General features: G+C 40.2%; 2 protein-coding genes and 3 pseudogenes across 9 annotated transcripts; 3 read left to right on the plus strand and 2 right to left on the minus strand.

Annotated features, from left to right (window-relative positions):
• Positions 1-14,034: 14,034 nt before the first annotated feature.
• LOC101043197 (uncharacterized) lies at positions 14,035-14,993 on the plus strand. The gene has a single exon (XM_003925702.4). It carries the CDS (start codon positions 14,302-14,304, stop codon positions 14,911-14,913), a length of 612 nt encoding a protein of 203 aa, XP_003925751.2. The 5' UTR covers positions 14,035-14,301; the 3' UTR covers positions 14,914-14,993.
• A 53,429-nt stretch (positions 14,994-68,422) lies between these two features.
• On the plus strand, positions 68,423-412,388 carry ANKRD44 (ankyrin repeat domain 44). Of its 8 annotated transcripts, none has more exons than XM_039469990.2 (28): positions 68,423-68,646; positions 201,569-201,652; positions 249,722-249,800; positions 259,494-259,564; positions 269,789-269,989; positions 270,359-270,446; positions 273,661-273,803; positions 274,881-275,093; positions 285,001-285,079; positions 299,388-299,502; positions 309,570-309,652; positions 310,764-310,881; positions 312,826-312,894; positions 316,174-316,314; positions 317,924-318,004; positions 320,902-321,013; positions 375,372-375,443; positions 386,256-386,457; positions 390,833-390,920; positions 391,936-392,053; positions 393,612-393,828; positions 397,730-397,817; positions 398,806-398,889; positions 399,914-400,059; positions 400,527-400,609; positions 403,361-403,443; positions 405,414-405,505; positions 408,156-412,388. In XM_039469990.2, exons 1-28 carry the CDS (start codon positions 68,620-68,622, stop codon positions 408,401-408,403), a joined length of 3,225 nt encoding a protein of 1,074 aa, XP_039325924.1. In that variant the 5' UTR covers positions 68,423-68,619; the 3' UTR covers positions 408,404-412,388. The 8 variants fall into 8 exon arrangements, with proteins under 8 accessions (XP_039325924.1, XP_039325926.1, XP_039325925.1 ...); XM_039469992.2 differs by having other exon boundaries at positions 68,424-68,646; positions 409,431-412,388; XM_039469991.2 differs by having other exon boundaries at positions 68,424-68,646; positions 310,818-310,881.
• Positions 84,481-94,502, minus strand: LOC101044363 (high mobility group protein B3 pseudogene; annotated as a pseudogene).
• Positions 116,899-140,363, minus strand: LOC120364325 (ATP synthase F(0) complex subunit C2, mitochondrial-like; annotated as a pseudogene).
• On the plus strand, positions 367,402-371,082 carry LOC141584562 (large ribosomal subunit protein uL4 pseudogene; annotated as a pseudogene).
• Positions 412,389-473,466: the final 61,078 nt, after the last annotated feature.

Genomic DNA, 473,466 nt, shown 5'->3' on the forward strand with positions numbered 1-473,466 from the left:
CCACACACTTTTAAACAGCTAGATCTGGCAGGAACTCACTCACTGTCAGAACAGCACCAAGATGAGGCTAAACCATTCATGAGAAATTCACCCCCATGATCCAATCACGTCTCACCAGGCCTCACCTCTAACACGGGATTATAGTTCCACATGAGATTTGGGTGGGGACACAGATCCAGACTATATCATCACTCTCTAAAGGCCATTGTTAAACTTTATCTTATAGCCAACGCGTAACCACTGACTATTCAACATTCATTTATTCCACAAATATTTACTGACAGTTTTAAGGTAGGGAAATGGCATGAATTGAACCGTGCTTGCAGGAAGATCAATATTTCTAGTTCATTTCCTTGATCCAGATAATAGATACATAAAAAGCTTATCCAGCAAATGTTCTGAGAGCTGAATTAGTTCAGAGAAGATGCTCAGACTGCCTAAATCATGGTCCCCCACCCAGCTGCTTCCTACTGCCTCCCTAACTGTGATGCTGTGGCCCCTGTTGGCCGCTGCCTCAAAGCTAGACAACCACTGCCCAGGAGCTGAGCCAACTGTGGAAGGGAATGATATCAAACTAATTTTGTGTTCTTCAGATTGCTTTCTTGTTTGCTTCTTTCCTTAGAAGTTTGCTTTAGGGTGTTAGAAAAATAGCTTTTTAATACCACAAAAAGATCTAGGATATCCTGTATTTTCCAGGGGAAAATGATGTATAGAAAATCTTCCAAATGACCCTGACTAATTGGATTTACAGACAGAGTGGGGATGGACATTTTCCACATGAGGAGTTGGGATGAGTGAGCTGTTAGTGTTGTTTCTGGAGCCTGGAGCTGCAGCACTCTGCCCAGCCATTCGACAGATCATGTATACATGTGACAAGGCAGGGAAACAAGCAGGCAATGCTCTGAAAAGGGCTGCATGACAGCCACTACTTAATATTGTCTTGGAGAAAAAAATAAAAGGACATGAAGGAAAATCCTTTTTGAATGCAGTGGTGTTTTCTTGTGTGCTGGAATTTATTTATTTTATTTTTTGAGACAGGATCTCACTCTGTTGCCCAGGCTAATGTGCAGTGGCATGATCACAGCTCCCTACAGCCTCAACCTCCCAAGCTCAAGTGATCTTTGCACCTCAGTCTCCCAAGTAGCTGGGACTACCGGCATGTACCATGATGGGCTATTTTTGAAATTATTAGTTGTAGAGATGGGGGTCTCTTTATCTTGCCCAGGCTGATCTCAAACTCCTGGACTCAAGCTATCCTTCCACCTTGGCCTCCCAAAGTGTTGGGATTACAGGTATGAGCCACCATGCCCAGCCTAAAATTTTTGTCTTGCTAGCTTTTTTGTTTTGTTTTGTTTTTTTGAGATGGAGTCTTGCTCTGTCACCCAGGCTGGAGTGCAATGGCATGCTCTTGGCCTACTGCAACATCCACCTCCTGGGTTCAAGTGATTCTCCTGCCTCAGCCTCCCGAGTAGCTGGGATTACAGGCATGTGCCATGATGCCCAGCTAATTTTTGTATTTTTGGTAGCGACGGGGTTTCACCATGTTGGTCAGGCTGGTCTCAAACTCCTGACCTCGTGATCCACCCACCTCAGCCTCTCAAAGTGCTGGGATTACAGGTAGGAGCCACCGTGCCCGGCTTTGTTTTTGTTTTGAGATAGGGTCTCGCTCTGTCACCCAAACTGGAGTGCAGTGGCACAATCATGGCTCACTGCGCCCTTCACCTCCCAAACTCAAGTGATCCTCCCGCCTCAGTCTCCCAAGTAGCTGGGACTATAGGTGCATGCCACCGTGCCTGGCTAATTTTTGTATTTTTAGTAGAGATGAGGTTTCGCCATGTTGCCCAGGCTGGTCTCAAACTCCTAGGCTGAAGGGATCCATCTACCTTGGCTTCCCAAAATCTAGAGATTACAGGCATGAACCACTATGCCCAGCTTATCTTGTTAGTTTTAACAAGAATCAATTAACTGGGGTCTAGCAAAGAGAAGAAAATGAAAAAAAAGAGAAGAAAATGATTCCTGATTTTGGTGAGATGTGTCCAAACAGACAATGTCTAAAAAAGAATGTCATTATGATTAGAACCTTTGTGTTCAAAGGAAAAATTATGAAGCCTACATTGATTCAATAAGCAATTTAAGAACACACTTTACATCTGATTAGTGCTTTATAATTTCCAAATGCATTAGCATTCATTTGCTCATTTATTTCTTACAGCACCTTTAAGAAGCAGACACTTACGCCAACTGCACAGATGAGAAAATTAAGGCTCAGAGAGGTTAAGTGATGGTGCGGTTATCTGAAGCATGGCTGGTCTGACACCAAGCTGCTGCTCTTGCCACTGATGCATGTATTCAGTGTTATTTTCAGCTATTGTAACTATCAGAATTAGTTTTAACCCTGTTGTTCTGAACTATTCAGAAATACATGCTTTTTTTGGAAGGCTATCATCTTCTTACCAATATCCATTAGGACTGATAAAGTCAAAGTCATCAGGAGACCAGGAGGATGGAAAACATTATTATAGAGAATAGAAATAAATGAATATTTAATGTTTGGTAGAGAGTGAATTAAAGGGACATAAAAAATAATGGAAAAATTTTGCCAAAACCCTGTTCAAAGGGAAAACGTATGGCTCATTGAAAGATGAGGCACTAAATGGAAATGAGATAAATAATGGAAAAGTGTGAATAATTAATGTCTTGGCATGTGTGTGTACTCTGATAAATACAAAATTTTCTTTTGTCACTTAGTTAACTGCTTTCATGAGGTGAAACAAGTTCAGCATGGAGGGGAAATAGTTTTATGAGCAATCCATTTAGGTGTTTCCTGGTGGTGAAGTTTTCAAATCCCTCAGATGATCACTGTTTACTCCCTGCTTGGTGTTTCCTTGTGTCATTTTGTGAACAGTAGCTCTGATTAGGCACAAATCTCTATTGGCTGTTTAATGGTCCTCTTTCTTTTTATGTTTTGAAATGGTGTCCTCAGCTAGATAGCACGTGCACGCGCACACACACACATGTATATATTTCGAGACAAGTTCTCCCTCTGTCACTCAGGCTGGAGTGCAGTGGCATGATCTCGGCTCACTGCAGCCTCAACCTCCTGGGCTTCAGTGATCCTCCCACCTCAGCCTCCTAGGTAGCTGGGACTACAGGTATATATCACCATGCATGGTTAATTTTTGTGCTTTTTGTAGAGATGGGGTTTTGTCATGTTGGCCAGGCTGATCTTGAACTCCTGGGCTCAGGTGATCCACTTGTCTCAGCCACCTAAAGTGTTGGGATTACATGCGTGAGCCACTGTGACTGGCAGATAGCAAAATACTTGAACTTTTGTTGATGTGGATAGAATGCACACAGAACACAAGGCAATTGGCAGCACCTTAGTGTACCTTGGGTCCCCCTCTGGGGTCCCTCTTGCCTGCCTTTATCTTGGTCTCTGACCTGGCCACACTCCGAGGCCATGGGAGATGAAGTGACCTGGGGACCAGCAGTTGCCAGGCAGCAGAGTGGCAGTGGGGGTGCTTGGAGCAGGCCTACGGAATAATTCGGTACCTTCTTGCTGTTGCTGGAACTTGCCACCCTCTTTCAGGTGTCTCTGCCTTGGCACATGCAGTTGCCATTATCCAGAAAAGCCTTTTGCGTCCCTTCCAGCTGGCTGCTCCCAGCTAGTTCCTTGAGAATGGACTCCTTCAGCTTCATTCGAACCCCCCAGCAAAGGTGCTGCATTGACGTGATCCCCCAGCACCTGAGGCACACACACTTCTCCCACCCTCTACGTGGAAGTCATCTGTTCACTCATCTTCCCCGGTGGTCTGTGAACAGCATGAAGACGTGGAATGGACACACAACTTACCCTCATGCCCCCGGCACATCGTCTGCCACTCCCTGTACTTGTGCAATGGACTCAGTGAATGACAGCTGCCACCTGAATTATTTCAGACAGGCTATTACTGCCGGGAGTTGTGCAAGAACTTCTAAGAAGCCAAGCAAGTAGGCATATTTTAAAGCAAATAATTCTTTGGCCTTCATTCACAAGGTGTGAGAGTATTCTTTCTATTTCATCGCTGGATAGAGCATAAAACTGCTCTTCTGTGAAAACCTTTGTTCAAATATTCTATTTCCTGTAACATTCTTAGCTTCTGACAGGGGGCAGCAGAACCTAGGAAAACAAAGGCTGGTTCCGGGTAACTGGTGGCTTGCACGCCTGGGAGCCAGACCTTTAATGACGTTCAGGAGAAACCAGGCCTTGGTATCTGACCTCACTGTTGAATAAAGACTTTAAGGTAAAGTCTGGCTTTTATTAATTTAACATTCTTTGATGGCACCGCAAACAACTTACTGTTTTTATAAAAGGAAAAAAAGATGAAAAATAATGCAAATAACTGTCTCTCTCATTTTATTAAAGTAGACTTAAGGTGGATGCAGCTGGGCACAGTGGCTCACACCTGCAATCCCAGCACTTTGGGAGGCCAAGGCGGGCGGATCACGATGTCAGGAGTTCGAGACCAGCCTGGCCAACATCATGAAACCTGATCTCTACTAAAAATACAAAGAAAAAAAAAAAAAGTAGCCAGGCATGGTTGAGGGTGCCTATAATCCCAGCTACTTGGGAGGCTGAGGCAGGAAAATTGCTTGAAACTGGAAGGCAGAGGTTGCAGTGAACCAAGTTTGCACCATCGCACTCTAGCCCTGTCAACAGTGCAAGACTCCATCTCAAAAAAAAAAAAAAAAAAAAAAAAAGAATGAAAGAAAGAAAGAGAAAATTAGATGGAAGCTTTTCTTTCTTTTTTTTTTTTTTGCCACAAACTTGTAAAATGATACTAAGGCATGAAATATTTCCAGCTGGTGTTACGGAGAATGTCAAGATTTACACTTATGATCACATGCTGGGGCTATTGTCCTCTCACCCCCATCCTCCTGAAAAAAAAAAAGATGTAATAAATAATAATAATTTTTTAAAAACCTAGGCTGGGTATGTTGGCTCACTCCTATAATCCCAGCATTTTGGGAGGCTGAGGCAGGTGGATCATTCGAGGTCAGGAGTTCAAGAGCAGCCTGGCCAAAATGATGAAACTCTGTCTCTACTAAAAATACAAAAATTAGCTGGGCGTGGCGGCATAGGCCTGTAATCCCAGCTACAGGAGGCTGAGATACAACAATCCCATCGACCCAGGAAGCAGAGGTTGCAGTGAGCTGCGAGCGAGACTCCATCTCAAACAAAACCGAAACCAAAAACCAAAAACCAACAAAAGCAGTTGAGAAAATAATGAAAGCAAATAGCAGAACTGAAATCCTCCCTGCCTCATCCATCATGGCATGAGCCCTTGGGGGCCCAGGCTCATGTTTTCTGCCCCTTTCACTATCCAGTGCCCAGTGCAGGCCTGGCATATGGCAGCAGGTGCTGGGCACATGCATATGGAATTGAAGGAACATCTCTGGCCTGTTCACATCTTAGTTCTCTAGGGGAGTTTCTAAGTCATATACGACACCAAATTGTCCCATAAATACACTCCGTGGGGAATTTGCATTTTGAAACATGATCACTCTAGGCACATACTATCCTGCATCTAACTCCAGGGACTCTACTAATTTTCCTGCATCTAACTCCAGGGACTCTACTAATTTTCCATTCTTTAAAGCTATGGAAAGGAGAGCAGGGGAAAGAAAAGAGGAAGGAGTCCATATTGTTGCCCATGGGTTTGCACAGGTAAGAGACATGCAGGTGGGCTGGATCTGGTTGGCAGTCATTTGGCCCTCAGTCAAATGAAACCAGGAATACAGAATAGGTCTGCAGGGTATCCTAAGACTCTCTGACATCCTTTCCCTGCCTTAGTCTAGGAGTCCTAGTGTAGTTCAGTGGGAATTCCCTCATGTTCTCCTCTCCAGCATTGCATAGCACATTACATGAAGCTTTCCATATTCTTAGTATGTTGGTATTTAGACGTCTGCCTCCAATACTGTCTATTAGGTTCCGTTTGTACTTCAGAAGTAGATTTTTATTTTTTGAGACTGTCTCACTCTGTCACCCAGGCTGGAGGGCACTGGCTCAACACGATCATGGCTCACTACAGACTTGACCTCTTGGGCTCAAGTGATCCTTCCATCTCTGCCTCTTGAGTAGCTGGGACCACAGGCGCACACCACCACATCCCGTGAATTTTTAATTTTTTTTGTAGAAACAAGGACTCACTATGTTGTCCAGGCTGGTCTTGAACTTCTGAGCTCCAGCAATCCTCCCTCCTTGGTCTCCCAAAGTACTGAGATTATAGGCATGAAACACCATGCCTGACACAGAGGTAGATTTTAAAATGGGATTCTTGGCAGTTAGTAAGAGCCTGGCCATTTCTTTTGACAATAACTCAGAGCCTCTTATATTGAATTCACCTTCCTCTCTACCCTCATTTATGGTTTCACATGATTCATCCTGTTTATAGAGACAGCAGTTCTCTTAAAGGACAGGACAGGTATAAGACAGCTTTCCTGGAAGATGAATTAGTTGAGACTCAGAGCAGGGACATCCCTGGCCTGCGGGTCACCTAGATTGTTAATGGCAGTACTGAGATGAGAATCCTCTTCTCCAGATGTTCCTGGAGCAACTTGGGGTCTTCACTCTCGTTGAGGATCTGAATTAGTGACAGGGTGGGGGAGATTCTGAAACATGGGGATGGAAGAAGAGCATGTATGTTCGGGCTTAGAGCAGTGCCTGACACAGTATGGACCATGGGATGTCCCAGCTGTGGGAGTAGCCGAGGGCATGGAGGGGAAGGCTTACATTAGAGGCAAGCATTTCAACAGCAAGGGATAATATCCAGGGGGTTGGGGAAGAGGGAACTAGTCCTCAAAGGAGACAGGGCGTTTGGGGCATCTGCGATCGGGCAAGCCTTTATCTGCTCTTTCTAGGCTTTGTTTTATTCAGTTGCCACAACAGCCTTGGAAGTAGTTACCATTATGCCCCTTTTTCCAATGGAACTACTGAGTCACATGGTAATTTCCAAGACACCTGCATTGAAGAATTTAGGTGCCATTCACATGGGGGAGCAACTCACATAAAGCATTGTGTGAGTGAATCCTCCAGAAATTACACAGCATCACACAATTATTAGCAAGAAGAGTCCAGATCCACCTGCTGGTTCTCTGGCTCCACAGCCTGAGTTCTTAGCACTACTTTATTCTGCATCTTCTGAGACTTTTTTGTTTGTTTGCTTCTTGAGACAGGGTCTCACTCTGTCACCCAGGCTGAAGTGCAGTGGCATGATCTCAGCTCAGTGCAGCCTCAACTGCCTGGGCTCAGGTGATCCTCTCACTGCAGCCTCCCGAGTAGCTGGGACTACAGATGTCTGCCACCATGCCTAGCTCATTTTTTGTGTGTTTTTTTGTAGAGACAGGATTTGCCATATTGCTGAGGCAGATCTCAAACTCCTGAACTCAAGCTATCTGCCCACTTCAGCCTGCCAAAGTGCTGGGATTACAGGCATGAGCCACCATGACCTGTAATGGTGGCTTCTGAGACAAGTTTTTCTGGAACCCAACATCGTGCAGTAAGGCTCTGATTCCTGTATGTCTCTACTCTAACAAGGGAAAACCTTGGGTAGGTTACAGAAAAAAGAAACTCTGGACTGGGGGTTAGAGCTCTGGGTCTGCCACTGACCTATGTGACCTTGGCCAGCCACGTAGCCTCTGCCCAGCCATTTTCTGCTCTGTAACATAAAGAGAAGGATACCCAGGTTTAGGGAGAGGACTCTTGAGATTAATGAACGTGAAAGTGCTTCCTAAAGCTGAGAAGGTCTGAAGCCATGCAAGGGTCAGTATAATCAAGGGAATAGATGGGGCCAGCAGGCAGCTGTTTATCACTTGGGGCTGATATGTATGCAGAGTGTTGACTTTTTATGGCTCATTTGCTTCTAAAAAAAATGTGCAAGCAGAGGATGGAGCCGCTGTGTGTGTAGCAGGTGCTGTGGAGGCCCAGGGAGGAGGCCAGGAAATGAAAAGTGTGTGGCTCAGACTTGGGCCTTGAAGCTTCCTCACAAGGAAGAAGAAAAGGCGTGCTAGAGGTTCTTGGGTGATAACGATGAGAAATAAGAGCCAGGTCTTTGTTTCCTGGCTTCTTGTATTTCTCTTCAGCAAGTGTTTCTGTTCTTCAGGCAGCTTAACAGCAAAACCGCATGTCATTTGCTGAAATATGACAAAATTGGGCAGAATAAGAGGCTCAGGATGCTGTAGTAAAAATGAGCTATAAAATTTAAATAAGTCTTAAGTGAATTGGCCTCAGGCATTTTCTGGAGTTAAAACAGACATGGAATTGTGTGAGCTTGGATCTTTCTCTGCTTGAGTAAGAGCTTTCATTTCTCTGTTATGGTGGCCATGACTTCTTGTGAAAGTTCTCCTGTTCCCCATGCTAATCTAGTCCTTAAGAAGAAAGAGCAAGGCAAGTTCCTTTTTCACCCTCATTTTCTCTTTATCCCATTGTAGTACGAAGAATCCAGCTTGGGTATCTAGAAAGGCACCCAAGAGAAGTTGACACCCATAACATCTGTAGTCTGAGGGCTGTGAGGTGACAGTGAGCGTCAGCGTGTGGATGAGAAAAAAAGGCTGGACACTTGTGAATCAGATGGAGATGCTATGCGAGACAGAAGTCAAAAGATTCTTGACTTCACTCTGGAAAACTGATTTAGCCAGAAGGAGGATCATAGTGTGTGTGTGTGTGTGTGTGTGTGTGTGTGTGTGTGTGTGTGAGAGAGAGAGAGAGAGAGAGAGAGAGAGAGAGAGAGAGAGAATCTAATAACATACAAGTGTTAATGGTCAGGCAGGAACAATAAATACCTCTCACATCAAAACTACTGAAGCACAGGCCAGGCACAGTGGCTCTCCCCTGTAATAGCCAGCACTTTGGGATGCTGAGATGGGTGGATCACCTGAGGTCAGGAGTTTCACACCAGCCTGGCCAACTTGGTGAAACCCTGTCTTCTACTAAAATTACAAAAATTAGCCGAGCATAGAGGTTCGCACCTATAATCCCAGCTACTGGGGAGGTCGAGGCAGGAGAATCGCTTGAACCCAGGGGCAGAGGATGCCCTGAGTCAAGATTGAGCCACTGCGCTCCAGCCTGCATGACAGAGCAAGACTCCGTCTCGGGGTGGGGTAGGGGGTAAGTACTAAAGCAGTTGGTCTCGGTGGCTCACAACTAATCCCAGCACTTTAGGAGGGTGAGGCGGGTGGATCACTTGAGGTCAGGAGTTCGAGAGCAGCCTGACCAACATGGTGAAACCCTGTCTCTAATAAAAAAACAAAATTAGCCGGGCATGGTAGTGAGTGACTGCAATCCCAGTTACTCAGGAGGCTGAGGCAGGAGAATTGCTGGAACTTAGGACCCAGAGGTTGCAGTGAGCCAAGATTATGCCCCTGCACTTCAGCCTGGGCAGCAGAGTGAGACTTTGTCTCAAAAAAAAAAAAAAGTACTGAAGCAGAGCAGAGAAGTACTATTATTTGTCCTGTGAAACTCTAAACAGATAAAAAATACGGATCTGAATTAAAGGGGCAGCTTCTCAAACATTTACCTTAACTGACAGTCTTCACCCCAAATGACTAAGATTAGCAATACATTCTCATAAAACCAAATTAATGAGATGATCTCTGGTTATTGAGAAAAGGAAGTAGAATAAAGAGAGAAAGTGGCTGGGTGCAGAGATCCCCATCTCTACAAAAAAGTACAAAAATGAGCCTGGTACAGTGGTGTGTACCTGTAGTCTCAGCTACTCTGGAGGGTGAGGCAGGAGGCTTGCCTGAACCTGGCTGGCAGTTATGAGCTACGATCGTGCCACACAGCTCTCTAGCCTGGGTGACAATGTGAAACCCTGTATCTCAAAAAAAAAAAAAAAATTGGGAAAGTAACTTTTCCCTAAAAATGGTTTACATTCAATTTTTTGAGGCAACTGATTGACTCAGGAACTAGAACAACTTCCGAGATTCTTTAAGCCAACTCCCTTCATATATGAGTAAACCATATATGAGTAAACCATATATGTGACCCAGAGTGATTCCAAATCTTGGCCAAGGCCTGCAGTAGGGAAGTGGTGGAGGGGGAGGCAGCACCCAGCTTCAGAGTCCTCCCTCCACATCCTGGATGAAAAGACCCCTGAGGCTTCGTCAGAGGTGGGCCTTTAAATGTGGGGGCAGTGGCTCTGGGATAAAAAGATGCTGCTTTTAATATTCCCTCATTAAAAAAATTTAACATCTGCTACAGAGGGAGGAAAATAAATTCCACTGGCCTCCTTTTTTGTTTTATCTCTCATTTAAGAGTGGGGGTGGAAAGAGGGCCTGGAAGTTGAAAGACAGCAATATGAGCCATGAAAACACTGTGTGATCCGCAATTAGAAAGCGAATGGTTCACAGATGCCACCAAAAAAAGAAAGAAAAGAAATGGGGAAAAAGCAGTCTTGAATCAAGGGTGCAGCTCCTGTCTGGGCACAGTGGCTCACACCTGTAATCCCAGCACTTTGGGAGGCTGAGTTGGGTGGATCGCTTGAGGTCAGGAGTTTAAGACCAGCCTGACCAACATGGTGAAACTCAGTCTCTACTAAAAATACAAAATTAGCCGGGCATGGTGGTGCATGTCTGTAATCCGAGCTACTTGGAAGGCTGAGGCAGGAAAATTGCTTGAATCCAGGAGGTGGAGGTTGCAGTGAGCTGAGATTGTGCCATTGCACTCTGGCCTGGGCAACAAGAGTGAAACTCCGTCTCAAAAAAGAAAAGAAAAAGATTATAGCTCCTTACCTTTCACATCAACCAGGTAAGATAAATCAGTGTAATAAAGAATATCTTTACTAATATCCTCCTGGGGTATTTATTCACTTGGTACAAGTGACAGTAGAGAAATATGTAACATGCGTTTTCTATTAGGAAGATTTCTACACTTATTCTTCCTTGTCCTAAGCTAATGAAAGTGGACATTGTTGTCTTGGAGGTTCCTTCTTCACAAAGTCAAAGAACCAATCAGATTAGTAATTCTTTTTTTTTTTTTTTTTTTTTTTTTTTTTTTTAAGAGAGAGGCAGGATTGGGTTATGTTGCCTAGGCTGGTTTTGAACTCCTGGTCTCAAGCTGTTCTCCTGCCTCAGGCTCCTGAGTAGCTGGGATTACAGGTGCAAGCCACTCTGCCCTGCTCAGACTAGGAATTCTAAGCAAAGACAGGGGTGAATTGTGACTAGTTGCTGCCAAAAGAATATGACATTAGTGCACCAAGCCAGTGAAAGCAGACACAAGTTCATTTCTATGTTTTTCCATCTTTTACACCAGGTATTCCCTCCCTATTCAGCCTCGTGGAAAACTCCCCCTGTGGTTTCCCAATAGGCTTTAAAAAAATTGTGAAGTCAGAACTAATCTAATAGAGAAGCCTGGAAGATGGGGAACAGATGCTCCTTGATGGTTGGCTGAGGGATTTAGTTATAATAGTATGAGTGAGGTTTCCCAATTACTGTTGAACACAGACGAGTATATTTTGTTCATTTTAGATTATAATTGATGATAGATTATTTTATTTCTTTAGAATGCTGGTGATGTAAAAGGTCTTAATTAAGAATGTGTTGCCGGGCATGGTGGCTCATGCCTATAATCCCTGCACTTTGGGAGGCCGAGGTGGGTGGATCACCTGAGGTCGGGAGTTTGAGACCACTCTGAACAACATGGAGAAACCCCATCTCTACTAAAAAATACAAAATTAGCTGGACGTGGTGGTGCATGTCTGTAATCCCAGCTACTCAGGGGCTGAGGAAGGAGAATTGCTTGAACCCTGGAGGCAGAGGTTGCGGTGGGCTGAGATCATGCCATTGCACTCTAGCCTGGGCGACAAGAGCGAAACTCGGGTCTCAAAAAGAAAAAAAGAAAAAAGAATGTGTTTGGGCTGGGCGCAGTGGCTCACACATGTAAACCCACAACTTTGGCAGGCGGAGGCTGGTGGATCACTTGAGGTCAGGAGTTTGAGACAAGGACCAGCCTGGCCAACATAGTAAAACCCTCTCTCTATTAAAGATACAAAAATTAGCCAGGTGTGGTGGCATGTGCCTGTAATCCCAGCTACTCGGGAGGTTGAGGCAGGAGAATCACTTGAACCTGGGAGGCAGAGGTTTCAGTGAGCTGAGATCACGCAATTGCACTCCAGCTTGGGAGACACAGCAAGACTCCGTCTCAAAAAAAAAGAAAAAAAAAAAAAAAGAAAAAAAAAAAAAAAAGATAGTGTTTGGCTACAGGTAATAGAAAACCCAATTTGCAGAGACTTAAATACACAAGTGCTTCTAGTTCTTACTTAACAAGACGTCTGGAATTAGGTGCTGATGGTGTTGTTACAGTAAATCATCAGGTGATGGATGGTCAGGTGGTTGTTAACTGTCTCTCTAAAATAGTAATTGGTAGCAGCCAGCACCAGGAAAAGGCAGTTTCCCTACAGATAGGAAAAACCTGAAACTGGTGGTTACTGGTTTCCTGATAAGATCTCAGGAGTTGGGCAAGTGAGCTCACACATGCACACTAAGGCAAAATGGTGGAGTTTAATGGTATACGACCTCCTGGGGACTTCCGGCTGGTAAGGAAAGAACGCCCCAAGTGAGCATGCGTACAATTCCGGTAAACACACTGCGCATGCTCACCTCCGAAGTGCTGGCAGGCCACTGTGGGCGGAGACCCACCCCCAGGGAAGCATCCTGGGAAGAGACGCAGACCCCGGGAATATGCCAACGTATAAAACCCCAAGTCAAAAGGTCAAACAGCACACTTGGCTGTCTCAAGTCGCCTGCTTGGCCCGCTTCCAAGTGTACTTTACTTCCTTTTGCAACAGGAGTTGGAAAGGTTTTTAATAAGCTTTCACTTCTGCTCTAAAACTTGCCTCAGTGTCGTCTTCTGCCTTACGCCCCTTGGTGGAATTCTTTCTTCTGAAGAGGCAAGAATTGAGCTTGCTGCAGACCTCTGCGGATTCGCAAACGGTAACATATTTTGGTGCCTTTTGACCCGAATAACTTCCACCACTAACAGTGTTGGTTTGGTGGCCAATGACATTAGGACCAGCCACCTGGTAAATCTCTTGGCTTTTCCCCCATCAGCATGCCTGAATAGTAGCCCACATACCCACATACAAGGCAGGAAGAGAGGGGGCAGGGGAAGCCAGCTGTGTCCGACAATTTTGGTCAGTAAAATTAAAGCTTCTCAGACCATACCCCCAAGCAGATTTCTGCTTATGTCTCATTGGCTGGAACTGGGTCATTCGCCACCTCCACTTTCAAAGGAAGGTAGAAAGGCAAGCAAGGGTTATTACTGAAAAGTTTAGACCAATTTCAATTCATCCAAGGCCAGGCACACCACTGTTCTGAACCAAACTGGGGTTTTGTTAACAAGGTAAAAGTTAGAGGATAGTGGTGGATTTTGAGTAATCACTAGCAGTGTATATCATACAACGGAGTTCTGATCGAATACTTTATTTATTTATTTATTTATTTTGAGACAGAGGCTCACTGTGCCACCCAGGCTAGAGTGCAATAGCTGTTTCAGCTCATTGCACTAACCTTCGCCTCCTGGGTTCAAGCGATTCTTTCGATTCAGCCTCCCGAATAGCTGGGACTACAGGCACATGCCACCACACCTGGCTAATTTTTGTATTTTTAGTAGAGAAAGGGTTTCACTGTGTTGGCCAGGCTGGTCTTGAACTCTTGACCTCTTGATCTGCCCACCTCGACCTCCCAAAGTGCTGGGCTTACAGGCGTGAGCCACCACGCATGGCTGATTGAATACATTTATACATGCAGTTTTTACGGTTAATAACACACACAGCATAGTTAAAATGCAGAGCTTTTAACTACAGTATTTCCTTTTGCTTCTTTACCTCTGCATTGATAACCTTAGTTTCTGTACAGTTTTCTTTGAAATGGCATTGGCATCTACTTTCTTAAAAGAAACATTGTTGAGACCAACCTTAGCTGTTTGCCTCCAGGGTTCTGACACGTGCAGAGTTACATTAGTTTCTTGGTACATATATCTTCGTGAACAGTTGGAAGTAATTTTCAACATAAGCATTTCACATTTCATGAATGGCTGAACTTTACAATAACTTTTAAAGCAAGTATTCTAAAGCTCATGCCTTTTTGATTGGGCACTACATTAATCCCGTCCATTTCATTGGTGCTGAAATATTTAATAAACTCTAAATAGGTTCTTACCAGAGTTGTAAAAGAGGTGTAAGAAAGACACAAAGGGTGCCGCGCTCCTAGCAACGCAGGGCCGGTAAGCCCCGCTCGCACCTCGCGCCTTCCGGGTCTCATGAGATGACCAAGACTGAGGACAGAGAGTTGGTGCTAAGGAAAGATTGTCTTAAGATAGTGGAACCACATGGGAAAATGTTTAATGAGCAGACCTGGGAGGTATCACAGCAGGATCTCCCACATAGAGAAGTTGGTGAACATAAGGATAGGATACAGAGGCAGTGGGGAAACCTCTCAGGAGAGGGGCAACACAAATGTGATGAATGTGGGAAGAGCTTTACTCAGAGCTCAGGTCTCATTCGACATCAAAGAATTCACACTGGAGAAAGACCTTATGAATGTAATGTATGTGGGAAAGCCTTCAGTCGAAGTTCTGGTCTTTTTAATCACCGAGGAATCCACAATATACAGAAACGGTACCACTGTAAGGAGTGTGGGAAGGCCTTCAGTCAGAGTGCAGGTCTTATCCAGCATCAGAGAATACACAAAGGAGAAAAGCCCTATCAGTGCAACCAGTGCAGTAAGAGCTACAGTCGGCGTTCATTTCTCGTTGAACATCAGAGAAGCCACACGGGGGAGCGACCTCACCAGTGCGTTGAATGTGGGAAAAGTTTTAATAGACACTGCAACCTCATTCGCCATCAGAAGATCCACACAGTGGCTGAGCTGGTCTAGGACTTGCTATGATCAAGTTTACCAGATCACCAGCCAAGTCGTGTGGAGTAGGTTGAGGCTAGAAAATGCCTCTCCTTTCCTTTCTCCTTGAAGTATGTTTGAAACAAATATTGACTTGTGGCCCAGGGACTTCCTAAAAGGAAAGTTGGGTGTTTGAAGCTACTGTTTTCCCTTTTGTTCATTATGCTTCCTTATTTTTTTTTCTTTTTTCTTTTTTATTGCATTTCAGGTTTGGGGGTATATGTGAAGAACATGCAAGATTGTTGCATAGGTACACAAGCAGCAGTGTGATTTGCTGCCTTCCTCCCCTTCACCTATATCTGGCATTTCTCCCCATGCTGTCTCTCCCCAACTCCCCACCCCCCACTGTTCCTCCCCTATTTCCCCCTAACAGACCCCAGTGTGTGGTGCTCCCCTCCCTGTGTCCATGTGTTCTCATTGTTCAACACCCACCTATGAGTGAGAACATGCGGTGTTTGATTTTCTGTTCTTGTGTCAGTTTGCTGAGAATGATGGTTTCCAGGTTCATCCATGTCCCTACAAAGGACACAAAGTCATCGTTTTTGATGGCTGCATAATATTCCATGGTGTATATGTGCCACATTTTCCCTGTCCAGTCTATCATTGATGGGCATTTGGGTTGGTTCCAGGTCTTTGCTATTGTAAACTGCTGCAGTGAACATTCGTGTGCATGTGTCCTTATAGTAGAACGATTTATAATCCTTTTGATATATACCCAGTAATGGGATTGCTGGGTCAAATGGAATTTCTATTTCTAGGTCCTTGAGGAATCGCCACACTGTCTTCCACAATGGTTGATCTAATTTACACTCCCACCAACGGTATAAAAGTATTCCTATTTCTCTACATCCTCTCCAGCATCTGTTGTCTTCAAATTTTTTAATGATTGCCATTCTGACTGGCGTGAGATGGTATCTCAATGTAGTTTTGATTTGCATTTCTCTAATGACTAGTGATGATGAGCATTTTTTCATGTTTGTTTGGCCTCAAAACAAACTTTCTTTTGTAAAGTGTTCATATCCTTCACCCACTTTTGAATGGGCTTGTTTTTTTCTTGTAAATCTGTTTTAGTTCTTTGTAAATTCCGGATATCAGCCCTTTGTCAGATGGGTAGACTGCAAAAAATGTTTCCCATTCTGTTGGTTGCCGATTCACTCTACTGACTGTTTCTTTTACCGTGCAGAAGCTGTGGAGTTTGATTAGGTCCCATTTGTCTATTTTGGCTTTTGTTGCCAATGCTTTTGGTGTTTTGGTCATGAAGTCCTTGCCTACACCTATGTCCTGAATGGTTTTGCCTAGATTTTCTTCTAGGGTTTTGATGGTGTTAGGTCTTATGTTTAAGTCTTTAATCCATCTGGAGTTAATTTTACTGTAAGGTGTATGGAAGGGGTCCAGTTTCTGCTTTCTGCATATGGCTAGCCAGTTTTCCCAACACCATTTATTAAACAGGGAATCCTTTCCCCGTTGCTTGTTTTTGTCAGGTTTGTCAAAGATTGGATGGTTGTAGATATGTTGTGTTGCCTCCGAGGACTCTGTTCTGTTTATACCTCCTTATTATTACTAGCTGTGTCCCTCTTATTTTTTATTATTATTTTTGAGATGGCTGCTAAACCCTTCTGATAATGTAATAAATGGCACTGCTAGAGCTAAAAAAAAAAAAAAGAAAGACACAAAGAAAAAAAATCAAGTCTCTCTTGTCTCTTCTACATATGTTCAGTGTGTTTCTTACCTAACAGCCAAAGTGATCCCTCAAAATAAAAAGTAGACCATGTCATGCTCCTGTTCCCAGTCCTCCAATGTCTTCCAGCCATATTGGACAAAATCTAAAGTTTTTACATGGCTTTCCAGGTCATACATGACCTGGTTCCTGCCTGGCTCACATCACATTTTCTACCTCCTCCTTCTTCTGCTGTGGCTACGCTGGCTTTCCTTTTTGTTTCTCAAAGAAACTAGCCATGTTTCCACGAGAGACCTTTGGCCTTGCCTTTCTCTTGGCCTGGGATTCCCAGGTGTTTGCCTGGTTTCTCTACCTTTATTCAAGTCTGTGCTCAAATGTCACCTTCCAAGGCCTCTTCCTGACTACTCTGTCTGAAGTGTCACTCTGCCCCCATTCTTCTTTATCCCTGATCCTGCTCTGTTTTAAAGTTTAATGTTGATTGATTGATTGATTGATTGATTGAGACAGGTCTCACTCTGTCTCACAGCGCCCAGGCTGTGAGTGCCATCTTGGCTCACTGCAACCTCTGTCTCCCACGTTCAGGTGATTCTCTAACCTCAGCCTCCTGAGTAGCTGGGACCACAGACATGTGCCACCACGTCTGGCTAATTTTTGTATTTTTAGTAGAGACGGAGGTCTTGCCATGTTGGCCAGGCTGGGGTTGAACTCCTGACCTCAGGTGATCCACCCACCTTGGCTTCCAAAAGTACTGGGATTATAGACGTGAGCAATGGCGCCTGGCTCCTGCTTAATTTTTCTACATAGCCCTTATTACAAACTGACATCATATCATCTACGGATTGGCTTACTTGTTTACTCTCTGTTCCCTATTAGAATGTGAGCTCAACAAGGGTAGGAACTCTGTTTTGTTTACTTCTTTATCCTTGGTGCCTAGAATAGTGTCTGGTACCAGTAGGTATGCATTAAGTATTAATAAGTATTTGTTGAATAAATGAATGAAAGTTGTAAAAAGTGGGTTCTACTATCATATTCACATATTCGGAAGATGAATGCATGGTTTGGAGTTAGATAATTTTCTTTCTTGTCTTTTTCTTTGTTTCTTTCTTTTTTTTGAGACAGGGTCTTGCTCTGTTGTCCATTCTGGAATAATTTTCTCTTCCTTCCCTTCCTCCCTCCCTCCCTCCCTCCCTCCCTCCCTTCCTTTCTTCCTTCCTTCCTCTCTCTCTCTTTCTTTTTCTTTTTCTTTTTTTGAGACAGCACCTTGCTCTGTTGCCTGTGCTGGAATGTAATGGTGCAATCACAGCTCACCGCAGCCTAGAACTCCTGGGCTCAAGTGATTTCTTTACTTCAGGCTCCCAAGTAGCTGAGATTACAGGTGCATGCTACCACATCTGGCTAATTTGTGTATTTTTTGTAGAGATGAAGTTTTGCTATGTTGTGGAGGCTGGTCTCAAACTTCTGGACTGAAGCAGTCCTTTCTGCCTTGGCCTCCCAAAGTTCCGAGATTATAGGCATGAGCCATTGTGCCTGGCCTTTCTTTTCTTTTCTTCCTTCCTTTCTTTCTTTTTAAAAAAATTTTTTTTGAGACAGAGTCTCACTTTGTTGCCCAGGCTGGAGTACAGTGGCTTCATCTTAGTTCACTACAACCTCCACCTCCCAGGTTCAAGCAATTCTCCTGCCTCAGCCTCCCGAGTAGCTAGAATTACAGGTGCACACCATCACACCACATTTCACTATGTTGGCTAGGAGACTAGCCTGTATTTTCAGTAGAGACAGGATTTCACTATGTTGGCCAGGCTAGTGAGGTGATCCACCCACCTCGGCCTCCCAACGTGCTGGGATTACAGGGGTGAGCCACCACGCCTGGCCTCATGTTTATTTTTAGTTAGGGTCTAGTCCCTGGAGGTTTTTTTATTTTGCAACCCCTAATCAGGAGTGCCGTAGGCCCACCCTTTGAGGAATGTAGACAAACTGGATCATATTCAGGAAAAAACAACAGCAGATGTCAAGGGACAAAAACAATGGCCACCATATGAGGAGCTGGAGATGTTAGTCTAGAGAAGGTGGGGCAGGAAGAGGGTGGGGATAGCATATGTTGGTAGAGGCCATCAGAACTGTCTCCAAACACTACAAGTGCTGCCATGTGTCAGGGGAATTCAACTCGTTCTGTTTGGTCCCAAAAGTATTGTTTGGTAAACAAGTGGGAGGAAGTTACAAGGAAATAGATCCTGTAACAGCATGTGGAAGTACTTTCTAACTGCCTTCAGAAAGTGGGGCTGTCTCTGTCATGTAAGTCTTGCTGCAGAACTTCATGGAGAGGCTACTGGACAGGATCCAGCTATTGAATGGGTGTTTGGGATTAAGTAGCTTTGAAATTCCCTTCCTACTGTAAGACCTTCTGATTCTATGAAATAAAGTAAAACCCTATTATTTTGGTTAATTAATTTAGAATGAGTATAAATTCTATTAATGGAGTAGGATGAATTTTTCTTACCTAATTTTTTTAAAATTCATTTTTACTTTATTTTATTTTATTTTTTATTAGACATGGGGTAAGGTTCCCATTATTGCCCAGCCCGGTCTTGAACTCCTGGCCTCAAGTGATTCTCCTGCTTTGGCCTCTCAAAGCACTGGGATTATGGATGTTTTCCTTTTATACTCATATAATCATCTCCTAAGATGCTGACCATCTGCTGCCAAAGCCTCTGCCAGGTAACACTGGGGGACCGAGTTTTAAGTCTTTATACCAAAGTAACAATATATGCACTTCTTAAAAACCAGACCTGGTTTATAGTTGTTTTTTTTTTTTTAAATACTTAGAATGAGTAATATTTATATTGTAGGTTAAAATACTTCTCCAGGATTGGTTAAGTAAATTGACTCATACGCTTATACTAAAATATCACACAGTCATTAAAAATGATGCTATAGAAGAAAATCTAAAAATGTGAGGAGTTATGTTTTATAAATGAAAAAAGCTGCTACAAAACAATATCTATGATCTTATTTTTTAAAAAAGAAAAATCAAAAACAGGTTAGTCACTCCTTTCTGAGTCTCATTTTCTTCTGTAAAATAAAGATATTAATAATGTTTAAGACCCCTTCTAACTGAAAAATTCTGTGACCAAAAAAGAATACCTCATTTTCCCATTTGCCTTCCTATGTATCCTCCTTTCTATTGTCCCATTTTACAAATCTAGGAACCAAATAATAGTTCATTAATAATATACTTAATATTAATATTAAGTACTAATTGTTAATTTTAAGTATTAAGTAATATTAATAAGTCTTAAGTCTTAAGTACTTAATATTAAGTAATATTAATATCAATATACTAAATATTACTTAATCTTAAAAATTCTGTTACATTATTAGTAGGTTGTATGATATGCAGATATTATAGGTATTTGAGTATTTATTATGTAGTTAAAACTTTGCTAAATATTAAGAATCCTAAAGGCTGGGTGCACTGGTTTATGCCTATAATCCCAGCACTTTGGGAGGCCGAGTCTGGCAAGTCTCTTGAACCCAGGAGTTTGAGACCAACCTGGGCAACACGGTCAAACCCAATCTTTAAAAAAAATACAAAATATTAGCTGAGAGTGGTGGTGTAAGCTTATAGTCTCAGCTACTTGGAAGGCTGAGGTGGAAGGATCGCTTGAGCCTGGGAGGTTGAGGCTGCAGTGAGCCATTATGACATCACTGCACTCCAGCCTGGGAGACAGAGCAAGGTCTTGTCTCAAAAAAAAAAAAAAAAAATTCTACAAAGAAATTTTACCTTAAAAGAGTTTATAATCCAGTTGGAAAGAAATGGATATTCATATATGAACTGATGAATAAAAATTATAAGCAAAAACTCAAACCCCAAACCATACATTCTATAACTCTATAACTATATAGAAAAAAGACAGACAGGAATCCATAACCTTAGCACATACACTGATTTCCTCCTGAGGTGACTTAATCAACAGAGAAGGAGATGGTGCATTTTCTGCCTCTACCACTGAGGCTCCCCGTCTACCACTCCCCTCTACCACTGAGGTTCCCTACCATCAGCAGGTAGGATGGCTCCATACCTCACAACTGGAGCTGGCTGCTCCACCTGGCAGGATGCCCACCTGTAGCCACCTACCCCTTTGCTGCTGTACCTGCTTTCAGTCTCCTGTCTCCCTGTTATAGATGGAATGCTTGTGTCTCTCCAAAATTCATGTTGCATCCCTAATCCCCAGTGTATTAGGCAGTGGGACCTCTCTCAGTCAGTTCCTACTGCTCTTACAAACTACCACAAACTGGGTAATTTATAAGTAATAGAACTTTGTTGCTCACAGGTCTGGAGGCTGGGAATTCCAAGATTAAGGTGTCAGCAGATTTGATGTCCGGTGAGAGTAGTTCTTCATGTATGGCGTCTCCTCAGTGTCTTCAAATGGCAGAATGACGGGGCTAAACGGGACAAACAATGCCCTTGCACCTCTTTGATAACGTCATTAATCTCACTTATGAGGCCTCTACCCTCATGACCTGATCACCTCCACCTCTTAACACTATTATATTGCAATTAAATTTCAACATTTGAATCTTGAAGGGGACACAATCAGACCATAGCAGGGCCTTTGGGAAGTAATTGGGTTTTGACAAAGTCATGATTCTATGATTCTATGAGTTCTTCATTTGTATTTATATTTATATTTATATTTATATTTATATTTATTTTATTTTATTTTTAGAGACAGTTCCATTGCCCAGGCTGGAGTGCAGTGGCAGGAGCATAGCTCATTGCAGCCTTGAACTCCTGGGTTCAAGTGATCCTCCTGACTTGGCCTCCCAAAGCACTGGAATTGTAGGCATGAGCCACTATACCTGGCCTGTGTTTAAATTTATTATATGCATTTTAAATAATGCTGATAACTGAGTAAAACTATCTGCAGTCTTTGGAAAAATCAGCAAAAGATTCAAAGAGAAATTTCACAGAGTAGGAAATCCATTTTATAAGCAAACATAAAGATGATTAACTAATGAGTAAATGAAGAAATGCAAATTGAAGCAATAGCAATAAGATGGCATTTTTGCCTACCAGATTAGTAAAGATTTAAATGTTGAGGGTATAAGAAAATATACCTTTATACACTATTGCTAAAATTATAAATTGGTAAAAACTTTCTGGAGGGCAATATATGTTCATTTAAAAAAATCTGTATACCACTTATTCTAGGTACTCTATTTCTAAGAATTTCTAACAAAATAATTAGACAAAGGCACAAAGATGTAACTCTAAGCATATTAACTGTAATAGTATGTATAATATGGAAAAATTGTACAAAATAACCACTAATTAGGGTGAGAAGGCATATATTAAAGACACAGTGCTAAATTCACCCATTAGCTGTGAATTTTGATAATATTTTCCATACAGGATTTGCTGAGCATTAAATAATAGGGGCTAGAAAGGTCAGTGAGAAATGTCTCAACTGCTTTACCATGGTGAGTTGACTGTGTAATATGTACTTACTGGAAAGGCAACTTGCAAAATAGATAGCTGTCTCCCATACTGTCCTGGGGCCTGTTTTTTAATAAAGAACATTTTCAACTCACTTAGCAATGGTAAATATAGGACAAAGCTTTCAGTTGTTTTGGAGGTAGGGGGAAGAAATCCTAAGCTGACTCAAATAACACAGGGCCTAGAATTTCAATGGAAACCAGATGTTCTCGTTGTGCTTGTCTTTTAATGGCTATCAACAGTCAAACCCTAAACCCCACATCTTCAACATAGCCAGTCCAAAATGAGTCATCCACTAATGACTGGACAAATTACCTGGCTCCTTGTGCATGAGAATTGCTAGCAGCTTTGGTTTAGGGAGTACTTTCTATGTGCTGGGCCCCATGCTGAAGTATTGTACGTATCTTATCTCATTTAATTCTAAGAAACCTATAGAATCAAATGTTTTCTCCATTACAAAATGAAAAGACAAATGAGACTATAAGAAGTTAAATGGCTGAGTTAAGGTCATCCTGCAGGGATTCAGGCCCATGTCTGACTCCACAGCCTGGCTCTTTTTTTAAATTTTTTTATTTTTTTATTTTTATTTTTTGAGACAAGTTCTCACTCTGTCATCCAGGCTGGGGTGCAGTGGCATGATCTCGGCTAACTGAAACCTCTGCCTCCCAGGCTCAACAAGGGATTCTCTTGCTTTACCCTCCTGAGTAGCTGGGATAGCAGGTCCCTGCCACCACACCTGGCTAATTTTTGTATTTTTTGTAGAGACAGGGTTTCACCATGTTGTCCAGGCTAGTCTCGAACTCCTGACCTTAAGTGATCTGCCTGTCTCCACCTCCCAAAGTGCTGGGATTACCGGTGTGAGCCACTGCGCCCAGACTTTCACAATCTGACTTTTAATTTCCATGATATACAGGAAAGCAGGGCTGATATTTAACCAGTAAACATCAATGTGACCACAAAGATTTTCTAAATATTAGAATATTTTCATGCTAACTGGTGCCTGGCTGCTGCCCTTAGCCTTTCTTCGGCTGCTCTCCTCTAGGATCCCTGGACAGCCTCTTGCAGCCACTAGGGGCCCACACCTGGCCCAGCAGGAGCCCTTAGGGGCCCTTCTGGTGCCTGCTGTTTCCCTAATGTGAGGGTCATTAAGTTTCTGCGTATCCCCCATGATATTGTTGGGATGTTTGTCCCCTCCAATTATGTTGAAATGTGATCCCCAACATTGGAAGTGGGGCCTGCTGGGAGGTGTTTGGGTCACGGGGGCTGATCTCTCAGAAGTGGCTTGGTGCCCTTGCCATGGTAATGAATCCATGCAGTATCTGATTGTTAAAAAGAGTCTGGGACCTCCCTCCTCCCTTTCTTCGCTCCCTCTCTTGCCATGGAACTCACGTGCTCTCTGCCTTCTGCCATGAGTGGAAACTTCCTGAAGCCTCACCAGAAGCTGAACAGATACTGGTGCCATGCTTGTACAGCTTACAGAACCATGAGCCAAATAAACCTCTTTTCTTTATAAATTACTCAGCTTCAGGTGTTTCTTCATAGCAATGCAAAATGGACTAACACACCCCCTGAGTACAGAAGGTCTCCAGTGAGTGTAGGGCAGAGGAGAGATCACCTCTCCAAGTGACACCTTTGTCATTTCATCTCTAGCTACTCTATTTCATTCATTAAAGGTTTCCTGCCATACCGGTTATAAGTTGATCCCATGTTCACTTTTTGGTGCCACCCAGAATCCTACAAGAGAAGTCTGGTCTTTCTATGTTGCCTCATCATTCCTCACTTCCTCACATCCAGCTCAGTATTGTCAGTTCCAGGGCATAGCCAAACCTTGCAGCATTTACAGTTTGGGGGAATTTCATTTGATCTAAGACATAATTGATGGCCAGATGTACCGTTATTTTATGGACCAGGAACAAAAATACTACCAATGAAACCATGACACAATTATAGTGATGTGTCTCATATGAATCAGTCATACCAGCATCTTGTTGCTTTGAAATTCCTTTCACGTATTCTGAAGGACTTGGCAATTTCCTCTGCCTTCAGATGCCAGGATGGGCAATCTTTGTGCAACTTCTCAGTAGCAAAATGCAACACAGATTCATCTACTTGTGGGTATCTTCCTTTCTTAGGTTATAGAAAGGCTGTGTTTGATTTTATTGCTTTGCTGAAAGTAGGTAAATGTGGTCATTCCTTCTAAGAGTTTTGTGTCTCTCATACCAAATCTATATTCGACTGTTGTTTTCATTCTCTGCTGTGCTATTTCTATGGAAACATTTCCTCTTGACATTAGATGCTAGTGTAATCTTTTTGGAGACATTTAAAACAGTGATTAAAACATCTATACTATTAACATGGCATATAACTCAATTGTGACAATATTGTCAGCAGCTACAACCAAATTCTGTTGAGTACAGGCAGAGACAAGCTTGTGATTACTGCCTGGCCAACGATGATTATGAGATGTATCCTGATTTGGAGGATTTCTAAATTTGAAAAAATGTGCATTTTAGAATGGATTAAAATGCACTTTGTTTATTTGAGGTGAATCGAATTTTGTGGATGCAAAAACTGAGACTCAGTATAGTTAAGCATTTTGTTTAAAGTCACAGACCTTGTATCCAAAATCCATGTTTTGTCCCATAACAAGTTGATAATTCACATAGGGAGAAAAGTCAAATATTTATGAATATGGAGGACACTTTTGGTGTTGGTGTCTCACTTTGTCCTCGAGGAAATACTGAGCAGTTCTGTGTTCCCATCTGCAGCATCTATGGGCTTACCTCCTAATAGCTGAAACCTACAACCTTCTTCAGAGAACTGCCCTTGGGCTACAGAAGCAGCTTACCCTGGATGCTCTCAAGAGTGAAAAGTACTCAGGAGTTTTCATGCCTTCAGGGCAGCCCAAAGGTGATGGCTGAGCAGTACAGGAGCAGGAAAGCCTAGCTCCTCTGCCTTTCGCCAGGACAACTTGTATCCTGTAACTGACCCTCCAGGATCAGACTGAGGCTAGGACTTCACCAGCCTGCCTTCTGGCTTCCTCCCTTTCCCTTTTCTGCTTCCCCAGATCTCTTACTGCTTTCTCCTGGGAGCCCTTTCTTAACGAATCACTTGCACACATGTTCTCATCTGTCAGCTTCTGAGAAACCTGACCCAAGGCAGTGAAGAAACTGGTGAAAAAGGCAGCATTATGAATGGCATAGTAATGCCCATTGATGATGTCTGTGTGTTTGTTTTTGAGACAGAGTCTTGCTCTGTTGCCCAGACATGATCATAGCTGGCTGCAGCCTCAACATCCTAGGCAAAAGTGATCCTCCCACCTTAGCCTTTCAAGTAGCTGGGAATACAGTCGTGTGCCACCACACCTGGCTAATTAAAAAAAAAAAATTGTAGAGATGGAGTCTTATTATGTTCCCCAGGCTGCCGTTGAACTCCTGAGCTCAAGTAATTCTCTTGCCTTGGTCTCCCAAAGTGCTGGGATTACAGGCGTGAAGCCCAATTGACTATATTGATGGAAGCACTTGCCTTCATCATTCTTCCAGTCCTTCGGCAAGTCCTCTAATTCCTGAGTCTCTGTTACAGTTTGACTGAGTAACTCAACTTTCACCTTCAGGTTCTAGGACTGGCTAGGCATGAGGGCTCATGTCTATAATCCCACCACTTTGGGAGGCTGAGGCAGGTGGATCACCTGAGGTCAAGGCTTTGAGACCAGCCTGGCCAACATAGTGAAACCCCGTCTCTACTAAAAATACAAAATTAGCCAGGCATAGTGGTATGCACCTGTAATCCCAGCTACTTGGGAGGCTGAGGCAGGAGAATCACTTGAACCCAGGAGGCAGACGTGGCAGTGAGCCAAGATTGCTCCATTGTACTCCAGCCTGGGCAACAGAGACTCCATCTCAAAAAAAAAAAAAAAAAAAAAAAAAAAAAAAAGTAAAAATGTTTTATCATCTTAGCTCTTATTAAATCCTCTCTATCTCCTCTGGGCTCCAAGTGAGACCCTGTGGACTCCTGGTCCTAGTGATAATCTCCACCATATTCAACATCAGTTGCAGGGCTGGAGGCTCTCTGAAACTGCCACTAACAATCCTGTTTTCATTCTTGTCACTCTTTCAGACTCAATTTCTAGAGGTCTGCATTTGGAATTAGTAAAGTCTGGATTTTCCTTCTGTTTTCTTTTTATAAAAGTTTTGATTGGAGTCACACAGTGTTGAAATGGGAAGAGGGCTGAAAGGTCACCTGGCCATCCAGAGAAAGGGAGTGACTTACTCAAGGTCAAAGAGTCAGCTGGGAAAATGTGTCTAGAAACCCAGTTCTGTTTCTTGTACTGCCATACCCTTTGCTCTGGGGCTGATATATTTCTGAGTAAGACACAGAACAAATCTGGTTTCAAGGAGGAAAATTCCTTCCATTTTGTTTGATAAATTCAAATCTCATTTATATCTAAATTATTCTTCTTTACAATACTCAGAATCCTCAAGACCTTCACACTGTTCTTTCCATGCAGAAACCAAACCCCTTCACCTCTTATCTGGGGTTCCCTAGAAACTTTTATTTATTTCTTGGGGATGGGGCAATAAACATTTCTCGATCAGGCCAGGCATTATAGAAGAGCTACATCAGACTTCTGTCTTCATCTTGGAGTTTGATCCCTACTTGCTTGTACCACTAGAGGGAAAAAGGGAAATGGTAGGCTTTTTGTCCTCCCCACTCAAATCTCATTTTGAATTTAATCCCTAGGTATTGAGGGAGAGACCTAGTGGGAGTTGAGCGGGTCTTGGGGATGGTTTTCTCCATGCTGTTCTCATGAGATCTGATGGTTTTATAAAGCAGGTTTCTCTGCTCTCTCTCACCTGCTGCCATGCAAGATGTGCCTGCTTCCCGAGGCCTCCCCAGCCATGTGGAACTGTGAGTCAATTAAACCTCTTTCCTTTATAAATTACCCAGTCTCGGGTATTTCTTTATAGCAGTGTGAAAACAGACTAATACACTCAGAAAGAACATTCACTGATAAAAATAACACTCCAGGTTTGTATTGCTGTGGTGTTGCTCACAGAAACTTTTTTTTTTTTTTTTTTTTTTTCTGGGGAAACAGGGGCTAATTAGTCTTGGGATAAATTTAAGAGATATGATTTTTGACTTTTTTTTTTTTTAACCACTACTGTACATGTGTAAAGAACCATCAACTGTTTTTTTTTTTTTTTTTTTTTTTTTTAAGATGGAGTCTTGCTCTGTTGCCCAGGCTGGAGTGCTGTGGCTCCATCTTGGCTCACTGCAACCTCTGCTTCCCAGGTTCAAGTGAGTCTCCTGTCTCAGCCTCCTGAGTAGCTGGGACTGCAGGCACCCACCACCATGCCTGGCTAACTTTTGTATTTTTAATAGAGATGAGGTTTCACCATGTCGGTCAGGCTGGTCTCAAACTCCTGACTTCAGGTGATCTACCTGCCTCAGAGTCCCAAAGTGCTGGGATTATAGGTATGAGCTACCATGCCCAGCTTTTTTTTTTTTTTTTTTTTTTTTTTAGAGACAGGATCTCACTGTGCTTATCAGGCAGAAGTGTGATCATGGCTCACTGCAGCCTCAAACTCCTGGGCTCAAGTGAACCTCCCACCTCAGCCTCCTGAGTTGCTGAGATTACAGGCACTTGCCACTAATGCCTGGTTTTGTTTTTTAATGCTCTGTAATCCTGTATAAGAAGGCATTTTCCCAAACTTTACTGGCCTGAAGCAGAATTATGAGGTTTTCTTTTCTTAAAGAAACCTTTCTAGGGTTATTTTTGGGAATCTTCTTGTAGCCCCTCTACCCTCTGATAATGCTTCTGTGTTCTCAAGGCCCCCAGTTGCCTCCTTGTCTTCCTTGGGGGAAAATGTGGCACAATGGAAAGAGCTGGAACAAGTGGAGGATGGCCTGGGTATACTCACCATTAAGGTCTTTCAGGCAGTCCTGATCTTCATGCCATGTTGGGAACTGGGAAATCATAGCATGGCCTAAGTGACATTGCACATGTCATTTAACCTTCCTGAGTCTCAGTTGGTATAATCACATTTCGCATTCCCAGCTCACTATTGTCATGCTGAACCCCTGTTGGTTCCAATAGAGATAGTGCTGTGTCCAAGGGGCCAAAGAAGAGACTCGGAGACAGTGAACGAGATATGTGGTTTATTGGGGGAATGTACATATAGGGACTGTCCACCGGTGGTGAGTTGGACCGAACACCTACTGTTTGTAAAAAGCATGGAGTTTACCTAGCATTTTTACTTTGCACCCTCCATCTACCCCACAACAAAGGGTCTCAATCCCCTGTGCAACGTGCATTCCAAGGGATGGGTCAGAGGTTCAGACATCCTTCATAGATAAGGAAAGACACTCTGGATTGGCCACTCCCAGAATCCTTAGCTCGGGACTCTGAACACATACTCTTCTGAGGCCACAGAGTCATTCTCAGGATATGCTTAAGTTACTGCTGTCAGGTGCATCTGTGACATAACTGTATAGGGAGATCACATCAGACCATTTATAATAAAGCACATTCTTATAATATGTCACATTCACTTTGATCCTTGCCTTCTGCTGGGTGACATTGGTCTTAACGAGTGAATTACATAAACCAGTACCCTAAATTTCAATTACTCATATGCTACCTTCATGATTTTTTCCATATCCTCATGTTACATATATTATTATCAATTTAACATTCATATTTCATTGATATGACAAGGTAACTTTAAATGTATTTATTATTTAAATGTACAAATCACTAGCTAAGTCCATTTAAATTATTTAAGCCATAATATCTGTGAAAGCCCACATTTGAGATGCTGGTTGCATTTCCTCCTAATACATATTACAAATATATGTATAACTTTGAAATAAAAAATGATTTGTCTATAATTATCTCAGTGAAGCTCAATAAGATGTATACAATGCTTTGGGAAATCTTTGCTGCCTGTTGGCTTGCTAATGGTGCCTGGAAGTTCTCAGTTACATACAAAGTATAAGGTAAAAACTCTTCATAGGAAGGTGGAAGGGTGTTGTCAACTTTTGACTCATGTGTAACAGTAATTCTTTCTGAGATTCAGTATACAGATATTTACATGATACCTATCAACTGGAATAGGCTGAGGGGTTTATATGACACAATAACATAGTACAGCAGCATACAACTTGCAGTGGGTAAGACATAAAAGGTGTAAGGAAAAGTTTAAGCTAGTTCTTAGAAAGGTCTTCTGTTGGTTGGATGTGAGATGTAAGGTTATGGCCTTAAAAGTATATAGTAGGGTACAGTTAGGCAGTACTGACTGTAGAGGGTCTGCCTAAATAGTAACATGGTGCTAAAGGGTGACAATCGCAAGTGTGGCTGCTTTTACAGTCAGAGCTATGTTGTTATATTATAGTGGGATTTTATCGTAATTATTGCTAATTTATTTAGTATTGTCTGAAGACTTTCTTTTAAGTGTACCTCTAATATTCAAAGGTATCCTGAAGACTCAAACATTCAGAATTGTTGGCTTAATGCTTTAAGCCAGATACAATGCACAAAATATTTAAAATAGAGGCCCATAAAGGTAATATTATTGGCAGAAATTTCAGGAAAACTTGCAGGTCAACAAGACATCAATGTGAGAAAAAAATCTGGCTGTTATTGATAATGATAGTTAAGTTTGAACATTATGGATAGGCAATTGGTACAAGCACTGGGGAAAAGGGCCATTTTTACTTCACTTGGCTTGCTGCTAAAGGAATTCCAGAATGCCTTTACTGTCACTTGCCCTAAACTGGCACTGAATTATTTGAGGTTAAGTCAATTTTCTCTGCCTAAATCCAGTTATGTGTACTCTTAACTGACTTACTTTCTTATTGAATTAACTTTGATGAGTTATATTTTTCTAGTCAATTATCCCCTTAATCTGTGTCTTAGTCCTTTTGTGCTGCTATAACAGAATACCACAGGCTAGGTGACTTACAAACAACAGAAATTTATTTCTCAAGTTCTGGAAGCTGGGAAGTCCAAGACTGAGGACTGTGCTGGCAGATTCTGTGTGGCGAGAGCTTGCTTGGTGGTTCACAGATTACCATCTTTCTACTGTGTCTTCATATGATGGAACGGGTGAGGGAACTCTCTGAGATCTCTTTTATAAAGTCACTCATCGCATTTGTGAGGGTTCTACCCTCGTGATCTAAACACCTCCCAAGTGCCCTACCTTCAGATACCATTGCACTGGGGATTAGGGTTTTTTTTTTTTTTTTTTTTTTTGAGACGGAGTTTCACTCTTGTTACCCAGGCTGGAGTGCAATGGCGCGATCTCGGCTCACCGCAACCTCCGCCTCCTGGGTTCAGGCAATTCTCCTGCCTCAGCCTCCTGAGTAGCTGGGATTACAGGCACGTGCCACCATGCCCAGCTAATTTTTTGTATTTTTAGTAGAGATGGGGTTTCACCATGTTGACCAGGATGGTCTCGATCTCTCGACCTCGTGATCCACCCGCCTCGGCCTCCCAAAGTGCTGGGATTACAGGCTTGAGCCACCGCGCCCGGCCTGTTTTTGTTTTTTTGAGGTGGGATTTCGCTCTTGTTGCCCAGGCTGGAGTGCAATGGTGTGATCTCGGCTCACTGAAACCTCTGCCTCCCTGGTTCAAACGATTCTCCTGTTTCAGCCTCTTGAGTAGCTGGGATTACAGGCGCCCACCAGTATGCCTGGCTAATTTTTGATATTTTTAGTAGAGACGGGGTTTCACCATGTTGGTCAGGCTGGTCTCAAATTCCTGACCTCAGGTGATCCTCCGCCTAGACCTCCCAAAGTGCTGGGATTACAGGCCTGAGCCATGGAGCCAGGCTGGGGATTAGGTTTTAAACTACAAATTTGTGTGTGTATTGGGGGGAACACAAACATTTAGTCTACTGCAATCTGTTTTCAGATTTATTGCCAAAAAGTTGTTCTTAGTTTTCTTTCTTTAAAAAAGTCTTCATTGTATGTATTCACTTTTTACTCCCAATACTCCTCAGGTTTATTTGTGCTTTCTCTTTTTATTTCTTTACTTATTTGCCAGAGTTTTGCCTCTTTTATTTTAGTCTTTGAAAAGAGCCAAAGTTTGGCTCTGCTGATTCCCTCTCATTTACCTTCTTTGTAACCCATCTTTACACCATATCCCTTAACATACATTGCAATATTTGCATGTGAAAAAAATCTCTGAATAACTCAAAGCTGTTGCTCTGAATGAATGGAAGTCCCTCTATCTGGAAAAACTTTAAACATTTTACTGTGTGGGTGTATTTCCTTATTTTCCATCCACTTCTCTAAAGTAATTTAATATTGTCTCTTGAATTATCTTCCTTCAGGCAACACTTTCTCCCATTCTGGATTTATTCCCTCTCTGTTTCATTGCTGTTCAAAATCTGAAGCACAAAGACTTACATCAAAGGCAGTAAGTGATTAATGGGGTTATTTCTGGCAAGCCCAGGCTCAAGTTAGGCTCTGTAAGATGATTTCAGATGTGGATATGGGGGGCAGTGGTACTCTGGGTAGGATTTGAAGGTGGTGTGTATGGGCAACAGCAAGGTGATTTCCCATTTCCTCAGCCACCACCACTCAAAACCTGGAGATTCAAAGTCATATTTCCCAACTGGACTCATCTCGATCCTGTTCTCTCTGGCTTTCTGTGCCCTAGAGGCTCAGGCCATCTTTCAGTGTCTCAAATCTGTGCAGCTCCCTCTCACTACAGTGTTTTTGAACATGCTTTTCCCTTTGCCTGTGACCCCCTTTGTATCTCCACCACTTCCTTTTTCTTTTTTCTTGAGACGGAGTCTCAGAGTCTCGCTCTGTTGCCCAGGCTGGAGTGCAATGACACGATCTTGGCTCACTGCAACCTCAGCCTCCGGGATTCAAGTGATTCTTCTGCCTCAGACTCCTGAGTAGCTGGGATTACAGATGTGAGCCAACACGCCCAGCTACATAGTGATTTTTTTTTTTTTTTTTTTTTTTTTTTTAGTAGAGGTGAGGTTTCACCATGTTGGCTAATCTCAGTCTCCTGACCTCAAGTGATCCACCTCCCTCAGCCTCCCAAAGTGCAGAATTACAGGCATAAGCTACCGCACCCGGCCTCTGCCACTCTCTTCTTACTCTATTTGTTTTCCTCCCAGATATCTGTTTAACGTCTGTCCTTTCTTCATGAATACCTTTCCTGATTGCCAGCAAGAAAGGTCAAATTCCCCTATTATAACTTGTAATGATTGTAATTTTATTTTATTTTTGTCCTGGCACCTCTATGATTATAATTTTAGATTAGTTATGTGATTCAGTGATTAGTTTCCATTTCCTACTCTGGAATATAAACTCCTTGAGGGCAGGAGCTATGTCTGTTATTTTTTTCATCCAGTACCTTACAAAGAGTAGGCACTCAGGTAACAGTTGTTTAATTTTCTCTCACTTGCTAATTAGCTAACACATAACTGAACAGGGTAAAGACCTGCAAAGTCTATTTTTACAGAGATAATATTCAAACAAGAGATACTTGATCTGGGACTGCTCAGAATTTGAGAGGCCTCAGTTATTACTGCTTATTGAAGGAAAAGAAGACATGCAAAACAGACTTTTAAAATTGTGCTATTTTAAATGTTTCCATTGAGGCAATTAACAATAACATACAACACATATTACAATACCATTGTGTTACTCATAATTATGGTATTTATGAAATTATTCTTTCATAGTGCACCCAGGCAGTGTGGACTGGTATTGGGGTTCAAGCATAAACCTGTACAATGCATGTCTGTCTTCAGCAGCATTATTGTAGCTCTTGGCTCTCTGGGTAGCCTGCTATACCAGAGGCCCTTTGTGAAAGAGATGTTGTCTTAGTCAGTTGGACTTTGGTAACAAAGTACTGTAAACTGGGTGTAAACACTATAACTTTATTTCTCACAGTTTTGGATGCTAGAAGTCAAAGATCAGGCTGTCAGTATGGTTGGGTTTGGATGAGGGTCTTCTTCTGGGTTGTAGACTGCAGTCTTCTGGTTGTATCCTCACCTGGTAGAAAGAGGGTGAGAGAACTGTCTGGTGTATCTTTTATAAGTGCACTAATCTCATTTACCAGGACTCTATCCTTATAGTTTAATCTCCTACCAGAGGCCACACCTCCTAATACCGTCATATTGGTTGTTAGGATTTCAACGGTGAATTTTGGGGAACCACAAACACCCAGTCCATTTCAGATGCCCAAGCCATTTCTCTCTTGTCTACTTCTATCCCATGATAGGGCCTACCTTGACCAAGGATAATAATCTAGCCAATAAAAGATCCAAGTAGAAGGAGATTTGCTCAGTCTTGGAAAAGGGAGGGAAAGACTATCTTAGTCCATTTTGTGTTGCCATAAGAGAATATCTGAGACTGGGTAATTTTTTTTTTAAGAGGTTTCTTTAGCACGTAGTTATACAGACTGGGAAGCTCAAGAGCATGGCCCTGGCTTCTGGCAAGGGTTTTTGTGCTGCACAATGTGGCAGAGAAGGTCAAAGGGGAAGTGGACATGTGCAGAGAGCCAAACAGAAGGAGGAAACTTGCATTGTAATACTTGTTCTCAAGGGAACTAATCCAATACTGCAATAACCAATCTACTCTCCAGAGAGTGAGAACTCACTACCATGAGAACAGCACCAAGTGATCTATGAAGGATCCACCCCCCTGACCCAAACACTTCTACCAGGCCTCACCTTCCAACATTGCCACACTCGGGGTCCATTTCAGGGGAGTAAAAGAGAGCTGTGAACACTCAACCTCAATTCTTTTGTTCTCAGTCACTCAATACACTCAGTAGCACCCTGGGAAGCACTGGGTTAGTCAAGCACAGAGTAAGGTATATCTTAGGTTTCCTCATTTCTCTACAAGGAAAAGAATAAAAGATGAGTGATGTGAACTGAAACAGTTCCTGGAGTTCTCTCCTGCATGGCATGCACACTGGCCTGGGAACACACCACCCAACTCAAGTGGCAGGTGAAGACTACTGAGGAGCTGGAAGTGTCAGGTGGTCATAGCTCCATTATGCCTTCGGCTCCCATGGCCCTGAATTCACCCTCGCCAAATAACATGTGATGATAATTTTTTTTTTTTTTTAAGATGGAGTCTTACTCTGTCACCCAGGCCAGAGTGCAGTAGCATGATTTTGGCTCACTGCAACCCCTGCCTCCTGGTTCAACTGATTCTCCTGTCTCAGCCTCCCAAGTAGCTGAGATTACAGCCGCCTGCCACCACGCCTGGCTAACTCTTGTATTTTTTTTGTTTGTTTGTTTGAGACAGAGTCTCACTCTGTCACCAGGCAGTAGGCTGGAGTGCAGTGGCAAAATCTCGGCTCACTGCAACCTCCGCCTCCTGGGTTCAGGCAATTCTCCTGCCTCAGCCTTCCAAGTAGCTGGGACTACAGGCGCACGCCGCCACGCCCAGCTAATTTTTTGTATTTTTAGTAGAGACGGGGTTTCACCATGTTGACCAGGATGGTCTCGATCTCTTGACCTTGTGATCCGCCCGCCTCGGCCTCCCAAAGTGCTGGGATTACAGGCTTGAGCCACTGCGCCCGGCCTAATTCTTGTATTTTTAATAGAGACGGGGTTTCACTATGTTGGCTAGGCTGGTCTCAAACTCCTGACCTCAAGTGATCTGCCCACCTCAGCCTCCCAAAGTGCTGGGATTACAGGTATGAGCCACTGTGCCCAGCCACATGTGATTAGAATTTGATTTCCAGTGCTGGCAGCATTGTGATCCAGGTAAACCTCTAATAATATTCCACCATTTAGTGTCATGGAACATTGCTCCATAACATAGACCCACTTCCAGCATTCTTAGCAGTATCTGAACTACCAGTCAATTTTTCAGGCACAAACTTATATTAAGAGATTTAAATATAAAAAATATTGTATAACACATATTCCAAAAGTATAGGTATTTATATTGCACATGAACTGTGAGAATTGCTGGGTTAACTTCAGTCTTTAAAGTCAGTTCACATCAGTCATCTTTTATTCTTTTCCTCATAGAGAAATGAGGAAACCTGAGATACAGCTCCCTCTGTGCTTGACTGACCCAGTGTTTTCCATGGTGCTACTAAGTGTATTGGGTGACTAAGAACAAAAGGATAAAGTTAAGTGTTCACAGCTCTCTTTTACCCCTTAAGGGAATTCTCTCTCTCTCTCTCTCTCTCTCTCTCTCTCTCTTTTGGAGACACATTCTTGCTCTATTGCCTAGGCTGGAGCATGCAGTGGTATGATCATGGCTCACTGCAGCCTCAACTGGACTCAGGCAACCCTCCTCCACCTCAGTCTCCTGAGTAGCTGGGACCAGAGATGTGTGCCACCATGCCTGGCTATTTAAACAAATTTTTAAAATAGAGATGGGAGTCTCACTTGTTGCCCAGTCTCAAATTCTGGGGCTCAAATGATCTTCCCGTTTCAGACTCCCAAAGTGCTGGGATTACAGGTGTAAACCACTGCGCCTTCCCTCCGCCACTAAGAGAATTCTGAGTCTAGAAACTCCCACTTTCCATTTTCTCTTAAGAGCTGAGGTGGATTCTGTCTTTGCTAGGTTGCTTTCTGGACTTTCCTGATACAGCTTTGGGAAAATGGTAGACAATAGAGCAGAGAAGACGAGATGAGCTGGGGCATTTTCATGAAAAAAGGCCAAGATTTACGCACAAGAGAGAAGAAAGGGAGAAAAATAAGGAGAGGAAAGTCTGGAGCTATGAGGAGTTTGTTTTTTTCTAAAGAATTTTGTATTTGAGAGTTGAAGTTCAGGGAGAGAAAATATATATTTGGGAGCAAGTTCTTTTCCATATGGAGGATGTTTAAAGTGGTGGAGGTTAAGGAGGGTATTTTTATAAAACTGTTTTGTTTTGAATTAAAAATATACTTTCCTAGTCTTGATGTTTTTCAAACAAGATGTTAGCAATGATTTTTTTGTTGTTGTTAACAATGATTTTAATAGGTTTGAGTTAGTCAGGTTACTGGACTGCAAAACTGTTTCTTAGACTACAAAACTGCTCTGAGATTCAACTACTTGGGTTTCCAGTTCTATATGAGTGAGGTAAATGTTGGAGTAAGGCAGTTGCTTCCTCACTGAATATTCTTTCTTATTCCTCAGTCTTAGGATCTTCTTTAATGATTTGGTTAATTTATGACCTTTGGGGAAGCCTTTAGCCTGAATATACCTTAGTTTCTTAGCCTGGGTTATCCTCAAACCAGATCCTAAGGCAAAGATTTGAGAACAGGTAGATGATTTGGGAATGCAATTCTGGGGGAACTCAGGCAGAGAAGGAGAGAAGCTGCCAATACATGGACTTGGCTTCTGAGACCAGCACTGATCGGTGGCTGGTGTTCAGTCTTGGGGGACTTCTGAGGAGCTTTATGAAGTATGTCTCAAAACTGTCCTCTCAGGGGACAAAAGGGGAATGCATTTATTCATCAACTCTCATCGTCTGTCGGTCAAGGGTGGCCTAGCAGGCTCAAACAGTTCTGGGCTTTTGACTTATGCCTGCTTAAGAGTTGAGCAGGTTCTCATGGACATCCCACCCTCTGGGTGTCAGAGAAGCCACAGAGCATGAGGCTGGAGGCCCCTGGTGTGAAACAGAGGCAAGGTGGCCTCAGGTTGCATTTGCTCAGAGCAGGTTGCAAGCTGCCCAGAACTGGCTGCCCCAGCAGTGGCATGTAAAATATGTCATGTGCAAGACCACAAACAGCGTGGGAGATGGCAGTGTGTCTGCTGGAACTGGAGACATCAAGGAGAGCAGAGGGGGATGAGAATCTGAATGAGACTGCACTGCTGTGTAGGCTGAGCCGAAGAATACGAGTCTCATCCTGATAGCAGTGGGAAGTCGGTAAAAACTTGATGCAAAAGAGTGTCCCTGGTCTCAATGTGCAGGATGGATAAATGGAGCTGTGTATAGCATGTGGGGATGGGGGTGGGGGTTGTTCTGGAAACTGTGAGACCTGTTAGGAGCCGGTATAGACAGTCCAGGTGAGAGCCCGCAGTGTGAGGATCTGAAATCAGACTGGCAGGCAGCGGTTACTGAAGGGAGGGGACAGATTTAAGACGGACCAAACAAGGAAAAGCTGGCCATGATGACAAGCCAGTGAGGTGTGTGTGACTCAGGCTGAGAAGAGCAGTCTCATTCCTTTTGGATCAGAAGCTATAAGCATGCGACCTCAGAGGTAATGGCACCTCATTCTTCACCATATGAGAGACTATGCAAGCTCTTTTTTTTGAGACAGGATCTCACTCTGTCACCCAGGCCGGTGTGCAGTGGTGCCATCATGGCTCACTGAAGCCTTGATCTCTGGGATCAGGTGCTCCTCCCACCTCAGCCTCCTGAGTACCTGGGACTACAGGCATGCACCACCACGCCCGGCTAATTTTTTGAATTTTTTTGTAGAGATGGGATTTCACCATGTTGCCCAGGTTGGTCTCAAACTCCTGAGCTCAAATGATCCTTCCACCTCAGCCTCCCAAAGTGCTGGGATTACAGACATGGGCCACTGTGCTTGGCCATGAGCTCCTTTTAAACACTTGGATTATTGTCTGGAAAGACAGTCTTTCAGTCCCTAATAGTTACTGTGCCATTGCTTTTGTATTTGTTCTCTTCTGGTGCTGAGAGAACAAGGTCAATACACCTTAGGGAGTGAGGAAATTAATGTGTATATGTTCTTGTATGTCTGTGAGAGACAGAGACAGAGAGAGAGAGAGAGAGAGAGAGAGAGAGAGAGAGAGAGAGAGAGAGAGAAAATGAGTTAATGCTGTGGAGTTTCTGCATCCAGTCTACCCCAAGGCCTGTTCTAAACCTGACTTTCCATGGTTTGCTTTGTGAACATGTGATTTACTCTTTTTGAGTTAAGCCACTTAAGTTAGGTTTCTCATAATCAAGAGTCCTGACTAAAATAACATCTTTGTGCCCCAAGCTTTTTTCTACTTTAAATTATTCAGGTTATGTTTTCTTTCTTTCTTTCTTTCTTTGTTTTTTCTTTCTTTCTCTTTCTTTCTTTCCTTCTTTCTTTCTTTTCCTTTCTCTCTCTCTCTCTTTCTCTCTCTCTCTCTCTCTCTCTCTCTCTTTCTTTCATCTCATTTTGTTACCCAGGCTGGAGTACAGTAGTGCGAGCATGGCTCACTGAAGCCTCTACATCCTGGGCTCAAGCAATCCTCTGACTTCAGCCCTCTGAGTGGTTGGAACTACAGGTATGCACACTGCACCTGGCTTATTTAAATTTTTTTTTTTTTTTTTTTTTGGTAGAGATAGGGTCTCATCATATTGCCTAAGCTGATCTTGAACGCCTGGGCTCAAGTGTCCCTCCGATGGCCTCCCAAAGTGTTGGGATTTATAGGCTGGAGCCACCATGCCCAGCTAGAACATATTCTTCTAAGGAAAAATAATAGATCCAAAATTATCACCAATTTACACCATCTCCAGAAATGTATAAAAATAACTTATTTCACTATACCCTTACAAATACTAAATATCAAACATTTTTAAAACCTTTATTAATTTATTCAGTAAAAAAATATTGTTTAAAATTACTTATTTTTATTTTATTTATTTATTTCTGAGATAGAGTTTTACTCTTGTTGCCTAGGCTCAGTCTTGGCTCACTGCAAACTCTGTCTCCTGAGTTCAAGTGATCTGTCGGGAACCGGTCGGGACAGCACGTCTGCCGGGGATCTCTCGACCTGCAAGAGGATCCCAAAACCTGGAAGAGAGAGTGCGCTTAAAGAAATAAAGAAAGACAGAGAGAGCGGGGGTCTGGAGGGCTGAGAAGGCCGTGCCTAAACAGCAAATTTATTTTTCAAAGGCCAGTAATAAATATACTTTCTTTGCTCTGGTTTACGTCATTGCAAGAGGAAGTGCAAATCTATACCTTACATGGCCTATACAATAGAGAAGTCAGATACACAATCAGTGTTTGTAAAAAGTAATAGAATTTCCTGTGATCACAAAGCTTATTTACATCCAGACATTATTCCTCATGGCTGCAGGTATTTTTGGTTTGATCCTGTTTTAGGACTCACATGGGAAAAGGTTTTCTGGTTTTGCTCATCAGAATATCTTTTAACCAGATTCTCCTTTGTCTGCTCCTGACTCAATTTATCTCAACTCCCCCTATTCAAGAGTCTGAGTCTGGGATCAAAGCCATTGTATAGGGGCATTTGCTTTGCAAATATCCCCACAGTTAAACCATTATCTAGGGTACAAGGCAGTCATGCAAGTAAAGCAAAGGTTAAAGCTATTCCTAAAGAAAGAGTCATAAAAGTTAAAAGCAGAAACTGGTTGCTGGTATGGAGTCACTTAGTCTAGCAACACCACATAGTTTAGGCCCAAACGATATCGTGGTTGATATTAGAAACTGATCAGTCATCTTTCAGTTCCTTCTTTCCAATAGCTCGACTGCCTCCAGCAGGAAACTGTGTTTGGGATCAAGCTCACCATATAGTGAGACCCACGCCTTTTGGGGGTCTCACATGGGAACATTCCCCACAGTGATCCTCTTGCCTCAGCCTCCTGAGTAGCTGAGATGGCAGGGGCATACCACCATGCCTGGCTAATTTTTTGTATTTTTGGTACAGACAGGGTTTCACCATGTTGGCTAGGCTGGTCTCAAACTCCTGGCCTCAGGTGATCCACCTGCCTTGGCCTCCCAAAGTGCTGGGATTACAGGTGTGAGTCACCACGCCTGGCCAACATTACTTATTTTTAATTACTGGTGAGGTTGAGGCTGCTTCAATTCTACTTGCTTTGTATTTTCTTTTTGGATAATTTTCTAATATCTTTTACCTACTTCTTTATCAGGCCTTCAATTTTTTTTTTTTTAACAAAACCAATATATATAAATCCTCTCTAGCTAAAAACTTTTTGATTTGCCTGTCATATTTATTTCAAATGTTTTCCTCAGTGTGGATGCTTACTTTTAATTAGCAGAAAATAACACAGAACTATTTTCCTCTCCTTTGCCTTCATATGTTAGTTACAAGCAACTTTTTAAAAAATACTGTCTTTTTTTTTTTTTTTTGTGGCTGGGTTTCACTCCCATTGCGCAGGCTGCAGTGCAGTGGTGTGCTTTTGGCTCACTGCAGCCTCTACCTCCTGGGCTCAAGTGATCCTCCTGTCTCAGCATCCTGAGTAACTGGGACTACAGGTGTGCCGCACCACACCTAGCTAATTGTTGTATTTTTTGTTAGAGACAGGGTTTCACCATATTGGCCAGAGTGGCCTTAAACTCCTGACCTCAAGTGATTCACCCACTTTGGCCTCCCAAAGTGCTGGGATTACAGGCATGAGCCACTGTGCCCGGCCAGGAACTAGCTTTTAAAAACGGAAATCTTACATGGCTATGGCAGACATGGAGGCCCTGCTCAGATCTAACTTTGAGAAGGAGCTCATATTTCAGCGATGAGGAGAGCAATGCACTGACTGCCTGTAGATGCAATGCCTTCAGGGTCTGCGATTGACCTACGGGAATGGAGACCACTCTCTTCCTAGGCAGCTCCTGCTCAACAACTGCATGTGGCAGGGCTACTAGGTCCTGACCATCTCTGCCCAACACAGGACTCCTCTATGAGAAATCTGTGTGTGGAGTCCCTGTTGGATGAAGTGAAATGTCCTCAGAGCTGCACTGCAGTCTGGAGCTCTTCCTACCCAAGCCTCCTTCCCTCCCACTCTTCTTTCACAGGTGTCAGATAGACAGTACAATCCAAAGACTTTTTCCTGCCTCATCCTGCTCTCTTTCCTCTTCATTTTTCACCTCAACCAAACTCTGACATCTTTATCTTCATCTTAAAAAAATTTTAACTTTACTTATTTTTAAAATTCACAATTTTGTGTGTGTGTGTGTGTGTGTGTGTGTGTGTGTGTGTGTGTCTACAAAATAGTACAACCTGGCTGGGTGTAGTGGCTCATGCCTGTATTCCCAGAAATTTGGGAGGACGAGATGGTAAGATCACTTGAGTCCAGGAGTTCAAGACTAGCCTGGGCAATATGGAAAAACAGGAAAAAAATTAGGCAGGCATGGTGGTATACGTCTGTGGTCCCAACTACTTAAGAGACTGAGGTGAGAGGTGGCTTGAGCCTGAGAGGCAGAAGTTATGGTGAGCTGAGATTGTGTCATTGCACCCTGAGTGACAGAGTGAGATCCTGTCTCAAAAGAAAAAAAAATAGGCGGAATCAAGCTAATTAACATAGACATTTTCTCACATACTTATTTTGTGGTGGTTAGAACACTTAAAATCTAGTGTCTTAGCAATTTTCAGATAGACAGTATATTGTAATTAACTACAAGGAATAGATCTCTTGAACTTACTCCTCCTGTCTGAAATTTCCTACCCTGTGACTAGCACCTCCCAATTTCCCCACCCTCATCTTCATCTTGACATCGGCTTCTGGAGGACATACCTGACACTTATTGTTAAACTATGATGTAGTTCAGAGAACTATAACAGAGAAAAGAACAAGTCAAACTCAATCTTAGCATTCGAACATATCTATTAGTACACAGAAGCAGACAGAAGACGGTTGGGTGGATGGCTGGAGAAACAGGGCAGAGATTTATGTTTGTCCTGTTGCCTACTTGTCTTCGCATCTGGACCACAGTGGCACACAGGATGACCCACATGCTTTCTCAACAAATGGAGAGATCAAGCTGTTTTCTAAAAATGAGATGATACTAGATTTTTTTTCCACTAAATATATTGAGTTTAATTTTACTTGAATTTATCAGAAGAAAAAGTTTTAGTAAAACTTAAGGATTGCTAAACTTCAGAAAAGATTTTTCACCATAAAAGGTAACAATTTCCAGGAGGAACACCCTCAAATTTTAAAAATTTTATTTTAAAAACTTTTTTGGAGATGGGGGTCTCTCTATGTTACCCTGGCTGGCCTCAAACTACTGGGCTTAAGAAAGCCTCCTGCCTCAGCCTCTTAAGTGGCCAGTACTACAGGCACACACTACCATGGCCAAATTATTTAATGAGTTTTCTCTGATTCTTTTGTTTTTGAGATAGACTCTTGCTCTGTTGCCAGGCTGGAGTGCAGTGCCACAATCTCAGCTCACTGCAACCTCTGCCTCCTGGTTCCAAGTGATTCTCCTACTTTAGCCTCCTGAGTAGCTGGGACTACAGGTGTGTGCCACCACACCTGGCTAATTTTTGTATTTTTAGTAGAGATAGGGTTTCACTAAGTCAGCCACGCTAGTATTAAATTCCTGACCTCGTGATCTGCCTGCCTTGGCCTCCCAAAGTACTGGATTACAGGCATGAGCCACTGTACCTGGCCAATATTTTCTATCATTTTTCTAGATACATTTTTGAATCTTGTTATTATCCCTCAAAAAATCCATGATTGATAAAACAGTAGTGTGTTAAACTTATAAATTTATATCTGATTGTCTTCGTTTGTGCTGCTATAACAAAGCACTTTGGGAGGCCGAGGTGGGCAGATCACCTGAGGTCTGATGTTCGAGACCAGCCTGGCCAACACAGCAAACCCTGTCTCTATTAAAAATAGAAAAATTAGCTGGATGTGGTTGTGTGCGCCTGTAATTCCAGCTACTCAGGAGGCTGAGGCAGGATAATTGCTGGAACCTGGGAGGTAGAGGTTGCAGTGAGTTGGAATGGCACCACTGCACTCCAGCTTGGACGACAAGAGCAAGACTCTGTCTCAAAAAAAAAAAAAAAAAAAAAAAAAAAAGAAAAAAGAAACTTACTTCTCACAGTTCTTGAGTTCTTGAGGTTGGGAAGTCTCAGATCAAGGCACTGGCAGGTTCTGTGTTTGATGAGGGCTACTTTCTGCTCCCAAGACCGTGCCTTGTTGCTGCATCCTTAGGAGAAGACAAACACTGTGTTTTCACATGACAAAATACAGAAGGGCAAAGGGACACACTCTTCCTCAAGCTCTTTTGTAAGGGTGATAGTCCCATCCATGGGGCAGAGGCCCTCATGGTCTAGTCACCTTACAAAGCCCCACCTTTTATTGCACTAGGGATTATATTAAAATATGGATTTTGGAGGGCCCACAAACATGGAAACCATAGCAGTGATAAATTGACATCCTCACTATACAAATTTTTAAATCTAAAAATATAATGTTCTTGCATTTATGTAAATCTCTGTATCCCTTCAACTTGGATTTGCATTTACAAATTATGCAATGTAAATTTTTCATATATTCCTATCCCTAGATATTTTATAGTCTGTGAAAGTGTAAATATCATTTAAAAGCAAATGCAGCCGTGTGCTGCATAATGACATTTCAGTCAGCAATGGAGTGCATAGATGATGGTGGTCCCATAAGATTATAATGCCATTTTTTTTTTGAGACAGAGTCTCGCTCTGTCACCCAGGCTGGAGTGCAGTGGTGTGATCTTGGCTCACTGCAACCTCTGCCTCCGGGTTCAAGCAATTCTCCTGCATCAGCCTCCTGAGTAGCTGGGACTACAGGTGCCTACCACCATGCCTGGCTTCTATATATATATATGTTTTGTATTTTTAGTAGAGACAGGGGTTTCACTGTGTTAGCCAGGATGGTCTCGATCTCCTGACCTCAAGTGATCCACCAGCCTTGGCCTCCCAAAGTGCTGAGATTACAGGCATGAGCCACAGTGCCTGGCCTTATAACACCATGTTTTTACTACACCTTTTCTATGTTTAGATATTTTTAGATACACAATGCCATTGTGTTACAATTGCCTACAGTGTTGCAACTGCCTACAGTAAGATTCTATACATATTTGTAGCCTAGGAGCAATGGGCTACACATATAGCCTAGGTATGCAGTAGGCTATACCATCTAGGTTTGTGCAAATATCCTCTGTGATGTTGGCACAATGACAGAATCACCTGCCAACATATTTTTCAGGATGTATCCTTATTGTTAAGTGACTAGTGACTATAAATGATAATTTAGCACAACAAAGCCTGTGACTCTCATGAACAATTCAGAGTATGAGGACCATGGAAGACAGAAAAAGGGAGAGAGCCAGTGTCGCAGCACCTCTTCTCAGATGGCGTCCTGCCACCTGTCCTCAGCAGCTTGATTCCTGGACACTGATCCCCATTCTGGTATAGCTGGTCTTCTTGTTGGCAGAGCCTTCTTTCCACCAAAGGGGCTGAATGCTGTATTGGATGTTTTAGCCTTCATTGCAATGAGAACCTGGACATGTGACTCAAACAGGCCAGTGAAATATAAAAGGAAACCTGTTGAGTATCTAGAAATGATTTTTTCCCTGACAAGAGAGAAAAAAGCAGGAAGAAAGGCCACCCCCTCACTTCCTGTCTTTGAACACTGATGTGTGAGAATATGTTGCCTAGAGCTGTGGAGATCATCTCAAAACTATGGGGTGAAAGCTGAGAGTCTCTTCCAGCCCAGAAACCCGATGTCACATGCCACTGCATCAGCCAACCCTGTAACTGCCTAATGGAATAATGAAATGTTATTTGCATGTCCTATCATGTGCAACCAAAAGCACCCTGTCTGATATGCTCTCCAAGTCTGCCTTTGTCCCTCTCTGCTTTCTGTCCTGCAACTCATTTCTAGTTGAAGGGCTGTCAGAGTGGCCTCTTTAATATCTCCAGATCTCCCCATTTCTGCTCTATGCTCTCCCACACATTTCTTCTCCTTCCTACTCTAGGAATCAGCCCCATCGGCTTCTGGCTAGAGCTTGAGTCTTCCACCCTTGTCTATATCCTGCTTCACTATTTATCAAGAGTTTTAAAAACAATGTGGACACGGGGAGGGGAGCACTACACACTGGGGTCCGTTGCAGGGAAATGGGGGAGGGACGGGGGGGTGGGGAGGTGGGGAGAGATAGCATGGGGAGAAATGACAGATACAGGTGAGGGGAAGGAAGGCAGCAAATCACACTGCCATGTGTGTACCTGTGCAACAATCTTGCATGTTCTTCACATGTACCCCAAAACCTAAAATGCAATTTAAAAAAATGCACAATTTTGCAGGCCACTGTTTATGCACATTTGTTTCTTTGTCTGCTCACCACTGATTCGCTCTTCGCCTGGTAACAGCGTTTTGATCTCCGAGGAGGAAAGCTCTGCTTTCCTCTCAGTTCATGTTGTATGAACAGAGGGATCCCATCCTTCATGTTCCAGGCTCGGCTGCTCTTCCATTCTCACTGGTTCATGCACTAGCATGTGGCACAACTGCAGCCAATGAGTTTCAGTCCCGGGGCCTTTCATTAAATGAAGTAGAAATAAAGGTATCCCTTTTAGCAGGGATTGAAAGAATCAGGCTGACACAAGGCTGGAGCTTCTGGGACCTGTAGAAAGTTGGGCTAAAAAAAAGTCAAAACCAAAAAATACCAGGCAGGAAACAGAGAAAAACAAGGCCTAGTGACATTGTTTGAAACCCTGGACTTTTAAAATGAAGTGAATGAGTAATTTGCCTTTTTTTGCTTGGGCCAGTTTGAGTTTGATGCTTTTCACTTGGACTTGCACCCAAGGAAGTCCTGATCCATCAAGCACCTTTAAGGTAAAGATATAGGCGTTGGCTGGGCACGGTGGCTCATGCCTGTAATCCCAGCACTTTGGGAGGTTGAGATCAGTGGATCACCTGATGTCAGGAGTTTGAGACCAGCCTGGCCAACATGGCGAAACGCTGTCTCTACTAAAAACACACACACAAAAATTAGCTGGGCATGGTGGCGCATGCCTGTAGTCCCAGCTACTTGGGAGGCTGAGGCAGGAGAGTCACTTGAACCCAGGAGGCGGAGGTTGCAGTGAGCTGAGATGGCACTACTACACTCCAGCCTGGGGTGACAAAGCGAGACATTGTCTCAGTAAAAAAAGGATATAGGTCTTGGCTGGGCACAGTAGCATGCCTGCAATCCTAGTACTTTGGTAGGCCAAGGTGAGCAGATCACCTGAGGTCAGGAGTTCGAGACCAGCCTGAGCCAAATGGTGAAACCCCCATCTTTACTAAAAAAAAAAAAAAAAAAAAAAAAAAAATTAGTGGGGGCATGGTGGCCTGACCTTGTAATCTCAGCTACTCCAGAGGCTGAGGTGGGAGAATTGCTTGAATCTGGAATGTATAGGTTGCAGTGAGCCAAGACAGCACCACTGCACTCTAGCCTGGGTGACAGAGTAAGATGTCAAGAAAAAAATAAAAATAAAAAAAAGGCCTCAAATACCTTTGGGTATTGATAGCATATTACCCCCATCTCATTATGATAGTACCTTGGCGCTATCCCCTCCCCCACCTCAGGTATTTCTCCAGGTGTCTCACACATACATGCTCCTGACAAGGCCTCTCATACCCTTCAGCTCCAGTCTCTGGTTGGTGTCTTCTACCCATTAGCCACCTGAGGGAGGGCCTCATCACTGTCCAAGCTGCCTGGGTGCCCCATGAGGACTTACCCACTGTCTTAGTCTGTTTGTGCTGTTGTAGCAGAATACCAGAGACTGAGTCATTTATAAGGAATGTATTTCTCATGGCTCTGGGGTCTGGGAAGTTTAAGATCAAGGTGCCAGCAGGTTAAATTGTCTGGTGAGGGATGTTCTCTGCTTCCAAGATGGCACCTTGTTGCTGCATCTCCTGTAGGGGAGGAATGCTGTGTCCTCACATGGCGAAAAGGAGGGGGCAAGGCCAGCAAGCAAGCCAAAGACTGAATGAAGCCTCTTTTATGAGGGCCTTCGTTCCATTCACAGGGTGAGGAGCCCTCATGGCAAATCACCTCTTAAAACCATTACATTAGCCATTAAGTTCCAAAATCTGCAATTTATTTATTTATTTATTTAAGGTGGAGTCTTGCTCTGTCACCCAGGCTGGAGTGTAGTGGCATAATCTTGGCTCAGTGCAACCTCTGACTCCGGGTTCAAGCAATTCTCCTGCCTCAGCCTCCCTAGAAGCTGGGATTACAGGTGTGCACCATGCCCAGCTAATTTTTGTATTTTTTAGTACAGACAGGGTTTCACCATGTTGGCTAGGCTGATCTTGAACTCTTGACCTCAGTTGATCCATCTGCTTCAGCCTCCCAAAGTGCTGGGATTACAGGTGTGAGCCACCGCACCTGGCCCTAGCACCTGCATTTTAGAGAGAATACATTCAAATCATAGCACCCTACTCTATAATCTTCATTTAGATTCCATTATAAACACAAAGCAGCTGCCAAAGATGAGAAGATAAGATGGGTTCAGCAACATTGAAATCGCTCATAGCCACAAAAAGAAAAAGTTCATAGTTTAATACGAAAATGGTGCCTGAGATAGAAATCCAATTTCAAACAATAAGAAGCTTAAAGATATTGACTCCATGAGCAAAAAACTGGAATTCAGAACCTGTGGGGAAACCCATGGTAGTTGTTGGTAACATTTGCAAGGTTTTGTGGAAACTTGCTAAAATGAACATATGTTTAAGCATTAAAAAAAAAACTACAAAATGGGTAAAGTAAAATTTAATTATTGCCTTAAAAAGCTAAGAATATCAAATGTGTGCTAAGAACTACTACATGGGGCTAGACTTCTGTCTACAGGTTTAGCAAGTAATTTGAAATGTCTCTAAGTTTATTGTTGATTAATTGTTTTTACTGAGGACAACTGCCTACATTACAGTTAAATGATGATTGCTTCATTTAGAAACATAAGTCCTCAGAAAATATGTCAGTATAAAAGGGGCAGCTCAAAAGCCCATCTCTTTTGTTGTTTAAAGATGAATTTGATGTTAGTCCTTACTTTTTTAGAAGAAATAACAGCAGTGATGGAAGTTAGCACATAGCACTTTCATGACAGTCTAACACAATGAAAGCGATGATTTAATGCAAGATGGTGTTCTGTGCAACCACAGTCTGAACAAACCTGAGTTCCAAATGAGCTCAAAAATGAGCTTATCCCAAGCAAAGCCTGTAGTCATAGCTACTCAGGAGGGTGAAGCAGGAGGATCCTTTGAACTCAGTTAGATCCAGGCTTCAGTGAAGCTATGATTGCGCCACTGCATTCCACTTTCCTGCCTGGGCGACAGAGTGACTCTGTCTCTTTAAAAAAAAAAAAAAAAAAAGAGCTTAGCTATCTTTCCTCAGCATCTTCCACTGACATGGCTGTCCTGGAAACACTTGGGTGACATCTTTATTGTCCTTATCTATTTCTTTTAAACTTCAAAATTATGGTTTAAAATTGCAAGGAAGGCTGGGTGTGGTGGCTCATGCCTGTAATCCCAGCACTTTGGGAGGCTAAGGTGGGAGGATCATCTGAGGTCAGGAGTTTGAGACCAGCCTGGCCAACATGGTGAAACCATATCTCTACTAAAAACACAAAAATTAGCCAGGTGTTGTGGCACGTGCCCATAGTCCTAGGTACTTAGGAGGCTGAGGCACGAGAATTGCTTGAACCCAGGAGGCAGAGGTTGCAGTGAGCTGAGATCACACCACTGCACTCCAGCCTAGGTGGCAAAACGAGACTCTATCTGAAAATAATAATTATTGCAAGGCAAAAAAATAAAAATAGAGAGAGAGAGAGAGAGAGAGAGAGAGAGAGAGAGAGAGAGAGAGGATGTGATAGGAGAAACTTGTAGTTTTCTTTTTTCTTTCTTTTCCTTTTTTTTTTTTTAGGGTTTTTCTCTGTAGCCCAGGCTGGAGTGCAGTGGTGAAATCACAGCTCACTGCACCCTTGACCTCCCGTCCCAGGCTCAAGCAATTAGCTGGGACTACAGGCACACACCACCACATCTGACTAATTTCTGTATTTTTTTTTGTAGAGAGGGACTTTCGTCATGTTGTCCAGGCTGGTATTTGACTCCTGGGCTCAGGTGAGCCTCCACCTCGGCCTCCCAAAGTGCTTGGGTTACAAGTGTGAGCCAACACGTCTGGCCCGGTTTTGAAAGCTCTATCATTCAATCACAGGATGTGAACTTTCATCAAACACATTGTAAAATAAACCTATGGCCCTTATGAAGTGATTGGACATTTTAATAGGTACTGAATATTTGGTAATACTAAAGAATTACTGTTGATTTTTTTCTCGTGTGATGATGGTATTGTGGTTATTTTTTAATTTCAATTTTAATTTTATTTTTTTTTGAGATGGAGTCTCGCTCTGTGGCCCAGGCTGGAGTGCAGTGGCACGATCTCAGCTCACTGCAACCTCCCCATCCTGTGTTCAAGTGATTCTCCTGCATCCGTCTCCCAAGTCTGAGATTACAGGTGCCTGCTACCACACCTGGCTATTTTTTTTTTTTTTTTAGATGGAGTCTTACTCTGTTGCCAGGTGCCAGGCTGAAGTGCAGTGGTGTGATCTCAGCTCACTGCAACCTCTGCCTCCTGGGTTCAAGCAATTCTCCTGCCTCAGCCTCCTGAGTAGCTGGGAAGGCACACGCCACCACGCCCAGCTAATTTTTGTATTTTTAGTAGAGATGAGGTTTCACCATGTTGGCCAGGATGGTCTCGATCTCTTGACCTTGTGATCCACCTGCCTTGGGCTCCCAAAGTGCTGGGATTACAGGTGTGAGCCACCACACCCAGCCTAATTTTTGTGTTTTTAGGAGAGACAGGGTTTCACCATGTTGACTAGGCTGGTCTTAAACTCCTGACCTCAAGTGATCCACCGGCCTTGGCCTCCCAAAGTGCTGGGATTACAGGTGTGAGCCATTGCACCCGGCCTGGTATTGTGGTTATGGTAAAAAAAAAGAGCATTGCCTTTTAGGGAACAATATATGAAATATGTGGATGAAATGATAAGATTTCCAGGATTGCTTCAGAATGTAAGGGACAATGAAATGGATGGTGATATGGAAGAAATAAAATTAGCCATGGGTTGATAATCATTGAAGCCAGGTAATGGGTAAGTGGGGAGTTCATTTTACTATTCTATTTTAGTATTTGAGATTCACTACAATAAAATGTTAAAAACTTTATGTCCTTTGGTAGCATTTAGGATAAGATTCACTTTAATATTGTCCTTCAAGGAGTTGGAATTTGGGGCGGAATTTCTTTCTGCCAGCTTGTCCTTCATTCTTTAACTGCGAGCTTTCCTCAGGGTCTCCTCTCTTTTAAACCTCTTCCTGTTCCCTTCATGATCTCTTTTACTCCCTTGGCTTTCATTAGCAACCATATGCTGACACATCTCAAATCTGAATCTTCTCTCATGTTTAACCCCCTGTCCATATTTCCAGACTTGGCGGTCCCAAATGCCCCTCACTCTCAGCTGAGCTCAGCATCTCCATCCCCAGACCTGCTCCCTTTTCTGCATTGGTCTCTCAGTGACCACAGAGAATCCTGTGCATTTCTTTATTTGGCTCATGCCTATAATTTTAGTTTCTTTTCTTTTCTTTTCTATTTTTTTTTTTTTTTTGAGATATGGAGTCTTGCTCTGTTGCTCAGGTTAGAGTACAGTGGCGTGATCTTGGCTCACTGCAACCTCAGGCTCCCGGGTTCAAGGGATTCTCCCACCTTAGCTTCCTGAGGAGCTGGGATTACAGGCGCCTGTCACCGTGCCTGGCTAATTTTTATATTTTTAGTACAGATGGCATTTCACCATGTTGGCCAGGCTGGTCTCAAACTCCTGACCTTGTGATCTACCCACCTCAGCCTCCCAAAGTGCTGGGATTACAGGCGTGAGCCACCATGGCTGGCCTATAATTCTAGTTTCTACAATGAGAAATCGACTGTGTCTCATTCTATAGTTACGAACTTCATGAAGGAACTGAGTACACATCCAGTGCCCATCATAGGGCATTCTATTTTCCTGGAATTATCTGTCTGCCTAGCGCAGTGCTTCACATAGAATTTACTGTTAGATGTCTCTTGTTGACTGATTTTTCTTTTTTTCTTCATGAAACATTTCAAAAATGCAAGGAGAAAAAGATTGAAGAATAGCAAATAATGATGTCTGTACCTGTCACCCAGCTTAAGAAGTAAAATTTTAGAAGATAAAATTCAAGCCTCTGTGTATCTTCCATGATTCCATCTTTCTCCTTCCCCAAAGGCCACCGTTGAGCTCAATTTGATATTCATCATTACAATGAATGTATTTATATTCTTAATACTACAGGGAACTCTTTTGAACATTTCAAACTTCATGTTAGAGATATCACACTGTATTCTTTTACAGCTTCATTGGCATAATGTTTTGGAGATTGATTCATATTGGTACATGACACTAATTCATTCATTTTCACTGTTGTACAGTAGTTGTTTATATTTATCCATTCCCTTGTTGATGAACATTTAGGTTGTATCCATTGTTTCTCTATTATAAATAGTGCTGCAATGAGTATTTCTCCTTGTTCATCTGTGGGAGTGGAATTATTGGGTAACTTTACTAGATGTTGCCTAATTATAATTGTTTATTATCCCAAATGCAAGCAAGGCAGTTCCTGTTCACAACCAGCATTTGGCATTGTCAGACGATTAAATTATTGCTCATCTAATTGGCATGATGAGTAACTCATAGGATTTTATTTTTATTTATTTTTGAGATAGAGTCTTGCTCTGTCACCCAGACTGGAATGCAGTGGCACAATCACGGTTCACTGAAGCCTCAACCTCCTGGGCTGAAGTGATTTTCCCACCACAGCCTCCTAAGTAGCTGGGACTACTGGTGCACACTACCACACCGATGTAATTTATTGATTTTTTTGTAAAGACGGCATGTCACCATTTTGTCTAGGCTGGTCTTGAACTCCTATCCTCAAGAGATCCTCCCACTTTGATCTCCCAAAGTACATGCTGGATTGTAAGCTGGCTGCTTTTGTACTGCAATGGCAGAGTTGAATAGTTAAGATAGAGATCATATGGCTTACAAAATCTGAAATATTTGCTCTTTGTCTCTCTTTTTTTTTTTTTTTGAGACAGAGCTTCACTCTTGTTACCCAGGCTGGAGTGCAATGGCGCGATCTTGGCTCACCGCAACCTCCGCCTCCTGTGTTCAAGCAATTCTCCTGCCTCAGCCTCCTGAGTAGCTGGGATTACAGGCACGTGCCACCACGCCCAGCTAATTTTTTGTATTTTTAGTAGAGACGGGGTTTCACCATGTTGACCAGGATGGTCTCGATCTCTTGACCTCGTGATCCACCCGCCTCGGCCTCCCAAAGTGCTGGGATTACAGGCTTGAGCCACTGCGCCCGGCCTCTTTGTCTCTTTATAGTTAAAAAAAAAAATGGCTGCCTCCTGATGTATGGAAGCACCACTAATTTGCATTTTTTTTTTTTTTTTTTTTTTGGACAGAGTCTCGCCCTGTCACTCAGGCTGGAATGCAATGGCGCAATCTTGGCTCACTGCAACCTCTGCTTCTGGGGTTCAAGTGATTCTCCTGCTTCAGCCTCCCAAGTACCTAGGACTATGGGCACATGCCATCACACCTGGCTAATTTTTGTATTTTTAGTAGAGACAGGGTTTCACCATCTTGGTCAGACTGGTCTCAAACTCCTGACCTCGTGATCCACCTGCCTCAGCCTCCCAAAGTGCTGGGATTACAGGCGTGAGCCACCACACTCAGCCTGTATATGTATTTTATATTGAGCAACCAGGCTGAACTGCCTTACTAGTGCTAATGATTTATATGTTAATTCTCTTAGATTGTTTTGTAAACTATTGTATTATCTATGATTAATTATACTTTTGTTTTTTCCTTTTGTTTTTTCCAGACCTTGTACTAGGTTGATTCTTTTGAAAAATGTTGAGTAGAAGTAGTGATAGCTGGCTTCCTAGCTTTCTTCCTTACTTTAAAGAAAATGCTTCTAACCTTTCACCTTGACATAACAAGTTTGCTTTCAATTTTTGGTAACTATCAAATATCACATTAAGGAAGCTGTTCTCTTATATTTTTCTACATTTAGCTTTAAGAGTTGTCTCTTAATTATCAGTGAATGCTGAGTTTATCAAATGCTTTTCTGATGCCTATTGAACACCTATTGGATCGCCTGCTTTTTGTTTGATTATTTGACCATTGTGTATTATAGTATGAAAAATCATTAGAATGAATAATATGTATTTGTATTTTTCTTCTGATTTTCTGATTTCCTTTTTCTTCTATCCTTTGGCAATTTGACATCTATTTAACCACATAAAGTTGTCAAATTAAAATGAACTTCTTGACAATAACTACAGTAGATGTTTCTGACTGTATCTGAGCTGAAACTGGTTAAGTTGTGTCAATTCACAGTACAGCACAGGAAAGTCTGCAAGATCTTTCTTCATTTAGAGATGAGAGAGAGGGAAGTGTGAGGACAATATACTGCTTGGTCTCCATCCCTTCAGACCTGTGTAGTAGGTGTGAATTCTCTGGAGAGACTATTGTATCCACATTTCTGCATGGACCAACGCACAGCATTGGCCCTATGTGGCCTGAAGGGTTAGCAGTGTCACTCAGCATATCAAAGGTTTCACAGGTTTGGCAGCACTGATGACTGTGTTATGAACAGAATGTTTTCTGTCTGGGCTTCAGCAGAACAGTGGCAAGACAACAAAAGGGCTGTCAAAAGATTGCAGAGGCGCAGCAGACTCCGTAGGTGCCCAGCAAATCCCTGAGGGAGAGTCGCAGTTCCTAGTGTTGATTTATTCCTGAACATTTGTGAGACACCTTTATGACTTTCTAGCATCACTTAGGGTCTGGAGTGGAGGTAGGGAGCATGTAGCTAGGAATATATTTGAATTTAAATGTTATGGAATCTTAGGCTCTTGGGGCTTGAGGAATTAGGGCTCCATATCTCTACCAGCAGCATTCCAAGAGGTTTTTTACTTAAAGTTTTTGCGTATCAGTAATATTTATTGTAGACCTTGCAGTACTCCTAAAGACTTGCCAGAGACTATTTGGTGGATTTTATATTTACTAGCTTATTTTTCACCATGGGCCATGCACTGACGGTTACACAGCAGAGAAAGAGTAAATGTGAAACATGCAAGCATATTTTGGGATTCTTTTGCTTTGTTCTTAATTTCCTTGCAAATGCTACATCCGACCACCAAAGTGCCAGACAGTAAATCTTAATTCTTTCCTGTTTCTACAGAAATTGAGGGTGCTTTCCTATGGGCTCTATCATCACTGGTTGACAGCTACGTGTTCTGCAGGCTGGATGGAAAAACCCAGCTGTTATCTTTATGTCTCTGAATGTCATTAACTAATTTTCAGGTATTCAATGAAACCACAGATAGACTTGGCCAAGTACTTTTCCCCTTGAGTTTTGGAAAATATGCACATCTTAAGAAATGTATTGCATATGTTCCTTATTCATTTACCACCAAATGTTTCAAATCTTGCATTATAGGAGTTAGAGACTGTCCAAAGAGCTTATTGAATCATTTTTGAAAATGTTCTTTTATAAAAACAGGAAGTCACAATATACCAAATGTCAAGTAACTGAATTTCAGAGGAGTTGGATTAGGTTCAAAACTTTTGAAATCATAAATTTGAGCTGGTTGTAAATCAGGGTGTTGATTAGTCCCCTACTTTCTAATTATTTTTCCTCTTCTGTGCTCATGTGTGTATACGTATACAGTGCACACTTCTTATACACTCTAAAGTGCAATGATGAGAGGAAGAAATTTCCATATTTTGATTACATTAAATTTGGAGAGGAAGAAAAACCATCTTCTAGTTACAGACTCAGAAATTCAGACCTGGTATTTCAGAATCAGAGGATATTTTAATCTTCTATAAGCAATGTGATTTAGGTTCTGTTGTCTGTTACTGGTTAAAGCCACTGAAATTGGCGACATTTACACTTAATAATTTACTTTAAAGATTTATTTTGGCTGGGTATGATGGCTCACACCTGTAATCCCAGCAGTTTCAAAGGCCAAAGCGAGTGGATCACCTAAGATCAGGAGTTTGAGACCAGCCTGACCAATATGGTGAAACCCCGTCTCTACTAAAAATACAAAAATTACCTGGGTGTGGTGATCTGAGCTTGTAGTCTCAGCTACTTGGGAGGCTGAGACAGGCAGAATTGCTTGAACCCAGGAGGCAGAGGTTGCAGTGAGCTAAGATCACGCCACTGCACTCCAGCCTGGGCAACAGAGCGAGACTCGGTCTCAAAAAAAAAAAATTATTTTACAGATGACTTAATATATTATTGAAAAAGGTGCTTTGTAAAAATAACAAAAAGTGTGTATGGTACATATTTTAGTATGTTCGCACTGCTATGACAGAATCCTGGAGACTGGGTAATGTGTAAACAATAGAAATTGATTTCTCACAGTTCTGGAAGCTGGGGAGTCCAAGGGCAAGGTGCAGGCATTTGATGTTTGGTGAGGACCTTCTTGCTGCCTCCTCACATGGCAGAAGGGGTGACATGGTGTCCTCACATGGTGGAAGGCTAAAGGGCAAGAAAAGGCCAAAACTGATTCCTTCTAGCTCTTTCATAAGGCACCAATCTAGTGATGAAGGTATAGCCCACACAACTTAATCACTTCCTAAAAAGCCCCACCTGTTAATACCACTACAATGGGAATTTAAGTTTCAACATGAAGTTTGAAGGAGACACATTCAAACAATAGCAGTGTATGTTATAGATTGATTCTATGATTTATTTTTTATTTATTTATATTTTTTGGCTGGAGGGTCAGGAGAGAGACTTGGAAATATTCCAAGAACTGAAAACAGCAAAAAACTGACACAACTGCTATGTTGTACATTTCCTTAATGGACAGAACCGTACAAGACAATTTACAATGAGCAGCTGACTTTTGGAGAATGGAGAAGGCACAAGCTTCTTCACAATGTCCTATACATTGGAAGAGATGACTTGTTCAGCAAATGAAAATTTTAACTGAAGGTGTATTATGTGATTGGATACTGTATATGTTTGGGATAAAAAAGATGAATTTAAAATGAGCCCTGCCCTCAAAGAGTCTACATTAGAGTGAGAAACAGACAACTCATTGTTGTTTAAAGTGGAATGTCCAATAGAAGTGCTTATATCAGATATAGACGTTGTACAAAGGGGGGTAGGATTAACTGTGTCTGGGGTGGTGAGGGAGAGATGGTGAGGAATTTACAGCACCTAGCACTATGGATGGCACATAGTAGAGACTCAATAAATGTTAGTTCCCTTCTGAATTTCAGAGGAGTTGGATTAGGTTCAAAACTTTGAAATCATAAATTTGAGCTGGTTCTAAATCAGGGTGTTGATTAGTCCCCTACTTTCTAATTATTTTTCCTCTTCTGTGCTCATGTGTGTTAGTTCCCTTCTCCCCTTCCTTTAGATATAATGTGTTGACCCTTATATACAAAGATGATGATGTTATTGTGTCTTAACAGCAAGGGATTATAAATTTAGAAGTCTTTTCTTGCCTAGCGGGGTGGCTCATGCCTATAATCCCGGCACTTTGGGAGGCCAAGGTGGGTGGACCACTTGAGGTCAGGAGATCAAGACCAGCCTGGCCAACATGGTGAAATCCCACCTTTACAAAAAATACAAAAAGTAGCCAGGCTTGATGGCGGGCTCCTATAGTCTCAACTACTTGGGAGGCTGAGTCAGGAGAATTGCTTGAATATGGGAGGTGGAGGCTGCAGTGAGCTGAGATAGTACCACTGCACTCCAGCCTGGGTGACAGAGTAAGACCCTGTCTCAAAAAAATAAAACAAAATAAATTATTTTCTTATGGACAGTTAGCACTAACTCCTCTACATTTAGAAATTTTTGATTTTTCTGGGGACCAGCAATGAGAATTTATAAAATTTTGAATAGTCTAATGGGTAAGCTAGGAACAACAAAAAAAAAAGATCCACAAATTAATAATCAACTATAAACTTGGCCCCCGATTTAAGTGTACCAGCCACATATGTGAGGGTTCTTGAACCGGGTTGCTGTCTTTGTTTCATTTCAGCAGCATAGGTCACAAAACCTCTAAAAGCAGCACTAACTATTCCTAAGCCCTTGAAGAGCGTAAATGAATAAAGACTTATTCCTAGAGCCTAGGAGTGTGAAGGTTTGGTGAGGGGTGGACTGGAGGGAGATAGTATGGAGAGGTCCACTGCAAACACAAAATGTGTGGGGTCTCAGGTTGATTTAAAAGATGTATGGAAATATTATACTCCATGCCATACTATATCTATTGGCTTATATAAATATGAAAATACTGCTTCAAGTTACCTATCAAGTTAAATGACTCAATTCCCTGAATCATTAAATACAACTGATGACCGAGGAAGAAGAGCTGTGTTTATTCTTTGACTATCTGAGTCTCTTGTTCACCACTTTCAGCAACTTGGTCTTCTTTAAAAAAATTAATTAATTTACAAAAATGAACAAATATCAGAAACTCGATCTTAATAACATATATGATAAAATTGATATGTATATGATATATAAATAAATTAATATACAGCACTGGTTGTATGACCAATCAATAAGCTGAAACTGTGGCTTGTTTACTACAGTCCTCATTCCCACCTTTTGAAACATTCTGGCTTCTCATCCTAGTTCAGAAATAAGATGCAGAACCTGCACTCAATTCAGCAGCACAGGCACGAGGTCTTACACATGATAGGGTGGAAACGTGTCTCTCTTGCTTCTCTCTCCAGAAAATCATCTCATTCCTTGTAATTTTCTCATTATCATAATGCCATACCAACTGTTCACTCTTCTTTCTCATTTATGTATTTCTTTCCACTTTTCAAAGCATTTTCATACATGATTTGTTATATGATTCTCCACGGTATTGAGAACAGGCATCCTTAGCCTCATTTGACTAGTAATAAACTAAGGTTTGGTGAGATTAAATTATTTACTCAAAGTTGAGTTCATTCAAAAATATTTGCTCTGTCTACCACGTGCCAGATACTATACGATGAACTAGAAACATCAACGTGGATTAAACACAGTCCATGCCCTAAAAGAGGAGACAGAAAAGTAATCAGGCAATTATAGGATCAAGGGATAAATACAATAATAGGAGTTGAGCAGAGGGCACTAAACATAAACCTTAGGGATACTCCTAATCCAAACTTGGTAGATGAAGTGAATAGGGGAAAATTCATGGGGTTAGTGAAATCTAAAACTGAGAACTGAAGGACAAGAAGATTAACCAGATGGAAATGATATTGAGATGAGTGAAACTATAAACAGGAAACAGCAATATGCAAAAGTTCAGAGGGAGAAGAAATATGCATCAGGGGAGCTGCTTTCAGCACAGTGTATAAAGTATGACAAGGAGGCAAGGCTGCCCTGTTTAGTCGCACAGGTTGTGCACTGCACTACTCCAGCAGTTATCATTCTCAGACTAGGCTGTGAATAGCGCTCCCCAGAGTTGAGCAATGTGGCTTCCCTGCAAGAATAATGATGGGTGGGGAGTGTGAGGACTCTGAACATCATGCATGCTGAGATGTTTATAAACAGGCTGAAGGCAATGGAAAGCCATTGGAGGGGTTGTGGTGTAATCAGGGTTGCCTTTCAGAAGATTGTTCTGCCTGTGGGGTGGAGAATAGATCCAGGGAAACCAATGTTTATTTGCCTTCCCATAAGCAGATAGACATTGGGGCTGGCCTGGAGCGAGGTTCAGGAAGATAAGAGTTAGGGACAGATTTAAGAGATTTGAACATTGACCAGACTTGGTAACTGACAGGATGTGAGAGGTGAGAGGACAACAGAGGAGCCAAGTGTGAGCCCCTGCGTGTGTTCTTAGATCAACACTGGGTCCAGGGTGGTGTCATTTACTGAGAGAGGGAACACTGGAGGAGGAAGATTATTAATTTTTGTTTTGGACATGCTGAGTATGAGGTGATTTTGAGACATCCAAGAGAGAAGCAGGCATCTGGGTGGGACTGGAGATCAGGAGAATGGGGGTGGGAGTCTAAGCCAGAGTGTCGTGAGCATGGACCTGTGTGGAACTGATGAGAGTCACTGGTTTCAGGGCAGTTGGCTCAGGGGCACCCTGTGGAGTGGCATAGGAGGTGAGTAAGTGGAGATCAGAAAAAAAAAGAGACATTTCTTTTGAGAAGTTTGGCTGTGATGGAGAAGTAAGAGGGGCATTTAAAGTTTGTGAATTTGGGCTGGGTGCGGTGGCTCATGCCTATAATCCCAGCACTTTGCGAGGCCAAGGTGGGTGGATCACTTGAGGTCAGGAGTTCAAGACCAGCCTGGCCAAGATGGTGAAACTGTCTCCGTTAAAAATACAAAAATTAGCTGGCTGTGATGGCGAGCACCTGTAATCCTAGCTACTCGGGAGGCTGAGGCAAAAGAATCGCTTGAACCTGGGAGGTGGAGGTTTCAGTGAGCTGAGACTGAGCCACTGTACTCCAGCTTGGGTGACAAGAGTGAGACTCTGTCTCAAAAAATAAAATGAAAATCTGAATTCAGGTCATCATTTTTCTGTAGGAAGGTTGAGAATGGTCACTGAGACTCAAGTGTCCTATTTAAGTATAAGGAACAAATTACATGCTAAAATGCCCAGTCAGTGTTTTTTCCTTTATGAATAAGCTTGATGCTTTCATCTACATTTCTTTGGCATTTCTTGGCAGCTTCTCTTCTTTGCTCTCTTCATCATCCATATTCTATGGTGAATCTTACTTTCTCACCTTCCACCATCTTCTTTATTTTTTTCCAGGACAGGTGTCTGAAGAAGTTAAAAATAAATGGAATAAAAATTTTTAAACCACAATAAAAGGCAGCAGTTTTAACACAGAACAAACACAATATTCATTTTAGCAGTGCCTCACAGGAAAAACTTATTAAATGCTTCATTTCTAAATCATTGTAATAACCTACTTATTTATTTTTTTTCTTTTTTTGAGGCAGGGTCTGACTCTGTTGCCAAGGCTGGAGTGCAGTGGCATGATCTTAGTTCACTGCAACCTCCACCTGTTGGATTCAAACCATCCTCCCGCCTCAGCCTCCCAAGTAGCTGGGACTGTGCCAAGCCCTGCTAATTTTTGTATTTTTGGTAGACATGGGGTCTTACCCAGGCTGGTCTCAAATGCCTGAGCTCAAGAGATCCTCCTGCCTCTGCTAGAAATGAAAGATGCTAGGTGTCCTGGAATGTAGACTTTCAAATGTCCCACTGGATATTCATGTAGGTAGAAAGCTGTTTGTAATTATCTTAGCCTGGAACTTAATTTGTTTTACATATAAACACAATGTTTTAGTTTAGAATTTTCTCATTCTAGGAATGTAACTATGTTGTGGTATCAGTAAGGATCTAGTCAGTAAAACAAACTACATTATTATTACTTTTTGAGATGGAGTCTCACTCTGTCACCCAGGCTGGAGTGCCGTGCATGGCTCGCTGCAACCTCCACCTCCCGGGTCCAAGTGATTCTACTGCCTCAGCCCCGAGTAGCTGGCATTACTGGTGCCTGCCACCACATCTGGCCAATTTTTGTATTTTTAGTAGAGATGGGGTTTCACCATGTTGGCCAGGATGGTCTCAAACTGTTGACCTCAAGTGATCCATAGGCCTCATCCTCCTTAAGTGCTGGGATTACAAGTGTGAGCACTGTGCCCCATCCAAACTACATTAACAGAAATAACCCTTTCCCATTTGTCCCATTCACCGGCAGTGCTTGTGGATGCAGTGTTTACCCTGAGATAACTTTGCCACGAAATATCTCACTTTTATTATTCTCACATTGCTCGTCTATATCGACGTTGGAAACAAAAGACATCGTTCTATTTATAGCATTCTGTTTTTAGTAGTGGCATTTCCATTTACAAAACAGAATAATTCTTGACCACTGAAAAAGTCAAATTCAAGAAAACATAGCATTCCTAAACGTGATGTTAACAGCGTTCTGGAACAGTTGGCTGAAGATTCACTTGATGGATCTGATTTTTCTGAAATAAATGCTTTTCTTTCTTTCTTTCTCTCTCTCTCTCTCTCTTTCTTTCTTCTTCTTCTTCTTCTTTTTTTTCAGAGACCGGGTTTCACACTGTTGGCCAGGATGGTCTCAATCTCCTGACCTTGTGGTGATCCACCCACCTTGGCCTTCCAAAGTGCTGGGATTACAGGCGAGAGCCACCGCACCTGGCTTGAAATAAATGATTTTGATGTTAGTTCTGTTTAGAAATAACTCCAAGAACAGTTTTTAGATTTTATTTTCACATTGAAAATCAGATTTGCTTCAACCTCAAAGGGCATGTTTATGTAAAATTAAACGAGTGCAGGCAGCAAGCTATAATTTTTTCTAAAAGAGAAAATGGTTAATATGGGGAATTGCTTAAATAGGTGTTAGAGGACTGAAAAAGCAAAAAGGGAACACAGAGATGTAACTTTAAGAAGCAGCTACCACCAGTAGAGCTGGGGACAATGGGAAAAAGTTAGTTATTAGAACTAAAACTTGGAAGAGAGGCCCTTTTCTTCTCTTCATATCTTCAGTCCTGAAGGGTCTGAATCTATTTTTTAATCCTTTAAAAAAATTACAGTAGCTTTCCATAAACTTTTACTATAGGATATGGAAGTGCTAAGAGGTCCCACAGAAAATTCAGAACACAGTCCTTCCTGTCCCTGTCGTCCTCCCTGTTCCCACTGTGCTGTAGCAACCAATTTCCTCTTGTTAATGGGAATCACTAAACCCAGCCAGAAGAGTAACCCCTGCTTTGCCTGTTGTTTCCATAGCATGCGGAACCCAAAGTGGACACATCCCAGTCTTAGCTTCTAACTCAATGAAACCATAACTGTGATCCCTGGTGGGAACCCTCTCTTGAGAAGTAACACCCCCAAATCAGCAGAGCTCAAAGTCACAGGCACTGGAAACAAAAATGGTGTGAGCAGACTATTGGGTGTAATGATGAGAAGAACTGCTTCTGCTACAACCACCACTCCCTTCTCCCTCCCAGCCCCACCCTTGATTCTTGGACCTTGTATTTTGGGGGAAGCAGTACTATGTACTGTCTCCTGACTCCATGCATTTTCTGTATCCTACAAGAGGTAACTTCAATATTTTAGTGTGTTATTTCCCAACTGGTGCCAGAACTCAGTCTTCGTAGAACTCCATTATCCTTCCAAGTCAGCTGCTTCTGGCTGATGAGGTATATATAAGACTGGTAAATTCCATTTGCATAAGTCCATTGCTGCATTTCTTTTGCCATGAGATGAGTTCCTTAGGAAGAAGTAATATTTGTAGACTATCATAAACAGTGAATAAGATACAATGTAAATCATGGATAGTAGTTCTGCCGGAAACTCTCTGGGGAAGGTGCAGTGGCTCACATCTGTAATTTCAGCACTTTGGGAGGCCGAGGCAGGCAGAATACTTGAGGTCAGAAGTTCCGAGACCATCCTGGCCAACATGGTGAAACCCTGTCTCTACTAAAAATACAAAAATTAGCCAGGGGTAATGGTGCATGCCTGTAGTCCCAGCTACTCTGGAGGCTGAGGCAGGAGAATCACTTGAACCCAGGAGGTGGAGGTTACAGTGAGCCAAGATCTTGCCTCTGCATTTCAATCTGGGCAACAGAGCAATGCTCCATCTCCAAAAACTAAAGAAACACTCACTGGGCACAAATCCATATCAGCCAGGCGTGGAGGCTCACGCTTGTAATCCCAGCACTTTGGGAGGCTGAGGTGGGTGGATCACTTGAGTCCAGGGATTCAAGACCAGCCTGGCCAACATGATGAAATCCTGTCTCTACTAAAAATACAAAAATTAGTTGGGCATGGTGGCACACTTCTGTGACCCCAGGTATGCAGGATGCTGAGGCAGGAGAATCACTTGAACCTGGGAGGCAAAGTTTGCAGTGAGCCAAGATCATGCCACTGCACTCCAGCCTGGGCCACAGAGAAAGACCCTACCTTAAAAAAAAAAAAAAAAGCAAGCAAGAAAAAGAAAACAAGTTCATATCCACAGTGTGTCTACTCTATGTAGACGGTTTCCTCCATGAAGGAAGGGGTCCAATATAACCAATTTGCTACCACATGGCTGACTAGTCTCCCTTGGAAATGGTGCGAATCAATGTGTACTTTCTGATGTCAGATATCAGCCTTACTGCAGAGAAGCCTAAAATGTGAAGTCCAAGCATAGTCTTTATTCCTGACTCCATGGCTACTTTGAGCAAGAACTGCAGTAGGTGGAGAAAGAGGCCCACTCCATCAAATGTGTCATTCGCCTAATTACTGAAAGCCTTCTCAGAGTAGATGCTCTATAGTGAGCATTCACGTGGCACACAAATATTCTCACACTTTGTGCCCATTCTGAAAAGCACATCCACAAACTTCTTTCCCAGACCATCTTGTCTTTCCAAGTTGCTGACTATTCAGCAAACCATCAATAATTGCTTGTGAATGAGTGTAGATCTATACCTCTGACCATTCCCAATCAAGACAAAGTAGACAATCAGTGTACTGCTGAAAATTTCTTGCACTGAGAAAATTTCTCTTCAGTACTATCATCAGGGGACATTCCTTATTGGGATTGTGAGGCTAGAATAAACCACTTTCAGCTTGTGCCAGTATATTTAGGATAACTGTCTGTAAATCAGTTAACTGGTCTTAAGAAATTCCCCATGAAGTTGAAGATAAGGAAGCACCAGGAGTAAGTATCAAAGGAATCTGTGCCACGTGCTAAGGCAACTTGTGCTTCCTGGACCTGCTTAAGCTCAGTCTCTTACATCATTTCCATTCGACGAGTAATAGCTCTTGTGTACGTCCAGTCTTATGGATTGGTGGATTTGATAACACTCAGTTCATAATGGGCGGCTGAGCTTGCATAGTCACTTGATTGTCTCATGGCCAGTCATTCAAATTCACTTAGCAAGCTAGCAACCATTCCTTAAATAGAAAATTGTTATCTGCAGAAGAGGGCATGGCTTGCTGTATAACTAAGGAATTCTGCATTTTAGATCTAATCAAGGTTCACCAGAGGCTCCATATAGCATCCTTATTTGCCACAGACACTTTAAGTATCATCAGATTCCTCTGGATCATTAAGTCCTGCTACAGATATTTCTTCTCCCCTTATTCATAATAAAAAATTCCAGCCTTATGGGTTGCTCTATAAATGGGTCACAGCATCACACTCAAGTGTGATATATATTGACTCTAAAATCCAAAGCTATCCAGCAAGTATTGTGTCTCTTTTCTTAGTGGTAGGTGTACAAAGTGAAGTAATTTATCTTTTACCTTGGAGAGAATATCCTGGTGTTTTCTAGACCACTGGACCTCCAGAAACTTCACTAAGGTGATGAATTTTCTTGGGGTTTATGCCCACGCTCTGGCTCACATGTGTGTTGTTAAGGCAGCTAAAGTATGTTACTTCCTGTTCATCAGGTCCAATCAGCTCAATGTCTTTAACATAATGATCAACACCTGTACAGATGAGATTATGCCAGAGAGTGGGAGTGTTTACATCCCGTAGAGAATGCTGTAAAGGTGTGCTGTTGGCCTTGACATATAAAAGAAAACAAGTTTTGGTGAAAATTGAAATAGATAAAAAGCATTTGCCTTATCAACAGTGCACACCAGGTGCCTAGGGCTGTGTTGCTTTGTTGTAGTAAAGACAGCACATATAGCATAGCAGCCACAGCTAACATTAACATTTAAGTTTAAACCTTAATAACAAATAATATTCTCCAAGATCTTTTCCACAGGCCAAATAGGTGAGTTAAATAGGGATGTGATGGTATTATCATTCCTGTATCTTCTACATCTTTTCTGGTGGTACTAATTTCTACATATTTCCAGGGATTGAGCATTGTTATTGGTTTTCTATTCTGGTATCAACAGAAACTTTCAGAGGCTTCCATTTGGCCTGTCTTACCATAATAAACTTCACTCTGTGGGTCAGAGAAATAATGCTGTAATTCTATTAATTACTGAGTATGTCTATTCTAATTAAGAATTGAGGAGATAACTATAGTCTGGGTCTGTAGAGCTACTGGATCCACACTGATTTATACTTGATTAAAAATTTCATTTATCACCTACTATAGATCCCCATTTTGATTGGTGGGTCCAGTGGTGTTTGCAATCCTCAGGAATAGCATTAATTCAGCAGTGCCTAGTGATCCCTGAAATGTCTGGGTATTTCCTTTTTCCCAGTGCTCGGTCAGCCTAGAAAAAAACATTAGGTTTTTTTTGGATAAGGCTTGGATGAGGATTTGTGGTATGTTTATGACAATGCTGCAAGACTCTCCTGAGGGGACCAGCTTCAAGGAGTTCTGTGTCTGTGAACTCATTTAGGTATGAAAACTGAATGAGAAAGATAATTTCATTTTGTTGGCTCAAGGGAACTTTCAGGTGGCAGACCTAGAGTTTTGTCTGATAAAGATCAATGGCTATTGCCAAAGTTTGCCCATCTATTTCATCCCTAAGACCACCTAGGGCACTGCCAGATATACCTGTAGGTTAAGACCTTTAAGTACTACTTTGCCTCTGCTGTTCATTATAGAAAATGTGTCTACCATGTCTCTGCCAGTTAAATGCTGCCACTTGGCCACTGCCATGCCAGGATCCCACTAACATAAAAATCAAGGAGCCCTCTCAATGAAAGCATCTCCCACCATCATATCCAGCTTCTAGAGAGTTTTTCTTTTTTTCTCTTCATTTCTTTCCTTCCTCTTCCTCTTCCTCCTTTTCTTCCTTCCATCTTATTTTTCTTCTCCTTCTCCTTCTTCTTTGACAGAGTCTTGCATTGTCACCCAAGCTGGAGTGCAGTGGTATGATCTTGGCTTACTGCAATCTCCTGGGTTCATGCAATTTCTCATGACTCAGCCTCCTGACTAGCTGAGATTACAGGTGCACGCCACCATGCTTGGCTAATTTTTTGTATTTTTAGTAGAGATGGGGTTTCGCCATGTTGGCCAGGCTGGTCTCGAACTCCTGACCTCAGGTGATCCACCTGCCTCAGCCTTCCAAAGTGCTGGGATTACAGGCGTAAGCCATGGTGCCTTGGCTATATTTTTCAATGCCTCAGTATAAAGACCATCATCTGGCCTTCCAGGAATATGAAGGGTTTGGTTTACAGATTATACATGATAAAATTATTCCAACATTCCCATCTCCATAAACCTTATATCAGGGACATTGTGGCAATTCAAGCTCACCGAATATAGGCCACTGCTGAGTCTGAGTCTCATTTAACAAAGTAAAGTGTTAGAATCACTGTCAAAGTACAGGCTAACACATTAAAAACAGACCTTCTGATCAATGTAGCCATATCAGTAAATTTTGCCCAGTCCTTTGCTCCTTATTTTATTTGGAACTTGGCCATGAGTTGTTTGACCTTTCACAAAGTCATGTTACCTATGACAACATCAATCTTGATATTTGAATTGCTAACACTATATATTCATATCTGTCTGCATTTGTAATTCTCTCATTCACAAAGCCTCTACACATAGGTGCAAGCATCTTACTGCTTTGCTTTGTCAGATGACAGAGTTGTGTTGTACCACTTACCTACTGAAGTATATATTCATCATAAATGACTTTCATTTAATTTTTCCTTTACTGTACAGTTAGGGCAATATACTGTTGCTGGTTTTTTTGTTTTTGAAATTTGTAGAGGTAGGAAATATTATCCACAAATTACTTTTCAGGATAGTAAGGGGAGTCTTAAAAGTACTAGTTACAAAAAGAAGACAATGGTCTGATTGGGTAGAGAACTGTCGCCTCCCCATTCTGGTCCCAGGAACTTAGGTGCAGGCATGTCTGCGATGAATCAAATTGGATCTTGAGTGCAGCTTCCAAATTAAGTAATTTGTTATCACTTTTCTGCAAGACGGCTCTATTTAAGTAGGGAATGCAGTGTCCTATTCAGTTTACTTACAAAGCCATGCAGGCTGCTCAGTAAATAGACATACCAATAACAGCAGTGAAGAATTGACTCATAGATGCAACATAATCTGTTGTATGTCTGAGAAAGGCCTTAGAAATAATTTTTTTTTGTTTCCATGCAACATTGATAATAGAAGAGTGGACGCCAGGAGCAAGTTTCCTTGGTTCTTCTTGTCTGCATGATCTGAATTATAATCTATAGGATGAATAAAGGTACACTTGGGATTTAGCTACTTCAACAACCAGAGTGGCTGGATGATAAATGTGAGGATATTCATTCTTCCTTCTCTCCTATCTCACGTGGAATCTTTGGGAGAGGTTCTAAGAGTAGGGAGGAAAAATGCACATTTGGTTTGCAAATATACAGTACAGGTAGATGTTTGGTCTTGACCAAAGAACTCTGTAGCTCTAGTTTGCTTTTCAAAGCTGTTCAGTGCTGCCCTGCAGGTTTGCACCATGGCCTGCCAGGGGCACATGGGGCTGCCTGGGAGCACTTCCTCTCCCACTTGCTTACTTACCTCTCCCTCCTCCAGATCTCAACTCCTGTCACTTTCTCGGGGAAGCCTGCCCTCACCCACGCAGTCTGGTCTGATTCCTTTGTCGTGGGTTCCTTCAGAAGCATGTGTTCCTTTGAGATCCCTTATCTCAGTTTGTAATTACATTCATTAGCAGAGACTATGTGGTTTATGTTGGCATATTCTGAGAGCTGGTATCTTGTGTATGCTCCCTGTTTATTCCTGTGCCTAGACAGTGCCTGACAAGGTAGGCACTCAGTACATAGCTGTTCAATGAATAAGTGTTTGCTCTAAATTCCAGAACTATCAACCCTTACTATTCTTACGAATATGACCATTGTAGCTGTAGCCCGTGATGTTTGACAGCTGTCTTCTATCTGTTGATGAGCTTGGTAATTTGGGATTTTGTAGAAATCAGTAAGAACTGGTGGGAACGCTCAAAAGCCTCATCACTTCAATGATTTAGGACTGCTTTGCTTCTCCAGGAACTCTGCTCCACCTGCACCTGCACCTGCAGAAACCAAACCCAGGGTGTTTGAATTTAACAATAGTATGTGTGTGTATCTGTGTGCATGTGTTTAGCTGGAAGGTGGCTGGAGAACAAGGTGGAAGGGCCAGAGCTTCTGTTCCCTCCACCCCTAAATGAAATGTTTGAGAAACACCCCCCTAAAGAATCACAGTGTATTCACGGCCTCCCCGCATTAAACAAAGAGAGCATCGGAACTGCGGTCCCTGGCGAGGTGGGACCGTCGGGGCGCTATCACCATCTGATTCTGGATTAGGGGAAAGGGACGTGACCCCGTCTCTCCGGTTAAAGTAGACGGCGTGTGAGTGACAGCCTTTCCTGCCCCCTTGGGGTGTGTCCCCACGGGCTTCCCCACCCGTGTGCCTGAGACCCGCCAGGGAAGCCGGCGATCGGCCCGGGGCCCAGGGCCCGCCCGGCGGGGCGCCGCGTGCAGGTGCGGAAGGCAGGCGGCGGCCCGGGGCGGGCGCGGGGGCAGCGCGGGGGGCCGGGCTGCGCGGCGCGGCTGCTGGCGGCAGGAGGCAGCGTCGGCCCAGGCGGCGGGCGAGCCAGCGCGCGGTGATGTCAGTGGCGGCCCGGCTGGCAGCAGCCGGTACTTCCTGTGGAAAGGCGGGCGGGCTCGGCTGCAAACCCCACTAGCCAGTGTCAGCCTCTCGGCGGGAGGAGGCGGCGGCGGAGGAGGAGCAGGGGGAGGGCTGTCAAATTCGGGAGCCAGATTTTTTTCCCTTCCCCTGGCAATCCCTTCCGCTTCCCCGGCTCCCGGCGTGACATCTGCGGGCCGGGGACCTGCATGTGTGTGCGCGCGAAGGAGCGGAAGAATGGCAGTGCTCAAACTCACCGACCAGGTAGGGGGCGGCGGCGCCGGCGGGCGGGACGCGCGGGCTCGGGGCGGCGCGGAGCCCGGCGGGGGGATGGGGGCGCGCGGCTGGAGCGCGCCCGCGAGCTGTTTACTCGCGGCGAAGCGGAGGAGTGAGCGCGGCCGCCGGTGCCTCCAAGAGCCCGCGGCGGCTGCGGCTCCTCTCCGAGGCGCCGTCCCCGCCCTGGGCCGTCGGAACTGCGCGCCCGAGTCCCTGGCAGGGCCCGCGGGCGCTGGGCAGCCGCGGTGCGGGGGTGCGGCGGCCGCGGGCCCGGCGGGGCCGGGGAGGGGGCCGGGGGCTCGAGGTGCTCCCGGGACACCCACCGCGCTGCGCTGCGTGGGCGCCGCCGGCCCGCGCCCCCGGGAGGAGGACGCTCTGCACGGAGAGGGAAAAAGGATCGCAGCCCCGGACCCTTCGCCAGCCTAGCAGGAGTCTGGCCCCCAATGCGGCTCTTGTGTGGCAGGGCTGTCTTTATCCGTGGGATGTGACATCTCGACTTCCTCTTTAGTTGCCCCAGGCTGTGTGTGTGGTGCGGGATGGGGACCCCTGGAGACCGCCCTTTCGGATCAGGCTGGTCCCTCTGAGGAGGGGGTGAAGTCGGCTCGGAGCCTCGACTCACAGGCGCTGGGCTACGGTCTGCCGGTGTCCACCAGCTTTGTTGGCTTTCCTTGCTGAGACACCACACAGGGCAGCTCTGGAGTGCTGGGTTGGAGAGGTGGGGTTATTTGCTGCATCGAATTGACAGTCCCCGCCGCCGCAGGTCTGTGGAATGGAAACAGCCACCTTCGCGGGCTCGGCTGCTCTTACATTGACACTAACGGGCGCTCAACCAAGTTGCACGACAGAACTCTTTGCAGCTCTTTCCACAATAAAAGGAAACGGTTTGCACCCCCCACCCGACCCCGGTTTATTCATGGGTAGTGAAATGAACTTTGTTCTGGGGTCCTAGCGGACAGAGAGGCAATCGTGACATTGACCACAGGGTTAGACGTGCCAGACTTTGCTATTAAATACCTCAAACTTATCCATGAGTTGCATCTGCTAACTTTTTTTCTCCAGTTAGTATCCATCCAGAACATCTTGCAACTGAAATGCAGTCCATCACCACAATGATTTGCTCTCCTGCTTGTTAGATTCAATGTTTCAGCTTGTTTTTCCTAAATATTTACAGGTGTTGCGGGGTTAGGGACGGGGAAATCAGAGTTAAAATTCATGTTATTGTTAAATTTAATAGGAAGAGCAGCTGGTACCTATGATGAATGTATTTGTTCTCACTGGTTCCAGAGCATTTAAAAGTGTAAGTTGATATGATTTCCTTCACCTTTTGGTCCCACACTTTGCCAACTGTTAAGACATTTGCTTATTTTAAATCTTACAGTCAGCGTGTCTTGGGCCTGTCATCTTTGCTGGTACACATTGCTGTACTTGTGTGTTAATCCCTAGATCTTCAAAGTACAAAGAATGGTTCTAATAGGTATTATTGTTAACACATATAAGAAAGAACATCCAAAGAAGTTTAGAATTGAAGAACTTTTAAGGATGCTCTAGCCCAAGCCCTTCTTTTCTACATGACAAAATAGATCTGAAGAAGTGAAGCAAGTCTTCCTCAAGGAATGCCAGCCACAGGCCTAATGCCAGCAGGGCTGGGGTTAGCCGTGTCTCCTGCCTTCTAGGAGGTTATGCTTTCTGTTACAGTTGGTATAGGACAGCTCCATCATCTCATTGGATGTATTGAACGGGTTATAAGAAAGCATCTCTTTTTAAATCAAGATCAACCCTATTGAAAAGTGTATTACTTGATCTTAGAAAGGAAGTTATTCTTCAGGTCTTAGCAGAGCAGGAATTTCAAAGATGTTGCCTTTTAAAATGTTTCCAAGTTTATTTCCTTCCTTCCCCCAGTAAACGAGTATGAGTATGGAGAGAAAGAAAGGGTCATGCAACCTTCATTTGGTTCCATCTCCAGATACATAAAAACAGCCTAAGGCGTTTTAAGATTCAAGAACTTCTGAAAATGGCCAGTCTATCTTGGGACAAAGTCAGAAGGAGATGGGGTGGGGAAGTGGCCTGGGTGGGGCGGGGTGGTGAGCAAGGATGGTTTCTGTGTATCTTTAGGTCCAGGAAGTGTGTAGTCTTCCTTGCCTTATATGGTCTTACCTTTTCTGTTTGAGACTCAATTCTTAGAAGTCAGTTCTTAACCTCACAGATTAACTTTTAAAATCATTTGCTTAGACTGCTACTAAAAGAATTTTGCTCCATCATTGTGGGTATGGAGCTGCGTGCTTGGAATCCTGCCTTAGAGTTTGTACAGAGTGCCTTGCTTTCCATTCAGCTTCTAGTAAAACAATAGCTTCTTAATTTCTCCCTCTTTTTTTCTTTTCTTTCTTTCTTTTTTTTTTTTTTTTTTGAGTCAGGGTCTCACTCTGACTCAATAGTGTAATTATGGCCCGCTGCAGCCTTGGCTTCCCAGGCTCAAAGGATCCTCCCACCTCAACCTCCCCAGTAGCTGGGACTATGGGTTCGTGTGCCACCACACCTGGCAAATTTTTATATTTTTTGTACAGACAGACAGGATTTTGCCATGTTGCCCAGGCTGGCCTCAAACTCTTGGGCTTAAACAATCCACCTGCCTCAACCTCCCAAAATTTTGGGATTACAGGTGTGAGCCACCATGCCTGGCACCTCATCTGTTAAATGCCCTATTTGTGAAGCAAATTTTGATTTTTGCTAGGCCTCTTAAATTTTTTGTTGGAGGACACACTCTTGCTATTGATAACCTGAAACACAAATTGCCTTGATTTGTCCTTAAATGTGGCCAAAGTCAGGGGTGTCAGATGATGAGATTTTCTCTCCAGCTAAAGCTAGGTGCAGGAGCTTGCTTGGTGAAGCAGACACTACTTCAGCAGTCAGTCCTGTAGTGACCTCTCAATCTTGCAAGAGAAGGAAAATGTTTTTTCCCAACTCTTTTTTTGGGAGAGTAAAAACTGAAAGGAAGAGATCAGTGTGATTTTCAGTCTTTTTTTTTTTTTTTTTTTTTTTTTTACTATGAAAAGGAACTGGGAGCTATCACTACAAACAAACTTGGCATTTAGCACTTCTGCATTTGTAACTTTTGTAACTGTGTCCCTTCTGTTTTCCTCTTCACAAGACACACAGGCTTTTTCTTGCAGCCTTGGGGGCACCAACCATCCTGGTTTGTGCAGATTGACTCGTTTCTCAGCACATGGGGCTAAAACTGGGAAAATTCCAGGCAAACTGGGAGGAATTGGTTACTCTGTATAACGTAGAACACACTGAACTGTGTCATTAATATAATAATGTAATTATTTTCTTGTATTAGGAGTTTTACATTTTTGGTAAAGTGAGATAATTTTAAGTTTGGGAAAGAAAATTTTATTACATACAAATCTAATGCATTTTGATTCAATGATAGCCATGACACCTTTTTGCAAATTGATTTGATACTGACTTTTTTGGGGTGTTCTTTATGTCATATAGTTAAGGCACTACAGTCATATTAAGTGTGTGGTCATATCTTCAACCTGGGTCTCTACCTGAAATTTATTTTCAGAGTTATGAAGCTAGGATGGTAAGTTCTGTTGTGTGTTTAAAATGTCCACTATTCTTACCTGCATTTGCTAATGATAGCAGAACACCACTTTGGTCTTGGAGGCTGCCTGCAGACAAACCATTTCAGCAGGTGGCCCTTTTGGAGCTTCCTGCCTGGAGGCCTTCTGGTTTGGTGTTCCCTTGCCAAGTCCTAGTTCACACTTGAGTCACCTACCTTCTTGCCAAAGGCAGTGGCTGGCAGCGGTGGTGGTGGCAAGAGACTAGAAATCCTGTGTAACTTTGGGAGCAAGATTTCTAGCTCGTAGTGTGGGGCCTTGGGACGTGTTACAGATTTTATTGGGCTGCCCTTGTTCTTCATTGCTCCCTAGAGCACTGGTCTCAAAGCAAACACTGTCCTGTAGTCCTGCCTTCAGCAGAGAAGAAGGAAAAAGAGTCTTTATTTGGAGCCTTTTCTGGTTGTTTTGGGACCCAATCACATGGTTTTGAGAGTGCATTTGAGGCTGGTGTTTCATGGCAGAGACCTAATAATGTCACGCATTTATTGTGCTCTTGTTGTATGCTGGGTTTTTGCAGTAAATCATGTCTTAATCTTCATAGCCACACTAGGAGGTAGGTGGTGGTGTGATTCCTATTTTATGGATGAGAAAACAGGAATAGAGAGGCTAATTGACCTGTTTAGGGTCACACGCCCAGTAAGTGACCTAGCACATTGTCCTACCCTGGCAGTCTGATTGCACAGGTGGGGCTCTGACCACAAGGCTATACTTATAGCTGAAAGGGCAGTGCAACCATAGGGTTAATGGGTGCCTGCTCTTGTTTACAGGGACGCCATTGGATGAGCAGTGTTCCCTGAACTGTTTCTGCCTCTTGGGCCAGACCCATTTCTGTACAGAGTAGGGAGCTGCTCTGAGGCCCCTGTCCTTGCCTGGCCTCTCCCAAAACAGCCTCTCCACTTACCCACCCTGGTGAATGATATGTTGGTAGTTCAGTGATTTTTTTCTTACAAATATCTATCTATAAACTAAATGAACTGCAGTCATTATAGGAAAATTAGAAAGCTAAATGAGCAAAACAAAAAAAAATTTTAAGCCATCTGAACCCTTTATATTCAGAGATAACTACTCTTGACATTTTGATATATTTCCTTCTAGTCTTCTGTCTGGGCAGCCAGAAAACATCTTTAAACTTTCCATGTGAAAGTTTAATATCAATACCTTTCACTTGTGCACATAGTTGATATCTATGTTTGCTGGATGAATGACTTTTCCAAATAAACTTACTCTTCTCTTACATATATGATTGGCTCTTTAGCTTAAGTTTAACACCAGCATGTAAGCTCTAGCTCTGGATTGATGGCACCAGCTTTTTTCTTTTCTTTTCTTTTCTTTTCTTTTTTAGGATTTCAACTTTTTACTTCCTCTTTTGCTTTAAACAGAGAATAAATATAAACTCAAAAAGGCACAAATTGTTTGCACCAGAAACAGGGATGAAAGATTCTTTAAAAAGATTTGTATTTCTACAAGACAATGTTAATTTTTATAGGCAAAGTATAACATGAAATAATTTAAAAACAGGCAGAGCTACAGGGATCTGATAATCCTGTGGTTTCCAAATTTGTTTAAGCTATGACACTCCTTTTTGTTTTCCCTCAAAGGAATTTAATATTGAAGCTCAATATGTAAAAAAGATTGGCTTGGACAGTGATCCATGACTCCCTCTTGAAAACTGGTTTAGTGTTATTTGAAAGCCCCTTTGTATGAGAAAACTCCTGGTGATTGGTTAAATGTTCCCCCCACCCCCCGACACATCATGTATGAAACAAACAACATTTATAAATGTTTGTGGATGATTAGGAACTACATAGAACTAGGATGACTGTATCATTTTTATCCTTTTGAGAATCATAGGTGATGCTACTCAACATGAAGCCACAAACAGATGTGAGCCAGGACTGTCCTGGGTAAACCTGGATACATGGTCATCATATATCCACATAGATTCCGTGTTTGCTCACCGCAGGCTTGACAGTGACCGTAAACTAGTTTGACTAGCAGGCTACTCACTCTCTTTTGAGTTAGGTCCACACTGGTGCAGTATTACAAAGATTGTTTTATGACCTTGTACAGAGTTGGGAAATGGCTTCCATCTCACACATCAGTTCTGCGGTTGGTCCAGGGGTTGCAGGTATAATCTGATAGAAGCATTCTGACTCTTGCAGTTAAGGATTGGACAAAGTGTGATTGATTACCAGTGTTTGCTATGGATATATGGAAAGGGAGAAGTGACATATGTTGTACATTAGCCAACCCTAGCAAGATGTTAACTCTGTAGGCTTCAGGTTTCTCTTTGTAAAATGAAGAGGTTGGACTGGATGCCTTTCTGGTGTCTCAGCTCTGCACTTTCTCTTCTGTGACTCAGTGCCTGTGATGGAGACCAGTGTTCTTCAGATGGTTTGTGTTATAGCCTTTCTTACAAATGTGGCTATGAAGGGTGTATTTGCAGATGAGCTCTAATAAGGTTTCCCAGGTAAAAAAGTCAAACAGCTTCAGGTTCCAGAGGAGGATTTTAGCCAGCATCAGCGACTTAGGGATTAATTCTCATTCTCCACCCTACTTCAATTAATAGATATCCTAAGATTACCGATTATATTTATTGTGTTTTTTTTTTTTTTTTTTTTTGAGACAGAGCCTTGCTGGAGCACGGTGGTGCAATCTCAGCTCATTGTGACCTCCTGCCCCACCCCCTCCTCAAGTTCAAGTGATTCTTGTGCCTCATTCTCCCATGTAGCTAGGATTACAGGCATGCACAACTATGCCCGGCTAATTTTTTTGTGTTTTTAGTAGAGATGGGGTTTCACCATGTTGGACGGGCTGGTTTCAAATTCCTGGCCTCAAATGATCTGCTGGCTTCAGCCTCCTCAAGTGCTGAGATAACAGGCATAAGCCACCACCTTTTTTAGATTAACCCTTTTATAGATTACTCCTTTTAAACCCTTTAACCAATATCTTATCTGACTCTGGCTGCTTTCAGAGGTTGGGAGTGCCGGTATTTGCTCTTATTGGTGTTCATGTTTGTAAATTTCTTGGTAGCCTAAGAGGTTGAAATTAATGATTCATAAATCCAGTTTGTAATTATGATATTCATAATTTTTAAGGATCTTTTCACTTGCCTCATCATTTGAAAACAAAAATTCTATAAAGTGAGCTAAGCAGATAAGTATATTGTCCACCTTTGGGCTGTTTCAGGGTTTATTAAGTCAATAATTGTTTGCATTTCTTGGTTTTTGTTTGCTTAGAGTCCCCTTGCTCCCATCCCAGGAAGTCTTAAGCATTCCAGCATAACTTTCTAAGATATCTTTTATACCAGAAGACCATTTTCCCCTAAGAGAACTTTCAGAGGTCATAGTAGAGTTAGGGAGATTTGTGGAAACATCTGAGCGTAGACATGGAAATTAATCACAATTTTAAGCTGTCTCTAAAAGTTTTGCTTTTTTTTATTTTAAAAATTTTGTTTTGCTTTAGTTTGTTTTAAAAATAACACTAGATTGGGAATTAGAAGATGTGGATTCTACTCATGGTTTTTCTAACAGTTGTATGGTTTTGGATAAGTCCTGGCCTTGGTTTCTTTGTCTGTCAAAATGGGAACGGGTAGAAAATTCTCTAAATTCTTTTAAGCTCTAACATTCTAAGATAGCTCCTCACATATTTCAGTGTCAGTCTTTTCTCATTTTGTGGAATCTCATTTAAAAAAGTATCTGCCTTTTATGAACTTCTGATTTTGCACCAAGTGCATAGGTGGCAGCTTTAAAATGTCCCAGGTTTGGTAAACACATCCTGAGTTTGGTCTAAGGGTGAGGGGTCCTTTCCCCAAGAAGGTTGTCTTCTGCCATCTCCAGGAGCCTGACTGTGGGGACACAGAAGCCCTGGGGCTATTCTCAGTGTAGTCCTTTGAGAATCCTTTTGAACTTCTTACAGGATAAAGGGAGCAATCCTTACAGACCCCATCTCGTCTCTTGTGAGCTGGGGCCCACCTTAGCCTGCTTCAGAGGTGCTGCTTTAGCAAATATCTTGGGTTCTCCCAGGCAAAATCCTGTTTTGTTGAACCCAAATAACATGTGCATCTAACAAGTTTATTTCTCAAAGGTTGGCCCAGAGTTGGGTGCAGTTGACATGGTGACCACAGACTTTCTCAAGAAAGGAAGAAAATTCCTACGTGTAATCACCAGCCTCTGTATGGTTAGTCTCTGTAGAGGAGACTTGTTTTGGTGTCTAAGACTGGCAAGATAAGGAAAAAGGAAATTGAGCATAGGATCTAAAGACAGAAAGCCGCGCAGACATTCAGGTCAGCTGGGACGAGTCAGCCAACCAATTATTGTTAAACAGTGGCCTCCAAAAGTGGGTGTGGCCTACACTCCAAGGATGAACACAATGCTTTATTGAGTTGGAGTTTGGGAAAGAGAATATTGGAATTCATATTTCTTTAAATCATTCTTTTAAACTTTTAGTTTTTATGTAGTTGTAGTACTTATTTGCTAGTACTGCCTCATCTTTTTGGCTGTATTTTTTTCACTGTTTGCCACCTGGCCAAATCACCACGTGGGTTACTGCAGCAGCCTCTACTGGTCTTCCTCCATCTGACCTTGGCCCCTACACTCTGCTCTCAACATAACTCTCAGAGTGATGTATCTCAGAACTTGTCACTGCTGCTCAAAAACTTCCACTTTCATCCAGGGTGAAAGCTAACTAAGGTCATTAGAGTGACCTGTGCACTCGGCTCCTTCACTCACCTGTCCAGCCTTACCTGCTCTTGATCTCTTCCCAGCTCCTTGGCTCCAGCCCCCCTGGCCTCCTTCTGTTTAGTGAACATGCCAGCTGCACTCCTGCCTCGGGACCCTTGCTGTTCCTGCTCCCCTGAGCACCTCCTCCCTAGACATCTGCATGGCTTACCTTTACCTCTTTCAGGTCTTTCCTAAGATGTTACCTTCTCAGTGAGTCCCTTTCTGACCACACTATTTAAAATGCCCACTTCACATTTCCTGTCTGCCTTTCTTTATTTTCCTCCACAGTACAAATTCCTCATACCATATATTTTACTCCCCCTGTTTTAAAAATCAAAACTTACATGTGGTTAAGATATAGATAATAGGACAAAGATAATTTTGTTAGTTTGATTCGTTCACTGCTGTACCTTCAGCACTTAGTGCAGGGTAAGGCACGTAGTAAATGCTCAATAAATGTTAAGTGAATGAATATAAATATGTATATGTGTCTATATATGTACACGTTCAAATGGTTTTTAATGATGAAGTGCTCGAACGAAACAAACACTTCTATAAACAGCTTTCATTTTACACTAGGATGTCAAATTTCCATTCAAACAAAGTAAGAGAAAGTTCTCTGCCCTATGAAAATATAAAAGATCACATATTGTCCTATTTTTCTGGCTGTATTTTCCTTCCTTTCAAACTGTGCTTTTGGTTGTGAGGATGGTCAGCACTGTAGTTAATTCTCAGTTCCATTTATTTTAGGGGAAGTATCAAGGTGATACTAGGGGACAGGAAATATTGACCCTAAATGTTGTAGAGTGGATCTCCTATATGTTCAAGCAATCAAGAAGTGTTTAATGAGCTCCATCTACATAGCAGTGGTACGGCATAGCTCTGCTGGAGCTCTGTGCTCTCCGCTTCTCCACAAAAAGGGAAGGAGAGGTAACACCAGGCACAATAAAATAGAAACCAGACAGAGAGAATTGGGAACAAGGAGACAAGAATCATGCTTTACATGATTTAATCCTAATTTTTTAATGAGAGGGTGGCTATCATTTCATTTTAGAGAGGAGGAAAATGAGGCCCGGCACGGTGGCTCACACCTGTAATCCCAGCACTTTGCGAGGCCAAGGCAGGTGGATCACTTGAGGTCAGGAGTTTGAGACCAGCCTGGCCAACATGGTGAAAGCTCATCCCTACTAAAAATACAAAAATTAGCCAGGCGTGGTGGCAGGTGCTTGTAATCCCAGGTACTCAGGAGGCTGAGGCAGGAGAATCGCTTGAACCCATGACGGGGGAAATTGCAGTGAGCTGAGGTTGTGCCATTGCGCTCTAGCCTGGGTGACAAGAGTAAAACTCTGTCTCAAAATAAATAAATAAATAAAATTAAAAAATAAACAGGAAATTGAAAACTGAGAGGCTGAATAATTTTTTTTCAGGGTTACATGACTCTGGGAGTCACATTTGAGGCAAGCTCAACTCTAAGGTGCACATTCTTAGCCATGATGCATTAGGATTCTTGAAATAGGTGCAGTATCACAAGAGGCCCTTTTCCTCACGGAGCTCACAGATGATATTGAATGCCTTGCACATGAAAGGCCCTCCTCCACATTTACGGAATTCATGTGGCATATGAAACAGCTATCAATCCAGGTATAGGGCAGGTTTAGACTATGCTTAGTGGTATTGATTAGGGACTTCAGAAGTCCTGAGGTGGGCAGAGTCATTAAGAAGGGAGCTGGAGGGAGTCTAACTGATACTTGAGGAAGGGAATGATTCAGGCAGCAGATGCAGGTGGAACTCAGATGACTGACATGTTGTGTACCTGTCAGGTAACCTGGTGACTAAATTTACTGAGTCACCAGGTTCATGTCAGGTAGGAAAAAGAGGAAAGGAAATATCCGCCTTGCAAACTGGGGAGAGGTGTTTGCATATCAACACATTTCTCGCAGTTGAGTTCTTTGAAAGGTACTACGTATCCTCTGCTGGAAAACTTGAATTAATGAATTTGTGCCTAAGCAACACTTACTGTTTCCATTTGTTGCATATGACCTTTTACAAATTAATGTGTACCTACTTTGTTCCAAAAAGTATTGAACCATTAAAGTAAGGTGTTGCCTTATGTGCCCTTCTGTGTCTGTTAAACCCCCTGCTTGAATAAAATGTTGCATGATGTACCATGGCAACATTCTGTGAACAAAGTTGTATTTTGGAGTAGCAGGGACTTCACTGAAAGCATCTAGATGGTATGGTAATGTAGGACATTGATGGAATAATATAGTAGGTCTGAAGATGATTTTTTTCTTCTTAAAAAAATTATTTCCATAGATTTTTGGAGAACAGGTGGTGTTTGGTTACATGAATAAGTTTTTAGTGGTGATTTCTGAGATTTTGGTGTACCTACCACCTGAGAAGTGTCCACTGTACCCAGTGTGTAGTCTTTTATCCCTCACTCCCTTCTCACCATTTCCCCCAATTTCCCAAAGTCCATTGTATCATTCTATGCCTTTATGTCCTCAGAGCTTAGCTCCTACTAATGAATGAGAACATATGATGTTTGTTTTTCCGTTTCTGAGATATTTCACTGAGCATAATGGTCCCCAGTTCCATTCAGGTTGCTGCAAATGCCATTATTTCATTCCCTTTTATTGCTGAGTAGTATTCCATGGTATGTGTCTACCATATTTTATCTACTCATTGATTGATGGGCACTGGGGTTGACTCCATATTTTTGCAATTGCGAATTGTGCTGCCATAAACACCCATGTGCAGTATCTTTTTCATATGACTTCTTTTCCTCTGGGTAGATACCCAGGAGTGGGATTCTGGATCTAGAGATGACTTGTTTTACATATTTTTTAGACGAGAAACTGCAAAGTACAGACTATGGGAGGCCTATAGAAAAAAGAGACCATTTCTTTAAAATCAATTGTCTGAGGAAGAAAAGGAAGGAGAGGAAATATAAATCCTTAAAAGGAAATTAAGATACATGCAGGCTAATTGCAGTGAATAGAGTTGGATTCTGATTTAAACAAACTTAAAAAAGCATACTTCTTTGAGATAATTGGGGAAATTTGAATACTGACTGGATAGCTGATGATTTAAAGTGTGACTATGATATTGTGGTTATGTTTAAAAAGAGAGTCCTCCTACAAAACTAGAAACTATAAAACTTTAGCTTTCTCTCTCTCTCTCTTTTTTAAGCAGGATCTCACTGTTACCCATGCTAGAGTACAGTGGTGTGATCATAGCTCACTGCAGCCTTGACTTGCAGGGCTCAGTTGAGTCTCCGACCTCAGCCTCCCAAGTAGCTGGGACTACAGGTGGGTGCCACCACACCTGGCTAATTTTTGTATTGTTATTAGAGATAGGGTTTCACCATGTTGCCCAGGCTGGTGTTGAACTACTGGAATCAAGTAATCTGCCCGGCTTCCTAAAGTGCTGAGATTACAGACATGAGCCACTGTGCTTGACCTACTTCAGCATTTTCTCAGGGCACCTCTTTAAGTAGACACATTCTTTTTGGAAGCTGTTTTTCTTTTTACTTCTTCCTGTTACCTTTGTGCCCCTCTGAAGGCCTCTGCTTTTCCTTGATAGAATGCCTTCAGTAAAGTTATTAGAATCCTTTCTGTTTGTCCATGCAAGCACATGATTTTGCTAGTTTTGCTGCCCAAGGAAATATGCTTCTGAGCTAGTTGTGTGGTCCACATATTTATTGGCTTCGTTTAAGTGGCTTCACAACTTGAGTCAGATATTTGAGCATTGGGCTTAGAGTCTCATCTTGTGTGCTTTTAGGAAGACCTGGATTTGGCTTGTCTCCAGTGTAAGATATTTGGAAGGGAATTTAGATAATTAGAGTTGCCCCACATCACTTTCTTACATTGACCTATAAACTCTGTTCTTAATTAAACTGTGTAGTTTTTTTTTTTTTTTTTTTTGGAGATGGAGTTTCACTCTTGTTACCCAGGCTGGAGTGCAATGGTGCCATCTTGGCTCACCACAACCTCCGCCTCCTGGGTTCAGGCAATTCTCCTGCCTCAGCCTCCTGAGTAGCTGGGATCACAGGCACGCGCCACCATGCCCAGCTTGTGGATCATGAGGTCAAGAGATCAAGACCATCCTGGTCAATATGGTAAACTGTGTAGTTTTTAAAGGCAGCAAACAGTTGCAAGGTCTCAGTTCTAATGGGCCTGGCTAAACATGCCTCTCTTCTTACCTGAACAGGAAGTGGGTGTTTGTTGTTGCCTTGAGTGGTTTCACCATTGCTCAGGCATGCTGAAATATCTTCCTTTATTTCTACAAGTGTGAAAATCTTTCTGTATCCTTCTTAACGGAGTCTGGATTTAAGCATAGACCATAAGCATAGGAAGTGGCCAACAGTGACTTGAGTAAATGATATTGTCATGAGTAATTTAGAAGCCATGTGACAAAGGATTTGGTACTTTGGAGCCTCAGTATAATTATGTCTTGGGGCTCATGAGATGAATGCAACGTTTAGTTGCTAATGCTCCTTTTCTTAGCAGCCAAGAAGAAACAATCTTTGAAGTAGCTATACTTTTTAGCAAGGAGTCTTTTATCAAGGTTTCAGGGTACTGTATTATTTTAGGTATATGATTTTAAAATTTTGTGGCATCTCACTGAACAGTTTCCAAAGATACTCCATGTGAGTCGTGTAGTTAGAATACTAAAGTTGACGTCTGGAGACCTGGGCTATGTGCACAGGGCTACTCCAAATGAGCTGTGTCCATCTTCCTGTGCTACAACTTTCCTTGACTACAAAATGGGTAAAAATAATACTTGCTTTATGGGGAAGTTGTGATCATCAAGTGGGAAAAGTCTTTGTAAAGCAAGTGGTGCTTGGTTAGCACTCAGTAAGGAGCTCTGAATCTTGGGCTGGTTCCTCATTTGTCAGATTGAAGAGACCAGTTTTCTCGGGTCAATTTCAGCTCTATGAAAATATGATTTGAGTTAGTTTTTGTTTTAGATTTACAACCTTTTCACTAATCTTCTTTCTTTCTAACTTAAACAACATTGATAGAAAGAGTTTGTTTCATTTTTGTGTGGAATTTCTATACTTCCGTTTGAATCGTAGCATTTTGGTTCCTACAGCTTTAGGAAGTACGTTTTTCTTTCATTTTGGTTTTTTCAGATCAGTTGACTTAGTTTATTCGACTGAATAATCTTATGTTAAGATAGATTTAGGAGGATCAAGGTGTGTTGAAAAGATTCTGAGGAGTTTTCAGTCATTTTTAATTTGTCAAAAATAACTTTGAAAATTACTTATAAGAATGCTACTTCCTCTTCACAGAAGTATGAAACTGTGTCTTTTTGAGGAAGTGTGTAAAAACAAAATAGTTGATAGAGTAATCTTCATAAAAAATCATCATAGCAGAATGGCTAAAAAAATTGGTGTGAAATTTCATGTCTTGAATAAATTTATAACGGTGGAAAACAAACTTCTCTGATAAAATGTGACTTAAAATGTTAGATGAAGGATACAGTGTAAAAAGTTACTTTAATTTGGGATTTTTTCCCCCTTTTAAAACTGCAGAATGCTACTTAAAGAGCAGATAGTTTAAACATCATTGGATATGTGTATGTATCTTAACTCTAGCAAAGCATTTCAGTTTGAGATGATACTTGGTTGAGATGTAGGGCAGAATGAAAAGAGTTACAGGAAATGAAAATAACAGTCAGTATAAGAGAAGTTGGAATAAGGAAAAATGGGAGAAAAACATTAAGAAACCCCTCCCCCTTTTTTTTTAATTTAAGAGGGAAGGCATTAGGAGTGGGAAGGAGATTGACTATTAGTTTCTTAGGTGAGTGTTGGAAATGCTCGAACTTCAAGCTTAATTGGTCATCACCTGCTGTCCTCTGTTCTTTGAAATAATTGACATTGATCCTTGCTATTCAGCCAGGATACTTAGATCTTGACACTTAGATCTTGGGAGTTCTAGGGTTGGAATAACAGAAGTGGAGATTGTTACTTACACTGCAAAAGAAATGACCAGAGCTGTGTCACTCAGAAAGCAGAAAAGAATCAGGCTGACAAGTAATTTGGCCCCTCACAGGGTTCTAGTGGCTGATATAGGACCTTCAGAGTGAGTGTAGTGACAGGCAGATAACAAATTACTTTACACAGTGGGAAGTCAGGTATTGGGAGCTTCTATGACTAGTGACTAGGTTCCTGTGACATCTCTGGTTTTAAGCACCCCACTGCCTGTCCTGGTAAGTTGCACTCAAGCAGGACATTTCTTCATTGCTGCTTTACATTTTCCTTTTCTTTTTCTTCTTCTTTTTTTTTTTTGAAACAGGATCTCACTATGCCACCTAGGCTGGAGTGCAGTGGCGCCATCATAGCTTGATCTCCTGGGCTCAGGTGATCCTCCCACTTCAGCCTTGTGAGTAGCTGTGACTACAGGCATGTGCCTCCATGCCACCCAGCTTATTTTTTGTTGGGACAGGGTTTCACCATGTTGACCAGTCTGGTCTTGAACTCCTGGACTCAAGGGATCTGCCCACTTCAGCCTCCGAAAGTGCTGGGATTATAGGAATGAGCGATCCACTGTGCCTGGCCGTGTTTTACCTTTTCAACCAGCTCTTCCAGAGGCTGAATAGTATTTTTCTTTCTTTCTTTTTTAAAAAATGTAATACTGTTTATTTAACTTCAAAAACATTTCAGCATTCTAATACAAAAAAAAAAAAAACAGAACATTGCAAATTGTGTTTAAGTACAGAAGATTCTTGAACTTTCGTTGATGCAGTGGCTCTTCATTTTGCTGACAATGAAGAGTAATACAGTTTCTTTAAAAACAGTTTAAAAACTACCACACTTTAAACAAAAAAACAAAAAAATCCCTTGCCAGCTGACCCCCTTTGTCCACAGCTAAGATGGTAGCAGAATGCTATGTGACTATATACAGAAACAAGACAACCTGAAGCTAAATGGATGCCCACTGCAGAGTCAACAGGTCCAGCCTCACAGTGCACACCCTGAGCTACAGCCCCTCTAAAAGGTATCTTTCCCGCAGCCTCAAGGCCAAGCAAGGAGCATCAAGGGTTTGTCTTGGTTGTTTTGTTCTTTTTACAAACTATAGATATATACAGTTGATAACTCAGGATTTCTAGCCAATAACTGTATAGTTAACACCACCTTACACATTAAAAAAATGCAGAAACATCTTTAAATACCTTGTCACACCAACAGCAAAGTGCACGGAGTGAGGAGAACAGGAGAGTGCCTTTTCATTTTTAAAATGTTTGGAAATATGTACAACTTTGATACAGGTTCAGGGTGCTCAAGACACCCATGGCCACTTCATGTAAACCACTGACAATCTCTAGAGCACTTTGAGAGACTACAATATGATCATGATCAAATTTTGTAGTTAAACCTAATAAGGGAAACAGACACTTCTCAAATAAGAGATATGCCCATTACTGTGCTCCCCTACTCTAAGTATTCACCAGGAGACAGATAAACAGTATTTTTATTCGTCCTCCTCCTCCTCTTCATCTTCCTCTTCCACCTTTTTCTGGGCAACTTTAGCGGGACCCTTTGTACCATCAAACTTTCCTTTCGACTTATAGTCAGCAACATCCTCCTCGCGCTTCTCCTTCAGCTCTGCCGCCTTAGTGATGGAAGGCTGCTTTTCGCTGTCATTTAGGTTCTTCCACATCTCACCCAGCTTTTTGCCACGTCTGCAGTAGAGATGCCAGGGTTTGTGGATTTTATCTTGGGGTGGAATTCTGAACAGAACAGGAAGAAGCCAGGCAGTGGCCTTATGGGGGCATTAGGAACCTTCTTCTTGCCCCTCTTAGCTGGTCCATAATCCTTCATTTCCTGATCATAGCCACTTTATCCACCTTTGCCATTTCATCAAATTTAAATTTCTCTTTCCCAGACATTGTCTTCAACCTCTCAGAGCATTTCTTGGAAAATTCTGCAAAATTGACAGGGGCCTCTGGGTTTTTCTTCTTATGTTCTTCTCTGCACATCCACACAAAGAAGGCATAAGCAGACATCTTGCCCTTTGGTTCCTTGGGGTCACCTTTAGCTATCCTGACTGTATTGTTCGCTAGTCTCTAGTATTTTTCTTAACTCCATTTCTGCTATGAATTGGCTGTGAGACCATGGCCAGTCATTTAACCTCCTTGAGCCTCAGTTTTCTTTAATAAATGAGGACATTGGTTTAGAGTTTATTCTTGCAGCTGCTCCAGTCCTCTGTAGTTTTAAGCCAGGAGTTGCAGACTACTGTCCACAGGACACATCTGGCTTGCTGCCTGCTTTAAAGTGGCCTGTGAGCCAAGAATAGTTTTTGTATTATTAAGTGATTGAAAAGGATCAAAAGTAATACTTTGCAACACATAAAAATTAAACGAAATTCAGATTTCTTTGTCCATAAATAAAGTTGTATTATTTGTTTATGTCATGTCTATGGGCACTACAACAGCAGAGCTGAGTAGTTGTGGCAAAGACCACAGGGTCAGCAAAGCTGAAAATATTTACTATCTGGCCTTTTACGGAAAAAAATTGCCAACCTCTTGCTCTAACGCAAGGGTAGACTTGGGGCCATCCTCTTCAGAAATTGAATGCTACACTCTTACAGTCCTAGTATTACCTAAGTTGCACTTTGATCTAGATGTAATTAGATTGAGATGGGAATTCTTGCTTTTATTATTTTTCCAGGAGAAAGTAGAAGCTTAGTTAGTTTTTTTTGGTATGCCTTCAATTAAAAAAAATTCTCCTTAAAACAATAGTTTGTTTGTATTCAACTTTTTCCCCCCCTCTCTCTAGGAATTACTATGGAGAAGGAAGCCATATGTTTGTATTTTGAATCACTTGCTTTTTCTATAGGATTTTAAAACTCCAGATGTGGACTCAGAAACAGTTAATATGTACTTTTGATGTACTCAGAGAGCCAGGATGGGGGAAGAGAGATCTTTGCCTCTTACACTTGAGAGCAAAACAGAAATCTTAATATTTTTCTATTCCTCATGTAGAGACTTTGGATAAATATGGGGACGGAAATGGACTTAATTTGATAGAAAGCCAATTTTAAGCAAACACAGTTTAAAGATTAAGTATCATAAATGGAAATTACACAATTAAAAATGAATTTTAAAACTGTCTACTTATCTAATATTTCTTATTCTAGAAGTTTCTCTCTGAAGCTACGTCTGGTGATTTCTGTGTGGGTTATAAGTTTGTATGTGTGTCGGGGGAGCAGAGAGAGAGAGAGAGAGAATGAAAATGAGTATGTGTGTGTGTGGTTTCCAGTGTTCATTTCATTAGAATTATAAAGAACATCTGACTCTTGATCTTGTACTTCCAGAGTCATTTGAGTTATTAGGAAACTCCTCCCAGGCCTGGAGATCCATTTGATCTTGGATGAAGATGGGCACCTTGAACTGGTTAGGGAGGCCACAAAGGAGGTCAGTCAACACATGTTACCTTCATATAAAGGTTCACTTTTCTCAGAAGTGAAGCTAACTTTTATATGAAAGATGACACATCTTTCATATAAAGATGACACATTGACTGACCTCCTTTTCTCTGTCCTTCAGAGAGAAATAATTAAGACTGAAGAAACTTGTTTAAAAGATTTGTAAAGAAGTTAATGTAGCGTGCAACTTTAGAAAACAAAAACATGGACAGTGACTCAGTACTTAAGCTCTCTGGGACCTCCACCTTTTTCTGAACAGTGTTATAAATTGTCTGGGGAAGACAGGAGATGCACTCTAGAATCCCCATTCTTCACAGGGAGAAACTGAGGCCAGTGGCTGTGACTTAGCTTGTTGATTGTTAGTGAGGTGGAGCTCTTGCTTTTTCTGGCTCAGTCTGAGGTGCATTTCATTTGCCTATCCTGTTCTTAAACAGCACTTATAAAATCACGTGTCATTTCTACAGTTATATTTAGGATACAGCCTAAAATGCTGTATAAACACCCTGTGATAGAATGCTGAAGGCTGCCGCCTGGGTAATTATCATGTGGTTCTAGTATCATATCATCTGCATTATCCAGATTAGAATGTGTCACCCACTTCTAAACTGGTCTAGAAGAAGGAGCCCATTGTTTGTAAGGCCATAAGGATATTGCCTTGTTCTCCTGTGGGTAAAGATCTTTGTGATACACAGAAGATCGTGGAACTTCATTCTTGTTTGAAAACACTTGTGACTGGTAATAATCCTGAAATACTAAGGCTTTCCCATGCCTTCTCCTCTGAAATTCTTCCCTAATCTGCTTTGTTTTGTTTTTAGAATTTTGTGAGAAGTATTTAAAATTGGCCATCTGAAGAGAACATTTGTCAGAGGACTGCCTAATCTTTAGATGTGTCTAAATGCAGATGTGTTTAATGAACCCTTTCATTTTCCTTCTGAGGTGGAGTGGGGCAAGTTTCTTCACTGAGCCTCTCACTTCTGGTTTCAGTCCATTTTTAGCCCCTTGATTAGTGCGTGACTTGGGAAGGTTGGAGCTAAGCCACTGAATTGCTTTTTACTTCTGGGGGAAAATGTTTGTACCCCAACTTTTTAGTATCTGGGGCTCCAGTTAACTCAGTAGTAGTAGATTAACAATGACTATTGAATGAGTGAATTATCTAGTACGTCTCTGCTGCTATGTTTTTTCTATCACCATCCTTTCCTTCTTCTATCTACTGTATCTTCCTTCTTTTCATCCTCCTGGGATCTTTACCATGAACAGAGGAAGGACAGGAAATGATTAATTTTTGGTTATATAAATAACCTTAGTAAAAGGATTGGTGATAGAAAATATTGCCAGTTTTTGTTTGGTGGATTTTTTTCCCTTGGTGTCTTGTTAAATATGCATAGTCAAGAATGTGTGGCTGATGGCTTCGTGTGTCATGACAGGAACAGATCTGGGACAACTTCTCTGGTCAAGGAAACAGTACAGGAAGAAATGTTTTGCTTATCATATTTTATACTCTGGAGATTTTGGACAGGCTTTAACTGGGACAGCTCTTTAAAGACTTGCACAGGAAATCACTGTGATCGTGGACTCTTGGTTTAAAGCATCTTGCTAAGTAGGGCCCAAAGGGAGCAGAGTGTGATTTCTGTCACTGATCCTGGGTGGACCAAGAGGATGGCCATGCTGGGCCATCTTCTGACACTTACAAGTAGCTCATGGGAACATTTTTCACTCCCAACTCCTACCACCAAAAGATTTTTATAAGCCGTGTATTCCCTTGTGCATTTTGGGGGGTTGACATCTAAAGTTTTTCATCATAAAGTTGGAAAGATACAAGGATGTAATTCCTGGCATACTGTAAATGTTGACTTTTAAAATGAAAAGATTATATCACTGTTTAAAATGTGTTGAATGGAATTTAAACACTATTGTGATTTGAGTGTCCCACCTTCACTTAAAAAATACATGAGCAGCATTATTTGATAGTTGGAAAATTTACATTGTTCCTTTTCCTCCTTGAGCGTATATTTCTATTTCACGTTCTCATGCAGAATTTGGCCAGGTGTGGTGGCTCACGCTGTAAATTGGAGCACTTTTATCCAAATATTATGCATCTTATTTTTTTTTTGCAGGCATAGGGTCTCACTATGTTACCTGGCCTGGAGTGCAGTGGTGTGATTATAGCTCACAGCAGCCTGTAACTCCTGGGCTCAAGTAATCCTCTCACCTTAGCCTCCTAAGTAGCCAGGATTGCAGGCACACACCAGCATGCCTGGCAAATCTTTGTATTTTTTGTACAGACAGGGCCTCCTTATGTTGCCCAGGCTAGTCTCAAATTCCTGGCTTAAATGGATCCTCCCTTCTTGGCCTCCCAAAGTGTTGTGATTATAGGTGTGGGCCACTGTACCTGGCCCAAATGTACTACATTAAAAACTGATTATCTTACAATACTTTGTAATACAAATGTGATCCTAAGATGCTAAGAGTTAAATTTCTGGATTGGGTTTACAATGATTATTAACAATGTATCAAAACAAGTATAAAATTTGATAAATTATTAATACGTGCAGAGTAAAGCATGCTTATTTGAAATGCATTTCTGGATCTGTTGATAAGTCTTGCTTGCTTTTTAAAATCAGTCCATGTATTTGTGGAGAACATGGGTTATTGCTGGGATAATACAGAGGGAGTTAAAGTTCTGACCTCAAATCTCCTGATTTTGAATTGGTCCTTTCTTTGGCACCAGGAAACTCCAGCGAATCAGCAAGAAAAAAATAATCCCATCAAAAAGTGAATAGGCATTTCTCAAAAGAAGATGTACAAATAGCCCATAAACATATGAAAAAATAATCAACATTGCTAATCATCAGGGAAATGCAAATTAAAACCACAGTAAGGTACCACCTTATTCCTCCAAGAATGGCCATAATTAAAAAGTCGAAACACAATAGATGTTGGTGTGGATGTGGTGAAAAGGGAACGCTTTTACACTGTTGGTGGGAATGTGAATTAGTACAACCTGGGATTATAGGCCTGAGCCCAGTGCCCAGCCTATTTGTTTTATTTTTTCTTTTTGAAAAATTGACTGTATTGGGAGGCCTAGGTGGGTGGATCACTTGAGGTCAGGAGTTCAAGACCAGCCTGGCCAACATGGTGAAAACCCATCTCTCCTAAAAACACAAAACTTAGCCAGGCATGGTGGCTGGTGCCTGTAATCCCAGCTACTCAGGAGGTTGATGCAGGAGAATCACTTAAACCCAGGAGGCGGAGATTGCAGTGAGCTGAGATCACGCCACTGCATTCTAGCCTGGGCAATAGAGTGAAAAAAAAATAGGAAAAAAAGAAAAATTGACTATATTATGGGTAGTTGACATAAAATGGCATGTACCCATTTTAATGACCTGTAGATGTATTTTGACAAAAGTTACCTGTGTAATCACCCCATAATCAAGACATAGAATGATTCTATCACCCCTAAGAGTTCTCTTCTGCTTCTTTGTATTCCCTACTTTATGTTCTAGGCAAATGCTGTTCTGCTGTCTGTTACTACAGATGACTTTCACACAAATAGCATTATACAGCTTGTCTTCTTTATTTTCTGGCTTCTTTTGCTCAGCATAAGGATTTTGAGATTTGTTCATGTTTTGTGTATAAGGAGATAAAGTCTTTCTTACTGCTAAGTAGCATTCCGGTGTCTGGCTATTCCATGATTGTTCATCCACTCATCTGTTGATGGAAATTTGGGTTGTACCCACATTTAGCTATTATGAATAAAGTGGTATGAATAATTATGTGTGGGTCTTTTCTTTAAATGTAAGTTTTCATTTCTCTTGTATAATACCTGGGTAAGTGCATGTTTAGAAGAAACTGCCAAACTGTTTTCCAAGGCGGTCGTACCATTTCACATTCCCCTGACAATATGTAAGGGTTAGTTTCTCCACATCCTTGTCAACACTTGGAATTGTTAGTCTTTTAAATTTTAGCCATACTAGTATTTATGTAGTAGTGTTATGGGGTTGTTTTTTGTATTTTTTCTTTACTAATACATAATATTTTACATATTTATGGGGTCCATGTGAGTGAAACATACATAGAATGTGTAACGACCAAACCGCAGTATTGGGGGTATTTATCACTTCGAGTATTTATCATTTCCATACATTGGTATCACTTAGCACCTCTCTTTTAGTTACTTTGAAATATATAAAATATTATTGCTAAGTACAGTTACCCTAGTCAATAAAACATTACAACTTATTTCTTCTATCTAAACTATATGTTAGTACCCATTAACCAACCTCTCTTCATATCCTCTTCCCACCTACTTACCCTTCTCAAATCTCTGATATCTATTATTCTATCCTCCAGGTTTATGAGATGAAGATTTTTAGTTCTTATGTTTGAATAAGAACATGTGGTATTTGTCTTTCAGTGCCTGGCTTATTTTACTTAACATTGTGACCTCCGGTTTTATTCATGTTGCTACAAATGACATGATTTCATTCTTTTTTATGGCTGAATAGTATTCCATGATATGTGTGTATACATACAAATGTGTGTGTTTGTGTATAAGTATATTTATATCACATTTTCTTTATTCATCTGTTGATGGACACTCAGATTTCATAACTTTGCTCTTGTGAATAGTGCTGTGATAAACTTGGACGTACAGCTATCCCTTTTATATAGTGATTTCTTTTCCTTTGGACTGATACTGAATAGTGGAATTGCTAAGTCATATAGAAGTTTTATTTATTTTTATTTATTTATTTAGAGATGGAATCTCACTTTGTCATCCAGGCTGAAGTGTAGTGGCATGATCTTAGCTCACTGCAACCTCCACCTCCTAGGTTCAAGTGATTCTCCTGCCTCAGCCTCCTGAGTAGCTGGGATTACAGGTGCACACCACCACACCTGGCTAATTTTTGTATTTTTAGTAGAGATGGAGTTTCATCATGTTGGTCAGGCTGGTGTCGAACTCCTGACTTTGTGATCCACCCACCTCGGCCTCCCAAAATGCTGGGTTTACAGGAATGAGACATTGTACCCGGCCCCAAATTATTTGTATATATTTTTTGAGAGATTTCCATACTGTTCTCCATAGTGGTTGTATTAATTTACATTCCCATCAACAGTGTATAAGAGTTTTCTTTTTTCTGCATTTTTACCAGCATTTGTGAAACTTCATTTTCCGCCCATGAAGTCTTCCTCTCAGATATACTGAAGTTTCTATGTGCTTCTCCTTATATTCCACTCTGTGCAATTGATTGAATAATAACTGAATGTAAGTAACAGTGTTTCTGATTAGATTTGAACATTTGTTTAGAATCTCATGGTATTTGAAAGCTAATTTCTTATATCTAAAGACCCAGATCTTGCTTTTATAACTTATTTTTGAGCAAACTCCAAATTTTTGGTCTTGAGGGAGTATATCAGATGTCTACTTTTTTTTTTCTTTTTTTAAACTGCGACTGAGTTTCATTCTGTCACCCAGGGTGGAGTGCAATGATGTGATCTCAGCTAACTGCAACCTCTGCCTCCCAGGTTCGAGTGATTCTCTGGCCTAAGTCTCCCAAGTAGCTGGGACTACAGGCATGCACCACCACACCCAGCTAATTTTTGTATTTTTAGGAGAGGTGGGGTTTCATCATGTTGGCCAGGCTGGTCTTGAACTCCTGATCTCAAGTGATCTATCCTCCTTGGCCTCCCAAAGTGCTAGGATTATAGGCGTGAGCTACCATGCCCAGCAGATGTCTACTTTGGTTTGTTAATTCCTGAATTAGCTAAGAAGTCCTCTGATATCCTACATAGAAAATAGGTGTTATATCTCATCAGTTACTTTACAAAAAGCAGGGTAAAAGATCTAGATATAAAATTCACAAGATGTGTGGTTGTCTGTGTGTTGAATGGATTTGTCTGGCGTTTCTGTGCAGTGTTCAACAGCATTAAAAACGGTTCTTCGGAGAGAACACTGATGTCTGATGACTAGTGTTGCTGGTTCCTCTCTTGCTCATCTCTAGACCAAACAGAAACACATGTCTTTCTGCCAAGTATTCTGTGACGTCACAAGGCAGCTCCTCCAGTGCAACAGTTTCTTCTTGCACTTTTCTCTTCTGGCTGCAGGAGAGTTAATCTCTTCTTTCATACTTTTACTTTTTTTTTTTCAGTTGGAGACTGTAATATTATTTAGAGCATTTAGAAGGTATATATTTTTAAAAAACAGACTTTAATTTTTAGAACAATTTTATATTCACAGCAAAATTGAGCAGAAAGTACAGAGTTCCATATACCCCCTGTCTCCACAGCCAGCTCTCCCACTGTCAACATCCCTACTAGAGTGGTAGATTTGTTACCATCGATGAACCTGCATTGACACATCATCACCCAAAGTTCATGGTTGACAGGGTTCACTCCTGGTGGTATACATTCTGCGGGTTTTGACAAGAGTATAATGACATGTATCCACCATTATAGGGTGATACAGAGTGGTTTCACTGCCCTGAACATCTTCCATGCTCTGCATACTCATCCCTTCTTACCCCCAACCCCTGGCAACCACTGATCCTTTTTCTGTCTCCATAGTTTTGTCTTTTCCAGAATGTTATACAGTTGGATAAATTCTTTTAAAAAGGGATATAGCAGGATAAAGGAATTTTGAAACTGTAAAGAATCTTAGAGGTTTTTCACTCTGTGGCCTTTTTCGTGCTTACCAAAGTTACATATTTTTCAACAGTTTGAATAGAAACCAATTTGTTCAGTTTCATAAGCAAAAAAGAATGTTGCATTAAAAAATCAAGTTAATATTCCTGGGAGAAGTAAGAGAAACATTTACAAGGTTAAGGTATTTGGGAGGCTCAGATGAGATGATCACTGGAGACAAGGAGTTCAGGACCAGCCTGGACAACATAGTGGGACTCCCATCTCTACAAAAGATTTAAAAAAAAAGTAGCCAGGCATTGTGGCGTCCTTGTCGTCCTAGCTACTGGGGAGGCTGAGGCAGGAGGATCAATTGAGCCCAGGAGGTTGAGGCTGAACTGAGCTATGATCTTGCTACTGCACTCCAGCCTGGGTGACAGAGCAAGGCCCTGTCTCTTAAATTAAAAAAAAAAAAAGTAGAAGTAGGAGGTAAAAAGAAATTCTTTCTGTCCTTAGGTACTCCTTAAAGAATTTTAAAGCCATTTTTGGTTGCTATTTTGATACCATTTAGGGAAATCTTTGAATTAAATAAAGTCAAATTGCTTTCAAATTGAGATTGCTAATTTAAATAGAAATATGCTCAATTTTATTGCAGACAGGGACTGGAATCTGTTGAAGCAAAAGATGTTTGGAAAGGGTAACATGCCTTATAGTATCGTGGAGGACCCATATAGAGCAGCAGTGGCTAGCTACACTGGCCCACCAGCTGCGGAAGTGTTTCAGATGGAAACACTTCCTGCATTGTGTCAAATTGGCCAGCTTGTCTCTTTCCTTTATAAATTGGGTGGTACTATTGTCAGACTCACCCAGAGTTAGCTTTGGGGCTCAGGCGGTTTGTGTGAGAGAGGGAATGGTTGAATTATTACCGCTGGCACTTAGCAATCAAACTGGAAGGCTTGGTTTTGTCCGAGGGTTCCCAGAGGTGACCATATGGTGAAATCTGTTCTTTTTCTCAGAATCTGACCCTAAATCATTTTTTTGATCTCTTTAAGCTCTGTACAGGTTCTTTGTCAACTGTAAGGGGGTTTTATGTTTTCCTTCCTTTTTGTTTTTCTGCAGTCTGACTAAGGAAGGTTTATTTTGCAGGAATTTGTGACTGGGGTATGCCTGAGACTAGCAAACAGTGCAAGTCTTTAAGGCTGTGACACTTGGCTGTTAATAGCTTAAGAGGCTCTTGGTTGTAGAAGTAAGTCATAAAGCCACAAAAGGATTTAGCTTCTTGAGAAAGTAGAAATCTACTTAGCATGTTTATGAGAAAATGGAGTTACTACCCCATTAGAGCCAAGCATTAAGGCTTCAGGATCAACTAGAATATTTCCCAGTTTGGCAAGTTGCTTTTTAACCCATGGCTTCCCACACCTGGAACCTGTTTCCTCCAGTTGCTCCATCGCAGGCAGGCTACTGTGTATGGTCAGAACCCAGAAGAAAAGCATTTGGGAGCTGGGTATCACAGGTAGCGTTTTATGGCATCAGACATATTTCAGTGACTAACTCTTGGCTGCCCTATCCCCAGCCACTTTCCTGCAGTGGGTTGGGGTGGGGGAGGTTGTGGAGCTCACTGATGGACATTTTGCAGTTTGGCTCACTGGCTCCACAGTCCTTATGTAACCTAAACTCCCTGACTTTTCATCACTTCCTACAGAATGTGATGTGGGTGGGCTGAGGGTTTGAAGTAGAGACTAGCGGGTGATACTTAAACTTCCTCAGAGGGAACATCTCTTAGGGAGCCTTCGAGGTACATGTTGCTCAGAGTGTCACAAAATTGGGCTATCACTATTTCTGTCATCTGAGAGAGGGCTGTCACTGTTTCTGTTATCTTAACAAGCAGAAGATATATTTCAGTTTAAATAGTGAAGGTCTTTATAGCTTAACATTGAATAATGTAAAAAAAATTAACTTTTTCTTTTTGAGACAGTCTCGCTCTGTCACCTAGGCTGTAGTGCAGTGGTGCAATATCGGCTCACTGCAACCTCTGCCTCCCAGGTTCAAGCAATTCTTGGGCCCAGCCTCCCCAGTAGCTGGGATTACAGGCACGTACCACATCTGGCTAATTTTTGTATTTTTGGTAGAGACGGGATTTCACTGTTGACCTGGCTGGTCTCAAACTCCTGGCTTCAAGCAATCAGCCCGCCTCAGCCTACCAAAGTATTGGGATTATAGGTGTGAGCCACTGCACCTGGCTCTAATAATGTAAAAATTTTAATGAGTCGTATTTCTAGAATTTTGTTTAAACACGCAAATTTGTGTGTGTGTGTGTGTGTGTGTGTGTGTGTGTGTTTGACCATCTATTGCTGTGAGTTCTTGTTTGACCATGTGGTAGTATGTGCTATGGGTTTGGAGAAATGAATGGGAAAAGTGTGTGTCACATGTATGTAGTTTTTTTCCTTCTAAGGATTGGGAAAAGGCCTCCATTGTATGATTTTCATGGTGAGGCAACTTGGACCTGGTCATAGAACATGAATGTCCTGAGGGATGATAGGGATTGTAGGGAAAACCCAGAGAAATTCTGTTAGCCTGCCAGAGGCTGGAGTGACCCTCATTTCTTTATCTCCTTATGCAGTTTTCAGTGTTCTTTGCAAATGGATTTCACTAAAGTGATTTATGTCTGTTAATGTCACTAGGTATAGATGTCTGTCCATCTTACCCATAACATGGAGAAGATGCAATATGCCTCATAAATATTTCCAGGAACAATATTGATTTTGTTTTAGTAAATTAGGGGTCAGCACCCTGTCCACAGATAGATCCTGCAAAAGGGGAGAAGACAGAGTAGTTAACAGTGTTCATTCTTCTACACAATCTCTCTATATCTGGTACCTGGTGACTAGTTAAGGAACCCAATACTGATATCACTGAGCTATTCTTTAAAATAGTGCAGTGTTGGAAAGCCCTCTGTACCAAAATTCAAAGCCCTCCTTTATCAGACATTGCCTTAGCTTACTCAAGACTAACATAAAATAGTTCCCAAGCTTTACTTCCCCCACACTACTGCTCCTTTAATGCTGCAAACATGATTGTAAGAGGGAAAATGTAATTTTAAAAATTCACTTTGGTAACAGGGATCCCAATGATTCATTAGCACATTAAACTTTTGTAAAAAAAAAAAAAACTATCACCTTAAATTATTAACGTGTATATTTGTTTAATCATTATTGTCATCCAGGTACTTAGTTTGTCATGCTTTTGACAGTTCTGTTTCTATTAAGGATGTGATTATTTTTATAAAGAAACATTAAATACTTATAATTAAAGAGACATATTATGCCAGCATTTGTTTCACTACTTTTTACTTGAATTGCTTTTATAGAAACTTATGGAATTGCTTTATATAGAAATTGCTTTCTATGGAGATTCATACTGAGATTTCAGTAGAGCAGGTATTAAAAGATGTTTCCAGGGGCTCTGCCCAGAGACTGGCATGAAGGTTTATAGGACTCAATAAATATTTATTGGTTCAAAATGAATTGCATTACGTTTTGTTTGTCTCTAGGGGTTTTTATCATAATGGGCTTTAAAAAATATAATAGATCTCACTATAATAAAATATAACCAGTACAGTATGGTGTCACTTGTCTTGTGCTGGACAAGGGTAACCAACCTCAGAGATATAACTTCTCTCTCCAGCCTCCATGTCCTGGTGGGAGAAAGTAACCTATCCTGTGGGTCCAGGAGAATCTAAGTGAGGCTTAGAAGCTTATACAAATATACACATCTATAAAAGCATTCCTATGATGTTTTCTTCTCTTAAAAAATCTTCCAGGGACTCTTCTAAAGGAATTATAAAATACAAATTTCTGAACAGATAGAGAATACCACTAGTTCACTGGCCAAGTAATAATCCAGAAGCTGCTATATTTTTATTTCATAACAGTGTACTCTTTGTCTACTAAGGTAGAGAGTATACCTCCCAGGTTCAAATGATCCTTCTGCCTCAGCCTCCTGAGTAGCTGGGATTACAGGCTCATGCCATCATGCCGGCTAATTTTTGTGTTTTCAATAGAAATGGGGTTTTGACCTGTTGGCCAGGCTAGTCCCAAACTCCTGGCCTCACGTGATTTTGCCTCAGCCTCCCAAAGTGCTGGGATTACAAGTGTGAGCCACCACAGCCAGCCTAAAGGGCTTAAGATTTTAATATAAAGAACACTCTAGTAATTAAAGACCTGTCTCAAAAAAGTAAAATTCCCAATTTCATGGATCTTCTCTGTTTCACCTCTCAACATCCCAGAGTGGCCCTCAGATCTGCTGTGGACTTCCAGGTCCTCATCGTACCACATCAAAACCAGTCCAACAGCCCCAGCTGGAGCTCTCTAAACTGAACTACCTTATATCCAAATGCCAGGCTCATCCTCAAACACTTAAACACATACTGCCTCTCACACCAACCAGTTACTATAAACTTCTCAGTCTAGCATTCAAGACACATATACACCACCAAGCCTTTTAATCTTTTTTCTCTAAAGCCTCCAAGTAAAACAAAACAAAGCAAAAACTTAATGGCAAAACACAGTAGACATTGTAGTTACCATATTTATACCAGAATCATCTTACATGGCTTTAGACAGAATGCTGATTTCACATTAAAACCTACCAATCAGCCTTACAATATAAAAAGTTCACTGTGGATTTAAACAAGATTTTAACTTATCTTCCACTGCTGGGAAGAAAATGAGGGAAAGTTATAAGCAAGAAAACAGCAGTTTAAAATTTCTGGGAGGATTTTAGGATAATTTATAGATTTTTAATTCCAAGGGAAAAATTTGTCTGTATTCCTTTAATAGAGGAAATACCAATAAACTACACCCTATTACATTATCTGCCAAAATACAGTTAGCAAGTTAGCAACATCATTTCCTCATTTTCCAAACACATCTGCTGATAGATTCATCAAAAGAGGTACTTTACTCCAATTTTGGAAATTACCAGGCCCAAAAAAGAAGTGTGATGTAAGTTACTCAGGGACTTGTGCCTTATACAAGGACTGACAATGTTCTTTCAGTTTTACTTCAGCTAAGTTGGTCCCATTTTGCCAAGAAGAAAATAGATAGGGAGTTGGACGACTAACTACCAAAAAGGTCTGGTATGTTGTCTCTGCCAGATTGAGGGGTTTGGGAAACTACAGCCTGTTTGTTGGTGGTGGGGGGGTGGGAGATGGAGGATTTGGAGGTGGGGGCAGGGTACCTTAGTGGAATTTACAATATTGAAATATCTATATTTTTTTCTAGAGAAAATAAAGCATCAGGCCTCCTATCAACAGGCATGTAACATGTTTATTTGGTAAAAGTTCATCTCCCAGAGTCCCTTCAAAGATGAACAGACATTTATATTTAGTGACATTAATAGACAGAACTCACTTAAGTGAAATCCATTTGTAAAAAACATTGAAGGACTGCACAAGGAGAGTGAACAAATGAAGATCACTCAGGACTCTGGCAGGTTAACAGAGCAAGACCCTATCTCAAAAAAAAAAAAAAAAAAAAGTAGAGCTTAAGAGTTTACTATAAAGAACATTTTAGTAAAAGACTGTTTTTTTCTTTCTTTCTTTTTTTTTTTTTTTTTGAGACGGAGTTTCGCTCTTGTTACCCAGGCTGGAGTGCAATGGCGGGATCTCGGCTCACCGCAACCTCCGCCTCCTGGGTTCAGGCAATTCTCCTGCCTCAGCCTCCTGAGTAGCTGGGATTACAGGCACGCGCCACCACGCCCAGCTAATTTTTTGTATTTTTAGTAGAGACGGGGTTTCACCATGTTGACCAGGATGGTCTCGATCTCTCGACCTCGTGATCCACCCGCCTCGGCCTCCCAAAGTGCTGGGATTACAGGCTTGAGCCACTGCGCCCGGCCAAAGACTGTTTTTTTCTTAAAAAAATTATTTTATTTTATTTTTGGGGGCACCACTGGTCAGGCCCCAGAAAGACTGTTGTTTAAGTAAAGACAAGCAGAATCTTAGCTGGAGAGGTTTAGTAGACAGTAGTGCCTTGGAGTACTGGGAGGAAAAGACTAAATATGTTGGGAATTGAGCGGTAACATGTGGCTTTAATTGGTGAAAGGGGTCTGTTTATCAGTAATTGACCACTGTGGGTAGCTGGGTTTATCAAGGGATAATGATATCCCTTGGTGGCTTTTACTTTTTCAGCAATCAATTCAGTAGTACAATTCCTAGTCCACCCAAATCTCATCGGCAAGGCTTATCAAGACCATGGCTATTGCACAGAGGTTGCTCAGGCATCCCACACTTGGCTCCTCCATCTCCACATAATTCGTCCTGACAGATCTTAGACCGTGGAGTCAGCTCGGGATCTCTGTGTTTCTCTGTTAAGTTTGTGGTTCTGGCACAGGTAACTGAAAACAGATGTTTTCAGCAGAGAGTTTGTGCTCCTTTTCTTGTTGAGCTTTTGGTAATTTGGAAAGGGAAGGGGAGCTGCCTTTTGCAAACCCTTTGTGCTTTTGTTATGAGCACAGTTTACCGATCTCAGCGATGCTTGCCCACGCTCTATCCAGATGCTTTCTTTGTTGTTTTGGTAGGTGTTGCTGACTTGGGTGGAGAGGAGTCATAGCCCCCTTTTTCTTTATGCTAATTTCATTCTGTTGCCTATTTCCTGTCTGTAGACTGCACATGGCCCTGGGGGACTTAAGGTGATTTTCCAACTTTGCAATCAGCTCTTAGGATTCTTCTGTTAAACACTCATTAGGTGCATGTGACAGCACTAGGGACAGAGTGAATTGGCAGCCCTGTCACACGCCTGGGCTCAAAGAGAGAGCAGTGATTGGACAGAAAGAGATAAGGTGGTTTAAAGGCAGAAGTGTCTCATAAACCATAAATACTAGGGAGGACCAAATTCTTATAGTAGTGGAGGCTCAAAAATGATGGCAACAAAGCTTTACTGAGGATCTGCTGTGAGGCAAACAGGTGAGAGTCTGGGAAGCCAGGACAAGACACTGTACCCAGGAGCTTCACGGTCCAACTGGGTGGGGTCGGAGGCATGGAAATAAATCAGTCCCAATGCAGGGCAGTCTGTGTAGGGTGCCAGCTGATGACTCTCATGGAAGTACGGAAGAGCGAGCCCATCCAGGCAGGAAGTTTTCTGAAAGGTGGTTTTATGGAGGACACGGGATTTGAGCTGGTTTTTAAATGCCTTGTGGTAGGACAAACTAGGAAGAAGGAGGAAGGAGGCATTTGGGAGCAGAGGTCAACAAGGGAAGAGAGAAAAAGGAAGGATTGCAGAAGGTTTCCAGGAACAGCGAAGCCAGCAGCTTGGCTGGAGCAGAGGGTTTGTATGGGCAGCAGTGGGAGACTGGATGGGAGAGAATGACAGTGCTAGTTTGTGGAGGCCTCTGAAAACCCTCTAAGGATTTTGGGGTTTATCCTGTGACCATGGAGAGCCATGAACACTTTTGATCAGGGGTTGTGATGTGTGCCAAGTGGCATTTTAGGATGAAAGATCTAACCATGATGTACACAGAGAATCAATGGCTTGTTCACTGCCTGTGCTGTGTGGTGCTGTTTCTCAGGCCACCTTCCAAGGACAAATGACTTTTTATTGTGTACTGGTGGGCTCCCTGGTATTGTATGAGGAACTGACCCTCACAGCTTTATTAGTTAGGAGAGGGAAATGTTCTATCACCTGCATCTCTTAAATCCTCAGGGGCAATATTTTACTAGTCTTTGAAATGCGGACTGAATGATGGATATGTGATCCACTCTTAAATACAGCACTGCTAAGCTCAGCCCTGCAATCATGTGGTTATGAAATATTATCCAGCCTGAAACCATAAGAAAAAACCCGCTTAGTCTGACCTACTCACAACACATGAGGACCTAACCTTTGAAAGGATGTGGAAAAACTGGAGAACTGCTGACTGCACAAAATGCAAATGAGAATTCCACGTGGAGGGATTCTTCTCTTTTTGGTATTTTCTTCTCTTGCATGTTTGCTCCAGACCACACCACCTGTTTCTGCTCCAAATGTTTCCAAAGCCAAAAGTCTCTGCCTCGGAGATTGGAAGCACTTGCTTGCTGGTGACCTACATGTCACAAAGAGAAAGGAAAGAGGTGGTGGGGAAGAGAAAGTGGGTAGAGAGATCTTTTGGTCTTAACTGTCAATAAAAGCTGGGGGCATGTGGCCTGTGACATGGATGTAAAAATCCTCCATCTTTCCCTTTATAGGGATAAAAGTAAGTTTTGTGGCAGGGTGCAGTGGCCCACGCCTACAATCCCAGCAGTTTGGGAGGCCGAGGTGGATGGATCACTTGAGGCCAGGAGTTCAAGACCAGCCTGGCCAACATGGTGAAACCCTGTTTTTACTAAAAATACAAAAATTAGTCAGATGTGATGGCATGTGCCTATAGTCGCACCTATTTGGGAGGCTGAGGCAGGAGAATTGCTTGAACCCAGGAGGTGGAGCTTGTAGTGAGCCAAGATCACACCACTGTATTCCAGCCTGGGTGACAAGAGCAAGACCCTGTCTCAAAACAAAACAAAACAAACAAAAAGTAAGTTTTGTAACTACCTGGATGTACATTTAGGATGCAGAATAAAAAACAGAATCTGATGCATTTCATCTTTATTTCTATTCATTGTTGGCTTTTCTGCAATAGAACACAGAAGCTTAGCATTTTGCAATTTAACAGGCAGTTAAACACCAATGAACCCCTTAGCACTAGCCAACTGCCTTTCTTCCTAGCATATTTCCATCCCTCCCCTCCTCACCCATACTGTCCTGATTGCTGCAGTCACTCACTATTAGCTAATTTGCTGCCCCCATAGATGCTGTGTTAAGATGGCTCTCTGATTAGGTGGAAGTTGATTAAGCAGAAACTGCTTTATGCTGTCACTAGAACTGTGGAAGCAGTGTGAGAGTTCCTAATTCTGAGCCTCCTCTCATTTTGCTGTTGTCTCAATTAAGTGACTTTTCTATGATTTGTGGCTCATTAGCGTCAGTGACTCCTAACTGCCTATTCTCATCCTTGAGTCTTTCCAGCCATATGTTAATGATATATGCTTAGAGTCCCTTCTAATTATGATGATTTCCTCTTGTCTTCCTGAATGCTGGTGACAGTGCTATTAGCAAGATGGAAGTAAAGCTTTGGATAGAAATTCTGTGTCTTGAAACTCCTTGGGACCTTTTCCATACCACCCCTACTGCTTTCCCACTGGTTAAGGCTTGAGTATTAACTGGGTGGTTAAGCACTATCATCTGGGATGGCAGGACCTATGTTTAAAACCTTGAGGGAAATTACTTGACTTCTTTAGGCCTCATGATTCTGCAAGACTGGATAGGAGTGCTATGTGCCCCAGAGGGTAGCTGTGGATTTTGATGGAGATAATGTATGTAAAGGCTTCTGCAGTCAACTCTCCAGAGCTGAGGCTCTTACTCCATCTTCCAGATCCTTGCTGGAATGCACCCATTGCAAGGCACCTCCTCTAGGACAGCGTCTCCCTTCTTGAATTCCCATAGTGCTTCATTGATATCTCTTTCTAGCACTTAACAGTTATGGGCCTGACATGATGGTTAAAATTTTACCTTCCCCTTTGAGACCCTAAGTACCTCTAGGCTAGGGAAGGGCTTGGTGCACCCTGTGTCCTCTGTACTTGTGGGTACCAAACCTAGATAAGGATCAACATCGCTTTAGGAGCTTTGAAAAATAGATTCCTGGGTTCTAGCCCCAGAGAGCATCCTTATGAATCAGTCTGGAGCCTAAGCACCTGGATTTTTCATGAATGCTGCAGGTGTTTCTGCTGTGGGTAGGCCTCAGACCCCAGTTTTAGAATCAGTTCTATAAGGCAGTGGTTTCCAATCTTGTCAAACCCAGTATCCTCTTTTATATATTTTGTGACAGCCTCTTTACTTCCTAAAATGGAAACTCACAGATAATAGAACTCAGACACAATGTTTAAAAAGAAATCAACATAAGACTCTAATTATATTATAAAGGAGAAATGACATGAAAATAATTTATAGTAAAGTAGCATGTATTTCAGTATGTACACAGTTATATTGAAGACATAATGAAATAGTTGCATTTTTGCTCATAGTTTGTATTTAAGAAATATTTAGCTGAATAGTTTCAGTTATATATTAGTACTCTTATATATAACCCTAGAAATAAGGGCAAAAAAGTCTTTTCTTGTATATCACTAAGAATATGACAACTATAAATATAGACCAATACAGGTCCATTATAGAGATGTCTCATTTATCATGAATGACATTTCTGTAAGAGTCATCATTTTTAGAGACGGAATAAAAACTCTTGGTAAAGTGTGTGTGTGTGTTTTTTGTTTTTGTTTTTTTGTTTTTTTGTTTTGAGACTGAGTTTTACTCTTTTTGCTTAGGCTGGAGTGCAATGGCATGATCTTGGCTGACTGCAACCTCTGCCTCTTGGGTTCAAGTGATTCTCCTGCCTCAGCCTCCCGAGTACAGGCGGCACCACCTGCCTGGCTAATTTTATTTTTACTAGAGATGGGGTTTCACCATGTTGGCTAAGCTGATCTCGAACTCCTGACCTGCGTTACAGGCATGCACCACCATGCCTGGCTAATTTTATTTTTACTAGAGATGGGGTTTCACCATGTTGGCTAGGCTGATCTCGAACTCCTGACCTCAGGTGGTCTGCCTGCCTTGGCCTCCCAAAGTGCTGGGATTACAGGTGTGAGCCACCATACCTGGCCGGTACAGTTCTGTACAAAATACATTACCTCCTTCCCTTGATTTATATGGTAATCAAATTCCTAGAGAATTCAGTGTGTTTAAAACTAAACAACGTATTTTAATGAAATGCATAGTTTTAAGATCTAGATTTAGATAATTATATAAACTCTTTCCCCCTCTTTTATGAAAATCATTTGGAATGTGGGCCAATCCATCATCAAAAGAGATTTTTCCGGAACACTGCAGGACGGGAGTGTTCCTGCTCCCACCCCACCCCCCATATGCCAGCAGAGGCCTGCAACCATTTTAACAACCAAAAGCCCCAATGCAGTTCCAAAGCCTTTAGGGGAAGTGCTACCCCACTGAGAACCGCTGCTGTGGACATGGAAAGTCCAATAGCCCTAAATGATCATCAGTACAGAATTCTTGTGTTGCCTGCCCCTGCACCATGGTGTTCTGTACATATTTATTAAATAAGTAAATGAATACTTGAAGTAAATGGCATGGATCCCGCTTCTAAAAGTTTATGAGTGTGTCTTGTGTTTTGTTTTTTTTTAAAGAGACTGGGTCAGGTGGCCACGGTGGCTCATGCCTGTGATCACAGCATTTTGGGTGGCCAAAGTGGGAGGAGCTCTTGAGCCCAGGAGTTCAAGGCCAGCCTGAGCAACATAGTGAGACCTTGTCTCTATAAAAAAAATCCAAATATTAGTCAGGTATGATGGCATGTACTTATAGTCCCAGCTACTTAGGAGGCTGAGGTAGGAGGATTGCTTGAGCCTGGAGGTTGAGGCTGCAGTGAGCTGTGATTATACCACTGCACTCCAGCCTGGGTAACACAGTGAGACTCTGTCTCTAAATAAATAAATAAATAAATAAATAAAAGGAGAGAGAGAGAGAGAGACAGACAGACAGACAGACAGACAGACAGAGTGAGTCTCCATCTGTCACTCAGGCTGGAGTACAGTGGTATAATAACAGGTCACTGCAGCCTCAACATTCAAAATTGTCAGATTCAAGTAATCCTCCCACCACAGCCTCCCAAGTAGCTGGGACTACAGGTGCATGCCACCACACCTGGCTAATTTTTGTATTTTTTCTTTTTCTCCATAGAGACCAGGTCTCTCTATGTTGCTCAGGCTGATCTCGAACTTCTAGCCACAAGAAATCCTTACACTTTGACCTCCCAGAGTGCTAAGATTCCAAGGTGTAAGCCACCATGCTGGGCTGGGTGTGATTTTCTTTTTTCTAAACCAGAATTGGTCTCTGTTCTTTGTCTCATTATAGAAACCCTAAAGTATTTAAAACTGAAAAAGGGGTTTGGTGCAGGTTGAGTTCTCTAGAAGATGCTAAGATAGAATTTGGGGTGTGAAATGCTCATTAGGGATCAACATGTAGGAAGTGAAGGATGCAGGACTGGGCCGAGGGAGAAGTTGAACAGGCCTCGGCACACCTGGCAGGAAGCCCTGGAGTGAGTGTTTGCAGTTACCATGTCTTGCTTTGGACTATCATGGGCCTTTACATCCCTACGTCTCAGTTATAGGCAGGTTGTCACAGGAATGGTGTGATCTCAGGTGAGGTGGCTCTCTGCAGCAGGGGCAGACCCTGAAGGAGCTGGCAGCTAGAGGCCATGTGCTGACCACAGTCCGCACAGCTGGGCAGCAAGGCCTTATTTGAAGGGAGGTCACCTCAGTCTGCCATAGGCTTTCATAGTGACCCTCACTTGTGCCTCAGAGCAACCCTAGGAGATAGGTACAGTTATTCCCATTTTATAGATAAGGAAACTGAGGCCGAGAGAATTTTCACTAACTTCCCTGATTCAATTACCTAACTAATTAATGTCTCAGTGAGAACAGGAACCTGACTTCTAAATGCCAGGCCCCCTTAGTGATGTCCACATGGACTTGACAGTTCTCATTCATTCATTCATTCAGTCAGTCATTTGGTTGGCTGGTGTGAAGTGCTGTGCTCTATGCTGCAGTGGGGCAACTGAGCTGCTCAAAAGCCTGTCTGATTCATACTTCGTGTGTGTGTGTGTGTGTGTGTGTGTGTGTGTGTGTGTGTGTGATTGATTGAGTAGCTTACAGGTAGATTAGCATGGTGAGGTGGAAATATCTGAATCCTTTTATTCACAGCTTTTATCACTTGATCAGCTTAATTTTTAAAATCCTTGACATGTCTGAGAGCTGCTTGTTTTGTGATAAGATTTTCCTTATACTGTAGGTTGTTCTTAGCATAGACAAGAACATTTGATTTAGGGCCTTAGGCCTTCAAGATATCACTTCCCAGGCTTCAGCCAACTGGTGTTTGTGGGTGAACCAGCCAGCTGGCAGCTGCCTTGGTAATCTGACAGGCACCCCAGGAAGCCCAGGCCGCAGGTGCTGGCCTGGCTCCTAGGCCCTGTGCCCTCTTTCTTCTTATCTTTTTCCTGGGCAACTTCAGGTTGAACTCTCAGTGGCCTATTGAAAAGGGTTTCAAACCATTTCTCAATCCCCCAGTGGGAAACACTATCTTTATTGAAAGGCAAAGCATTTTGGCTACTGTGTGTTAGAATAATTTTGGCTTTTTAGCACATCGAATGGGAATGGCTGTTAGACCAGAAGGCTGGCCACAGGCAAGTCCAGTGGAATTCTTAGAATTGTCGGCCTTCCTAACTCTGGCAGATGAAATAAGCATAACATAAACATCATTTTTTGTATAATGCTTTAATATTTTTAAGACCAGAATTGTTTTCAAATAATTTTTAAAAAAATGACAAAATATATGCTCACTGTAAAAGTGAAATCTTTTGTTTCCTCCAATGCTGTCACACCCCTAGAGCCCTCAGTAATAACAGTTGAGTGTTTTTCATCCCTCCTTTCTCTGTGCTTATTTGAACATAAATATATTTGACCATGTGTTTTTTTCTTCCTTTTCAATAAACATGACACTAAATATAGGTGTGTTATAAATTGCTTTATCTGTAAAACAATATATTATGGGCAGTTCCCCCCCAGGTTAAGTACATAGTTTCATAATATTCTGTAGTGTAGGTGTATCACGATTTATTTAATCATTTCCCCTGTGGGTGGGCATTCAGCTTGTTTCCAGTTTTTGTCATTAAAATAATGCTGCTCGACTGGGCAGTGTTTCACACCTGTAATCCCAGAACTTTGGGAGGCCGAGGCTGGTGGATCATGAGGTCAGGAGTTCAAGAACAGCCTGGCCAATATGGTGAAACCCCATCTCTATTACAAATAGGAAAAATTAGCTGGGCATGGTGGCATGTGCCTATAGTTCTAGCTACTTGGGAGGCTGAGGCAGAAGAATTGCTTGAACCTGGGAGGCGGAGGTTGCAGTGAGCCAAGATTGTGCCACTGCACTCCAGCCTGGCAACAGAGTGAAACTCTGTCTCAAAATAATAATAATAATAATAATAATAATAATAATAACAACAACAACAACAACAACAACAACAACAACAACAACAACAGAAACAACGTTCCTACAGGCTCCGTAGAGCTGGGGATAAGGAGATGAACAAAAGAGAGTTGCTCCAAGCTTTCCAGAAGTTCATGTTGTAGTGGTGGGAGGTCATCTATAAACAGGGAAAGCAGTAGGTGAAATAGAAATTGCAATTAGAGATAAAGCTTCTGAGAAAAATAAAGCCATGCCAGAGTAGAGGAAAGGCTCGTTAAGGAGGTAAACTGAGCTGAGACAACGTGACTGGGGGAGACAGCCCTCTAGACACCCGCAGTGAGAGTGTTCTAGGGGAGGGAGGGTAGATTCTAGACCTAGTGGAGTCTGTCAGAGAGCCTTCTGGCTGTAAGCAGTTCACTCCCCGTCTAGCAGCTCTCGCAGAGGCTCTGTTTCTCCACATCCTCCTCAGCTTTCAGTGTTAATCATTTTTACATTTTTGCCAATCTGCTATGTGAAAAATGGGTATTTCCCAGACACCTTTTTAATATGCTCATTGACCTTTTGCATCTTTCTTTTCTTTGAATTGCTTATTTAATTTGCTGTTAAAAAACTTGGGTTAACTATCCCCTTCTGACTAGTTTGTAGGAGCTCCTTGTCTATCAGAATCTGTGGCTTCTTAAGTGTCCTGACAAATTTCTCCTCATCTTTCTTCAGTCTCTTCCACTCTGCGACTTCTTTCCTGATTCAGCCCTGGAGGATGCAGGCTTGGTGAATCCTGAGGAATTACGAACCTTGAACCTTGGGACTTTGAGCTTTTCAGTGGCCCAAAAATATGTCTAAAATCAGAAAGAAAGTTTTTACTGGCTTCTTTGAATACTAAAAGAAAAAAGCAAAATCTAAGTTAGTGTATATTTAACCAATCAAATACCTGTAAGACATAACTTGATGTCAGCCAGTCATTTACAAGTCAACTCAATATGTAGTTATTTATAACCCAAATAAAAGTTAATTTGTATTTAGTGTGGGAAGTGGGTGTCTTGGTCTGCTCTTGTGGCTGTAACAGAATACCATGGACTGGGTGGCCATAAACAACAGGAATTTATTTCTCACAGTTCTGGAGGCTGCCGTCAAGGCACCGACGAGGTTTAGTGTCTGGTGAGGGTCCAATTCCTGGTTTATAGATGTTCATCTTCCCGCTGCATCCTCACATGATGGAAGGCATGAGGGAGCTCTCTGGGTCTATTTCATAAGGGCACTAATCCCACTCTAAGGGCTTCACGTTCCAAACGAAACAAAACAAACTTTTTAGTCTTGGCTTACCCCATTGTATTAGTCCATTTGGACTACTAAAACAAAATGCCTTCAACTGGGTGGCTTATACACAGTAGAAATTGGCCGGGCACAGTGGCTCACACCTGTAATCCTAGCACTTTGAGGGGACGAAGCAGGTGGATCACGAGGTCAGGCATTCAAGACCAGCCTGACCAACATGGTGAAACCCCGACTCTATTAAAAATACAAAAATTAGCTGGGTGTGTGCCTATAATCCTGTTACTTGGGAGGCTGAGGCAGGAGAATCGCTTGAACCTGGGAGGCGGAGGTCGCAGTGAGCCGAGATTGAGCCACTGCACTCCAGCCTAGGGGAAAAGAGTGAGACTCTGTCTCAAAAAGAAACAAAAAAAAAACAATAGAAATTTATTTCTCCCAGTTCAGGAGGCTGGGAATTCCAAGATTGGGGCTCTTCTAGTTGCAGGCTGCAGACTTCTTGTTGTGATCTCATGATGGAAGGAGCTAGCCAGCTCTCTGCAGTTTCTTTTATAAGGGTCGTAATCTCTAATCCCCTCCCAAAGACTCCAGCTTCTAATACTGTCACTTTGGTGATTATAATTTCAACATATGAATTTCATGGGGGACAAACATTCAGGCTGTAGCAGCACTCTAAGAGAGTTTTAAAACCTTGGGCCAGGGGTGGTGGCTTATCCCTATAATCCCAGCACTTTGGGAGGCCAAGGCAGGCAGATTGCTTGAGCCCAGGAGTTCATGATCAGCCTGGGCAACATGGCGAATCGAAACTCTATGGCTACAAAAAATAAAGAAGTGGTGGCATGCACCTGTAGTCTCAGCTACCAGGGAGGCTGAGGTGTGAGGCGGGAGGATCACTTGAGCCCAGGAGGTTGAGGCTGTGCTCCAGCCTGGGCAACAGGGCAAGACCCTATCTCAAAAACAAAGCAACCAACAAAAAAACTGACTTGCAATGCATTAGTGGATTGTGAATTTAATGGGCTATGGCTACATTAAAAAATAGAGAATATGATTTTATATCACATTTGGTAAGATAATGTCAGTCTATTCAGAATTCTGTAACAAAATACCTTAGACTGGGTAGATTATAAATAACAGAAATTTATTGCTCACGGTTCTGTTAGTTGGAAAGTTCAAGATCATAGCACCAGCAGATTCAATGTCTGCTGAGGGGCCACTTACTGTATCATAGGTGGTGCCTTCTTGCACAGTCCATACATGGTGGAAGGAACAAGCTCCCTCAGGTCTCTTTTATAAGGGCACTAATCCCTTATAAAGGCCCCACCTCTTAACTCTATTGGGAATTAGGCTTTAACATACAGATTTTGAGAGGCGAACACACACACTCAGACCATAGCAGGTAGATACTGTTTCTTGAAACTTTTGTTAAGGCTGTTTTTGTGTGTATCTAGACCAGCCTCATAATCTGTGGAATCTAGTGCAACATGAAAACGTGAGATTCCTTGTTAAAAAATTCTTAAGAATTTCAAGATGGCAGTAGCAGAACGTTTAACCAAGAATGGGGCTCTTCTCCACACAGGGCCTGGGCAGCTGCACAACCTGCTCGCCCATGGAGCCGGCCCTGGTATATATGTATGTGTTATGACCTGGGTTGAGATGGAAGATTATTTTCTAAAGCCACTGTAGTGATGTGTGCCAAGATCTATAGGAAGGATGGCTGTGGACACCAGGTGTGGAGTACTGTGACGTTTCAGCCACTCCTGCTTGGTCTGCTCACCTGTGCCTTGCCAGCCGGCTCTGCTCCCTTCGTTCCTGCCTGCTGGTGCCCATTTTCTGCCATATTGGCTTCTGGTTGGTTATGCCCAGTGCCAGTGCCACCGCTTCCTTGTCTCCAGCTCCCCCTTTCCCTGGACTGCTTAACGAGTCTGAAGGCCCTTGTGAAATGGCTCAGACACCGCCTACAGTTAAATGCTAAGGTTTCTTTTACCTTTGACCCAGCTGTCTCTCCTCTTGGTCAAGGAGTATTCAAGATCATGGCACCAGCAGATTCAGTGTCTGCTGAGGGCCCACTCTGCTATTTATGGCTTCTTAAAAATTCCACCTGTATGTCTCTGAAGGGCTTTGGACTCATTTTCTGCCTCACCTTTCCATCCCCCTCCAAAGCTACTCTTATTTCTATATTAATCACTTTGCTGGGTGCCACTAATGTTTACTCAGTTGTCCAAGCTGAAAACTGTGGGGATTATTCTTTGTTCTTTCATTCTTTCTTCTTCCTCACCTCCTCAGATCCCATGAGTTGCCAAGTCTTGTCGGCTTGGCCTCCTACATAATTGCTTTAGAGTCTGTTCTCTCTCCTCCATGTCTGGCACAGAGTCTGACTCCCGAGTGGGATGTGCAAGGCCTGAACTCTGATCCTCACCTGCATTCTCATCCTCACCTCCCACCCCTGTCTCCGCAACCACTGCTCCAGCCACAGATCTGTTCCCCCAGGTTCTCGGACTTCTTCACTGGGAGCAATAGCATCACCCCATCCCTGAGGACATTCGGAAATGTGAGAGGGGCGTTACTTTAGTTGTTGTCATGATTGGGAGTTGCTGCCAGCAATGAGTGGGTAGGGTCTGAGACGGCAAATGTCCTGCAGTGAGTGGGATAATCTACCATACATGGAAGTGTTCTACCCAGAATTGCAGGTAGCCACCCTGCTGAAAAACAGAACGTGCTGTGTCATGCCTCTGTGCTTTGTACCTCCCTTTGTCTGAGATGTCTCTCTCAGTTTTCTCTGCCTGGGGAACTCCTACATGTTCTTTGAGTTCCAGGTTAAAAATGCCACCTTCTCTCTGAAGCCTCCTGTGCCCATTTTGCACATTGAGGTTAATTGGTCCCAGGGTACTCCTACCTCCCATGGGCCACTTTGAATGTGTCTTCTCCTGACTTTGTCCTCCCAGCACCTAGCATGGTTTGGCAGAGTATGTAGTCAATAAACTAGAGGGTGGCATGGCTTAAAGAAATGCCACCAGGAGCCCCTCAGCGCTGCAGTTCTTGGATTAGGCTTTACTTGTTATACTTAAATCCTGTCTTCTCCTTCCTACCCTGCCCCCTCTTTTCCTTTCTCAATTGCAGCCTTTCTAACTCCGGCATGCGCTTCTTCATTACTACAGATTGGCTATCTTCCATAGTTACAGTCATCTGCGGTTCCTCGAGGCATCTAAGAATTGAAATAGATCTTGGCCATCTTTGCTCCCGAGGTGTGATTGCAGTAGTTACAGCTCCCGTTTCCAAGGCAACAGCCTTCTGTTTATGAGTAGAGTGCTTCTCTTAGTGGATCTCCATTAGGAGAGAGGAGTCTTACTGCTCATATCTCCATATTCAAACTTTGCCTGTTTTATTGCTTATTTATAAAAGGCCAGTTTACATTGGAACAGGGCAGGGATAAAATATTACTTTGTTCTGGCAGTTTAAAAACTTTGTTGAAGCATACTATACATGTGGAATAGAGCACATTTAATAAGTATAAATCTCCATGAACACACTCTATGAGTAGCACCCAGATTAAAACGAAACAAAACAAAACACATTACCAGCACCCCAAAGCTTATTGGTTTTTCATGGAAATGTTGGATTATTTTTTGAGTATGCATTTCTTATTTTATATGAGTCATTTTTTTCCCCGAACCAGCTGTAATCTAAGGTTCCACGAGATGTGTTCTGATTTAAGAATCCTGAGCAATCAATATACCTATTAGACAGATAGCTTTAGATCATTACTATTTTAAAAACCATTTAAAAACATGATTTCCCCAGTGTTAGGGAGGTGTCCTGGGGATAAGAGCCTCTAGTCTGATGGCTTCCCAGTTCTGTTTAGTGAAGGCAGGGCATGTGAGGAAGGCCTCGGTCCAGGCTGATTCGTTAAGCCCATGAAAAGCAAATGCATGCAGACATACAGACCCCTCCTTATCCCATTCACCCCTTTCTTCTATTTCAAAAAAGTCACTTGTATATCAGCTGGTACAAGTGGGCATTTTGTAATCAGATCATTCCAGAGTGAATACTGTCTCTGTCATCCACACCATGCAACTATAGTTCCTTTTCTCTCTGGATTTTAAGTTTTCTCACCTGGGGACCATCACACACTGAGGTCTGCGGGGAGTCGGGGAACTAGGGGAGGGTCAGTTGGGGGTAGGGAACTGGGGAGAAATGCCAGATATAGGTGATAGGGATGGAGGCAGCAAACCACATTGCCATGTATGTACCTAAACAACAATCCTGCATGTTCTTTACATGTACCTCAAAACCTAAAATGCAATTTTATATATATATATATATATATAATGTGTATTTATATATATATGTGTGTGTGTATATATATATATATATATATATATATATTTCCTCACCTATAAAATAGGAACAATATATTTCTCTCGCAGACTTAAAGTGAGGAATACATGAGATAATGAGTGTAAAAAATGCCAGCATTGTGCTTCGTTCACAGAAAGTCACCAAAAATGATAGTTTCTCTCTTTTTTCACCCTAAGTTGGAAGTTGTCAGAGCCTTCATCACATTGCTCCCGGATAACTTGTTATCTCTTTGCCTTCTATTTCCCCTGCCCCAATGTAGCTCAGATGGTTCTTTCTCCAGATTTATCTTCCTGAACCACTATTTCTACCTTTGCTATTCCCTTATCAAAAAGACTGATAGATTTTCACTGCATGTGTTCTGGGCTTATAAGGACTTCATAGATTGACTCCACAGTGTCTGGCGTATTCCCCACCTTATCCTTCCTATTGTGATACCCTTGGGCCATGGTGAAGGAGGTAGTTAGCCACCCTATGCCCTTCTTTTCCTTTTGTAAAATCTGTGCTGGGTTCCTCAGTCTTGCCACAATCTAGGACATTTGGCTCCTTCCCATTCTGGACCCAAGAATTTAAGGAGCTTCAGCCTGACCTTGAGACTCCGTGTCAAGTCAGATCTGGCCTTGCCTTTGTGTTCCATGCTGGGGGACTGGGCTTTGGCTTTGTTCCCAAGTTGTGATTTCTACAACCTATTAGAAAGGTGGGGGAGGATGGGAAAAATTATAAATGCATAAAGGAGCTGAAAATTACATTAAAAATTCTAGAGTGATTTTAGTATTTTAAAAGACACTGAGAGCATCCTTGAAATACAGGATGTTCACGATGGTGACCCTTAGTCATCTGCAAAATGTCTTTATAACTTTCTCAAGATGATAAGGAAGAATGCTACTATACATTTTAAGACGTCCACCTAAAATAGCTAAAATAAAAAGTGTTTCCACATTTATTCAGGCTAAACCTTTATTCATTCACTCATCCAATATTTAATGAATGCCTTATTATGGCATTGTTCTAGGTGCTGAGAATATTTTACAGAGAAAAACAGACAAAATCCCTGTTCTCTTGAAGGTTAATCTGGAAGACTGGGCTTTTCAGAGGAAGTAATTTTCCATGACTGGAGAGGGTCGAACTTTTTGCCTTTATTATTTTTAATAGACCGTACAGGACATTTTTCTATACTGTGAATAGAAGGTTAAATGGAAGAGATTATTTCTCAGATGCTCGAAACTGACTCTATGAATGTCATAAAGCACATTGAAAGTCTCTGAGGCACTTGATTTACTTAGGTTATTTCATTTTTCATCACAACAGGAAGTAGGAAGTGTGGTTTGTTTTTTGCTGGTGGGGAAATGGCAGAGTAGAAAGGTGCAATGACTTGCCTGAGGTGATACAGAGTTTAGTGACACTCTTGCATGCCCATACTAGATGATTTCTCATTTCCAAGGTCAAGTGTCTTGGTTAGGGACTGTCATCCAGTTCATGTAAAGAAAAAGGAAGAAAAATGCCAAAATTTTAAATACAAAAGGTGAAAAATGGAGTGATTTAATGTTTGTGTAATCAGTCCTAAAATGAATTCCTCATCTGTGATTTTCTTGGTCGGATAGCAGACTTGAAATCGGTTTGTATATTAGTGGCTTAACTGGCTCTCTTAAGGACGTAATTTCAACTGTAATTTTCCATTTTCCCTCCTTTCCTCTGGCATGCTTATAGAAGGTTCTTAGCTGTTATTTGAGGCTTTCTAAAAATTATCAAAATGAAGTAGCTACTGAGCTTTTATTTTGGTCCTTAATCAGAAAGGACTGAAAATGATGGTGCTTGGTGGAGAAATCTTTAGATAGTCTTCACCTCCAGCTGAACCCCTGAAAGACTAGGGGTTCCACCCCTCCAATAGGTTCCACTTGCATGAGCAATCATTTTCCCATGAAAGCACAAAGCCTTTAGGTACAGCTTTCCTTTTACCTGGTATTCAGTTTGTGACTTTCTGCTTGGAGAGTGAGCATTTGATTTATTACTTTTAAACTGAAGGTCATTTTTATATATGGCTATGTCATATGCTTTTTACATTTTAGCCCTTGGAGGATGTGACAAAATACTTTTACTACTCAATTTCAATTTGTGAAAACATAAGTTTTTCAGATTAGAACTCTTATATTATACTGCTAATAAAGCCAAAGGGTTGAAATATTATTAGAAACATTTACTTTTGTCTTTCTTTTTAATATCATGGAATTATGTGCTCTTTCAAGTGTTAAAGGAAAGCGATACCCATTGGTTTGCAGTATTTTCATGGTAACATTTAATATGCTTTGTTCATAAATGGTCTCAATTGTAATACTCTCTGCATAGGAGAAAGTCTATCTTAGGAGATAGAAAATCATGAAACAAAACACTATGTCATTTTTATTAGACAAGGTAGAGACAGTAAAGAAAAAAAAGGTAGCCCATGATTTCAGTTTTAAAAAGCTGTTACTTAAGGAAGTATATTAGCATTTCTCTGACTAAAATAAGAAAACGCTACCTGGCATGTGGATTAGGTTGATGCTGTGTTTGCACTTATTTGGAATTTTGGCTAGAGTGGGATACGGGTTGATGTTGGACAGAATATTTCTATGAGGACTGAGTTCTGTGGGAGGTTTACGGTTTTTCTCAGTGTGCCCAAGATGCTGCTGACTCTTTTACCATCCTTGTCATTTAGCCAACTATTGTTTTCATTTTGTAAATGGCAATGACCATTAAAAAATCGAGACTGTTTAGTATCTTTTAAAAGAAAACTGTATAATTTTTAAAGAGCCTGTGAAAGCTGATCTGATAACTTTGACTTAAGTATTTTGTCCATTTTTTCTGGGATATAGAGTCACAGGTTTTGATTTCTTGAACTTGGGAAATGTTGTTTTCTCATCACCCTCAGGGGTCTGGAAAAGGTTAAGGAAAGATTCCCATACGATAAATGATGTGAAGGATTCTAGTGCCCAGGAGCATCCTTCCATCTCTGGGAAGATGCAGAGGTGAGGAAAACAAGACGAGCCCTTTACTGGATAGGTGCTAGAGCTGAAGACCTCCTTCTCTGAAGATACCCTGAGGGAAAGGGAAGAAAACCACCTCTTGTTATGAATTATTTATTGCAGCTCTGACTGCAGAGATTGTGAAAAATGATACTTAAAACTCGGAAAGGTTGATGTTAATATCAAATCCTGACAGTGCATGCTGAAAACATGCTGGGAAATTCCATTCAAGAAATCTAGGGTGCTTTCTGCTTAAGGAATGGCTATCAAAACAAAAGATAGCTGTTGAATTCAGAGTGCTTCAAGAGAGGTATTAGTCAGGATACTTATTTGGTCAAAATAAGAACACAGAAGTTTATTTTACTCTCATCTATAATGGTCGGAGCATAAACAAACCAAGACTGAGAAGATGGCTCCATGATGTTGGGTATAAAGTTTTCTTTTATTACTATGCCTTCTCTACCACATGGCTTCTATCTTTCAGCTAAGATAGTTGCTCCAGTTTCTATCACCATGGGAAAAGAAACTAGGAAAGAGGAGGACAGCCTCCTTTCTTTTCCTTTTTTTTTTTTTTCTTTTTAAACTAAGAAACGTGATCTCACTATGTTGCCTAGGCTGGTCTCAGGCTCCTAGGCTTGAGTGATCCTTCTGCCTCAGCCTCAGGCGTAGCTGGGACTACTGAGGCACACCACTGCACGGGGCTTCTAGCTCCTTTCCTATTAAGAACTTGACCTGGAAGTTGAAAACATCTGATTCCATTGGCCAGAATCAATCACATAAATTACTTTTCTACAAGGGTGGCTGGGAAATGTAATCTTTAAGGAGGCAGCCATATGCCCAGCTAAGGTTCTGTAACTATAGTGGAAAGAGAAGATGGATACTGGGGAGACAGCTAGGAGCCTCTGCTACACTGGAATAGTGACATTTACTCTTTGGTGTTTGTGTACTGCTGTGGCTTTTAGGCAAATGCAAACTTGACATAACACCTTTTTTTTTCTTATTAATACAGTATTTGTCTTTCTTCTGTCAAACCCTGAGCTACCCATGTTCCCCAGGCCACCTGGGGAGTACAGGAAAAGGAACATACAGGGCTGATGAGACATGGGAGAAAGAATTATGGGAGGTGGAGATGGCTCCTTCACATGGCAAACAGGATGAGAAACGCCACCATCAGGCAAAAGAGCCCCATGGCTTCGTAGAGGGCAAAGCCCAGAATGGTGTGGGAGAAGGGCTGTTGCTTCAGAGAAGGGTTCCTGGCATAACCAATGATGAGGCTCCCAAACGCAGCCCCAATCCCAGCCCAGAGCTGGCCTCCCCGACTGGCAGCCCCAGCCCCAGTGAAACTGGCTGCCCTGTGGATGTTGCTTGTAATGGCATTGGAAGCTGCATCCAGGGATAAGTGAGGTAAGGGGAGGTGAGACTACCAGGCTGCGGACACTCTCACATGCTCAGGGAGCAGATGGCTTAGCAGTTGTGAGGTGCTCTTTTTTTTTTTTTTTTTTTTTTTTTTTTTTGAGACGGAGTTTCGCTCTTGTTACCCAGGCTGGAGTGCAATGGCGCGATCTCGGCTCACCGCAACCTCCGCCTCCTGGGTTCAGGCAATTCTCCTGCCTGAGCCTCCTAAGTAGCTGGGATTACAGGCACGCGCCACCACGCCCAGCTAGTTTTTTGTATTTTTAGTAGAGACGGGGTTTCACCATGTTGACCAGGATGGTCTCGATCTCTCGACCTCGTGATCCACCCGCCTCAGCCTCCCAAAGTGCTGGGATTACAGGCTTGAGCCACCGTGCCCGGCTGTGAGGTGCTCTTGACCAAGGAGGGAGTGGAGGCGAACTTGGAGCAGGCTTACATTTTCAGCGAGTGAGGGGCTGTGGCAGGAGAGCTGCGCCTAGTGCAGGGAAGAGGAATTATTATTCACAGACAGCATCAGACCATATCATGCAATGTTTATATCTTGCTTAATGTATTGTTTAGACATCCATGTTAGGAAAGTAAATTTTGAATGCATCGTCAGTCTAAAGTTTTTGGTTTTTTTTTTTTTTTTGAAACAGAGTCTCATTATGTTTCCCAGGCTGGAGTACAGTGATATAATCTCGACTCACTGCAACCTTCACCTCCTGGGTTCAAGTGATTCTCCTGTCTCAGCCTCCCAAGTAACTGGAATTACAGGCATGTGCTACCACCATGCCCAGCTAGGTTTTCGTATTTTTAGTAGAGATGGGGTTTTACCACACTGGCCAAATTGGCCCTGAACTCTTGGCCTCAAGTGATCACCCACCTCAGCCTCCCAAAGTGCTGGGATTACAAGTGTAAGCCACCACATCTGGCCTGTCAATCTTTTTTTTTTTTTTTTTTTTTTTTTTTTGAGACGGAGTTTCGCTCTTGTTACCCAGGCTGGAGTGCAATGGCGCGATCTCGGCTCACCGCAACCTCCGCCTCCTGGGTTCAAGCAATTCTCCTGCCTCAGCCTCCTGAGTAGCTGGGATTACAGGCACGCGCCGCCATGCCCAGCTAATTTTTTTTTTTTTTTTTTTTTTTGTATTTTTAGTAGAGACGGGGTTTCACCATGTTGACCAGGATGGTCTCGATCTCTTGAACTTGTGATCCACCCGCCTCGGCCTCCCAAAGTGCTGGGATTACAGGCTTGAGCCACCGCGCCTGGCCGGCCTGTCAATCTTAACCTAAAAGTGACTGTAGTTTCTTCAAACATTTTTCTGTGGAAAGAATGGACTCATTTTGGTAGGTTGCAATTTTTACGTGGAATTTCCGTTACCACAAATCCATATGCCTTAAAATGAGAAAAGACTTCTGAAAGAGCACCCACTAGGGGGTAGGTAAAAATAGTTTATTCTGGATAGGAATTTGATTCTGGAGTTGTCGGTGGTCGGTAAATAGAGTTCACTTTATGATGTTGACTCTAGGAATGGAGCCAAAACATTACAACCTCAGTTATAACTTTCCCCACCTCTGGGGAATCATATTAATAAGTAATTTTAGGGCCTGGGTTCTAAGATAATTTTATTAAAATAAAAATATGTCTCTTGTTTCTGTATAAGAAGATAGTGCCAGAAAGCTCTGCCATGTATTCTTTCTGGCTACTTCCTGTCTGGATTTTGTTTATTGCTCTCCTCCCAGAGTGCTCTATCAGAGGGAACTACCGTATGGCTAGGAAGATTTGTTTGTATAACAGTGTGCGAAAATTTTGTCCTGGCTAGTAGGAATTAAGCTGTTTCTGATAGACTCTTGTTGTAAAGCCTAGCACATATCATACATTATAGATTTTTAGTTGTGATTTCTAGTTGCATGTGAATTTGCATCTTGCTCTCGGTTTTTCTCTTATCCCATCACACAGAAGAGATGATTTTGAGGTGTGAGTTTTTTTCAGATTCTGTTTCCTTCGTAAGGATGAGCTAGACTTTCAGGCTGTCTCTTCTGGCCATCACTGGAGGCCAGTGTCACTTGCTTGATACGAGACAAATGTTCTTGTTGTCGTAGTAGTATAACGTCTCAAGCGTTGTACTGATTTTTTGTTTAGCAACAAAAGCTCTCAGATTCTCTAGGGTCCCTCGTTTACCACTCCTCCTTAAATACTCTTCAGAAGGCTCGGCAGCAATACAGCTGCTATAGAAGAGACAGGGTGTGCACAGTCATCAAAGCTTTATCTTTGGTGTACAGACTCATGTTTTTAGAAAGAAAAAAATTAGAAAAGAAACAAGTTTTTTAAAGAAAAGATTGTCTATCTTTTTTTTTCTTTTTTTCTGGTTGGCAAAAAAATCATTTGATGAATTTTCCTTTAAAAAAATTGTTTGGTTCAGGTCTCTGTTTCTAGGAAAAATATTCTTACCATTTTTTAAGTGAGGCTGTGGATGCATGATTTTCCTCAAGGTCATATAAGGTAGTATGACCTGTTTTCTTTATTGGATCACATCCTCTTTTCTTCTTTTCTTTTCTCTTTCTACTCAAATTATGTGCACACTCATGGGAATCCCACACAAATGTGAAACTCCTGGACCACATTCTTTTCAATGAGTTATAGCAAGTGACCCTATTTATAGATGAGCAAAAGGTGGTTATATGCCCCAGGAGATACTTTAATTTAGCATTTTAGATAAAGTAAGAACCTAGAGAAGGCAGACTCCCTCTGTGGCAAGCCCTTCCTGCTGGGGTCCGGTCTTATTCATCATGGTGTCTCCAGTGCCAAGCTCAGCACCTGGCACATTGGAGTCTGCGACATATGCTTGTTGGCTGTTGAATTAGTGACTGTGAGTTGGAGGATGACAATTTAACAAAAAAGAGAAAAGGTTTGAAAGTGAAATTTTCAGGCAGCCTAATGAAGGCTGGATGAGCTTAGATGCAGAAGGGAAACAGATTATCTTCAGGAGTCTGAAAAATCCTGGTGGGCTAGATAAGAGGAACCTAGATCCGGGGAATTTAAGAAGGACCTGTCTCAAAACTGGATTTTTAACTCCCATATCTCCCAAGTACCTTTGTTTTTGCTTCTTAGGTTTATGAAGTTATTTTTAAGGTTGAATCTGTTGCTGCGTTGTATTCTTAGTGTGTAGCTCTGGGAGAGGGGATACAGATACGTATGTGTGGGCAGGAGCTGCTCAGGGAGGGCCTCTGGTAGGAGCTGCAGTGCTGGACTCAGTGGCCCAAACTTGCATCCCTGGGCCCAGAGTGCTGGGATCATCCTGCTTTTCATTTTTACTCACCCAGTTCATTAATCTTCCTGGACAGTAAAAGCTTACGTTATTGCCTTTGTAGGAAAACTGTGCTTAAGGCTGCTTTACCTAGTCTTTTAAGAGTCTAGGAGGAAACTTTTGGCAACATCTTTCTGTCTAGGCTGCAGGGTTTGGTACGTGGTTGAGACTTCCATAATGGAAACTCTGGCTTCTAAATTTTAGTGTGTTGGAAGTTCTTCAGAACTCCCAGAACACTTTGTGAATGTCTACTCAGAGCAAGGATTACATTTCTGTCCTATGGAAAGAGATCCTGAAACAAAACATGAGGACATATTTTGAAACAGCATTTTGAAGAAAATGAAGCAATCACTAATCATTAGGGAAAGCCAGTCAAAACCACAAATGAGATACCATGTCATACTCATTAGGGTGACTATTTATCGAAAAACCAGAAAACAACAAGTGTTAGTGAGGATGTGGAGAAATTGGAGACCTTGTGCTTTGCTGTTGGGAATGTAAAATGGTGCAGCTGCTATGAAAAACTGTGTGATGGTTTCTCAAAAAGTTATATATAGAATTACCATTTGATGTAGCAATCCTATGTCTAGGTATATATCCAAAAGAATTGAAAACAGAGAGGTGAACAGATATTTGTACTTTCATGTTTATAGCAGCATTATCTGTGATAACCAAAAGATGGAAGTATCTCAGATGTCCAATGACAGATGAATTGGTAAACAAAATATGGTACGTACATATAAAGGAATATTATTCAGCCTTAAAAAGGAAGGAAATTCTGGCCGAGTACAAAATTCCCAAAGTAATTGCAGCACTTTGGTAGGCTGACGTGGATGGATCACTTGAGGTCAGGAGTTCAAGACCAGCCTGGCCAACATGATGAAACTTGTCTCTACTAAAAATACAAAAGAAAAAATTAGCCGAGTGTGGTGGTACATGCCTGTAATCCCAGCTCCTTGCAAGGCTGAGGCAGGAGAATTGCTTGAACCTGGGGCAGAGGTTGCAGTGAGCTGAGATCACGCCACTGTATTCCAGCCTGGGTGACAGAGCAAGACTCAGTCTCAAAAATAAATAAATAAATAAATAAATAATAATTATAAAATAAAATTGAAGGAAATTCTGATACGTGCTATAACATAGCTGAATTTGAAGATATTATGCTAAGCAAAATAGGCCAGACACAAGAACAACTACTCTATGAATTTTATTTATATAAGATACCTAGAGAAGTCAAATTCAGAGAGACAGAAAGTAGAATAGTGATTACCAGGGGTTAAGGGGCGGAGGTAATGGGAAGTTACTGTTGAACTGGCACAGAGTTTCAGAATGGGATGGGGAAAAATTTCTGGCGATGAATGATGGTAATGGTTGTACAATAATGTGAATATACTTAGTCCCAGTGAACTATACACTTAAAGATGGTTAAAATGGTAAATTAAAAAAATTTATTTTTATTTTTGTGGGTACACAGTAGGTGTATGTATGTGTACATGAAATGTTTTGATATATGCATGCAATGTGATATAAGTACCTCATGGAGAATGGGTATCCATCCCCTTAAGCATTTATCCTTTGTGTTACAAACAATCCAATTATACTCTTTCAGTTATAACATGGTAAATTTTATGTGTACTTTACACAATAAAAATTGTGCAAAAATATTGAATTGTTTTAAGATACTAAAAAACCAAAAATGGAACTGAAGAAAGTCATGATTTTTTTCCCCAAAGATTTATAATAATCACTAAAAAGCTGACTATTACTGTCAGTTGACTCTTTTCAAGTAAAAAAAACTTTGTCTTTCAGTGTGCTTTTAATTTGTTTTTTAGAAAATACCTCTTAAAAACTATTGTCATACCAAACTGAACTGGTAAATATTTAGCTTTCTCAGGTGGGTCTACATGGTACTCACATTTGTCCAACTGATTTCCTTTGCAAAATTACCTGAAAGAGAGCTAATGACCTTGCCTATAAAGAAATCCAACACAGTGATTGCTACCACCTCAAAGAGAGTCCTGGAATCTGCTTAAGCTTATGCACCTGAAATTTTAAACACTAACCCTGTGCAGGCAGAGTGCTTTCTTCTTGGAGATTGGATTGGAATTTTCACCTATTCTTCCATTTTTTTTTTTTTTCTTTTTTGAAGATGAGCTGCTTTTAGGTTTAAGGACATCAACTGACTTCTCTCTTTTCTGTACCTCCTGAGGCATCCAAAGAATGAATACAGTTTTTTCCTCTTCCTCTCTCTTTATAGAGTTGGTCTTTCTTCTGTGATCTATGAGAAGGCTGAAGCCCCCTGACAGGACAGTTTACGATTTATTGGGAGTACGTGAAGTCTTGGACTAGGGTGATGTGGCTACCTCAAATCGCATAGGAGCCATTAGCTTAGAATATGAACTTCTTGACTTGTTTCTATACCGGGCCTTAAACCCCCTGCTTTTCCTATCCCATTTTCCGAAACACCAAGGCCTTTGTTTTAAATCTATTCTAAGGAGGATTAATGTGTTTGTATATACCTGAAGCCTTCTTTGAAAAGAATCTTAAAAGTCTATTAAAAACTCAAGCCTGAAAGTAGGTGTTTCAAATTCATAACATTTTTTTTTTCTGTTCATCTGCCTCAGTTTATTTCCTTCTGTAATGACAAATGCACTTTGGTTTTGTTACTTTGATGTAGATAACCTGTGTTCAAGTTGTCTTTTGGCTCTGCTGTGCTTACGTGTACTTCTTACAGAGCCGTTGGTGTATGGAAAACATCTAAATTTTGGAGCATTAAAGTTGAAAGGTCTTTCAAAGACACATAGTTGGAAACACATCATAGAACAGCAGGAATCTTTTGTACTCATGCTCCTGACAGTTAGGGATCTGGTCTTAACAGTTGTCAAGTTCGGAGACTTAGTGATTCAGAAACCAGCCTGGTCCATTGTTGGACAGTTACTAGAAACTAGTTCATTATCTGAAATTTTTTCCTTTTTAATTTCTTAGGTCTTAGTATTCTGCCATCTACAGAATTAAATGAAAATGGTAGGAATCCAATGACACTGTGTCTAAGCTTTGAAAACAGGCTCAAATTACAGATCATCCACACGTTTTCTCACAAACCACATATATGAAAGACAGCCTCTGTTAAGAAGTATAAATTCAGAGTATCTTAAAAATCCCCTCCAAATATTTTTCTAAAGTTAGACCAGATAGTTCAAGATTCCTTATTTTTAAACTGCACCCAGACATTATGCTTTTCACAGTCCCCCTGCAATGTACAGCACAGATGCATGATTAAGCTTTCTTTATTTGGTGAAAGTCTTGCATGAAGCGCAGGGTCCTTCCTGCTCTGTTTTTCATTATCTGACTCCAGGAGCATTGTTACCTTGGTCAGGGCTTCAGCCCTATTGGCTCTGGCTGGCTTGTCCTGGCTACTGTGTAGCTGCCTTCAATGGGGCAGCCTGGCTGGGGAAACCCAAGGGGGCCACCTCTTATCACACCATCAGAGGTGGCAACAGCAAAGCATGTAACAGCCTGGAAAAAGGAAGTTCACAGACAGGCCTGTAGTTCTTCTTTTTGTTTTGGGCCCATAACTTATAGTTTATAGTGTCTCAATTCCAAAACTATGACAGTTAAAGCAAGGCATGGTAGATTTATGTCTTTTTGCTAGATAAGAAGGGATACCTAGCTTATATCCAAATAGGAGCGTGCATGGTTGCTAATTTGGTTTTTCTTTCAGAGTTGGGGTGTGCCCATAGCAAGTAATTGGCCTCTTAGTGAATAAGGCCCCAGGCTGCTGTATTGGGCCTGCGTTTTGTTTTGTCACTTAGCTGGAGTTTCTCACAACAGTGTTCTGTGTGTTCTGTGTATGCTGAGGTGACTACTCAGGGAGCTGAGCTTTCAAAAGGATGGAGCCCAGCCCCAGGAAGGGTGACCCCATAGACAGGACTCTGCGAGGAACAGGCAGCATTCCCATCCTGCCTCCGCTGTCTGTTTCTCTCTGAGTATCTTCTTCATTCCTTCCTTTTCTAAAGACCGCCCTTCTGACTTCTTGGACCACAGTCATGGAACATGTGGCTTACAGGTTCAGCCAAAGAGAGAGTGACACTCTTTCTCTCCTTCTCATATTCTCTGGGCAGGGAATCTCCTTGGCTGCCCTGAGCTGAGTACTTCTCTGGTTCAGTTAACTATCACTGTGGGCCTCAGGTCAGCACCTTGCTCTTAGGAACCTGATTGGTAGACGTGTGTTTCAAGGATGGAAGGGGAGCATTTTGAAAAAGGCAGGCAATCTGATAGGTGTGTACCCCACTGGGGACATGATGAGGTGCTATAGTACACCTGGTATATACTCCCAGAGGATGAATTTCCCCCCTAGTTTTAGAGTAAACATGATTTTGATGTTAAAACAAATATATATGTGTGTGTCTGTATATATACATGTGTATGTATGTGTGTCTATACACAATATACACGTGTACTAAGGTGGAACATTTGCAATAATTTTAAAGATAATCATGAGAGAGAATAATTAATTTTGTATTTAAGAGATGCTCCTCTGCTGTTAGGACATTTTGGTAGGATAGTTCAGGGAGTACTAAAATTTCTGGCCAATTACAGGCTGGAGTTTGAAGTTTTTTTTTTTTTTTTTTTTTTTTTTTAAGATGGGATCTCACTCTATTGCCCAGGCTGGAATGCACTGGGGCATTCTTGGCTCACAGCAGCCTCTGTCTCCCTGGGTTCAAGTGATTCTCCTGTCTCAGCCTCCCAAGTATAGCTGGGATTAACAGGCACATGCCATCACACCCAGCTAATTTTGTATTTTTAGTAGGGATGGGGTTTCTCCATGATGGCCAGGCTGGTCTCAAACTCCTGACCTCAGGTGATCTGCCTGCCTCAGCCTCCCAAAGTATTGGAATTACAGGTGTGAGTCATTGCCCTGGCCTTGGAGTTGGAGGTTTAACCTGAAATCATGTTGAGTGATTATTTTTGCTTGTTTTAGTTAAGTGAGGGCAGAAGATTCGCTGTCTGGGTATTACCGAATTGTGTACAGAATACTCCCATGGTAGGTGGCTGGGCTAAGAAACATTAATGTAATCTTTCAAGAACCCTGCACAGATTATGAGTGTGTTTCTGGAATGAGGCAGAATAATGAGATTTATACAGTGTTGGTGGCATCAGTGGGCTTGTAAATAGTTAACTCTTTCACTTGTAGCCCACGTAGAGTTGCCTGTCTGTATCTCCTCATAGCCTACTGCACATGGTGTGACTTTCTTTTTCTTGGCCACAGAAAGAAGACAAAACTAACTGCAGTGCTTTTACTTTAGCTAGGAGAGATTCCAGCTGAAGTCCTTTTCTGTGATTTAAACACCTACATGGGAATATCTTGGAGAGTTAGTAAATAATTGACTTATGAAGGCATCTACATTAATGTCTTTCTGGTCTCAGGTTCTTCCAGAACCAGAATGTAGAAATATACATTTCTTTTTATATGTATATTCCACACATATATGGAATAAATATATATAGCATAATTCATATTAATAGAATAATGCAGAAATCAACATTGAAGACATTAAACCACTTAATTTTTCTTGACATGTGGAATATGTTTGTATGTATGTGTAGACAATATATAGTGGTAGAATGTGGATATTGATATTGTTGAATACACTAATAAACTATCCACTGTGTTTATTGATATCCTGGAATAAGAGTCTAATAATCTTATTAACTGAGATAATGTCAGTCTTCTGACAGTGCTTCAAAAGCAATCAGTAGATAAATTCAGAATGTTTCTTTTAATGATCCTGTTTTAATTTTCCCTAAAGTATAAAAACAATTTCCTTAAGATATTAAAGAAAAGAAAATTACGATTGTACCATCATTATACAGGAGTTTTTGTTTTGTTTTGTTTTGTTTTTTTTCAGACGGAGTCTTGCTCTGTCACCCAGGCTGGAGTGCAATGGCATGATCTCGGCTCACTGCAACCTTTGCCTCCTGGGTTCAAACAATTCTCCTGCCTCAGCCTCCTGAGTAGCTGGGATTGCAGGCACATGCCACCAGGCCTGGCTACTTTTTGTATTTTTAGTAGAGACAGGTTTTCACCATGTTGGCCAGGCTGGTCTTGAACTTCTGACCTTGTGATACACCTGCCTCAGGCCTCCCAAAGTACTTGGATTACAGACGTGAGCAACCATGCCCGGCCTACAGGAGCTATTTTTTTTTTACTTTTATTTTTCTAAATAAACAAACAAAATCACTATCACAGCAACAAAATCTTTGTAATAGAACTAAGAATTCCTGAATACTTCAGGGAGTATCCTGAGTAAGTTAGCCTTAAGAGTGTTGATACTGGATGCCACATGATCTGTACCTATCATCAGCTTACAAAGAGCTTTTCAAGCAGTCAGGTACTATAAAAAGTCAAAAATGTTTGTTTCTGGCCTCTACTCTTTCTTGGGTAAAGGATTAATTAAGGTGTAAACTGTCTTTCAGATACTCTTTTCGAATCACTGGAGGAGTAAATACAGGCCTTTTGCCTAGAAGCATTTAAAAATCAGTATAAATATTAGCCTTATGGTTCTTATAAGGATTCAGTTTAAAATGAGAATTTTGCAGCTAAAATATTTGAAAACTTGAGGACTATTTTAAAAATGTAGATTATCAGGATGCAACCCTAAGGATTTTGATTTGTTAGACCAGGGACAAGGGGGAGCAGGAATCTATATTTTAAGTCTTTGTTAGGGATTCTGGTTTGGGAATAAATATTTAGGTAACAAAAAATAGATAACAGGCAGAGTGGTGGAGTCCAAAAAAAGTTTGTTTGTACCAATGCCTGTTATTTTTTTGCTGAAAGATTAAATAGTTTTATTGTATGTATTATTTTGAGACTTTTTTCCTACTTAAGCAAAATTTTTTGCTTTATTCCCCCTTTGATTATGCACTTAGCAATTTCAGGATAAAGACACAAAAGGTATCTTACCATGGCTATTATTTCCATCCTGAAAGAATAATCCTTCATTTGGAGAGTGTAATTGATTATAAAAACAAGAACTCATGCATAAATGTTAATATTACTCTCAGAATTTTTGAATATAGCAGTCCTAGTATGTCTTTTGGAGAAAAAAAAACTAAGCAGTGGAAACATTCTTTTTCATATTTTTATAGCTGAGATTGACATTTATGCCTCAGTTGTTGAAATTTAGGAGGTTGAGGAAACAAGCTGGAATTTGGGTCCGCCCAAGTGTAAGTCTAGACGAACCAGTCATTCAGTCTGCATTCAGTTTGCAGGAATAAAATTCAGCCAACTTTGTTTTGAAATATGTGAATCACAACAGCACCGAGATCCAGAAAGATTAATAGGCAAAGAGTAAGAACAGATTTTTCACAGGAGGAAATACTTGCAAGCATGCCTATAGAAAAGCACTCCACTCCAAATCAAAGCAATGGAAGGAAAAAAAAAATGAGAAATCATTTTATGACTATTAAACTAATATAAATACAAATAATACAAAGCTGATGTGATCTCAGAAAACGAGTATATTTTTATATTTCTGGCAGCAATGCTAATTAGTTCAGTTCTTTTCGAGAACACATTGGCAGTGGATGTAAAAAGTCACACAATTGTTCAGACTTTTTGACCTAGTAACCCACTCCTTGGAATTTATTCGAAAGAAAAAAAAAACTGTAAGAACAAAGGTATTTATTGTGCTATTATTTCTGATGGTGAAAAATGAGAAAGAATTTGGATGGACAACAACAGACAAATAAAATATGGATGTTTTTAAGCTACTCAACATATTCAGGAAGACAGTGAACAAAGAAAAAGGTTTGGAAAAAAGCGTAGTAAAATGTATATATGTGTATTATAATAAAGTATATAAAAGACCTATCAAGAAATAAACATCTTTGTTATAGTTTTAGCAATATATATGAATTTAAAAACATTAAAAAATATATTAGTAATAAATAAAATATGTTTAAAAAGAAGCATTATAAACCTTGTTAACTCACAAGTTTTCTCCTTTCTTAGCATAATGCAGTGAAAATGGGTGAAGTGAGATATGTTTCATCTGAAACTTGAAGGGCTTTACAGTTCTTCTCCTTTAACTAACATACCACCCAGAATGAATTCTCTAGCCTTGTCAGTTGTCTTTTCTGCCTCTGCATTTTTTTCAGTTACAAGTAAAGTCTTTGCTGGCTCTAGGATCAGACTGTCTAGATTTAAATTCTATTTAAATAGAATTTAAATAAAAGACCTATCAAGACACGATTTCTAGCCTCTACTCTTTCTTGGGTAAAGCATTAATTAAGGGTGTAAACTGTGCCTCAGTTTCCTCATCTGAGAAATAGAGATGATAATGGCCTCTAGCTAGTGAGAATTAAATGAGAGAATGCACATAAGGTGTATAGTAAGGTGCCTGGTACTAGATGTGCTCAACAGTATAAGCTGTTATTCTTTACCTACATTTAGGGGGCACTGTTGACTGCCCACCACACTTTCTTCCTTGCTAACAGACCACAGTTTTATTCAGGCGTTCAGTGGCAGCATGCCCAGCCTGAGGGAGTGAATGAATGAAGGCTTCTCTGCTAGTGGCAATCCTATGCCCATTTGCCACAAATTGGTTGGAAGTGAGCATGTGACTTCGTTCTGGTCTGTGAGACTTCATGGAAGTCAACTGGGGCCTTCTGGGAAAGATACTCCTCCTTGATAAAAAGACGCAGGGAGATAGGTACCCATTACAGCTCCCTGGCCCCAGCTTTCCTGTTTTGAACATCCTTGTGTGATGATGTGTTGTTGCTGCAGCTATCCTACAATCACAAGGAGGTGGTTGCCAAAAACCCAGGCTGGTAGAGCGATAAGATGGTCAGAGCCTGGACCTACAATGACATCACCAAACCACTGAACTACCTGGTCACTGACCTATTGAACCTAGACCACCTACCTCTAGAGATTTTGTTAAGAGATAAATCAGTGTCCAAATTGCTTAAGCAAATTTTAATTGGCTATTCTGTTATTTGCAGTTCAAAACAACCTGCCTGATAAGACTGTCATTGTCTAATGAAATTTTAAAATATGCCACCACAAAGAATTTCATGAGTAGATTATGATTTCTGGACTCAGTCAGCACTCTTTTATTAGTCTTTCACTTTCAATGTTATTTTCATTATATGCTTTTAAACTTAATAACTGTCATATATTTTAAACGTAGAAACTTCTTTGAAAACTACTGTGATAATGAAAGCAAGATGTAGATAGACTTTTTTGCTTTAATTATCAACATGATAAATATTCTCAAAATAATGCTGTAACGAAAGATATTTTGGTGAGAGTGAATGTAAACCTAGAACTCTGCATTGACGATCCTCCTGCAGCTGTGATAGGATTATGGCTTAAATATTTTGAATTTCTGTTTAAAAATAAACTTTAGTGCAGCTGATGAGGAGATTATGTGTTTTATTGAACGTGTTTGCTGAAATTACATCTCTAAAATAAATAGGATGTTGTATACTTTCTTGGCTGTGTTATAAAAACTTTTTGCTCCCCAGTGTATGTTTGAATAAAAGTATGTTGGTGGCCACCATATCCTCCCACATATAAAGCAAATTTGGGAAGCTCTTCTTCTTTAATAATATTAATCTGGCCCTGTTTCAAGAAGGTTTAGTGACTTGATAAAAATTACTTGTCAAATGTGTTTTCTAGTGGGATTTTTTTTCTTAAAAAAAATTTTTTTTTAAATTTCTTTACTTTTTGAGACAAGGTCTCACTCTGTTGCCTAGGCTGGAGAACAGTGGCACAGTCACAGTTTGCTGTGGCCTGGAATTTCTGGGCTCAAGCACTCCTCCAGCCTCAGCCTCCCAAGTAGTTGGGTCTACAGGCGTACACCACCATGCTCAGCTAATTATTGTATTTTTTTTGTAGAGATAGGGGTCTCACTATGTTTCCCAGCCTGGTCCCAAACTCCTGGCCTCAAGCCATCCTCCCACCTTTGCCTTCAAAGTGTGGGATTACAGGTATGAGCCACCACACTTGGCCAACTTGTGGGATTTTCTTAACGAAGATCAGCTGTATACCACAGTTTTCTTACATATTACAGAGTTTCCAAGAGTAATTAACTTCCTTCATGCATAGCTAAAACTGTTAGTTCTCCCTAAATGAAATTTCTACTCAACTCCAGCACCCCCACCATCATCACTTCCTGAACTACACATACTTCAGTATCTCCCGCCACATGGACACCGCATGCTACCCCTGCTTTGACTTCCTCCCCCTCATCTCCCCAGAGAGCATCCCATGTTTGTAGCAAGAATTTGTTCCCACAGTGGTCCTCCATTACAAGTTGTGCCCTGTATGAGGCAGAGTTTGCCACAGATACAGATCCAATAGGAGCTATGTCTGTGTCTCTATGTCTTTCTCCTCTCTCTCTCTCTCTCTCTCTCTCTATCTCTCTCTCTCTCTCTCTATATATATATATGTTATAACAAGGAATTGACTTACATGATCACAGAGGAATTATAAGGAATATATGCACATATATATATATATATATATATATATATATATATATATATATGTAAACTATTATAGGGAACTGGCTTACATGATCATGGAGGCTAGGAAATCTACAATCTGTAGTGTGGACCACCAGGCTCTAGCCCCCAGAGAGCTGATGATGCTGTTGTACTCTCAAGGCAGTCTGCTGGAGAAGTTCCTCTTGCTTGGGATGGCCAGTCTTTTTTTTCTATTCAGGCCTTTAACTGATTGGATGAGTCTCACCCACCTTATAAAGGGAAGACTGTTTCATCCAAAGTTCATTCACTTAAATTTAATCTTATCCAGAACCCCCCTCCAATTTGACACATAAAGTGAACCAGGTTAAAGATAATTGGGTTTTGCGCTCTGTCCCTGCAGCAGCAGTGGGCAGGCAGCCAGGAGGGACAAGTGTGGGTATGGGTAGTTTCTTTTCCTCTGCTTTTGTGTTGCTTGGGTAGTTTTTGAGGTGGAGGGTGAAGGTGGGAAGGGGAAGGATGAGGAGGGAAGCCCTGTCCCAAGTGATTAGTTGCTGCACACACTTGTTGGGGTGAGTGTCATAAGTGCAACGGGGGGGCCCTTGCCACAGCCATTTCCCACTTCACCTCGGGCTCCTCTATTCCTCAGCCAGCCCAGTTTGGACTTTTGGTCTGAGTTGAGCAGAACTTTCCTCTACCATGACAGAGGCTGTATGTGTGGGGAAGAGACTGTTAGAAAGTGATCACTCTTCACAGCTGGGATCCTTGGGCCTGATTTGGAGAGAGCCTTGGGTTCTTGTCTTACCTCCATTGTGTGGTTTTGGGTGTTCCCATTAACATCTTTAAACCTCAGTTTCCTCATCAGCCAAATGGGAATAATAAGGCCTCAGTCCGTTGCTATGGGGATTATGTGAGAGCTTTTGTGTAAATGACTTGTGTCCTCTCAAGCACGATAAAAATTAAGTTTGGGTTTTGATTTTATTTCACTTCTTGCCACTGGACAAAGCCTAATTTATATAAAGCCATTGGTTTTGCTCTCTAGGTACCCAGGACTTCTGTCAATGTGATTTCCCTATGATAGGGTTGCTAAATTTTCTTTCAGGGTACATTGTAAGGAATCTGTTTCCTGGACCTGGGAGCCATATTTCAGCAACCTATGCCCAGCTACTCCCTCCAGTGTGACTTGTCACACATCTGGGAGGCAGATCTGTTAGTGCTGCCTTGCTTGGAAGCCCTTGCTGACAGTGAGCAAATGAATAATTAACCTAATAAGTTCTGTGCAATCTCTTTGTTGCCTGGTGTCATGTTCAAAGATTAGATTTCCTGGGCAGAAGCTGAAACAATTTTGTTTTATGACATTCAAAATAAGGACCATACTTGAATAAAATAAAAACTGACTGTTCATTCATTAGCTTGGACATTTATTCAGTCAACTCCTATTAACCACATGGACTGCATTGTTAGCAGCACACTAGGTAGTAAGGAAGGGACAAAGGGGAATAAAGAGAAACAAGACTGGAAAGATACAGAGGTACCTGGTTGCCAGGCTTGAGTGTTTGGATTTTATTTTATTGACATTAGAACATGGGGGTTGTGGGTATTGGGCTTGAAGTTGGGTCATCTGGGTTCCAATTCTGGCTCTGCTGCTTCCTAGCTGTGTAATCTCAGGTAAGTTACCAACCACACTGTACCTCAGTTTCCTCATCTCTAAAATGGGAAAAACAATAATATTGTACGTGTCTCATGATGTTATAGTGAGGATGAAATGAGGGAATGCATGAAAGCCAATCAGAGTAGTGACTGATCCTGGGAAATTACTGTAGGTGTTTTAACTGTGGAAAATGTTTGTCAGGAAGATAAATCTAGCAGCAATGCAGGGTAGGGTGGCTCCAATGGGAAAATGTTGCATAGGGGGTTGGGAAGACTGTTGCAGTATAAATGAGATGGGTAGCAGCATCAGGAGCCTGGGAATTCAAGCTCCCATTGTAGGGATGGCTGGGCAGAATGATTTAAGAATACAGGGGTTATGGGGCTGGGTGAGGTAGCTCATGCCTGTGATCCCAGTGCTTTGGGAGGCTGAGGCAGGAGGATTTGTTTGAGGCCAAGAGTTCAAGACCAGTCTGGGCAACATAGAGAATTGCATCTCTTAAAAAAAAAATAGCCAGGTGTAGTGGTAAATACTTGTGGTTCTAGCTACATGGGAGGCTGAGGCAGGAATATCACTTGAGCCCCAGAAATTCCAGGCTGCAGTGAGCTATGTTAGTGCCATTGTACTCCAGCCTGGGTAACAGACTGAGGAAAAAAAAATTTAGGGGTTAGGCAAGGCACACACATTCATGGGATTATAGGATGACTCTTCCCTCTTACCCCATGTCTTCCTTACATTTCATTCTTCAAAGCCTGACCTTCATCAGGACTCATGTGGCCATGTTGTGCTTGTGTCCCTGATGGCATTTTCTGGTTTGGGGACAGAGCAGGTGATTAGGAATGAAGCATTGGGATAGGGTTCAAACTTTGTATTCATCCCTCTCTTTTTCCACTTTTTTCTGTTTACTACTCTCAGTTTGGCAAAAGGAGTTACATGATAGTTGAGAACTGTATTAGGGAATATATTTTATTTTTCTTTCTTCTTAGTTTTTAGAATGTTTCTGAAAGAATTTAGATGCAGCTTTTATTTGATCGGTCTTGATTCACTTTTCTGGCCTTCTAATTTTCCCTAAATGTAAAGATATTTCAGTGTCACAGTAACTGATGGCTCTAGCCACTTACTGACCTTGAGTAATACATACAGATGAGAAATGTGGCCTCATGGTATTTTCGTGGGACAGGAAGTTTATATCACTGTTAGGAAAAATAACCCCCCCCACAGCTTTGTAAATAAAAATGTTCATATTGTTTCTTAAAATAAGTCACATATGTATACTGGTGTCCCTTGGTATCCACGGGGGATTGGTTTCAGGACTCTTGTAGATACCCAAATCCAGGGATGCTCAAGTCCCTGATATAAAATGGCATAGTATTTGCACATAACCTATATACATTCTCCCATATACTTTAAATCATCTCAAGATTGCTTACAATACCTAATACAATGTAAATAGTTGTTATACTGTATCTTTTTTTTCTTGTCTTTATACATTTTTTTAAAAATTTGTATTATTATTTTTGGGATGGAGTCTTGCTCTGTCACCCAGGCTGGAGTATAGTGACACAATCTTGGCTCACTGCAACCTCTGCCTCCTGGGTTCAAGTGATTCTCCTGTCTCAGCCTTCCGAGTAGCTGGGATTGCAGGCATGCTACACCATGCCCAGCTAAATTTTGTACTTTCAGTAGAGACAGGTTTTACTATGTTGGCCATGCTGGTCTCAAAATTCTGACCTCAGGTCATCCACCTGCCTCGGCCTCCCCAAATGCTGGAATTATGGGCATGAGCCACTATGCCTGGCCTTTATTATTGTATCGTTATTTTTAATTTTTACCCCCCTCCTAAATATTTTAGATTTGTGGTTGGTTGAATTAAAACCAATGGCAGATGTAGAAACCATCATATGGAGGGCCAACTGTAGATTCAGGATTGGCTACCCACAGGTCACCCACTTGTACACATGCCTTTACCATGTGTGGAATATGATAGGTCATGTCTCTAGAGCAAGGGTATAGATAGCTAAAGAGAAAATTAGCATCATTGCTTGAGATGTAGAGTCAGCTGTCTTTAAAATTTTGTCAAACCACTGCCTGGCATTAGTTAGATTTGATGGGGTAGAAAGTGAATAGTAAGCTGCCTTTGTAAATGTTGTGATTTTTCCCATCTTCCATTTTTCTATCTCCCCAGCAACAGTTTCAACTGGTAGATGAGTTCTGACACATGAAACACCTGGCATTTTGTCCCAATTCTATCTCAGCATACGGTTGGTGACAGTAAATGGACGTGATTATTAGCACATAATATTAGGAACATTGTAAATAGATGATCCTTCAGAAAGACAGGAAGGTAAACAAAAAATACTGCCTGCTGCTTATATACTGACCAGTCTGGAAGCTGATGATACATTCTTCTTCTTTGCTAAATTAATAAGAAGGTGGGAAGTCGCTTTCTTCTACTGCCATTGTATTCTGTGATGCGCAAATCTAACTCAGTTTTCCCATTATGCTATGGGTAGTTGCTTAATAGAGTCTTGTCCAAGCATTTAAAAAAAATCACTCTACCTTTTGTGTCGCTGCTGACATGAGCTATTAAGAAAGTTGAAACTTGAGTAGCAGCTGCTTCCGTTGCCATTTATAGCCACGTAAGTCGAGTTGAATTTCTTTGTGCTTTGAGATGTGGCTCCCATTTGTGAGGAGTATTTGGTTGTTTTGATACTTTTATTTTGGATGACAGTGATGAGTGTTTGCTAACTTTTATCCATATGTCATCGTATGTTTGCATTCCTGAGTGGCAGAATAATAGTTCAATGTCTATTTGTAATACTATTTTATTTCTTAACTCTCCTGATTTGAGCCCACACATATTTCCTGTGTCCGCCCTTGCTATGGTTTGAATGTTTGTGTCCCCACCAAAATTCATATGTTGAAACGTAATCCCCAGTGTGATCATGCTAAGAGGTGGAGCCTTTGGGAGTGATTAGGTCATGAAGGCTCAGGCTTCATGAATGGGATTAGTCCCTTATGAAAGAGGCCCAAGGGAGCTTGTTTGCCTTCTCTGCCACATGAGGACAGAGCAAGAAGGTACCTGAGGAATGGGCCTTCACTGGATATAAAAATCTGCTGCTACCTTGACCTTGGACTTGCCAGTCTCCAGAACTATAAGCAATAAATCTACCTTATATTTAGTCTAAGATATTTTGTTATAGCAATCCAAGCAGACTAAGACAGTTCTCTGCAGGTTTTCTCAGTTTTCAGTTATGCTTTAATATGTTAGTTTTAGGAAGGCCCAACTAAGTTGAATTTATTAGCACTGATTCAATTAACACTTAGAAAATGTAGAGTTCAGGCCCAAGTTTCTCTTACTTTTGAAGTCTTTTTTTTTTTTTTTTTTTTTTTTTTTTTTTTTTTTTGTCGTAAAGCTGTATTTCTGTGACATTGGAATCCTTGTTTCTTAGGTTCTTTAAGGGTTTTATTTATTTTTTAAAGTTTTTCTTCCTGCTGTTGGCTGGAATAGTGACTTCTGAAGATATTCAGTAGTGTGAACTAGAAACATATTACATATGCAGTCACCATATGTACATAGTAAATGCTTAAAAATGGTGGACTTTGTTTTTTTTTTTTTTTGATTCGATTCATGGAAACTTATTCCTCTAAATAAAGAGCTTTTCTAATATCATTCCATGGATCTACTGCAATCATTAAAGCACTGCTTAGTGAAATTGGAGGAAATCTCAAGACTTTCTAGAAAGTGAGTTCCAGCAAAGCTGTAATTAGACAGGGCAACATAATTTTTCTAAGCAATTAAGCTGCTAGTCACAAAATGTGATCTCTTTATCCAGGTCTGGAAGCAAGGGAGCTTGTGCCTATTTGTGGTCCTTATGTCTGGTTGTGGTTAGCCTAGTGGACTGGCAGGTCTGACAGTGGAGCTTTTTGCTGACGTAATTCCTCAGTTTCTCCCCTTTGGGCTGTGGGGAGATGACTATGAGACTTTCTGGTCTCATCTTGAGTGTTGAGGCCCAGGTAAATAAAAGCATATTGCTTGCCTCTCTTGATAGATATATCAAGTCCCAACTCTCCTAGATTAGAGTGTCCCGTTAACCATTCTTGATTTTTCTCTCAGTTGGAACGAAGGGGACTATTCTAGCATTGCCTAAGAATATTCCATAAGGAGAAGAGCCTGGTAGGTTAGAAGTTGAGTTATTTTGTTTATGGTGAACCTGGAGAGTGGCCATACCAGTTTAGTCATTGTGGTTTTAATTGGAGATAGAAATGTTTTAGCAAGAAAGTGGTTTGTAGGCTTGCTAAAGATGGACTTTGATGTCTGGCTCCTCCTGTCTCTTTTGAGAAACCTGGTATAACTGGAAATTTAGGGAGCCTTAGGATCAAGCATATTGAAAATGGTTTCCTTTTGACCAGAATTAAAATTTGATTTTATTTTTCTAGATTGTCCAAGTTGCTGTTATTGTCAAACTGAAATGAAGTACCATTGTATCATAAAATACCATTATATTATAAAATATTAGCTACATAGATCTAACTTTTCTGTCCTAAGTATTTTCTTTATCATTTTGTAAACAGTATTAAATTTGTTTAGATAATCAGCTACTAAAATAAACTCATCATGAGGAAGGATCTGTTTACGTGGAATTTTTCCATGGTAGTGCATTTCCTGGCATAGAGTAGCATTCAGTAAATTGATGAAATAATAAGTAATAGAGTTCAACAAGGATCTACTGATAAACTTTTATTTATAATGCATCCTAACAAGTTTTTATATATAGGGTATTTAAAAAAAGATAAAACATTAAACCTAAAGGAAGATTTTTTTTTAAATGGTTAGGGAAGAAAAGCACAGTAATACATATTTTTAAGATTAATATTGTACAAGTATTTTTATTATGTTTTCAGGTTTTTGGCTTATTTGTTAGCAGAGGAGGAAATCTTTAAAGAGTTTCTTTTCCTCTTTCAGGCCACCAGCACTATGTAGTAAATCATTGAAATAATTCTTCCTTTTTATTACCCATATTACTGTCAAAACCTGGCACAATGGAGGCATATAATAAATCTTAAGAACAATAAGTACCTCTATTTCTTATAAAAAAGAAAAATCTTACCTTCAGATACTTCATATTTTAAAAATGTTAATATAGATTCAAATGTTATTTTGAAATTTTGTGTAACGTTTTCCAGATTGTAAAAGCAATGCAAGTTCATTATAGAGAACTTGGAAATAGAATAATTAAAATTACCATAAACTTCTGGACCTAAGAGAATTGCTACTTAAGTTTGGTATATTTCTTACCAGTCCAGCGTTCTTCCATGTGTATTCTACAGAGCACTTGCCTAATATAAGATGCTCTGGTGAACAAGAGTTCAAGTAGAAAATCTATTTATTGTGCCCCTCTTGGAGATCCATAAAGCATGTTGGCAGTATTAAAGGCTCTGAGAAGGTCTGCAAGAAAGAAACGCTTTGCATAATTTAATCAGTGTTTCCTAAGCTTATTTGATGACTAAGTCCTCTGTGTATGTACGTGTGTATAACATTTATTGGCATCCTCACACTTTGCTGAGTTTAATTCTATTTCCTTTTCTTCTTTTAAGACGTTAGCTTTTCTGCGTCTACTCTAGTTATAGAACTTTCCCCTTTAATTTTTCAAGGCTGGTCTCTTGGTAGGCCTCAGAAAGGGGACGCAAATCCAAAAAGAGAGAAGACGTGCCCTGGAAAGGAGGAATAAACTTAAAATGCATGATCATTGTGGGCTGTATAACAAGATTTTGCATACCTCCAGTCCAAAAATCAAATTTATTCATGTTCAGTAAGATGCTGAGTCTTTGCCAGCTGTGGGAAAAGACTGGGGAAAGCTCATGGAGAGACCTTTGATCATAGGCTGGGTTGTCGTCGAATTTCCTGATTGCAAAGAGCAGACCATTACCTTCAAGAGAGGGTGCTGGGGTGTGGGGGGTGAGAAGCTAGCTATGGAATTGTGAGATTTGGTTATTATCTAGTATACCATGTCCTTGGATCTGGCTTTCTGAAATGACTTTTGTTCACAGTAAAATCTTATACATGTTGTTGTGGCTAATAAAAAAAAACTTGCTTTAAGACTGCTGTACAGACACTGAATCTAAACTGGGCACAAACATTGTCACCCACAGAGAGAGACTTGCTAGAAACAAGTGAGGAAGCATCTCTAGCAATTTTGTGGAGGCTTTCTTTAAGCTTCTAGCAACTGTTGCTAGTGTCACTAGATTGCTGTTTTTAGAATAGTTTTAGGGATTTCCATCTTACTTCCTACCCAGCTCTTTCTCTTAATTTATGAAATGCCAAGAGCTTAGTGGTAGAAGTCTGAAGAAACTTTTTCTTTCTTTCTTTCTTTTTTTTTTTTTTTTTTAAACAGAAGATTTTGGCTTGGTTTGACATACCCCCCTCCTCTCTCTCTCTCTCTCTCCTTTTTTTTTTTTAGATGGAGCTTTGCTCTGTCACCCAGATTGATGTGCAGTGGCGTGATCTTGGCTCACTGCAACTTCTGCCTCCTAGGCTCAAGTGATTCTTGTGCCTCAGCCTCCTGAGTAGCTGGGATTACAGGCATGAGCCACCATGCCCAGGTCATTTTTGTATTTTCAGTAGAGATGGGGTTTCACTATGTTGACCAGGCTGGTCTCGAACTCCTGACTTCAGGTGATCCATCTGCCTCTGCCTCCCAAAGTGCTAAGATTATAGGCATGAGCCATCATGCCTGGCCTACCTCTTGAATATTTCTACCTATGTTTTCTTTTATAAACAATAATTCAACTACTGATGTTTTAGGAAATGTAGGAATTATATGACCAAAAATACATATATTGTAAGGGAATATATTAGAGAGATTTGTAGAAAAATGCAAGGTTCTTCATCAACAGAAAACCTATAATGAAGCTATTTGAGAAGAATCAGACTGGTTGCATTTAGTTTTTATGTAAGCGTTAATCTGGTCACATTTTTATGTTTTTCAGAGTATGAAATCCATTGAGATAGTGAAATTCTCAAAAACTGATTATAAAGCAAGAAAGGTATGCAATAGAACTGGCGGGTATATAAAATATGAAATGTTAAGTCTGCCTTTGGGATAGTGTAAATGTAGCAAACATTTATCAAGATAGAAAATAAAAGTAAAAGCAAGACACGTTGCAGAACTCAATGACAGTTTGTTATCTTGCGTTGAGTAATCTGTGGAAGAAACTGCTGACTATTTCCCAATATCATCTTCCTTTCTTTATAAGTTATTTATGTTTCTCCTGGATTAAAGAACATATTTTTGGCCTGGCACAGTGGCTCACTTCTGCAATCCTAGCACTTTGGGAGGCCAAGGTGGGGAAATTGCCCAAGTCTAGGAGTTCGAAACCATCCTGGGCAACATGGCAAAACCCCATGTCTACAAAAAATAAAAAACCAGCTAGGCATGGTGGCTCATGCTTGTAGTCCCAGCTACTTGGGAGGCTGAGGTTGGAGGATTGCTTGAGCCCGGGTGGCCAAGGCTTCAGTGAACCCTGATTGCACCACTGCTCTCTAATCTGGGTGACTGCGACCATGTCTCAAAAAAAAAAAAAAGACAACGTTTTCTAGCTTCCCTTTTGGTCACTTATGCCTATGTGACTATATTCTGGCAAGAGGATTTTTGCTGAAATTTTCAGAAAATGGGGATTCTCACCCTTTTTTATCCCATTTTTTCTTCCTGATGCCTGGAATTGGGTGAGATGACTGGACCGGAGCAGCCATTGTGGACCATGAAGTAGAAGCAGATGATGCAGAGACTGTAGCAGCAAGATAGATGGAACCTGGGCCAGGCACACTAGCCCATGCCTGTCAGCCCAGCACTTTGTGAGGCTGATGTGGGCAGATCACCTGAGGTCGGGAGTTTGAGAACAGCCTGGCCCATATGGTGAAACCCTGTCTACTGAAAATACAAAAATTAGCCAGGTGTGTGGTGCATGCCTATTATCCCAACTACTTGGGAGGCAGGAGAGTTGCTTGAACCTGGGAGGCATAGGTTGCAGTGAGCCAAGATTGCACCACTGCACTCCAGCCTGGTGACAGAGTGATACTTTGTCTCAAAAAACGAAACAAAACAAAAAGTAAATGGAACCTGGGTCTTATCACCATCAAGCACCATACCAGTCCTCAGTAACTTCTATAGACCTGTTTACAATGAAGGAGAAATATATTTATCTTTCTTGTTTAAGCCCCTGTTATTTTGGGTTTTCTGTAACAGGCTGCCGAACCTAATCCTTCTATGGTATTATGCTACCCTTAGGTTAAACTGATTCTTTGTCAAGGTTGTCATCATAGCACAGACAAAGATAAAAGCAGATTCACCTGAGAACAATCGATTTACGAGTGCTGATAGTATGTAGAGCCAGTTGACTAGGCCACGTTCAGAACAGACTTCCTATTAAATATTTTCCTCACTGTGCCTTTATTTGGCCTGACCATTTTTTATGGTAGAGTGTCAGGATGTGATATGGTTTGTTTATTCAGCAAATGTATAGAGTGCCTACTACAGGCCAGCCATTGTGTTAGGCTCTGGGAATCCAGTGTGAGCCAAACAGGCATGGTCTCTGTCTTGACACAGCTTATGGTTTGGTGTGGAAGGGGGATATTAATGAAAGGACCACATAGTTATACAATGACTGTACAAACTGTGACATGAGCACAGGAAGCTACCAGAACATATACAACAGAAGAATCTCATCTAGACTTGGGGTAGGAGGGCTAGTAAAAAAGCTGTCTTGCAGAAGTAGCTTTTTTTTTTTTGAGTTGGAGTTTTGCTCTTGTTGCCCAGGCTGGAGTGCACTGGTTTGATCTCAGCTCACTGCAACCTCCACCTCCCGGGTTCAAGTGATTCTCCTGCCTCAGCCTCCTGACTAGCTGTGATTACAGGCGCCCGCCACCATGCCCAGCTAATTTTTTTGTATTTTTAGTAGAGATGGGGTTTTACTATGTTGGCCAGGCCGGCGTTGAACTCCTGACCAAAGGCAATTTACCTGCCTCGGCCTCCCAAGGTGCTGAGATTACAGGCGTGAGCCTCATGAGTAGTTTTTGAATTGATATGTGAAAGGTGAATTGCATTTAACTAGGTGAGGGTGGGTAGGATGTTCTAGACAGAGGGAATTGTCTGGGCAGAAGCTCTGAGAAGGGAGGGGCTGCAGCATTTTCAGGAGTGGAAAGGGAGCCTGAAGTTGCACTGGTGCACTGCACGCAAAGAAAAGTCATGGAAATACCCACTTATGAGTGAGAACATGCGGTGTTTGGTTTTCTGTTCTTGTGTTGATTTGATGAGAATGCAAACCTGCATGATCTGCATATGTACCCCAGAACTTAAAGTATAATTAAAAAAACAAACAAACAAACAAACAAAAAAAACAAACTTCCAGGCGGCTGGAAGATCTCTGCTAACTCAAAAAAAAAAAAAAAAAAGGAAAAGAAAAGTCATGGAAATAACCAAGCTGATTTGTCAAGGATGCCACTTTTTTAAGGTGTTAAGTATTGTCTTCCATGACAAAATTATTTTAGAGAAGGTGATTCATTCCAAATCGATTGCAAAATAAATAAAAGAATCAGACCTTTTGTATTTTGGGGAGTAATGCTCTGAGACATGTAATTAGGCGTCAGTTTTCTGTGGGCAGTTCTCTTTTGTAGTGATTTTCATGTTGTATATTAGTTGTCATTTAGACATTTGCAGGATGGACAGTGGGTGTGAATGGAACTGGCATTACGGACATCACACACACGGAATCTTCTAGCGAGAGTGTTAATGGCATGAAATATTTTTAATGAGCACATGTTCCCTTGAGCAGAGTCCAAGCCTACAGAAGGAGTTTAGCAGAGTAGCTTAAATGCAAGTGGGTTAGTGCATTGTATTCTTGAGAAAAGTATTGCTGAAGGAGTATCTTTTAGGTGAATGCCACTGAAAGTAAAAACAGCAGAGGCAGGAAAATATGTTTTCTAAACTATGTTTTATTTATAGATTGGTGAGTTCTTAAAATAGATGATTTAATAATTGGTTCATCTTTATTTTGAACAAATACAGTATTTTGTGTCTTTCTTTTAATTATAGTAACTAGTACTGAAACATTCAAGGGTACAATACTCTATAGAACAAAGGTCTATTCTTAAGGGAAAGAAATAATACAGTCGGCTATTATACAAGATCCACAATTGACGGCAAGGGACTTAAAGGAATCGAGTTTGCTCTAAAAACGAGTCTGTGCTGCCTCTCATCAGCTCCATTCTACACCATTGCCATCTCTGCCTGCTGCCGGGGCATCAAAGAACACTTTGTTCCTCCTATTTTCTTGACTTCTAGTGAGAGACAAACCTCAGTGTCTTGCTTCTCCTCGTTTTCCTCTAATATTTCTGGAGGCAGATATGCCTTTGCCGCTTCTGTAGGAATAAGCTAAAAACAGTAGCCTTCAGACCTTCTCCCTGACTGTACCCTCATTATACAAACTCAGGACTGAAGTGGCACAGGGGTTCTCTTTTTCTCAGTAGCTACTGTAAATTTTCTCTTTCTTTTTCTCCTATCTTTCCTTCCTTTCTTTTATTCTTTTTTTGAGTAGTTTGTTGCGGGGAGAGATTAGTAGTTTGCAGCTTAGATTGAGACTCTTTTTGCAATAAATGGAGAAAGAAAATGGAAACTAGCTCTATAATAGGCATCTCTATAGGCAACACTCCAGAATTAAAAGAAACTAGTAGGCAACTAGTAGGCCCTGTAGACCAAAGAGGCTTCAACATAGGAGTAAAACAAGAAACCTTTCATAACATCCTCCTTTTTATTGGCCTACAGAAATACATGTGTGTATGTTCTCCTACTGCTCCTTGTTTTTTTTTTTTTTTTTTTTTTTTTTTAAATAAGTCCAGGCTCTACCATTTGCTGGTTGGGGTTCAGGACACCCTTGAGTGGCAGCCTCAGTTTAAGTGGGTGGTCCAGATACTTGTGGATGATTTTGAGGCAGGCTGTGTCTTCTATATTTAGCCTCTACCTAGAAGCTAGGGCACAGTAGGGGCTTAGTGATGGTTTTGGACTGTGTTTCACACACAGTCAGGCTTCAAGGGGAGAAGTGCTTTCAACTTCAATTCTGACATCTCTGAGAAGGCTTTGCAGAGAAGTCCCTTGTGGCTTGTTTGGCCTGCAGAAGGAGTGGGGTTGGGTTGAATCTTTTATCCAGTTTTCAACTCTTGGAGCATGATTTCCTCTGGTCCTATTCCCATCAAGTGTGCAATTTTGCTTAGATTCATTAATCCAGGTGTCTCTTAAAGTCAGAATCTACTGTTTCATGGTTGTATAATAAGTAGCACTTATCAACTAATTCTGCACTTTAAGCCCAAGCAATGCTGAGGGCCCTAATCACAGTGACTTGTTTGCTATTACTCCCCTTAACTTACTTCTGCTGAGAATTCCTTCTAGAGCACTTATTGTCTGTACCATTCCTTTTTTTTTTTTTTTTAACCTACTCATGGACTGCATTGCATCATTAGTTTACTGTACTATTTATATAGACCTTATCTCCCCAACTGTGTTTTATAGTTTCTGGAAGGCAGAGGTTGGATCTTACACTTTTTTTTTTTTTTTTTTTTTTTTTTTTTAGACAGAGTCTCTGACATTCAGGATGATCTCAGCTCACTGCAACCTCTGCCTCCTGGTTTCAAGCAGTTCTTCTGCTTCAGCCTCCCAGGTAGCTGGGATTACAGCATTTGCCACCATGCCTGGCTAATTTTTAGTAGAGACGGGGTTTCTTCACATTGGCCAGGCTGGTCTCAACTCCTGGCCTCAAGTGATCTGCCTGCCTTGGCCTCCCAAAGTGCTGGGATTATAGGTGTGAGCCACTGTGCCCGGCCAGATCTTACACTACTTTTGAGCCCCTCTCTGCACACAGTAGATAATCAACAAATACTTGAATTTAGATATTCCAAGTGAAAATAATTTTGCTCTTTTAGAAGACTCTAGCATTATCATTCTATTTAGTTCTTTTATAGAACCTAAGACCTGGCTTAAATATGTAGTTGATTCCTTATGGCACACCAAGATTTCGGCATGCTTGTCTTCTTCCTCTGGTCTTACCACTATCTGAGAGGCTGGGGTGAGATGTGTTGAAGCTTAGTTTAACATGGAGAACCTGTAGCTAAAGGCCTGTTCTCGCTGTGGGTGAAACAGCGCTGATTGAACAACTACTGTTAACACTGAATAAGGGTGTAGTTTGAAAGACTTAGCATTGAGTCTATGTTAACCCTCTCTTTAGCCTCTTCTTAAAAGGCTCCAGTGAGTTCACCCTGTTTTCATGCCTATCACTAGCAGGAAAGGGGATATTAGGAGGCCAGTGCCTTATCCATTAGGCAACTGGGGCAGGAAGGGGATTTTAGAAAGAATTTTGCTCGAGTTGTTTACAGGTGGAATTCTGGGAAAGGCAATGAACTGGAGTCCATTAGCAACTTAACTTTAAAAGTTTAGCAAAGCTCTGTGATCGTGGAAATTGGGAACTACCAAATTTTTATCAACATGGCTAAGTAAAATTGGAGATGTTCAGGTAACCGAAAATCTTATTAAAAAGAATGAGGTGGATGGGCATGCATAACATGAAAAATTCTAGAAAAATTTAAAAAACAAATTGTAGAACAATTTCTAAAGCACGATCCCAATTATTTAACAAAACAAAATAAGAGATACCTGTGGCTGTGCTGGGCATGGTGGCTCACACCTGTAATCCCAGCACATTGGGAGGCTGAGGTAGGTGGATTGCTTGAGCCCAGGAGTTTGAGACCAGCCTGGGCAACATGGCAAAACCCCATCTCTACAAAAAATACAAAAATTGGCCAGGCATGGTGGCATGTGCCTGTGATCCCAGCTACTACGGAGGCTAAGGTGGAAGGATCAATTGAGCCCAGGAGGTTGAGAAGACAGTGAGCTCAGATTGCACCACTGCCTAGCCTAGGCGACCAAGTCAGTCCCTGTCTCAAAAAAAAAAAAAAAAAAAAAAAGAGAAATATCTATAACTTATTGCTGCATCTACAGTTACTCTGCAGAAAAAGTCTGGCAGATTGCAAACAGTGGGTTACTTTGGGGAAGGAAAGATGGGCGAGGCTGTGGAGGCTTTCTGGTTTACTCTGTATAATTTGGGATTATTTGAAACTTTAAAAAATTTATTTAAGTTTTTTGTTAAGGATACAACATGAGATATATATTCATATTTTTAAGTGTGCAATGCAGTATTGTTAACGGTAGGCAAAATGCACAACAGAGCTCTATAACCCATTTATCTTGTCTAACTGAAACCTTATGCCCATAGATTGAGACTGTATTTAGGTACTATCTGGCTATTTGAAAAAGAGAAGAAAATACAGCAAATGATTCGTAGACATTCCTCCATCGTCCTAGCTTTGTGGTGTCTTGTGAGAGAAAATTGCTAGAACAGTTGAACGGTGTGTGGTTTTGAAGTGCTTGTTTGCATTGTTTCTTCTTGGCAAAAGGTAACTGAGGTGAAACTTGAGTTATTGCTAAACAATAAGAAGCTGTAGCCAGTGTGGTGTCACATGCCTGTAGTTCCAGCTACTTGGGAGGCCAAGGCGGAAGGATTGCTTGAACCCAGGAGTTTGAGACCAACCTGGACAACATAATGAGACCACAGTCTCTTAAAAAAGCCATGATATGAAATAGAATATAGCAGTTTCTGTTCATTCCCCTTTGTCCTTTTGTTAATTTCGAAGTCATCAGATATTGGTGGAAGAAAAATGGAGCATTTAATTTGCTTAATAATATTTATATAATTAAATTTATTTGTAGTATTTTCTAGCAGGTCTACCTTGGTTAGAGACATTCAGTATCTGAGCGGCACATTGATCATTTCCGGGAAGAAAGTGTGACACCACACTACCAAATGCTCTTGCGTATTTTATTCCATTGAATCCTTTTAAGAGCTATGGGAAAGGAAGGCAGGCAGCATGATTGCTGCTCAACACAGGAGTAAACAGTCCTAGAGGAAATTAATGACATAAACAGAGTTATAGAACTAGTCAGTGACAGGGTCAGAATGATGGAGCCAGGCTCTCCAATTTCAAATTTAGTTCTCTTCCTACCCAGCACAGGGGTGTGCATTGTAGCAGAGCTTCCCCAGAGTAGAATGTATTGGGATCATATTTTGTGCCGTTACCAGTTTTATTCCAATAAAGCCTCAAATTGTTGAAAGGTGTCATGAGAGGACTTTAGGCTTGAAGATGAGGATCAAATAACAAATATAAAAGAACTTTATTGTGAAACATTCTACAAATATGAGGTTGTGTTTTGGTTATCATGCATGTAACAACACCTTCCATCTCTTCTTGATATGCTTGTGAGAAGTGTGTGAGAGTTCTGCTCTCTCTTACATGGGAAAACTGATGCAGTGGAATAAATGAGACAAGAAGGGGACAGAGCCAGGAAAGGAGCCTTGTGAATTTATATTTGGATCAAATGGATTCCTGCCAGTAAGAGAACCTTCTTTCTAGGAGGGATGGGCTGAGAGGTAGCCCCAGGCTAGAGCTGGGAGTAGCTGACAGTCATCTCTCACAAAACTGGCAGTTACACGGGTGATTAAAAAGATTTTCAAAAACAATTTTTATTGATGGCCATGGATCCCTGACACAGAGTCCTTCTCAGAGACTGATTTTCCTCATCAGCCTTGTACATATGTGGTGCTTATTTCTCCCATTTCTACCTGGCATCGCTGAGTTGAAACTGAAGTTATATTTTTAAATTACCAAATAGATATAACATTTCTATTTTAGACATGACATTAAGGGGCTCTTCTTCTCTTGAGTGGACAGACTTGGAATGACAAGCACTGTTGAGATTGTGCCTATCCTCAGGTGCCATGTTATTGGAACTGGAATAGCAGAGGCTTATATAGGGCTCAGATCAAGTGGAGTTCACGAGGCCACTGCCACACAGGTACATACAACTTCCTAGATCTTTGGGTCTGTGTGAGGTTTTGTGATCAGCTCACTTACTAAGGTGAAGCTTTGTGCTTCATTACTAGCCTCTTAGGTCATGTGCTCCTTTGTACATTTAGTTTCTTAAGAACACATGGACACAGGGAGGGGAGCACTACACACTGGGGTCCGTTGGGGGGAAATGGGGGAGGGGCGGGGGGTGGGGAGGTGGGAAGAGATAGCATGGGGAGAAATGACAGATACAGGTGAGGGGACGGAAGGCAGCAAACCACACTGCCAAGTGTGTACCTATGCAACAATCTTGCATGTTCATCACATGTACCCCAAAACCTAAAATGCAATAAAAAAAAAAAAGAAATTTGTTTGGTGGAAAAAAAAAGAACAAACTAGATTATTATCTTTTTGTTCTGTTAGGCATTCAGAATAGACAGTCTTGAGAACCAAATTCCTTCACATACTCAAAGGGTCAGAGCATGGGATGTGGTGGTTCAGGAACAAAGTCATCCATCCATTCACTTATTCCACATGTATTATATGCTAAGACCAATCCTGTTCTTACCATGTCCCTCACAGTCTTGTGGGGAAGGAGAAGAAGAAATACGAAAATAACTGTTCCATGACCATGTGGTGAGTGAAGGACCTGGTGCATAGTAGGTACTCAAAAATGGGCCATGAATGGAAGTGTCACTGAGCAGTTTCCTAACCTTGGCACTACTGACATTGTGGGCCAGATAATTCTTTGTCGTGGGGGCTGCCCTGCTCGTTGTAGGATGTTTAACGCATCCTGGGCCTCTGCCTACTAGATGGCTGTCGCACCCCTCCCCTAACCTGACGATCAAGGATGTCTTTAGACATTGCCAAATGTCTTTTGCCAAGGCAAACTGCCCCACTGAGAAGCAGTGGCCCAGAGGAACATAGGACCATCACGTCATGTTTGGCAGAACCATGGAAGCATATGCAGGGTAGGGCATTCTTCATTGATTGATAATTCAGCCTTAGCTCAGTTTTTTTTTTTTTTTTTTTTTGGAAAGAGTTAAGGTCTCACTCTTTCTCAGGCTGGAGTACAGTGGCATGATCATAGCTCACTGCAGCTTTGAATTCCTGGGCTCAATAATCTTCCTACTTCAGCCTTTCAATTAGCTGGGACTACAGGCACACACTGCCTTGGCTAACTTTTAGATTTTTTAATTTTTTTAGAGATGGGGTCTTGCTATGTTGCCCAGGCTGGTCTGAAACTACTAGGCTTAAGTGATCCTCCTGCTTCAGCCTCTCAAAATGCTGGGATTACAGAGATGAGCCATCACACCCAGCCCTTAGCTTGATGCATCCCTAAGAAACACCGCATCTGACAATGACTTAGGTAAAGGCCCATCTGTTTATTTTGTGAAAATTTGGATTGATTCCCACCCCCCTCCTCATGGCAGAAATAATGCTGTTTCCTGTTTTTGTTTCCTTCTGGGCCCATTTTCCAGCCATTCTTTCAGGTGAATGGAGCCAGGAGACTGAGTTCTGGCCAATGGAATATGGGCAGGGGTGATGCAGCCATTTTCTGGCCTTGCCCTGATGAAGTCTCTCATGTGATTCTTTATTCTGCCTCTCCTGTTTTGTCCACTGGACCTCAGAGGAACCTGAGGTCCTGAGAGATGGTAGAGCCACTGGAAGAAGAGACCTGAGCCCTGGAATGACTGTGGAGAACACAGCCCTCCATCAAAGCCAGTCTGCTTCTGACTGCAACATGAGAAAGAAAGCAGCTGTCACTATGTGATACTACAGAGATGAAGGGGACGTTTGGTGTCGTTAGCTTTCCTAGTTAAGATACTCTCTCCTGCTTCCTTTGCCCACTGGGTATCAATAACATGCCATAAAAATGCTTTTAAATTGTACTCTTCTTTGGTCACTCTGGTGACCTACACATGGCATAACCTTAGGTATACCCCATTATAGGCAGTTCCTGTGATAGAATTATGTACCTTCCTAGCTCTACGTGGTTTTTCTTTTCCAAATGTTTATTGGAAGGGATGAATGTTTGAATTTCCTTTCATCTGGCCCTTTGAGATTAGTAGGACCATAGTCACAGAATAAGGAGTTCTGGTTACAACCCAAGCAGAAAATGATTCCTGAATATTGAGTTCATAGTGCTTTATTCCCCACAGTTCAAATGGTGACATTCTTCAGGCAGAGGAAGAAGAACAGTCAATCCTTTTATTTAATTTTGGCAAGACTGCAGTTTACAGTGCTCTGGGGAAATGCAGCCACAGATGTGTCAACCTTTTAAAAAATTCTTGGCAGTCTAACCTTGAAGTCATAAACCTAAACACAGACAGTGCATCCCTGAGAAGAGCTTGTGTTGGCTGCATTGCATACCTCTATCCCACCTTCCAAGATCATCATTCTTGTGATCTTTGCTTGTGAAATGCAAGTTCTGTTTATTTTAATCAGTATTTATTTCCTAGATGATCTGGGTGTGTTGTGGTTTTCAGCATGTTTGACGGTTTTATGATTAGCTCAGCAATCACTCTACTATGTATTATTCATTCCCAAGGTATGGATAAGCACGAGGGAGTTATTCTTTTCCAATTCCGTATCAATGTTAGACCTCTGTGAAGCAGCATCATAGGTAGGTTAAGCACATGGACCCTAGAGCCCTACTGCATAGTTCTTGCCCCAGTTCAGCATCTTACTTACTGCATGACTTTGGGGAAAGTTACTTAACCTTAGTGTGCCTTGGCTTCAGGAATAAGAATAGTACCTACTTCCTAGAGCAGTTGTGAAAACCAAAGTGGTTAATTTTGTATATTGACTTTAGAGAAGTGCCTGGTACAATATAAGTGCTTATAAATGTTTTCTATCAGCATTACTAAATGAAAAAACTATGTTTTCATATATTTTAATTACATGATGATCAAAAGGAGAACTAGTTACTGTTATTTAATTCATTAAGTCTTCAATCTTCCCCTGTGCTTTTAAAAGACTTAATTAACTAGAGTTATTATAACTCCTTTTGGGGAAAATTTCTATTTTTACACATACACAGATAGGAAAATGTATGAAAGCCTACCAAAAGGTTAATAGCATCATCTCTGGGGGGTTTGATTATGAATGGTCTTAATTCATTTTTATTTTTTCCTCAATTGGATTTACAGATTAGTTGTAGAATTTTAACAGAGCAAGGAACTCAACTAGTAGTTCTAGCACTTTCAGAGAATACTATTCATATATTTGCATGCGACTTGTGTGAAATTTCACATAAAGCATATTATGCCTTAACTTTTTGTGATTCTTTCCTCCTGTGTTTTCTTCAAGTGAAAGCGTCGGTAGGATCAGTGATACAAATTGTCATGTACAGACACAGAACTTAACTCTACATTTCATGTAACTGCTCTTTTTCTTTTCTTTTTTTTTTTTTTCTGGAGATGGAGTTTTGTTCTTGTTGCCCAGGCTGGAGTGCAATGGCGCAATCATGGCTCACTGCAACATTTACCTCCTAGATTGAAGCTATTCTTTTGCCTCACCCTCCCAAGTATCTGGGATTACAGTAATGCGCCACCACTCCTAGCTAATTTTATATTTTTAGTAGAGACAGGATTTCACCATGTTGGTCAGGCTGATCTTGAACTCCTGACCTCAGGTGATCCACCTGCCTTGGCTTCCCAAAATGCTGGGATTACAGGTGTGAGCCATCACACCAGGCCGTAACTGCTCTTCAAATAACTTCGTTCCTTTGTTTCTTTCCTTTGCCTGTGGTGTCTGATAATTCTGTTAATCAGCTGGATCCTTGCCAGTCACCCTAATTTAGTTGTAGGACACGGAGCTAATACCAAGGGGACCAATTCCTGCTTCTACCTTGAGAAATACACTTAACATCTGGGGTCCCTAGAGATGAATGAATGATGTACCTGTGACAGCAATGTGAGGGTGGTTAACTAGAACTCTCACAGTCTACCTGATCTTACTCAAAGTCTATAAAAGGAAATCTCTTGATGAGAAAGGGAAGAGTTTGAAAATGTGCCTTTAGTAATATTTTTGCCTCTATCAGAAGGGAGAGCTCATGACTCAGGTAGAGTAATGAGGACCATCTCTTGAATGATTTCTATGTGCCACTGCTTTAAAAATCTGTTCCCAGCCAGGCGCGGTGGCTCATGACTGTAATCTCAGCACTTTGGGAGGCCGAGGTGGGCGGATCATGAGGTCAACAGATCGAGACCATCCTGGCCAACATGGTGAAACCCCGTCTCTACTAAAAAAAAATTAGCTGGGCATGGTGGCATGCACCTGTAGTCCCAGCTACTTGGGAGGCTGAGGCAGGAGCATTGCTTGAACCCGGGAGGCAGAGGTCGCAGTGAGCTGAGCTTGCGCCATTGCACTCCAGCCTGGCACCTGGCGACAGAGCAAGACTGTCTCAAAAAAAAAAAAAAAAATCTGTTTCCAACTGTTCACCACAACCCTGTGAGGTAGGGGAAGTAATGACAGTAACAACTATGATGACAACAATAACCAGCAGCCAACATTTGCTGAGCACTTACTATATGCCAGCCACTAAGCTAGGCTGTTTATGTGATTATCTAATGTCAGCCATGTCAAATACCCAAGACATAGGTCCCACTGTAATTCCCACTGGACAGATGAGAAGGCTGAGGCTCAGAGAGGGAAACTGAAACAGCTAAGATTTGACTCCAGGTCTGTCTGACTTACAGTTGGGTGTTATTCATGCTATTTTATTGCTGAATCATTCTATAATCAGCTCTTCTGTTTTGGAATTTAGTGCTGAATGTTTTAATTTATCTGATGGTATAGATTTCTTTTCATCTTCTTTATTCTTTCTTAATGTGAAGCTTTATAAGTATGCTTTAATAGAAATTCTCTCTTTATTTGGTCTTCATAACCCAGCCCATGGGGCAGTCAAGATAGGGATCATCTGAGCTTTACCTATGAGGAAAATGAAGCCCAGAGACATGGACTTTCCCCAGCACACACAACCATGAGTAGCAGCAGCAGGGCTAGAACGGATGTCTTCAGATTCCTGGTCCATTGATCATTCAACTCTTCCATTGTTCTGATGCTTCATTCTCACAAGTCAGCTGTCTTTTTCTTCTTGCCCTCCAAGGATTTGTTTTTAGTAAAACAAACACCTTTTTTGTGTTATTTTTTCGTAGTTCATTAGAATTGGGATGTGCACATAGGATGAGGCAGAATATGGAAAGGAGATGGCCCTCGAGGAGCTTTCACACTTTCAGTCGTGTTTATCAGGAGGTGTTCACTAAACCCAGTGGGTCAATTGTGTCTATTTCTTTCCAGAACCTGGAAATGCAATGGACACCCAATACTTAGGAGGCTGACCTGCTTCCAGGTCCCTGCACTACCTCTGCAGTCTTTGGTCCAGCTCTTGCTGAAAGCAAAGCTTCAGACCACGTGTCAGCAAATTATTCCTTCCTCAAGAAGTTGCCCTGAAGCCATTTCTCTATATGAAGGCTTTTAGTTTATCACTACACTAGAAACTCAATTTACCACCGAATGAAGTTTTTTTTTAGAAGAGGCTGTTATTATTTCTTTTGAAGAGAGGTATCAGAGGACAGGGGTTGGTAGAAGCAATAAAGAAAGCCATTAATATAGATTGAGAATTAGGCTGCTGTTTTCTAGTGAGGATGGCAGGAGGGAGGTGTGTTCCAGCCCACAGGGTGACTTGGTTGTCCTAATGGCAGTGAACTGCTAGGGCAAAGGCAGCAGTCAAACTGGCTGCTTGATAGTTTCTGGGCGCTCCCAGGGAATTGGGTCCATATTGTGGTGCCTTTTTGGAATCAAATTTTGAGATGTAATCTCAGAAGGAGAAAAGAGTTATGAAAGAAGGAATGTAATAGAGAAGAAAGAATCTGAAGCTGTGGGTTCTAATCCCAGTGATGTGCCTTATTACCTATGTGACTTCAGGAATGTCACTTAACAGCTCTGGGCCTCACTTTCCTCGCCTGTGGAATGAGGTGGTTGGACTGGATCAGTGGTACTTGACCCTCACTATACATCAGAATCACCAGGGAAACTTATTTTTTATTTTTATTTTTTGGAGACAGACTCTTGCTCTGTCGCCAGGCTGGAGTGCAGTCGGGCGATCTCAGCTCGCTGCAACCTCCACCTCCCAGGTTCAAGTGACTCCCTTGCCTCAGCCTCCCAAATAGCTAGGACTACAGGTGCATGCCACCATTCCCGGCTAATGTTTTGTGTTTTAGTAGAGACAGGGTTTCGCCACGTTGGCCAGGATGGTCTCGATCTCCTGACCTTGTAAGTGACCCTCCTTGGCCTCCCAAAGTGCTGGGGTTACAGGCATGAGCCACTGTGCCTGCCCAGGAAACTCTTAAGAAATACTGGTGACTGGGCCCTATCCAATTTAAATGAATGTAATTGGTGATTAATTGGCTCCAACTTAATTGGTGTGGGTACACCCTGGCATCATTATTCCCAAAGGCTGTCCAGGGGATTTGATTGTGCAGCCTGAGTTGGATCAACTCAGAGACACCCTCTAGTTCTATCTGTAGAGTTGATCTCTAACCAAGGGATTTATAGATGACACATCAGCTTGTAAATGGGTTTACTGTAATGAAGAACACTGATCATTTTTGTCTTGGAAGACAGAAAAGTTATTAGAGATTTATTGAAGCTATGCCACTGATTTGTAAGATAGTTCTCCAGGGAAAGCCATAAAAAGCTTTTTTCATGAGACTTTGAAGATTGGGAGAAAGATGCATAAAGAGTTTAATATAGTCAGAAAAGAGGGATTATTTGTTTTTAGATAATTGGAAGTGTTCTCTCTAAGAAGTTTATGCTAGGAGAATTTGTTCATAGGCTTAGAAGAGAATGTTTGGCTTGCAAACTATTTTTAAGGTAAATAGCAATTTTCACTTCATATCACCTTTTAAGTCCAATGGGAAAAAGTTATATTTTGATGAATGCCAAATTACTAGGTCTGTTTCTAGGTTAAAATTCCAGTCCTTACAAAAGTAAGTTATTCTTTCTTGGGAATCAGATTTCCCCAAACCAGATTTATATTTAAATGTAATGCAGATTGGCTGGGCGCGGTGGCTCACATCTGTAATCCCAGCACTTCAGCAGGCTGAGGTGGGTGGATCACTTGAGGTCAGGAGTTCAAGACCACCCTGGCCAACATGGCAAAACCCTTTCTCTACTAAAAATACAAAAATTAGCTGGGTGTAGTGGCAGGTATCTGTAATTTCAGCTACTCGGAAGGCTGATGCAGGAGAATCACTTGAACCAGGGAGGCAGAGGCAGTGAGCAGAGATCACACCACTGCACTCCAGCCTGGGTGACAGAGTGAGACTCAGTCTCAAAAAAAAAAAAAAAAAAAAAAAAAGTAATGCAGAAACATAAGATTAATTTAATGTTTTTATTTACTTAGTTTTAAAGTATTAAACATACAGGAATTAGGCTAAATTATTTTATGGTTTATGCTTGAATAGCAAAAGCAAATTGAGATGTGTGGCATAAAACCTGGTACCAAAGCTTTCCACTAAGTCCTTTCTGTTCAAATCTTTGGTGTCTCAGATCCACAAAGGCAGCTGTCATTCACCCAGAAGTGGGTCATGGTAAATCCAAAGCCCAAGGTCGTCTCCCTCCTCTTCCCTTTTCTCCCTCCCCACCACACACATTAAAAGCTTTGGCGATATAATCCTCTTTTGTATCAGAAGAATCTAGACAAGATTCTGAACTGTTGTGTTCTTCCTAACAGGAAGTCACTATCTGTATCCATGAGGAACTTCACATTTGTTTTGATTTTTAGAGCCTGTGATCTATAACAATTCTATAATTTAACCAGGAAATGTGGGTAGTAAATGATCTCATGCTGTATCAGGTGTAAGCAGATATAATTAGAAAAGAAGTGCTTTAGAAACAACCGATGCTTATCTTCATTACCAGCCCTTTACCCTTTTTCCTAGAAAAGGATAGAAAATTAAGTCATTTGTATTTTAAATCCTATGGGGCTTAAAACATAGATATATTGGGTGTTAGTTATGCTGTACAGAAAACCACAACAAACCTAAAAGCGTACTGAAGAAAACAAAAATGATCCTAAATTCATCACCCAGATAGTCACATAAGCATTAGAAACTTAAATATCCAAAAAGGGGAAAAAAGGCTGTTCTCTAGATACCTACTTTTAATAGAAAAATAAACAAGGACAATCCTAGATTTTTCAAGAGCGTCTCTGGAGACTATCTCCTTCTACTCCTTATTCAGGCTTACCCATTGGGATAAGCTCAGAAAAGCAGTATTTGGTCTTAATAATGATACCTGAAAGATTACATAATTTTAAATGCTGTATCATTGAAATTACAGGGAGGAAAAAGCCAATTGTGGATACAATTGATCAAAGCTGATTTCCCTGTTTCTGCTTCTTTCATTTCCATTTAATTTTTTTTTATCTCTGAGTATCAAACTATGGTCACGATCTGAGCCATGGAGAGCCGCTTCCATCAGTGTCATGTGGTGGCAGTGCTTTTAGCACACTGCCTGAATGAAGCCCAGAACTCGATTTGCCTTCCAGAATGCAGAATGTCCTCAGGGAACAGTTTAAGGGACCAAGATCCTTTCTCTAGATGTAACCAACCCCTCAGAAACCAACATTTCATAAATAGAGATGGAACTTTCTTTTTAAAAATGCATTCTATGACACACACGGACATGCATCTACTACTTTTGGGGGTTTGTTTATGTCTTTGTGGAATTGTATATTTATTATTCACATCCAGTAAATATCTTAAAAGTTGTTTGGTCTTATAAAAACTTCTTCATAATGTAAGTAATAGGTGAAAGCATACAACAAATAGATATAGCCATCAAATTACAAGCAATAAAACCTGAAACTGACAAATGTTCAAGAAGACATAGGTAAATAGGATCTCTCACACACTGCTTCTGGAAGTGTGAATTGTTACAACTATTTGTAGCTATTTGGAGATAGGTTGAAGCTGTGTATACCCCACAATTCTTTTTTTTTAATTGTATTTTAGGTTCTGGGGTACATGTGCAGATCATGCAGGATTGTTGCATAGGTACACACATGGCAACGTGGTTTGCTGCCTCCATCCCCCCCGTCACCTATATCTGACATTTCTCTTATCCCTCCTTGACCTCCCCCACCCACTGCTGTCCCTCCCTTTGTTCCCCCAACAGACCCCAGTGTGGGATGCTCCCTTTCCTGTGTCCATGTGTTCTCATTGTTCATCACCCACCTATGAGTGAGAATATGTGGTGTTTGATTTTCTGTTCTTGTGTCAGTTTGCTGAGAATTATGATTTCCAGATTCATCCATGTCCCTACAAAGGACACAGACTCATCATTTTTTATGGCTGCATAGTATTCCATGGTGTATATGTGCCACATTTTCCTTGTCCAGTCTATTGTCGATGTGCATTTGAGTTGGTTCCAGGTCTTTGCTATTGTAAACATTGCCGCTATGAACATACATGTGCATGGGTCTTTATAATAGAATGATTTGTAATCCTTTGGGTATATACCCAGTAATGGGATTGCTGGGTCAAATGGAATTTCTATTTCTAGGTCCTTGAGGAAGCGCCACCCTGTCTTCCACAATGGTTGAACTAGTTTACACTCCCACCAACAGTGTAAAAGTGTTCCTATTTCTCCACATCTTCTCCAGTATCTGTTGTCTCCAAATTTTTTAATGATCACCATTCTAACTGGCATGAGGTGTGATATCTCAATGTGTATACCCCACAATTCTATGTTGTGATTTCCCTTCTGGTTTTATACCCTGGGAAAAAATTTGCATCTGTGTAAAAGGGAACAAATGTGATAATGCTCATTGTAGCATTGTTTGTCATGAAAACAAAAAGAAAACAAACCTAACTGACGTGGAGAAATAACTTGTGGTATTTTGCATGCAATGGAATACTATATAGGGGTAAAAATGAGGACTGCATTGTATCAACATGAATAAATCCCCCAAACATAATGTTGAATGGAAAAGGTGAGTTTCAGAACGATATATATGCCTTCTGATTCCATTATGTAAATTTTTAAAAAGCTATATTATTTATGACCATAAGCCCATCCAGTAAATATTTAAAAACCTACATGGGATTGCTAACTACTGATAACAGGATAGTGGTTTACTGTGAAGTGGAAGGGTAGGTAATGGGGCCAGGGCTTTGCTTGGATTTTTATGTTTCATTTCTTTTTTTCTTTTTTTTTTTTTTTTTGAGACGGAGTTTCACTCTTGTTACCCAGGCTGGAGTGCAATGGCGCGATCTCGGCTCACTGCAACCACCGCTTCCTGGGTTGAAGCAATTCTCCTGCCTCAGCCTCCCGAGTAGCTGAGATTACAGGCACACGCCACCATGCCCAGCTTATTTTTTGTATTTTTTTAGTAGAGACGGGGTTTCACCATGTTGACCAGGATGGTCTCGATCTCTTGACCTCGTGATCCACCCGCCTCGGCCTCCCAAAGTGCTGGAATTACAGGCTTGAGCCACCGCGCCCGGCTATGTTTCATTTCTTGATCTGAGCAGTAGGTATATGGGTGTCTGTAACATTATTGTCTAAACTGTTTTGTATGCTTCAAGTATTTCATAGTTTAATAATTGAAAAGAAATCGGCTGGGTGTGGTGGCTCACCTGCCTGTAATCCCAGCACTTTGGGAGGCCAAGGTGGATGGATTACTTGAGGTCAGGAGTTCAAAACCAGCCTGGCCAACATGGTAAAACCCCATCTCAACTAAGAAATCAAATACCTTGAAACCCTGTTCTAGTTTTATCAAAATAACAATAGTAGACAAAAAATCAAGACTAAAAGAAGGAAATCTGATGGAGGAACATGAAATGATAAGATTGCCTAAAGAAACCTGTTGAAAGCAAACTCAGACAGAATGAGCACAGCCTTAGATGGTGAGGAGGATGTCCTTTTCCCAAACTTCTCCAGAACCCTTATTTTGTGACTGTCATACCCACTGAAAGACCAACGAGGAGAAAACTGAGGAGAGTGAATGTGTCTTTAGGCCAGAGGAAGGTCTCGATCTTCCAGAAGAAAGAGGGCAGAGAATGGTTTTTAAAGCTACATGACCCACAGGTGATGGGGATCTGAAGTCTTAAGTAAAACTTCCATCCTCTTAAAAGTATTTTATCCTTAAAGAGAATAGTTAGTTCCCATTACACAGTATTCTTTGTAGTTTTGTTTTGTCTCCTACCTTCGTGTTTTCAGCTATGGCTGAAGAAGTTTAAGAGCCTCCTTCCCTACCCTCCTGCTCCTCCTCCTCTTGGGTCTGCTACACAGCACCGGTAGGTACCATGGGGAATAAAGAAAAATGAAAGTACAAAGCAGATCCTAGTGGGCAACTCCAGGACACAGGGCAGTTAGTCTCACATTATCTGCCTTAGGTCACCAGTCTCTTGGTCGAACTTTTATTTATTTCTTCTTTTTCACTAGGTGCTGTCCTTAGCTATAGCAGAATCATAGAAGAGAGGATTTGAGTCATTGAAGCATTTTACTATTAGGATTTTGGTATAGGATGAGATCTTAGCCATAGAGTGCAGTAGTACATTTTACAGGTGGCAAAAGTGAGATTCTGATGTATAAAGCAGCCTGCCTCAAGCGGTGGTAGAGCCCAGAGCCCAGCCTTCCCACCCTTCACACCGGGTGCCTCTGTGACACCGGATTGCCTCTCTGACCTGTTGTGCTTTCTAGTCCTCACCTTTGGCTGAACAAATGTAATTTCTTTCCCAGTCTCCCATTGCACACTCTGGAACTTCTTTAGAAGTTCTCTAAAGTGAAAAGAGACATAACATATGCTGTCCCAGTACCAACGACTTTCTGAATGAGTGAAGGATGGCTGAAGGGAATGAAGATAATGCATTTATATTCTTAGGGAGTTTTCCCTGGAAGGGACAAAAAGTTGAAGCAATCTCAGTTGTGCCTTAGGAAGGACTTTATTCCATGTTGTGGAGGCTGTGACAGAAGTTTGAGGTCAGGACTTTCAAGATGGCCGCCTAAGAACAGCTCAGGACTTCAGCTCCCAGTGAAAGTGCAGAGGGTGAGTGGACGCCGCATTTCCAGACGAACTCTTATTGCCCACAGACCAGGAGATACGCAGGCAGAGGGGTCGCCAGCGTCGCAGTCCCAGCCGGTGTGGCTGTTTTGGCCCCCGCGGGGCTGATTCCGCCCGCGCGGCTGCTGTGACCACTCCCTGTTGCTGCGGTTCTCCGTACAAAAGCCACTGGTCTGGGAGCCCTCTTAGCTGGCGAGCAGAGCCTTGAGACGGCAGAATAGCCCATTCATCTGAAACAGCGAGCCAGGCCAGGAGATTCCTAGGCAAAAAATCCGCCAGGAGCCGGCGCCGCGGTTCGAGCCGACTCCGTGAGTCGCAGCACGGGAGATCCCGGCGCCTTTTCAACAAGCGACCGGAACGCGGGGTCGTTCAACTTAAAAGAAAAGACTCTGAGTCAGGGAGCCAGGTGATCAGGCTCGGTTGGTCCCACCCCTCCACCCCCAACAACAACGAAAACAAAAACAGTAATTGGAAACCCTCTGGGTTGAGCCCTTCAAACCAAGCACAGCTGAACCGTGACGGTCCGGCTCCGTGGGGGAGGGGCTTCCGCCATTACTGAGACTCTCCACCGCTATGGAGGCAGGCTGCCGTTGCCGAGGCAACCCGCCATTGCCGAGGCAACCTGCCACAACAGAGAGAGTCCGCCATAACAGAGGCGGGGCCACCATTGCCCAGACAGTTCTAACTACGCCCATATAAAAAGGACTACAGGGAAGAGCTCAGGGCAGCTGGGCGGAGCCCACAGCAGCTCAGCAAAGCCCCTGCGGGCAGGCAGAGGCTAGGCGTGCTGCTAGCTGGGCGGGTCCGACCTGAAAAAAAAAAAAAATCAAAAAAGGCAGTAGTGCAACGGAAACTCATAAAGCTCCAACTCCCTGGGACAGAGACAGACAACAGGTGGATAAACCCACAAAAATGGGTAGAAACCAGCGTAAAAAGGATGAAAACTCCCGAAACCAGAACACCTCTCCTCCTAAAAGTGATCACAACTCCTCACCAGCAAGGGAACCAGACCGGATGGAGAAGGAGGGTGATGAAATGACAGAATCAGACTTCAGAAGATGGGTAGTAAGAAACTACAATGAGCTAAAAGAACATGTTCTAACCCATCGCAAAGAAAATAGGAACCTTGAAAAAAGATTGGACGAACTGCTGACGAGAATGGACAGCATAGAGAGGAGAATAAGTGAATTGATGGAGCTGAAAAACGCAACACGAGAACTTCGTGAAGCATGCACAAGCTTCAACAGCCGAATTGACCAAGCAGAAGAAAGGATATCAGAGGTCGAAGACCAACTCAATGAAATAAAAAGAGAAGGCAAGAACAGAGAAAAAAGCGCAAAAAGGAATGAACAAAATCTTCAAGAAATGTGGGACTACGTGAAAAGACCTAATCTACGTCTGATAGGTGTACCTGAATGTGATGAAGAGAATGAATCCAAGCTGGAAAATACTCTTCAGGATATTATCCAGGAAAACTTCCCCAACCTAGCAAGGCAGACCAATATTCAAATCCAGGAAATACAGAGAACACCACAAAGATATTCCTCAAGAAGAGCAACCCCAAGGCACATAATCGTCAGATTCACCAGGGTTGAAATGAAAGAGAAAATGCTAAGGGCAGCCAGAGAGAAAGGTCAGGTTACCCACAAAGGGAAGCCCATTAGACTCACAGCAGATCTCTCAGCAGAAACCCTACAAGCCAGAAGAGACTGGGGGCCAATATTCAACATCCTTAAAGAAAAGAACTTTCAACCCAGAATCTCCTATCCAGCCAAACTCAGCTTCATAAGTGAAGGAAAAATAAAATCCTTTGTGAACAAGCAAGCACTCAGAGATTTCATCACCACCAAACCTGCTCTACAAGAACTCCTGAAAGAGGCTCTACACACATAAAGGAAAAACCAGTACCAGCCACTCCAGAAACACACCAAATGGTAAAAAAGCAGCAACACAATCAAGAATCTGCATCAACTAACCAACAAAACAGCCAGGTAGCATCAAAATGACAGCATCAAATTCACACATAACAATACTATCCCTAAATGTCAATGGACTAAATGCCCCAATCAAAAGACACAGACTGGCAAATTGGATAAAAAGCCAAAACCCATCAGTGTGCTGTATCCAGGAAACCCATCTTACATGCAAGGATACACAAAGGCTCAAAATAAAGGGATGGAGGAAGATCTACCAAGCAAATGGAGAGCAAAAAAAGGCAGGAGTTGCAATTCTCATCTCTGATAAAATAGACTTTAAAGCAACAAAGATCAAAAGAGACAAAGAAGGACATTACATAATGGTAAAAGGATCACTGCAACAAGAAGAGCTAACGATCCTAAATATATATGCACCCAATACAGGAGCACCCAGATACATAAGGCAAGTTCTTAATGACTTACAAAGAGACTTAGACTCCCACACAATAATAGTGGGAGACTTTAACACCCCATTGTCAATATTAGACAGATCAACCAGACAGAAAATCAACAAGGATATCCAGGACCTGAACACAGACCTGGAACGAGCAAACCTAATAGACATTTACAGAACTCTCCACCCCAAATCCACAGAATATACATTCTTCTCAGCACCACATCACACCTACTCTAAAATTGACCACATAATTGGCAATAAATCACTCCTCAGCAAATGCAAAAGAACAGAAATCATAACAAACAGTCTCTCAGACCACAGTGCAATCGAGTTAGAACTCAGAATGCAGAAACTAACTCAGAACCGCACAGCTTCATGGAAACTGAACAACTTGCTCTTGAATGTTGACTGGATAAACAATGAAATGAAGGCAGAAATAAAGATGTTCTTCGAAACCAATGAGAACGAAGACACAACATACCAGAATCTCTGGGACACATTTAAAGCAGTCTCTAGAGGAAAATATATAGCAATGAGTGCCCACATGAGAAGAAAGGAGAGATCTAAAATTGACACCCTATCATCAAAATTGAAAGAGCTAGAGGAGCAAGATCAAAAAAACTCAAAACCTAGCAGAAGACAGGAAATAACTAAGATCAGAGCAGAACTGAAGGAAATAGAGACACAAAAAACTCTTCAAAAAAATCAATAAATCCAGGAGCTGGTTTTTTGAAAAGATCAACAAAATAGACAGACCACTAGCCAGATTAATAAAAAAGAAAAGAGAGAATAACCAAATTGATGCAATAAAAAATGATAAAGGGGATATCACCACAGATTCCACAGAAATCCAAACCATCATCAGAGATTATTACAAACAACTCTATGCACATAAACTAGTAAACCTGGAAGAAATGGATAAATTCCTGGACACCTGCAACCTCCCAAGCCTAAACCTGGAAGAAGCCGAAACCCTGAATAGACCAATAACATGATCTGAAGTCGAGGCAGCAATAAAGAGCCTACCACCCAAAAAAAGCCCAGGTCCAGATGGGTTCACAGCTGAATTCTACCAGACATACAAGGAGGAGCTGATACCATTCCTTCTGAAACTATTCCAGACAATCCAAAAAGAGGGAATCCTTCCCAAATCATTTTACGAGACAAACATCATCCTGATACCAAAACCCGGCAGAGACTCAACAAGAAAAGAAAATTTCAGGCCAATATCCATGATGAACATAGATGCAAAAATCTTCAATAAAATACTGGCAAACCGATTGCAACAGCATATCAAAAAGCTCATCCACCACGATCAAGTAGGATTCATCCCGGGGATGCAAGGCTGGTTCAACATACGCAAGTCCATAAACGTAATTCACCACATAAACAGAACCAAAGACAAAAACCACATGATTATCTCGATTGATGCAGAGAAGTCTTTTGACAAAATTCAACAACCCTTTATGCTAAAAACCCTCAATAAACTAGGTATTGACGGAACGTATCTCAAAACAATAAAAGCTATTTACGACAAACCAACAGCCAATATCATACTGAATGGGCAAAAACTGGAAGCATTCCCTTTGAAATCTGGCACTAGACAAGGGTGCCCTCTCTCGCCACTCCTATTCAATATAGTACTGGAAGTTCTAGCCAGAGCAATCAGGCAAGAAAAAGAAATAAAGGGTATCCAAATTGGAAAGGAGGAAATCAAATTGTCTCTATTTGCAGATGACATGATTGTATATCTGGAAGACCCCATCATCTCAGCCCAAAATCTCCTGAAACTGATAAACAACTTCAGCAAAGTCTCAGGATACAAAATCAACGTGCAAAAATCACAAGCATTCCTATACACCAGTAATAGACTTCAAGAGAGCCAAATCAAGAACGAACTGCCATTCACAATTGCTACAAAGAGAATAAAGTACCTAGGAATACAACTAACAAGGAACGTAAAGGACCTCTTCAAGGAGAACTACAAGCCATTGCTCAACGAAATAAGAGAGGATACAAACAGATGGAGAAACATTCCATGTTCATGGTTAGGAAGAATCAACATCGTGAAAATGGCCATACTGCCCAAAGTAATTTACAGATTCAACGCTATTCCCATCAAGCTACCAATGACCTTCTTCACAGAACTGGAAAAAAACACCTTAAACTTCATATGGAACCAAAAGAGAGCCCGCATAGCCAAGTCAATTCTAAGCAAAAAGAACAAAGCGGGAGGCATCACACTACCGGACTTCAAACTATACTACAAGGCTACAGTAATCAAAACAGCATGGTACTGGTACCAAAACAGAGATATAGACCAATGGAACAGAACAGAGGCCTCAGAGGAAATACAACATACCCACAACCATCTGATCTTCGACAAACCTGACAAAAACAAGCAATGGGGAAAGGACTCCCTGTTTAATAAATGGTGTTGGGGAAACTGGCTAGCCATGTGCAGAAAGCAGAAACAGGACCCCTTCCTGACACCTTACACCAAAATTAACTCCAGATGGATTAAAGACTTAAACATCAGACCTAATACCATAAAAACCTTAGAAGAAAATCTAGGCAAAACCATTCAGGACATAGGTGTAGGCAAGGACTTCATGACCAAAATGCCACAAGCAATGGCAACAAAAGCCAAAATAGACAAATGGGACCTAATCAAACTCCACAGCTTCTGCACGGCAAAAGAAACAGTCAGTAGAGTGAATCGGCAACCAACAGAATGGGAAAAAATTTTTGCAGTCTACCCATCTGACAAGGGGCTGATATCCAGAATTTACAAAGAACTAAAGCAGATCTACAAGAAAAAAACAAACAAGCCCATTCAAAAATGGGCGAAGGATATGAACAGATACTTTACAAAAGAAGACATACAGGAGGCCAACAAACATATGAAAAAATGCTAATCATCACTGGTCATCAGAGAAATGCAAATCAAAACCACATTGAGATACCATCTCACACCAGTTAGAATGGCGATCATTAAAAAATCGGGAAACAACAGATGCTGGAGAGGATGTGGAGAAATAGGAACACTTTTACACTGTTGGTGGGAATGTAAATTAATTCAACCATTGTGGAAGACAGTGTGGCGATTCCTCAAGGACCTAAAAATAGAAATCCCATTTGACCCAGCAATCCCATTACTGGGTATATATCCAAAGGATTATAAATCATTCTACTACAAGGACACGTGCACACGAATGTTCATTGCATCACTGTTTACAATAGCAAAGACCTGGAACCAACCCAAATGCCCAACGATGATAGACTGGATAGGGAAAATGTGGTACATATACACCATGGAATATTATGCAGCCATCAAAAACGATGAGTTCACGTCCTTTATAGGGACATGGATGAACCTGGAAACCATCATTCTCAGCAAACTGACACAAGAGCAGAAAATCAAACACCGTATATTCTCGCTCATAGGCGGGTGTTGAACAATGAGAACACATGGACACAGGGAGGGGAGCACTACACACTGGGGTCTGTTGGGGGGAAATGGGGGAGGGACGGGGGGTGGGGAGGTGGGAAGAGATAGCATGGGGAGAAATGACAGATACAGGTGAGGGGACGGAAGGCAGCAAAGCACACTGCCATGTGTGTACCTATGCAACAATCTTGCATGTTCATCACATGTACCCCAAAACCTAAAATGCAATAAAAAAAAAAAAAAAAAAAAAAAAGAAGTTTGAGGTCAGGCTTACTAGTCAAAGAGTAACTAAAATATTATATTAGAAAAGATTTCCAGCCTGAGCAATATAGTCATGTGACATTTCTTTCTTTCTTTCTTTTTTTTTTTTTTTTGCGTGACGGAGTTTCGCTCTTGTTACCCAGGCTGGAGTGCAATGGCGCGATCTCGGCTCACTGCAACCTCCGCCTCCTGGGTTCAGGCAATTCTCCTGCCTCAGCCTCCTGAGTAGCTGGGATTACAGGCACGCACCATGCCCAGCTAATTTTTTGTATTTTTAGTAGAGACGGGGTTTCACCATGTTGACCAGGATGGTCTCGATCTCTTGACCTTGTAATCCACCCGCCTCGGCCTCCCAAAGTGCTGGGATTACAGGCTTGTGCCACTGTGCCCAGCCAGTCACGTGACATTTCTACAAAAATTAAAAAAAAATGAAAAATTAGTTGGGCGTGGTGGTGCATACCTGTAGTCTCCCCTACTCAGGAGGCTGAGGCAGGAGGATCACTTGTGTCCAGGAGTTTGAGACTGCAGTGAGTTATGATCACTCCACTGCACTCCAGCCTGGGCAACAGAGTAAGATTCTGCCTCTAGAAAAAAAAAAAAAAAAAAAAAAAAGATTACCTTATTTAGCAGGTTTTTTGTTTTTTTTTTTTGTTTTTTTTGAGACAGAGTCTTGCTCTGTTGCCCAGCCTGGAGTGCAGTGGCATATCTCGGCTCACTGCAACCTCCGCCTCCCAGGTTCCAGAGATTCTCCTGCCTCAGCCTCCAGAGTAGCTGGGATTACAGGCGTGCACAACCATGCCCAGCTAATTTTTGTATTTTTTAGTAGAGACAGGGTTTTATCACATTGGCCAGGCTGGTCTCGAACTCCTGACTTCAGGTGATCTGAAGTTCCAGCGATTCTCCTGCCTCAGCCTCCAGAGTAGCTGGGATTACAGGCGTGCACAACCATGCCTAGTGATTCTCCTGCCTCAGCCTCCAGAGTAGCCGGGATTACAGGCGTGTACAACCATGCCCAGCTAATTTTTGTATTTTTCAGTAGAGACAGGGTTTTACCACATTGGCCAGGCTGGTCTCGAACTCCTGACTTCAGGTGATCTGCCTGTCTTGGCCTTCCAAAGTGCTGGGATTATAGGCATGAGCCACTGTGTCCAGTCTCTAGCAGCTATTTTTATAATAATTCAAATAATGTTAACTTAGGAGAATATGTTCTCCAAGTTGTTTTTGTAAAAATGTCTTTGACATTATATAACATAATCTTAAAAACCCACCAGGATAGCAAATTATCAGTTCTAGGCCTACCTGTGAGTCAACATAAAGTAGACTCCTGAATGCCCCTTTGATAAAGGCTGTCAAAATGTGTTAGAGGTTTTAATGCTGATTTATAATAATAGGTAAAATTTTAAGGGAAAGTCCTTCTGAGACTGATCGCTGTGGGCAAACTAAATGCTTTAGCTGAGAGTACGCTTATAACCCGTTTTTTTCCAGAAATGTAATCAGCCCGACATAGGAATTAATTGAAGCATTCATTGTCCAGCTGTGCAACCTCCCTACCAAGGTAAAGGGTATTTGTGACTGAGTCTGGCTACCAAGCAAATGATCAATGTCTACCTACGACAACTCTCTGTTGCATTTCCTTCTTTAGATTATATTATATTTCTTATCTTGAAATACACAATGACAATACTTTGATCATTGGAGAAAAAGGCAGAGAAGTAAGAAAAACCTTCTCATTATATGGCAAACCCATTTTCTAGGCTAACAACTATGATACCAAGAACATCATAGTGGCTAGTCTAACTCCTTAGTGGCTCATAACACTGTAGAATTTGTAATAAACTATTTAGCCTTATTAATAACAGAAATTTCTTTCCTGGAGAAAATTGGATATAATGTTATTCAAATTTAAATATATGGTAAAGAAGAAATAAAAGCTGTGAGGGAACTAAGGCCTGCCACAAAGAACAGATTAGAATATGACTGTTGTCTCACCACCTATCCCATAGAAATACAAACTACCATCACAGAATACTGTAAACACATTTACACAAATAAAACAGAAAACCTAGAAGAAATGGATAAATTCCTGGACACTTATATCCTCCCAAGACTACCAGAAAGAAGTTGAATTCCTGAATAGACCAATAACAAGCTCTAAAATTGAGACAGCAATTAATAGCCTACTAACCAAAAAAGGTCCAGAACCAGACAGTTTCACAGCCGAATTCTACCAGAGGTATAAAGAGGAACTGGTACCATTTGCTTCCGAAACTATTCCAAATAATAGAAAAAGAGGGAATCCTCCCTAACTCATTTTATGAGACCAACATCATCCTGATACCAAAACCTGGCAGAGATACAACTAAAAAAGAAAATTTCAGGCCAATATCCATGATGAATATCGATGTGAAAATCCTCAATAAAATACTGGCAAACCAAATCCAACAGCACATCAAGAAACTTACTCATCACGATCAAGTTGACTTCATCTCTGGCATGGAAGGCTGGTTCAGCATACACAAATCAATAAATGTAATTCATCACATAAACAGAACCAAAAACAAAAACCACATGATTATCTCAATAGATGAAGTGAAGGCCTTCAGTAAAATTCAGCACCCCTTTAGGCTAAAAACTCTCAGTACACTAGGTATTGATGGAACGTATCTCAAAATAGTAAGAGCTATTTATGACAAACCTACAGCCAATATCTTACTGAATGAGCAAAAACTGGAAGCATTCCCTTTGAAAACCAGCACAAGACAAAGATGCTCTTTCTGACCATTCCTGTTCAATGTAGTATTGGAAGTTCTGGCTAGGACAGTCAGGCAAGAGAAAGAAAGAAAGGGTATTCATATAGGTAAAGAGGAAGTCCCATTATCTCTACTTGCAGATGACATGATTGTATATTTAGAAGACCTCAAATAAATAAATAAAAATAAAATATAAAAATTGTTAAAAAAAAAGAAAAGAAAGAAATATGTCTGGGATTAACTTTAGAATAATGCATTGGATTATAAATAAATAAGACTGGCCACATGTTGATCACTGATGTACCTGGGTGATAGGTTCATGAGGGTGGTTATACTTTTATTCCCAATTTTATAGATGCATAAAAATTTCCACAATAAAAAGCGAAACAAACAAACAAAGAATATGACTGTTGTCTTTGTTTCTACATTTTAAAATATCGTACACTTTCATTCTTATATAAGTTTTCTAGATTACTTTTAAAGTAACTTAGATTGCGTAGAGTTTTTGCTGACATGAAGAAAGTGATCTTGAATATTCTTCAGTTACACTTTTAATAAATTATTTTTATATGTAAGGTTAATATGAAGAACAGCCTTCTAAAGCTTGTTAAAATAGAGGGAACTTTTTGTTCTAAGGCATTCACTGTCTCTTGTTACTTCCTTCGTATTCTCTAAGGCCTCTGCCTGCCTTTGGAGATTTGCCTGTTTGGCACAGTTCTGATTTTCTCTGTAGAATGTCTTTTTCCCTTGGGAGGTGAGATTCGAGCCTCCTTTGCATATTGGTGCTTTCTCCTATTACAAATATAAAAATAAAAAAAATTTTCAGTGATTTACACTACATGATCCATTTGATGAATTATTTTTCCTGCTCTTTGCAGAAATGATTATCCTCAGAATTCTTTCACTGGGGTCCCGTTTGCTTTGACAATGCCAGAAAATTTTGCTTTATTTATCATTTTTAAAACAGTTCTCAAATCCCTTCTGAATTTCTTACATTTATGAATGTATATGATACATTTATTAGTCAGGATTTTTTTTTTGATGTAACAGAAACCCCACTCAAACTAGTTTAAGCAAAAGTGACTTTATGTTCTGGAAGTGGGCAGTAGTGATACCATGCAACAATGTTAGTGTGCCTAATGCCACAGAACTAGCCACTTGAAAATGGCTTTAAAAAAGTAACTTTAGCTGGGTGTGGTGGCTCATGCCTGTAATCCCACCCAGCACTTTGGGAGGCTGAGGCAGGTGGATCACCTGAGGTCAGGAATTCAAGACCAGCCTGGCCAACATGGTGAAATCCTGTATCTACTATTTATACAAAAATTAGCTGGGCATGGTGGCGGGCACCTGTAATCCCAGCTACTTGGGAGGCTGAGGCAGGAGAATTGCTTGAACCTGGGAGGTGGAGATTGCAGTGAGCCGAGATTGCACCATTGTACTCCAGCCTGGGTGACAGAGCAAGACTCCGTCTCAAAAAAAAAAAAAAAAAAAAAAAAATGACTTCACTCCCTTTCATATCAGGAAGTCTAAAGTGGTGTCAGACAATTGTGTTTTTTTCCTCTATCCCTTGGACATTCAATATTTAATTTCTCAGCATCCTTTTCTTAAGCTCCAAAAATATAGGTTTTCATCAATCATGGCAGAAATATGTGGGTGGCTTTATGGAGAAGGTGACCCTTCACTGTGGCTATTGGTTTGGGAGCAATTAAAAGAAGAGCTTGAGCCAAGATGTGAAGTTGGCAAAGCCCAGGTAAATGGTTCTCTTTGGCTGTAGAATGCCATGTTCGATGGCTGAAGGGGAGTGGTACAGCTAAGCTCCAAAAAGGTATTGGGGAATAGCAGGAAATCCCGCTGGTATTTCAGACATCCTTGGAGAATGGAGGGAGGGTAGGTGAGGGTCAGTAGTTGTTGTCTTAAAGAAGGCAGTTGGGCCAGGTGTTGTGGCTCATGCCTGTAATCCCAGCACTTTGGGAGGCCAAGGCGGGTGAATCACAAGGTAAAGAGTTCAAGACCAGCCTGGCCAAGATGGTGAAACCCTGTCTCTACTAAAAACACAGCAATTAGCCAGGCATGGTGGCAGGCACCTGTAATCTCAGCTACTTTGGAGGCTGAGGCAGAGAATTGCTTGAACCCTGGAGGCAGAGATTACAGTGAGCTGAGATCATGCCACTGCACTCCAGGCTGGGCAACAAAGCGAGACTTCGTCTGAGGAAAAAAAAAAAAAAAAAAAGTCAGAGACACCTGCTCCTGGGAATTTGGAAGGGGAAAAATGTTGGAGAATAATAATCTCAGTAAACATCTTTCATTCCTTCTATTGGAATGTCTTTTTTATCCTTTTGGGTACAGGACAGTCTTCCATCTCTTGGCCATTTTGCAAGAAAGACTTCTGAATTATCCCAGGCAAATGAGAATCCATCTATTTTGGTGCCCTGAGCTTGACCACTATTCTTTCCTTCTATTTTATTCTAGTGTTTTCATTAGTTAAAAACTCTTATGTAAATATTCGCACTATTGCCCTTCTTATTCCATCCGTCAATAGGAAGCAGAGGGAACAAATGTTTCAGTCCAGAAGTGAAGGGCTTTGTGGCTGAGTGTTCTTTCTTTGTGGGCCAATTACTCCAATGTTTTTGGAAACTCTGTGGGAGTTGTATATTCTGAGCTGAACCATAGACTTTTTAGATCTGGAAAGAACCTAAAAAAATACATACCATTCAACCCATTCATTTAACAGATGAGAAAACCTGAATCCCACAGTTGTTAAATAAGCCTCTCATACTTTTATTACCTCAAAGGATAAAAATCTCAAGGGTGCCCCTCGAGAAAGAGCGGATGAGTGACTCAGAACCATTATAGCTCTGCAAAAAAGGGGGAAAATCACCTCCTCTGGTCTTGTTACCCAGACATTTTCCTGTTGTTTAATTAGTCAGCTGTTTTATACAACAATTTCAAGTGTTTTTCAGATACCCAATTGAGTGTGCTATTTTTGCTGCCTCTCTGCAGGCGAGTCTGCTATGTCATTCAAGCAAATACTACTCTTCCTCTAGTTCAATCACTTGAATTTTGGTGGGCTATGAGGACTCCAGCATTTTCTATATTAAAGAAGTTGTATATGTTCCCCCATCAAAATCTATTTTGGGAGCTATCCAACCTTAGTGAAAATCCAAATCACTGGATTGTTCTTGAGCCTTAAAAGTGGCTCTATTTTGAATGACATCCTCGCAGTATTTACATGATATCTGACACCCTGGATATTTCTTTGCTTCTTTACTCGTTTTGACTGATTGAAAAACACAACCCAATAGTCAGTAAACAGGAGATAATTGTGATTATTTAGATAATCTAGTAATGTGAGAGATCCTTGGACCATGAAAAAAAGTGGAAAGTAAATGAAATTATCTGTTTTCATCAGCAAAACCAGATTCACTTGGCAAACAATGATGACAAAATAGTCAAATCTTTTTCATCTTCAGGCTCCTCTTATAGTGCTGGTGATTTTGTCTGGGAACTTTCACAGATCAGCTAGCTCTGCCTTTTTATTTTTGATGGTCACTGAGTCCTTTCTTTCCCCCAAAGGAGTGATTTTGCGTGTGTTTTTTGTTTGTGGAGAGAGAGGGGGAGAGAGAGAGAGAGAGAGAGAGAGAGAGAGAGAGAGAGAGAGTGTGTGTGTGTGTGTGTGTGTGTGTGTGTGTGTGTTTAACCAATGTTCTTGCTGACAAAGCCAGACTCTGCTTTCTGGCTGCCTCAGATTTTATGGCATAAAGTAGTCCTTCCTGGACGTTGATGCTTGTAAGGTTGGAAATGCTTTTCTGCTGGAAAAAGGCCAGAAAAGGTAGTTATGTGTTGGCTGATGTTAGTGTGAAATGGCAAGTCTACTGTCTTCCAGTTATAGAAGGGGAAGTGAGAGATGGTGACGTGCACCTTGAACTCAGTATGTTCGAGATGGGCCACCCTTGCTCTCCTCCACAATCCAGATCAATTTCTGAAAAAGCCCTCTGGTCAGCCTGGGGAATGCACCCAGTCCTGGTGATGAGAACAGCTGAGGGAAAGGTCTTGATGAACAGTTTCATCTGGATCACAAGGATTTAGGAGGGACAGCTCCTAAAATGGAGGGAAGTAGGACAGACTAAGAAGGCACAGATTTTCCCTGCAATGACATTGATCCTTTGGTGTGTATTAATTAGTTCACAGAAGAAACACCAAAGAAATTTGTGAATTACTGGATAGCATGAACTGTAGAGGAAATATTGCTGCTCTCCCTAAGTGAGAGACCTTTAGAGTGAAATGACTCATTCCCTCTGTTGAATGGAAGCACCAGTCTTATATATTACTTTCACGTTAGGACACTAATTTTTGAAAACTATACGAGACAGACTGTATTTTGAATGATGACTTTATACCCAGTATCTTCACATGAGTTACTTTTTTTGATCCTCACAGCCTCCAGAAGAGGTAGGTGATGTCTTCTTGGTTTTACTGAGACAGACATCCAGGGCGCACCAGCAAGGGGCAGAACAAATCCTTGAGCCCCGGTTGGTTTGACTTTAAATTTTGTGTTCTTTCCTCTGTATCACAGCTTCTTGGGAGAGAACTGCCAGATGCTGCTGTTAATCAAGGTTGTGAAGTTGAATACAAATTGAGAAGGAAAGGAGGAGGAAACAGCATCATAAATTTTGACACAAAAGTGTAAAGCTTTTAAAGACCTTCAATATGTCACTGCTCTTAGGCTAAGTTTGTTGCCACATAATTAGGCCAAAAGTCCTAATTGCAGGTTGGTTTTTAAGCCTACATGTCCCTGTGCCAGCAGGATTTATGCTGAGACATTTACTTTAATTAAATGGCTACTTAGTGAAAGGGCTTAAATATATATCATTTAAAGTGCCAAATCGTTTTTTTTTTCGGATACCCAGTCAACCAAGAACACAATTTCATCCTCATTAACAATACATAGTATTCAACTAGAAATATTTGATTTGATTTCATTTAATTGAAGCCATGTGAGGTCATCAAAAATTATTTGAGGAGATTTTCTCTAATCTTTGGTTTCAGGGATGGGTAAATTGGAAACATATGGATTTACTACCTCATACTCTTCCACTTCAAATGTTAGACTGAGGCATTGGTACCGTCTAACCTCCTGCACTGAGAGAACCTCATGCTGCCAAAATCCTTGGTTTCTGAAGCCTAGCCAATGATGCTAGGTCTTTCTCTGTCAAAAGCAAGAAAAAGCTTTAGTTGAAAAATTGGGCTAATATTGTTCAGTAAACAGAATGAATTAAAACTAGCTCAGTTTAGCTTAGATTTTATACATCATCCAAACATAGAAGATTCTGGTGAAAAATGAAGCATATACTTACTTTAAAAATACAGCTGTCCTGGCTGGGCGCAGTGGCTCACTCCTGTAATCCCAGCCCTGTGGGAGGCTGAGGTGGGAGGATCATGTGAGGCCAGGAGTTTGAGACCAGCTTGGTCAACATGGCAAAACCCTGTCTCTACTAAAAACACAAATATTAGCTGGGCATGCTGAAGCACCTGTAATCCCAGCTACTTGGGAGGTTGAGTAATGAGAATCACTTGAACTCTGGAGGCAGAGAGGTTGTAGTGAGTGAAGATCATGTCACTGCATTCCAGGCTGGGTTACAGAAAGAGACTCTGGCTCAAAACAGCAACAACAACAACAACAAAAACAAAAAACCCAGCTGTTTTTCTAGTCCCAGAATTCTGGTTTGGCCTCCTTGGAGCATCTATTTGGGAACAGACATATGTGAACTTCCAATCCAAGACTCTGCTTCTGTTGTTGCTGCTGGGATCATTGGGCTTCTGTGTTCTAATGACTCTTTTAAAATTCCATTAAAAATGCAATTTCATTTAGACATGTGTTTTCACATTTAGTTTTTATAGCATTTCTTTTCTCTCCCGACTCTATCAGTGATAGATATTAACTTTAAGATGTGGTATATACAGAAGAGCAAAAGAAAACAGGAAAAGATAACTTGTAATCTAATCACTAAGAGATAAATGCTACTGACTTGGTCTTTTTCCTCTTACTGTTCTTCCTTATGTATGTACATATTTACCTAAAATACAGACTTGCTATCTCATCGTATATGTTACTTAATGCAACAAAATTCTTTTTGCATGTTTGCCAGGAGCCAGACACTATGCTACGCCTTGGATATAGCTTTGTTTACTGTTTTTTAAAATTGTCACTTTATGTTATATAACAAATATTTCTCCAAGTCTTTAAAAATTATTTGAAATGACATTTTTAATAACTGTATGATATCCCATCATTCTGATGTGCTATATTTTATCCCTGAGATTGGACAATTGAGAAGCTTTTGTTTTTTCTATAATAACACCCCAATAAACACCCTGAACATAAATCTTTGTGCTCATCTCTGATCATTTCCTTATGGTAATTTTCCACAAGAATTATGGGGATAAATAATATGAAAATAGCTATAGCTCTTAGTTATAGCTATGCTATAGGGTGCTTTTCAGCTGCTACCTTCATCTTATTCTTTGTCTTTAAAGTGACTTGATTGCCTTAAAATGATTCTAAAATTCACGTAGCATTAGAGAAACCTAAAGTATACTTTAGAAAAGAGTCTATATTCCCAAAGATACTTATACCCTCTCAAAGGTGCTATAGTATTCCCAAAGACACATACACATATAATATCTTAGAGTTGTTGTATGTACCTTTTTAAAAAGAGAAAGTGTTCTAAGCTTGTTTACTTAAAGGTCTCATAAATCAGATCGTTAAAAGTGTGAGAATTGCCTTGTTTATGTAAACATACAGTTGGTTTAAACTGGCTGTATAAATTGGTCAGATTGTGTGAACCAGTCTTCAAGAGCTTAGCAGTGTACAGTCCAATTCCATTATGTGCTCGATAATAGTTTTCTGCTTAGGCTCAGTGTATGAGGCTGATAATTGTGGCATGATAAGACTGCACAGTGCTCAAGTGTATAATAAGCAATGCTTAGCTGGAAGAGAGAAAATATCAGTGCTCTGCTAATGAGATGTTCTTTATATCATCTAATGAGTTGGTTTTATTTTAGGTAAGGCTAAATGTGTTTAATATGTTTAACAGAGATCTTGAAATAACATGTGCTGAAATCAATTAGAAAAAAAAATGAAAAAAATTCCAAGTGGGCTCTCTGGAGTAATCATCTCACAGATACTGTTTTGGTTCGTCTTAAGAAAACCAGAAAACTAGTTGAAAGATGATACACTGAAACCTGATCCATGCCAAAAATAATATTGTCTATATTATACAGACTTACTTTATAGATTGCTTGTGTAACAAGATGCATAATGCTCTCCTTTGGGAACTTCTTCCTTCAGTCTAACCTTGTTTGGGTGATACACCAGACTGTGTTAGAGGGGTCACAGCTCACTGGGTGGCTAGATTTTTAAGCCCCTATATATGTGAGGCAGAAACCTTGTAGAGCCAAAATTCCTCTTGGAAATCCCTTTGGAAAGTGCCACTGTGGAGTCCTGTACACTATCCCTTGTGGAGGCCAATACAGCTACTTTGGCCTGCAGAGTTTGTGCTGCAGTGCTGTTTCTTTGAGCACCAAATAAGAAGTTGGCTTGCATTTCCGGGCCAACTTGTATGAAAAATATGTTTCTTTAAACACTAGAATCCCACTTTGCTCTGTGAGATGTTCACACTGTGAAAAGCTTTCTGGAATGAGATGCAGAAGCAGCTGTGGGGTCGTGTTTCCTTTTTTCTCTCTCACTGTGGGCATATGATCATTCAGTTCCTGATCGAAGTGGGTGTGTGTGTGTGTCCACCTCCCTTCCTTGTGCGTGTTAATTGAATTCTTTGGAGCAAAAACGTGTCTGACATGATACCACTGCAGTTGCTGTGATGCAGAATTTTTACTCATGTACAAGTTCTTCTGTGAGACCCTGCGATAACCTTTTTGGATAATGCTCTCTGTAAAAGTAGCCTGGAAGAGGCAGGGTGAACAAATGTGTTATTTTGAATGAATGTGAATGAGTGATGAGCAGAGACTTGTAGAGAGTCTACCATGTGCTAGGAGTTAGGGATACAGTGGTGACCAGAGTGACTGAATCCCTGCCCTTCTGGAACTTACGGTCTTGGTAGATCCCTGAGAATTTGCCTTTGTCTAGGTAACAATGGACTGACTAGTTAACCATTAAATATATAGGGGCTCAAATATTTAGTGCAGAAACATTTTGGGTTTTTGAATAGGGACCGTGTGATACAAGTGGTTTCTTTGAAAATGATCTAAGCTCACATACCTACTGGCTCATAAAAGCCAGTTTCAGAGGCCAGATGACGTTCTTCGTGTTTGGTGCCAGTGTGCTCCACTGGATCCCTATCTGCCTGGTTGCAGACTCTCGGCTCTAGGACTGCCTGATCTCTGGCACATTCTGATTCGCCAGAAATCCCTCCTCATTTAAAGTCCTCAGATTCAGAAATTGCAGCTCTGCAATATCTCCTCTCCTTCCCCCAAAGTGGTGGGGTGGGGTGTGTGTGTGTGTATGTGTATGTGTGTGTGTGTGTGTGTGTGTGAGAGAGAGAGAGAGAGAGAGCGAGAGAGAGAGAGAGAGAGAGAGAGAGAAAGAGAGAGTGGAGGCTCAATGAAGGGAATTCCCATGCATGAGAGCTTACTTTTGATTACTAGTCTTTATCACCAGAGTGTTGTTGGTCACAAACCCGAAGAGGGCAAAGTGAATGGAGTACCGAGGTGTTGTGTTCCTTTGGCTCTGTTGGTCTGGATCTGTCCACCACCTTTCTCGGGGCTTCTCTGTGCTGTGTTGTCTCCCACATGCTGTCCCCCACTATTCCTCTTCTCTGAGTTATGGTTTATAACCTGCTGCATCTCATAGTGAACACCTGGGACCTCCAGGTTGGGAAAAGAAGGAGCATCTCATGGTGCATGGGCAGCAGGACAATGTGGCCCTGACTTGGCCCGGGATTCTTGCACCCCTTGAGGTGGTGCACCTGAGAAATGCCAGGGTCCGCATCACTCATGGGATTAGCGTGATTTCATAGATAGTTAATTTTTTTAAGTTAGTCTACTAAAGACTTTTAAGTTAGTCTTTAGTAGACTAACTTAAAAAAATTGAAAAAAAATTGAAACGAACATGGATGTCTTAAGGCAGCGCTAGACTGCAAAAGTCATGTGAATGTTAAGTTAAAAAGTTATTTTTCAAGCAGTCATGCAGGGAAAGAAGTTCATTCCTGTCTTCTGTTACAGGTACTGTCTTCTGTTACAGGTACTTTGGTGGAAGAGGTTAAAGGCCTTGTTGATCCTGGCTCCTTGGCTAAGTTATTGGAATCTTCTGGAGAATGGGGATAGTTGGAGGATTCACTAGGATATACAGAAAACACTGAGTGTGTGTTAGTTGCCATCTCTTCCTGCTCCCCATTTCTCCACATCATCCCTGGGTTGTTGCTCACCCTGGAGGTCTCCTGCTCCTGTGTCACTGCTTCTGTGACAGGAACTACGGCTGCCCAGGCCACGTGTGCTGGTGATGTTCTTCCTGGGTGTCCTTGGACCTGCCCAAGGGGCAGACCCTGTGATCTCCCAGAATATTGAGGGTGCAGGACCAAGGAGTCCTTGGAGAGCAGCTGCAGCCTGGGTCATGGCATGGGAGCGGGTGGGATATGCTTAGAGAAGGGGCAAGGGGTCCTCCTGGCCCACTGCCTTCTCTTGGCATGCAGGTGCACAGTGGAGTCTACACTCTGTGAGGGAGTGTATGATCCCCAGGTAAACCCCACTGATGGAGCAGGAGAGGACTAGCTTCTAGGCACCCCCTCTCCTATACCACCAAACAGCACACCTGCCCTGGATGCCTCTGCCCCATCAAAAGCGACAGGAGGCCATTTGCCCCTCCAGCCTCTCATTCACTGTGCTCGGTTTCTGTTTCTGACCCCCTTTGAAGCTGCCTCTCTCCACAAGGGAGGAATGATATTTGAGCTGAAGGACACTGACACAGGCATTTCCCGTCCACAACCCTCGGCCGCCTAATCTCTCCAAGGCTGGATGTTCCAACAGGTGGGCGTGATCCCTCTTTCTTAAGGCCTGCCTTGCAAGAGGACAATTTGCTTTCTTCCCAATCTCTGGAAGAAGGTGGTAGAGTCAGACAGGCATTGGCCTTAAGGAACATTTATTTCTGAGTGTACCAACTGTGTCTTTGATGCTTTCCCAGAGGAGCCAGCTCAGTGTGATGGGAATAGTACAAGCTTTGGAGTCAGAGAAATCTTGGTCTGGGATGGGGCCTCACTAGATTTTTAACATCAGTCAGGTTGCTTACTGAGTCTTGGTTTTCTCATCTGTAAATGAAAGATGTTAATCGTAACTCACTGTTAGGGTGAGGAGGAAGCAATACAATGTATGAAAGGTGCTTGGCATACAGTAGTAGCTCAGTAAGTGCTCCTCAGTACATCTCCAAGCCCAGCACTGGATTCAGGACAGTCCTTCTTGGAAGACCTCAAATCACATTTGTTTTCTTTCTTTGTCTCCCTTCAGAACACCCAACTTCTTCTTGCTGCTGCTTTTTTTTCAGGAGTGGAGGAAAAACAACCTAAGTAAACATTCTCCACTATGGTGAGACTGAAAAATAGTCTCTTCACTCACTCAGAGGTAATTTCAACAGGGGAAACTTTAACTCAAAGGAATTTCTGTACATAAGAGACGTCTCTTGGGTAGTAGGAGTGGATTCCTGTGGTCTCTGAGCGGTTCCTGGCTTTGCCCATATTCCCCTAAGTGAGGCCTCCAAGTACGGGGTCCCCAGCAGTCCTCAACTTCTAGCTGCAGTCATGTCTTCACTCCCTGTTAGGCTAAACCCTCATCCTGATTCTCTGTTTCCCTGACTCACAGGACAATCTTGTGCTGTGCGCTGAGACAGCATGCTTATCTGTCCATCTTAGAGAACTTAGAAGCAATGTGTTTTAGCTTTTCATGACAATTTCCATATACAATTCTAGTTCTTAGAGGGAAGTGAAGTAGTTAAATGAAAGACCAATCAACCAACATTCAATTCTTGTTGAAATTAAAAGTTAACTGATGATATAACTGGAGGATCATTCAGATTTCTCCTAAACTAGAATGACAAATGGGCCAGCTGTTACTGATTGGTAATGATTTCTTGGAGTACTTGAGTGCTGAGAAAGAGTCTGAGGTTGTGCCTATTGAAGATGGTAAGGAGTATCATGCTTGATTAGTGATGTCTGCTAGAGGCGTAGGAATGGAAGTGGCAGCTTCAACTACATAGTTGTCAGGCCTTTCTCCAGCTTCCATCCCATCATTTCTCTGTTTGTTTGCTCTCCCACTTGAGAACAGTCGGGGAATTGAGAGTGTTTTCAAGCCAGGTTTACTCTGGTAAATGATTTAGCAGGGCTGAAGCAGGATGCCAACTAAAACTTGCTTTCCATGGCTATCTATAGATTTTATATTTATCCTATTCTTGGTGTTCACATAATTAAGAGTTGCTGTGAAGTCATAGTTTTTATCTCATGGCCCATAAACAGCATTAGGATTTTGTCCATTTGAAGAAACTACTTGAAACATCTTGCCTTTTCATCTCTGAAGAGCCATGAGCATGTGAACTGTAGGCAAGGAAATGAATTGCATTCATGAATCACTTGAGCAGCACAAAGCAAAGCATAGAGCTGCCTCTAATAGTCTTGCCTGTTATATCCCCTTTGTCTTTATTCTAAATGCCTATTTTCGAGATAGCCTCATGGATGAATCACACTATGTTCTAAGAAAGGCAGGCAAACAGCCTAGAGAAAATGGGGCACTTACATGGGATTTCAGTTATTCTTCTCCAAGGTTACCATTAGAACCCATGTGAAAGCAATAAAGAGAAAGCTGTTCTTGAAAAATAAGATACCTGGTATGTGGCACGGCTTACCTCTCTTACTAGGAACTGAACCTGTCTGGATATTGGAAGTTGGAGGGCTAATTGCTCTTTCTAGAAGTTTTGCTTATCTCTCATTCTTCCCTTAAGGTGGGAAGAGAGGTGAGTGGATCATCAGATAGGTCCTTCTGAGAACTAAGGAGAAGCTACCCGCCCTGCCTCTGGCCTCCACTTTGTTCTTACACTGTTGGGGCGTGTGGGAGTTGTCACATGGTAACAAGCATTCTCCACTAGGGCACTTATGGGCAGGCTGAAGTCACACTTTGGTTTTGAGAGTCTTCTGTGGAGTTATTTAGATGTCTAAAATACTTGATGAATCTCAGACCTCTCTTGGAGCATCTACAGTAACATATTTAGAAAGTTTGAGGAAAGTGATTTTTTAAAAGTTCATCAATACTATCTAACACTACGGAAAAACCAACAGCCCAATAATAGCAACAGGAGTCCTTGTCACCACTTGGCATCGCCTCTTCTTTCCTGGCTGTACAATTTATAGAAGGGGGAGGAAGACTTTAGAATTTTAGTTTTAGGAATCCAATACGTTTTTAAAAAGCTGGTTGTGTTGGAAGCTGGCTTGTAAGAACTCGTATGTGTCTTCCTCATTTCTGTTTTTGAGTTGCCAAATGTTAAGGTTGGGATTATTCAACCCATATGGGGCATGATTTCCTTCTTTCTGTAACATTTTTGGGCAAGCAGATTTTGACTCAGTGCTGCCAATCTTGGGGGTGTGCTCCCTTTTCCTGGTGGACTGGGGAAAGGTCTATCACAAACTCATGAAAGAGCACCATGGCAAAGAAAGAAACGAGAAGAGGGTCTTTCAGGTCAGTGATGAGCTGGCATTGTTAAGAGTAGTGTTTTGGGCTGGGCACGGTGGCTCGTGCCTGTAATTCTAGTACTTTGGGAGACCGAGGGAGGTGGATCACCTGAGGTCAGGAGTTCAAGACCAGCCTGGCCAACATGGTGAAACGCTGTCTCTACTAAAATATACAAAAATTAGCTGGGTGTGGTGGTGAGCGCCTGTAATCCCAGCTACTTGGGAGACTGAGGCAGGAGAATCACTTGAACCAGGAAAGCAGAGGTTGCAGTGAGCTGAGATTGGGACGCTGCACTCCAGCCTGCTGGGCGACAAGGGTGAAACTCTGTCTCAAAAAAAAAAAAAAAAAAAAAAAAAAGGCAGTGTTTCAAGTGAAAAACAGAAAGGGAAGGGAACATGTTCGTTTCCTAATATATGTTTTTCTTTGCTGGCCTTTGAGATGCCAGAATGCTAAAAGACCAGAGGAGTCATCTGAGAGTTCACAAAAAATAAAAATCACCTCTAAAAGAGAAGCAGCTTAATGTGCCATCCACAGGCACAGCTGTTTAATCAAGGGTGATTATTACACTGGGATGGACTGAAAGAATTTAAAGAATGTTGTCGCTGTGATTTAAACAACGAGGACTCTGGTAAGAATGTCCTGGCCTCATTGGTGAACTGGGTCTGCGACCTGATTGAAGTTATTGAAGAAACTGATAGCACAGTTTTCACACACCTGCCCTCTTCCTTCCACGTCATGATTTTCCAGTTGCTTGTTCTGTGGCCAATTTTGGGGTAGATCCAAACTTGCTTCCACAGCACCTAGCAGCAGTCTCAATGCCACAAGAAGAGTTTTTATTTAATTTAGTGGAAGGCCACATTTAGTAAATTTTTGATAGTTTCTAATTTATTAGCTTAAAATCTTATCCCCATTTTTAAATCAATCATTTCTCTTCAAAGAATGATGAATTAAAATGTAAATAAATTTTTCTTACTTTCCTTGAATGAAATACACTGAGAGCAGATAGTCTGATTGACACGGTCACACATGAACATCAGGGATGTAATTCTGAAGTGTACTGGCCTTTTGATAACTCTTTAGATTTATCTTTTGTGGCTCCTATGCTTTATGATTCTTTGAGAATTGATGATGGAGGAACCAGCCCTGTACATCCTTTCCTTGCTGTGTTATTATTGATAACATAATCAACCAATATGCTTTTTGTTTGTTTGTTCATTTTAAGACTGGGGAATCTTGCTCTGTCGCTCAGGCTGGAGTGCAGTGGTGGGATCTTGGCTCACTGCAGTCTCTGCCTCCAGGGTTCAAGCAATTCTCCTGCCTCAGCCTCCTGAGTAGCTGGGATTACAGGTGTGCACCACCATGCCCAGCTAATTTTTGTATTTTTAGTAGAGATAATGTTTCACCATATTGGCTAGGCTGGTCTTAAACTCCTGATCTTAGGTGATCTGTCCACTTCTGCCTCCCAAAACTCTGGGATTACAGGCATGAGCCACCACACCTGGCTTTATTTAATACTTTTGAAAATACTTCTATAAATATCTTTTGCCTAGCAGAGGGCTGACAATGTGAGTTTCATGGCAGCAGATACTATGTTTGCTTTTACCCATGCTTGTATGTCCAGCCTAGGCATAATGGCCAGGACATAACAAAGGCTCTGTAATATTATTTACTGAAAGAATGAGTGATTGAATGAAAAAACATTATCTCTGTGCTACACAGCTTCTGTCTTGCCACCACTTTTGTGTGGCTTGTCATCCCCTCTTAGCTGAGTGACTGCCATAGCCTTCCATGTGTTCCCTCCGCCAATCCATTCTCCACTCTGCAGCCCATCTGATCTACTAAATGTGAATCTGCATATGTCATCCCCTTCTGTTCAGTCTTACTTGCTTCCTGTTTCTCTGAGGTTAGTGACAAAGTCTTAGTGTGACCAGCCCCATTTTACAATTTCACTCCTTGCATCCCGCACTCCAACCTCTGAACTGCTCATATTTCCCCACACGTGGTAGGCTTAGGGTCTTTCGGTCTCTGAAGATGTTGCACCTTCACCCTAGAATCTCTTTTTCCCAGCTTAGCTGTCATCTCCTCTCTGAAGCCTTCCCTGATGACACCAGGTTGGATTGGGTGTCCCTCCCATATGACCCTGTTGCTCCCACCATGATATCAGTGTTTACTTTTCTTTTTCTTCTCTAGATTTCCAAAGCTTCTTGAGCCTGGGGACTGTATCTTGATTACTGTGGAACCCCCGCCACCTAATACATTGCCTGGCTCACCAAGGGCACTTGGAGATATGTTTGTTGAATGGGTGAGAAGAGGACAGTGTGGCATAGCTAAACTAGCATGGGATCTGGAGCCAGAAAGATCTTCGCAGTGACTGGCAGTGACCTTGGGCTATCCCCAAACTCCCCAAGCCCCAGTTTCTCTCTCAGGGAAATGGGTGGAGGACATCACTTCACATCTCGCCAGTTGTTGTGACAAATACAGTGAGATGACATACGGAAACCAGTTAGCACAGGGCCTGCTCCATAATGCGCTCCGGTACATTGTTCTTCCTTTCCTCCATCCCTTCTTCCTTTCCTTACTGGCCAGATGGGTACAATCATGGATCAGAATACTAGAATTCCAGTGTTACAAGGATTAAGTTGTTTTAAATCATCTAGAACCAGAAATACACTTTGACCTGGCAATCCCAATACTGGGTATATACCCAAAGGAGATGGTTTTTAAAAATACACACTCCTGGACCTTACTCTGTGGTTCTGGGACACGGTCCAGGAATTTGTATGCTTTGTTTCAAGTTTCTGATGCTCTGTCACAACAAGGAGCCTTTGACCTAGTCCAACTTCTGACCCAAAACAGGAATCCTGCTTATGTAGCCTTTGCTACATAAGGGATGGGCATCAGGGATGGGCAGCTCACTGCATTTTGAAGCTGTTTCTTGCTGGACAGCTGCTCTAACAGAGACTTCTCCCTTATAGACTGTGCCCTGTTCTGCTTCTCTGATGACATCCAGCCTTTAGATCAGATTTGGCCTTCTAGAGATGCATGAATTAACCCACACCATCTTCTACATAGTCATTTTTCAGATACTTGATGTTACTAGTACTATATCCCTTCAAAGGTTTTTCTTTTCCAGGCTAAACATTCCTGTTCTTATAAACTAGAATTTGCTAACTGGCGCCTGTGGGCTACATCCGGTCCACAGATGTGTTTTGTTTGGCCTGTTGTGTTTGAAAAATATTGAATAAGTTGCCAACATTTAAAAATCAGAGCATTTCACTGAAATGTCCGGAGCTCTGGTGTCTCTTGCAAACTCAAAAAGATCTGGAGCAACGATTTCAGCTTTGCACAGGACATAAATTCTCCAGATTGTTGCAGCCTCCCCCACCTGTCTAGCTGCCCACCTGAATCATTATGTCACGTGTTTTTAGAGTCTTCATTATTCTCATTATCTTTTCCTAGCTGTGATCCAAAGTGTCAATGGTCCTATCTTTAAAGAAAATTTTTATTTTTATGTTTACAAAAATGATAGTTAACAATAATTTAATAATAAACATAATATCATATAAAATTTTGGAAATTACAAAAAAAGAAAATGCATCTGCCAATAACCCTGTTTAGCATTTTTATAAATTTTCTTCTAGTTCTTGTTTTTCTTTTTTATTTATGTACTATGAAGCTGAGATCAAATTGTAGTTTCTTAGACTAATTTTTTCCCACATTTTTCACATCTCATTAAACTCTCTCGAAAGGTCAATTTTAACAAGTAAAATATTCTGTTTTATGTGTTGTAATGTTTTTTGTTTTTTTGTGGCAAATATAACATGATATTTACCATTTTAACCATTTAAAAAGTCCATTTATAGTGTTGTGCAGCCATTAGTACTAATTCCAGAACATTTTCACCACCCCAAAAGAAACTCTGTATCCATGAAGCAGTTGCTTCCCATTCCCTCCTGCTCCTGATCCCTGGTAACCACTAACTGGCTTTCTGTCTCTGTGGATTTGCCTAGTGTGGCTATTTCATATAAATGGATTCATACAGCATGTGGCCTTTTGTGTTTGGCATCTTGCACTTAGCATAGTGTTTCCAATCTTCATCCATGTTGTAGCATCTGTCACTATACTCTGCTCCTTTTTATGGCTGAATAATATTTTACTCCATGACTGTACCACATTTGGTTTATCCTTTCAGCAGCTGATGCCAGTTGGTGGACATTCGGGTTGTTTTCACCTTTTGACTATTGTGAATAGTACTGCTGTGGACATTTATGTACAAGTTTTTGCTTCAACACCTATTTTCAGTTCTTTGGGATACACATAGCAGTGGAATTTCTGGTATATATGGTGATTCTAGTTTAATTTATTGAGGAACTACCAAGCTAAATAGCTAAATAAAATTCCACAGCAGCTGCACTACTTTACATTCCAATCAGCAATGTTCCAATTTCTTTGCATTCTCACCAACAGTATTTTCTGGGTTTTGTTTGTTTTGTTTTAGCCATCTAGTGCATGTGAAATGGTATCTCACACACACCAGAAATGGTGAAATAGTCCTTGCAGATTTCTATTCTCTAAAGACTGATGTTAAGCATCTTTTCATGTGCTTTTTGGCCGTTTGTATCTTTTTTGGTTTTATATAACTTGCTTAATAATTTCACTAGCTTTAACATTGGTTCCGTTTTAATTTTTTCTGTCACAAATAGTGTTGCTATGACCATCTTTATATAAAAATTGTCTGTATATCTCATTATTTCTATAGGACAGCTTCCCTGAAGAGGGGTTATGGGGTCAAAGGTGTAGGATTTCTAAGGTGTTGACATGAAGAATGAGACTCAGTGCTGCATGTGTGTTGAAGTTGGAGGAGTTACCTGAAGAACCTTTCAAGCGCTTGTGTGAGGATTTGCATCCTTAGCACTACATCAGGCTTATTGGGATGGGACCTAGTTTCCCAGGGGATTTTGATATGCAGTCCAGCCAAAAAACATCAGCCAAATTTCTTCTGTATCCATTTAGTCTTTAAAAAAAAAAAAAAAAAAAAGGCCAGGCGTGGTGGCTCACACCTGTAATTCCAGCACTTTTAGAGGCCGAGGTGGGTGGATCACTTGAACCCAAGACCAGCCTGGCCAAGATGGTGAAACTCCCTCTCTACAAAAATTTTTAAAAAATTAGCTGGGTGTGGTGGTGCACACCTGTAATCCCAGCTACTTGAGAGGTTGATGGGGAGGATCACCTGACCCCAGGGAAGTCAAGGTTGCAGTGCACTGTGATTATACCACTGTATTCCAGCCTGGGGGACAGAACAAGAGCCTGTCTCAAAAAAAAAAAAAAAAAAAAGCTGTAAGATCTGCAAGAAATTGTCCACTATTCTGACCAGTTCTGAGCAGCTTGGTCCTGCTACTTCCCCTGTTATGCACAACATGCTTGGTCATCTTGCTGTTCTGGCAGAGTGAGATTGCAGTCACCTAGACCACCCCTCATTGGTTTTTTTTCCCATCTAAAATCTCTTCTTTTCCCTTCTTGTTCTTGGAGGAGTTGATCATTTTGGACCCATCTTTTCTGGTAAGAAAATAGAGGTTTCTGTCCAATCTGTGTCTTGCCCTCCATTATATAACACCTACTGATCAAAGGTAGACCAGGACTCCTGGCTCATCAAATAATTTATTTCTACTCCCCTTGGTGGCCTTGTTTCATCATTTTTGATTGGTCATGATTCAAGAAGCAAAAAGTTGCTGCACGGTGCCAGATGTACCAAGTACTCTGAAAGTGAACAAACCTTGGCGTGCCTGGGCAGGCCGCTCCCGTCACAGGCCACCTGCCTTTCGCCAAGTCCGCTTCTATCCCTAGGTGGAGGAGGGGCAGCCAAAAGTTCCCCTTTGTCAGGACAATCAACCATGATCTCAAAAGAACTGTGATTATATTGTGCGTTTTAAACCCTTGGAATGTTACATGGTGACGAGGTAATAATGGCTATAAACGTTTTTACAATTGGGAGCCAAACATTGGGTAAGGACACAGAGATGGGGTCAGTAAGCAGTAGGAGTCCTAAAAGGGGGCAGGGTGGGAGGAGGGCAGCTACCCATGGGGCACTATGTTCACTGCTTGGGTGACAGGATCATTAGAAGCCCAAACTCTAGCATCATACAATATACCCATGTAACAAACTTGCATATGTATCCCCTGCATCTAAAATAAGAACACAAAATACAAAAACAAAAATATAAACACAGTGGCTCTGAGTTTTGACATTAGATGTACAGTACAGATTCCAAAATCTAGATTTAACATGCAAAGACACTAACAGGGTCTCCACATCCTTTGGAGTCAATGCCAGGAGGATTGTTGGTGAGGAGAGGGGGCTGTGGAGTTACTCAGAAAGGAACCAACTTCAGTTATGTCAGTTGGGCCACAGGAGGCCAAAGGACCCTACCTCCCTGACACTTCGTCTCAGTTGCCTTTGTGGTGGCCTAGTGCCACGGAGGTCACAGGCATTCAAAATTCTGCTAAATGAGAACACACAGCAAATAAGGTTTGATTTAAACGCAGTAATGCACTCTCCTTATTAAAAACTGAATAACTCATTCCCTTATTTTCTGTAACATGACTGTCAAGATTAGGTCTTCACACGTGCCCTTCACATGAGCATTCCGGAAGTATATCTTGTTTTACTAATGTTTAAAAAACATGCTGCAAGCTAATTTTAAACTGGGAGGGGTAGTGAAAAAGACAGAATCATAGACTTCTCTGTGGCGCCTCTCTGTTAAAAATGACACAGGCCTTTTAAATCTCTAGTTTGAGATTAAATGCACATTAATTTACCCATGCCGAATTCATTTTCGGAAGTTTCTCATAGAGCTGCTTATATTCAGTCTCAAAGCGTAATATATATCAGATCATACACTAAACTTTCAAATCATATTTAGCAAATGATAAAGTTTAAAACTTGTCATTAAATATTTTCATTTAAATGGATTTGGAGAATTTGCAAACATCGTTGCAACACAGAGTGAAAGAGCAACACTGTAGTGACTGTCGATGTCAACATTTTAACAAAGGTTTTAATTATCAAAAGAACTGAGTGAGGCCTTTTTTGTTGCTAAATTCCAGTCACTTCATTATTGCATTCTTTCTTGTAATTCATTTTATTTTCCAGATGGGCAGGAACAGCTTAAGTGACTACTGTTGTTTGAAGGGCACAACAAACGTTGTATGTGTTTTGGCAGGGGGTGGGGTAGGGCGTAAGAAGGACTGGGAGGGAAGAGGTTTGGAGGTATTTTCAAGCTGGCGCTGTCTGGAAGTAGCGCATTTTAAATCAATGTTACTGTGATGTTCTGTGGCAGCCAAGCTTGGGATTTTTTTATATCTTTAAGCAGAGGCTGGGGGGTGGGGGTGGGGGTGGGAGGCGTATGAGGAAAAGGGTGTTTAGAAATGCTATATCTTGGAGAAGGGACTGCTTATTGTCACTCTCCTGAACATATACATGTCTAAAGTCAGTACTATGCCTTGTCTCATTTGTCATTCCCAAATACATTTTTTTTCCTCCTTCAATCTAAACCATGTTCAGGCCTTGTTCAAGTCCTGCCTCCTCCAGAGGCATCACTCTGACTTCTTAGCCTTTCCTGCTTCCTCGTTTGTGAATCGGAGAAGGTTCCTAGAATATTGTGGCTAAGGGGACCTCCAGATCATCTTTCCAGTCTGTCATTGTGCAGAAGGACAACTTGGCATCCATTTACATGAGGTCTGTAGAACATGGTTCAGTACTGTCTTACAGTTTAATTGTTTCGTGTGGGTTAGACTTATTTCTCCAATATATTTGGCACTCTTTTAGGAAAGAACTATGTCACACATTTCTTTTGTATATTTTATAAAAATAGCATATTGTAGGTACTCAGAAAATGCCTTTGGCTCTGGTAGCACTTCTCTGCGCAATGTGGATAGGTACTGGTAGAAGCTTGTTTGTTGTGGTACAAACTAGAAACAACCCAAATGCCCATTCAAAGGGGAATAATTGAATATGTTATGGTATATCCATACAATGGAATCATATTATATATAGTTATCAAGAGAAAGGATTTAATCCTGTAGCTGTCGACCCGGGGGATGTCCTCAGTACATTATTATTCTTGCAAATTGTAAGAGCGGGAAATAAGCCAGGCATGGTAGTATGCATCTGTAATCCAGACTACTTGGATTGCAGATTCTTAGGTGGGAGGATCGCTTGAGCCCAAGAGCTTGAGACCAGGCTGGGCAACATAGCAAGACTCCATCTCAAAAAAAAAAAAAAGTGGGGAGGAAATAGTAAAATTCCATTTTGTGGTAATAAACAATGATAATCTCATATATTCGTATCTGTACCTACCAACAAGAACATGGGCTATTCGCATTTGTGGTAGGAAAGGTTATTAAGTTTTTTCTTTATCTGTTTTTATATTGTTGTAACAGGAAAACTACTAAGATTAAAACCCAGCAAACGTAAGACAAAGATAAAATGCATAAGGGTTTTGATGCATGAGAAGGTGTTTTCCATAGTACTTCCTATTTTTCAAACTTTGTGTGGATAAAAAAATAAGTTTTATCCCTGACTAAATTTTAGTATGGAAATAAAGATAGCATGTACTTGGCTTAGGTATACTTGTTTTGTTCTTTCAGCTCGTTATGTAAAGATACATTTTTTTTTCTTTCTCATGACATAAAGATAAGCTTTCTTCTTATCAACACCTAAACTGTGAAGGCAGCACCCGAGCCAAAAGCCTCAAGGCTCTGGTTTCTGTGGTGGAGTGGGGAGAGAAGTAGCAGGTTGTGTAGATGCAGGATGCTAACTGACTTCAGAACTTCCGGCCTCAGAGCTAACGAGAGCACGGTAAGCCACTAGAGAGAAGGAGCCTGCGCAGGGGGATGAGCAAAGACAGCCAACGCTGCAGAACTTCCGGTGCTCCTCCACCCATGTCGGGCTGGCGCTGCTCCAGAGCCCTGTGTCCTGTGGAGGAAGTTGGTGAGAATCTTTTTGAATGTAGGCAGCCATGCTTGAGGAGGCTAGCCCTTGCTACATTAAACGTAGAGATAGATTTACATTTTATTTTATTTTTCAAGATGGAGTCTTGCTCTGTGGCCTAGGCTGGAGTGCAGTGGCGTGATCTCAGCTTACTGCAACCTCTGCCTCCCGGGCTCAAGCAATTCACCTGCCTGAGCCTCCCTAGTAGCTGGGATTACAGGGGGCATGTCACCACCCCTGGCTAATGTTTTGTATTTTTAGTAGAGACAGGGTTTCACCATGTTGGCAAGGTTGGTCTCGAACTCCTGACCTCAGGTGATCTACATGCCTTGGGCTTCCAAAGTGCTGAGATTACAGGTGTGAGCCACCATGCCCGGCCAGATTTACCTTTTAGATTAACATCTTAACCACCAGAAGAATGCTTCTCCTAACAACTGAGCAGTACTCCATCCCCAGAGCCCCGTGGGCAGAGTATCGTTGCAGTTTTTTAACTTGTTATGACACTCCAGTTTTTTCCTCCAGGTCATCATACAATCCATTTCCAGAGTGACTGTTCTAAAGCACAAATCTTAGGTCACTCTCCTGCTCAAAAACCACCCACAGTTCCCCCTAGTTCTACAAAAGAGAGCTCAAATACCTTAGCTTGCATTCAAGACCTTCCATGATAGGATCCCTGTCTACTGCTAAGGTTACCTCACTTCTCCCCTTCTCCAGTCAAATGAAACTGTTCCCTGTGTGTGTTCAGGCTCCCCAGCTTCTGCTCACAGCCTTCTGAAAGAGAAGAAAGGACAGTCCCTTACCATTCCATCCATCTCTACCTGTTTAAATCCTCCCCAGTCTTCAATATTCATTTCAGAGGCTGCATCTTTCAGGAGGCCAGCTACAATTTCTCTCCTTTCTCCATGCATTTCTCCTGTGGTACATGCCTTACGTTCAAGCTGTGTGTATTTATATACTTCATGTTACACCTTGGTAACCCCATCAAGGGAGAGACTGACTCTGACATTCCAGTGTCTGAATTTCTCCTTCTTTCACTCTTACCCGCCCCCTCCCCATACCCCCGCCCCCCCACCGCCGGCTTTTTTTTTTTTTTTGAGACAGGATTTCATTCTGTCACCCAGGCTGGAGTGCAGTGGTACAAGCACGGCTCACTGCAGCCTCAATTTCCTGGGTTCACTTGATTCTCCCACCTCAGCCTCCCAAGTAGTTGGGACTACAGGTGTGTGCCACCATGCCCAGCTAATTGTTGCATTTTTAGTGGAGATGGGGTTTCACCATATTCTCTAGGCTGGTCTTGAACACCTGGCCTCAAGTGAACTGCCCGCCTTGGCCTCCCAAAGTGCTGGGATTACAGGTGTGAGCCACTAAACCTATCCTCCAGTGTCTGATTTTTTATGCTCAGTAAATGTCTTACGCTTATTACATCTTTGTTGAATGTGGTTTTCTGAAATGTACCACTTTAATTTTTAGAAAACATATCTTTCATCCCCTGTTGGAGGGGGTAGTGTGTAAAGAAACAAAGAAGTTATGAACTGGGTTGGTTTCTCTGCAAGGAAATATGATAGAACTGTTCTTTTTTTTTTTTTTTTAAGAATTTTCCATTTTTTATTATCAAATGTTTTTCAGTCTGTTAGGCTCCTCTCTCTTCCTGCTGCCTTATCATTTCCCTTTGACATCCATCACTGAATGTCCTTGCCATGATTTTGGATGGGGAAGTGAGAAGAAGCTTCCTGGAAGACTACACTGAGGCGATTCTCTAATAGATTTTCCTTACATGTGACTTTTCTGGCTTGGGAGGGAGTAGGGGACCCTCCAGTCATCTCAGGCAGAAACTAATTCAGGTCCTGGTCAACCCACTGCCTTAAACTTGAAAATGGTTGCTATAATAAGATGTCTTAGAAAAAAAAATTGAGAAAGGCCAGAGCAGCCAGGGCCAGGAAGGTGACTCAGTTTTGTACATGTCCCTAGTCCCTTACCTGTGGACAGGTGGTGAGAGTTGAACTGCTTGCTAACTTTCCAAGAATGCATGTGGAATTCAAAGAAAAGAACAGTAGAAAGGAAGGAGAGGGTTTAAAGGAAAATTGTCATGGGCTTCGGAAAGACCTGATTGTGTAAAAATTGCTTGCTGGTGTTTGGAAAGAACCCAGGTGCTAACAGATTTCAGACAAACCCAATCTGGAGTTGCCTGAATCATGAATGTTTTAATGTGACTGAGTTAATCCATGTATCTTGTGTACAGTAGTTTCAGCCTCCTCAAGTATAGCAAAAATTGCCACCTTTCTGAGGATACCTTTTACTTCTACATGCTGATTTTGTTGTTTTTAATGGACACTTGAATTCTTTATTTAGCTTCTGATATGTGAGATTCTCAAAAATTAAAACTACTCAAGACCACAAGGAAATAATTCTGTAGTTATGGATCATTTTCTGCTATTTTTAAAATAAGGAATACTTTTTTATTATTGTCTTTTTTATGATAACTGATGCACATACCAGGTAGTCATAAAAAGTGTTTTCCAGTGCACCCTGGAACTGAACTGCTTTCTCTATTTTAACAGACACATTATACTGAATATACCCACAACCCTGAAAATCATCTTCTGGCCATTTTTCTTTTTTCCCCACAAAGACCACTAAAGTGGTTTATATTGATTAACATTAAATCCACCTCTCATATTTGCAACGACATGAACTCAATATGTAATAAGATACAATTATACAAAGAACGTTACCCAAGCTAAGATAAGAAAGAAAACCTCTATACCAATTTTTCAAAACAGGAAACTGTTGCAGAAGTATATATAGTTGTTCTTTTTGTTTCACTAAAATTACATGGATTTAAATATTCTGTTTGAACCAACCTCCTGGATCCATTGTCCTTTTGCCCAAATTAGCTTTCTTTAAAAGTTAACTTCCCAACACAATTTAATTATCTTAGCTAAAGTTTAGGTTTGATCTCCAGCCATTTGAAACTAGACAGAGTGAAAAAAGCTGTGGGTAGTTGGCAGCAGATCCTGATAGAAATATGGCACTTGGCAAAGGCTGTCTGCCTTGTTTTGATTTGCCTTTCTCTTTATGGATGTGGCCTATTTTTGAAATGTTATGATTTAAATTCAGCGATCAAGTGACAAGTCTGACAAAACATAGCTTACATCCGCAGAGGTTCTGTGGGGGGAAAAATGGAAGTGTTCCAGAACTAAAGGAAGTAACCTCGATTTCACCTGGAAACATTAGTGTTTCGGAGGCAAGGGATTTGGGCTATATATAAAGAGTGAAGGAAAGTGGCCAAGATGCTGGGCCAAAATTGCATCCAGGAATAGAGCAGACATCAAAGAACTGAAAACTGTATCTGTTGTTTCCACCATATCCCTGTAAGTAGCACCTGGGGAGACTGTGAGTAAAAAAAAGATGCAAGAGTTATTTCCTGTGATGGCTTGGATTGTAGCAACAGCCTTGTCCCTAACTCCAATCTCTCCTTCTCTGATACTCAGTGTACACTTTGGCCAGATTAAATGTTTGGGAAAACTCTACTCCTTTCTCCTGCTCAAGACCCCCATTCCTGTTGGTCCATAAGATTAGGTTAAGGTTGGGTACAGTGGCTCATGCCTGTAATCCCAGCTTTTTGAGAGGCTGAGGCAGAAGAATTGCTTAAGGCTAGGAGTTCAAGACTAGCCTGGGCAACATAGCGAGACCCTGTCTCTACAAAAAATATTAAAAATTTGCCAAGTATAACAGTGGCATGTGCCTGTAGTCTGAACTACTTGGGAGGCTGAGGCGGAAGCATTGCTTGAGCCCAAGAGTTTGAGGTGGTAATGAGCTATGATCATACCAAAAAGATTAGGTTAAAACTCCTTATGCCGACATGGTGCTCCCCCCACCCAGTTTTTAATTTTTCTAACTTCATCTTCTATTATTTTCCAACAGGAAAGATTTATTCTCTAATCCCCAGTCTCATCCTTCAAAATTCTGCATAGTGCCTATTCTTCATCTTTATAACTCAGACCCATGCTGAGCCCCCCAACTTTGAAAGACTATAGCCATTTATTTTCTCTCTTTCGGTAAGATTATTTTATTGTTAGCTATTTCGTTGCAAGGTACTGTATCTAGAAACACACACACACACATTCACACGCATTTTGTGAGAGAGAGAATGTATCTCATATATGGCAGCTTTTTCCTTAGTGTATAATAGTTCTCCATAGAGGGTACGTTGAAACTGAAGCTGAATTCTGAACATGAATCATGTATATTATATTACATGTGAGAGAAAGTACTGAGCTGGGAGAATCAGGAAAACTTAGCTCTAGTCTAAACTTTGTCACTAATAGGCACATCGTTAGACTTTGTCACAGCTCTGAACAGGAAATTCATTTCGTTTATGTCCATCAGGAGATCACAAAAGAAAGGTGTAATTACATGTGTTTATGATAACCTTAAGTAGTAAAATTACAATTTAAAGTCCCATCAAGAAGACATGAATATATGCAAGTACCTTTTGATTAATCAACATGAAATGATGTGTTATTTCAGTGAGTTATTGGCATCATAGATTAGACTCCTGAGTACAGAGAGACTGTGTGACATTTTCAAGGTTGCTTACTGTAACAAAGGCCAAGTCATGCTCAGTTTAATTTTCGCTCCCTTGCCTGTAAAAACTTCTCTCCCGGTATGATGGGTCCCTCTCCTTTAGAGGTGGTATTGAGTGGGTTATAATCCTAACTCAATTTATTTTCTCTGTAATTTTTTAGGAAATCTTTCAAGATCCCTTATTTTTTTCTTTTGTAGGATGCACATAAATGTACTTGTCTATGAAGGTTTTTGAGCTTGTTAACTCATGGTCAACGGTCATCACTGTTTTAACTGAGCGCACACCAGGCGTCTGGCCCCATGCTGGGGATGTTGCATGTATTATGCCGTTTCTTGAACACGTCTGTAAAATGTCTGTTGTAACCCCATTTTAGAGATGAGAAAACTGAAATGGAAATGGCTTGGATTTAATTATAGGTCAGTCTGATACCATAGCATTAACCTTTCTACTATGGAAAAAAGGAGGTCAATAAAAATCAGCATTGCCTCCAGATTTCAATTTAACTGATACTGTTATTTCATCATTTCCTTTTGCCTAACTTTTGTGTGTCACTAGTAACAAAGTTGAATTTCATTTTACTTTGGGTTGGCGATTGTGTGAGGGTGATAACGACTGGTATTAAAGAGCAGAGAAGCCGCCAAATAGAATCTCAGGAAAGGGAGGAGCAGCAGAGGATTAAATGTTCCAAAAACTGGGTAATTGGGGTAGTTGGTGACTATTGAGTAACTATTTCATAGTCAGTACCATGTGTTATTTTCATTGGGAAAAGATTAGATAATAAATTAATTTTCTCCATTTTCTAATTAGATTTTTTTTCATAATGTTAAGTATAGAGTTAACAAATATGCTACTTAGAGGGAACATATGACCCTTATGTGGAATTTTATGGTTTTTTTTTTCTGTTTGCAATAGTAATGGAAAATATTATATATATTTACTCTGCAGCATAGCCTGTAGGAGACATTTTCAGACATGCAGTCCTGCCTCTTTCCCTGATTTTTAAAAGAATATATTTATGAGGACTCGATATATTTTTGTATTGTTCTTATGGTACTTAAGAGGACAGATTTTGATTATATGATCATCATTACCTTTCTGTGATGGAGTGAACTTCTCAGGTAAAGGATGATCCATATTCAGGAAGAACTCAATGAAATTCCCTCAGCAGATCACACAGCGGAACCCACGTGAATTGAGCTAGCAAGTTTGGTTCATTAAATCTAGTGACTTGAACAAATTTTTATTATCCTTCTGAAAAAATGCAAGCGCTGCCTCCTACAAAAAGCAGTTGTTACCTAACGAAGTGTTTCAGCTTATTCATATAAGTTGATGGTTTCATATGGCCAGATTATTGCTGCATCAGCTATCAGCTACTAATAACACACTCCCATCTTACTTTAATGGCATATGTACTCAGAATGCTCAAGGAGGGACAGATTTTTTTTTTTCCTTCTTGGCTATTGATTAATTCTCAACACCCATTTCTGATTGGAATGCAAAATGTTTTTCTTTTGAATTTGGAGTCTTTATTTTCCCAATCTAATTAGAAAAAGACAAGCCACACGCCATGATCTGGAATGAAATGCTGGAGCACCGCTGGATTCTGCTTGAGTGTATTACTGTTGACTGTAGCTACTATGCTCGGTGACAACCTCTGTCACTCTGCCTATCTTCCAACACCAATTCATTGGTACAGGGCATGCAGCTCTGACAAAGGGAAAGTGAAGTGCACTAGACAGTGGTTTTAGCAAAAATCAAAATGGTGGTTTCATTTCATTTTAGGAGATTTTGCAGGATGTGGGAGGGCATTGATAATTTCATAGCCAGATGGAGTGCATACTGTAAACTAGCTTGGCTCTCTATAGAACCCATGATGGGCTTCATTCTTAAATGGAGGCTGTGTCTGATGACATCAGTAGCACATTTTTAAAATTGGAATTGACATAATAATTGAATTGGATTTTACAGATGATGAAAATGATACCTTAGGTTTTAGATAGCTTTATTCTTATTTCCTAAACACCTGAACCCTCAGGGATCAATAGGAATTTTTTGTGTTTGGTGGGTTTTTGTTTTGTTTTGTTTTAGTATGTGCATAGTATGTATGTTTATTTATGACTGAGAACTCTTTCAGAAGCTTGACTTCTTTTATTTCTTTAATAAAGTGGATTTTTCAGCTACTTTACTTTCTTAATTACACACCCTGAACCTTTGCTTTTTATCTCTCAGGTAACAAATTACCATCTTGCTCCCCCTAGTGGAATTTTAGCTCTACTTCAAAGTTTGAGAATAACTATTCCTAGTACATATTCAATTTAGCATTTTATTTTTGGAAGTCTGGTATTTTTCCAGTTTGTTTTCAGGGTGAGAATAAAAACAGAATATTTTACTGGATGTGCTGATAGGGGATGTGGGTAGAGAAAGTGGCTTTCAGCTGATTAGGTTTCAGTTCCCAGGGTTAGTTAGCAAGGTCAGCTGCAAAATTTATAATGGCTGCCAAGATCAAGGGGCCTTTCTGCTCCACACTTCTATCTTAGAGGGGTCAAGTGTCATCATCTAGAAGGCAGCCGTCAACACTCCTGGAAAGGTCGTAGGGGGCTAGTTGTTGGTGATGTTGAAGGCAAGGACAGGTTCCATCTGAACAACAAATCCCACTTGTACCTTTGGTAAATTTGGCCCAGGAAGTGTCCTTCTTTCTTCTGAATCTACCAGAAAGACTGCACCAATACCTATGGTACTGACAATCATTTTGCAGCTGCTAAGCATGCTAAGAAAATTCTAGCAATTGAAGCTGAAAACACTGCATACCTCTCTTAATGTGAATTTCTTTAGGGGATGATGATCAATGATTTCATGGTATCTGAATCTCTTTTTTTCCTACCACTATTTGTTTTTCTCAATTTTGACCCTTGTTACAATGTTGTGTTTATTCAACTCTGTACCCTACTATACACAAAGCACTCCTGTTATATGTACTAGTGCTAAAATGTGTGAAACTTGAAAAAGAAATGTCTTTATGTGCCAAGGCTTAGGACTGTGCTCTTGGACAGGTAGGACTTTGCTTCTAAGTTAAGGCAAAAGCTGCCAAGGTTATAATGGTTGCCAAATTAATGAACAACAGCATATGTGTCCTTGATATTTATGAACAAGAATACTGTAATCAGAATTTTCTCTGTCTTAAGAATGATGTAATAGAGTTGGTATTTAGATATATCTTTTTCCCAATAATTTTTCTTAGATTAAATGTTTACTTGGGGAAAAATAGAACAGCAGGATCACATTAAAATTCCAACAAAAGGGAATGCCAGGGTGCTCTCTGGGCATGTTTTGGGTAGTGTGGAGAAAGAGAAAAAAGAAGCAGTCATAATTTTAAAAAATGTATATTACTTGCTCGAAAGTCATGGTAGTTTAGTTCAATAATTATATCCATACAAACACACAGCTTCAGTTGAAGCAAAACACATTATCTGTGAAGTTCTAGTTTGAAATCCCATGATGTTTAGATTCCTAACTGTGAAGGCTATGCCACAGTAGCCACATGGTACAGCTGAGGCTAGAGATGTTCCTATAGCAAGGCTTTGGGATGTGGAGAACAGCTGCTTTACTTTTCCTTGGGGCATAGAAGGGGTTTGTATACGAATCAACATGTGTCTCTATGCATACATGCATGAGTGTAGATAGGTATGCACATGTACCTGGGAGCATACATATGCATATATGTAACTTCAGTATTGGAAGGGTTATAATGATAGCTCAGTCTCTTCTTCCTAATGGCTCTTGGGAACTCTGTGCATTGACAATTCTCTATAAAGTAGCTTGTAGCAGTATTAGTCTCAGAGGCACCACTTTCTGCTGAGGGACTGTGCTGGCGTCCTTCTGTGGAAGCTTTGTTGGGTGCCTCTCCTTGGGAACATTCCAGCCGTAGCTTGGAATGCTTGCCTTTCTTCAGAAGTGTGAGGACTGAATGCAACAGAATGTTTGTATGTATTCTGTGCACCCGAGACAGGGAGACTTTGCTCACCTTACTGTCTTCCCATAAAGTGACTAAATAGTGGTACATTAACTAATGGATTGGGTTTGTCCCTTGGAATCTTAACTGTGCAGCTGTTGATTGACCACTCCTGATTTAACACAAAAATCTTTTCAGACACTGTCTCTACTTAACGTTCTCTGGTTGTGGAGGTTTGTTGTTTGTTTTCCCTTAAGGTCCAAAAAGGCAGAAATGCACACATGAGCATTTGGTCATGAGCACAGCAGATGGAGAATTATGGAGCAGATAAACAAGATTCAGTATTTTTTTGTTGAAACCCTGAATTTGTGTCTGACTCTGTGTCTTGTGTGAAATGTGGTTCTCGCCATGGGGCAGATGTAACCCGAATGGAGACTTGGTTAACAGGCAGTTAGGGGGAGTGTAGAAGGATCTGCTTGTCTTTAGGCAGAGCAAGTAGCTAAGACTGAACTAGCAGTAAACTTGTATTCTTTTCAAAACTTCTTTCCTGCTACTTAATTGTTGGAAAGTTCAGAAACTATCCATATACCTTGTCAAGAAGCAGGATTGACAGGGTGTTTTGGGGAAAGAAAAGGGGATGCTTATGTCCATTTGCTGGGAATTTTTATGGTAGAGGAGAAACCCATGGACAAATTCCTGGCATATTGAAATATCCATTCTGCAATTTGACATTTTTTACATAGTGTTTCCTCAAGGAATCTTACTCTGTCTTACTGATAGTACTTATATCAGTCCCCCAAACTAGCAATAAATAGCAACACAACCTGTACGAAAGACAACAGGAGGACAGAAAGAGAGAAGAGCATCTACAGGGAAAATGACAACTCAGATTCCCAACAACAGATCACAAGGAGAGACCAAAATATGTGATGCTAGTGATTTCACCTGAGGCCGGTGTTTGCCACCAGTTCCTAAGAATTGATGGGTACTTGTTAAAGTCTAGATCTGCAGGTCCCCACTCTAGATGTACTAAATCCTCAGGAAAGGGATCTGGGACTATTGTTTTAATAGGCATCTCTCGTGATTCTCATGGTCAGACACATTGGGGAAACTGCTGTCATCTAATTGACTCCTAGGACTAATGTATTTCTAGAAGTTTGAGTGTGTGTGTGTGTGTGTGTGTGTGTGTGTGTGTGTGTGTGTATAATTACCAAGGATTTTAGGGTTAAAATTAAATTTTCAACTACTGCATATTGTCATTGTGAAACATTTCTTTTTTTTTTTTGGACGGAGTTTCGCTCTTGTTACCCAGGCTGGAGTGCAATGGCGCGATCTCGGCTCACCGCAACCTCCGTCCCCTGGGTTCAAGCAATTCTCCTGCCTCAGCCTCCCGAGTAGCTGGGACTACAGGCGTGCGCCACCATGCCCAGCTATTTTTTTTTATTTTTAGTAGAGACGGGGTTTCACCATGTTGACCAGGATGGTCTTGATCTCTTGAACTCGTGATCCACCCGTCTCGGCCTCCCAAAGTGCTGGGATTATAAACGTGAGCCACCGCTCCTGGCCTGAGCCACCGCGCCCGGCCGTGAAACATTTCTTAATGAAAACATCTATGTAGGGTTGTCCAGTTACAGGAGATTTTCTCATGCACTTTCTCATTTGATCCTAATAACAATCCCATGAGGAGGTCGGGCAGCGATGATTGTGCTCAACCCCAAGTACGTGGACATGGATTTTGCATGTGGCTGGCAAGTGTGAAACTGACTTTGAATAGGATCCTTTACCATATGGGCAAGCCCAACGTCAACCCCAAAGCCTGTCACTGTTCCTCTTTTACTCCACACTCTGGTCACTAGGTTGATGGTTGTATTTCTAACGTATCAGGTTCTTTGACCGTCCATACCTTTGCACACCTGTGCTCTCTCTGTTTGCCTGGAATGCCTTCCTTCCCAGTCAGCAACTCATACTTATTCATTAAGGTGCCTTCCTTAAGTTTTTTTGGATATACCCTTGTCTTCACCCAGCTTCTTACCCAAGCAGAGCTAGCTGTTCTTTTGGCTGTGTTTCCATCATACGATATAGATCCTTCTACTGCATGTTGGGGTCTTGTTTAAGGTAGATGAATTCAATAATAAGAGTTTGGTAACACCCCCCTCTTCTTCCCTAACCTGCCATTGTGCCACTTACTTTTGATAAGCAGCAGATGGAATCATGCTTAAGACAGTGCTTGTAGGCTAAAGCTATGGGAGGCATTTGGGAATGATGTCAAGGGTTTTCCAAATATTGACACAAAAGTGTTCCAGTGGCCAGAAACATGGCCATTAGCATCCTCTAGGAATGGAATTATTTGAGGATACCAAGGAACATTGTTTAATAAGAAGTGGAGGAGCCATATGGAACTGTCTTAGTTTGCCTAGACTGCCATAACGAAGTACTATGGACTGGGTGGCTTAAACAACAGAATTTTTTTTCTCCCAGTTCTGGAGGCTGGAAGTCCAAGATCAGGGTTAGTTTCTGGTGAGGCCTCTTTTCCTGGCTTACAGGCCTTCTCACTGTGTCTTCACATGGCCTTTCCTCCTGTGTGAGAGAGAAGAGAGAGAGAGAGAACAGGAACTCTGGTGTCTCTTCAGGGCCGCACCTTATGACCTCATTTAATCTGAATTTTCTCCTTAAAGGCCCTATCTCCAAATACAGTCACATTGAGGGTTAGGGCTTGCAACAGATGAATTTTTGTATGACAACTGATAATGGTTGAATAAACTTTTAAGGAACAAATCTTCTTCTTACTATCTGTATCTTTATGTGATCAGATATATTGGTTTTAGTTCTGATTCCCATTCTCCTGTGTTTGCAGCCACCACTGGTCCAGGCAATTTTCAGCGGTGATCCAGAGGAGATCCGGATGCTCATCCACAAAACTGAAGATGTGAATACTCTGGTAAGAGATGCTGTGGTTTTGTCACTCAGGCCCTGTTAGCCTGGAGCAGGAAAGAGCTCATACCTTTTATGTACCATGGACTTTTGGTATCTGGTGAAAGCTCCAGACTATTTCTCAGGACACTGTTCTTAAATCCTGTGCACAAAATAAAATATTTAGGGTTACACTGGAACTCAGTTATTGAAATACAGTTATCCAAATATTAAAAATCTAATTCGTGATATGGAAATCTATGTGCTTTTAAAAAGTAACACATTTAGGCTGGGCACAGTGGCTCATGTCTGTAATCCCAGAATTTTGGGAGGCTGAGGTGGGAAGATTACTTGATCCCAGGAGTTTGAGACCAGCCTGGGCAGCATGGTGAAACCCTGTCTCTACAAAAAAATAGAAAAATTAGCTGGCTGTGGTGTGCATACCTGTAATCCCAGCTACTCGGGAGGCAGAGGTGAGCCCAGGAGTTCAAGGCTGCACTGAACTTTGATCATGCCACTGCACTCCAGCCTGGATGACAGTAAGACCCTGTCCAAAAAAACAAAACAAAACAAAACCCTACCATGTTTAAATAACTAGATACAGCAGAAGATCTAAGAACGGGCATAATTTAAAAACAGCGATGCGCATAAATCAATATTTTGAGTTGTTTGCAATAACTCTAATGCAATATGAATATACCTGTGATTTCTGCTGGTGACAGCGTTACAGTTATTGATGTTACTGCTGTGATATGGCCTACATTCATAGTGGAAGGAAATGCTAAATTCCAATTAGGGGAAATCAGTGATAATAGAGATGCAATTTTTTCCCCCAAGGTGATGAACTCTTAGAACCCATGCTCTGCAGCAGTGGTTGGCAGCTATGGTGCATCATACTTTTGTTTTTTTTGGCAGGTCTCCTGCTAAGCATGGTTTTTATTTTTTAAGTGGGTGAGAAAAAAATCAAGAGAAGAATAACATTTTGTGACACACGAAAATGACATGAAATTCAAATCTGGTGTTCATAAATACAGTTTTATTGGAACACAGCCATACTCAATCATTTTTGTATTATTTGTGGCTACTTTTGCACTGCAACAGCAGAGTTGACTCGTAAAACAGACTACATATGGTTCACAAAGCCAAAGATATTTACTAGCTGTCTTTTTAGAGTAAGTTTGCTGACTGTTGCCCTAAAAGGTTCATGACTCTGGGTCTGGGATCAGTGGGCAGACTAGGCATCCTGTGTGCCCTCTCAAGTCACAGGCAATAGACATGTGCACTGTATACATATTTTGTGTGCAATGGATCAAATTGTTTCATCAGTCTCCCAAAAGATGAAAAACCACTGGACCTGGAAGGTCTTAACACAAACAAACCTGCAATAAAGAAAGGTAAAAAGAGTTAGTTGATGATTTACCCTTTTAGTAGTTTCCTAGACTTGAGTTGAACAAGCAATTAGTACAGTACATGCTATTAATTCTTTTAAATGTAATTTGATTGCAAAATACTGAAGTCCACCAGGGAGGGGAGTTCTCTTTAAAGTCTCTAGTGTTAAGTAGAAACAACAGAAGTAGTCAAATACATCTTCAGTGTAAGAGGAGCTTTGCCACAGGGAGGTGGATTATGTCTATGGTTGTATCTCACTGTGGTCAGCTGAATGCCTTATTCGGAAGGCAAGTCGTTTGGTGCAGCCACTGTTCCATGGCAGTGCAGGTTGGTATGGCTTTTGCAAAAGCTTTTGGCAGTTTCTCCCCAGCTGGCATTGAGAACAGTATTATGGTTTGTGACATTTTTGCAAGGTAAGCACAGATAAGGCCAGGGACAGACTACTCAAGAAGGCAGTTGGGCATTTGTCCAGGGCCTGCAGGTTGTGACCTGTACTTCTGAGATGAGGCCAGGCAAGCCAGCTCCCTGTCCAGTGTTCTGACATCACTGGAATCCACCCAGCCTGTTTTGTGGCTGTGGCCCAAGCCCAGGGAAGCCCGAGGCATGGTTATTCTCTTTTCTAATAATCATGACAAATGTAACTTTTGTTTTGTCATACATACCAGAAAAGATTGTACTGGCCTCTGAATGGCCTTTATTTCTTTTTGGGAAAGTGACAAACAGTTGCTTGCTGGTAAAGGTTAGGGGAGCTTAACTTCAGTTGTAATTTATCACTGAATTAGTTAGATAGGTTAACTACTGTCACACATAGACCCCTAAATGTATGATGGATGTATGATGTATGAAGTTTAGTTTTCTTTATGAACATATTAGAGGGGTAGTCCTTTTCCAGACAGGATTCTAGGTAGCAACATGTGACTTCTAAGATCGCCACAGGGGTTGTGTGCAGTCCTGCCAGCCCAAAAGGAAAAAGAGCATGGAGGAAAAGCATGGAAGGATTTTTAAGAGTCAGCTTAGAATTGACATACGTCACTTCTGCTTATATTCCATGGACCAGAATTTAGTCACAGCCATACCTAGCTACAAGGGACAGTGAGGAATTACTGTATCTGTGTGCCCTCTAAAGTCAGAGAGCATGGATTTTGGTGAATAGTTAGCAATCTTGATCACACCAGGTTTTGGTCTTAGAGAATTCTAGGGAATTCTAGTGATGCCACTTATTTGTCTGGGAGATGTCTTATTCATTCCACAGTGATTGACTGAGTTGAGACTCTGTGCTCAGTGCTAGGGACACAGCAGTGAGAAGACAGCCCTTTCCATGATAGAGCTTGCAATATAGCAGAGAAGTCAACAAATGAGAAATCACATTGTGGGGCATTTTTGAAAGAAAAAATCTAGGATGCTATGTAGGGAGAAGGTTAATCATGAGGACCTGATAAAGTGATGTGTAACCTGAGGCTTGAGAGATCCATAGGAATTGGCTTTGCCTTTGTGGGCTGCTGGGTGTGTGGCAGCAGAGAAGCAGGGGATGGAGGGAGAAAGAGAAATGAACACAAGAGTGGTTGGATGGATGGGAGAACACAAGGAGGCCCTGAGTCCCGTAGGTTGATGTTACTGTTTTTTGGGGTCTATAGGCCCTTTTATTCCACTCACTCCTCTTTAGACTCCCCCGTAGCTTCCTGTTTTCCCTCCCTCAGGTGTGTACAAAGGTCATTTGACCCCACACTCTTATCCAGCATGTCCTCTTGTCATGTTTTTCCTTTGCCAGTGTCCTTGCGGATGAATCATACTGACTGTTTTTGCTGGGGGTGGATTAGGTAGTTTAGGAGAAGTGGTTGTTAAGAAAGGGCATAGACAGATGGAGGACACATAAGAATTGGAGATCTAAGCCTGGAGGTGCATTTCAAAAGGAAAAAGGAGCTGATAACCATGCATTTAAATGTCAAGGAAGGAAAATAAATAGTACAGGAGCCACCTGTTACTTGGAGGACAATATTTGTCTTCTTACCCTTTGCTTTTCTTTCTCTCCCCCCATTTATTCACTTAATTTCTTTTTTGTCCTAGGTTCTGAGTTTTTGACCTTCCCTTGCCCTCACCTCTCCATGTCTTTTGATGGGCCACATGTTCTGTGGTGTAAATCACCCATTCATTAGCTGATCCTGATATAGAAAGCCGTCTCATTCAGCTTGGCCTCTGTATTTTTCCAGACTTTATTCCCCCCCAATAGTATTTATAAACCCTATGCTCCAGCTAACCACATGGCTTGACTCACTGGAATTTGTTCTGTTCTCTCGCCCTTTTCTGACTTCTCCACTCTTCCAGTTCCATTTGTCCTTCCGTACCCACTACTTCCTCCATTAAGTTGTCCCACTTCTCACTTCCTTTCTGTTGTCTTCTCTACCACCTCCTCAACCCAGCCAAAGAAACCTACTTTTACCCTCAACTCCCACAGTTGTTTGTATCTCATTAATCACTTTTGACTACTGCTTGAAATTGCAGCTGACCCTTGAACAACACAGCTTTGAACTTTGCAGGTCCACTTATATGCAGATTTTTTCCAACCCACAGGTAGATTGAAAAGACAATATTCATGGGATCTGAAACCTGCATACATGGAGGGCTGACTTTTCATATACTTGGAATCTGCAGGCCCAACTTGGGACTTGAATTCATGTGCAGATTTCAGTGTATGCAGGAGCCCTGGAACCAATCTCCCACATACAGTGAAGGGAAGTGGTATATGCTTGATGACATGGTCACTATCTTATTCACTCTCATTCGCTCGCTCGCCTAGTTCAGTCCTTATAGCACATTTGAGTGAACGAATCAACCCTACCTTATTGCTTACGCTGAGCCAGTTTGTGGTGGTTTATAGTTCATTTCTCTCAGTGAGGATAAATATTGAATAGAGGAAGCATCTAGCTTAGTTAGTTTCCCTCAGGTATCATTTGTAAGACTGGAAATTCTCCCTGTAAGATTGAAAATCTGTAGATTGACTTGAGGTGCCACTGAAGGGTCAGGAGGGGCATTCTGAGTCTTTTTATGGTTTCTATGGTTAGTGGCATACCAGGGCCTGGAAATATGGGATGATCATTGTATACTCTGAGAAATCTCTAAATTGACCCAGATTTGGCAGATAGCTAGAAAGATTTTTAGAAGCCTCCATTTGACCAACCAAACAGAGCTTAAGATTGAGAATAGCATCCAATTTCAAAATTTGGAAGGCAAAGGTTTTACAAACCAAACTTTGAATTCAATTAAGGTATTTTGGGGATTATACTATAGCAATGTGATGTCAAGAGGACACTTTTACTGTGTCCTGCTGGAACAGGGACAAAGTGGCACCTGTAAATGGTGAATGGTGATGGTGTGGAGGGAACTGTGCTATGTGAAGAGTGGTTGGGGAAACTGGTGATGTTTCACACTTGGGGAGGACAAGAGAATGGCCCCAAATAATTTAACACTGTTAAATTACAGTGGAACTAGACTAGACTTTTCATTATGTCATGTGGTTGTAAGCTATAGAAAACAAGATGTTAGCTCAAAAGATAAGAAATAATAGACAGAGCTGTCTAGAGAAGCAATGAGTTGAACTGGCAAGTAGTAAGCTCCCTCAAAGACCACTAGACTGTAGGTTTGAAAGGTGATTAATATGGTAGCACATATAGCGCCATTCTCCTATCTTGTGACCCTGGCCAGCATTGCTAATGGTTCATGGCATTTTTTTATTCCTTTGAATCTTAGAGACCAAAATTTCTTCTGAAGGTAGCACTATGAAATTGAAGTGCATGTAAATTGAAACCTCTTCTCCACGCCTGGACGAGGTGATGTTTAAAGTCTCTTAAAACTATGAAAGACTATAGTCCCAAGAGTTGTGAGTCTCACATGATAGCAAATCTGTGTTTATTTCTTTTTTTGAAGTATCATTAATAGAAACACACACATTATCATACCAAATAGAATTAACAACAATGCCTCAATTTCATTTAATATCCAATGCATGCTTCATTTAATTTTGTTTCAGTAGTTTTAAAAATATCTTTTTACAGTTGAGTTGTCCCCAAGTTAATGATTTTAATCCATCTATTTTGTACAATAAATAATTTTGTAAAGCTGTTAAGGTTTATTATTTGCTCTAATAGGATTGGACCCCAAGTAAGTTGGTGTATTTTCCTTACTCTTTCCAATTCCAAAATGGGATGCTTTGTGAATATAATGGAATAAATCTTGAGGTGCAAGCTAAGCTTATGTTGGCAAAGAATGTATAGGAAACAAAAGAGAGAAACCTATTACAGCTGCTGTTCTTAACTACAGGAATTAATTCAGATGGATTAATTCTTGGATCTCAAGAATTAAAAGTGAGAAAAACAAAGACGTTGTATGATGAGGGAACTTTTCAAAGAAATAAACCACATTAACCATAGTAAGCTCGTAATGTATATGTATGTGTATGTGTATGTTGAAGTGTTGCACTGTTTTGTTTTTTTTTTAATAGAATATATTTTAAAATTCCACCCAGAAGAACTCAATATGGCTCCACTCAAAAACTTGGGATGATCAATTTAATAACTTCTCCAAATTTTTTTCTGCTTGATTATGTTATGCCTAATACTCTTAACATTAAGAATACAGACTATGTAGCCCAGCTTTCAAACTTCTAGATTTTTATTTATTTTTCTCACCTACATATATCCTACTTTTTTCTTTTTAATAAATAATTTGATATGAGAATGAAGGACTGAGATGTTTTGCCAGCTTAGAGACTTGGGCACCTTCTAAATGAGACCTAAATCAGAAACTGCTGGGAGTAGAGAGACTGCAGGGAGTTGGGGTGGCACACTCAGGTCCCATGAATGATAGAAGTGCATGGTTAGCACGAGTGATGAATGGCTCAGCTCTCAAGAGCCCTGCTGGAATGCAGGCGCAGTGTGGCCCAGGCTTTTTAGGTTTTTAAGAGAAAATACAGGAAATCTCTAAATTGTTAAATGTTGGTTCCAAAAGATGACCTAACAATGTGCAAGCCAAAGAAAACACATCTGTGGGCCAAATCCAGCCTGTAGGCCACCGTTTTGCTAACTGTGGATGAGATTGGCAAATATTCAATGATGAAGGTTTTTCTGGCCACCTGCATCTGGAAATCAAATGCCATGGTCGTGACGCCAAGGGCCCCAGTTCTGGAAACAGCAGTGGCCTACTCTTTTTCTTTTCTTTATTATTATTATTATTATTATTATTTTTATTTTTTATTGCATTTTAGGTTTTGGGGTACATGTGAAGAACATGCAAGATTGTTGCATAGGTACACACAAGGCAGTGTGGTTTGCTGTCTTCCGTCCCCTCACCTGTATTTGTCATTTCTCCCCATACTCTTTAAACGTTGACAGTGTTTCTGGCTCACTGATCGGGGCCGGGGGTTGGGGGTGGAGGGAAACTGGTGGGTTTTTCACAGATCTGAGAATGGTGCTTTTTGTCTTGAGGGTAGGTGCCCATCTCTCAGCACGTGCCTGGCAATATTGTCACACTCGCCATCCACTCTCATCCACCCCCCTTATTGAACCCCTGCCCAGGATGTGGGGCTGTAGTTTGGAAGCCATGATCTATATCCTGTAGAGAATGATTTATGAATTCCAGAGCAGCACTATGCAGGCTGCAGAGATGTGGCTTCACGGCCATTTAAAATGTGCAAAGGCAGGTCTGGTTTGCATCATTACTGATAATCCTATGGAGGACACTCAGCAGCTTGAAGCCTGAGCTCTCTGTTGTCCAGGCTGGAGTTCAGTGTTGTGATCATAACTCACTGCAGCTTCAAACTCCTGGGCTCAAGCAGTCCTCCTGCCTCAGCCTCCCAAGTAGCTGGGACTACAGGCATGTGCCACCATGCCCTGCTAATTTTTGAATTTTTTGTACAGACAAGGTCTTGTGGTATTGCTCAGGTTGGTCTCAAACTCCTGGCCTCAAGTTATCCTCCCGCTTTGGCCTCCCAAAGAAAGTGCTGGAATTACAGCCAGTTGCTAAAGATGACAATCAAATCTCAACCACTCTGATGCCTTTTTGGGGAGAGTAATTTGTACTACCCTTTGGAGGGCAGTTTGGCACTATGCATCAACATTCTAACTGGGGGAGATTCCCTTAAGAGAAATAACTGGTTAACTATGTATACAGAAAGATGTTTGTTGCTATCTGGTTTTAAAATAACAAGAAATTACAAATAACCAACAGATTATTTCTTAAATGTATTGTACAACATCCACATGTGGTTACATTGTGTTATCTTTAAAATCGGTGCTTTGTTTTTCTCTGCATATGTATTTATTACATGTATTTATTGAAAGGTAAGATCTTCAAGATATATTTTTGAGTGAAACAGTTGTTAAACAGCACATATCATATGAATTTGTAGGTATAGAAGAATAGCCTCTAAAACATTAATTATAGTTGAATCCAGATAGTGAGATTTTTGCCTTTTTCTTTGTTTATGTATTATTGACGTTTTTTACACTGACCATGTATTATATTTCAAAATGGTAAAAAATTTATATAAATGTACACACACACACACACACACACACACACACACACACGCACTCACAAGAAAGCAAACAAACTAGCTTCCCAAATTGCTTTATTTAATATAACGATTTGACTTTTAAAATGTGCTCATTGTATTTGTCAGTTTGAATATGTGTAGAGCATGTTTCAGTGGAATGTACTTATTACTCATAGTGACAAGCATAGTGGCGTTCCTGTCTTTTACAGTATTGCAGGGGCTCTTCTCGTGGGACACCTGAGGAAGTGGTGTTGGTGGGCTCTGGTGCCATCTTAGTAGAATTCTTTTCTTCTACCATCATCACATTTTATATGATAAATTATGGGAAATGGATTATTAGTTTTGCTCAAGCTAAAACTCAATTAAAACTTTTCAGATACCTTTTACATTGCAATTTCTTTTACAATGAAAAAATATAATCAGAAAAATGGTAAGAAGTTTATTGGAAAAGTAATAACTTTATGTTTCAAAAGTGAATGGGCAGAGATAACCACATATCCAGATTATTCTTAAAAGACATGTTTAAATCAATAGGATACAGAGTATGTTTTAGATCAACTAATTGTGCTGGTCCAGATTTTTACCCAGGACCTATTGCTTTAGGTTTCAAACATTAAATAACTACATGATTATGACAGCCAGAGGGTCTTCCAACTGTAGGTTTGTAGATGTGTCATTATTATACCCTAACTTTGAAAGAAAGAAAAGAAGAAACACAAAGACCTGAAATGTGTATGTGTTATTCAGTTAGGGTAGAAGCCTCGAGGGGTTGGACGGGTAGGTAAGATTTTTTATTAGGAAGTTGCATAGCTGGTTATAGCCAGGTCACTTGCCAGCTGTTTTCTCAAAGGGTTATTTCTGGCAGTGTAGGATAGTATAAATGGGTTTCTCACTTGGTATTTTCTGAAGTCATTCTGCATATAACACAGGCTGTCTTTTCCTTATCTCTCAGTTCTGCTTTCTAAATCTCTTTCTGGTTTTCCCTATGCCTACATGTGCATGTTTAGAGTTTCTGATATAATTTTTCCCTACATGCTCATGTCCAGAGTTTCTGATATTATTCCTTTACAACCAAGCTGCTATGTCCCCACTTGATATATTTCATTTATTGGTAAATAATCCATATTAGTCACCCCAAAATACAACTAAGAGTATAGAGAAAAGAGCACTGGGCTTGGCTTGAAGACAGAAGTCTTGGATTCTATGTGTTCCTGAGCAAGCCAGTTAACCTCCTCTGGCCTCAGTTCTATAATGTGGGCATCACAGTAAACTTTATAAGGTGTGGTTAGGGAGATGCGATGAGGTACGTGTATCGGTTAGGGTTAGATTTGGCTGCATTCAACAGAGAAACAATGAAAACAGCAAAACAGTAGTTTTCAGTAAAGTAGACATGTATTTACTAAAATTTAGAAGTTTTGAATAAAATAGAAGTTTATTTTCCATGCACAAGTCCAGAGATAAGTTGTCCAGGACTAGCATGACACTCCATGGTGTCACAACCCAATCTTTTGTGCTGCCATCCTTGGTAGATGGCTTCTATCTCCTTGCTCAAAAATGGCCACTTGAGTTCCAGCCATCATGTCCAAATTCCACCTAGTGGGAAGGAAGAAGGCAGAAAAAGGGTATGCCTCCTCTCTTTAAGGACACTTCTTCTAAGGACACAATTGCTTATATATTGTCCGGAACTGCATTGGGTGGTGATGTATTTTTAGGAACCTAAAATCACGGTTCCTATTATGAAAGCAAGAGAGATGTTGGGGTAAAACAGCAGTCTCTGCCATGGTACGTGATAGCCTTTTGTGACGTAGGAAATGCTCTGAGTATAAAAATGTATATCATTTATGAAATACTGTCATGACTAACCTCAGACTTACTCATTCATTCACCAAATATTTTAAAAATACTTTTTATAGATGTAGCCCTAGAGCTGACACCCTGAATATGATATACTTTCTTGGTCAATTTATTTTTCTCTCAAAAACACAATGAGGGAATCAGATTGCTGTGACTTTATTCTGCTTTGCTGAGCACCTGGGAACAGAAAATGATATCATATCTCTTCCTTTGGGGGAGGGAGGGAGAAGGGCAACACTAAAGTACATAATAAATGGTAGCTCTTCAACTCAGTGGTACTGACACTATGTTTTTCCCTCCAGCTCCTGTCTTTTGTCATCCGTGCTTCATGTTGATTTATATCTTGCATCCTCACTTGCTTTCCATAGATGCCTTTTCTCCTACTAAAAACACACGTGCAGGATTTACTCTTCATCTTCTGACCTTGTCTTTTTCAAACAGGGGACGCTCAGTGTTTGAGCAGGCATGCGTTTTATTTGGGAAGCAAAAATGGATAGATAGGCAAACAAGCATGCATAGCCTAATGGTTGAGCAGTATTGTCCATTACTGGCTTTTCTCAGTAATGGACAATAGGAGGCCCCAGTAGGTAAGAACCCTTAAAGAAATAGGACCTCCAGTCACAGGCTCAAGATATTCCACTTGGAAAAGTTCCAGAGATGTTTGACATCCTGCCTCCTAATCTCTCAGTAATAGGCAGTGGGTTTTTTTTTAAAAAAAATCTTTATTCTGAAAATTTTCAAACTTTCAAAAAACAAGCCCACCACTAAGAATAAATGTTAGCCCTTTGCTGTATTTACTTTAAAAGAACCATCATAAAATTGTATAGATTTAAAGATTTGTTCCATGTATAAACATAGGCTCACACCCTTGTGTCATTCATGTTTTTGCATGAATGCCTCCTTATCTGGGACACGTTCCCTGATCTTCCCATGTAAAATAGCAACCCTTAATCAACCTCTAACTTCTCCTTTCTAGTACTTCTTGCCACCTGTTATATGCAGTGATTTTATTTGTTTGTCTTCTGTCTTCCTCCACTGACTCTTCAGCTCCATGAACCCATCATGGCTTTGCCCATGGTTGAGTCACCTGCACCTGCTGTGGTGCCAGCACTGGCTAGGAACGTTGGAACAGAGCTGAAGCCTTTTTTAGTCTCCATGACCCATCACCTCCCTCCCTGCCTCTTCCCTCAGGGGGAAACCACCGTCCTGAAGTTTTATATGTCCTCTCCATCCTTGTCTTTATATACTCTAATTTTATTAATACCTTTACGTGCATGTGTGTACATAAATGCTAGAACAATAGATGTTGTGTATCTTTGAAAACATTACATTGGTGAAGTTTGTATCATCTGTAACTTGCTTTTTCTCACTTAACATTATGTGTTCCAGATTCATCTATGTGGATACATGAGCATTTACTTCATGTATTTCATCCTACAATATTCCTTCTAGGATTTTATCACAGCAGATCCTTAGTTACAGCTTTTTAATCATGGCTCTATCAACCTTCTTTTGTCCCAGGCTCTCTGATTCTGACCTGTGTTAAGAATTGTACAAATAATAAAAATGGGTTAGCAAAATGATTATGGTAAGTTGTATGTTATGTGCATTTTACCACCATTAAAAAATTTAAAAACTTACTAAATCACACACTTTAGAAAAATGGGGTAGCAAGAGAACCGTGTAAGAATTTTCATAAGGACTGTACTGTTTGTAAAAATAACACCACGTAAGTTGTTAATTTATTTGTGAGACTAAGTCTCTTTCTGTCACCCAGACTGGAGTGCAGTAGTGTGATCACAGCTTACTGCAACCTCTGCCCCCTGAGTTCAAGTGATTCTCCTGCCTCAGCCTCTCAAGTAGCTGGGATTACAGACATATGCAGCTACGCCCAGCTAATTTTTGTATTTCTAGTAGAGATGGGATTTCACCATATTGGCCAGGCTGGTCTTAATCTCCTGACCTCAGGTATTCTGCCCACCTCAGCTCCGAAAGTGTTTGGATTACAGGTGTGAGCCACCACGCCCCGCCTGTAAGTTGTATTTTTATAGAGTGAATTTTACTCAGCACCATTGAATACATTTAATTATAAAAATCTCCTTTTCAAGGACTTTTGATTTTGTTCTTGTTACATTAAAAATAGATTTCCCTCAGAAATAATATATTTCAATATATAGGGCTCCCATATTAGAAACCTTGATGGTTTTTCTCTCAAGCAGGGGAAATTAGAGAACAAATGTGTCAAGGTGCCCTAAAGTAACATTCAAAACTTAGCTTTTGACAAGATTCTAAGTGTCAGGGAAGTCTGTTTTTGCTATAACATGACAACTTGACTTCAAATATAGGTACAGAATTACTGCAGTGCCTGGGTTTTCTTTAGGACACATTTAAATATCCTCTTTGTGAGCTTCCTATTAAAAGAATACTTGCTAGAGGACAAGGTTTTATTTAGAAAGGGTTTTGAATATTTTGTGATATAATTGTAGGTGTCACTGAAAAAGTTAAGGAAGATTTTACCACCCGTAATTTTGAATAATGACTCAGTAATCCAGGGCTCAGTGTGGAACTTTTCTAGAAAGATCACATGATTGATCCTATTTTGCATTTTGCTTATAGAAATCCTTGGGGCTGTACTAGGAATACCTTGTTTCTAAAGACACAGAGAGACTTTAGCCATTTAACAATTTCAAAATAGGTCTTTTTAATGCAAACTAATAAATTTGATTAGCATATTTCCTCAAACTTTATTAAATTTCAGTATGAAAAAACAGTTTTAAAACACATATGGCAGACAGATGATCTATTTAACCCTGGCTCTATCACTTCTGTTCAATCTGCAGACGTTTATTGAGCATCTACCATGTTCCTAGTGCTGTGTTAGGGGTTGGGACTGTAAGGTGAATAAGACAGTTGGTCGGGTGCAGTGGCTCATGCCTATAATCCCAGCATTTTGGGAGGCCAAAGCGGGTGGATCACTTGAGTTCAGGAGTTTGAGACTAGCCTGGGCAACATGGTGAAACCCTATCTCTAATAAAAATGCAAAAAATTAGTGAGATGTGATAACTACCTGTAATCCCAGCTACCTGGGAGGCTGAGGGATGAGAATTGCTTGAACTTGGGAGATGGTGGTTGCAGCTGCATCCCAGCCTGGGCGACAGGGTGAGACTGTCTCAAATGAACAAAATAAGATGAATAGGACAGGCTTCCTGCTCTGCTGGATCATATAATCAGGTGACTGAGACAGATATGTAAACCAAGACCACAGAGGAAACGTCAGTATGGCAATAGAGATAGAAATGTTCCATCACTGCACATTCCTGGTGTGACCAGGGCCCTTACAGTACTAGACTCCTACACTGAGCAGTGTCAGGGAGTGCATGGGAAGAGGGGTTTGAGGGTGGCTGGAGAGCTTTTAAGCCTACCTACCACCTTTATTAGCCACCTTCTTTAAGCTATTAAGAATAATAATGGGGCCAGGCATGGTGGCTCATGCCTGTAATCCCAGCACTTTGGGAGGCCAAGGTGGGTGGATCACGTGAGGTCAGGAGTTCAAGACCAGCCTGGACAATATGGTGAAGCCGCATCTCTACTGAAAATACAACTATTAGTCGAGTGTGGTGGGGGACACCATAATCCCAGCTACTCAGGAGCCCGAGGCAGAAGAATTCCTTGAGCCCGGGAGGTGGAAGTTGCAGTGAACAGAGATCACGCCACTGCACTCCAGCCTGGGTGCCAAGAGTGAGCCTCTTAACAGTAATGGACATGGTAATGATAATAGGAGTAATTTTTGATTTAGGCAATTGACGTTTTCTTCATCTTATACTAAATATGACTTAAAACACCTTTAGAAAGTTTGTAATTGAATTTCTGAAAGAAGACTTAATTTTTTTTATAGTAGTTTTATGTTCACAGCAAAATTACAGAGTTAAGAGACTTCCCCTGTACCACTTGCCCCTACACATGGTTGGCCTCCCCCGACTATCAACATCCCACTCAAGAGTGGCACATTTGTTACAATCGGTGAGCCTCATCATGACGACATACCAACATATCACGATCACCCAAAGTCCATAGTTTATGTGCGAGTTCTCTCTTGGTATTGTATAGTCTGTGGGTTTTGACAAGTGCATATCCTACATCCACCATGATAATATCATACAGAATAGTTTCATTCCTCTAAAAATCCCTTTTGTTCTTCCTAATCATCCTTCTCCTGTTTCACTGAATTTTTAATTTCATTTCATTGCATTTTATCATAAAACCTAAGAACAACCTTCCTGAAATGTAAAAGTAGTTCCAGTTAGACTGTCACTCCAGAGCCCTCCCAAACAGACATTCTAAAATTACCACTGACTATATTAACTCCTTTAATCATCTGTCCCTCTATTTGAGAGCTGCTGGGTTTAGCACAACTACCCAAAGTTTATGTCAGGGTCTGTGGCGTTAGATTCTGCAGTTTCAAATCTTGTTGATCGCCAGCTTCCTTCTCCCATCATTCTTTGGCCACCCTCATCTTCACAGAAAGCTCAGAAGTTCCTGAAGAGATTCATCTCTGTACTCCTGAGGGCTGGGGGTCTTCTTTGTTCCAGATGTCTGATTATAATACAAACAGACCTATTTGCTTTTAGAGAAGCAAATGTTTTCTGTGTTCAACTGAGCTTGTAAAATTTCATTAAGAAGCTAATCATTATCCCTGATTAAACAAACACTGGATGTTTGGCATGAATATTTTAACTTCCTATATCTAAGCTGCCTCAGCCTTCTCAAGATTACTGATTGTCAGCTGGGACCAATAATTTTCAGACACCAGCACAGTTTTCTACTCCATCATCAGGGAATCTCCACCACCCCAGGCCCATCAACTGGGGAAGAAAACTAAGGCTCTCCCAGTGCCCCAAACATGAAGCTGGGCCTCTCTGATGCTCATTAGAGAAACTTTCACAGTTTACATAGAGAATCTCACTGCTGCCTACTGTAATACAAGAGAGACTCTAAACTCGGTGTCTCATTTTAATTCAGCTTGAAATTGCTATCAGTTTCTACCCTTCTGTATTTGCCTTCATAAACATTTCAGACTTTAACAAAAATCTGATTTCTTTTTACTGATTTTAAAAAGCCATACGAAAATGTGTTTAGCATTAAACATTTATTTTCAAGTCTAAGAAAGATCAAAAGAGATAAAGATGCACAAAGTTTAAAGAAGTTGCTGCCAGTGACTCACACATTATTAATATTGCTGTAGGCACAATAAATTGGAATGGTGTTAGAAAGATTTTCTCTGGGGAAGACTACATTATGACAGCATTTTCCAAAGTGTGTTTCTCAGAGTCCAGAACAAGTCTGACAAGTGTTTAGGAGGGAAAGAAAGGGAGTTTTGTGGCCAAGTAAAATTGGGAAGCACTTCTACCACAAGTTTCCTTGTGTTTTAGTGATTTACAAGGCACACCGTCATATTAAAGGTTCTGAGAATTCCTGCCGTAAGGGAATCTGTTTAACTTTCTTGAACACTGTGTTTCTCAACATCATTTGGCTTTGAATGTCTCCTTCTTTTTTTTTTTTTTTCTTTGTTTTGAAGACAGGGTCTTGTCCTGTCACCCAGTTGGAGTGCAGTGGCATGATCATGGTTCACTGCAGCCTCAACTTCCCTGGCTCTTACAATCCTCCCACCTCAGCCCCCCAAGTAGCTAGGACTATAGGCATATACCACCATGCCCAGCTAATTTTTGTATTTTCTATAAAGACAGGGTTTTTCCATCTTGCCCAGGCTAGTCTTGAACCTCTGGACTCCAGAGATCCGGCAACCACAGCATTCCAAAGTGCTTGGATTACAGGGATGAACCACACACCTGGCATCCTCCTTCTTTAAAAAGAAAATTTAACAGCTGGGATGATCCCTCAGAACCAGTAGAATATACCTTTGTGACATATTGCTATAGAACTAGAGTCTCTGGAATAGTCTATGTCATTGGTTCTCTAACTTGAATGTGCATCAGAATCCTGGAGGGCTTGTTAAAATACAGATTTCTGGCCTTTACCCTTAGAGTTTCTGATTTGGGAGGTCCAGGGTGGTGCCTGAGAATCTTCATTTCTAGTAAGTTCCATTGATGCTAATGCTGCTGGGTGGGCACTGCACTTTGAGAACCATTGGTCCGTGGTCAACTGGTAGGAAAACAAAAGTTCTGGAGGTAGGAGTGGAGTAGGGTGCCGCAGTCTACGGCTACACAATGTGCAAGTAAACTTATTCATTCAGCATATACTGACTGAACCTGCTATGTGCCAGGCACCATGCTAGGTGCTGGAGTTGTATTGATGATGGACACAGGCCTGGTCCTTGCATCAGGAGCTTACAGTGTAGTGGAGAGACTGGAAGTAAACAGGTAAAGGAAATGAGTGAATAGGTACTTATAAACTGAGAAGACGGCTATGGAGAAAGCTAAGTGTGCTATGATACTAACAAAAGGTGGTGAGGAAAAGTTCTCTTGAAGTGGCAGTGACATTTAAACAGAGACTGGCCATGAGAAATTGGGGTGATGAGAAGATGGGGGGAACGTTTCAGGCTAGATAAAGACATAAGCAAAGGTCCCGGAGGGTTGGGGGAGGGAGTACAACTTCACAGAAGTGAATTAAGGCCGATGTGGCTGGCTGGGAGTGAGGGAGGGAGAAAGTGGAAGAAAAGGAGGTTGGAGAGGAGACAAGGAAGGGCCTGGTCATCAGAGCTGAGTGAGAAGTTTGGGTCCATTTAGGTACACAGTGTTCTGGTGACTATTTTGGAAAGTCACTCTGGGTATTGTGTGAATTACAGATTGTGACAGGGAGAGTAGGAGCTGTGAGAGCAGCAGGAAGAACATAGTTGGGGTCAGGGCAGAACTGATGTGCCTGGAGCAGGGCGTTTCCAATGGTCAGGCCGCCATGTACTCATGAACTCTAGGGGGCGCCACTCACATGGATTAGGGTACTTCTACCATCTACATGGGGAGAGCTGCAGATTGCTTCCAGGTATGTCATGAAGGTAGATCACTCAGGATTTGATGATGGATTCAGTGTGAGGGGCAAGGAGGAGAGAGCATCTAAAAATGACTCCTGAGTTCCTGGCCTGAGCATAGAGAGGAGAAGGGGAAGAGCTGGAAGAGGAGAAGGAGCAATTCATTTCTGAGAGGGGAGACAGAACAAAAGAGTTGCTTCACAGCAGACAGCAGAGTGACTATTGCCACCATTATTCTGCAAATATAGTAAATGGCTGTGTGCTGGCACAGAAAGGAAATGATGATGGGGGTTTAATAAATCTTGTTGTTAGAGAGTCCCCTGTATATTTTAATAATCAATGACTGCCGAGTTTGAAAATAAATAAGGCCTTTTAACACTAAACATAATGTTGTCTTTCTATAATAATTCAGAGAGCACTTCAGAATCTCACAGAGACTTTTACTATTGCAGTATAAAAGCCACCCCAAAATTTAGTGGCATAAAACAGCCAACTGATGCTCATGGATTTTGTGGGTTAAGAATTCCAGCAGGCATAGCGGGATAGTTGCTCTCCTCTGTTCTCTGGAAACAGCTGGGGTGACTCGACAGATGGGGGCTGGAATCATCTAGAAGTGTCTTTGCTCACAAGTCCGGTGGCTGCTGCTGGCTGTCAGACTGAACACTTATATGTGGCCTTTCCGTGTGGCCAGGGCTTCCTCTGAGCAACGCAGCCACTGAGTTGTTGAATTTGTGACAGGGCAGCTCAAGACTCCAAAGACAAGTCACCTTTGCAAAACTCTTGAATCTCTGAATTATACCTTACAGGTAGCTAAATTCATGTTCTGCTCAATAGAATGCTACATAAGAATAGATGGCTCTGCTCAGCATGCTGCCTCTGGGATAGTCTCACTCTTAGGGAAGAAGAGTGTGGTAAAGGGGAAGATCTGCATGTTTTGCATTAAACCAGATGACAAAGATCGCCTCACTTTGGGTGGAAGACAGTCATGCAGTTAACAAGTATTCTTTCAGTTTCTTCCACTTTCCCAGCCCTGAGAGGTGAAGCAACCAAGTATAGTTCATGCTTATTAGAGAATGTTTGTAAACTAAGACATATAAGAATAGTCTTGAATTATTTAAAAACATCACCTGGATGTAGATTTTCCAAAACCCCTGCTCTCAGATACATTCTGGTATGCTTCATTGACAAAGCAACAATGCACAGGATTTTCTTTAAGTGTAGAAATAATTCTTGATTTGGGTTTTCGGAACTCTTTGATGATTGGAAGATACTGGTTTAAGTTAGATGGTCCAGCCCTTAGATAAGATCCTTGATGTAAGGCATGTAGATTCCAAAATCAGGAATATAGGCATCTTAGGAAGTGTGCCAGATACTCCACTGGGGGCAATGAAATATCTACTTCAATCTGTTTTTAAAAAATTAAAATGTATATTTATGTGCATCTTATTGCATATTAAATATAGTAGTGTGTCCATGAAGTTTATGAATGACTAAATAAAAATGTATGTGTTCAAAAAGCCTTTTTTTCTTTTTGCTGATTGATGGCAGGCACTTAAAGGCAAATGTCTTACCTCGTTTCTACCTTATAGCTAATGCTTTTAAAACTTTGATGTGCATACACATCACCTGTGAAGGCTTGTTTTTTCTCAGCACAGTGCAAGAGTGACTGGAATTTGGGAAATTGATTCACACAATCTAAACTCATAAGAGACTGATTTATAAACAAATACCACGTTTATTAATTTCTATTAGCTTAAAAACTAGACCTGTCACTTACATATGTTATGGTTTTATTCTTGGACAAAGTAATTTCTCTCAAGATACTAAATATCACAGAATTGGCTTGATGAACTTTGAAAAGAAAATTTTTGGTTCCCAAATGGTATTTGCAAGAAGTCAGTACAGCCTAGTGATAGGTTATTCCAGGATACAGTGTAGAATAGTGGCTAAAAGTGTGAGCGCTGGTGGCCGGAGTGCTTGGTTCCAAGTGTGGCTCTGCTGTCTGCCAGCTATTATATGACCCTGCATTAGGTAATTAATCTCTCTATGCCTCTGTTTCCTCATCTGTAAAATGGGGATATCCCAATTCCTACTCATTCTGAGCATAATCCATGAAAAATGCTTAGAGCAGGTTCTGGGATATGTTAAGAACAATCAATGTCAGTGATTCTTCATCTCTATTCTAGGAATCCTCCCTCCCTCCCTCCCTCCCTCCTTCCCTCTTCTTCTCTATTCTAGGAATCCTCTTCTCTCTCCCCTCCCGTCCTCTCCTCTTCTCTTTTCTTCTTCCTTTCTCTTCCTTTTTCCTTTCCTTTCATTTCCTTTGACAGAATCTTGCTCTGTCACCCAGGCTGGAATGCAGTGGTATGATCTCAGCTCACCACAGTCTCCTGGGTTCAAGCCATTCTCCTCCCTCAGCTTCCTGAGTAGCTGAGATTACAGGTGCAAGCCATTGTGCCCGGCTAGTTTTTGTTTGTTTGTTTGTTTTTTAGTAGAGATAGGGTTTCATCATGTTGGCCAGGCTGGTCTTGAACTCCTGACCTCAGGTGATCCACCTGCCTTGGCCTCCCAAAGTGCTGGGATTACAGGCATGAGCCACCACACCCTGCCAGGAATATTTCTTTCTAACGAATTTATTTTTTGTCTAGAATCAGCAAACTTTAAATTCTGTAGCCATATCCTCTCACATAACATCCTCTTTTCGATATTCCTCATTTTTATTTGGTGCCTTTGTCATTTCAGTATCTTAAGTGCTTATAGAACAGGGATCCTTACACATTCATTTTGTGTAAGGAACCTATCACAATGCTTGGCTCTCAAAAGCTGCCCACAACAGTTATGGCATTACATGTCCTTCAGAGCATGTCTTTAGATTGCAGTTTATTGGGTCCAAATTGCGTTGCTTTTGGCCAAAGGCGTAAGCATACTTAGAAAGAAAAGTACAGATTCTGCTTGCCAACTGAAAAGCTTTCAGAATCCAGGAGGCAGTGCCAGTGTGTAAAGAAAGTGTTAGGGATTGGTGGGGGCTGTACTGAACTGGGCCATTCATGCCCTAATAACGATATTCCATTTTAGATTTTACAAACCTCTGTAACGGTCAAACAAAATCTGCAGGCAGATTTGGGGTTCAACTTTGAAGCCCTGATACAGATTAAAACAGGATATTGAAACTTACAAATATGTTTGTTCCTTCTACTAAAATATGAACTTAAGGGCAAGAACAGTATCATTTCTCTTTGTCTCAACTTGCCGGGAATCTCTGTGTTCATTGTAAAAATTACTAGAAAATCCTTCTGTTCATGTCATGAAATGAGTCAAATCATTTACGTCGTCACTAAATAAATGTTTTTGGACTAAAATAAGTCCAAGTTTAAAAGCTCCCACTTAAAAATAGATGCTAATAGTTACTATTAAACATTTTTTTCATTGCTTAGGTTTTAGGGTGAATGGTTCCTGATACTATATATGCCAGCAGCATATCTTATCAGTAATGCTTCCACAAATTGTATTTTATGGTATTTGTTCCCAGGAAAACTCCAGCAGTTGGCTAACTTATCCATCATCTTCTAGACATGGAACAGCATTTTCTGAGCATCTCTAGTGCTGAGTGCCTCTTACATTTGGCCTTCTGGTTCCCAATCTCCATTCCTAGCTGCTTACAGGTACTTGATCACAGCAAACCTGAGACGAGAGACACCTCTTGTGACCCACTCACTGTAGTCGTGCCCACTTGACCTTTCTGTCACCCCAGAAATTACAAGTGGCTGTGCCAGGGATTATATTTTGTTCACTAAAGATGACAGGCTTGTCGGGTCAGCTCCTCTGTCAGGTGACACCTCCCACGGAGTCCGGCATGTTCCATTTTGTTCCTCTGATCCTGAGCATCTCCATGGGACCTGTTAGAGAGCATGTTTACCTGGCCCTTGGACATATTCTCCTCCCTCTTGTTCGGATGGTGCCATCTTGTTTACCCTGGAATTTGCTCAGTCTTTCGAATTCAGCCAGCCAGCCAGAAGGGGTGTGTTGGGGAAAGGGTAAAAACACGGGTTAAAACCTAATGGGCAGTATTTGCTGAGTGCTAACTATGTGATAGGAATGGTGCCAAGTGCTTTCTAAGCATCATTTCATTTCATCTCACACATCTTCAGGAGGTAGGGAGGATGATTCTGTTACCTTAATTTTACAGACAAACAGTAGTTCAGAGGAGGGTCTAGTAACTTGCCTAAGCTTATATGGTTGTAAGTGGCAGGGGCCAGGGTTTGAACTTACTCCTTCCGCCTCCAGGGCCCACTAGGATGTACTGCCATCCTCAGAGATGGCTAAAAACTAAGGCAGAATAAATGCAAAAAGAAAAGAAAAAAAGCCCAGGGAACACAGAGGAAGGGAACCCCACTTCTGAGAGGCATTGCTGGGAATGCATGGAAGAGACTGAGGGCTGAGCTGCACAAGAGGAGGCGGCAGGCCTTATTGAGCCGAGGCCTGGTGAAGAGAAAGCAGGTGCCCCGGGCAGGGGAGGCGGGGTCCAGGGATCCAGGGCAGGGGTCAGGGCGCGGGAACCCCACAGCAGCGGAGGGCACTCACCGCGCATGTCCCGGCTCCGAGCAGCCGGGAAGCCCGCCCTTGTTTCTTTCTCACTCAGGAGCCGCTGCGGTGGGGGGAAGGGCTCCTCTGAGTGCTGCTCTTCAGCTGGGGGAAGGGCGCGACCTGCCCGACCCCACAATGTGGCGGCCCGAGAGAACAGAGGAGGGCCTCAGAGGGAAAGGGCTTCCGGTACCAGGCCCCGCCTGGGAGCTCCAGGGACCCCGCAGCTGCGCCTCCCGCCCCTCTGGAAACCCTTGACCTTGTGCTTCCGGAGAGGAGTCAGGAACCGCAGCCACCAAGGGGTCTTGCTACCCAGATGCAGCTGGCCATGTTAGAGGCCAGACCTCCTGGGACCCGAGGAATGTAGAAAGCCCCCGCTCAGCCAGGTGGGAATAAAGAAGCCTTGCCCCCTGGGAACAGAACTGCGCCACCAACTCTAGTCCTAGCCCAGCGACAAGGCTGGACCAGGACTGGACCCCTAGCACACCGCAGCCTCTTAGGGGAGTCCATCCTCCTGGGAAATTCTTGAGGGACGGAGAAGAGTAAAGACACTAAGTGACCCGGCTTGCTTTGCTTTGCTTTTTGTACTTTCTGAAGCACTGGGAGGGAGCCACTCCCCCACTGTACTCTTTTCAACCCCCTCCCCGCCCCCCACCTTTAAAAAAATTGAGTTTGTGGGGCGCGGTGCCTCATGCCTGCAATCCCAGCACTTTAGGAGGCCGAGGCAGGCAGATCATCTGAAGTCAGGAGGTCTAGACCAGCCTGGCTAACATGGTGACAACCCATCTGTGCTGAAAATACAAAAATTAGCTGGACGTAGTATTGTGAGCCTGTAGTCCCAGACACTCGGGAGTCTGAGGCAGGAAAATCGCTTGAACCCAGGAGGTGGAGGTCGTAGTGAGCCACTGCACTCCAGCCTGGTGTTAGCCTTCTGCTCCCCAGTCCTCCCTCCCAGAACTGGGCCTGCGCTGGCCTGTTAAAGATCACCAACCCACTTCTTCCACTTTTCATGACGGTTCCAACATCTAGATTTCCTATGCCTGGGAATGTTCCACACCAGTAGTTTCATTTTAATGGGAGCCTCTACTCTTTTCATGTGCATGTTGGGGCTAGCCAGAGACTACTAAATAGATGTCTCACATCTTTAAAAAACTCAGTGCTGGTTTCCTATTCAACAAGCCCCTCGGCCTCCCAGGAACTGGCACTGTGGGACTGGTTGTGGACATAATGTCACTGTCTAGGGATTATGGTAGGTTGAGGTCTCACAGAAACCAGAACTGCACAGCAGGCAGCCCTCATTGGAGGAAAGAGTTGCTGTGGAATGCTAACCCAGCCTCATAGCTTCTTGGTACCACCTTCTTAGCAAGCCTGTTTTTCTTGCCCATCGGGTAAGTCAGGTTCAAGTCATGGCTCTAACTGAGAACAACAGAATTGATAGGAAGCCTGAAGGGTTGAGGGTTCTGAGATGGTCAAACAGCTTTGAAACAAGGTCAAGCCCTGCCTGTGATGGACTGAGGCAGTTGCTGTCTTCAGTCAAGGTTAGGGGTGGGTGAGAACCACAAAAGGAAAAAAAGGTCATTGATTCTATCCAGACCCTAGAAGACAATCAGTTCTCTGTCTCACCACAGAAGCCTGCAGGCCACCCTCATATAGGGAGACCCTTTTCTTTCTTTTTCTTTTCTTTTCTTTCTTTCTTTCTTCCTTCCTTTTTTTTTTTTTTTTTTTTTTGAGACAGAGTCTTGCTCTGTCACCAGGCTGGAGTGTGATGGCACAATTTCTGCTCACTGCATCCTCTGCCTCCTGGGTACAAGTGATTCTCCCAAGCAGCTGGGATTATAGGCACATGGCACCACACTCAGCTAATTTTTGTATTTTTAGAAGACACAGGGTTTCACCATGTTGCCCAGACTGGTCTTAATCTCCTGACCTGGTGGTCCACCCGCGTTGGCTTCCCAAAGTGCTGGGATTACAGGTGTGAGCCACTGTGCCCTGCCTAGGCAGACCCTTTTCTTATTGTGTTATAGGCTTTAATAAAAAGATTAAGATGGATTAAGACGTTACTTCTTTTTGTTCCTGCAAGACATATATTGAGCACTGACTGTATGCAAGATGTATTGTTAGGCTGATACAGAGATGAATAAGACTATTTCTGTCCTGTACCCATAGCCCAGTTAGGGGGAGGCAGAAAAAGGAAAGCAGGCAGTTGGATGTGATGGTGCTGTCCAGAAGCCTATAGCATGGAGGAGGGGGTGCAGGGTGCAGAATTGGAAGAGGTTTCAGAGGAAAGGACACTTGAGCTGATTGTGGAAAGACTTTTGAGTGACCCAAAAATCTTAAATTAGAGGCTCCTTGTTTTGTGGCTTTAAAATAAAACATTGTCCTTATGTTTAATGTCCTTGGTTCTCAAGAGGGAGTTGTTTTGTCCCGAGAGTTTCAAAGCATCACACTTCTACATTTCCATCTATCTGAGATAGAGGTGGAGGTGACAGTGAGCCAAGATTGTGCCACTGCACTCCAGCCTGGGTGACAGAGTAAGACTCTGTCTCAGAAAACAAGGAACAGAAACCTCATAACTAACTCCCTTTCACCAATAGGAGATGTGAAGTCAGGAAACCCAGGGTCACCAAATATTGGTGTGTGACTTCGGGCAAGTCACTTAACTCTGAGTCAACCTTAATTCCTGTCCTGTAAAATGAGGACAATAATACCTACTTGATGAATCTGTCTGGATTTTCTTAAGAATCAGCTGGGAGGGATCCAAGATGGCCAAGTAGGAGCAGCTTTGGATTGCAGCTCCCAGCAAGTGCGTAGAGGGTGAGTGGTTGCTGTACTTCCAGACAGATTTTTATTGCCCACAGACCAGGAGATTCCTGGGTGGAAGAGCACTACGGGTCTCCAGCATGGCTGTTTTGGCTGGTGGGGTGGCTCTGCACTCAAAAACCTCACATGGGTCTGAGTGCCATTTCAGCTGGTGACTGGAGCGCCTGGGAGACAGAGTTGCCTGTTCAACTGAAAAAAAGGGGACTGAAACAGGGAGCTAGGCCAGGAGATTCCCAGGCGAAAAAGCACCATGAGCCCCCAGTGCGGCTGTTTCAGCCGGTGCAGCAGGTTTCTGCACAATAATTCACACAGATCTGGGTGTCGTTTCAACTGGCGACTGGAATGCCTGGGAGACAGAGTCACCTGTTCAACTGAAAAAACAAAAACAAAACAAAACAAAACAAAAAATGGGTCTGAGGCAGGGAGCCAGGTGATCAGGCATGGCCGGTCCCACCCCCACAAAGACCAGCAGTCTGAAATGCTCTGGATTGAGAGTTTCACAGCAAGTACAGTGGAACCTGGGATGGTCCAGCTTTGTGGGGGAGAGGCATCCACCATTACCGAGGTAGTCCCTCATTGCTGAGGTGGTCTGCCATTGCTGAGGCTGTCCGCCATTACCGAGGCAGTTCACCATTGCCTAGGCCGTCTGCCATTACAGAGAGAGTACACCATAATAGAGGCGGGCCACCATTGCCAAGGCAGTTCTAACTATACCCCTATAAACAGGACTGCAGGGAAGTTCACACAGCAGCTGGGTGGAGTCCACAGCAGATCAGCAACACCATTGCTGGCAGACTGTGACTAGGCTGCCTCCTTCTGAGCAGGGGATCCCTGAAAAAAAGGCAGCAGCACGACAGAAACTTATAAATAAAGCCCTACCTTCCTGGGACAGAGCACCTGGGGAAAAATGGTTGTTATGAGTTCTGCTGCAGCAGACTTAAACGTACCTGCCTAGCAACTCTGAATGGAACAATGGAGCTCACAGCTCAGCACTTGAGCTCCTATAAAGGACAGACTGTCTCCTCAAGCATCTCCCCAACCCCTGTATATCCAAAGAGTCACCTCATAAAGGAGAGCTCAGACTGACATCTGGCAAGTATCCTTCTTGGACAAAGATAGCAGAAGAAGAAACTAGCAGCAACCCTCATTGTTTGCAGCTGCTGCAGGTGAGTCCCAGGCAAGCAGGGTCTGGAGTGGACCTCCAGCAGTCCTACAGCTGAGGGGCCTGACTGTTAGAAGGAAAACTAAGAAACAGAAAGAAATAACTTCATCATCAACAAACAGGATGCCCACTCAGAGACCCCACCTGAAAGTCACCAACTACAAAGACCAGAGGTAAATAAATCCACAAAGATGGGAAGAAACCAGCGCAAAAAGGATGAAAACACCCAAAACCAGAACGCCTCTTCTCTTTCAAGGTATCACAACTCCTCACCAGCAAAGAAACAAGGCTGGATGGAGAATGAGTCTGATGAATTGACAGAAACAGGCTTCAGAAGGTAGGTAATAAGAAACTTCTCTGAGCTAAAAGAACATGTTTCAACCCAATGCCAAGAAACTAAGAACCTTGGCAAAAGGTTCGATGAAATGGTAATGAGAATAAACAGCTTAGAGAGGAACATAAATGAATTGATGGAGCTGAAAAACACAACAAGAACTTTGTGAAGCACACACATATTTCATTAGCCAAATTGGCCAAGCAGAAGAAAGGATATCAGAGGACGAAGATCAACTCAATGAAATAAAAAGAGAAGGCAAGATTAGAGAAAAAAGAGCAAAAAGAAACAAACAAAGCCTCCAAGAAATATGGGGTTATGTGAAAAGATCTAATCTACATTTGATAGGTGTACCTGAATGTGACGGAGAGAATGAATACAAGCTGGAAAACATTCTTCAGGATATTATCCAGGAAAACTTCCCCAACCTAGCAAGGCAGGCCAATATTCAAGTCCAGGAAATACAGAGAACATCACAAAGATATTCCTCAAGAAGAGCAACCCCCCAAGGCACATAATCATCAGATTCACCAGGGTTGAAATGAAGGAGAAAATGCTAAGGGCAGCCAGAGAGAAAGGTCAGGTCACCAACAAAAGGAAGCCCATCAGACTCACAGTGGATCTCTTGGCAGAAACCCTACAAGCCAGAAGAGAGTGGGGGCCAATATTCAACATTCTTAAAGAAAAGAACTTTCAGCCTAGGATCTCATATCCAGCCAAACTAAGTTTCATAAGCTAAGGAGAAATAAAATCCTTTACAAACAAGTAATTACTCAGAGATTTCATCACCACCAGGCCTGCTTTACAAGAGCTTCTGAAAGAAGCACTAAACATAGAAAGGAACAACCAGTACCAGCCACTCCAAAAACATACTAAATGGTAAAGAGCATCAACACAATGAAGAAACTGCATCAAATAACAGGCAAAACAGCCAGCTACCATCAAAATGGCAGGATCAAATTTACACATAACAATATTAACCCTAAATGTAAATGGGCTGAACGCCCCAATCAAAAGACACAGGCTGGCATATTTGATAAAAAGCCAAAACCCATCAGTGTGCTGTATCCAGGAAACCGAACTCACATGCAAGGATACACATAGGCTCAAAATAAAGGGATGGAGAAAGATTTACCAAGCAAATGGAAAGCAAAAAACAAAAACAAAAACAAAAACAAACAAACAAAAAAAACACCAGGAGTTGCAATCCTAGTCTCTGATTAAAAAAATAGACTTTAAACCAACAAAAATCAAAAGAGACAAAGAAGGACATTACATAATGGTAAAAGGATCAATGCAACAAGAAGAGCTAATGATCCTAAATATATATGCACCCAATGCAGGAAGGCCCAGATTACATAAAGCAAGTTCTTAATGACCTACAAAGAGACTTAGTCTTCCAGACAATAATAGGGGGAGACTTTAACCCTCCACTGTCAATATTTGACAGATCAACGAGACAGAAAATTAAGGATATCCAGAACTTGAACTCAGACCTAGCCCAAACAAACCTAATAGACATTTACAGAACTCTCCACCCCAAATCCACAGAATATACATTCTTCTCAGCACCACATCACACCTACTCTAAAATTGACCACATAATTGGAAGTAAATCACTCCTCAGCAAATACAAAAGAATGGAAATCATAGCAAACAGTCTGTCAGACCACAGTGCAATCAAGGTAGAACTCAGAATTCAGAAACTAACTCTGAACCACATAGCTTCATGGAAACTGAACAACTGGCTCTTGAATGTTGACTGGATAAACACTGAAACAAAGGCAGAAATAAAGATGTTCTTTGAAATCAATGAGAACGAAGACACAACATACCAGAATCTCTGGGACACATCTAAAGCAGTGTCTAGAGGAAAATATAGAGCAATAAATGCCCACATGAGAAGCAAGGAGAGATCTAAAATTGAAACCCTATCATCAAAATTGAAACAGCTAGAGGAGCAAGATCAAAAAAACTCAAAACCTAGCAGAAGACAAGAAATAACTAAGATCAGAGCAGAACTGAAGGAGATACAGACACCAACAACCCTTCAAAAAAGTCAATAAATCCAGGAGCTGGTTTTTTGAAGAGATCAACAAAATAGACCACTAGCCAGATTAATAAAAAAGAAAAGAGAGAAGAATCAAATAGATGCAATAAAAAATGATAAAGGGGATATCACCACAGATTCCACAGAAATACACACCACCGTCAGAGATTACTACAAACAACTCTATGCACATTAACCAGGAAACCTGGAAGAAATGGATAAATTCCTGCACACTTGCATCCTCCCAAGCCTAAACCAGGAAGAAGTTGAAACCCTGAATAGACCAATAACAAGGGCTGAAGTTCAGGAAGCAATTAGTAGCCTACCAACCAAAAAAAGCCCAGGTCCAGATGGTTTCACAGCTGAATTCTACCAGACATACAAAGAGGAGCTGGTACCACTCCTTCTGAAACTATTTCAAACAATCCAAAAAGAGGGAATCCTTCCCAAATCATTTTATGAGACCAACATCATCCTGATACCAAAACCCAGCAGAGACTCAACTAAAAAAGAAAACTTCAAGCCAATATCTATGATGAACATAGATGCAGAAATCTTCACTAAAATACTGGCAAACCAATTGCACAATACATCAAAAAGCTTTTCCATCACAATCAAATAGGCTTCATCCCGGGGATGCAAGGCTGGTTGAACATACACAAGTCTATAAACGTAATTCACCACATGAGCAGAACCAAAGACAAAAACCACATGATTATCTCAATAGATGCAGAGAAGGCCTTTGACAGAATTCAACAGCCCTTTATGCTGAAAACTCTCAATAAATTAGGTATTGATGGAACATATCATAAATATGTTCCTATTTCTCCTGTATCATAAATATGTTCCTATTTATGGAACATAAATAGCAAAATAATAAAAGCTATTTATGACAAACCCACAGCCATTATCATACTGAATGGGCAAAAACTGGAAGCATTCCCTTTGAAGTCTGGCACTAGACAAGGATGCCCTCTCTCACCACTTCTATTCATTATAGTATTGGAAGTTCTAGCCAGAGCAGTCAGGCAAGAAAACAAACAAACAAACAAACAAACAACAACAACAACAACAAAACGGTATTCAGTTAGGAAAGGAGGAAGTCAAATTGTCTCTATTTGCAGATGACGTGATTGTATATTTAGAAGACCCCATTTTTCTCAGCCCAAAATCTGAAACTGATAAGCAACTTCGGCAAAGTCTCAGGATACAAAATCAATGTGCAAAAATCATAAGCATTCCTATACACCAATAACAGACTTAAAGAGAGCCAAATCAAGAACGAACTGCCATTCACAATTGCTACAAAGAGAATAAAATACCTTGGAATACAACTAACAAAGGATGTAAAGGACCTCTTCAAGGAGAACTACAAACCACTGCTCAAGAAAATAAAGAGAGGAGACAAACAGGTGGAGAAACATTCCATGCTCATGGTTAGGAAGAATCAATATCATGAAAATGGCCATACTGCCCAAAGTAATTTATAGATTCAATGCTATCCCACCAAGCTACCAATGGGAAAACTTCCACAGAACTGAAAAAACCACCTTAAACTTCATGTGGAACCAAAAGAGAGCCCGCATAGCCAAGTCAATTCTAAGCAAAAAAGAACAAAGCTGGAGGCATCACACTACCTGACTTCAAACTCTCCTACAAGGCTACAGTAATCAAAACAGCATGGTACTGGTACCAAAACAGACATATAGACCAATGGAATAGAACAGAGGCCTGAGAGGCAATGCCACACATCTACAACCATCTGATCTTTGACAGACCTCACAAAAACCAGCAATGGGGAAAGGAGTCTTGTTTAATAAATGGTGTTGGGAAAACTGGCTAGCCATGTGCAGAAAGCAGAAACTAGAGCCCTTCCTGACACCTTACACTAAAATTAACTCCAGATGGATTAAAGACTTAAACATAAGCCCTAACTCTATAAAAACCCTAGAAGAAAACCTAGGCAAAACCATCCAGGACATAGGCATAGGCAAGGACTTCACGACTAAAACACCAAAAGCATTGGCAACAAAAGCCAAAATAGACAAATGGGACCTAATTAAACTCTAGAGCTTCTGCACAGCAAAAGAAGCAATCATTAGAATGAATTGGCAGCCAACAGAATGGGAAAATTTTTTTGCAATCTACCCATCTGACCAAAGGCTAATATCCAGAATCTACAAAGAACTAAAACAGATTTACAAGAAATAAACAAGCCCATTCAAAAGGGGGTGAAGGATATGAACAGATACTTTACAAAAGAAGACATACGTGAGGCCAACGAACATGAAAAAATGCTCATCATCACTGTTCATTAGAGAAATGCAAATCAAAACTACATTGAGATACTGTCTCACGCCAGTTAGAATGGCAATCATTAAAAAATCTGGAGACAACAGATGCTGGACAGGATGTGGAGAAATAGGAACACTTTTACACTGTTGGTGGGAGTGTAAATTAGTTCCACCATTGTGGAAGACAATGTGGTGATTCCTCAAGGACCTAAAAATAGAAATTCCTTTTGACCCAGCAATCCCATTACTGGGCATATATCCAAAGGATTATAAATCATTCTACTGTAAGGACACATGCACACGAGTGATCATTGTGGCACTGTTTACAATAGCAAAGATTTGGAACCAAACCAAATGCCCATCAATGATAGACCAGACAGGGAAAATGTGGCATATGTACATCATGGAATACTATGCAACCATCAAAAACGATGAGTTCGTGTCCTTTGTAGGGACGTGGATGAACCTGGAAACCATCATTCTCAGCAAACTGATACACAAGAACAGAAAATCAAACACAGCATGTTCTCATTCATAGGTGGGCATTGAACAATGAGAACACATGGACACAGGGAGGGGAGCATCCCACACTGGAGTCTGTTGGGGGGAACTAGGGGAGAGACAGTGGGGGGGTGGGTAGTTGGGGATGGATAACATGGGAAGAAATGTCAAATATAGGTGATGGGGAAGAAGGCAGAAAACCACATTGCCATGTATGTACCTGTGCAACAACCTTGCATGTTCTTCACATGTACTCCAAAACCTAAAATGCAATAAAATATATGTATTAAAAAAACAGGTGATGTACTGTATGGAAGAGTACTTGGCAATTTTATGAAGCATTAGAAAAATTACAGTTTTACTATTTTTAAGTATAAATGTAATGTTTTGTCATTTGCAAAGAAACACATTCACATATCAATTATTTAAAACCTACTGCAAGATATTGTGGCTTTGGACAGGAAATAATATTCAATGCTTTACTATTTGTGATTACTTAAGAATAGCTTGTGTTAGAGCAGACCTGTCTTTTTTAATAGGAAAGTCTTTTATTATTTACAAGGGAAATTTTATTTTCTTGTTTCTAAGCTGCAAGTCTTGAAACACCGTCGAACAGAGTAGAAAGTGAAGAATGCCCATAAAAGTATTCATCCAGAGACAATTAGTGTTAACATCTCAGTGTCTTGTGCTGATGTGATATCTTAGGGCCAGAAAACTGGATTGGTGATTTTAATTATGAGTATTATACATAAGCTCTGTTTCTAAAATATACACCTGGAGGTTGAAAAAAACTTGGAAAGAGCTACTAATCATTTCTGGTAAAATGGTTTTCTATGGACCACAGAAACTGTTGTATATACGAAGAAGGGGGAATACCATAGCTAGGAGTTATTGTTACGTCCAGAGCAGATGCCTTTCAGCATCTCCTTTCATTGCACACTGTTTCTGTTAAACATTTTCTGTGTGTGCGCATGCGCGTGCGCATGTGCTCTTTGCTGATGGGTATGTTTAATCTAGCATTGGTCCACTGTAATAGAAGACCCCCTGCCTGGAGTCAAGAAAGCAAGGTTCTTTCGGACTCCGTAAAGGCAGGGACCCTGTCCCCTGAAGGCTGCTGCATCTTCAGGTCTGAGCATGGTGCTTGTCAGATGGTAGATCCCCAGTAAATAGTTTTGTCTGTCGTATGAATGAAAGATTCCACCATTGCCATAAAGAGCTATGTGACCTTCAGCCAGTCAATTAAACTCTCCAGATGTCTCTGATGCCCTTCCAGTTAAAGTTTAAATATTTTATAAATCTAGCTTCCTCTTCTGTGATTTTGATTCTGACACTGTATGGTCATTTATCTAATTACAAATTTTCACCACTGCTAGCCCCTTACAGGTGTGAAAAACTAGCAGATGTCTTCTTTTCACCCTTTCATCAATAGGAGATAGTTTCCCAGCTGATTATGTTATTTTCCTAGTTATCTGCCTCTCATTAATCTATGTTTGTTTAATAAATTGGTTAATGCATTAATTAAAAGAGACAGTGAGCCTGTGGTGGGGCCCTAAATGAAACTAGACTTCTTGCCTCACTGGTTAGAGCAGTTCCAATCTGTGGGCTTCCTTAAATACACTTAGCAGTAAAACATTCCCACCATGTGTTCAAGAATTATGGCTTGAATGGAAAACTGTTCAGCAAATGCATTAAGTTTAAAGACACTCCTTTTAAATATGCAGGGGGTGCTGCACAGAACAATTGTGAACTTTATTAGCTTTTAGGCTGCAGGGGAAGGTGGTACTCCGAAGACCTGCTTGATTTTCACAGAAGCTCCTGATGATTATCTTGGCAGTGGGTGGATGTATATTCCTGTTTCGCTGGCATCAAAGCACAGTGTCTTGGCCAGTTTTTCATTCTGTGGGACTTAAGGACCAGAACCCTTTCCATGTTCTGTTTCCACTGGCTCTCAAGAAATATTCCTGGCCAAGTGCTATCAGGGCCTCACAAATAGTTGGTACTTCATCAACTTTCCCAGCAGAGACCACTTTAAAAGGGCTTCTGTCACTTGGGAATGTCTGGGCACAGTGGTAAGATCCCAAGGGTCCGATATCAATCCAGTGCTGCCATGTTGCAGTGTATCCAAAGGTTTGGCATAAACCATTTGCCTTTCCACTTGTACTTAATTTTCTAGATTTATTTTCTACCTTTACTCAGTAGACATTTGTCAAAGCTTTCATTTAGGAAATAAAAAACCTTCTAAGAGATTTTGAAGAGGAATCTTGGTTGTGCCTATTTTTAAAGCCTGTAGCTTTAATCCAACAGGCCATTCTTCTGTAAAAACTTCACTTTTACATCCACACATGACCAGAACATAATATGAGCTGCCTCTAAATTAACGCACTATTGGTTAATTCGATTTTGCTATTTCTTTTCTTCTATAAACCGAATAAATTTTGTTACTTAGGGGTATTTTTAACTTTTAAATATGACTTTTTTATGTTACACAAGAGTATGTGTTTTGTTTGGCCTGCTTATGTATTTATGAAACTGCTTTATTGAAATATAATTGACATATAATAAACTACACATATTTAAGGTGCATAGTTTGTGAAGTTTTGACATATGAAACCATTACCATGATTGCAATAATGAACATATCCAGTACCCCAAAACCTTCCTTGTTCCCCTTTCAAGTCCCTCCCTGTTACCCCTCCCAGTCTGTCCCTTAGGCCCCTCAGGCAACTGCCAATCTGCTTTCTGTACTGTGTATTAGCTTTCATTTCCTAAAATTTTATGTAAGTGGATTTATACAATATGTACTTTTTTTTTTTACATGACTTGTTTCACTTGCACAATTATTTTCATTTATCCATGTTGTGACATAGATCCATAGTTCATTCCTTTTAATTGCTGAGTAGTGTTCCATTATGTGGAAATAAGTTTGTCCATTCATCTACTGATGGAAACTTGGATTACTTCTAGTTTTTGGTTATTACAAATAAAGCTGTTATGAATACTCATGTTCAGGTCTCTGTGTGGACCTATGCTTTCATTTCTTTCGGGTAAATATCCAAGGGCAGGATATCTAGCTCATATGGTAGGTGTATGTGTAAGTTTTTAAGAAATTGCCAAACTGTTTTCCAAAGTGACTGTATCATTTTCTACTCCCACCAGCAGTCCCTGAATGTTATAGTTACTCTACATCTTCACCAACATTTGGTATCACTAGTCCTTTTAATTTTAGCAATTTTGATAAGTAATATGGTTTTAATTTGCCTTTCTCTAATGACTAATGATGGTGAGCATTGTTTTATGTGCTTATTTGCTATCTGTATATCTTTGGTAAAATATCTGTTCAAATCTTTTACCTACTCTTTAGTTGGACTGCTTGCTTTCACAGTTATTGAGAGTTATTTTGTAGGTTCTAGCTAGAAGCCCTTTATCCAATATATGCTTTACAAATATTTTCCCTTAGTCTGTGACTTATCTTCATTCTCTTACCAGTGTGTTTCAAAGAGTGGACATTATTCATTTTGATAAAATGGCATTTGTCAATTTATCCTTTTATTGATTTTGCTTTAATGTCATATCTAGGAAATCTTTGCCTAACCCAAGGTGAAAAGATCTCTCTTATGTTTTCTTTAGATATTTTGTAATTTTAAGTTTTACATTCAGTTCTATGATCCATTTTGATTTAATTTTTGTTTAGGATTCAAGGTACATATCAAAGTTTCTTTTAAAAAATATGAATATCTCATTGTTTAGGGCCATTTGTTGACAAGGCTGTTCTTCACCTGAAAGTTTTCTTTGCAGCCATACCATATTGTTTTGCTTATTGTAGCTTTATAGTAAGCCCTAAAATCAGCTAATGCTAATTCTCCAATTTTATTCTTCTTGCCTGCTTATACTTTTTACATACAAGCCTTTTCCCCTTGACTCTAGAGGATTTAGGGCAAGCATGCTAGTTGTAATGGAGAATAGCTTTCATTATATTTACCAAGGCTTGTAACCATTCAAAGCCAGCAAGAGCCTGAACAACGGAATCAGATCTGGTTTTGAATCCTGGTTCTACCACTTAACTAGCTTTGTGACTCTGGACAAGTTACTTGTCATCTCAAAATCTCAGGCTCCTCAACAGTGAAATGGGAATGTTCATATTTTTACCTCACAGTATTGTTTTAAGGATCAAATTTGAAAATATAAAATCTCTGATACAATTTTTGCTCAGTATATATTATTTTATTTTCAGAAATTAGTGCAATAAAAATATCCAATGTCTAGTTATATAAGGCAGATAAAATAAAAATATCTTTGGCATTCTCATTTTTCTTATTATATCATTTTAAATTCTTGGGAATGATGCTTACTTAGTTTCAGGAGTTAGATATTGTATTGAGAGTATAACATAATTTGAACATGGTTAGAGATAGGAAATGTACCTATATTTAGAAATAGAAAATTTAGAGATAAAAAATATACCTATATTTTCTATATAGGTTTAGTGATAGAAAATATGCCTATATTTTCTATATCAGAAATATATATCCATGTTACATTCAAATGGATGGGTTATGATACCAACAGAGTATGATGGTTGAATACAATTGTGTGGTGGTGGGAGCGTGTAGGGGCAGAGATTTGCTGTCACCTTTGAGGCATGGGAGGCTGCATGCAAAGAAAATCCAGCTTCATGAGACAGTGCATGCATTTGGGTTGAATAAGGATGGTAAGTCTAAATTTTTCTCTTATGGTAACTTGCGAGAAAACATTGATTCATTTCTGTTGTGTCTAGGTGAATGCAGAACTTGAATTTTCACAGAAAATTGAATTAAACAGTATAAAGAACTCCACACATCACAAGGAAAAGACTAATAACTGAATTTTACAATGGATAAAGATACATATAGGTGGTTTGCAGTTGAAAAATCCAGAACATACTATGTCAAGCATAACATACCAGCAGAGTAAGAAAGCCAATAGCATCCGATATTGGCGAGGATATTAGGAAAAGGAACTAATATGTAATTGGTGGGATTGTAAATTAGTAAGACTTAATACTTTGAAAGTTATGTAGTGATACCTAATACAATCGAATGTGTGTATACCCTAATCCAGCGCTTCCTTTTTTGGGCATCTACTTCAGAAAAATTCTCACATGTATGTACAGAGAGACTTGTACAAAGATGTATGCTGCAACACCATTTTTAATAGTGTTTGAAGAATTAAAAACAACCTAATCCCTTCCCTCTTTCTTTTTTCTTTCTCTCTCATTCCCCCACCTTTCTCTCTCTCTCTCTCTCTCTCTCTCTCTCTCTCTCTCTCTCTCTCTCACACACACACACACACACACCCTTCAAATTTTCAGAACCATTTGCATTTCTGAACATGGCACTTTACCCCTAAAGGTATTTTCTTAAACTAGAGTTCCGAAGGAGATGTAGAAAAATGTTAACATGTTCATTTTTGCTGGTGGGCATATATGGGACTATATTTCTCCATATTTATTAGATGTTAAAAATCGAAAGTAAATATGGAAAATTTCAAAAGAAACATGACATTTGTTTTCTGTCTTTCTCTTTCCTTTATTTTTAACCTTCTTTTAATTCCCCATATTAAGACCAAGCATTCTTCCCATTGTGTGTCTTGCTTGGCTCCTATCCTCATGTAATTTGAAATACCTCCAAGGTACTTGTTATGTGTATGTGTTCAGAGTTTCTTTAGACATCTTCTTGCCTCTAGTGATCTCTGTTCAATATCAAATTAAGCTAGTTAGGCCTAAGTTGTCAGTTATCTCCTAGCTTCTTTAATTTTAGTGGGAATTTGGGAGTTGGATTGACAATTGTGACTTAACTTCTGCTGCTGCTGCTGCTGATTTTTTGTTTTTTTGAGGCAGGGTCTTGCTCTGTCACCCAGGCTGGAGGATAGTCGTGTGATCATAGTACACTGCAGCCTTGACCTTTTGGGCTCAAGCAGTCCTCTCACCTCAGCCTCCCAAGTAGCTGAGATCACAGGCACATGCTACCACACCTAGCTAATTTAAAAAGAAAATTACTTTTAATAGAGACAAGGTCTCACCATGTTGCTCAGCCTGGTCTCAATCTCCTGGGCTCAAGCCATCTTCCTGCCTCAGCCTCCCAAAGTGCTGGGATTACATGCATGAGTCACTATGTCCAGCCCAAACTTAACTTCTGTACTTCATAGGCTTGTTTTCTTAATATTGCTCCATCTGTCTGTCTTTGTATTTAAGATACTCATAGATATTCATATATAGAGAGAAATGTTTGTTTTGGTGTATGACAGATACTTAGAATGCAGATTAGATCATTTACTTCTAGCTGAGAATTTCCAAAGCATGTACCAATTCTCAATCTTCAAAACAGAGGCATAGGGTGCCCCCAGTCTGCCTGTCTACACAGTAGTTTTAGCTATCAAAATGGCCTCTTTGCCCATGTCAGACTCACTTTGCATGTACATACTTCAAGTTCCCTATTTTCTTTCATCTGCTGCTGCTTTGGTAAACAGACAACTCAAACTTCTGCTGGATTGCTCTATGTGACATCCTGCAAATTTAGCTCAGACCCCAGCTGGCTGTGTGTGTCTGACTATTCATAGAATGGGACGGTTTACCATCCTTCTTTCTGGAGGAACCTGGGTCTTCTCACTTCTCATGCATCTGAATCTGTCTGCAAAGGACTATGTAGAATTGGAGCTACTGGGTGATGAAAAAAGAGCTTCCTTTTTGTGATGCTTGGACAATCTTTAAAAACTATGCTGAGTTTAAAAACTCAGTGTGTGTTAATCTTGCTGCATCTGCTTTTGTGTTATTTCCGTTCTTGTGTTCGTGGGTGTTGTAAAGGCCTAGTAACTATTCAACTATTGGTCATCACAGAGAGTCCACTTGGGCAAAAGATGGAAATGAATGCAAATAATGCACTTAGCTTGGCCACTGGGAGCTCTGTTCCTGCCCTGGTCCTGGATTCCAGTTTTGATCCAGGAACTGCACCTAAGCCAGCCTGTAAGATAGAGGCTAGGCTCTGTGACTGACCCAGAAGGCTGGCCATTGAGGGCTTCCAAGATTCCCAGATAAACTGGAACCAATAGGACCATTAGGGAGTTCTGGGCAAGATGTGTTTGTTTCCCAATTCAGAAGATATTTTTTTTCTTGTCAGTTGAGACAACTGCCCAGGCCAGATTGGATATGGATGGGTTTGGGGAAAGTATCCACTGAGATTTTTGTCTCATTGCATTTGATAACATTCACAAATCATTTAACATCACAGATATCACTATTTGCCACTTCTTTGTTACTGTTTTTATCCTAATGTCCTACATTTAGAAACTGATCAGTGGACTGCAAGTTTCTTTAGGGGGAGAGGACTAGGTATTTTAAATTTTGTATCCCTAATATGTACCACAATGTCTGGTATATAATAGCTTCTAAATAAACATCTATGTCTAGATAATATGCCTGAATAAGTGATTACAAAACATACCCCAAAGTTCATGTACTTATTTTTCCTTTCTCCTGCCCTTTCTTTTTTTGCTCTTTGAGTTTTGATCCCTCTTAGACCAAAGTTTTACGTGCTATCTAGCATCATGTTTTGGTACTGCTTTTCATAACACTTGCTTCATATCTCTTCCCACAAATCCTGTTTATTTTTTGAGAATAGTGGGGGTTTTCTCCCTTATGCTTTGTCCTTTGTGCCAAGTTATTTTAAATGTCATGCCTGGTCTCCATCTGATTCTTCTGTGATCTCAAGTTCTTGCTGGTTCTTCAGTCTGCTGACTCTTGCTTATGGTGAATATTTCCACGTGAGTCTTGTGGCTTAGGCTTGTGAGTCCATTTTCCATGGAGATTTAATCGGTGGCTGTCCCAGGTTGCCTGGATTGAGGGCACATCTATCCAGTTAGTTTTGTTTTTTCTTCTAGGGATGTTAGGAGTATCATTGGTTTAAAACTCATTTTTGTGCCTAGTTTCAACTTGAAAGCTCCTGGAGGAAAAAAAAAAGTAAATTCCTGGACTATACAGGCAATATGAATTCAGAACTCTAAACCACGTGAGGGCAGACTCTGGGGATGTGAATGTTCAGTGGAACCATTTTTATTCCACTCATTTTTATTCCAAGGCATCTCTTTGCCATCTGCCTATATGTTTGTCATTGTTTTTCTTTTCCAAGCCCGCTGTTTCAATTCGGGAGTCTTTCTTCCAGGTCACTTCAAGGGTCTTTCTTTACTCGGAGGTCGCAATTCTAGTTCTCTGCCTTATATCCTATCCCCAGTAAATTTAAGCCCCAAGCCCCTGGTGTATGGACCTATCCCTGCACTATTAAGTTCATGTGCTTCCAGCTTTGGTTCTCTATTTACTCTCCATTTCTGGCCCCTTTCCATTTAATTTTTGTAAGCTCATTTAAAATGATATTTACTGAATATTTGTCATATTTTCCTCGGGATTTCTTAGGGATCATAGTAGAAAAGTTTTTAGTCTATCATGTGAACTTCTAAGATGATGTTTTTGCTTTCATTTTTATAAAGAAAAAAGTTTCAATTTGGGAGCCAGGACACCTAATTCTTTGACATCAATTCGCCATGTTGGGTTAAGTCATACAGTGTCTCCTAGGCTCAGATTCTTTGTTTGTTTGTTTGTAGAAAGCGATATCTTAAAGAGAGAGAGAAACAGGAGAAGGAGAGAGAAAGAAACAGCTAACTCTCACACTGAGTGAGAGACTCAGAAAGATGGAATCCAGGAGAGGAAAGCAGCTTCCTCGAGAGTGTTAGGGAATAGAGAGAGATGGAGTTTAGGAGGAGAAGACAGGCTTCCACGAGAGAGTGTAGAAGGGGACTTCAGAGGGAAAATCCAGGAGAGAGAAAGACAGCTTCCACGAAGGGAGTGTTCGTGGAAGGGGACCCAAACATGGAGTCCCCTTAGGCTCAGATTCTTTATCTTTAAAATGGTGATAATAAGACTTAAGGACCGGGCTCGGTGGTTCACCCCTGTAATCCCAGCACTTTGGGAGGCTGAGGTGGGCGGATCACAAGTTCAGGAGATCAAGACCATCTTGGCTAACATGGTGAAACCCTGTCTCTACTAAAAATACAAAAAATTAGCCAGGCATGGTGGCATGCGCCTGTAGTCCCAGCTACTTGGGAGGCTGGAGCAAGAACATTGCTTGAACCCAGGAGGCAGAGGTTACAGTGAGCCGAGATCAATCACACCACTGTACTCTAGCCCAGAGCGAGACTCCATCTCAAAAAAAAAAAAAAAAAATGACTTAAGAAAAGAGTTATAAAAGGTGTAACTCCCTTGATAGGAATGCTTTGAGATGGAGTAGTAGAATAGTTGGGCAGGTATTTGGAAAAAATAAAAATAAAAGCACTTCATAATAACCAGCTAGATTTGTTTTTTTTTCTAGATACTTTAATTATGTCATTGGGCTAGAACGCATTTTAACCAGTATTATGACTAATATTCTCTTTTCTCCAGAGCCTTTGCCCTCCTTCTGTCATGCATCTCTGACTCCAGTAGTTTAGCTTATGGCAAAGTAGAGCGACCTTCTACATAGAGGACCTACTGTTACCTCCTGGCTGATTTCTCGCTATCCAGCATGGTGATTACTATGGCTCAGTCATTCATGCTTTGACTCATCATCAGGTGTTCCTTGTTAGAAGAGAAGGCATTAGCAACCCTTGGTCAATAGTGGAAATGCACTACTATGTTGGTTAAGGTCTTAATAGCACATGTCATTGTTTCTGTGGTTTTGCTGCTTTGGAGAACTAAAGGACTGCTGCCTGAATGCAGCCTTCTTTGCAGTTACCTGTCTGTGCCATGTTACTAAAGGAATCAGTTTGCACAGTTGTCCTGGAAACTACCAGAAACCTTTAAACATATAGTAACACTGGGATTCATCATCAAGAATTTTTACACTATTCATGTTAACACACCCTTTTTATGTTATAGAAACTTTGGTTTGAACAAGCTGTGTCATAAAAGGGGCCACAGAATCAGCAAAACCAGTCACATCATGACAGGCCAGCCAGATTTGCAAGGTAGGGAGGGATTTTGGAGTTTTCTTAGCTTTTTATTTGAGGCCAAGATCTCAAACAGAGTTGCCTTTGCTTCAGGTCAAATGAAGTCATAATTTGGATTGGAATAGTTCCTGTTTAAATCACTTAGGCAGGGTTTAATTTGTTGAAACAAACCCTGAAACCAATTCAGTTCACAAAAGAACATATAATTACATAGCTTTTATCCAAAAATCCCAGTAGAAAAATTTAAGTAGATATAGTGAGGATTCAAAAGGAACATGAGGCTAAAATACATCTAGGGATATCAACAAATAAAAAACATTTGTGAGAATCTGTTCTCAGCTTATATAGTTCGTCGTACATATTAATATACTTGGTTCTCAATAAGCAAACATGATTTCAAATACTGAATCTTCATTTTCAAAGATAGGGTGATATATCTATAACAAGGTTGATTATAGTAATATATCATGCTGAATTTTCCAGTGCATACCATTATTTTATAGTTGCGTAACAGCCCTATTTTCACTTTTCCATAGTAATTGCCTGCAGCCATACGTAGACAACAGGAGTTTCCAGTGAATCCAAACTCCTTTTTATCTACTTAATGTTAGTGAGTTCTTTATAAAACCTGCTTACCAGACTTTCTAACAAATAGACTGGTTTGAAGATCAATTTTTGTCGTGTCCCCTGCCTGCCATCTGTTTTAGATATTAGTGAGTCATGAAAAGTCTAAAAGAAACAATCTGAGAGAGAGACAGAGGAAGAGCAGAGGGTCTAGATTGTCAGAAAATAGAGTCATATCCTTGGGCTAATCAAGGGTTGTTAAAGGTATAATCAAATTATAAATGGAATAATGATTAAAATCAACAGTGAATCCAAGAACCTTGAAACTAACAGGCATGCTAGTTTTAGGAGAAACCTTAAAGACATAGCAGATGGGCTTTGGTTACCGTTGCTATGGATTAGTCAATGGAAGTTAGTGGAAGAAGCTATACATGCAAATGAGTTAGTTCAGCCAATTTATGCTGAGTACCAAGTATGCTGCTACCATGCGGATAAAGAAGAGTGAGGCTGATTCTTTACTCCAGGAAGTTTTCAGTCTTGGAGGAAAGATATCACACAACTCTCTATGTGATGACAATAATGGGCTTAGTATGGAGCACTGCTTTGCACTTATCTCCTGCTTCCTAGGGCTTTATTTACTTACAGGATCTTTATTCCTCTTATCAGTCCTCTAAAGTAGATGTTATTATCAGCAATTTACAGATGAGGAAGCAACATTTTTTCCTTTGCATGTTACCATGCTGCCTCTTAGCACAATCTGTTAAATGCCTTACCAAAGACACAGACTGAAGTCTGCTAGGTGAAGGTCAGATCTTTTTTTTTTTTTTTCTTTTTAATTGCATTTTAGGTTTTGGGGTACATGTGATGAACATGCAAGATTGTTGCATAGGTACACACTTAGCAGTGTGGTTTGCTGCCTTCCGTCCCCTCACCTGTATCTGTCATTTCTCCCCATGCTATCTCTTCCCACCTCCCCACCCCCCCGCCCCTCCCCCATTTCCCCCCAACGGACCCCAGTGTGTAGTGCTCCCCTCCCTGTGTCCATGTGTTCTCATTGTTCAACACCCGCCTATGAGTGAGAATATACGGTGTTTGATTTTCTGCTCTTGTGTCAGTTTGCTGAGAATGATGGTTTCCAGGTTCATCCATGTCCCTATAAAGGACGTGAACTCATCGTTTTTGATGGCTGCGTAATATTCCATGGTGTATATGTACCACATTTTCCCTATCCAGTCTATCATCGTTGGGTATTTGGGTTGGTTCCAGGTCTTTGCTATTGTAAACAGTGCTGCAATGAACATTCGTGTGCACGTGTCCTTGTAGTAGAATGATTTATAATCCTTTGGATATATACCCAGTAATGGGATTGCTGGGTCAAATGGGATTTCTATTTTTAGGTCCTTGAGGAATCGCCACACTGTCTTCCACAATGGTTGAATTAATTTACATTCCCACCAACAGTGTAAAAGTGTTCCTATTTCTCCACATCCTCTCCAGCATCTGTTGTTTCCCGATTTTTTAATGATCGCCATTCTAATTGGTGTGAGATGGTATCTCAATGTGGTTTTGATTTGCATTTCTCTGATGACCAGTGATGATGAGCATTTTTTTCATATGTTTGTTGGCCTCCTGTATGTCTTCTTTTGTAAAGTATCTGTTCATATCCTTCGCCCATTTTTGAATAGGCTTGTTTGTTTTTTTCTTGTAGATCTGCTTTAGTTCTTCATAAATTCTGGATATCAGCCCCTTGTCAGATGGGTAGGCTGCAAAAATTTTTTCCCATTCTGTTGGTTGCCGATTCACTCTACTGACTGTTTCTTTTGCCGTGCAGAAGCTGTGGAGTTTGATTAGGTCCCATTTGTCTATTTTGGCTTTTGTTGCCATTGCTTTTGGCGTTTTGGTCATGAAGTCCTTGCCTACACCTATGTCCTGAATGGTTTTGCCTAGATTTTCTTCTAAGGTTTTTATGGTATTAGGTCTGATGTTTAAGTCTTTAATCCATCTGGAGTTAATTTTGGTGTAAGGTGTCAGGAAGGGGTCCTGTTTCTGCTTTCTGCACATGGCTAGCCAGTTTTCCCAACACCATTTATTAAACAGGGAGTCCTTTCCCCATTGCTTGTTTTTGTCAGGTTTGTCGAAGATCAGATGGTTGTGGGTATGTTGTATTTCCTTTGAGACCTCTGTTCTGTTCCATTGGTCTATATCTCTGTTTTGGTACCAGTACCATGCTGTTTTGATTACTGTAGCCTTGTAGTATAGTTTGAAGTCCGGTATTGTGATGCCTCCTGCTTTGTTCTTTTTGCTTAGAATTGACTTGGCTATGTGGGCTCTCTTTTGGTTCCATATGAAGTTTAAGGTGTTTTTTTCCAGTTCTGTGAAGAAGGTCATTGGTAGCTTGATGGGAATAGCATTGAATCTGTAAATTACTTTGGGCAGTATGGCCATTTTCACGATGTTGATTCTTCCTAACCATGAACATGGGACGTTTCTCCATCTGTTTGTATCCTCTCTTATTTCGTTGAGCAATGGCTTGTAGTTCTCCTTGAAGAGGTCCTTTACGTTCCTTGTTAGTTGTATTCCTAGGTACTTTATTCTCTTTGTAGCAATTGTGAATGGCAGTTCGTTCTTGATTTGGCTCTCTTGAAGTCTATTACTGGTGTATAGGAATGCTTGTGATTTTTGCACATTGATTTTGTATCCTGAGACTTTGCTGAAGTTGTTTATCAGTTTCAGGAGATTTTGGGCTGAGATGATGGGGTCTTCCAGATATACAATCATGTCATCTGCAAATAGAGACAATTTGATTTCCTCCTTTCCAATTTGGATACCCTTTATTTCTTTTTCTTGCCTGATTGCTCTGGCTAGAACTTCCAGTACTATATTGAATAGGAGTGGTGAGAGAGGGCATCCTTGTCTAGTGCCAGATTTCAAAGGGAATGCTTCCAGTTTTTGCCCATTCAGTATGATATTGGCTGTTGGTTTGTCGTAAATAGCTTTTATTGTTTTGAGATACGTTCCATCAATACCTAGTTTATTGAGGGTTTTTAGCATAAAGGGTTGTTGAATTTTGTCAAAAGCCTTCTCTGCATCAATCGATATAATCATGTGGTTTTTGTCTTTGGTTCTGTTTATGTGGTGAATTACGTTTATGGACTTGCGTATGTTGAACCAGCCTTGCATCCGCGGGATGAATCCTACTTGATCATGGTGGATGAGCTTTTTGATATGCTGTTGCAATCGGTTTGCCAGTATTTTATTGAAGATTTTTGCATCTATGTTCATCATGGATATTGGCCTGAAATTTTCTTTTCTTGTTGAGTCTCTGCTGGATTTTGGTATCAGGATGATGTTTGTCTCGTAAAATGATTTGGGAAGAATTCCCTCTTTTTGGATTGTCTGGAATAGTTTCAGAAGGAATGGTATCAGCTCCTCTTTGTATGTCTGGTAGAATTCAGCTGTGAACCCATCTGGACCTGGGCTTTTTTTGGGTGGTAGGCTCTTTATTGCTGCCTCGACTTCAGACCATGTTATTGGTCTATTCAGGGTTTCGGCTTCTTCCAGGTTTAGGCTTGGGAGGATGCAGGTGTCCAGGAATTTATCCATTTCTTCCAGGTTTACTAGTTTATGTGCATAGAGTTGTTTGTAATAATCTCTGATGATGTTTTGGATTTCTGTGGAATCTGTGGTGATATCCCCTTTATCGTTTTTTATTGCATCAATTTGGTTATTCTCTCTTTTCTTTTTTATTAATCTGGCTAGTGGTCTGTCTATTTTGTTGATCTTTTCAAAGAACCAGCTCCTGGATTTATTGATTTTTTGAAGAGTTTTTTATGTCTCTATTTCCTTCAGTTCTGCTCTGATCTTAGTTATTTCCTGTCTTCTGCTAGGTTTTGAGTTTTTTTGATCTTGCTCCTCTAGCTCTTTCAATTTTGATGATAGGGTGTCAATTTTAGATCTCTCCTTTCTTCTCATGTGGGCACTCATTGCTATATATTTTCCTCTAGAGACTGCTTTAAATGTGTCCCAGAGATTCTGGTATGTTGTGTCTTCGTTCTCATTGGTTTCGAAGAACATCCTTATTTCTGCCTTCATTTCATTGTTTATCCAGTCAACATTCAAGAGCAAGTTGTTCAGTTTCCATGAAGCTGTGCGGTTCTGAGTTAGTTTCTGCATTCGAGTTCTAACTCGATTGCACTGTGGTCTGAGAGACTGTTTGTTATGATTTCTGTTCTTTTGCATTTGCTGAGGAGTGATTTATTGCCAATTATGTGGTCAATTTTAGAGTAGGTGTGATGTGGTGCTGAGAAGAATGTATATTCTGTGGATTTGGGGTGGAGAGTTCTGTAAATGTCTATTAGGTTTGCTTGTTCTAGGTCTGTATTCAGGTCCTGGATATCCTTGTTGATTTTCTGTCTGGATGATCTGTCTAATATTGACAATGGGGTGTTATTAAAGTCTCCCACTATTATTGTGTGGGAGTCTAAGTCTCTTTGTAAGTCATTAAGAACTTGCCTTATGTATCTGGGTGCTCCTGTATTGGGTGCGTATATATTTAGGATCGTTAGCTCTTCTTGTTGCAGTGATCCTTTTACCATTATGTAATGTCCTTCTTTGTCTCTTTTGATCTTTGTTGCTTTAAAGTCTATTTTATCAGAGATGAGAATTGCAACTCCTGCCTTTTTTTGCTCTCCATTTGCTTGGTAGATCTTCTTCCATCCCTTTATTTTGAGCCTTTGTGTATCCTTGAATGTAAGATGGGTTTCCTGGATACAGCACATTGATGGGTTTTGGCTTTTTATCCAATTTGCCAGTCTGTGTCTTTTGATTGGGGCATTTAGTCCATTGACATTTAGGGATAGTATTGTTATGTGTGAATTTGATACTGTCATTTTGATGCTAGCTGGCTGTTTTGTTGGTTAGTTGATGCAGATTCTTGATTGTGTTGATGCTCTTTTACCATTTGGTGTGTTTTTGGAGTGGCTGGTACTGGTTGTTCCTTTATATGTGTAGAGCCTCTTTCAGGAGTTCTTGTAGAGCAGGTTTGGTGGTGATGAAATCTCTGAGTGCTTGCTTGTTCACAAAGGATTTTATTTTTCCTTCACTTATGAAGCTTAGTTTGGCTGGATAGGAGATTCTGGGTTGAAAGTTCTTTTCTTTAAGGATGTTGAATATTGGCCCCCAATCTCTTCTGGCTTATAGGGTTTCTGCTGAGAGATCTGCTGTGAGTCTAATGGGCTTCCCTTTGTGGGTAACCCGACCTTTCTCTCTGGCTGCCCTTAGCATTTTCTCTTTCATTTCAACCCTGGTGAATCTGACGATTATGTGCCTTGGGGTTGCTCTTCTTGAGGAATATCTTTGTGGTGTTCTCTGTATTTCCTAGATTTGAATATTGGTCTGCCTTGCTAGGTTGGGGAAGTTTTCCTGGATAATATCCTGAAGAGTATTTTCCAGCTTGGATTCATTCTCTTCATCACATTCAGGTACACCTATCAGACGTAGATTAGGTCTTTTCACGTAGTCCCACATTTCTTGAAGATTTTGTTCTTTCCTTTTTGTGCTTTTTTCTCTGTTCTTGCCTTCTCTTTTTATTTCATTGAGTTGATCTTCGACCTCTGATATCCTTTCTTCTGCTTGGTCAATTCGGCTGTTGAAGCTTGTGCATGCTTCACGAAGTTCTCGTGTTGCGTTTTTCAGCTCCATCAATTCACTTATACTCCTCTCTATGCTGTCCATTCTCGTCAGCAGTTCGTCCAATCTTTTTTCAAGGTTCCTGTTTTCTTCACGTTGGGTTAGAACATGTTCTTTTAGCTCATTGTAGTTTCCTACTACCCACCTTCTGAAGTCTGATTCTGTCATTTCATCACCCTCCTTCTCCATCCGGTCTGGTTCCCTTGCTGGTGAGGAGTTGTGATCCCTTTTAGGAGGAGAGGTGTTCTGGTTTCGGGAGTTTTCATCCTTTTTGCGCTGGTTTCTTCCCATTTTTGTGGGTTTATCCACCTGTTGTCTGTCTCCTCTGCATCTTCACTGGGAGCTGAAGTCCTGAGCTGTTCTTAGGCGGCCATCTTCCCAGCTGAAGGTCAGATCTTGACTATGCTATCTGCCTGTGGAATCTTGAGGCAATTTTAAAATTTGAGCTACAGTCTTCTTATCCATAAAACAGAGATAATATCAACCTTAGCTCTCAACCTTAATGTTGACATCCTCAGGAAGGCCTCACCAACCACTCTTATTCCCATCTCCTCAATCACTGAATCCCATATCGTGTTTTAGTTTTGTCATAACCTCTGTCACCATCTGAAGTAATCTCATGTGTTATCTAGTATACTATTGTCAGCCTTACCACTCGAATGTGAGTTTCAGGAGGGTAAACACCAGGCCTGTTGCAGTCATCATCCCTCTGTCCCCAAAATTGGGTTCCTGGCACAGAATAAGCATTCAATAAGTATTTCATGAACAATTACAAGCATAGAAAAGAGAAAATGACTGCACTTATGTTTAATGTTTAATGTTCTTGTGAACCATTCCACTATGTTTCCTTAGAAAGAAAGTAACTTTGAACTGCGATGTTTTCTCAAACACATTTACTTGGCATATAAATCTAGGGTGTGCATATATATGGCATATGTGTTTGAAGATTACTATTGAACTATGTTGCTATAGTAGGTTAGTTTTTTGTTTGTTTGTTTGTTTTACCGTCTGAAGATTTTGAAATACTGTAAGTTGAAATTCGTCATCCAGTGCATAATGGTCCATTTTTGACCTGAGCTGGGCTTCAGTAAAAGGAGCAAGTAGCCAAATACCAAACACAGACACAGAAATGGAATCCTTTCTTATGTGAAACTAGAGGGTATGTCGAGAGAAAATGCATAACCAGAAATCACTCGAATGTTTGGTCTTCACACTCTTCCACGTGCATTAACCACAGAGTGAGTGACATGTCTTACTAAGTCTACAAAAGGGACCTCCAGCTGCGACTGACCTGTTGTATGTCTTTGATGTTGTGTATTTCAGGATTCTGAGAAACGAACCCCCCTTCATGTGGCTGCATTTCTGGGAGACGCAGAGATCATTGAACTCCTGATTTTATCAGGTAAATAATCAGTATACTCAAAAGGCAATTGCAAATAAAAGTTTAAATAACCAGTTTACTAGATTGACTACTACAGTGAACCCAAGCAAATTTCTTTTGTTATGTTCATGGAAGTTTATTTGATAGGCAGTTTTATCTTTACATAAAGAAAATGCAAGAAGTTGTTCTTATTGAAAAATGACTTCTCCATTAAAATTTTTATATTGCTTTGAAAGTCTGATTCCTGGATGTCTAGTCAGGTCTGGCATTGTAGATGAATTCAGTTCATTGTAGATGAATACATTTGGATATATTTGGCTTTTTAAAAAAATTATAAAAAAGGAAATAAAAGAAAACTAGTTTAAAGTCTACATGAACATAAACTTTACACTCTACATATAGTGAGTATATATGCACACTATATAAACATGCTATATAAACACTGTGTTTAGCATGTATATACTATATATGATATATACATTCTGTATAAACACTATAGTATTATACACTATATATGCTATTTTACATATGCACACTGCATATATGCCATCTATATGCACACCCTAGATTTGTATGCAAAGTAAATGTGTTTGTATATTTACATATATTTAAGATGGGCTGCAAAACAATTCTGTTATGCTTGTGGATACATGACTATGACTATGTCATAAAAGTATAAAAACATGGAAGGTGAGGAACCATATTGATTGCTTGATAGTGGTTACCTCTAAATAGGCAGGTTGGGTTAAAAAAACAAGTCTTCAGGGAAGGCTATAAAAGAACTACTACAACTCTCTATAAAATATTTTATGTTGGGCCGGGCGCGGTGGCTCAAGCCTGTAATCCCAGCACTTTGGGAGGCCGAGGCGGGTGGATCACGAGGTCGAGAGATCGAGACCATCCTGGTCAACAAGGTGAAACCCCGTCTCTACTAAAAATACAAAAAGTTAGCTGGGCATGGTGGCGCGTGCCTGTAATCCCAGTTACTCAGGAGGCTGAGGCAGGAGAATTGCCTGAGCCCAGGAGGCGGAGGTTGCGGTGAGCCGAGATCGCGCCATTGCACTCCAGCCTGGGTAACAAGAGCGAAACTCCGTCTCAAAAAAAAAAAAAAAAAATATTTTATGTTGAAAAAATTGAAAGAGAGTATGGCAAACATTTAAGTCTGATTTGTGTTTATACTGGTCTTTGTGATATTATCCTCTTTATTTTTCAATGTATTTAAAATATTTCATCAGATTTTAAAATGCCAGTGGTTTTATTTTTGGAAACCTATATGCTCAGTGGATCTCACCAAACAGGTTTCCAAAGCCATTATATGCTTTCTCCCTTGAGTGTTTGCTAGACAAGTCCTGGAATGAATTGAGCATGTGCAAATGTCTCACTGTAGATTGTTCACAGACAGGCTGTCTTTCTTCTTCCTCCTTTATGTTTTAGAGATTAACATATAAAGGAAGTGCCTTTGCCTACGGACTAGTCCAAAGGCCTGTAATAAGCTTTTGCCTTTGTTTGCAGTAAGTAAAGGGGAACTGTAGCATCCTAAAGTAAGCTCTGCAGAGGTAGAAACTGAGACATGCATTCAAGCAGATGTGGTGAGAAACAAGAATTGTGCTGTGATGCATAAGCAACATGGCCCTTATTTTGTTGTGTTCATGTTCTGGAGGTGGGTTTCCCCAGGAAACAAGTATCTGTGCCTCAAAACATGTGTGCCCCATGCTCCTGATGGTCATATGGAGCTAAGGTTAGATTTCGCATGACATTTCTTGTGCTTTTGAGAACAGGCCTTTCTTCCAGCAAATCTAAAGACATCCCAGGGTCATGTTCCAAACAAACGTGTATTATTTGGTGTTGGCACAGACCAAGGGCCAGTGCACACCTGGCTAGTTTCCCTGGCAGTTGCAATTTGGCCCATGGAAAATTGTGGGCAGAATCGGTGAAGGTATAAAATACTTTGTGGTATGACATCTAATGGTCCCCATCAGCTATACCCACCTCTTAAATGTTATATTAATAGACCTCTCAGAGTCTCAGAGGAATGTTTATTTCATGACTGTACAAATTCAAAACTTTGTCTTACACACCAAATTTGTGTTGTTGTTGTTTCTACATCTGAAAGGGAAGATTTTAATTCTGCAGCATGAAGTCAACCCAATCTCTTTTTTTTCAGGTGTCTGGGGCCAGTGATTGACAAACATGGTTTCACATCACCTTCACATGGGCATAGAATCCACCAGCCTCTCTTTAACTCTGGCTGATTTAGTAGAGCTAGGAGAAGCTGTTGCATTTATCTTAATCTATTTACTTGCTTGGTCTTGGAATTTCCGAACTCTTAATCTCTTTAGCATAATTTTGGTTCACTGCACTATGGAAAATTTCCTCTTCCCTCCCATCAAATTAGGAAGACTTAGGGCATGGAGGAGCACTGGGAAAGTTTTCTTTCTTAATAATTTTATTTACCTGTGGAAGCGGAGTCAAACTCTTGAAATTCACATGGCTTTTATTTTTCCTGAAAGGTCCTCTACTCGATTTATATATTAAATTCCTAATATTACAAGAGCATGACGTTTTCATCTCTGAGCTTGCATTTGGCAGCTGACCCTTTAGGGAATCCAACCAAACTGTTACCCAATTTAATAATGAATGAGGTGCTAACGATTCCCATGTTGGACAAATAATTTGGTCTTGCCAAAACAGCCCATTACAGCTGTGTTCTCTATTGTTGTATAAACTTACAAAGCATGGTGTAACCCAAGCTTGCTAAAGTCCTGCTGGCATTATGTCCTGTTGGCAAGGTGGATAGAACCCTGAATGCCTCTGGGTAGACTGGGAAGACAAGGTCTTGGGGAAGAATTCAGGCCTTGCAAATTTCACCGTCTCACAACTGCCAGTCCAAAGTCTGGCTTTATTTCCCTCCTGACTCTAGCTGCTGTTTGGGAACTGGCCGAATCTGGATTAAGTCAGAGCGATCAGTGAGAATCAATCAGTGGCTAAGAGTTAAGATATTGGGGTTGAGATATAGGAAGCAGAACACCCAGAAAAAGGACAGCAGTAGAAATATCCTACGGAGGCCAGGTGTGGTGGCTCATGCCCGTAATCCCAGTACTTTGGGAGGCTGAGGTGGGAGGATCACTTGAGGTCAGGAGTTCAAGACCAGTCTGGCCAGCATGATGAAACCCCATCTCTGTGAAAAATACAAAAATTAGCTGGATGTGGTGGTGGGTGCCTGTAATTCCAGCTACTCAGGAGGCTGAGGCAGGAGAATCGCTTGAACCTGGGAGGCAGAGATTGCAGTGAGCTGAGATCATACCACTGTACTCCACCCTGGGTGATAGAGTGAGACTCCATCTTAAAAAAAGAAAAAAAAAAAAAAAAAAAAAAGATCCTACAGAGAAAACTCTGAGGACAAGTAAGGATTATAGGGTTCTGGGTTGAAAGACGAAAACTGGAAGTACTCGCTAATGCAGGAGTGTTTGTGAGGTGTAACTACTAAGTAAAATTTATTAAAAGTTATTTTTTAAATCTTAATTTACTTTTTTTTTTTTTTTTAAAGATGAGGTCTTGCTATGTGGATCAGACTGGTCTTGAACTGGCCTCAAGTGATCCTCGCATCTTGGACTCCCAAAGTACTGGGATTACAGGCATGAGCCACCACACCTGGCCATAGAATTTATGCAACCCAAGTGGTAGTCCTGCAAAATTATTTCCTATAAATTTTCAAATGTGCTTACTACTGTCAATGCAAATTATTTCTAGAGCTGGTGGCACATCGTTCTTTTGATTCCCTGTACATAACAAATATCCTTTGAGGATGAATTTTGTATTTTTTAATCTGGGAAAGATGGGTGATTCAACCGGGCAATGCTGATTTTGGCCTACAAATGTGGTGTAATTATAAAGTAATAAGCCATTTTCTGGTGGGTGTGGAAATTGGCCATAAAGGCAACTCCCAAGGAAAGTTTGTTGAATGTGTTGAGCAATTGTCACGTTCATGGAATTATCATACCCTCTTCTAAGGTAATTGTTATGAAGTGCTCTTGTGCTGTAAGATTTGATTTGTTAAAAAAAGAATAGCAAGCTGATTTTATTATGTTATAATCATATTTTTATGACCTATTGTGTTTATTTCAACAATTAAAAGCCAAACTTTGGATAAGTTAAGCTTAGGAAGAAGTTATTCTCTTTGGCTTGTGAGATTTTTCAGTCACATTCAGTCTACCCTTATCATACCACTTCTGTTTTCTTTATTCCATTTCTTCCTAGATAACATGGCTTACAGAACAGAAATATTGCCTCTGGAAAAGATGCCCAGAGTTCACTTTACCTTTGATCTCTATGAAAATAAAATTAAGAGGTAATAGGGATAAGATGAAGAACATCCTTAGTTTGTAATTACAGATTGTGCCTGATGGGTTGGGCCTTTGTTCCTGAAGAATCGCGTACCCTAGCGCTTATTTTTATGTTTAAGCTTTAACATGTCCTTGGGTAAAAAAGCATTTGCCTTTAAATCATTAGACATGCAGACTGTGTCCTTCACTGCACAATGGTGCCTGACAGGCAGGTAAATAATGTGAAGCTTCCTTTAGAAAAATCAGCTATAAATATTCAATTCAGAGCCAAAACCATCTGATATCTCCCTCTGACATGTAAACAAGACTCTTGAAAGTGTTCAGAGGAAGAGGATGAGGAAGCCGTCAGCAAGAGATGACACTGATGAAATGCTTCTTGGGTCTCCATTCAGATAACTCTGCTTTTGTTATAATAATTTTTGTTTTTGGGGAGAGGAGGTTTTCCTGGCAGCTGCCTATTCAACCTCCATGAGAAGGAGAAGTGGAGGAAGGGAGGGCTTAAACACTGACTGAAAGAAGCCATTGCCTACATTTCAAATCACCTTTACATTTCTCAAGGGAATCTTGAAGTGACACGTGAACGATGCTGGTGTCGTTACACCCTGGGTATGTGTCGCTGTATGTACGAGGCCCAGCATGTGTGGGATGCTTTTTCCCCTTGAAATATTTTTAATATTGAAAGCCAAATTTGGATATGCATAAAACTAAAATTTTTCAGAATACGATATAATAATAATAAAAAATGTATAAATATAAATAAGAAACAGAAAAATAAGAGAAATATGCAAAGAATATGAACAAGTCATTTTCAGAAAATGAGTTATAAATGGCTAGTAATCAAACATATTAGATGTCCAACTGTATTGTTAGACCAGAAACTTAAAAAAAAAGGCTATATTTTTCTCAATCAGATATGTATGTATGTATGTGTGTATGTCTGAATGTATGTATTTATTTATTTGAGAGGGAATCTCACTCTGTCACCCAGGCTGGAGTGCAGTGGTGCCATCTCAGTTCACTGAAACCTCTGCCCACCAGGTTCAAGTGATTCTCCTGCCTCAGCCTCCTGAGTAGCTGGGATTACAGACTCCCGCCCTCATGCCTGGCTAAATTTTGTATCTTGGTAAAACAGGGTTTCACCATGCTGGCCAGGTTGGTCTTGAACTCCTGACCTCAGGTGATCTGCCCACCTCAGCCTCCCAAAAGTGCTAGGATTATAGGCATGAGCCCCCATGCCCAGCCTATTTATCTGTTTTTAAAGCAGTTTTAGTGTAATTGATATACAATAAGCTGCACATATTTAATGTCTACAACTTGATAAGTTTGGATATATGCAAACACACATAACATTATCACCACAAGCAAGGTAATAGATATCTCTGTCACCTCCAGAAGTTTCCTCATCTCCCTTTGTTTTGTTATTTTGGGGGTTTTTAAGGTGTGTGTGTGATAAGAACACTTAACATGAGATCTGCCCTCTTAACAAATGTTTAAGTGCATAATACAGTATTATTGACTCAGATTTGCAATATTTAAAATGTCTGGCCAGGCATGGTGGCTCACACTTGTAATCCCAGTGCATTAGGCAGCTGAAATAGGAGGATTACTTGAGGGCAGAAGTTTGAGACCAGCCTGGGAAACATGGCAAGACCCCATCTCTACAAAAAAAAATTAGCTGGGTATGGTGGCATGTGCCTGCAGTCCTAGCTACTCTGGAGGCTGAGGTAGGAGGACTGCTTGAGCCCAAGAGTTCAAGGCTGCAGTGAGCTATGATACCACTACACTCCAAACTGACTGACAGAGTGAGATCGTCTCTAAAAAATTAAAAAAAAATTTTAATGTCAGATAACATCAAGTGTTGAGGATATGGAGAAACTAAGCAATCTTACACATTTCGAGATTGTAAACTGGCACACTTTAGAGGGTTTACAGGACCTTTTGAAACCAAAACTGTGTATTACCCATGACACAAAGTCCATTTTAAATCATCTATTCTAGACAAATACTTGCACCCAAGGCAGGAGGATCACCTGAGGTCAGGAGTCTGAGACCAGCCTGGCCAAAATGGCAAAACCCGTCTCTACTAAAAAAATAAAAATTAGCCAGGCATGGTGGCAGGTACCTGTAATTCCAGCTACACAGGAGGCTGAGGCAGGAGAATCACTTGAACTTGGGAGGCAGAGGTTGCAGTGAGCCGAGATTGGACCACTGCACTCCATCTAGCGTGACAGAGTGAGACTGTCTTAAAAAAAAAAGCAGCTTAGTCTCTTCTCCCCCATTATTTTCACTAAGAAACATAAAACTTCAAATGCACTAGCTTTATTAAAAGTATTTTGTTAGAAAATATTTCAAACATACAGAAAAGTATGGAGAATAATATAGTGCATATCCATATAACTTCCACTAAGTTTTAAAAACTCTTAATATTTTGCCGTATTTGCATTACATATGTCTTTTTAAGGAAAGAAAACATTGAAAACACAGTTGCAGTTCTCTGGGTACTCTTACTTCATTTCTTTTCATATTCCTCTTTCCCTAGACATAACCATTATCCAGAATTGGTATTTATACTCTTTAGTTATATTTTAAACTTTTATTTCATATTTATGCATTTATAAACAACTTACAGAAATCCAACTGGTATTATGCCACAGGTATAATTCTGCAGCTTGATTTGTTCATTTGGTGTTATGATTTTTAAAGTACATCTGTTTATATATATATAGAACTGCAGGCTGTTCCTTTCCATGACAGTGTATAATTCCATTGTACAAATATACCACAACTTACTTATCCATTTTCCTCTTGATTGACATTTAGCATTCCAGTTTCTTATTGTCATAAACATGTTGCAGTGAACATTCATGTACATGTGTTAGAGTTTCTCTAGGGTATATGATTGGGGTGGAACTGCTAGGTGGTTGGGTGTGCATCTATTTCACTAGGTAATGCCACACTGTCTCCCAAAGGAGGTTTACCAATTCACTCTTGCCAGCTGTATGTTAAGTTTTCCTGTTGCTCCATACCCTTGCTAAATGTTGGCATTGTCACAATTTATCATTTTTACCAATTTGATGGATGTGAAATGGTATGTTAATGCTGCTTTCATTTGCTTCTCCCTGATGAATTTTGAGAAGTAACTTTCCATATGTGTCTTGCCATTTGGGTTTCTTCTTGCATTCATTTTTTGAATTTACAAAAACTTTAAAGCACAAAATTTACTCTGCCAAAGACTATAATAAAAGTAGTTCCAGTTCTCTAGGACTGCATAAGGTCTGAGTGATGTTTGTGGCATGGGTGCCAAAGAAACAGCCCCCAAATAAGAAACAAACGTACACTTGGCTTACTACATAAAAACACAGTGTAGGCATAACTTATGTATTTATGATGCAAGAAAAGTCCTGACAAAAATGTAGGTAATTTAAAAAGGTTTGAATCCAGAGTGTTGGAAGATCTGAAGGGATAAATGCTTTGTTTCTAAACTAGAAAGGTAGACTTTGTGAACATCACCTGACAATGTGTTGGAGCTAAGATTCAGAAGAAATCTAAAATTTGGTTTTGGTAGTGGTAATTCTGTTTTAAAATTCACCAATTTTACTGTTCTTAATCACATCTGGGTTTTCTTCTTTCTAGCATTCTCTAGCACTTGAGTCTTTCTTGCTCTTAAAAAGACTTGTGTTTGGGCAGTCTCTAGGTGATAGTTCTCTGTGTTTTTCAATCTCATATTTGGTCTCTTTCTTTGTAGGGCAAGGGTCATGCCTTTCACTCTCTGAAAATCTGAGTCATAGATTTAGAGGTGAATGACACATTAGAAGTGATTTGAAAATAAGAACTGCTAATATTTTTCTAGTGCTTTGCAGTTTACAAAGCACTTTCCTATTCACTTAATTCTCCCTAGGTGAGGTGGGTGGAGAAGTATTAATACTGTTGTTGTTAGCCTAATTGTTCAGATTAGTGGCTGAAATCAGAACTCAAATCTACATCTTCTGACCATGAATCCCGCTGTCCTTCCAAACCCACATTCATTTCATGCCAGAGCATTTAGCCCACAGCTTCCTGTTACTGAGGCCAGAGATGCCTACTGATTTTGCACACCCAAACTGATTTTATTGTCCTTACTAACATAAGGAGCTTGAATTCCTTCAGGGAAGCTGGTGTTAATGGAATTAGGATTTAAATAATTTTGACCTGGATAAATTAAGCAACAATTCATCAGTGGCTCTCAACCTTGATAGCATAGTACCATAACCCTTGTACCTGACCCCATCTGAAACCAATGAAATAAAAATGGAGGTTGGAGGGGAGGCATTCGCCTCTCTTTGTTTTAGGGATTATGCTCTTGTTTTCTATGATTAATGCTGTTGATGGCATTTGTTCTTCTTCAGTTAAAGAAAAAAATAGTGTAAGTTCTATGATTTGTTATTTCCTTTTAGCCAGTGCCTTAAACTAAACCTCTAGCTCATTTTTATGCATAGAAAGTCCACTGCCTTTTTTTTTTTTTTTTTTTTTTAAAGTTTCTATTTTCCAGCTATCAGCTGGCCTTGGCCTCATGGAGATTAGTCAGCCCCTGCTTCCCCTTGACTCACTTTCTCAGCCCTTGTCCTGAGGCGCCACCTCTGTGTTTCCTTTTCTCTGCCTTACTTTCTAGTTTCTTTGATTCGTTTCTCCACTCTCCTTCCTCATAAGCTTCCTTCCTCATCATCCTAAGGCTAGAACTGACTTCTCTACTGCTTCTACAAGGATATCATACTTATTTTCTCCTCTTTCCCTTTTGTAGCCCTTTTATAAAACATCCCATCTTTGACCGGACGACTAATCAAAACCCTGATCCCCCTAAAAGGACTTCCCTAAAAGGAAGCTTATAATCAATGTCTTAGCTGTTTAGACATAGACTTGGTGGGCTGGTGCTCATGGAGAATGGTGAGGGTGTCATGGAAGGCGAGCAAACTCTGCTTTCTGTGAATTCATTTGCAGGGAGCTTCTGTTCCATGGTGATGGCACAGTTTCATAGAGCTGAGCATGGGCACACCTCTGAGTGTGAGCTGGTTTTGGCTCATGCTTGAGCCTGTCTGCCTACCCCATACCTTGAGAAATTAGTGAGCAATTTATAGGCCTCATGTCCTATCTGTCCAAAAGCCTCATGGAAACTGGCTTCTTTTTGCCAAAATATCTGGCTAGTCCCAGATTTTTAGATAAAGCAGATTTCTGCTTGTCCCCTCAGCCCTAAATCTTGTCAGAACATGATAATACAAAGAAAAGAAGGGATGGTGGTTATGTCAGGCAAATGGGAGCAAGATACAGCATTTGACTTAACATCAGCAGGGTTTCCCTTGACTCCAGCATGCTGCTAACTTGTGCTATTTGATTCCAGGAGCTCGTGTAAATGCCAAGGACAACATGTGGCTGACCCCACTGCACCGGGCTGTTGCTTCCAGAAGTGAAGTGAGTGATTACCACATTTAATCTAATACCTACTGTGCCTAGAAAAAGGAAAATTCTTGCTAGTGAATTAAGAATCCTTACTGGTAAGCAAAAAAGGCTTTTACTTCTAATGTAAGAGGGTTACCCCAAATGAACAGCTGTTTATTTGAGCATCTCCTGCATGCCAGACATGGTGTTGAGTGGAGCTGGGGAGTGTCTGGGGTATTTCAACATGCACAGCATGATCCTGGACCTCAGTGAGTTCTCAGCCTGGGGAGGAGGCAAGGCGGAAAGCAGATCAGTACAATGTCATCACTGACTTGCAGGAGGAAGCAACTAACTGCCTGCTTGAATAGAGGAAATCTTCCAAGAAGAGATATCAGTTGAGCTGGTCCTTAAAGGATGAGTAAGGACTTAACAGGCCAGGAGAAGGAGGGAGGGCTGAGGCAGGGAAGTGAGTGAATCGGGGGTCCTCAGTGAGGTATAACTGGAACTCAGGCTGTAGTGAAAGGTAAGTCTGATAGTGGAGGCTGGGCCGGATGGCAGAGGGCTTGGAATTCCCTGAGCAATGGAGAATGGTCACAGGAGGGGAGGGATATGCTCAGATCTCTGTTTCAGAGAATCTCTGTGGTGACAGTGTGTGAATAGGCTGAGGGGGAGGGACTTTGGGGAGGAGGGCCAATGAGAGACCAAAAGAGGCTTGAAGCAGCTGGGATGAGGGCATACAGCTGAGTCCATGATTTGAGAGCTCATTAGAGGTAACCCTGGAAGGATTTGGTGCCTAGGAGGGGTGAGGTGGCAAAGAAGCTGGTAGGTGAATGGTGATGCTGTTAACAGAAGAGGCACAGAGCAGTGGAGCAGGGGCCAGGAGGCTGGGGGGTTCTGTTTGAGAGTGCTGAGTTCAGGAAGACTATCCTTGGAGTGGGAGCTCCACGAGGGCAGGGGTCTGTGCTTTGTTCCTGGATGTATCCCAAGCCCAGCACATTCTAGGCATTCAAGAAATAATTTGTTGTTGAATGCTGGAAATTCGAGTGAAGATGACTAATAGGTTATCTATTATTATTTATACAAGTCTACCACTCAGGGACAGGGAGGGATGATCATCAAACTGTGGTAAATGTATCAGGTTGCTCAGGGGGAGCATAAAGAATGAGAAGACCAATGTGAAGGCAGGGTAGCAGGGAACCCTGGTGAATGCCGGTCTTGAAGCCTGGTCAGAGGAGATGCCCACCATAGGGATACAAGAGGTTCTAACCTTGTATGCACTTGGTGCTGGATGACTGGCCTCCATAGCTGAGTTTACCAAGTGAAGCTTCTCCTCTGCTACTGGAGAAGGTGGTGGTCTCCAGTACACCTAGGAACAAAAGGTCTTGCTAAGAATGAATATACAGAAGTTGCAGGTGTCTTTGGCTATTATTGGTGTCAGCTTTTCCTCTTTGGCAACTATCTGGGAATTTCAAAATATACTTGGTAGATGACAGCTCAGTAGTTATAGTTTTTCTTATTACACTTTGTGATTTTAGTAGTTTTAAAAAGGGGTTAGTTATGTTCTCTTTCCAAAATTCCCACATGGAATGAGAGAGGTAAATAATCCTAAATAGCCTGGCCCAGACGCTGGAGAATTCAGAATCTTCTCCTGGTTCCATATACTATTTCTGTTTTGTCTGGGAAAATGAGTGCAGTGAGCTGACTGAGCAGGTCTGACCAGCTTCATGAGACCAACTCCTTCATAGAGGAGTATTTCCTGGCCTTTTAAGACCACTTGGTCTTTAGTAAATTTAAATGTCTCTTTAAAAATATTTATGGATTTGTTTCCTCTTTAACAAGAACTGGGTCTTTTTAGTTGGGAAAATAACTTAGTATGCATTTCTTACATGCTAGTTACCTTTTCTTTGTAGCTGATGGAGCTGCAAAGAAAACTAAGACTCATGGACTCTGCCCGTAGGAAGTGTGTAGTCTAGTGAAAAAGAAAGACCTAAAAAAGACGATTTCAGTACTCTGTGACCTTTCCCAAGTGATCTCTACCTTTGTTAGCTCAACTAGCTGCAAAGACTTCAATCCTCAAAACATCCATCTTCCATCAACAACCAGTCTGTATTCTGTAAGCGTCTTAAGTGTGTTTGAATCCAGTCAGCCTAATGATGGACTGAACTTCCTCTCTGAGAAAGGCATTTGTTGCTTCTCTAAGTAATCAACTCCCTCTGTAGGTTTGCAGGGAGGAAAAAAGAATCTCTTGCCAGGTAGGAATTAAATGCAAACAAACCCTGAATTGTAAATAATTGGTTCATGTATGAGCTCATGAAAGAGAATGTTTTCATGTTAATATCTGTCACAGCAAGTTGAACAGTTTCTTATGAAAATTGGAGTCTCTGTAACCACTGTTAGAGCTGACGGTGGAGAAGACATCTTAACTCCAGGTACATTGCTGTGCTGTGGAAGTCCTAAATTCAGATTTCTTTCTTTGGAATTTGGTCCTATTGCCATTATTTTATGCCCCTCGTAGCTAATACTTAGGGAAAAGAAAGTAGATTTGAGGGGAAGAAAAGAGAAGGTTTGGACTGGTATTTTGGAATTTAACTGTTAGCACTTGTCAAGATGGATATATGGTTTCAGCTGAGAGCTGGCACATGTTTCTTCCTTAGATTGGTAAACACTGATGTTACATGGCCGTGTATTTAAAACAATTTCTTCACTGAAAAGTTTATAAACTTTGTCTGTCTGTCCTCAAAGCCTATGTGCTTATAAAATATAGATAATTGATATCTCAGGGTTTGGAGTTTAATCAGGGAAGCAGAACCACCGTGAGAGATACAGAGTAAGATATTTATTATAGGAATTAGATCTTACACACATGTATAAGCTGCTGTGGTCTATGTAAGGCTATCACCTTGGATTCTGTGACTGCCTGAAGTCACTGTAGGTCAGCAGAATCTACTGTGGAAAAGCCGGATATGAAATGGAGATCAAGGACAAACTGGAACCGAGGTGTGTTTAACACTGCCTCCAACATCATGGACATGGGTGACTTGCAGAAGTTGCTGCTCATACCCTGGCCCAAGAATTGGAGAAATCGAAGATGCCACAGCATCTGAAGAAGCATCAAGCTGGGTACTGCCCCTTGCCAGTGTGGTTATCCAGCCTATTAGTGACATCGTGTACAAGCTGCAACACTATCTGGTGCCCAACAACGTACCAGTCAGGCTGCAGTTTCACTTATGCCTTCCAAAACTCATCAGATAGCTCTTGTGGCCAACCCTAAATGGAGTACTACAGAAAAAGGAATTCTGGGAAATGTAGATCAACTTGGCTAATTTGGCACAATGCAAAACTACCATAGAAATTGTTATCTATTTTAATTAAAAAGATCTTCTAGACAGTAAGCTCCTTGAAATGTGTGCCATGCCTATTGCTTGCCATTGTATTTCTAGCATCTTGCCTCATTAGAAAAGATTTTTTTTGAGTGATTCATTAAAGATTGGATTTTCAATTTAAGATATAATAATTTTATGTGTACAACTGGTAAGATAGAACTGGTATATACCATACCAGAATACTGATGGTAATCATCTTTTATGCATGCGGTGTAAACAGAATTGAAGCATGTTTATGGGAATGTGTACACTAAAAGCCAACTAAGCCACTGAAACCTGCAAAATCAGGGCTAGTTTCACAATTGCGTACACCACAGATGTCAGTGTAAGTCAAAATTTTGAAGCCTTCTTTTCATCAGGCAAGATTTATGTTCAGATTTCTGTGTCTGGAAAAATAGTACGCATTGCTAAGTTCATTTCCTAGGTTTTAGCAATAAGAGTGTCAGATCATAATATTGACTAAACATTAATACATGCCTGACATCATGTCCACCATAGACAAGAAAGTAGATCAAGACATAATTATACCCCTTGAAAATCTTCCAAAATATAACTGAACTCTAGAGATAAATCTTGAAGACTTATTTGATGCTGACCAGGCTGTCTTGTGTGTTCCCTTCTAGATTCAATCCCATGACTCTTTCTTACCCTTGACCTGCTCCCCAAGTTTGGTACATCTGGGATTCCCAGGTTGGAAACAGCTTGGAACCAAGCAGCACTGTCTCCTTATTAGCTCCCTACAGGCTTCTCTGGACTCATCCTCCTTTTTTTCTTACGTACTCCCTAGGCTGTGAAGAAGTGAAGAGAGGTTCTTACTAAAATATCAGGGAAACATCTTTTACAATGCTAGCTAACATAGATAAGCAAGATTTGGGGCTGCCAGTGGGAATATTCTAAAGTGTTCTTGTGAAGCCTATTTCATATTTTTTCCTGTGTTCAGTTTATTCTTGCTTTTCTTTCTGGAAAGGAGCAACAGTAGGGGAAAGGAATGAAATCTACACAAACCCAGAAAGTCTAACGCACATTTATGGAAGCCCAGTTGGTGGAAGGCATTGTTAAGTGTGCTGCAGGGGGCCTGAAGGGTATACAGTGTGGCTTTTAGTTTTAGTAGACAGTACTTGGGGAGATCACCAGGCATGCAGCCTGCTGTGGCCTATGTCCAGACGTGGCTGGCCCGTTCTAGTTGCCCTTTCTGCTATGACCAGTTGAGAGGAGCCTCAAAGTAGAGTTGCTGAACTTTTCACTTCCCTATTCTAGAGATTGTCTTTTGGCTAGAAAAGTTAAAAATAGTTTTGTATCTTGTCTTTGGAGTGTAGGAGTGAGGACATTGTGTCCATGTACTTGTTGTAGTTACGAGCATTCATTAAGCACTTACTGTGTGCTAGGCAGTATGCTAAGGACTTTCTGTGTATCATTCTCTTTTAACCTCTGATCTACCCTTCGAGATGGATGCTATTAGCAATACTAATTTAGGAAATGTAATTTCAGAAAGTTAGTAGAGAGCCAACAATGTCGATGTCGCAGCCAGAAAGTGAAGGAAAGTGTGACTCGAGAAGCTGCCTGCTTAACCACCGTTTTGTACTGCTTTCTTCAACTGCCATTAGCACCCTTATGGAGCCTGTTCTAGCCAATAAAGTGCATCTATTTTTGGCTTTTGTGCAGACAGAAGACCCAACTGGTATACAGATCTTTCCTAGAGCTGAGCAGGATAAGCCTTTTATTTTGTAGTTGAAATTTTTAAAACTTACGTTTTTCCCTTTTCCTCTAAAAAACATTATCATTATTGTGGACTGAATGCTAGTAGACAGGAAAATTGGAAACATTATAAACATTATATAGAAGAGTAGAATGTTATTGCTTTCTTTGAATTATCTTCATGATTATAAAAAGTTGTTCATGTATAGAACATAGGTCATGCCTGGAATAGGAAGAAAGTAAGCATTTTATTTATAATCTATTAGAATGTAGACAAGTGGTACACAGCTTCAGTGCATTTAAATTATCTGGGGTGATTGTTAAAAGTACCCGTTTGGCTGGGTGCGGTGGCTCACACCTGTAATCCTAGCACTTTGGGAGGCCGAGGTGGGCAGATTACGAGGTCAAGAGATTGAAACCATCCTGGCTAACATAGTGAAACCACGTCTCTACTAAAAATACAAAAATTAGCTGGGCATGGTGGCATGCACCTGTAGTCCCAGCTTCTTGGGAGGCTGAGGCAGAAGAATCGGTTGAACGCAGGAGGCAGAGGTTGTGTTGAGCTGAGATCGTGCTACTGCACTCTAGCCTGGAGACAGAGCAATACTCTGTCTCAAAAAACAAAACAAAACAAACAAACAAAAAAAACCAGTACCTGTTCTAAAATCTCAGCCCTAGTAATTCTGAATGAAGCCTATGGTTAAGCCCAGAAATCTGCCTGTTCAAAAGAAGATTCTGATATGTGTCATCTACATGCCACACTTTGAGATCTGAGATTAAACACTGGTAATACTTTAGTGTCTGCCCTTCCTAATGGTTTAAGTCATCACTTCTTAAATAGTTTGCTTAGAATTCTTTCACATCCCAAAGTCTCCAGCGAACTGCCTTTGCACTCCTAGTTCTTAGAATAATTGTGCTCTAATAATAATTAAAATAATGGGTTAGTTTTGTTTGGTGCTTGGTAGTTTTGGAAGAACACTCTGATTAATTGAGAAAATTGGTTGGACATCAATTTATACAATTCTTACAGAACATGAAATTACTACAATTGACATAAAAGCCCCAAGTGATTACAGTAATACAACAAAAGCCTTCTGGACTTGAATGCAGCCTCAGGGACATCAGCCCACAGTAATGTCCTGTTAACACTTACAGATTATTACTTACAGAGTTTGCTGATAATTACAGCAATATATTTATTCTACCCAAATTTATTGAATATACAATATGTGCAAAGCACCTGCCAGGCTTTGTGGAGAGTACAAAAAGTTGTATAACATTTAGACCCTTATCTAAAGCAACTTGTAATTTATGAAACTTGACATTGCTTATGCCTGCAGGGACTATGTGTGGTCATAAACAGTTACTTTTCCATGAGTAATTTATGTCCACTGAAAGGCAATGCATATTTGAGAGTAAAGAAACAAATATTAAGGATGATAATTTCTAAGATACATGCCTCCTGTTCTCATCTTTTCTATGTGCCACAGTGCATGTTTCTATTTCGTATGACAAAGTTGAAGTGGCCTTTTGTTAAAAAAAAAAAAAAAAAGAGCCGTAAAAAGTAGAGATTGACTGACTTGCAAATGTCATGTTCAGTTCCCTCCTATATGACATCCCATGACAGCTCCTCCTTTCTAGTATTTTTGCATCTTATATAGGATGGCCTGCTACAGGGTGTCATCTAACAAGGCCTACAGTTCTAAAACAGAATGTTAACTGAGCTGATGCCTCCATTTGGGGAAAATACCAGAATCCTCACTGGTGTTTGCTCATTATGAAAGAAAAAAAGGGTCAGGCACAGTGGCGCACACCTGTGATCCCAGCACTTTGGGAGGCTGAGGCAGGCAGAACGCTTGAGGTCAGGAGTTCAAAACCAGCCTGACCAACATGGGTGAAACCCTGTCTCTACTAAAAATACAAAAAAAATTAGCTGGGTGTGGTGGTGCGTTCTTGTAATTCCAGCTACTCGGGAGGCTGAGGCAGGAGAACCGCTTGAACCTGGGAGGCAGAGGTTGCAGTGAGCCAGGTTGGCACCACTGCACTCTAGCCTGGGTGAAAGAGTGAGACTTTGTCTCAAATAAAAAAAAAAAAAAAAGAAAAAAGAAAAGAAATAAAGGCTTTGAAGGAGCATGATTCACAGAGTGCCTGCACACTGGGGCTGGTCCTGTGAGCTTTTACCTTATCTGTTGTGAAAAGATTAGGTGGTCAGAAACTTTTAGGACAATTTGATAATTTCATGCCCCTTAACTTTAGTAATAAAATAATTACATTTATAATTTGTATCTTTTTTCATTTTATTCTACTAATTGCTTTTTATTGTATTGTACAAAAGTATTGGCTCAAAAGTGATGGACTTGAAATAATAACTATTTTTTAAAAACAGTTCTTTACCACACATAGTTTGAAAAGCACCGTTAAAGAATCTTTTCTTGATGGATTAAAGACTTAAATGTAAAACTCAAAACCATAACAACTCTGAATAAAATCTAGGCAATACCATTTAGGACACAGGCACGGGCAAAGATTTCATGATGAAAACACCAAAAGCAATTGCAACAAAAACAAAAATTGACAAATGGGATATAATTAAACCAAAGAGCTTCTGCACACAAAAATAAACTATCATCTGCGTGAACAAGCAACCTACAGAATGGGAGACAATTTTTGAAATCTATCCATCTGACAAATGTCTAATATCCAGAGTCTATAGGAACTTAAACAAATTCACCAGGAAAAAAAAAAACAAGCCCATTAAAAAGTGGGCAAAGTTCATGAACAGATACCTCTCAAAAGAAGACATTCATGTAGCCAACAAACATGAAAAAAGGCTCAACGTCACTGATTGATTAGAGAAATGCAAATCAAAACCACAATGAGATACCATCTCACACCAGTCAGAATGGCAATTATTAGAAAGTCAAGAAACACGATATGCTGATGAGGTTGCAGAGAAAAAGGAGCGCTTTTACTCTGTTGGTAGGAATGAATTCCTTCAACCATTGTGGAAGACAGTGTGGCAACTTCTCAAAGATCTCGAAGCCGAAATACCATTTGACCCAGCAATCCAATTATAAATCATTCTATTGTAAAGATACATGCATGTCTATGTTCATTGCAACACTATTCACAATAGCAAAGACATAGAATCAGCCCACATGTCCATCAGCGATAGATTGAATAAAGAAAATGTGGTGCATGTATACCATGGAATACTATGCAGCCATTAAAAGTAATGAGATCATGTCGTTTCCAGGAACTGGAAGGCATTATTCTCAGCAAACTAACTCAGGATCAGAAAACCAAACACTGCACATCCTCACTTGCAAGTGGGAGCTGAGCAATGAGAACACAGGGACACATGACACATGAGAAGAAACAACACACAGTGGGGCGTTTCGGTGGGAGGGGAGGGAAGAATAGCTAATGGATGCTGGGTTTAATACCTAGGTGATGGGTTAATCTGGGCAGCAAACCACCATGGCACATGTTTATATATATATAACCTGCACATTCTGCACATGTACCCCAGAACTTAAAATAAAAGTCAATTAAAAAAAAACCCTTGAAAGAAAAAAAAGAATCTTTTCTTGATTCAGGAAGTGTTCAGCTTCTCTTCCCCAAAATTAGTTTCTTTTTACCTTGTATATTTCTGTTAAAGCAAGCTCCTGGATATTAATTTTTAGCCAACATGTGATACAGGAGAAAGACTTCTTTAATTAAAAAAATTATTAATTCCCTAAATGGCTATCAAATTACTCCCTTATAAAACCAAGTTAAAGAGCTTCCAAGCTTAAAACTTTTGAAAGAGAAATGTAGTTTTTAAAAAGGAAATTATCTGTTTTTAATCAAAGCTTTGTTTTTGCCAAAATATCAAATTTCTATTACATGTATTAAGCCAGTGTAGCAGACTAAGACGTTAGTATTTACAAATGTAAATAACTAAGGAGAATTAACTGTTGAATCTGTTTATGTCAGGATGCTTGACTGGTACTACTTACCAAGTAAGCCCAGTAGAAAATGGCCTGTTAGAAAATGCATGAGCCCATAAGTCAGCCAGGCCATTACCCTTCCGTCATCTTGCCTATAAAATAAAGCTGCCTATGAAATGAAGGGGTCAGCCCAGATGAACCCCAAGGCCTTCTACATTTCAAATATTACCTATATCTGTGAATTTAATTCCACAATCATTTTAAACTACTGTTTTGTTCTTTTTTTTCTGAGACAGGGTCTTGCTCTGTTGCCCAGGCTGAAGTGCAGTGTTGTGATCACAGCTTGTTGTGATCACACTGAACTGCTGAGCTCAAGTGATCCTCCCACCTCAGCCTTCTGAGTAGCTAGGACTTAGAGGCCTGCAACACCACTCCCAGTTGATGCAAAAGTAACTGTGGTTTTTGCCATTAAAAGTAATAAAATTACTTTTGCACCTATATATGTTTATTGGTTTTTGTTTGTTTGTTTGGAAGAGATGAGGTTTTGTTATATTGCCCATGCTTGGCTTCTGTGTTTTTAAGAGCTGCATGGATGATTCCATTGCCAAGCCAGGGTTAAAGTCATAGATCAAGAGGCTAGAGAGCTGACTGGGCCAATAGAAGCAAAAAGGTGGGAGACTCAATGAAGGTAAAGGAACTCAACAATGGCAAAATAAGTGACCCATCATAACGTGGAAGACATTGGGAAAAGATGGAGACAACTCATAGCTTTAAGTTGAGATGGCAACAGAGATGTTACTTCCCATCTTGACCACTTATTCACACGAGGCTAAGGGTTAAGATGTTGGCAGAGAGAACCAAAAATTTATAAACTGATTCAAGAATGTCTGAGGCTTTTTGGTGTATGGATATTTTACTCTGGTATGCACACTTGCACATGGGTGCTCTCATTTGGCCTGAGAGTGCCTTCTACTTTACAAGGACATCATATACTTAGAAGGTAATAAACCTTCTAATAATGATTAGAGATGTGTCGGGGCTCTTGGCTTGACAAAGAAAGGTAAAGTGATTCTGTCTTAATCTGTGCCACTCTTGATATTTATCAGATATTACCTGGCTTGTCTGGAACCAGCCTGTAAGGTCAGGGAGCCTTTCTCTCCATAGTTCCAGGGTTTGAAGCATCTTACACTAGTAAGTATTGGTTGAATGTCTGTCAGTGACCTCTGCAAACTCTGCTTTTGTTGTAGGAAGCAGTACAGGTTTTGATTAAGCACTCAGCTGATGTCAATGCAAGGGACAAGAACTGGCAGACCCCTCTTCATGTGGCAGCAGCCAACAAGGCTGTCAAATGTGCGGAAGTGATCATTCCCCTGCTGAGCAGTGTCAATGTGTCCGACCGAGGGGGGCGCACAGCCTTGCACCATGCAGCTTTGAACGGCCACGTGGAGGTGGGTATTTTTATCATTCAGAACTGGAATGCTGCCTCCAGACATTTTCAGCCACAAATGGAAACTGATCTTCTTGCTCAGATTTTAAAGAATATGATGAAAATATTTGTACACCAAACCTTCAGCAAGTATATCATGCTTAACTTTAGAGCCACAATGAGTTGAAGAAGGAGGCTGTCACTTGAGTCTTTTCCTCTGACACACATGACACAGGTCCTGCTCTGACATCATATTTATACTTTGTCAGAACTCCAGATCTCTGATCTGCCTTTAGATTTGATGTTAATTTGGCTCAGATCACCTGCAGGCAGTGAAGAGGCCTCACCATTATAGAATGTATGCTTGATTTCATGGTTGGTTATCTTTCAGATGGTCAATTTACTCTTGGCCAAAGGGGCAAATATCAATGCGTTTGACAAGAAGGACCGGCGTGCTCTGCACTGGGCGGCGTATATGGGTAAGGATTCCATGCATGGAAAGCAAAGTGCAGATAACCTTAACTAAAGCCATGGGTCTCTTGTTGACAATGTAGGTTTTCTCCAGTCTGACTTCTTTTCAGGGTTGGGTTGCAATTGAATGAAGATTTGGTTCATTTTACCGGCATGCATGGTGTGCTCCAGTCAGGCGGTTGCTTTGTCAGGTATTTATTTATCCTACAAAGAAGAGGAGGAATGAATCATGGCCTGGGCCTCTTTCAATGTGCTTCAGTCTGGATTCGAAAACTGCACAGATTGTGCTTATTTTAACTTGTCATGGCAGCAAAACAAGGTGTTTTAAAAAGAAAAAGGACTGGCTAGGAAAGCAAGGACAAAAAGTCCATTCGTCTTTTTATTTATAAATATTTTTGAAAGAAACAAGAAGGAAGGAAGAAAAGACAAACCTCTGGCTATTTTATAGGAGGAGGGCACCAGAGGCACTGAGAATTATCTTGATGGTCCAATGACGACCGAACTGAAGGCTGCAGTCCTCATCTCTGCCTGCTTGGCAGAGGTTACATTTCTATGTTTTTCCTTTTCACTTTTGTTGGCAAATCCCACTGACAAATGATAGCTCTCACAGAGTTTGTTCTAAGTGTAGACTTGTGGGAAATGAAGAACTAAGATATTTCCTTTGTATTTCTAATTGGAGAACATCCTGCCATTAGAAAAGTAGACAGGATTCTATCAGCACGAAGTTGTAAACCACCCGAATGCCCATCCACAGGAGATTGTTTTAGCAAATTGTGGAAGATCCACACAAGGGGACCCTTTGTAGTAACTAGAGTGATGAGTCCATGAGTATTGATTAACATAGAAAGATTCTGTGATATGTTAAGTGAGAGCATATTACAAAGCAGTATAAATAGTACCCTCATTTTCATTTAAAAATCTGTTCAGTAATAAACCTGGAAAATAAATGCTAATATTTTAATTGATTGTTTCTAGGGATTTATAATTGTGGATGATTTTGGGGTTTTATACCTTTTTTCTGAATCTGTTTGTCTTTTTTTTTTTTTTTTTTTTTTTTTTTTGAGACGTAATCTCACTTTGTCACCCAGGCTGGAATGCAGTGCAGTGGTGTGATCTCAGCTCACTGCAACCTCTGCTTCCTGGGTTCAAGCAATTCTCCTGCCTCAGCCTCCTGAGTAGCTGGGATTACAGGTACCTGCCACCATGCCCAGCAATTTTTTTTTTAGTAGAGACGAGGTTTCACCATATTAGCCAAGCTGGTCTTGAACTCCTGACCTTGTGATCCATCCACCTCAGCCTCCCAAAGTGCTGGGATTACAGGCATGAGCCACCGCACCTAGCTTCTGAATCCTTTTAAACCAGCATACATGCCTTTTATCATCACTTTGAAAGTTAACCTTTATTGTAGGGAAAAAGAAAGTAAGATGAAGCAGGGATGAAATAAATTATGTGGCTAAAGATGGGTCTGAATGAATCCTTGGGTTTAAAAAACCGGAACTGTAAACTTTTACAAGCATTAGCATGTTTTTTTGTTTGTTTGTTTTGTTTGTTTGTTTGTTTTGAGGGAGTCTTGCTCTGTCACCCAGGCTGGAGTGCAGTGGCATGATCTCGGCTCACTGCAACCTCCACCTCTTAGGTTCAAGCAATTCTCCTGCCCCAGTCTCCCAAGTAGCTGGGATTACAGGTATGCACCACCACACCCAGCTAATTTTTGTATTTTTAGTAGAGATGGGGTTTCACTCAGGCTGATCTTGAACTTCTGACCTCATGATCCATTCACCTGGGCCTCCCAAAGTGCTGGGATTACAGGCGTGAGCCAATGCACCCGGCCCTGCATTAGCATGTTTTTAAAAAAAGTTGACATGGATTTTCATGTTGGCTGAAGCATATGAAATGACTGCGTGGCATCTGCAGGACCGGAGCCAGTGACTGCGAGAGACAGCTGTGTAGGCTGAGCACACACTAAGCTAGTGTGGATAGGATTCAAAGAATGTGAGGTTCAAAGCTTATTCTCTGCTGATGTATATACAGCTAAAGCATTTGGATAAGTGACTTTAAAGGAATCAAGTCATTGTCTTGTGTTTTATCAGGATACAAACAGGAATAACAGGCAAAACCAGGGCAAATAGCTTAAGGTAGCACCACTAATAATTGAAAAAATATTTTTCTATATACAAGTCTTGGGGAGAAAAGAGTCAAATTTTAATAAAACAAGCCAATACTTTCCCCCCACCCCAGCACACACGCAAAGTCCTGGAGTCAGTGCTTGTCTTCTACCCTTCAATTTTCAGCCATGTTTAGAGCAATGATCCTGAAGCATCAAACAATCTTCAGTCCCAAAATAAAGGTCAAATATGTTTTATCATTTTTTTTTTGTTTTGTTTTGAGATAGGGTCTCGCTCTGTTGCCCAGGATGGAGTGCAGTGGTGTGATCTCAGCTCACTGTAGCCTCCGCTTCCTGGGTTCAAGCGATTCTCGTTGCCTCAGCCTCCTGAGCAGCTGGGACTACAGGCATGTGCCACCACACCCAACTAACTTTTGTGTTTTGTAGAAATGGGGTTTCACCATGTTGTCCAGGCTTATCATTCTATGTATAGTGAATTATAGAACAGAGTAAAAGATCATAGAAATAATGGCAAAGGAACTAAAACTAGAAGGATTTTCTGTTTGGCTTCTGATTCATGAGGATACTTGTAAGTTAAGCCATATGAAATTGTCATTTTTGTGGGTCAAAATACCATTAAGCAGCAGTAATTCTGTATGATTAAACAGTAATCTGGGGTCATTCTCATTAATTGATTTTTTTTTCTTTCATCAGTTTTCCTAAACTGAATTGTCATTGTTAAACTTTTCAGTGAGGAATGGCAATTGTTTTCAAAGGCATTGCTTTCATTTTAACACAACTTTTCTAAGGCTCTTGGCTTATATCTTGACAAAATCTCACCATTATTCATTAACATGGTAACAGGCATCACCTAGGTCTCCTTGAAGAGAAGGCTCACGTATGAATCATGTATTTTCCTCCCACAGCATTTACATTATGCCTGACCGTAGTAGATACTCAGCAAACATTTGTTGAATAGTTGCCGTGAATCAGCTTTTTACAAATAACTCAGCAAAAGACTGGTGGCAATAAAAGCTAACAGTGATAATTTAGGTGAAATGAATGAGCAAATTTTCCTATAAAGGTTAACAATGTTTTCTGCTGCTTCATTTGTAAAGGCCACCTGGATGTTGTAGCATTGCTCATTAACCATGGTGCAGAAGTGACCTGTAAGGATAAGAAGGGTTACACCCCTCTGCATGCTGCAGCCTCCAATGGACAGATCAATGTGGTCAAGCATCTCCTGAATCTGGGGGTGGAGGTGAGCTATAGTGAATGCCTCACTGCATGGCTTGTGTATTTGTGGGATTTCTGTTATTCTAAAGTTAAATCCTGTTTGCACTTTAATTCAAGGGCAGGGGAGTTGTTTTCTAGCATCCCATCTTTTTGAGTTTCTGTGGGCAACTGATGAAGGACAGTGGGGGCATACACTAAGCAGAGGAAAACTGGAGACTGAATAACTTTCTATATCAACGTAGATAAATATATAGACATGTAGAGTCTATGTCATATATATTAACCGGTTGTTTTTAAAGAGTAGCTAAGGTTCCATATTCCACCTTCTGAGTGTAGCCTTTTAAGTCATGACTTAAAGCAGAAATAAATGAATAAATGGCAGAGGCAAACAGCAGCAGTGTCTACTGTTGAATTGGAGAAGTCAGACTGCCCTATTCTCCTTCCTCTAATAGAACAGGAGCAGTGGTGAGGTTGGAACATCCTGTCCCCCAGGAAAGGAAAACCAAGTTCCTATACGACCATAATGATGAAACTCAGCCCCCAGGGCAGGTCTCATAAAGCAACAGGGAGCCATGGACTAAACACACCTCCTGAGGACACCACTGCTCTGCGACTAAAATGCAACCTGTGATTTGTCGGACTCCAGAGCAAAACCGAGAGTGGGTTCTGACCCGCCTTCCATGTTTAGGCTCCACAGCCACCTCTCCTGCCACCTCCCACCATTTCTTTAGGTTCTCTGTGCCTCAACCCTAGAGTTTGGGGCTCTTTCTGTTCTCCCCTGATTTGCTTCTCTTTTTGTGTTTTGAAAGAAACTTTGCTCTTCACCTTTTATCCCTTTGTTAGCTGAAAAATACCTCTCCCCAGGATGAAACTTTTAACTCTCTCTCCAGTTCATTTTTTGTCACATTGACTTTTTGCTGATCATTACCATGGGGTGACAAGCATTATCAAGAAGACCATACTGGGCCAAGAGTAAGCTCTGAACAATTATATTGGCTGATGGATATTTCCTTTCTCTAGCCACAGCCATTAAGCTTTTTGTGGAAAATGGAGTAAACTGGCTCCAGTGACTTTAATCGCCCTGTGTTGGACTCTTTTGCAGATTGATGAAATCAATGTCTATGGAAATACCGCGCTTCACATCGCCTGCTACAATGGACAGGATGCTGTGGTTAATGAGCTGATTGACTACGGTGCTAATGTGAACCAGCCGAACAATAATGGGTTCACCCCTTTGCATTTTGCTGCTGCCTCCACTCATGGTGCTTTGTGTCTTGAATTGTTAGTCAACAACGGGGCAGATGTTAACATTCAGGTATGACTCTCTTAGTCTCTGTGCTGAATGCCTTTGCATTGAGCTCCTGTTTAAGCAAAGTCAACTACTGCCAATTATACTGTTTTAGCAAGTTGGAACCCTGAGCAGTTTGACTTAAACAGCCTTGTCCTGGATTTGGATGCTATAAAAAAAATGTGGAAGCCAAGGTGGGTGGATCACAAGGTCAGGAGTTCAAGACCAGCCTGGCCAAGATGGTGAAACCCTATCTCTACTAAAAATATAAAAATTAGTCGGGGGTGGTGATGAGTGCCTGTAATCCTAGCTACTCGGGAGGCTGAGGCAGATGATTGCTTGAACCCAGGAGGCAGAGGTTGCAGTGAGCCAAGATCATGCCAGTGCACTCCAGCCTTGAGACTCCATCTCAGAAAAGAAAAAAAAGAAAGAGAGAGAGAGAGAGTTGTATTATTGTTTGGAAGGAGGGAGTGAGGGAAGGAGGGAGGGAGGGAAAAAAGAGAGGAAGAAAGGAAGGAAGGAAGGAAAGAGAAAAAGAAAGAGAAAGAGTCGTGTTATTTTTCTCCAGGAGTGGTGGTACCAGCTGAGAGATACCAAGGCTCCAGTCGTGTGTCCTTGTTACCCTTAGTGAATGTACCAGAACAAATACTAGATCTCTAGGATGTTGACTTGGCCCAGATGTTAATACTGAGGTGAATGTTGACCCAATAGGGCAGCGCTGCTGAGAATTCAAAGGAAGGCCTAATAATGATTGTGGGCCTGTTTCCAACCCCAGTGTGGGTTTAGAGCTTCTCAGATACCTTCTCTTGTTTTTTTTTTGAGACGAAGTTTTGCTCTTGTCACACAGGCTGGAGTGCAATGGTGCGATCTCAGCTCACTGCAACCTCTGTCTCCCAGGTTCTGCCTCAGCCTCCCCTGTAGCTGGAATTGTAGGCATTCACCACCATGCCCAGCTAATTTTTTTGTATTATTAGTAGAGATGGTGTTTCTCCATGTTGGCCAAGCTGGTCTCAAACTCCTGACCTCAAGTGATCCTCCTGCCTCGGCCTCCCAAAGTGCTGGGATTACAGGTGTGAGCCACTGTGCCCAGCCAAGACCTTCTTAAAGCAAACCCTAGATAGTGGCTTCAGTGACGTAGCACTGAGCCATTTGTTATGATCATTCCTTTATTCAGCAAATTTACTAAGGACTACCCAGTGCCGTCTGTTAGGTACTGGAGACGTGCTCTAAGATGAGATTCAGTCTCTGCTCCTAAGGAACTTATAGTGTAGTAGGGAGATAACATGCACTCAGGCAGTCATGAGCAAGCAAAGACATGATGAGTCACAGGAGAAGAGTCATAAAGCATTGCAAACTAAAAGAAGTAAGTGTTGACTTGTTTCTTGCTTGGGAATTAAAAATGGAAATCAGTTTTGAGTGGAGACTTGGAAGATTAATGTAGTTTAGTTGAGGAGGGATAGAGATAGTTTGAGAGAGAGTGTTCCAGATAGAAAGAACAGTGTGAGCAAAAGTGGGTGGGAATTCTGGATAGGAAAAGCTCTAGGTAAACTTTAGGTGACTTGTCAGCTTGCTGTGTGACAGTTAACCAAGGGGCAACCTATGCACTTAGAATTCATAATTTAAATGACATCACTTGAATGCATTTAGATTGTAGCAGAATATCCTAAGCTGCGCTAGGAGACCTTTTACTCAACCCAGGCTTCGCTTCTTCCCAGCACACAGGGATCCTGAAGCAAGGTCCCTGCGTATTCTGTCTCTGGTTTTGAAAAATGTGATTTCCAAGGTGTAATTTCAAGAATATCATATCAATCTATTTTAATAACCTTCTCTAGTCACTATTAAAATCTTTTATTTTTTTTGGTAATTTCTAAGAGTGATGAAAGATGGGACAGATTTTCAGAATAGCAACTGATTGTATTGAATAGAGTATAATTTTATGACTGTGCTAACTGTAGTGGCTTGGCCTATCTCAGCTCCTCGGGAGGCTGAGGTATAGGATTCCTTGAACCCAAGAGTTTGAGATCAGCCTGAGCAACCTAGTGAGATTCTGTGTCTAAAAAACTCTTTTATTTTTAATTGTGTGGAAGAAAGGAGTCATAAATGAGCTGAAATGTGATTTGACCAGGAAGAGAACTTATCTACTTGATGATTTTGAGCCCCAGGCTGGTAATCATTCTATGGGTCATGTGATCAGACCTGAACATTAAAAACAGTAATCTGGTCACAGAACACCAAAGGCAGGAAACAAGGGAAAATAATCGTATATATGACTACAGATCTTAAACATTTATGTAACAAAATGACAACAAAAAACCTCTAACATAAAATTGAAATAAGAACAACTTAGGGAAAATTTTCTTCTATATACATAATAAGCAAATAGTTAATATGCTTGATATGTAAAGAGTTTGTACAAATCAATAAGAAAAAGTTATCACTACTAGAAAACATAGAGTAAAAGTCAGATCACAAGAGAGAGAAAACAAAATCCATTAAACCTGTGAAAAACTAGTCAGTATTACTGGTAATTAGAAAAATACAAACTAATACAAAAACATATATTTGTGTTAAAGAATGGAAAATATCAAAATGGCTAATATCTAGTATGAAAAAATTAAAATGCAATGAAGAAGTATTTCATTTTTTAATGTTAAAATGTTACGGTTATGTGTCTGTGTACATGATGCAAAGAGAGAGAAAAATCTGTGGAGTATGTACCAATATGCTAGCAACAATGATCACTGCAGAGACAACAAAATTATGATTTAGGTTTTTGTTTGTTTGTTTGTTTGAGATGGAATTTCACTCTGCTTGCCCAGGCTGGAGTGCAATGGTGCGATCTCAACTTACTGCAAACTCTGCCCCCTGAGTTCAAGTGATTCTCCCGCCTCAGCCTCCCAAGGAGCTGGGATTACAGGTGCCTGCTACTGTGCCCAGCTAATTTTTGTATTTTTTGTAGAGAGGGGGTTTTGCTATGTTGGCCAGGCTGGTCTCTAACTGTTGAGCTCAAGCAATCCATCCACCTCAGCCTCTCAAAGTGCTGGGATTACAGGCCTGAGCCACTGTACCCGGCCTTTAGTTTCTTTATTGTGTATTTGCTTTTGTCTTCTGATTATGATACAATGAACATTTAAAAAAATTATTATTATTATTTTTTATTGAGATAGGGTCTGGCTCTGCCACCTAGGTTGGAGTGCAGTGGTGGGATGGCTCGCTACAACGTCCGCCTCCCAGGCTCAAGCCATCCTCTGGCCTCAGCCTCCCAGGTAGCTGAGATTACAGGTGTGCACCACCGTGCCTGGCTAATTTTTATATTTTTTGTAGAGGCAGGATTTTGCCATGTTGCCCAGGCTGGTCTCCAACTCCCAAGCGCAAGTGATCCACCTGCCTTGGCCTCCCAAAGTGTCGGGATTACAGGCATGAGCCACCACACACAGCAGAGCATGCTATTTTTATATCCAGAAAAACAAAAAAAGATATTTTCACTTTTGAAAAAAAAAAAAAAGAAAGAAAACCCAGGTGTAGTGGACCTAGAGAAGAGATGATTAGCGGATAACTAGAAGTCAATAAAACTGATATATCGGTAAGAGGTAATAAGAGAACAGGGGAACAAGGAGGAGGCAACTGAAAGGGGAGGCTTTGCAGAAAGAAAATCAGCAGGACTTGGCAGGACACGGATTGCAGGAGTTGAAGACTAATGTAAGGATTGAAATGTGGCAAAGAGGCTGGGCACAGTGGCTCACACCTATAATCTCAGCGCTTTGGCAGCCAAGGCAGGTCAGTGACCTGAGATCAGGCGAGACTAGCCTGACCAACATGGTGAAACCATATCTCTACCAAAAATCCAAAAATTAGCCGGGCATGGTGGCATGCACCTGTAATCCCTGCTACTCAGGAGGCTGAGGCAGGAGAATTGCTTGAACCTGGAGGCAGAGGTTGCAGTGAGCTGAGATCCTGCCACTGTATTCTAGCCTGGGCAACAGAGCAAGACTCTGTCTTAAAAAACAAAAAAAATCTGCTGAAGAAAGGTGGTACGGCAGAGTAGTTAAGTGTTCAGTTCTGGGGCCAGACTGCCTAAATTCCAATTCTAGACTTGACATTTAGTATCCATATAATCGTAAACAAGCTCTCTGTGTGTCTTAGTTTATTTATCTGTAAAATTAGGGATATAATAGTATCTTTTCCATGGAACTGCTGTAAACATTAAACAGCTTTATCATACATAAACCATGTAGAATAATATCTGCTACATGATAAGCAGTAGAAAAATAGATGTTATCATTAATATTTTTAAAGAGGGATGTCAGGAGGAAGGGTAGGCTTAGGAAGTTAAACTGATACATTTGGTTTTTGAGAGGCTGATTTTTAGGTTTTGGATAGCCAGTCTGAGAAGCCCAAAAGTGAAAAACGTGGTATTCTAGCACCGGAGACTGGTAGGGGACAGAAGAAAAATTGTAGATTGTTTCATTCACGTAAAGGGGATTGTTGAAACAAGAAGAAAGGGATGAGCCTGCCCAAGGAGAGAGTATGTAATAGGACAAGTACAGAAGGTGATACAGCCCTTTACTCTTAGGATTAAGGAGGAGGAGAAAGAGCCAGAGAAAGGGATGCAAAATGTTGTTAGAGGAGACAGGAAGGAGTATAGTGTTTTCATGAAGATGGAAAGCAGACAAAAATGAATGGGAGCATCAAAGTGACCAAAAAACTGTGGTCCAGGTTTGGGAAGGAGTGTTTGTGTGGGGCTGAAACTGTAGAACATGGTGTTGAAGGGTGCAGGAAATACACAGGTGGCCAAACTGTCAGTGTTCCCAAGACTGTAGACATCTGTCTTGCCATCCTGGTATCTGAAGGACATCCTGTGAATCTTTCAAAGAAAGGGAAATCATCGAAATTTGATAAAGGAGCTTTCTTTATCATCTTCCACTTAATTAATCCACAGGGTTGTCTGGTGCACTTTATTATATCTGTAAAAAATGCCACCGATGCTCTTGGTATATCCAATACCTGGCCCTAGAAGGCTACTCTCTGGCACACCTGCCTGCTACTTCCAGTTAACTGACCAGTGGTCAGTTCAGATTGGATAAAGGACTTCAACTGCTGTGGTACATTGGTTTTTGCAGCCCTTTCTTTCTTTCCACAAATGGAACTAAAAAGCATAATTTCTTAATTTTAATATTTATTTTTTTCCTTTGGACTGCTGATCATAACTAGAATATAAGAAATGCCATTTTAAAACTCTGAGTAAATAGGATTTTGAATCAAATCTAGCCTTCATTCTCAGTCTCCCTTCATCTACGCTGTCTGTATCCTCTGATTTCCTAATTCTCTTTGAATCCTCCCTAGTTATTCCAGATCCACTCTGGATGCACAGATCATCTAACGTTTCCACAGAGCCATCCTGTCTGACTCTGGAGGTAGCTGTCTAATTCAAATTGTTATCTCCTTGTACCACATTGCTCCTTGGATTTTGAAAGTGTTTGTAGATTGTAAGACAATTTGTATTTGTTTAGATTTTCTGAAGGTTGAGGGAAATAGCATATTGAAATGCAGCCAGCACCTACCCACATGTTCACTTTGTTTTCCTCTATTCTCACAAAACAGTAAAAGTGATGTCTTCATGAGCAATTACAAGATGGAGGGAAGAGGAGGAGGGGTGTGTGTTCTGCCTGCATTTCACAGTACCCCATTTTGCTCAGTTGACCCTGGCCCTGTTTTTTGACTTTGTAATATGAGTTTAATTGTGATAAAATAAAGATATACTTTACTGATAACAATAATCCATTCATGGTTTACTTGCAATTTGAAAATAGATAGGACATGAGAAAGTATAAAATAATTTTTCTTTCCCATTACAGATCACATTGTAATTTCTGTAGTATCTCAAGGCTCTTTGTGCATGCATTTAAAAGTAAGCATTAAAGAAGGCACTATACATAGAACTGTGCTGGATATGAATTAGACAGATTCAGAAATTGCCATTGCCAGGTTGTCTACTTTCTGGTCACTGACATTTAGCCTGTGCATGATCTCAATTCTTTTCTGTCTGTGGGCTTTTAGATTATTTAGCTCTAAGAGATGGGAGCTGAAACATGTCTGTTTGAAGTGGACCAGTTCCCTTCTTTATATGTACCAAGACCAAATTATGGAATAGTTTGTACTGCAGAAATTGAAGATGAAAACTGGAATAGGCAAGAGTAGGCGGTGATAGGTACACAGTACTTAGAATTTTGGAGAAGTGAGGAAAGGAGAGGAATGAGTGAGCCAACCACATTCCATCTCTCTCACCCTTAGAACCGTAAAAAACAAAGCAAAATAAATTGGACTATGTATGGCTTTTTAACACCAGTATTTTAGACGGCTCTTCCATTGAATTAGAAAGACTTAATGGGTTTCTGACCTTATTTGACCCCACCCTGAACTCCAGGTTGGACTTAGTGTTATCCCATAGAGGCTTTATTGCCCTGTATTAGGGTTATTGAGCTGTGTGATTCCAGGGGTATACCATGCCACAGAGAACATTATGCTTTCAAGACCCTGAGGAATAACAATGTCTGTAAATTTAGGGATGGTGTGTGGGATGTTGGAAGATGAGGAAAGAAGGCATTAGGAATAAAAGAAAAAAAAATGGATTTCTGAGGATACTGATGGTCAAGAAAATACAAACTCCATTTAGTTTAAAGATTAATCTTCCTTAGGCAATGCTGAGTTTGGCCTTTAAAGAGTACTAATATTTATCATAAAATATTTTAAATACTCAATACATGTCCTTTATGACTTAGGGCTTGATTATGCCTAACTCAGTAGAAGCGCTTCTTGCTTAATTGAATGGATTCTCAAAATAACAAAAATTTCAAAGCCCTAAATTCTATGGGAAAATGTAGCTAGAAAATTGGAGGGAGACTAGAAATTAAGAAAAAAAATTTCATGAAAGCTTTCAATAGATGGAAGAATTGCACATATTCTCTCCTTTGAGAATGCATGGAATAGTTTTATCTTTGTGTGAAGTTCTAGGAATAGTAGCAACAGTCAGTAACCCTACATGATAAATTTCAATTTCTCAGATCATGAAACTCAGTAGGGTTCCCTAGTTTCAACTTTAATATTCAGAGTTATAACTTTTAAAGGCTAAATAAAAAGTATTGTCCTTTTGAGTTTCCTTGGTTTTCAATGGCATTTTGGAATAATGAGCTCCCTTTTCACCCCATACCATATGAACAAAGCTGCCCCAAAATGGCTGCCAGGATACTGTTAATGCTTCCTATTCAGATTTCCCCACCTTATCCAACTGTTTCCCCATGAGAGGAAAAAAAGATATCAGCTATATCCTGGATTCAGTAGATGAACCCAGGCAAAGATCTGCAAAGAGGGATGCAAAGCAATTGTCACCACTGGTCATTTTGCTGTTCTTTGTATTTTACCTAACTTTGGTCATCTGTATTTACTTGTCCCTTTACCAGAGGCACAAGCACTCTCAGCCAAAAGGAAGGTTGTGGTGTTTGCTGTCCCTGAAATGGAACTGGCTTTGTCCACTACACACTACAGAGATCACTCACTTCTGCTTTGTGTCTCTGCCTGCAGCTTAGATAGCTACCACCAATTTGGTGGTTACTCCTTGGTAAAGCCTTTAAGCACTTTTCTAAGCATGGAAAATTGCTTAGCTAAACATTTATGAAAATATTTTCTAAATGCCGAAGTATTTATAGCTTTAGATATGTTTAATTAATAATTACTATGGTTCATATTAAGAGGAAACACTGGAGCAAAATTTAAAGAAATAGCTCCACCTAGGGACAAGTTAATGCCAAATCCACAATTTCTGCCTTCTCTCTCCTTAATTATCTTGAACCGTCATCCTTTTTCAATTGGAAGGGAGTGTTTTAATCTTTAGTCCAAAGTAGTTCCCAGGTGTTTCAGTCCTTGGAACTGTGTGCAGTCCTGACAACTAAGGCCTAGCTCTGAATCGACAACTCTCATGGTCAGCGATGATGCTGTAACTCATTGTCTTGATTGTACCCGTTTTTCCTCTAAAAATATTATCAAGCTTCAAGTCTCCTTTCTCTGTTTTCACTCAGGTTACACTCATATAAGATGGAGAGACTATCCTATTATTTCTTTTCTTCTCCCATCTACCTGAGAACATTGAATTATAATGATACATTTTTTTTCAATCAAGATGAACTTGCTGTTCTAATTAACTTTTTGTCTTGGCACAGACTATGTGTAATCCCTTTTTTATTTATAAGGAATAGACTTATTGAATGTATTCTTGTGTTAAAACATTGGTTTTATAAGCTGTTTTAGCCCACAGTCCAAATCAGGGATTAAAAATGGGAACCCTCTTACCCCAATTCTGTAGTTCTGGGTTAAAGTACAGAATTCATATTTCCAACAAGAATCTTGGGTGATTCAGACATAGGCAGTCCTTGGTCCACTCTAAGAAATACTTACCTGAATTATTATGTTTTCCAAGATGGAGTTTTTTAAAACAGTCATTTTAAAGCACAGGTATTTTGGATTTCATCACAAAATGAACATGCATTTTTAAAACCTCTTATTTTAACTTCAGACCTAGAGAAGTGTTTCTGCTGAGACTTAGAAAAATAAGTGTTATGTAGATTTTTTTGATAACAATACTTGGATGAAAATACATTCTTCCTATTGGAGATAGTTTTATTCTAAAATAATAGTCATATTTTCTTTTGGGCCTATTTTCAGAAGAAATTCCGTAAATTACTATTTCTTAGTTAAATATATGGTACCTTGGTATTTAGTATAATGATGATTAGTATATAGATGCTGTACATTTTCTGTGTTTTGGAAAGGAAATTTCATTTCTATCATGAATAGTAAGAAATATATGAATTCAGCACACATTTCCAGCTGATCATTCAAATGGCAATTTCCTAAACAGTTGCATGCCTTAGTCCTCTAACTTCTAATGAGTTACGTGAAGTAAGAGATTCTGTTTTGAAACAATAAAAACTTAAGGTTTTGTTTTTGTTTTTCTTTTAATTTTTTCTTTTTTCTTTTTATTTTAAAGTGATGTTTATTAAAAAAAAACAATTAAAATGGAAGAAATTATGGAGAGATCCAGATCAGGTTTCTCTCTCTCTCTTTTTCTTTCTTTTCTTCCCCCCCGACAGAATCTTACTCTGTCACCCAGGCTGTATAGTACAGTGGCATGATTCTGCCACACTGCAACCTCTGCCTCCAAGGTTCAAGCAATTCTCCCATCTCAGCCTCTCGAATAGCTGGGATTACAGGCACATGCCACCATGCCTGGCTAATTTTTGTATTTTTGGTAGAGATGGCATTTCACCATGCTGGCCAGGCTGTTCTTGAACTCCCACCTCAAGTGATCTGCCCACCTCAGTCTCCCAAGGTGCTGGGATTACAGGTGTGAGTCATCGTGCCTGGCCTCAGGTCAGTTTTAAAAGTTGCAGTGATTCAGAGCCATTTGGTCAGCTTTGGCTTAAACAGGACCACAAAAGTTAACGCATTTGTCTTTTTTTGTGTACTGTAGACAAAGGTTGAAAAAACACCTCTAAGGAAACTTCTTCTCCAGTAGTCACAGGAGAGGAATAAAGGTTACAGATGACTGTTTCTCTAGGCTTTTAAAAAATGCCATGTTATGCAATAACTTCAGAGGTCATGTACATCTTTTCCTTTCAAAATTATCTTTGCCTCTTGTAATTGTTGATCATACTTTTAAAATTTTTTTTTGAGAAAAACATCACTCTGTCACCCAGGCTGGAGTGCAGTGGTAAAATCCTAGCTCACTGCAGCCTCATGTTGATCATACTTAAAAAAAAAAAAAATTAAATGGATGTTTTCAGGGCATTATTAGGAGTGTCCATAGGGGTATTTCAGATTAATGTCACTGGCTCATGAGCGCCTCCATTGTTTTTCTCTCCTTCATTTTTTTTTTTTTTAGAGTAAAGATGGCAAAAGTCCACTGCACATGACAGCTGTCCATGGAAGGTTCACACGGTCACAGACCCTTATTCAGAATGGTAAGAGACATGCTTCAGTAGTGTCATTATTTCAATAGTTTCTTGTTGTGAATTTGGCTATCAGTCACCTGGATATGAAAGCTGGTGCCCTGTTTTGGAGGTTTAGTAAACATGGAATTACATAGTTCTTTGATGCACTTTGCTAAAAGCTGCTCATCAGACATGTCATCAACATCCACCTTAGTAGTAAAAACATAGAGCCATAGTTTCACAGTCAATTTGGAATCAGGCACAGAGCATGAGCTTTGAAACTGGAAATGATATATTTATATAGGCTCAAGATTCTGTGCTTTTCACTCTGAAACTAATTAAGGTAAGTAGCATTCATTTTCTAGCAACAAATCTGAATTATTTTTAAATTTTAGAGTTCACTATAGTTTCCTAAGATAAAACTTAATAAGCTAATTGGGCAAAAGTAGGAAAAATGAGATGACTCAGAGGAAAAGCAGATAAAGGTGTGATATAAAATCATAAAATCACAGGCTTAGGACGGGCATGGTGGCTGACGCCTGTAATCCCAGGCACTTTGGGAGGCTGAGGTGGGTGGATCAGCTGAGGTCAAGAGTTCAAGACCAGCTTGGCCAACATGGTGAAACCTTGTCTCTACCAAAAAAACAAAATTTAGTCGGGACTGCTGACAGGATGCCTGTAATCCCAGCTACTTGGGAGGCTGAGGCAGGAGAATTGCTTGAACTTGGGAAGAGGAGGTTGCAGTGAGCGAGATCGTGCTCTAGCCTGGGTGACAGAGTGAGACTTTGTATCAAAAAAAAAAAAAAAAAATTCACAGCTTGACAGAAACCTGGGAAAGTCACATAATATAGTAATTTTCCAGGCTCACAACAAAGGTATACTTGAACCATCAGGTTATCACTGAAGCCAAAGTACTAGGGAGTTCAGTCTACATCCTGGTTCATATTACTCATAGCGGGTCGTGGCCAGCAGCATCTGTGAGTGGGTTGACGTGGACAACACAACTTCTGTTAGCAAATTTTAGAGAAGATTTTTGAAAAAAACAAAAACTCGGTTTAGTTCAGATTTTAAGCTGACATTCCAGGTCAATCGCCCAGTTCCTATTTTTAGTTGACCCACATTTCTACTTCTCAAAAGTTTGATATTAGTCAGTTTCCTTGGACCTGTATTTCTCTTATCTATAAGAATTTCGGACCGCATACACTTGAATTATCAGTGGCACTGAGTTATGTCTTAGGCACTCAAGACGTAAAACAAAGAAGTCATTTGACATTGGGCTGGAAGACCAGCCAGTGGAATTATGCTTAGGAAGCAAAATGTCTGCAGCAAAGCAAAGGAAATTTATAAGCATTCCGGTGAAGCTGTAGGGGAAAAGAAATCCTAACACGTTTCCAGTGAGCCAAGGAAGGTAAAATGGAAATTCACTGTGCAATACCATTATTTCTAATTTGAAATATGTGCTATGCCATTGACATTCATTTTATTGAAAAGGCCACTGTGTTTTATTTTGCTGAATGTAAATAAAGGGGGAAGAGGGCAGTGACCCTAGTCTCTTTCTAGCACGTCTCTTACGCCACTGTATTTCTCAACCATTTTTCAGAAATAATGTCTACCCCCTTAAAAAAGCAAACAAAACTTTCAAAACAAAACTTTTAGAAACAAACAAAACTTAAACAGCTTTGGCTCCCTTTTAGAGCAACTTGAAGCTCCAGAGACAAGGTTGGAGGGAGAACAATCTTTCGAATTCTAGGCACTGCCTTCCTGCAGGTTTATCTCTGTGTGTCAGGCCATGCTGGTCATCTCCATGATGCATCTCCCCTCTGTCCTGCTAGCATGCCTACAACAGTCCCAGGGGACTGCTGGCAGCTTTGGCCTCTCCAAGAGCCATGTGGCCTGGAAGACTTCTGTGCCCTGCCTGGATATTCTTGCTAGATTTTTTTTTTTTTTTTTTTTTTTTTTTTTGGAGACAGTCTTGCTCTGCTGCTCAGGCTGGGGTAAGATGGGTGATCTTGGCTCACTGCAACATCTGCCTCCCGGGTTCAAGCGATTCTCGTGCCTCTGCCTCCCAAGTAGCTGTGACTACAGGTGTGCCACCATGCCCAGCTAATATTTGTATTTTTAGTAAAGATGGGGTTTTGCCATGTTGGCCAGGCTGGTCTTGAATTTCTGGCCTCAAGTAATCCGCCTACCTTGGCCTCCCAAAATGCTGAGATAACAGGTGTGAGCCACTGCGCCCTGCTGTTTCTAAACTTTTGAGTTGGGGAAGACCTAAAAGAGATCCTGTCTTTCATCCTCTGTGATCAGGGGATCTTTGTTTCTGAACTTCTCTGATTCTTGGTTGTCCTAGCATCTTGCTTATGGGTTGGGTGAGGTCCAGGGCCTGAACTGATAAGGATATAGTGGCTATAATATATAGCCTATTATGTATAATGATAAAGCTAAGTGATAATGATAAAGCCAAGTGTGCACAGTGTGCCAGGCACTTGGCTAAACATCCCTTATAAAGCCTTTCAACCACCCTATGAGAAACAGGTACTATTATTATCTCCATTTCAAAGATGGGGAAACTGAGGCAAAGAGGTTATCACTTGTGTCTGGATACAGGGCCAGTATGTTTGAGGAACAGGGATCTGAACACAGGTTGTCTGACATTAGAGACTGAACTCTCAACCACCATGCTTATAAATACGATCTTCAGAAACCAATGGTGTTTAAAAAGAATTCCTTTGAAAATTGAATTCTATTTACTCTAAGAGTCACTTATATTTGAAATAGAGTTGTCCTGGTAAAAGGATGCTTTGGTGTTCCCTTCTCTCAACTGACAGGTTTTTTTTTTGCATTCATAACACATGTGAGAACTGTGAATTCTTCCATTTGACCTTTTTTTAATGCCCTTGGGGAAAAGAAAAGGAAGTTCTTTTTTTACCTCCTGTTTGTTGGCTTCCTTCTGGGAAGAATCTTGGGCTGTTGCTGGAACCCCCCCTCTCCAGAGGCTTAGGCTGCTAGGGCCTGTACAGCAAAAGAAACCATCTCCCCCCTCTCTCCCCACCCCCTATTGTCTCTCCCCTCTCCCCCGCAACTGTCCCCTGTGTGTGATGCTCCTCTCCCTGAGTCCACATGTACTTCAAACCTTGTAGTATGGTTTGAAGTCTGGCAGTGTGATGCCTCCAGCGTTGTTCTTTTTGCTTAGGATTGTCTTGGCTATGCGGGGTCTCTTGTGATTCCACACGAGGTTTAAAGTGTTTTTTTTCCAGTTCTGTGAAGAAGGTCATTGGTAGCTTGATGGGGATAGCATTGAATCTATAGATTACTTTGGGTAGTATGGCCATTTTCATGATACTGATTCTTCCTAACCATGAATATGGAATGTTTCTCCATTTGTTTGTGTCCTCTCTTATTTCGTTCAGCAGTGGTTTGTAGTTCTCCTTGAAGAGGTCCTTTACATCCTTTGTTAGTTGTATTCCTAGGTATTTTATTCTCTTTGTAGCAATTATGAATGGATGTTTGCTCTTGATTGGGCTCTCTGTTTGTCTGTTATTGGTATATAGGAATGCTTGTGATTTTTGCACATTAATTTTTTTATCCTGAGACTTTGCTGAAGTTGTTTATCAGTTTGAGAAGATTTTGGGCTGAGACGATGGGGTCTGCTAGATATACATTCATGTCGTCTGCAAATAGAGACAGTTTGACTTCCTCCTTTCCTAATCGAATACTCTATTTCTTTTTCTTGCCTGATTGCTCTGGCTAGAACTTCCAATACTATGTTGAATAGGAGTGGTGATAGAGGGCATCCTTGTCTAGTGCCTGATTTCCAAGGGAATTCTTTTAGCTTTTGTCTGTTCAGTATGATATTGGCTGTAGGTTTGTCATATATAGCTTTTATCATTTTATGATACGTTCCATCAATACCTAGTTTATTGAGAGTTTTTAGCATGAAGGGCTGTTGAGTTTTATCAAAGGCCTTCTCTGCATCTATTGAGATAATCATGTGGTTTTTGTCTTTGTTCCATTTATGTGATGGATTACATTTATGGATTTGCATATGTTGAACCAACCTCGCATCCCTGGGATGAAGCCTATTTGGTCGTGATGGATAAACTTCTTGATGTGTTGTTGCAATCTGTTTGCCAGTATTTTATTGAAGATTTTTGCATTGATGTTCATCATGGATATTAGCTTCAAGTTTTCTTTTTTAGTTGAGTCTCTGCCTGGTTTTGGTATGAGGGTGTTGTTGGTCTCATAAAATGAGTTAGGGAGGATTCCCTCCTTTTGTATTGTTTGATACAGTTTCAGAAGGAATGGAACCAGCTCCTCTTTGTACGTCTGGTAGAATTTGGCTGTGAACCCATCTGGACCTGGACTTTTTTGGCTGGTAGGCTATTGATTGCTGCCTCTAATTCAACCCTTGTTATTGGTCTATTCAGGGTTTCAGCTTCCTTCTGGTTTAGTTTTGGTAGAAGTACAAGTGTCTAGGAATTTATCCATTTCTTCCTGGTTTACTGGTTTATGTGAGTAGAGCTGTTTGTAGTAATCTCTGATGGTAGTCTGTATTTCTGTGGGATCAGTGGTGATATCCCTTTTATTGTTTTTTATTGCATCTATTTGATTCTTCCTTTTCTTTTTTATTAATCTGGCTAGCGGTCTATTTTGTTGATCTTTTCAAAAAACCACCTCTTAGATTTATTGATTTTTTGAAGGGGTTTTTGTGTCTCTATCTCCTTCATTTCTGCTCTGAGCTTAGTTATCTCTTGTCTTCTGCTAGCTTTTGAGTTTTTTTGATCTTGCTCCTCTAGTTCTTTCCATTTTGATGATAGGGTGTCAATTTTAGGTCTTTCCTCTCTTCTCTGGTGGGCATTTATTGCTATAAATTTCCCTCTTGATACTGCTTTAAAGGTGTTCCAGAGATTCTGGTAAGTTTTGTCTTCATTCTGGTTGGTTTCAAAGAACATCTTTATTTCTGCCTTCATTTCATTGTTTATCCAGTCAATATTCAGAAGCAAGTTATTCAGTTTCCAAGTGGTTGTGCGGGTTTGGGTGGGTTTCTTGATCCTGAGTTCTAGTCTGATTGCGCTGTGGTCTGATAGACTGTTTGTTATGATTTCTGTTCTTTTGCATTTCCTGAGGAGTGATTTGCTTCCAGTGATGTGGTCGATTTGAGAGTAAGTGCAATGTGGTGCTGAGAAAAATGTATATTCTGTGGATTTGGAGTGGAGTGTTCTGTATATGTCTATTAGATCTGCTTGGTCCAGCTCTGCATTCAAGTCCTGGATATCCTTGTTAATTTTCTGTCTCGTTGATCTCTCTAATATTGACAGTGGAGTATTGAAGTCTCTTACTATTATTGTGTGGGAGTCTAAATCTCGTTTTAGGTTGTTAAGAACTTGCTTTATGTATCTGGGTGCTCCTGTGTTGGGTGCGTATATATTTAGGATAGTTAGCTCTTCTTGTTGGATTGAACCTTTTATCATTATGTAATGTCCTTTGTCTCTTTTGATCTTTGTTGGTTTGAAGTCCATTTTATCAGCGACTAGGATTGCAACCCCTGCTTTTTTTTTGTTCTCCATTTGCTTGGTAAATCTTCCTCCATCCCTTTATTTCGAGTCTATGTGTCTTTGTATGTGAGATGGGTTTCTTGAATACAGCACACCGATGGGTTCTGACTTTTTATCCAGTTTGCCAGTCTGTGTCTTTTGATTGGGGCGTTTAGGCCATTTACATTCAATGTTAATATTGTTATGTGTGAATTTGATTCTGCCATTTTGTTACTGGCTGGTTCTCTTTCTCATTAGACTCATTTTCTTCACTGCATTTTTGGTCTTTGCCAACTGGTTTGCTTTTGCAGTGTCTGGTACTTGTTCCTTTCCATCCTTGGCGTTTCTTTCAGGAGCCCTTGTAGGGCAGGTCTAATGGTGACAAAATCTCTCAATAATTGCTTGTCCATAAAGGATTTTATTTCTCCTTCACTTATGAAGCTTAATTTGGCTGGATATGAGATTCTGGGTTGAAAGTCCTTTTCTTTAAGGATGTTGAATATTGGCTCCCACTCTCTTCTGGCTTGTAGAGTTTCTGCCGAGAGATCTGCTGTAAGTCTATTGGCTTCCCTCTGTGAGTGACCTGACCTTTCTCTCTGGCTGCCCTTAGCAGTTTTTCCTTTATTTCGACCCTGGTAAATCTGATGATTATGTGCCTTGGGGTTGCTCTTCTTGAGGAATATCTTTGTGGAGTTCTCTGTATTTCTTGGATTTGAATATTGGACTGCCTTGCTAGGCTTGGGAAGTTCTCCTGGATAGTATCCTGGAGCGTGTTTTCCAGCTTGGATTCATTCTCCCTGTCATATTCAGGTACACTGATCAAGCGTAGATTAGGTCTTTTCACATAATCCCATATTTCTTGGAGGCTTTGTTCATTTCTTTTCACTCTTTTTTCTCTTGTATTGCCTTCTCTTTTCATTTCATTGAGTTGATCTTCAATCTCTGATATCCTTTCTTCTGCTCGATTGATTCAGCTGTTAAAACTTATGTTTGCTTCACGTAGTTCTCGTGCTGTGTTCTTCAACTCCACCAAGTCATTTACATTCTTCTCTAAGCTGGTTATTCTAGTCAACATTTCGTGTAACCTTTTTTCAAGGTTTTTGGTTTCTTTGCATTGAGTTAGAACGTATTCCTTTAGCTCTGAAAAGTTTGTTATTATACACCTTCTGAATCTTGTTTCCGTCATTCTTCGTACTCCTTCTTGGTCAACCTGTGATCCTGTGTTGTTGAGGAGTTGTGGTCCCTTGAAGGAGAAGAGGTGTTCTAGTCTTTGATAGTTTCACCTTTTTTGTGCTGGTTTTTTCCCATCTTTGTGGATTTACCTGGCTGTGGTGTCAAAGAGCTGCTTTATGAGGTCGCTTGTCTGCCTGTGGGGGTGCTACTGGGTTTGTAGGGACCCCTTCAAGTTACTAGGGAAGCTTCCTGTGTCTTTTTTGTTTATGCTGGGAGATTAGGCCCACCTCTTCCACTGACCTGTAGGCGCTGCTGGGTTGTCAAGAATGCCATCCCATTGCTGCGTAGGCTCCCTGTGTTTTTTGTTAAAACATGTAGCCCAGTCCCACACCTCTATTGGTGAGTTGTGCCCTTCCTCCACTAGGCTGGCTCATTCAGGGTTCATCTCAGACTGTGGCACTGGCTATGCAACCCACTAGAGTCAGAGCTTCAGCCTTCTGGGGTTTGTGGGGGAGGTTAGTGACTCACCCAGCCGCACCCAGCAGTCTCCCCCTTTCAGCTTTCTCTCTCTGGTCAAGGGGTAGAGGCCTCCCTGCTGCTCCCGCTTACAGCTCCCTCTCTCTCCGGGCGAGGGGAGGGGGCGATAGCAGCTCAGTCTGCAGACTCTTATTCAACTCCGCACTTGTAATTCCCGGCACTTGACTGGCAAAGATCCCCTGTTCTGTATATTGCTGAGGCTTTGGGGGAAGCACTGTATCTGGACCAGAGCGCCAGAGGTGGAGCATCTGACTCACAGGTCAGATGCACTTTCTGGGTGAAGCAGCACCCCTCCCCTCCTTGGTCTGCCCTGAGTGGGCTTTGCTCACTCTCGGACCAGACCCATTGAAATGCACCTGGTACCTCGGTTGGAGCTAGGAGATCTCTGGGTTTCTGCGTCGCTTTCGCTGGGTGTTGTGTGCTGGAGTTGTGTCTAATCTACTATCTTGGATCCTCTCTATCTGTTTTGTTAAATTGCATTGGTGTTTGGACTTTGAATAGCTTTCTCTGCTTCCCTGACTCCCCTCCAATCAGGGTTACTAGTTTTCATAACTTTGTTTTTCCAGAATCGTCTGGCTTTGGTAAGATAATAATGTAAACAAACAAACAAACAAACAAAAAACCACTCTTTTTTTTTTTTGAGAGAAAGTCTCTGTCAACCAGGCTGGAGTACAGTGGCACGATCTTGGCTCACTGCAGCCTCTGCCTCCTGGGTTCAAGCAATTCTCCCACCTCAGCCTCCCAAGTAGCTGGGACTACAGGCACATGCCACCATGCCCAGCTAATTTTTGTATTTTTAGTAAAGATGGGGTTTCACCGTGTTGGCCAGGATTGTTTTGATCTCCTGATCTCATGATCCACCCACCTCAGCTTCCCACTGTGTGGGGATTACAGGCGTGAGCCACCACACCCGTCCAAAAAATTTACTTTTTTTTAAAACCCACTCTTTTTTAGTTAGTAAGCAAAGACTACCTCTGCTATCCAATCACGTTGTTTGCTGTCTGAAGCTGTGTTGTCATAGAGAGAGAGGGAAAGGAACTGACTGAAGACACAATCTGGTGTCCAGAGGCTGATCTCACCGTTGGCCTTTGGCAGCCCCCTTATATGCCATCCAGCAGGTTACACAAGTTAAAATATGATGTTTTCTTCACAGAAGCTTTAAAAATAAATAGAATTTGAAAAGAAAGAGTTAAGTTCTAGGTTAGGATGAGTCAGTGTGGGATTTTTTACCCTTTGGCTCACAGTCCTTCCAAGGCAGTTTAATAAGCTGACCATTCTTGTTTGTGCAATGAAAAACTAATTTCAGATGAAAGCTTAAAAGATGCAAATTAATTATCCTTTCTGACGTGCTCTGTGTACTTCTAAGCTGGCAAATGTTTATTTTCCCCCCTGGTTGTCAATGATCAATCACCAGTATTTAACTTGCAACCTTCAAATGACAAACAGTAAAGATATTTCATTCACATTCCAAACAAGTTATAAACATTTTCAAATGAAAATGGAAAGGTTTGTGGAGGGGTTCTAAGCTAGAAATGCACTTATCTAGAGGTGCTGCTTAAATAGAAAACATATTTTCCAATAACAAAGTCCTTTTTTTTATTTTTCCACTAAGTTATGATGTTTTCCTGAAATATATTTTAAATGATAAAAAAAGCACACATGGACAATAATAATTATTATTATTTTTTGAGATGAAATCTCACTCTGTCACCCAGGCTGGAGTGCAGTGGCTCGATCTCATCTCACTGCTACCTCTGCCTCTCGGATTCAAGCAGTTTTCCTGCCTCGGCCTCTCAAGTAGCTAGAACTACAGGCACTTGCCACCACACCTGGCTAAATTTTGTATTTTTAGTAGAGACAGGGTTTTGCCATGTTAGCCAGGCTGTTCTTGAACTCCTGGCCTCAGGCGATCCACCCACCTCAGCCTCCCAAAATGCTGGGATTACAGGTGTGAGCCAATGTGCCTAGCCAGTTATCTATATTTTTATAGTTTTAAATTGACTTGTAAAGTGAAAACAGCAATTACAAGAAAAAAACTTTTATCAGCTCAGACCCTCTGTTCTACCCTTCCTGATGTTTTTCACTCTTCTCTTTCTGTATCCAATTTTTGGCATATGTGAGGCTCTAACACTTCTTAAGAATGATTTGGTGACTCTTGGCTGGGGAGGATGTGGGTTAATGGAGTGTTTTTCCAGGGAAGACTTCCCTGTAGTCGGAGGATCTGTGTCTCACATCTCCTTGGATCAGTTAGACAGTTGGGGCTTTCGCAGACCACCATGGGCAGTTCTGATATGTGTACATGCACACTGGATTGCTCTGAGGCATCTGTGGAGACCAGGTGGCTGCCTATCTCCAAAGCTACCATCAAGTCATAAAATGATCTCAATTGGACACTTGTAAATTCAGATCATAGTGAACTATCTGTTGAGTCCCTAGATGATCATAGTAACTAACTTTATTTTTTTTAGTTTTTCTGATTACAAAATTAGTACATGCTCACTGAAAACTAAAGTTATGAAAGAGATTCCCCATGGTCCCTACCAATGTGTCTCCTCAGCCCTATCCCAAGAATTTTTACTGGCAGTTTGGTTACACTTCTGGATTTTTCTTTATATTTAAGAATATATGTAAAGATATTTAATTATTACTTTACAGAAGTGATCATACTCTATTATTTGGACAATTCATTTAAAAAATAAGGCTGGACATGGTGGCTCATGCCTGTAATCCCAGCACTTTGGGAGGCCGAGGCAGGTGGATTGCTTGAGGTCAGAGTTCAAGACCAACCTGGCCAATGTGGCAAAACCCCATCTCCACTAAAAATACAAAAATTAGATGAGCATGATGGTGTGTGCCTGTAACCCCAGCTATTTGGGAGGCTGAGGCAGGACAATCACTTGAACCCAGAAGGCAGAGGTTGCAATGAACCCAGAAGGCAGAGGTTGCAGTGAGCCAAGACTGCACCACTGCACTCCAGCCTGGGTGACAAAATGAGGCTTCATCTAAAAAAAAAAAAAAAAAAAAAAAAACTTACTAAAGGAAATCATCCGTCTCAACAACAACAAAAAAAGCAAAACAAAACCTAAAACGACAACAACAAAAAACCCCACTATGACACAGAAACAAAGACTTGAGGAAAGATCAGTAATTATATTCAGGTTGCCATTTATATTTCTCTGTCCCTGTCAGTTAAAAAGAGATTCCCTTTTCATAAACAGCTATTAAGTTGCAAACCCTCAAATGGGCAAACTTATCGGCAGCAAATTGATTTTCAAACAAAATTCTGCACACAGAAGTCTTGAGAGTGAGGGAGCCATCTAAAATCCTGTGTGCTAATTGGAGTTTTTGAAACAATTGTCCCCTTCACAAAGTGCACATATTTTTGGTAATCATTTCACTTTGTAGCAAATATTTTTATACTCTAGCCCTGTAGTACTCCTGGCTAGAAAAAGCATTGTTTGCTGAAAATAAATCTTAGGCAGTTGTTAGTTATAATGACCAATAGTAGGATTCATTGGAATGAAGGACCATATTGATCTGATGAGGACATTATGGACAGTCTTACTACAAGAGACAGTATCCTGGCCTGGAAGGTAATGCTTTTTCCCCAGGTCTGAGAATACTCTCAATGGCTTCTTTTTGGCATAGTGCTCTAGTACACTGCTAACAGAATGCTAATGGGTACAGCCTTTCTCAAAAGCTTTTTGCCCGTGTGTATCAGGGGTCTCCATACTTTTAGCCAGTAGTCCTACTTAAATGTTGCTGGCTGGGCACGGTGACTGACACCTGTAATCCCAGCACTTTGAGAGGCTGAGGCAGTGGATCACTTGAGGTCAGGAGTTGGAGACCAGCCTTGGTTCAGCATGGTAGAACCATGTCTGTACTAAAAATACAAAAATTAGCCAGGTGTGGTGGCAGGTCCCTGTGATCGCAGCTACTCAGGACGCTGAGGCAGGAGCATCATTTGAACCCGGGAGGCGGAGGTTGCAGTGAGCTGAGATTGCGTCACTGCACTCTAGCATGGATGACAAAATGAGACTTCATCTAAAAAAAAAAAAAAGTTACTAAAGGAAATCATCTGAAATGTAAAGACCATTTCTAAATATGTACATTCCTGTGTTTTTCTTAATAGCAAGATTTGGGTATGGCTTCAATGCCTGTTAATTGAGGACTTGCTAAATAAATTCTCTAGATACTGATATTATGTAGTCATTTACAATTAATGAAAAAAATTAATGATATGGGAAGGTTTGTAATGTAACATTAAAAGAGAAAGTAGGATTAATAAACTCTTTCTACACCAGGAACTCAACCATGGGAAAATTCTACATACGTATGCACACATACACACAACTGGAAGGAAATATTCCAGAATATTAATGCTGACTATCTGGGATAATCAGTGAATTTATAGATGACTTCTCTTTTCTTCTTTGTATTTCTGTTTCATTTTCTATTTTACTGCATCTTCTAAATTTTCTACAATAAGAAAATACTTTCTCAGTCAGAAATAAAGCATTTAAAACAAATGTATCACATCTTTCTAGATTGATCGAAGCCATTCATATAGTTATATTTCTCAGGGTTTTATATTACTTATCCTGGCATATATAGATTTGTGTCTATGGTTTAGATATCACCCCAAAAAGAAACCTCATACCCATTAGCCACCACTCCCCATTCCTCAGCCCCTGGCAACCACTAATTTAGTTTCTGCCTCTATGAATTTGTTCAGGCTGTTTTCTTGAATTTTTAGTCTTTTAGGCATTCAGGGAACATTTATTTAGTCAGTCAACAAACATACCATCACCAAGATAAACTCCAAATGGATCAGTTACCTAAATCTGAAAAAGAAAACCTTTCCAGTATAGAAAACATGTGTCAATTTCTTTGTTACCAGGGTATAGGGTACAGAGTAGAGGTTAGATTTTGTGCTGGTTAAAGTGCAAAATTGCACAGTGTCCACAGAGAAATCTGGCAAAATCGAACACAACCACACACTAGTTTTTTTCTTTGACCTAAAAATCTCCATTCTGGGAATTTATCTTGACGATACATCTAACAAATATGAAGCAACATACGTATGAGATTATTCACTGTAGCATTCCAGATAATAGCAAGATGTCATTTATAACCTAAATGCTTATCCATAGGGGATGAGTGTACTAAACTAGTATGTCTGTGCAATGGAAAAAAATTAAGCTGTACAAAAATGAGGAATATCTCCAATAAGTGATCTTTAGAAATGAGTTCTAGGATACACTCTTAAGTGGGGCGGTGGGGGGTGGGGTGTGTGAAATTTTTTTGTGCAAAGAGAAGCACAGAAGCAGAAACGAAAACTAATGAAAATGATTACTATAGGATGTGTATGAGAATGAAGAAGAAGGGGTAAAAATGACTAAGGCTTTTAAAAAATATTATTTTGACTTTTGAAACATGTGTTTTACATATTATTAAAATAAAATAAAACACAGTAAAAAAAATTTGAAAGCAAACAGAATTGAATGAACTTATATCAATAATAAAAACATACAGTAAAGAATTCAGGTAACTTTGTGAACAAAGTACTCCCTGCATATGCTAAAAATCATTGTGGGAAAGTCTGTTGGGAAATCAGATATCTGTACAGTCTCAAAGTATCACCCCACAAATTATCTGTTAATTACAAAGGGGAAAAGACATTTTTGTAGTAAGTGTGCTGGCAGACACCAACTTAACCACATAATCAAGCCTTTTTTTTTTTTTTACTGTGTTAAAATATACATAACATAAAATTTTCTGTTTTTAACCATTTTTAAGTGTACAGTTAAGTGGTATCCAGTACATGCCCACTGTTGTACAATCATCACCTCCATCCATTTTCAGATCTCTTTCTTTTCCCAAGCTGAAAATTGGTACACATTGCAAGTAGTCAAACTTTGCATCACCCGGGAATGGAATAACTGTGCATGTGCTAAGAAAATGCAGTGGGAAGCACACATCTGCTCTGGGCATTATTGCCAAAATGTTTAGCCTGGATCTAATAATGAAGAAACCAAAGACAAATGCGGAATGCAGAGCATCTGACACAACTCCTGGTTTGGCCTCCAATAAGCTCAATGACACAAGAAACTTAAAAAAAAAAAAAAAAAATGGCCAGGAGGATTGTTTTGGAGTAATGGAAACTAAAGAGACATGACAACCAACTGCTATCAGAATTTCTGGTTGGATGCTGGATTAAAACAACAAGATAACTATTATAAAGCACGTTTTGGGGACAATCTGAGAAATTGGAATAGGCACTAATATTACATAAAATTATTTTATCAGTGTTAAATTTCTTGGGTACAATGATGGATTGTGGTTATATGCAAAAATGTCTGTTCTTAGGAAAAACATTCTTAGTGGTAAAATGTTATGATATATAACTTTTTAAATGGTTCCTCAGATAAATGAATAAATAGACGAATTTTATGTATACATACACATGAAAAAGGGAGAGAAAAAATAAATTTAGTGACATTAAAAACTGGGGGAGAAGAAGGCAAAACAAAACCTAATAACAATACTATATTATTAAAAGAAGTATAGATGGTTATTATCACAGTGTTTATAAATTTAGGCATTTTCAGTTTATTGTCTATGCTTTTACTCGTTTTAGTCATCATATTGTAAGTTATATCATCAAATTACATGAAATTATTTCCTGAACTCTCCATCCCCTTTGGTTCTTATGTTTTAGCATGAGGTTTATATATGTCTTTAATTCAGCAGGGAAAATGAAAATTGAACATGTCTTCAGAATTACACTTTATGGAATTTGAATACATTGTTTATTCAGAGCAGATATTCAGTTGTGAGATTTTGAATCCTTAACTAAGACAATACGGAAAGATTTCTCAAAAGTATTTCTAATAGACTTCTGTCTACATAGATACACTACTACTACTACTTCAGATGGTGATTTGTCCCCTTAAAAAGCATTCTTGTACCTCAGAGCAAAGATGCACAACTGGAATAGGAAAGAAATCAACATTTGGTCGATATGAGAGACTAGCAGAAAACACCTGAATCAACCTGAATCTTTGCATTATCCTGTATTAAAATATCTCTTTCAGGAGGTGAAATTGACTGTGTGGATAAGGACGGCAACACTCCTCTCCATGTGGCTGCAAGATATGGTCATGAGCTTTTGATTAACACCTTAATAACCAGCGGAGCTGACACAGCCAAGTAGGTTACCGCAAAAATACGGTGGAATAATTGCCTCAAGTGGGAATACTGCCAAAAAGATTCTTCTGTGCAGTAGTAGATAGTTCTCATTTATCCAGGTGAAAGTGAATCTGTACCATTACACTAAATAGAAATTAAATTTGAAATAAATAAAATGCCTTTTAATGGCAGAGGCCTTTTAAAAACAGAGGCAAAGAAGAACCAATTTTATTTTTTAGCTTCATCCAAATGAGGTCTATTTCCCTAGTTTTAATTAAGGAAACTTGAACTTTATTCCTAACTTTGCTTTCTAATATTCTCTGTCCTTTCCAATGCTTATTATTAAATGGGAAAACAGCCGGGCACGGTGGCTCATGCCTGTAATCCCAGCACTTTGGGAGGCCGAGGTGGGCAGATTAGCTGAGGTAGGGAGTTCGAGACCAGCCTGACCAACATGGAGAAACCCTGTCTCTACAAAAATACAAAATCAGCCAGGCGTGGTAGCACATGCCTATAATCCCAGCTACTTGGGAGGCTGAAGCAGGAGAATCGCTTGAATGCAGGAGACAGAGGTTGTGGTGAGCCGAGATCATGCCATTGCACTCCAGCCTAGGCAACAAGAGCGACGCTCCATCTCAAATAAGTAAATAACATAACATAACATAACATAACATAACATAACATAACATAACATAACATAACATAAGTGACATAACTGGGCCAATTCAGAATTTCTTCAGAGTGCTTGTTCAGCTTTAATGATATGGTTATAGAGTACAATTGAGGCAAATTGCTATGTAGCGAAGGTGGGACCTGACTTCACTGTGCACTTCAATTCAACAAAAATACATAAAGCATCTATGCTGGGTGCTATGGGAGATTTCAGAGGGTGTAAGTTACCTAGTTGGTATCTTTAAGGAGCTCACAATTTTGTTCGAGGCCCAAGACCCACTTAAGACAAAGAACCATGCAAGATTATATATCATAAAGTTCTAAATGAAACAGGACTTAAGTGGCACATGTTTGGTGTAGATAATCTGTGCTGCAGAATATAGACAGGGAGGAGAGAGTTCAAAAGTGGCCAGTGTTTTCTGAAAAGGCTTCAAGTAGAAGATGAATTTTAGGTAGGCTTTAGAGGCTGAGAATTATCTGAGTACTGCAGAGGGTGGCAGCCATCCCAAACAGGGAGGAAAGCAGGAACGAAACAGGCAGACTCCACACCAGGGAAGAGTTCGGCTGAGAGAGGAGAGAATGTAATGATGCTGTGTGTCACCCAGGAGCAGGACCCAATGATGGTTGGGAGCCCAGGCTTTGGTGGGTGCTCCCTTGACACCAACCCAACTACTTCCCATATGAGCTGTGTGACTTTGGGCCCATTGCCTCATTGGAAAAATTGTAGTAATATTAGGTATTTATCTGTAGGTTTATTATGAGGATTAAATGACTTAGTTGCTAGTAAAGCTCTTTGATATTTGGTAAGATCTGTATGAGTTCTATAAATACATCTGCTAAGGTTATTAAAAAGATAACCCATGTTAAAAGCTCTGTGAACAGTGCCTGGCATGTAGTCAGCTATCAATATATGTCAACTGTTATTTTATTATTTAATAATAGGTAGTAGAACTAAATTAAAGAGGGCCTTCAATGCCTGAATAAAGAGTTTAGCCTTGATCACAGGAACCATGTGTAACGATAACTGAATTTTTAGAAGAAAAACCATATGAAGACAGTGTATCTTAGGAATTCTGTTTCATTTGTCAATTTTGTGCAACACAGTTGAAAGTCTTGCATGAGAATGAGCTAAAATTGAAATGGTCTGGGAAAGATGTAGTGGGATCATGAAATCAGATTCACAGAGGGTCCATTGTTCTGGACTTAAAGTGAGTTATGGGAAGCACCGTGGTGGATTGGTAGGCTGTAACGGTTTGTCATCAGTTCAACATTAAGTTGAACGGGGTTTCAAACATCTCCCAGTCTAGTGGTAGAGTTAAGAACACGCACAAATGACTGTGTATTGTGAAGCTTGTTAAGATGGATGTTTGGACCAGGCTGTGGGAACAGAGTGAGACAGACACTAATTTTCTGGGTCTCCCAGAAGAGATGATGGTGTAACAAAAAAAAGGATATGTAGACGTTTGCTAGATGGACAGAATTATGGGGTAGAAAGAGAAATGTGAGCAAGGAGGGATATCTGAAGAAGAAGGAACAGTCATTATAAAGACATAAACATGTGAACATGTTAAAAGCACATTTCTAAAGCTGTGACATTGGATGTTTGGTGGGTGGAGCGGAAAGAAATGAGGTGGAAAGGCTGGAAGAGCCACATCTCAAAGGACTTTGCAAATCCTGCCAAGGAATTAGATTCCATTCTGAGTCATTCGGAAGCTGTTAAAGAATTCTAAGTGGGTGTAGAACAGGTTGTGTCTAATGATCCCATTTGTGTGTAAGAAAGATCTCTCTGATAGCAGTCCAGACATATTGGAGACAGTCCAGGCTAGAAACACTTGGCAGCCTCTTGCAAATGTCCAGGGAAGAAAAGATGAGGTCTTGGGCTAAAGATGAGGCTGAGGGATGACAGAAGAGGGGAATGCTGACAAATACTATTATCAGTGGGATATCTCTTTGCAGAAGAGAAGAGAATCTGGATGTTGCAAGTTAAAATAAGCCTCTCAGTTTTGTGGGAAGAGCTCTACACTAGGATTCAGGATGTTCTTACCAGGTTCTGGAGTTCCCAGGCAGATCGTGGATGCCCAAAGCTAGAGATAATAAATTCTCAGTGTTAATTCAGCAAAAGAAAAAATATTTAGGCACCAACTGACTTTACCTGTAATGTGTTAGTATTTTCAGTGTTTTTGTTGTTGTTGTTGTTGTTGTTGTTGTTTGTTTTTGTTTTTGTTTTTGTTTTTGTTTTTGTTTTTCCCAGCTTTGGGTTGCCTGGGGAATTTTAGCCAAATAATCATGAATTTCTGATTTTCTTCCAGACTTGAATTCATTTTAGGAATAAAAATTAGCTGGATCCAATAGTCACTAAAAATTTTCTCCTAAAAACCATTTAATTCAATATGATTAAAGTTTATTTCCTTGTAATTACTTTGCTTTCAATTTATGGAAACACAGACCATGTAGCAAAAGTGCCTTGTTGTAACAAGCAAAAATAACATTGTTGTTCAAGTGTACTTTTATTCCATTGTCTCTGCTATGTCCTAGGGACACAGATGACAGAAACATTGTCTCAATCTCAAAGAGCCATGTCTGCTTTCTTTGTCACAACGTATCTGGGGATGCGACTTGCTACCTTCAGTGACAGTGATTCCTTATGGCAGTGATTATACATATAATGTGTGTGTGTTTAAGTGCCTTCATGTGTTTGTATGTGTGGGAGAATGGAAACCACCCTAGGGCAAAATATCTAAATGAAGGGAAGAGTAATTGGAGAAGATTAAATTTACCAAAAGCCTCTCAGAAAATCCCTGTTCTCTGGATTCCTTATAGGATTATTAAAGAGGAGAAAAATAGGCCTTTCATAAATAAGTAAAAAAAAATAGCATTTATGAAAAGAACCCCTCTTCATTCATAAGCAATATAGCCAAATTTATTTAAAAGAACTCTATATGACAAGTTTTATCATTATTACTTTCTTAAGGATTTATTTTAATCTAAAGTAAATGTCAGCCCTTGATTAGAATATTGTTATTCTTTTTACTTCTCTGAACTTTAAGTCAGAGCGACTTCCTATGGTTTGACTCAGTGCTCATGCAACTTTATGTGGTGTCCAAGCCCTCTGGTTTATCTTCTTTCATTTTGTTAGTTTGGGGCACTTGTCTCCAGGATTTTAATTTGCCTATCCCCTTACCAATTATACTTTCTTTTTCTGCCTCAACTGCAGCAGAATTAGGGGTATTGTAGTTTATAGATAACTGGCTCTGACATTCACTCATTCATTCAATATTGGTTGAGGTCCTAAGTAGTACGTACGATGCCAGGTTCTGGGATTATAGAGGTCCCCGCCCTTGAGGAATTTATAATCTCTTGGGGGTAAGATTTAAACAAGCATTACAATCATGAATGCTAAGTGTGATGCCAGAGCAATTTCTGGGTGCCATTTGGATATGTAAAAACATATCAGTCTCACAAGACTAGAGAAGGAAGAAGTAATGGTTAACCAAGTCTGAAGGATGACTAGCTGTTAGCTCATGGTAGGAAGGGTCTTTTAGATCCTTAGTATGTGGTTATTTTTATTATAATGTCATGTGAGTATGTATAAACATAAACTAGATAAACTCCTTAGGCTTTTGAAGTTAACAAATCAATATATTTAAAAATTACAAAATATGGAAACAGAAACCAACACCATTCATGTTAACTGCATAATTTAGTAGTAGCAAACTGGGCACTGCTCTGAGGGGTTACATTTAACTTTCACTGTAACCTCGTGGGGTAAATGCTATGATGATCCCCATCTTACAGGTGAAGTAAATGAGGCACAGAGAGGTTCAGTTACCTGCTCAAAGTCACAGAGCCAGTAAGGGGTAGAAATGGGACTCATCTTCAGTCTATTGGATCTGGAGCCTCAGCTCCTAAGCATGTGGCCTGCTGCCTCTACATAACAATGCTGTGATAGTTGACATTTGGCCAAAGTGAAATCACCATTTGTGTAGGATTACGGTCCTGGTGACTGAGGTGCAGGCCCTTTAGAGTTCAGTATACACTGCAAGAATGCAGGTTTTGCAGTGGCTTAAAGTGGTGAGACAGTGGACTTGTCATGCAACACAGAGCCCCTTATTCAAACTACTGCCAAATTTCGTTTATATGGAAAGCTCAGGTACTGCATTATCATTGACCCTCCCTAGGTTCAGCCTTATCACTTGTTCGTTGAGTCCATCTTTATTCTTTTCTCACTGGCCCATGCCAGTACTGCACAAACACCAGTGTGATCCTCAATACAAACATGGACACTGAAATTAGGCAGAGGTATGCAGTGATAAAGGGCCACTCTGGTGAGCCAAAAAAAAAAATGCTTTTATGCCAATTGTTTTAGATTATTATCAAAAGGAAAAGACAAGTTAAAATTCTCACAACTCTTGAGATCCCAGAGATATTTCCAGTGCCTCAGAGATGCACTGATTAGTTTGAGAAATAATGAGAGAAGCAGTAGAGAAAGATGAGAGCGTTTCAGGTGGAGGGACTGGCATGTGCAAAGGCCTGGGGGCAGGACAGAGCCTGATTCTTACAGGAATGGAAACACGTTTATTGAGATTCTAGAATATGCGGATTAGACAACAGCCAGATCGATAAGGGGCCTCTCGAGCCACTTTAAAGTGTTAACTTGATTCAAAAGGAACCACTGAAAAATCTGTTCGTTGCAAATAACAAGGACCAGGTCTCATGGTTGTCACTTAAGGGTGCATACCAAATACTTGGAATTGCATAGATAAAATTTGTAAGAAATTGGTTTGTTTAGTTGGACTGATCATTTGGTAAAAACCGTGAGATTATCTTATTCTAAATTTAGAAAGTGTTTTTATCTCACCCACTCAGTGAGCAAAGCTAAACCATTCCCACTTACGCAGAAAGATAACAGAAATGTTAACTGATCATGAGTCATTCTTGGCTTTTAAGGAATCACACCTGATTTTAAGGAAGTGCAACCTGATTACAACTTCAAAACTCATGTACGGCTGATTACCAATTGAGCTTATACAAATTTCAAGTGCAACAATCCTACTAGCATGTATGGTGAAGGATTTCCATGTGCCTGATGCCCTATTTTAGCACTACGTGAACATTATCTCAATGGTCCCTTACAGTTGCTGTGTGATATAGTCACTGTGATTACCTTGTTTTCCTGAGGAGAGAAGCGTTATGCATTTACCAAAGATGAAGTAGATAGCAAGAAGCAAAATGAGGACTCAAACCTCAAGTTTCTGACTCTGTCACCTTAATCATGTGTTCTTTACTCAAATGGCCTAAAGAGAAGTTTCTAGAAAAGACTGGATGTAGGGAGGGCAGCCACATCTCCCTGATGCCATGGAGAAAGCTTCAAAGACCCCAAATTCTAATCGTGTGAAGGCTCTTTCTTTACCTCTAATAGCTCTCTGCAAGACAGGCCTGCAGACCTCATTTATTCTGAAATAACTGGGTAGGAGATGCCAGCTAACAGCTAAATTAGAACTAGCTAATATAAATGTGTTCCATTAATTTAATGACTGGTCAAATAAATGTGGCAATTTAACTGGAATTGGTCTCCTCTTTCCTGTAACTTATGCATTGTTAACTTTAGTGTGATCTGGCACCTGCATTCTTGATCTTCCTTGGTGTATACCTGATGAAGTAAGAGTGGTGCTTCTTAATTGGCTGAGATAGCCAAATCCTAATTTTCCTGTGAAAGGTTTTATAATCCTTCCTTTATGATCAGTTTTACTTTATAACAATAAAGTAGTAATTTTATTTTGAAGTATATAAATCATTTCTGAAGTGATCCAGGGACACTGAATTCTACTTTTCTCTCCAATGTTGACTTGAAACTTAGTTTTACTACTTGAACCATAATTTCATATGCAAGTGCAAATGCCATAGCATTTGAGTCTGTACTAATCTATTTTCAAATTCTACACTGAGGTAGTAACTGTTTATTCACTGTGGAATAAAAAATATATAAAACAGAATTTTTGCTAGACCTTTTAAATTAGAGTAGCTCTGTCTCTCTCATCTCAGGTTTTTAAGGAGCAGTGAAAGAAAATCAGCGAATGTAGAGTGTGATGAATTATCTAAAAACAGGGGTTTTAAGTGGCAAGATTGATTAGAAATATTGGTAATGAGGTTTATAGAATATATATTGTTGCTGTTATACTATCACTTATAGTTTTTGTTTTCCGATTTGGTTTCTTATAGAGTTTGATGCTATTTCCTCTAATTCATTTGCTTATATTATTTTACATAAAGATATATATGGAACTTCATAAACTATATTGTATATGTATTATGTGTATATATATTTTTATTTATGGTTGTATATGAACATTTGTGTGTGTGTGTGTGTGTGTGTGTGTGTGTGTGTGTGTGTGTATGTATTTAAAGAATGAAGAAGGCTCAAAAAAATATTGAGAAATCCAGTTTTTGATTCCAGGCACATTCTTTCAGGAATGAAAATATTCTATCCATTTTCCTCTTCTAAATGTCCAGATATATTTAATCACATATTTTTGCCTTAAATTCCCAAAACAAATAAAATGATTAGGTAAAAATCACATTAGCTCTAAGTTCCATTTAATAAGTAGGTTTCAAAACATGTTATGCACTTAAAAAAAATGCTTCTCTTGAATCAAGAGGGAACAATATAAATAATAGCATAAATAGAACAGCTTCTCTCCCGTCCCCCAACTCCCTCTCCCCTTTCACAAGCATCAAGGTCATCACTGATGCAATTGCATTTCAGAATTTTTTTGGTTAATGATGAGAGAGGCAATTACAAGCAGTTCTTCTCCACATGACGCTGCCTGGAAGACAAGCAAATTGCATCACTTGATGGATGCCGGCTATTACACACACTGGGCTGGAATCTCCATATAGGGAAAGGAAAACAAACAGAGGGAAGACTGAACAAAACCATCAGTACATAGGAAGAAGCTATTATGGAAAGAGAAAATGGTGGTTAATTGCTGACGGAATTGAATATTGCAGAACACTGAGTAGCATGAAATATCTGTGAATGTGTATGTCCTTTCATGCAGTCACAAACATATACCATCATAATAACTTTTGAGATGGTAAATAAAATGTATGTACCCAAAGCTTAGCAAATTCAAATCATATGTGTTTCGTTATGAAGCATGGAGTCTGAAAATGGGCCATTTTGTGCCAGAGAGGAGACTTAGGTAATTTATGCTGCAGGGTATAAACAGATACAGTCCCATACTTGCTTGTATTATGCAGAAGATTTAAACAATCTGAAATGTATTATTTGATTAAAATGAGATGTTATGAGGAATGGTCACGAACATTATAAATGCTTATAAGTACATAGGAATCACCTGGTGATGCTGCTTGGTATGAACTACAATTCAGCACATGGCTTTGGGTCCTTGTTGAAAAAGATGTAGTAGGGAAGAGGAGGAGGATTTAATTCTGAAGGCAAAAAGTGCTGCCATCAGAAGGCTGCCTGTCCCTTAAGGGGTCATCCAGCGGACTGTGTTGTGGTGGAGGTTGATCTATAAAGTCCATTTCTAGATTCTCTCTTTAATACTACTAAGTTTATGAATTATATGCAAAGTAATGTTTATTACTCCCAACTGTGTTTTTTGGTGACTGGTATTGTGATGTGGGTTGGAAGATGAAGTTTGATCAGCAAAAGACAAACATTAGTTTTTATTCTCATCCAAAACTTTATTTCCAACAATATAGCCATTATTAACTCCTAGCAAAGTACTTGAGACATAATACAACAATAATAGTTGTTTATCAAATCAAGAAATAAAACAAGGGCTGAGCATGGTAGCTCATGCTTGTAATCACAGCACTTTGGGAGGCCGGTGGATTGCTGGAGTCCAGGAGTTTGAGACCAGCCTGGACAATATAGCAAAACCCTATCTCTACAAAATACACCAAAAAATTAGCTGGGTGTAGTGATGTGCAAGTGTGGTGTTTCCAGTTACTTGGGAGGCTGAAGTGGGAGGATCACCTGAGCCCAGGGAGGTCAAAGCTGCAGTGAGCTGTGATCACACTTCTTTCCCTGACCCCTTTGTGGGACTCTCAACAAGAGTACCTTGTTTACTCAGGCTGCACTCTCAGCTCCTCGAAGGAAGGAGCACGCGAGCTAATGAGTATGGGAACTGGAGTGAATGGGTGCTAGATTCAGTTGGCTGCTTTGGCAATGGCAGGAGTAAACTCTGTGCAGGCCTAGCAGTGGCATCTGGTGGGGGTGTCTGCAACTCCCAAAGCCCCTCGAGGGCATGTTACAGTGCTCGTTTAGCTCTGCTGTCCACTGTTGGCTTAAGTGTTAACAGCTCAGTGGGCCCTTTGCCTTTTTGCATGAGGCAGCTACCCTCCACCAGCGAGGGCAAAGGGCCAGAGTGACAACCTTTTGTATCTGCACCTGTGGCTCTGGAGCTCTTGTTTGGTGTCCAGAAAAAATCAGGTCTCATGAACAAATTGAAGGATGGTAAATGCAGGGGATTTTATTGCTGATGAAAGTAGCTCTCAGTGGGTAGGGGAGCTGAAAAGGGGACAGGATGGGTAGATAATCTTCCCCTGAAGTCAAGCTGTCTCTGGCCAGATTCTCCTTTAAAGTTATGCCATCAAGCTGTCTCTCTGAAGTCAAGCCACTTCTCTCTGATGTTCAGCCATAGTCCTGTCTACTGGCTGAGTCTGGGGTTTTTATAGGCACAGGATTGGGTTGGGGGCAGAGCCATGGGTGGTTTAGGAAGAGGCAACATTTGAGTGAGAAAACAGGGATAGAAGTTCTCACTTTGGGTTGCAGTTTCAGGCTTTTCAGTTTGAGAGTGGGTTTTTATTGGGGACCTGCCCTTTTCTGCCTAGAATTTCTCTGTCACCTGCCTCTATCACTGTATCAGCACCACTGCCCTCCAGCTTGGGTGACAGGGTGAGACTCTGTCTCAAAAAAAAAAAAAAAGTACAAAGAAAAAGAAAAGAAAACAGATTGCCTTTCAAAATTGAGAGTTTGTCTTGCTCAGTATTGTTATCTTCAGCCCTTAGCATAGTCTATGATACTTAGAAACTGTTGAATAGATGAATGGGGGAATGAGACATATAATCACCAAGCTGAAAGAAAATGAGAGGGAAATTAATTTTAAATTTAAAGAGTCACGGTTTATGTGAAACAGATTTTCTTAAAATATACATTCCTATGGTAATGGACTTGTAATCTGGTTCTGATTCAGACATTTATTATTTTAAAGTAGAAATTGATTGCATAATTATTTATTGAATGGAAGAATTACCAAATTATTTTAGCGAAGACTCCCTACACAAAGCATTGTTAATTTTCATCAGAGAATCTAGAAAGGTAATTGTCCTTCTGCATGTATATTGAGATCTGTTGCCGTGAGATGCTCTGTTTTCTTACTCCTCAGGTGTGGAATCCATAGCATGTTCCCTTTACATTTAGCTGCCCTAAATGCTCACTCTGACTGCTGCAGAAAGTTGTTATCATCGGGTAAGTAAATCTGTTAGCAGAGATGAGGCTTAATGTGTCCTGTACATGAGTCAATGAATGGCTTCAAATGTCTGGTCAGAGTGAGTGGCTTCATGTCATTACCTGACTTAGCAGGATGAGTTGTGTTCCTCAGCTAACTGCATGTGACAGCTCCCAGCAATCCTTGGTGTTAAAGCTGTTTGAATGTCACTATTCCTGTCCCAGAATGAGAGTCTTGTCTGTTTTTCAAGTTAAAGCTTGGGCATTCCAGGGTGAAAAGAGGCAGAGATGGCCAGAGCTTATAGAAAGGTTACATCACAGAAGAAGGAAAAGTCTTTGAGACTTAAAATGATGGCTTAGCATTTAATATTTTTCAACAAAAGAAAAAAGGCCAAATACCCTACATCTGGTGGTAGAAAATGTCATGTTACTCCCACTCCCTGGGCATTGAAAAATCACTATGGCTGATTTCTTCCAACTAGGTTTAATTTCCATTTTTTAAATATGAGACTCTTTGGAGCCAAGAGATTGTTTCTGGTTTGGAGCTTTGCTAGGCTTTCTTATCACCACCTCTGCCAACTGCCATATATTAAGAAATTCCTGGGCTTTCAAAAGTGGTAGAGGTCTGCAAGGCAAAGATTGTTTATGAATTAATTCAGCAGATATCCCAGAGGCGTTTTTTTCCTTTAAGTACTTTACCTATGGCTGATTCTGCTTTCACTGCTGTTGCATGTTTAAAAAATAATCCCTGCACGCAAGCATGTTTCCTAACTCTTAAACCAACTGAAAGGTTGAAATACACATAAGAAAATATCTATTCCAGCATGCTAAGATTATTCCTTTGCCTCCATGTTTTGTCTGTGAGTTCTATCTGCCTGTCTATTGCCCTACTTATCTCAAATTGGTTTCATAAATTTCTATCCTGGGATTAAAAAATGGGGCTGTGGTTCACCCAGGGCTGAATGTGAAAATAAATCCTTCTTGACTTCACGGTTCTTCCTATAAAATTGCCAAGCTTGAGCAGTTACCATTCGTTTCCATGACAACCTCTTTCTGACTACAATTGCTTGCATTCTGGTTTTTCTACTAACTGATTTTTCTGTCTCTGCAATGTTTCTTGTGGTTTAACTAGGACAAAAGTATAGCATAGTATCCTTGTTTAGTAATGAGCACGTGCTGTCTGCAGGCTTTGAAATAGACACCCCAGATAAATTTGGAAGAACGTGCCTTCATGCTGCTGCTGCAGGAGGGTGAGTAGTTAGCAATTCTAGTTATTTTATGACTTAATTATAAATTCATCTTTATTGACCTAAGCTGTCTTGAATCAAAGGCAATTTCCTTAGTAAAATAAGAAAGAATCATTTCTACCAGTTATCAAATATCACTGTTATATTTCTGTATTGCTTGCATTTTGTTTCACCAAAGAAAAATTATTGGCCCATCTCAAATAGCAGATAGTTTTTCTTTTGCTTTCTTCCTTTAAATTATAGTTTTCAGGCTATAGAATACATATCTGTTCCCCCCTACACCAAAAGAAAATAATTTGAAATTTCTTTCTAGGTTTTTCCTCTTTTGTTGCTGGTATGTGGGTGATGATCAAGAAAATCAAAGATTGAATTAATTTAACTTCATTTTTTTCTTGTTTCAAATCTGATTTTTAGTCTTTTAGGGATTAAATGTGAACATAGGTCAAGAAAACCCAAAAGACAGGCAAGCAGTGATTTAACCCTTACTTTTTTTTAAGGTTGTAAGGAGAATTTTTTCATCAGCGACTTTCTTTGAAGCTCTGATCAATATATTATTGATCTATGTGACCACACATTGACCAAACATGGCATCTCTTGGATGACGTTGTTTGGGGAAGGTGTTGGTTCTTAATCAATTTCCTGGTCCTTAAGGAACAGCAATGCTTCTCCATTTGTCATTTTTATATTACCAAAGGCATTACCTATTTATCAGAGGTGGATAAATGGTGACATTTTAGGGCTCCTTATTTACATGAGTTTCTTCTGAATTCTTATTACTAGATTTGTATTCATATATATATATATATGTAATTTTAAAGCCCAATTACTCCTACCTAAGCTCCCAAATTGTATGAGCTTTATGAGCCACACAAGTTGGCTTCATCAAGGTAAACCAAAGGCAGGTTTAACCACTGCCTTTGATCCTTTGGCATCATTCAGTAAGATCAGCGGAATGCTACACCATTCAGCTGGCATGCTACACCAACACATACTTATCTTAAAAAGTTCTTATACGTTATGATTGAAAGAGCTAGTTTTCTGAGAAGGTGGCTATAAAGGGTGGATTTGGGGTGAAGAGAGCCCTGCTCAGGTTTATCATTGAGATAACTTTTCATAGTTAAATTATAGTAATAATTCCAGGCCACTTCTATCATCCCAAGTGTAGAACAATAATGGATAATTGTCTCTTTTTTATGCCCCTATTTAAAAAATATCAGACCTGTACAGAAAGTGGCAACACACAATTCCAGATTCATGTCTGAAATTTCTATTAGAATTGCTATTTACTACATGCCCTTTAATAGGAAAAATCACCTTGCTGGGTCCTTTTCTATTAAATATGATTTATTGCTTCTGTGAATGAAAAAGAAGTGATGGAAGATCACTGTGCACCATGACATCATTTTCAGCTTTGGTTCTGCACATTTATTTGCCTAAATTACAAAGACAGGGAAATGCAGTTGCTTTATTTTCCATTAAGGAGTGTCTCGGTTGAAAGTGGTTATCACGGTGAATTCATTCTGCTGTGATAGCAGGTAACGCCCATCCACTCTGGCTCATTGTTTAAAGGGACATGGAATTATTATAGGTTTAAGTGGTTGTTTCATCAACTCTTGATGGTTTTGAAAAAGAATTTCAGGATAAACGATGAAACCATCACTGGAGGGTTTAATCATATAATAATCATTAAATTTCTTAGTCATGGAATTGAAAATGTTCCACCAAGTTCTTTAATCTATTGATTTATTAGCTTTGAAAAAGGAATCATAGAAACTTTAGATCCTTACAATATGTCATTACTCTAATATGTTCAGGTTTTTATTAGCGGAATTTAGACTGGAAGCTATCTTTTCATCTGGTCCTGCACTCTGCAGAAAATGGCTTTTGCTGAAGATAGGCCAGTAATTGATCTCTTCTGTCTTAATGATGTTTTCCCTGTCTTTCTAGTAATGTGGAATGTATAAAACTCTTGCAGAGCAGCGGAGCAGATTTTCATAAAAAGGACAAGTGTGGGAGGTATGTAATCAGAGTTCTGCTTCAAGTGCCTAAATAAAAGGAACTAGGAGTGGTCTATCTAGTAATCAAGTTATGTTGAAATGGTAAACTGGGAAGTTAGCTGGGGGGATTCCATCCTTCTCGGAAGAAGTTTCTTCTCATGGAGATTGCCCGCAAAGCAAATAAGCCACAAAGAAAGCATCTCTACTCACTGCTCCTGTTTAGAATTGACAGTTGTCTTTTTTTCAGTTAAAAGACAAAACAAAATTCCTGCATGGATATAGTTTAGAAAATTCTGTTTCTAGCAGAGTAGAACACATAAGTCCTAGTCCTAAGATCTAGAGCATTTTATTACATGTATTGAACATTTCATCTTGGGATGAATTTTCAGACATGTTTAAAAGATTAAGTCACACATTTAAAACATTAAGCACACACACCACCAATGGGTCATAAAACTCTTCTTACCTTAGTAGTCCTTTACGTAAGCAAATAATGCCATGATGCCAGCTGGCTTGTGGATATATATTTTTTCATGAATATATATAATTTTTCCCCCATTGCACCTCTTTATCCTTCCTCTCTGCATGTACCCTCCTTCTTTGAAGTTGCCACAAAGTTCTTCTCTTACCAACCTAAGGCAGCTCCTACCCACCCTTTTAGATTCATGTCAGTGACACCTCCCTGTGTTCTGATGGGCATGCCTCTCATCTCTGCTCTCCAGCACCCTAAACCTCTGTGACTGCAGAGTACCTCAGACTGTTCTTGTGGACTGTGACTCCTTGTCTCTCTCCTTGTTATGGGAAAGGGGTTCCCACCCAGACCCCAAGAGAGGGTTCTTGGATCTTGTACAAGAAAGAATTCAGAGTGAGTCCATAAAGTGAAAGCAAGTTTATTAAGAAAATAAATAAAAGAATGGCTACTCCATAGACAGAGCAACCCCAGGGCTACTGCGGCCCATTTTTATAGTTATTTCTTGATTATATGCTAAACAAGGGGTGGATTACTCATGCGTCCCCTATTTAGAACATGTAAGGTAACTTCCCAATGTTGCCATGGTACTGGTGGGAGTGTAGCAGCAAGGAAAACCAGAGGTCACTCCTGTGCCATTTTGGTTTTGGTGAGGTTTGCTGGCTTCTTTACTGCAACCTGTTTCATCAGCAAGATCTTTATAACCTGTACCTTGTGCTGACCTCCTGTCTTATCTTGTGACTTAGAATGCCTAACCATCTGGGAATACAGCCCAGTAGGTCTCAGCCTCATTTTACCTAGCCCTTATTCAAGATGCAGTTGCTCTGGTTCGTACTCCTCTCACATCCCCACCTGACTGTGAACCTCCTCAGGACAAGAACTGACTCATTTTCTCTTTATCTTTGGGCCCTGTCATGAGGTTCTTACCTAGTAATTTTCAGTCTAATTAAAACATATACAATCCAATATGTAAAATATTTAAAATTTTCTTTTTTGAACTAAAGGGGAGAAAAATCAACTAGTGAGAGAGCCAATAAATTGACTATAAAATATGAATTAGTTATTCTTGAAAACTGATCATTTGTTTATTCTTTGACTATTGGCTAGTCATATCGGAAAAACTGTTAAATAATTGAGAGCTAAAAATAAGTAATGTACAGCAAATTTACTTAATATTTCTGTAGTTTTGCCCTTTACAGGGTCCTTGTGTTTTCTGATACTAACTCTATGACAGGCGTCCCCAAACTACGGCCCGCGGGTCGCATGCGACCCCCTGAGGCCATTTGTCCAGCCCCCTGCTGCACTTCAGGAAGGGGCACCTCTTTCATTGGTGGTCAGTGAGAGGAGCACAGTATGTGGCGGCCCTCCAAGGGTCTGAGGGACAGTGAACTGGCCCCCTGTGTGAAAAGTTTGGGAACGCCTGCTCTATGAGATATGTAGGGATGCTGTTATCCCTTTTGATAGATGAGAAAGCTGAACCCAAAGAAACTATATCATTTATACATGTACACAGAATTTTATACCCAGAAGGACCTTAGAAGCTTTACCTTTGGACTCTGTCATGAGGTTTACTTGATAATTTTCAGTCTAGTTAAAACATATGCAATTCAATAGGTAAAATATTTGAACATCTTTTTTTGAACTAATAAGGAGGAAAATCAACTAGTGAGAGAGAAACTAAATGATTTATACCTATACATATACACAGAATTTAGACCTAGAAGGACACAGCAGCTCAAAAGTTCTTACTGAAATAGGGTGAAAAAGTTCAGACCCAGAGAGGGGATGTGATTTGGGCCAGCTTGCACATCTCCCCACATCAGAGCCCAGGGCTTCTGATTCTGATTTGGATTCTGCATTGTTCTTCTCATTAACCAACATCCTTATCCTCTGGGACCTTACAGTTCAGTGGGGAAGATGAGGCAATACACCAGTGCTAAAATCAAAGCAATATGTGATGAGAACTCAAGAGAGACCCAGAGAGTAGCTAAGCCATCTCAGACAAAAGAAGGAGAACTAGCTCCTGGGACAAGAAGGATGAGTGGGGTTTTAGTGAGTGGAAGTGATTCATGAATCGGCACTCCCAGGGGTAAACCAACCCGGACAAAGGCTGGGGGAAGTGTGGACATAATCCAAAAAGCCTCAAATCATCCAGTTTGATTATCCTAATGGGTATATCTATGGGAGAGAAATACCCTATCAAAGGAGATTGGGACCAGTTTTGGAAAGTCTTCAGTTCTAAGGTGAGGAATCAAGTCTTGGTTAGTAGAGAGAACCAAAGATTTTAGAACACAATTGTTATACATGGGTATTGTACCTTAAAAAATTCTTCATTCAGACTAACTAGAAATTATGGACACTTGATTAGAGCTAAGAAGCCAATAGGATGGGCTTGCAATGGTCCAAAAAAGCAATAACGTAGACCTGAACTAGGATAGGCTCTAGGAAGGGGAAAGAACAGATCCATGATAGATGGCCTTGTGTGACACCACTGTCTTTGTAGCCTCACTTCCAGTTTATACAGGTTAAGCACCCTTCATCTGAAAATCCAAACTCTGAAATGCTGCACAATCTGAAACGTTTTGGGCACAGCCATATAATGTTCAATGGACATACTCATTGGGACATTTTGAATTTTGAATTTTTGAATAAAAGACGCTCAACCATCTAAAACACTTTTAGTTCCAAGCATTTCAGATAAGGGATACCTAACTTGTATAGTTGAAAGAAGCTTTCCACACCCCTAGGAATACTGCTGCCAGTGGTAGTGCCAACAACGAGCCTGTTTTCCAGACTGAATGAAGTAATAAATTGCTGTTTGTTTTTCAGGACCCCTTTGCACTATGCAGCTGCAAATTGTCATTTCCACTGTATTGAGACATTAGTGACCACAGGGGCCAACGTTAATGAAACAGATGACTGGGGACGCACAGCTTTGCATTATGCTGCCGCATCAGACATGGATAGAAAGTAAAAACAGCCTTACTCATGCTTCCTCTGGGAACAGGGTTGGGGAGTGATGGGGAAGGACTGCTAAGTTTTCTTCATACCGCCTCATGGAAAAAGTGTTTGACTAACCCAAAAGAGTTAGATTTGCTTCATTTCAAACCTGGGCTTTCCTGTTCTGGTGACTTTATGTTTGATTATTACATGTCACTGCTCAATTACTTCTCTTTTCTTTGGGTTGAATGCCAAGTGGAGCTGTCAAGCTCAGGTTTATGGTTCATTCAAAATCTGTTGTAATTTATTTTGACATATACCATAGTTTTCATCATCACCACTTAAATGCTTCATTTGCTAATATTATATGTCATATGTCAAAAACATCCACCCATGCAGAATCCCAGCAGTCCTTAAGTATACCTTCAGTACATGCAAACTAGGTACCATTGCTCCAAACCTGGGCACGAATGCTCTTTCAGGAGCTAGAGGAGAGGAAGTTGGTTGCTCAGGACTTTTGGATTCTAGGGGGTAGGAATGGAAAACAGAAATAAGCAAACCAGTTCAAGGGGAAAAGGTGGGTGAGATGCCCACAGTTGATGAAACTGTTCTTAGAAGCTTCAGGCAGGGCCTCCTTCATAAGAATACTTTTTGGTGACCCTGTTTGAAGAACTATTGAATTATTTGCTGTCTTGTGCTGTGGAATTGATTCTGGGTCAGTGCTAACTGCTTCTCCTGTAGAGCAATGGCTTTTAGATGGTGACCCAGTGAGAAATAATATCTTACAATCATGACCCCATATGCACATTTACATATATATCGTTTATATACTATATAAAATGGAAATAGTTTTCATAAAATCATATTTACTTTTACCATGTGTGATGCATTCTGACATTTTCTCTATTTCATTAGAGAAAAAAATCTTGCTGACTACAACCCACTAAATCAATTTCACAATGGGTTTCAAAATGTGTTATGGTCCATAGTTTGAAAAATACTGCTTGTTTCCTCTTCATGGCTATATAATAAATAGAAATAATAATGTCAGATGTAGTATTCTGATAGGTTATTAACAGACATTGCTTAACAAACATTTATTGAGCATCTACTATGTGCCAAGCTCCAGACAATTCACTTGGAATAGACTGCAGGTGGTGGAAAGGTTGGGGAAACAATATACTTCATCTGCTAAGAGCTAGAAAAGGAATTCTGGATGATTAAGAATTGTTCTGTCAGATGAAGGGTGAATATGACCCCATTTATGGACAAATGAGATGCTGAGCTGGCAGTGGGGAATGTAGTAGGAGTCAGAGAAGTTTCAGCTAAGTCACTTCTTTACTTGGGAAGTTTAGGATGTTTATAGAAGGGTGGGCAACTTGATTGTTACCTTAATTGCTGATACTTAAAAAGTGGAGGTTTTAAGAAATCATATTCTCAGTTGGATCCTTGGGAGAGAATAGATTTACTGGATGGCTTTGGAGAGAACCATATATACCTTCAGTGAAAATCAGTGGTGCTTATTTCTTTTGGGTTGGGGTAAAAATCATTGAGATATAAATTGCACCAGAACCATTAACGGCTTTGCCATTTAAAAAAATTAACTGTGACTTTTTTTTCTATCCTTTATGCTGAGAAGTAAGACTATCTTAGGAAATGCCCATGAAAATTCGGAAGAACTTGAAAGAGCCAGAGAGCTGAAGGAAAAGGAAGCCACACTGTAAGTTTCTTCTCAGCTTAAGAACAAGGTGCCATCTCCAATGCTTCACCTGCTTCTCTGAGTTGCCACGTTGCCTGCCTTACTATTTTGGGGTTTCACTTGGGATCTTGAGGAAATGATATGGGCTTACCTTTAATGGAGAAGAAACTACTCTTAATATAGCCTTCAATTCTGCTATTTTCACACAAAGAACGTTCTAAAATTGTAAGGTTTGCTTCAGCCACCCCTGTGATTGGTCAGCAGTTTTTAGGACCTGGTGTCCTAAATATCATTTCTGACTGCTATGCATCACGTATCAAGGAAGACAAATGAAGCCTCCTCTTGGAGCCTTAGGTTCTGCTTTTATGACCTGGGGACATTTATTTAGCAGATTCTATTTTAAAAGGTCTTCATACTTTGGTGTGAAATAACTACTTGCGCTTTCCCCTCACCCCCAACCCACACACACATCAATTCAGGAAGAGCCTCCTGCTCCTGCACACAGCTGCTCCTGGGGCCCGTCATCCCACTTGCTTCTCCCTGGCTTCTGACAGAGACATAGCTCATTGCTGTGGCAGGGGTGGGAGTGCCTGCCATCACTCAGGGCTGTAGATGCATGGGAGACTCTGTGGCTTTGTCCTCTGAGAGTCCTTTCTGCACCACAGGTCATAGTGAGAAGCTAACAGTGCTTAGTGCAATGCCTAGCACATAGTCAATATTCAATAGCTGTTGAGTAAACGAACAAACAAATGAACTGGTGCTCACAGCTTGTGTCTCACCCCTGTGGAACCCAGTGGATATGGTGCTCTATGAGTCTGCAGGCACATCGTGGTTACTTATTTATTCCTCAATTGTCAAAGGAGCCAGTTTCTCTGGGGCCTGAATGCCTGTGTCTACTCCAGGGTCTTCCCACCCTACACTGGGCTACTCCCATGCCCAGACTGTTGTAGAAAGGTATAGTTAGAGAGTGTGGCTCCAATGCCAGTTGTTGGACCTAACTTCGATGGTAATTGGGAAGGGGACAGGAAATGAAGCAGTGAATAAAGTAGAATGACTGAAGTTTTGCTTTAATATCCCCAAATTTAAAATAACAGTATTAAAAGACTGTAGCATTTTAAGCCACCACAGCAAATGCCCCCTTCTCCAGTGAACTGCAAGCTTGCCCTGAGCCAGACAAGCTGATGGAGAGGGAGGGGACAAGAAAGGTAGGACAATGAGGGGGAACCAGCTGCCTGAGAGCTCTTCTATGAAAAGGGGGGCCACTCCCTGGTATCCAGATATGCCTCTGACCTCATGGACATCTGTTAGCTTTGCATCTTAATTGCCAAAATTACTAGGCCCTGGGAAGAGAGAGAGAGAAAAAAATAAGTATTCTCAGTTAAAACACAGAATTCATGTTTCCTGTACAAACAATGTGGTGAATATCCAAATTCTACATTACTTTTATTATAATACTACTATTGATTGTATATATAATTCAACTATATTCTGGGTTAAATAACTCTCTGGGAATAATTCCAAGTATTTTCCAAATTACAAATTCAATTTATCTACTGATTTTTAGGATGTAATCCATTTAGAAATTGGGGACTGTGTGTCCGCTAGCATGTTATTTCTATTGAATGATTTTATATAAATGGCTAAATTCAGTTTACAGTGAGTCATACCTGGGATCCCTTCCATGGACATTTAATTACCAGAATAAAAAAGAACTTCCTTATAAGGTGCAAATGACCGAAGAGAGAATAATGGCTGGACTCTAAGAATAGTTTGATTTACTATAAAGCATTTTATGGATAAATCATGTGTCATGTGGGTATTTGGTTTTTAAAAAATATATGGCTTTCATCAGTTTTTCTAGAAATTGAAGTATCTGCTTTAATTGTCCCTGTGTGTAGTTGACTTTTTTCATTTTGCCTTATACCAAAAGATAGGAAAATGCCATTTTAAAGTTTTTGGGTAAACTCTAGACATTTTCTATTGGAAGGTTTTATTGAATGTATGGGTTGATATTTAAAATCTTAATATTTTGATTCGAGCATGAAATTGAATCGGTTTGGCCTCATAAAGGACATGTTTGTTCCACTATCGCAGGAATGATGCTGCTGTGAAGCAGCGCTTCCTGACTGGTGACTCCCTCTTTCCCAGCAGGACTGGACCATTTGCAGTAGGTCCTGAACAGAACTCATTACATCCCTGGGTACTTGTGAACCAGAGTTTTGGGCTCTTCAGTGAAAGTGGAGCCATGTTCCTTCCTCTAAGCATTCCGCAAAGACTGTGGCTTTTTGAGAAAAATTACAACTCTGTCTGAAAAGGCTTTAAACATTTTTTTCAGATCTATATTCTTATTGGTGAAATTTAAGCCTCTTTATTCATATGTGGCTATGAAATTAATTCTTTGTTCTTTAAAAGTGCTTACCTATTCCTTTAATTTTTTTTTTATTGTTTAGGCTATTATTTTATTTTCTTATTCTTTTTAACTTTAATTTTTTAACTGTTGATTTTATGGTGAGGTTCAGAGTCAATCTCTCCCTATTGAAGCTGCCCTGTTACGGTGCCTGACCACTTCTTTATTATGTCTGAGACTTTGTTGACAGGGAGTTCCAAAACTTATTATTCAATAATCTTGATGACAGACATTTTTACCTGAAGATGAGATGGAAAAAAATCTTAATTACCTTCTTTTTCCTAAAGCTTTTTCTGGATTCTAGAATGGCTATATTAAGCTCAAATAAAGATAGCTACAGAAAACACACACACACAATTTTTAACACATGAAACTTCATTGCTATAGGATTTTTAAAGAAACAAACTCATTAAGTACTTCATGGAACATTCATAATAGGAGGATTTACATAAATTATCTTTTTCAGTCCAGAGATGTTTTCTAAAATAACACTTCATCTTTATACTTACAGATGTCTAGAGTTTCTGCTTCAAAATGATGCAAATCCATCTATCCGGGACAAGGAAGGTTATAATAGCGTACATTATGCTGCTGCCTATGGGCACAGGCAATGTCTGGAATTGGTGAGTTGTTTTGTTTTCTCTCTCTCTCTCTCTCACACACACACACACACACACACACACACACACTTCCCACTCTGGAAATACTGGTCTTACAGTCTCAACAAATGCCATCCTGCCTAATTAAGTCACCAGCAGAAATCACCTTGAAGATATTCTGTGGTAAGTGACTACATTGTTACATGTTATGATATGTAGATCTCTTTCTTCCATTTCTGTCATTCCTAGTCTGAGAACTGACTGATAATTGACTCTTTTCCACTTTACTGTAATTTGGCTGGGAATGTTAGATCTGTGTAGGACACTATATTTTAAACATAATTAGAATGCATCACGTAAGCTCAGCATGTGTTTCCAGAGGCAAACTTCACACTCTAGTATTCAATAACAGTGTTGTAAGATGACTGTGTTAGTGTTCTCTAGAGGGACAGAACCAACAGAATATATGTATATATAAAAGAGAGTTTATTAGAGAGAATTGGCTCACACGATTACAAAGCAAAGTCCCAGGATAGGCCACCTGCAAGCTGGGGAAAGAGAGATGCCAGTAGTGGCTCAGTCCAAGTCCCAAAGCCTCAAATCCTGGGAAGCTGACAGTGCAGCCCTCCATCTGAGGATGAAGGCCCAAGGGCCACCAGGAGGACACTGGTGTAAGTCCCAGAGTCCAAAGGCAGAAGAACCTGGAGTCTGATGTCCCAGGGCAGGAGGAGAGGAAGCATGCATCCGGCAAGGGAAGAAAGAGAGAACCAGAAGACTCAGCTAGCAAGCTCATCCCTCTTCCTCTGTCTGCTTCGTTTTAGCCTTGCTGGCAGTGATTGGACACTGCCCATCCACATTAAGGGGGTGGATCTTCCTCTCCCAGTTCACCACCTCAAATGTCAGTCTCCTCTGGCAACACCTTCACAGACATACCCAGAAACAATACTTAACCAGCTGTCTAGGCTTCCCCTAATCCAGTCAAGTTGACATCTAAGACTAGCTCTCAGAGTGATTTATTTAATCATTTGATTAGTGAGTTTGTCCTGGTCCCATATTGGTAATTTAGGGAAAGAAATTGGCAAGAGCATAATAGCAGAATTTATGGGAATTTCCAAATCACCAAAACTGCCAAAGCTATAGTGACCAAGAGCCACCTGAGGGTTTGGGTGGCTCTGTTGAAACTCCTCCATTGGTATAGCTCACAAGACACAAACTCACGTGTCCACAGGGACCAGAAATATAAAGTGAATGACTGAAATGAACTCCGGTGTAGAACGAATGGGAGGGGTGGGGATTGTGGCAAAGAGAGAGCACATGTTCTGTCTTAGGAGAGAGACAGTCAGCTCCTGCTGATTGAGACCAGGAATGCATACTTGGGGTTGCTAGGTCTTCAGCATTTTAAGAGAAACTAAAATCTAGACTTTTTAGGTGAAATTTTCTCTTTGGAAAACACTGGGTGGGCCAAGAAAAAAAAATTGGTTTTCATGGCTGCCCCCTGCCAGCAAACCACCATCTGCCATCTCCTGAGCACCCCCTTAGCTCAGCTTCACCAGGACACACGGGCATCCCAAACTCACTCTCTCAGGTTAAATCATGGGTCCCACCCTTTCTGGCTGCACTCCAACTCTGTTCTTTGTCCTTTGAAAGGGAGAAGTCCTGCTTTTCAGAGTTATTCAGAGTTGTGATTGGGAATCGATTTGCCCTGTATCAGCCACACAGTCTGTTGAGAAAGTCATAAAGTAGAAAGCTGGCGAGCAATGGTGTTGGTGCCTATGTAGAAATGACTGAAGGGTGCCCTGCTCTTCCCTTTCCCTTTGACTTTGCTACTGGCTTAACTGGTTCCACTTAGGGTCAGTCTCATTTCTGTTTCTTTTAACTACAAATTTAGGAAAATTTTCGTAATGGTTACCCTACTTGGAAATAAAAATAATTTTTCTAGTGTTGTTTTTCATTGCATTTATTGGTGACTTGTATGTACTCTCATCATTCTTGAAGACTTCTAGATCTTCTTTCCCCAGGTTCTTGTGAGTGCTACAGATTTCTTTGATCTTGGGGGTGGGTAGCATTTTGCCTTTTTTTTTTTTTTTGGTCCTCTAGTTCTGATTTCATCATAGTTTATCTTTCAGTTATTGTGACTGCATAACAAATCACCCTGAAAGTTAGTGGCTTACCATAACAATTATTTTTTATCTTCCACTGTTTCTGTGAATCAGGAGTTCAGAGTGGCTTAGGTGAGAAGTTGTAGTGAAAGATATCCTATGAAATTGCAGTGAGACATCAGCTAGGGCTGGTATAATCTTAAAAGTTTCTTCACTCATATGTCAATCATCTGGACTGGAAGTCTCAAGGAGCTGACATTCCTTGAGCTTCTCTCTTTTTGTCTCAATGTGTGTGTGGTTTTTTTTCCATGTGATTTTCTCTAGAAGTAGTTCCAGAGTAGCTGGATATCTTACATAGTGTCTCAGAGGTCCAAAGGCATCTGCCCTGGGAGAGTGGAAAAGAGGAAGAGATAAAGACTATATCACTCTTTATGATTTACCCTCAAAAGTCTCACAGGGTAACCTCTGCAGTATCTATTCATTGAGGCAGGTACAAAATGCAGAGAAGCAAAGTAAACTTCACCCAATCCAGTCAAAGAGAGGAGTATGAAAGAATTTGTGGATATTTTTTAAAACTACCCAGTTCCATAAAAAGATGTAGGAAGCCTAGTGATTTCATGGCCTCCTATTATATGGATTTTGATGTAGAATCTCAAATGGCCAAGAAGCAATCCTCTATCTTATAGATGAGCAGACCAAATCACGGAGTTATTAACTGTTTTTTCCAGAGTCATACCTCTGGTCTGTGTAAAAAGTGGGGCCATGAATCAGGATTTCATGAATTCTGATCTCAAAAAGTGTTTATTCTATCACACCATGCTGCCTTCCATTGCAGGTTAGAGCCCCACCACCACCCAAGGCTTTTAAATAGAGAAAAAGCATGGTAGCCATTGATATAAGGCAGTACCATTTCTGCCTCCTAACTCCAGCATTGCCATGGAAGTTGATACAGACCTATCAGGAAATACGGCTTCGTGTTTAGATCCCATATAAGAAATGCTCCTGGCAAAGTGTGTGTGTTTGTATGTGTGTGCATGTGTGTGTCTGTGTGTGTAGTTATCAGTGGCAGAGTGAAGGCTTTCTACTGTAACTACGTATTATGAGCCTGCCTTCCAAAATGTACTTAAGACACAGCTGTCTTTAATTGGTTTTCTCTATGAAAACCATGTCATAATTGTCATAATAAAATAAACTTTTATTATACAGTTTGTTAATATAGTCTTAATAATATGTGCTGTTTTACAGTAATTTTGTGAGTTATCTTTAATCCTTCATAGCCTAGAAACTCAGGATAATTATCCAAACACCTTCTTTCTTTAGAAATAACATATTGCATGCAATGTCTTCATTTTTTTCAGGAAGACCATTTCGATACTGTTATTTCTGTTATTCAAGTAAGAGGTTTTTCTGTCCATAAGAAGGTTTCACAGATTCTGTTTGATGATGAAATTACCTGCTTTGGTTAGATCAACATTTGCCCTATGCAATTTACAAAGAGATGACTATTCCTAACAATTATAAGACATTCAAAAGCAGTTGGGAGAAGTGTTAACTGATCTTATTTTACACTGTCAATAGAATAGAGTAGATTATCAATATAAATTGGTAGAAGTGTTACTATTATTTGCTTTCAGGAAAAAAACCTCAGTCAGTCATTTGTAACACGGGATGATGAAAGTTCTCTCATTTTCCTGAATGATTTTAGTTGGATGGAAAGTTTTACGTATTCCTATTTTGGAATGCATCCCAAAATTCCTCTTGGGTGTAGTTCATACAAAGCAAAGATCTTAAGCAGGCTACAGACATTCTTATGCCCCGTCCCCTCCCAATCAGAACAAAACACAGTCCTGAAAACAATCCTGTACTTTCTCCTCGGAGTGAAATCACAAATCAGACCTTTGTAGGTGTCTTATTCCCACTGCTGGCTCACCTAACCATGGATGGATTAGGACAGGAGATAAGACAGGAGAAAAGGGTTCTGAAAGGAGAGGAGAGGGAATAGGGCCTGTCCCTGATACAAGTATTAAGTGAATTTCAAAAGAAAACATATATGTCGCCATAAGTATATGGAAAAAAAGCTCAACATCACTGATCGTTAGAGAAATGCAAATCAAAATCACAGTGAGGTGCCATCTCACACCAGTCAGAATGACTATTAATAAAAAGTCAAAAATAATAGATGCTGGCCAGCTTATGGAAAAAAAGGAATGTTTATGGTGGGAGTGCAAATTAGTTTAACCATTGTGGAAAGCACTGTGGCAGTTCCTCAAAGACCTAAAAGCAGAGCTACCATTCAACCCAGCAATCCCACCACTGAGTGAATACCCAAAGGAATATAAATCATTCTAACCATAAAGATACATGCATATGTATGTTCATTGCAGCATTATCCACAATAGCAAAGACATGGAATCAACCTAAATTTCCATCAATAGACTGGATAAAGACAGGATGGTACATATATATCATGGAATACTATGCAGCCATAAAAGACGACTAGATCACGTACTTTGTAGGAACATGAATAGAGCTGGAGGACATCATCCTTAGCAAACAAATGCAGGTGCAAGAAATCAAATAGTCCACATTCTGACTTATAATTGGGAGCTAAATGATAAGAACACATGAACACAAAGAGGGGTACAACAGACACGGGCCTACTTGAGGGTAGAGGGTTGAAGGAGGGAGAGGATCAGAAAAATAACTATTGGGTACTAGGCTTAGTACCTGGGTAACAAAATGATCTGTACACAAATGTTAATGACACAAATCTACCCATATAGCAAACCCATACATGTACCCTGAACCTAAAATACATTTTTAAAACAAATCCCGAAACAAGTACTACGTGGAGAAGTGGGGTTTTGAGGGGGGTGCTTTTTTCTCATATATTCTCCCTCTTTCCATAGGAATCTAATATCTTTATGGGCTTTAACACTCCGATTTGCTTGTTAGGAAAGTGAACCAATTAACTTGTGTGCACTAGGAGGTGAATTTCTAAGACTTTCACATTGCCATGCCAGTCTTCTTCCTCATCTCCCAACACAAACACCCATTTTCCCAGGGATCATCCTTTTAACAAATTGCCTCTCACTCTGTGCTTTGTGCTAGAATTATGCTGATGAGACACACATCTGGTAGCTCTTCATACAGCCCCAAATAGAGCCTCAAATAATCTCAAATAGAGTTTATTTGAGCCTCTGAGCAGGAATTGTGCAGGGAGATCTTTTTTTGACTCCACCACCCAGCTTGTGCTTCTGGCCTGTGGAGGGAATAGAGAGAGTGTAAATGAGGATGTGTGGTCCTCTGACCTTCACTACCAGTTCAGGGATTTTGTCCTCTGAGCACTGGAATAGGATTGAGAGGATAGGGGGCCATCTGGACCAGCTGATTTGTGAGGCTGATGAAATGTGTCTGGTGCCTCCTCCCATCTAGTTGAGCAATTACTGTGATTATGCATATTATTAAGTATGTATCATTAAATTTGATGTATATTTTCTTTGGCTCGAACATTCAGCTTGGTCTGCATTTACTTTGGCATTCAGAGTTTTTGGCTCCAGTCTGTGATCATAATCATAGAATTTATAAACTACTTTGTGTTCAGTCCGTTTTGCTGTAATCAAAAAGAAACAGAAATTATTATAGCTGTTATAGTTTACTTCTGTTATACAGACTTATATTTAATTAGTTCCATGAGAAAAAACTTCTAAAAAGTAGTATGAACCCTTAGCCTTGATAGAAATAGCCAAGGTTGAGAATTCTGCCAAGTCTACCTACTTAGGCCAGTATTCTCAGCTGGTCTTGATCAAAGGCGTTTGTACTATGTGGGCAAGCAAAAAACTGCCCACAAGCATGTACTGAGAGCTGTGATCAGTCATATTCAATTGGGCTCAAAATATCAAAACAGAGTGGGGAGACTTGGCTAATAAAGCTTCTTGTGTCTGAGTATAATGCATGTTTGAGTGGAGGAAGGGAATTGGCAAAGGAAAGTTCCAGGCCTCCCTTTTCCTCTATCTGAAATATATTCTTACTGGCTCAAAAAAGAAAAATCAGGGAATCATGCCCCTATTTGGAATTTTTGACTTTATATTGGCTTATTATATTTCTTTCACAATATTAAAGATTTGTCTGCGAACATAAAGATCTTTGAGGCTTTGTTATTGAAATGGAAAAATACGTGTGCCAATATAGTTATATACATTGCCTACAGATATTTAGAGAGATTGAAAACTCTAGGCCTCTGATTACGTTCAGGCTGATTTTTTTATGCCAAATCACCTGGAATTTGGCTGCTTCTCTGAATCTTCTTTCCTGTTCAATGATAGGAATGAACTTGAACTTTAACTGTAAGAGTAGGGGTGACAAACGCCCCTACTTATATATTCTAGGAGCTTCTGGGATTCTCCAAAGAAAGACAGTAGACAACTATGTCTTGGGCAACTCAACACTAAAATTATGCTGCTTTCAAATATGACTCAATGTTTTAGGTTGTTTCTTGTGTTTATCACAGGACTTTAGAAAACCCTTACCACCTGGCTTTAAATAAATATATATGTCTGTATAAGATAGACTTATGACCAGGTGCAGTGGCTTACACCTGTAATCCCAGCACTTTGGGAGGTCAAGGTGGGAGGATTGCTTGAGTCCAGGAATTCAAGACCAGCCTGGGTAACGTAGCAAGACCTTGTCTCTACAAAATCATTTTTAAAATTAGCCAGGTATAATGATGTGCACGTGTAGTCCTGGCTACCAGGAGGCTGAGGCAGGAGGACTGTTTGAGCCCAGGAGTTTGAGGTTGCAGTGAACTATGATTGCACCATTGCAGTCCAGCCTGGGCAACAGAAAAAGACCCTGTGTCTTAACTTACATTAGCAGTGTCTCATTAAGCCTCTTAAGACTAAGAATGTAGGTACAGAAAAGAGGTTAAAAAAAAAAAGCTACTGAGTGGTCATCTGAGGACAAGAAAACGAAAAATCAGTAAATTTGAACCCCAGCCCCAAACAAGTCTCTGATGACTGTTTTCTCTTCCCAGAGGTGCTGCTAAGAGAAGGACTTGGGTTGTGCCTGAGCTCCCAGCAGGCAGCCTGGCAAGGGGCAGTGTTGTCTGGAAACGTCAACAATGCTGGTCTTGTGTTTTCTTCTATTTAATTCAGTTGGAGAGAAATATAAAATCTTATGAGGAACTCTTATTAAGGGCGAGGGTGGGGGTGAGCATGGGTATTTTGATACCACTGGCATCCTCTCAGATATGAATATAAGTTTGCAAATTTTGAGTTAGAATTTGGATGTAAATCCATATATATTCAAAACAATGGAATAGACAATGTTTTATAAGATGTTCCATTTTTTTTTTGTAATGTGACAGAAAAAAATTTGTTGTCTTTACCATGAGTGAATTTGGCAGCTGATGAAAGAAGTGTTCAACATGATGTATTAAAATAGAACATTTCAGTTTTGCCTCCAGTTGAGGGCCTAGGACACTGGGGCCATGCATCCACATTTCAAAGTGAGATACTGGTGCATCAACCCATGGTGCCTTCCCCATTTCTAATGTCACAGTTGGAAAGAACAAGAAGTTAAGAGATTAGAGAGAAGGCTTCTTTGGAACTAGCTCTGCTGTGAATTCTATCTCATAGTGGAGGAGACAGAGTGCCTTCTCCTGACCCCAAGCCCAAGGGAGGGAAGCTTCAAGGAGATTGCTTAGATATCTTATTTGTGTCCCACACAATTTAGGGAGCATGCAGGACTGGTATATGATAAATCTGAAGACTGAATGGCTTTGACCAGAGCTTGCTGGCCGTGCAGCTAAATAAGATGAATCTTGTGTTTAAGGAATCACTCCACTGTCAGCAATGATGGGTCAAAATATATATTTCGCAATGCCCAAATATGAGCCAAGGGCCAGAGCTAGCCTGTGGTTCTCCTGGATCTCACTTGAGAGGGCTGCCTGAAAGAGATGGGAGACCCAGGATTCCTAGTGTGGAGAGGGACATATAAGTTACCAGCAGGAAGGTCCATTCACTCAGGCAGAGGGAACTGCAGGAGAGAGGCCCCAGTGATGGTAGAGAACCTAATTTAGCATCTAAGAGAGGGACAGTTGTAAATACCTGACTCGTCAGAAGACTTCACTGCCAGAAAAGTGTCAGTCAGACCATTGTTCCTGCTCCCAATGTGTCCTCCTTTCCCTATCCCCTTTAGTCCTGGAGGACCAGAGGCAGATGAGAAGGAGGAGAAGCCCTAGGTTGGGGGACAGAGAAGTCAGCTATGTCCCCTTACCCACTGCAGTCTTTAGGGGAAGGCGAGAAGGAGCTTTAAGAAGTTAAACAAGGTTAGGAGTCTGTGATTATCACACTGGAACAGATGTATTGATTGCTGACATGAAGTTATGTTTTAAACTAAAGTACCTAGAGAATTCGTTATTATTTGTTGGAGATTTTGCACGAGGTGGCAGGAAAAGAAGTAACCTCATAAAGGAGATTGGACCTAGTATAGGGAAAAAGAGAATAAATGTATTATTTGATTATACCCATGACTCACAGGTTCAGTAAATAGCCACACACTGATAGTCATTGTTTCAGGAAAAATTTAATGCTCAGCTAGCTCTAAAGAAAAATAAACTATTATCCTTTAAACACATGTGACTTTAAATATCAACTTATAAGGCATTAGGTTCTAATAATGTCAAGCATTTATCAGGTGCCCAAAATTGTTGAACAAGTGAAATACACTGTGAGTGACTAAGCTTTATTTAGTGATAACACATCAAAGCTAGTTTATAAGCATATGGCAATTATCCTGTTTGTTAGGAAAGTATTTCATAGAAGATGGCAGGTGAGGGAAGAAATGAAAATTTGGCTTTCTGTGGACTGGACTTTTCTTTCAATTTGATTACTTTCCAATACCTGCTCATTTTATTGCAATCTCCCCTCCATATTTTCTTCTTCAATGAAAACCTATACTAACATGTAAAATCTGGTATAAAGACATCTACCAAATTAAACGTTATATACACACATACACATATGCACACACGCATTTCTCTGTAATTTCTTCCAGATGAATAGTGAGCACTAAGAGGTTCAAGGAATAGGAAATACTGCTTCTTATGTGGAAAATTCTAAGGACTCAGTGGTGTCAGAAAAAGGAAGATTTTTTTAAAAAGAGAAGGAAGTTTAAAAGTCAACCATCTTGGCGCAGTGGCTCACACCTGTAATCCTAGCACTTTAGGGGGCTGAAGCAGGTGGATCACAAGGTCAGGAGTTTGAGACCAGCCTGGCCAATATGGTGAAACCCCATCTCTACTAAAAATACAAAAATTAGCCACGCATGGTGGCAGATGGCTGTAGTCCCAGCTACTAGGGAGGCTCAGGCAGGAGAATTGCTCGAACCTGGGAGGTGGAGGTTACAGTAAGCCGAGATCATGCCACTGTACTCCAGCCTGGGTGACACAGTGAAACTCCATCTTAAAAAAAAAGAAAGTCAACCAAAAAATAAGTTAATCTGGCCCTCCCTCCTTCCCTCCTTTCCTCCCCCTACCCTCCTTCCTCCTTGCTTCCTTTTCCTCCCTCCCTCCTTTCTTCCTTTTCCTCCCTCCCTCCAGCCCTCCCTTTCTCCCTCCCTCCATCCCACTTAGTCACAAACCCACTAGGCAAGCTTGAGCAGAGCAGAAAGGCAGTCCAGTTGGGGCTGGGGCCGCAGGAGGGAGGTCAGGGTTGGAGCCCCACTCAAGGAGAGTGTTCTAAATGTGTATGTACCAAACAACAGAGCTGTGATATATGTGAATCAAAGTGTTAGAAATGAAAAGATAAACAGAAATCCACAGTTATAGTGGGAGACTTTAGTGTCTCCTCTCAACAATTGGTAGAACAATGAGACTGACATTTTTAGGCATATAGAACAACTCAATAATGTAACCAACCAAAAGGATCTAATCAACAATAAGAACACTCCACCCAGCAACATCAGAATACATATTTAGTTCAAGTGCCCATGAATATTCACCAAGATAAACCATATCCTGAACCATAAAACAAAATTCAAAAACACAAAAGAATTGAAATCATATTGCACTTGTTTTCCAGCCACAGTGGAATAAAACTAGACATCAATAATAGAAAGATACCAGGAAAGTCTCCAACACTGGGAAATTAAAACCAGACTTGTAAATAATTCATGGGTTAAAAGGAAAGCCTCAAGGGAAATTCAAAAAATATCTTGGACTGAATGAAAATGAAAGTACAACAACTGAAATTTTGGGACTCAGCTAAATTATGCTAAAAAAGAAATTTTAGCACTAAATGCTTACATCAGAAAAGAGGAGAATCTCTAGTCAGTAATCTAAGTTTCTACCTCAAGAATCTGGAGAGAGTAAAATAAACCAAAAATAAGCAGAAAATAGACACAAAGATGGAGGCAGAAATAAATGAAATTGAAAACCAATGAAGAAATTCAATGAAACAAAAATCTAATTCCTTGAAAAATCAGTGATGTTGACAAACCTATAGCTAAGAAAAAAACAGAGAAAACATAAATTACCAATATCAGGAATGTTATAGGGGATATCACCTTATACCTTGCGGATATCAAAAGGATAAAGGAATATTATGAATAACTCTACAGACATTAATTTGACAACTTGATAAAATAGGTTCATTCATTGAAAAACACAAACTACCATCATTTACCCAATATGAAGTAGATCATTTGAATAGCCCTTTATTCAGAAAATTAAATTTAAAAACTTTCCCTAAAGAAATCTCCAGGCATGGATGATTTCACTGGAAAATTATACCAAATACTTAAAGCGTTAACACAATTCTACACAATCTTTTCTGGAAAATAGAAGAAAAGAGAATACTTTCCAATTCATTTATGAAGGTGATACCTTGATCCCACTCCCCTCCCCCCAACACACACACGGTGGGGGTGGTGGGGTGGGGGAGAGAGAGAGTGTGAGAGAGCAATGTCTTTCATGAACAGGAATACAAAAATCTTTAAAAATTACCAAATAGAATTCAGTGATACATATAGAGAATTATATATCATTACTAATGGAATTTATTACAGGGATGCAAGCCTGTTTCAATATTTGAAAATCAGTCCATGTAATTCACTGTATTAACAGGCTAAAGAAGAAAAATCATATTTATATCAATCAATGCAGAAAACACTTCTGACAAAATTTAACCCTTACTTAAGACAAAAAAATCAAACAACAAAAACAAAAAATAAAACTATCCCAGAAAAATTAGATAGAGGGGAACTTCCTCAACTTAATAAAGAACATATAACAACTTGATAAAGAACAGCTAATTTACTTAATGGTGAAAGACAAGGCAAGGAGGTTTGCTTATACTACTCTTATTCAATATTGTGCTGAAAGTTCTGGCCAAAGCAATTAGGCAATAAAAGGAAATAAAAAGCAAAAAAGCATGCAGAACAGAAAGGAATAAACAAAACTGTTCCTATTTGCAAATGACATTATTGTCTACGTAGAAAATGCCCAGGAATCAACCAAAAAATCCCAGAAGTCATATGTGAGTTAATCAAGGTCACAAGATATGAGATCAACATATAAAAATCAATTGCATTTCAGTATACTAGGAATGAATATGTAGATACCAAAATTAAAAGTACAGCATTATTTTCAACTACACTAAACTTTGCTATCAAGAACTCTGTACTTAGTCTTAGCACAGACATGTTTTGAAACCACAAAATGTTTATAAAAGAGATCAAAGAAGATCTAAAAAAAAATGGTGAGACATTCTGTATTCGTGGATTAGAAGACTCAACATAGTAAAGATGCTAAATTAATCTGTAGGTTTAATGCAATTCTTGTTAAAATTCTAGCAAGTTTTTTTTATAGACATAAGATTTTTCTAAAATTTATATAGAATAGCAAAAGAACTAGAAAGCTAACACAATTTTGAAAAAGAACATGGGAAAAATCAGTCTACCTAATATCAAGAATTATTATGTAGCTCGAATATATAATACACATTTTATACTACTGTGTCAATACCTTACAGTCTTGTTAATACCTTACCCAGTAATCAAGACTGTGAAGTATCAGCAGAGTGACAGACACATAGCTCAGCGGAACAGAATAGACAACTTAGACATATACCCACAAAAATATGGCCAACTGATTTTTGACAAAGGTGGAAAAGCAATTCAATAAAGAGAAGGTCAAATTTTTAACAAATGATGCTGAAGCCACTGGACATCCATAGTCAAATTAAAATAATCTTGACCTAAGTCTCATACATATACAAAAATTAACTCAAAATGGATCATAGATTTAAAGGTAAACCAAAACAAACAAGCAAACAAACAAACAAAAAAAAAAACAAAATCTTTGGGATCTAGGACTAAGCACAGAGCTTTTGACAGCAATTTTTTTAAAAAAGATTGCTCAATTGGACTTCATCAACATTTAAAACTTTGGCTCTGTGAAAGACCCTGTCACCAGTTTGAAAAGACAAACTTTTAAATTGTGAGAAAATATTTGCAAGTCACTTATCTGACAAGATACGTGTCTAGAATATAGAAATAATTCTCAAAACCCAACAGATTTTTAAAAAGTAACACAAATGGCCGGGCGCGGTGGCTCAAGCCTGTAATCCCAGCCCTTTGGGAGGCCGAGGCGGGTGGATCACGAGGTCAGGAGATCGAGACCATCCTGGTCAACATGGTGAAACCCCGTCTCTACTAAAAATACAAAAAAATTAGCTGGGCATGGTGGCGCGTGCCTGTAATCCCAGCTACTCAGGAGGCTGAGGCAGGAGAATTGCCTGAACCCAGGAGGCGGAGGTTGCGGTGAGCCGAGATCGCGCCATTGCACTCCAGCCTGGGTAACAAGAGCGAAACTCCGTCTCAAAAAAAAAAAAAAAAAAAAAAACCCACACAAATACTCCCATTAAGAAATGAATGAAGTATGGCTGGGGGCAATGGCTCACACCTGTAATCCCAGCACTTTGGGAGGCCAAGCAAGGCAGATCACTTGAGGGCGGCAGTTCAAGATCACCCTGGCCAACATGGCAAAACCATGTCTCTGCTAAAAATACAAAAATTAGCCATGATAGAGGTACATGCCTGTAATCCCAGCTACTGGGGAGGCTGAAGCACAAGAATCTCTTGAACCTGAGAGGAGGTTGCAGTGAGCCAAGATAGTGCCACTATACTCCAGCCTGGGAGACACAGCAAAACTGTCTCAAAAAAAAAAAAAAATATATATATATATATATAAACAGATATTTCACTGAAGAGGACATGTGGATGACAAATAAGCACGTGAAAAGATGTTCAACATCATTAGTCATTAGGAAAATGTAAATAACCACAATGAAGTCACTATATGCATATTGAAATGGCTAAAATTAACAACAATGGCAACACCAAGAGCTGATGACAATGGAGAGAAAGTGAATCACTCAAGCATTGAAAGTGGCAGTATAAAAAGGGGTAGTCATTCTGCAGAGAAGATTGGCAGTTTCTTTAAAAACTATTTAATACAATTCCTATGTGACCCAGCAGTTTTATTCTTGAGCATTTTGATTACAGAGAAATGAAAGCTTATATTCACACAAAATCTGTACACAAATGGTCATAGGAGTTTTATTTGTAATAGCCCCAAACTGGAAACAACTCATGTATCTTTCAGTGAGTAAACTGGTACTTCCATACCAAGGAATACTTTCAGCCGTAAAAAGGAAAAAGTTATTGATACAACAACCTGGATGAATCTCCAGGGGATAATAAAAGGCAATTATATTACATGAAAAAAAATTGGAAAGGTTACATACTGTATGATTCCATTTACATAACATTATTGAAACGATGAAATTATAGAATAGAAAACAGGTTAGTGGTTGCCATTAGGGATTAACTAGGGGTTAGGAGTCAGGGGAGGTAAATGGGTGTGTCTGTAAAAGGACAACCTGAGTTATCTATATGGTGATGAAAATATTCTGTTTCTTGACTTTATTGAGATATTGATGTCTTGTATCTGTATCAATATCCTGGTGGCAATACTGTACTATAGTTTCATAAGATCCCACCATTGGGAGAAACCGGGTAAAAGGTGCGTAAGATCACTCTATATTATTTCTTATAATTACATGTGAATGGGATCACTCTATGTTATTTCTTATAATTACATGTGAATCTACAGTTATCTCAAATGAAGTTTAATTTAAAGATATATATAACTAAGAAAACAATCTCTTTAGAAAAAAAAAAGGATATCTTGGTCAATGAAGTTCATTAGCCCTCAACTCTAATGAAGACCTGACATGAAAATCTAGCTGGAAAACAAAATTGTTAGCTTAGAATATTCTGCCTCTGCCACCAGACTGTGTGCTCTTGAGAGACATTCCTTCTCACCTTAGCTGAAAAGCAGTCTGACAGAGCGGTGCATAGTGCAGGACCTGGAGCCAGAGAAAATTCAGATTCTGCGTTTTACTAACATTATGATCTTGGTTGATCTCTCTCTACTTTAATCTCCTCATCAGTGAAATGTACAGAGGATTCAGTAAGTCAGTGAATTGAAAATGCCTAGAGCAGTGTCATTCACTCTTTGCATCCCTGATACCTAAATCCATGTCTGGCATTCAGTGGGCCCTCTGTTACATGTTTGTTTACTGAAGTGGGTTCATATAAATATATAACTATGTAGCTTAGAATAAATAACATTTTTCTGCAGAAAATTTAGCTTTTGTTTATTTTATGTTTTTGATATTAAAATCGATTTGTATGCCCTGAAAATATGGTAGCGATGGAAAGAAGCATTAGGACAACCAGAGTGATGAAGCCAGCCTTGGATTAGACATTGTCTTTGAATAAGCCCCAATTCAGTTATCTATGTGTGTCACCTAAGAGTTATCTTTAACCACTATCACCTTGAATGCTAAATTATTCAACATTTAAACTAAACGAGTTCTTAGAAAGACCACCTTATCCAAAAATCAATGCACGCAGCTCAGGTGTCTCCTCCAGAATGGAATCTGGCAGCTGGTCTTTCAGCTTTTTCCACTGGGAGAAAGCTTCCGAATCTGTATCTTTCACCTCAGTTTACTTTGTGGTCCAGGCTTAGCCATCCAATTTCCTAATGGATATCACCATCCAGAGGACTTGCTGGAACTGGAGTAGGTTCTGAACTTTATGGCACCAAAGTTCATGGAACTTTGATCAACAAAATAAGGTCATCAGATCTTCATTCCTTAAAAGAATCAGTACTTCCAACAAAACAAAACAGAACCCTGATTCTTTTTCAAAGTTTTAGCTCATACGGGAGTTTAACAACCATGCTTATCATTTTTTAATAAAGTTGTAATAATGAACATTTATGACAAGCACATGGGACTGGACTCTGTGTCTGCATCATCTCATTTCAGTCTCATAATAGCTCTGTAAAGTAGCTCCTATTATTAGCCTTATTTCACAGATAGGTACCCTAAGGCACAAAGAAATTAACTAACTCCTCTGGATTTTATAGCTGGTGGGATATAGAGCCAGGATTCATGTCTGTCTCACTCCAAATTCCAAGCTTTCAACAACTGTGTTGTACTGGCTGGAGAACTGGCAAACTCCAGACTTTTGAAAGATGAAGGTATCTCAGAACATCTGAATTTCGACCAAGGCACCATTGAGATGAGTGGCCTTCAGGATTTATCAAAGGGAAGGAAGAGAACCTCAGACAATACCAACCATGACATCTGTAGGTCTGTACCATTCATTCTCTTTCTTTTCTTTTCTTTTTTTGTTTTTTGAGACAGGGGTCTTGCCTCTGTTGCCTAGACTGGAGCGCAGTGGCACTGCCACAGCTCCCTGGAGCCTTAGCCTCTGGGGTTCAAGTGATCTCACCTCAGCCTCCCAAGTAGCTGCGACTACAGTAGCCCACCATGCCCAGTTAATTTTTCTCTCCACTTTAAATACACAAAATATACACTCTTATCAGTACCACATCACACCTACTCACAGGTTTAAATGAAATATTGGTTGGCTGCTTGTTTGTTATTTTCTTCCCTCATTTTTTTTTCCTGTTTCCATTATTAAGCCTAAAAGAGGGTTTCAATACCCATTTTTAGACTGCATTCTAGCCCGGGCAATAAAGCAACGCTTCCTTTCTCTTTCCCTCTTCATCTTTCTTCCTCTCCTTCATTCTTTTATTCTTTCTTTCTTTTTCTTAAAAAAAAAAAAAAAAAAAGAATGCTAACCTGGTGGGGCGTCCTGACGCATACAAACCCAGCACTTTAGGAGGCCGAGGCGGGCGGATCACAAGGTCAGGAGTTTGAGATCTGCCTGACCAACATGCTGAAACCCCGTCTTTACTAAAAATATGTAGCCGAGTTTGGTGGCACACATCAGTATCTCCAGCTACTTGAGAGGCTGAGGCAGGAGAATCGCTTGTACCCAGGAGGTGAAGGTTGCGGTGAGCCCAAAATCAGTCTGAAGAATGGAGCCCAACAATGCAGAAATGTGTCTAAGGACATTAGCGAACACTTGAATCTAGTCATCAATGGAATCTGGTCTTCTGGTTACTTGAGCCACTAAATTCACCCTTGCTTTTGCCCAAGCTGTGGGAGGTGGGCTCCTATTCTTTGAGATGTGCACACACAGAATTCGGCCTCCCACTTTCCAAAAGTGCTGACTATGAGCCCAAATCTGCCTTGGATATTAAGAGCCCCCTCTGTGAGCAGTGTCTATTATGAATCTGAAAAATGATCAACTTATTCGAAAAGATTCAGACACATCTTGCTACTGCATATGGGGCAGCAATACTTGCTTCTTCATGCTGGCACTGTTTCTGCGTGTCAGCAACTTGGAAACCATACTGAAAATATAGGCCAGAGGGCATGTAGCTTAAGAGAAAACAAATCTCATGGGTGTATAGGAAATGCTAGTGAGAGTGTCTACTAGAGGATAGAGAGGTTATCTTAAAGTTCAGCCATCCTCTTTTTCCTTATATATAATGGGTGAGAGTGGGAGGTGGGAAAGAGAGAAAGAGAATCCCACCCAAACCAAAGAGGATGTTTGGACAAGTTAACCTACCAAAAAAATTTTTTTTGGTATTATTTATTTATTTTTATTTTATGTATATATATTTTTTGAGACAGATTCTTGCTCTGTTGCCCAGGCTGGAGTGCAGTGGTACGATTTCAGCTCACTGCAACCTCTGCCTCCTGGGTTCAAGCAATTCTCCTGCCTCAGCCTTCCAAGCAGCTGGGACTACAGGTACTCAGCACCACACCTGGCTAATTTTTGTATTTTTAGTAGAGATGGGGTTTCACCATGTTTTCCAGGCTAGTCTCAAAATCCTGACCTCAAGTGATCTGCCTACCTTGGCCTCCTGAAGTGCTGAGATTATAGGCATGAGCCACCACTCCTGGCCATAATTTTTGTATTTTTTAGAAACAAGGTTTCAACATGTTGCCCGGGCTGGTCTTGAACTCCTGAGCTCAAGCACTCTGCCTGCCTTAGCTTCCCAAAGTACTGAGATTACAGGTGTGAGCCACCATGCCTGGCCCATCCATTCTTTTGTATGACTAGCAGTCTTTTTCCTGTTAGGAGAGCAGAAACACCCTATGCCATTACCCACTCAGTGAGGAGTAAAACGACCCCAGCTGCACTCTCTGGCACATCCCACTGTTTGAAATCTGCAGCATCAGCCCTGGACTTCTCCACATATTTTCCTAAAAGCACTCATGCTTGGACCCAGCCCTCCTCCTGGAATCTCTGTTCAGCATCGTTTGTAACAGCTGCTGTCAGGTTGGCATCACTCTCCTTATGATAACACTTGCCAGAGATGAGTGCTTCCAGCTAGAGGGAGGAAAGTGACTTTCCAGCAAGCTTGTTTCTCCAAAGTTGGCTTGTCCTTGGCAGCTGCTAAGGACTCCTGTCTTGTAAAGTCTAGATCAGGTCTTTATAATAATCACTTCCCTTCTCAGTCCTCATTCGGTCAGAGAAAATGTAAAGACCTGAGGACTTTTTTGTCAGAATAAGAGCTCACATACACTCTTGTGCTTCCAGGTCAGGGTGTTGTAAACCTCACAAAGAACAAAGAGCCTTTCCAAGATTCTAAAGAAGGGAAAAGGCCTGGCCATGCGTAACAGCTGAAGGAGTATCTGGGAAAACCAAATCCGTCAGCAATAACTGAGATTTACTTTCTTATGTGGTTGAATCCTCACAGCCTAAGTGGTAACATCACTGGATTCAAATTCTGTGGGCCATTCAGCAGAGAAAAGTAGTTTTGGGCCGGGTGCAGTGGCTCATGTCTGTAATCCCAACACTTTGGGAGATCAAAATGGGATGATTGCTTGAGCTCAGGAGTTCGAGATCATCCTGGGCAACAAGCGAGACCTTGTCTTTCTGAAGAAAAAAACTTAGTTGGGTATGGTGGTGTGTACCTGTAGTTCCAGCTGCTCAGGAGGCTGAGGTGGGAGGATTGTTTGAGCCCAGGAGTTCAAGGCTTCAGTGAGCCATGATTGTGCCACCACACTCCAGCCTGGGTGACAAAGTGAGACCCCATCTGGAAAACAAAATGTAGTTTTGTTAAAATTAAGCAATAACATTCACCTGTTTACTGGAAAGGCAATTTAGTACATTTTAGAGTCACAACTTTATATCATTTTTTTCTAGGAAACATTTTATAGTTTTCCAAACATATAAGGTATTTCACACAAAAATTATTGTTTAAATTCCATAAAGATATTTTTTAGTATATAGCAATCTTGATTTCAAATTCTTCACATTGATATGGGACAAATTATAGTAAGAAATAGCCCAAAGCAGCCATTTCAGATGAGCAATGTCTTTTTGTTGTTATTTTCTCTTAAAATGTATTTTTAAATGAAGGGAATGTGACAATTAATATATTTGATTAGTCAATATTTCCTGTGTACTGTCCTTTTTAAGGCTCTCCACGGTACTAGCAATTAGTGAGTTTGGAGATTAGAGTCTACATCTCAGTTGCTTTTTGTTTGTTTGTTTGAGACACAGTCTCACTCTATTGCTCAGGCTAGAGTGCAGTAGCATGATCTCGGCTTACTGTGGCTTCTGCCTCCCAGGTTCAAGTGATTCTTCTGCCTCAGCCTCCTGAGTAGGTGGGATTACAGGTACCTGCCGCCATGGCTGGCTAATTTTTATATGTATAGTAGAGATGGGGTTTCATCATGTTGGCCAGGCTGGTCTTGAACTCCTGGCCTCAAGAGATCCACCCATGTCAGCCTCCCAAAGTTCTGGGATTACAGGCATAACCCATCATACCTAGCCCCAGTTTTTATAAGTTCACAAACTTTATTAATCTTCATTATTATGCCAGTCATACCAGACAGATGAGCAAGAACATCATGAATTTACAGTGAAAAATCCAACTGCTAAAAGGACCAGGAGATTCATGTCATCTACTACGGCTATGTTCCCTTCTAAATAGGGGGTCCAATTTTACAAACTGAATAAAGATCAGATGTTTTATTCCTGCATATAGAATTAAAATCAAAGAAATTTAGTAAAAATTAATGTGCCCAAGTTCTGATAACGTCATGTATCCTCTCTTATTCAAAACCCAGTGTCTTACCAATCAGAATACTTTTGGCGACCCATCTAGGAGTCCTGTCCTCTGGACAGGGCTAGATGAACCTTTACCACTGGTACAGTTTTTCCTATACTCCATGAAAACTGACCTGGTAGATCATTAGGACACCTTCTGAGGTGTGGCTTCTCTTACATTAGCTGCCTAATTTAGGATGGCTGCTTTCTGAAGTTACAGAATGGATTATAGGGGAATGTGCTAGGAACCATTGTGACATAGAAATAACATTAGACCTCAGCCAGGAGCGGTAGCTCACCTGTAATCCCAGCACTTTGAGAGGCTAAGGAAGGTGTATCACCTGAGGTCAGGAGACCAACCTGACCAGTGTGATGAAACCCTGTCTCTACTAAAAATACAAAAATTAGCTAGGTGTGGTGGTGCACACCTGTAATCCCAGCTACTTGGGAGGCTGGGGCAAGAGAATTGCTTGAACCTGGTAGGCAGAGGTTGCAGTGAGCCAAGATTGTGCCGTTATACTCCAGCCTGGGCAATAGAGTGAGACTCCATCTTAAGAACAAAACAAAACAAAAACAAAATTAGGCATGGATATTACCTACAAGGAGATTATAACCTAGTTTGGGAGGTAAGGTGTATGCGACATAAATATTGACTTATCACCCACATTTCCCAGTTCTCCATGAGGTAATAACAGGATTATAATAACTACTCCCCAGTTTTCTCTGGCCCTGCCCCAACATATTCTGCAGGAGCTCTGGCTCTGCTCCAGTTCCTTCGGAAAGGCTTTAGGCATGTTTCCCATGAGCTCTATCCACTTCTCTTGGTGTGTAAAAAATACTATTTTCTTCTCCTTTTTTTGCTTTCTATGGTGGTGTCTTCCATTACTGTTTACAACCAAAAGACTGTTTGGTCACAGGTGTCTCGTAAAGACACTGCTCCAATCACTGCCCATCCATGACAGTGCAGGGGCTGCCAGCATCAATACCCAAGTGTGGAGTCGGTATTCCAGCACCTCCTGCAGTGCCACTGACTGTTTCCTGAGACCTCCCCACCCACAGCTCAGGCCTGAGCCTATGGGAGTTTGGCCAGAGGAGGGGCTGTGTGGTATGCTTGCAGGCTCAAGGACTTCCTCATTAAACAGGTCAGGTTTGGAATGCCAGCTCCATAATTACCTAGCTACAAGGTCTGTAAGCATTTTACTTCACTTTTATGGGCCTTCATAGCTTGTCTAATCTGTCACATGGGGGTTAGGTTGTTTATAGCATTAAGCAGAAGAATATAAGTAAATTCTCAAAAAATTAAAAATAAAACTACTACATAGCCCAGATATATATCTTTAGATATATATTTAAAGGAATATCAAAAAGATAATGAAATTGGTATCTCGAAGACGTATCTACACTCTTATGTTCACTGCAGCAGTATTCACAGTAGCCAAGCTATAGAAGCAGCCTAAGCATTCACTGATAGATGGATACTGTGGTGCAGAGGCAGAGACACACACAGACACTGCGATATCATTCAGCTTAAAAAAAAAAAAAGGAATCCTGCCATTTATAGCAATAAACCATCACAGAGGACATTATGCTAAGTGAAATAAGCCAGTCACAGAAAGACAAATACTGCATGAACTCACTTTACCTGTGGAATCTAAAAAGTTGAACTCATAAAAACAGAGAGTAGAATGGTGGTTGCCAGGAGAGGAGGTCTGGGCAAAATGGGGAGTTGTTGGTCAAAGTACATGAATTTTAAGTTTGCAGAATGAATGAGTTCTGAAGATCTAACATACAGCGTAAGGACTATATAATACTGCATTGTATTCTTGAAATTTGCTGAGAGTAGAAAGTATTCTCACCACACATACACATGGTAACTATGTGAGGTGATGGATATTAATTAGGTTGAATGTGATAATCATTTCACAATGTATACATATATCAAAACCTCACATTGTACACCTTAAATACACACATTTTTTTTCTTGTCAGTTATACCTCAATAAAACTGGGGAGGAAAGGAATGTAAGTAAAGTATCTGGCATAGTCTCTGGCACATGATAGGTACAAGTGTCAACTGTTATTATGTATTCATTTAATGTATCTTAATTAATGCCTCTCTCTGATGGATACTGCTGTGTGCCAGGCCTAAAAAGATGAAGAAGCTGCTGTATCTGGGAGCTCACTATCCCATAGTAGGAACTGGCATGTAAATAAGTAACTATGATAATACATAGTTATATACATATATATATAACTATATGTAAAATAACTGTATAACTATATATAAAAACTATAATAACTATATAAAATAACTATATATATATATATATATATATAATAGTTGCCTTGTTAGAATTCTGTATTTCTATTATTCTTATCATTATCCAAGATAAAACATGATGTCCTAGAAGAGGTACAGGTGGCATGCTGTGAGAGTTTAGGGGACAGCATGTCCCGTTCTGGGGTCAGTGGTTAATGAGATCATCACAGACACTCATGAGTATAACGTGTTTGCTATGTTGATCTCTTGTTTCATTACCTCACCATTTGTGCGAATGTGGAATGGTAGTACCAAACCTGTAACTAATTGAAGGATGGAGAGTGTAGAGAGATATTTGGACTTGGTTTGATAAGTTGACTATCACCTCCTTTTCAAAATATCAGACAAGTTTTCATGATGGTTTATTTTCTTTTGATGATGTTTGCATCACCCACTAAGTAGAAAAGTTGTAATTGACACAGTACATAGAAGTAAGGAAAATAGATGCTGTATCTAAAATTGCATTGCTGAATCGCATCACCATCTGGGAACAGCCATTCATAAAAGATTAAATGTGAGGCAGGCACATATCTGAATACATGTGTGTCTGTCTCTCCCATCTGTTTTAATTTTGCTTAAAATAATAACAGCTTTCTTTACCTGCTTACTTGAATCTGTGCTGCTGCTTTTAATGTTCATTAGCCAAAGTAGTCTTTGTGGTCTTTAGCTAGTGTTTCAGAATCCCAACAAGGTTAGCTGTCATTGGATCAGAAGAAATTTTCTTTAAAGTTTTATATTTTATTGATTGGTCTAGAGTCACTAAAATGTCAATTGATGCTTAAAGTGAGAAATTTATGGTGTAATTTAACATTACAAATGCTGTCCAAAAGGATATTTATGTTGGTTTGTACAGCTTTTGTGAGGACTAAGAGCAGGTAAGAAAAATATACTTTTTCCGTTGCATAATTTTTAAAATTATTGAAAAGTTAATACTTTTTTGTATTCAAATATGTTATCTGCTTTGTTTCCTTTTAAAGCAATTTTTATCATATTCCTGTGTTCCTCAGCTGCTACATTCATTTCCAACCCACTCCTACCCCTCTACTCTCTTTTGCCCTGGGCAAATAAATTTTACCTTGAGCTGAAGGTGAAAATAAATTAACACCATGACAGTATAATTCAGGGTAGCATGGGAGTATCTAGATGAAAATTATTGTTGATTAAAAGAGGTAACTCTTAAATTTAAGAATTGCTTTCACAAGTCACCATGGAAACGTGAGACCAGTATTACAGTTTTTCATGATAAGGCACAAGAACTGTGTATGCTCAGCAAGTGGAATTGATCAAATGTAACACCCATCATTCTGGAGTATTTTTTAGGTTTGGCTGCTTGGCACTATTCCAATGTGTCTGTCACATAATGCAATCAACTATTTTGCAGTGCAGAACTTAAACTGAATTAGCCCTCAGATGAGAACTGTTATTAATAAATGTGGATAATGAGCAGGAGACTAAATGCATTTTAAATAGAATGAAATGCAGGAGACCTGCTGCCTTTTTATCTTGGATATAGCCTTGTAGTAGCGATTAGGCCTCAGACTTATATCAAGATTCTAGTAGTCAAAGCCCTTATAGATACTATTCACATTGTTTCAGTGAACTCATCATGGTCTGGAAGGTGAAAAATTAAGATAGCTGGCATCAACTATAAGTTTCTGATCTTCTTAAAATTATCCTTTATTTTTTCTCATCTTGTATGCCATCCTTTCTCTGTTTAAAGAGGCTTTAATTCGAGGAACACAGAGCAGTAACAAATCACTGCTTAAAAAAAAAAAAAGAAAAAAAAAAGATTTTCAGCCTAAATGCAGAGAAAGCACCTCTCTGAATCCTCCAGTTCAACCCCAGTGCTTTTCTAACTTCAAGCCATATTGATTTAAATATTTGGAGACCTTCAGTGTCAGGCATGAAGTAAAGCAGTAGATGATTATTAGTGTGTTCAGTAACGGCAATCTCAATAATTTTTTTTCACATAGTGCTTACAAGAAAACATCGTTTACTGTTGGAATTAACAAGGTGACTATTACCCACGGTGGCACCATCTGGTGGTTTCATTTTTAATGTCATTACATATTTATTAAGAACATACAATGGACCGGGTGTGGTGGCTCATGCCTGTGACCCCAGCACTTTGGGAGGCCAAGGTGGGTGGATCACAAGGTCAAGAGATCGATACCATCCTGGCCAACATAGTGAAACTCCACCTCTACTAAAAATACAAAAATTAGCTGGGCGTGGTGGGCATGGGGCTGTAGTCCCAGCTACTCAGGAGGCTGAGGCAGGAGAATCGCTTGAACCCGGGAGGTGGAGGTTGCAGTGAGCAGAGATTGCGCCAAACTGCACTCCAGCCTTGTGACAGAGCAAGACTTTGTCTCAGAAAAAAAAAAAAAAGAAGAAAAGAGAACATACAATGTACCAGATATTGCTTACTATAAAATAGACCGAGCCACATCTTGACAGATTCAGCATATACTGTGAGCTGGCAGAAATGCAGGAAATAAATGAAAATGGACTATTCTTTTGGAAATGTGTGGGTTCTATAGGACTGCCAGCCCCTAGTTATATTTTCATTATTCAGACAAAGAAATTATCAAAAAATATTTTATTTTAAATTTTTAAATTTTTATTTTTTATGATTTTTGAGACAGAGTCTGACTGTCACCCATGCTAGAGTGCAACGGAACAATCATAGCTCACTGCAGCCTTTGAACCCTGGATTCAAGCAATCCTCCCACCTCAGCCTCCAGAGTAGCTGGGATTACAGGCATGTGCCACCATGCCTGGCTAACTTTTAAAAATTTTGTGTAGTGACAGGATCTTGCTAGGTTACCCAGGCTTGTCTCAAACTCCTAGCCTTTACTTCCCACAGTGCTGAGATTACAGATGAGAGCCACCATGCCTGTTCAGAACATTTTAGATAGAAGCAAAAAGAACTGTTACATGGTCGGATCAATGTGGACAAGTTGCCCAGGCTTGTCTCAAACTCCTGGCCTTGGCTTCCCAAAGTGCTGAGCTTATAGATGAGAGCCATGATGTCTGGTCAGAAATTTCAGATAGAAGCTAAAAGAACTGTCATGTGGTTGGATCAATGTGGACAAGTTTCAGAAGATTATAAAGTGCTTGAGAATAAGGATATCTTAATTTAAAAAAAAATTTCAAAAACAGTTCTTATATTGTCCAAGGTAGAAGCAAAAAAATATGTATTTCAGACTGAAAGCTTCTGTGGAAAAGTGCTGACAATTCCAAACAAAATGTTGGCAAATTAAGTGCAACAATATGTCTTCAAAAAGATAATACAAAATAACTAAGTGAGAATGCAAGGGTAACTTAGTATTAGAAAATTAATCAAGGCATTTTACCATTTTAACAGAAAAAGGAGAAAAAGATCAGATAAACATGTCAATCAATGCAAGTAGTTAGTAAAGCTCAATACGCATTTGTGATAAATTATTAGCAAACTAGGAGTAGAAAGGAGCATCATTTGTCTGATAAGGAACATTTGCAAAATATCTACGGCAAGCATTATACTAAATGGTAAAATACTGAAAGCTTTTCTTCCTTATAGTGGGAACAAGACAAATATGCCTGCTATCTCTCTTTCTCTTCAATATTGGGCTGGGAGTCCTAGCTGGTGCAATAGGGGAAGACAAGAAATAAAAGTGTGGTGGACAGAATGGCCCCCCCAAAATATCCATCCTCTAGAACCTGTGAATATGTTACCTTACACGGCAGAAGAGACTTTGCAGATGTAATTAAGTTACAGATATTAAGATAGGTAGTAGGTTAATTGAATGTTCATATAGGAGAAATAAATCTTTTCTTCTACCTCTTATCATTCACAAAATTCAAGATGGCTTGATAAGGGTGTAAGATTATATAAAAGGCAACTGTATTTTATATACCAGCAACAAAAACAATGTGAATTAAAAAATTTTAAATACTATTTATAAAAATATTATTTGTACTAGCATCTAAAATATATAAAATGAATGTTCTTTCCATAAAAACTATAAAACATTATTAAATTAAAAAATTTTAATTTAGAAAAATTAAAGATGTTCTAAATAAGTGACTTTGCCCTTTCCGTATACTGGGTTAATATTCTAAAAATCAGTTACTTTTCTATATCCCAGCAACATCAAATAGAAAATGAAATTTTAAAAAGATATCACTTATAAAATATTACAATTTTCAATGGCATAAAAAGTATTAAATGCCCTTACCTTAAAACTATAATACATTATGGAGAAAAAGTAACTCTGTTTCAGAAAGTAGAAAAACATAATTATTTCTATAAATTGAAAGATTGTGAAAGTAGCAACTCTTCCCAAACTCATTTATAGGTTCATCAAAATCTCAGCAGGATTTTGTGTGTGTGTAAATTGAAAAGCTGATTTTAAATTTTACACAGACATGCAAAGGGTAAAGAATATAAAATACAATCTTGAAAAACAACCTAGGGAATTAGACTTCCAGATACAAAAAGTCTGTTATAAAGCTATAGTAATGTCCCAGCACTTTGGGAGACTGAGGCAGGAGTATTACTTGAGGCCAGCCTGGGCAACACAGTGAAACCCTGTCTCTAGAAAAAAAATAAAAATTAGCCAGGCATGGTGGCACATCCATAGTCCTACCTACTCTGGATCTGAGGTGAGAGGATCACTGTGAGCTCAGGAGTTAGAGGTTATAGTGAGCTATGATAGCTCTGCTGTACTCCAGCCTAGTGACATAGCAAGACCCTGTCTCAGCAACAACAAAAGAGCTATGGTAATGAAAACACTATGGTATTAGAGCAAAGATAGATGAACTAACCAAAAGAACAGAATAGGGAGTTGAAAAATAGATCCACACATATGTGGTATCTGATTAATGATAAAGATACACAGCAGTTTAGTAAAGAAAATTATCTTTTCACCAAATGGTGCTAGGTTAATAAAACATGTATATAGAGGAAAATGAATCTTTTATTATACACAAAACTGAATTCAAGATGGATTGCAGATCTATATGTGAAAGGTACAACAGTAACATTTTTAGAAGAAAGCATAAGAGAACATCTTCATGACTCAGAGAAAAAGATATTTTAATAATATGCAAAAGTAATTAACCAAAAGGAAAACCTGGATACACTGGACTCCATTAATATTAAAAACTTTGTTCATTAAAAGGCACCATTAAGAGAGTACAAAGGCAAGCTTCAGAGTGCAATACATACATATGAAAAATGTCTTGTATCCAGAATATATAAAGAACTCTTACAGAACATGTAAAGAAACCTTAAATGCTGATAAGAAAAAAATAGATAACCCAATTAAAAAATGGGCAGAAAACTTGAACAGGCACTTCACAAGAGGATATCCAAGTATTTGTAAACATGTGAAAAAGTACTCAACTTTAATAGTCATCAGGAAAATGCAAATTAGAACTACAATGTGTGTGTTAGTGTTCTATTGCTGCCATAATAAATTGCTATAAATTGAGCAGATTAAAAGAACACAAATTCATTATCTTACAGTGTTATAGGTTAGAAATCCAGCACAGGTTTCAGCTCGGGGAGCAAAGAGCTTTGGAGAATGAGAAATAGAACAGATAAGTTTTGCTCTGTGAGGGAGATTTGAGCAGCTACAGGCCAGTGTAAGAGCATGGAGTGAGTGAGAGCCTATTGGTCCAAAGAACTGCCTCTTTTCCTCAGTTTACCTTGGGCTAATGCTACCTAGGACCATATCTCTCCCATATTCTGTGGCCTCTAAACATTCACAACCATAGCATCTATACAGTAGCTAGGCTGTGAATGGTTCTTTAGCCTAAGAGTTACTAGGATTATTATTTTAAGAGCCCTGAGAATATTATTATGACCTTATACCCAACAGAAAAGTATCATAAATCAAACAGGAATTTTCCAATGGTTAATAAGTTGGAACTGGAAATAGGTAGTGAACGAGATCACTTACTTGCTTCCATGACTACTGTGAGCATAAGTTGTTTCTCACTTACTGGCTAATATCAAGACAGCCTCACTAGCTGAGTGGTATGTACAGGGAATTTCTTTATTTTGTGCTTATACAGGCACTTTATTGTCTTTTGTTTAACTATATAGACTTTAATATTAAGAGGCCATGTTTCTTTTCAATGGCGACATCTGTAAATGTATGGTATGGTTCTGCCTTTGAACCTAAAATAGTTGATGATTTTTTTTTTCTTGGAAGTGGAGTTATCAACTCTTGCTTTTGTATGCATAAGTTCAGTTGTTTGAGTTTTCTTAGTATCATAGCAAAACAAACGCTTTCTTTCAATTCTTTGTTGACCATAAATTTAGGTAAGCTTATGTTATTTCATGTATAATAGAACTATTTTTGCTTCACATGGACCAACATCAGATATCCTATATTATCAACCTAAGAATTTCATTAAGTGTTTACATTACATATAAGTTTAGACATTGAGCATAAATGTAATTATATTTCAGATCTTTTTTAAGGTTTGAGCCTTGTACCTTCAGTATGTCCTATAATGGGCCAGGTTGTGACCTGATATCTATTCTCCTCCTTTATCTTTTCCTTTTAACTGTACCTTGCCAGAATGTAAGAATATGTATACTTACCTGTAGAGATTTAATGTGAGAAGTCCTTTGATAAACTAGTTCTTGAATAAAAGGCTAACATGTTACCCATTAACAACGTGCAACATAGCCAACTATATAAATAGGTAATAATGGGTGAGATTTTGATTTGATTAGTATTATGGCTGGTTATTTATCTTTTCCAGCATAAATAGCCATGTCAATATTTAAAGGATATCAGTGGGCTGGGCACAGTGGCTCAAGCCTGCAATCCCAGCACTTTGGGAGGCTGAGGAGGGTGGATCACCTGAGGTCAGGAGTTCATGATCAGCCTGGTCAACATGGTGAAACTCTGTCTCTACTAAAAATAAAAATTGGCTGGGCATGGTGGCAGGTGCCTATAGTCCCAGCTACTTGAGAGGCTGAGGCAGGAGAATCACTTGAACCTGGGAGGCAGAGGTTGCAGTGAGCAGAGATAGCACCATTGCACTCCAGCCTGGGGAACATGAGTGAAAGTCATCTCAAAAAAAAAAAAAAAGAAAGAAAGAAAGAAAGAAAAAGAAAAAAGAAAAAAAAGGATATAAGTGTAGGTAGAAATGAATTATAATTAGAGAAGAGGATAGAAAGAATGGGTATAAATATTTCAGGTTGTTTTCTGATTATAAAAATTATTTGTGCTTAATTGCAAAGATTGTGGAAATGTCATAGAAAGAAAAAAAGAAAACAGAAATCCCCTATGATCCCTCCATCTAGATATAACTACTGTTTACATTTTGGTTTATTTTCTTCCAGTCTTTTTTCTCAGGTACGCAAACGTGTATGGGTGTGGGTGTGGGTGTGGGTGTGTCAGAGTAAGTTTTAACTATCTCAAGTTCCTAAAAAAACAACAACAGCAAAACAGGAAATAATTTTTAAAAGACAGAATTATTTTAGATTATTAGGAGTGGGGCAGTCAGGCATCAATTTAATTTAAACTGCAGAACAAGGAATATTTTTATTTGGAACTTGGCTAAAAGAGACAAATTGGGGCCATCTGGTTTTAATCCCCTTTTTACCAGCTGAGTCGAGCAGCTCACCTTCTCCCTAATCTTCACTTCGCATATTATTTGGCAGAGCTGTATACACCCTGGCATGATTACCAAAACAAATGAATGCTTCTTAGGTCTGCTTGTAATTAATAACTCCCAACAGAACATGAGTCTTCTGGAGACTTGGAATCTTGCCTAATTTTCTCTAAGATAAGTAATTAGATGGATGAGGACTGATAACACTCTTTCCTCTGAGCCTCTGCCAAACGGCCTACATCTGTAACGTAGGTAAGATGATTAAAATCTAAAAATGGCTAGCGGTTTTCTTATGTGTCACAACACTGAAGGTATTTATTGCACTTCATCCCCCAAGCCCAAGACTTCCCCAAACAAGAAAAGATTTTAAAGTGGATCAAGAAAGGCTATTCCTAAAGTCATTCCGATGGTTTGGTTAACATCTGTTGTCTATTTTATTCTTCATTCAACTCACAAATTTTCTATGCAGTCAAATTAAATGTGAAGGATGGGTTTCTTACTAGCTATGAACACTGTCAAGTTGATGGAGCACTATTCCCTGGAACCTGGTCTATACACCAGTGGGTCCATGTTCACTAAGTTCCTTTATGAGAGTATACTCGGGTACTCCCATCACCACTTCTTCATGGCAATTTATCTCCCCATTATGAAGCTCAAAGTCAGAGCTCTGTACTGCCTGGATGGTAACTCCAGAGTTTCATCGGGAATAATATTTTAATCTAGTTTTATTTCCTTGAAGCAGGATTTCTCAACGTTGGTACTATTAACATCTTGAATAAGATAATTCTCTGTTTTGGGGGGCTATCTTGTCATTATCTAACAATCAACACCCCTCCACTCAAGTTTTTATTCCAGACACTGCCAAATGTCTCCTAGGGGTCACAATGCCCTGGTTGAGAATCTCTGCCCTAGAGAATAGTATTAGCATCTCAGTGGTGACAATAAGGTAAAATAGACCCTTTATGTGTGAGATACAGCTGGGATTTTGAGCTAGTACTGTTCATTTATCTCTTTAACAAAGTTACTATTAAGTGATTCAGAAGGCACATACAGAGAGCAGTTGATTAAATACATATTCTGATTTGGCCAGACACAGTGGCCCACACCTGTAATCCCAACACTTCGGGAGGCCAAGGCAGGAGGATTGCTTGAGTCCAGAAGTTCAAAACTAGCCTAGACAATGTAGCAAGATCCTGCATCTACAAAAACTAAAAATTAAAAAATTAGCTAGGTGTGTGTCGTGTACCTGAAGCACCTCTAGTCCTAGCTACTGAAGAGGCTGAGGCAGGAGGATTGCTTGAGCCCAGGGGTTTGAGAGTGCAGTGAGTTGTAATTGTACCACTGCACTCCAGCCTGTCTGGGTCTTAGAGACAAGACCCAGTCTCTAAAATAAATAAATGAGTAAATGAATGTATATTCTGATTAAACTAAGCTGGTACCTCCTAGTGACTGTATTTGGTAGAGAATTATAGTTTTGGAAGGTTGGGTTCTATTGTGTGTGAGTCATCAGCACCTTAATGATAAGAAAGGTTAGCCAGGTGTGGTGGCTCATGCCTATAATCCTAGCACTTTGGGAGGCCAAGGCAGGTGGATCCCTTGAGCCAGGGTGTTTGAGACCAGCCTGGGAAGCAGGGAAAAACCCTAAAAAATACAAAAATTAGCTAGACATGGTGGTGTGCACCTGTAGTCCCAGCTACCTGGGAGGCTGAGGTGGGATGATCGCTCGAGCCCAGGATGTCAAGGCTGAAATGAGCCATAACCATGCCACTGCACTGCAGCCTGGGCAACAGAGTGGAACTCTGTCAAAAAAAGGAAAAAGAAGAGAAAATAAAGAGAAAGGAGGGAGGGAGATAGGGAGAGAGGGAGACGTTTGAATAATTTCACATGTAGAGCTGTCCCAGGGTACTAGGGTACTATGCTTTCACAGAACGCAAGCACAGCTGAGAATAACCAAGGGTAATTTATACTCTCTGTAAGTAAAACTTTCAAAAAATAACCTAATGGCTTACCAACAGAAGGTAACTGTAATATAATTTAATTAGCCCAATAACGAATTGTCTGAGGGAGAAAGTTTTAACTGCAATAAAAAATATTGCGAATTTTAGGCTGGGCATGGTGGCTCACACCTGAAATCCTATCACTTTGGGAGGCCAAGGCATGTGGATCACTTGAGGTCAGGAGTTCAAGACCACGCTGGCCAAAGATGAAACCCCGCTCTACTAAAAATACAAGAATTTCCTGAACGTGGTGGTGGGTGCCTGTAATCCTGGCTACTCAGGAGGCTGAGGCAGGAGAATTGCTTGAACTCAGGAGGCATAGGCTACAGTGAGCTGAGATCGTGCCAGTTCACTCCAGCCTGAGTGACAGAATGAGACTCCATCTCAAAAACAAATAAGCAAACAAACAAGGAAGAATTTAGAATAAGGAAGAAGTAGAATGCTTTGTTATTGATGGTTGTCATTTAGATATGTGTCCCCACCCAAATCTCATGTTCAGTTGTAATGGCCAATATTGGAGGTGGAGCCTGGTGGGATGTAATTGGATTATGAGAGCAGTTTCTCATGAATGGTTGAGCACTAGCCCCCTTGGTGTTGTCATCATGATAGGGTGTTCTTATGAGATCTGGTCATTTAAAGGTGTGTAGCCTCTCTCTTCCTCCTGCTCCAGCTGTGTGAAGTCCTGGCTCCTCCTTTTCCTTCTGTCATGATTGTAAGTTCCTGAGGCCTCCCCAGAAGCTGAGCAGATACCAGCATCATGCTTCTTGTATATCCTGTGGAACTTTGAGCCAATTAAACCCCTTTTCTTTATAAATTACTCAGTCTTAGGTATTTCTTGATAGCAGTATGAGAATGGACTAATACAGTGGACAAGGGGTGTCCTGGCCAGGATTAAAGAGAGAGATCACTGGATTAGTGTAGAAGGAAGAGTAATACATGTTAAAGTTGAAAAAGTACTCCAGGAATGTTTTTTCTTTCTTTAATTAAAATCACTGCTAAGGTCAAATTCTTAAGATAGAGCTAGGCATGGTGACTCATGCCTGTAATCCTAGCTTCTCAGGAGGCTGAGACTGTAGGGTTGCTTCAGTCCGGGAGTTCAATTTCAGCCTGGGCAACATATCAAGACCCTGTTTCTAAAATTAAAAAAAAAAAAATCTTACGGTAGAGATTCTGAAAACCATCTAGTTATCCTAAAGAATATATAAAGCATGAAAATATGAGGCATCTTTGATGTGAAAATGTAAAAGCTGAGTGAATGATGAGAATGTGTTTCCTCGACAGCATATATCCTAAATATTTGTGTCTGATTATGTGGATGTTATTGGAGGGTAAACAAGGATTTCTTGCTACATGTTCATATTCAGAAGCCTCCAGTTACCCTTCATTGTTGTGTCCTGGGAACTTGTAAATGTTATGGAAAAATCCTTTGCACAAAAATTATTAGAAGATGGCAAATTTAGCCGGGCACTATGGCTCACGCCTGTAATCTCAGCACTTGGGAGACTGAAGCAGGCAGATCACCTGGGGCCGGGAGTTCGAGACCAGCCTGACCAACATAAAGAAACCCCATCTCTACTAAAAATACAAAAATTAGCTGGGCATAGTGGCACATGCCTGTAATCCAGATACTTGGGAGGCTGAGGCAGGAGAATCGCTTGAACCCGGGAGGCTGAGGTTGTGGCAAGCCAAGATCATGCCGTTGCACTCCAGACTGGGCAACAAGAGCAAACTCCATCTCAAAAAAAAAAACCACATCTAAAGCACATTGAGTACCTCTTAGAAAAACATTGTGGCACTAGACCTTCAAGATGAGAAATTCTTTCTTCATTAATTTATAGTGGTTATCAGTGAAATGGACAAACCATTTAATTACTCAAATGATCATTTTAAGCCCAATATGGGTATTTTCCAAGAATAGTTAGAGTCATCGTATTTTGTGTCCACTTACATTTATAGAGGATTGCATTCTGTTAGTCATCTCAAAGTAGTAATTCTGGGCTGGGCACAGTGGCTCCCACCTATAATCCTAGCACTTTGGGAGGCCGAGGCAGGTGGACTACCTGAGGTCAGAAGTTCAAGACCAACCTGGCCAACATTGTGAAACGCTGTCTCTGCTAAAAACACAAAAAATTAGCCAGGCATAGTGGTTCATGCTTGTAATCCCAGCTATTTAGGAGGCTAAGGCAGGAGAATTGCTTGAACCCAGGAGGTGGAGGTTGCAGCAAGCCGAGATCGTGCCATTGCACTTCAGCCTGGGTGACAAGAGCAAATCTCCATCTCAAAAAACAAACAAACAAACAAACAAAAAAGGTTCCTATTCCCTTATTTACCGAATGGTGATAAACGTTTAAAGAAAAATTAATAGTCTTCAAAAGAAGTTATTCATAGATAGCTATAAATGCTTTTTTAAGGCTTTTTGATAATTTATTTCTTACAAGTTGAAGTTAATTTCTATTCATGGGAAAGCCAGGGTTTGTCTGTTTGTTGTGGTATAAACATGGCTCAACTCATATTTTACTTACCTATTAAGGATGAGTACAGCAAAGACTTACAAAGTCTTAAGAGACAAGATTTATTTTTTAAAACGTGCTTGCTACTAGAAAAAGAATTGAAAGACATGTATACTACTCCAGCTGGGCATGAAAGAACAGTTGCAAATAACTGCGGAGCTCTTTTTAATGAAGGAGAGACAGTTTCTTACTCTCTGAGGTTCCGTAACAACAGGCTCTTGGAAGGATGCCTCGATGAGCCTCAAAAGTATAAATTCAGGGATGGGAATGAATAATACTGGAAATGGTGAACTAAAACCCAGTGAAGTATATCTGCATGCACCATACCTCAAGCTACCCTAAAATTTAATTTTAATTACCAGAAAGATTTTTCCAATTACAAACCAAAGCCTTAATATTCTGCTTCTTGGAATTTAGCACAGGGAAATTATCATGAATATTCATAAAGATTCAGCCACACAAATGTTTATAGCTGTCAGTACCAACCAATAATAATAATAATACACCAAGAAGGGGACAACCTAAAAGGTCAACAAAAGGGAAGACAGTTAAACACACTATTGCATTGATTTATTGGAATTCTATGTGGCCATAAAATGACATTGCAAAAGAGTATTTAGCAGATGGGAAAAATATTCACTGTGTATTAAGCAACAAAAATAAAATAATGCACACATCATGATATATGTATATTTCTAGGTGACTAGTAGGCTAAATAGTGAAATGTCAGCTGGTTATCTCTGGCTGCTGCCGTTATGGGTTATAGGTCATGTTATTTCCTTTTTTTTCCCCCCTGACAGTATTTTAAAGACAGTTTACAATTCTTTTTTTTTTTTCAAATGTATGCATCAAAACAAATTTATTGAGTATATTCTCTGGGTCAGATACTGGTCTAGAGTCAGGTACCTTGTTAAATAATGCATACCTTCTTGAGTATATATTATTTAAAAGTTATATAAAAAGTCATTGGAAAAGAAAACATTTGTCAACACTTGAAAGTTCATTTTAAAGAAAAGTAAGCTTATCAGAGTGGCCAGTGGTGTTTAGAAGAGTAAGCTTTCAAGACTGTCTTTAGACAGAGGAGGAGCAGCAGGGACCTGAGCTTTCAGACTCTCTTGTTTTCTTCCTTGTACTGAAGAAGCTTTTAGGCTATGAATGAATAACAGGGGTGAAAATAAAATGACACTGTAGCTGGGATTGTATCTCAGAGTTCAGGCAGAGGACTTTAAGTCTCTACTATTAATGGTTGGTCCCATTAATAATAAAATGCCTTCAGAGCAGTTGAGACTGTGGCAACTTGACCTCATTATTGTAGGGAAGAAAGCACAACAACACAACTTCTTTACTGCAGTTGAGGAAGGGAAGTAAAATGAAGACAGAATTATCAGCTCAGGTAGAAAGGATTAAAAGAAGAGCTCCTGTCTGTTCAGCAGACAAGACCGCCATGAAAGCATCATAGGACAAGCTTGTATAGCCCAACTGCTTCCTTCTTTCCAAAATGAAAAAGGAAAAAAAAAAAAAAAAAAAAAAAAGAAGGAAGAAATCCAGCTTATGGTTTAAACTGTACAGCTCTAGAAACCACCAAAACCTTTGACAATTCTTATGGCATTTTAATAAAATCCACCATTAATATTTAATTTTAATAATTTGAGTTATTCTTTCCAAATTCAGCACCCTCTCGAGCACAAACTTGGAAATTTTTCTTCCAAAGCTGTTACAATGAATAAATGCTGAAATTAAGCTGTACTTATTTTTTTTTCCTTAGGCATAAAACATCCCTTTTATAGCTCTTTTATGGCATTGCTAGGAATTTGTGTGTAAAATCTATTTACAAATCGATGGCTTGCTTTATTATTTTAGGACCAACTGAGATTTCAGTTTGTGCTTTGGTATGTTGTTAAAAGGGCAATCACCGAGATTGTATCACCTGATATACTTAAAAACTGACCATCATAGCCTGGGTGAGGTGGCTCACACCTGTAATCCCAGCGTTTTGGGAGGCCGAGGCAGGCGGATCACCTGAGGTCAGGAGTTTGAGCCTGACCAACATGGTGAAACCCCTGTCTCTACTAAAAATACAAAAATTAGCCAGGTGTGGTGGTGGGCACCTGTAATCTCAGCTTGGGAAACTGAGGCAAGGAGAAATTGCTTAAACCCAGGAAGCAGAGGTTGCGGTGAACAGAGATCACGCCATTGCACTCCAGCCTATACAACAGAATGAAACTCCACCTGAAAGAAAAAAAAAATTGACCGTCATAAGTAAATGTTAGGCCCCTGTCTGAGGAAAGCATGCATTATGGTTAGATTTTAAAAGAGGAATATGCAGTCGGAAACTGCAGGAGCTGGTGTATAATCCAGTTCTTACTCTGTTTATGAACCATTTAGGAAATTTCAGAATAATCTGGCATAATAAGACAAATTCTGAAAAACATCTTTCTGCTATGAAAACATATAGAGAAGTACTCCACAATTTTTATACAGTTACATTCACTGCCATTTTTATTGCTTAACAAATAAAATTATAAGGAATATAGTAAATAACCAAAAAAATATGCTACAAATTGAATTTGTTCTTTTAAGATATGGCCTCTTCATTTTAATTGTTTGATCACTGATCCCTTGACTTAAAAAAGATCAGAAATAATAATCATACTTCTATTATAATTGCCTTAATTTTTGGCACTACATTTTATAAATAGATCATTCTTAACTAACCTTAAGCAGTTTACTTTATGAATTTGGTAATCAAGAGTGAAATTAGTGCTTTCAGATATGTTCCTACCTAATCCATACACTAAATTAAAGAACCCATGATACAGTATGTGTCCTGTAAGGAAAAGAAAGCAGGGTTCAGTTTTGACAACCACACTGTTGTACAGCAAATAAAGGTAATTTAGTCTCTCCTGTGTCAAGCTAATAGCATCACTACCTATTTTTTAAATGGAATGCTGAATTTTTTTCACCTGCCTTTCATTAACATGTTTGATGCCCCACATTTTTAATAATTAAAACCAAAACTTTGTCCATATTTAATTTTGCATAATTTTTAGGGTGTAAAAATATATTTTTTAATTAAACTTTAAGTTCTGAGGTACATGTGCAGAACATGCAGGTTTGTTACATAGGTATACACATGCCATGGTGGTAGCCTGCATCCATCACCCCATCTTCTACATTAGGTATTTTTCCTAATGCTATCCCTCCCCTAGTCCCCTACCCACAGACAGGCCCCAGTGTGTGATGTTCCCCTCTCTGTGTCCACGTGTTCTCATTGTTCAACTCCCACTTATGAGTGAGAACATGTGGTGTTTGGTTTTCTGTTCTTTTGTTATTTTGCTGAGAATGATGGTTTCCAGCTTCATTCGTGACCCTGCAAAGGACATAAGCTCATCCTTTTTTATGGCTACATAGTATTCTATGGTATATATGTGCCACATTTTCTTTATCCAATCTGTCATTGATGGGCATTTGGGTTGGGCTACAAAGAGAATTAAATGCCTAGGACAAAAGTATTTTTAACATAACTTTTAAAATAAAGCCTTGTCAGGGTGGCTCATGCTTGTCATCTCAGCACTTTGGGAGGCTGAAGTGGGGGAATCACTTTAGGCCAGGAGTTTGAGACCATCCTGGACAACATAGTGAAACCCCCATCTCTACAAAAAAAATAAAAATTAAAAAAGCCTTGTAAAAACTAGAGCAAAGTTATTCTAATAGATAATGGGGAACAACAAGAAAGGAACTTTACAGTATAGTAGATATCTATTATATTAAATTACTCTTCTGATACAGAATTACACTAGATTTTAGGTTTTCCTTCATTAATAGAGATTAAGGTAGTAGGATAAGTCCAGATACTACAAAAACTTAATTTTAGTCAATAGTTTCCCCTCTCTTCTTTATCTATTTATGGAAGGTATCAGCAAACAGTGAAATTGGTTAGGGTGAGAATCATGAGGACGTTTGTGATACTCATGACAAAATTAAATATACCGTTCTCTCGCACCTGCTGTTTAACAAACTAATTAACAGCTAGAAACAAAACACAAACAACAGATGGGAAAGGAGCCATAGACACACCCATATTGGTGTAACAGCCTCTGAATCCCAGGAGTGAAATGGCTGCATTTGCATCCTGGTGGCCCAAATTCATAAACTGCTGTAAGTTTTTATATGATGGATGCTGTTTACTGAAAATGCCTCATTCTTGCCCTCAGCCAAACATGATTCACTTTCAGAATTGCTAGATGCCTAAAAAGGTTTAGTCAGTTCTCTGCTGAGGTTGTAAAACTAAAAAATAAATAAATAAAAATAAACCTTCTTAAAATTCATATGTTATTCCTGGGCTTTCTGGGTTTGTGGCAGTGATTTATATTTGACACTGGGGAAGAGAGGATAGGAAGCAGGATCCCTGTCTTCCCCAAGAGACAGGTGGTTCTTTAAATATGGAGGCCTGGAGGCTGGAAAGGAATTTGGGATTTTTTGTTTTTTGGTAGTGGAGGGGGCAGATGTGGAATGGGAAGATATAATGGGAAGGAACAGGAATTGACTCTTATGAATGATGTTCTGTCTCTTCTCCCAAGAATGTTGGCCACTTGTGAAGGAAATGGTAGATATTTCCTATTCAATAATAGTCAAAGGACAAGGTAACAGGAGTGGGACTGGGATATGGTCTAACACCTCATGGAAAGTGAATCAAGAAGGCTAGATTTGCCAAAGGCAAGCCTGCAAGCTGCCTACCAGCAACCCCTTCAAATAAAAAGAGGCGTTAATTATCAGGAGGAGAGTGTGGCTAAGGTGGACCCCACAATGGAAAGACTCAAAGTAGGAACAATTTTTTAAATTTAAATCAGGCTTTGGAGTATTATAGTCTTATTACATTAAAAGAAGATAAAGTCATATTGTGATTTTTGTATAGGTTTTATCTTCTTAAAATCTAAAACATATTTTTCTTATGTTTTCCTCATTAGTGTACCCATAAATTAGCTGTGGCACAATAGATACCTTACCTAAATGAAAACCTGATTTAATGAAATGAAATTGAATGAACTTCAGAGAAAATTCTTTGAATTATCATGTTTAGCTTAGATTAGATTCATACGCTCTTGCTTTGCATTGTAAATAATCTGTTCTTTACTGCGATGAGATTGATTTTTGAAGAGAGGGAAGATGGAGGAGAGAGGGGTCTGCCTGTTGGTCTGCAGGTGACCTAAGACCTAAGACCTATAGGTATCCTGCAGGGGTAAGGTTCTCTGTAGTTCTGCTAAAAATTCTGAGGAGAAAGGAGGCTAGAAAAAGAGACAGGAAGATACCTTGTAAATTCCCACTGCAGTGTACTGAATGAACTCAACACTCTGAAGGCAGACCTCTTCCCTTAGAATGGGGAGAGAAGACAGGCAATTGTTGGCATTACACAATTCCTGTTGGTTCCAAGGAGAAAAATGAACAAGTGCTGGCCGTACGGTCTTGAGGTGGCTTGAAGACCTGTGGCTGATGCTTGAGGCAAGGCCAATAGCATATGCCCAGAGAGAGAGACAGATCCCCAGGAAGAGGGAGCCTGTGTTATTGGCTACTGCAGGAACAAACCAAGGGAACTGGGAGAGGGTAGCCCATATGAAAATCCTGTCCATTACCATGACCTTATGGATAAAGTAGACCCTTGAAGAGGTGAGAGGAGCCCATGATTTCTCAGCCTCGGACCCTAAAAAGAGTTCATTGGAAATGCAGTGGGATTGATTTTCGACTCTTGGGACATCATAGCTCTGTCTCCCCTGTCTCTTGTCCAACAAGTGCCTTTGGAAGGAGTGAAAGGCACCTCGTTAAGTCCTCTCAATGTTTTTATGAAAAGAGTTAATTGTGGGACAGTACTGAGGGGAGGAGACTTTTTATAGGCATTTCCAAAGGATAGTAAGACGTTCGAGGGCTTTTGCTAGCATTAGAGCTGATGAATGGTGTAAAAGTATACTTTTCAAAAAATTTAAAATGTGGCTGTCATAATAAGAGAAGAGTAACGTGTTAAAGATTTTTTGAAAAATCTCAGTAAGATGCTAAAGCTTTTCCGAGGAGCACCTGAAGAACAGAGCATGTAGACACTAATACAGTAATAGTAGAATGAGATTACTAGGTTAGGGACAAAACTGGTTCATATCCTGCAGGACAATAAGCTATGACCTCTGGAGCTTTTTATTTTTTTCTTTTTATTTTATTTTTTTTTCTTACCAGACAGTAAAACTTTTATCTCTGCTGGAAACAGGCCAGGCACAGTGTCTTATGCCTGTAATTCCAGCACCTTGAGAGGCCAAAGAGGGCAGGTCACTTGAGGCCAGGAGTTTGAGACCAGCCTGGCCAACATGGTGAAACCTCGACTGTACTCAAAATATAAATATCAACATGGTGGTGCACACCTGTAGTCCTAGCTACTCAGGAGGCTGAGGCAGGATAATCACTTGAGCCTGGGAGGCAGAGGTTGCAGTGAGCTGCGATGGTGCCACTGCACTCCAGTCTGGGAGACAGAGTAAGAGTCTGTCTCAAAAAAAAGATAGAAAGAAAAAAGTCTTACCTCTGCTGGAAACAAATCTACAAGTTAACATGTAATTTTCACAGAGAAATTGCCCTTAATTAACATTATACTAAAAAAATTAATTGTTGGGTGGGCCTGTTTTTGTTTTTTGTTTTTTTTGAGATGGAGTTTCGCTCTTGTTACCCAGGCTGGAGTGCAATGGCGCGATCTCGGCTCACCGCAACCTCCACCTCCTGGGTTTAGGCAATTCTCCTGCCTCAGCCTCCTGAGTAGCTGGGATTACAGGCACATGCCACCATGCCCAGCTAATTTTTTTTTTGTATTTTTAGTAGAGACGGGGTTTCACCATGTTGACCAGGATGGTCTCGATCTCTTGACCTCGTGATCCACCCGCCTCGGCCTCCCAAAGTGCTGGGATTACAGGCTTGAGCCACCGAGCCCGGCCTGTTTTTTGTTTTTTAAGACGGAGTCTCGCTCTATCACCCAGGCTGGAGTCAGTGGTGCAATCTCACCTTACTGCAACCTCCGCCTCCTGGGTTCAAGCGATTCTTGTGCATCAGCCTCCCCTGTAGCTGGGCCTATAGGCACATGCCACCACACCTTGCTAATTTTTGTATTTTTAGTAGAGATGAGGTTTCACTATATTGGCCAGGCTGGTCTCGAACTTTTGATCCATGATCCACCTGTCTCGGACTCCTAAAGTGCTGGGATTACAAGCGGAGCCACCATACTCGGCCTGGGTGGGCCTGTTAAACAATGCTTTTGAAAGGACATGAAATTATTGTCTTTGCCTATTTTTACAAGTTTAGGATTATTTTTTCTTAACAATGGGGAATCTATCAATAACCTCTTGATATTTACCCTTCTTACTCTCTTGCATCCTATACTTCTGCTACCCTTGAGTAATATAGTGATATGATAATGGCTGATTAACACAGACCTTTCATTTTTGTCTTCCTATCCCTGGACTCTTCACACACACACACACACACACACACACACACACACACACACACTCACACACACACTCAACCACCACACACATGTAATGTGGGGATCCAAAAAGAAAAAAAGCGTGTAAGAGAATCAGGTGCCTGTTCCACTGATAGAATACAATATATCCAACGTACTGCTGGATATATTGTATACTCTGCAAAATTCAGAAGTAGTAATATGAATATCAAGGGAATAGCCAAAGTGTCTCGTTGTACTGAAATTTCCTTGCAACAATTACTGTCAGATCCAAATGAACTTGCAGCACTCATAATCATATCTAAGCAGATGTATTAAGGGTGCATCCAAGGTGTATTTTGCTGGTATCAGCAACCAAGGCATTCACCTTGTATCTGAGGTTGGTGCTTCTGGAATGTGCTTGTGGCTGTTCCCTCAGATTTTCTCTGGCACCTTTCCAGCTGTCTCTCTTCTCTATCCTATCTCCAAGACATAAACCTTCCTTCCCTCTTTTGGTTCACTACCCACGCAAAAGAATGAAACCAAATTCAGTTATAGGAAAACTTTGGCACCAGACAGAATATTTCTTTATTAAGGTGAAGTATGATTCTGTTTAATGCAGAGAGAGCAATTTTATATTTTTACTTTGCTTGGGAAAAATTGAATTTGAGAATTCTCCCACTACTTAAATCATTTTAACCCAAAGCTGCTGTGGGACCTCCAAAATAATATGGAAACACTTTGATTATTTTTTTTTTCACATTTGGAATGGTTTCTGCAGCAATTTTTTGCAACACTTTCCAGTAAGTTAAAACTCTTATCGTCTTTGTAATCACTTTTGGTTTCTTCCAGCCTTGGATCACTCCTTATGTTTTCAGTAACCATCATGCCTTGTCCCTAATGATAGTGACTTTATTTTGTATGCATTAATCTTAATAATCATCTTTCTCACCTGGAACAGCTATGGCGAGATGAAAGGAATCACACTGTCTTATTGTTTCAGAAACACATGATCTGGCCTTTTCTGGACTGATTTAGGTATTTTACAACCAGGAAACATGTTTGGAATTCTTTTACTGGTATCTCACCTTTTTCATAGTATTGGTCCATCAATTACATAAAAATTTAATTTCGTTTAATCTTCTTTACTTGCTTATGACCCCTGAAATGTGGACAACTCAAGGGTCACTTCATGATAAGTGATTTCATCACCTTGTAGCAGTAAACTGACATTATGGTTTAGAAAGTCATACTTACTAGAGCATTTTTCAGTTACTCATGTTCTGTGAAAGGTCAGGTTTGTTTATTTGTTTGCTTGTTTTGCTGATTGTTTGGTTGGTGTTTTTGTTTTTATAAGAATTTTATTTTTTTAAGGGCAGTTTTAGGTTTACAGCAAAATTGAATAGAAGAAGGCTCAGAGGGGCCAGGTGTGGTGGTGCACACCTATAATCCCAGCTATTGGGAGGCTGAGGCAGGAGAATCGCTTGAACCTGGGAGGGGTAGGTTGCAGTGAGCTGAGATCACGCCAGTGCAATCCAGCCTGGCAACAGAGCGAGACTCCATCTCAGAAATTTTCCATATACTCCCGACTTCCCTCCCATCCCAGGCACAGCTTCCCTGATTGTCATCATCCTCTACCAGAGAATACATTCATTACAAGTGACAGACCTACAGTGACACATCATAATCACTCAAAGTCCCAGAGTTTACCTCAAGGTCCACTCTTGGTGTTATACATTCTGTGGGTTTGGAAAAATGTATAATGCCAGGTAGTCATCATCATAGTATCATTCAGAGAGTGTTCACTGCTCTAAGTCTTTTGTGCTCTGCCTACTCATCCCTGTTCCCAATCTCAAACCCCTGGTTTTTAAAATGTAGCAATGACTATTCAATTTTTTTTTTTAAGACACGGTCTCACCTTGTTGCCCAGGCTGGAGTACAGTGGTGTGATCATGGTTCTCTGCAGCCTTAACCTCCTGGGCTCAACCACCCACCTCAGCCTCCTGAGTAGCTGGGACTATAGGCACGACCACCATATTTGGCTAATTGTGGGGGTTTTTTGTTGTTGTTTTTACAGACAACATCATTTTGCCGAGGCTGGTGGGTGCCTGTTATCCCAGCTACTTGGGAGACTGAGGCAGGAGAATCACTTGAACCCATGAGGTGGAGGTTGCAGTGAGCTGAGATAGTGCCACTCCACTCCAGCCTGGGTGACAGAGCAAGACTGTCTCTAAATAAATAAAGTTGCATACACCTTGACTTACACAACTATAGAAAGTTAATGGTTCCTTGCTTATGGAATTGGAGTGGGGAGAGACAAATTAAATCAGATTTGATTCATAGATTTCTAGAAACTACAGAGTTTCTGGTAATTTTTAATAACAATTTCAGGCAACACAGCTTCTAATAGCTGTGAAGGACGTGAGTGGAATCATGAAAAAGAGATGGTCACTGCTGCTACAGATATGCCACCTTGGAGATGAGAGTTTATTTGGGGCTGAGCCTGAGGTTCTTTGTGGATATGCAATAAGGTTGAGGGGGTTCCATAGGGGTCCAGCATGGTTTGGCACATCTGAGATCAAAAGACCTATGGGATCTCCCAAGCTCAAACCAGGCCCTTGGGATCCTCTGAAGGGAGGGTATTGACACAGGCTGGTGGTCTGGAACTTCTGCAGACCCAGCCCCCCGTTCTGGGCTGAGCCAAGGCCAGGTCGTAGCCTGACCAGCACTGGCTGCACAGTTGACTCAGAAATGGCCCTGAGGTTGCCTGAACAGCTTTTCATTCTTCAGCATAGACGAGCAGAATGTGAAAGAGAATTAGTGACAGAGGTGCCAACTTTCCAGGGGCCCTGGTCTGCTTCCACCCCTTCACAGACTTGAAGATCCATAAATGTCCCCTCATTCTTCACTGCTAAAAGATAAAGAAATCCATTTTTAACCTCTCGTCAGAGAACCACCTTTATGTGGTTCCCATGGATATTTTCTGATTTGTTTTCTAGCTTCTCCCATCCCTCCTAATTTGTGGAAACCAGTGTGTAGTTTAGAGTCTCACCAGAAGCAACGAGAGAGAGGCTTACCTCAGACACACCAGCTAGACTTTTCTCTTTTTGCAGCCTGAGTCATACTTTCTATTTTCTTACATTTTATAACTGGTGTAGATTAGCTTGAGTTCTCTTGGGGCCCCTGGATTTTTCCCTGCCATGTTTTCACATAGTCTGTCATAATTTATGCTATTTATAAAGCTTGGGTTTCCAGCTCAAATGTTGTATTTATGTGTTCCCTCACAAATTTGGATGATAAGATTACTGTTTTGTTAACTCAGCAGCCAGTTGGCTTACCACTGAGTTCCTATTTGTTCTTGATTTTCTTATCACAGATTCACTTCGTAGAAGAGGCTTAAATTTAACCTTCTATTGCTTTTGCTGCTTTTAAATCCAAAGCATTGAGATGCTGTTTGTGTGAGTCCTCCAATCCTGTGGAAATGCTTCCAGACTGAGAAACTGCCCTATGGATTATTGTAATTTCAAATGCAATAATATTAATGGACCAAAGACTCCACTGTGCATCTCAGCCATTCCCCCAAGTGAACCAGAGAGTTCACATTTTGCAGATAAGACAGCTGAAAAGTTGGCTTGCATGGTTGTACCACCTTCTTTTTCTTTATATTCTCTTCAGGCACCCATCTTCACTTCTCAGTAGGAGTTTGAGGTTGAGATGTCAACCTCAAATGTGATTATTTTCACCCAAACAGAGTCCTGGCAAACAGACGGTGGTAGATGAGGGGTATGGGGAAGAAGTGGGGTCAAGCAGTGCTGAACCCTATGTAGAAGCTTCATGAATGATTAATCAGTTGAGAAAAGCAATTTGGAGGTTTTGGAGATGATAAAAAATAAGATTAGGTAGTCTGGATGAAGGTCTTATTATTAAGGTAGACATTTTAATAGTTTTTTTTTTTTTTTTTTTTTTTTTTTTTTTAAAGGCAGAGGACCAAGTCAGTCCTTGGAATGAGTGCAAATTTTATTGTGTCAATAGAAGTCCAAGGCGACATACTGTATATGCAAATTGGATTTATGAATGTAGTTCAGCATGTAAACTAGCATGTGAATGCATGGATTTTATAAATGTTGATGATAACCATGAAGATGTATTAAATGGGAGTATTCTTACAAGAAGATTATAACTAGTTGAGGTTCCTGAGGGTTATATCTTAGGCCTTTTCCCATCTCTCATTAGACATTCACTCTCATTGGCCTCATTTACTGTGGAGGCTTCATCCGTCAGCCACTGGTGATGACTCCCAAATCCATGACCACCCCAGATCTCTCTTCTAAAGCCTCACACCTTATGTCCAGCTGTCCACTAGACACCTCCCCTTGAATGTCCCAGCAGCATTAAAACCAAAACTCAGTGCATCTCTCTCTACATTGATCTTGCTTCTTCCCTTTGTTTCTTATGAAGAAGGCATCACCATTCACTCCATTACTAAAGCTAGAAAGTTTGGAGTCATCCTTGACTCTCCCCTTTCCCCACCCTCCAACGTTCAGTCAATGAGTTGTGTCCATTCCACCTTCTAAACTATAAGCTCTATATCTCTAAGCTCTATTTAGGGACCACATTAGAGCTGTAATCTCAGTGCCTGGCACAGGAATCAGTAAATAATTATTGAATTAATGAGTAAAAGAGTGACATTTCCTTTTTTTATTTTATTTTTTATTTTTTATTTTTTTTGAGACGGAGTTTCACTCTTGTTGCCCAGGCTGGAGTGCAATGGCGCGATCTCGGCTCACCGCAACCTCCGCCTCCTGGGCTCAGGCAATTCTCCTGCCTCAGCCTCCTAAGTAGCTGGGATTACAGGCACGCGCCACCACGCCCAGCTAGTTTTTTGTATTTTTAGTAGAGACGGGGTTTCACCATGTTGACCAGAATGGTCTCGATCTCTCGACCTCGTGATCCACCTGCCTCGGCCTCCCAAAGTGCTGGGATTACAGGCTTGAGCCACCGCGCCCGGCCTGACATTTCCATTTTTATAACCTCTTCTGTAGTTCAGGCCACCATGGGTTCTCTCTGACTGATTAATTCACAATTTAGAAATCCCACAGTTGAAATATCCTAACACACCTCCTTCTTCTAGGGTAGCAGTACCCACCCCCAGCACCACTGTAGTTCATTTTCCACTCTGCAGCCAGAGTGGATTTAAATAAAGAATCTGATCACAATCATGTCTCTTCTGATAATGACCTGGTTTACAACTATTGTCCTGGAACACTCTCAAAAATGTCATAGTATATTGTCTTCTAGTCCCTGTTTGTCATGTTTGTGATAGTGGGGGAAATGATTCTGTGTTCCTTTGACTAAAAGTTTATTCTAGGACAGGATTTGGGGTTGGTACACACTGTCAATTCCAGGAAGTCTTGCAGGTGATAATATTGCAAAACAAAGCAAAGAACAGCTGTTTTCTAGCCTTATCAAGCAGTTAGGGCTACTTTTATTTCAACTATGTAACAGAGATTGGTTTTAAAGTTATTTGCTTTGAAGTTAAAATTAAATTTATTCTCATTATTCTAAGATACTAGATTGTTTAATTTCCAGATTCTATTTTCATATTAATAAGAAACAAAGTATCACATACTTCAAATGTAATTATATGTATTGTATTATTTGCAAATTTGAAATTGCATGCTTTTAGATGGTAATTTTTTACATTGTTATTTGATTTACCAAAAAAAATCCTAACATCATAGCATTTTGTTCCACATGTATTGATTTGAAAGGAGTTCTGAATCTATTTAAGAGTCCGTGGACATTATTAAATTAAATGAAAGGTTAATTTTTCCAAACAGAAATCGCTTTAGTGTTTTTCTGATTACAAAACAATACATAGCTGGGTGTGGTGGTATACCCCATAGTCCTAGCTACCCAGGAGGCTGAGGCAAGAGGATTGCTTTAGCCCAGGAGTCTGGGGCTCTATTGTGCTATTATTACACTTATGCTCTGTACTCCAGCCTAGGCAATGTAGCAAGATCCTGTCTCTTAAAACAAAACACACACAAACAGAACAGTACATATTCACTGGAAATATAATGAAGAAAATAAAAGTCTTCTATAACATTACTTTTAGGATATTGTGTTAAATCTTTTAAGGTATATATTTCTATATCTAGACTTTTTGTTTTCCTGTATATATAGTCATGTCAATGCAGCATTTTTTTTTTTTTTTTTTTTTTTTTGAGACAGAGTCTTGCTCTGTCACCCAGGCTGGAGTGCAATGGTGCGGCCTCAGCTCACTGCAACCTCTGCCTCCAAGGTTCAAGAGATTTCCCTGCCTCAGCCTCCCGAGTAGCTGGGACTAGAGGGGCACATCACCATGCTTGGCTAATTTTTGTATATTTTAGTGGAGACAGGGTTTCACCATGTTGGCCAGGATGGTCTCGATCTCCTGACCTGGTCTCGATCTCCTGACCTGCTTCAGCCTCCCAAAGGGTTGGGATTATAGGCATGAGCCACTCACCTGGCCAGCTTTTTTAAAAAAATGAAAATAGTGTCATTCAGCACTATGGCTTTAAAATGCATTTTCCGCTTGATAAGCTTGGGACTTACAGGGAGAAAAATGGGTAAAGTAGATTTTTAGGAAGTTTTGCTTTCCAGTGTTTCGGGTGCCGTAATTTCCCCTTCTCCATCCCCATTAGGAAAACATCTATACAAACTTGTATTAATATTATAAGCTGGGTATGATGGCTCACACTTGTAATCCCAGCACTTTGGGAGGCTGCAGCAGAAGAATGGCTTGAGCCCAGAGTTTGAGACCAGCCTGGGCAACATAGTGAGATCCTATCTCTAGAAAAATTAAAAAAAAATTAAAAATTTTTTTTAAAAAACCACTTGTATTGCTCTTTGAATCAGTCAGGATTCATTTGCAGGACTCAGAAACCACTCTAGTTATTTTAAGCAAAAAAAGTTTGATTTTTAAAAATCACTGTTTGCAAGATTATTGGAAGATCTAGAAGAGTGGCCTTTAGGTGGGCCTCCATAAATAAGCCTGAACTGATGAACTGGACTGTCGGGGGCTGCCTCTGTCCCATGATCAGGAAGGTAAGGAATCAGAAATCAGCTACTGGAATGACTGATTCCGTAGACACTTCACCCTAGCTGATGTTCAGGGACAGTCTTGTCATCCCCACTAATATTGCCTTAAGAGTCACACAGCTTTTTGATTTGATTCATACTGCCAAAAAAAAATGAACATCCTGTATCCCTGTGTCTGGCGTCTGTATCCTCACTAAACTCATGGCCTATATACCAGAACTAAAAGACAAAGTCTTCATGACTACGCTTGCCATTGGAAGTCACAGATTTTCTCTGCCTCACCTCTGTCTTCTAAAGGCCACGCGCTGTTCTCATGACCTGCTAATTCATGGGCAGTGTAGAGCTGTTTGTTGTTTTTGTACAAACTGGTGTGAACAAAGTTCACAATATCTGGTTAAAAGGGAAGCTTGAACACAGCAGGCAAAATGACATTTTTGCCAGAGAAGTCTCCCTTTTTGGAGTCTACTGCTTTCAGGGGATGAGCACATGGCATGGCAGGAAGAGAAGTTTTAGGGTACTGACAGAGCTGTGGCCCCGATACCCAGAGTCTGAGGTCATAGGACTCACTATTCTGGCTAGGGTGGTTTTGGAAATATGGGTTGTGAAGGCTGCTTGTTTGCACCAACACAAACCTGATGCCATTGGCACTGTAGAATGAACGCAACCCAAAAATGATATGCCATTTGCTCTATTGTGGTTGCCTCAGCCTTACCAATGCTGGTCGTGTCTAAAGGTCATTGTATTGAGGAAATTCCTGAACTTCCTTTGGTGGTTGAAGATAAAGTTGAAGGCTACGAGGAGAACCAGTAGGCTCTTTTGCTTCATAAGAAACTTAAAACCTGGAATGATATCAGAAAGGTCTATGACTCTCAGCAAATAAGAGCTGGCAAGGACAAAATAAGAACCCATCACCGTATCTGACACAGGATACCCTGCATCATCTATAATGAAGATAGTGGTATCATGAAGGCCTTCAGAAACATCCCTGGAATTACTCTGCTTAATGTAAGCAAACTGAGCATTTTGAAACTTGCTCCTGGCGGGCATGTGGGATGTTTCTGCACTGGACTGAAAGTGCTTTCTGGAAGTTAGATGAATTGTGTGGCACTAGGCATAAAGCTGCTTCCCTCAAGAGTAACTGTAATCTTTCCATGCACAAGATGAACAATACAGACCTTAGCAAAATCTTGCAAAGCCTAGAGATCCAAAGAGCCCTTCAAGCAGCAGGCAAGCAGATTCATTGCAGAGTCCCAAAGAACCCAGTGAAAAATCTGAATATCATGTTGAAGTTAAACCCATACGCAAACACCATGTATCAGGACACCATTCTTTGCTAGGGTAAGAATCACAAACTCTGGGGGATAAGGTAGCAGCAGCAGCAGCACCAGCAGTAGCACTAGAGGCTTAATCAGGTGAGAAGGGGGTTGCAGGAAGAAGCCTGCGGTAGGAAAGAGGAAAAAAAGGGCTGTTGGTGTTAAGAAGCCAACAGCCATTGGCACTGTAGAATGAACCTGCAACCCCCTTCTCACCTGATTAAGCCTCTAGTGCTACTGCTGGTGCTGCTGCTGCTGCTACCTTATCCCCCAGAGTTTGTGATTCTTACCCTAGCGAAGAATGGTGTTAAGAAGCAGCAGAGGCCGGGTGCGGTGGCTCAAGCCTGTAATCCCAGCACTTTGGGAGGCCGAGGCGGGTGGATCACGAGGTCGAGAGATCGAGACCATCCCGGTCAACATAGTGAAACCCTGTCTCCACTAAAAATACAAAAAATTAGCTGGGCATGGTGGCGCGTGCCTGTAATCCCAGCTACTCAGGAGGCTGAGGCAGGAGAATTGCCTGAGCCCAAGAGGCGGAGGTTGCTGTGAGCCGAGATCGCATCATTGCACTCCAGTCTGGGTAACAAGAGCGAAACTCCGTCTCAAAAAAAAAAAAAAAAGCAGTAGCAGAAACCTCTGGTGGGAAAAAAGGCAGCAGCTTTAAAGAAGCCAGCAGAAAAGAAAGCTACCACAGAGGAAGATAAGCTTTTAAATGTGTTTATTCCATAAAGATCAAATAATTTTGGATACCTTATTTTTAATAAGGACCTGATCAAAGAAGCAGTGAAGAAAAAGAAAAGTTTATGCATCTAACTGGCAGAGTTGAAATCAAATCTGGAGCTCTAGCTCAAGGGAATCTAGGAAATATGATGTTTAGCTGTCCAGCCTCTGTAATGTAGGGCAGCCCAGGCCCCCCAGTCAGGAAGCTGGAGTTGGATATTGATTACCATCATAGCTCACATCAAGGCTTTGGATACTGGACTTGTATTCCTTTTGGATGTGTCACTATAGAAAGAAAAGCTTCAAGAGTCAGGCATATGGTGACTTGTGCCTGTAGTCCCAACTACTCCGGAGGCTAAGGTGGGAGGATTGCTTGAGCCCAGGAGTTCAAGGCTGCAATGAGCTATGCTCACACCACCACACTCCAGCCAGGGTGGCAGAGTGAGACCCTGTCTCTTTTTAAAAAAAGAGCTTCAAAGCAAGATAAAAGGGAACAATTTATCTGGAAGGGTAATATATACCACTATAATTTATTTAACATATTACTATTGCTAGTTATTATTTTTTCTGTTTTTTCACATAAACAATGTCTTAATAAATGGCTCTTATCAGAGTCACTAATAGACTCCTCTGTTTTGCTAAACACAATGGTCAGTTCTCAGGCCTCATATTGCTAATCTCAGTGATTACAGTGGTCAGTTCTTAGGCCTCATGTTGCTAAACTCAGAGATCAGTTCTCAGGCCTGGCTTACACCTGTGTAATCTCAGCAATTTGGGAGGCCAGCGTGGCAGGATTGCTTGAGTGCAAGAGTTTGAGACCAGCCTGGGCAACTTAGTAAGACCCTGTCTCTAAAAAAAAATTTTTTTTTTAAATTAGCCAGGCATTAGTCCCAGTTACTCGGGAGGCAGAGTGGGAGAATCCTTTGGGCCTGGGAGGTTGAAGCTGCAGTGGGCCGATATCATACCACTGCGCTCCAGCCTGGGTGACAGAGTGAGACCCTGTCTCTTTAAAAAAAAAAAAATTCTCAAGCCGTATTTTCCTTGATCTGTCATGACAGTTGACGTGACTGCTCATTCTCTTCATAAAACACCTCCTTCACTTGGTTTCAGAACCTCATGCTCTCCTTGTTTTCCTTTTAGCTCCCCTGCTCAGTCTCAGTCTTCCTATTGGTTCCACCTCGTCTCTTCATCTCTTAGTGGTGGGTGCCTCTTAGTCCTGGGACCCCCTCTCTTCTTTGTGTACTCCTTTGTTCATCTCATCCAATCTTACAGCTTTAAATACCCTGAACTCCAAACCCATGTGTCCAGCAACTTTCTGGATAAGATGTATTTTTTCATTAAGATCAGGCTCTGGCTCTGTTGCCCAGGCTAGAATGCAGTGGTACAACCTCAGCTCACTGCAACTTCCACCTTCTGGACTCAAGCCATCCTTCCACCTCAGTAGCTGGGACTACAGCTGTGCACTGCCATACTTGGTTAATTTTTGTATTTTTTGTAAAGACGGGGCTTCGCCGTCTTGCCCAGCCTGGTCTGCCACTCCTGAGCTCAAGTGATTCTCCCACGTCAGTCTCCCAAAGTGCTGAGATTATAGACATGAGCCACCACACCTGCCAAGATGTATCTTTAGATGCTTTATAAACATCTCAAACTTCACAGGTCTAAAACTGAACTTCTGCTCGTTTCCACTAAATATATCCCACTGACAGCCTTCTTCATCTCAGGTCATGGTACCTTTATCCTTCCGTTTGCTTAGGACAAAAACTGGGCGTCATCCTTGTCTTCTCTCTTTTTCTTATATTCATTGATTTTACCTCTAAAAACATCCACAACCTAACTGTTTCTCCCAGCTCCACTGCTTCTTGCTGGTCCAAGCCACTGTTATTTTCTCTTTGGACTATTGCCCCAACTCCTAAATGGTCTCTGTGCTCCCATCTTTGTCTCTTTAGAGCCTAACAGATCATGTCACTCCTCTGCTCAGAGCACTCCACTGAATTTCCACCTCGCTCGGGATAAAAGTCAAAATTCTGACAACAACCCACAAGGCTCTCCTTGACACCCCACCCCCACAACCACCATCTCTCTGATTTCTGTCCTGCCATTCTCACCCTCACTCACTTGGCTCCAGCCTCCTTAGAAACACACCTGTCTGTAAGCGTCTTGGCAGCTCCTGACCCCTCTGCTTAGAATGCTCTTCTCCCAGATATTCACAAGGCTCCCTCACCTCCCTCAAGACTTTATTTGGCCATCACCTGCTCAATGGGGCTTTCCCTAATCACCCTATGTAAAGTTACAAACTAATCTCCCCTCGAGCTCTTTGAACCTTCCTTCTCTGCCACAGCACCTTGCTCTTGCGTGCTTGCTTGCTTGGCGGAGTCTTGCTCTGTTGCCAGGCTGGAGTGCAGTGGTGCGATCTTGGCTCCACTGCAACCTCCAACTCCTTGGTTCAAGCGATTCTCCTGCCTAAGCCTCCTGAGTAGCTGGGATTATAGGCACGCACGACCACACCCAGCTAATTTTTGTATTTTTAGTAGAGACAGCATTTCACCATGTTAGCCAGGATGGTCTTGATCTCTTGACCTGGTGGTCTTCCCGCCTCAGCCTCCCAAAATGCTGGGATTACAGGTGTGAGCCACCGTGCCTGGCTGTACTTTCTAATAAACTATATAACTTCTTTCTTTTATTTTATGTCCCTTCCACAATAGGAAAATAGATTTTTAATACTTGGTTTATTGTGGGAATATCAGCGCATGAATTTTTAATACTTGGCTTATTGAATTATCAGTACAGGGAACAATGTCAGGGTACATGGTAATCATTCATGAGTATTTGTTGTATGAGTCAGTTTTCTTACATATGTACCATTGTACACTCGTCTAATTATTTTTTAGGAATGAAACCCAAGAGTCAAAAGATATGCACAAATTGCCAAGAAGGTTTTTTCCCTCTCTGAGTCTGCTTGCTAGGGAACCAGAAAGGTTTTTAACAATTTGTTCTCCTACCAAGGGTCTGTGAGAATGTCATTTTCCTGCCACCCTCACTAACCCCACGCCCTAGTCACACTGGTCTTTCCATTCCTTGATCTTACCATGTTTGTCCTCTCTTGATGCATATCATTGACTATTTCCTCTTCCCAAATACTCTCCTGTCACTCCTTTATCTGGTTTAATTATTCTTCTTATTTAGGATTCACTTGAAGTGTCATTTCCTTGGAGAAGGCCTTGCCTGACCATCTGCTATAAACTAGCCTGTCAGTCACTCCATATCACATCCCTGTTTTATTCTCATTACAGCATGAATCACTTCCAAATGTTTTCTTATTTGTGTATTTATTTATCTATGCTTCGTTTTTCTAAAATGTAAGCTTCATGAAAGCAGGAACCTTATCTTTTTCAACACTAACCACACTCTCTGCGGTAAATGTGTGTTTGACAATAGAATCAATACTGGGTCTTTTTTTTTTTTTCATTTTTATCAATTTGCTAAGAGAACATGGCTACAACATGAATTATTTTTCTGGATTCAAGTGCTGAGGTGATCTAGAAATTGAAATATTCTGTTAGCATATTGTTTTAGATATATCAGATTTTTATATTACTGATAAATTACATAACTTCCCAAGTTTCTGAAACCTGTTTTCTCATTTATGCCAACATTTTGCAAGATTTGGACTCACGTACTGTTGTTTGCTTTTTGTCTCCACAGCTTTTGGAAAGAACAAACAATGGATTTGAAGAATCAGATTCTGGTGCTACCAAGAGTCCACTCCACTTAGCTGTAAGTGAGATGCCATGGGCAGCTTCATCTGTTACACAAAGAACCTAAGCGTTCTTAAAACTAGACTGCTCTTAAAATGTAAGCATAGTAACACAGTGATGAGTGGTAATGAAAGTAGTCCATGGTTGAAGGTGCAGTCTGTGGAGAGAGACCGCCTCACCTTCTAGTCCTGGCTTCATCTGCTGGTGATCTCAGACATATGACTTCCCTGTCTTAAGCCTCAGTTTCCCCATATGTAAAATGAGGGCAAATGAAAAGAGATAATGCACCTAATGCTCTTACCACAGTGTTCCTAATAAATTCTTGTTATAAAGTTTAAGTCTTTAAAATTCAATGGACACATTTCAGTTTAAGAGACGTGATTAGAGATAACAATATACAAGTGGTGAACCTATGGCTAATTGAATCCCACAGTTAAAAACTGGCAGGATGTTTAAACATAAACTTACTAGAGCAAGATGAGCACATGCAGAGCTGCAGCTGTGACCTTCTGTCTGGACTTGAAAACAAGGTCTCCAAGGAAGTCTGAGGCTCTCATTCTTGTACTGGGTGAGATCTGGGAGGGGAGGGAAGAAGAGTTATTTTATCACCAGTAAAGCTTCCTGTCCACATCGCAGTAATTGAGGGCAAAGGCAACAGCTCAGAGTGATGATCCCCAAACTCTTCATGGGAGTGACCATGGTGGGAAGTACACCCACCACTCTGTCTCACATTGTGACCTGGTAAGAGTTGGCCATCAGCAGCTGCTCCCTAGGAATCCTGCTGAGTGGCAGCCACACCCAACAACAGCCAGCTCACCTGACCGATACACTCACGTGGCCCTTGGTGTTGCTGAATTGTGAACACTTGGTTCAAGGCCACAAAGATGGTGTTGGGATGCTTCCTTGCTTAGTAAAACCCAGGAGCAGGACACCAGGAAGAATGGGAAGGGGCTGGGTTTCTTTGTTTAACTGTAGTTATGACATTTCACTTAATACCATATGTACATAAGCACTTCTTCAGTGTCGTTCTGATGAAAAATTGACATGGAGATTTGGGGGAGAAGAGAGAAGTGTTTTATTAATTGACATACAGAGGAGTTCAGGCAAGGAGAGAGGAGACAAGGCCATCACACAAGGATTGGGAGTATCCAGAGCTGATTGTATGTGTGGAGCCCTCCCTTCACTTCCGGTCTCCCCACATACAGCACACCTGCTGATATCCACTCACATATCCTCTGACACCCACCAACACACCCCCTACACACTCATACACACATGCATTTTGAGTCCAGTGAAATCGGGGTAAACTGTGCATCAGTCTTTGTTCCCAGAGATGGATTTACTGTGGAAAAGGTGGGTGAATAGTGGAATATTTTTACATATAAAGCTGCATGCCAGTTGACCCTTAGCACAGGTTGCTTGCTAGAATCCCTGCCCAACCACCTACTGTGCCTGGGGAAGTTACCCCAATGCTGAGCACTCACCAACATAGCACTAAGGCCCCTGGAGAGTACTTTGTGGAGGGTTATCTCAGAAGTCTCGGGCCCTGGAAAAGTGGGTTTGACTGTATTGCCAAGCCTGCTACTAATCTGAGAAGAGTTTCTTGGCTTCTAAAAACTCTATTATCTTTCATTCTTCTTTTTTTCCACAGTGTATTTGTTGAGTGCTTATTGTATACTCTGCTAAACTCATGGGTTGCTGGCTGTATAAAGACAGGGTGGTGATAGCCTTTAAAAGAGGTGGGCTTTGGTGGTTCTGCAGCTGACAGAGGCCAAGGAAAGGTACATCAAGTGGAGGTCCCAGCTGCCATTCTTTTCACTAGCAACTCACCTGGACATGGTTTCCCCACCTGTAAGTTAAAGGAAAGCTGTTAGTTAAGCATCTCAAAGACCCTTTCCAACTTGTTAACTTACTTAATTGTTTATTGTGCGATCTTAACCAAACACCTCACCCCTTATGTCTCAGTGTCCCTAACCATGATATGCGAATAGCAGTACCTCAATATAGGGCCATTGCGGAGATGGCATGAGTTAATGGATGTAACACAATTAGAACAGAGCCTGGCACATATGTGCCATGAGCTAGCTTCTTCATCATCATTACTAACATCATATAACATCTTATTAACATCATCCTTCCATCCAGTATACACTGACTGTGAATAGTGCCAAGCACTGTTTGAGTGGCTGGAGATATTGCAGTGAACAAAACCCCACCTCTGCCCTTGCAGAGTATCCAGTCTAGGGGAGACAACAGGCAAGGAAATATCTCACATGACAGATGGTAATAAGTGCTGCAGGTGCTATAGAGAAAGTAAAATGGAATCAGGGAGATATAACGTGTTGAAGTGGTAAACAAGGTGCTTATTTATTTATTTATTTAAGAGGTGGAGTATCACTACATTGCCCAGGCTGGTCTCAAACTCCAGGGTTCAAGTGATCATCCTGTCTGAACCTCCTGAGGAGCTGGGATTGCAGGCATGGGCTGCTGCACCTGGCAGGGTACTACTTTACGTAGCATAGAATCTCATATTTGTACAGAGGCCTTAAGAGCTATGCATGTTGATATCTGACAGAGGAGTGTTTTGGGCAGAAGTGCAAAGTCACTGGGGGAGCTCATGCTTGGCATGTCCACAGAACAGCAAAGAAGCCACTGTGGCTGGAGCAGAGTGGAGAGGAGAGAGTAGCTGGGGGTAATGCCTCACATGTTGTGGAGGGAGCCAGGTTCTCACGGGGACTTCCACTCTGAACAAAATAGGAAGCTATTAGGAGGGTTTTGAGGAAACAGATTGACATGATATGATTTTTGTTTCAAAAGGATCTCTTTGGTTTCTCTGTTGAGTCAAAATTGCAAGGGAACAAAAGCAGAAGCAAGGCAAACCAGGCTACAGATGATGACCATGACTTTGACCAGGGTGATTATGGTGGATTCCTTCTAAAATTATTTTCTTCTTTCTCTCTAAAAACTAACACTTTAGAAAATTATTTGCTTCAAGGACCCCGCAAGTATGCCCATTACCCTCTCTAGGGGCCTCAGTAGCAATTAACTTGATAAAACCCAAGGCACATAATTTCTTAACTGGAAGAGCTCTAGCAGTGTAATGGAACCAGATGCCCCCCAAACCTTGACTGCCACAAGAAACCCAATCTGCCTTGAGTTACTATTTCCTAGCTGAATGACTCAAATCTCCAGGGTTATTGGCCTAATGAATTTCATAAGCATTTCATCCACTTGAAAAAATTAAATTAAGAAACAGTGTTATGCAAATGAAAGGCTCCAGCTGTCAAGATTTCCAGACAGATCCATTGTTCTCATGGACTCTGTTGAGATCCCAGTTCTTTCTCCTCACTGTCTTTAGTTCCTATCTGACAAGGTCTAGAGAAATTAATCATGTTTAAGACATATTTGTTACCTAATAAGGTTTTTTAAAGGTATTGCTTAAAACAATTTAAAATGTTTAATACTTCTAGTGAAGGCTATACTTTATGCATAGTAAAATTCAGGAGCTACAAATTAGATTAAAGAAACAAGGCAAACTACCAGGTCACACTTGTCCAACCCCTGGCTAAAGTGCCGCATGTGGCCCAGGTTGGCTTTGAATGTGGCCTAACACAAATTTGTAAACTTTCTTAAAACATGATGAGGTTCTTTTTTTTTTTAAGCTCATCAGCTATTATTAGTGTTAGTGTCTTTTATGTGTGGCCCAAGACAATTCTTCCAGTGTGGCCCAGGAAAGCCAAAAGATTGGACACCCCTGCTATAGACAAGTCTAGCCTTTCCATCATTCTGTCTGAAAGAGTGTTTTTAAATGACTGGTATAGAAGAAAGTATGGGTTGAAATTTTAAAGCTTTCCTAATTGCCAGCAGGGTTCACTCCATTTTATTTTAGTTTTGGGTCTCTTTAACTTAAGCAGTTAAGTCCAAGTTTAAGTGACAGACTCAAGCCTGGGGTCAAGTGTTGCAGCCTGAGGTGCATACTGACGTAGGCCCTCCTCTTATCTAAAGCTTTACATGAAGTGCTCCTGAGTTGGCTTAAAATCACCTGTGCAGCCAGGCATGGTGGCTCACGCCTGTAATCCCAGAACTTCAGGAGGGCAAGGCAGGCAGATCACTTGAGGCCAGAAGTTTCAGACCAACCTGGCCAACATGGTGAAAACCCATCTCTACTAAAAATAAAAAAATAAAAAAAATTAGCTGGGCATGGTAGCGTGCACCTGTAATCCCATCTACTGGGGAGGCTGAGGCAGGAGAATCACTTGGACCCGGGAGGTGGAGGCTGCAGTGAGCTGAGATGGTGCCATTGCACTCCAGCCTGGGTGACAGAGTGAGATTCTGGCTTAAAAAAAAATGGCCGGGCCGGGTGCGGTGGCTCACGCCTGTAATCCTAGCACTTTGGGAGGCCGAGGTGGCTGTATCACCTGAGGTCAGGAGTTCAAGACCAGCCTGGCCATCATGGTGAAACCCCATCTTTAAAAAAAAAAAAAAAATTGCCTATGCCCTGACCGAAACTGCAGGAAAGGTATACAGCAATTCATTATACTATTCTCAGTTCTTTATGTTTAGAATTTCCCATAATAAAAGGTTAAGGAAACATATACTTTATGGCCATGGTGCACCCTTTCCATATTCACTAGTGAAAAGCCTCACCACTTGGGCTCTGGGAGTCAATCTGGTCCACCTTTGAAACCCAGTTCTTCCACATTAGGCTGTGTAACCATGGGAGAGCTGGGTATCGTTTCTGCCCTTCTGTGTCATCCTGGGCAAAATGGGAACAACAGGAGCAGCCAAAGCATGGGTTGTTTTGAGAATTCAATGAGGCAATGCGTGCCCAGTATTGCCTGACACACAGCAAGGGCTCATCAGATTTAGCTATTGCTTCGGATTTTAGGTTAGAATAAAGGCTTACTATCCTGTGCAGCTATGGTTTGCATAGCAAGAACAGATCAGAAAGTTAGACATATCTATTAGCAATTTATTTTAGAAATGTGTTCTCCTGTCTCATGCCAGGCCGTGTGTGTAGTAAAAGGGCAAGAGTCTAAAGGTCAGGCCCGGAAGCATACCTTCTTGCTTCATAGCGCCGCTCAAGCCACTGCATTTCTGTGTTGTGCCTTCTATAGAAAGCATTTAGGTTTCTGAGTCAATATTTGTTATTCAACTCTGTTGCCATTATTTAGTCTCTACTCCACATAGAGACAAGAGTATTTGTTTGGAAGTCAACTAAATGGAATTACTGGGGGAAATTGTAAGATGGTGCCTAAAAGCATGAGTTTTAGTAGTGACAGATTCTGGGTTCAGAATCCTGACTTTGTCACTTACTAAGTGATCTTGGACAAGTTAATTAACATTGCTTGTTTTTGGTTTTCATCTATAAGAAAGGATGTTTGGGATTTATGCTAAAATGTTCAAAATAGTGCCCAGAACATAAAAATCCCTCAAAAAATAATTGCGATTTAAAAAATATGTTTCTACCACAAATAGTGATAAGTATAATCATCATTATATTCATTCTTTTATTCATTAAGTAAGTGTTGAGTGTCTACTGTGTACAGGCATGATTCTAGAATAGAGCAGGAACAACCCACATCAAGTCACTTCAATCATAGACAATAAGCAAATCAATAGATATTCATTGATATCTGTTTTGTGCTATGAAGCAGAAGAGAGCAGGATAAGTGGGGTGGAGAGTGTCTGGGAATATGTGTGAAGTGGAGGGCAGAGCCTATTTTATATCTTACATGGGCTGCTCTGGGACGCCCCCCTGATTAGGTGATATTTGAGCAGAATTACTGGAAGAGCTTTCCAGACAGAAAGGGCAGAAAGCACAGATGCAGTGGCCCAGCGGGGGATGTACAGTTGTTTAACTGTAGCAGCTGGAACAGAGTGAGTGAGGGGACATACTGAAGTGAGGATAGCAGGAGGCCAGATTCTGGGGGCCTGATTGGTCATGGAAAATTTTGGATGTTGGTATCAGTGAAGATACCATGTCATAGGCTAGTTTTTTAAACAAGGAGTAATGTGATCCAACTTGGGTTTAAAAGATTTCATCTAATGGTTGCATTAGTAACAGATTGCAGGGGGACAAGGATAGGAAGGGAAGCTTTTGGTGTAATCCTGGCAAAACAGGTTGATGATACAGTGAGAAGTGGACAGATTCTGAATGTATTTTAAAAAAAGAATAGAGATTATGGTGCCCTGAAAGTGGCATTGGCACAGCACTTTGTGAGAATTAGGCCAGATTCCTGGCAGATGCCTGAGAACCTAATGACACCTCCGTGGGAGTTAGCAAGTGTGTCCCTTGCTTTCAGCAGACACTTCCCTGTACTAGGGCAGCAAGGAGGGGAAGGGCTATTTTTCAGCTCCTACTGGCCCTTTTATCCCAGACCCCTTCCTTGTTCAGGGCTATAGCTCTGGGTTTAATAGGAGGGAAGACAAAGACAGCTGTAAGGTTTGGAGCCTGAACAACCAGAAGAATAAAGTTGCCATTTACTGAGATGGTAAAGGCTGCAGATGGAGCAAGTTTTGGGAAGAAAATTTTGGTTTGAGATGATGCCTATTAGACATTCAAGTGGGAACATCAATAGGCAACTGGACATACAAGTTGAGAAGTCAAGGGAGAAGGGACTGGGATATGAATTTGGGATTCATCAGCATGAGTTGTTATACTACATGTTATAAATTATATGGAGGTTTAATATGTAACATAATAACCAAAAATCATTCACAAAAATAATGTAATGAGAAAAAAATTGTTTAATGTATCAGTACTCTTAATTCCCATGTCTCCTTTCCAATCTAGTTTTTGTTATTGTCATTGTTAACACATAGGAAGAAACATTCAAACCATATTTTAAAAAGGTAAAATAAGTCCATGCATTTATTACTGTACCTCCTGGTTCTAGCAATAACTATCATTGATACTTCTTTTGTATCTTTCTACAAATATTTTATGAATATAGAAGTATATATATGCATGTTTGTGTATATATATTATATATTTTCTTTGTATGTAAATGAGGTCATACTTTAAGTACTGTTTGCAACTTCGTTTCTCTTTTTAAAAAGTTTGATAGATTTTGTTAAACCACCCTCCACAAATGTAGCACCAAACTATACTCTCGCCAACAAAGAATATGATTGCTTTGTTCAGTGTCTTACCCAATACTGGGTGTGACCAAACTTTAATCATTGCCAATCTGGTAGTTGAAAAATGGTACTTTAAAATTTTACATATTTCTTCACATATTTATTGATGTTTTATATTTCTTTTTCTGTGAACTGCCTTTTCATACCTTTTGCATATTTTCCTAGTTTTTAAAAATGGTGTCCAAGAGTTCTTTATATCTAAGGAAATTAGTCTTTTGTCTGTGCTGAGCCTTTTTTCTGACAAATTATGTCTTGAGTAATAGCTGCAGTAGAAAAATAAAAAGCACAGGTGACATAAGAGGAGACTTTGGTTGCTGAAGACACTGGCGTCAGGCTTTTCCTCTCTATTTTTTTTTAATTCTGAGTTTTTGTTTTTCATTTGAAGGTGTTCTTAATGCTGTTAAATTCACAAATATGCTAATTTAAATACCCACTCCTATATCTAAAGCACACATTGCAAACATACAAATATCTATTCTCTCCACTTGTCAATGCCCATTCAGATCATGGTTTGGAAACGGGGAGAGTAGATTCCCTTTAAACCGTAAGTCACAATTGTTCTTTACAGTAACAAAATTCATACAAAATAGTAATTAGTAGTGATCTTCTTTACTTGTTAACTCACAACGAAACACCTTCAAAACTGCATTTTAAGTTTTTTATACTAAAATACAGAAAAACTGAATTACACAAATATTGAAAGTTAAAAATGCCTTAATATTTTATTCCTCGTACCACTACCCCAGTTTACAGGACAATATACCTGATGTAATGAAAATGAAAAGATAAAGCTACAACAGATGAAAGACTTCAGGAATATACATCTAAATGGCACTGCATTGCATTAATTAATAGCTACACTTTTTGCAAACTGTGGTAGTGGCAGTCCTGCACAAGAAGGGTTTCCTGTTTAAGCTGCAGTATCTTTTCTGACTATGGATGATCCTTCCTTCTGTGGCAGATTTTTACCGTTCCTCTAATGCATTTAAGATGATTGTTTCAAAGTAAACTGCAGCTCTCCTGACAACTCCTCATACTCTCTCCTGCTAAAAACTGTAGCCCCTTTCTGCTGTTTTTAGAAACTTCTGCTACCTTATCCACTACTTCCTCCCTCAGATCCATAACCACCACCACAGGGACTACCTGAGCTGCTTCCACCAAAACTACCCCCTTTCATGAATCCAAAATTTGATTGCTGCTGTCCTCTATAGTTCCAGAATCATTATTGTTCCCGCCACCACCACAGTTACCACCGCCAGAGTTTCTTCCTTCATTGTAACCGTCATGTCCTCCACCACCATATCCACCACCTTGATTTCCATATCCTGGTCCACCACCACCGTAGTTCCCTCTATCACTAGAACCAGGACCACCATCATAGGTGCCACTATCACCTCCAAATCCATTACACCCACCATCACCTCCTCCATAACTATCTCTGCTGCCACCACTTCCACCACCTTAGATAGCCCTCTTCTTCCACCAAAGTTTCTACTAAAGCCAAAATTACTTCCTCCACCTCCAAAGTTTTTTCTACCACCCATAAAATTGCCAGATCCACCTCTATAAGCTCTTTGCAATCCAGCAGACCGCATCTGTCATTTAGAGTGGGCCTTTTTCACTTCACAGTTATGCCCATTAATATTGTGGTATTTCCAAATTACAGTTTTATCAACTGTAGCATGATCATCAAAAGTTACAAAAGCAAATCCTCCTTTTTTCCCATTCTGCTTGTCTTCCATAGCTTCTGTGGTTGCAGTCTTGCCATACTTTTTAAAGTCATCTCTCAAATTCCATTCCTCTATATCTTCTTGAATAACCACCAACAAAAATTTCCTTCACTGTTAGATGGGCAGCAGGCTTTGCAGAATCCTCCCTAGAAACAGCTCTCTGGTTCCACTGCATGCTCCTCAGCTGTATGTGGTTGAGCATCCACCTCTTCAATACAAGAGTAAGTCATAAAACCAAAGACCCTGGAACGCCTTGTTTGGGGGTCTTTCATTAGCACACAACCTGTGAGTATGTCCCATTTCTCAAAATGTTCTCTTAAACTATCATCTTTAGTTTCAGAGTCAGGCCTCAATAAACAGTTTTCTCAACTGCTCTTGACCATGCTCCCATCCCCATTTTCATCTCGTATAACCTTAGCTCCCTTCTCTTATTTTCAGTGTGCTTTGCCTGTGTGTGAAGAGGTGGGGAGCATGGGTAATACATTTTTTAACTTATAGACTCAATAAAAATTATGTTTCAGACTTTCAGTTTTGTTTTTTGGTGGTATAAAGCCTTTTTTTTTTTTTTTTTGAGACAGAATCTCTTCCTGTCATTCAGGCTGGAGTGCAGTGGTGTGATATCAGCTCACTGCAACCTCCATCTTGGGTCCAAGTGATTCTCCTGCCTCAGCCTCCAAGTAGCTGGGATTACAGGCACCCGCCACCATACCCATCTAATTTTTGTATTTTTAGTAGAGACAAGGTTTTACCATATTGGTAAGGCTGGTCTCAAATGCCTGACCTAAAGTAATCCACTCACCTCAGTCTCCCAAAGTGCTGGGATTACAGGCGTGAGACCTGACAAGCCTCTTAATCTTAACATAGCATAGGACCTCATAAAAGGTCTGAACTTGGTGCTGCTACATGGAATATATTTCCATAATTGTTTCTATAATGTAATGTTTTTCATTATAATCAAGGGAAGAAATAAAGGAGAAAAGAGGCACTAGCTGTATGCAAGATAATATGCAAAGCCTATGCGGTTTCATCTTTACAGCAATGTTGGGAGGCAGCTTTGATTGAACTCATCTTATAAATGAAGACACAAACTCTAAGTGAAATTAAGAAGCTCACCTGGCTGGGTGCGGTGGCTCACGCCTGTAATCCCAGCACTTTGGGAGGCCAAGGAGGGTGGTAGGTCAGTTCAAGACCAACCTAGCCAAGACGGTGAAACCCCATCTGTACTAAGAATACAAAAATTAGCCAGGCATGGTGGCAGGCACCTGTAATCCCACCTACTCAGGAGGCTGAGGCAGAGAATTGCTTAAACCTAGGAGGTGGAGGCTGCAGTGAGCTGAGATAGCACCACTGCACTCTAACCTGGGTGACAGAGCAAGACTTCATCTCAAAAAAAAAAAAAAAAAAAGAAAGAAAGAAAGAAAGAAAGAAACTCACCTAAGGCCACACAGTTAGAAATTAGTAAAGAGTTGGCCTGTAACAGAACATCTATATGCCTCTGTTGTATCTCAAAGTCCGCAATGATTTTAGCATTTTTTTTTCTCCAGGTTTGTTAACAGAAAAGACTCCAGGAAAAAAAATTCTGATTATACCAATATGTTTAGGACTGAACTGACAGATAAAAGAATACAGTAATTCATTCAGCTGTTAGTTTATATTAGATTATCAGTGGATATAAATCTAAGAATACATTAATACATTTAGTGCCTTTGGAGGAAATTATGTGACAAAAGAGAAAGAGCATGAAGAAGCTCATATGGAACTGTGAGGTTTGTGCATTATAGTGTTGCAGTCTAACTCTCCAGCTTGCCTGTGTTTTAATAATTATCCCAAGTGTTTTTCTGATGTGCTCTTGGGAGTGGTCTCTATTCGTGGCCCAGGAAACCCAGCCCCTCCTGTGGATTGTGGCAGGATTTGAGGTGAGCGAGCAAGCATGGAAGCTGTTGGTTTCTTCTTTGCAGGCCTACAATGGACATCATCAAGCCTTGGAAGTCCTTCTGCAGTCGCTGGTGGACCTGGACATCAGGGATGAGAAAGGCCGCACTGCTCTGGATCTGGCTGCCTTTAAAGGACACACAGAATGTGTGGAAGCACTTATCAATCAGGGCGCATCCATCTTTGTGAAAGACAATGTAACCAAAAGAACCCCACTTCATGCCTCAGGTAGGTCTTATCAAGGACCCGGTTACCCTAGTTTTGTGGCTTGTTTGGTAAACTGTGATAGAAGGTAAGTAGATCTTCTTTCATCCCAGGTTTTAAAATATCAGTTTTCTTTCCGCATCGGACATACTTCCCCACTTCCAAAATGCTTTTGACTTGCTGTCCTCTTGGAGATGATTGGTGTTCTCTGCTTCTGGTGCTCTGGCCTTCTTAACTCAAAAGAGAGTTCAGAACCTTTGGCTAAAAGCTACCACAAAACATTCTGAACAAAGGGTAAGGTGCAATGCAATCTTCAGAATAAGTTACATAGAACAAAACACATCAAAATCAAACAGCATTTTAAAGCATTAAACCAGCAGCAGGGCTATTTCTTATAAGGAATCATAAGGCAGCAATCTAATCAGCACATCATTCTGCCAGCCCAAATGATGTTTCTTAGCTTTTTTTCACATGGATGTAAAAGTCAAGACACTTTAAAAGTACACATATATATCAAAAAGAAAATCATTTGCCTTTTCTGGGATTTTTCTCCCATGCCCATGAAAAACTGTGTCAAGTCACTTCTAGATATATACACAGACATAAAGGTAGTATGGAAGAGTCTAGCTCAGCTAAGGCATAGATGCCTTTGGACTCAGGAAATCCAATGATATCAGCTGTTGATTACGGTAGTAGGTAACATAAAGAGAAATAACTGTCTTAATAGTGAAATGGGTGTATTAAGGAAGCAAATAAGTGAAGATAGTTTTTCAAAAGATTTTATGATCCTTGTTACTTGGGAAAATTTTCTCAGAATGATAGACCTTGTAGAACTATTTCCATCTACATCCCTGAATTTCCAAGCCACTGAAGAAAAACAATATAGAGATTGAAAAAACCTGATTGTTTTCTACTTACCTGGAAACGATTGTTGCTGGAAAAAGAAGTTAGCCATTAGGTTAGTAATGGTTGGCGTGGTTGGATTATAAATTCTTATTTCTCATCCCATTTAGTCTTTTTCTCCCCAGCCATTCTTGGTATTATTATAAAATTCAAATTTTGTTCTTCTTTTTTAAAGATTAGTTGCCTATTATTAAGGGAAGCATCGTATTTTCATTATTGTATAATTCCTCACAAGTACAAAGGGCCTACTTTGATTGTGGAAAATCGCCTTTATAAGCAGGTAAACAGTGAAGAACAATTATTGTCAGTCATTTGCTAGTGTGATATGGATTGTGGTCCAATGAAGCCCCCTAGTGGTCAAGATGACTCACTCAACTTGGATTTTCCTCGTGTCATTCATTAAAGAGACTCTCACTGGAGGGTTCACAAAATGTCTACTGTGCAGAAGCTTTAGCCTGTGCTCTGAGGATCTGCTTACCCAAAACCTTTTTCAACTCTCTTGAGAGTTGATACTTTGAGTTTCAAATCCTCGAGGAGCAAAAGCCAGGATGAGTATTAGAGGTTTTGGCACAGTAGTTGCAGTGACAGTTGTAGTCTTTGAGTTGTGTGAAAAATGGTTGTCACTCATAGCCAGGGAGAGGCTGAGCTAGTCTGAAACAAAGCTGGACTTGACAGCAGAGCTAAAGATGTTAGCATCTTTTTGCTAGAAGGCAATTTGGAAAAAAAATATATAGTGTGTAGGAAGCCAATGAGAATTTGTTTGGCTACAAACTTCAGGGGAATGTAAATTTACTGGAGGGGCTGGTAAATTTACATTCCCAGCACTTTGGAAGGCTGAGGTGGGTGGATCACCTGAGATCAGGCTTTTGAGACCAGCCTGGCCAACAAGGTGAAACCCCTTCTCTACTAAAAATACAAAAATTAGCTGGGCGTGGTAGCGCACATCTATAGTCCCAGCTACTTGGGAGGCCGAGGCAGGAGAATCGCTTGCACCCAGGAGGCAGTGGTTGCAGTAGGCCAAGATTATACCACTGCACTTCAGCTTGGGCAACAGAGCGAGACTCTTTCTTAAAAACAAAACAAACAAAAAAAAAAAACAAAAAAACTTACTTGAGGCCTATTAGCTAAGTTCAGAAAGCTACTGTACAAAATAAATAAAAAGCTCAACTCCAGAAACTGTTTTGGTGAAAGTGAGTGATATGAAGTTAGATAATTTTTATCTTATGTTTAGCCAAAAATCAAATGTCACTTGAACTATTATGATTATGACTATTTGTAGTATTAAATTGCTGCAGAAAGAGGAACCAGTCAAAATATGCTGTTTTTCCATCTTCATGAACCTGCCATCTGTAGTATTTAGCTGTCAGTCCTTTGCTAGTCATTTCCTTTTAGCCATACGTTAAACTTCCTTCCTGTTTCACCAATGGTAGCAGATTTAGTGTAATGGTAAGAACAAAAAACAGCAGCAGCAGCAGCAGCAGCAGCAACCACAGTAACCACGGATTACCTGTACTGCAATCCACAGAATTTCCTCCCGAGATACATAAATGGACTGTTGCTGAGAATGAGCTGAATGCAATGGTCTACAAAATGTGTGCATTATTCCTGTAGTTCATTTGAGGGCTCTTGATGAATGCAAGCTAGTTCTAATATGTACATATTGTCCCTGAAAAAAATGTGTCATTGTTAAATTAGCATTCTCATGGCTGGCAAGCGAATAAAAGGTCTGCAAAATGCAGCTCTTAGGAGAGCCTTTATCAACCTCACAGAGCGGCATCTATTCCCTTGTCTCTCCACATCCATAATGCGGCAAATGCAATGCACTTTGCGGCCTTCTCATTGTTAGAGAGGCGAGAGGTCACGTTTGGAATTTTAACCACAGTTGCTTTCATCTTACTCCCTAAGTGGGAAGCCATGCCTGTTGTAAGGGTTTAGTTTCCATTCAACAGCCTGGCGGAAAGCAGCTTACCCCCGGGGTTATCTTCACAGGTTTGCTTCCCAGCCCCTGTGGGACCACAGCCTTCTAAAGCAGCCTGGTGTTGGTGCGCACAGGGGCCCTTCCTGTGCTCCCACCCCAGCCCATGTGGGGGCCACATCTCCTGCCCACATGGGCCCCCACTCAGTCCGCTGGGCGAGGAGGGGGAGGGGAGGCCCGGCCTGGCCTATGAAAGGGCTCCCGGGGAGCCCAGTCACACCTGGCCCAGTCACGAGGGCCCCAGAGAAGGCAGAGAAAGCGCGGGCTACGGTTTGGGGACCGCGGGGCAGAGGGACCATCACTCAGCAGTGAGTGGATAGAGCCTGCACAGCCTACCAGCGTGAGGTTTTGTTTTCTGCCGCGATTCATCAGTCAGAGCTGTTACAGTGATACCTACTTCAGAATGTAAAAGGATCTGGGAGAAGAGGCAGCCCCAGCTCCCTACTCCCTTCCCTTCCGCCCTCTCCCATCTCCCCTCCACTTCTCTCCTTCCTTCCTCCCCTCCCTCCTCCTCCATCCTGCTACGGCTTCCCTCATCTCCTTCTACTCCCTTCTAAATAATTTTCAAAAGGGCTGGAGGCAGGGTGAACACTGGATGATTATATAGAATTAGGTGACTCAGAGGAACGAAAAGGGGAGCTGACTAGTGGGGAGAGATTATTAGTCCCATAACAGGAGATAAGAAAGGACCTCAGGTGTAGAAAAGCCCTCAACACAGGAACTAGAAAAGGAGGTGGGGATCAAAGCGCCCTTCTAGGAAGAAAGGGGAAGACAGATTAACACGGAGGCACTCTGCCCAGAAACCACCTGGGTGGTGGGGGGGGAGCGGGATCCAGCGGCAACAATGGAAAACCACTGATTTGAAGTCCAAACAAAAGTGGGCACGGTAGCTCATGCCTGTAATCCCAGCACTTTGGGAGGCCAAGGAGGACGAGTCGATGGAGCCCAGGGGTTCGAGACCATCCTAGGAAATATGGTGAAACCCCATCTCTACTAAAAATACAAAAATCAGCAGATGTGGTGGAGCATGCCTGTAATCCCAGCTACTTGGAAGGCTGAGGCTTGAACTCGGGAGGCAGAGGTTGCAGTGAGCCGAGATCATGCCATTTCACTCCAGCCAGCCTGGGCGACAGAGTGTGATTCCATCTCAGAAAAAGTCACTTGGTGGCTCATGCCTGTAATACCAGTGCTTTGGGAGGCTGAGGCAGGCGATCACTTGAGGCTAGAAAGTTGAGACCAGTTTGGCCAACATGGTGAAACCCTGTCTGTACTAAAAATGCAAAAATTAACTGGACATGATGGTGCATGCCTGTAATCCCAGCTACTCTGGAGGCCAAGGCAGGAGAATCACTTGATCCCAGGAGCTGGAGGTTGCAGTGAGATGACATCGTGCAACTGCACTCCAGCCTGGGTGATAGAGGGAGACTCCATCTCAATCAATCAATCAATCAATCAAATCACTTGGTAGAGATATGTGTAGTGTTGTTCTATTAAAAGAATGTCCACTATTTTCTTTTTCAGTAATTAATGGTCACACACTGTGTTTACGGCTGTTACTAGAAATTGCAGACAACCCGGAGGTGGTGGATGTGAAAGATGCCAAAGGACAGTAAGTGCACTCACACGTGGCCTTGGGTTGACATTTCAATCACAGCAGCTACTGGGTTGGTTTGTTAGATTGTTACAAGGGCTGACTGCAGAACTGCAAAGCTGGGGGAATGTATTTGGGCGAGTGCCCTGGACTAATGAGGAGGCTTTATATTACAGTGCATATATCCAAGAAAAGCATGAATGGGAGGGTGTGTGCATGTCTTGATGAAAAGGATCACCTTTTTAAGGGCTGTGGCCGTGTTTCCTGGCTCTTATTTATGTTCCCTCTTTCCACCCATTTTTATTCTCTTCTGAAACTGCTACACCATTGCCATTTTCTAATTAATAAATAGGACAGACCTCATGAGGTTATCTCTATTATTAAAATTCTTCAGATGTCTTTTCTTCCTCAAGTTTGTTTTTTCAAAGTAATTTCCTTCTGTTGGCTTATTCCCTGCCTAATCTTCTCTTATAAATAGGAAATGCAGAGCAAAAAGTCAGCAGTGACTAGCCCCACACATGTGAATTAGTGTCATAGTCAGAATCTCACCTCCTTCTCGCATCACAACACTCTGTTCTTTCCCCGAGACTTGTCAGAGTTTTCTGTAGGGAAAGAAGCTTTGTTTAAATGAAATCTTTAGCAGAAGTCCAACACAGAATACTACAAAGTAGAGCTGCTCTGATGGAAGCAAGAGGGGCTTCTACATACACATACTCCCTGCCCTTGGTATCTAATGAATGCTACATAGGTCTGAAAATGGTGAGATTAACATGAATATATTGAAAAGGAAGCTTCTCTTGCTTCATCCCTAGGGATCATTCCACCAACAACATTCCATGTGGCCATCAGAGCAGAGGCAGATAGCTTGTTCTGCATAGCGTATAGCAAATTGGGGACACTCAGAAAATATTAAGCAGTTGTCAAGATGAGAGAGGAAGAGAATGAGAGAGGAAAAGAGAAATGTCCTCCCACTGGTAGTGATGAATATTTTTTTAATCTCCTTTTTGAAAGCCTACTTTATCTCTCTGCCTAGAACACCACTGATGCTTGCGGTCGCATATGGACATATTGATGCTGTTTCGTTATTACTTGAAAAGGATGCCAACATAGATACTGTTGACATCCTAGGATGCACAGCTTTACACAGAGGGGTATGTACATCTTTCTCAGCTTTAGTCAAGCAATTTTTTAATGAACTTGTTTTCTTTCTTTTCATTCTATGAATTTTTTAGCAAAAAGGTTGTTTCCTATATAACCAATTAACCTTATTCAGTCAAAAAGAAATTATAAAATCCTTGGCAAAGGCAAAATAATGGAAGATTTTGCTCTTAAGATTTTATGTTAGATTGTGATAATAGATGCATGATCTCCTACTGTTGGCGAAATTGGTTCTGCTTTCTGACTACAAAATACATGTATATTATAGAAAATTTGCAAAATATTTTTTTAAAGCCCAGAGAAGAAAATCACAATCACCAGTAATCATACCTCCTGGAGATAACCACTTTTTGGTATATATTATTGCCAATCTTTTTTCTATATATAGACTTGTTTTAAATTTTAAAAAGAGAGAATACTGAAGATATTATTTGGAATCTGCTTTTTTTCTCTTAATATATCAAGGACCTTTTTTCATGTTACTTTCTTCTGCATTATGATTTTTAATGCCTCATTGTGTTCAGGTGCCATAGTTTATTTCAATGATTACCTGGTTTTAAGTAGTTATGCTAATTCTAATTGTTTGTTACTACAAATAATACCAAAGTATGTCTCCTGTGGACAATAACTTGCACAGATCTGCTGAAGTGTTTTTTTGTTTTGTTTCGTTTTTGTTTTTGTTTTGGTCTTACTCTTATCACCCAGGCTGGAGTGTAGTGGCATGATCTCAGCTCACTGCAACCTTGACCTCCCAGGCTCAAGCAATCCTCCTACCTCAGCCTCACCCCAGTAACTGGGACCACAGGTGCATACCAGCATGCCCAGCTAATGTTTGTATTTTCTGTAGAGATGAGGTTTTGCTATGTTGCCCAGGTGGTTCTCGAACTGCTGGGCTCAAGTGATCCTCCCGCCTCCGCCTCCCAAAGTGCTGGTATTGAGGCTTGAGCCACTTGCATCCTCTGGACTCTTTTTTAAAGCATGCCAAATAAACTAAGTGAATACAACAGAAATAATAAAATTGCTATTTTGGGCTGGTACCAAGCACACTGGTAAATGAAGAGAAGAAAAACTATGTGATCATTGTCACAATCATAGTTTTTATTTCTTGGGTGCTTCCTGTGGGCTGTACAACAGGCTGAGAGCCTTTGCATCTATTATCTCAGTCCTCACAACACCCCGTGAGGTATTATTACTATTCTTACATACAGGTGAATAGAGTGAGGCACGGAGAGGCAAACTGACCTGTCACAGGGGAGCCAAGATTTCACTTACACCTTCCTGATTCTAAAACTGATGTTTGCTGTATCATGATATCTTTCATGGTTGTTGGGAGAGGCAAGAAATGTTTGGAAAATGCTGATGTTCACAGATCTTTCTGTTATGAATTTTGCTGAGGTTGTCCTGTCTTCTGCCCTTGAAATAGGGCAGAGCCTGCCTGCCTTAAAGACCCAGGCACATGTCCACTTGCTCTAAGCCCAGCCTCACTTTGCCAATTGCTTTGCTTCTTGAGTCTTCTGAGGTTTGTTTTGTGTTTTAATTGCAATGTATCAGATTATGACAGGACACGAGGAATGTGTGCAAATGCTGCTGGAACAAGAAGTGTCAATTCTCTGTAAAGATTCCAGAGGGAGAACTCCCTTGCACTATGCGGCTGCTCGTGGCCACGCCACGTGGCTGAGCGAGCTGCTCCAAATGGCTCTTTCTGAGGAGGACTGTTGTTTCAAAGACAACCAAGGCTACACACCACTGCACTGGGCTTGTTACAATGGTAAGTTGCTTATCATTTGACTGATTCCATTAGACTTCTTACCCCATGACCACTGTGAGCTCAGGGGAGGTGAGAGCCTTGTATAACTCTGCAAACCACGGTTTCTAATCTTTCTGCACCCAAGATAACTTTTTTGCATATTTTGTGTGTCTTTTTTTTTTTTTCAATAATTCTCACCCCTCTATAGCTGTTGCGATGCCTTAATTGACTCCAGTTCACTTTCCCCTTTTAGTTAATCATTAACACATAAGTCGTAATCAGAACTGATAAGCTTAAAAGACCAGTTTTATTCAGAGTTTCTGATCTATGTAATATAACCAGGGATCCCACAAGTAATTAAACTAATAAGACTAAAACCATATATATATAGATATATATATATATATGACAGGTTGTTTATATATATACACATATATATACATATATATTATTTATATATATACATATATATTATGTATATATATACATATATATATATAATTTAATAACCTGTCACAATTGATTACTAGTAGATGCATGATTCATCTTCTGGTATTTCTTTTTTATGTTTCATATTCCCCATTAAGTTTGTTGTACTTACTATTTGGGAGATTTAAAAATTTGTATTTTACTTGTTTTAATTTAAAAACGCATGCTAATAATACCAATTCCAAAGTACTGAAGTATCTGAAGTAAAATTGTTACCATTTCCAAACCTACTTTCTAATGTAATTCTGTGTGCATCTTTCATAATTTTTCCTTTGAGAATATAAATAATTACAAATAAATGTGTATCTGTTTTTTGAAACTGGATAACAACAACCATTCTATAACTGTTTTTGTTGGTGTTTAATTAAAATTGTATTACAGATATTCTTACAAATCAATATGTATCAATATGGATTGATCTTGTAATAGTTGTATATTACTTCATAGCAATATATATACCAGAATTTATTATTTATTCAACCGGGTTTCTGTGGGTTGACATTCAGATTGGTTTTTTTCCTATTACGAACAATGTGCCAATGTGTGTGTCCATATTATGGTACCATAAATTCTGTCAGATAAGTTTCCAGAAATAAAATTATTGAGTAAGGGGGTTTGTATATTTTTAAATTTTAATAAATTACACCATATTATTTTGCAAAAAGGATATCAAAATTTATTATTTTACCGAACATTTGTATAAAAGTTAGTGTTTTTCCACACACTTCCCAACCCAGAATAACACCTTTTAAAATTTTTGTCAATTTGAAGGGCAAAAAAAGGGTATCTTGTAGTTTCCTTTTGCATTTCCCTAATAGTACACATATTGGCTATTTGTGTTTCCTCTTCTGGAAATTACTTTTTCCATCCATGGCTCACTTTTTTCCTATTGAACTATTTATCTTTTCTTGTATGCTTATAGCAGCACCTTGTCTTAGTGATATGAATGTGATATGATGAATGTTTAATGATATGAATGTCTTAGAAATATGAATATTTTTGTTCCTTATTTATGGTGTCTTTTTCCATGTAGACATTTTGAGCTTTTATGTACTTGAATCTATCAGATTTTTTATGGTTTCCAAGCTTCCAGTCTTTCTTCAAAAGGTCTCCTACCCCTAAGATTATATGGATATTTTCCCATATATTTTTTACTTTACTTCTATAATTTTATTTTTACATTTCAATTAGTCAATTAAAATTTTAAATTAGAAACTATTAATAGTTCCACAAAAGGCACTTTTGTGTGTGTGTTCTCTGTATCAATTTAAGACCTCTCACTGTGTTTTCATTACAGTCCTCTTTTTTTCATTCATTCTGCCTCAGTAAGAGCTGAATTTTCTATTTCTTCAATTTAGTTTTGTTCCCTTCCTGCCATTAGAGGATCGTGGTTTTTGTTTATTTGTTTGTTTGTTTGTTTACCTACTAATGGTGACCCCCATCTGGGTCAAGCTGTGGAGTTCTCTGGCACTGGAGAACCTACAAGAGGCGAGGGATGCAGTGAGAGTGCTGATTATCACGGCAGGTGGCAAACCTGACACAGACACATCGTCTCCCCAGGTTCAGGGGGAGAGGTGTCTGTGTTCTAAGCCTTTCCAGTTACAGGCAGGGGATGAGGAGCAGTCCTCTCCTAAGTAGTTCACCTTTCAGTGCAGGCTTTGTCCAGGTCTGAGTTTCAAGCTCCCATCTTCCCAGATTCCTTTCCACTGGGCACTTTGAAATATTGAAAGCTCAGTCATCTCCAGTCCTACCTGCACAAACTCCTAAATTGGGGTTCATATAGTCCCCATTTAAGGAATGCTATGTGTGGATGCTGCCCTAAGCTAGATCCTTTGGAAGAGTTGAGGTGTCAGGGACTATTTGAATGAGGGTTCCATGTAGTTAGTTGGAAGGCTAAATAGTACAACTTGCCTGAAGCTGCCAGCTTTGCTTGGGGGAGTAGGGGTGGTGGGATGGAGTCTTACTCTGTCACCCAAGCTGGTGGTGCAATTTCAGCTAACCGCAACCTCTGCCTCCTGGGTTCAAACAATTCTTCTGCCTCAGCCTCCCAAATAGCTGGGACTAAAGGCATGTACCACCATGCCTGTCTAATTTTGGTAGTTTTTCTTTTTGTATGTGTATTTTTAGTAGAGATGGGGTTTTGCCATGTTGGCCAGGCTGGTCTTGAACTCCTGACCTCAAGTGATCTGTCCACCTCGACCTCCCAAAGTTCTGGGATTACAGGTGTGAGCCACCATGCCTGGCCTCTGCCAGCGTTTTATATTTATTACTTCATATGCTTTTTAATCTGTCTAAAACCAATATTGCCTTTCTCTTTTTAGATACAGGAAAGGTTTGATTTGTATTTTAATATTTCAAAGTGTCCAATCTTCATCATTCTGAGGTAGATCATAAGGGAACTTTCACTAATGTAGCACTGAGTTCAACCAAGAAGACTTTCAGGACAATCTGTGTTCCAAAGCCAAATGGTAATGTCTTCTCACCTTATAACTGAGAACCACAGAGAGGAATTTTTTGGTTTGTTTTTGGTTTTGTTTTTACCAGGTTTGTAATGAAGGAATGCTTAGTCAGGCTGGGGAACCATCATCCTTCTTCCTGGGAGACAATACCAGATGTCAAGATCTGTCTTGTTTGTATAGAACTTCACAAACAACACTGAGGCCCTTTATTAAATAAAGTTCCCACCATCCTATGACATAGATAGGGCAGATATTCCTAGTCCAATTTTGTTTATGTGAGAAACTGAGGCTCAGAGATCTCAACTAAATTGACTCAGATCACATAACAAGTAAGCTGACAGCTAGGACCTTACTTAACTCAAATTCAGTTGATTTGAAAACCACCTGCCATTTTGTTGCAAATAATCTCTCATATTCATTCATCTACTTATTTGAATAGTGCTTACTGAGTGGCCATGATATGCCAAGAACTGTTCTTGGGGCCAGTTAAAACACATGTAGTATTTTACAGTCAAAACCTTTTCACATGCCTCATCTCAAATACTGTTTTCTGCTAATGACAGTTTCACCTCTCCACTGGAACGTATAACTGTAAGTGGAGGTATTTGTATGGATGAAAGGTACATTTCTGCTTATAAAAGTAAAAAAATTGAAGGATGCCTGTGTGAAGCATCTATCTTTCAAGAGCTGAGCATAACACAGAATATATTCTGCTTGCAAATGAGTTGTATTCTCTATTTCTCTCCACCAGACCATATGGCCTTCATTGTTTTATTTGTTCATTAAGTCTCAGAACACCTGTGAACATAGTTAATAACAGTTTGGCATTTTGTTAATTTTATCCCATAGAGAATGAATGTTCAGCCAATTCAGGAAAATTCATAAGCCAAAACTCAATACTTAATGAAAAAGCAGATTGGGTTGAACAAAACTTCTTTCTTGAAAACTCCCTAAATGATTTTTATTTCTTGCAGGTAATGAAAACTGTATAGAGGTACTTTTGGAGCAAAAATGTTTTCGAAAATTTATCGGTAATCCCTTTACTCCACTGCACTGTGCAATGTAAGTAGAAATGCTGAGAATTAATGGTATTGCTTTAATTATTTTAACTACACATAGAAAAGTTGCTTTTTAGGGGAAAAAAAAGCTTTTAGATTACAGATAAGACTGAAATATTCCATTTTGCTGCTAAAGACAAGTAGATCTGGTAGCAAACTATTAATGATTTTCCCAGAGCTATTTGTGGAGTGCCACAGTTCCAAAGGGACACACCTGCCACCCTAGGGAAATCTCATAAAGGGGTAGAGTGAGTGGTGCATTACACATGTAGAGAACTCTTCAGGTATAATTCACATTCGTCTGCCAAATTCTAAAAATAAGTCAGAGTTGACAATAGTATGCCTACAGATGGTTAGAAAGATATTTCACACTAGGACAACTTTTCATATACTGAAATTCTTCATCTTTCATATGTTGTAAGTTCTTTTCTGATAAATTTAATTTTTGCTCCAGTCTCAATGGTGAGCAATTGTTCAGTGGATACAGTGACTTTAAGTCAGACTTCCATAGTCAGCCTGGGAGTCTGTGTTCAACAGGGCTTCCATGATTAGCCTGGGGGCCCAAGACCTGAGGATGTTTTGTCTTTACATTGTCTCTGGCCTTTATATGAAGCTGGGCCATTTGATAGGAGAGATATTGGAGGCATAAAATAGATCAATAAAGAAAGAGTAAGTGAAAAAGAGTCAGAAAACATTTAAATCTGAGGGAGGCATGTTTATTCCACTTTGGTATCTCCAAAACACCAACATGGTACTTTGTGTAAGTGCAATTAAACTTCTACTGGATATAGAGGTTCTGAAGTAATGCTAGGGGTCACCATTGGTTTCAGTACCATAAGTGTATGCTATTGAAACATATACCACAAATACTTACATTTGATTTTTTAAAAATGCTTGAGATTATCAAATATACAGTACATAGGAAGATGGGTTAGGAGGAGAGACAATGTAAAAGAGTGACATCGTTACACTAAAACCCATTTTTATTTTAGAATAAATGACCATGGGAATTGTGCATCATTGTTGCTTGGGGCCATAGATTCCAGTATCGTCAGCTGTAGAGATGACAAAGGCAGGTAAGTAACCCTAAAACGGTATGACTTCTATCTTGATGAATCTTAGTCTCTGCTTTGCAGTTGAAGAGTAGCCAAGCATCTATGTTTTTAATTGAAAAAAATAATGGATAAGCATGGTTTTTAATATTTCAGAGGGGATATAATTAAAATAAATTTCCTTTTAGCCCAGAATCCCTAGCCTCTTCCACAGAGAAAGCTACTATGCACTGTTATTTACAAATTTTGTGTTGTCCTAAATATTTTCTGTGCATATCTATAAACATATATACATACATATGTGTATATGTGTGTATTCTTTTTGCACATGGTAGCATTCTATAACAATGCTCTACTTTTAATATGTCTTGGAGAACCTTCCATACCAAAACATATAGATTTATCATATTCTTTTTAAAGCTGCATATTATTTCATTGAATGGATATGCTATAATTTGCTCATCCTGCCCTCTATTGAAGAACATTTAGGTCATTTCCAATATTTTGCTGTTTCAAAGTGTGGTGGAGTGAACATTCTCACATAGGTGTCTATACACATGACCCAAGTGTATCTGAGAGATAAAGACCTAGAATTGGATTTCTTGGTTAAATGGTTAATAGTTTTAAATTTTGATAAATAATGCCAAATTATCCTCTGAAAGAAATTAAGCATCCACAATAGATGATATGATGGGCTTTTAAATTTTTATTTAAAAAAAAACTATAAATTTAAGGATTAATTTTGAAAGTATCTGTCTTAAAAATAAAAGTAGACTCACTGGAATTTAATTTTAAAGAGTAAGTAAAGACACTGATTTCATTATCAGGGCCAAGACATACACCCCCCGAAATCTGGGGGGTTCCAATCACATAGGTGACTTCAGCGTCTACCCTGGATGACCTTTAGAGGGAGGGGGCCTGATCACTATGTCTATAAACTGAGAAGTTTTAAATCCTTAAGACAACACCATGTACATGTTTCTTGGGCAGTTAATAACAGGAATGAAGTTTAAAGGAAACTGAAGTGATACTTGTTTTAAATCTTTAGGACACCCCTTCACGCAGCAGCATTTGCTGATCATGTGGAGTGCTTGCAGCTTCTTCTGAGACACAATGCTCAAGTGAACGCAGTTGATAATTCAGGGAAAACAGCACTGATGATGGCTGCTGAGAATGGGCAGGCAGGCGCTGTGGGTATGTGCTTGTTGTATGAACTTTACATTTATGCCCATCCAAAAACCAAAATAATGTCAAATCAAGAAATCAGTTGTTCTCACAGTATATACATGTGGAAAAGGTCCATTAGCAGTTTTACTTAGGTCACCTGATTCTACCTGTTCAAGCATCTTCCTTTCCCTGTTTTTTTATTCTTGGCACAGAGTCTACCCATCTGCAGTGAAATTCTTAACATTTAGAAACCAAGTTTAACAACAGAATCATTTTAAATGGAAATAGTGAACTGTAAAAGCAGTTAAAATTAGTGCCTATTAATCTTGAATTTGGATAGCACAGATATGACAATAAATTATTCCTTTTTCTTTAAAAATATTAAATAATGTGAGCTGTACTAATTTAAATGTTATTATGTTTGTAGTAACTTCTTCAGAATGCATGTGATTAGCATCTCATCTAAGTAACCCTCTTTTGGGCTTTTTCTACAGATATTTTGGTGAATAGTGCCCAGGCTGATCTGACTGTAAAGGATAAGGACTTGAATACACCCTTACATTTGGCTTGTAGTAAAGTATGTAAATGAATTTAAAACATTGCTACTTCGTGTCATAATAATGGTAATAATACCACTGAAGTGCTATCTCAGAACTGTGTAGCATGGCTCTTAATTAAGATGTACATTTTTCCAGAGTCTTGTTAACTTAAAGTGGAATGAAGGGTGAGAAGGAAAAGACAGACCCACTAGGTTGATGAAGATACGCTTCATCAACACAGATGATGTGGACATGCTTTTCATGGCACTTGCCACTTGCATTCTTCCTGTAGTCTGTCTATCTTGATACTGCCACTGTATCTGTCTCCCTGGTTATTGTATCACGTTTTGGTACCACATAAAAGTTAGGACGTTAGTTAGATGGCTTGTAAAGTATAAGCAGTTTTACTTGTTTTCCTTTTGTTGCATTTGAAGACATTGTAGTAACAGCCAAAAAATACTCTTCTGTGAAGCAAATAAATAGATCTATGTGTATTTCTACCCTCCCCCCTTTTTTCTGGTGTGATTACACACATTCAATGCAAAGAATGTGGTTTTTATTTTTCAAATAGAAATGTGTTCACAGGTTGCTCAAGATTCCTTCTTCCACAAAAGATAAATTATATATATATAATTTATCATATATATGATTTTATAAAACTTGGTTTTGTTGCTGAATAGCATATTATGAATGTCTTTTAGATATCGTGTTTTATGGTATTTTAGAAGATATGTAGTATTTCAGCTTAGAAATGGGCCATCCTTCATTCAACCCATCTGCTATTATTAGACATATAGCTCATTTTCAATTATATGTTAGTGCAAGTTCAGTATCTCTTATCTGAATGCCTGGGACTAGAAAGTGCTTTGGATTTAGGAATTTTTTGGATTTTGGAATATTTGCATTATGCCTGTTGATTATCCCAAATCCAAAAATCTGAGTGTCATGTCAGTATTCAAAACGTTTTGGATTTTGTAGCATTTTTGATTTTAGATTTTTGAATTTGGGATGCTCAATCTGTATCAATAATGCTTACTGCAGAGAAATGTTTTATAAACATCCTTACTCATTTCTTTAAGATAAATTCCTAAGTGTAGAATTATTGAGTCTAAGGATCTAAAGATATAATTTTTTTTTTTTTGAGATGGAGTCTTAATCTATTGCCAAGGCTGGAGTGCAGTGGTGCAATCTCACCCCACTGCAACCTCTGCCTCCTGGGTTTAAGTGATTCTCCTGCCTTAGCCTCCTGACTAGCTAGAACTACAGGTGTGTGCCATCATGCCTGGTAAATTTTGTATTTTTTAAGTAGAGATGGGGTTTCACTATGCTGGCCAGGCTGGTCTCAAACTCCTGACCTTGTGATCTGCCTGCCTCAGCCTCCCAAAGTGTTAGGATTACAGGCGTGAGCCACCACACCCAGCTGGTATATATATCTAAATATATATATATATAATATATATCTAAATATATATGTATTATATATATTTATTATATATTATATATATTTATAATATATATATTATATATATAAATATATTTTTATATATTTATATATAATATAAATATTTATATATATTTATATATATAATATATATTATTATATATATAAATATATATCTAAAAATATAAATATTTTTAGACCAACTTGCCCTCTTGTGAGGTCACAACAGTTTATACTCCAACAGCAGTGCCTCAGAATAAAACCTCCATGGACATTTCTAAAATTATATTTAAAGGTCTCCCATATAAGGTATTATAATATGAAGCCAGTTAGCACCCATGGCGGTGGTTTATTTCAACATAGTTAGAATATTGCCATTGTTACCTATATGGTACCAGAAGTCTCAGCCATTCCTTTCATTGCTTGCATTTTCTCACTTCATGCTCTGGGAAGCCCATGGGAACCACAAAAAGTACTCAGCTTTATGAAGTTTATGTCAAGGTATAGTATTTTGGTGAATATAAGTGCAATGCTTTTCAAACTTGATCAGGCAAATGAATCACCTGGGAATTTTGTGAAAAAACAGATTCTGATTTATTAGGTCTGGGGCTGAGCTTGAGATTCAGCAGTTCTAACTCCCAGTAATACTAATGCGGCTGGTCTGCAGGCCACATGTTGATTAGCAAGGGCTTAGGAAGCCATGTCCCCTTAAAAGGGTAGCAGGCCTCAAATTGTGAAGGGGTCTCTGACTCATCAGTCGATTTTCAAAAATTATTAACCATCTAATTTTCATAAGGTACAGAGAGATATTTCCACTGGTTGAGGAAGAAAAGAATGTGTTTCCCTGAAATAGGGCTGCTTCACAATATAAGGCAATTAATGATGATGAATGATAGAGATAATAGATGTAATGGGAATTCCAAGGATAAATGGATCACTGAAGTAGTAACTGATATCTTGAAATAGGAGTCAGTATGGGACTTCTGAGGTATGTTAAATGTTGAAAGATTCAAACAATATTCCTAATTCTACTCCCTACTTACCAGCTGACCTAGCTAAACTAGCATCTGCTTTAGCTCTCTGGGCATTACTTTTAAAATTTATCTTAGCAATATTAATATTTTGGATCAGACTTATGTTAACCAAGTTCTAATAGACCTTATTAGGACTCTTACAGTGTCTGGAGCCCATTTGCTATTAAGAAGAAAAAAATGACTCAGAAAATAACCCTACAGAATGTTCTAAGGCAGAGGAAATTCATTTTCAATTTAAATTACAATGAAGAAATTTTTCAGTAACTTTTCTGTGTCTCTGTCCCATATTTCTTATCATCCTTTTTCTTTATTAGGGTCATGAAAAATGTGCCTTGTTAATACTTGACAAGATACAAGATGAGAGCCTTATTAATGCAAAAAATAATGCACTGCAGACGTAAGTGTAACTACTAATGTTGGACTTGAACCCAGAGTCATAGTCATTTATTCTACAAATATAAAGAGCTGCTATATGCCAAACTAGCTCTGGGGAGCACAGTGGTGAAAGATGCAGACTTGGCTTCCCCTGCATGAAGGTGACAGTCACATACCTACAAGTGCTGACCAAGCTAGGCAATTTTAGTTAGAAGCTTTCTTTTGATATGTCTTCATAGAACTTTTTGAGGTCTGTGTTTCTCTTTGCTGATATTTCTGGGGCAATATTATAAATTTAGCGGGCTGTTAGAACAATCTTATGGACTGACATATTTGGGGAAACTATTTGTATTATGTATTAGCATTATGTATTCTGACTGGAAAATGACAGTTTTACAAATCAGGTTCCCAGAATACATTTGAAGAGTTTCTAAGCTATTTGTCTTGATTATATTTTAATAGAATTCGGTATAACCCTCGGTGTGAAAGATCTAAAAGCTGTTTCATTTTCTGCTTTAGGAAATTATTTATGCATTTGTTTTAAAGGCAAAGGAATTTTTTTCATTTAAGATTCTTAAGCTGGGCATGGTGGCTCATACCTGTAATCTCAGCACTTTGGGAGTCCAAGGCAGGTAGATTACTTAAGGCCAGGAGTTCATGACCAGCCTGGCCAATATGTTGGAACCCCATCTCTACTAAAAATACAAAAAAATAATAATAATAACTGGGCATGATGGTGGGCACCTGTAATCTCAGCTACTTAGGAGGCTGAGGCAGGAGAATCACTTGAACCTGGGAGGTGGAGGTTGCAGTGAGCTGAGATTGTGCCACTGCACTCCAGCCTGGGCAACAAGAGTGAGACTCTGTCTCAAAGAAGAAGATTGTTGGCTGGGTGTAATGGCTCATGCCTGTAATCCCAGCACTTTAGGAGGCCGAGGCAGGCAGATCACTTGACCCAGGAGTTTGAGACCAGCCTGGCCAACATGATGAAACCCCCTCTCTATACAAAATTTTAAAAATTAGCCAGCCACAGTGGTTGGCACCGGTACTCCCAGCTACTCAGGAGACTGAAGCTGGAGGATCACTTGAGCCCAGCAAGAGGTCAAGACTGCAGCGAGCTATGATCGTGCCAGTGCACTCCAGCCTGGGTGACAGAGTGAGACCCTGTTCCCCTCCCAAACCCCACCAAAAAAAAAGGATTCTTATTTAGTTTATAGCACAATACACTGAGTTTTACATAATTATTTTTTTTTTCTTTTGAGACAGAGTCTTGCTCTGTCACCTAGGCTGCAGTGCAGTGGCACCATCTCAGCTCACTTCAACCTCTGTCTCCCGGGTTCAAGTGATTCTCCTGTCTCTGCCTCCCAAGTAGCTGGGATTACAGGCACCTGCCACCATGCCCAGCTAATTTCTGTATTTTTAGTAGAGTCAGGGTTTTACCGTGTTGGCCAAGTTGGTCTCAATCTCCTGACCTCAGGTGATCTGCCCTCCTCAGCTTCCCAAAGTGTTGGAATTACAGGCGTGAGCCACCAGGCCCAGCTGACATAATTCTTTAAGGTATTATAAATTCAGTAAAACATCTGTTGGCATTTAGTAGTAACAAGGAGGTTTGAGATTAAACACATATATGGGTGACATTAATACCAGTCATATTGTTGAACTGTGTGAAACAGTGATTCAAATTCTGTGTTAGAAATCAAGCAGTAAAAAGCCTGCAAAACACACCAAACTTGAGTTATTCCTCTGTCTTCCTATTTACTGTCATTGAGATTGCTTGAGAGGCAGCAAGATCTGGGCCAAACATACAAGAACAGTTGTGTAGAACCTGGAAAAGATCTGGTCAGCAATTTTTTTTTTTTTTAAAGTAAAAACATCCGTATACTAGTTGTGGATTCTTAAGTATTTCTTCCTTTTTGTCATATGGGCCAACAAAAATGCCACATTCTCACCCAAATATGTACCACAATTGATGCTCGATCTTGTGTTTTTCAGACCCCTCCATGTTGCTGCGCGCAATGGCTTGAAGGTGGTAGTTGAGGAATTGCTGGCCAAAGGGGCTTGTGTACTTGCTGTAGATGAAAATGGTAAGTCGAAAAAGTCAACAGCGACTGCAGATACCTTCCATAAGCTAGTTGAAGCCAGAGGAAAATGAGAAAGATAGGAGCTAGTTTAAAAGGCAGTTAAGAATTCTGTCCCCCTTGGAAGTCCCATGTGTGTGAGAAGTGAAGCAAGGATAAATTGTCCTGTCTGTCTTTTTGTAAATCACATAGTCTACCTGTAGCCCACCAGTGCTGTCCATTTTGCATGTAATGCCAGCAGCTGGTCTCTAACTCCTCAGCACCATGGTTAAAATATTTTAGACACACTAAAAGGGTTTCAAGTTGGCATTCGAAATTTTCACTGCAAATGCTGAAGAGTTAGGGATTACACATGTCATTAGTGCATGCTCAAGGGCTCAAATAAAAACCTAGATCTTTGAGTGTATTTAAGTTCATTCTGAGATCAAGCTTTTTTTTTTTTAACTTTAAGTACAGATCAGAACTCATATTCCCAGTATGGAAATTTGAGGAACGAGAGTAAAATTTCTTAATTAATGTCTAGGACTGAAGCTTCCCCTGATCTGTATGATGTTCCTTTTCTAATGAACTAAATCTTAACAGAAGCTTTCTACTCTGCTTCCTAAGAAATTTTGAAAGCAAATAGCCACTAGAATTGTACTAAACTGCCATTTTAAGCACAATGCCTATTAACCTTGGGGAGCAAAAAAGGAACTTCTGGATATTTATGTAATTTTTTAAATGTGGCATTTAATTAAAATATTATAATGTGTTAACGTAACTCAACTGCTTATTACAGGTATTGGAATTAGCAGCTCATGCCTATTTCTCAGAAGTAAGCAGCCATATTGACATCATTAGCTAACTCTTACTAGTTTTGATTTTGCAGCCCCATTTATCCTAGCATGTACCCTGCTCTGTCCCCCACCTGACTCATCTAGGAAGTGCAGAAAGTTCTCTTTTACTCCATCTCCTTGATTTTCCACCTCACCTTCCCTTACCCTATTATCGCTACTGTAGACTTAGGGTTGGCATGCAGAGGCCCACAGGTTTTCTCCAAAATGGTCAAAGAGAATAGAATAAATTACTTTTGCTTTTCCTTGGTGTAAATCTGCTGCATTGAAGTTTTGTTCAGCTGATAGCAACCTTAGGAACAAGAGCCTTGGGTTGGTGCGGACCGGCATCCCAAAAGCCTGGGAACATTTGGGGCAATTTTGTACAGCAGTGCAACCATAATTCCTTTACTCATCCCTGACCTTTGTGGAATGGAATGTTAAACTACCTGTCCATTCTCATTTGTTTGAGAAAAAGGAATGATATCCAAAAGGGCAGGATGGGGAGAGCAGGTAATGATAAACAAAACAACAAAATGTTGAGTTTTATTGAGCCATTCCTCTGAATGACTGAGCGAGTGCCCTACTCACTGCGTAGTGGGAACTTTGGCCAGCCAAGAAGGCAGCTAACCCTTTCAGGCTAGTAGAATAAAGGTGGGATAAGGGAAATAATCAACTCAAAGACTTAATATGCCTCCCCAAAGAGCCTGTATTATGAGTTAAGACAGTTTTCTTATCTGGACTGGACCCACTGAGTCTAAATGGTAGAGAATAACATGGTTCTAGTTATAACAAGCATAGTAATTTTCTCACATCCATTACATTTTAGATTTGGGACTTTGGTTGCTGAGTGGCCACTTTTAAATATTCTGTTAGGCCAGGTGTGATGGCCCACGCCTATAATCCCAGGACTTTGAGAAGCCAAGGTCAGAGGATCGCTTGACCCAGGAGTTAAACAGCAGCCTAGGAAACATAGCAAGAACTCGACTCTAATTAAAAAAAAAAAAAAATCAACCAGACATAATAGCACACATCTACAGTCCCAGCTACTTGGGAGGCTGAGGTGGGAGGACTGCCTGAGCCCAGAAGACAAGGCTTCAGTGAGATCAAGGCCCATGCCACTACAATCCAGCCTGGGCGACAGAATGAAACCCCTTAAAAAAAACAAAAACAAAAACAAAACAATTGGTAAATTTCTCCTAAATGATAGTAAAATTTTAATTACAAACAAAGTACTTTCCTGTGTCTGATCTCCTGAAATGATTCCATTTTTCTAAAACCAATTATTGGTGTCTACTTTCTACGAAGCATGTATGAAATGGCAAAACTTCATTATTCACTTTTGCAGTCATCTAATTTTCAATACCTTTTCTAATCGGACACACAATTACCTAACAATGGAAAGTCATTGTTCTCAGAATGAGAGTCCTTCTCAGGCCCAGGCCTGAGGCTCATGGTGTGCGTGTGCTCTCAGGCGGAAACATCTTCCTGATTGTCCTGTTGCTGTTTATTGTGGAATTGTGTCCCACCCCCACCCCCTTGTGTTTCTGTTCACTAAATGAAGGCTGGAATCCTGCCTAACTTTGGATAATATTGTGCTTGTCATAGTCATATGAGCTGAAAACAAAAATAAAAAGCCCTCCATAAAATGTCTCCCCCTCCCTCTTCCCTCTAGCCTCACCCCTAGCATGACTTGTGAGAAGTAACCCCTCCTTTTACCTGGCATGATTTCTAACTCAACATACATCTCCACCTGTGAGATCATCCGAGATGCACTGTGGAATGCTCGTGCCTCCTGTAGACTCCCCAGGACTAACCACTGCCTTGTCTGCATTTACGCCCAGGTCATACCCCGGCCCTGGCTTGTGCTCCTAACAAAGACGTGGCTGACTGCCTGGCCCTCATTTTGGCTACCATGATGCCTTTTTCTCCTTCCAGTACAATGACGGCCGTCAACTTCGTTTGTTTAAAAAAAGACAATTTGAGCAGGACGACCCTCTCCAATCTGGGTAGCATGGTTAGCCTGTGCAGTAACAACGTAGGCTCGGAGGATGGGTACAATGAAAATGATTCTGATTCGGAAACGTTTTGACTTTGGACTGTAGAAGCTTTTCCTTGATCACCTGTGTTGGAGGAAGGGAAAGAAACTTGAATTCCAGGTTCATGTTGTATTCAAGTATTATATGGGGTCTGGGCTTCCAGAAGTTAGTAGAGAAGGAATTAATCAAGGGAGGGCAGTGAGGCTGTTGGGTGGAACACTCACACAGATGGCCTCAGTTTGGTTTTGTTTCACATTTTCTTTAGATCTAAGATACATCTGTGAAAGTCTACCTCTCATTTTAAGTAAAGAATAAAAGATGTATTTAATTCCTGTTCTTCAGGGATAATGCAACAGAGAGGCAGCTGTTCACTATGAATAATTTTTCTTTTCATGTATTTAGCAGTGAGTTCTCAGAAGTCTATCAGTGTGACATTCATGTCCCCGGGGAGGGAAGGGAAGAGGTAGATAGGAAATGCCTCAAACCTCTTCTCACTTTGATGTTTACTTCCTCACTAGAAGCCAAAGGTAAAGGTGTTCATCTTCAGAAATAATGCCTGTAATAATCTTTTTAGAGAGTCCAGCTATTTATATCCTCTCTATAGTAAGCATTTAAATATCCAGAACTTCTTTCTGAGGATCTCTGTTAAAGTTGCCAGATTAATTGAAAAACTGAACTTGCTTTTTTTGTTTAACACAGTGTTCCCTATAACAAGCCTGTGACTAATTTTCACTTAAGTGATTGAACCCAAATTTATCTAATAACATTTCAGGTGAAATGATATTGCACCAGAACTTTGACACAATATGCAAAATTAACATGAAACTACCCTTTGTTAGTTCCCTCTTAAATCAAAATACTAACTTTTTAAAAACATCAGAATCATCAGCATTGTTCTTCAGTAGTAAACTGAGCTTCTCAGTCAAGGTCATGCCATGTGAGTGAAAAGTGTGACTGCAAAAAGAAATAAAAAAGTGAAAGCAGAAAGGAGAAATGAGTGATTTAGAACGTAAAGCCAATGCCAGTTGCTTGATGATGAAATCAACATAGTGAATACTGTGTCTGCTCCCTCTGCCAAAGCTTCTAGGTCAAATGGACCCCGTTCTGCACCTGGAACAGCTATACAAAAAGAAGAATGAGACTCTAAAAATTATGCACATGTACACACACACATATATGTGTGCATGTGTATATATATACATATATGTGTGTGTGTGTATGTAGTTCATCAGCCCAGCTACACATGAGGACCAAAATGCTTCAGTCTAAAACGCAAGATTTACATTTTTTTCCTTCAAAATGCAAGTGAGAACTGAAGTAGCTTTTCTATGGAGTTAAAATGTAATCTTTTTGTGTACCAGTCTTTGTTGTATTTTATATTTCTTATGACACAGATTTCTAGTTGACAGCTTAACATTTGTAACTGATGATGTGTTGACCATGGGTTTTTGTTTTGTTTTGTTTTTTGCCAAACTAGAGAAAATGTCCATATACTTTTGATGTAAATGTTTATATTTATTTGAAATGAAACAAATGGCAAGGAAACATCCATTGTTTGTTCTCTATTTTAATTGCTATGTATCTTATTTAGAATAACAAAAGTGGAAAAACACATTTGACCCTGGGCTAGCCAAAAGCCCTAAGGCCAACCCAGCATTTCCACTGCTAAGGTTTCTAGCTGACCCTCAGGTTCTTCCGCGTTGGTTAGAGAGGGCTACCACAGTCTGTAGCCAGTTGAGTTTAGAAGACATTGCAGTCTGGATGCTCTTCTGTGAGGTAAAAACTCAAATGTGTAGTGGATCATATACACAAAGGCAGCCCAAAGAAATATCCAGAAATTACCCTAAGTACACTGAAAAGCTCACATAGTCTCAGTAACCTAATGGGAAATGATGGCAGTGTGTGGGCACATGTGCCAAGAGGAGAAATAAAAATCACCAGCTCAAGTGCAATTTTCTACTTGAGGAAGAGACAGGAAAGAAATGTGTCAATTAGAGCAGGACTCTCTGACATTTTATAATGAGTTCCATTTCCACCCTGGAAATTTCTGTTTTATAGTATACGTGAGATATTTCAAAAATAGTGTTCTATCATATCTGGATCAAAGACAGATAACTGTATTATGTTTTTCATCTAGCTGTAAAACTTTAATCTTACTTAATATCCTGGATTTAATTAAAACTCCTGTTGGGTTCTTCACAAATGAGAACTTGTTCAAAGGACTTATTGAACTGGTATTAATTTCGCTGAAAATTTCCCACACCACCACCATTGTTTTTTGAATTATTGGTGTTGTGCTTCCCTCCTTCTATCCATTTTGTTTGTTTAGAGAAGATGAATTTATAAAAAGCAGATAAATTGCTAATGAGCAATAATGACCTTCTCTTTACCAAAACACTGAAAATTAAGAGCGATCCAGTGTTGAAAAAGCACAGTATACTGCGGTGTCTTTTTCTAGAAGTGAATGGAAATCTGGCTCAGTTGGCATTTCAAGCAGGAAATGAAATGCCTGCTTTAATGGCAAAGCAGCGTTAACATTTTTCCTGTCAAGTAGCAGAGAGTACAAGGATCATTTCAGCAAAGCAGTGACTCACCATGAGACATTATCTCCATGGAGCTGCGTTTTGACTCTTTCACACTCTCTTACTCATAGAAGGAGGACAAAGGAACAAAATGAAATCATGCTCACAGCAAACTGTTCATTACATCAATTGATATCTCTCTCTTTCTCGCTTTCTTTCTCCCTTCCCCCAAGACTAATTTTTTTTAAGAAGTGACTTTAAAAACTATCATTTCTGTGTTTTAATGACATCTCTTAGAAATAAAATTATGTTTGCACCACAGCTTTCTAAGAAAAAACAAGACGTGTTTTTACCTGAGTCTTAGTTGCTTAGTGCTTTTACTTAAGTGTTATTTTTAGACTATATTTTAACCACAGCCACAGGGATCATGTTTCATTGCACTTACTCATTTGCCAGTGTCTGCCTGTCTTCGGTAAATACATTACTATCTCCAAATTGCCTAAAATCTGCTATGATTCTACAGTAAATAGCTCAGGGGATTTCTATTTATCACTACTAAAAGGGCACCATACTATGTTTTGGTACTTTAGGCAGTAAACACTGCTTGATTTATCATTTTATTATTAAATTAGAACAAGAACATCAAATGGATTTGCTGCACTAGTTCTTCTTTGTACTGTTGAGCGACTTGCTGTGCTTCTGTGTTGTGTTGGTTGAAGAACTCATCCCTTTTTTGTCTTGTAATATGAAGTTAGAGTGCCTTTTTATATTTGTATATTCTGAAAATGTTCTGTGGAATGTTTTGTATTTTTTCATTTGAGTGTTATCAGAGCAATATGATACCAGTGAGTTTTCATTTCAACCTTTCTTTGAATGTATAAAGTATTTTTTTTCCTGTTTCCCCTTTTACTTGCATTGAAATGAATATGAAAATGCTGAAGTTTTCTATAGGAATTGTTTGATTTTGCAGTGCTAAAATGCTTTCTTCTTACAAAACTGTAAACCATAGGTCAGTATTATAGGGGAAAAGCGTTTTAAGATAGTGACAATCTGAGTGTTTGTATAAAATGTAATTCTATGCGTTTCTTATGCAGTGATCTAAAAATTCAATGCAAATACCTTTTATTTGGTAGTTTTGTCTACATATTTTATGCTTTAGCATGTGCAATATATCTTTGCAAAGCACGATGATACAAATCTGGTGCCAGTGTTATATTTTGCATAACATATTTGTAACAGCATAAAATACTGTTTGATGACTTCAGTGGGATTTTGTCTATAATGTTTTCCTATGTAAATGGGAGTTGAATGACTCTGGTAAATGTCATGACTGTAAAAATGGGGAAAATGACTTTTAGTTCAGTGAATGACTTTGAACCAGTCTGAGTCTTCTCAAGCACAGTTTAATACTTTTACAACTACTGAATGCTCTAATAAGGTAATGAAGTACTTAACTGTAATATACTATGGAAATGCATTCAGATGGTTATTTTTACAAATAAAAATGGTACAAATATTGTTGCAATTTGTGTTTTCTTTAATTTTTCCAATTTATGCTTTCTCTAAATTATGCTAATTTAAATCTTTGGCTCCCAAGCCAAATTAATTTTAAATTTAGAAAATAATCAAGATAAAAGTATATCTCCAGATTCATGATTTATGTTTGTATTATCATAATTAGAGAAAAAATTCAAACATATATGCTTGTGTTTATTATATTTGCTTATGCTTCCAACATTTTTCCGTAAAGGATTTTGTTTTGTTTAGTTTTCTGCTCTGTTGCCGAGGCTGAAGGGCAATGGTAAGATCTCGGCTCACTGCAGCCTTAACCTCCTGGGCTGAAGTAATCCTCCTACCTTAGCCTCCCGAGTAGCTGGGACTACAGGTGTGTACCACCATACTTGGCTGATTTGTTTGTTTGTTTTTGTTTGTTTGTTTTTTTACAAAGATGGGGTCTCATTATGTTGCCCAGTCTAGTCCATAACGAATTTGAGCTGGCTTATGACAAAAGATGTGATAAACTAGAAGAAAAATGAGAACAGAGAAAAAGAATACAAACAGATACAGGAACCATAAAATATAAAACAATGTCTGTGACTGAACTTGAGTTTGCTCTCAGCTTCCTTGCAGCCAGGGTAAGAAGAGAAATATGATCAGTTATACAGTTCACATATGTCAAAAAGGAAGAAGCTTATCAGGTCCTCAAAATTGTGAAATCAACCATGCCTATCTTTGGTACCGTCACCACTACCCTTCAGGGACTTTATAGCAACACAAAAACCTCCCTCTCTGCACTATTCTTAAAGGTATCCATAGAATTTCTTTCCCCATCTATCTCGCCATCCAAAATTTTTCATCTTGAGTAGTAACTTTAGGGATAGTCCCTGGAAGCACTAAGGAACAAATTCCTGATGGTGGCATTTCCAGCTATTGACTAGGAGATTAGTGGGTGGTGCCTGCCTGAGTTCCTCAAATCAAGTATTATAGAATGATAGCAGTTCTAACAGTCCAGCCCAATCATACCACCAGCTCTTTCAGGAAGAAATTGAATCCTAGAGAAGTTACACAACTTGAATTTTTGAAGATAGTGATCTGATGATACAACATCTGCCTCTAGATGGTCTCTCTTCAATGCTATCTTGCCATATAATGTTTTGTTTTTTCTGCCAGAAGTGTTCAGGAGGGTTTTTTACTCAGCCCTGCCTCCCTCCTTATTCAAATACACAAATCTGGGTGCTTCTCGGTTTTAAAGATTGTAAAGCCAGAATCACACCACAAGCGAGTGCTTCCTGTTGTTTAGAGCAGACTAGGTATATTAGTTATCTATTGCTGTGTAACAAATTACCCCAAAACTTAGTACCTTAAAACAACAACTGTTTCCTAACTCACAGTTTCTGTGAGTCAGTCCTAGTTTAGCTGGGTCTTCTGTTCTAGGGTCTCTCACAGGCTGTGATCATGGTGTTGGCTCGGGAACGATCCATTTCTAAGCTTACTCATATGGTCGTTGGCAGTACTCTTCTCGTGGGTTGTTAGACTGAAGGCCTTAGTTCCTTGATGGCTATTGGCTGCCCACCGTTTCTTGCCAGATGGGCCTTTCCAAAGGGAAGCTGACAACATGGCAGCTTGCCTTGAGGGTGAACATGCTGAGAAAAGCCGGAGAGAGAAGGAGCAAGACAAAGTCACAGGTTTTTGCAACTGAATTTCAAAAGTGATACTTGATCATTTTTTTCATATTGTATTCATGAGAAGCAAGTTACTCGGTCCAATCTATACTCAAGGGCAAGGGATTCCCCAAGGGTGTGAACAGCAGGAATAGCAATCACTAGGAGCCATTTTTGGAAGCTACTCGCCACCCTGGTCTATCACAGTGTCCTTTGAGGCTGTAACAGCACACTAATATACCTTCTTCCCAGTCGTTGATAAGAAAATTGCTTGCTTGACTTCCTGAACTCACCCTTTCAAGGAAAATGTAGAGATTCCCTAATTTTAATTGTGCTCTCATAAGCAGAGAAATGTGATAATGGCCTCCACTGCAGTAATTATATTTTTGAACATTGATGTGGCAGTTTGTCTCCAAACTGCTTGTCAAAGGATCCTTGTCGCTAATTCCATTTGGTAGGTTTAGCTCCCTGTATATCTATCTCTCACTTACCACACTCAGTGTGTTCCAAAATTAACTTGCAAAGCACAAAAGCATTAAGCTAAAAGGCTATTAACATAAAAACATTGTGGGTAAAAGTACTGTATGAATTGTCTCTTTAGCAGATTTCATCCTGAAGGTACATTTGCTGCAAAATGTAAAGCACCAAGATAATGGCTGTGCCATTCATTAATTCTCAGGCACTCTAGGGAGTGATTGGAAATGTGTGGGCATTTGTGGTTGGCACAATGGCTGGAGGATGGGCAGGGTTGCTACTAGTATTTTTGGTTCTAAGGGCCAGGGAAACCAAATATGCCACTCAGCCCAGAGAACTGCATCATCCGCAATGTCAATGCTCCTCTACCCCCACTGTTTGCCTATTTGCCTTCCTCTTGTTTCTGAATCATTTCTTCGTCAATGTATTGCTTGTGATGCCAGCCGTATTTCCGTATCTATTTTAACAAGGGATTGCATAAACATACTTCATGTGCCCTCAGAACGAGAACTTGCAAGGTTGAGAAGAACTTTAGAAGGCACTTCTGAGCACATGTGCCCGGTTGTGTATTTTTCCAGGGGAGAAGATTTGCACAGATCAAGACATTTTTAATTCCTTTATTATCAAACCACAAATGTGGACATACACATGTGTATTTCTTGTTTTTGGCGAGAGGTGGTCACATCTACTTTCCCGGTGGGGGGAACTCCTGCTCACAAACAGGGGCACTTGGCCCGGAGTCACATGGCAAGCTCTGGCAACACAGTCCTTCAGCCTCACAGGATTCTCTAGGCACTGGTGTACACAGTTTCTAGGACATCATTTTCTACTTTTCAATGACAATTTAATGAAGTACTGTGTATTTTAATTCTGGAAGAATTTGATCCTTTTCAAAAGTAAAAATGCTGAAGCAGTACTTTCAGAGCACAAAAAGCTTACTGCATATTTTTTTCAGTATTGACAGATGAGAGGAAGTTCCCTCAGGAATGAATGGTAGAGAGAAGAGCCCGGAACTGTGGACACTCCAACATTTAGAGGTTAGGAAGAGGAGGAAGAGGCTCTAGCAGAGAAGACATAATGGTTAGAGGCAGGAGGAAAACCAAGAGACCAAGATGTTCCTGTAGCCTGGGAAAGAAAGGGTCACAGGAGTGTCAGTTATCTCTATTGTCTCAGTTGCTTCTGGGAAGTCAAATGCAGAAAAGCTGACCAATGGATTTGGCAACATAGAGTTTATTGATGCCCTTTCCAAGAACAGATACATCAGAATGGTTGGGGCAACAGTTGAGGTTTCCCCAACCAACCTCAATGGTAGGTTGAGGAGAGAGAGAGGGAAGGGAGAAGAAAAGACAAATGAGGTGGTAACTGGAGGAGGATGTGGAGAACAGGAAGGGTATTTGTTTTTTAAGATAAATGTTGTAGCACACTGATGCTGGGAGTGGAAGGGGTTGCCTGGGAGAGAGCAAGAAGGCTGACAAGGAATGGGAGGGTAATTTTGGAGAGAATATTTTGTTGTTGTTGTTGTTGAGATGGAGTCTCACTCCATAGCCCAGGCTGGAGTGTAGTGGCATGATACTTGCTCATGGCAACCTCCCTCTCCTAGGTTCAAGCGACTCTCTTGCCTCAGCCTCCTGCGTAGCTGGGACTATAGGAACACACCACCACTTGGCTAATTTTTAAAAAATTTTAGTAGAGACGGGGTTTTGCCATGTTGGCCAGGCTGGTCTCAAACTCCCAACCTCAGGTAATCCACCCGCCATGGCCTCACAAACTGCTGGGCTTATAGGCGTGAGCCACCATGCCCAGCATGGAGAGAATATTTTAGAGTAGCAGAGAAGGGTTACTGAAGAGGATTTAGTACACTTGAGAGTTATGATCATAAATCTAAATGAAACCAGTCATCCTGGTGGATTTTTTCATCAGATCTTTGGTTGTAGGCACAGAGTAAGAAGACAGTAGAGTTTAACCTGGTATAGAGCTTCCTAGGTAAGTCCAAAGGGAGAGAGGTTATGGAACTATGGTGCTTTCAATGGATGTGATTATATAGATCATGGATTCTAAACCGGGTAGGGAAGAAAGTCAAAACATGCGAGAGGCAGTGGATATTGAAAAACTAGTAGTCAATGGTTGAAGGTCATAAGACAGAATTGTTGAATTGTAGCCCCAGAGTTGGTGATCTGGATGTAGGGTGCTCCAAATAAAGATTTCACAGGTGGTACAGTTTTGATGATGACAAAGCAAAGGCTATAACCATGGGAGTGGGTGGTTGAGAATGACTGAAGAAAAAAAAAAAGCATTGGAAGTGAAGAAATAAAAAACAGGAGGCCAACATGACAAATGGGAAAAGCCATTTATTATAGCACTGGAGCAAAATAAATGAGAAAATTTAGCTACTTCAAAACATCTATTATTCAAGTATTTTACTTTAAGTAGGTATATACTAAGAGCTGATTTACTGTCAGGCTGAAATTTGGTTCCAGGATTAGGATGAAGCTTTTAAAGAAGTAAAATGGTCAAGTGCATTTCTATTAAAAAACCAACCAGACTTTGACTATGACAGAATGACAGGTTTTATGACCATATGGTTTAACCTAAATGTGTTTATGAGGCTCTCCAGAAAACATGACAGATGGCGAAGAGCTGCAGAATGAACAAAAGAAGAGTGTGGCTCAGACAACGTCTTAGTGATAACAATGAAAAATCGAATACTTCCCAGTGGGCCTTCCGCAGAGGACAAAAGACTAAAATTACTGGAATTCTTTATTGCTGTTTAAGTGAAAATTAAATTTGCTTTAAAACATTAACTTTTTCTGAAAAATCTCAATTTTCAACTAAATAAATAGAAAGCTAACTTGGATTTCTATTCCCTTTTGAATTTATTTTTTCAGAAATGATTTCTTCATGCCATGCTTTATTTCATATTCTTCTTCAGGCCTGAGACTTACTCCTTACTACTATTACTTAAAACCTGTAAAAATTTTTGTTAGGAGAATGCTACCTGGTAATTTATTGATTTTCTGCTTAACTTCGTTCACAAGGGTCTACCCATTAGCTTGTACATTTTGATTAGGCTGCTGAGCCCATTTCCTTTTGGCATCACTGCTAAAAATGATGGTAAAGGGCTCAGTTGGTGCCATCTGGGTGCTTGCTTTGTGATGTTACAGCTAACACTAGAAATTAGATCGAGAAACCAATTAATTTCCCACAATGTCATTCAGATATTGAAAAAGAAAAGCCTTTCAGGGTGCTAACAATAGTTCCTAGAGATAAGAACATATTTTCTAGTGTACATTAATGATCATTTTCCTTGCTGCCAACCTCATGATCTGAGAGTGTCCTGGATGGTGCAGAGCAGGGGACATTCTTGCTAAGATATTGGTTGTGACAAAAACTTTTAAACTGCAAATACAAATCACCTTATTGGCTGGCCACGGTGGCCCATGCCTGTAATCCCAGCACTTTTAGAGGCCGAGGCAGGCAGATCACCTGAGGTTGGGAGTTTGAGACCAGCCTGACCAACATGGAGAAACCCCATCTCTACTAAAAATACAAAATCAGCTGGGCATGGTGGCACATGCCTGTAATCCCAGCTACTCCAGAGGCTGAGGCAGAAGAATTGCTTAAACCCGGGAGGTGGAAGTTGCAGTGAGCCGAGATGATGCTACTGCACTCCAGCCTGGACAACAAGAGCAAAACTCCATCTAAAAAAAAAAAAATCACCTTATTAAATTGTCAGGCTGCTTTCTAATTGGGGTGAATAGTAAAAACAGCTGATGCTCACTGAGTGCTTACGATGTGCCACACACTCTTCTGAGTGCTTTACATGCTTAAAACAACCCTAGAAAGTAGATGTCATTCATTCTTACATCTACTCTAGAAGGTAGGTATTATTATTTTCCCAAGAACATACAGCTAATTGGTGCCAGATCTAGGATTCAAATCTAGTCAAGTGGCTCCAGAAGTAATACTTTTTATCACTAGGCTATATATATTTTGGAAAGAAAACTGCTTGATGTTATTATTATTTTCTTTTATGTAGCCTTTAAAAAAAACCAAAACTATCAGATGGCCTTTCTTCAGGGTCTGTAAATACTGGTCTGCAACAGAGGGTTGGTGAACTATGGCCCATGGGTCAAAACGAGCAGCCATTAAAAAAAAAAAAGTTTTATTGAGATATAATTGACATGACATAAAATTCACCCTTTTAAAAGATACAAGTTGATGATTTTTAGTGACTTTAAAAAGTTATGTAACCATCACTACTAATTTCAGAAAACATTCATCACCTCAAAAAGAAAAACTGTCTTCATTAACAGTCATTCTCTATTCTCTGTCTCTCCCCAACCCCTGGCAACCACTAATTACCTTCTGTTTCTATGAATTTGCCAATTCTAGACATGTCATATAAATAAAATGATACACTATGTGGCCTTTTGTGACTGCCTTCTTAGCAGAGTGTTTTCAGGGTTCATACACATCTTCATCTATATGTTAGTCTCTTCTTGCATTGCTATAAAGAAATACCTGGCCGGGCGCGGTGGCTCAAGCCTGTAATCCCAGCACTTTGGGAGGCCGAGGCGGGTGGATCACAAGGTCAAGAGATCGAGACCATCCTGGTCAACATGGTGAAACCCCGTCTCTACTAAAAATACAAAAAATTAGCTGGGCATGGTGGCACGTGCCTGTAATCCCAGCTACTCAGGAGGCTGAGGCAGGAGAATTGCCTGAACCCAGGAGGTGGAGGTTGCGGTGAGCCGAGATCGCTCCATTGCACTCCAGCCTGGGTAACAAGAGCGAAACTCCGTCACAAAAAAAAAAAAAAAAAAAAAAAAAAAAGAAAAAAGAAAAAAAGAAATACCTGAGATTGGGTATAAAGAAAAGTGGTTTCTTTGTCTCATGGTTCTGCAGGCTGTACAGGAAGCATGATGCTAGCAACTTCTTCTGGTAAGGGCCTCAGGAAGCTTCCAATCATGGTGGAATGTGAAGAGGGAAAGGGAGGGAGAGGGGGAAGGTGCCACACTCTAAACAACCAGATCTCATGTGAACTCAAAGCAAGAACACACTCATTATTGCAAGGATAGTACTAAGCCATTTATGAGGGATCTGCCTCCATGACCCAAACACCTCCCACTAGGCCCCCCTCTAACATTGGGGATTATATTAATATTACAACATAAGATTTGGAGGGAACAAACATCCAAACTGCATCAGCATACAGAGGTGCTTAATTTCCTTTTATAGTCAAATAATATTTAATTATATGGATATACCACATTTTGTTTATTCATTCATCAGTTGGTGGACATTTGGGTTGCTTTTTTACTTTTGAGCTTTCATGAATAACGCTGCTGTAAACATTTGTGTACAGATTTTTGTATAGACATATGTTTCGATTTCTTGTGTGTATACCTAGGAGTGGAATTGTATATATATCTAGAAGTGGAAATGGTAACTGTATGTTTATCATTTTGAGGACCTGCCAAACTGTTTCACAGAGGCTGCCAAACATTCCCATCAGCAATGTATAAAAGAGTTCCAATTTCTCTACATCCTTGCCAATACTTCTTATTCCCCATTTATTTTTATTATGACCATCCTAGTAGATGTGAAGTGATATCTCATTGTGGTTTTCACTTGCATTTCTCTGCTGACTAATGATGTCAAGCACCTTTCTATGTGCTTATTGGACATTGTGTATTTTCTTTGGAGAAATGTATATTCAAATCCTTTGTCCATTTTTAAATCAGGTTGTTTTTTATTGGTGAATTGTAAGAGTTATTTATATAGTCTGGATACAAGTTCCTTATCAGATACAGGATTTGCAAATATTTTCACCCATTCCATGGGTTTTCCCCCCTTCTTGACAGTATCCTTTGAGGCTCAGAAGTTCATGCTTTTGGTGTCATATCTAGAAAACCACTGTATACTTCAAAGTCATGAAGATTTACTCCTATGTTTTAAGAGTTGTATAGGTTTAGCTCTCACATTTAGAATTTGTAGATCAATTTGGGAAGTATTGCCATTTTAACAGTATTAGGTTTTCTGGTCCATGAACATGGGATGTCTCTCTATTTATTTTAGGACTTCTTTAAACAGTGCTTTGTAGTTTTCAGTATACAAGTTTTGCACTTACTTTGTTAAATTTATTCCTGAGTATTTTATTCTATTTGATATTGTTGTTAAGGGAATTGTTTTCTTAATTTAAATTTCAGATTGTTCATTGCTAGTATATAGAAGTACAACTGATTTTTAAAAATTGATCTTGTATCCTGCAACCTTGCTGAACTTGTTAGTGCTAATAGTTTTTCAGTGGATTCCTTAGAGTCCTTCCTTCCTTCCTTCTTTCCTTCCTGTGCCTCTCTCTCTTTTTCTCTCTCTTTTCTCTCTCTCTTCTTTTCTCACTCTGCTGCCCAGACAGGAGTGCAGTGGCATGATCATGGCTCACTTCAGCCTCGACTTCCTGGGCTCAGTTGATCCTTCTGGCTTCAGCCACCCAAGTAGCTGGGACTACAGGCATATACCACCATGCCTGGCTAATTTTTTTATTTTTGTGTGTGTGAAGATGGGGTTTTGTCATGTTGCCCAGGCTGGTTTTGAACTTCTGGGCTCAAGCAATCCACCTGTCTTGGCTTCCCAAAGTGCTGGGATTACAGGCATGACTGCTGCACTCAGCTGGATTCCTTAAAGTTTTCTACATATAAGATTATGTCATCTGCAAATAGGGATAGTTTTACTTCTTTTCCAATCTGGAGAGGATTATTACTTTCATAGCTTGTATTATTTTGTTTTGCCTAATTTCCCTGGCTAGAACCTCCAGTATAATGTTGAATAGATGTGGTGAGAGTGATATTCTTACCCTGTACGTGATCTTGGGGGGAAAGAATCCAGTCTCTCACTGTTAAATATAATGTTTACTATGAGTTTTTCACAGATGTCCTTATCGGTTTGAGGAAATCCTTTCTCTTCCTAGTTTCTTGAGTGTTTTTATTAAGAAAAGGGTTTGAATTTTGCCAAAAGCTTTTCTATTTCTTTTGAGATAACTGATCATGTGGTTTTGTCCTTTGTCCCTTATTTTATTAATATTACATATTACATTGATTAATTTTTGTATTTTCACTCATCTTGTATATATAGGATAAATTCCACTTGGTTTTAGTGTATAATCATTTTTATATGTTGATGGATTCTATATGCTAATGTTTTGTTGAGGACTTTTGTAACTATATTCATAAGGGATATCAATTAGTAGTTTATTTTAACGTATTTTTCCTTTGTGTGTGTGTGGTTTTTTGTTTTGTTTTTTGTTTTTGAAACAGAGACTAACTGTACCACACAGGCTGGAGTGCAGTGGGACAATCTTAGCTCCCTGTAATCTCCTCCTCCCAGGTTCAAGCAATCATGTCTCAACCTCTCAGGTAGCTGGGATTACAGGTGTGCGCCACCACATCTGGCTAATTTTTGTATTTTTTTCTTTTTTTGTAAAGACAGGGCTTCACTGTGCTGGATAGGCTGGTCTAGAACTCCTGGCCTCATGTGATCCACCCCCCTCGGCCTCCCAAAGTGCTGGGATTACAGGAATGAGCCACCACACCCAGCCCCTTTGGATGTGTTTTTCTTGTTTTGGTGTGATTGTAACACAGGCCTCATAGAGTAAGTCAGAAATGTTCCTTCCCTTTCCATTTTGAAAAAGATTGTTACTGTTCTAATTCTGTTTTGAAAGTTGGTAGAATTTACCAGCAAAGTCATCTGGTTTGGGGATTTTTCTTTGTGGGAAGTTTTCTTTGTTTTTATTGCTAACTCAATTTCTTTTCTTGTTAGAGATCTATTATCTATTTCTTCTTGAGTCAGTTTCAGCAATTTGTCTTTCTAAGAATTTGTCTACTCACAAAGATTATCTATTTGTTGTAGTACAGAATTTTTCATAGTATTCCCTTATCCTTTATGTTGCTGTAAGTTTAGTAGTAATGTCCCCTCTTTCATTTCTGATTTAATTAATTTGAGTGTTTTCTCCTTTTCTTCTTTAGTCAAGCTAGAAGTTTGTCAATTTTGTTGATTTTTTAAACAAACAACCTGTTTAAAAAATTAAACAACCAACTTGTTTAAAAATTTAAAAAGTTAAATTTCTCTATTGTCTTTCCTCTATTTCATTTATTTTTGTAATTAATCTTGTTTTATTTCTTCTGCTTACTTTGGGTTTAGTTTACTCTTCTTTTTCTTTTTCTTTTTCTGAGATAGAGTCTCACTCTGTCACCAGGCTAGAGTGCAGTGGTGTGACCTCAGCTCACTGCAACCTCTGCCTCTCAGGTTTAAGAGATTCTCCTAGGCCGGGCATGGTGGCTCATGCCTGTAATCCAAGCACTTTGGAGGCCAAGGCGGGTGGATCACCTGAGGTCAGGAGTTCAAGACCAGCCTGACCAACATGGTGAAACCCCATCTTTAAAATAATAATAATAATAATAATAATAATAATAATAATAATAAAAGAGATTCTCCTGCCTCAGCCTCCTGAGTCCTGGGATTACAGATATGTGCCACTATGCCCAGCTAATTTTTGTATTGTTAGTAGAGACAGGGTTTCACCATGTTGGCCAGGCTGGTCTCGAACTCCTGACTTCAGGTGATCCACCTGCCTCAGCCTCCCAAAATGCTGAGATTACAGGCATGAGCCACCACACCTGTCCTCTTTTTATTTATTTTCTTGAGGTCATTAGGTTATTGAAATTTAATATAAAATATTATTTTTTTAATGTAGGTGTTTATAGATATAAATTTTCCTCCTAGCATTGCTTTAGGTGCATCCCAGATGTTTTGGTATATTGCATTTTCGTTTTCATTGTTCTCAAAATATTTTCCAATTTCCTTTGTAATTTCCTCCGTGACTCACTGGTCATTTAAGAATATGTTGTTTTGGCCAGGCTCAGTGGCTCATGCCTGTAATCCCCCACTTTGGGAGGCTGAGGCAGGCAGATCACTTGAGCTCAGGTGTTCAAGACCAACCTAAGCAACGTGGCAAAATCCCATCTCTATGAAAAGCACAGAAATTAGTCAGGCATGGTGGTGCACTCCTGTAGTCCCAGCTACTCAGGAGGCTGAGCTGGGAGAATTGCTTGAGCCTCAGAGATGGAAGCTGCAGTGAGCCATGATCATGCAACTGCACTCTAATGACAGAGCAAGAGGCTGTCCAAAAAAAAAAAAAAAAAAAAAGGAGTATGAGAGTATGTTGTTTTATTTCCACATATTTGTGAATTTCCCAAACTTCTGTCTCTTATTGATTTCTACTTCATTCCATGTGGCCAGAGAGCTTTGCATGATTTCAATACTTTTAAATTTATCAAGGCTTATTTTAATGTCAACTTTAGAAAGAGCTTTGCAAATAATATAAAAGGCTAATGCCATGATGGATCTCAGTGTAGAGATGTGTGTTTAACTTCATGAAACTCAGTGGAGACTAATTTAATAAATTATGGCAACAGAATGGAATAGGAAATTATGGAAGTTTTAAAAGGAATGAGGTATGTATAGATATAAAGATATATTATTAAGTAAACAAATAATAATAGACAGTGAGTATGGTTTGCTACCATTTGTGAATATAGACAAGCATGAGATGGGTATACATATATAGAGAGAATATTTCTTATAGGCAAGAAACTGTTACCAGTGTTTCCTCTGGTGAGAAGAACTGGGAAAACCAGGGTTAGGGATGAAAAGGAGACTTATTTTCATGGAATGTCCTTTGATGTTGTTCAAAGATTTTTTTTAAATCTCCAGTTCATGTGTATCCTTCGTGTGGGGAGATACCATAAGCAGAAGTAATAAACTAAAAGATTGATATATTTGATTATATAGAAATGGAAAATTTTGGATGGTAATATCATCATAAAGTTAAAGTCAAACAATAGAAAGGGAAATATTTTTAATAAAAATAATAGATAAAAGTTTAATATCTATATTAAGAGATTTTATGAAGTGATAGGAAAAAACAGAACACAATTTTTAAAATAGGAAAAGGATATAATAATTTACAGAAAAAGAAATCTAAATATTCAAGAAGTGTATTTTATAATCTCAACATCAATAATAGGGAAATCAAAATGAAAGCAAATGGCATGCCATTTTTCACCCCAAATTTTGAAAACAGTGATAATAAATGGTGCTGACTGAAAAACAGGAACTCTGCTATAGTGGTAGTGGGTATGGGAATTGCTACAATGGGGATAACACCTTATTTCATCAAATCTAAGATAACAATCGAAGGATGCACCCTTATTTTATCTAAGGAAGAAAAACACTGCCAATTAAACTATGATGCAATGCTTTCTGCTCTTTGATTGTAAGATGCATCCTAATTTTAGAGATGCTGAATGTGAATGATAAAATAAGATATCAATATTCCTTAACATTAGAAGTATACATACTCTTTCAACAAGCACTCATACTTTAGGGAATCTATGCTGCAGAAAGAAAACTAAGCAAGGTGATATTTAAAATATTTAACAACTAGTGTGACACAGATATCAACCAATCAGAACAAATACTAATCAAAAGAGACACCGACTAGTAGGCCTGCCTGTAACATTCTCAAGCACTGGGCAGGCTACAAATAGAGACTTGCATACCAGATGTTTAAATACTTAAAACTTTGTGGTAAATTCGAGCTAAAAATCCGTTAAATCAAATATGTTCTGTCACCATACTTTGGCAAACATCCCTTCATGACAACCTGCAAGAACTATTCTAATTTAAAATTATTGCCCTGGCCAGGCATGGTGGCTCATACCTATAATCCCAGCCCTTTGGGAGGCTGAGGTAGGTGGATCACATGAGGCAGAAGTTTGAGACCAGGTTGGCCGACATGACAAAACCCTGTCTCTACTAAAAATACAAAAATTAATGGTGCATGGTGGCACATGCCTATAGTCCCAGCTACTCAGGTGACTGAGGCATGAGAATCACTTGAACCTGTGAGGTGGAGGTTGCAGTGAGCTGAGATTGCACTACTCAACTCCAACCTGGGCAACAAAGGAAGACACTGTCTCAAAAAATAATATAAAATAAAATTATTGCCCTTCTCCAACCACGGTGGCACCAGAAAGGTAGCCTCTCACTTTAACCTGTGACTCATGACTCACCCTTATTTTCTTCCTACTCATATCCTCCTCCCTCACTGAAAGGAGTCTTGCATGTAGTCATATGAGCCCCTCAGCCTACATGACCAAGCTCTGTCTGTACCCTCAAACACACCTTGGCTACTCCTGAGGCCTACAGGTGTTTGCAATGGTGGCACAGGCTTCCCTGAAGATGACAGAGCCAGGATAGAAACCCATACAAGCCTGTAAGTGGGCTTAGGACCTCTGAGTAGGCAATTTCATCATCTTGGGCAGGCGTCCCCAAACTGCGGCCCCCTGAGGCCATTTATCCGGCCCCCCGCCACACTTCAGGAAGGGGCACCTCTTTCATTGGTGGTCAGTGAGAGGAGCACAGTATGTGGCAGCCCTCCAACGGTCTGAGGGACAGTGAACTAGCCGCCTGTGTAAAAAGTTTGGGGACGCCTAATCTTGGGTATAAAACTAGTCAAAACAGGAGTAACAGGCTGCAACTGGATGCACCACCTTTGGCTCACAGACTCCTTGCCCCACAGGGTTAGGCCCAACTGGAGGAGGGCCAGGACAACTGTCTTCTAGCAGGGGGCCCAGGCCTAAGAGTATTATTTTATTCTAAAGGAGTAATATTTAACTTGCACATAGTTAAATATTACCTAAAGGAGTAATGTTTAACTTACTTGTACATACCAGAAGAGGCATGTACAAGTTAAATATTACTCCTTTAGAAAAGTAGAGACATGCAAGCCAAAATGTTTATTGCATTTTTTGGTAGTAGAAAAAAACGAAAGAAAATGTGAATGTATTTCTAGTATATTCCTACTATGAAAAAATCTGCAGCTCTTAAAAATAATTAATGTGGAGCATGGTGGCACACACCTGTAATCCCAGCTACTCAGGAGGCTATGGCACAAGAATCACTTGAACCCAGGAGGCAAAGGTTGCGTGCAGTGAGCCAAGATCACAACACTGCACTCCAGCCTGGGCGACAAACAAATAATAATAAAATAATAAATGCGGTTAAGAAATATCAAGTATGATTTAAAAATCAAGTTGCAGTTAAATGTTTATGGTTATAATCTCAAATGATATTAATGAAAAATTCACATATTGTTTATAGGTATCATTTTATAAGATCACAAGCAAAGTTGTATCAGGACTTACTCTATAATGTTATAGGAGGAAAACATAAGGAATGGCAAAGTTAAAGGGAAGATGCTAAAGTTAAAGGGAATGGTAGTTAAAGAGAAGATGCACATGACATAATATTAAGTGAAAATATAAAATGTAGAATTAAAATTGGTTTATATGCAAAAATAAGCAATGAAGATGCCTATCGACAAGAGCTGATTATAATATAGAAAAATTAAAATATTGGCCAGGCATGGTGGCTCATGCCTGTAATCTTAGCACTTTGGGAGGCCAAAGAAGGAGGATCACTTGAGCCCAGACATTTGAGACCAGTGTGAACAACATGGAAAAACCCCATCTCTACTAAGAATACAAAAAATTAGCCAGGCGGAGTAGCATGTGCCTGTAGTCCCAGCTACCTAGGAGACTGAGGTGAGAGGACCACTTGAGACCAGGAAGTTGAGGTTGCAGTGAGTCCTGATCACACCACTGCACTCCAGTCCAGTCTTGGCAACAAAGTGAGACTATGTCTCAAAAAGAAGTGTTGATTTAATCAAGTGATAGAATGGTGGGTAATGTTTGTTCTGAAGTTATGTTGGTTGTTTTTGCAATAAAGATTTTTTTAAGAGAGTGGAATGCATAAATAAGGACTGGGAGGTAAGTCAGTCATTCTACTTAATACTTTGTTAATACTGTTCAGTACAACCAGCTCTAAGCTCCGTATCTAAAGAGTAATGAAGAAAACTTGGAGATGCTCCAATAAGAAAGAATTTAAGAATACATCCTTTTAGGAAGAATAAAAGGAACTGAACTTACAGCTTAAAGCTTCCTTCAACTGTGAAACATGGAGATTTGACTCAGTAATTTCTCATATCTTTCCGGCTCCAACATTTTTTTGTTCTGAGACTAGATCCATTAGTCAACAGAGAAACTGCCAACCACCCACAGCATCTGAAACAGCGAACTTGGCATATGAAGATGCTGAGGAATAACCATGGTTGAGGGTTGACTGCATCTTAGTTCTTCCACCATAAGAAGATTTCTTCCAGACAGAAGAGGTTAAGGAGATGTGCCCATTCTCCTCTGAGCAAGAGAGTAAACAGGCTTTAACTGCAGCATAACAAATTTAGGATCTTAAAAAGTTATCTGAGAAATACGTAGTAAATGTAGAGTTAACACAAGACTGATTGTAAAGTACCTCTATCTGGAGACTTTTAGAATTAAGGTTGTCACTTATCACTGCAGGATGGCGTTAGAGAGATGTCAGATAGCCAATGTGCTCCATAGCTCTGAACTATTTTAAGCGCATTATACACAACAATCTTCATCAGTTTGTTGTCCCATAGACAGTCAAACATAGTTCCCCTCTCCTTTGAGCAACCTATAGACCTTACTGAATTCAGTAGCACAATTTGTCCTGCGTCTTCAAGCTGAAAGCCAGATAGACATCCTAGACTCCTCCCTCTCCCTTGTTTTCCTTATCCAATTAGTTATGAGATCCTTTTCTTTCTGTGCCTCCTAAATGTCTTTTGAACCAAATGCCTTATTTACGTAGCCACTGCTCCTATTTGGCACCCTCATCACAGGATATTTACATTACTGCAATAGCATCCTAGCTAATCTTGTTTGCAGTGTTATTTGTCTTCAATTTTTTTAAAAAATTACTGCCCCAAACGATATCTTTTAAAAGCTCAAGCTCTTTCGCCTGAAAGTGTCTACCAGCACCTCTTCATTTCCCATCACTTACACCATGCATTCAACCTAAACTGTAGACACTATGAAGGGATTGGAGTCCTTGTTCATATGTTCCTACCTTTATATGTGTTAGCCCTTTCACCTCCACTATGTCTTCTTTCCTGTTATGCCTGTTGAACTCAACTTTTGGCACCCAGGTTAAGTTTTACTTCTTCTCAAGTGTTTTCTAAACTTTTACCTAAAAACAAAAGACAAAAATTATTGTTTTTTCTGTGTCTAAGGCATCTTGTATATGCCACAAGCAATGTAGATGGTGTATCACTTTTTAAAAATATATTACACGATTGAAGAATAATCATGGTTTAAGGTTGACTGCATCTTAGTCCTTCCATAATAAAAACAATTTCTTCCAGATGGGAGAGGTTAAGGAAATGTGTCCATTCTCCTCTGAGCAAGAGAATAAATGGGCTTTAACTGTAGCATGACAAATATAGGATCATGGAAAGTTATCTGAAAAATATGTAGTAAACATAGAGTTAAAACAAGACTGATTGTAAAGTCTCCCTATCTCCACTTCCTAATTTTAAAGTCCCTATTAGGGGGACCTTAAAATTACTGAGTCAAATCTTCATGTTTTGCAGTTGAAGAAAGCTTTAAGCTAAGTTCAGTTTCTTTTATTGTTCCTGAAAGGATATGTTCTTAATATTTTGATGGTTCTTAATGGAGCACCTCAAAGTTTTCTTCATTACTCTTTAGCTGTGGAGCTTAGAGATGGTTATACTGAACAGTATTAACGTACCATTAAATAGAATGATTGATTTACCTCCAAATCCTTATTTATGGATTCCAACGTCTTAAAATAAATATTTATTGCAAAAGCAACTAACATAAATTCAGAACTAAAATTGCCCACGATTCTGTCATTTGATTAAATCTATCATTAGCTATGTAGATGGTATATCACTAGCAATGTATATACCACTAGCGATGTAACTGGTCTATCATTTCTTTGTAATTATGTGATTATGTCTGTGTGATGGAGTAAAATATTCTTGTGCCAGTGCACCTCACCTCCTACCTCCTCACTACCACACACCAAAGGACAGTTTTGTTTGTCAAATTCTGGATTTTTTTATTCAGAGCAGAAGAATAAAAGTGTGGTTTAAAAACAGGAATGAAAATGGAGAAGAAAAATGCATGGGTCTAGTGAAAGCAGCCAAATCTATGAATAAATGAAGAACTCAGAGAAAGGGTCTTGCCACCAGGGTGGGAAAGAGTTTGGGAAGATTAGCACATGAGAATCTCCTAGTAATCAAAGTCTCTAATATGGCAAATTGAATTGAGACTCATTTAATATTCTTTGAGAAGCTAAATAAATATTAAAGTATACTTTAAATTAGGATTTAGAAACTAAACCAGGCTTCCCACACAGAGACTAAGCCATGTGGACCTAGGTTTTATTTAAAATTACATGTATCTGTTGCCTCCTTTTCTACTCCATGCATATTTCTCCAGAACCTAACACAGTGCCTGAATGGTTTAATAAGTGAACATACAAGTGGCACATGTGTACAAGTACATTGTATCCAGCACCTTCTGAGAAAATTCCCAGGTTTCAAAATCAGCATTAACCAACATTTCCAGGTGGTGTCACTTTGCTAAATGTTTAAGCACAAATGGTCCTTGAAACCAGGCCAGCAGGTGAGGGACTGCCTACAAAGTTGATTATAGACAAGGAGCCTTGGGTGAAAGCTCAGGATGGAAAGGCAATAGTAAAAGTGATGAGATTGTGACAGTAGTTAAGATGATAGCTATTAATGTGACAGCCAAGAGAAAGACAAGGCAAAGGCTTAAGAGTAGAATGAGCTGTGAGATCAGTGACCAGGAGACTCCAAATGATGATGTCCATGTACGAGTCCCAAATAAATGAAATATGTTCAGAGATCTGAGAAGAGGAAATTCTTCACAATGTGTCTTCTACTGGGGCAGGTTTAGCTGTTTAAAAACACTGGGTCAGGCTGTGCATCATCCTCCTTTCTGGTCCTCCTCCCCACCACTGGGCAGGACAGTCTGGAGTGTTCAAGGCAAGTATAGGGGGTAAAACTGGCACAAATCACATCAGTATCCTGGAACCGTGCTGGTAGTCACTGTATTATACACTGTCACACACTTCTTGTTCAAGAAATAAATGATGATGATGATGATGATGATGATGATGATGTGAAAGTTATCTGTGAAGTAAGACATAAACTCCTTGGTACCCTGTCCCTGCCAATGGCCCTTTGTGGAACCATTCCTGGAGTCAATTTCAGTAACATCCTTGAGGAAATCTAATATTCTCAGTCAACTAATTCCATTTCCACATTTGGTCTATTCTGATCTTTCAGTTACCTTTTCTCTTGGAATAAATCTTTTAAGTTGCTATGGACTTGATATAGGAATGTATTAGGCTGTTCTTGCATTGCTATAAAGAAATAACTGAGGCTGAGTAATTTATAAAGAGGTTTATTTGGCTCATGGTTCTGCAGGCTTTACAGGAAGCATGGTGCTGGCATCTGCTCAGCTTCTAGGGAGGCCCCAGGAAGCTTACAGTTATGGTGGAAAGCAAAAGGAGAGCAGGTATGTCACATGGCCAGACCAAGAGCCAGCGAGAGAGAGAGAGAGAGAGAGAGAGAGAGAGAGAGAGAGAGAAAGAGAGAGAGCGCCAAGCCATGCCATATCTGTTGAGTTTCTTTCCTAATAGAGGATCAGCTTTTGTTGCCATTGTGTGAAATTGAGTCCTACATTGTTTGTTGCATACAATTGTTTGTCTAGTTAGTTTTTTAGAACCGGTTTGTACCAGTTTGCACTGGTATCATATTTCTGTAAATATTTTCCTTACTTGAGCATTCTCCATCCCCCATTTTGAGAAAATTGACATAATTGTGCTTTCTTTTTTACAGAAAAATAAAAAAAAATTAACATAATTGCACACTTTTCTTTTATTTTCCTTTTTTAAACACCAACTCAGGCTGGTAATCCTTCAAGATCCAAGAACGTAACTCGGCTGCAAAACAGGCACCCTGAGGGACCGGTTATGAATCAGAATGTGCTTTATCCCAGTCACGAAATGCAAAGGGTTACGCTCTGCAGGAGCTGCAATTGAGGAGGAGAAAGGGAGTGATGGGATTGTCTTGCCTGTCTGTGCATCCTTTGTTTTCCAACTGGGAACAAGGTACTGGAAATTCCTTTTTCATTTAGAAAACAGAAGGCAAAGGTGTTGGCTATGGAAATTAGAACTGGGTAATATTTCCAGAGTACTTTGGAATTTTTCAGGGTAAGTGTTATAAGAACACAAATGATTTCTTTGTGTGTGTGTGTTAAATTGTATTCCTATCATTGATAACTCTCCAGGTAAAGCCTTTTTAATTAAAAATCTATGGATGAGGCTAATCCCAACACTTTGGGAGGCTGAGGGGGGTGAATCACAAGGCCAGGAGTTGGAGACCAGGCTGGCCAACGTGATGAAACCCCGTCTCTACTAAAAATACGAAAAATCAGCTGGGCATGGTGGTGCACGCCTGTAGTCCAAGCTACTCAGGAGGCTGAGGCAGGAGAATCACTTGAACCCAGGAGGCAGAGATTGCAGTGAGCTGAGATCGCACCATTACACTCCAGCCTGGGTGACAGTGTGAGACTCTGTCTCAAAAAAAAAAAAAAAAAAAAAAAAAAAAAAAAATCTATAGATGATGCTGTAATAAGTAACTGTGTAACTAAGTAGCAAGGGAACTTTGCCCATTAGTGAGGGAGGAGTCAAAGATAGGCAAAGCCAGCCGCTGGTTAAATTACCCTTGCCTCCCACTTCCCACTACATACTGTATTATAGTATTGCCTGCTGGACAAAAGCGAAAGGAGATAAGATGGGCAGAAGAGTAGGACAATCATTCAAAATGTGAGCCTCTAAGTTCACATCAAAAGGAAGAGCAGAAACCAGGTGTAGTGTGGAGAGAAAGAGAGGTGCCTGATGGATTTGAAGTCCACTAATGTGGGAAGGAAAATAACTTCTGAATTAGAAGACAAGAAAGAGGTCAGGAAGTGGAAACTCAAGAATGAATGTGGAAAGGAATTTGATCATATTTTGAAATGGCTTCTGAGCCGTAGAAAATTAGAGTACCACACTTTGCAGACCAATACTATGGAAAATGACATTCTCTCTCTTATTTCATTTTCCAGTTTATTTCATCTGTAAAGAATTAGCTCTGCGAACCGTATTAGCTAATTTATATCAATTTAGACTATTAAGTTGTTCTTAAATGAGTATTATAATTAATTGAGTTTCAGGGGATGTGATTGGTACCCCTATTTTGTTTGCTACAACTGCTCTCTTCCAAAGACGGATTCTATTTAAACTTTTCCATGTCCCTCTAAAGTAAGCATGTGTAATAAACAGTTTGGACTCTCACCAGTTTTCTTATCAAACTCGTTAAAGGCCCAGGTTCCTGGAATTTATTGCTCCCTGGTCCTTATCCCCTCCCCAGCCCCCACACTCTTTCTATATTAGCCTTTTTCAAAAGGTAGTCTGCAGGCCCTCCCTTGTGTCCCAGAGACCCTTTGAAAGGGTCCACAAGGTAGAACCTATTTTCATAATAATTCTAAGAGGAATTGCCTTTTTCACTGATGGTGCCAAAGCAAGTTTTATAGTGAGTAAAACTGCTGGGACCTTGGCACAAATGTCAGTGTACTGGAACTATCCTGGCTATCATTGTATTCTACATTGTCACACACTTGCAGGGGAAAAAAAGATGCAGTAAAAATGATCAATTTTATTAAACCTCAGTCCTTGAAGAAATGAAAGCACACATAAAGCTCTTGTGCTGCATACTGAAGTAGAATGGTTCCAGCCCCATGTGACTGCTGGAGATGCTTTTTTGTGGAACAACTTTTCACTTGAAATACAGCTGATAAGATGAAGGATAGTTATTCAGACTAGGGTATCTGGCAGGTATTTTCTTGAAAATAAATGAAGTGAGCCTGTCACTTCAAGGAAAACCACTGACAGTCTTTTTCAATGAATTGATGAATAAGTATTTTTTTAATGTGTCAGTTTTAATTTCTATTATCATAAATATTGATAAATATAACCTACATAAACAAAAGCTCTTTGGGATCCTCAATTATTTTTTAAGAGCATCAAAAAGTCCTGGGAACCAAAAGTTTGAGAACAGCTGCTCTATATAAATGCTTACCAGAGTGCGTTCTTTGAAGGTTTGGCCCTTGGGGTGCTCTCATTCTGTGCTATCCAAACATATTGGATAATTTAAACTAGCCTCATGTGGTTATTTGTTTGTTTATTTTTAATTTTTGTGTGTACATAGTAGGTATATATACTTATGGGGGTACATGAGATATCTTGATACAGGCATACAATTGAATGTGTAATAATCACATAAGGGTAAATGAAGTACCATCACCTCGAGCGTTTATTATTTCTTTGTGTTACAAACATTCTAATTATACTCTTTTAGTTATTTTTAAATGCCCTATAAATTATTGTTGACTGTAGTCACTAGGGTTATTTAAATTTACATTAAAATTTAATAATCAGTTGTGCAGTCGCACTAGCTACATTTTAAATGCTCAATAGCCAAATGTGGCTAACAGCTTATAGAACGTTTTCATCATTGCAGAAGGGATGCTGCAGTCAGAGAGGTCTGCATACGCCTCCTTCTCTGGTTTATTCACTATGTTTGTTGGAAGCAAAATTCTGAAAGGAAGAAATACTGTTTTCATTTGGCTTAAGCATTTCTCAAGTTTATTTGAACATAGACTTTATTTTTCATGTAACATCTCTTTCTATTCTATGAAACACTTTGAAAAATGCTATTCTGCCTTTCCCCAATATTGTTAACTATTCCATTGAATATAAAGTTGTGTTATAAGCAATTTTCACACCTCTTTTGAAAGTAAATGAATATAAATAATAAATTATAGAAACCTATTATCTAAATCTTTCATTCCTTTGCTAGTTCATACTGAGGATTTCCCTCTGTCAATGTATGTTCTAGTTCACCTTACTTTTCTGATTATTTCTGTATTTTTAGTCTATGTAATTGTTGCCATCAAAGTTATATATTTGGGTTTTCTATACACGGACTCAAAGACTGTACCCCTGATTGGGAATCGCTGTGACTTCTGAGTATCCCCACCAGTCAATAAGATTTACAAACTTTAGATATTTTTAATAATCAACTTTTAATTTTAGAATAGTTTTAAACAAATAAAAAATGCAAGAGTCACAGAGTATTCCCATATACCCCATACCCAGTTTCCCCTATTATTAACAATATTACTGTAATTTGTCTGCAAGCTTTAATTTTATAAAAACAAAGTCTTATTTATTATTCTCCAAATAAAAAAATCATAATATGTTTGTTCAAGCCACATGCACTCCAACACCCCACCATGAGAGTCATTATTCCAGGCTTCCCTTAAGTACAGTCAGCTGAGGCACCAAATGGTTCCTAGTCTTATCATATAAGGCCAACAACCCTCATCGCACACACCTTCCCCAGGTAAGTGAGCAGCTGGGATGGTGACATTGGCACCAGGGCTGTGAGCTGGCAGTGCTGGCTAGAAGTTACAGGGCCACAGGAAAACATGGGTATTGATGCCCTTGCCCCCAGCCAGAGTCAGGGAGCCAACGTGGTAAAAATATGAAGTGAGACTCCGAAGTGAAAAGTCAGCAATGGAGAACAGGTAAGACAGAGGCAGAAAGCTGAAAAAACTCCAGAAGGAAAGGAAATGCACAGAGTAAACAGCATGGGTTGCCTGCAGATGAGTTCATGAGTTGGGCAGGAGCTGTTAAGGACTGGTATGGATGAATTATGCAGTCTCTATAAGAAAATAGTTTATTAAAGCAGAATGCATATTCATTAATTTGCATGCTGTTTTGATTTTTTTTCTCTTCTAAGAGAAATTTATATATATTCACATTTATGTTTGTGAATGTATATACAAAGACAATCTGGAAGCATATATACCAGGCTATAGTTAGTGATTACTTCTGGGGGTGGGAACTGGGGAGTTGGGATTAGGGTGGGGTGATATAACATGAAGGGGGTATTTTGTTTTACATTATACTTCTAGAGTGTTTCAATTATTTACAGACTATATTAACATATCACTCAGAACTAAAGAAACGTAGTAAAAGTAATGCATTTGTTTATAAAAATCAGAAATATTGAGAAGTATATGAAAAAATTTAAATTATTTGTATGCTAACCACCCTGTGATAATTACTTCTTTCAGTGAATTTCTTTCTCATCCCTACCTCCCTCCCCTTAATATTTAGATATAAAGATGTAGAGACTGTAATATTGCTCACAAATAGTTGGTCCCCTTTCCTGTCCTGTTGAACACAGATGAGGCCATGTTACTTCCTTTGGACAATGAATCATGAGGAGGATTGATGAGTGTCACTTCTGGGCAGAAGCTTTAAGAGCCCGCTCGTGGGTCTACATGCTCTCTGTTCTCTGTTTCTGCAATCATGGAGGCTTGTCTTGAGATGGAGTGTCTGTCAGCTTTATATATCCCAGAGTATCTGTGAAGATTACAGCAACCCTCATGACTCAAGACAGACTGGCAGTATAAAGGAGAAATAAGCTTTGTTGTTGTAAACAGCAGAGATTATCAGGTTTTTAATGTAGCATATTTACCTTAACCTGACAGAAAATATACATAGATATTTGTGAGTATTTGTATGTAAATGCAACTGTATGTATATATGTGTGTGTATATAGAGATACAAATATATAAAATTCATCAACAATATGAAGGTAGGTTCATACTCTATCATTCTTTTTTGAGTTAATATTTCACTACAAAAATTTTCCTATCTTACCAGTTTTTGAAAACGTGACTTTAGTGGCTGCATATTATTCCATTTCATGAACTTACCACAATGTATTTATCTCCTTTGAGCAGACATTTAGATTGCTTCCAAGTCTGACCCTTGTACATTGTCAGTAAACATCTTTGTGGACAAATATTTGTCTACAGCTCTGATTCAGGATAAATTTCCTACTTAGGATAAATACCAAGAAATGAGATGACTGTTAATTCTAGAGCTGACTCTTCTCACCCTTCTTATAGCTTCCATGATTGCCTCCATGCGGCTCCTCTATGTCAACAAGGTAAAACAATTCAGCTGCCAACCCACAGATACAGAGGCACTGAATCTCTGCCAGTTTTAATAGATGGGATAAGAATCCTATCCAAAGACAAGGTTGAGGTTTTTCTCACTTAGGAGTTTTCATTAAAAAACTAAGTTGGGAGGCCGAGGCTGGTGGATCACCTGAGGTCAGGATTTTTGAGACCAGCCTGGCCAATATGGTGAAACCCTGTCTCTACTAATAATACAAAATTAGACGGGCGTGGTGGTGTGTGCCTGTAGTCCCAGCTGCTCAGGAGACTGAGGCAGAAGAATCACTTGAACCCGGGAGGTGAAGGTTGCAGTGAGCCGAGATTGTGCCACTACACTCCAGCCTGGGCAACAGAGTGAGACTCTGTCTCAAAACAAACAAACAAAAAAACTAAGAGTAAAACAAAACAATACTTACAAAATGGAACTTTCTGCTGCATGTAACTTCTAGCCAAAGAGTACCTTTCAGGGTTCCCTGTCCTGAGGCCTTTTACTTTCCTCCTCCCAGGTTGGATTAGTGTGATAGTTGCCTGGTCCCTCCCAGAACCAGATTTCTGGCATTGTCCTGCAGCCCACCCTCACATATGCGCTCATCCCACCCCATTGCTCCTGAGGCTTTCTGCATGAACCTGAAAGTAGCACTTTCTCACTCTGTAACTGTTGATTTCCTGTTCTGTCTTCTCCACTAGGTTAGACTGTGATCTTCTTGAAGACAGACTGTATTTCACTTCCACAGCCATAATGATTAGCATGGTACCCAGAACTTACCTGACTTAGGTAAGTGAATACAAAGATGCAAGCATGAACTAATGCATGGATTCATACATACATGAATGCATGAGTCAATGAATAGTCAAAGGGATACATGAGGAGTTATGTTTTTCCATCTCCAGCATCTAAAAGGGACCATCCCACCTTCAGGATAGTTAATTTTTACATACAAATGAGCAGTTTATTTGTAAGGTATAGGTGCTTATAAGATTGGTGTTCATAACTTGGAGAATTCCTGAACCTTTGAAGAACATCCTAAAAGCCAATCAAGTATTTCTTTTTTCTTCTCTTAGGATGAAGTGGCACTTACGAAAAGTAAAGAGAAAATTAAAAAAAATAAGAGAATGAGGCAAGGTCTTTATGACCACGTCTTTTTGAAGTGAGAGACACATTCCTTTATTTAACTAGTCGGTGCCTTGATACCAAGTGTGGGGAGCATGTAGGGAAACAGGCTCTCTTAGTCATCATTGGTGGGAGTGTAAACTGGTGCCAACATTTTGGAGGTAATTTTGGGAATATTTATCAAAATTCTAAATGCATGTACCATCTGGCCAAGCAATTCAATTCCCAGGGGTTTATCTCCCAGAGTGCTTGCATAATGCATAAATATGAATGCATAAGGATGTTAATTACAGCACTGTCTCTAATAATTAAAAATTGAAAATAATCCAAATGCCCATCAAAAGGGGATTGGATAATGTTACATCAATATAGTGGGATGTAAGACTTCTTTTTAAAAGAATACAGCCTTTTATTTACTGACATGCAAAGATATCTATCCAATTTATTTAGTGATAAAAGCTAAATTTCATGTAACATGAGCCTACATTCTAGAAAGAAGATGTATATGCATAAGGATATAAGACAAGAAGGAGATATTGCAAATGTAATGGTTGTTACCTGTGGGGAGTAGGGATTAAGGTAGGAATGGAAAAGACTTTTTTTTGTTTTTTTTTTTTTTTTTTTGAGATGGAGTCTTGTCCTGTCACCCAGGCTGCAGTGCAGTGGCACAATCTTGGCTCACTGCAACCTCTGCCTCCTGGGTTCAAGTGATTCTCCTGCCTCAGCCTGCCTAGTAACTGGGATTACAGGTGCCTGCCACCATGCCCAGCTAATTTTTGTATTTTTAGTAGAGATGAGGTTTCATCATATTGGCCAGGCTGGCCTCAAACTCCTGATCTCAGGTGATCCACCTACCTCAGCCTCCCAAAGTACTAGAGTTACAGGCATTAGCCACCGTGCCTGGCCAGAAGCAACCTTTTGATCTTATGTATTTACTTCTGTATTAAAAAATATATATTTAAAACAAATATATATTACCTTTTAAACAAATATTTTAAAAATAAAAACAATAATTAATGGCTAATTTGTCAAGCCCTGGGCTGAGAATTGATCTATTATTGGGCATTAGAAATCTTTAGTGATTGTAAATATTTCCTTTGAGGTCATTTAAATGACGGGAAGAATAAAACTGAACAAAATACTAGAAATTTCAAAATTTCAGCTGTCTGATCCACATTCAAATCATGTATTAGAAATATAGTTCTATGTTATACTCTTTTTTACTGTAGAATGGGAACTTTTGAATGAGACCATTTTAAATTCTGGAAGACTCAATTCTCGGAGGTTGTTTTTTAGCTTTCTGCCTCACCTGTGTGGCAAGTCAGACTTGGTGTTGGTTGGATGTGTTTTCATTTATCCTCAGTCTTCCAAGAGCAAGTCCCTCAGTAACAGTTTTTGATTGGCCTGGTATCTGTTATGTTTTGTTGGCACGTGGAAGTTGTCACATGTTCTCTGTGACGACATGATTTCTCAGTATTCTAGGGCTTAATCCTTTTCCTGACTACCTTTTCTACTTTGCTTGGGATCTTCTAGAGGTAACCCATACCAAGCTCTTTTCAATTTACATAGGAATTAGTTGCTGTTTTGACCTAGTACCACACCAAGCTCTAGACAACCTCAAGCTCCCTATTATTCATATCTACTTCTAAATAATTAAAGCCATGGACAATAATATCTGGCCACATCCACCAGTGCTTTGGGCAGGCTGAAGAATGGAGAAAGTTCGCTGAACTGCTGCTATGTGCTTTATTGCCATAGCTCTGGGCAAAATCTTCAATTGGTTGTGTTTATATGCAAGATTGTTGGCCAAACTTCTGAAGTATGCTACACAGTGTCACAGGCCATTTCAGCTGGCGTCCAGACACTCCCAGTATAAACACAATCACCAGAACCCACTATGCATTTTCTCTCATTGACACGGCTGGGTGCTTTTGTTTGTTTAATAGGTCGGGGCAGGAAAGAGGGGTGATGAGAACGATGGAGGTGACAATGTGACACCGAGGCCGTTGGGTGAGCTGTGAGCCCCCAGAATTGCAGAAATTTTTTTTTTCACGAATAGGACTTGTTTTAGGGCCCAGATGTCAAAGAGTGGCACAGAGTTGGAGAGGGCCATTTTTCCTGCCTCCATGTGGAATCCAGTATTGTTCTGACACATATGATTGGAGGCTGTGGAGACATTGGGAGACTATTCTCAGCACATTCTTGGTCAAGTGTTTTGAAGTGGACTTCCTCAGTGGAGGCAGTGATAAAAAGTTTCTTCTAGCTACATGCCAGGACTTAACGTTGACAGGTGAGAACTGCAGCAGAGAAGGAAAAATATTAGGGATGATCCAAGAGGGCCAGGACAGAGATTTCTGTAGGACTCTGTCACATCCTCTCACAGAGTAGGCACTTAATACCTATTAATTAAGTGGGTGGATGATTCTAGTAGTGATTAAAGCTGATAGATTGGTTTGTGAATATGAGGAAAGCATATGTTCAGGGACTCCCAGAAATAACCAGGACCATTTTGAAGAAAAATAGCTCTGTTTAAAGACAATGAAATTTAAATACCATTATATATACAATGTGTGATCTGAATTTGTTTCTACAGGTTAAGTGTATGACCACATTTTGTTTCTACAGATAAATATGGGTGACAATTGGATTAGAAATATTTTCTAAACCACAATTGTTAAAATAACTTATATGAAATTGTTAATATACTGGCTTTTATTTTTTGGCAGGAGTAACATCATTTGTAAAATTAAGCTATATTTATTGTGGTCCTGACTACATTTTTCCATAGGATCTATAACTCCATACCAAAATTACCCAGTTTCTAAAATTGTAGTGATACAATTTGGCTCTGTTTCCATACCCATATCTTATGTTGAATTGTAATCTCCAGTGTTACGAGGGACCTGGTGGGAAGTGGTTGGGCCATGGGGGCAGATTTTCCCCATGCTGGTCTCGTGATGGTGAGTTCTCACGAGATCTGATGGTTTAAAAGTGTATAGCGCTTCCCCCGTCACTCGCTCTCGCTCCTGATAGGAAAAAGGTGTTTTGTCCCCTTTACCTTCCAACATGATTATAAGTTTCCTGAGGCCTCCCAGTCGTGCTTCCTGTTAAGCCTGCAGAAACGTGAGTCAATTAAACTCTTTTCTTCAAAAATTACCCAGTCTCAGGTAGTTCTTTATAGCAGTGTAAGAACAGACTAATACATGTAGTAAATATGCTTAAGGAACAAAAGTTCTATGGATACAATATCACTTACTGAACGTTTTTGTTCTCTAGCAGGATTACATTGAAGCCTAATGTGGAATTACTTATGACTGTGAATGCTTAAAGACTTTGAATAGCCAGTAGAGGCTGTTCGACTATAACTAATAAGCTTCCTTCTAGTTATCAGACTCGGTTTATCACAGAAGTTCATGTTTGCATTTTAAAATTCATTTCTAGATAAGGTCTTGGCTAAGGAGGAGAAGGAAGGAAAGAAAGGTAGACTTTGTTTGGATTTTAAGGTCAGGCAGTCAATTTGGCAGCTGGGCTTATATAACCTTTAACTTCTCCTAATTAGAAATTTTCAAAGTACCTGGCTCTCCCCAGGATGCCAATTTGCTAGAGAATCTGCTTGCAGCCTCCATATAAGTCAATTTGAAGCTTTAACCAACAAAGATAACAAAAGCTTCAGCTCCATGAAACAGGTTATTATTCGCCATTGTTTGACTCATTGTAAGGCTGGAGTTAACCTAACAATTTTAAACTCATTCATCTTAATGTACATCCTATTCAATTGCCCCCATGTCCTACAAATAGGTCAAACTTTCGTAAACCTTCAGAGAAAAGCCATCCAGAGAGGAGACATGTTTTCCTCTCAAAGGTGTTTGAAGGTAACTCTTTTAACATCATTTCCAGATAAAGGTTTTAAAAATACAGCCAGGCAGGGTGGCTCAGGCCTGTAATCCCAGTGCTTTGGGAGGCCAAAGAGAGAGGATTACTCAAGTCCAGGAATTTGACTCCAGCCTGGGCTGATCTCTACAAAAAATTTTAAAATTATCCAGCATGGTGGTACGTGCCTGTATCCTAGCTACTTGGCAGACTGAAGCAGGAAGATCACTTGAGTCCAGGAGTTTGAGGTTACAATGAGATCACTCCAGCCCAGGTAACAATGAGACCCTGTCTCTAAATATATATATTTTATACAAATATATAAATATATATAATATACAAAATAAATAATATTTTGTTATTAAATTGTTAAAATTAATCCATTGAATATCCAGTGATAAAGAAATCAAGTATCTTTTTAACAAGAAAGTGAAAAGCAAAGGAAAATTTCAGCTTATATTTAAAAACTTAAGAGCTCAATTTATTTCTACATAGAATTTCAGGATATTTCAATATAGAATTTCAGGATAATCTGATAGATTGTGAAAGTACCCATGATTCTATAACTTTCTGTGCTTGTCTTCATCTTTTGTAACTATTCCCTTCCATAGTTCCAAACACTATTTGTAGCCTTTCTAAGGCAGAGTTCAGTAGCTTTCCTTCCAAACTTCTTTCTTTACTCCCAGTATTGGTAACTGGCACCAGCATCCAATTCAGTCCCTTAAATGAGATATCTAGGAATCATGCTACAGTAATCCTTTAAAAAAAAAAAAAACAAACAGCTTTAATAAGATATAATTCATGTAACAGTACCATTTACATGCCATACCATTAATCTTTCTTTTAAAATTTATAATTTCGTGGTTTTTAGTATATTCATAGGATTGGCAACTATCTCCACAATCTAATTTTAGAACATTTTCACTACCCCTGTGAACCCAAAGTATCTGAAACAGGTCCCAATCAATTTAGAAAGTTTATTTTACCAATTTTAGGGATGTGCCCATGATATAGCCTCTGGAGGTCCTGATGATGAAACTGCCATTGGAAAATTATGACTGAGACAGTGAAAGAGATCAACCTAACTGACTCCACCTTGCTTCTAACCTCCAAGCTGTCTTTGTTCATTCCTGAGCATAGGCTGAATTAACTTTGGGAGGAACTTAGTTTATAGTTTAAAACAAAGATGGTAACAGCCCAAAACAAACCTCCTTCTTGCCTGGGGACTAGACTGCCTTTGTAGGACTAACAAATTAGCCACAATATTAGAAATTATGGTTTAGGAGTCACGCAACTGGAGGCTACAAGATTCTGACCCTCCCTAAACTGTTCCTAAGATCAGTGCTTGAGATAATTTGCAAACCTTGTACTTGATGGATCAGCTGGCACCACTCAGTTGGATAAACTGGCTCATTCAATCTTATTGCCCCACCCAGGAACTGACTCAGTGCAAGAGGACAGCTTCCACTTCCCATGCTTTCATCTCCTACCTACCCAAATCAGAACTCCTGGTTCACTAGCCTCCCCCAACACACCAAGTTGTCCTTAAAAACTTTGATCTACAGGCAGGTGTGGTGGCTCATGCCTGTAATCCCAGCACTTTAGGAGGCCAAGGTGGGCGGATCATGAGGTCAAGAGATCCAGACCATCCTGGCCAACATGGTGAAACCCCGTCTCTACTAAAAATACAAAAATTAGCTGGGTGTGGTGGTACGCGCCTGTAGTCCCAGCTACTTGGGAGGCTGAGGCAGGAGAATTGCTTGAACCCGGGAGGAGAAGGTTACAGTGAGCCAAGATCATGCCACTGTACTCCAGCCTGGTGCCTGGCAACAGAGTGAGACTCTGTTTCAAAAAAACCAAAAAACAAAAAAACTTTGATCCCTAAATGCACAGGGAGACTGGTTTGAGTAATAATAAAACTCCGATCCCCTTCACAGCTGGCTCTGCATGAATTACTCTTTCTCTATTGCAGTTCCACTGTCTTGAAAAATCAGCTCTGGCCAGGCAGCGGGCCGGGTGAACCCACTGAGCGGTTACAATGACATGTGCTCGATGTGGTCAGTGCACAGCCTGGTTTTATACACCTTAGAGAGACATAAGAGATCAGTCAATATGTATAAGATGTGTATTGGTTCACTCAAGAAAGGCAGGAGGGATCGAAGGTAGATAAGAGACAATGGGTTGCATTGAGTGTCTGATTAGCTTTTCACTGAATACACAATTTACATGTGAGAGGCGGATAGAAAAATAATCACTTATGCTTTAGTCTGGCTCAGTGATTTTTACATAAACAATAGGGCAGAGGAAGCAATCAGATCTGCATTTGTCTCAGGTGAGCAGGGGAATGATTGTGACATCAGTCCTTTGTCTAGCACCTGTGAAGATTAGCTACCAATTTACATTGCCAATGTAAAATCTGACATTACTGTTTTAGGGTAAAAATGAGTCTTACAGAGAATTTCCTTGTGGACAAAGTGTGAGAGAGCTATGTATTAGGTGCAAAAGTAATTGTTGTTTTGGCGTTTTTTTTTTTTTTTAGCAAAACCGGTTACTTTTGCATCAACCTAATAGCATTTTTATCTTTGTAGCTATCTCATTTAGAAATAAAATGGGAAGCAGGTTTGCCTGATGCTGTCTTAACTTGACTTTTTTTCCCTTTGCCTGAGTGATTTCTTTTCCTCACTCCCTGTTTTTCCCTCCTCTGCCTCAATCCCAGGCAATCACAAATCTATTTTCGGTAGCTATGGAATGCCTAGTCTGAAAATTTTGTATGAATGGAATCATACAATATGTGATCTTTTGTGACTGGGTTCTTTCTCTTAGTGTAATATATTTGAGGTTTATTCACATTGTAGCATGTATCGGCACTTCCTTTTAGCTGCTGAACAATGTTCCATTGTATGTCTAAGCCACTTGTATTTATCTGTTAGTTGTTGGACATTTGAATTGTTTCCTCTTTGTGCCTATACTAGAGTCATCTTTGTCCTTTATTTTCCTCTATTCTTCAACATATAATCGGTAGCAATACCTACTGCTTCTGTCCTTGTAATCTCTTTTCTCATATGTTTCTCCTGAGCATCACTACTGCTATAGCTTAGTTTCATGACATCACCATTTCTCACTTCATATTATTGCAAACGGCATTCTACATCTTCTCTCCTTGCCCAGTCTTGTCTCCTTCCCTAATCCATTCTGAACACTATAATTATAGTGTACTTTGTAGTTGCTTAAAAACACCAAATGGATTTCCATATCCTTTGGTGGTTCTAAAATGCAGAGCCTATGGATGAGGGATGGGTTTGAAATGGGGATGGCAGGCGAAGACGTTTAAAATATTTTTTTATTTCTGGGCCTCCACATTCTGTAGAACTGGGGTAAAACTGAGGAAATTATTATTTTAAAAAATATAGATTTACAGGGGAATTCTATCAAACCATAAAAGATGAGATCATTGTAATGCTGTTTTATCCAGTTGAGAGCACTGGAAGAGTAAGAAAATTTCTAAAATCTTTTAAGTGAGTATAACATTTATACCAAACCTGACAAAGATCACATAAAATGAAAACTAAACCAATCTCACTTATGAGACGTAAAATATCCTAAAAAAATGACCAAACAGGACCAACGGCATATTGATATAGGAGTTAAAAAGAACTTATTTAGGCAGATAGTGAGTTTAATCTAAGTCACAGCACCAAAAGAAAAGAAAATTGAAAATGTTATTTAAAAAAAAATTAAAAAATAAAAAAGAAAGTCCTTGGTAAGGTTTTCTTTTTTATAAAAAGCAGTTCCCAAATCATTTCTTTTCTTTTTCTTTCTTTCTTTTTTTCTTCTTTTTTGATATGTAGTCTTGCTCTGTTGCCAGGCTGGAGTGGTGCAGTAGCACAATCTCAGCTTATTGCAACCTCCAACTCCCTGGTTCAAGTGATTCTCCTGCCTCAGCCTCCTGAGTAGCCAGAATTACAGGCAGGTGCCACCACATCCAGATAATTTTTTTTTTTTTTTTTTTTTTTTTTTTTTTGCTATTTTTAGTAGAGACAGGGTTTCACCATATTGGCCAGGATGGTCTCGATTCCTGACTTCATGATCCTCCTGCCTCAGCATTCCAAAATGCTGGGGTTAAAGGCATGAGCCACCATGCCTTCCAAATGTTTTCTAACAAAAAGCAGCCTGAAAAATCAAGGTGCAAGCATAGATAAGTAAGCTAAAAGCTTGCATAAGTAAATGCCGGCAGCTGTGCCAATAGAAAAAGGCTACTTGGGGGCCAAGCATGTTCAATATGGAGGCTCCATCTCCCCTTTTCTTTGTCAACCATGTGTACAGTATGAAAGAGACAACATGGCGCCAGCCAGGTCGAGAGTCCATCTGCATAAAAAAAGATGAGGGTGGGATGGCCAGCTTTCCTCATGCCATGCAAACGTCATACCTATTCCAACCAGTTCTCAGGCCCTGTGTAAATCAGATCCTCTGTAAAACCTCATGCATTTCGCCACAAAACTGGAAGACCTACCTGAGGGTCTACAAGAGAGAGAGCTGTTCTCTTTTCTCTTTCTTTCACCTCTTAAACCTCTGCTCTTAAACTCACTTCTTGTGTGTCTGTGACCTCAATTCCCTTGGCAAGAGATGACAAACTTCAGGTCTTTACCCCAGACAATGACACTGCTTCAATCTTTAATAATAATATATGGGTATTATTACAAAATGTATTCTAAGAATATAAGAGTGGTTCCTTAGTAGAGCATCAATTAATATAATTAATCATATTAATAAAGCTAAGGAAAAAATCAGATTGTTGCCTCCATAAATGACAAAAAGGTATTTGGCAAACAAAATTCAACATGAATTGGTGTTAAAAATACTCAATGAAATAGAAATTGATGGCTATTTTAGCCCAAAAGCCAGCTTCTTACTTAATGGAAAAACATTATTATTTTTTTTTAGGTGGAGTCTCACTCTGTTGCCCAGGCTGGTGTGATTTCGGCTCACTGCAACCTCTGCCTCCTAAGTTCAAATGATTCTTCTGCCTCAGCCTCCTGAGTAGCTGGGATTACAGACACACGCCATCACACACACCTAATTTTTGTATTTTTGATAGAGACAGGGTTTTGCCATGTTGGACAGGCTGGTCTCAAACTCCTGACCTCAGATGATCCACCTGCCTCAGCCTCCCAAAATGCTGGGATTACAGGCTTACAGGTATGAGCCGCTGCACCTGGCTGGAAAACATTATTAAAAGTAGGAAGAAGACAAAGATGACCACCATGTCCATTACTATTGAGCCTTGGAAGCAGGGAATAGCCAATACAATTATATAAGAGAAAGCTTTTTTTTTTTTTTTTTCCCTTGAGAAAAGCTCTTGCTTTGTTACCCAGGCTGGAGTACAGTGGTGCAATCACGGCTCACTGCCCTGGCTCAGGTACAGTAAGGAACAGATAACATGGTGCCGGCCAGGTAGAGAGCCCATCATCAGCCTCCCAAGTAGCTGGGACTACAGTTGTACCACCACGCCTGGCTATTTTTGTTGTTGTTGTTGTTTTTAATAGATGGGGTTTTACCATATTGCCTTGGCTGAGAGAAAGCATTTAATTACACAATAATTGGAAGGAAGATAAAAAACTATCTCTTTCCAGATCATGTGATTATATATCTAGCAAACAAAAAGTAGGCCTGGCTCAGTGGCCCACATTGCTTGTAATCCTAGCACTTTGGGAGATGATGTGGTTATCACTTGAGCCTAGGAGTTCAAGACCAGCCAGAGCAACACAGGGAGAGCCTGTTTCTACAAAAAAATTTTAAAAGTTAGCTTGCCTATTGTCTGAGTTACTCAGGAGGCTGAGATGGGAGGGCTAATTGAGCCCTGGAAGTTGAGGCTGCAGTGAGCCATGATTGCACCACAGCACTCCAGCCTGGGTGATAGAGCAAGACATTGTCTCAAAAGAGAGAAAAAAGAAAATAAAAAGCAGATGGAGAAATTAATATAAATAATAAGAAAATTTAGTAAAGAAGTAGCATACGAAATTAATATAATAGTCTTATATAAATACATAATAAGAAGACAGGAGAAATAATGGTTGATATATAAGCATTTATGCGAATTTTTGTAACATATTCTACAGCTGAGTAGAACTAGGTGGTTATAGAAATGGCAAGAACAGCTTTGAATTTTCCTTTCATAACCTCCTATATGAATGATTAACAATAAGTTGATATACTTAAGACTAATTAGTAATAGAAGAATGATTATTTATTTATTTATTTATTTATTTTATATTTTTTTAGTTTTCTAGAGGATTGTGATGGATGGGCTAAGATGTAGGGTGCTCACATAAATCCTGGAAGGTCAGAAGCCTCCAGAACTTCACCTCTTGCAAGACCTCACCCCACATTCCTTATGCCAGAAAAGCCCCATCTAGTTGCAGTTTCCTGGCACAGCAGGTTGTTTCATTGCTCTGTGCCTATGCTTTTCGTAGAAGCTAATATAGAAAGCAGTCTCCTTTCAAGAGTCACATTCACTGAGGCCTCTTGAGTGCCCTCCTCTATCCAACCCTCATCCCCAGCTCCAGATAGAATTTGCTACTTACTTCTTTGTATCACTCCGTGAACCTTGCTCATTTCCATGTCTGCTTTATCCCTTAAGACTGTCTGACTCCTCTCCAAGCATACTCCTTGCCCTAACGTATCTGGTCAATAAATTGAGTGAGTGAGAGAAGAAAATATTTGGCTTAATTACTTGACGAGTGGCTTGTCTCAATTTCTGAGATAAGAGTCTATAAAATCTCCCTACTCTGGTTTTCCCAGCCAAAATATTTGTCACATATCATGACGGTGAATTGGTTTTGAAACATACCATAAAAGGAATATTCATACTTCTTTGATGTAACGAATGAGTATGAAAAATATTTTCTTTTCAAGTTGTATCAGTTGCAACCAAGAGGTAGAGAAGGTGCCACTGTATGTAATTAAACAGATATCCAACTTTTTAATAGATTGTCTCTGTAAGTTAAAGATACTTATGTACACAATAGTTATTGCCCCCTTTAACCTAGTACTTGAGAACAAAGCTGTGGGACCCTTGAGTGCTGTGTCCTCCAATGCTTAGGGATGCTGTTAATGAACTACCTTAAGAAACCTGAAACAGAAATTTGCCATGCAATCTGGATTCCAAATGACTTGCAAGCAGATTATGCTCTGAAAATTCATTTGTAAATTGAGGACTTTGAACTTATCAAATCAAGAGGAAAAGTCAAATGAAATAAAACATATCTCTGATGATATATAACTAGAAAAATGAGTTTTGAAAATAGTTGTCAGGATAGAAGAGTCTTTTCACTGTTTGTACTTTATAACTTTCAAAATTTGTACCATGTACATGTAATTATTCCTCCAAAAAGGTTTATTTTATTTAAAGAATGTTAAAAGTTACTGTTAAATTATATATTTAGAACATTTCTCTAGTGTGAAAGTGAACATACATTGTTTCTTTAACTTCTGGCCTCTTTCTCTTACTGTTGAATTTGAACCTGCTTACATAAAAATTAATCTACATTCTGGCTTCCCCTTCCTGTAAAAATAAGTACATCATGGTGGGAGTAACTTGTTTTGTCTTAATCATAAAATGAGTATCTTTCATAGGAATATTTATTCCCTACTTTTGGAGTTTTCTTTTGTGTGAAGGGACATCAGTTAGTACAACTCTCCTGACCCTCTGCCTCCCCACACTCTACCCCAGGGAAGGGAGTGACCTACATGCTGAATTTGTTAGCAGAAACTGGGCATTCAGAGCCCCATGCTTCCTCCTCTTCTTTTCTTGGGGCCAGCTGCCCACAGGAAGCACCCCTTTCTTTAAGCCAGTGCTATAGGGCCAGACCTTACACAGAGAGCCAGCAGTCGTCCACGCCTGAGTGGGAATCTCAGTCTAATTCTGGGGTGTCGTATTGTTTCCAGACATAAGTGGCATTTTCTAATAGCTGCTTTACAAGTAATCAAAATGATATGTTGATCTCCATCTGTCTTACCCCATGCCTATCTCTTCAAACCTCAAGCAGGAAAAATGGAGGTAGTATGTATTCACCCCAGTGGATATCATCTGCTATGCCTTTCTTCAATGTTACTCTGAAAAAAAATAGGAAAAAAAATTCAAGTAAGATGCATCGAAAGCATATTGGTAATTCAGAAAAATATATTAAAGTGAGGAAAATCTAATTTCAGACTGAATTTCCTGTGCTTTATTCCTTCGTTTATCCCTATTTTCGTCTCCTCCTACTATTTCCTGGCTCAAGTTACACTCTTATTTCCATAATCAGTTGTTCACTCACTACTCCTTCATTCATCCATTTAGCAAACATTCAGTAAACTTCTATGTGCCAAACGAGAACATAGCATTCCAAGATGACTAAAACAGTCTGGTGGAAGAGATAGACAAATATATTGCTAATTAAAATGTAATCAGATAAGTACAATGGCAAGGAAATGCACAAAGAGTTATGGAGGCATTGAAGTGCGACATCTAATCTAGCCAGGGGGAGCCAGAGAAGGTTTCTGGAAGATGTAGAACCTGAGTAGCATCATAAAAGATGAGAGGGAGGCTGGATGCAGTGACTCACAACTATAATCCCAGCATGTTGGGAGGCCGAGGTGGGCGGATCACCTGAGGTCAGAAGTTCAAGACTAGCCTGGCCAATGTGGTGAAACCCTGTCTCCACTAAAAATACAAAAATTAGCTAGGCGTGGGGATGCATGCCTGTAATCCCAGCTACTGGGGAGGCTGGGGCAATAGAATTGCTTCAACCTGGGAGGCAGAGGTTGCAGTGAGGCGAGATTAGGCCCTTGCACTCCAGCCTGGAGACAAGAGCAAAATTTCATCTCAAAAGAAAAAAAGAGTGGGAAAAATAAGTTCTGATAAATAAACATTTTTTCATTGCCACTTTTATCTCCAAGGGGGTGAATTTACACAAATGATTTAAAATAATTTATTATTATAAATTGACAATTTTTAATAGTATGAACTTCTGAGGTCCAAAGTGATGTTGTAGTTTATTAATACAATGTGAAATAGTTAAATCAGGCTACTTAACATAGCCATCAACTCAAATATTTAACATTTTTTTTGTGTGGTAAGACATTTGAAATTTACTCTCTCAGTAATTTTGAGATGTAAAACAAGCAACCTGTGTGTGGTGAAGATGCTTTTCAAACATGATGCCTGGCTCTGCCATGCTTGTTGTGGCGGATGCTTTTGTGCACCCTTGGCCTAGCTCTGGTTGCAACTGCAGCTGTGGTGGACAGTGCCATGTGTGTTGGCAGGATCTACTTCCTGTCTGCCTCTAGGTTTCTTCGGAAGCCTTGTACTTAGTCTAAGTGCAAGTGCAGCCCAGAAGTATTGGTGAGTTAATACACCTGGGAGAAACTCTCAGCCAGTGGGGGCCAAAGTCAGTGCATAGTCTCCTGTTCTTCAACATGAATTCAGAAGACATTCTTTGTGTTTCTCAGAGGTTTTGGTGAAATTGAGCCCCTACTGTCTACAGAAACGAACTAAATAATAGATAATTTATTGACTTTTCTCCTTCCCTCTATCAGTCTGTTTTGCTGTCTCACAATCCTGCTTCCTATGATCAGTCCAAAAGTTCACTACCTGCACCCAGCCCTCATCACAGGTTCAAAAAATCCAAAGATTTTAATTATTCAGAAATAAAGAGCAGTGTGGCCAGTTCATGCGGGAGTGAATTCTTTTACAGACCTGAGCTCTTATCTCAATCATATCAGCTAAAGTAGCTCAATAATTAACAATCTCTGTTGTTTTTTTTACTTTGAAAAGATATTTTGTTGTGAAATATTTCATATCGACAGAAGAGAACATACAGTGTAAATGAGTAGTGTAAAGGATAAAATGAGGCCAGGTGTGGTGGCTCATGCCTGTAATCTCAGGACTTTAGGAGGCTGAGGCTGGAGGATTGTTTGAGCCCATGAGTTCAAGACCAGCCTTGGTAACATAATGAGACCCTGCCTCTACAAAAAATTTTAAAAATTAGCTGGATGTGGTGGCATGTGCCTGTTGTCCCAGCTATTTGGGAGGCTAAGGTGGAAGGATTGCTTAAGCCTGGGAGTCAAGGCTGCAGTGAACTGTGATTTACCACTGCACTCCAGTCTGGGCCACAAAGCAGGCACTGTGTCAAAAGAATAAAATGAACACCCACTCAGCTTATAACATAAAGCATAACCAGTACCTTAGAAACCCCTTATATGCCCATCCTCCTTCTGCACTCACAGGTGTAATCCCATCCAGAATTTTGTGTTCCTTGTTCTCTTATTTTTCATCATGATACTAGCATATGTATATATCATGAAACAATATGTCATTTAGTTTTGACTATTTTTTAAATTTACACAAATTATTTATATTCTTATTTAACTTGCTTTTTCTTTTCTTTTTTTTTCAAGGTTGTTTTTCAGATTTCCCCATGGTGATACATTTAAGAGTAGTTCATTCATTTTCACCATGGTACAGTGTATAAATATACTATTCTTTATGTAACCATTCTACTGTTGATGGACATTTAGATTATTTCTATTTATCGATAATTTTCTTTGTCGTTACAAACAGTGCTACTATGAACATCCTTGTACGATGTCTCCTGAGTACTTGTACAAGAGCTTCCATTCTATGGAGTGGAAATACTGGGATATGGTCTCATGTAGTACCAAACCGCTGTACCAAGTTACATTCCCACTGGAACTATGTGACAGTTTCCACTGTTACACATCATTTCCAACATTTGGTATTGTCTGAGTTCTTAATTTCTGTTCATATGGTAGAGGTTTAATGGTGTTTCATTGTGATTTTATGTTATATTTCTCTGACTATTAAAAACATTGAGTAGTTTAAAATATATTTATATTCCACTTGTGTTTTCACTTCTGAGACAATAAGTCTTTTTATCCACGAGCATCACAGATTATCATCTCATTTTTATTTAGATTTTCTTTAAGGTCTTTCACTAAAAATGTAAAATTTGCTCATAAGGACTTACACATTTGTTTTCCAGATTTATTCCTAGGTGCTCTGCATTGTTGCTATTATAAATCATACTTTAAGAATTATTATTTTTATTTTTTTATTTTTTTATTTTTTTGAGACGGAGTTTTGCTCTTGTTACCCAGGCTGGAGTGCAATGGCGTGATCTCGGCTCACCGCAACCTCCGCCTCCTAGGTTCAGGCAATTCTCCTGCCTCAGCCTCCCAAGTAGCTGGGATTACAGGCACACCCCACCATGCCCAGCTAATTTTTTGTATTTTTAGTAGAGACGGGGTTTCACCATGTTGACCAGGATGGTCTCGATATCTCGACCTCGTGATCCGCCCGCCTCAGCCTCCCAAAGTGCTGGGATTACAGGCTTGAGCCACCATGCCTGGCCAAGAATTATTTTTTTCTAATACGTTTTCATTATTTAAAAATGCAATTCATTTTTTATATATTGATTTTTGAATCCAGCAACCTTATAAAATTTATTAAGTCCAACAGTTTATCTGGAGGTCTTTTGAGGTTTTCCACATAGGAAATTGTATTATCTGTAAATGAGTTTTGTTTTTTTTTTTCCTTTTTGATTCTTATTCCTTTTAGTTCTTTTTCATATCTTAATACACTGGCTAGGATCACCAGCTTAATGTTGAATAGTCTTGAGAGTGAATACCCTTGCCATAAAATAGAAAATATGAAAAGTCATGATAGTGAATATCCTTATTTTATCCCTCATCTTAAAAGGGATGCTTTCAACATTTTGCCATTAAATGTATACTCTGCTGTAGTTTTTTCTTTTCTTCTTTTTTTTTTTTTTTTGTAGAAGCTTTTATCAGATTAAGCAAGTTCCTTATAGTCAAAGTTTGCTAAGAGTTTTTCTTTTGTTTTTGTTTTTGTTTTTGTTTTTTTAGTTGCATTTTAGGTTTTGGGGTGCAAGTGAAGAACATGCAAGATTGTTGCATAGGTACACACATGGCAGTGTGGTTTTCTGCCTTCCGTCCCCTCGCCTGTATCTGTCATTTCTCCCCATGCTATCTCTTCCCACCTCCCCACCCCCGTCCCTCCCCCATTTCCCCCCAACAGACCCCAGTGTGTAGTGCTCCCCTCCCTGTGTCCATGTGTTCTCATTGTTCAACACCCGCCTGTGAGTGAGAACATGCGGTGTTTGATTTTCTGCTCGTGTCAGTTTGCTGAGAATGATGGTTTCCAGGTTCATCCATGTCCCTACCTGAATAGGATGTTTTATTTAAAAATTTCTGCATCTGTTGTGATAATCACATAGGTTTTTTTCTCTAATCTGTTAATGTACTATGGTTTTATATACTTCTTAACATCTTAAAAACATTTTAACATTTTTAATGTTAAAGCAATCTTGTATTTCTGGGAAAAAAAACCTAACCAGTCATAACGTATCTCTGTATACATTGATAGGCTTGTTATCGTTGCTTAGGATTTTTGCTTCTATATTTATGATTGAGATTGATCTGTAATGTTTCCTCTTTTGTACTAGATTTTGTACCAAGGTATTTTAATCTCATAAAATGAGCCAAGCAGCCTTTATTTTCTTTCTCTGGAAATATTTGTGTATAAGAATTGAAATTAGGCTGTTTAAGTCATCTTTATCCTTATTGACATTTTGTCTGCTTTATCAGTGGAGATAATTGTGTTACTCTTCGACTATGGTTGTATTTTTTTTCTCTTAATTGCTGAATTTAGTGTGTTTTATGTTTATAGTGAGTATTGCATATGTGGATTTATTCCTAGCTTTTTATGTAGCATTTTAAAATTTATTCCACTTGAATATTTGCTAAAATGTGCCTGAAAAGTTTTCAGGGCACAGTGTTTTTCTTTTAGAATGGTTTTTAAATTCTGCTTTAATTTCCTTATTAGATATAGGACAATTCACCCTGCTCCATTCTTCTTAAGTCAATTTGGTAAATTAATTTTTTCTAGGAATTCATCTATTTCACAGGTTTTCAAATTTACTGTATAAAGTTGTTCATATAAACTAATACATATTTAAAGGAATATTGTACACTGTAAATTTGTGTTCTAGAGCCTATTTTTCTTTTTAAAAGCTTTTTTTAAAGTTTTAACTGCTTTAAAATTTTAACAGCTATATTAAGATATAGTTGACAGATGATAAACTGTGCATATTTAAAGTATACAATTTGATAAGTTTTGACATATGCATATGTATATTCACCCATGAAACTATCACTATAATCAAAATACTGAACTTATACATCACCCCGTAAGTTTCTTCATGTTCCTCTGTAATCCCTTCAGAGTACTCAATGAATTATAAAAGTTTTCCACACTGGCTGGTGGGAGCAGGCACTATTCTTGACCCTCTGTGAACCCTAGGTGCTGGTTCCCTTAATGCTTCAGATGTTCGCCTCACTGGCCTCAGGCAATCTCCTCACAGTCACGTGCAGATGTCTTACATTCTCTGTGCAGCTCTGTCACTTCTATATTCTGTCATGCAAACTCTAGCTGCCTTGGTCTTACTGAACTCTCAGCTCTGTATTCACAGGAAAAAGCAACTTCTTAGCAATTCAGGGAAACTGGTGGGCTCCACCTCCTCGCTGCACTACAACCTGGAAGAGCATGATAATGAGTTGGGGCAATATTGGGGCTTTCTTTGTTTTCCATCTCACAGGGATTACTGTATTTTGTCCTCTGATGTCCAGTGTCTTGAAAATTGTTGTTTCATATATCTTGTCTTTTTGTTGTTGTTGTTTCAGGTTTGTCTAATTAGTCATTTCAAGGAATCAGCTTTTGCTTGGTGATTTTGCCTGTTAAATGTATGCTTTCAATTTCACAATTCTTGTTCTTTATTGCATTCCATTTCCTCATTATTAATTCTCTTTTTCTAACCTGGAATAATAATATCAAGCTCTCATTTTCTTGTGTTATCATTTAAGATAGTAAGTTTACCTCTCAGTAACACTTTAACAGCACTAATAAGCTTTGTTATACACAGTTTCCATTGTTCAGTTCTAAAGAATTGCTAAACTTACCATTTTTAAATTTGACTCCTGAATTTCTAGAAATGTTTTTAAATTTCCAAATGGAATTTTCCTAGTTTTTATTTTTAATTTCTAATTTAATTGCATGGTAGAGAAAGTCATCTTTGAGATGTTGTATAGTTGACCAACAATAAACTATACATGAAGTGTATAATTTGATAAGTTATAGCATATGTAAACACCCATGATACCATTACCACAGTCAAAATTATTAAGTTATTCATCACCCTCAAACGATTTGCCATATCCCTTTGTAATTCTGAATACTTCACCTAGTCAAAGGACTGGTATCATATAGATATGACCATTAGGAAAATGTCTGCAAGTAATGGAAAATTTAACTTAAAATAAGTCAAACAATAGGGAAATTTTGTCATCTCACTTAACAGAGTTCGGAAAGAAGACGCCTCTAGCTAGGATCACTGAATTCAGCAGCCCAATGACATCATCAAGGTCTTAGAATTTCTATAACCTAAGTAAATGTCCTTCAGTTCCCCTCCTAGTTGTAAGATAGCTGTACCTTATAAGAGACATGCAACTAGTCGACATTCAGATATAAACATACCCAACAGAAAAAGAGGCCACTTCCTTCTTATGTGTCCCTTGTAAGACTGAGGAAAGGGTTCCCAAATGTCCCCATTAGACTTCCCCTCTTTTCAATCATGGCCAGAATTGTGTCACAAGCCGTTATCACATACCATTCGAAGATACTAAATACTACCCCCATTTCTCCATTCACAGAACTGAAACTGGGGCTAGCCTCTTACAAGGCACATCACTATGTGGATGAGAAAGTTCAGCTCACAAGGAAAGACGGAAAGGATGACAGGTAGCATCTAAAGATATCTGCTACAGGAAACTACTCAAAAGGCACAACCAAAAAAGGAATCAGTTAAAAAACAAAAACTCCAACCTTAAGGGTGCTGAGCCCATTTGTGTGTCTTTGGGTCCCTGGGGGGTGCCCTTCTGTAATGGAATGACATCAGAGCTTGTCTTCTTAGAGGTTAAGGGATGAGTGCAGGGTGTACAGAGGACCAGGGTTTGCATTCTCCTAATAGGTTACAGCCTTGAGGACATAATCCAGAACATTCCCTTTGGATCTACTGAGTTAATCATTTCCTAACTAGTGTAGGTACATCCTCTAACAGAAGAGAACTAAAACTGGTCATGTACAGTTTTATTGAAATGAATATTATTCTGCTTCCAAATTATCTTTATTAAGTTTTCAAATAATAAAAAAATTGCATTCTATCTTATCAGCTAGCCTCAGCCTTTTATCACAAATTAAAGGACAGAAACTCTTTGCTTCCTTAGGAACACTTCTTGTGCAATGCTATGAAAACAAGATATTGAATAATATTATAATTGCAAGCTAATTAATTCACTCGGGAAACCTCTAGAGCTATCTTTCTACCTCTCTAGTAACTACTGGAGAGAATACTCAAGGATTAAACATTTCCATAAAAGCAATGTGTATCCCTTTACTTTTGCTTATAAATCACCTGTCACAGGATGAAGTGGTTTCCATGGTAAATTGGGAGGATCAGAATGGCAGGTTATTATCTTGGCTTTGTTCCTAAAATTCAAATTTCAAAAGGCTGTACATAATAGTACAGTTAATTAGGGCTGCTACAAAAGTAGCAGAGATGGATGCTGGGTTGCCAAAAAGAAATGCCTGCCACATACATACCATGTGCCACAGTACTACTCCTTGTGCATGCATCAATCATTTATTCTTCTCAACTACCCCATTGGGTTGGTATTATATTATTCTATTTTCATAGATGAAGAAAATAGGTTATGGAAAGGTTAAGTAACTTGCCCAAAGGCATACTGCTACAAAGTGATATTGCCCAGTTCTGTCTGACTCTCGACATTCATACCCTTGATCACTGCATTAGGAGACAACTGGTAGACAAAGTGTACCTGGATTTAAATATTTAAATGTTTTCAATATAGTCCCTTACTTCAGTTCTTATATTTGAGCCTCGTTTTTAAGCATTCAGGAGAAAAAACACAAAACTTACACATCCAATCGCTAATATGCTATATCTCTGTAAGTCTAGAGCTATGGTTCTCATAATATGATCCCAAAACCACTAGCATGAGCATCACCTGGAAACTTCCTAGAAATACAAATACTCAGTTCCCATCCACCCAAATCCTACTAAAGAAGAATCTCTAGATGTGAGCACACCAGTCTCTATTTTAACAAGCCCTCTAGGTGATTCTGATGCATGCAAAAATTTAAGGAGTACTATTCTAGAGAGGTATGTGGTTGTTGTTAAGGCCTTCTTTCTCCTACAGAGGGATATAACAGCTCACAGGTCAGAAGTGGCCAAGGTTCACATCTCAGTTTTTTCTCTTTAGTCCTGTTTTGTTCTATAATGCCTTCTCCATTGAGCTCTCCTGCTGACAGATTACTGTAAAGTTTCACAGACCTACTTGCTGCTGAGGGCTCACAGAGATTAGCAAAGAGTTATTGCTACATTTTCTTCTTTTGCCTCTGATTTTATATTGCCCTCTGCTTTTCAATTCTTGCTCTCTCCATTTCCTCCTTTTTTTCTTTCTTTTCTGGATTTTTTCTGAACACACTGCACTCTGTATGACACACTGTCTTAATCTACTCTCTTTTCCCATCCTGCTATCTCTCACAGTAGGATGAACTACTAATTACTCTTCAGAAAACTATCAGTTTGGCCAAAAAGCACTGGATTCTTGGTGGTGTCAAAAAAAAAAAAAAGGCACTTTCACTTTAGAGCAATTCCTAAAAATTCATGAAAATGTCTTTTATACTTTGTTTCTGGAGAGCAAAAAATCACTGGATTTTTCACTAAACTGAAAATGCTTAGAGGATGGGATTCGTGTATAATTAACACTGGTTACCCACTGCTATGAAAAATGATAATCTTCCAAGGCCATCACTCACTTAAAATACTGTGGTAAAATGCATGACATAAGATTTACAGTCTTAACCACTTTATGGTGTACAGTTCAGTTACATATTCATTGTTGTGCAACTGTCACCACCATCCATCTTGCACAACTGTTTTCATTTTGAAAAGCTGAAGCTCCATGCTCATTAAACAATAACTCTTTCCCCATCACCCCACCCTTGGCAACCATGATTCTACTTTCTGTCTCTATAAATACGACTACTGTAGGCACCTTATATGAGTGGAATTGTGCACTAATTGTCTTTTCATGATGGCTTATTTCAGTAGGTATAATGTACACAAGGTTCATCCATGCTGTAGCATGTGTCAGAATTTCCTTCTTTTACAAGGCTTATAACATTCCATTGTGTGTGGGGTGAGGCAGGTATGTGTGTATACATACTTCCCTTGGAGGGATTCCCTAACCCCTAAGAAAAAAATACATTTTGTTTATCCATTCATCTATCCATAGGACACTTGGGTTGCCTCTATATTTGGCTATTGTAAATAATGCTGCTATGAACATGGATGTACAAATATCTGTTTGAGGGGTGTCACCCACTTTTATACAACATATTAGCACTATTAACTCATAAGTACTCCCTGTTTTAGGATGATGAGGTATATATGGATGAGAACAGGTAACAGGCAGGCCCATAGGATCATGCCTGGGGCTTCAAGAGATGCTGGCACCTGTCCACTGTGGAATGCTCTATAGCCAACTTAATTACAAGCACATTTTCAGCTCTTTTGTTTCTGTCTCTCTGGCATAACCTACCAGCAATCATCTTGATTTTGTTTCTCAGACTCTAGATCTCTCCTTCTCTTCTGTTCAGAATTGGTATCTCTAATTGTTGACTTGGTTCTTGACTTTTTTCTTTTGTTCTTTATTCTGCTGTTGTTAACTAAACTTTGACATCCTGTGAGGTCCTCAAAATCTGACCCATATTTTTGGATTCTTTTCATTAATTGCTTGTAGGAACCCATTTCAGCATCAGTATGAGAAAGAAGGAGCCAAGGAAGGACCCTCCATCTAGGTAACCAGCAGGGTAAGTCAGAAGCACCAGGGTAGGAAATGCTGGGCTACACCGAGTAGATATGGGTGTCTGCACATACCTGTCTGCTTAAAGCCCATGCCATGTAACCCACCCACAAGACACAGGGGAAAAAATACATTGAAAACCAGGCAAATCCTTCCCAGATAGACTTCCTCTGGCTCTGTGTCTCCTCAGAGATCCAACTGGTTTTATTAGTCATACAAAACCTGACAGAGGGGAGTTCTTGGAGCCCATATAATATGAGTCATTGAATGGAGGATTTTGAGAACAGCAGAGCTAGGAACCCTTCTGTGTAACCACATCAGAATGTAGTCTCTGTATCACCTGGCAATGTGAGCCTGGAATCTTCCCATGTGTTTCACTTCTCAAGGGCTTTGAAGAAAAGCTTTAGCAGCAGGCAACTGCCCAGAAAGGAAGCTCTGAAGTGCACAACAGCAGCAGTAGGTTTTGCAGCAGGCCTTGCAGTAGCAAAAAGAAAAAAGTCATACAGTTTAGGAAGAGCCGCCAAACTGAAATGTGCTGGACAGCTGCCCTGGGGCATATTTATAACAGGTTCACAATCAACTGTCCACAGAAATTCTGTCTCTTCATTGAAATGTGTTTTCCTTGGAGGGATTCCCTAACCCCTAAGAGAAATTTTGACTACCTTTTCAGCTGTCTCTATATAACCTGTACTCATCTCTCCTTAAAGACTTTCCACCTTCTTTAAGTCAATATTTCTGAATGTCAATTTTGAGCAATACACCTCTTTAACAGAAAGATAACAGTCCATGTGTTCAATTGTTAGTTTTTCCTTTTCTTTCATATTCATAGAGACAGAAAGTAGAGTAGTGGTTGCCAAGGGTAGGGGTGGTAGGGAAAGAGTTATTGTTTAATAGGTACGCAGCTTCAGCTTTGCAAAATGAATATAATTGTGCAAGACGGATGGTGGTGACAGTTGCACACAAAAATTTCCACTTTGGTAGCAGAAAAGTCTTTACTGGGGCAAGTACTAGTTTTTCTATAAATAGGCAAGTACTATAAAGCTCATAGTAATAATAGCGTTTTGAGTACTTATTACATATCAGGCACTTCACAGAGATATCTGTAATCTTTTCAACAACCCCTAAGATAGAATTATTCTTCCCATCTTGGAGATGAGAAAACTGAGGCTCAGAAAAAATTAAGTAACTTCCCAAATAATAAAAATATTGAGTTAGAGGTAAAAACTGAACTAGATCTCCTTACACTATGCTATCAGCTGGAAGGAGTTTATTTTGAATTCCTTGAAAACTCCCTCTGCTTCTTACTAAGCCAAAAGTAATTTGGCATTAAAAAGCTAACTAATCAGTGAAAACAAGATACCCACAACAATCCTTCTTATGAATGTCAGTTTGCTTCCATCATTATCCCATTTTTACTGAGATTGTGTCTTGAATGGGTATTTAACCCTCAAGTATAATAGAAACCCTTGGCTAACCATGTTTTTAATAGAAAGTTTCCAAAAAATAATATCTTTTTCCTCAGTGGCCTAGCTTTAGGACCAGGGAAAAATACATGACAAATTTTGTAGATGATACACTCACACGGTAAGAATGGCAAAAGTAGAATTTTGTGCTAGTTTAGTTTTCTGATATCGTTTTATAAACATCCTAACATTTCAGCGACTATTGCTTTGGTTCCTATCTCTATAAGAGGAAATCTAAGATTCTTAAAAATTAATAGCATTTATACTGCCTTGAAGTTCCACAGAGATATTTTTAATATTCATATGTTTAAATATGCTTCATAAAAATGTATTAGGTAGTTATTTAGAGTACAGCTATTTAAAAAATTAGTCATAAGGCCGGGCGCGGTGGCTCAAGCCTGTAATCCCAGCACTTTGGGAGGCCGAAGTGGGTGGATCATGAGGTCAAGACATGGAGACCATCCTGGTCAACATGGTGAAACCCCATCTCTACTAAAAATACAAAACATTAACTGGGCATGGTGGTGCGTGCCTGTTATCCCAGCTACTCAGGAGGCTGAGGCAGGAGAATTGCCTGAACCCAGGAGGTTGAGGTTGCGGTGAGCAGAGATTGTGCCATTGCACTCCAGCCTGGGTAACAAGAGTGAAACTCCGTCTCAAAAAAAAAAAAATTTAGTCATAATACTACATCAAGCAATGTCACAATATTTCATATATGCACAGTGATAGTAAATAGAACTCTGGTTAAATTGAAACACATTTAGCTAAAATTTGAATTATATTTAATGCTTAAATTTGTCTCCTAATTTCACCATTAGTCACATTTCTTGACCAATGTCTAATGAGTTTGGAAAATTAGAAAATCCATGTTGAGTAATGCTAACATTCACAGATGTAGAATATTGAACGTGGAATACAGAATTGGATATCATTTAGTTCAAGGGTCAGGGTCAGTAAAGCATGGCCAACAGGCCAAATACAGCCTACAGCATGTTTTTGTAAATAAAATTTTATTAGATCATAGTCATAATCATTCATTTACCTATTGTCTATAGCTCCTTTCATGCCACAAAGGCAGAGCTGATTAGCTGTAACAGAAACCTTATGGCTCCCAAGGCCAAAAATATTTATTATCTGGCTCTTTACAGAAAGTTTGCTGACCCTTGGTTTAGTCCAACCTCCTCATCTATAGATAAAGACTCATTTCCAGTCCCTTCACTAAAATTTCCATGTCTCATCAAGTTCCATGCTTTGCTTAAATATATATGTGGTTAACCCCAAACCCACCATCTTTTCCTTATCATTCTCAAGACAAGTACATACTTTTTCTACATGTTGTTGGTATCCTCTTTTAATATAATCACATTATTGGTATTCTCTTACAACATTAGGTCTTTTTCATTAGCTAAGCAAATGTTCCAAAATAATATTTTTATTCTCCCAGTCTTTTTCAAAAATTTTAAGTATTAAGAGTTGCTGGCCGGGAGCGGTGGCTCAAGCCTGTAATCCCAGCACTTGGGGAGGCCGAGGCGGGTGGATCACGAGGTCAAGAGATCGAGACCATTCTGGCCAAGATGGTGAAACCCCGTCTCTACTAAAAATATAAAAAATTAGCTGGGCATGGTGGCACGTGCCTGTAATCCCAGCTACTCAGGAGGCTGAGGCAGGAAAATTGCCTGAACCCAGGAGGCGGAGGTTGCGGTGAGCCGAGATCGCGCCATTGCACTCCAGCCTGAGTAACAAGAGTGAAACTCTGTCTCAAAAAAAAAAAAAAAAAAAAAAAAAAAGAGTTGCTTAAAGTAAATAACCTATCTTGGCTATTAGTATTTACAATTAAAATGTATTTGAATATTACAGATTTTGCATTTCATAGCAAGAGGACCAAATGTAGCTAAAACCTTTAATTAAAGTATTGGGTGTTACTTAAATTTAAAAAGTATTCAAAAACAATTATGAAGTACCTCCAATTATAAGGTGCTTCACTGAGTTTAGGGACCCTTGCATAGCTTATGCATTTGAAAAGTTTGAATTCTTTGGGGGGGGGAAATATATATATAAACAGAAAATAGACATAAGAAAGAATTCCAAATAATGATTATATTAATCATTCTTTCTCTTTAAAGCTATTGTCTAAATTTCTGTATTCATTACATGAAATTATGTCATTTAAAATCTATTAAATTGTATTTCCATTAAAACAAATTTCAATTGAGCATCTTACCCCAAAGAAAATCCTCTGGCTTTAACTAAAATTTTCCAATAGAGGAATATTCCCCTTATGAAACATATAGCACTACTAGGTAATATAATGCTGAGTCAAGCTTTTGTTATCTATGGCTGTTGTTTTTCAAGATCATAATTTTATCCATAGTAGGTATAAATATGTGGAACAAAGAACAATGTTATAGTAGTATTTTGCTCTTTTGAATGAAAATCCAATTATTTACTTCTTCCTAGCCTTTTTGCATCTTGTCCCCCTTCTTTTAAATCTCTTAAAATAAAATATTTCATTTTTGAAGGTTTTTTTTGTTTGTTTGTTTGTTTGTTTTTTTGTTTTTTTTTGAGATGGAGTCCCACTCTTGTTACCCAGGCTGGAGTGCAATGGCATAATCTTGGCTCACTGCAACATCTGCCTCGCAGGTTCAAGTGATTCTCCTGCCTTGGCCTCTTAAGTAGCTAGGATTATAGGTACCTGCCACCATGCCTGGCTAATTTTTGTATTTTTAGTAGAGACATGGTTTCACCATGTTGGCCAAGCTGGTCTCAAACTCCTGACCTCAGGTGATCCGCCAACTTCAGCCTCCCAAAGTGGTGGGATTACAGGCATGAGCTACTGCACTCTGACTCATTTTAGAAGTCTTTAGCCTTTACTTATAAATTCCTATTACTTTCTTATATTATTCCTAAGAAATATAAAAATCTGAGATTCCATAATGTAAACATTGGACAGTTTAGAGAGTAATACATATTAGAATATTCAGTGCATATACATAGCGCTTTATATTCGTCAGGTAGTCTTCATCTTTGTGAAGGAGTTTAGCTCTCTACAAGCAACCATGCATTCAAACCAAGAGATCAATTTTTTGGCTGATTTTAATAGTGGGAGACAGCATAAACAGAATTAAAAGTCTGAATTGCAAGGCTAACGTTATATTACCTTTCATTACATAGCAATGGAGACTGAACTAGTGAAAAAAGGGTAATCAGGTTGAACATTTTGTTTTTGATGATCTACCCTCTTGTTTCCTTGGAAACAGAGCTGACAGCCACAGAGTTGCTAGCATTAAATTTTCTCATTTTCTTTTTAAGCTTTGAAGCAACAAAGAAAAGGTGAGGTTTTTATTATTGTACTCTGTATTCTATTCTGTAGAATCTGGCTTATTTTCAAATAAGTTAAAAACAAATATTTGTTGAATGCCTATTATATATAAGGCACTAGGAGGTATAACTAACAAGTTTGAGAAAGAGCTTTAAAGCAATTGACTGGAATAAATGTAAGCTTCTAAGAGTTAATCTACTATAAATTTGGGATTTTTTTTAAAGGAAAACAATAAAATAGAGCTTATTTTAAAAACCTATAGTGTGAGGGTAGGGCATCAAGATCAGCATAGTTTAATGGAATTGATTTCAGAAAACAACTAGATTTCCATACCAGACTCCATGATCCCTTCCTCCTGGGTATAAAATCTAGGTAATATGAAGGTGGTTACAATGTGCTAAGAAAATAGTCTTTGCCTCCAGTAAATAAAATAAGTAAATGTAAAAGGTTTTCTAAGAAACTCATATTCTAATGAATTTCTTAAATATTTCGGTTGAGGGATGATTATCAAATGATTTTAATATGGCCTCTTCTTTTATGAAAGGTTATGTTAACTGAAGTTTAAATAGCTTTAATTCATTTAAAATGAGTCATAAACTTGCAGAAATCTTTTGTCAAATACATTCATTTACATATGAAAAAAAATGAGGCCGAGAGAAATAGAGGAACTTGCTCCACATCACACCTGCTTGGCAGAAAACGAAGTTCTAGAACTTGTATCTCTTCATCCAATACTCATTATATCTTCACTGAGGTTACAAGTTATAAATATTTTAATTTCATATAATTCTTATGAAATCATCTACTATTGAAAAATGAGATAAACACTATAAGAAACAAAAACATTATATGAACATGTATCCAAATGAAAGAACTGCTAAACATGGCCTTAACACCATTTTTAAGTTTTGAGTGAACTGTGAAGCTACCTGCTTTTCAGAAAGTACCAGAAGCAAACATTATCTGAAGAATGATCAAAAAGCCTCTCAGTACCTTGAATTGTGGAAGATCACCCTCTCAATTCTTTCAGCTGCAGCAATCTATCTATCCATTAACTCATTCACTCAATAATCCAACAACACTCCTTGAGTCCTGATTACAACATTGTGTACATAACTAACTCTTCTCCAGGGTCCCTTTCCCTCTAAACAGTTAAATATTTCCTCTTTTTTATATATCATATTGAAAACTACAGAATGTCAACGAAAGATAAAAATCTTTGAAACAACCAGAGACGAAAGACAGTTTTTCCACAAAAAATAGCAATCTGACCGTGAATAGACTTTTTATCAACAACAACAGATGTCAGAAAATAACAGAAAACTGTTTTCAAAGTACTGAGGGAAATGAACCATCTATCCAGAATTTTATACTCAACTAAATTATCACAGAAGGGTAAAATAATAACACTTTCAGACATATATATTTTCGGACAGTTTACCCATAAACCTTCTTGAAAGAACTACCAAAGGATCTAATTCAGCAAAAGTGAAAATGAACTATGCACGGAGGAATAAAACACAGGAAGCAATGGATATTACAACGCAAATGCTATAATCAGTTTGTAGGCTTTTTCTCTTGTTACTATCCAAGTGTAAGAAAGGTGCCAAAAGTTATATGTAACTGGCTATTCTCCTAGTAAATCAGGAAATTCTCTTCTCAAGTGCTAAATACAAAATCATAGTAAGAGTGAACATTATGAGGTATCTATACATTTTAAGATATTTTAATGTATCATATAATGACATATTTTTTAAACTTTTAATATGATATAACATGTTATATAGCTGTAGGAGGGGTGTGGTATCTCAAGTCTGTAATCCCAGCACTTTGGGAGGCTGAGGTGGGCAGATCACTTGAGCCCAGGAGTTCGAGACCAGCCTGGGCAACATGGTGAAACCCTGTCTCTACAAAAAAAATACAAAAAATCAGCCAGGTGTGGTGGTGCATGCCTATAGTCCCAGCAACTCAGGAGGCTGAGATGGGAGAATCATCTGAGCTCAGGAGGTCGAGGCTGCAATGAGCGATGACCACACCATTGCACTCCAGCCTGGGTGACAGAGTGAGAACCTGCCTCAAAAAAAAAAAAAGAACACAACTATAAACATATCTTAACCAAATTTCAATTTATCTGATATAATGATTGTATTAGTAATAGTGATAAAATGGTTTTGATTAAAAATTTATTGTAATAATTTTAGAAAGTAGAGAAAAAACTAAAATAAGGCTGAAATGATCATTCATAATCCTATTACCAAAAGGTAAATAATGTTAACATTTTTTCATATTCCCTGAAGACATTTTTCTATGCATTTTGCATAGTTGAGAATATACTATATATACAATTTTGTTTCCTACATTTTTCCCTTACAGTTCTACATTTTTTGTATGATGGGGATGATTATTCCCGAGTGATTACCCTCGATTATCCACATCATACAAAATTCCTTTCTTACTGTCCTTTAGAATAGGTAGTCTGTATTCCTCAGCCTACTACCTGTAAGACACTTTTTAACTCTGAAAACTTTTCTGATTTTGAATGTATCGTTATTCTTTGGCACTGAAAAATCTTAATTCCTAACAATAGTTTTATCACAAGTATTTGTTATAGTTAAATTTATTGTTCCAATTTTCAATTATAGAATTGTTTTTAAATTATTTTATTTTCTACTGGCTACTGCACTTTTATGGTTCAAAGTCAAAAGATACATAGAAAGGTAACTTAGTCCATGTTTTGTTGCTATACTCCAGGCTGGGTAATTAATTTATAAAGAATAGATTTATTTGATTTTGCAGGCCAGCAAGTCCAAGAGCTGGCATCTGGAGAGGGTCATCTTATGGTGGAAGATGGAAGGCAGAAGCAAGTACACAAGACAGATAGAGGCACCGGGGCCAATCTTGCTTTATAATAACCCACTCACACAACAACTAACCTGCTCCTTTGATAGTGACATTAATCCACCCATGAAATATCTGCCTTCATGACCCAAATCACATCTTATTAAGCCCCACCCTCTTAACACTGTTGCATTGGGGATTAAGTTTCTAACATATGAACCTTACGACTCATTCAAACTAGAGCGCGCGCGTGCGCGCGCGCGCGCACACACACACACACACACACACACACCATAGAGAAGTTTTGTTTCCACTCCTGTCCCCTTCACCTCATTTCCTCTGCCTCGAGGCAACATTTACTTTCATTTTCCTTCTGGTATTTTTCTTTCTCTTTCTTACAGAAAATACAACATACATACATACTGTTCTGTACCTTGTTCTTTCCCTTAACGATATATACTTGGAAACCTTTCCATTTCAGCTGACTGACCTGTTCTTCATTAGTTAACCAAATATTCTTCATAGTTCTTTATAATGAAGAATAACAAAAACTCCTTTTCCTTTGTCCTTCTACCTGGACTAAATACACAGTTCTTGCTGATCTGAATTGAGACTCTATGCCATGCAGTCCGGCTGGTCATTGATGTAAGCTGAATCTTCCTGAACAATTAACTCTAAATACTTCCCATTTCAGTAGCTTCCACTTATCTACTGTATAAAACTCATATTCCTTTTTCTACTCTGTCTACTACAGTTTTGGCTCCTATTTACCTTTCTAGTTCCATTTACTCCAATCTTTATTTAGTAAATCTTTATTTAGTAGTCTTTGATGTGTGAGTCCTGGTTCAAAAGAATCACCTAGACCAATGAGAAACATCCCACCCTCCAACATCCAAAGCAGGATTCTGATCTAAATTGGCAAGAGGAATAAAAATCAGTAGTTAAAATCAGTAGCTAAAAGTTTGGTTAGATTTGGAGTTGGGAGTGGCCATGAGGGAACTGTGTACATCCTGAAGTCAGTGTGTGTCCTGACTTGTCAGCTTATTCTGGGTCCCTGAGATCCTTTTTACCATATATATGTACATATATATATATACATATATATATATACACACACATATGTACATATATATGTATATATACATAATATATACACACACACATATATATGTATGTATATATATCTCCCCGTTTTAACTTGAGTTAGTTTGTGTTTCTTGCAACCAAGAACACTGAATAGATTTCAGGCTCTGAGGGGCCACTGAAGGGTTTTATGTTAGAAAGTAGAATAATGACTGAGAATAAAATCATGGGATTAATAAAATTTAAGAGATAGGTAAAAGTAGGTCACATGAGACGGAGACTGAGAGGTTATATGAACAGGAGAAACACAGTGGAAAATGATGTTACAGAAGACAATGGAGGGCAGTGTTTTAAGAAAGAGGTGGCAAATGTAGTAGAAGCATCAAGTAAGACTGAAAAGTGTCAACTGGATTTGGTAATTAAGTCAATGGTTACCTTTGCAAGAAAAGTTTCATGGGGGTGGGGGTGGGGGCAAAAATTACAGTATAGCTGAAACATGAATGGGAGATGAGGAATTGGACATAAGTATAAACCACATCTTCAGGAATACTGACTGAGATGAGAAGAGCTACAGGTGAGAGCTACAGGGAGGATTTTTGGAAAAAAAAAAAAAAAAAAAAAAAAAAAGCATATTTCCATGCTTTGGGGAGGGAGGATAGAATGGGAGAGATTGATAGAGACCTTAACTTGATAGAACTAATTTCCCGAAAAGAAAGGAGCAGGAGATGGTAAAATAAAACACAACTAGAAATTTGCTTTTTATGTCCTCTAAGGATAGCAAAGTACAGTTATAATGCTTACTATATGCCAGACATTGTGTCAAACACTTTAGATGTATTAACTGAATTAGGACAGGATGATGATAATGAACTTAGGAATGAGGAGCTGAAGCAATGTGCATCTGAAAATCAAAATCATCTTTGCAATATGAAGATAAGATTAGTACTAAAAATTTACTAAAAGAGAAGCAGAAACGTAGGGAGCTTAAAAAGTAGTGGTCTGAAATTTGGAAGAGGAAGCTGGTGACCAGAAACATATACAAGTATTTCTTGGGACACAGTCTCATTCTGTTGCCCAGGCTGGAGTGAAGTGGCGAGAGGTCGGCTCACTACAACTTCTGTCTGCAGGGTTCAAGCAATTCTTGTGCCTCAGCCTCCCCAGTAGTTGGGACTACAGGCATGTACCACCATGCCTGGCTAATTTTTCTTCTTCTTCTTTCTTCTTCTTCTTCTTCCTTCTTCTTTCTTCTTCTTTCTTCTTCTTTCTTCTTCCTTCTTCTTCCTCCTCCTCCTCCTCCTCCTCCTCCTCCTTCTTCTTCTTCTTCTTTCTTCCCCTTCTTCCCCTTCCCCTTCCCCTTCCCCTTTCTTCTTCTTCTTCTTTCTTTTTTTTTTTTTTGAGACAGAGTTTCGCTCTTGTTACCCAGGCTGGAGTGCAATGGCGCGATCTTGGCTCACCACAACCTCTGTCTCCTGGGTTCAGGCAATTCTCCTGCCTCAGCCTCCTGAGTAGCTGGGATTACAGGCACGCGCCACCATGCCCAGCTAATTTTTTGTATGTTTAGTAGAGACGGGGTTTCACCATGTTGACCAGGATGGTCTCGATCTCTTGACCTCGTGATCCACCCGCCTCGGCCTCCCAAAGTGCTGGGATTACAGGCTTGAGCCACCGCGTCTGGCCTGCCTGGCTAATTTTTATATTTTTAGTAGAGATGGGATTTTGCCATGTTGGCCAAGCTGGTCTTGAACTCCTAAGCTCAGGCAATCTGCCCTCCTCGGCCTCCCAAATTGCTAGGATTACAGGCATGAACCCTGTGCCTGGCCAAGTATTTTTGAAGAGTAATACAAATGACTGTGTCATTTTTCTCTAGCAGTAGTCAGATACAGTAGTGTCAGAGTTCAGAGCCAGATTATGTTGTTCCAAGGTTGGAAGTTTATAGGTAGTGTGGGATAGAAAGGCAAGCATTCAAGATAGTTGACAGCTCTGGCAGAGGGTGGTTGAACTGATGCTCAGTAAGTCTAGGTTAGATATAAAAGGAAGTAAAGCTAGGGGTGAATAATGATGGATAGGAAAAAAGACAGTAAAATATTAGAAGGAAAATTACAAACATGAAGACTGTTGACTCTCTATCCCACTCCTTTCTGAGTGAACAGTCAATGCAGCAGGTTGCCACAACTCATGAAAGCCACCAGAAGAGGAAGTACTGTCATCTTGGGAGTTCAGGGATTTCTCCATAGAACAGAGTCCTCAGGCAGGACAGGTCTGTGCTATTCAAAGTGCAGTCCACTGACCAGTATCTTTGGCATCACCTAGGAGTTTGTCAGAAATGCAGAATTGTGGGTCCTACACCCAGAACTATTAAATCAGAATCTGTCTTTTTCCTATTTTTTTTTTTTTTTTTTTTGAGTCTCACTCTGTCGCCCAGGCTAGAGTGCAGTGGTGTAATCTTGGCTCACTGCAACCTCTGTCTCCCTGGTTCAAGTGTTTCTCCTGCCTCAGCCTCCCGAATAGCTGGGATTACAAGCACACACCACCATGCCTCGCTAAGTTTTTGTATTTTTAGTAGAGACGGGGTTTTGCCATGTTGGTCAGGTTGGTCTTGAACTCCTGATCTTGCGATCCACCTGCCTCAGGCTCCCCAAGTGCTGGGGTTACAAGCATGAGCCACTGCGCCGAGCCCAGAATCTGCTTTTTAACAAAATCTCCAAGTGATTCATATGCACATTAACGTTAAGCACTGGGATAGACAGATGAGGGGGTATGGATTCACCCTGGGTTTATTTGTCATAATACTCCTCATAACATGCTAAGAGAAATAAAGGAGACGTTCTGCCCATGATGTTCTCTAGCACCCAGACTCAATGTATTCCCCCCTTTTATCTATAACTTAAAGCCTTCCTAAAATGATTTGTAATCCTCTTCACTCACTGCTAATTCCATCCCAAACTCCAAATGCCTTCTCTTTTACGGTCAATAATGTCAAAACCCTATAGTATATATTCCTTTTTTTTAATCACATTTCTCTTTTAACACCTTGTTGATCAAAAGGTTCTTCTTGATGATCCAGTCATGTTGGTATAAATCTACAAATTTAACACACTTTTTTTTTTTTCTTTTTGAGATGGAGTTTTGCTTTGTTTCCCAGGCTGGAGTGTGGTGGTGTGATCTCGGCTCACTGCAACCTCCACCTCCCAGGCTCAAGCAATTCTCCTGTCTCAGCCTCCAAACTAGCTGGGATTATAGGTGTCCGCCACCACACTGGCTTTTTTGTATTTTTAGTAGAGATGGGGTTTCACCACATTGGCCAGGCTGGTCTCAAACTCCTGACCTCTAGTGATCCACCAGTCCTTGGCTTCCCAAAGTGTTGGGATTACAGACATGAGCCACCGTGCCCAGTCAAATTTAACACATTCTATACCTATCAATAGAATATAACAGACATGACATTCCCAAGTGAACTCACCACCTCATAAAGAACTTCAGGCTATGTGCCGTTGCTCACACCTATAATCTCAGCACTTTGGGAGGCTAAATTGAGTGGATTACTTGAGGACAGGAGTTTGAGACCACCCTGGCCAACATAGCAAAATGCCTTCTCTACTAAAAACACAAAAAATTGGGCCAGGCGTGGTGGCTTATGTCTGTAATCCCAGCACTTTGGGAGGCCGAGGTGGGTAGATCATGAGGTCAGGAGTTTGAGACCAGCCTGACTAACATGGTGAAACCCTGTCTCTATTAAAAATACAAAAATTAGCCAGGTGTGGTGGTGCGCACCTATAATCCCAGCTACTTGGGAGGCTGAGGCAGGAGAATTGCTTGACCCAGGGAAGCAGAGGTTGCAGTGAGCTGAGATCATGCCACTGCACTCCAGCTTGGGCAAAAGAGCAAGACTCTGTCTCAAAAATAAAATAAAATAAAATAAAATAAAATATTCGGGTTTGGTGGTGCACACCTATAATCCCAGCTACTCAGAAGGCTGAGGCACAAGGATCGCTTGAACCTGGGAGGTGGAGGCGGTGCCACTGCACTCCAGCCTGGGCAACAGAGCAAGACTGGTCTCAAAACAAACAAAAACCTCATAAAGGACACATTTCAATTACATATTACTTAACAATTACCCTTGCAGACTTATCTCCTTACAAAAAAGAGACTGCTTCTGCATTTCCCCATTTCTGTCTGTCTCCAACAATTTTTCACATTCAGTAGCTAGCTGTGTTTGTTTAGACTTGCAACTGTTTCTCTGTAAGGTAAAGAATATTTTGATTTTCAGATCACTTCACCTCTCCTTCAGAGTTCTGTAATCTGAATATCAGGATGTTGTACAAGATAAACTATAAGCTTCCTTTTAGTTTTAAAATTATTTGATTTTATGTATCATAGCCAAATTTCCTCTGCGCGGAAAATATACCAGAAAATCAGCCCAAGTTCAGTGAAATTCAGTTAGTGCCAAATGCCATTCTAAGAAACCCGTAGTTAGCTACACACATACACACATCATCCATGATTGAGTGAGCTTTAAAGAGCGATCATCCTTCTCCTAACAGTCTAGTGTTTTGAAGCTGATACACGTGATTTTGATTTCGAGCTACTTTTTTTTTTTTTTTTTTTTTTACCTCCTTCTTTGTGCAAAACAAAACCGAAATTCTTCAAAACGAATTAAATCACCTGTGACTCTGAATGGAAGCTGGACGAAATTATCTCCTCAAGTTAACATGGAACCGATTCCCCAAGAGGTGGAGGTTCTGGGGAGCAAGGCGAGTCAGCGTCAAGCTGATTACGCAGATACCTGTTGGGGACGTCAGTGCTAATGGATATTTTGGTAACATGTTTTCAGGACTAACGATGCTTTTCGTGATTCAGGCTTTCATCTGATGCCAAGAGCACAATCTCGTCGGCCTGTGCGTGTTTTTTTATGAGCCGCTGCTTTTAAGCGCTGTTACCTACTGGGCCCAAGCAGGCGGAGGAAAAGGGGAAATAAAGCCGTTTGTTCCCCGCTCAAGCTAATTGCTCCGGAGAGCTGTGAGTGCGCTCTATTACCGCTGGGAAAAGCGAAATTGCGGGAGCCTGAGGCGTTTCCAAATTGAACGGGAAGGGTTTTCAAACTGCCGCAGGGAGAGGCGTTGGCGACGTGACAGCTGATGACCCCTG

This window comes from Saimiri boliviensis, chromosome 5 (genome assembly GCF_048565385.1).
Source record: "Saimiri boliviensis isolate mSaiBol1 chromosome 5, mSaiBol1.pri, whole genome shotgun sequence".
NCBI classification, from domain to species: Eukaryota; Metazoa; Chordata; class Mammalia; order Primates; family Cebidae; genus Saimiri; species Saimiri boliviensis.

What these genes read in the sequence shown, in the direction of transcription:
- LOC101043197 (XM_003925702.4), top strand. Translation starts at nt 14,302, where the DNA reads ATGACCAAGACTGAGGACAGAGAGTTGGTGCTAAGGAAAGATTGTCTT.
- ANKRD44 (XM_039469990.2), top strand. Translation starts at nt 68,620, where the DNA reads ATGGCAGTGCTCAAACTCACCGACCAG. An exon ending in GCACTGGGCGGCGTATATGG is followed by an intron (nt 270,447 to 273,660) that starts GTAAGGATTCCA and finishes TCATTTGTAAAG; the next exon opens with GCCACCTGGATGTTGTAGCA. An exon ending in CAGAAAGTTGTTATCATCGG is followed by an intron (nt 309,653 to 310,763) that starts GTAAGTAAATCT and finishes TGGTTTAACTAG; the next exon opens with GACAAAAGTATAGCATAGTA.